At 41.8% G+C, this 558,989-nt stretch overlaps 1 protein-coding gene, 1 long non-coding RNA gene and 1 pseudogene across 3 annotated transcripts; 2 read left to right on the top strand and 1 right to left on the bottom strand.

Moving 5' to 3' along the window:
• Positions 1-123,434: 123,434 nt before the first annotated feature.
• Positions 123,435-126,872, bottom strand: LOC110554631 (non-histone chromosomal protein HMG-17-like; annotated as a pseudogene).
• A 17,013-nt stretch (positions 126,873-143,885) lies between these two features.
• Positions 143,886-150,411, top strand: LOC132649508 (uncharacterized). The gene is made up of 4 exons (XR_009587967.1): positions 143,886-144,103; positions 144,231-144,481; positions 144,727-144,923; positions 150,059-150,411. It is a non-coding gene; the product is annotated as an uncharacterized LOC132649508 (long non-coding RNA).
• A 92,195-nt stretch (positions 150,412-242,606) lies between these two features.
• On the top strand, positions 242,607-547,177 carry Pde7b (phosphodiesterase 7B). 2 transcript variants are annotated; one of them, XM_021647353.2, is made up of 13 exons: positions 242,607-243,100; positions 337,645-337,705; positions 469,971-470,054; positions 505,846-505,997; positions 508,460-508,523; positions 510,805-510,900; positions 513,269-513,369; positions 514,957-515,088; positions 525,962-526,053; positions 531,712-531,856; positions 534,585-534,681; positions 537,209-537,289; positions 543,707-547,177. In XM_021647353.2, the coding sequence occupies exons 1-13, from the start codon at positions 243,080-243,082 to the stop codon at positions 543,907-543,909; spliced, it is 1,329 nt and encodes a 442-aa protein (XP_021503028.1). In that variant the 5' UTR covers positions 242,607-243,079; the 3' UTR covers positions 543,910-547,177. The 2 variants fall into 2 exon arrangements, with proteins under 2 accessions (XP_021503028.1, XP_021503027.1); XM_021647352.2 differs by lacking the exons at positions 242,607-243,100; positions 337,645-337,705 and adding an exon at positions 407,647-408,598.
• Positions 547,178-558,989: the final 11,812 nt, after the last annotated feature.

Genomic DNA, 558,989 nt, shown 5'->3' with positions numbered 1-558,989 from the left:
GAGTTCCGCATCTGAGGGCAGCAGAAGGGGATGGCCACACTGGGCATAGCTTGAGTTTAGGAGACCTCAAAGCCTGCTCGTGCAGTGACATACTTCCTTTAACAAGGCCTACTCCAACAAGGCCACACCTCCTAGGAGTGTCACTTCCTATGTGCCAGGCATTCAGACACATGAGTCTACGGAGGTGCCAAATGTATTCAAATCACCTCACCCTGGCAGGACTGCAAGTTGGATTCCTCTTCCTTAGCTTCACCAGTAGTTGGAATGACAGGTCTACACCCCTCAACCCAATGATAATGTTCTCAGTTATTGAGGCATAGATCCTGAAGTTCAGCTATTCCTTATCCAGTACAATTGATTATGTAACAGGAATAGGTTGTAATTATCAGAATTAATATGAGAAAACTTATTTTCAATTTTGTACAAGGAGTTATAACAGTGAATTGCATCAAAGAATCCTATAGTAGGAAATGAAAGTCATAACAATTGGTATTTAGTGAATTGTTACTGTATGACTGATATCCTGTTAATCACCTAAGAGACTTAATTTAATTTAATTTGCAAAAGATCCCTTTGAAAGATACATGCTTGGGTGGCCAGATGGGTCATCAGGTAAAGGCAATTGCTGCTAAATGTGATTATCTGAGTTCAAGTCTTGCGACCTACATTGCATAAGGAGAGAACTAACTCCAGCAGGCTTTCCTCTGACCTCCACATACATACCATTGATTCACTAAACCTACAACACACACACACACGCGCACACACACACACACATGCATGCATGCATGCACCTGAACAAAATAAATTAAAATGTAGTAAAATATTTTGTTTATATGTAAATATATATTATTAAGCTATATATAAGTATATATCTATAAATATGTATATCTTAACTAGCTTTATTCTAATATTGCTGGTGTTTTGCAGAAGTGTAGAGTTCCTAAGGACAAACTGGGGTCTTCAGCATAACCTCCTTTGCTCTGAATGGATTTCCTTACGCAGTTTTTTCTTTGACAATTTATGCATGTATATAATGAATTCTGATCATTCTCTCTTTCCACTCTCTTAGCTCTACCTTGACCTTGTCCCTTCCAAACTCCTTCCTTCCAGTCTCTTTCCCAGGGTCATGACTTTTGGTTTTGTTCTATGCTCGTTTCTATGTAATCATCTGATTGGACTATCCATCCATTGGAGCCTTGACAGAGGGTGGTGTGGTGTGGCAGGTGGTGGGAGTGGACGTGGGGGGGTGAGGATGGAGTTGGGAGTAGAGGGGCACCAGTGGTCACACAATCAAAGCCATGACTCACCAGTAGCAAACAGTTCTGGGTCACTGTTCCAGAAGTATTTTGGCCACATGTCTTCCATATGAGTTCTCTAGTCTTGCAAACTTGTTAAAAGAAAAACCATCTAATTTTAGTCTTCATTGCCTTAGGTACGGTAGGAGTGGACATTTATTTAGTGTTTACACTTCATTAAAATGCAGTAAAAATAGCACTAGAATGTGTAGGAATACATTTCAACATTTTTAGTGATTAAATAAAGATACCATGTAATTAAATCACCTTATTGTGTCTTAATGTGTTTAGAGGTCTGACACAGTAGATGTCACCCATCTTCACCACGGTTTCAGCCGTGGTTGTTTTCCTCGAAAGCTAGAGCTCATCGTTGGCCATCCTCTCACCAAAAGCACCTACTTCAGCAGCAATTTGGCTCCACACTTCAAGTTTCCTGAATTGGTAGTGGAGGCTCACTTTTGCTAAACTTTGTGTACTTCACCTACCCAAATCCAAGCATTTCATTAAATGCCCCAAACCAAAACATTGGGAGGTTTTTGTTGTTGTTGTTGTTTTGTTGAGTATGTCTCCTCTTAGGTCTGACCCAGACAGCCTTGAAATTATTTCAAAAGAGATGAAACACAGATTAGTGGCTTTAATAAAGCCATTTGAAATCTTTTAATGAAGATACTCATGAGGCATCACAATTAGTAGGAAACTGTAAACAATTTATAAACAAATGCTGTTATGCCAATATGATAAAAGATTTTCATCTTCATATGGAAATGTAGGAAGAGTATGGAAAATGTAGTAATAGAAATAATATTCTCAACATGAGATGCACCTTCATTGTAACCATAGAAAATTACAAGTATGTTTGGATGAGGGCTAGAAGATAATAAGCAAATATGAAGTTTGTGTTTGGGTATAGGTTGCCTGATTTTTTTCAATTTAAAAAGTTCATGTACTTAGCCATTCTGATGGGTGTAAGGTGAAATCTCAGGGTCATTTTGATTTGCATTTCTCTGACGACTAAGGACATTGAGCATTTTTTTTTAAGTGTTTCTCTGACATCCGATATTCCTCTATTGAATATTCTCTGTTTAGGTCTGTACCTCATTTTTAAATTGGATTACTTGATTTGTTGCTTTTTAACTTCTTGAGCTCTTTACGTATTCTGGATATTAGCCCTCTGTCAGATAGAGGGTTGGTGAAGATCCTTTCCCAGTCTGTAGGCTGTTGTTTACTTCTGATGCCAGTGTCCTTTGCTTTACAGAAACTTTTTAGTTTGATGAGGTACCATTTATTGAATGTTGATCTTAGAACCTGAGTTGTTGGTGTTCTGTTCAGAAAGTTGTCTCCTGTGTGGATGAGTTTAAGGCTCTTCCCCACTTTTTCTTCTCACATATTTAGTGTGTCTGGTTTTATGTTGAGGTCTTTGATCTACTTGGATTTTAATTTTGTGCAGGGTGATAAATATGGATCTATTTGCATTTTTTACATGTAGACATCCAGTTAGACCAGCACCATTTGTTGAAAATGCTGTCTTTTTTTTCATTGTATGTTTTTTTCTTTGTTAAATATTAAGTATCCGTAGGTGTTTGGGTTTATGTTGGGGAGGATGTGAAGAAAGGGGAACCCTCCTCCATTTTTGGTGGGAATGTAAATATGTACAACCACTTTGGAAATCAATCCAGCACTTTCTTAGACAATTAGGAATAGTGCTACCTCAAGATCCAGCTATACCACTCCTGGGCATATATCCAAAATATGCTCAAGTATACAACAAGGACCATGATTGTAACAGCTTTATTCATAACAACCCAGATGTCCCTCAACTGAGGAATGGATACAGAAATTGTGCTACATTTATACAATGGAATACTATTCAGGAATTAAAAACAAGGAAATCATGAAATTTGCAGGCAAATGATGGGAACTAGAAAAGATCATCCTGAGTGAAGTATCTTAGAAGCAGAAAGACACACATGGTATATACTTATTTATAACTGTATATTAGACACATAATATAGGATAATAATACTAAAATCTATACACCTAAAGAAGCTAAGCAAGGAGGACCCTGGGTAAGATGATCAATCCTTATTCAGAAAGGTAAACAGTATAGACATCAGAAAAGGAAGAAAACAGGGAACAGGACAGGAGCCTTCCACAAAGAGCCTCTGAAAGACTCTACCCAGCAAGGTGTCAAAGCAGATGCTGAGACTCATAGCCAAACTTTGGGCAGAGTGCAGGGAATCTTATGAAAGAAGGGGGAGATAGAAATACCTGGAGGGGACAGGAGCTCTACAAGGAGAGCAACAAAACCAAGATGTCTAGGCCCAGGGGTCTTTTCTGAGACTGATACTCCAACCAAGGACCATTCATAGAGATAACCTAGAACCACTGCACAGATGTAGCCCATGGCAGCTCAGTCTCCAACTGGGTGTCCTAGTAATGGGAACAGGAACTATCTCTGACATGAACTCAGTGGCTGGTTTTTTGATTACCTCCCCTTAGTGGGGGAGCAGCCTTACCAGGCCACAGAGGAGGACAATGCAGCCAGTCGTGATGAGACCTGATAGGCTAGGGTCAGATGGAAGGGGAGAAAGACCTCCCCATCAGTGTACTTGGGGAAGAACATGGGAGGAGATGAGGGAGGGAGGGTGGTCATGGGAGGGGATGAGGGTGGGGGCTATAGCTGGTATACAAAGTGAATAAACTGTAACTAATAAAAAATAAGTAAATTAAAAAATTTTTAAAGTTCATGTACTTAAAATTTAAATTCTTTTAAGTGCTTCATTTTTATCATTATTATAATATTATAAGTATTATACTTAATATAAATCAAGGTAAATGCTCTAAGCAAGGGAGAAAAATACCAAATATTAATATTCCTATTTTACATATTAATTGTAAACTCAGACATGCATAATTAATATAACTGGCTTCCAAGGTTGAACCACAGGCCTTGTATGCTGGGAAATATTATTTCACGAATGATCTTTGTTTATAAGAAAGGCACAAGTTCTTAATATTGGCTTTAGAATTCAATGAAGTAAACAAAAATGTTAGCATGTATAAAGCTGTATTAGAAGACTTGTTTCTGAGATTTGCGATGGGCATCCAGCAGCCTTTCGTGTTACATGCTATTTTTCAAAATATCCAAGTTTCATATTTTAGCTTAATATATTCAAAGTCATAAAAGAGATCATACGCTAGCTTTCAAGGAAAAAGAAACTAAGAGGAACAAATTGTTTAGCAGAACCTTACATTTATTTTAGATACCCTTGTAAATAACAAATTCATCTGATTATTAAGGAGGTGATTTTGTGAAGTGTATGCTCATTTGATAGAGTTCTGAAAACGATGTTTCAGAGCATGTGGGAAATAGTGATATTCACAAAGCACTTCATTTCATTGATAATATTTTCCATATATGGACACCCACAAGTTGAGATGGGATCCTGATTCTTAGCAGATGCATTATTGTAGCTCCACATTACAAAGAAAGCCTTAGCTTCTATTCTACAACTGTGTCATTACGGACTAGTAACAAATTATTCCACAAGAGGTCACCAAAGCTCTAGTGTTTTGTGAGTGATTTTCTCAATTTTGTCCTCTACAATCAGCTGAGACAGATCATATACCTCCTGGTTCTTGTTTTCTTTTCGCTTTTGTGAGGCAGGGTCTTAATTTTATAGCCCAGGCAACCCCATTGCTCCATTCTCTCAGGTGCTGAGACTGTAGGCAGGAGCCATCATGTTTAATTCTCTTCCCTGGATTTCTTCCTCTGACAAGCAACCAAGAATCAGGGTTTATTTTGGACCAAACCAGCTTATGGATGTCTGTAGCTCTCTAGCTCAAGTCTATATCATGGGTCACAGAGCAGTCTTTGTTACGACCTACTGTTTTTAAATTTTACTTTTGTGGTTATGATTAGAACAGTTCACCCTTCCCTTTCTTCCCTCCCATCTCTCCCGTCTATCTCTCACTGCTCTCCTTCAAATTTATAGTTCACTAGTTGTTACTACATGCATATATTCCTAAATATATCCTGCTCAGTCCGTATAAAGTCGCCTCCCACTTGTTTTCAGGGCTGACCATTTTGTACCAGTTGCCCTGGAGAAGGCCATCTCTCCTGCTCCCAGCTTGCCTCATGCGGGACTGAGCATCGTGGGCCTTCCCCATCTGCTTTGGCCTCTCCACTGGTGTCACCCTTCTTCAGGTCACCTTTGGACAGTCATATTGCTGAGACTATGTGTGTGTAGCTTACGATATTACTAGGAGACACAGTCTCACACCAAAATCCCAGTTCACCTGGCCCTTGTAATCACCCCCCATCCCCTTCAACAATGTTCCCTAAGCCTTAGGTGTGGGAATGGTTTGTAGTTGTACCCATTGGGTCTGAACGTCACATCTCTGTATTTTGACTGGCTGTAGTGTTCTGTGGGTATAAGGACAAGTGTTTATAGATCATTGTCACGGATCATGCTAGTTTAGTAAGTTGGTGGTTGTAGATTCTCCTCCAATAACCACAATTTCACTAGAACTGAGTAGACTTTTAGTAGTGGGCATGGTGTCCCTCTTGTTGAGGGTATCTTTGGTCCAGTTAGAGAGTGGACAGCTGCTGCCAAAGTATGTGTACCGCTGCTGCACACTTTAGGGTCACGGTGCCATGTTGGTTGTTGACGTGTTTCATAGGCATCATAGCTGGGTAGGACTGCTGATTTCCTCCCTCCTTTGGGAGCTTGCCTGGTACCTTTTCTATACATCTTTATTATTTTTTCCACCTCCCTCCCTCTGGATTTACCTCCCTTTTCATCTCCCCTTTCCAATTTCTTCTATCAGAACTACTGTTTTCTGTAATATTTTAAAATTGGTGCTAATTTTACTGCTCAATGATTATATGAAACTGCTTGTTGTACATCTTAAATGGGTGAATGGCATAGTATGTCAATTACATATCACCAAGTGTTGAGAGAAGGAAGAGGAAGAGCTTTCCAAATTCATTAGCTGACCACATTTACTACTGAATCCATTCCGTAATAAAGACCTGCTGTACCTTTCTAAGCTACAGGCATTTATGAATAGAAAGTGTAGTCTCAATAATTATATATATATATATTCTGTTTTGATGAACATGGAGTTGAGCTGCAAAATGCAACCATAATTGTTTTTCCTTATTTCTTTCTGGTGGAAGACACCACTTTAATAGCCATGACCATGTTCTAAAATGCCCAAGTGAATAATAATGCAGAGATATTGAATTTCTGTTTGACTTCAGCCAACCCTCACAGATAGGGGAGGAAGAAGGAAACAGGCTAAATGGAAAATGGGGCACGAGGTGCCTGTAGTTCTTAACCTGTAAGCTGTGATACCCACAGGTATCCCATGTCAGATATCCTGCACATCAGATATTTACATTAGAATTCATAAAACTACCAAAATTACTGTTATGAAGTAGCAATGAAAATAATTTTGTGGTTGGGGGTCCCTACAACATGAGAAACTATATTAAAAGGCCATGATGTTAGGAAGATTGAGAACCTCTGCTCTAGTGGACCAGCAGGTAAATCTCATGTCCAGAGTTTTAAGGAATTGCAATAATGTCATTATAATCCACTGCACCACCCGAGCTGGTGTTAGCTGAGAGAGCACACTGGTTTTCAGGAGTTTGCTCACATTAAGCCCTGGGTGGGCACAGCCAGAGGACATTTCAAGCACCCGTGGGCTACATAAGTCACCACGCCAACTTCTAACCAAAGGGGGGAGGGCGTGAGGACTGCATATACGTCTCTTGCACTTCTCTTTGCCTCACTGCGTCCTGTCCTGAAGACTGAGGTTTTTCGTGCTCTACCAGTCAGCTCACTGATCAGGGAAAGAAAGAACAGGAACCCAGACAGCTACAGGATTGCGTCAGCACTAAGGAAGTCTGTACTTTTTTTCCCCTTTTGCTGTTTCATAGCTCAGAAACCTGATTGTATCTTACAGTTGATGGTATCGTATACACACTGTGTCTGTGTGGCAGTCTCAAGTGTTCTTGATTTGTGTGAGTGCAGAATTCTTGATACCATCATTTATATCCTCATCATTTATACCATCATTTATACCCTTCTGTTGAGGACAAAAGTTATTTTTGCCAGTTCAGGGGTTGTCTCTGGCATGAAGTCAGTGGCCAGCTCTCTGATCACCTCCTCCTGGGGGTGGGTAGCCTTACCAGGCCACAGAGGAAGACAATGCAGCCAGTCCTGATGAGACCTGATAGGCTAGGGTCAGAGGGAAGGGAAGGAGAACCTCCCCTATCAGTGGACTAGGAGAGGGTGATAAGGGAAGAAGAGGGAGGGAGGGTAGGATTGGGAGGAGATGAGGGAGGGGAGCCACAGCTGGGATACAAAGTGAATAAATGATATTAAAAAGTAATAAAAATTTAAAAACACACATTTAAATATTACACCACAAGACAAAAAGTCATTAGGCTAAAATCAGTGAAGTGGGGAGTTCATTTTATGTCAGCAAGGCAGATACTTGTCATGAGAATGATAACACTCATTTCAACTTGTCCTGCATTTAAGCTTGCCCATTTTTGGCAAAATTGTGTCTGTTGTGAAATGAGGGCTTCCCCCCACCCCGGTGGCTCGTTTGCCATATTTGAAGCCATCTCCATCTGGAGGTTCTTTGATGCTCATCATCTTCTTTGAGGTAGGCTAGGTGCTATCAGGAGATGACCTGTCTCATTGTCAAAGAATCTTTAAAATAATGAAGGCATTTTAAAATTTTGTATTCTGTAGGTCTCTGAGGTTTTTGAAGACTTACCTATCTTTATATAATCATATCTATCTGTTAACTCTAGGATGTATACTCCTGTGATAAATTGAACTAGTGTCTGATATGACTATGAATTAATTATCTAACAATTAACTTGCATTACCTAATACCTTAGCCTTATTTTCTCTCTGAATAAAATCATTAACAACTTATAACCATCTCCCAATGACAATAAACATTCAAACAACCAAAAACCTACTGAACTCCCTTTAAGGGAAATTGGATGTCTTTCTCATGAATTTTTCTGACTGTCTTCTTTGACTCACAGAAATCCTATTAGGGAGCCCAAAGAAATTGGGAAAAATGGTTAATTAAGCAAGCATTAACATTTGTGGTCCAGTCTTTGAATGTTGAGAAATTTGAGGCTTAATAGAAGTCCTATTTGGGGCAGTCTAAAATGCTGGACCAATTGAGATTAGTAGCTTTCTTTAAAGCTCTCTTGGGAGCAGGCTTTAATGAGAAACAGCAATTGAAGCAGTTGAGGCAGGAACAAGCGGAATGCTGGAACATCCAACATGTTGGAACAGATGTGTCAATGTCTCAGCATGCTGGAAGTATGAATTCTGTCAGGTTTGATCCAGTGTCTCCAGTGTCCAGTCCTTTTGTTCTGCAAACATATAATTTCTCACAAGCATTATACAGTACTAAGATTATAAATGTATGAAATGTATAGGATGAAACTAAAATGTAAACCAATTTTATTGATGCCAGTTAAAAGAATGGCATAATAAATTTTGAGGATGTTGTAGCCAAGTATTTATTGGCCAAGTATTGTTGAAGTTTTGTCTGGAGACATTTTTATGTCTCAGTCAGTTTCAGAGTTGTTCCCATGTAAAGCAGTCAGCCCTTTGTTACCTGTTCTGTTTAGTCTTCTTGAATTCTCTCTTCTTGTGTATGGTCAAGATCTTCAGGTGGTCTTCTTTTGTCATTTCTGATTTTTATTAGTTTTGATGGAACCCATAATTTCTCTTCTTCTATATGAACATACACAAAACCTTTTCCACAGTGTAACATAATCCCTGTTGTCCATTTTAGAAGTAGGACCTTTATATGTTACTCTAATTCAGCAGTCCTTTCTGAGTGCCACTGTCTCAGCAGGTGTGCTACTTATCTCATTTAAACATTTTTAAATTGAAAAATCATCATTTAATCTATTTTGGGATTTCTCATCTGTTTTATGGCCATCTTTTAAAAATTACTGTTAGATATTTTCATAATTGTTCAACCTGTAGGATTATGTTCTATCTCTAATAGGTTTCATGTCACAGTGTCTAAAATATTGTTGAATCCCGATGAACATATTTGCTGAACCACCAACAGCACCAATTTACAAGAACATCTCCAAAATATTCACCATCCCTAACAAATGTGTAACCTTAGGATCATGCTCTCCAGAATTTAAGGCAAAAGGCTACTGGAATTCTGAATATGAATCAATGGCATAATGCAAGTCTGCAAACTGCAAAACAAAGTAGAGCAGCCACTGTATGACCCTGTTCCAAGACAACACTAAACAGGATCTGCATTTCTAATTTAGCATGTAGACCTTCATCTAGTAATTGAACCTTAAGCATACATATATAATAGCCAGTCTGACCAAGTTGGCCTATAGCTGAAGACTCTCTCCAGCATCTGAACGGGCTGCCATTTTGCAATATCTTCAAGCCTCTGTGGACTTTTCTCATCTGGAACCACCTTTCTTTTGGTGTTATTGTAAGTACCAGATTGGATTGCTCTGAAGGTTCTCTGTTTTGATTCAAAGATCCCCCAAACTCTGTTCTATGGCCTTTAATTTAGCATTTATTTTCACAACCTGATTGCTCCCAAAGAGGAAATACAAAATTAAAATCATCAGTGAAAACATTATTTGTATTCAAAGAGAAACAAACTCAAATGGTATCTAGAGGCACTGTGTCATTGTGTCTTCCTCCATTTTCATCACAGAAAATTATCTTCTTTAATCTCAAAACCTCTCCTTAAGGGCTTTTCTTTCTTAGGCCCAGCTTCCCCTCTAGACCTTACCAGTTCAGATGCTTGAGGCTTCTCAGTCTGTCTCTGGCTCCTGCTTCCAGGGAGAGGTGTTTTTTCTGCCTCACTCACTGGATGCTGACCCCTTCCTCACTCTGGGAAGTTATTGGGTCCACAAATATTTGCTCCTCAGACCGGCAAGAACCCCTGCCCAGCATTGGCTGGTTGTTTTATTAACAATACGGAGAACAAATGGTGGCATGTTTACACAAACTTGAGACAGATGATGTTAGAATAAACATCTCAATGCAATGTCCAGATTGAAACCAGGTAGTGGGGTAGAGAAATCAGCATTTGAATGAACAAGGATGGATTGTTCATTCACAAGAACATTATACCAACGCAAGTATTAAAAAGTGACTTGATGGAAAGCAAATTGTTGTTATTAGTTGGTTAAATAAGAAATGCTAAGAAAACCTCGGGCTCTTGGATGTGTTACATAATTATACTAAAATAAGTCTTTTGATACATATAAAATGAAATTTCTAAGTAATAAGACTTTATTACAATTGTATTGGCCCATTTTTAAAACCCCTCCATGCTTAGTAAGTTAACAGTGTGGTTTGTGAATTCTGTTGTCTCAGACTTAATCGAGCAGTTCCATGAGTTCACCGAACCTTGCTTGTGGCCTAAACTATGAAGTATCATAAGTAGAATGTTTAAGCTTCTTGCTAATTTTGCTGAGAAACACACCCCCATTCCCAGTGTATATATGTCAAGAATGACTTCTACATTTTTAATTACTGCCCAAAGGTCAGAAGGATAAAACCTAAATCCCCATGATGGAAAACTGCATAAAACTTAAATTCAAGTGTCAAATATTAAAGTGTTATTATAGCATATCTGTGCTCACTAGCAGAGGGACATAACTGTGAGTGACCATGTGGCCTGCAAAGCCAGAAGGAACCTAACTTTAACCCTAACCTGGATCTTCCTGGAAAAGCTTTGCCAACCCATATTCTAGACCATCCCTGTGTCCATAACAGCAGTGAACAGTCAGAGCAGTGCTTGCGATGAAGCACCTAGATTTTCTTCGAGCTGTTGGGAAAGGAGGTTGTGGGTTGGCTCTTGTGGGTTGGCTCCTAAGAATGAGAGCTCAATCAAGCTGTCTCAGACCCTCCCAACTCTGGAATCTTCAGCCATCAGAACCCAGTGGCTAAAACTGGCTTTTGCTGCTTACAGGCAGAGACGTTTAACTGGTAAAGTTGCTTGGACGAAGCTCTACTGTATGTGTGGGAGGATTGCTTAATTCCCAAGAGCCTGGCGTATCCTGGAAACGGTAGCTTCCTGGAAAAAGACGGGAAGTCAGTCTCAGTTGTCATGCTCTGGAGGACCTGTGCCTACACTGTTCTCGGGAAAAAGCCTAAAAGCCAGGAATGCAGGGGATGTTGGCCCTGTTCAAGAACTCTGCTTCACAGCACATCTCAGTCTTCTGGAGGTATCAGTCCTAGCGGACCTCAGAACTTAAGATCTTTATATCTTTGTACTAGAATTACTCGCACAACATCGGATTTATCTCTTACAGACTCTTTAATGCCATGCACATAGCAACAGCATTAATGTACCTTTAATCTCAATGAAATGTATGAGGTTGTTCACAGAAGAAAGAAACAATCCATTAACAAGGAAGAAAAGAACACATGCTGGAGAGGTTGAGGTGAAAGGGGAACCGTCCTCCATTGCTGGTGGGAATGTAAACTGGTACAACCACTTTGGAAGTCAATCTGGCGCTTTCTCAGACAATTAGGAGTAGTGCTACCTCAAGACCCAGCTATACCACTCCTAGGTATATACCCAAAATTTGTTCAAGTACACAACAAGGACGTTTGTTCAACCATGTTTGTAGCAGCTTTATTTGTAATAGCCAGAACTTGGAAACAACCCAGATGTCCATCAACGGAGGAATGGATACAGAAATTGTGGTATTTTTACACAATGGAATACTACTCAGCAATCAAAAAGGAGGAAATCATGAAATTTGCAGGCAAGTGGTGAGATCTAGAAAAGATCATTCTGAGTGAAGTATCCCAGAAGGAGAAAGACAAACATGGTATATACTCACTTATATAGACCTACAAGATATGATAAACATAATGAAATCTACACACCTAAAGAAGATAATCAAGAAAGTGGACATGGGCGAAGATGATCAATCCTCATTTAGAAAGACAAATGGGATGTGCATTGAAGGTATGACAGGAATCTACCGCAAAAGGCATCTGAAAGACTCTACCTAGCAGTGTTTCAAAGCAGACACTAAGACTCATAACCAAACCCTTGGCAGAGTGCAGGGAATCATATGAAAAAAGGGGAGTTAGTATGATATGGAAAGGATAGGAGCTCTACAAGGACCAAATATATCCGGGCACAGGGTCTTTTCTGAGACTGACACTCAACCAAGGACCATCTATGGATATAACCTAGAACTTCTGCTCGGATGTGGCCCGTGGTAGCTCAGTAACCAAGTAGTTTTCCAAAGTAAGGGGAACAAGGACTATTTCTAACAGGATCTCAAGGTCAGGCTCCTTGACTCCCTCCCCCCCTCCCGCCCGCCCAGGGGAGGAGCAGTCCTGTTAGGCCACAGAGGAGGACTCTACAGCCAGCCCTGAAGATACCTGATAAAACAGGGTCAAATGAAAGGGGAGGAGGTCCTCCCCTATCAGTGGAGTTGGAAAGGGGCAGGGAGGATACCAGGGAGGGAGTGTGGGGTTGGGGAGGGAATGAGGGAGCGGGATACAGCTGGGACACAGAGTTAACAAAATGTAACTAAAAAGAAAAATAAAATTAAAAAAAAAAACAACAAGGAAGAAAAGACTAAGTGCACGCTTTGGGTTTTCAGAATATTAGCCATTATGAAATATAGGCTCATTTTAAAGTAATTACATACGTACATAAACTATTTTGATCATTAAAAGTACATTTTTATGATTTTATAAAAGATCATTAAAAAAGAAGCATAAATATATATTTTTTTCTATTAGCTAATCCTTCTCTTTGCCAAACTTCCTTCTGTCCAGTATCTCTGGAAAAAGTTACCGGGCGACCGTAAACATAGATGAAAGAAAACAACACAACCCTGCAAAAAACGGTAGACGTTTTCAGATAAAATCTCTCATCATCAGAACAGTGGAGATTCGCTTGTTAGAGAGACAAAGGCAAAATATCACGGTGGATGCTTTTGCCTGATGGTGAGATTGTCTCCAGGTTATACAAATGTAAAAGAGTGAGAAAAGCGGGGAGGAAAGGATAAATGGCAATGCAAACGGTGGGAGAGAGAGAGACAGAGACAGAGAGATGGAGATAGACAGAGAGAGACAAAGATGGAGACAGAGACAGAGATCTCCGTTCAGATCAGCTGGCTCCCCCCACCCACGTGGGAGGTTTCCGGACGTTGCCTCATCTCGGTCTAAGTGTGTTGCAGCTTCTGCGTGCAGACGTGAGTGAGTCTCCAAGAAAAAGTCACGGGGACTGTGGGAAGGCTGTAGACCCGGCGTGGGGCACACACTGCCGTCTCTTTCCCTCCGTCCGTTACGCGTTTGCTAGGTAGAATTTTCACAACCTCCTTTCCCTTTGCCAGCATCGGAGGTTGACACAGAAATTAAATTGGGTCAAGTCCAAATGTCTCTCGCACACATGGATTTATGGGTAGGGGCGTTCGATGGTCCAAGTCCTCTGTCGCTGTCTCGAGGAATGCGAGTTGACGTCACGCCGCACTTGTTCTGAGAGCGACAACACCGCACACAAGGATCAGAACAGGCCGCTTCCTCCAGGCCACTGAATCTTCCTGCATCACAATGATGTTCATTTTGAAGAATTGCTTCCCCCCCCCAACCCCTTTGATTATGAAGTCTATTCTTTACCCACGAGGGTGAGTCACTGGGTCTCACTGGGGAGTTCTTGAAAGAGATTTTCATACTTAGTCCATTTTTTTTTTTAACATATAACCACTGGGATAATAGAACAAAAACACATTTATCTTTTATAATTGTTTCCCTCCTCTAATACATAGCAGATTTTGTGGACGCGTTAATATAGCAGCTATACTGAATAGCTCCCCTTTAAGCGAAAAACAATATGAGTAATCTATTATTTCTAAAATCTCAATTTCCTGATGCTGTTTTTTTTTTTTTTTTTTCTCTCTCCCATCAATCACCTCGGGGAAAAGCAAGGTAAGAGAACAATGAACTATGGTGAAAGCTTTTCGCTTGCAACACTGAGTGAGATTTTGGCACTATTTTGGCTCAAGGAAGGGTGTGAAAACTGTACAGGCATGTGATTCTTGCCCTGCAGCTGTTTTGCATACTGGAGGCTGTTTGGCAATTTCTGGGGACATTTCTTGGTTGTGCGTTTGGAGGAGAGAGTGGAAGGCACGTCTCTGGCATTCGGTGGGGAACGGCTGAGGATGGTGTTAACAGTCCTACCATACAGAGCACAGATTCAGCCCTGACCCACAGCATCAGTAATGTCAAAACGGTGAGGTCTTCCACAGGCAGCAGAAAAGATGTGAGCAACTGTGTAAGAGGAGCCTGGTTCTCACAGACTCCGGGGGGCACATGGACATTCGTTTAAAAAGAGGAGGGAAGCCATAGTTACCTGAAGTGGTCGATCATTCTTCTACATTTGTGGCACATTTGAAAAGGAAACTGTTTTAATGAGACATTTCATGTTTTTAGGAATTTTTTTTTTTTTTTTTTTTTTTTTTTGAGACAGGGTTTCTCTGGGTAGCCTTGGCTGGCCTGGACTCACGTTGTGGCCCAGTTTGGCCTGGAACTCATAGCAATCTACCGCCACTGCCTCCTGAGTGCTGGGATTACAAGCATGCACCCTGGGTGCCCGGCTGTTACAAACTTTTAAAGGAGAGAATAAAGCTATGACACAAACATTAAGCTTCTTAAATAGAACCATGCTTATGTTTCATAACTTTGCCTTGCTTATTCGGTATACTGTAACGTTTATGCTCTGAGTGACAAAAAAAAAACCAGATAAAATCTAAGGGTTTTAAGTGGCAGATTATGGAATTAAAATCTAGTCATGAGAAATGTATGTGTGAGTGGAGGTTCTACACACACACACATACACACACTCATACACATGTTTTATTTGTGTAAGTTAGACAGTCCCCAATCTACTGGATAGATTCAAAACTGTAGACTCAGGAAAGATTTGATGTTGCAGAGCTGAATGGGACGGCTGGAAATGGTTAGGGTGTGTGTGTTTGGAGGCAGAGTTCTTTCGGAGGACTGCGAGAGCTAGTGTGCTCAGCACCGCCACCTTGCCTGGGGGTGTTTGGGTTTGCTGATGATTACTAAGCTGCTTGCAGAAGTAACACCTTCCCTGCCTTCATCTCATGGGACATTTCCCCCAGAGTGCAGGAACTCCAGGCCTTTGGATTACGGCCACTCTAACAATCTCATCGTTACAGCTCCTATTTCTATTCTGAGCTATCGGGACAGGGACTTTGAGTAAGTATGTAGCATTAATTTTCTACTTTCTCAAGCACACAGGTTATAAGAAAATGTTACAGTAAAGGCAAATGAGACAATATTAAAATATATTTGAATATTATTTTTGATATATATATCTTGATATATATGTGTATGCAGAATCGTTGTATTGCTTGGTAGAATTAAATTTAGTAATAAAAGCTCCTCTAATCTAAATTATGTAATTCCATCTCCAAATTCTATTAACTTATGACTTTGAGAATACAGTGTCCATCCTGAATTCTGGAAGATAAACATGCAAACCATAGAAAGTACACAAAGTAAATGTTAAAATGCCTTCAGCTTCCCTTTGAAGGCTGTTTGGTTTATTTTCAACTTTTTAGGTTTAAAAGAAATGGTGCAGTAAGCGCCATTGAACAAACATCATTTACCTGTACTTTTTTTGTTGTTTTTGTTTGTTTGTTTTGTGTTTTTTTTCTGGAGTTACAACTGGTGAGCTAAAGCCTGCAGCCACAATAATTGCTCTATTAATAAAAGAATAGTTACCATTTCTCTGTTAATACACACTCATCTCTCCACCGTAGAGCTCTTGTCAAGAGACTCAGTAACACTGTGACCTCTCCCACATGGAGTTTGAGTTGTAATGCTAATCACACGACTATCAAAATATTAAACTATGGACTTCTTTGAGTGTTTGCCACCAAAACTACACACTCCATATGGGCCACGCTTCCAGTTTTAACTTCTCAAAAATAAATTTAAAATGCATGTTAAGAATATAATTACACTGAATAAATTGTAATAAATAAGAAATAAAAAATTTAAAAAGAATATAATTACTGTGTAAAAGGCTACACAATTTGGCCTGTAACTTCTGCTGTACAGGACTTGAAAGCTCACAGGACTCTTCTTTCTTGGCCTCTTTTCAAGTCATGTCTCAGGTCAACTCTGGATTTCTTGCTGTTGCTTTGTTTTTGTTTTCTGAAGCCAAAGTCACTTGACTTGAGTTGTCATATTGAGGAATACGATCCATGGAAATGGTCTTTACCGGGACAGGGACTTTGTTTCTTTGATAACGCCCATTCATTTTTACTGAAACACCATGTGACCTTGAATTGGTAGGTTCCAATATTTATTAATTTTTTTAAAAATAATTCTGTGCTTGACTTCCTCCTTTAGGCACTCCAAGTATATACCTCTGTTTGCTTTGTCCTCTAAAGCTTTTGTTTCTTGCCCGGTCTGAGTGCGCTCTTTTGGCTTTGCTAAACTGCCTTAAGCTTTTTTTTTTTTTCTTTTATGGCCCTGATTTTATCTATTCTCCTTATGTTGCTTCCAAAAGATTTTTTTTTTTTTAAATTTTGGGATGTTTCCATATCTCCCTCCAATTTCCTGCCTGTTCAAGCATTTAGAGAGGACTTTGTTTCATTAAGTTCTGTGATTACAGGAGTGCTGTTCAGTTCTCATAAGCTTCACCCTGAAACAACCCTCTTCCTTCCTTTGTTCAAAGTGGGAATGTTCCAGGACTGTCAGTTGCTGCCTAAAGCACCACACAATGCTGATTCTTACAAGCCATAATCCTGTGTGTGTGTGTGTGTGTGTGTGTGTGTGTGTGTGTTGCTTACAGCATCAAACCTAGGACTTTGCATGCTTTGGGCAAACTCTCTATAGTGGAGATTCCTTTTTAGCCCTGAAGTTTGTAAGTCAGGCATGGTAAGAGATGAACAACAATAATTGGTAAAATAAAAAAGTCTAATGCTATATTATTGTAGACACCCAGCAATTTTGTTCCTTGGGACCATTAAGTAGAAGAGTGTCACTGCGTTAGAAGCAGTGTGACATCATCACAGTTGACCTGATAACAGTGGTAGCTACCAAGTGACTTGTAGGTGTGTGGTGTGGATACTGTAGGACAGACAAAGGGAGGCTTCACATGCTGGGCCATGTTAAGTGGCAGGGAGATATAGGATTGCAGGCCACAATCCCATATATCATGCAGGTTAGACCTACAGTGATATTTTTAATTACAGAAACTGTTTGATTTCTTTGGACCTTGGAATCTACAAAACAATGAAACTTCATTGGATATTTGCTAGTTTACTCCTAACTGTGGATGCTGATCTATTTTCACTTCATGTAATGGGAGACTTTGACAATAAATTTAAAATGGCCTCTGTGCAGGTTGCTAGAAACCATTAATAGCTTTAAAAATTCAGATCAAGACAGAAAGACCAGTTATCTTAAAACTAAGAAAAACTAACATTGAAGAAATTTCCAAGTGACGGCTGCTCTGGGGACATCAGCTAGAAAAAGGATACACCCTCATTCTAGTTGTGGTTTGGTTCTTCCACATCTGTGTGTACGGAAGCAAGGCCACCAAAGTGCTTAGCAATGCCAAACTGGCAAAGAGGAAACAGATGGAGACTTGATACTACCCAGAGCACACTCTCAGCACACGCATGCGATTTTTGTTTTGTTCTGAGAGGACAACTCATTTGCCGTAGAAACATGTGAATGAAGAGCTTTGAAGCTCTTCAGGACAGATGTACACATCACTCTCCCTAGTGCAAGCAGGTAGCTGAAAGGGACTTCACATTCCCATGGTTATATGACTCTCTTCTTTCTAAATTACCACTTCATCCAAGGTTTGCCCATGTCTATCTCCGTGGACCTTTTACAGTGCTGTGATCTGGGTATAGCTTTCACTAGCATTTTCTGCAAACAGGAACAAGTCATAGCGTGTGTTTGCTAGGATAGGACACCGCACTGGCTGGCTTTATGCCAAATTGACACAAGCTAGGACGACCAGAGTGGGGGGGAACCTCAATTGAGAAAATGCCTCCAAAAGGCTGGAGTGTGGACAATCCTGTAGGGCATTTTCTTAATTAGCAATCGATCTGGGAGGGCCCAGCCTATTGTGGGTGGTGCTATCCCTGGACTGCTGGTCCTGGGAAATAAAAGGGAAAAAAAGCAGGCTGAGCAAACTATGAGGAACAAGCCTGTAAGCAGCACCCCCCCCATGGCCTCTGCATCAGCTCCTGCCTGCAGGCTCCTTCCCTGCTTGAGTTCCTGTCCTGACTTCTGCTCTTGATGAACTGAGAGGTGGTAGGATGCCTGAATAAACTCTTTGCTCCCCAAGTTTTTTTTTTATCATGTTGTTTCTTCACAGCAAAAGTAACCCTAACCAAGACAGTCATTAAACATCGCCTTTCCTTATTTTCAATTAAACAAATTAAATAAAAATACCCCATTGGCATGCTTCACAGGTCTTTATCCAGACCTTCGCTACTGGCCCCGAATCTCTTCTCTCTGTACTAGACTCCTGTTCTCATATATTCTGTTGAAGGCAAGTGCTTAGTCTCACGTGAATGTGGTGATAAAGTCCTCATGGCTGAACAATTTGTGGTTTCATTTGGCCTTGTTGAAAATTACATAGCCTGAAACATTTCATTAGTATCAGAAAGAGAATAATATAAATTTCCAACCCCCATTAAAGTGAATGGTTAGGGATTGAATAAGCTTGAAAACCCATTGTATTTTCACATATTGGAGACATTCATTTGGGTGATAGACTATAAAAAAGCTGTTTTGTAGATTAAATAGTTTAATCGCATTAGGTTTTCGGAATGTTAGGAGTCTTCCTCGAGAAACTCTAAATGAGAATTCATATGCATTTAAAAGAGTCTGAAATGTATTCGAGATTCTCATTAGATAACACATATTCATTATCACTACAGAGTTATTTTAAGAATGGTTTCATATGCTCTATGATGCTAAGCACTTAGGAAGGTCAGACATCTTTTTAATTATAAAATAGTGTTGACAAGTTATAAACTATTGGAATACAGGAGAGAGCAACGTACCACTGCTCTAATAAACCATTGCTTTTACTTTGTTACTCAAACCTTTGCAGGTTTAAAAATTTTTTTTTATAAATTATGTGTATGTATGTGCTCTTATGTGCATCAATGTACATACATGCATGCAGAATCTCATGGTAGCCAGAAGAATGTGTTATATGTCCTGGAACTGGAGTTCTAAACAGTTGTGAGCCCCTCTGTGGGTGCTGGGATCTCAACCTCAGCCAGAGCAGTAAGCACACATAGACCCTGAGCCATCCCTCCAGCTCCGTGTGTAAGCTTTGTAGAGTTGCATTATCTGGGCTCAGCAGCCTGTTCAGTAATGTGTTCAGTAAATTTTAAAATTTGTTAGATTTTCATAAGTATATTTGCGGTGGTAGAGATAACGAAAATAGCTAAAAGGCTTACTGCAGCTTGATTAAACTTTGCTGGTTTCTTGTTTTTTCATTTTCATTTCCTATTTCATTTTTTCATTTCCTATTAAAATATCACTACCATTATATGGGCATTACACACACTGTTGAACCCTATTTAGACATTTTTATTAAGAAGCAGGGTTAAACAAAGTAAAACTTGTAACAGTTTTTATAGTACTTGATACAGATAGAAATTTATATATTTTGTATACTTTTTCGATAATTTATAGTTTATGTATATAATAGATATTTATTTCTGTTACATGTAATATATGCAATGTATAAAAGTTGTTTGTGATGTATATATACAGTGTATAACAATTCATGTTGCATATTGTATGTAATATATACAATGCACATAATGTACATATCTTTATAATTCATATATACAATAAATACAATGTCTATAATATAGTATATATAATATGTTTATGTATATAATAAATTATATAAATTTAGATAGATGAGCAATATAGAAAAAAGACCACTATTAAGTTAGAAATTTAAGAAACCATTTTGAATAATACAAAATTATTTTTATTTTGTTTTGTTTTAAACTGACAATTTTGACAGGATGGGTCTAATTAAAATACTGTTATAGTAAGACAGAATGTAATAAGATGTCCAAGAAGTTTTTAGTGGAATTTAGCAAGAAGGAGAGAATGAGAAAGAGGGTACTTCAGTTGAGTGTGGAAGGAGAAACAGAGAAGTTACATTTAAAAAGGAGATTTTTTTTTCTACATTTTGTTCCTTTACTTCAACTTTGTCTGAAGAAAATAATTCTCACCACCTGCTATTTCAACAAAACACTTACTGGTTTTGTCCCAGAGTATTCCTCTCTTTCTGTGCGTCACCTAAAGGCTCATGGGAAGCTTAATCTCCATCTAGTTGTACTGTCACCACCAGAGCTCTGGAGCCACCAGAAATCAGTGTCCGACCTGGTGGGGGACCATGTTTCCATTATAAAGCCCAAGTCTGGAGATTACAGCTGAGGTGTTATTTTTGTATGTCCCATAATTTCTAGTGTTCAGAAATCCTGAAAACCCACTGGTCTTTTTTTCATTTGTCTAGTACCAGAGACTTAGCAGCTTTTTGATATCAGCAGTAGGCAGAATGAAATAACAGAGCTGGGAGACTCAGTGTAGTTCCTGCATGAGGGAAGGTCTGCCACTGGCTTACCCTGAAAGCTGCGTGTGTGTGTGCTGGGGGCTTATGTGTGTATGTGCCCAAGTCTACGTGGGCCAGAGCAATGGCTCCTGAGCAACCCTATCATCTCAGTAAGGTAGGAGCAAAGGAGACACTACAGCTCTGAGTGTTTTGTCGCCTTTACCTTTGTTGTGGTTTGGATCTACAATGTCCTCAAAGGTCATGGGTTAGAGATTTGATCTCCAGCATGGCATTGTTGGAAAGCGTTGCAAGCTTTAAGAGGTGGGGGCTTAGGAGGGCTGTAGGTTGTCAAGGCTGTGGGACTCCACTCTCTGCCTCCTCCTTTGTTTTGCTTCCTGGCTACCCACTGTGCAACTGTCCCTGCTCTCTGGTCCCCGCCATGTTGTTCTGCCTTGCCACAGGCCCCAGAGCAACAATGGGCTAATTGATCAGACCTAGAAAGCTCCAAAGCTGTGAGGCAAAAGTCCTTCATTTCTCTTTGTCATTGCTTACCTCAAGTAATCGGAGTAGTGATGGAAAGCTGACTAGCATGGCCTGGAAGACCCACAGTCTTCTTTAAGTTAGAAACCGGTACTGCAGAACTGTGTATGTAGGTGGTTACTGGTTCTGCCACTGAAAGCAAAGCATAAGATGAATATCAGCTGGGGGTAGAGGTGGGGAAATGGTTTCTATATAGGCATGGGCCTATTTGTGTCTGTGTTCAGCAATTCAAATGGATCTGGGGGGCACAAAAAATGGCACACGGGGCTGAGTGCTTGTGTGTTTAAAGACAGAGTTGGCCTATGGACAGAGAGCCAGTAGAAGATCCAGGGAGAGAGCTGGAGAGATGACTTGGCGGTTAAGAGTGTATACTGCTCGCGCAGAGGACCTGAGCTCAGCTCCCGGCATCCAGACCAAGCTATTCACAGACACTTTTAATTCCAGTTTTAGGGGATCCAATGACGCTGGCCTCTGCAGGCACCCACATTCACACGCACTCACTGCCATAAACATAATTTCCAAAACAAATGTCAAAAAGAGAAGGAACGGTCGGTGAAACAGCTTTTAGGACAGAGCTTTCTCATCCATGAAGATATGGCTGAGCAGGCAATAGAAACTGAAGGAGACAGCCCCAGCATTGATGGGGGCATCTCCATTGAATGACCGCACATATAAGCATACTTAGAACACCAAGCTATATTTTACAACGGTTCAAATAACAAATCTCATACCACGTGTATTCTGACACAGTCACAAACTAGAGGGCTTGAAATAAATGTCATATTTCATAACATTATAACGTACGTCTCTTGAGAAACCAACTTTATCCACTTTTATGGTCTACATTTTATAAGAAAATTCAAAAAATGTAGGATCTTCCATATTTTCAGGATTTAGTTTCATTTCTTATTTTCAATTCCTAAGTTTGGCCATTGACATTACTTATTAAGCTCTGTAAATATTCAAAATACAAATTTCTGGGCAGTGCCCCAGGACCACTGAAGCATAATCTCCAGGAATGGGGGCCAAAATTTAGTATTTTAACAGGTGCGTCAAGGAGCCTTAGGCAGCAAAAGAACATTAACTCCTTAAATTTCTCCCTCTTCCTTTGGATCTAGCGCAGTTCTAGAAAGTACACTGTTAGCTACCTTTCCCGTTGTTGCGACACAACTCTCGATAAAAGGATGAAAGGGAAAAGGGTTGTGCGGTTCTCGGGACTTATGTCGTTTGTGAAGGATTGTGAAGAACACAGATACTCATATTGCGACAGCTAGAAAGCAGAGGGAACGAGGGTGTGGGGAGGAGTCAGGCCAGAAATAGCCAGTAAGTAACCTCCCCCCCCCGCCCAGTGACCCATGGTCTGCAGCTAGGTTCCCCCCTCCTACCTTTCACTGTCTTTCAATAAGGATATCGTCCTGTAAATCTATAAAGAAGTTCACTAGATCAAGGCCCTCATCATCTAGTCGCTTCTGTAACTATCCTCATCAACAACTCTAAGAGGTGTGCAAATGCCCTCATGGACATGCCCGGAGGTACGCTTTTCTAATCTCTTAGGTATGTCTCAATCCAGCCACTTGACAATTTAACTGTCTGTCACAGGAAAAGTGGATTTAATTAAAAAATTTTTTTTTTGAAAATATATGTAAGAACCAGCCCCAGGGAATGTAATACTTCGTTAAAAATATTTGTTTTATTTTTAATTGCATGTATATGTGTATGTCTCTGTGTGAGTGTGTGCGCACGTGAGTGTAAGTACTTGCAAAATTCAGAAATGGGCACCAGATTCTTTGGAGCTGGAGTTACAGGTTGTTGTGAATGGCCTGATGTGGTTATTGTTAACCAAATTCAGGTCCTTGCAAGAAAAGTATATACTCCTAACTAATGAGCCATCTCTGCAGCCCAGTATTTCTTCACTTTAATAATTAATAAAAAAGATTCAGTGTTTTGTAAAAGAGGCTGAAGGAACACCAATAATAGCACACACTGAGTCATTGCCTTGATGAAAGTTTAGTATCAGGTTTTGTTTGATTCATAAAAACAAAGATTTGAGATTTCTGATACTTCAAGCACTGTGGAGCAATGAACACATACATTACTATTAAGTATTAGACGAATATGTTTTTATGTTACTTTAAAGCCCCAGCACAAGTGCTTATATTGACTTTACCATAATTATTACACAGACAGGTCATGATACTAGTAGTTATTCCTTAAATGCAAGAGTAGGACTTGCGTAGGACTTGCAAGAGTACAAAAGCAGGAAGTTAGATTTCAAGACAGTAGAGAAGAAAATGGTTCTCATTTTTAAAAAACTGGTTCAACGAGCTTGTGAGCAGATTTGCCTCAGCAGAGCATAGGCCAAGAAGAGTGACTACAAAAATATTCTGGGAGGGGATTTCCTACCAAACCAGGCTTTCAATGGCAAGCATGCTTTGCATTGGTCGAACTAGTTGCCTTTCAGGTATTTATTTACTCTGCTTTTGAGTTTTGTATATGTCTAGTCCTTGTCTTTCACTTTCTGTCAAAATGAAAACCTTTTCTTCCCTGTGAAAATGTTCTGCCAACCAAATATTCTGTCTCCCCCAGGACCCAAGAGCACAGCTCCCGCGTCTAGTGAGATATTGCTGTAACTATTTTTGTCATGAGCAGTAAGCATTAGGCATTCACCCTTCATCACCTTAAGAACCAGTGGACGAGTAACTGAGAGAGTTTTAATAATGAGGCAAGGCGAGGTACTGAGGATTTTGGGGAGCAGTTTCTCCACATTTCACCCTTCCCTTTCCTAGTGAAACAACCTTACTGAAAGAAAAGGGGAAATCCAGGAGCTGATCGAGGGTAAAACTGTAGGAGCTGAAACCTGTTGGTCAACTGTGTTCTTGTAATTGAGGTGATATGTGTCCTGTCAAGAAAGCTGGAGACAGAAATACACCTCTATAATCTCTAAAAACTGTCCCATCAGCATTTTCCAATGACTGGTGCAGATAAATGTAGGCTCAAACAAGGGGCAATAATATGACAACCACAATGGAACGAGAGCCTTTCCCTCCTAACTTTCTCTGGACGATGCTTTCGAGGGAGTACGAGTCCTAGGAGAGGTACTGAGCATGGGCACACCAGCTGCTTTCACACTTCTGTGGGTGAAGACTTGATTCCAGGAACAACTGGATACAAGAAAAGTTCATCCACTTTAGCCCCTTGTACTGTGGAGAAATTTATTATGTTACATTTTACCATTTAATAACTCTGTGTGTGTGTGTGTGTGTGTGTGTGTGTGTGTGTGTGCAGTTTGATCATAGAAAGGTGAGTGTTTCCCTGAACAAAATGTGAGAGAAATAAGGAAAGATGGTGGGAATGTGTCCGTGTAAAGATATGCCTCGTGGTAAAGATCAATGCATACGTCAGAACTGGGTGGTTTTCAAGAATTATTGACTTGATGCAAATTCTGTTTTTAAGGCTGTATTTGAAACTATCAGAATCCATATCAATTTTTTTGTTGTTGTGCATTAAAAAAAAAAATTACGATGATGCAGTCTACTTGCTGTTAAGGGCCTGTGTGAAAACACCAGCGGGAGAGCAGCCCTCTCTTCTGACTGATTAAAACGCGTGGTGCTGCTGTGATGATCTCCTCTGTGTTGCCTTTGGCTGAAGATGACACCACAAAGCTCGCTCACTGACGCACATGGGCAGCTGATAGCAGCTGGCCCATGTGAACGTAAGCCAAGTGTGTATTATCAGAAAACAGCCTAAAAGCTCCGCAAACCCCCCACTGTCTGACTTGAAAACACTCCTTTTCTAATCTTTTAATGACTCAGTAGATGATAGTTTTAATTTCGCATGCTGAAACACTTGGAGCAAAGTGTGAAGTGAGACTAAAGGGCTATTCTTTACTGGCTGTGAGCGCATAGGTATGACCTGCTCCCCAATGGCATGGTAACAGAATTATATGAAATTACTGTCATTTCTTTGGCTTTATGGTTAGGTATTAGGCAGCCTTTTCAAATGTTTAATTCATATTTTATTTAAACACTGGTAAAATTAAAAAAAAAAACAATCAAATACCACCATAAGGTTTCAGAGACCTAGAAGTTACATCAGGATTTCTTATAGTGAATGTATAAATTTCATTCTCCATCACTTCATATTTTTCTACCTGCCTATCCCTTTTTTTCCCTTCTGAGGCAGGTTTTGATTAAATTGTTTCTATACCTTTTCTTGGTTAAATTCCATGCTTGTTAGGATTATTCAAATATAATCCAGCAGTGAGCCACAGTGACTCAGGGTCGGATTTCTGTCTTGTATAGCTTTTTATTGTTTCTGTATGTCCACTATTAATTCATTCCCACAGTCCCCACAGGACAGACTTGGGGTAGCCTTTTTAATTTTAATGTGCTTACGTAGGGAAAGCATTGCTTGGGTTTGCTTTGGGGGAGCCTCCTGCAGGAAGCAGTGGTTGCTACCAGATGCTGTACTTACATCTGCTCCAAGTGTATGCGCCCTGGTGCTGCTTCCAGCCAATGGCTGGGCTTGGTAGGGGTGTTAGGGCCCATTCTTGCCATGGTATCACCAAGCACCCTTTGCTGTGAAAGTTTCCATTGGCCTGGCCAAAACTTTCTCATAACTGTGTTGTAGTTTAGAAGTTTCTTGCTTATTTCTTCATTTCCTCTCTCCTTTCTTGGGAGGGCTTCTCATCTGCTTCACAGTCTGAAGGCTCTTCAAGCCTAATCCCAGACCAGCCCCTTGCTATTTCAGACAAGATTTTGGAACTGGCTTGATTTTGCCCACACGGTGAGGAGCTGTGAATTCCATGGAGCTGGGCTAGGTACAGTTGGAGGTCCAATCACTACCAAGCATTTCAATCATGGTGATTTGGGAAACTGGGCATCCAGAGAGCTGATCACTGATGGGTAATGTCCTGCTGATGTTCTACAAGGGAAAGTGAAATATTATGGAGGTGGTAGTGGTAAATAAATATTTAAGAACTCATTTTGAGGGTCAGAACCACTTTTGGTAACTTAAAGGTAACTGCTTATCTTCTACAGAGGAAGAGCACAGATGAGAAACAGATACAATATTTTAGAGTTAAAGTCATAAAGTATTTGAATACAGAGCCCTGGGGTGCTGAAACAGGGTATGGTAAATGTCCTTAAGGAGTGTCCAGGACAGCTGAGGCTACACAGAGAAACCGTATCGTAAAAAACCAACCAACCAACTAACCAACTAACCAAAGCAGCAATTTCATCCATGTCTAGCTTGGGAGTTATTTACAGAAACCTAATTAAGGAGTTATTTACAGGAGTATGGGTTACTTATAGTAACACACAAGGATAGTCTCTGCTATAGCAATTGATGCCTAATTTTATATTCTCAGTGAGGGATGGTGTTCTCTATCTGGAGTACTTCTTTCCTCCCAGGAGGAAATGAAAGTAGGCCCATACTTGTGATAGTATTGTCCAGGTAACCACAACTGCTCTGATTTCAAGACAGCAATGGCGCCCGTGCCTGCCATTCCCAGGGGACTAAATTCCACAACATCTGAATTCTACAAAGAAACAAGTAATCAGAGACTACTGCTGCCCACATACCACATACTTAGGCAGATGAAACAAATTTGCTTATTGGGTATGTGTGTGTGTTAGCAATCTATATTATTATCTTATATACTATATAACTATGTACATATATATTTATATAGTGAAATTAGGTAATATTGCCTCTGTTGAGAGCGAAAAGTGTGCTATGTGCTTTTAGTTATTCAACCCATCCCTTTCTCATCGGACATTCATTGAATGAACTCCTACTATGTGCCTGACATCTTTTTCAGCCTCAGCCTAGTGCAACTAATGCAAATGAGGGGCTGTCCGATGTGTGAGTCTAGTACCTCAGAGTATGGCTTACAGTATGGCTGTTTGCCATGGGGCAAATGTGAGACCTCTGCTGGGTTCACCTATTTAACAAGACGGGGAGCTGCTACCTTTTACAACATAGGGGAAAAGTTATTCCACCATTATTGATTTTATGGCAAGCACACTCAAATGCTCAGTGGTAAGCCTGGAAGTTGACATACGTAATTTCTCTATTGTAATTAAGCAGGTAGATAATTATAATACCTTTTAATGACATTTTCTTCCTACATATTAAAAAAAGGATTTTTTATATTTATTTTTTATATATTAAAAAAAACCTTGAAGGATTTTCAACCCTTATGGGAAGATTACCACTAATGTATCATGTACAAGTCTCTCTTGAGCTGCAAATCATAATGGCACTGACTTTGAAGAAATAATTTGCTGCAGTAATAATTTATACAAAGTTAAAAGAACTATTGTGAGCTTGAGGAAGAGTTGTAGCTGTTTTTAATTCATCACCTAAAATAAGCTGTTGTGGATTGTAGTATGTTTCCTTGTTAACGACTTACTTCAGTAGTTTATTGAAGCATGAATAATAATGACTTGTACAGCCTATTAGAGTCATATTTCCAATTCTGTTTGTGTTTACATTGGTTGCAGTTGAAAATAAATGAGCATTACTGGACCCTTTGTGTATGTGAGGCTTTACTGGAGACAATGAAGTGTTATAAGCGATCAAAGGCCGTACTGAAAAAACGGCAGGAGAAAGGCAAATGGGCCTAAGTGCTGTCTTGCAGTGGTTACTGTCATGGCACGAGTTACTGCACTTTGTGGTGAACAGACTTAAATAGCTGGGCACCTCTGAAAGTGGTGTTAACCTTTGGTCAGATACAGGCATGGGCCAGAGACAGACAGAACATTAATCACCAAGAGTTGAGCAAGGAGGATGAGTTATACCGATCAAACACGGGCGACTTTATGACCCTCTTCGGGAACATGTAAGCATTTAAGTCTTTGGGATAATTCACAAGTGTGATATTGCCAGTCTGTTTAAGAGATGCAGAAACTATGCAGTGCTTTTAGAAAGCAATTTTAATAGCAGTCTACTGGAAACCAGACAGGGAATAGCGCTATTATGGTAATGACTTTTATTTTATTATGGCAGACCCGTTAATTGATTCCATATTGATAGAATAAAAGTGCCTTTCTAGAAATTCCTTTGTCCTTCTAGGAAGAGCCAGAGGGGGCAGGATGTCTCACTTTTGGTCTCTGCCTTACTTTTTATTCTTCATTCAGAACTTACTTTTCCTAATAAATGTGTGGAAAATATCATGTGACTCAAGACAAAAACAAGACTATGGGATCTCTAATTTTCTTAAGCAACTGAAATGAGTCTAAACACAGGCATTCCTGACTTTGCTTGACACTAGGGTGTTTGTAGAGACGATTTACTCAGCATAATATGCTCCCTAGCTTCTCAATACATCACACTTTTATGGCTTTCAAATATGATTCCTGTTACTCTTCCTATATTTCACGATTGCAATAGAATAAACTCCACAACAAATCGAACACATTAGGGCTTTTTAGAATAACTGTGTCCTTCTGCTTCCACACAGGATCCAGTGACAGGGACTTCCCATGTGAATCACACAGAAAGCAATGGCTCCAGTACCCGCCTCTCTGTGCAGCACAGAGCACACCAGATGTACCCTGGGAACTGAGAAGGCCTGCTCTGCTGAGGAGGAGGAGGCTTCTGTCAGAACTCTGTGGCTTGCCCTGTATGAGAACTGCAGAAGGGACTAATTCTTGATTCAAGATGTAGTTGGGACTCAAAGTTGGTTCCTTCTTTTATTTTTATTTTTATTTTTTTGCTTCTCTCACCAATAGAGCTGGTAGGATCTCACTTGGACTTAGTTGATTTACAGCTCAAGTTTTAGTGTCATTTCTGTCGATGTGGTAGAACAGCTGGACAGAAAGCAACGTAGGTGAGGCAATGTTTATTTTAGCTTACAACCCCAAGCCGTAGTCCATTATTACAGAGAAACCCAGGTGGCAGGAACACGAAGCCACTCGCTCACACTAGAGAGAGCACGTGTGAGCATGCCAGTGCTCAGCCAGCTTCCCCTGCTTACAAAGTCCGAGACCCCATGCCAGGGAAGGGTGCCATCCACCCATTCTCAGGCTGGGTTTCCCCATGTCAATTAAGATAATCAAGAAAATCCCCCATAAACCAGCCCGATCCAGACAAGTTTTGTCAAGTTGACAATTGAGACACATCATCGCCGCTCAGAGATCTGTTTGAGTAAAAAGCCTGAAGGACAAATCTTGAGTGGCTGAAGGGGAAATAATAAATGCAGAGCCACCCTGGGCTTCTCTGCTTCTGACTGTTCAGGAGAAAGGGGTTCAAGTTCATCAATTTATGATTTTACATGTACGTCCAAGTATATGATTCCTTTTTTTTTGGGGGGGGGCTAGTTTTCTTGAGACTAGGTATAGGTATCACCCAACAACCAGGGCTTGCCTTGAGCTCATGGTAATTCTTCTGCTTCAACTCCCAAGTGCTGGAATTACAGCTATCATGACTAGCTCTCATTCTGAATGACTCTTGTAAAGCATATAAGAATCATCTAATCATTTTACTTTGTTACTAAGACTATTATTTTGAACCTACTGAATTATCTTGAGATGTTCTTTGAAAGTAGCTTTCTGTAGATTTCTGGATTCTTAATTTGATTCTATGGGTTGGTGTATCTGTTCTTATGTTGATACCATGCTGTCTTTATTGCTATATAGCCTTATAGTAAATATTAAGACTAGCTGATTAGATTCTATGTGTTTTCTTTATGTCCCTTTCAGATCATTTCTATATAAATTTTAGGTTAAACATTTAGTCAGTTAGAATCCTTGTTGGAATTACATTGGGTAAATTGACACTTTAAGAATTTGATTTCTTTCCCCCTTCTTTCCCCTTTCCCTTATATTCTTTCTCTTCTTCTCCCTCTACCTATTTCCTCTCTTCTTTCTACCCCCCCATTTGTGTGTGTGTGTGTGTGTATAACATGTTGGTTAGTGCAGGGACATGCATGCGGAGACAAGAGGACAATTTTGGGAGTGGATGCTCTCCTTTCAACTTTGCTTTAGGGAAAAGGCAGGCCTTCTCCTCCTCATCCCCCCTCCATTTTGTCATGGGGACAGCTGTCTTCCAAGCTTCCCTGTCTCAGTCTCCCTTATCACATAAAATCTGGAGTTACAGATGCACACTACTGGTTCTAGCATTTTTACATGAACATCAGGGATGCTTTAGGTAAAACTGAGAATCCTTGGTCTTTTCACAAATAAGATAAACATATTAAAATCTGTACACCTAAAGAAGCTAATCAAGAAGGAAGACCCTGGGTAAAATGATCAATCCTCCTCAAAAAGACAAAATGGACAGACATCGGTAGAGGGAGAAAACAGGCAACAGGACAGGAGCCTATCACAGAGAGCCTCTGAAAGACTCTACCCAGCAGAGTATCAAAGCAGATGCTGAGACTCATAACCAAACTTTGGGCAGAGTACAGAGAATCTTATGAAAGAAGGGGGAGATGAAAGACCTGGAGGGGACTGGAGCTCCACTGGAGAGCAACAGAACCAAAAATCTGGGCCCAAGGGTCTTTTCTGAGACTGATACTCTAACCAAGCACCATGCATGGAGATAACCTAGAACCCCTGCACACGTGTAGCCCATCGCAGCTCAGTCTCCAAGTGGGTTCCCTAGTATGGGGAACAGGGGCTGTCTTTGACATGAACTCAGTAGCTAGCTCTTTGATCACCTCCAACTGAGGGGGGTACAGCCTTACCAGGCCACAGAGGAAAACAATGCAGCCACTCCTGATGAGATCTGATAAGGTAGGGTCAGATGGAAGTGGAGAAGGACCTCCCCCATTAGTGGACTTGGAGAGTGGCATGGGAGGAGATGAAGGAAGGAGGATGGGTTGGGAGGGAATGGGGGAGGGGTCTAGAGCTGGGATACAAAGTGAATAAACTGTAATTAATAAAAAATAATTTTTAAAAATAAAAAAGACACGATTTCTACCTTTTCAAATCCTACCTCTTGACCATGTAGCTCACCAATAATGGCTGAAGCCACATGTTTATTTATAGTTTCAAAGGTCATGTGACTCCAAACAGGAAGTAATTCATTGACAATATCTTCTGTTATTAGGGAGACACTTAGTTCTAAGCAGCCCTTAGAGCTAAAGTTCAGAAACCTGCTCTACAGTGTGGGTATTGACTATTCAAGTTAGTGCATGGAAAGAGACTGCAAAAACATCTTGGTCATAGTCAGGATCTCGCTGCATTTGGAAATGGGCCGAATCTACACAGCTTGTGATTTGCTGGGACTTGGGCAGTACAGATACATGAAGTACATTCTCAGGTTGCAGCGTCCTTGCATACTCCACTTACATAGGAACTCAGCGTGGAGGGCACCTCGGGCTTTTGCTCACCTAGCATGCTCGCATATGGGGTCAGAGGACAACCTTGCAGAGTTGTCCCCTCCTCTCTTTATGTGGGAACAAGGAACAGAGCTCAGGGATCAGGCTGATAGGGAAGGCGCTTTTATTCGCTGAGTCTTTGCATCAGGCCCCTCAACAGAATATTTTTGTTTTTGTTCCTGGAAATTACCAAGATACAGATCTCTGTTTAGTTACTTGTATCTGTGGATTTGGGGGCCACATCAATAATAAATCTAGAGAGTCTGGTGCCTTGGTGGGGAAGGGTAGGTAAGTGATTCATAAACCCGTCCTAACAAAGTTCATTTCCCTCTGGAGACACACATTTCATGCCTGCACGACATAAAACACTACCACAGAGATCCACAACATCTGACAGACACAGGCTCCCTAGATCAGAAGGTTGTACAGGGAACAGGTTTGTTTTGGAATCAAATAAATGTTATTTAAATTTGGAAATTGATACATTTGTAAAAGATTCTGGAGAAATACAGTAATACCTGCAATCCGAGAATGTTTTTAATCTCCTCTGGGCACATTTGCTTAAAAATCAGCAAAACCATTTGAAAACCCATTTACTTGGAATTCTTGTGGCTATCTCACAAGAATCAGAGTGTCACAGCACAAATCCTCCTGGCTTAGCTGCAGACATGGAAACCACAGAGTTGTATTTTTCTCAAAGGTCCTCCGAATGTCTTTCTTCCTATGGGGAGCTGAAGGAAAGAATCAATAAGATTAAACTTATTCTAATATAAATGCATCCAGCATGGGAATTTCAAACCAATGGCCACAATTATTCTAAGTGCTTTGTCTGACCCTGGGTTTAAAAGTGTAAATTAATAACAGTATTTGACATGTTGTATAAGAGAGTTTTGCCTTCATGTATGCCTGTGTACTGTGTGTGTCTGGTACCCTCAGAGGAGTTGCGTGTCATGGAACTAATGTAAAAAACTGTTGTGAGCCACAATGTGAGCTCTGGGAACTGAACCTTGACCCTCCGCAAGAGAAGCAAGTGCTATCACTGATTCATCTATTCAAGCCCAATGTATCAGATTTCTATGTATACTGAGAGTTGATTCTGGTGTCCATCATTGAACATTTTATATTCAATAATTTCTTATTGAAAGCCTTCATTCTCTCTTCTAGTTCTGAGTATTTAGCTGGCAAGCAAACCTATACAGACTTAGTTACTATTTTAAAACCAATACTGTCATGATTAATGTTAGACAGTGCTCAAAACTTGAAAGGAGGGTTCCAGAGAGTGATGAAGTCTCAGGATGTAGAGGGGCTCGAACACACAGACTGGAAGCAGAGACCAGCCTTACAAAACCAATAAAGAAACACCCATGATGAAGGAACATGGCTCAGGGTGTGGTCCAAGACAGCAGGCCATGGAAGGCATGCAGAGCACAGGTCACAGATAAAATCAAGAGATGACCAGCATTCCCTTCCCATTCGCTAGGCTCTGGTTCCAGCCTCACAAGTCAAATGGATTAAATACACAGTGCTTACGAAGAACGGTTTCTATGAACAGAACACACGCCACCGTCGTCCGTGTGATTCCCCTCCCTACTGTGATAACAGGACGGACAGAAATTGGCATTCTTGCTCAATAGACGGGAGACAAATCTGAATGACTCGGGGCCATAGAGTGGAGCTATGGCTAGTTTGTCAATTAAATAGCGAATTGTAGTTGTTATCAGTTGAAGTTCATAGTTGATCTAGTGCTAAAACCCTGAGAAAGGAGACAAAAGATGACAGGGACAGATCCGCTTAGCGTCCTCTCCAGATCCTTAGAAAGCACATCCTGTAGACAGTGTGTGCACACCTTAGTGGATGCGGTATGCACAGCGCTCTGTCTGGAGGCCACGCTTAGCAGTGTTCGCCTCACAAGTGCAGTCCTCCAGCTCTAGCCCACACTTGTCTTCTCTACCTTGTCGGGTATAAGGTTTTGCCGCAGTGCTGGCGTGCGTCCGCATGTCTGGTGACTTTCTTGTAGGTTCTAGACAGTTGCAGGCCATGCAAGTGGTTGGAGGACAGTTTGTCTTTTCAGCCATAAAGTTCAGGTTTTTTTTTAAAAAAAGTCTTAAAAGTTTACCCTGCTGGAGCATTGCAGAGTAAACTTGCAATTTTAGTTTGCTTTCCCATGATTGAAAACAAAACCCAAAACAATTCTAAAAGTTCAATTGACACAAAATGTAAGTCTGAAAATCAGAAATCATTAACACAGAATGAGACTCTTGAGCCTATAGAGAAAACAGCACACACACACACACGCACGCACTATACACATACATACACACATACAAATGTGCATTACACATACACTGTACACACACACACATATACACACACACATAACTTAATTGAGCCCATTTCTCTTACTGTTCTCTGTGTTAGATATTTCTTAGCTATGCTTTTTCTGAGAAAACGTCCAAGGACATTTTGCAGTACTTTTGATGCGAGAAAAGGCTAAGGTAATACAATATGAATCCTTAATTTATAGTAAGCGGTGGAGAAAGAAAGACCATTGAAACCTTATAATGGCAACAGTAAGAGATCTGTTAATAGCTTAAGAATATTCAGAAGGCCGCATCACTGATAAAATGAGTCAGGGTATCCTAACGGATGTAGCAAATTTGCTCTTCTCAGTCTTGAAATCTGCTTTTAGTATTCTCCGAGAAAGTAGACTGTTAGGACGTGATGTTCACTTGGGGAATTTCAATCCTCCCTTTTTCTCTTTGGTGAAATTCTGTTTTAAGGAGTAAAGTCATTGTTTTTTGCTCTTTTTAACTGAAAAGTATGTGTTTTGAAAAAGTATGGTTTTTGCTCTTTGGGGTTTTTGTCATGTCTATGTGTGCATATGTGTAGCGTGTGTGTTGTGTGTGTATAGAGTGTGTGTGTGTTTGTGTATAGTGTGTGTGTGTTGTATGCATTGTGTGTATATAGTGTGTGTGTGTAGTGTGTATGAATGTGTGTGTGTTTGCGCACGTGCGTGCTTGTGTGCAGGAACATCCGTGGCTGGAGTTACAGGGAGTTTTGAACTGTCTAACGTAATTTCTGGTCACCAAACTTGGGCCCTCTGGAAGAATGGCAAGAGCTCTCAGTCACTCAGCCATCCACTCAGGCCTGCAAACATCTGTTCTGAAGAGAAACCTAGCGGCAGTCTTTCTGTTGCTGAGCTGTGGAATGACAGATATGTTGTTTACTCATAGCAACCCCTCTCTTGGCCACACACTAAACACTCTCGGATCGTCAGGAACCCCAGAGTGTAAACAGACCCAGCAATCCCACTGTAATGAGCACTCTGGTGTAGGAGCACGGGCCTGGGGCCCAGGACTCCACACTGAGGATGAGCTCCCGGGACTGTTGGTGCCTCTATCTATGGACCACCACTTGAGGACTGTATCAGCTCCTGTTTTCTTGCTGTGATAAAACACTTTGACCAAGGCGACCAATAGAACAAGAGTTTATGAAGAGCTTGTTTGTGTTACAGTTCAAGAGTTACCGTTCATGATGTGGGAGCAAAGGCAACAGATGTATAAGGAGGTGAGCACTGACATCTTGAACTGCAAGCACTAAGGGGAGGAAATGAAATATCATGGGTCTTTAAACTCTCAAAACCTCCATTTGCCTGCAAATTTCATGACTTCCTTGTTTTTAATTGCTGAGTAGTATTCCAGTGTGTAAATGTACCACACTTTCTGTAACCATTCCTTCACTGAGGGATATCTGAGCTGTTTCCAGGTTCTAGCTATTATGAATAAAGCTGCTATGAATATGGTTGAACAAATGTCCTTGTTTTTCAACAAATGGTGCTGGTCTAACTGAATGTCTACATGCAGAAAAATGCAAAGAGATCCATATTTATCACCCTGCACAAAACTGAAGTCCAAGTGGATTAAAGACCTCAACCTAAAACCAGACACACTAAATTGGTTAGAAGAAAAAGTGGGGAAGAGCCTAGAACTCATCGGCACAGGAGACAACTTCCTGAACAGAACACCAATAGCACAGGCTCTAAGAGCAACAATCAATAAATGGGACCTCATGAAACTGAAAAGCATCTGTAAAGCAAAGGACACTGTCAACAGAACAAAACAACAGCCTACAGACTGAGAAAGGATTTCACCAACCCTAAAACTGACAGAGGTCTAATATCCAGAATATATAAAGACCACAAGAAGTTAAAAAGCAAAAAATCAAGGAATCCAATTAAAAAATGGGGTACAGAGGTAAACAGAATTCTCAGTAGAGGAATATCAAATGGCAGAGAAACACTTAAAGAAATGCTCAAAGTCCTTAGTCATAAGGGAAATGCAAATCAAAATGACCCTGACATTTCACCTTACACCCATCAGAATGGCTAAGATAAAAAACTCAAGTGAGTGACAGCACATGCTGGAGAGGTTGTGGAGAAAGGAGAACCCTCCTCCACTGCTGATGGGAATGTAAACTTGTACAACTACTTTGGAAGTCAATCTGGCCCTATTTCAGACAATTAGGAATAGTGCTTCCTCAAGATCCAGCTATACCACTCCTAGGAATATATCCAAAATATGTTCAAGAACACAGAAAGTGAATACTCTTCAGTCATTTCTGATTTTAGGGAAAACTTTAGGCTTTCACTTTAGTATAATGTTGGCTGTACGTTTGTGGTATATGGGTTTGTGTTATGCTTCTGGAAGAGCTCTTTCGTAGTACTCCTTAGCAGGCGTTACTGTCTGGAGTAAAATTATAGTGATTTATACAAATTTCTCTAAAAGCTTTACATACTTTGTAAATAGAAAATCCTGTCAATTTTGATAGATAACTTATTTTGAAAAATAGCTTAGAATGTATTACTAAGAAGATTCTAAAAAATTCTTGCTGAAAGCTCTGCTTTTGGTGTCCATGTAAAAATATTTTAGACTATATAAAATTCAAAATAACACTTCCCCTAGCTTGCTCAATAATTACGTAACTACTTACTGAATAAAATCAATTGAAAGTCAACACTTCAATAAATTTGTTATGTGTAGAGGGTTTGGTATCCAGTTGGTGACACATGATTGCATCATGGAAGGTTAATGTCATCAACAGACTTATTTCTTGGTAAGTTCTTATTATAAGGAGGTGCGGCTTATGAGGCCCAGCTGGAGGAGGTAGGTTACTAGGGGAATGCTCTTGCAGACTGTATCATGCCCTAGATCCTCCTTTTCCCCTCCTTTCATGTCTCTGTCCCTCCTTTCTTCTTTCCCTTCCTCCCTCTTTCCTGCCCGCCATGGGTCAAGGAAGGGGTCAGCATCTTTCCTCACTCCGCCTTTTTACTCTGCTGTTTTGCTGGCCTCAGCCTCAAAGTCACAGAACCACGCAACCGCGGCGTGAGACTTCTGAAACTGTGAACCAAAATCTTTCTCCTTTTAAGTAGATTTCCATAGACGTTCGGCAGAGCCACCCAACAAAGGCTTAATCGAATATTTTCCTCATACAAAATCTGATAAAAGTGTGAGTTATCTTACTAGGATAAAAATAAATAAGGATATAAAAAACATATGAATTACAATGTCTAAAATGTTAATAATGAGTATAATTAACATTTATGGTATAGAGTATACTAATATTTTAATAATTTAGAAGACCTGTTACTCCTGTGTATTTTTCTTCATCTATAATTTAATATATTTTCTTGAAATGAATCATATTCAAATGCAGCTCAATTAATTTAGGGGTTGTAGAGGTGGCACAGAGGGTAGCGACACTTGATACCAAGCCTGACGAGCTGAGTTTATCCAGTCTGTGGAAGAGAGAACTGGCTCCCACAATCTGGCATCCACACATATACTGTGGCATGCATGCACTCACGCATTTACACACACACACAAACACATGTACCACTACTACTGCTCCTCTACCCCAATCCCCTGCCCTCCAGGGTCCCCTGGGGCAAGCCAGCATTGGTGAGTTGAATATTGTGCCCTGAGCTTCACTGTGCGGGCTGTGACTCTGCCTGCCTTCCTACGGAGGCTTCCTAGCACCAGGCACAACCAGATGCCTAAGGCCAATGTGAGAACACAATCAACAAGAACCAGCGCAATGTGGCCCCACCAGAGCTAGCCTACTACAGCAAGCCCTGGATATTCTAACACAGCCAGAGCACAAGAAGATGGCCTCAGACCCAGTCTTATATGGATGATAGAAGCCTTTAACGAAAATAAATGAATAAACCCCTTAAAGAAGTACAAGAAAATACAACCAACCAGGTGAAGAAAATGAATAACACTGTTCAAGACCTGAAAATGGAAACAGAAGCAATAAAACAAAACAAAACAAAATCAAAACCCTAGGGAATCCTGGAGATGGAAAATCTAGGGATCAAAAGAGAAACTACAGATGCAAGAAACTCTAACCTAGTGCAAGAGACAGGGAAGAGAATCTCAGGCATAAAAGACATGGCTGAAGAAAATGATACTTCTGTCAAAGGAAATGTTAAATCTAAAAAGCTCCTGACAGGAAACGTCCTGGAGATTTGGGGGTACCATGAAAAGACTAACTTTAAGAATAATAGGAATAATAGAAGATTTCCAGTTCTAAGGCCCAGAAAATATTTTCAACAGAATTATAGAAGAAAAGTTTCCCAACCTAAAGAAAAAGGTGTCTATGAACATATAGTCAGCTTACAGAATGACAAATAGTTTGGATCAGAAAAAAAAAACCCTTCATTCCACATGATAATCAAAACTCTAAATGTAAAGAACAAAGAAAGAATATTAAAAGCTGCAAGGAAAAAGGCCAACTAACATATAAAGACAGACCTATCAGAATCATACCCGACTTCTCAACAGAGACTCTAAAAGCAGAAGGGCCTGGGAATATGTCTTACCCCAAAAGACCACCGAGTCAGCCCAGATGACTATACACAGCAAAATTTCCTGTCACCATAAATGGAGAAAACAAGATATGCCACAACAAAACCAAATTTAAACAGTGCCTATTCACAAACCCAGCCATACAGAATATACTAGAAAGAAAACTCTAACACAAGGATGCTAACTACACCCAAGAAAAAACATAAAATAAATAACCTCATACACGCAGAAATAAAAGAAGGAAAGACACAGACTAACAGAATGAATGTGAAAAAAAGGATTTATCATTCTGCTGTACATACCTCAGTGAGACAAATAGACATTAGCTCAGAGTAAAGGGTTGGAAAAAGGTTTTGTAAGCAAATGGACCCATGAAGCAAAATGGAGTAGCCATTCTAATATCTAATAAAATAGGCTTTCAATCAAAATTAATCAAAGGAGATGGGGAAGGACACTTCATTCTCATCAAAAGAAAAATCCACAAAGAAGACATCTCAATTCTGAACATTTATGCCTCAAATGCAAGGGTGCCCACATTTGTAAAAGAAACATTACTAAAGCTTAAATCACATGTTGAATCCAACACATTAATAGTGGGGGACTTCAACACCTGACTTTCATCAATGGGCATGTCATTGAGACATAAACTAAACAGAGGAATAATGAAATCAACATATGCTATGAATCAAATGGACCTAATAGATGTCTACAGAACATTTTACCCAAACACACACACAAAAATACCTTCTTAGCAACTCACAGAACCTTTTCCAAAATAGACAAAGCAAGCCTCAACAAATACAAGAAAATTGAAATAACCCCTTGTATCTTCTCAGACCATTATGGATTAAAGCTGGAACTCACAACAACAGAAACAACAGAAAACCTACAAATTTGTGGAAACCGAACAACTCTGTTCAAAGACCACCGGGTCAGGAAAGAAAGAAATTAAAGACTTTCTAGAATTCAATGAAAATGAAGTCACATTTCCAAACTTATGGGACACAAGGAAAGCAGTGCTAAGAGGAAAGTTCATAGCACTAAGTGCCTTCATAAAGAAACTGGAGATATCTCATACAAGCAACTTAATGGCACATGTGAAAGCTTTAGGAAAAAAAAAAAAAAAGAAAAAAGAAACACATCTAAAAGGAGCCGACATCAGGAAATAATCAAACTCAGGGCTAAAATCAATACATTAGAAATAAAGAGAACAATACAAAAAATCAATGAAACCAGGAACTGATTCTTTCAGAAATCAATAAGATAGACAAATCCTTATCCAAACTAACTAAAAGACAGAGAGAAACTATCCAAATTAACAAAATCAGAAATGAAAAGGGGACATAACAACAGACACTGAGGAAATCCAAACAATTATCAGGACTTACTTCAAAAACTTGTACTCCACAAAATTTGAAAATCTAAATGAAATGGATGATTTTATTGCTAGATTCCACCTAAGTTAAATCAAGACTAAATAAACAAGTTAGTTAGTCCTATAACCCCTAAGAAAATAGAAGCAGTCATTAAAATTCCCTCAGACAAAAAGAGCCTGGGGCCAGATGGTTTTAGAACACAATTCTCCCATACTTTCAAAGAACCTAACACCAATAACCTCAAACTTTTTCACAAAATAAAAATAGAAGGAACATTGCCAAACACATTCTTTAAAGTCACAATCACCCTTTTACCTAAACCACACAAAAATTCAACAAAGAAAGAGAATTTCAAACCAATTTTCCTTATGGACATTGACACAAAATACTCACAAACTGAATCCAAGAACACATCAAAAGCATCATCCACCACAATAAAAGTAGGCTTCCTTCCAGGGATGCAGGGATGGTTCAACATAAGAAAATCCATCAGTGTAATCTACCATATAAACAAAGTTTAAAAAAAACACATCATAATCACATTAGTTGATGAAAAAGCCTTTGTCAAAATCCAACACCCCTTTATGTTTAAAGTCTGGGAAAGATCAGGGATAAAAGGCACATACTGAAACATAATAAATGCAATATACAGCAAGCCTATAGCCAACATCAAATTCAATGGAGAGAAACTTAAAGCAATTTTACTAAAACCAGAAACAAGACATGGCAGCTCACTCTCTCTGTACCTACTCAATATTGTTCTTGAAGTCCTAGCTAGAGCAACAAGGAAAACAAAGGGAAGTGGAGGGATACAAATTAAGAAAAAAGAAGTTAAAATATTACTATTCACAGATGATTTGATAGTATATAGACGTGACCTCAAAAAATTCTACCAGAGAACTCCTACAGCTGATAAATACCTTTAGCAAAGTAGCTGGATAAAAAATTAACTCAAAGAAATCAGTAGCCCTCATTTATACAAATTATTAACAGGCTGAAGAAGAATTAGAAAAATAATACACTTAACAATAGCCTTAATAGTATAAAATATCATTGTATAATTCTAACCAACCAAATGAAAGACCTGTATGACAAGAACTTCAAGTCTCTGAAGAAAGAAATTGAATGAGATACCAGAAGATGGAAAGACCTGCACTCACTGCTTGGTAGGATTAACATAGTGAAAATGGCCATCTTACCAAAAGCAAGCTACAGATTCAATGCTATTCCCATCAAAATACCAACACAATTCTTTACAGACCTTGAAAGAACAATTCTCAACTTCATATGGGAAAATTAAAAAACTCCAGGATAGCTAAAACAATCCTGTACAATAAAACATCCTCTGGAGGTATCTCCATCCCTGATTTTCAGCAGTACCACAGAGCAATGGTAGTAAATACTATATGTTATTGATATAAAAAGGCAGGCTGAACAATGGACTAGAAGAACCAGAAATAAACCCACACACCTACGGATACTTGATTTTTGACAAAGAAGCCAAAACTATACAACAGAAAAGAGACAGCATCTTCAACAAATGGTGCTGGTCTAACTGGATGTCTGCATGTAGAAAAATGCAAATATATCCATATTTATCACCCTGCACAGAACACAAGTCCAAGTGGATCAAAGACCTCAACATATAACCAGACATGCTAAATCTGTTAGAAGAGGAGGTGGGAAGAGCCTTGAACTCATTGGCACAGGAGACAACTTCCTGAACAGAACACCAACAAGCTCGGGCTCTAAGATCAAAAGTTAACAAATGGGACCTCATGAAACTGAAGAGTTTCTGTAAGACAGAGGATACTGTCAACAGAACAAAATGGCAGCCTATGGATTGGGAAAAGATCTTCACCAACATGACAAAAGGCTAATATCCAAAATATATAAATAACTCAAGAAATTAAATACCAACATCCAAATAATTCAATTAAAAATAGGGTACAGAGCTAAACAGAATTCTCAATAGAGAAATTTCTAATGGCAGAGAAGAATCTCTTAAAGAAATGCTCAACATCATTCATCATCAGAGAAATGCAAATCAAAACAACTCTGAGATTCCATCTTACACCTGTCAGAATGGCTAAGATCAAAAACTCAAATAACAGCACAGATGCTGGTGAGGATGTGGAGAAAGAGAAACACTCTTCAATTGCTGGTGGGAGTGCAGACTTGAACAACTACTTTGGAAATCAATTTGGCAGTTTCTCAGAAAATTGAAGATACATCTAAGACCCAGCTATACCACTCCTGGGCTTATTATACCCAAAAGATGCTCCACCATATAACACAAGGACACTTGCTCAACCATGTCCATATCATCATTATTCGTAATATCCAGAGACTGGAAACAATGTAAATGTCCCTTAACTGAAGAATGGATAAAGAAAATGTGACACATTTATGCAACAGAATACTGTTTAGCTATTAAAAACAAGGAAATCTTGAAATTGTAGGCAAATGGATGGAACTAGAAAAGATCATCATGAGTGAAGTAACCCAGAACTAGAAAGACATGCATGGTATGTACTCGCTTATAAGTAGATTTTGCTGAAGGTGTTTATCAGCTGTAGGAGTTCCCTGGTAGAGTTTTTGGGGTCACTCATGTATACTATCATATCATCTGCAAATAGTGATAATTTGACTTCTTCCTTTCCAATTTGTATCCCCTTGATCTCCTTCAACTGTCTTATTGCTCTAGCAAGGACTTCCAGAACTATGTTGAAGAGATATGGAGAGAGTGAGCAGCCTTGTCTTGTCCCTGATTTCAGTGGGATTGCTTTAAGTTTCTCTCCGTTCAGTTTGATGTTGGCTATAGGCTTGCTGTATATCGCCTTTACTATGTTTAGATATGTGCCTTGTATCCCTGATCACTCCAATACTTTAAACATGAATGGATGTTGGATTTTGTCAAATGCTTTTTCAGCATCTAGGGAGATTATCATGTGTTTTTTTTTTCTTTCAGTTTGTTAATATGGTGGATCACATTGATGGATTTCCGTATATTGAACCACCCCTGCATACCTGGGATGAAGCCTACTTGGTCATAGTGGATAATATCGTTGATGTGTTCTTGTATTCGGTTTGTGAGTATTTTGTTGAGTATTTTTGCATCAATGTTCATAAGGGAGATTGGCCTGAAGTTCTTTTTTTGTTGGGTCTTTGTGAGGTTTAGGTACCAAGGTGACTGTGGCTTCATAGAATGAGTTTGGTAATGTTCCTTCTGTTTCGATTTTGTGGAATAGTTTGAAGAGAATTGGAGTTAGCTCTTTTTTGAATGTCTGGTAGAATTCTGCGCTGAAACCATCTGGTCCTGGGCTTTTTTTTTTGGATGGGAGACTTTCGATGAATGCTTCTATTTCCTTGGGGGATATAGGACTATTTAATTGATTTACCTGGTCCTGATTTAGCTTTGGTAAGTGGAATCAATCAAGAAAATTGTCCATTTCATTTAAATTTTCAAATTTTGTTGTGTATAGACTTTTGAAGTAAGTCCTAAATATTGTTTGAATTTCCTCAGTGTTTGTAGTTGACCTGTCCTTTGTTGAGAGTGGGGTGTTGAAGTCTCCCACTATTAGTGTGTGGGGATCTATATGTGGTTTAAGTTTTATCAATGTTTCTTTCACAAATGTGGGTGCCCTTGTATTTGGGGCATAAATGTTCAGGATTATGATGTCTTCTTGGTGGAATTTTCCCTTAATGTGTATGAAGTGTCCTTCCCCATCTCTTTTGATTAATTTTGGTTGAAAGTCTATTTTATCAGATATTAGAATGGCTACTCCTGCTTGTTTCTTGCATCCATTTGCTTGGAAAGCTGTCTTCCAACCCTTTATCGTCAGGTAATGTCTATCTTTGTGACTTAGGTATGTTTCTTGTATACAACAGATTGCTGGGTTTTGTTTATGCATCCACTCTGTTAGTCTGTGTCTTTTTATTGGAGAATTAAGTCCATTGATATTGAGAGAGATTGTAACTCAAAAAAATCAGTAGCCCTCCTATATACAAAAGACAAAAGGGCTGAGAAAGAAATTAGGGAAACAACATCCTTCACAATAGCCACAAATGACATAAGGTACCTCGGAGTAACCCTAACCAAGGAAGTCAAAGACTTGTATGAAAAAAATTTCAAGTCTCTGCAGAAAGAATTAAAAGAAGACATCAGAAGATGGAAAGATCTCCCATGCTCATGGCTTGGCAGGATTAACATAGTAAAAATGGCCATCTTACCAAAAGCAATCTACAGATTCAATGCAATGCCCATCAAATTACCAACACAATTCTTTACAGACCTGAAAAGAAAAATTCTCAACTTCATATGGAATAACAAGAAACCCAGAATTGCTAAAACAATCCTTTACAATAAAAGATCTTCTGGAGGTATCTCCATCCCTGATCTTAAGTTGTACTATAGAGCAACAGTTTTAAAAACTGCATGGTACTGGCATGGAAACAGAATGGTGGACCAATGGAACCGAACAGAGGACCCAGAAATAAACCCACACACTTATGGACACCTGATCTTTGACAAAGATGCCAAAACCATACAATGGAAAAAAGATAGCATCTTCAACAAATGGTGCTGGTCCAACTGGATGTCTACATGTAGAAAAATAAAAATAGATCCATACTTATCACCCTGCACAAAACTGAAGTCCAAGTGGATCAAAGACCTCAACATAAAACCAGACACATTAAATCGGCTAGAAAAAAAAAGTGGGGAATACCCTAGAATTCATTGGTACAGGAGAAAACTTCCTGAACAGAACACCAATAGCACAGGCTCTAAGAGCAACAATCAATAAATGGGACCTCATGAAACTGAAAAGCTTCTGCAAAGCAAAGGACACCATCATCAAAACAAAGCGACTGCCTACAGATTGGGAAAGAATCTTCACCAACCCTTTATCTGACAGAGGACTCATATCCAGTATATATAAAGAACTAAAGAAGCTGAAAAGCATCAAACCAAATAATCCACTTAAAAAATGGGGAAGAGAGCTAAACAGAGAATTCTCTGTAGAGGAATATCAAATGGCAGAGAAACACTTAAAGAAATGCTCAAAGTCCTTAGTCATAAGAGAAATGCAAATCAAAACAACCCTGAGATTTCACCTTACACCCATGGCCAAGATCAAAAACTCAAGTGACAACACATGCTGGAGAGGTTGTGGAGAAAGGGGAACCCTTCTCCACTCTGGTGGGAATGTAAACTTGTACAACCACTCTGGAAATCAATCTGGCGCTTTCTCAGACAACTAGGAATAGCGCTTACCCAAGATCCAGCCATACCACTCCTGGGCTTATATCCAAAAGAGGCTCAAGTACACAAAAAGGACATTTGCTCAACCGTGTTTGTAGCAGCTTTATTTGTAATAGCCAGAAGCTGGAAACAACCCAGATGCCCCTCAACTGAAGAATGGATGCAGAAATTGTGGTACATCTATACAATGGAATATTACTCAGCAATGAAAAATAAGGAAATCATGAAATTTTCAGGTAAATGGTGGGACCTGGAAAGGATCATCCTGAGTGAGCTATCCCAGAAGCAAAAAGACACATACGGTATATACTCACTCATATAGACATACAACATAGGACAAACCCACTAAAATCTGTGCATCTAAAGAAACTAAGCAAGAGAGAGGACCCTAACTAAAACCGTCAATCCCCATCCTGAAAGGCAAAGAGGATGGACATCAGAAGAAGAAGAAAACAGGAAACAACCTAGGAACCTTCTACAGATGGCTTCTGAAAGCCAGAAGAAGTAAACAGGAAACAAACTAGGAACCTACCACAGAGGGCCTCTGAAAGTCTCTGCCCTATAGACTATCAAAGCAGATGCTGAGCCTGATGGGCAACTGTTGGGCAGAGTGAATGGAATTTTATGTAAGAAGTGGGAAATAGTAAGAGCTGGAGAGGACAGGAACTCCACAAGGAGAGCAACAGAACAAGAAAATTTGAACACAGGGAACTTCCCGGAGACTCATACTCCAACCAAGGACGATTCATGGAGATAACCTAGAACCCCTGCACAGATGTAGCCCATGGCAGTTCAGTGTCCAAGTGGGTTCCATAGTAATGGGAAGAGGGATTGCCTCTGACATAATCTGATTGGCCTGCTCTTTGATCACCTCCCCCTGAGGGGGGAGCAGCCTTACCAGGCCACAGTAGAGGACAATGCAGCCACCTTTGATGTGAACTGATAGACTAAGATCAGAAAGGAGAGGAGAACCTCCCCTATCAGTGGACTTGGGGAGTGGCATGCATGCAGAAAGGGGAGGGAGGGTGGGATCAGGAGGGGAGGAGGGAGGGGCTTATGGGGGATACAAAATGAATAAAGTGTAATTAATAAAAAAATAAGTAGATTTTGGCCATAAAGTACAGGATAACCATGCTACAAATCCAACTAAGCTAAGTAACAAGAAGGTCCCAAATGAGGATGATTAAATCTTACTCAGAAGGGGGAAATAAAATGGACATCAGAGGTGGATGGATGGAGGGAAGTGGAAGAGGGGGGTAGGGAGGTAAATAGGAAGGATCGAATGTGGGGAGGACTGAGGTAGAGAGAACTGGGAAAGAGAAGTGAAGTTAGCAGTGGTGAGGCATCTCTGGGACAAGCCAGAAACCTAGGACAAGGGAAAGTCTTAGGAATCTATGCGGGTGACCCTAGCTGAGACTTCTTGCTACAGGGCTAATGAAACTTGAAATGGCAAGACAGTCTTGCCTATAACCAGGCAAGGCTTTCAATGGAGGGATGGCGGCGCCAACCCACCTAGAAAACCTTCAACCCAACCACCATTTGTCCTGCCTGCAAGATGTGCAGGGATGAAGATGGAGCAGAAATCGAGAGAATGGCCAACCAATGACTGGACCAACTTGAGACCCAGCCTATGAGAGAGAGCCAATCTCTGACACTATTCATCTTATTCTTCTATATTTGCAGACAGGAGCCTGGCATAACTGTCCTCTGAGAGGCTTCACCCGGCAACTGATGGAGACAGACACAGAGACCCACAGTGAAACAATAGGTGGAGCTCAGGGAGTCCTGTGGAAGAAAGGGAGGAAGGATTGAAAGAGCCAGAGAGGTCAAGAACACCACAAGACCTTTAGAATCAACTAACCTGGGCCCATAGGGGCTCACAGAGACTGAACCACCAACTAGAGCACATGCATGGGACAGACCTAGGCCCCCTACACATATGTAGCAGATGTGTAGCTTGGTCTTCATGAATGTACCCTAGCAACTGCAGCAGGGGCTGTCTCTGACTCGGTTGCCTGCCTTTCAACCCCTTTCCCCTGACTGGGCTGCCTTGTCTAGCCTCCGTAGGAGAAGATGCGCTTAGTCCTACTGCAACTTGGCATGCCAAGGAGGGTTGATATCTATGGGAAAGCCTCTCCTTCTCTGAGGAGAAAGGAAGGGGGGAATAGGAAGAGATGAGGTGAGAGGGAGAGACTGAGAGGAGAGAAGGGAGGGGAAGCTGTGATTGGATGTAAAGAAATAAATTAATGGAATTGTGTATATGATGTAACATAATTTCAAATTGGTACAATAAAAGTTAATTATTCTGTTAAAATATTGAAATAATTCACTATTCACTCAAGACACAATTAACAAAGGAAGTTATTGGTTAATTTATGTACATTTATTATGGTTATGCTAAAATCATCACATACTGAAATGACTGAAGAGCTAAGAAAATATTGCAGTATATATTTGAGAGTCAAGTTGAAACATAATTTTGTAATAAATGAGGTATATTGTTAATGGGAACTATTATAACTCAATACTTACATTTTACTTTCCATCGTAAATGATGACAGGCATAAGCAGAGAAGCCACAGAAGATAAATATATACAAAGCCATGTGAAACTACTGAGTTGAAATTAATAGAGATCATGTAAAATTCGGCTGTCTTGTTTAAAAAACTTCCTTAAAGTCAATAACTAAAACAGTAACTTATATCTTTTGGTTGTCTGGGAGTTGCCTGCAGGAACAATGGCCTGACTTGGGCTGGCTCTTGCTTTAATATGTAGGCTGGTACCTAGCTCTCTCAGGAGAAGCTAGAAAAGCTTTGGGTGAGGGAATATGTGCCTTTCTGGCCCACGCTATGCTAAGTCTATAGGTATTTCATCATCCTTTTTCCTGGATGAATGGGACAGCCTAAGCATGTACTTACAGTGGCAATAACCAAAGTCCAGTGGCCAAGTGCTTATTAAGCTGTTTGTACTATTTCTGCCAACATCTCATTGGCCAAAGCAAATGGCATGGCCAAATTCAGATTTATCAACAAAGAGCTATATTTTGTCTTCTAGTAAGAGGTAGTAAAAAGACACAAAAAAGTGAAGGGTACCAACACAGGCAGTGCCAAAGATTCAGGGCCATTAATACAGTCTACTTCAAGTTACCTTTTAAAAAGTTTTATTTTTATTTATGACAATTTATTCATTTTGCATCCCAGCTGTAGCCCTCTCCCTTGTTTCCTCCCAGTCCCACCCTCCCTCCATCTTCTTCCTCTATGCCCCTCTCCTATTCCACTGATAGGGGAGGTGCTCCTCCCCTACCATCTGACCCTATCAAGTCTCATCAGGACTAGCTGCATCATCTTTCTCTGTGGCCTAGTAAAGCTGCACCCCCAAAGGGAGGTGATCAAAGAGTCAGCCACTGAGTTCATGCCAGAGACAGGGCTTGGTCTCCATACTAGAGAACCTGCTTGGAGACTGAGCTTTCATGGGTTACATCTGAGCAGCAGTTCTAGGTTATCTCCATGCATGGTCCTTGGTTGGAGTATTGGTCTCTGCAAATTCCCCTGGGCCCAGATTTTTTGGTTCTGTTGGTCTCCTTGTGGAGATCCAATTAAAAGATGGAGTATGGAGCTTAACAGAGAATTCTCAATAGAGGAAGATCAAATAGCAGAGAAATAAAGAAATGCTCAACATCCTTAGTCATCAGGGAAATGCAAATCAAAACAACCCTGAGATTTGATCTTACAACCACCAGAATGGGGAAGATCAAAAACTCAAGGAACAACACATGCTGGAGAGGCTGTGGAGAAAGGGGAACCCTCCTCCATTGCTGGCGGGAACGTAAACTTGCGCAACCATTTTGGAAATCATGTTACCTTTTACACCGGGGTTAGGGAAGGTGTTTCGCATTGCTTGTAGGGTTTAGCACTGCCAAGAGTGCTGAGAATGGGCCACACCACACAGCATTGCTGATGGGAGTGCAAACTTAGAGTAACAAGTTATAGAGTTAGTTCCAGAGTGTATTTCAAAACTCTCTTAGTTTTGACCTAACTCTCTTAGTTTTGTTCTTTCTATTTTAAAGAAAATTTCACAGAAAAACAGTCAACCAAGTAATGCAAATGTTTTAAAAGCAAAAACTAGGCTCATAGAGTCTCAAGCATGTAAAAAGCTGTAAGGACTTGGCCTTTTAGTTTTATTGTGTACATAATTGGCACAGCTTTTGACCAGTTGACTGGTCCTTTGGCCTCTTATATGTAGTTACATCGTCTATCAGCGTGAGGATATTAATCAGGAGCTGCTCTTGCGGGTGGAATACCGCTTCTCTTAAACTCTCAATGACTGAGTGTTTTAGACTTGGAATTTTCATTTAATTTTGGGATTGGCCCCAAGTCTAAACAGGGAACTCATTAATGTTTTCTATAAACCTCACACATATAGGTTAAGGTAATTTGAAACAATATTTAAAATAACTGTTCATTAAACAGCTTCATGGTGTGGAATTTTCCACTTGTCACAGCATTCTGAGACACAAGTTCCAGATTTGGGGACATTCTGCACTTAGGTGTTCAGATGAAGGCTGCTGTTTAGTTGTGTAAACTGTATTTTAGGAACGCTCTAAGCTCCATCAATTTGAAGTTGGTGAAAATAAATGAAACTAACTACCCAATAGGATGTTAAAAACCTTTGGGGTCGCGTTTGTATTTGGTATCATAAATCCATACTATACTGTGTGCAACTGTCTTTATGAGACAAATGATACAAATGATTTTGTGTGCATTAAAATGCAGAAAAATTCTCAAGGTATTTCTCTCTTCGTAGAAGACCATTTGTTTCCTTACTCTGAGTTTAAAATTTTTCTAAAGTGTCATACATTTAGCTATGTTTTAAATAACCATGAAAGAGTTGAATTTTTACATTAAAAAGTTATCTTGGCTTCCTTGTAACTGGCTTTGTGAAAATGTGTGGGTGGCAGTATTTTGCAAAGGCAAAAACATTTTATGGAAAATACCTTCAAATCTTAAAGACTTATCTGTTACCATCACAAACGGCACATGAGTTATACGTCATAAATCATACCAATGTGTAGGAGGGCATTGCTCTTCATGAAACTGCTGAGAGAAACTGGAATGCTCAGGAAATGGACTGTAGGTTTGGACAGCATGAATGCTTCTATGGTGGTTATGCACATAGACACCTGTAGTCATGGCTTCCAAAACATGTACCTGGTTCTACAAGAGGAGAAAATATATTAGGGCTTATACATGTTGTTTGGATAAGCAGAAAAATGGCTCTGGGAAGATTCATGTTTACTGTGCCTCTTTTCTGCTTATTAGCTTCCTAGACATGGCCTGAACAAGGATGACACCACCGGTCCCGTTCGCGTGGGCAGAGGGAAGCTCCCAAGCCTTTAACGCTAGACCGCTGAGGAATGCTAGACCAGGAGAAATGGCCTTTCCCAGGAAAGAGCACAGCAGTTGGTTACATAATGTCACGTGGTCATCCCTGACAACATGCGCACACAAGTGGTAGTGTACGAACTGCGCGGGTTTTGTCTATCAACAAGAGGCCACTAATTGGAAAGAGAGCAAGGGAGGGACTCAGGGAATGCTTGGAGGGAGAAAATGGAAGGGAGAAAGTCTAACGATTTATGGAACATTGTTAGAAGTCAAAACTATTGTCTTTTCTCTTATTATGATACTCATTTGTCACATGACTTTGATAAAGCCTCACATTCTTGGTGTGAGGGTCATTAATTAACTAAATGTGTGGAGAATGTTTCCTTTGTAATGCAGAAACCATTAATGAATAAGCACTACCTTAAAAAAATGCTCTAAGAATCATTTTTCTTATTATACACTCCGAGGAGCTGTTGAGTTTTCTGCTGCTGAATACAAAGTAAGGAAATTATTTTAGACGGCCATCATCATACATGTTTAAATAAAACCCCTGCATGGCTAAAAGGCTATGTTTATTTCTCAGAGTAGTAAGAGACCACTACGGGTGGGGCCGAAAGAGAGGCAATGAAGAGCTTTAAAACTTTATCGATAGGTTCATAATTTAAACGACAGATTGTGTAGACCTGAAAACATTTCTTTTCGAAGTGTGCTCTATACAGCCTCGTCTCCCATAGTGATGTACTGTAGCCCTGGGCCTGGGATGTGGTTGGCTGGGAGTCAAGCAGAAAAAGAGCATGTCTGAAGCACCGATGTCAGGCATTTTGTATTTCTGGAATTAGGTTATATTGCAAGAATAGTATGGAAAGATTGAAATCCGTTTTGTTCCCAAAGTATGTAAATGAAGAAGCTGAGGTTGAGAATGTGCCTGTAGTAGCCAGCCCTCTGTTGCTGTGACAAGGGGCCTGAGAGAATCCATGGGGTGAAAAACTGGAAGTTCCAGTGGTTGGTCACCTGTCTGGATTTTTCTAGGTGAGGGAGAATATCAAGGCAGGATGTGTGTGTAAGCTCACAGCGGCCCATTTCATGGTGTCTGAGACAGAAAAGGGGAGAAAGAAGGGAGCAGTCTCAGTGTGCCCTTGAAGGACACCTCCCTCTCAGCGACTTTACCACCTGGAGATCACACCCGTAGCACAGCTTATGGGCAGGGACAGTGGCAGTTACTATTTAAGCAGTAACAGCTTCTGCCCGAGCTGTTTTACTGTTAACACCCAGTGTGTTACAGGTTTTACAGAATGCTTTGCTTAGAGCAACCCAGTGAGATTCAGACAGCAGTACCATTTCCCAGACGAGGCAACAGACGCTCGAATGTTGTTGTTTTCTTCGAAAATATTTATCATTTTATTATTTCAAATATGTCTCAGTAGGGCCAGAGGGGTGGCTTAGCGATTAAGAACACGGCTGGAACAGAGGCCACGGAGGAGCACCTTGGTTTTGTTTGTTTGTTTGTTTTTAATAGCACGGGACCACCAGCCCCGTACTGTTCACAGTTATCTGGACCCTCCCACACCCATTATCAATCAAGAAAACGTTTTCTAAATTGAGAATTTCTATTCCCATATGACTCCAGCTTGTACCAAGTGGACATACAACTGACCAGCACAGCCTTCAGTACAATATTGGAAAGACGTATTCCCCTAAGGAATCTTCATGTTTGCTGTATGTAGAAAAAGATAGGCAAAGTGGGCATTTCTTAAGTTAACATTCTGCAGCGACTCAAGAATGAACGACTATACCAAGCAGGAATGTTTGACATGACACATTCTTAATTCTCTCACCTTTTAAATGCATTTTGCCCTTGACACACTAACACGGGAAGTACATGAACAAAGGAACAGTGGAAAAGTATTATGTATAGCTAGAGCTTTGTAAAAAAGCTCTTAAATTAATATTGAGATATTTATGTTTGACCATAATGTGAAGACAAAATATTGTTAGACTCGATTTCATTACTTATATTTCATAAGATATTTATAACATGTCTTCTATATTATAGGTATATACTATATGAATATATTTCATGAATTCATAAGCATTAATAAATAAAAAAGAATTAATAAATCACTACCAGGTAACAAAGCTTCAGGGAGTTCTTAGTCCTTGGCAGCGGTTAGGGCATTGTCCAAAATATTTTTTCAGAAAAGTCCCTCTGTTTCATGGCCTTATGTACCCCCTAATTTCTATGTCTTATAGATTGAAGTGGCTGTTTCTCACCCTATAACTTCTAGAAGTCTGCTTTTCTAAAAGCATCCATTGATCTGTAGAGGGAAATCCATCAATGACTAGATTTACTAATCTGTAGTAAGTGCAAATCCACCTCCAACGGCCAGGTGCTCTGACAGTGCAGAAGAATTTCAAAAACTATTCATGAAATTGTTGAGATATATATATATATATATATAATATATATAATATACATATACACTATAGAGAATGTATATATATGCACTATAATATATGTATGTTATATATATATATATATATATATATATATGCAATATGTTCTTAAAAACCTCAGCTCAGTGTCATTTGGACTCTCCCATGGGATCTTAAAATTGTATTTTAGAAAAAAAAAAATCTTCAAACTGCCTCCTAAGCCAAAATTATCTAAAGATCAGTCTTAGGCTCATACACACCTTGTAAACACGGGTTTCCAGGTGGTGGCAGGTCGCTTGCCAGTAGACTCATATGTTCCACTGCTTCTCAGTCCTATTTTAAGATCACTATGCAATGCAGTTTGCCACGCAGAGGAACAGCTGGTGCCATTTCTAATGACAGGGTCAAGTTATTCCTACGTCAGAGGTTATCCTCAGTCCCAGGGCTTCAGACTTCTTGTGAAGCTCTTTTTGAAGTATTTCTTCTTCTGGTAACTGGAAATTAGTGGAAACTATTAAAAACTACACCAAACATGAAAAACTCAGCTCTTTGTGTAACTGTCATAAAGACAGGCTCTTGCAGGACTATTTCCCCATAGAAGTTAGTTTTAACACAGATGAAGGCCCTAGAGCAATTCCTGATCTGTGGCCTAGATACACATCTGCCTAATATTCCTGTCTTCCACCTTGCAGATCCCTGTAGGGTTTATTTATAGTTATGCTTTTTATAAAGCAATCAATATCTGATACACATTTCATCTGCTTATCTGTTCATTGTCCATATCAGAATGTAAATTCCTTGAGGCACAAACAATCTTGTTCAAGGCCATATCTACAGTATGTAGGAAAATACTTAGCACATCGTATACACATAATGGATATCTTTCTCTCTCTCTCTCTCTATCTATTTATTTTCTCTCATATATTATATTCTGACTATAGTTTTCCCTTCCTCCAATCCTCCCAGCCTTTCCCCATACTCCCTCTCCCCTATACACACTCCTCCATTTCCCTTCAGAAAAGATCAGGCCTCCTAGACATATCAACCAAACATGCCATAACAAGTTACAATAAAACTAGGCACATACCTCATTTCAAGGCTAGAGGAGGTGACCCAGTAGGAGGAAAAGGGTCCCCAAAGCAAGCAAAGAGTCAGCTCCCCCCCCCCCACACACAGTGTCAGGAATCCTATAAGAACACCAAGCTACACAACCGTAGCACGTCTGCAGAGGACCAAGTCAGACCCATGCAGGCTTTGTACTGGTCGCTTCAGTCTCTATGAGCTCCTGTGAGCCCTGCTTAGTAGATTCTGTAGGTTGTGTTCTTGCAATGTCCTTGACTCTTCCGGCTCCTACAATCCTTCCTTCCCCATCTTCTGCAGGATTCCTTGAGCTCTGCCTAACTGCAGGCTGTACCTGAGCCTATAACTGCCAGATGAATGTTGCTATTTTATACACCTTATTCCTGTCTTATAATAATATAAATTCTGTAAATTTTATGTTTGCAAACTTTATAGAAAATGTAGAATGCAAATCAAGGACCTTGATAGCTAATAACTCACCAGCTACAGAAACACTTTTAGTGGTGAAAACTAATTTTTGGTTATTTATCTGGGCTTATTAACTTCTCAAAGACAGCAGGTATGTAAAAGTGGCCCTAACCTGCTGACACTCTGAGACGCTCGACGAAATTGCTTTTATTCAAACTAGAGGAGATGTAATCCTTCGCCCACTTTATCTATTACTTTTTAGCCTGAACCAAACTCTTCCAGCTAAGACAATTTGAAAGATGTTAGAAATTCCGTTGCCATGGACCTAAAATGCAGCAAAAATCCCATTTTCCCAGGCTGAAGTTATGCTTATTTTCTGCCTTAGTCCATTTTTGTTGGCATAACTGAAGCCTGTAGACTTGACTGGAGAGATTTCTTTAGGTCATGTCTCTGATCTGTGTGGCCTCTGGCAGGGGCCTACCTGCGAAACGACACCATGTTGAAAAGCATTGCAAAAAGAGACAAGACTGACATGATCCTTTCCGCCTTTCCTGTGTAACCACTTAACCCAGGCCCCGCCTATAAATGGCGGTAGTGCAGACTTTGGAGATTCAAATTTTAATACATGAAATTTGGGGAGAATCATCCAAAACATAGCATTCTACTCCTCGCTTCCAAGACTCAGCATGTAAAGTACCTTATCTTTCTCCCAGGTCACTGACCAAAAAAACAAAGCAAGCAAACAAAAAAACAACTCGTTTTACAAGTCAAAAAGGTCTACTTTGTGTGAGTCACAGCTGGTCCCACCGTTATCCTTTCTCTGCTGTTTTGGAGGATGACTCTGAGATGCTTCGTGAGGGTGCTTAGTAGATTTGGTGACACTACTGTTTACCCTATGACCTCTGCAGCTGGAGGAAGTGGGAACCAGTCCCTTTTCCCAGTGACTATTTATTTGCCCTTCCTGATGCTGCTTTTCTTTATCCACTTCCGATTTTGGGATGGCAATTTATTTCCTCGATTAAAACAATAAAAATATCTGAATGCAAGATACAATTGCATTTAAAAAAATAAAATGAGTTATTATTGTCTTTTTGTTTGTTGAAACTTAAGGAAAATTCATTTTTGTTGTTTTGAAGAACACCCTGCAGTCTTAGCTTTTTCTTGCTTCATATTAACATACACTGACTAGTAACGCAAATGGATCATGTGATTATTACCACTATGAGTCCTGGATATTACTTGGATTTTATTATATTTTGCCACCTAAATTTCCTTATCCTTACACATGTGTGTCTTTAAAATATTATTCTTTATACTCTGTATGAACAACGTCTAAATGCATGTTTATTCATACTCACTTATTTAATTATATGGAGCATGCTCTCACAAAGACTCAATTCCTGTCTGCATTTTTTTCACATACTCCTAACGTATTCTTCTTTGCGCTCACATGTGTGTGGTGAGTGTGTCACATGTGCATGCCAGCACATAGACCTATGTATGCACACATGCAGGCCTGAGGAGGCTGTCCTCAGTTTTTGAGATGGGCTTACTGACTGCACCAGAAGCTCAATGCTTTGGCTCTGCTGACAGGCTGGCAAACTTTCAGGATCTGTTTGTCTCTACTCCCAAACGGTGTGGTCACTTTCACCTGGCTATGGCCTTTGTATGCTTGCTGGACGTGTGAACCCAGGTCCTCCTCTTTCAGAGCTCTCGAGGAGGGACATGAAGCATCCCCCGAAGTTACTGAAATGCTCAGCAGGTCCCTAACACTTGCCTGCCTTTCTTAAGGGATGCAGAGATGGTTGTACACATGCTGACGGTCATTCCCAGCACCATCGCCTCTCTTCTTACATGCAGCTTTCCATCCCGTCCAGGATGAGAACAGCTCATATTTGTGGATGTTAAAGAATGAACATAGGCAGGCAGGGCAGGCAAGAAGATTGGGATTCAAAGTGTCGATGGATATGTTGAGAGTTCATCATTTTTGCCTCTTGTATCCTTGACTTAGATTCCTGACAGCCCTACCTCAGTGAGTGCATGAGGTGTGAAAAAATGCACTTACAGGAGAAGCATTCTAGTGCAGACTCAGGCTAGGACAGAGGTCTCCCAGTGGGTAGCAGTGGTGGTAGCCAAGGCTGGTGGGGGCTTCAAATCCCAAGAGGAGAGAAGAGAATGTTCTCTGGTTAGAACTGTCTCCCAAGGCTGAGGCAAATGCTTAGTGTTATTTCCCTGTGTGTTTTACACCAACTGGCTAGGGATTCAGGCTCAGGAAGTGAGTGCAGAAGATTTGTAAATAAAGCTTTAGTTCCAGGACAGCTGCTGGGAAGTGAAAGCTAGGAGCAGACAAAACAAGGGGTGGAGCTGGGGACTTTACAAGTCTCTGAACTCTCTCCAAGTAAAATGTTTTAAAATATATATATATTTGAGTAGCTGTTATATATCTGATCTTCTTTTATTTTTTTATTTTTAACTTTATTATAAGAAGAGTGGCAAAAACGTATTCAATAATGTTACTACCATTATTATTACTGTCTAAAAGAATTTAGGATATGTCAGACACTGGCATTCTCAATATGTTAACTTATTTTATGTATACGATAAAATGATAGAGTAGGCTCCCTTGCCATCCACGTTTTACAGATTGTATATCTAAAGCCTCATTATATTGCTTTATTATTTACACTCATATCACAAAACTTCAAGAATGCTGGTCAATACGTGAAACTGGAAACTATTGAACTTTGTATATGCTTTATTTTTCACAAATATACATACCAAGAATAAGGTTTAATAAGTAAATTTGGGAAATTGGTTGCAATAAAAGATTGATATCTGCTGTATAGCAGATTCCTCCAAGACTGGAACATTCAGTCCTTCAGGGAAGCTCCTTAAACTAAAAGAAGAACTCAAAATAGCTTCAGGAAGTTCCGGAAACTGAACAGATTCACTAGGTCCCCAGAGTAAACAGAAAACAGTGCTGAGAGTCACTGTCAGACAAGCCAAGATGCAAAGAAGACTGAAAGACCAGCCCAGCTGCCTGGAATGAGTAGAAACCAGCCCAGGTGCCTAGAACAGGCTTAAACCAACTGAGTCAGCAGGAAAGGAAACTTCCCAACCTCTCGAGTGGCCTGCAGGTTGTGTGGTGTGCCCAAGTTCTCATCTTGTGTGACCTGTCACCCATGCTGGGGTGGGCTTTAAAGAGGCAGCTCTTTTTGAGGCTTTCTTGCTCCTTTTAAGAAACTTTACCTGTATTTCTGAAAGTCACCTCTCACCCAGATTCCTATTCTGGTAATTAACCTCTCACCCAGATTCCTCTAAGTAACTGCAGTAAAACTCATTGGTTCTGCAAGTTTGACTTTGGTGGTATATGTTCGTCATGGATTCCTTATATGGGATGAGATGTGTGGGTTCCGTTTCTCCAGTCCAAGTCTAGTCACACAACTAATAATAGAATATAGTAGCTACAACAATACACTATAATAAAATACCGTAAAATATTTGAATCTTTCACATTTCCCATTCAATATTTTAAGATCAAAGTTGACTGCTGTAATAATGTAGAAATTAAACCGGAGAGTGAGGTGTGCACTGACTACTGTACTGTCATGAGTTGTAATTTTTGCTAACATTTGGGTATATTTTTAGTTTAATAACTCTAAGTACAATGAATTTTATGGGCAACACTGGTTCTCCTGTTCTGTATATCACAGACACAATCTCCCGGTAAACTTAAGGCTGAGAATCCAGAATCTAAAGACCTGAGTGGAATTTCATCAAGATTTTTGCAATGTAAAGCCATCAGCTTAGAGTCCAAAATTCTCCATCTTGAATTATGACAAGTGATTTCCAGCTGAAAACTTCATGTTCTTTCGCTTCGGTGGCTTTCTTTCTCCTTACTGGTAGAATTACTTTGATCAGTTACTTGCTCAGCTAAAAACAAAAGAAAAAAAAACAAAAGACTTTTCAATAAGGCTAGGATTTACTCTCAGGTCCTAAAATCTAATCCTAGTCATAATTACCTTTCAAGGTGTCTCCTCTAACTCACTGAAATTTACTAACCTTTATTTAGGCACAGTAATCACCATTCCTACTTTTGTTGCTATATAAATTTGCCATTCTTGATTAAGTTATCATAATAATCTTGGTGTATGCTAGTTACTGAAGTCTAGTATAGTACTGGAATGTGAGCTCAGCTCTTGTGTGCATTTTTGTTATAGATGAAGGAGCTGAGCTTGGCAGACATAACTTATCCAGCATTTGCGTATTGTGTGAATGGGGATGCTGGGATTTGAACTCAGTTCTCACCGCAGCTGAGTTCTTAGACGTAAGGACTCCTGCTCTTTGGCCATATGAAGAATGGAGAAGTGGAAGTTCATTGTTAAACACTGCAAACATAACCCACACACAGTTCTTCAGGACATATGCGCATCTGGGAAGCTCCGTTGGGAGGAACTGATGTGTTATGATCATGCCTTACCCTCGGGGACTGGAGCATAGGGTTTGGCAGTGCTGTCACCAGGGCTGATGAGAAAAGGTGGAGCTTTTTCCTCTTGTCTTTGGTTCAAGATCAATTGCTTCTTTCATGTCTTCCATTTATTTGCTGATAAAGGGGGAAAAAAGGACAACAGATGTGAACACAAAATCACATTGCTTAATATTACAGAGTGACACAAAAACACAGTTTGTTTTATCTAGACAGATGGAGTTTTATAAAATAATCATGAACAGTCTTTTGTGTTAGACTTGCAGAATAATTGCACACCAAATTAGAGTATACTTTTTTAAAAGGTCATGTTGACCTATAAATGATCTCTTTAGGCTATTCATCATAATCATTTACTGATCAGTTTGGTACAGATTGAAATAGATTTAAATTTGTTTTCCTTTAAAGGAAAAAGTTTAAGGAAAACAAATCAAGTAACCCAATTAAAAATGGGGTACAGAGCTAAACAGAGAATTCTCAATAGAGGAATATCGAATGGCAGAGAAACACTTAAAGAAATGTTCAACCTCATTAGCCATGAGGGAAATGCAAATCAAAACGACCCTAAGATTTCACCTTACACCCATCAGAATGGCTAAGATCAAGAACTCAAGAGACAACACATGATGGAGAGGTTGTGAGAAAAGGGAACCCTCCTCCACTGCTGGTGGAATGTAAACTTGCACAACCACTCTGGAAAGCAATCTGGCGCTTTCTCAGACAACTAGGAATAATGCTTCCTCAAGATCCAGCTATACCATTCCTAGGCATATATCCAAAAGAGGCTCAAGTACACAATAAGGACATTTGCTCAACCATGTTTGTAGCAGCCTTATTTGTATTAGCCAGAGGCTGGAAACAGCCCAGATGCCCCTCAGTGGAGGAATGGATGCACAAATTGTGGTATATCTTCACAATAGAATATTACTCAGCAATAAAAAACAAGGAAATCATGAAATTTGCAGGTAAATGGTGGGATCTGGAAAAGATCATCCTGAGTGAGCTATCCCAGAAGCAGAAAGATGCACACGGTATATACTCACTCATATAGACATATAATATAGGATAAACCTACTAAAATCTGTACACCTAAAAAAACTAATGAAGAGGGAGGACTCTTGCTAAAATGCTCAATTCCTATCCAGAAAGGAAATAGAGTTTTTTTTAATGCACTTGGCATATGAAATAATTATTCTATTTAGCACGTCCATCATAACACTAAGTTTGCATTTCAGGGTAGCTTAAGTTGCAGATGCTGTATCAATGTGAGGAATGTTTTCAAGCTGGTGAACTGATCATTAAATCGAAATTAATCAGCAAGGGACTGGAAGGTCTATAATGAGCAACTGGAATTTTTGTGTTAGAATGATGTAATACTGGAATTAATATAGTTTAAGTTTTGTATACAGTAATCATATTTTGAGAAGTAGTATGACCATTCTAGCTTTATGAATATGGCTTGCATTTTATATAGTACATGTGTAATGATTGCCTACAGTGACAATAAATAGTAGATCACTTTTTAAAAACTATTTCTGTATCCATTATCCATGAAGAGAACATAAAGGTAGTTAATTGCTCTTAAAAAGCCTTACATTAGATGCACTTTGAATATAGACTCTGTTTAGGTAGCTTGTGTTTGAAACTATCACTTTCCTTAAAATCACAGATAAGTATTGTATTTAAAGTATGTGAAGTCTTTACCCCTGAATCACAGATTTGTTTGAGCATTTGTTAGCATACTGAAGCCTGAGCTGTTCTATTTTGCAGAGTGAATATGTGTGATGGACACAAAGAGAAGAAATATTTCAAGGGGTATAAAAAATTGCACTTCCTAGATCCTTGGTCTATTGTGAGGGGTGAAAAATAAGTAAGGCTTAGTCCCTTATTAGTGCAGGTTGTGGATCACAGTGCATTCGAAAGCAGTGTAAGTTACAGAGAAAGTGCGAAGCGTTTTGGACTGTCCCCCACCACTAGGGGAGCTCAGCTCAGGATAGCCTCTGACGTAAGGATTACTAATCAACAGTTAGTTATGGGCTAGGCACAGTTCTAAGTCTTTAAGACATGTTACATCGCTAATCTTCACAAAAAATCTTTCCCAACAGAGATAAGTATTGGCTAAACGCCACGACATGCAAGTGGTTCGCAGGTGGTGAGCCAAGGGGCAAAGGGGCTGGACAACTTGCTTCACATATACAGAGTGACTGGGCTGAGGCTGAACTCTGGACAACACGCTTAAGTATTATATTCAGTAAACGTCTCCCTGAAGACTGAGATTTAGATCTAGCTCATAGAAATAGTTGGTTTCCCTGACGTTTTCTTGGTTAAGACAGAGTTCTAGATCCTTGCCAGGACATGTCTAACTAGTCTGGCATGTATATCTTGAGGCTGCTCAGGTCTAGAGTTTGTTTAGTTGTGGCAGAGGGCAATCTAATTTTGAGCCAAAGTCATTTTTCACTTTAGCACTTTTGTTTGTTTTTATGAAGATGAATAAAATCATTTTCATATGGTTTGTTCCCGAGAGACCTCTGGGAAATGGCTGCAGCCTTTTCTCACACACTCACAGTCACCTGCCTGCTTGGATGCTTTGTCTCTCCATTGCCATCCGAACACCCGTCTCATTATGGACTCTTCCACTCCAGAGCGATTCAACACTCTGTTCTTCACAAACATCATGATTTTTTTTTCTCTGTGTTTCTCATCTGCGGACCCACATGTGGAAAGATCAAGTCTACCATCTGGACTGGAAAACATGGAGGTTCTTCTTTCGGTTCTATGTCATCCACATGAGATGGGACATCACTTACTTTAAACTTCATCAGAAAAATCAGGCCATCAAGAGGATGATGAGAATGGTAATATAGAGAGAGTTAGGTATAGGCATAATTAAAGCCACATAATCTGTGGGTAGGGTTCCCGGCCGAGGTTTTCTTGTGCTGGATCTTCCTCTGTAGCCTTCTCTCAAATGCCCTTCCTATGCATAACATGATTTTGTGACCATCCTAAGGAATTATCTCAATTAATCTTCACAGAGGCCACACAAGCCTTTTGCTAATATCAAGCCAATTTTTCTGAAGAGAATACCAACTTTTGAAGAGTGTGTATAATGTACTCAAGGCTGCAAGATTAGGAAACAGCGGAGCTAGGATCTGCAGCCTCACTCTTAAGCTAATGCTGTACTCTCTGTCCAAAGTTTTTCAGCCCTAAACCATCTTCAGATGTGTTCGCCACTAAGCATTCCCTCCAGATGTCCCACTTTCTCACTCATTGTCTTGCCTTAGTGTGCTCCCCTTTTAAGGTCTTTACAATTCTCTTCCCTGTCTCTATTCAGTGAGAAATAGTCCTTAAAGCTGTGAAGGGTTAAAAATAAGTAAGGCTTAGTCCCTTATTAGGCCCTAGCACAGATTCAACTCACAGCAATCCACCTGCCTCTGCCTCCGTGAGTGCTGGGATCACAGGTGTGCACCACTGTGTCCAGCTTAGCTACCACTTTTTTTTGTTGTTGTTGTTGTTTTTTGTTTTTGTTTTTTTTAGCTATAACTTTTTTAATGCTCCTTATACATACTATATTTCGAGCTTTATGGAGGAAGCTAACATCATTTTATTAATAAGAGTTCATAGTTATATAACATTATAAAGGACCTTTTCGGACAGGCTGATTCAGACTTTCTGTCAAATCATCATGTTGGCCCAAGAGGCATCAGCTTCAAGCTCTTCCACCTTTGCTTTTCTGATGGAGTCTGCACTTAAACAAGAAAGGACGTTCCGCTGTCCACGGATGACTCAGGATGGAAGAGAAGCTCCCTGGCTTTCCTGTTTGCCTGGTGGGTTTAATATTCTCCACAGGTGCATTTACTCCCAGGTCTTCCCGGGTAGATGCTTTGTTTGTCAGTCTAGTTAACATACTTTCCTGAGGTGACTTTGAACAAAGTCCTTTGGTGACTTGCTGTGTATATTTACTTTGAATGACTGTGAATTTTAAATTTGGATTTAGGGAGCAGATGACTGAAATTCATGTTTCTTCTCCATCTCTAATTCAGAGCAGCAGGATTGAGTCCAAATGTGAAAGGAAACAAACAAACAAACATGAGAACCTTCCTGGTTAATGAAGAAATAATGAGAAATCGGGTTGACCTGTAGGGGGTAAGCAATGGGTTGCTTTTCATTTCTTGAAAGCTGGCTTGTAGCTGCTAGCTGGTCACCTTTTTTTACTGTGACTCCTGTAGGCTTTGTCTTTACAACTGTGCATTGCCTAGAACCCTGAGAGGATAAAGTCATATTTGTAGGTTCAGGGTAATGGCTAGGATCTGCTTGCATGCTTTTTAATGTTTAGCCTAATATAATGTGCATAGGATGCTTTCTCCTAACTGCTATAATGACAAATTGAATGCCTCCTTAAACTGGTTGAGAACCATTTCCATGCTCCACTAAGGAAAAATGATGAAAGCATTAATAAGTTAATTCCCATTATGTTCTTTTCCCTTTGCTGTTCAGCCAACCCTATAGGATTTATTTGCCTTGGTTCTCAATTTTATAATGAAGTTAGTGGCTTAGTACCTGAGAAAAGAGACACTCTGTGTCAGGGGGATGGCCCAGCCAATAAAGCTCCTTCCTCAGAAACATAAAGTTCTCAGTTTAATGCCCAGAACCTGAGTAGGAAACTGGAGGTGTTGTCACATGGCACACGTGGTCCCGGTGATGGTGAGAGGGAGACAGGCAGGCGGAGTCCTGCACCTACCTAGGCTACTTGGAGAAGTCCTAGGCCAAAGAGAACCCTGTCTGAAACAAGAAGCTGGAGGCTGCATAAGAAAGGGCTCCAGAGGCCGATGCCCTCTACTCTCTGCACATGCACACCCCTACACACACACATACACACACACACACACACACACACACGATACACACACGCTCACATGCACACACATGCACAGTCTATTCGCGTGATTGTCGGTTTACAGAAAACAGAGGTTGTGGTCATGAAATGACAGCTTTGCTTATTTTTGGATTGATGACACCAACAGGTGAAAGTCAGACTTGGTGACACACATCTTTAATTCTAGCACAAAGGAGGTAGAGGTAGGTGGATATTTGTGAATTTGAGGCCAGCCTTGTCTACATACTGAGTTCCAGGCCAACCAGAGCTATCTGGTGAGACTGTGTTTCAAATATAACAACAGACCCATTTTTGTTTGTCATTGTAAGCATGGTCTAAAATCACATAGATCATGGAATTGTGAATCAAAGACAGATAAACAGTGTATCAGTATTATGTCTGAAGATTCCCATGCCATAGGATTTACCTCATACTTTTCATCATCTGACAGTTGAGGTTAAATGATACTAATGGCTAATACAACATTTCCTAACTGTAGTCAATTTTTTTCTGTGCCAAACTTACTTAATTCTATTGACAGATTACTGTCCCTGCTTAGAAAAGTGCATATGATTACACTATTTTTAAGTAGCAGAGCCAGGATTTGAACACATTTCAGTTAGTGAGTTACTCTGAACTAGACTGTCTAGAGTTGCTGATGATTAAGTAAAGTAAACGATTAAATAAATGATTAAGCATACTCTTGACTTCAAAAGTCCTCTCACTCCAGGTGACTAGAGTTCCAGTTGTGGGCATGTTTATTTCTCCCAAGCTTTCCATGACTCCTGGAGAGCAGTGCTGTTTCCATCTGAGTGATCAGTGAAAGACAGGAAGGCACCGCAGGTATGTTGAGCACACCAACGTCAGCCTAACGCAGGGTGAGCTGAGCTGGGATGATGGCATCACGCTCAATGACCCACACTTCACAGGATGTCCTTATCCTGAAACCAGATGTGAAACTGTGTGAATTCATGCTAGCTCCCAGAGCATGTAAAGCTATATCATCTTAGCACTCATTTCAAGTATCCGATCCATTTATTGAGTCCATAATAATTCTGCTTGTTTGTTTTTGGATGAATATATAGGCGATGGGATAAATGACAGAAAGGAAAAGTAAGAGGGATTCTCACGTGCTCTACTTCATTGATGTTATTAAGACATAATGACAATATTTAAACGACTTCCTCTTTCTTAATGCCTGCTTCCCTCCTCTGCTTGGCTGGCAGTCAGGAAAGAAGAGCTGTCAAAACACTTTCAAGATCTTCACTTGTGCTTCTTGAGAACAGTTGCCACAAAATATGGAATTATTTAGTCTCCGCTCTACTTTTTCTGGGCTCCAGAAATATCAGGGATATTGAAGGCTTAGCAACAATAGCAATATATAGACATTAAAATAAAATTACTGGGTTAGTGACTCAAGATAGACTTAGGAATAGCTCAATACATGGGTCTTCAGGCCATGATACAGTAGCACGGTTCCGAGAGTAAGGGACACTGTAAGATTACTACCATATGCCTGGAAATCAACTTAAATGTAAACATCTTATAATTTGTAATGTTGCATATATGCAATATCTTCTGAACACTGGCTTTCTTTGCATTAGTGTACACTTGTAAATTAATTAGAAAAATCTGTCTGACTTAAACTGTAGCCTTAAATATTCAAAATGGAGGAAATATTGTTACGCTTTAGCAATAACTGCATAAATAAGACACACACTAACATGTATGATAGATATGAATATAACAGGTATGAGTAACTGACAGACATGGATCAAGGGGAACCATGAGGTGACCAAGAGTAAGATTTATCTTGGACGCTAAAACTCAGCCTTCTGGGGAAATGGAGTTAGTAGGTAAAATAGCATGACCAGTCATTGTTAGCATGAGCTATTTGGGCAGAAGGTATCTTAGTTGCTGTTCTGTTGCTGTGGGGAGACCCTGTGACCAAGGTGTCTTTTAAAAGAAAGCATTTAACTGGAGGTTTGCTTATAGTTTAAGGGGCTTGGTTTATGACTAGCATCGCCCAGCTAGGGCTAATTCGTACAGTTCATAGACTGAACTTTCATTGGATGAAAACACATGCTACAGTTTAGATCTTAGATGTCACCCAAAGCCCTAAGTGTTGGTAGCTTATTCTCTAGTGTGCCTCTGGTGCAAGTGAAAGGCAGAGAGAGCTTTACAAAGTGTGGTATAGGTGGAGAAAGCCAGTATGGGTGTGTGATGGAAAGAACTAATGAAACCACATTCCTTCCTTTCTCCCTCATTCCTTCCTGGTCACCTTTATATGCAGTTTCTCCGGAGTGGTCTCTTGTCATGGTGTGCTGCCTCGCTACAGGCCCTAAAAAGCAACAGGGCCTACCAGCCATGTTCTAGAGCCCCAGAGCCATGTGCAAAATCATCCTTTCTTCTTTTAAAGATGAGCATCCCAGGAAAGTACTTATGGTAACAGAACTATGAGTCCAGCGGTGTGGAGGGGCACACTTAATTTCAGGTTAGGTATGACCTGCTGTCCTGTCTGCTGGACCTATGCATTTTGCTGTTGAAATAAAGAAATTAGGCAAGGCAAAGGACCTGGATTACACAGTAGAGTTAGAGATTGTCTTTGCTATAATGATTCAGCTCATTTGAAGTAACCTAATTTCTAATTTTCTTCACTTAACCTTAAAAAAAAAAAACAACTCTATTTGTAGAAGGAAGCTATCTGTACCTTCCCAAAGCCTACATGAAAATAAGAAAAAAAAATGTAGTCAGGCTAAAGAGGTTGAAGCAGATCTAGCCTGGACTATGCAATGAGTTCTAAGACAGCCTGGGCTACAAAGCAGAGCTCCTGTTTCGGAGGTGGGAGGGAAGGGAACTTTATAATGAGTAGTTTCTGGTAATAAGCTGTTTTACAAGATGAAACTACTCACAGAAGTTTGAAAGACATCACTGGACGCAAAGCTGCTTCCATCTAATGCTCTTCCCGAGGATCAATGTCAGTTTTGAAATTGTAATAAAAAGAAGTTTGTGAATGATTATCAGGTATTACTAACTTTATCAATTACTAATATGACAGACTATGTTTAATTAGCCAGAAATGCACTCTGGAGTTGCCAAATGCAGACAATTTTATTCAATTCTGCAGAAAGCACAACAGCAGGCAACATGCTCCAGAGGTCTCCATCAACTTTCCCCGCACCTGGCCTCCTCGTCCTTCACGCATTCTCTCCCTGCACTCCCTTCACATCTCGTTCTCTGCGCCAACACAGTAACAAAGATGCACGAAGCATGTTGGCTTGACTCCATTCTTTCGACTATAGCTCTGAAGGGGCCTGTGCTCTTTCTGTGGATGGTCTCTCACGGTCTGTGGGTACATAACTGAATTAAATTGGAAGATTGCCATCCTTCCCTCTGTAATGACAGAGCGGAAATATTTCAGTGTCTATAGAATGATCTATTGTTTTAGGTTGAGAGTAACAGCTTAGAATTGAAGTTTTAAGGATATGTAAAGTGAAATATTTAAGATTATTTAGCGGATCTATACATACTAGTGTGTGTACAGTCACTATCTGTGTGTAGGTGGTCTTAGTGAAAGAACAGGGGGGAGGAATTGCATGTACAAAGTCCAACACAAACAAGCAAGCCTTCCTGTCCCTGGTTTTGGTCTTAGCCCCTCTTCTGAGTCCTCTGCTGGCTTTTCCAGCCAGGCCATCCCCATTCAGCCCAAGCTGAGCATTTCCTTCCAGGTAGCAGGGAGACAGGAAACACCATGTGCTTCCTGGCTTGGATGGTGGCGCATGACCATAGGGCAGCCAGTAAAAGCAAACACCTAATGCAGCCTAGGATTTGCTGACCTGGTCAATGAAGTTGTGCTTTTCCTCAGGATGACCCAATCATGTGTCAAAGCTCTGTCTTGCCGCTCTGTGACAGTCCTGGGAAGGTACTGTAGCATCTTTCCCGGCATCCAATTTAGTAAGTCAGAAAGGACAAATGCAGATTTACTCAGGCCTTGAACTCACAGAGATCTGCCTGCCTCTGCCTCCCAGATTTAGTCAGAGAAGAGAAAAGTATTTCCTGCTTAGCAGCCATGGGGAAAGGGCTATGCAAGCATTCTTGTGTCCTAAAGTCAGGTGAAGCCATCCCGGAGTCACTTCACTGAGGAAAAGTCTGGAGGAGAGCTGTGAAAAAAAAAAAATCACAAAGCTCTGTTGCTGATGGAGAAAAGAGAACAGTCACTTTAGTTAAAGGGAAACCTTATAGATTCAGCTCTGAGGCAAAGAGAAATATTTATGAGTCAGAGCCATAAACTTAGATGGATACCAGGCTCCTAAATATTACATAAAATTACATATTTTATAGGGCAGAGCATGGCTCTAAGGAAAGGCATAGTTAAGTTATTTTAATGCGGATTTCCCATAAAGCACAGAAGACAGCCTCTGTTTCTGTAGCCTCCCCAGGACAGCTCCCTCCCTCCTCTCCTGCTGTGAGCATGAGGCAGCACTGAGATGTTGAAGCAGGAAGTTTTGTCCCCAAGTGACAGAACACCTGTAAATATTGAAGATGTGGGATTTGGATGAACCATGTCTGAGCAACCATGTTCTCTGCTAGTTAAGTCAGGTGGGCAAAGTTAGCCAGTCATGCCAAATTCCAGTTTCCTTGGGTGCTAAATGGGAATAAATATCAGCACCTATCATGAAAGGCTTTTGCTGGAATAAAATGTGGAGTGGTCCGTGCAGAGTGCTAGGGATATTTTATGGTGTCCTGTGTTCAAGAACACTGATTAGGGCTTACGGAGAGATCTCAACACAACAGCGTGATTATCATTAAATTGTTCACAAATGGGCTTATTATGACTATTTAGAGTTCTTCATTAAATTAGCAACTTAAATGATGCCTTACTCCAAATTTGTGATTGGCGTAATTGGCTTTTAGCACAGAATGCAGTTTGTAGTTTTGGCAGGGGAATCAAAAAGGCAACTATTCCCTGCATTCTGAAGGAGAAACATGCTTCATCCACTGCAAGTGTTTCATGATTGAGAAACATGGCTAAGTGTTTCTACATGGTGGAGAACCAGTGATTTTTAAATAAGTGGGGTTTTCTATTCTATCAAGAAATAGTATTTTTTAAATAATGGTAATTTATATAAAAGATAAAATGGGTGATGTGATAATATGGGTTCGGTGAATGAATGTTCTGCAATTAGATAGTGATCTAAAGCTAAAGGTTAAATAATAACATCACTAGAAAACTAAAAATCTTACAAGTACAATCAATTTAAAAATAGGCTGGTAGTATATAACAGTATTGAGGTTTAAATGTCAATAAATTTATCTGTGTTCGTTTTAGAGTTCATGGACTTTTTCTGGTGTGTTATTTTCCTAATATTTAAAAATGAAATTGAGAGGGAAAAAAAAAGCTACCCTCTGCAACTGAAGGTTAACCCTTAAGCAAAGATGCCCCTGGCCCCTACTCTTTGGCTAATGTTTCCTTGGCCTCCACAAGGCTGGCCTCTTCAGACTACTAACTAGATGATTACTCTGAACCCTCAAGAGATGGACGCCGGAGACATCAAGAACTCACTTGGTGCAAACCTTTGTGCTTGTGTGGCTAACTTGCAAACACCACTTCATCAAATATTTGAAGCTGTTTTGCTATTGAAGCCTTTCCCTATAAAGAATTCCCTACATTCAGCAGGATAAACATATGCCTGAGTTCTCAGGCTCATCCATTATTCAGAAGAATTTATTAAATATGTATCCTGCTCGGTGTGCCGGTGGCACTGCTCTCATCCACCTTTTCCCCACTCATTAAGCCAGAAATCTGACTTGGACAAACTTATTCAAGAACACATTCAGAATATTCTTCATTCTGACCTACAGCTTTAGAGGGACGAGCAAATGAATTCCTTGCGAGTTTTACTTATATCAAACCAGGATTTCTGTGCTCATGCTAATCTAAAGTTCTACAGGTCTAAACTATTTCTGGAGGCTGGCGAGAGAGCCCAGTGGGTAATACTGCTCGCTGTGCAAACCCAAAGACCTGAGTTCAGATCCTAGTACCGTCAGAAAAGAACAAGGTCGAGAGATAGGGCTTGCTGGTTAGCAGGCTACCTCAAGGTTCAGCGAGAGACCCTGCCTCGAGGAAATACAGCCAAGGGTGACAGAGCAGGACATCTGATGACCCCATCTAGTCTCCTTGTGCAAGCACAGGTGCCTGTACTGGTATACACATGTGGGCATGCACCACACACTCATTACACTTGAAAACGTATGCACACAAGCATGCACACACACAACCTCATACACATACATACATGTGTACACACATGCATACATGCACACACAAACACACAAACATATATATGAGCAAATGAATGCCTTGCGAGTCTTATTTATATTAAAGGAATACATGCGTGTGTGTGTAAAATATTTATATGCTATATCGTTTCAATTAGAGGAATTTGGGGTTTTATTTTGTTGTTGTTGTTGTTAAGCACCAAAATAATGATTTCTTAATACCCATGCTATAGCATAATTACCCAGTTTTCCATTTTGTTTTGATTTTTTAAGCTAATTTAACATCAAAATAATAAAAAAAAACATTGGTAGAAGGCCAGTTTTGTTTCAGCTTGGAAGAAGTAATTAATCTTTTACTTCCTGCTTCTCCACCTACATTCTTTCAAAAGCACAAATAATTTTCCTTCCAGAAACCTCCTAAATCTCACAGAATTCACAATATACACTGACGGGATGCAGGAAACTGGCGTGATCCCAGAGAGGGGTGACATGTTTATATGCTCAAATTCACAGTCTCCTTTTTACCCCTCTGCTCTTTTTGATTTAATGTCTGCTTTGAGTAGAGGCATATGCAGTCTTATTAAAGGCTCAAGTATAATGACGATTCCTGGCAAATACATGCGCCATTATTGCAGTCCACAAAGGGCTTTGAACTTCTGACCCTACTTGCCAGCTTTCAATGGACCATTGTCCTTGTCCTCTGCCAGGAGGGGGTGTAGATGAGGTAGAGGAGAGGGCAAAGGGGGAAGATGAGGAGAGCGATATGGAAATTGTCAAATGGTATCGTTTCTAACATGAAAGGTAGGTTTTTGTTTCCAGCTGAGTGACATAATGTAATGGGGAAAGCGCAGAATTAAACACTAAAAGCAAAACCTGGGGTTGCCAGCAGTGGGAAACCAGCACAGCTCCACTGCAGACCTTGTCTGCACTGAGTGACCTTCCGTGCCATCCCACAATTCCATTACCTCCTCCTCCCCTGCTCCTTTCCTCTTCTTCCTCCTCCTCATCTTCCTTGTCCTATGTGTGTGTGTGTGTGTGTGTGTGTGTGTGTGTGTGTGTTTGTATGTGTGTATGTGTGAATTTTTAGGCAGGATCTCACTCTGAAACCCATGGTGGCCCAGAACTCACTTTGCAGTCCAGACTAGCGTTGGACCCACAAAGACTGTCCTGCCCTGGCATCAGGGTGCTGAGAATATAGGCATAGCCACCATGTTCAGGGTATTGCATTTCTGTAAACTTTAATCTGACATTCTCTATTCTCCATATACCACACGTTCTCAGTAAGGTTTGGTCTTACTGAATTCCCAAATAAAAGTGTTTCTACAGCTGTAATCAACATGGTTCTAACTGTCAGGAAATAAAAATAACGTTAATGAAGGAGGGCCTGGACAGCGGCCTAACTCACTTGCTCCTGTCAGTCTCTGTTCAACCTTTTCGAGGTTTCCCTTCAGAATCACCCCGACAGCTACCTTGTGTTCCAGGAGCTACACTCCTCATGAATAAGGCTTTTTTTTTTTTTTTTTTTTTTTTTTTACCAATGGGATCCAATTACTAGAAGCAGTAGTAAGCCTTAAGGGTACATCACCTCATAAGGTCGCCCCTCCCGAGTGGGAGCAAGAACCCCAAGACAGGAATGGGACTGACCTCCCCACCAGAGAATCATCAGGGCATTGCCCCTCTGTCAGTGACAGCGGCGAGTCCCTCAGGAACCGTGTCCCCACAGCCGGACACACACACGGTCCTGAGAGTTTAAGCACAGTTTAAAAGTTTAACACAGCAATACGTGCCAATTGTTTAATGTTGGATGGTGAGTGGGTTTCCTGCAGTGCATTGTGTGGTTAGGCACCGAGGTGAGGGCTGGCTTCCGGTCAGTGTCACACACTCAATACTCAAAGCTACTTCTTTTTTTTTTTATTTTTACTGTATATATTAATTCCAGTTTATTCATTTTGTATCTGCGATGTAGCCTCCTCCTTCATTCCCTCCCAAGCCCACCCTCTCTCCCTCATCTCTTCCCATACCCTTCTCCAAGTCCACTGATGGGGGAGGTCCTCCTCCCCTTCCATCTGGCCCTAGCCTATCAGGTATCTTCAGGACTGGCTGCACTGTCCTCTTCTGTGGCCTGGCAAGGCTGTTCCCCCCTCAGTGGAAGGTGATCAAAGAGCCAGCCACTGAGTTCATGTCAGAGACAATCCCTTTTCCCCTTATTAGGGAACCCACTTGGATCCTGAGCTGCCATGGGCTACATCTGTGCAGGAGTTCTAGGTTATCTCCATGCATGGTCCTTGGTTGGAGTATCAGTCTCAGAAATGACCGCTGGGACCAGAGTTTTTGGTTCTGTTGCTCTCCTTGTGGAGCTTCTGTCCTCTCCAGGTCTTTCTATCTCCCTCTTCTTTCATAAGATTCCCTGCACTCTGCCCAAAGTTTGGTTAAGAGTCTCAGCATCTGCTTCAATACCGTGCTGGGTAAAGTCTTTCAGAGGCCCTCTGTGGAAGGCTTCTGTCCTGTTTTCTGTTTTCTCTCTTTTCCAATATCCATCCCTTTTGTCTTTCTGAGTGAGGATTGATCATGCTCAAGCATACAACAAGGACATTTGTTCAACCATGTTCGTAGCAGCTTTATTTGTAAAAAACCTGAATCTGGAAACAACTCAGATGCCCCTCAATGGAGGAATGGATACAGAAATTGTGGTACATTTACACAATGAAATACTACTCAGCAATTATAAACAAGGAAATCATGAAATTTGCAGGCAAATGGTAGGATCTAGAAAAGATCATCCTGAGTGAGGTATCCCAGAAGCAGAAAGGCACGCATGGTATATATTCACTTACAAGTGGATACTAGACCTATAAGATAGGATAAACATACTAAAATCTGTACAGCTAAAGAAGCTAAGCAAGAAGGAGAAGCCTGGGTAAGATATCAATGCTCATACTACTTCTTTCGAGTGTCCTCCTGTGCTGTGACACGTCTTTAGGAGACTCGGTCTTGTCTCTATAGTCAATTTAGAATTTATTTTCCAGTTGTGTTGAGCTTTCTGACCGCCCAAACAGGTGCCAAAAAAAAAAAAAAAAGTTTTCTTGTTTCCCTCGTCCCAGCATTCCTTCCTCATTGGAGCCTCTTTATCTGTCCTGGGGGGAGCGTCTTTCCTCTCACATGTGACTCTGACTTGGGTATTTAGATGGGTAACAGCAAATCGCTCGTGGGAGTTCCCTGGGCAATGGCGTTTGCCCTGAAATTCCACAACACTGATATGTTTTGAGGAGAGAACAGCAGTTTTGTGTGGTTTACTTTGGCTAACTCATCATTAGCTTATCTCATTCCCTTTTTCCTCCATCTCACTAGACGATGACGTAAATGTAAGGTAAAGTTATAGGGATTTTTTTAAGGAATAAAAAGAAAACATGAAATCCCTATTAGCTTTCTTTTAGTGTGCATAAATAGGTTTCAAAGTCTTTGTTACACGTGTCCTCGTGAAAGAGCCCAGTGAGGCCGTGCATGGCTGTCAGTGTAGACGAGAGGTTTTTTGCTTTTTTGCTTTTTCTTCATTTTCAACTAAAATATTCTGCTTAAGATAACTTTTCTTTAAAAAAAAAAGGAAGAAAGAAAGAAAACAGAAGAAATGAAACCAATTGGGCTTGTTCTAAGTTTTGAAATTTTAATTTCCTTATTTTTAAATAAATTTTTAAAAATTTCAAAGTGACAATATGTTTCTGTTAAATAATGTAGCTGATAGATTTAATTTAAATTTTCAAATTGACTTCATCAGTGCTATTAAGAATACAAAAACATTACAAATGGTTCATAGAAAATCACCAACATTAATGAACCAAAGCATTGGAAATAAAAATATCATTTGTTACATATGCCTATAAGTACATATTTGTATGTGTGCATATGCATTGTAAGACTTTAGAAAATATTTCTTGCTGTGTGACATGGTTAGGCTGAAATTTAGGCTTAACAATTATAAAATTATTAGGCAGATACATTGATTCCTTGATCTTCTTTAGAGGCCTAATATGGGTAAATGTATTATTTCAATCAAGAAGAGTGAAATTCACATAGTTAACATATAATCCGTGGCTTGGCTTTTGCTACAATAATTCTTAATAGTTGTTCAAATATCCTAGAAAAACTTTTCTTTGCAACAGATGGAAACCATTACAGAAAACCACTACGAATCAAAATGCAGAGTTTTGGAGTTCAGTCCCAATGGGCACATCTACAAAACATGTCCACATTTAAGGCTCAGGGAACACTGCAGAAAAGGGGGCAGGAAAGTTCTAAGAGCCAGAGGGTCGGGGAGTGTGCAGTGAGACTGTGTCTCCTAGTAATGTCACTAGCTGTACTGACAAAGTGTCAGCAACACAACTGCTTCACTATAACCTGAAGGAGGACGACATCAAAGGACAAGCCGAAGTGGGAGGGAGGGATGCTCAGGAGGCCTCAACATACACAAAGAACTAAGAGGAATGCCGAGAGCAGGGAAATGGTCTTCCTCAGGGAAGAGCACACCAATCACCTACCCAATACCATGTGGTCAGCCCTCAAAACAAACATACAGATAACAGCACACTGATGGAACACACGTATGTTTATACATGTATATGTAGGTAAGTATGCACATACATATAGGCATGTAATGACAATGAGAGGAGATCATGAATTTGAAAAAGAGCAAGGAGAGTTCCATGGGAGGGTTTAGGAGGAGGCAAAAGAAGGGGGAATATGGTCTGACTATACTATGATCTCAAAATGAAGAAAACAAATATATGAATATTCTATTTTCAACTACAATAAAAAATCTATCCTCATTTTTTTAAATGCTGTTTAGATAAGAAAGCACTTGATTACCCTAAGTCAAAAAAGCTGAAAACCACAACAAAATGCTTGCTACTTCTCTACGGGAGGCTGGATGCCACAAACTCTCAGAACCCACCAGAGCTCAGGTCACCTTCTGCGGTGAAGACGGCGATTTCCTCTCCGAGATCTTCCTTTTCACCCATGAAGTTTTCACGTTGGCCCAGCCTTCTGTGCTGTGACAATCTCTCCAGTCTTGGGATGGCTTCCAATGTGGGCAGGTCCTCTCTCCCTCTTCAGATCAGTGATCAGTTGAGACATCCCAAATTTCCTTTGTGACTTGTTTCCCCAAAGATTTCATTATTTTTTTCAATGTAAGGATCCACTGCTCGAAATAAAAAAAACATTTCCCCTTACCTCTCAAAGACATATTCAACAGGATAATGTAATTTTTAAAAACTAAGTAGATGTGTTTTGCAACCATCACTCACACAAACATTAACAAAGCCTCACCTACTCATTTTGTGAACACTGCCCCTTGGAAGAGCCAAGCGCCTTGTTGAGAACTTTTCCTCTCGGGGCCCTGTGTATAGAAGCTGAAGGTGGGATTTTCAAGTTCATGTAAGACCATCCACGATAAACTGGTCTTGTTCAATAAAGTCGACCATTTTGATTTTATTGTTCAGATGTTTTTCATTTCACATTGGAGAGTTTTTCATGCCAGTAGCTGTCTTGGGAGGAATGGGTGAGCTGTCTACGAATTTTCTTAGGGCACAATCCACGCAGATGCCAAGGAAGTGCTTATAATAAATAAACTTTCTGTTTTCAGATATGAAGATAAACTTGAAATTATCTTGCCCCTTGCTTTTTTCAGACAGGGTCTCGCAGCGGGAAAGCAAGTATTACTTGCTTTATTGGTGAAATTTATTTCTACATCAATCTTTGCTGAGAAGCTATCATTTTCAAGATTGTTATTATTATTATTATAACATATTATCAGCAGCAAGAGACATGTCATCAGTATTTTCAAAAATCACACTGTTTGGGACAGAGACTTCTTGAATTTCTTGTATGGAATCCAGTCCTGATATTTTCTAAGTTAGACTTACATGTTGTCCTTAGCATAGTGTCAGCGAGTACGTAACTTTTCCTCTCCTAAGCAAATATACTCCAACAATTCCTATTTAACTTGCTCTTTAAGCCAGGTTATTGGGTGTGGCTGTTTTGTTAACAAAATCTTCATTCTGTTTGTTTGAGATTCAAGTTGTTTTTTCAAATAATTAGCACTTTATAGGGTGTGGTGGCTCATCCCTGTTAGCTTTTGGAAAGTGAAAGCAGAAAGATCAGGAGTTCAAGGCAAGACGTGGCTTCATAATGAGTTTCAGGGTAGCCTGAACCAAAATACATACATACATACATACACACATCACACATACATACGTACATGCATACATACATACATTATGAAATGACTGTGGTTGGGAGTTAAGTGTCCTTTTAGTGTTGCTCATTTTACCAGATGTTTTCCAGTGGGTGACCACGGTGCATCAGAACAAGCGGATGAAGTATCCCAGGCCCAGGTAAACAGCTTGCATTGTAAAGATGTCCCTCTGGCTGCTTTGCTGCACAGGTGCAATGGGTAGGCTGAGAGCACTGAAATTCCACATCGCTGACCACATCAAACCTGTCCATGGGTCTACGCTAGGATCCTTCTCTGTCTCACATCTAGTCAACAGAAGGGAGTAGTATAATACTGAGGAAATCTCTAGAAAATGCCTAATGAATTTTTAACCTACATGGTTCACATTTTGCATCATTTGCCAAAAAACAAAAATCAAGGCCAGGCATAATGGCACATGCCTTTCATCCTAGCACTGGGTAGGTGAATTTTTTGAGTTCTAGGCCACCCTGGTCTTCATAGTGAGGTTCAGGCCAGCCAGAGCTACTACTCTGTGGGATTCTATCTTAAAACAGAAACAACAAAACTTCACAATAAAGAAGTCAACCAAGCAGCGGGGTTGAAGTTAATCTTGGTGTGTGAGAGTATCTACCCTAGAATGAACATGCTTATTTTTATTACACTGCTCGGGCTCATTTGCATCCTTAGCTGACTGACTATGCCTAGAAGGAGGTTGGGAATGTATAGAAAAGTTTGGCATTCATATGCCTCCCTCCTTTTTTTGCAGAAAGCTGAGTACCGGGGCTGAGAAAGACATCTTCAGATGCCTAGAGCCCTGTTCATTGTTGTAAGGTATGGAAAACTCTACACAGTTGTCCAGGAGTCAGGAAGTGGTAAGACATGTTTAATATTCTTCAGTCACCCTTCCTCAGGGAAGCACTCCTGATGGTCACAGACCCCTCAGACTCGGCAGGACTGCTGCTGAGATAATCTGCCTCCCCCTCATAATTTTACCTAGCATCTTTCTTGACACGTTGCTGCTTCCAGCCTCCTCATGGACAGTTCACAAGGACAGCAAAATCTGTGTGCCCGAAACCAAATACTTGACTAGGTCTGTCTGCTCCCTTCCTCTTCACTGCAAAAGGAAAATGAAGGGGCCCTTCCAGGGTTAGCTGTCTCAGGAAGTGATAGCAATGTCCACAAATTATGTCCACAAAACCCCTAGGAGTCGCTCTGCTCTGCTTCCGGCTGAGCTGTCTTTGCTCCTGTGCTAGGATGCTTTATACCGCTTTGCTCTCCCAACCTCAGTAATCCTCTAGTATTTATTCAGCTTTCAATTCCAGTTGCTTCTGTTTCTTGACCTATTCGTTTTTTCTGAATTGCCAGGGTCCGTGAGAGGACAAAGTCGGTCCAATCCACTCTTCACTTTATGCCTAAGATGCAAATTCTTACCAGGTGTGCCTTGCCTGAATTTCCACTATCTGTGGAAATATCTGTCTTAAGAGCGAGTCTCAGCATCTGCTTTGATACCCTGCTGGACAGAATATTTCAGAGGCCCTCTGTGGTAGGCTCCTGTCCTGTTCCCTGTTTTCTCCCTCTTCTGATGTCTATCCCATTTGCTTTCTGAGTGAGGACTGAGCAACTTCCCTAGGGTCCTCCTTGTTTAGCTTCTTTAGGTGTATAGATTTTAGTATGTTTATCCTATATTATATGTTTAATGACCAGTTATGAGTGAGTATATATCATGTGTGTCTTTCTGATTCTGGGTTACCTCACTCAGGATGATCTTTTCTAGTTCCCACCATTTGCCTGCAAATTTCATGATTTCCTTGTTTTTAATTGCTGAGTAGTATTCCATTGTGTAAATGTACCACAATTTCTGTATCCATTCCTTTGTTGAGGGACATTTGGGTTGTTTCCAGATTCTGGCTATTACGAATAAAGCTGCTACAAACATGGTGGAGCAAATGTCCTTATTGTATACTTGAGCATCTTTTGGATATATGCCTAGGAGTAATATAGCTGGATCTTGAGGTAGCACTATTCCTAATTGTCTGAGAAAGCGCTAGGTTGATTTCCAAAGGTTAAAAACCAAAAACCAAACCAAGTCAAAACAAAAAAAAATTTATCCAGATAGAAATGAGTAATTTCTAATTAATTTTTTATACTATTTCTGATAAGATTTTAAAATTCATTAAAAAGTAAAAGATCCAGAGTGAAACCTCTAATCAGAATAACAGTGGTTGCCTGTGATCTCTCCTCTGTTGACCTCGTAGGTCCAGGCTAGTTTTGACCCCTCCCCTTGCCTCATAGCATTTTACAGGGATAGAGCTGTTTTGAGAGGGCCCTGCAGCGTCAGGACTGCTCCTGCCCACTCTCCACCTCCTTTCACCCCCTTCTCTCCAGGGAAGCTGGGATTTCTTCAGCACAATGTTCTTCTGCCTAATTTCATCATGGGAACTCCAATCATAAAATTGATGGCATCATTGGTTGGATATTATCTACCCTTGAAGAGCCCTGATAGCTCCTGGAAATCTGGGGATTTACTTACCATCTAGCCTGCAGCATAAAGACATTGCAGGAATAACTGATGTGCTGAAGGCTTACATGAACAAAAAAGTCACCATTTTGCTCCATTCATGCTATGGATCTCAGGTTAAGAAATAAAATAAAATCACCACACTAATCCCATAAAAGATATAATGAATTTCTGTTGTAGTTATTTCTGTTAATTGGACTTGTTACTGCAAGCAAATTCTGTGATATTTGAAACATTTTGTAGCCATGCATATCTGACCATCTCATGCATACATTTTATATGATTAAGATGAAGTTTTGAAATGGCAGCAACAAAGCAACAAACAAGATGGAATTAAAATTACAAAGTTGTTATCTGTAGCTTGAATTTATTAGCATGAAAAACATCATTAGTAAGAACATACAAAAGATTTATTTGAGATATCACCTAGCCGTTGACTATTTTAGTGCCTAGTCAGTATAGAAGGGCATAGTTTTGAAATTACAAAGATAATACAAAACTCACTTTATGGTTTTATTTTTCTTCACGTTATTGGATGATATTTTGAAGTCAGTATTTTCTATAAAAATATCTAAATGTATAATTTTAATAAATTTATCTGCCCAAATTACTGTTTATTTTCTTTTTGGTTTGGATACAAACCAGCAGGGATATGAACTTAGCTCTTTCCTCCTGGGATCCAAGAACACACTATTCAGATTGAGTCAGCAAATCCACATGTAAATGGGCTGTTCATCCAGAGGACACGGATGTTCATCTTGGCTTCAGTCCTTCCAGACTGGATACATATCAAGATTTCTTCAGTGTTGTTACTGTTAATTATTAGTTCTGGTGAAAAGTAAGGAATAGTGTTATTCTAGTTCAAAATCCCTTGGACTGACTAGTCACCTCAAGAGAAAAGTTAAGATTTGATCAACGACCATTTTAAGTATGAAAGTTAAAAATTCACTCCTAGGCCAGGGAGATGGAATCAGGTATGAGGAATGGAATTCAACACCCTGCCCCACCCTCACCATCCTGCTTAAATGCTGAGAAGTTGTGTGAGCCGGCCGGCCGTGATTCTATTTCTTAGACGGAGGAGCCAGGAAGGCCCTGAGGAAGCTGGGTAGGTAGGTTAGCCTAATCAGTTATCCCTGTGTGCAACTGAGAGACCCTGTCTCAATAATGGGCTGGAGAGCCTTGGGGGAAAACTTCTGCATCAATGCTGAGCTTCCACTGCATCACTCTGTGATGATTAGTTTTAATTACAAACCTGACACAATCTAGAATCACCTAGGAAAGGAGCCTCAATGAGGAATCACCAGTGTCAGGTTAACTTGTGGGCGTGTCTGTGGGGAATTGTGTTGATTCCTGATGAAGGAAGGCTAGTGGTGGCCCAGACAAAGGGACGTGGAGGAAGGAAAGCTTTTTGCTGTTTGGCTTGCCTGAGTTTCACCTCAGAGTTAGTTGATCTACTCTGCTGCTGCTGATTCCTTCCCTGTTGTTAGAAACAGCCTCTTCAGGCCTCCACCACAGTCTGACAGCCAAGAGTTCACCAGGGCAAAGAACGCTTACTAATGGAGGGTCAAAGAAAAGACTTGCACCTGAATGTTGAGAACCTTTGTAGGCAGGAAAACAACGGAATGAATAGTTGGTGTTACTGGAGAACTCAATAATCCTGCACACTATGGAATTAGCTGAAGGAGACTGAAGGAGAAATGATGCCTCTTTCATGCCAGCAAAAACTGAGGAAGATGGGTCAGAAATTGTCAGTAGATACACAGCTAGAAACATTAAAACAAATTCTCCAGAGAGAAGGGAAACGATTCAAGTGAGAAACTCTGACCCAAAGAAAGAAAGGAACAAGTAAGGGGTAAAGCAAGGCTTTTATTTCCTCAATTGTTAATGACCTCTAATATACAATAGTTTGTCAAAAATAATAATAGAAGCTATGTACTTGGTTATACATGATTGTATATATACATGGTATACTTAGGGTGTTCGTGTAAGCTTATGAATAACTAAGAATAAAAGGTATCGGTGATAGGAAGGATGGAAGGAAGAATTAGGAATACATCATCACAGAGTGTTATGGCAGTGGTATTGTATGTGAGGATGAACTTGGTTGTTTGTAAGTACACATTACACATTTTATAAAGTGCAAAATGAAGTATAGCTGTTATACAAAGAGAGAAAACGGCGTGGAATAAAATGCTTGATTTAAATTTAAAATGCTCAATTTAAATCTCAGCAGACAGAAAAAGAATAGAAGAGGAAGTGCAAGTGAAGACCAAGGTTCGTGAAGAGAAGATGTCAATAGTCAGGGAAGCCTTAATCTAGACATGCTGGTAATTGTCTGACCCTTCTACAGCCTAAGAAACATCAATTAAAAGATACGTGCCACAGCGGATAAGCACAGCCATGCTCTCTGCTGTCTGTCAAGAGCCCGTCTAATACCAGGACACATGAATGCTAACATAAGTGGATGGAGAAAGATTTCAAAACACATCCCATTGCCGACAGGTCTCCGGTAGAGTAAAAGGCTCTAGAGTAAAGGAACCTTACCACAGAGTAGGAGAGATTTGCTGGGTGCGCCTCCATGAGTACTTGTCCTTTCTCTTTCTGGTTGTATGCTTTTGGCTGGTGAACTGCTGAGGCTCAGTTTATCAGTTTGTACAGTGTGCAGGCCTTGACCACAGCACTGTAGGCTGTCAGTGAGGTAAAATGTGTGTAGGGCTGGGTTTTGAGTGTTCAAATATCTTTTAGTTTTCTCCAACTGAAAGGATCAAGTTTCTGGCAGAGCAAGAGCGAGTGAATGAGGCAGGTAGCAACGTCTTCCACCATGAAAATCTTTCCATGATGTGAGGTAACTATATCAAGGAAGACACTCAAGGGCCATAAGGTGAATGAGCAGGATGTCTTGGCTGTAGGTGAATACATGTCATTTCATGAAGAGTGTGTGATTTCTGCTCCTTTCTGAGAACACACCAGCCAGAGCCTATACTTGTGCAACTGAGATTAGTCTGGGTTTTTTACCGATCAGACTTAGCCATCAACATTTATTAAATAGTTGATGAACTTAGGACTTAAGACTTTCTATGAGAGTGAAGGAAGGGACCTCAAGTAACATATGGTCAAGTGCATATGGAAGCAGATGAGAGCAGTGACGCATAACTGAAATCGTCTGCAGGATAAGGGCCACACTCAGAGCATGCCCTGTTCTGAGAAAACCCAAAGTGTGATGACTTTGTTTTAAAGACATTGCAGATGCTAAGCCCTGAGTGATTCCAGGGTTGTTGCTATGAAGAGGGGCGTTACTCAATGAAGGTCATGAGTTCACAGAGAAATGAAGTAAAGCTGGTGAGAGAGGGAGCAGGGTCAGAGCCAGAAAAATGTGCTTAAGAGACCAAGGATAGAAACATAATTGTGTGGGGCTGAGAGATGGAGCTGAGAGATGAAAAAAGAAACCAGGGAAAGGGCAGTGACCGAGTGGGGATGCTTACGAAGCCAGTCTGTGAACAAAGGGCATGGACCAGCCCCTTCCTTCATGCAAGGCCAGCAAGCGCTCTCCAGGCTCAAGAGCCCTTAGGAGGCCCCATTCTGCCAGGCTAGGCTCAGAACCAAATGGAACTGTGCTGAGCTCTTCCATCTGAGCAGGTGCCACTTCTTGAAAGCTCAATTTTCTTGCTTTCATTCTTGAACTTTCAGCACCGTTTTAATAAAACATGCTTGTGTTTTCTTTATTCCCACTAACATCTCTACCTTGTGCCCAACTGCAGAAGAATTTTAATTCAGAGCATGGCTGCTCTGGCAAAAGATCACATCCAAAGAACTGCTAGGTCTATGTGTATTTCTCGCTGATTTGTGTTGCTTATGCTGCGAAGAGGATATTATTTTTCAACCCCTCCACTGCCCCTCAACAAACAAATAAAAATGGCAAGACAGCATTTCTGAGGCTGGGCACTCTGTCATCAAAAGACAAAACAAAAGAACAGCAATCTCACAAATTAAAACACCTCTATTCAGAACACAAGGCTGCTATTCTTAGGCTCCTTCAACAAGATTATTTCTTCAGAGGGTTTCTGTGTTCTGTACAAGTGCATACATTCTGTATAATGTCTGCACGCCACTCCAGGAGTGAATCCCCACTGTATCATCTCCAGTTGGGGTAGACAGTATCTAGTCTCTGAGATGCCACCTCATGTCCTCTCTCCACTGCAGGTGTGAAGTGTGGCTTTGCTGATGACCCTCTACTCTAAAGTTACCGGTTCTCCCTACCTTGCCAACCTTGAAATGATATTTTGTGACTAGACTATATAGATTTTTTTTGCTAGTCACTGGTATCAGAAGATGTTTTTAATATAAAGTGTTTTATAACTGACCCCTGAGCTTCTCTTTTTATATTCCCTTTTGGAAGGTGCCACTCTGGAAATACTGCACAAGTCACCTCTAGCCGCCTCTCAGGTAGAACAATACCACATAGTCTAGAAGAAAATCTGAGTTTCCTTTTTTTTTTCTTATACATTCAAAAATTTGAGTTATATTCCAGTATTGACAGAGAACTATTTAATACAAGAAAACTGACTTTCCAGAACACTGGTATTATTTGTTCATGAAAATTGGCCCTAGAGCAGGACTGTCAGATTGAATGTACATGTGAGTCTCTTTGGTTTCTTATGACTATTCAAGCTCTGTTCTTTAAGTCATTATAGACTTTGTGTGAGCAAGAAGCCTCTTCCTGAACCCTGATCCAGGGTGCCTTGGAGTTTGATGGAAATGTGCTCTGAGCCTCTTTGCAGGTCCACTGGGTCAGGCAGACTTTCACAGCTGTGACAAATACACACCAGAAATGACTTGAGAAAACAACAACAACAACGGTCTAGGTTCACAGTTTCAGTGGGTTCACTTGCTTTTAGGATACAGGCTTATGGATAAGAACATCATGTCAGAAACATACGATGGTGGTGGGTGCTTACTTCATGGTCAACAGGAAGTGAAGAGAAAGGTAACAGGAAGAGACCAAAGGACAAGATATTCTCAGTCACTCACTCAGAGACTTAACCCTTCCAAAGAGGCCTTCCATGGTCCCACAATAACTCAATAGTCTCTAATTTTGAATTTACAAGTGGATTAAACCATTGATTGTGTCATAGCCCTCATGACCCAGTCATCTTTGGACATGCTGTCCCGGATACAGCAAGATTTATGTGGAACTAACGCGCTAGGCATCACTCAGTCCAATCAAGCTGAAACTCCAGATCAACTACAATCACTGAATCTGTATCTACATTTTAGTTAGACCCCAGGTTGTTTGCACAGAAGTTTGGGAGACATCATACCGAAAATCACATGGAATTGGTGATGTAATGGCAAAACTGGAAACGTAATTACTGCGTCTTGGTTCACTCACTGTAAATTTGTGGAGCGGTAGTAGAATTGAAAGCAGGAATTTTTTAGGGGGAAATGATAATCTACTGTTTTGATGACCAATGAAATGAAAAATATCTTTTAAAAGCTTCTAAAGGTCTTAGTTACATTTTACAGTTTAAGCCTCCGCTGCAGCATCTCCCAGAGAGTCAGAGACCTTTGCAGGGGAGGCTTTCAAGGGATGGCAAGTGTACAGGGAGTCGTTTAGAACATGGGTTGACAACGTGCAGTGTGCAGATCTGATTCAGCTGGCCATGGCTTTCTGTGCTGACCATGAACTGAGAGCAGCCTTTCCATAGATTAGGTAGTACTAATAGCTATTTCATTAAATATAAGTTACCTGAAATTCAATCTAAAGAAGTCAGATATCTGTGGAACACAGTCACACTTTTTGGCTTACAAGTCACTTTATAGTTGCCATCATATTCTAACGGCAGAGTTGAGCAGTTGTGGTAATAGCTATATGGCTTGCTAAGACAAAAATATTTGTTATCTAACAAAAATTTTATACATAGACACTGAGACCGTTCTGCTGATATGGCCTTGATTCTTCATGTGAAAAACTGATATCATTATCAGTTTTTCTATTAGTGTAGGTACATGAACAATAAAAACATTCCATACTAAATCAATGCATTTGCGCTTATAGATGCTTTAGTGGCAGTATAAAATCATGTAATATCAGTTTTAATAAAATACAATAAAGATTTCATTTTGAAGATAATTATAATGATTTTTAGAGTTCAAAAAATTATGAAATTTAGGCTTGATAGAAAATTTATGCAACATTCTGCTATTACAACTGTCATTTTAGCTGGCTAATCTATAATCTATAACGTCACTTCTTTTGCTCTCAAGAGCTCTTAAAAATTGTTCAACACTCAAAGAGCTCTTATTTATGTGCCTTATATGCACAAATGTTTTAAATTTAATGATTAAAATAGGAAAATTTTAAAGATATGCAATAATTATCATTCTAAAAATACAGCTCCCATTTCATAGTAATATCAATAATGCTTGTTTTGTGATGAATAGCTGTATTTTCGGAAGTCTCTGAAAGGGTGTGAGGCCCTGTAGAATTTCCTGTATTGAAAGATGTTTCTTTCTTACTGAGAACATATGATTATTCAAATACCGTATAACACACACACATTCAGTATATAAATGGTAAAACTTGACAGTGTCCAATAAATGAAAATAGGTTTTGAAATTTTGCATGCAAGCAGCCAGATTATTTGTTAATTTAATTGACTTGCACTAATAGCATTTCTGAACCTGTGTTTTGGAAGGTTGATAATTCTGTGTAATGTCCAGCTTGAGGGGCAGGATGCTAGTCTGTTGTTGATTAGTAACTGTGTTGGAACCTCTGTGCCTGTATGCTCCTTACCTAACAGTCGAGGGGTAGCTGGGATTTCTTCAGCTCTGAGGTAGTGCTGTGCTCACAGCCTGGGATCCAAGCCTCGTGGCAAAGTGACTTTTCATTTATGAATGCAGGAAGCTGTTCAACATGTTATCCTCTTGCTTTGTGCTAAGCAGTCTGTAATCTTGTTTAAACTTTTTGTTGTTCCTGCATATCCTGCATTTTCAGCCTCTTAAAACTCAAGTAGCTTACTTAGAGAAATGTACTTCATTAGGTCATATAATCTTGGTTGACCAGGTGCGGAATGAACTTTGGACATGGCCACACTCTGTCAAGTCTTTGTCTTTTAACTTGGCATTTGGTTTTGATATAATTTCTTTGTAAAGTGACCATTCTCAGGTGGTGAAAATGCAGCAGCCAGCCTGCATAGACTTTGTAGAAGAAAGTAGATCAACATTGTCAGTGCTTTAATCAACCTAAGTTAAAGGGTGCTAACTGGTTATTAGGGTCACATGTCCACCTTTTAGTAGAAAAGGGGAGTCCTTGGTTGAAAGCTGTATAGAATCATATGGATGGGTTATATATGAAAGCTATACAGAATTACATGGATGGCTATATATGTGAGCGCTGTATAGAGTTATATAGGATGGGTTGAAGGGATTTAAGAGTAGGATGGGCTCTTGAGATAAAAAGGTTTAAGAAGGGATGTTATGTGTCAGCCAGCTGAAATGACACTTAGAGAAGCTGTAATAGCAGATGTTGCACAAATTTTCCATTAAGCTTAAGGAAGATAGTGAGGGAAATATTTCTCTGAGCAGCATGAAATGAAGACCTTTTGAGTTAGTTAGGTGTCCTTGTAATTCTCAACATTTTTATTTTTGAGACAGGGTCTAACTATGTAGCTTTGGTTGGCCTGAAACTCGCTATGTAGCCCAGATTGGCCTTGAGCTCACAAAGACCTGCTTGCTTCTGCCTCCTGCGTGCTTAGATTAAAGGCATATATCGCCGTGTTCAGCCTATTTTCAAAGTTATAATCATCACCAGAAGTCAATTTGCTATAATAGTTAATTGCTTTGAAGAGAACTAATAAATAGATTCCAAACTTTAGTCAAGATGCAAAGTTTGGAAGTCTCATTCTGCAGCTCACCTTCTGTCCATCACTCATCATAGTTTCCTTCTTGTCTTGGTCCTTTGTAATCTAACCTTCTCTTATGCTTTCTCCTTCAAGATGATTGTAAGTAATCAAAGTATTTCTCATCCTAACTTTTTTCTTTATACTACAGATGCTGTCAATATGTTAAATATCTTGGTAACAAACAATCTCTAAATATGTTTATTCATTCTCCAAATATTTATTAATAATCATTGTTCTAGATCAACCTGTGGTTTAAGACCCTTTGGGGGGGGGAGTCAAACAATCCTTTCAAGGGGTGGCCTACCAGATAGCCTGTAGATCAGATATTTATATTATGATTCAAAACAGTAGCTAAGTTAAAATTATGAAATAGTAATGAAATAATTTTCTGGTTGGGGTTACCACAACATGAGGAACCATATTAAAGGGTCATTAGGATCTAGATACAAAGAATAAACTGTGAATGAAGCAAAAAGTTCTTGCCCTCACACAGTTAGGATCCTGGTGCGGGAGACAAATAAATAAATATGTATGTATGATGTCATACGGCAACAAAAGAATGGAGAGAAAGGTCTGTGAAAGTGAGTGGGTGTGTGTTAGTCTGCGCATGGTCATACATGGCACATATTCATGACTGAAGACCATATGACAAATTTGTCTGTCTTCCTTGATTATTCTCCTTAGTTTTGAGGGTTAGGGTCTCTCAGTGAACTGCAGTTCATTGATGTGGCTACACTGTACTACCTGACCAACTGAAGCCCAAGGATCCCCCTGTCTCCACTGGCCCTCAGCACTAGAGATATAAAAGTATGCTACAACGCCCATATTTTTACACTGGAGGTAGATGTCTAAACCATATTTATATGGTAGTTATTTTAATGACTCCATTCCCCAAAGTGAGCTTTTGACATAGGATGATTAGGGACTGGCATCTTTGAATGAGGAATCTCAGGGAACAGGGCAGGGGGATATTAATGAGAAGGGCATCCCAGAGAGAGAGAGAGAGAGAGAAGAACAAAGGCCTTGAAATGTAGTTGACTTTGGCATGTTTCAAAAAAAAATGGGGAGGCCACAGAAATGGAAATTATTTTGGGGTGTGGCCTGGGGCATAGTGGATGGTGTCAGAGATGTAAACATAAACAATTAATTTATTTAGAAAGTATGGGAAATGGAAAGCCACTCAACTGCGTATTACTGTTTTCTGAAGGACACACAAGCGAAAGCTTTTATCCCACAGTGTTTACCTTGTGAAGGTGAAGAGGGAGACCTGTCATCATCTACGAACGATTGATCAAGTGTCCACGTTGTCATTTAGGCGTTCATTCCTTCATCCAGCGTTATTAGGCAGTCACACTACCTAGACCCAGAGCTGTCTGCCACAGCTAGGAAGAAGGAAGTGCGCCTCCCAGTGCTCCAGGACCCCATGGGAGGAAATCAAACAGAGCAGGGAGGGGCTGGAGGTTAATTGGATGCTAGTGGTGGGGGTGGGGGCTGATCAAGTTGTCATCTTGCATCACTGTCCTTACATTTCCCCCCAAGGGTGGTTTTCCAAGCCCTACTGCAAAGCTTGCCATTTACTGTCACGTTGCTAGACGTTTAGCGTCCATCTTTTGCCTCAGAAGATGGTGTAAGCATGTTTTAATTTCCATGTCAAACCACTACAACTACCAGGAGGTCAGACACTCTGGGCAGCAATTCATCTTTTAAATTTGAAGTGGAACCAACAAAGCATGACTCACAAGGGAAACAGAGGTGGCAAGGCACAGGACAACAGAAAGCAGTAGGCACCGCCTATCATGACCCTTCCTGGGGTTAACCCGACAGAGTCTCAGCCTAACGGAAACCAATCAGAAAAGCAAACCGCTTTCCATTTTCCTCAGTGCAGACCAGGATGAACTAAGGCTCATGTGATACGCAGAAAACGTTCTCAGCGTTGGCTTTCTCTGTGCTGAAATGAGGAAACAGCACAAGGAAGGCCGAGTGAGCTGACTCGTAATGAGCTGTGGGATCAGAGGAGAAGCAAAGCTGCTCCACGGCCTCTGGCTCCACAGTCCGCCTGCCGCCCGCCAGCTGCCACCCTCCCTGCCCCAGGCTGGTTCATGTGCCCTCAGAACAAAGAGAGGGAACCCGGGCAGATGCTCTGCCCAGTCCCCACACCCTCCCCTGCCTCCTCTTTCAAAGTTGTTTACATTCCTTCTCTCACATTCTGTAGGGCTGGGTTGTGAGAGCTGGTTGCATGTTACAGCTCCTGAGTGCTGTGCTGCCTTTCAAGGGCAGGAAAAGGCTGTATGTTAAGCCGCCAAATCAAACCCTTGCCAAAACTGCCTGAGCCGATGAGGTTTGCAAATCTAAATGGATGAGATGCAGAGGACAAGAGTCCCAAGAGGGCCATCAACAGCCATTAGTGGGTGGCACCGAAATTTTCATCTTTTCTTTCTTTCTTTCTTTCTTTCTTTCTTTCTTTCTTTCTTTCTTTCTTTCTTTCTTTCTTTCTTTCCTTTCTCTCTCTCTCTCTCTCTTTTTTCTTTCTTTCTTAACAGGATATTCAGTATGTAAGAATTATGATAGCAATTTTATTATGAATTCTTACTAATTTCAAGCTGGCCCCACACTGGCCTAAACTAACAGAAGCTGGGCAATTCTTCGTGCAATATGGATGATCAGTATGTCTCTGTTTAACATGAGAAATCACAGTAAACTTGTAAACATCAGATTAAGGAAGTGAGTAGTGAAGGCACGGTTACTCCCTTGAGCCTAGTTACCCTGGAGCAGAGATGTTCAACGTTAGAATATCCCATATATCCCATGCATTCCGATGTGCTGTGATTTTGACTGTATCGCTGCGTTAGGCACCAACTAGTTTTAATTTCTAAAGCACTCCCTCCTGAGAGCTTTTAGAATAGTCTCAACATCTGGATCGAGACTCCGCGGGGGTCTCTTAAGACCATTGGGAAACACAGATATTTACATCGTGGTTTGTAACAGTAGCAAAATTACAGATATGAAGTAACAATAAAAATAATTCTATGCTTCCGGGGTCAGCACAACATGCGGAACTGCATTAAAGGGCACAGCATTCGGAAGGTTGAGAACCACCATTTTAGCAGCTAAGTTTTGTCTGGTTTGCCTTAAAATCTCATCAACACCTAAGGGCTTTAAAAACTCAACTCTTTGAGTCTTTGAATTTTCCTTCAGAGCAGAAAGCCATTTCACTTCAGCGGCTTTCTCATTTCCTATCAGAAAGCTAATCCTTAAAGGACTCCTAGGTAAGAATTCATTACCATACCTGGCCAGAAAATGGGAGAGAAATAATTAATTAAATAAATAATTAAGTCTCCATAGTTTGGTGGTTTAGAAATAAGCCAAAACATTTTCATGATAATTTTTACTAAACATTTTCTATGTATATTCATGAAAAAGTATATTTTTCTTATAGGTCAAATATTTATATTAGTGTTTTATTAAAATAATTTTTAATAAGACAATTACAATGACTAAAAATTGGAAGAGCTTAACTCAAGATAATATATTGTTAAATCACAGGTATTTTCATGAGGGCCAAAGCTGTATTAACTTTGTGTGGAATTGGCAATTGCTTTGACTTTGAATGTACACGAGAAGCAAAGTCTAAGCAGAGAGACAAAATTAGAATTTAATTCCCCTTTTCTTTCTGAGTCTTTCTTTCTATGTGGTTATGTGTGACATTAAAAAGAAATGAGCAAAAAAAAATGAGCTTAGTGTGTAAATATACATGGAGTTACCTCATATTACCTACAGGATGCACATTTCCCTGTTTTCAGTAAATTGAGTTGGAAAGAAAGGGAAACAAGCTGTTGCGTGCTTTTGTAAAATTCAGTGATAAAACTTTAATGGTGGCTTTTGTGTCCTCTTGTCTCGTGACTGGATGTTGTTCTTGGCAGTCATGATGCTTTTCATGTGACTGGCACTGAGGGACGAGGGTGGCTTCAGCTGAAAGATGGTGTGTAGGGAATGAAGGGAAAGGAGAGAAAGCCATGCTTCTGTGGGATGCGTGATGCAAGCCGGACCGCCGCGGGGCTCTGTGCAAGGTGGGGCTGTCCTTACTAGAGGGAGGGATGGTCTTCACTGAAAAACAGCATCAAAAATGTCCAAAGTGCACAATAGATTCAATGCAGTGCGTAACAAAAACCTCAACTTCTTATTTTTACAGAGACACAAAAAGTAATCCTGAAGATCAGAAGATGTCTCTCTGAGCAGAAATACCTACAATCAGTTTTGAGAAAGAAAGAACAGAGCTGGAGGCATTATACTTCTTGATTTCAAAATGAGTGTATCTTTCATACAAATACATAAAGCAAATAGGTATAGGCCTAAAGAAAGAAGTCCCGGTATGATCACAGCAGGGCACTCACTTTCCGCAATGGAAAGATCATAGATTAAATAGATAGAAAGCAAAGGGGAAGAAAGGAAAGAAACAGCAGAGTTAAATTATGCTACTCATGGAGCAGAGCTACAAACAATTCATCTAAAAGCCATAGCAAAAAAAAAAAAAAAAAAAAAAGAAAAAAAGAAAAAAGGCTTCTCATGAGAACTTAAAATATTCTATCTCCAGGATAGAACATATGCTAGGTTGCAAAATAAAACTCAACAAAATTTCAGATTTTAAAACTTTAAAATTTAAATTCTATATATTTTAAAAGCTTTATACTTGGAAATAATGCATTCTCATTACCTTTGTACCCTCACATGCTTGCTTATCTTCCTCTCACCCCTACGACTCAACCTTCCTCCCTACAAATTTTTCTCAGATTTATACTTTTTTTGTGTTGTGATCCACTGAGTTTAGGACCATAGGCTTAGAGCTGTACACTGAAGCTTGCCGAGCTGAAGATGATGGCTGCCCCTTCCTCAGACTCCCTCAGTAGCTGATAGTTCAGCAGGGAGGGTCAGGGCCCCGTCAGCTTCTCCCTTGCCCATCATGGATTGACTGTTGGCAGTCCCAGTCTCGAACAGGCCTAATGCAGGCAGCCACAGCCAGTGTGATGTCATGGTGGCATTGGCTGTGCCATGCCCATCTACCTATGTATGCCTGGCTCCTATATTATTTTATAATCTGTCTTCTGCCATGATCCCTGATCCTTGCATGTCAATGATGATCATATATAAATGTTTTGTTTAGCATCGAGCATTCAACTTTCTAAAAGCCATGGGTCAGTAAACAAAAATTTTAGGAGTTGTTATCAGGGAGGATTCAGGGACACTGGAACTACTGAGACTCTTGTTATTCTTCTTGGTTGCTCACTGGAGCTCATTGCTTTATACCCTTTAGTTGCAAGATACAGAAGTTAAGCTAGAACTGAGCTGCAAGCCTCACGGTTAGGAGGGAGTTAGCTGGGAGTTGTTCCATGAGTTTGTTCAGTAGTGGCACAAAATGTTATAGAGGCAACTAACCACTCTTTGATTAGACCTCTGACATGCTGCCTATGAGGATGTCATGCCTGGCAATGTAAACCCAGTCAAAATCCCACAGCTGGGAAGGTCTTGTGTCCTAGGAAAGAGTTTTCTGTTTTAGCTAAAGTTGACATGGCACCAGACTAGCTTCTGAATATTTGTATTCATACATATTTCTTTAACACACCTCAAAGAAACTACTGGAATTAAATAAATTCAACAGAGCCACAGGATATAAAATGTATGGGAAAAGTCAGTAGCATTGCTGTACACCCACAGAAATGTAAATGGAAGGGAGATCAAGAAAGCACCCGTCCCAGAGCTGGTGAGAGGGCTCAGTGGTAAAAGGGCCTGCTACACAATCCTGTTGAACAAAGTCTGATCCCCAGAGCCCAGACAAAGGTAGAAAGAGAAAACTAAGACTGACATTCCAATGTCGCCCTCTGAGCTCCTCCCAAGTACTGTGTACACTCTCACACGGCTGTCACCAGACAGACAATGAACGATAATAAACAAGGTAAAGCAGAAAGCAAATTCAGTAAATAGTTACAGAAAATGCTAATATACCAGTAAATAAAATTAGCCAGAAAGAAGACCTATAAAATATTAATGAAATAATTTGAAGACGTTCAAAATGGAAATACATCCCTTGTTTGGAGGTTAGAGGAATGTAAATTTAAATGTTCACACCCTTCAAAGCTACAGGTGCATTGCAATCCTCATCAAATCACCAATGACGTTCTTCACAAGTTACATTGTTTTGAATGAGAATGGCCTCCAGAGGACCATATATCCAAATGCTTGGTCTCCAGTTGGTAGATCTGTTTGCGAAGGATTAAAAGGGATATGGTCATGTTAGAGAAGGTGTGTCACTGGGGCTGGGCTTTAGGGTTTGAATAGCTTACCCCGTTCAAGTTTGCTCTTTCTCTGCCTCATGCCTGTGGATCAAAATGAAAGCTCTTGGCTATTCTAGTGACTTACAAGCCTACCGGCCTGCTGTTTGCTCCCAACCCCGATGGCCATGAACTCAAACTCTGAATTGTAAGCCCCAAATCAACTCTTTATTCTGTAAATTGCCTTGGTCATGGTTTCTTATCACAGCAATTAGAAAAGTAACTAAGACTCTGATCTGAAAAGAAGAGTCCTAATATTCAAATGAAACCACACAAATACACACAGGCACACACACACACACACACACACACACACACTCACTCACTCACAGATAGGAGAGGGGAGAGGGGAAGGAGAGGAAGAGTGCCAAGGCAATTATGAACAAAAGTACAATGCATAGGGCATTATATTATTTGAATTCAAAATAAAAGCTGTATATAAAAACAACAAGATCTGAAAACAGATATGGGACCAAAGAGAAGACAGACTAGAGAACCTAAAGGTAAACCATGATTTTTGACACATTCATAATAGGACAATATTTTCAATAAACAGTGCTTGGAAATTAGAATACTGAGTATATAATGTAGAAAAATGAAACTAGATTGCTGTCTTTCACCAGCTATAAAAATCAAGTAAATGTCCATTGAAAAAGCTGAGCATGTCAGTGCACACTTTTAATCCCAGCACTCTGGGAGGCAGAGGCAGACAGATCACTGAGTTAGAGGCCAGCATGGTCTGGAGTCTCTGTCATGTGACCATCGGTGACTTTCAAACATGTGACTCAATGACATTTGACACTGTCTTTTGTTCCTTACTGAAAGGTTCCTCCTTGGCATTTTTGCTTTCTACCTGGCCCTTGGTGAGTATTTTCAACAAGGGGGTTTTTACCTTGTGATTTCTGAAAATTCTTCACCATCAAGGCTTCGAGTATCAATTATGTGCTCTTTGTTCACATTTTCAAGATTTCCATAACACATATATTAGTGCCTCTTGGCCTGCTAACTTTTCCAGTATGTCATCCAGCTTTGTCTTCTTCCACCATGTTACAGAGACCCTGCTCAAGGATGACTTGTCTTCCATGTAATTTCACTGCAGAAATTTAAAAAATCCTTAATGACTGCCCTTCACTTGGCTTCATGGTACTGGTTTCATAACTTCCTATTGTTATTTTGCAGAGTACTTCTTCCTTCCTGTTTTAAAGCAGGTATGCAGACTTCTCACAAACTCCCCTCCATGTGAATCCATCATTACCGCTTCCTCATACCCTACAGAATGCCTTTCATAATTCTGCCTTGGTTTATTTATTTTTATAGGGCTTCTAGGGTCACCCTGGGACGGTTTCTACCTGTACTATACCAGTCTCCCAAAGACTCGCTATTTCTGAACTATTTTTGGTCTTGTTCTTTTCAGCCTGGAATTCCAAAGTGCATTGACAAGGAAAATTCAGGCTCCACTCCCTTCCACCATTCAGCTTGGGTCCTCCTCCTCCTCAGCAACAACACTTTACCCAAAGGGTAGGGCTGTTGGCTCCTTTCCAGCAGCTATTCTGAACATATGGACTGAGATGTTTTAGACCATCCAGGATCTGTGCAATGCCTTCCGGTGTGTGAGTTTTTTCTAGGAAGCCCACTTTTCATTCTTGCTGAGAACACATTCTTGGAATAAAGTCTGTTCTTGAACAACACCAACAACCCCAGGCTGTGAGACCCATGGTCCCTCCTGTTTGAGTCCTCCTTACAGTCCTTCTGTGTTGAGGCGTTAGAGAATTTCTTCTCTTGCTTCTAGTTCTCACAAGTTTTTCACAACAGAAAATGCTTTTAGCCGGGGGCGGAGCCAAGATGGCGACTAGCACACACAGTTTCTGAGCGGTGGGATACCTGATCTTCTGAGTTGGAGAATGGAAGGACCCCCAACCCAGGAAAACCACAGCGAGGCTTTCTGAACACCAGGGAACATCGCAGGAGGTGAAAACTTTGGCCTCCGGTCACCCAGAGACTTGCTTGGGGAAGGAGAGAAACAATCCTTTGTTCTTGCGGCACTCCCTTCCCCCAGACCTCCTTCCTCCTCGGCACAGCGGCACACCGGACTCATCTTTCTAAGCGCAGACCTAACTGCCTGGGGTATACAGCCGCTGAGACAGAGCCCCAAGCACTTTAGCGGCAGACAAAAGCCAGCAGTACGTACCCCGGAGTCCCAGATTAGCGCAGCTGCTGCACCATCCTCCCAGGGCGCGAATCTGCTAGACACCATACTAGCTCCGCAGGATCGCTGTCACTGATGGTACGGCCCACCCAATCCCACAGTGAAAGAGAGTACGCTATATACTCACCAAAACCAGGCAGAAACGTCATACAACCTGGACACACCAGGCGCTGGGCCTCCCAAGCTTGGAGAGCACAACGAAGAGATCCCAGGACTTCCCACAAAGCATCGGGACTAGCGACCCAGTCTCCAGTTACAGCGGGACGTGGCAGCAGAGCAGCACTGAACTGACGGGGCACCACAGCCCTCCAGTTTAAGACTAACCAGGGCCAAACCAGAGAACAGAGAGCCTGGTTACCCCATCCCTGCTGAAGTGACCACCCTGAAATCTCCAGCTGCAGCAAGACCTCAGAACCTGGCAGTGACAGCAGCACAGAACTGGCCGAACACATCAAGAAGCAGGGCCAAACCAGAGAGCAGAGAGCCCCGGATACCAAGATCTCTGCCAAGAGACCTGCCTGTAAGTGAGTGCACCCTTGAGAATCTGCAGTTCCCCAGATCCTGGGTCCTTCTAAATCAGAAGCCAGGCATCGAACCCCCCTCCCACCCACATACCCACTTTGGGAAACAGAGGGGCACTAGGGACATTGAAATTCCTGCCCTGTGGGCCTGATTGAGGAGTTAAGACAATTAATGCCAGAAATTGCGCTGCGATCATCCTTAGCGCCTGCGACATATACAGTGCAGAGCCCCTCCCACACACTCAAGGGTTCAACATTAGCCATCAACATTGTCCCTCGAGAAACTCATCCACGCACACTTACACACACAGACACACACACACATGCGCACACACATGCTTGCATTTGCCCCGTTTGCGCCTGCGTACTTTCCTCCCATAGGTACAGCTAGTCCTCAGCACAAGCTGAGAGTGCTCAGCTTCCTGAAGAACTCTCCAGATACCAGAGAGAGACAGCACCAGTCTGATCTGCAGAATCCAAAAACAAACAGGGAAGGTTTCAGATAAGCCAATGGCCAGAGGTAGGCGAAAGAACACTTCCAACATAAATCAGGACATCATGACTTCACCAGCAAGCCCCCAAATCGATGGATACACCAATTCAGCAGAAGCACAGGAAAATGATTTTAAAGCCATGCTTGCCCAATTATTTGAGGCTCAAAAGGAGGAAATGAACAAGTCTTTCAAAGAGATGGCCAGTCAATTGGAGGCAAAGAAAGAAGAAATAGACAATATCCTTAAAGAAACACAGGCAAACATAGCCAAACAAATAGATATACAAGTAGAGGAAAAATTAGTGGCATATAAGAAGGAAATGAAAAAAGAAATAGAGGCCATCGTAGAGAGACAGGAATCCAAATTCAAACACATGAAAGAAATGGTGCAAGGCATGAAAACAGAATTAGAATCAATAAAGAAAACACAAAATGAGAAAACCCTTGAGCTGGAGAACTTGGAGAAAAGATCAGGAACCACAAAAGTAAGCATCACCAACAGAATACAAGAGATGGAAGAGAGAATCTCTGGAGCTGAAGACACACTTGCAGAAATGGATACTTCTCTCAAAGAAAAAGTAAAATCAGAAAAGTTCCAATCACAAAATATCCAAGAAATCAAGGATGCTATGAAAAGACAAAATCTAAGAATAATAGGAATTCACGAAAAAGAAGAGTCCAGACTCCAAGGTCCAGAAAATATTTTCAAGAAAATCATAGAAGAAAATTTTCCCAACTTAAAGAAAGAGATGTCCATAAATATACAAGAGGCCTACAGAACTCCAAATAGACTAGACCAGAAAAGAAACACATCACGTCACATCATAGTCAAAACACTAAATCTACAGAACAAAGAAAAGATATTAAAAGCAGCAAGGGATAAAGGCCAAGTAACATATGAAGGTAGACCTAGCAGAATCACGCCGGACTTCTCATCAGAAACTATGAAAGCCAGAAGGGCCTGGGCAAGTATCATGGAGACTCTAAGAGATCATAAATGTCAACCCAGACTACTATACCCTGCAAAGCTTTCAATCAACATAGATGGAGAAAACAAAATATTCCATGACAAAACTAAATTTACACAATATCTACACAGCAAACCATCCCTACAGAAGATACTAGAAGGAAAACTCCAATCCAATGAAAACAAATTCACCCAAGAAAACAGGGCATATAGATAATGTCCCAACAAAAATGAAAAGAAAACAAGCAATGAAACAGGGTTAGATCATCGACTCCATTACAAAAGGAACTAACATGCATTGGTCACTATTATCTATCAATATCAATGGACTCAACTCACCAATAAAAAGACACAGGCTAACAGAATGGTTAAGGAAACAGGATCCAACATTCTGTTACATCCAAGAAACACACCTATGCAACAAAGACAAACACTACCTCAGAGTAAAGGGCTGGAAAACTGTTTTTCAAACAAATGGTCCCAGAAAACAAGCGGGAGTAGCCATCCTAATATCTAATAAAATAGACTTTCAACCCAAGTTAATCAAAAAAGATAAGGAGGGCCACTATATTCTCATCAAAGGAAAAATCCACCAAGAGGACATCACAATCTTGAATATCTATGCCCCAAATACAAGAGCACCGACATTCGTAAATGAAACATTATTAAAGCTTAAATCATACATTGATCCTAATACCTTAATAGTGGAAGACTTCAACACTCCACTTTCACCAAGGGACAAATCAACTAGACAGACACCAAATAGGGAAATACAAGCACTCACAGAATCCCTAAATCAAATGGACCTAATAGACGTCTACAGATCATTTCACCCAAACTCAAAAGAGTACACCTTCTTTTCAGCACCGCATGGAACCTTTTCCAAAATAGACCATATAGTGGGCCACAAACCAAGCCTCAGAAGAAACAAAAGAATTGAAATAATCCCTTGTATACTATCTGACCACCATGGACTAAAGCTCGACCTCAACAACAACAGAAACAACAAAAAGCCGACACGCACATGGAAACTGAACAACTTACTACTCAATGACAGCTGGGTTAAGGAAGAAATAAAGAAAGAAATTAAAGACTTCCTAGAATTCAATGAAAAGGAAGGCACAACATACCCAAATTTATGGGACACATTGAAAGCAGTGCTCAGAGGAAAATTTATAGCACTAAGTGCCTGCAAGAAGAAATTCGTAACATCACATACAAACAACTTAATGGCCCAACTGAAAACCCTAGAAAAAAAAGAAGCAGATACACCCAAGAGGAGCAGATGGCTGGAAATAATCAAACTAAGGGCTGAAATCAATCAACTAGAAACAAATAAAACTATCCAAAGAATCAATGAAACAAAAAGCTGGTTCTTTGAGAAAATCAACAAGATAGACAAACCCTTAGCCAAACTAACTAAAAAGCAGAGAGAAACTATCCAGATCAGCAAAATCAGAAATGAAAATGGGGACATAACCACAGACATTGAGGAAATCCAAACAATTATTAGGTCATACTACAAAAGCCTATATGCCACAAAATTTGAGAATCTAAATGAAATGGATAATTTTCTTGAAAGATTCCATCTACCAAAACTAAGTCAAGATCAGGTAGAAAGACTGAATAGCCCTATATCTCCCAAGGAAATCGAAGCAGTCATTAACAGTCTCCCCTCCAAAAAAAGCCCTGGACCAGATGGCTTCAGCGCAGAATTCTACAAGACCTTCAAAGAAGTGCTAACTCCAATTCTCCTCAAGCTATTCCACAAAATAGAAACAGAAGGAACACTACCAAACTCATTCTATGAAGCCACAGTCACCTTAATACCTAAACCACACAAAGACCCAACAAAAAAAGAGAACTTCAGGCCTATCTCTCTTATGAACATTGATGCAAAAATACTCAATAAAATACTTGCAAACCGAATCCAAGAACACATCAAAGATATCATCCACCATGACCAAGTAGGCTTCATCCCAGGCATGCAAGGGTGGTTCAACATACAGAAATCCATCAATGTAATCCACTACAGAAACAAACTGAAGGAGAAAAACCACATGATCATCTCCTTAGATGCCGAAAAAGCATTTGACAAAGTCCAACACCCATTCATGTTTAAAGTCTTGGAGAGATCAGGGATACAAGGCACATACCTAAACATAGTAAAGGCAATATATAGCAAGCCTATAGCTAACATCAAACTCAATGGAGAGAAACTTAATCCCACTGAGATCAGGGACAAGACAAGGCTGTCCATTGTCCCCATATCTCTTCAACAAGTACTTGAAGTCCTAGCCAGAGCAATAAGACAACTAAAGGAGATCAAGGGGATACAAATCGGAAAGGAAGAGGTCAAAGTGTCACTATTTGCAGATGATATGATAGTATACATGAGCGACCCCAAAAATTCAACCAGAGAACTCCTTCAGCTGATAAACACCTTCAGCAAAGTGGCAGGATACAAAATCAACTCAAAAAAGTCAGAAGCCCTCCTATATACCAAAGACAAAAAGGCTGAGAAAGAAATTAGGGAAACAACACCCTTCACAATAGCTACTAATAACATAAAGTACCTTGGTGTGACTCTAACCAAGCAAGTGAAAGACCTGTTTGAGAAAAACTTCAAGTCTCTGAAGAAAGAAATCGAAGAAGATATCAGAAGATGGAAAGATCTCCCGTGCTCATGGATTGGTAGGATTAACATTGTGAAAATGGCCATACTGCCAAAAGCAATCTACAGATTCAATGCAATTCCCATCAAAATACCAACTCAATTCTTTACAGACCTTGAAAAAAAGATTCTCAGCTTCATATGGAGAAACAAAAAAAAAAAAAAAAAAACCCAGAATCTCCAAACGATCCTGTATGACAACAGATCATCTGGAGGTATCTCCATTCCTGATCTCAAGCTGTACTACAGGGCAACAGTAATAAAAACTGCATGGTATTGGCATAGAAACAGAAAGGAGGATCAATGGAACCGCATAGAAGACCCAGAAATAAATCCACACACCTATGAATACTCGATATTCGACAAAGAAGCCAATTCCATTCAATGGAAAAAAGACAGCATCTTCAACAAATGGTGCTGGACCAACTGGATGTCTACATGCAGAAAAATGAAAATAGATCCATATTTATCACCCTGCACAAAACTAAAGTCAAAGTGGATCAAGGACCTCAACATAAAACCAGATACCCTAAATCAATTGGAAAAAAAAGTGGGGAACAGCCTAGAACTCATTGGCACAGGAGGCAACTTCCTGAACAGAACACCAACAGCACAGGCTCTAAGAGCAACAATCAATAAATGGGACCTCATGAAACTGAAAAGTTTCTGTAAAGCAAAGGATACCGTCATCAAAACAAAACGACTGCCTACAGATTGGGAAAGAATCTTCACTAACCCTTTATCTGACAGAGGACTAATATCCAGTATATACAAAGAACTACAGAAGCTGAAAAGCAGCAATCCAAGTAATCCAATTAAAAAATGGGGAACAGAGCTAAACAGAGAATTCTCGACAGAGAAATATCGAATGGCAGAAAAGCACTTAAAGAAATGCTCATCCTCATTAGCCATCAGGGAAATGCAAATCAAAACGACCCTGAGATATCACCTTACACCCATCAGAATGGCCAAGATGAAAAACTCAAGTGATAACACATGCTGGAGAGGTTGTGGAGAAAGGGGAACCCTCCTCCACTGCTGGTGGGAATGTAAACTGGTACAACCACTCTGGAAAGCTATCTGGCGCTTTCTAAGACAAATAGGAATAGTGCTTTCTCCAGACCCAGCTATACCACTGCTAGGTATATACCCAAAGTTTGTTCAAGTACACAAAAGGGATACTTGCTCAACCATGTTTATAGCAGCTCTATTTGTAATAGCCAGAACCTGGAAACAACCCAGATGTCCATCAACGGTGGAATGGGTACAGAAATTGTGGTATTTTTATACAATGGAATACTACTCAGCAATCAAAAAGGAGGAAATCATGAAATTTGCAGGCAAATGGTGGGATCTAGAAAAGATTATTCTGAGTGAAATATCCCAGAAGGAGAAAGACAAACATGGGATATACTCACTTATATAGACCTATAAGATATGATAAACATAATGAAATCTATACACCTAAAAAAGATAATCAATTGAGCGGACATGGGGTAAGATGATCAATCCTCGTTTAGAAAGACAGATGGGATGTGCATTGAACGTATGACAGGAGTCTACTGAGCGCATCTGAAAGACTCTAACTAGCAGTGTTTTCAAAGCAAAGACTCATGACCAAACCTTTGGCAGAGTACAGGGAATCATAAGAAAGAAGGGGAGATAGTCTGATGGGGAAAGGATAGGAGCTCCACAAGGACCAAATATATCTGGGCACAGGGTCTTTTCTGAGACTGACATTCAACCAAGGACCATGTATGGATATAACCTAGAACCTCCACTCAGATGTAGCCTGTGGTAGCTCAGTAACCAATTGGTTTCCCAAAGTGAGGGGAACAGGGACTATTTCTAACAGGAACTCAATGACTGGCTCTTTGGTCTCCCCACCCCCGAAGGGAGGAGCAGTCCTGTTAGGCCACAGAGGAGGGCTTTGCAGCCAGTCCTGAAGATACCTCATAAAACAGGATCAGATGAATGGGGAGGAGGTCCCCCCTATCAGTGGACTTGGAAAGGGGCACGGTGGAGATGAGGGAGGGAGGGAGGGACTGGGAGGGAATGAGGGATCGGGACACGGCCGGGATACAGAGTTAATAAAATGTAACTGATAAAAAAAAAATAAAAAAAAAGAAAACTTCAATTTCTCAGGCAAATAAAACACTTAATTTCTCCTTTGGAAACATAAAAAAAAATGCTTTTAGCCCCATTTTTGCGTGTTTGGAAATGTTGAGTTGAATTCTCCTATGCCTGGGAGCTGGTTATCCTTATTTCTTGACTGTCTAAATAGGTAGTCTATTTTTGTTTTGTTCTCTTTTTGCCCGTTTTGAATAACTTTTCAAAAGTAGTCTGCCCTTTGCAAATGTATTCTGTCTTTCCAGCCCCAGGTTTATGCTGGAAACCAGCTCCCAGTGCTTTTCTTCCTTCAAGCACCAAATTAATCAGGACCCCTAACCAGGCCCTTTTCTCGGTTCTCTGGTATCCATCTGATACGTGGTAATATTGTTACAATTGCTTAGTGTTTACTGTTTGTCATTTTACAGGATTATAAGGTCTTTGAAATTTGCCCTGTCCTTAACTTCTTGAATCTCTCCATACTGAGTTACTCAGAAATGGCCTTACAATAAGTTCTCCCCAGAGGACTGACTGAAGTAATAGGCAGGATTGGAAACAATAAATTCACAGTGTTTCAGACTTGTCTTTGAAGGATTCAGTCCTCCAGGGAAACAAGATTTGCTTCATTTTGTTTTCATTTTTTGTCCTGCTTAAGGTTTTACTCTGCGTTGGTGGATTTAAAAAGCCAGAAAGACTTCATTCAAGGTCTTAACTTAGTGAAAGAGAACTGAAGGTTGTAATGCCCAAGAGTATAAAATTAACATGACCCATACAGTCCCAGAGAATGTGCCCGTGGTAATAAAAGATGCTCCCTAAACCGCTAGGAGGAATTAGCTGCTTCCCTGGATGTCTGTCTGCTTACAACTTGGCCCTAAGTAAATCAATAAACAAACAGAGGCTTCTGGGAGTTGCTTTCTGAGTTCCAGTTCATGGGAGCTTGGGAAGGTATGGGATACAGATTGCATTCCAGCCTGGAGCTGACCAATCAAGACATTGACCCTTTTGAGGTCTTTGGCTTTGACTGAACATAAGAACACCAAGGCCACCTTCAAATTAAAAATAAACACACTGCTCTGAAGAGTCCTGAATGTATAATTTGGTAGAATTTTAAGGTGTATCTTTTTATAGTAAGAGTCTATGAAGAAAATAAATTTCAAGTAGGGCTATGTCCTTTCCAGGCATACGTGTATATAAATGACCTTTGTTGTGCATTCAAGCACTTTGGACACACCCCTGCCTACCTCTACACTCCTCCAAACCTGTCAATAAAACACAAGGTGCACTTTCTCAGCTCCAGACATATTTTTGTAATTGGATAGATGCCCTGGAACACAGTAAGAGCTGGCCTTTGTGTGACTGCTATGATTTGCTATACACTTCTTAATCATGATACCCAGGCAACCCTAGGATTCTGTTACCTTGATCATCTCCCATTCAGTTACTCTACCCAAGTCACATGATAGTTTCAAAAGACTGAAATTCCTTTGTTCCTTCTTGCTATTTCTGCTCTCCTTTGAAAAGGAGTGTGTGTGTGTGTTGTGTTGTGTGATTCCTTTGGAGAAATTATATTTTATTGAGATGAGAGGAAAAATTGACATTGTTGGTTACCTTGCTACCACCTATTGCAGTTTGAACTCTGCCATTTCCTTTTGTCAGGGTCAGTTATTAGTTTTTTCTAAACCTAATTCTCTGGCACATTGTGGGTTCATGATGAATTCAAGTGCAGTAATTTAAAAACCCACACATAGTCACCTTTTTCCTTACCTTCATTCTTGCTCTATCTAGTTTACATTTTCTTTCTTTTTAAAAATTTATTATTTTTTAATTAATTACACCTTATTCACTTTGTACCCCAGCTATAGCACTGTCCCTCATCTCCTCCCAATCCCAGCTTCCCTTCCTCATCTCCTCCCATGCCCCTCTCCAAGTCCACTGAGAGGGGAGTTCCTCCTTCCCTTCCCTCTGATCCTAGCCTATCAGGTCTCGTCAGGACTGGCTGCATTGTCTTCCTCTGTGGCCTGATAAGGCTGTACCCACCTCAGGGGGAGTTGATCAAAGAGCCAGCCACTGAGTTCATGTCAGAGACAGTCCCTGTTCTCCTTACTAGGGAAGCAACTTTGACACTGAGCTGTCATGGGCTACCTCTGTGCATGGGTTCTAGGTTACCCCTATGAATGGCCCTCGGTTGGAGTATCAGTCTCAGAAAAGACCCCTGGGCCCAGAATTTTTGGTTCTGTTGCTCTCCTTGTGGAGCTACTCTCTCCTCCAGGTCTTTCTATCTCCCCCTTCTTTCCTAAGATTCTCTGCACTCTGAACAAAGTTTGGCTATGAGTCTCAGCATCTGCTTTGATACTCTGCTGGGTAGAGTCTTTCAGAAGCCCTCTGTGGTAGGCTCCTGTCCTGTTCCCTGTTTTCTCCCTCTGTCGATGTTTTTCTTTTAGCATCTTTGTCTTTCCATACAACACATTTTGATCACGTTTGTTCCCCCTCCCCCAGATCCCCCAAGATCATCCCTGCGAGCTACCCACCCAACTTTATGTTCTTCCCTTCCTTCTTTCAAACAGAGGAAAGAAACAAAAACCATAAAACATCCACAAAAATGAAATCAAAACAAGCAAAAGACCGATAAGAGAAAAATAAATGCCAAAGCAAATGAAACAAGAACCCCACTGAGTTCATTTTGTGTTGGTCAAGTACTCCTGGGCTTGGGGCCTGCCCTGAAATGTCGTTGACATAATCAGTGACACTCCTTTGGAGAAGAATGATTTCTCTTTTGGCCAGTGGGTGTCAGTTGCAGATAGCTTCCTGGTTTGGGTAGGACCCCACACTCTCTTTTCCTCTCTGTGCTGGGACCCCATCTGGCTTGAACCTGTGCACGTCTTATACATGCTTCCAGAGTCTCCACCAGTTCATGTGTGCATCTGTTCTGCTGTGTCTAGAGGACACTGTTTCCTTGGAGTCAGCCATTTTCTTCTGGCTCTTACAATTTTTCTACCTCCTCTTCTGTGTAGATCCCTGAGACTTGATGGGAGAGGGTGTGTAGGCATACTTAAAAAAAAAACCTATTTTATTTATGTTTCTTATGTTTCTTTCTCTCTTCTCCCCCAATTCCTTCCAACACCCCAACACAAGGTAGAAGAGAAGGAACATTAGTGGGAAGAAGGGACATAATTTTTCTTAGCTACTTCCTACTGGTTAGGGTGGTCTGGTTCCTTGGAGCAAGTCCAATCCTCGGTTTGGGAGATCTCCAACTTCTTGTCACAATGTACCAACAGCAACCAGAGCAGCAGGCATGGACACCAGCAGCTTTCTTCTTTCTCAGCACTCCCCAATACTCTGGGCTCTTGCATTTATTCCCTCTCAGAGTCCTCAGAATTAAAGTACCTTCAGCTGGGAAAGAGCCCCTGTCAGAGCCCGCACAAGGCAAATAGTTTGCTGCTGTGTACCATCTGAATCAGTCGCACGTCCCACACCTGGGATCAAAACAATGACTGTTTGCACCACAACAGGGATTGATTAAAATGTCCTGCTTAGCACTGAGTGTGCCAAGGTCTCTCACTGTACGCACATTGTCCAGTCTCAATGTTAATTCCCACCTACAGCAAGAGGAAGGTCTTCCACAGTGGCTGAGCAAGGCACTGACCTATGAGTTTGGCAGAATGCATTAGGGGTGATTTAATCTCTATGTCCCTTTAGCAGAATAATGGTAGACATCTTCCCCCAGGCCCAAGGCCTATCTAATCACACGTTCTTAGCCGCATTAGCAGTGTATGGTATGAGTTCTATCTCATGGAATGGGTCTGTCATCCAATCAAAAAGTAGTTGGTTACTCTCATACCTTATATGCTGCGTACCTTATATGCAGGTAGCTGTGGTAGATTTTAGAATTTGTAGCTGGGCCATATTTATGATTACCTTTCTCCTCTAGTAGCATTCAGAGTGCTTTCCAGGGTGATAGTCAGTAGGGATGAAATGTCTGGCTAAGCACTAGCTCAACTGCTCCATGTTCAATGACGCAAGTAAGTGTTGTCTTCAGCAATGGGGCCTTTTTAAATGGAGAATACCCAACAGCCTTGGCAATAGCCTATAATGTCTGGAGGTTTCCGTAGGGTCGCTTTGGCCAGTGACTCAACAGCACGTAACCCATTTCTGATGCTGGAGGTTTTAGCTGGCTGAGGCATTGTCTCTCCTATTATCTGATGACTTCAGTTAGAGTTCTATTATTTACAAATATACTTTAGGAGGCTTCTGCAGTAGTAGGTTTCCATATGGATTCTTAAATGAATTTAATAATTTGACTATTAAAAGGCCCCAAAAGCATGTTTGATGCAGACGTGTTTGCCTGCCTGTGGTGCTGTTGAGAGGCGATGGGACCCAGCTGGAACCTACTGGGAAGACTCAGGTCACTGGGAACATGTCCCTTGAAGGGGATTCCAAGCTCTTTGATATGGGATGTGACAAGATCCTCTATCTTACCGCAGGTCCAAAAGCAACACAGTCAGAGTATCTCTTCTTAAGCTGACTATTCCCCGGTATTTGCTGCATTAACAGGAGTTTATTACCACAATGTTGTAACCCAGGTAGTGCCGTGGAAGCCTGATGTTTGCCCCTGGCTATTTTAGGGCACGTCACAAATTATCCTGTGTGCTTGGAGGCCCATTTGTATTCTGCCTTCCTCAGAGCTTCATGGTCAATTTTTTTTTTCTGCATTTGGTGTGGGTGGGCATGTGCACACGCATGTGATGCTTGCATGTGTGAGTGAGCATGCATGGGGTAGACATAAGCATGTGTGCATGAGGGTAATTTGTGGCTTGTTTCTTCCTCAGTCATTTTCCACTTTGCATGCTAAGGTCTCGTACTTGAACTAAGAGTTTGCTAATTCAGAAAGTCTCACTAGCCCACTTGCTCTGGGATCACCTAACTCTGTCTCCTGCACACCGGGGTTCCAGGCAGGCTGTCATGCCCACCCTGTATTTACCTGAGTTCTCAGGATCAGAACTCTACTTCTCTTTCTTGCACAGCCAGTGCTTTTTCCTACTGAGCCCTTGGTCAACCCTCCCCCACCTGCAGTTAAGTCTTTACTTGCAAGGGCATGAACTTTAGAACCAGCACTCATAAAAATCCTGAATTTTTGTGTTTAGATCTGTATTATTGATGCTCTCTTCCTCTGTTTTCGACATGGGCCCAAATATTGGATTTTAGTTGCTTAACCTAAATATTTTAAGAGATCATCTAAATCTGTTGGAGAATTTTGGATAAGAAGACAAAGATAAGTAAGATTAATAGAAGTATGTGTTTTAAATTATCTTCTCTGCAGAATACACCAAAGTAAACCTTTGGCTCTAGCCACAGTGGCTCCAACAAAAGCCTCAGTTCTCTTGATCCAAAAAATTAAGGGTGGAGAGACTTGAGGCGAGAGAAGGGGAAGTCAGCTGACCTTCGCAGAGCTGCCTTGCCAACCTTCCAGAGTTAAACCGACAATGCTGGAGTCAGGAGGAGGACACGGGGACAGTACAGAATTCTCTGAAGCCTGACTCAAATGGCAGTGCAGTGTTGGCATCACCTCGATGACATGCACATGTCACATTTACGGTGTACTCAAGAGGTAAGGCCTCTCGTTCCGGGTTTAAAGAAAAGGTTGGAAGATGACTTAATCCTTACGACACCACCGAGCACTCAAGTGCCTTCTGCAACTCGTTGCACTTAGTAACGGACGTTGGAGAAATGCAAACACTTGTTTCTTTTTTCTTCCACCGATTCTTCAAAGCAAAAAGCATTTCTGTGATGATCACGTAACAAGCTACACTGCTAATTGCTCTAATTGCTCGTGTCAATTAATGGCTGAGTATGATGTCATAAAGTGAGCCATAGCACCTTGAGAGTCAGTTTTCTTCATAATCTGGATAGTAATAGTGCAAACTCTGAATAACTGACTCTTGTCTCTTGAAAGACTGCCTGATGTATTACTTCTCATCATTCTGATATTTCAAGTAATTCCATTCATATAGTGTGAATTCAAGAATAAATTAACCTCTTCAATAGAAGAATCATCTCTATCTATGTATCTGTCTATATATCTATAAAAGAATATGCAGTTGGTGATTAAAGCACATTAACATAGTTTCTACCTTAACAAAGTCCTTCAATGTACATTTCAGGCTCAAACGACCTGAAATTTTGAAAAGAGCCTTTGGGAGACCCATGAGAGAAACAGTGATAAACATGGTTGTCCTTTGGAGCCGTTAGGGAAAACAAGACTCAGGGCCACTGACTTAACTCATCTGCAATGTAGCCCAAACTAAATGATGGTCTGCGGTGCAGTTTGAGAAATATTTAGAATTTAAAACACATCTTTTATTGCTTCGGTGTAAACTTCCACCCTCCTCTAGCTCCCAGGTCTCTTCTGAATTTATTGGTTTTGAAGCAATTTAATGATGTTAATCTATTCCCAATATCTGGCTTTCTTCCTAGAAAATGACCAGACTGTGAGCAATTGCTTTTTTGGTCAGATTAAATGCCTGTGAATAAAAGCAGCTGGAAGAAACTGTCTCATCCTGGTGTACTTGTTTCCCCTGAACCTAACTGTCTCATCCTGGTGTACTTGTTTCCCCTGAACCTGTATCATCCTGGTGTACTTGTTTCCCCGGAACCTGCAGTCACGCTGAAATCCACAGAACTGCACAGAAGACAGCCACACCCATAACAATGGTGCCGTCAACATTCCTTCGTGGAGAGGGCTGATCACAGGGCCCTTCACTGACTCTCCCTGAAATTCAAAGCACAACCCCTCCTGCCCCAACTGCAGGTGATCTAATGCAAAAGTACATCGGGGATTCCAAAATGAGCGATTGTGAGCTGCCCATGAGTCATAAATCCTCCCATAAGTAATCCAGATAAATGAATTCTGTTAATTCACCAAGCTGGTCCTGACAGCATCTTTGGTCTAAGGGCTCCTTTTCTATGGGGTATACAGACGTGCCTTTTATGCCTTCCTAGGTAAGTCATATGACAGTCCACACTTCCCATTGCAGCTTACCAGCCTAGGGACTTTCACCATCACAATTCTGGACAGAGCTAATAAGCCAACCCTACAAACAAACAAACAACAACAAAAAAAAAACAAAACAAACAAACAAAAAAAACAAAGGCAACAGCTGCTTTCAGGTCAGTCCAGTCTCTAAATCTGTTTTCCTCAAATTACTGCCCAGCTTGCTTTTTAATTGGCTTCTGAGTCTGTTTAGTCATGCCCTCGGGTTAGCTGCTGTTAACCCTGGCTGCAGATGAGACTCTTTCGGCAGCTTTCTAGAATGCTAGCGCATGTGTGAGCTACATCACATCTCTGGGGATAGGGTCCAGCCACCTATGACGTCACAGCTCTCCAGAGGCGGAGGACATGATGACGCACTCCTGAGGCTGCAGTGATTTCACACATTTGCCTAAGACATTCCTAAATCTGCATCTTCTTTTGTTGTTCTCTGCAGTGCCAGGGTCCAAACTCTGCAGCCCTTGCATGGAGTCAAGAGCTCAACTCTTGTCTCCACGCTGTATTTTTCAGTTGGCGTTACGTAGGCACAGAAACGTGGCAATGCACAGCTTTGTAGTTATGCTGTCCCAGACTCACTTGTTTGATAGTAAACAGAGAGTGCAGACATGTGGAGAACAATGTTTAACAGGACTTCTTGGAAATACCTTACAGAGCCTTCGCTGTGGGCACGAGTGGCTTCACTGTCTGGAAACCGATTCGTTTCCTCATCCATGCCTTAGACATGCGTGCCTTGTCCAAGTCATGCTCAGGGTATGGGGGACCAATGCTCAGTTGCAGGGCTCTGTCTCCAGAGTCAGCAAGCTTAAGTGCAGGTGGTGACCAGGAATGGTTATTAGCGCCACTAGCTGTGATGAGGAAGATGATAGTCTTACACTTTCATTTCACAGGAAACTGTGGTTCGGAGCTTCCTAGGATGGATCCCAGAGTGCACAAGAGACTTTGAATCCCACAGTTCATGTTCTGTCAATAGTAACCCAGCCCCCACCACTCCCCGAAATACAGGCTTCGGGAACTGCCAACTAGAATGGGGCACAGCAAGTTTCACATGTGCTTCTTAACTTATTCTTGACGTTTTATTCTGAATTTTAAAAAAGATTTATTTTTCAACATATGATTTCCTTAAAGAAGCCATTATAAAAATATGCTCTAGCTGCTGCCTCAGTATTGGCCCTAGCTCTCAGTTTATGTTAGATACTGTAAACCCATCAAGAGCACATGTAGGAAGAGGAAAAATTCTCCATTCCTTAAAGCACTTTTAATTTCCTTTGTTAGGTTGGTATGCCCATGTGTAACATTGAAATCTAGATCTCAAGCTGCTGGGCGTCGTTCTGCTTCAACCTTTTAAAGCAAACTCATCAGGACACAGTAATAACTGTGTAAACAGGACAAATATATCTCAGCCCTCTGGCAAGCAGCCTGGAGGATTGAAAGAGTTTCACATTGTGAATTTCAATCAATATAACAATTATTGAGCACCGTTTTTGCAAAAATCGGCTCTAAATCGGAATAGCTGAATTTAAAAGTCTCTTCTTTCCTACATTTCAAAGTGCAAAAATTTATCCCAGGCTCTTGTTAAAATGTGAACCCTGATTTGGGAGGCTTGAGGTGAGATACTGTATTTCTTTCCTTCTGACAGGCTTGCACATCAAGTCTGTACTGGGGTTTGAGGGCCACGCTCTTCTGTGCTAGCCGAATGTCCCACAAGGGAGAAAAATAAAGCTGTGATTTGTACTATTTGCTAATTCCATGAGGGGACACTCCTGCAGTGGTTAAGTTCAAGCTCCCAACAGGTGCCCATAAACACCCTGAAGAGATGATTGGCACACTGAACGCAAATGGCTCTTCTGAATAAGTGCAAACTGGGCCCAGTGCCACACGGGGATCTGCGTGACTCTACACACACACGAGTTCAATCCAGTGGTGTGGGCTACAGTGCTTAACTGTAAAAACTTTAGAGTGGTGAAGGAGGCAAAGAATGCTATGGGGGAAACAAGGGAATAATAAGTGTATGAGGGCTCTATCTTCCTATACACCTGCATGCCAGAAGAGGGCATCAGATCCCAGTGTAGATGGTTGTGAGCTATGGTGTGGGTGCTGGGAATTGAACTCAGGGCCTCTGGATGAGCAGACAGTGCACTTAACTACTGAGCCATCTCTCTAGCCACTGCTTTTTTCTTTTCTTTTTTTTTTTTTTTTGTCATTTTGTCCTCCCCTCCCCCAAGCTGAGGACTGAACCCAAGGCCTTGTGCTTGCTAGGCAAGCACTCTACCACTGAGCTAAATCCCCAACCCGTGGAAATAATAGTTTGGAGATATGTGCTAATGCGTACTGGAGAACACCCAGAAGGCCTTAGCCCTACATAAAGAACTACAGGCAACTAAGGAAATGCTGAGAGCTGAGACATGGTCCAATACAAATTATCCAATACCAAACGGCCAGCCCTGAAAACATACATACAAGTAACATTATACATACTGAGCAAGTTGTATGTGCGTGTGTAACAAAAATGAATAATAATAATAAAAAGAGGTCAGGAATCTGAAAGACAGGAGAGATTTACAGGAGAGTTTGAAGAGAGAAAAGGGAAGGAGAAAGTGGTGCAACTGTTATAACCTCAAAAACATTAAAAAAAAAAAACAAAAATGGGTGCAAAAAGCTGGGTGTGGTAGTTCAGGCACTCAGAGACAGAGGCAGGGGCATCTCTAAGTTTGCAGCTAGCCTGGTCCACACAGAGAAGTAAGCCCCTGCTAGCTAGGGCTGCAGAGTGTGAAACTATCTCAAAAGTAAACAAGTAAACAGACAAGCGCAAACTAATGAAGTTCCAAAGCGATAGACTAAGGGGAAGACAGACGGAGGAGATAAAGGACATGAGAGACAGTGGGGAAGAGGCGAAGGATGGTCCACGGTGTCACAAGTCATCGCTCTCAACTTTGAGCGTCTTTGGTCTCTCTCTTGGTGGAGTTCGGAGACCAATCCTGCCGTTTTCAGCGCACAGTGGGCTCTTGAGCCTTTCTCTAAGGTTTCTGTACGAGCGCATCCAAGGAAGCCTTACCCCACAAAGAGACTTCCAAACGGAGGTGAAGCTATGGAATCCTTAAGAGACCAGACTCTTTCATCTGTAAAACAGGGCTCACAGTATCTAACACATGAGGCCTGGCGCTGACTGGCCATGGTTAATCAATGACAGGTTTTGAAGCTGTGCGCTTGTCTTTGAGAGCCCCTGAGCCAACCATGCACAACATCTGAATGCCCGGGAGCACCCCTACTACCCTGTTTGTGGGCTCCTTCTCCGTCCTCCCTTCAGTACAGACTCCGCTAGACTCCCTACGCTTCTGAGTTACACAGAGCTTTATTTTGGAAGAAAAAAAAAAAATGTCCCCCTGTCTCTTGGAATCACGTTCTTGACTTTTACTGTGTTAAGAACCAGGAGAGGGAATTTAAGGTCAGCCGGCCTCTCGGCTTGAGTAACTGCAAGCTATAAGTTCCAAAATCTCGTCTTTGTCTCTGATTCCAAATGGGCTTTGTGGGGGAAAAGTGATATAAGCATGAGCTCACGGGGTCCGCTCAGATGATTTCCTGTTTCCTGTGCCTTTAAATGCACAGGGAATAATCCCGCTATTAAAACGAGACCCTGAGTGTGTGCATGGGCAGAAGTTCAATGGAAACGGAAGAAAAATACGCTTGCTGAATACCAGATGTAGAGCACATAAATCCTGTTAGGACGGGCGGGGGGTGGGGGGACCCTCTATGGCTGACCTGCAAGAAATCTAAGGGAACGGAGAAGCCAGATAGGCATGTGTCAAACAGACTTCTTTAAATCGTCCACTTCAGCGAAATAAAAGTCTGAGGGAGTTCTGTTTCCTCTTGTGGTTTGAAATTACAGTTGTGGGCTCTACAAGCCCTGCCTGATTGAGGGCTTCCGGGCTGAGGAGTTACGTGACCCAGCCCGGCACCACGCAACAGTGGGATCGCCCAGTGTTCCTCACCAGGCCTCCTACATCGCCCTGTTTGTACTTTCTGTCCTTTGTCATCTTGGCAACAAATTGCAGTGCAGCTGACCACGACTTCACAGTCATCTGACTTGTTGCTCTGAGAAGCTCTTGCATCCGAACTAGAGAGGCGCCTCCTGGTTTCCTTGTTAAATAAATAGACTGTAGAGGGCAGACCCTTGCTCTCCCCGCTCAGAAACGGGGTAGCCCTCTTTCTGTCAGCCTTGTTCTGTCCACAACCGACGCAGGGTTCATGGCCTTAGGCTTCCAATTTACGTTAAAGCGAACCTGGCTTAAAAGCCACAGCCAGGGACCTGAGGAGATGGCCTTGTGAGGAAAGTGCCTTCCACCCCTGAACCCGTGCAGAAAAAGCCAAGTGCAATTCTTGCTCGTAATCCTGGCACTGGGAGACGGAGAGAGGTAGATGCCCGAGGCTCCCTGGCCAGGCAGTCCAGCCTACTTGGGTTCCAAGCTAGTAAGAGATCCTGTGTAAAGAACACAGAAAGAAACGAGCTGGGTGACAAAAGGAGGGGTGCCCGAGGCTGTCCTCTGAACGTGTGCACACACGCACACACTGACAATGTGCACGCCACCTACAAGAACCACCCTAACGTGTACCTGTTCCGGAACGGCATCTTAACAGGCCTTCCTCCGGGAGCCTATCCCACGGGAATCTCCAAGCAAAGGTATGTTAAGTGCGAACAACGTCCTTTAAGGTATCAGAGCTCTCTAACTTGCTCCTCTCCCGACACTTCTGTTCAGTGATATTCTGTTAAATATCCTGTTTTGTTAGGGCTTTATTCAGCAGAATCAAAGCTGATGGAATGGCACGGAACCCCATGTATTTTGTAGTTAGGCGGGCTCAGGTCTCGGTTATTCTAACTCCACTGCTGACAGCTACGTGAACTCCAGTAGTAAACTAGGAAAGTTCTCAGTTTCTTATCCTTTGCTAAAAATGCATACATATCTAATGTATATGTCTATACACACATGCACACATGGAATATTTATAAAGAATCTAGCATGATGCTAGCACTTTGAGAAGCATTAAGAAGTCTTTACTCTTTGCAACCTCTCCCTGTCTATTCTTCCCTCATTTCAAAAAAAGTCCTTGAATATTCTTCCCCACTTTTTCTTCTAACAGGTTTAGTGTGTCCGTTTTTATGTTGAGGTCTTTGATCCACTTGGACTTTAGTTTTGTGCAGGGTGATAAATATGGATCTGTTTGCATTTTTCTACATGTAGACATCCAGTTACACCAGCACCATTTGTTGAAGATGCTGTCTTTTTTCCATTGTATGGTTTTGGCATCTTTGTAAAAAATCAGGTGTCCATAAGTGTGTAGGTTTATTTCTGGGTCTTCTATTCGATTCCATTGATCCACCATTCTGTTTCTATGCCAGTACCATGCAGCTTTTATTACTGTTGCTCTAGAAGTAGCCCAATGCAGCTCAGTATCCAAGAGGGTTCCCCAATAATAGGACCAGGAACCATCTCTGACATGAACTCATGGGCTGGCTCTTGGATCACCTCCATCTGAGGTGGTGGGGGGGGCAGACTTGCCAGGCCACAGAGGAGGATAAAGAAGCCAGTCCTGATGAGACCTGATAGACTATGGTCAGGTGGAAGGGGAGGAAGATCTCCCCTGTCATTGGACTGGGGGAGGGGCATAGGAGAAGAAGAGGGAGGGAGGGTAGGATTGGGAAGCAATGGAGGAGGGGGCTACAGCTGGGATACAAAGTGAATAAACTCTAATTAATAAGATAAAAGTCCTTGAATACATTTTACATAACAATTACACTGTCAACAAACAGGGAGACAACTAAAAGTGAGTTTTGAACTACCTACACAAACTAAGTATCTCTAAAGGCATGAACAAGACATATTGATGATATTGATGAGGAAATATCTCAACTTATTCTGATGTGAATGTGTGGAAACAGGAAACTTTTATCTAAGGAAATAAAGAGGACATTTCAAAAATGATAATATGTACCAATGTTGATGGGTTGGTACAATTAATATTAATAAAATATCCACACTATCTAAACTGATCAGTAGATCTACTGTAATTCACTTCAAAATACTAATAACACTTACTATATAGCTACAAAAGTTATAAAATTCATGCAAACTTAAAGACTTTGAATAGCCAATGTAATCTTTTGTTTTTAATTAAATTTTTATTTTTTTATATTAGTTACAGTTTATTTACTTTGTATCCAACTGTATACTTTGTATACAGTTTATTTACTTTGTAGCTCCCTCCCTCATTCCCTCCCAATCCCACCCTCTTTCCCTCGTGCCCCTCTTCAAGTCCACCGATAGGGGAGGTCCCCCTCCCCTTCCATCTGACCTAGCTTATCAGGTCTCTTCAGGACTGGCTGCAAAGTCCTCTTCTGTGGCCTAGCAAGGATGCTCCTCCCTTGGGGGGAGAGGGTGGTGTCAAAGAGCCAGCCGTTGAGTTCATGTCAGAGACAGTCCCTGTTCCCCTTACTAGGGAACCCACTTGGAGACTAAGCTGCAGTGGGCCGTTTCCGAGCAGGGATTCTAGGTTATATCCATGCATGGTCCTTGGTTGGAGAAACAGTCTCAGAAAAAAACCCTATGCCAATGTAATCTTGAGCAAAACCAACAAAACTGAAACTATCACAATACACAGAATATAAAAACATACTCTGAAGCTATAGTAACCAAAACAGCATTATATTGTCACAAAACAGACCCATTGACCAATTTCTTAACAGAATAAATATTTAGAAATTAATCTATGTATACATAGCCAACTGAATTTTAGCAAAAGCAATGAGAACACTGGAGAAAGAACAAGGTCTCCACAAAACAGCACTGTGAAATGTGGATATATATTCATGTATGTATTCACAAATGTTCATTGATATATATTCATATATATGTGATGAAACTAGTCCCCTGCCTCTTCTGTGATACAAAACCCATCTCAAAATAGATCAAGGGTGTATAAGGCCTACAACAAGAAAACTACTGAAGAAAAGAAGGAGAAATACCTTTAGGACACTGGGATAGGCAAAGATTTTTACAAGGCCCCCAAAGCATGGACAATAAAAGCAAAAGTGAACAAATGGAATTCTATAAAACTAAGCTGCCTCTGTGCCATAAAGGAAATGATCAACCATGAAGAAAGAACAGAAAGAGCAGACAAAGCTGACATACTGCTTATCTGATAAGGGTAGTGTTCAGGATATATACAAAATCCAGCAATAGCAAGAAGACAATCTGGTTTTAAATAAAGGACAAATGACTTCCATGCACATTTCCTAAAAGAGGAAATACAAGTAGACAATGAATATGTAAGAATGTGCTCAACATCATTGACCATCAGGGAAATAGAAATAAAAGCCACTCTGAAGTTTCACTCCCCCCCCCCCCACTTAAACGGCAGTTATCCAAGGAACAAGATAAGCATTGGTGATGGTGCAGAAAGCAGGCAACCCACAGAGCTGGCAGGAATGCAAACTGACACAGCCGTCGTGAAAACACTTATGGAGGTTCCTCAAAAAATGAAATGCTAGTACCGTATTATACAGCAACTACACTACAGAGTTTCCAAAGAAAATAAGCCATTTTCTCAAAGAGATATCTGAACAGCTATGACTGTGGCAGCTCTAGTCACAGCAGCCAGTATATAATATTGATGGTGATATCCATTGGTTGGTAGACAGATTTTTAAAATAATCTCTTTTTCAGTTCCTTTCCTTCCTTTCCTTTCCTTTCTTTTCCTTTTCCTTTTTTTTCCCTTTTCCTTTTCCCTTCCCTCCCCTTCCCTTTTCCTTTTTCTTTCCTTCCCTTTTCTTTTTCCTTTTCTTTCCTTCCTCTCCTCTCCTCTCCTCTCCTCTCCTCTCCTCTCCTCTCCTCTCCTCTCCTCTCCTCTCCTCTCCTCTCCTCTCCTCTCCTCTCCTCTCCTCTCCTCTCCTCTCCTCTCCTCTCCTCTCCTCTTCTCTCCTTTCCTTTCCTTTTATTTTTTGAGTTAGGGTTTCTCTGTGTCGCCCTTGCTGTCCTGAAACTGTGTAGACCAGGCTGGTCTTGGACTCAGAGATTCATCTACCTCTGCCTCCCAAGTGCTGGTACTAAAGACATGCACCACCATGCCCAGCTGAATGGATTTTTAAAAACAGATTGTAAATTTCACCATACACATTCTGGAACCCACACCTGAGCATGTAACAGTCAACACTTTGCTTTGCATGGTCTTCTAAGTTTCTTGTCCCACTCCTCGCTCAGCCTCTCACCAACTTCACCACCACCGCCAAAAACTTTGTCTCCTGATAGAACTTCACATTTTAAAATGTGTAACTATATATAGGCACACTAGTATAATTCAGTACCAGAACACAGTGTACATGTATGGCAGGGCTACCAGCTTTCCCATGTACTCAGATACTGCTCTGTGTATCGGGAAACAAATGCTTTTCTCCTCTAGTGACTTCAGGGCGTGTGGTTATTTATTGTAGGCGATGTTCAGCCTTAGAATTGCTTCCCTCCAGCTGTGTTTTGCTTAACGCCATCGACTCAGCCCTCCTGCCCACTCTTCTAGTGACCTCGGTTTTGCTTCTGTGTTGTTGGTGTCTCGGTTAGCGAGCAGGCAGTGTTTGTTTCCTGTGCCTAGCTTATTCCACTTAACATGGTGCAGTTCTAGTCTGCTTACATTACAGAGATTTTATCTATTAACACAAAATATCACATTTTATAAACTGCATATTATATAATACAAATATTCATATATTTATTTAAACATAAAATAAATATAAATATGTTTTATGTTATACAAATGTGGATACACATGTATAATTTATTATTTTATGTTATAGATTTTACTTTTTATGATTTAACATTATTCCACCGTATATATTCGGTTCACACAGATGGCCCGACTAAACGCAGTGGGTCACCACACAAACAAGGAGATGTGAATGTGGAATAAGAAACTGGTAGGGGGGGCGTGGGGATTGGCAGGGGAGGGAGGGGAAAATTCATCACAATCTATTACATACATATACGAACCAGTCTAAGAGCAACTTTAATCAACATTATTTTTAAAAGAAAACTATAAAAATAATTCTAATTACATAAAATTCTTTTGTTTTTGTTTTTATTTTATTTATTTTTAAATTTATTTTTTTAACTTTTATTAATTACACTTTATTCACTTTGTATCCTCCCATAAGCCTCCCCTCCTAATCCCACCTTCCCTCCCCCTTCTTCATGAATGCCCTTCCCCAAGTCCACTGATAGGGGAGGTCCTCTTCTCCTTCCTTCTGATCTTAGTCTATCAGGTCTCATCAGGAGTGGCTGCATTGTCATCTTCTGTGACCTGGTAAGGCTGCTCCCCCCTCAGGGGGAGGTGATCAAAGAGCAGGCCAATCAGATTATGTCAGAGGCAGTCCCTCTTCCCATTACTATGTAACCCACTTGGACATTAAATTGCCATGGACTACATCTGTGCAGGGGTTCTAGGTTATCTCCATGCATAATAGTTGGTTGGAGTATGAGTCTCTGGGAAGACCACTGTGTTCAAATTTTCTGGTTTTGTTGCTCTCCTTGTGGAGTTCCTGTCCTCTCCAGATCTTACTATTTCCCACTTCTTACATAAGATTCCATGCACTCTGCCCAATAGTTAGCCATAAGTCTCAGCATCTGCTTTGATAGTCTGCAGGGCAGAGCCTTTCAGAGGCCCTCTGTGGCAGGTTTCTAACTTGTTTCCTGTTTGCTTCTTCTTCTGATGTCCATCCTCTTTGCTTTTCAGGATGGGGATTGAGCATTTTAGTCAGGGTCCTCTCTCTTGATTAGTTTCTTTAGATGTACAGATTTTAGTAGGTTTATCCTATATTATATGTCTATATGAGTAAGTATATACTGTGTGTGTCTTTCTGCTTCTGGGATAGCTCACTCAGGATGATCCTTTCCAGGTCCCACCATTTACCTGCAAATTTCATGATTTCTTTTTTTTTTTTTTTTTCAATGCAGTTTATTCAGGAACCTTGAACAATCTTCGAACCCTGGGGAAAGCCAGCCCACAGCTTAAATAGCCTCTGGGTAGCCAACCCAGGCATGCCACGTGGGCAATGCAGATAGGTCCACATACATGGAAGCAAGCCAGATCCTCAGCCTTAGCCAAATGTGGAGTTGTTCCTGACAGAGAGCACTCACCATCGGGAAGGTGGAAGGCGGAAACCAGCTCCATCTTTAAGGCATAGCATTCCGCAGCTCTCTACAGTTTCCCCTTTTTGTTTTAGACACATCAGGCAAGAGTAGAGGTCTGATCTCTGATATTAGAAATAAATTGGGACTTTGTACCGATGTTCATTTAGGTGTCATCCACTCAAAGAGCATCAGACCCGTCCGATACCTTTTTCTCAGAGGAGGGACCTGGGGCATCAACCCGCATGCAATCAGACATGCTCTTCTCTGGGTCCAAAGCGGCTGACCCTGAGTGCAGTGCTTAGCCTCCCATCCTGAGTGTAACATTTTAGCTTTTTATGGTATCCAACCATGCTTGGGGAGAATGTCCTGCTTCAATGGCTGTAAAGGCCTGAATGATCATGGCTGCATCACACTGTTGTGAGACTCTAATCTTGCATATATACCACAGGCAAACCAAGGAGACCAACACCAGAAGGCCTGCTAACGCTCCCATGCCCGCCCATTCCTTCAGATGATTCATGGTTGCAGCAATCCATGATGATAATCCTGTGGCTAGACCTGCGTCCACTCTGGTAGAATTTACTGTGACAATGGCCACTCTCAGCTGCTCCATCGTAGTATCGAATTCTCCAGTCCAATTACCTAAAATATAGCTCAACAATTGTTTAGACAGATTTCTTTATTTTTTATTGTTGAGTAATATTCCATTGTGTAGATGTACCACAATTTCTGCATCCATTCTTCTGTTGAGGAGCATCTGGGCTGTTTCCACCTTCTGGCTATTACAAATAAGGCTGCTACAAACATGGTTGAGCAAATGTCCTTTTTGTGTACTTGAGTCTCTTTTGGATATATGCCTAGGAGTGGTATGGCTGGGTCTTGAGGAGGAACTATTCCTAGTTGTCTGAGAAAGTACCAGATTGATTTCCAGAGTGGTTGTACAAATTTACATTCCCACCAGCAGTGGAGGAGGGTTCTCCTTTCTCCACAACCTCTCCAGCATGTGTTGTCACTTGAGTTTTTCATCTTGGCAGGTTGTGGTGGCTTAAATTTATTTTTTTTACAATTTATTCACTGTACATCCCTATTGTAAACCCTTCCCTCATCTCCTTCTGGTCCCACTGTTCTGTTCCTCCCCCTTCCCTTATTCCTTTCTTTCAGAAAGGGGGAGCCCTCCTTCCCTATCATCTGAATCCAGCCTATCAAGTCTTATTAGGACTGCCTGCATCCTCTTTCTCTGTGGGCTGGCAAGGCTGTTACACCAGGGGGAGGTGATCAAAGAGCAGGCAACAGAGTTCATGTCAGAGACAGCCCCTGCTCCCCTCACTAGGAAACCTACATGGAGACTGAGCTGCTCATGGGCTGCATCTGAGCAGGGAGTCTAGGTCCTCTCCATGCATGGTCCTCGGTTGGCGCAACAGTCTCTGCAGGCTCCTCTGGGCCTGGATTTGTTGGCTCTGTTGGTCTTCTTACTAAGCTCCTGTCCCCTCTGGGTCCTTCTATGTCCCCACTCTTCCATAAGAGTTCCTGCACTCTGCCCAAAGTCTCAGTGTCTGAGACTTTGGGCAGACTCAGCACTCTGAGTCTCAGTGTCTGCTTTGATCTCCTGCTGGGTAGAGTCTTTCAGAGGACACTTAGGTAGGCTCCCATCCTTTTCCCTCTCTTCAACCACTTCCGGTGTCAATTCTATTTGTTCTTTTGAATGAGAATTAAACATCCTCCCGAGGGGCCTTCTTGTTGTTTAGCTTCTTTAGGCTGTGGACTATAGTATGGTTATCCTGTATTTTATGTATTTAATATCCACTTATACGTGAGTATATATTATGCATATCTTTCTGGGTCTGGGTTACCTCACTCAGGATGATCTTTTCTAGTTCCATCCATTTGCCCGTAAATTTCATGATTTCCATGTTTTAATTGCTGAGTAGTATTCCATGTGTAATTGTATCACAATTTCTGTATCCATTTTTTGAAGTTAAGATAAAACTATATAATTTATCTCCCTTTCTTCATTTCAACCACTCCATCTTGCTCTACCTTGAATTCATGGCTTCTTTTTTTTTAACTTATGGTTTTACACACACACAAACACACACACACGCACACACACACACACACACACGGCAGTCATTTGCCAAAATACTCTTGTTTTCTATTATGAATTCCTGTATATTTCAATGTGTTTCAACACTCTTCCATGGGTATTCATGGAATTCAGTTTCCTCTTCATTTTTCCCCTCCTTATGCTTACTATACACAAGGCACTTTTACCCCCAATACCTGTAGATAGTTTTGTTCAATTGCAACATCAATGAAGGGTAAATATAATTCTCAGCTAAGTGTGGGGTAAAAGATGATAATTTTAACACTTGAGAGCTGGAGGCAGGAGGAGAAGTTACGGGTCATCATTGACTACATGGTGAATTCAAGGCCAACCTGTACTGGATAGGCTACTTCCCCAAACAAACAAATCCTGAAAATACAGCAGATCAAAAGAGTTTAAAAGTAACCACAGTTATATGGCTAATATTGAGTCAAATTCTGGGTAAGTTCCAACATTTGCATGTCTACTGTTTAAGACCAAGATTTAAATCCATGTCTGTATAACCCAAGACTAGAAAGCTGGATAATTGTGTTTTTTATGCTCTGGGTTCTAGATAAGAAACAGTCATTTTCAGGAAATCCCTCTTCTTACCTAGAACAGTGTAGGCTATTATCAACAGACAAGATTAAAGAAGTTCTCATGGAGCCCTCACTAGTGTTGAGAAAGAGCACTTACAGAAAAGTGAGTCTAGCTCCCTCCCTGCTGCTTACTTTTCTCTCTCTTCATGTGACATCTCCCTTTGTTGTAGACACCTGCTCTGATGCCGTTTTCCATGATGGAATGCAGCCAACAGGACCTCTGCTAGAGCTCCAGCCAAGTGAGCCTTCCCAACCTTGGACTTCCATGTTTCAGAAATATCTGCTAAGTAAAGCTATTTTCTTTATCATATGCCAGCCCTCGGTATTGTATTGTGTCATGGAAAACAGATCAATGTGATATCATAAAAAAAGGACTTCAGAATGATGTATTTTGAGATTAATTACAGACCTGAAGACAATGATTTTTTTTGACTTAGGAAAAGTTACTGAAGTCTAATTTCTAATGGCAGACTGTGACAAAACTCATTCCCTTAATACCAGCAACACATAATAAGCACTTAAAATTGTGCTTTTATTTATTTTTAATTTTACAGGTCTAACGTATCCAGTTTTTATTAAAGATACTTTCCATAAACAATCATGGCATTTCAGGCAGGACATGGGCAGACAATCATTAACAGGATACAAGAACTTCCAAACTCCCTTCTTGTATAGACTACCCAAATCAGAAAGCCACTATAAAAGCCAATGAAATCTTCATTCAATGCTTTCGAAAGGGGGAAGTAGCTAAGGGTGAGGGCTGACATTTCACATTAAGGATATTGTTTAACAGCTTTCCACAAGTTGACCCTGGCTTTTAGGAAATGAAACGAAGATGGCAGAATTGTCAGTCTGAAGATCCACAATCTTTTATAAAAGGAACCACCACCCTTTTGAGGACACTCAGTGATGTCACTGCAAAGCCCAGATCACCCAAAAGAGTGGGAAACCAATTTTGGGTTCAGGTTCTACTAGGTCTCTGGTATTCAGGGAGTTAAATCCATGTTGATGGGAGAAGGATACAAAAATGAACTTAGGGTTTTCCCATACACCAGGCTTTTTGTACCATGGTGACGGGTATGTCAATATGGCTATGTCCCTTCTGGGAGTCAACAGAATCTTTCAAAATTACCAGGGAAAGATGTTTTCCATCATCAGCCGAGCTGGGGAGACATTTTGTTAGTGACCCAATGAAGTGTTCTGTGCGCTAACACCATAGCTTAAAAAAAAAGTAAAACATAATTCTGTACTTTTATAAAACTAGATAAAGATAGTATTTCAAACTGTACAGTCACTAGAAGTACACAGTTATCAAAAATGAGCAAATATCACTTGGCATCTCCAGCACCTTCAGCTTTCTGTGCCTGGTCTGTTTGGGTGATTCCGGTTTCTGCAGGATTATTTGCATTCTTACCCACATCAGCTTTCCCTTCTCTCCCTTCTTTGCAGTGGCCTTTTGAGGCTTGAGCTCTGGCTTTGAAGGAGGTTTATCAGATAACCTTGAAGATCTTCTCTGTGGCTCGTTCTTCACCTTGGCTTTATCTCCTTTAGCATCCCTTTGGCCTTTCTTTTGACAATGGGGGACATCAGTGCTGGGTGCTGGGTTGGAGGGGCGGTGGTGAGGAGGAGAAGAATACAGCTGTGCGCCATTTTGGTCTGTCTGGGTGTCACTGTCGTTGTTTCTTCTGTCCTTGTTTCTTCTGTCCTTTTATTTTTTATTTATAACTTTAAATTTTCTTACAAAAGGAACCTGTACTTTTAGAAGTTTTTACAAAACAGACTTATATCTAGTTTGTTGACAGCTTTTGTTTTGTTTTTACTGAATACAAGTTTTAATTTTGACATTTAAAATTTTGCAAATGTTATTTGGGTTAACCCACAATGATTAGCCTTCTTGGACTAGAGACTGATTTTATGTAAAAAAAAAAAAAGGGGGGGGTGGCAGGATGAAAGAGCTGGAGAGAACAAGGAGCTCCACAAGGAGAGCAACAGAACCAAAATATCTGGGCACAGGAGTCTTTTCTGAGACTGATACTCCAAACAAGGACCGTGCATGGAGATAACTTAGAACCCCTAAAATCCCTACACAGATGTAGCGCATGGCAGCTCAGTCTCCACGTGGGTTTCCTAATAAGGGGAACAGGGAGTGTCTCTGACATGAACTCAGTGGCTGGCTCTTTGATCACCTCCCCCTGAGGGGAGAGCAGCTTTACCAGACCACAGAGGAAGACAATGCAGCCATTCCTGATGGGACCTGATAGGCTAGGGTTAGATGGGAGGGAAAGAGGATCTCCCCTATCAGTAGACTGGGGGAGGAGCATGGGAGGAGAAGAGGGAGGGATGATGGGTGGGATTGGGAGGGGACAAGTGAGGGGGCTACAGCTGGGATACAAAGTGAACAAATTGTAATTAATAACAAATAAATTAATAAAAATGTATTACTAGGGAAAAAAGTGTGAATCCTTGAATTCCTTCTAAACTTCTTACAATTAAAGACCAACACATATTGTTTAAACTCACCCCTCTATCGTTGTATGTAAAGGCAGGGCAAAAATTCCCTCCTCATCTATTTTCTTCCTCTTTCATTCTTTTTTTCCGTCTCCCCAAACATATAAAAATAGGAGCATACATGTAGCGCTGACCATTTGTACTGACTGGACAGCCAACTGCTGTGCCCTTCTGGGGCTCCTGCTCCCAGATCTCAGCTGCCTACTGTTGTTTAGTGTAGGGCTGAAGCCTCTGGGCTCTCCCTTGAGCACTGTGGAATGTCCACTGGTGCTGTCTTTGTGCAGCTCCCATTTGGGTGGTCCTGCTGGTGAGACTTTATGGGGGTAGCTTCTGACACTACTAGGAAACACAGTCTCACAGCAAACTCCCCCCGATCTTCTTGCATACTTTCTGCCCTCTCCACAGTGTTCCCTGAGTCTTGGGTAGGGGAGGGTTTCGTAAACATATCCATTGATGCTGGGCTCCACAACTCTTCGTTTTTATTGGTTGTAATTTTCTCTAGTGGCCTCCATCTGCCACAAAGAGACGTTTCCTTGATGAGGGGTGAGGACCACACTTATCTGTGGGCATCAGGACACATGTTTGAATTGGTTTTAGTTATACCAATGACAGTATAGGGACTGAACAGGCTACATTCAGGTTATATGCATAGACATGCATTTATATTTAGCTTATATGTATAACAGTATGTATATATACATACATGTTTTCATGCAATAATTATTTTTAAAAAGGCCATGAATTTGAAGAAAAGTGGAGAGGGGCATATGAAAGGTTTTGGAAAGAGGGAAGGGAAGGGAAAAATGTTGTAATTATATCATCATCCCCCAAATTAAAAAGGACCTAAGAAGAACTATTGGGCATCCTCAAGTGCAGATAACGTGGCTTTAATCTCATATCTTATACTTCTTGTCTGCATCACCTTAACCACGGCAACTTCCCTCTTCAGCTGCAGGGTCCTTCGTCACATGTGGGTAGCAAACCCACACTAGGACTGCCAGGAGAGAAATGAAAGTTCTTACAGGGAAAGTGCTCAGTAAGCACTAACTGTCCTTTGACGTGTCGTTAAATACTGCTTTCTGAACAGGGTTGTTTGATTTCCAACACTGAATTGCTGCCTTCTGTTGACACAGAAGAGCGTAATCGGCATTTAAAACCCCATCTCATTTGTTCCAAGGCAATCAGTGTGGAGAGCAGGGTAAACATTGCCCAGACTCTGTGCTTTAGACCCTATCAATACAAGCAGGCTTTTCTACCATATAATTTTTAAGAGTTGTTCTTTGACAAGGACCTGTTAATACAAACATTATGTAAATAATTGTAGTTATTTCTCTGAGGGCCTCTAAATTAATAAATTGTTACTTTTTTTTTTTTAATCCCTAAAGCCATGGAATAACTCTAATGTGTGTGGGGAGAAGGATGGTCTCTGTTCCTCTCTACAGCCATTTTCTCTCTCCATCCCCTGAGTTTTTCCCATACTGCCCTCTAGAATTCAGTCTCTGCTAATAAACCATTTCCTGTATCCTCAGCACTGCGTGTAACTGGCCCCCTGCTCCTGAGTGGAACTGCTTCGTCCCCAGGGTGAACCTTAGCAGAGTTTGTCCTCATATCCCTGTCTGCTGATGGTCATACTGCGGTAGGTGTCTTTCTGGCTTCTCTTCATTGACACATTGCTCAATATGTTAGCACACTGGCCACATGTGACTATTTCAACCTGAGTTCAGATTCATTAAAATTAAATACTAAAAATTCAGATACGAAAAACCCACTCACATCAACTCACCCACAAACACCTACATCTAGTAGAAAACCTTTATGTCAACGCAGTTACTCATCAATGCCCGGTCCTATGGGCTTGTTCTCTCAGCTTCCTGCCTGCCCCAACCCCAGTTCTGAATCTTACGGTATCAGTTTATACTAAGCACGTTTTTATCTTCTAACGGTCATCCACACGTTCTCATGTCACCATAAGATACCCCGGGATGACTTTCAGCGAACGCTTAGAAAATCGATCCCATACTTGGTATTTCCTGTCATTCACCCGCCTCTGTCCTCTGAGGACTTTGCCTTTTAAGCCTCTTTAGTCCCCACTCCTGTGTCCACACACTAATATTAGCATCACCCGAGCCTTCCATCCATAATCCTACCCTTGATTACTTCACGCTCACACAACTACGTCTAACATTTCACCTGCACTTCATGATTTATCCTAGACTTATGCTCGCATAGACTCTAAAGCTCTTACCTTGTTTTTCCATTGGGTCACTTATTACTTGGTAAAATTTTGACCTAGAAAAATTGAACCTGCTGTCTACAGTGGATCTACACACATTGATATGTGCACAACTGGAGGTTATCGGCAGCAAATGACAATTCCGTAAAGCGACTGTGTGGGGGAAGACTGGCCAGAGCTGCAGTAATGTGTGGAGGGTGTGGACCGCTGCAGGTCCATAGACTAATCACCGTTATCTCTGTCCCGGGCTTTGGCCCCTGGGTAGCCATTCCTTGCCCACCTCTGTGTTAGGACTAACATCCTACAACTGATAGAAAGCAGGCCACCAGCTTCCACCAACCCAAAAGCTAAGAATGTCATCACCCAGCATCTGAGGCCTATAGGAAAGAGCCTACCTATCCTGCTCACACTGCCTCCAGAGCATCCACTAGTGTGTAATTTTCCTACTTGTTGTTTTCTTTGCTCAGCTACTATAAAACGTCCTCAAACTGCCTCTACATAGGAAAATCAAGCCTAGCTCCATGATCTCCAGCCACGGACACTCAAATTTGGTTCCAGAATAAATTGTCCCTTATTCCCTTTGTGGTGAGAGCTGTTGTTTTGTATTGATATTCCAATCATCCTAACTACACTGACTTTAAATTTATCTGCTTTTACTTGTCATCATTTCTTGCCATTTCTTAAACCTGCCCCGCCCTAATTCCTATCTTAAGTCACTGGATCCCATCTCTTACTATAGTGAATTCAAAGACAATTTTCATCCTTACTCAACAAAGAAATCCCTTCATCTCTTCTCCAGCAACCTCATTTTCCTGTTTATAAGCAAATATCCTAAAACCAATTTTGTACATTCTTTCTTCCCATTACTATTCCACTCCTCCCAACCTCTCTAGAGCCTTCTCTGGCAGTCTCTTGACCCCATCCCTTCACTAAAGCTGTTTTGGTCAAGGTCATGGTGATTATCTGGTTATGAAATCTAATGACTCAGTCTCAGAGACTCTAGCTTGACCTGTCGCTAATGATTTACAAGACTCATAACTTCCTGTTTTTAGAACTCTTTTAGTTGGCTTCCAAGACACCACTCTCTTGTGTTTTGCCTCTGACTGGCCTCTACTCAGTGGCTTTTTATTCCCCCAACCACTCTAAAACCTAAATGCTGTCATAGCCTAAGACTCAATGCTTGAAGAATTTGTTCTTACCCATCTGCATTACTTTTAAATGCCAACGATACACAGTTCTAATGGATTTATATTTACTCTCAACTCACGTACCTAACTTTTTACTTAAGATAATTTACTTGCTCAAAACTAACAAAAAGTCCCTGATTCACATCACCAAATTTCATCCCATTGTAATGCTCCTCCCCCCAATTTATAATACAGGGAAAAATATATTCAGTTGCTATGATCAAAACACCATACTTGATGTCTTTTTTTTAATCACAAGATTCAAGTTATCAGTAAATATTGCTTATTAAATCTTAATAGCACTTTGAAATAGATTTGAAAAATATTTATTTTATTTATTCGTCTGCATGCTATAAGAAGGCCACCTTCCCGTAATGCCTTAGGAGTTCAGAAGACAGTGCTGGGTTGCCTGGAACTGGAGTATAGACACTTTTGTGAGGCCATGAGGATATTGGGACCCAAATGGGGTCCACTGTAAGAGCAACAAAGCTCTTTAGGCTGAGCCATTCCTCCATCCTCCTGAGATCTCTTTCTAACCATCTGTACCACCTCCCGTCAGGCTCAGCCGCCATCGTCCCTTGACTAGATGTTGAAATAGCCACTTACTCAGCTTGTGTGCTTGTTTCTCCTTAAAAAGCCAGTCACAGTGATCACAGTAAGAACCATAAGTCAAGAGTTAACCAGGTAGTTCTCTGTGCCCCAAGACAATATTGATGTTCTGAAATGGCTCTCCCTCAGAGGGCTGTCACAATCTTTCCCCGCTTTCAAAGTGAGGCCTTCCATTACTGCCCTTTCTGAGATTGTAGCGCACTGTCCAATTCATAATTATTGTTTAAATTAGGGTTTTTATTGATGTGCTAAAACACCACGACCAAAAGCGACTTGGAGGGGAAAGGGTTTATTTCTCTTGTACTTACATTTCACAGTCTGTCTTCCCCGTCTTCTCCGGGTGCCAGTGTAGGCGCTCAGGGCAGGAACCGGAGACAGGAGCTGATGAAAAAGCCATGTGGATGTGTTGTGCCCTGGCTTGTTCTTCCTGGCCTGCTTGGCATGCTTCCTGATAGCACCCGACTACCATCCCAGGGATGGCACTGCCCAAAGTGGGCCGGGTCTGCCCCCATAAATCACTAACCATGACAATAGCCTACAGACGTGGCTACAGTTTCTCAACTGAGAGTGCATCTCCCCAAATAAGACTAATTTCTGTCATTTTGACAAAAACAAAACTAGCCAGCACAATTGTGTGTGTGTAAAACTGAAGCATACGATCTATTTATCATCCATCTATCCATACCCACGTGTCACGTACATGCTATGTATCCACCCATCGTCTATATTTTTCCATGGAAACCAGAGACTTCTAAGGTATTCTTCTTTTCGTGCTGTTAACGTCTGTATTTTCAGTGACTAGAAATGAATTTTTGATGGAATGTGCTTTTGGATGCGAGTTTTCCCCCTTAAAATTTCACATGAAGAGAAGATTATCTGGTCTTCAGAAATGCATGTATTTCCTGCAAGAAATCATCTCCACTCAAACTGTTACTTCAGAAAATTTTCTTTTAAGTCACCTTTATGGCATCCTTGATTCTCCTTTTTTTTGTTTTGGCTCACAGCATATTGGAAAGCTGTTGAACAGATCTTACTCAAATTTTCCAAAACAATTCTTTAGTGGAGAAAAAGACCAATGACTAGAAATGTAAAACACTAAACCCAGGAATGCTTTTCTACAGCTTAATAATTTTATAAATCCAGATGTTTAAAATTGAGTTCTATTTTTTTTATATACTTAAGAAATTTGTCATTGGGAATCACTTAGCGTTTGGGAGCTATGCACAAGTCATATTTTATAGCTATTGTAAATATGGCCTGCTTGGATCGCATATCCAGTTTTGAAGCCTGTGGTGTGGGAAGAAGCCTGACCGTGTTCATAAGAGCCTGATCCTCTCCATGTTCTGCTCTTAGAGAATGTATACACACAACTGCCTGGAGAACACCTTGTCATATTCGGAGTAAAAGAAGGTTCTTAACTCCAGACTTATGACTGGAGAGCAAAGTGAAAGGGGCAATTAGAAAAACCCCAAGAGACAATTAGCATAGGCAACTTAATGAAAAGGGGGCTATGGGCAGAGAGAAAAGATGATATTCAAAGACATCTGGCTCAAGCCTGATCCAGGACTCCTAACAGCAGCTGATGTTTTCAAATCATTTTAAAATTCTCGGCAGGGTGTGGTGGACCACACCGTTAACACCAGGCCACTGGAGGCAGAAGCAAGAGGGCCTCTGTGTTTGAGGCCAGCTTGGTCGACCTAGTGAGATACAGACCACTCAGGACTACACACTGAGAATCTATCTCAACCTTCCCCCAAATAAATAACAATAAAATCCATATTCTCACTGTTCATAAGCTGTGCTTGAAAATCAGCTAACAGCATAGTGGCAGCAACGGACTTCCAGCACAAGCTCTCCTAGAAATGTCAACGATAGGAAGAACTACTCTCCTCTGCTGCTGTGTGCACAGATACTGATGCTAACCTTTTAGCTACCACAGTGGAGAAACACAGTATGTTAATGAATGTGCTTACCTAGAAATGTGGCTGTTGAGAGAAATGAAGTAATTTTGATTAATATAATTACCTTTCCATTGAATTAATCAAGGTTGAACCCTTGCTTTTAACCTCAGATCCTTGGCTGAAATTCTTACTAGAAACTAAATTTTTAACTTAGTTTTTATAAGATTCGTTATCCCGGTGTTTCTCAAATTGTGTCACTGTCTAGAACAGAGGCTTTCAACCTGTGGGTTGTGACCTCTTGGAGGTCGAACTACCCTTTCACAGGGGCCCGTACCAAATATCCTGCACGTGGGCTATTTACTTCATGATTCATAGCAGTAGTGAAGTTACAGTCATGAAGTAGCAACAAAAATAGTTTTATGGTTGGGGGTCACCACAACATGAGGAGCTGTGGATCACAGTGCTACAAAGGCTGAAAACCACTGCTCTAGAACAACCCTTACCAAAGGGGTCTGGAGAGGTGGCCTCTGTCACACAAACAGTATCCCAAAACATCTGCTAGGACTACTGGGAGTTTAGGGAGTCTTGTTTTTTTGAGGCCCCCTGAGAACCATTGCAAAGTCATCTAAATATAAAAGAGTTCTGGGGGATCCAAGATGGTGGCGACCAGGGTGCACCATATCTGAAGGGCAAAGGATCTGAAACTCTGAAATTGGTGGGTGAAGGGGCTGCTGAACCCAGAACAGAGATACCTAGTCTTCCAGAGAGAAAGGGGACTAACTGTGAACTGAGTTCATTTAGAATCAGGTCACCCACGAACTCCTCCGTGGTCCTCTCCTGGGGGCTCGATCCCCAGACACTTGTCCGTATCCACCTCCCTACTCCCTCTTTGGAGGAGGCAAAGGAGGTGGCTAGCAGACTCCGCCACAGACCACAGCGTCCCTGGGCACCAGTGCCAGCTGCTCTGAGCAAAGAAACCCTGGCTCGGGATCTGGGACTGAGAACACTCAACCCTTCCTGGCATTCCCCTGTGACGGGCTGCAATAAGCCTTCCCTGGTGGAGGGGAAGGATACAGAGGCGGCCTGCAGAGTCCGCCATATACCACACGCCTGGGCCCCAGTGTGGGCGGCACCCAGCATAGCACACACAGTCGGTGGACACCAAGACCTGCTGCTACAGCACCACTGAGCTAACTGTTAGCCTACCCCTGCATCTGCCCCAGCAGGATCAAATTGGAGAGTAGAGAGCAAGGGGAACCCTGTGCTTTCCCACTGGTCCTGCAAGAGAGTGAGTGCCTTCAAGTGAGTGCTTGCAGAGCCCCAGATCCAGGGCCCCTCGTGCAAGCAACCAGACAACAGATCCCTCCCACCCATGCCCCTATAGTGGGCAACATAGGGAATCTTGGGACAGCAATCCCAACACTGAAGTCCCTGCTCTGCAGGTCTATCAGCGAATTCCAGGCAAACAATTCCTGGAACCCAGACAGATCTCCATACCAGTGGCCTGTAGGCCACTGCTATAGTCAGGGAATCTGTGCCTGCACACTGCGCCCGCTAAAAGTGCCTGCTAAAAACACCTGCAAATAACACCAACGTCACATTCCTCACTTAGGTACAGCTGAAACACCAACACACACTCTCAAACCAGTGAACCTCTCTCATTTTCTTGAAAAACATTCCAGAAACCAGAAAAAGATGGACCTAGTCTGAAGCACAGACTCCAGGAACAAAGAGTGAGGGTTACAGATAAGCAGATGGCCAGAGGTCGGCTTAAGAACACACCCAACAAAAATCAGGACATCATGGCTTCACCAGAAACCCCCAAATTCAATGGACACTTCAATTCATTGAAAACACAAGAAAATGATTGGATAAACTATGTTTATCCAGTTATTAGAGGGTCGTAAAGAGGAAATGAACAAATCTCTCAGAGAAATGGTCACACAAGTTAAAGCAAATAAAGAAGAAATGAACAAAGCTCTCAAAGAAATACAGGCAAATACAGCCAAACAAGTAGAGGCACAATTAGTGGTATATTGAGAGGAAATGAAAAAAAAAAAAAAAAAAAAAAGAAGCCATTATTGAAAAGCAGGACTCCACAGTCAAACAGATGAAGGAAATGGTGCAAGACATGAAAACAGAATTAGAATCAATAAAGAATATGCAAACAGAGAAAAACCTGGAGCTGGAGAACGTAGAGAAAAGATTAGGACCCACAAAGGTAAGCATCATCAACAGAATACAAGAGATGGAAGAAAGACTCTCAGGAGCTGAAAATACACTTGCAGAAATTGGTACAGCTCTCAAAGAAAAAATAAAATCAGAAAAGTTCCAAACACAAAACATCTAAGAAATCAAGGACACCATGAAAAGACAAACTCTAAGAATAATAGGAGTAGATGAAAAAGAAGATACCAGGCTCCAAGGTCCAGAAAATATTTTCAAGAAAATCATAGGAGAAAATTTTCCCAACTTAAAGAAAGAGATGTCCATAAACATACAAAAGGCCTACAGAACACCAAATAGACTAGACCAGAAAAGAAACTTCTCAGGTCACATCATAGTCAAAACACTGAACCTACAGAACAAAGAAAAAAATATTAAAAGTAGCAAGAGAAAAAGGCCAAGTAACATTTAAAGGTAGACTTATCAGAATCACACCAGATTTCTCAACAGGAACTATAAAAGCCAGAAGGGCCTGAACAGACATCATGCAGACTTTAAGGGACCACAGATGCCAACCCAGACTACTCTGCCTAGCAAAGCTTTCAATCAACATAGAGGGAGAAATCAAAATATTCAATGACAAAACCAAATTTAAACAACATCTACATAGCAACCCAGCCCTACAGAAGATACTAGAAGGAAAATTCCAACACAAGCAAATCAACTATATCCAAGAAAACAAAGTACATAGATAACTGCAACAACAACAACAAAAAAAACCAAAAGAATACAAGCAATGAAACACAGTAACACCACCAAGCCCACACCAAAAGAAAGTAACATTCATTGGTCACTAGTATCTATCAACATCAATGGACTCAACTCTCCAATAAAAAGACACAAACTAACAGAATGGTTGCAGAAACAAGATCCAACATTTTGTTGCATTCAAGAAATACCCCTATGCAACAAAGATAAACACTACCTCAGAATAAAGGGCTGGAAAAATGTTTTTCAAGCACATGGACCCAGAAAACAAGCTGGGATAGATATCCTAATATGTAATAAAATAGACTTTCAACCAAAATTAGTCAAAAAAGATGAAGGGGTCACTATATTCTTATCAAAGGAAAAATCCACCAAGAGGACATCACAATTCTGAACATCTATGCCTCAAATACAAGAGCGCCTACATTCGTAAATGAAACATTATTAAAACTTAAATCACACATTGATCCCAACACCTTAATAGTGGAAAACTTCAGCACCCCACTCTCACTAAGGGACAGATCATCTAGACAGAAGCCAAATAGGGAAATAAAGGTACTTACAGAGACCCTAAATAAAATGACCTAATAGATGTCTACAGAATTTTCACCCAAACTCAAAAGAATATACTTCTTTTCAGCACTTCACGAAACCTTCTCCAAAATAGACCAGATAGTTGGTCACATAGCAAGCCTCAACAGATACAAGAAGATTGAAATAATCTCCTGTATTCTATCTGACCACCATGGACTAAAGCTGGACCTCAACAACAATGGAAATAACAAAAAGCCTACATGCGTTGGAAACTGAACAACTTGCTGCTCAATGACAGCTGGGTTAAGGAAGAAATAAGAAAAGAAATGAAAGACTTCCTAGACTTCAATGAAAATGAAGGTACAACATACCCAAATTTATGGGACACAATGAAAGTGGTACTCAGAGGAAAATTCATAGCACTAAGTGCCTTCAAGAAGAAAATTGTAACATCTCATACAAGCAACTTAAAGGTTCAACTGAAAACCCTAGAAAAAAAGAAGCTGATACACCCAAGAGGAGCAGATGGCTGGAAATAATCAAACTCAGGGCTGAAATCAATAAATTAGAATCAAATAAAACTATTCAAAGAATCAATGAAACCAAGAGCTGGTACTTTGGGGAAAATCAATTAAGAGAGACAAACCCTTAGCCAAACTAACTAAAAGGCAGAGAGAAACTATTCAAATCAGTAAAATCAGAAATGAAAAGGGGGACATAACTACAGACACTGAGGAAATCAAACAATCATTAGGTTGTACGACAAAAGCCTATATATATCACAAAATTTGAAAATTTAAATGAAATGGACAATTTCCTTGATACATTCCACCTACCAAAATTAAGTCAAGATCAGGTAGAAAGATTGAATAGTCCTATGTCCCACAAGGAAATTGAAGCAGTCATCAACAGTCTCCCTTCCAAAAAAAGCCCTCGGCCAGATGGATTCAGCACAGAATTCTACCAGACCTTCAAATAAGAGCTAACTCCAATTTTCCTCAAACTATTCCACAAAATAGAAACAGAAGGAACATTACCAAGCTCATTCTATGAAGGCACAGTCACCTTGGTACCTAAATCACACAAAGACCCAAATAAAAAAAGAGAACTTCAGACCTATCTCTCTTATGAATGTTGATGCAAAAATACTCAATAAAATACTGTCAAACAGAATCCAAGAACACATAAAAGATATCATCCACCATGACCAAGTAGGCCTCATCCCAGGCATGCAAGGGTGGTTCAATATATTGAAATCCATCAATGTAAACCACCATATAAACAAACTGAAAGAGAAAAGCCACATGATAAACTCCTTAGATGCCAAAAAAGCATTTGACAAAATCCATCACCCATTCATATTTAAAGTCTTGGAGAGATTAGGGAAACAAGGCACATACCTAAACATAGTAAAGGCAAAATACAGCAAGCCTATAGCAAACATCAAACTGAACGGAGAGAAACTTAAAGCAATCCCACTGAAATCAGGGACAAGACAAGGCTGCCACTCTCCCCATATCTCTTCAACATGCTGGAAGTCCTAGCCAGAAAAATAAGACAACTAAAGGAGATTAAGGTGATACAAATCAGAACAGAAGAAGTCAAAGTTTCACTATTCCCAGATGATATGATAGTATACATGAGTGACACCCAAAATTCAACCAGAGAACTTCTCCAGCTGATAAACACCTTTAGCAAAGTGGCTGGATACAAAATTAACTAAAAAAAAAATCAGAAGCCCTCCTGTATACCAAAGACAAAAGGGCTGAGAAAGAAATTAGGGAAACAACACCTTTCACAATAGCCACTAATAACATAAAGTACTTTGGTGTGACTCTAACCAAGCAAGTGAAAGACCTGTGAAAAAAACTTCAAGTGTCTGAAGAAAGAAATTCAAGAAGATATAAGAAGATGGAAAGATCTTATGGATTGGTAGGATTAATATAGTGAAAATGGCCATCCTGCCAAAAGCAATCTACAGATTCAATGCAATTGCCATTAAAATACCAACACAATTATTTACAGACCTTGAGAGAAAAAGTCTCAAGCTCAGATGGAGAAAAAAACAAACAAACCAGAATTTCCAAAATAAACCTGTACAACTACAGATCATCTGGAGGCATCTCCATCCCTGATCTCAAGCTGTACTACAGAGCAATAGTAATAAAACTGCATGGTATTGGCATAGAAATAGAATGGTGGATCAATGGAACTGAATAGAAGACCCAGAAATAAACCCACACACCTATGAATACTTGATTTTTGACAAAGAAACCAATACCATTCAAAGAAATAAAGACAGCATCTTCAACAAATGGTGCTGGCTTAACTGAATGTCTACATGCAGAAAAATGAAAATAGATCCATATTTATCACCCTGCACGAAACTAAAGTCCAAGTGGATCAAAGAACTCAACCTAAAACCAGACACGCTAAATCAATTAGAACAAAAAGTGGGGAAGAGCCTCAAACTCATTGGGATGGGAGACAACTTTCTGAACAGAACACCAACAGCACAGGCTCTAAGAGCAACAAGTAATAAATGGGACCTCATGAAACTGAAAAGCTTCTGTAAAGCAAAGGACATTGTTGTCAGAACAAATGACAGCCTACAGACTGGGAAAGGTTCTTCACCAACCTTATATCTGACAGAGGGCTAATATCCAGAATATATAAAGAACTCAAGAAGTTAAAAAGCAACAAATCAAGCAATCCAATTAAAAAAAAATAAAAAACGGGTACAGAGCTAAACAGAGAATTCTCTGTAGAGGAATATAGAATGGCAGAGAAACACTTAAAGAAATGCTCAAAGTCTTTAGCTATCAGGGAGATGCAAATCAAAACGAGCCTGAGATTTTACCTTACACCCATCAAAATGGCTAAGATGAAAAACTCAAGTGACAACATATGCTGGAGAGGATGTGAAGAAAGGGGAACCCTCCTCCACTGCTGGTGGGAATGTAAACTTGTACAACCACTTTGGAAATCAATCTGGCACTTTCTCAGATAATTAGGAATAGTGTTACCTCAAGATCCAGCTATACCACTCCTAGGCATATATCCAAAAGATGCTCAAGTATACAAGGACATTTGCTCAACCATGTTTGTAGCAGCTTTATTCACAATAGCCAGAAGCTGGAAACAACCCAGATGTCCCTCAGTTGAGGAATGGATACAGAAATTGTGGTACATTTACACAATGGAATACTACTCAGCAATTAAAAACAAGGAAATCATGAAATTTGCAGACAAATGGTGGGACCTAGAAAAGATCATCCTGAGTGAGGTCTCCCAGCAGCAGAAAGACACACACAGTATATACTCACTTATAAGTGGATACTAGACCTATAGGATAGGATAAACACACTAAAATCTGTACACCTAAAGAAGATAAACAAGAAAGTGGACCCAGGGTAAGATGATCAATCTTCACTTAGAAATACAAATGGGATGGACAGTGGAAATAGGAGAAAACAAGCAACAGGACAGGAGCCTACCATAGAGGGCCTCTGAAAGACTCTACCTAGCAGTGTATCAAAGCAGATGCTGAGACTCATAACCAAACCTGCAGCAGAGTACAGGGAAGTATATGAAAGAAGGGGGAGTTAGTAAGATCTGGAGAAGACAGGAGCTCCACAAGGACCAAACATATCTTGGCACATGGCTCTTTTCTGAGACTGTTTCTCCAACCAAGGACCATGCATGGATATAACATAGAACCCCTGCCTGGATGTAGCCCAATGCAGCTCAGTATCTAAGTGGATTCCCTAGTAAGGGGAACAGGGACTGTCTCTGACATGAACTCAATGGCTGGTTCTTTGACCTCCCCCCACCTGCCGCCCTGAGAGAGGAACAGCCTTGCTAGGCCTTAGAGGAGGACATTGCAGCCAGTCCTGAAGAAACCTGATAAGCTAGGGTCAGATAGAAGGGGAGGAAGACCTCCCCCATCAGTGGACTTAGAGAGGGGCAGGGAGGAGAAGAGGGAGGAAAGGTGGTACTGGGAGGGAATGAGGCAGGGGGCTACAGCTGGGATACAAAGTGAATAAACTGTAACTAATATAAAAAAATAAAAATTTAATTAAAAAAAGAGTTCTGAACTTCAAGGTGCTTGTTAAAATCTGGTAGGTTGGCTACAGAAGAAAACTATTCATTTAAGTCACTGTTTACATATGTAACGTGTGCCAGATGTTAGCACCTCCTCTCTCCATGCTTCCATACTTCAGATGCAGGCATTCCTTTTTACAGCAGAACAGTGTTTTTAGCTTGCCAGTGTCTTCCTGTTAGTGAAGCGCAAAGTTATTGGAATTCCTGAGTCTGAGGCTTCCAGTGGCATCCCATCACGTGTATTAGGCCTAGTTTGGGCATATAAAGTAAAATTAGTTGGTTTTTTTTTTTACCTTATTTCTAGAAAGTCCCAACAATTTTTAGAATGCTGTTGAGCATCATTACTTTTCTACTTGATGATGAGAGTTTTAGAGTTGTGATATGGTATTGTACTGGAATTCTATATCTGACTGTCTCATAATCTTTTAGCTGGCACGTTCTTTGAGATTTTCATTTTTCAATTATAGGAATAAAATGCAGAAAATAGGAGAAGGTCAGAAGAACGGGGAAGCTTTGGGGGATGCCCAGAATACTGGGGAGAACTGTGGTTTGTGTTCAGTTTCCGTGTTCTCCTTAAGCCGCTGGTGAGCTGCATAGCTGGATGTTAACAGTCTGAGGTAAGGAGGAAGATGTAAATGTTGGCTAGTATCCCTTCTTTTGAGGGGCTCTTACTGCTCAGTAAGTGCCTGCTTGTTTTCTATTTTAGAATGAAAAGAAAATGCTGACAGCTGTTGTGTAGGTTGCACTGGGTGGGGGTGGGGTGTAATGCTCTCTCACTGAAGAGGAAGTTCTCCTGGGTGTGAGCTCAGGGTTGGCTCTCATCTTTATTAGTTCACTATGGGGACTTCTTCATTACACCTATAACATAACACTATCATACATAAATATGATTCAATATCTGTGGAATAGTGATCACAGTCCTATGATAGGAGGAAGAGCAAGAGGAGGAGGAAGACTAACAGAGACAGAAAAGCAAGAAACATGCTGATTTCACATTGGGTCCAGATGAGTGAAAACTCCCTTCTGAAGCTTTGTAACCACAGGCCTTTCTTTGTAGAACAATTTGGAGATTCAAGATGAAAAGATGACCTTAGGTGTTGCTGAGTTGGCAGTGTCTAGAAATGCCCCAGAATGCTTAGTAGAAACAAAAATGAATCTAACTAATTCTTAGAAGCATGTACCTTGCCTGGGCCTTGCTAGACTCACAGAGATAAATTCTGAGAAGTTATGGCCTAACAATACAAAAACAAGCTTTCACAGGGAAGCATGGAAAAGGGTTGTTCAATGAAGCAAAGTTGGATATAAAGGCTTCAAATACTGGAATTACTATATTCAAAATATAAATGTTTAAAATTTTTAATTAAATAATACAGGAATTTGTACTGTCTTATTTGTACTTCAAGAAAAGAACATAATAAAAGACACATCTATGTGTGTATATATTTATACTTTGAATGTATATAAAGACATATGAATGAAATAGTATAAATGTATACATTACAACTTATGTAGATTTAAAAAAATTATTGAAATGAATTTTCCTTTGGGTAGAACGAAGAGATATGATACTGATGAAGAAAGCATTAATCAATTATAATATAAATTTAAATCTATGCTAGGCATGATGCTGCATGCTTTCACGCTACTTAGGAGCCCGAGGCAGAAACATGTGTCCATGAATTCAATCAGCCTGCACAACATAGCAACAGTCCATCTCCAAAACAAGAAAATCACTGATTTCCCAGCATGGACCAGAGACAGGAAGGAGGAGCGATGGAGAAAAGAGAGACAGATAAAGTGAGATCAAAATATCAAGAGTAAAATGGTATAGAGTGGAAAAGGTCTGCGTGTTTCAGAAAACAGGTGTTTGTTTTTTCAAAAGGCAATAGAAGACTTTAGCTCTCAACTGAGGTAGAATAAATCTTCCTTAGCAGAGCCAAGGCTGTGGAAGTCAGGGTGTACCTTGTTGAAGTACAATTGTGTAATGCTACGATAGATAGCCCAAAGTCTGATCTCAAACACAGTTAACTTGCCAACCGAAGCTTTGCTCTTTGACCAAAAGCTGACTTTTCGTGAAAATAATGAAAGCCAAAAGATAATGGCAAAATATATTTAGGTGTATACGGGGAAAAACGGTCAGCCTAGGTTTGTATGCACATGGACCAGACTTTGTTTTTTAACTTTGTTTTTTATTTCATTTTCAGTACTTATTATTATTATTGGGGGGGGGGAATATGTACACAAGGGGTGTGCACGTGACTCTCGGGGGGGGGATCCTTTCCTTTTGACTTGATGTGGGCTCTGGGGGTTGAACTCAGGTCACCATGCTTGCATGGCTGAGCCATCCTGCTGAGCCATTCCGCTGGGTTCAGAAAATTAACTTCCAAGTTTTTTTTTTTTTTAATGTGTTTTGGGGACAGGTAGTCTCGGAGTGACAATTCCCCCACTTTATCTTGTTAAAGCCTCCCAGGGGCTAGAACTACACACAGGCGCCACTACACCTGAACTGCACACAGCTGCCACCAAACCTGGCCTCTAACTTCCCAGATTGAAGAAGGAGTTACTTTTCATAAAACGGTGAGCATAGCTATATAAACAACATAAAATATGAATATAAAATGGATATGAATATAAACCACTATGGGTGGTTTAAAAAAGAAAATATTATGGTAGACAAGAAATAATTCCCTAATGATGCATACATCCTAGCCCTCTGAACACAGTCAAGGGGAGATGGAGTTAAAATCATCAACCTGCTTACTTTAAAGCATGGGGACTGATTATCTTCTAAATACAAGTGATCAGAGAGTTTCTTCATGACATCAAAGGACTCCATCACTACATGAAGTTGGAGTGATTATAACAGGAGAAAAATTTGATGATCCTCCTGGCTTTCAAGATGGTAGTTGGGTTGGGATCAATGGAATGTCCATGTCTCTGGAAGCTGGAAAAGGCAAATGAGGAATCCTCCTCAGAGCCTAGGTGAGGAATTCAGCTCTTTTTATACCTTGATTTTTACTGCAGTAAATTCTATGTAGACAACAAACTTTAGTTGACTGAGATGATTTGTGTGTGACAGTTTCAACAGCAATGATACAGACATCAAGAATGTAAAGAGATGGAAGACACGGCACAGCATTCTAAATCCTGATTATTTTAGAAGGAGGTGGAAACGCTGAGTTACCTCTCTTTTTTAAATAAGGCAGCAACTGCTGGAGTAGACACAGAGCCTAAAAGAAAACATAAAACTGAAAACAAACAAAAGTTTTAAGCACCTTAAGAAACATGAGGATGAGAAAACAAAAACAAGAAAAATGAGACCAAAAAATTATAAAACAAGATGGTAGAAATAATCTTATATATGTTACCAATAACTCATAAGTTAAGCAACTGAGATTGTCAAAATGAATCCAAATTCAAGTCTAGCAATTACTATTCATGACAGCCTTGAAGCTGAAGAGCATAGAAAAGTTAGAAAATTAGAGAACAGTTAACCTTGGCAAATATTCATAAATTATGTGGCTACTACAGTCATGTTAAAATGTAATCAAACTCTTGCAGTGTTAGTATTTTTAAAGATGACAGCTACCTAACAATAACCAGTACTATGACTATGGTTCTCAACCTCTGGGTCGCATATCAGATATCCTGCATGTTAGATGTTTACATTATGATTCAGAACATTAGCAAAATTACAGTTATGAAGTACCAAGAAAATAATTTTGTAGTTGGGGGTCAGCACAACATGAGGAACTGCATTAAAGGGTGGAAGCATTAGGAAGGTTGAGAACCAATGATCTAAGAGATGCATGACCATTTCCCACCATCATGTATCCAATCACATTTCTAAAATCCTCAAGGCAATTCCTGACAAATGTTCAAGGAAAGTTTCTAAGGTCAATGTCAAAGCCGGCAGTTTTAATTCTTTTTAGCAATAGGCAACTTGAACAACACACTTAACAAGCCTGCTGAGGAAGCAGTGTAGAAAGCCAACAATCCCAAACCAAAGAATGCATAAATTCTCAATCACACGTGTTTAATTTATTGCAAAGAATCATCATTTACATCAAAAATACATTGCAATACATATAAAAGCATGTAAACTTGATTACCTAATTAATTAAAATTAGTAATCAATAATAAGAAAGTAAATGCATTCATTTGAGGATTAAGGCTTTAAAATTTGTAACTACTGAGTTAAATAATCATAATGGAATTTCAGAAGCAGCATCTTTTTATAAGTTGAGTGTTCATCATATTAACACTAAACACTGTGTAACAGTGCTAGAGTGATAACTACTTGAGTTAGACAAGAGAAAGACGTGAGTGTTAATGAGACAAACATACTAATAAAAGTGTTCTTAAAATAACAGGAAGCAAAAAAAAAAATTACTCAAGGGAAGTTGAAGAACCCCCAAAGGGAAAGTAATTTAATGTGTGACAAAGGAAAAGAAAACTAAGTTCGAGCTGATTTCACAGAGAATAGAGGTAAAATGGGTGAAGCTATGATTTGAACAAAAAAATAAATGAAAGAAATAAAAGGTGCGATATAATTTATTTCCCTTTTTATCACGTAATGTAGCACAAATTTACCCTTTAATAATCTAGTACTAAACATGACTGTCTGGAACCATATCTTTAAATTGGGGGCAAAAATTCCTAGAAAGTGGCAGCTTATCAGATTGACTCAACAAGAAGTTAAAGACTTATCAGAAGTGTGGAAGTTGGAAACAGTCATGGCAGAGACTGGCTGGATGCTGGCCAATGGCCGTTCCTACACCCCTCCATCATTAGCCTGAAGCTACACCACATGGTGCCAGCTGGGCTGCAGATAGGACTGCCCCTAGATAGCTCATAGCATCATGACTTCGCTTCAATTTGCTTGTGAAGAAGATCCACATCTTCCCACACATCCTCCTGCAGAAAACAGCCATCCGGAAACCCGCTTTACCCGGACTCAAACCAACAACGCAAAGCAGGCATTCTCACATTCATTTCAAAACTTCCTTGGGCTTCTGCCTGGCCGTCCCTCCCTCCTTTTTTTTGCCTCTGCGTACATTTGAAATAAAATAAAAATATTGATGAAAGAAAGTAACTTGCTGCTTTAATAGAATGATATCTCACTTATAAATGTGTCGTAACTCAAAATAATATTCACATCTCATGTCTAAGCTAAATATCATGGTTCCTTGTTTCTATTATAGATTCTTGTTTTTGAAATAGGATAAAAATATTGCCTGTTGGGGACGGATTCAATGCCCCCCCCTTAATCCTTATTTGTGTAACTGTATAACATTGACTCTTTACTTTGTATGCTTTCAAATGGACTTTGGCCAAAAGCAATAAAATCCTCCACTGACCATTATACATATATTCATAGTTTCCTCTTGCGAGTGGAGATAGGGCGGCACTGTGTCTTCACTGTGCGTCTGTGTGCCTCTGTTTACCCTGAAGTCCTTTAGGGGCGACACCCACACCACCGGTATATCTGAAACCCTGGAGGACATTGGCTTGTTTTTTTATTGGAAGATTAACTCTCCTGGAACTTTATTTCACCCCCTCTTCATCTTTCTGTGTGGATAACCGCACACAGTACCTCCTTTCATGCCTCACTGGGATTATTACCCTGTGGCTACGGAGACGACATCATAGGTACTTACTGAGTCCTAAGGAGAAAGAAGTGGATTCATTTTAAATTTATTATTCAATAAAATATTATCCCCCATTTGGGACAGATACAGAATTTGTGGCTCGTTTGAAATCGCAGCCTGTAACCTCAGTTTTGTCCGGAGAACAGTACATCCTTTTGAGCTTGACCCCATAAAGCGTTTTATTTATTTGCCTTTTAATTCCAGGGTCGGTCTCGGTCTTGGTGCACTCTGGCTGGTTTGTGGTGAGCGCTGGCAGCTCGCCTCCATAGTCTTCGGGGAGGACGATAAGCAGCGGTCCTCCCTTTGAAGAAGATCTTTACAGTCCACAGCAGCCAGGTTAGAGTTTGAATTTTTGACTGGAAGTGTGAGAGCGGGTGTGTGTGTATTTGTGTGTGTGTGTGTGTGTGTGTGTGTGTGTGTGTGTGTGCTCTAGGCCCCACTTTTCTTTTCTGTTTGGTGACAGGAGCTGGTCCCACACACACCATCGGGGCGTTTGCATCAGAAATCTTTTAACGCTGAAGAAGAGAAACACTGTTCTGAGTGACGTCTTCTATGAGTGACGTCTTTCTAAGGAGCTGGAAGAACAGCAACAACTTTAACCTCCCCAGGTCTGTACTAAGGGTCCTGAGCATGAGGTGTGACTACGCCACTTACCCAGGAATTGAAAGGCAGAAACCATGGACCGGGCAACTTGAGGAAAAAGGTTTGTTGAAGGTAAGCAATGACTTAGGACTATAAATGTCTCAACGGTATAACTTCAAAGAAAAATCCTTTCTCCTACAATAAAGCTACTGATGCATGAGAGGAGGCGTGTGTTTGGTTCATATTTTGTGTTCTGTATTAAAGGCACTCCCTAGCTACTGATGTCTAAAAAATATAAAATTAGTAAAGAATAAGCATTAGACATCACGAACTGTTCCAAATCCTGCAAGCTGAAGCCTCTTTTCTCTCTTCTGTAGGATTGTGAGCGATAGAGACAGCTGCCTCCTGCTCTTCATTATCACCTCACCACTGAGCCTTCCAGGCTTTTCCAAGCAGCCCCATCTAACAATGCCTGTCCTTCCTTGTCACCATATGCTAATACTTGGGGAACCCCTCACTGCTCCATAGCTCCAGGACTGAAGCACACCCATTCTTCCTTCTGCTCACCGACACAGTGAGTTTATCATTGTTCTTAGTTTGTCTTTCAGCTCCCTAATCTTACCCCATTATTTTTATAAAGCCCTAATTTCCCTTCTTCCTTCCAAGTTAGCCACCACAACTACAATCTTCTAAAGAAATCTAGCATTTTCTTTATTCCTCCCAACAAGTTATTTTCCTGTCCAACTCATATTTCACCATTTTACTCCTTAGTTTGCTGTGTCTGCTATTTCAGGTCATTAACAGTCAGTCTTCTCCGCTGGCGATTCTCAAGCTAAGGCATGCATCAAAGCCACCTGTGGGACACAGGTTGGGAGCTGCAACCCCCAACTCTCCAGTGAGATGATCTGTGGCAGAGCTTGAGAATTTACATTCCTGACAGGTTCCAGGGGCTCCCAATGCTGTTAGATGAGAAATCACACCCTGAGGACCAGTGCCCTTGTTCAAGAAGACGCTTACTCCACGAGACAAACGCACACTGAAGAATAAGAGCTTTGGAACTAGAGACCTGTCTTGGCAAGTTTTCTGTCGCAGTGATAAAATATGATGACAAAAGCAACTCAAAGGGAAGTACAGCTCCACAGCTCCACAGCTCCAGGGTAGAGTCCATCATGGTGTGGAAATCCTGGAGGTGGGAGATTGATGAGGCAGCCAGTCACATGATTTCTCCAGGTCAGCGAGCAGAGGGAGATGCATGCATACCGCCTCTCTCCACTTACACAGGTCATGACCCCAGATAGGGAATGGGGCCCTTCACAGCGGATCTTCCCACTAAGTTTTTACAATCAAGCCACTCTCCCATAAGTATGCCCAGATGCAAGTGCTGGGAGGATTCTAAGTTCTGTCAAGTTTACAGTCAAGTCCAACTTTCACAAGACAGTCCCAAAGTCTGTATCTTTTTAAAACACTTTTAAATTTTGTAGTAAATTGTTCAGTCAAAAGTAGTATCTCACTTTTTTGATTGATGTATATATTTTAGCCTAATATTACCAGCATGACAGAATTTTTAAAATATTTATCAGTTGTTTATCATTTGTGTAAATTGACTATCAGCCTCAATTTTATTTTTTTATTTCTCAGTGATTTATGAGAAATTTTTATAGTCTATAGGTTAATCTTTCATTTGCTTTTATATATGACATTATATTTAATTAGCTCTTTATCCATGTTTTGCCTGTTTGGATAGCGCCTTTTCTGTAAGTTTTAATAAAATCAAGGTTATGCAGTTTTAAAAATCAAATTGCCTTTTATGTTACCACTGAGAGAAAAACCTCAAACTGTGATACAGTTTCTTCTTAGAATTTAACCTTTGATCTTACTAATGAAATATCTGCATTGTAGACAGACACAACGGCAGTCTTGATCTCTGTGACAAAGTTGTGCACACACATATGACAAGATACGTAGTGGCTGCCACCTAGCTGGTTGTTAGCTGTCACTGCTGGTAAAGTCCATCCCAGATTGGTAATATTGAAGAGCTGGAGAGGAATATGTCATAGGCTCTATGACATATGTTCAAATCCATGATACACAGTAGTATATCTGCACACACCTGAGGAGCCATAACTGATTCTTTGGACAAATACTGTTTGAAAAACTGTATGTGTATTTAACCTCCTGGTCAGTTTTTTGTCAACTTGACACAAACTGGGGTCACCTTGGAAGAGAGAACCTCAGTGGAAGAGCTGACTCCATCAGACTGGCCAGTGAGCATGCCTGTGGGAGCATTTCCTTGTGAATGATTGATGTGGAGGGCCCAGGCTGCTGGCAGTGGTGCCACATTTTGGGCAGGTGGTCCTGAGCTGTATAAGGAAGCTAGATGAGCAAGCCACGGGGACCAAGCCAGTAAGTAGCACTCCTTTGGTGGCCTCTGCTCTAGCTCCCACCTCCAGGTTCCCACCTTGAGCTCCAGTCTTTGGTCTCCTCCATGATGGACTGTGACATGAAAGTAGAAGCTAACATAAAACCTTTCTCCTCTATCTTGGACACTTTGGTGTTGCAGGTTCACAATGATCCCATTGTGAACCCGGACATTACGAACTGTAAAAATCTGTCTTTTGTTTGGTGTGGTTCGGCCCTGACACACACCTTTAATCCAAGAACTTTCTTTTTATTGTAAACAGGTGATTATAGTGTGGTTCAGCCCTGACACACTCCTTTAATCCTACAGCTTTTTGCACACAGTATTTAATAAAGTTGACACTAGGTCATGAGGCGGAGCAAGCAACCAGCTGACAGGAACTAATAGAAAGATGGGACTTTGAGAGAAGGGTATATGAGACAGTGTAAAGAAGAAAAGGGGCTTTTTGAGCCTTGTTTCTTTAGCGCTTTATCTTTCTGGCTCTTGGGCTTTGAGCTGATGTTTTTTTCCTCCTGGGCTGTCAGCTGAGCTGGAAAGCTTTTTAGCTTTGGGCTTTTGGCTTTTTCCTTCTGGGATGTGAGCTGAGGAGGAAGGTCAGCTGGGTACTTTCTCTGCCTCTCTGAGCTAGTAGGCTTTCACCCCAGCATCTGGCTCCCCATTGAACAGTTGGGATTTTCATTTTTTTATAACGACACTTTGGTCAGTGTTTTATCACAGCAACAGAGAAGCAAAGGGTGGTCTCTGTCTGAGACATGCTCCTTCTATGAATTCCAAGCTGGCCTGGAATTTATGGTCCTATTGCCTTAGCCTGTTGAGTCATAGGTTTAAGCATGCGTGCTACTGCTCTCTTGTAATTTGCAGGTGTATCTGTTTTTTCTTTCCCTTGCAGTGTCTGTCTGTTTCATTTTCTTGCTTTATGAAACAAGCTCTCAGTCATATAACATTTTCTCCACTCACCTCTCTGTATCTTTTAACACGCTCCTCTGCCTGTCCTATGGGATGGGACATGGGAATAAAGTCTTGATTAGATAGAGTGCTGATTTTTAATTTTTTTCTCATGATTTCATATAATAATGTACTTTGACCACAGTCCTTTCTGCGTTATTCTCCCTTAGCTTCCTCTCCTGAAACCCCTTCCTGCAACAAGCTCTCTCCTATTTTTGTGTTTGTGTATGTGTTTGGGGGCAGAAGCAGCCTGGTGTATTTAGTAGAGTTGCTTGCATTAGTATGAGAAGACTATTTCCTCAAGCAGGGGCAACACCACTGAGAAATCTGGTTGCCCTCCCCCAGCAACCATTAACTGTCTACAGCTGCTTTGGGGGATGGGGTGTCCATTAGCTCCTCTTCTAACACATATGGAATATTGATAGCCTCAGTCATGGGCAGGTTTTCCGGCAATGGCCGTATCATATTCAGAAAACAGCATGTCACAACACTCCCTCCCTACCTCTTACATTCTTCTGTTCCTCCCTCCAGGCTGTTTCCCCAAGCACTGGAGGGAGTGACACAGACATCTTATTTATGCTGAGCATTCAACAGTCACTTTTCCTCAGTTCTGTGACTATTTATGAATCTCAACAAGAAGCTTCTCTGGAGAAGGCTGAGAGCTGTTCTGATTGGCCTGGGTGTTGGCTCACCACTGGACCATCTTGGGTCTCTTCCCTGCCACTGGAGGCCATCAGCTAGGACTGGGTCCACCCTCCCCTTTGAGTCTTTCTGTGGATGATCAAACTATAGGACTATTGATGTCCTGGGCTGAGGGTAGAATTTCGCTGGTGGAATCTTAGCTCTCCATCCATTTTAAATATATTTTTATTTATTCTTTGAGAAATTCATACATGCATGCAGTATTTTTTTTATTGTATTCACCCCTGCCTGTCCCTCCTGCATTCCACTCCATCCCCCCCAACCTCATAACTTCAATGTCCTTTTCATGTCCATTCCCTCTCTCTCACTTTCTCCATTTCTCCTCATAACCAAGTCTAATTTTTGACTTTTGTATCCTACTTGACAAGGCCTTCTTAAGCCTGAGGTCATGAGTATAATTTTTCTCACCCGGATTGGAGAATGCTAGCAATTTCTGGGTTTCCATCCATGACATAATGCAGGAAGCAGATAACAGCTTTCAGAAGAAATGTGGGATTCTGATCTCACTACTCCCACATTCTTAACACAAAAAAGCCAAGTGGCTATTGACTGCTGTTCAGATCTGCACTCTGCCATGTTTATGCTGCATAACGGTCCCACTACTTTCAGTTTTCCTTTTCTCCTATCCTGGAGCCAAAACATTTTACCACCTCAGTCCTTGCTGTCTTCTCTGTCTGGGATCCTTTCTCTTACTAACTTGATGACATTCTACCCAATACTAAAGGCCATTCTTTCTTTCCTTTTCTTAGAAAGTTTTTGTCATTATCCTTGAGTTGCTACTCTCTGTTCTGCTTTTGAATACACATTTCACTTCTGGTCACTACGACCCCCATCGTAAATGTGTAAGTCAATAGGAAAAGCTATTTAAGCTTCTTAACCTGGATGAGATAAAAAAAGAATGATAACTTCCTAATCTTGCCAGGGACAAGGAGGGAGAAAGCCTCAAACATGACTGACCATCATTTATCAAAGAGAATTTGGCAATATTTATCAGTGTCCTATACATGCAAATAGTTTTTGACACATCATTTTCCATTTTCATGAACATTTCTGTTAGAGATAGGTGCAATACTGCTCATAAAACTTTGTGAAAGTTCAAAAATGTAAAAGGAGATGTCCAAAAATCTTGCCATGTTTGGAAAACTTTGATACACCTATTATAAAGAAGAAAACGAATATTTATTTATATGGGAAATATCTGTAATATGAAAAACTGGACTCAAAGCTACTTTCCCAGGAAAACATAATTTTAGAGGAAAATGAAATTAAATAGAAAAATATCAAAATTATAAATGGCAAATATTTACAATAATTCTGTGACACTGTGGTCAACATAAAAATTTTAAATGTTAGCCTTTTGTATTTTCTACGTTATTAGATGACATTCATAATTTTCATACAGGGCCAAGACAATTAATTTTAACATTAATTAATTTCAAATGGTTTGTGTGGTTCACCACCCCCCTTCCTCTCTGGCTCTCTCCCTTGTCTTTCTTTCTAAGACCCGAGTTTACATTTCCCCGTTGCTGGAGACTGCCGGCCTCAGGTTAGGCCTTTCCCTTCAACCGGTAGTATTTGCTCTTTCTTGAGCCACGCTGTGGGTGAGGACTAGCCTCTTACAAAGTCATGTCCTTTTGCTTTAGGGAGTCTGCCTCCTGGGACTGAGATGGTAAGCTCCACAGGCAAGATTCAAAAGGCTGCTGCCGAGCTACCCAGCTCCGGAGCTCCCTCTGCGATGACTTGAGATTTTTGTTGCGACTTCTTCACAGCCCCCTTTCCTTTCCCTTATCAGCTAGGTAAGTGGAAAATCTCCTTCACTTTAGCTCTGGCTCTTCAGGAAAGCTGACCGAGAGCAGGCACAAGCTGGCTGGGTGCTTTCTGTCTATGATGGCTGACGAGCCTTCCCACGGGAGTCTAAAACATTTGCTGATATCTCTACTTGGCAGACAAAGTAAACCATGTGTAAAATTTTTGTACAAAGGCACACCGTTAATAGACGTCAGAGGCAATTTGGAAAGTAAGTGAGTTTACAGATAAAGACCAAGCTTTTTCCATTAAGTCAAACAGCTGTGCCAGCCTTGTACTTTATTATTGTTGTGGTTTTTCTAATTCTCCCCGGAAGGTGGTAAACGCCTCAGCAACAGAGACTTAGTCTTGTGTATCATTAACAATTCCCCCCCCCACACACACACATACACGCAGAGTTCTGTATGATACTTGCAGGTAATAAGTGCTCCATGTTCACAGAATCGACTTGAATTAGTCAGGGTTTAAAATGTAGTTCTGGGCCACAAGATGTCGACTGTCTCAGACGGTTGCAGTTTCAATTTATTTATGTGCGTTGTGAAATAATGTATCGCTACCACCGCCCAAAAGAGTATCAGAGTTGTCACTGTTTAATTGTGATTCTTACCAACAAAGAGTGGTCCTGGTAGGGGTGTGCCCACATTCAGGTTAGGTTTAGGGAGGCAAGTCCCTGCAAAGAAGTGTCAGCATCTACCGATGTGGTCTCAATGTTGCTGCCTTGCTCATTTAGTTGCTAGACTTTAACCCCTGTTGTGATCAAGTCTAGAGGCAAGACCCTTGGTAGATGAGGGTAATGAATGAGAGAGGAGCTACCTGGTCTCTCCAGCCACATGACCAGCCATAGCAGCTTCCACCTATGAACACCAAACACCAAGCCCTTGCCACACACAGGATCTCTAGCATCTTGATCTTGACCTTCTTGGCTGTCAAAGAGATGGCTCAGATCACTGATTGCTCTTCTAGAGGCTCTGAGCTCAATTCCAAGCAACCAGATGGTAGCTCACAACCACCTGTAACGAGATCTGATGCCCTCTGCTGGCATGCAGGCAGAACCCTGTATGCATCAGAAACAAAATCATCAGAAATAACGTCCTGTTGTTTATGAACGATCCAAATCCAACCATTTGCTCTAGCTGCCCGAACACACTAAGATGAGTGCACAGGAAAGCCAAGCTCCTCATTGCCATAGCTCTAATGCTTTCCCCCTGCCAGACAGCCAGGGGAAAAGTTCTTCCTAATGCCAGACTGCAGGCAGTGTTCAGGCTCAGGCAAATGGCATAAGGAACATGTAGTGTCTGTCACTTGTGAGTGCCCCCCACACACACACTGTACAAGTGATCTCCGTTATAGCCTGGATGTTCTTTTGGCTAAAATATGCTGCCTTGTAGGTTAGACACCAGGAACTGCCATTCCCATGAGTGGGTCTAACCTCAGACATCACCAAATCCGACTGTTAGCAGCTTACCATTTCAGCTCTTGAGAAACAAATGTAGCCCTGAGAAATTAAGACTCACCAGTCCCTGCACGCAAATGTGCCTGCAATTGGAAAGAAACACAAATACAGACTTGGAGTAAAATATATATATATATATATATATATATACAGCTTTAAAATGAGAATAGACTAGACCATAGCTATAAATGACTATGATCAATGGCAACCTTGAACGTGAGTCTTAAAATCAGTCCAACCTCCAATTAACTTTTATTGAGCTAACTCATCATATTGTTTCTCTTTCAAACTTATTTTGTATTTAATTAGGTTATAATTATATTACTTTCCCTGCCCTTTTCTCCTTCCAACCCCTCCGATGTGTCTGCCCTCTCTGTTTCAAATTCATGGCCTCTTAATCTTTAATTATTACTGTTACACACAGTATATGTAAATAAATAAACAAACACAACCATTGAATATGTTTAGTGTTGCTTGTATGTGTTTATCTTTTTTTAGGGTTTGCCACTTGGGGTACTCACCTCAGGAGAATATTCATTCTTCCTCTTTTAATTGCTCTATCTCTTTACCTAGGAGTGGGGTCCTGTGCGATTGCCCCCATCCATGTTGGCGTGTCAACTTGTGATGGTTGTCATGGTTGTTCAGGTTAGGGTTAGGCAGCCATATTGTTGAGATGTCATGTCTAGAAGACACAACTTTTCAGCGGCTTCCTGTCCTCTGGTTCTTACAGTCTTTCCCCCTCCTCTTTCCATGATGGCTCTTGAACATGATGTAAGGTATTGTAGACATATCTGCTGTGGAGGCCTGAACTCTCCACAACCAGTTGTTTTCTGCATTTTGGCTGGTTATGGTTTACTGTAATGTTATCCATCTGCTGTGAAAAAAAAAAGAGGCTTTTTGATGAGGAGTGAGGTCTACATTTATATATCCATAAAAGGATGCAGTTAGAAATTATACTGGTTTAGCCACAGACTCTCTGACAAAAACCCTGGTATCCAAAAGGCTCCAAAGACAATACAGGTTGTTGCTGCCTTTGGTTGTCAAACCAAAAAATTTGAGCACAGGGGTCTTTCCTGAGACTCATACTCCAACCAAGTACCATGCATGGAGATAACCTAGAACCCCTGCACAGATGTAGTTAAGTATCCAAGTGGGTTCCATAGTAATGGGAACAGGACTGCTTCTGACATGAACTGATTGGCCTGCTTTTTGATCACCTCCCCCTGAGGGGGGAGCAGCCTTACCAGGCTGCAGAGGAAGACAATGCAGCCACTCCTGATGAGACCTAACAGACTAGGATCAGAAGGAAGAAAAAGAAACCCTCTCCTACCGGTGGACTTGGGGAGGGGAGTGTATGGAGAAGGGGAAGGAAGGGAGGGATTGGGAGGGGAGGAGGGAGGGAACTAGAGGGGGATACAAAGTGAATAAAGTGTAATTAAAAATAAAATAAAAATTTAAAAAGTGGAAAAAATAAAATAAAAATTAAAAATAAATAAATAAAGAAGCTAATCACCCCAAGTGGCATAATTTTTTTAAAAATTATATATGTATACTTATACATATATATGCATACATATATAATTATATATGTATAATTATATAAAAAATTGCCATGTATATAATATATACATTTATTACATAAAAGTTATAGAATTTTTAATATCTTTCAAATAGCATATATTATTTTTAATATGCTAGTTATATATGTATATAAATTTGTTATATGTAAAATTATACATATATAATGTATATATAAATATATAATAAATATATACATATAAGCATATACTATATAAAACTATACATATGCATACAGCATAAATTATATAATATGTATTGTGTAATTTAGTTAAATATAAAATAATGATTCCTTATTGTTTATGAAAGCATCCTTACTGAGGTTTGAGCATCCTCCTCCCTGTCCTTCCACACTGACTTCAGCCCCCATCTTCCCCATCCTCTCCATATTGCCTGTGTTTGTTCTCTGGATTGTATTTAGAACATCTTGTTCTAGATGGTCTGTAAACATGCTCCTGTAAAACATAAGCAAACATCTCTCACTGATCTTAGTCTCCGTGGACTCCCTTTTCCCTGTCTTTAACTAGAACAATTTTTTCTGTCAACCGAGGGGTTAAATTGAGTTAAGTTTTCCTGAACTACATCGTGGCTTAATAGATTCTTGCAGACTAGCCTGGGATTTATGGTGCCCACATTTGAGAAGAGATGCCTCCACAAGCCTAAGCAGCGATCCTCACCTTGGAACCATGTTACAACAAATCGATTGTTAAAATCGGGCACACAGCGACAGACAACCTATCAAAGAGGTCGGCGCCTGTTTGATGACTTTAAACACCCATTTCCACTGAGCTAGCAGGAAAGGGTGGTGAGGTCATCCATTTTCAGGCAGGGCGTCCCCTGTGGCAGGGTGGGCCCCCTAAAGAGGAACATGGGCTGCTGCCTATTGCATGTGTAAAATCCTTAGTTACAGAAATATTTTTTTCAATTTACATTTGTATTCTTTATAGAGATTTTAATAATGTGAATGTGTTTGGGGATTAAAAGCATAAAATATGCAGCTGGAAAATAAAATGAAAATATCGCTCAACACACTCAAGAAAAGTTTGTTAGGACTACTGGAATTTTTGAACACACGGAGCCTGCCTTGAGTCTCTGTCTCCTTCAGTGTGCTCCCTCTGGAGCGCTCTGCTCCACTCAGAAGAGCCCCTTTCTTGTCCCCTTCTTTTGGCTGTTTTACTTCAGGCCTATGTCTCTCTAGGATATGTGTGCCTAAGAATGGTATGTTGATGGAGTCAGTGCCTTACGTTTGTGGCAAAGAGTTCAAGGTTCAGTTTCTGAGACACAGTTTATGATTGGTGCAGAGCTGGTTAGAATCTTCCGGTGACCTTCCGGGGCACATGCAACCGGAACCTCAGAAAAAAAAAAAAACAAAAAAAAAAAAAACAAACAACCATTACAGTAGAGGTTTTGTCAAGGAAAAGACCTAGAGAAGAAAGGCGTGAGATCACCACACAAATGTGGCTTCACGAAAGACATCAGAATGAAGCCTCGAATCATGTTCTTCTCTAGAACCCTCTTCAGCTTAGCTCTGAGCTATTGACTGGTCTTCCTACCTCTATAGTTTTCTACTTTATATGAAAAATCAAGTTGAAAGCCGTGTAACTGGTTTTCTAGGAAGTTCAACCTCTAATTACAGAATTGACATTTTTGTGGAGATTAAGTCTTCTGTGATTTTTAAGAAATCGACTAGGTTCCTGAAGGCAATGTCTTCTCATTGGGCACAGTTTTCAGTAGTACTTGATTTGAGAATTATTTGGAAAAATAAATATTTTAACTTCCATTTTTAGTGCTTAGGGGAGCATATGTAACAGATACTTTAAACACCCCAAGATAAAACGCACTAGCAAATTTGCTAAGTACATTTGGCAACAAGAAGGAAACTATAAAACCTTTGGGCCCTTTGTAGCAGTAATTCATTTCAAAATTCAATTAAAGCTTAAGGTGAGAAATCAGATTTCAGCTATAGACCAAAAAGGAGGCTAGTCCATGTACTGTAACATTTTTATGTAAGCAAGCATTCTTGTTGTCTCTTTATTACAAGAAAATGTTTATGCAATGAAATAAAGTCCCTGGAGCCATACTTTACCTAATGAAGCATGAACTGTATGTGCTGTTGAAAAAGATTAGTTCATTATCATATAAAAGATAGAAATTATGTAATAATTATAGGATGAATACTATTGCAATTAAAAACACATAATGTTGTATAGTAAGGAAAACAGTATTTAAATCTTACAAGTGATTCTGGGATTTAGAAACTTGGTGACACAAATTTTTTTAAAAAAACTTAACTACATGTTAGCAAATTCTATAAAGTGTAAAATAAGAAAGATTATTTTGACAATCTTGGGTTAAGTTGTATTTTTATAAACGGGTTCTTACTGTGAATCCCTTGCAAACACCCACTTCCATATAGCAAAAGCATATGAAGCAGACAGGAAGACATCTCCTTCTGATTAGCTCTTTCAGTGAGTGTCCCTAGTTATATAAATATAGATCTTTTCATCACGACTTCATTAAAAAAACCACATATAACGTGTTAGTTCATGAATTCAGTATGACGCCCTTTAAATGAGTTATAACAGAAGTCTTTCATGTGGAGAATGTTTAAGAACATAGGGGAGAGTACTAGCTATTCACCAAAATTTATTTCCTTTCCTTTATGATAATAAATACATTGTATTTCCCAGACTTCTTTGCAATTAGATCCAACCATATGCCTAATTTGTAAATAATAGAACATGAGGGAAGAACTGTGTTATTTCTGTTCCCTGTCTGATCTCATATCCTTTTACCTTTGAATGAATTGCAACGTAGACAAATATTTAAACTATAGAAGCCATGTATTGAAGATGCTAGAGGAGCCATTATATAAATATTTTTCTGACAAAACACATTATATATTTTGTATTCCACTTTTATAGAAGCTTAGCGTATAGCCAGCAAAACTATCTCAAGATGAATACCAAAAAAGTACCTAGTTTCATACAATACATAACAATTTAAAGAAACACATTATCTTTGGAATACAGTTAACATTTGATAGTATTTAACACATATCATTAGGCTTCTCTGACACATGTATTTCTTTATAAAAACAAATCAGTGGACAAAATAGAATTGTATTCATTATCATAAAAATTTGTCTAGGTTATGAGACTGGTAATAAGAGAACTATATGTACAAATATTGAAAGCTTATGGGACATAGTTTATGTAACTCTCATGCTATTATTTTATGAATTCCACTTATAATTATTGTTGTCTGATTCTTATTGGAGATATATAAACAAAAGTCTACTTACTCCAGATAAGACACCAATGACAGACCAAAAAAAGTTATTTTACCCAAGTCTAACTTGCTGAATCCGTGAGTTTATAGAGATTACTTACGGAGCTATGAATGAGGGTTTACTTACAGGAAGGAGCCTTGTGTTGCTCAATCAGGCTTATAAGCAAAAGCCCATCCAGTCTAGATGACGACTCACAAAAGCTACATCATGAATTTTCCTGCAGCTTGCAGGCAGGTCCACCAACAAATCTCCTCTCCCCAGGTAATTGTTTGCTCTTTGTTCTTTATTTGGGGGGGGAGTCCTGTGTGAGTCATGTCACTTTCTTCTGAGTTCTTAAAGTTGGTTGTCAGTTTCATGAGCAACTTTCTTTTTCTTGCAAGAGAGAATGTTTCAAAATAGGGAACACCCACACAGTATTCCAACCCTTTCTCTGGCTCTTGCCTTTCTTCCTTCCATAATGTTCCTTAAGATTTTCAGTGAGTTTATGTCTGATTATTTTCTTCCACTTATGCTTGAGCGTTGGGCCACTGTATCATAGCAATAATCACTTACTCTCGGCAGTTTGACTTACAAAGGGTCTCCATAGTATCTCCCACCCACCCACCGCAGAAAAGATTCTCTTCATGAGCCGAGACTGACAGCGTGAATAATCTACAGGCATATGCACAACTGTTTAGAAGGCAATTTGACAATAAGGTAACAGCCACTTGACAAAGCAACAGCAGCAGCCCCTGCGCTGGAGCCTCTCAACTTCTGAGCCATGAGTTCCTTTCTGTATAGTCATCTTACATTCAATAATCTGATAGTAACCCAAACAGTTAAACCACTATTTTGCCATACACCTTTCTCATGCATACACAGTATAGCACGAGTGCCACAGCCAGCCAGAAACACCAGCAACAACTGGTACTGGAATTTTTATGAAACAAACCTGTGGCTTTCTAAGAGTACGTACGTTTTTCTACACCTGAGTTTTACATTTGGATTCTTTTAACTGCTGCCTTCGCATGTGTTCTTGTGATCTCCCTGTAACGTGGGAGATCCATGCAGGTTCCACTGGAACCGACTGTCGTTAAAGTGGCTCTTCAGTTCAGTGCTTGTGGTTCAATAGTGCCTCAATAGTGTTAGCTAACCGTGGGCAGCCACATGCTACACTGAGTTGGATATATGCTTGATGGTGGCTTCATTCATTGCTTGCTTGCATGGAAATCCTTTTAAGAGGCCGGTAGTATATTTTCCATACCTGCCTGATGGGCTTGGGTCCTGTAGAATTCCTTCCATATGGAACAGGTTGACTTATGTCATTGCCCCATAGCAACAATCTAATGAGTCCGTAATCAAGAACAGGCTTCCCATGTTTGCATAGCAGGCAGAATATCAGCATAGTTCACAGGAATGCTGGCAGCTCTAGGTATTTTCCACTCTATTTTGGCTCCCCTGTGACCAGACTCTATATGAATGAAATGAGCAGCTTTTACTGGTACCTGAAGACAGATGGCTGGTATTTGGTAAGGATACCTGCCTGACTTATGGGAGGACTAAATGGGCTATGGAATGCTATGTGGAGAACTACCAGGGCCTTTGATCTCTGTTATATATCTCCCAAACATCCACAAGCCAGAATTTATCTTCTCATTATTTCCCCCCCTGGGAACTCAGCTGAACCACAATTTGCTTTGAGTAACCCAAATAAACCAGGCCCCATGATCTGCTTTTCCTTTTTCCCTTCCTTCTGAACATGTTGCACCTTAGACTGTCACTTACATACTGTTCTAAACCATTCAGATTCGCCAGAGCTTTTGTCCTACCGTGGGAGGCCATCACTGAAGTGCCTGGTTCCTATGAACTAACCTTTTCTTCGCTCATCCCTGAACTAGGCATCACATTCTGCCTTTCACACACACAGTTCTCTTAGTAATTCAGCTCATCCTCTATTGTCTTCCAGTTTTCAACATCAGCCGGCGATGACCCAGTGTCCCTAACGTCTCAATGGCTCCCATGCACCAGGCCATTGGGGACTGATTGTCCCCACGCTGCCTCGCTCAGACTGTGCAGCCTTGGTTTCAAAGCAGGACGAGTGCTCATTCCCTCAAATTATGCAACAGTTATTCCAAGAAGGGATAACAAGCTATTTTATTACTCAGTTTCTCTACTTCCACAGAACTCAGACTGGCCCTGTCCTCCCCCATTCCTATGGCCCGTGAGTCAAGCTAGGAGGGGCCCTTTCCTCTCTGGTGACTTTCCCGTTTCGAGCAGCACGGATGCAGATATCCACTGATTGGCATAGTTTCTTGTACTGGACTATTGCTAAGGGACTCATTTTCTTGCCAATCATGGATATACTCTGCTTCTGTCTTAAAAGGTCAGACTTACGGACTATCTTCTAGCACCTTGCTCTCTTTTTTCCTCCTTGCTGTCTAATCTTTTCCACAGGTCCTAATTTTTACTTCGAAGGAAGAGCTACATAGAACAGATTTAATTTGTCCTCTCCTTCATACCCCACCAGCCGTAAGAGATAGCAAGATAAACTTCCATCTCATTCTCACTTTTTCCCCAACTTTTCTTGCCAAATCAGAGGCTAAGTCAGAATGTAGGATCTGCATGGTTTGTTTGTTTGTTTTTCTTATAATTCCTTTTTCTTTTTCCTTTGGGCAAATTGTTTCTAAGCAGAGAGACGAACCTCAGTTACTTACCTTATCATCCACAATAAAGCACACTTAATTGCTACCAAGGCCTGCTTAGGATCCTTTGCCACACATGGTACATTCAGGGATTGTAATAGATTGATTAGCTGTTTGAAGGACATGTGCAAGTTCATGAGATGGACCCATTCAGACTACTCTGTACCGGATAAAAGATGATAAAGTACCCTAGAATCCCTTCCCGAGGACCTAGCATTCGTACACAGCCCAGCTTGGTTATCTCTTTATCAGCCACAGTAGGGGGCATGCAACAAGGAGGTAAACCACTCCATACCACACCAAGAACAGTAGCCGTATTAAAATCATTGCCGAAGATCTTCATGCTCAGGGAAGTTAGCATTGATCCTAGTCCACACTGGAGTCACTCAGCCACTCCTCTAAGCCTCATCTTTGGTGCTGTTGATCCCTGTTGAGGTGCTGACTGTGTTGGGAAACTTAAGTAAATGTGAACAGACGTCTATTTACTCCACAGAGGGCACGGATGACCAAACAAAACAGCCTTTCCATCCAACTCTAGCAAAGCGTACTATCAAGTCTTGCCAGATGGCCTATTGTGGCAAGACTGATGGTCAAGATGACAAAGCTCCATTCCCAGCCCTTGCCTCACCATGTGAAGCATCAAGAGCTACGCTGGTAGCTAAAGAAAATAAATAAATAAAAGCCATCTAGCAGGACTCAGGAATGACTAATGTGTTGTTTGTGATAATTACGTGATTTCTACTTGATGTTTCTGGGAAAATAACTGCCCCGGAGTGGGGCATCACTCACAGTTGTACACACTTAAGAGCATACCGTTGTTTGGGGGGGGGCTTTCTTTCCCCCATTCTTTCAAATGTGACCTGTTCGTCAGAGTTGGGTAAGCCTGGCTCTTGACTGGAGTTGTAAGCCAGTTCCCTCAGCTTGTTGAGAACGCAGCTGAGTGGCTGAGACTCCACTGAAGCGTGTGGTGACCCAGGCTTGATCCCCGTCTAGTGTTTTAGTTCTATCTCATGGAGAAACAAGTAACAACACAGCACGGTTGGCTACATCCAATCTACAACCTGCCCTCTCTAGCTGCTACATCCATTTCACATTTACATGGTTCCAGCTGCTAGAAATTTGCCTCACATTGCCTCACAAAAGCAATCAGATTTCCCTTTTCTGTGACTGATGCACATGTGATTCCTGACCCTTCCTGACTGCATTTGTTGTACCTTCCACAGTTTGAAGGCCAATCCCATTGTGAGATAAAATTTAAAAGAAGAAGAAGGAGAAGAAACAAATTCCAAACTCAGTAGCTTAGCTTTCTCTGTGTCCTTGAATTTACCTAATTAGAAAGGTTCTTATTCCCCATTGTCCTTATCTGATCATATAATTTTTTATATATTTTTTATGAATATCATTTTTAAAGGGCCCTGGGTTTGTTCCCTCGAGTGGGCTGAGAAGTGTCCTAATACTTATCCCAGGCATGCCGAGGTCATTGTTATGATCTCCCGGGAATAGCTCCTTTTTATGCTCTTCAACTGATGGACTTGTTCTCTCAATTGCAATGTCAAGCAATGTAGAGTGTTTTTTTGTTATTTTGTTTTTTGTTTTTTTTTAATGTGGATGTGTTTTTGTTGCTCTTTGTATAGAAACACTAAACTTTGACATGACTTATAACGCCTATAGTGATGTCAGATAACTATCACACATATAGTACACATGGATTTGGAGTATCCTGCTTGGCCTGTATCAACTGAGACTGAAGTGATCTAGTTCAGATCCGGCTCTGGTTCTTCCTAAAATATCAACAGCTTTGACTTTCTAATGTATGTCTCTTTGGGGTGACAATTACTAGGTGTGTGGACATTTTTTGACTTACTGGAATGGTTACTTTAAAGTTTCTCTCTCTCTCTTTTTTATTCTGTTGAGAAAGTATGTAAAATTCAACCTTTTTCCTCAGCTGGTATTAATTGACAAAAGAAAAGAAAAAAGGGGTATCTCAAAGGCAAAATTTGGAGACTACTTTAGAAAGATAAGATTGGAAACAGTTTATCGTCTGAGAAGTTTTTCGATAAGAGCAGAAATGGTGAAGGTCACGCCTAGTGTCACCATCATGCAGTCTCGGTAGATGAAAACCTGTGAGGAAAAGGTGAGCTTCCTGGAGTCTGAAGGCGCGGGTGTAGGTGGAAGGCAGGATTTAGCAAGAGATAAATTTAGAATTCTAGCCCGGAGCACGACTGTGGAGAGCCTTGAAAACAAAACCAGGAAGATTTGGATTCATTTTATAACGTGTGCGACATGGACCTAGTCAAGGAGGAGCTGCGTTACATAAGGGGATAAACCCTAGAACAGCGTGGCTCTCAGCGAGGGTGGGCTGCAGGGAGGAACAGCAGTTAGGAAACAGGCATAGTTGTCTAGGCAGGAAAAATACACTGAGTGGGAACTGAGCAAGTGAGAATATGAGTGGGAATCTTTCGCTGAAGATCAGCTAGCTCAGAAACAGGATGTGACAGATGACATCTTATGGAGACTAACAAAGTAAAGCAGGAGACGGCTTCAGGTCTTACATCCAGAGCAAAGAAAAGGGTATCCCTTAGTGACAGGGCGGGGAAGAAAGGGCCTTGTAATGAAGCAGATGGAGGTTTTATGAGCACGCCCGTGAGAAACCTTCCAATTTTAATAATCAGATCTTCAGTTTGGCCTGCTTCTTGTATTGTGAGGTGTGTGTGGAACGTGCCTGCGTATCCCAGGTAACACCACACAATATACCTCACATTCGGCAGTATTTCATAATGTTTGCTTGCGTTGACACTCTCTATTATTTTCTGTTCAGCACGCGAATCTACTCATCACAGTTTTAGAAATCTCTGCTTGTCTAGATTATCTTTACTCTTTTCGTGGACACGATACTATTTCTTTCATTGCTGTTGCTTTTTTAGCTTAGCATACACAGTTTCCTTGTGGTACTTCCATACATATAAGGCATTACACTTCATCCTTAATCCACCTACTTCCATCTCCCACATCCCCTGCCTCCATTTAGGCTGTTACTTCTGCAAATCTCAGTAGTCTCAAATATTGATGTGTTGATATAAATGTGAAGGCTACAGGTAAGTAGGATGAATAGCTGGATGTTTTTGATGCGTGGCACCCATCTTACCAAACTTTTTGATGGAAAAGTCATGGCTCTTATTTGGCTTTATTCTTATGACAGACTTTAGTATTTTTCTGTGCCTTATACATTATAGTATGTCAACCTTTTTGTACTTTCAGTATTTCAGTAGGTAATATTTCTGTTTGCTGTACATTTTTATACTCAACACATTTAAGATTAATTAATTAATCTTGGTACTTACCAGCATCTTGCCAGCATTTCTCATGTCTTCTAAATAAGTGACCATAAACAACACATTGTGTTTTATAAACACACACGTACACATGTATACATTCACACACACTCACACACACACACATTGTGTTGTAAACGTAAAAACCACAGTCCCCATCTTATATTTTTGGTTGTGAGCCTAGCCTTTAACGGCTGAGCCATCTCTCCAGCCCGACAGTCCCCATCTTAAAAGGAGCAAGAGATAGTTTATTATGAAGGCAATATGAATGACCCTGGCCCCAAAACACAGATTTAAGTTACCTTAAATTCCACAGTCCAAGGTAGCTTCACAGAACAAAAAAAAAATTCATAAATCAAAGCAAGTTTAAAATACATTGATGGATACAACCTAAAGGGAGGGACAGCAAGATGTGGAAGCTTTTCTACAGGCCCAAGATGCTCTCTGATAACATTAAATTTTTGGATCAGTGGAAGCTGGTGGTCTGCTAAGTTAATACAGTCCAAAGGTCCTTATCTTTTAGCCACAAGATCTTGGTTCAGTTGCAGCGGTGGGCGATGAAGAGCTGTTCTGGAGGGCTAGAACTGGCTTAAGATAAGGTCAGTAGTCTCTGGACCTGCGACATTCCTGTCCCTCCATCCACAGTGTTGCAGTTCTAATCAGTCAGTTAGTCTCTGCAGATACAGCTTTTTTTTTCCTACAGCTCACACTGTTATGCAGAGTCTTAAAAAGTGTGCTGTCATTTATGTGTAAGTTTGTGTGTATCTATGCCTAAGGAGAAAAACCTCAAGCATCCCCAAATTGCCAACTTCCAGAAAGATTTTATGGCACCAATCTTTTACTTTGAAGATTTATTTTATTTTTAACTTGGTGTGTGTGTGTTTATGTGCATGTACGGACCATTGGATCTGTGTGGAGCTGAATTTACAGGCAGTGGTGAACTGCCCTGTGTGAGTTTTGGGAAACAAAGTCAGTCAGGCAAGAGCAGTGTCGTGCCCTTAACATCGGAGCCATTTTTGAAGCTCCTCCAATCTTTTCTTAAAGTAACATTTCTAGAAGGCAATTTGTTGATGACTGTTAAGAATGAAAATGTTAATCTCCTGACCGGGTAGCTCAATGTTTAGAGCTTAAAGAAATATTTTAAATGCATAAAAATGTGCATACTGTTCACTACGGTATATTATCTGCAAAAAAATAAAATAAAATGAAATGAAAATATAGAAGTGGTGGTTTAAGAAAGGTTTTAGTTTGTTTCGTTGAAAGCAGAGAGTGAGATTGGCCTGTCCCGGCATAAAAGCATGCCCACGACGACCTGGGGGATGGCTCGGTGGATTAGCTCCTGCACACAGGAGTGAGGCCTAGGGTCACTTGGAATCTCGGCCCTGGGGCAGCAAAGCAGGGGATCCCCAGGGCAAGCAGGCAGGCTAGATTCCCTGGAACCGGCAAGCTTTGGGTGCAGGGAGAGGTTGACTCAATAAGTAAAATGGAGATCAAGGAAGACACCTGACCTTGGCTGTGAGCCTGCACATGAGCCTGCTTACACATCTGAATACACACACACACAAACACACACACAGTGTCAGTATTTGGCTTGGGGTATAGCTCAGTGGCAGAATGCTTGCCCCTCATGGGTAAGGCACTAAGTTCGATGCCCAACAGTGAAAAATGTGTTTCTACTTGAACATTTGCAGATAGATATAGATATAGATATAGTTATAGATATAGATATACATATACATATATCTTGTTGTTATTGTTTTTGAGGAATCTGTGCTCCACAAAGACTATAAAGGCATACTGCTGTCTCTGTGCCTGCTTCTATGAAGATAAGTGCCAATATGCTTGTAATAAGTATGTCCCCTAGGGAATCTAAAGGTGGCAGAGGATATCAGAAGATCCACTGTGAGCAAAGTACCGTCATTCTGTTTAACAACTGAGGACATCTGTGCTGTATCTCTCTACAATCAACCCCAGCCCTCTATTTCTTTATGTTAAAGAACATCAATTCTTTTTCCCAGGATCCACTCATTCATTTCTCATATTGCTTGGGGAGAGTAAACTCCATCCTGCCCCAAGGGGTGATTGCTACATCATGACAGTCTAGATAGAAAGTCCCACGTTCGCTCACAATCCCACTGATCATTTTTTTGTGAACAGGAGAGCTGGGGTTGTGAAAGGGTTCCTTCTACTTAAAACAAAGACACTGGAGATAATGGACACCGGCCATGACACGATTTTATCTTTTCACACTTGGAAGCTAGAAGTCAAGATCAACGTGTCAGGAGAACTGATTTCTCCTAGGGCTTCTCTTCTTGATGTGCACACAGCTGCCATTGTCCCTGTACCCACACAGTCTTTCCTGGTGTTCACAGGCTTACCTGGTGTGCATTTTTTTGCATGTCTTAACTTTTTCCTTCTATAAGGAGATCAGTAAGATTGAAGTAAGACTGTTATTTTAGCTTAATCAACCATTTAAAGGCCCCATCTCTAAACACTGTCAGCTGCGAAGGACCTCAGCCAACAATGACGCCATCCGCCCTGCAATGGAACCCTGAGAGCATTAGCTCAGCAACAGTGAAGCTGGTGGAAGGAACCCGAGCTCCGAACGTCAGCTGGTGAAGATCCCTGTGCCATGTCAGCAAGTGGAACCGGCATCCACTCTTACCTGAAGTGGAAGATATCTACCTTTAATCTAAGAACACTGGAACAAATGAGAAAACCGTTTGTGCCGCCCCTATTTTTAGCCTGAAAGCTTCACTAGCTGCTCTGTAACATGAGGCTACAGGAATGTTTCTTGTTTCTGGGGAGGCAAAGAAGTGTCCTCTTACAGTATTCTTCAAGGAAGGTTTAGCATTTGGGGAAGCCTAAAAATCATACTTCCCAAGAAGATTAAGGATAAGTAGAGACAGATTCAAAATGTGCCAAAGTAGGAACCTTATATCTGAAAACCAGTTTTTTTATTCCTTTCATATTATTTTCTCTCATGGCAATACATGAGATACACGTATCTCTGTTTGGGCAGGACCTTAATGTTTGGAAAGCTGGCAAGCAGGCTCTGAAGATTTTAAAGTAAAGAGAGTTCTACAGAATTTTTACCACTTTAATAAAAAATAACTATCTTGCATCTGCTTAGGTCTTGAACAAACTTTATTTACATATTCTAGTTAAATCAGTTCACCAAGTACTGTAGACTTAGTTTGTTTAAAGAAAACTAAGCTGAATTTTATTTGAACAAATAAAAAACAAGAATTAAAGCCAATGGTGTGGTTTCTAGTTGCTATAGACAGTTAGGAATTGCAGTTTCTAAAATAAGCAGGTAAACAAACACAAAAATTATATAAAATCATAAGCATATTTCTTTAAATGATTCCTTCATCAAGCAGCGATTATTTTGGTCAGGTGGTAACACGAAATGAATGTGGGGAAATTTCATTCATTTACAAGAGAAATCAACTACATAAAGGGAGAATACCTTGAAATTTCTAGAGTTAAAAAAAATACAGAGTGTTTAGAATGGGCTATCTCAAAGCACATTTCCTCATATTTTTTTTAAACCAGCAGTGATGAGGATATTATCTTCAAAAGAAAGAGAGAACAAACTTTCTTTGGAAACATGCTGGCCAGGGAATTAGGGGCGTCTTCACTCTCCTTTCTGTTCTCCAATTCCAGTCCCCCAGTCTTTATCCCCAGGTCTATAGCAGACAACCTACTGAGGCTGCTCTTTCCTCTCTGCCCCATCCCCAGGGGACTAGATAGATCTTTCCCTACAGCTTTCTGGCCTCACCCCGCCCTTTTGTCTCAACCTCCAACACCCAGAGGCACCACTTCCCGGAAAGCTGCTGCAGCCTGAGTGCTAGACAGACAATCTTTACTCTGCTTCCAATTCCCCAGCCTCAGCGCTGTAGCTGACTGCCTGAAGGGACCTGTCTTCCCTCTCTCCCTCCACTTCCCGAGGGCTCCACAAATCCTCGTGGCAGACCCAGCTTTCCTACCTTCTGTGTACCTTTCCACCCCCAGTCTCTCCAGCCCATTCCTTCCTGGTAGATCCCAATATCTAGAAACACTGCCTACCTTGTACTCATAGTCACCACACCTGGCAGAGACCCAGAAGCACTCCCCACCAGGAGACCCACAGTGAACACAGTCTCCTCAGATCCAGAGAAGAGAACAGAGACCAAGGAACAGAAAGCCCACCTAACAAAGACAGGACATCAAAAACTAGAATTGTACTCACCCTAAACCGAGATGCCTAGACACAAGTGTAAAAACACGATCAATAATTCCCAGGACAATAGAACCCAGCAACGAGAAATGCAATATGCAATATAGCAGAAGCACAAAACAAGAACTTCAAAATAGCTATTAGGAGTATGCTCAAGGACCTTAAAGATGATATGAATAAATTCATTAATGAAATCGATGAAGAAACAATGGAAAGAAATGAAGAAAACCATTCAAGACATGAAAGTAAAAATGGAATCGCTAAAGAAAATCCAAACTGAGGAAAATTGCATAAAAATTTTAGGAATTTGACAGGAACCTCACAGGGGCAAGACTCACTAACAGAATACAAGAGATGAAAGAAAGAATCTCAGTCATGGAAGACAAGATAAAATAAATGGATACCTTAGTCAAAGACAATGTTAAATATAAAAAAAATACAGTTATGAAACATTCAGAAAATCTGGGACACTATGAAAAGACCAAATCTACAAATAACGGGAATAGAGGGAGGAAAAAAAAAACAGATCAAAGGCACAGAAAATATTTTCAACAAAATCATAAATAAAAATTTCCCCAACCTAAAGGACAAGGTACTTATTAAGGTAGAAGAAGCATACAGAGCACCAAATAAAGTAAACCAGAAAAGAAATTCCCCTTGGCAAATAACAATCATAACACTAAAAACACAGAACAATGAATATTAAAAGCTACAAGGGGAAAGAAAAAACAAGTAACATGAAGACAGACCTATTAGAAGAGCACCTGACTTCTCATTGAAACTCTAAGAGCCAGAGGGCTGGAAAGGATGCTCTACAGACGCTCAGAGACCACAGATGCCAGCCTGGACAGTTACTATACCCAGCAAAACTTTCAATCATAATAGATAGGGAAAGAAAGACATCCCTGTTAGGATTGTGCAGCAAAATTACATGGTGGGTTCATAAATCACACAAGCAACTGGTTCCACATGGGAGAAGGGAAGGGAGAAGGGGTCACAGAGACTGTCTCTGGGTAGGGCAAGAGAGAGGGGTGTGTGTGCTAGTTCTCTTATAAGGTGACCAAGAGCATGCGCAGGTGGTGATTTCAGGTGGCCCACAGGTGGTCTGTAGGTGGCCTCACAGATGCCTGATGTTCCGTTTGTCAGGTCACTCAGGGCTGGCCGTAGAGATGTCTGCTTATGGATCCCAACAATTCCACAATCTTTTATTTAAGTAGTACCTTTAACTACAAATCCAGCTCTATAGAAGGTACCGGGGGTGGCGAATTAGCCAAGATTAAAACACAAGGAATAAATAGCCTCAGACCAGAAAATCAAAAGCAGGGTATGGAAGGGGTGTGTGTGTGTGTGTGTGTGTGTGTGTGTGTGTGTGGTGGGGGACACGACTCACTCCACAACAACAAAATAACAGGAATCAACAAACACTGCTCACTGATAATTCTCAACATCAATAGTCTCAATCCCTTAATAAAAGGACACAGAATAACAGATTAACCTTGAAAACAGGATTTATTATTCTGCTGCATTCAAGAAACAGATCTTACTATCAAGTATTGACATCACCTTGGAATGAAAAGAGATATTCCAAGGAAATGGACCTAAGAAGCAAGCTGGTGTAGCCATTTTAATTATCTGACAAAAGAGACTTCAAACCAAAACTAACTACAAAATCTACACTCATTAAAGAAAAAATCCACCAAGAGGATATTGTAATTCTAAACATCTATGCACCAAAAACAAGGACACCCAAATTCATAAAGAAAACACAGCTACAGCTAAAACCATATACTGACACTCACACTCACTCACCCATTGATAATGGGTGACTGCAGTACCCCACTTGTACAAATTGACAGGTCATTCAGACAAAAACTAAACAGAAATGCTAGAGCTAAAAAATGTCATAAATTAAATGGATTTAACAGATATCTACAGAACATTTCACCCATACACAAATAAGTCTACCTTCTTCTCTGAACCTCATATTTTCCCCCCAAACTGAGATTTGCTTGGATCCAAAGCAAATCTCAACAGATGCAAAGTTAAAAAAAAATAACATCCTCTATCCTATCTGACCACCAAGGATTAAAGCTGGGTATCAACAGCAGGAGAAAAACAAAACAAAACAAAACAGAAAGCTTATGGAGACTAAACGATTTGCTACTGAATGAAAAATGGGTCAAGTCAGAAATTAAGAAAGAAATAAAAGAACATTTTAAATTGGAAAAAAAAGATGTCACTGCTGTCCTGTTTATCAAGCTAAGCAAGAAGGAGGACGCTGGGTAAGATGATCAATCCACATTCAGAAAGGGAAACAGGATAGACTTCAAAAGATGAAGAAAACAGGGAACTGGACAGGAGCATACCACAGAGGGCCTCTGAAACACTCTATCCAGCAGGGTATCAACGTAGATGCTGAGACTCATAGCCAAACTTTGGGCAGAGTGCAGGGAATCTTATGAAAGAAGGAGGAGATAGAAAGACCTGGAGGGGAGGGGGAGTTCTACAAGGAGAACAGAACCAAAATATCTGGGCCAACGGGTCTTTTCTGAGACTAATACTCCAACCAAGGACCATGCTTTGAGATAACCTAAAACCCCTGCACAGATGTAGCCCATGGCATCTCAGTCTCCAAGTGGGTTCCCTAGTAAAAGGAACAGTGGCATCTTTGACATGAACTCAGTGGCTGACTCTTTAATCACCTCCCCCTGATGGGAGAGCAGCCTTACCAGGCCAAAGAGAAAGACAATGTAGCCAGTCCTGATGAGACCTGATAGGATAGGGTCTGAGGGAAGGGGAGGAGGACCTCCCCTATCAGTGGACTGTGGAAGGGGCATGGGAAGAGAAGAGGGAGGAAGGGCAGGATTAAGAGGGGACAAGGGAGGGAGCTACAGCTGGGATAAAAAGTGAATAAAGTGTAATAAATTAAAAAAATTTTAAATTAATTTTTTATTTTTATATTAGTTACAGTTTATTAACTTTGTATCCCAGCTGTAGCCCACTCCCTCATTCTCTCCCAATACCACTCTCCCTCCCTCCTTCATCTCCTCCCTGCCCCTCTCTAAGTCCACTGCTAGGGGAGGTGCTACTCCCCTTCCATCTGACTCTAGCTTATCAGGTTTCTTCAGGATTGGCTGCAATGTCCTCCTCTGTGGCCTGGCCTGGCAAGGCAGCACCTCCCTCGGTGGTGGTGGTACTGGGGTCAAAGAACCCTGTGCCCAGATATGTTTAGTCCTTGTGGAGCTCCTGTCTTCTCCAGATCTTACTAACTCCCCCTTCTTTCATATGATTCCCTGCACTCTGCCCAAGGATTGGTTATGAGTCTCAGCATCAGCTTTGATACTCTGCTACGTAGAGTCTTTCAGGGGCCCTCTGCGGTAGGCTCCTGCACTATTGCTTGTTTTCTCCTATTTCCAATGTCCATCCCACTTGCCTTTCTAAGTGAGGATTGATCATCTTACCCTGGGTCCTCTTTCTTGTTTATCTTCTTTAGGTGTACAGATTTTAGTATGTTTATCCTATCTTATAGGTCTAGTATCCACTTATAAGTGAGTATATACCATGTGTGTCTTTCTGCAGCTCGGATACCTCACTCAGGATGATCTTTTCTAGGTCCTACCATTTGTCTGCAAATTTCATGATTTCCTTGTTTTTAATTGCTGAGTAGTATTCCATTGTGTAAAAGTACCACAATTTCTGTATCCATTCCTCTGTTGATGGACATCCGGGTTGTTTCCAGCTTCTGGCTATTGTGAATAAAGCTGTTACAAACATGGTTGAGCAAATGTCCTTGTTGTGTACTTGAGCATCTTTTGGATATATGCCTAGGAGTGGTATAGCTGGATCTTGAGGAAGCACTATTCCTAATTGTCTGAGAAAGGGCCAGATTGATTTCCAAAGTGGTTGCACAAGTTTATATTTCCACCAGCAGTGGAGGAGGGTTACCCTTTCTTCACAACCTCTCCAACATATGTTGTCACTTGAGTTTTTCATCTTAGCCATTCTGATGGGTATAAGGTGAAATCTCAGGGTCGTTTTTATTTGCATCTCTTTGATGACTAAGGACTTTAAGCATTTCTTTAAGTGTTTCTCTGCCATTCTATATTCCTCTATCGAGAATTCTCTGTTTAGCTCTGTACCCCATTTTTTTAATTGGATTGCTTGATTTGTTGCTTTTTAACTTCTTGAGTTCTTATATATTCTGGATATTAGCCCTCTGTCAGATATAGGGTTGGTTAAGAACCTTTTCCAGTCTGTAGGCTGTCCTTTTGTTCTGACAACAGTATCCTTTGCTTTACAGAAGCTTTTCCGTTTCATGAGATCCCATTTATTGCTTGTTGCTCTTAGAGCCTGTGCTGTTGGTATTCTGTTCAGAAAGTTGTCTCCTGTGCCAATGAGTTCTAGGCTCTTCCCCACTTTTTCTTCTAACTGATTTAGTGTATCTGGTTTTATGTTGAGTTCTTTGATCCACTTGGACTTTAATTTTGTGCAGGGTGATAAATATAGATCTATTTTCATTTTTTGGCATGTAGACATTCGGTTGGGCCAGCACCATTTGTTGAATATACTGTTTTTTGTTTTTTTGTTTTTTTTTTCCATTGAATGGTATTGGCTTCCTTGTCAAAAATCAAGTATTCATTGGTATATGGGTTTATTTCTGGGTCTTCTATTCGGATCTGCCTTTCAGTTTCTATGCCAATACCATGCAGTGCTAACTCCAATTCTCTTCAAACTATTCCACAAAATAGAAACAGAAGGAACATTACCAAGCTCATTCTATGATGCTACAGTCACCTTAATACCTAAACCACACAAAGACCCAACAAAAAAAACAGAACTTCAGACCTATCTCTCTTATGAACATTGATGCAAAAAAACTCAATAAAATACTGGCAACAGAATCCAAGAACACATAAAAGATATCATCCACCATGACCAAGTAGGCTTCATCCCAAGCATGCAAGGGTGGTTCAATACACAGAAATCCATCAATGTAATCCACCATATGAACAAACTGAAAGAGAAAAACCACATGATCATCTGCTTAGATGCCACAAAAAACATTTGACAAAATCTAACACCCATTCATGTTTAAAGTCTAGGAGAAATCAGGGATACAAGGCACATATCTAAACACAGTAAAGGCAATATACAGCAAGCCTATAGCCAACATCAAACACAATGGAGAGAAACTTAAATCAATCCCACCGAAATCAAGGACAAGGAAAAGCTGCCTATTGTCTCCATATCTCTTTAATTTAGTACTTGAAGTACTAGCTAGAGCAATAAGACAACTAAAGGAGAACAAGGGGATACAAATCAGAAAGCAAGAGGTCAAAGTTTCACTATTGGCAGGTGATAGCATAATATACATGAGTGACCCCCAAAATTCAACCAGAGAACTCCTTCAGCTGATAAACACCTTCAGCAAAGTGGCTGGATACAAAATTAACTCAAAAAAATCAGAAGCCCTCCTCTATACCAAAGACAAAAGGGCCAAGAAAGAAATCAGGGAAATAACACCCTTCACAATAGCCACTAATAACATAACATACCTTGGTGTGACTCTAACCAAGCAAGTGAAAGACCTGTTTGAAAAAAACTTCAAGTGTCTGAAGAAAGAAATTGAAGAAGATATCAGAAGATGGAAAGATCTCCACTGCTCATGGATTGGTAGGATTAACATAGTGAAATGGCCATTTTGCCAAAAGCAATCTACAGATTCAGTGCAATTCCAATCAAAATACCAACACAATTCTTTAAAGACCTTGAAAGAAAATTCTCAACTTCATATAAAGAAACAAAAAACAAACAAACAAACAACAACAACAAAAAAAAAAACCAAAATATCCAAAATGATACTGTACAACAACAGATCATCTGGAGGTATATTCATCCCTGATCTCAAGCTGTACTACAGAGCAATAGTAATAAAACTGCATGGTATTGTAAAAAAAAAAAATTTAAATGAATAAAAATGAAATATCCAAAACTTGTGGGACACAATGAGGATGGTTCTAAGAGATAAGTTCATAGCACTAAGTGCCTACATTAAAAACAAAAACAAAAGCAAAAATGGAGAGATTATAATTTTAACTTAACATTACTTCTACAAAAAGAAGAAATTATATGGCAAGAAAATAATCAAACTCAAAGATGAAACAGATAAGATAGGAAAAAGAGATTCAGAAAATCAATAAAAAATAGGTGGTTCTTTGAGAAAAAGCAATAAAATTAAAAACCCTCTTCTAAGTTAACTAAAACTAAAAATGAAAAAAAAAATGGACATGATAATGAACACCAGGGAAACTCAGAGAATTATAAGGATATACTTTAAAAACCTGCACTCCACCAAATTGAAGAAAATCTAAAATAAATAGGTATTGTTCTCAGTATATACCACCTACCAAAGTAAAGTCAACATCAGAAAAGGAGTTTAAACAAACCCATATAGCCCTGGCAAAACTGAAGGAATAATTAAAAGTCTCCCCTCTAAAAAATTCCAGGGCCATACAGTTTTTAGCACAGAATTTTACTAAAGTTTCAGAAAAGAGTTATCCCTAATACTCCTCAAATTATTTCACGGAACAGACACAGGAAGAATATTTCCAAATTCTTTTTACAAGGCCACAGTTACCCTGATGCTCAAATCACACAAAGACCCAATAAGGAAAATAACAAACCAATTTCCCCTAATAGCATAGATGCAATCATTCTCAGAAAAAAAAAAAAAAAAAAAAAACACAACTAAAAAACTGAATCAAAGAACACATCAAAAAATCCACTATGAAAAAGTAGGCTTCATCCCAGAGATGCAAGGATGGTTCAACATACTTAAATCAATAAATGTAATCCACCATACAAACACATTGAAATACAAAACCCACATGATCATCTCACTAGATGCAGAAAAGGACTTTGATGAAATCCATCAGCCCTTTATGTTAAAGTCCTAGAGGGCATATCTCAATAAATAAAGGTAGTCTAAAGCAAGCCCACAGCAAACATCAACCTAAATGAAGAAACTCAAAATGTTTCCACCCAAATCAGGAATAAGACAATACTGTCTACTCTCCATACCTCTTCAATGTAATATTTGAAGTCTTAGCGCCAGCAAAAGGACAAATGAAGGAAATAAGTGGGACACAAATAGAAAATGAAGAACTCAAACCAGCTTTATTTGCAGATGAGATGATTGTATACATAAGTGACTCTAAAATCTATATCAGGAAACTTGTACAGCTAATGAATACTTTCAGCAAAGTAGCAGAATACAAAATTAACACACAAAAATCAGTGTCCTTCCTATATATAAATGATGAAGGAACTGAGAAAGAAATCAAGAAAACATACCTTTCACATTAGACTCCAAAATAATTAAAATATCTTGAAGTAACTCCAACTAAACAAATGAAAGATCAAATGATTAAAAAAATTTAAGACATTGAAGGAGATAACAGAGAATGGAAAGTTCTCCCATGCTCTTGGGTTGGTAGGATGAATATAGTAAAAACCAATGTACAGATTCAATACAATCCTCATCAAAATTCCAGCACAATTCTTCACAGCACTTGAAAGCACAATTTTCAGATTCACACACGAACACAAAATACCAGGACAGCTGAAACAATCTTGAACAATAAAGGACTTCTAGATATATCATTACCCCAATCTCAGATTATACTACAGAGAGAGAGCCATGGTAGTAAATACAGCACGGTACTGGCATTAAAACAGGCATGTTGATCAATGGAATCAAATTAATTACATGACAGGAAGTCCACACAAATATAGACACTTGTTTGTTGTCGTTTGTTTGCTTGCTTAGAAAGAAGCCAGAAATACACGTTGGAAAAGACAGTATCTTCAGTGAATAATGCTGATCAAACTGGACGGCTACAGGAGATCCAAGATGGCAGAGCTGACCACACATGGTATCAGCAGTGATAGCAGAGAGACTGGCAGACCCCCAAACCCGGACAACTGTGTTTCTCAAGTGAGAAGAGAACCCACGAGGGAAACACGAGGGTACATCTTCAGGGCACACGGCTAATCCTGGGGAAAACTCCTAGGCTCCTGCCCAGCACAGCCCCAGGTGTAGGCCACCCACCCAAGCACACTGTCCGTGGATATCTCCCTGGTACCTGAGGCTCTCCTCTATGATCTCGGGCACTCACTCTCACTGTCTGTAGGCTGGATACATTCCGGTACTGGAGGTGAGATCCTAAACCCAGGCGCCTACTCTCACCATCCAGTGGGGACCCAGTCTCGGGCTTCCACTCTCACAGACCTGTAGAGTTGATACCTTCTAGTACTGGGTTGGGGGCAATGAGCGTGGCGGGAGGGACTTGGGGCCCACTCTAACCATCCTCCTGACACCTTCTAGTACTGGTGACTCCAGGTTCCAAACTCAGGTGCCCAACTCTGATCGTCTGTTGGAAAGGGTACCTGTGATGTGCAGCTCTGAACTCAGGGTCCACTCTTCCTTCATCATCCCGGGCAGGTGGCTCCAACCCTGGACCTCCTGATGCTTAGGACCCATGGAAGCAACCCAGACACTGCTCCAAGGCTCAACCGGTCTCCCTTAGGAGACTAGCAAGACCTGTGAGCTCACAGGTTCTCTATAAAGGCTGTGCCCATCAAGCACGGTATTGGAGCACAGTGCCTGGGCTCACTAACCTCAGGGCAAGAAAGCCAGTAGTGGGGCAGCTGACTCCTGGACTTCCCTCTTTGAAAGGAAGACCCCTGAGTCCCTGAAGAATCCACATGCTCCCCAGGATCAAACACCTGAGGAGACTCACAGGCAATTCCCTGAGAACCACCTGCCATTCTAAGATCATTCCCACCAACCTGAGAAGGGCTCCTGCAGAAACATCCAGCTTCCTACCCAGGGCCCTTCCCACATCCCTGAGAACACCTTTTGGCAACAAGATCTAACATCCAATGCCTGAGATAACCAGATAGCTAAAGGTCAACATAAAAACACAAATCAACAAAAGCCAAAACAATATGGCATGTCCAGAACCCAGTTATCCAAAGGCAAGTAGCCTTCAATGCCCTAACACAACTGAAACACAAGAAAATGACCTTAAATCTATGAAGATTCAGTCAAACAGATTGAGGCCTATAGAGAGGAAATAATAAGGTCACTGAAAGTAATACAGGAAAGTTCAAACAAACAAGTGAAGGAATTGGTCAAATCATATAATGAAAGGCAAGAAAATGCAAACTAACAGGTGAAGGAAATAAAAAAAATAATTCAAGATCTGAGGATGGAAATAGAAACATTAAAGAAAGCAAAAATGAAAAAAATCAAGGAGAGGGAGAACTTAGGGAAGAAAACAGGAACTACAGAGGTAAACATCACTAGCAGAATACAATAGATGGAGGAAAGAATCTCAGGTGTAAAAGACACAATGGAAGAAATAAATGCATCAATCAAAGAAAACATCAAATCCAAAAAATTCCTGACACAAAACATTCAAGAAATCAAGGACACAATGAAAAGAAGAAACCTAAAAATAATAAGAATAGAAGAAAGAAAAGATTCACAGCTCCAAGGACCAGAAAATATTTTCAACAAAATCATAGCAGAAAATTTCCCCAATTTTAAGATAGAGATGCTTATAAGCATACAAGAGGCCTACAGAACACCAACTAGATTAGACCAGAAAAGAAAATTCTCCTGCCACATAATAATAAAAGCACTAAATGTGCAGAACAAAAGAAAAATACTAAAAGCTGCAAGGGATAAAGGCCAAGTAACATATAATGGCAACCTACAGAATCACACCTGACTTCTCGGCAGAGACCATAAAAGCCAGAAGGGCCTGACAGACACCTTGCAAACCCTAAGAGAACACAGATGCCAGTCCAGACTACTATAGCCATCAAAACACTCAATCGTCATAAACAAGATATTCTACAACAGAACATAATTTAAACAATATCTATGCATCAATCAAGCCCTACAGAAGATACTAGAAGGAAAACTCACACCTGAAGAAGTTAACCACACCCCAAAAACACAGGATATAAATAACTTCACTGCAGCATAACCAAAAGTAGACAAGCACACAAACACGGTGATATACCAACACCAAAATAAATGGAACTAACTGTCACTGATCATTAACACTGATCTCTCAACATCAGTGCACTCAACTCTCCAATAAAAAGACACAGACTAATAGAATGTATGTATAATCAGGTCCCAACATTCTGCTGCATATAAGAAACACAGGTCAGACACAAAAATAGACATTACCTGAGAGTAAAGGGCTGGAAGATGTTTTTCCAAGCAAATGGACCCATGAAGCAAGCTAGAGTATCTATTCTAATATCTAATAAAATAGACTTTCAACCAAAATTAATTAAAAGAGATGAGAAAAGAAACTTCATATTTTTCAAAGGAAAATTCCACCAAGAAGTCATCTCAATTTTTAACATCTATGCACCAAATACAAAGGCACCCACATTTGTAAAAGTAACATTAATAATACGTAAACCACATACAGATCCCCAAACATTAATAGTGGGAAACTTCAACACCTCACTCTCAGCAAAGGACAGATCAAATATACAGAAGCTAAACTGAGAGACAATGACACTAAGAGATGTCATGAATCAAATGGACCTCACAGACATCTACAGAACTTTCCACCCAAACAAAAGAATTTACCTTCTCAGCACCTCATGGAACCTTCTCCAAAACGGACCATATAGTGGGTCACAAATCAAACCTCAACAGATACAAGAAGACTGAAATAATCCCTTGCATCCTATCAAACTTGGATGGACTAAAGCCGGACCTCAACAACAACAGAAAAAACAAAAAGCCTTCATACCACATGCAAACTGAATAACTCTCTACCCAACAACAACTGGGCCAGGGCAGAAATAAAAAAAGAAATTAAAGACTTTCTAGAATTAAATGAAAATGAAGGTACAACATACCTAGACTTATGGGACACAATGAAAGCAGTGCTAAGAAGAAAGTTCATAGCACTAAGTGCCTTCATAACTTAACAGCTCACCTGAAATCCCTAGAAAAAAATAGCAGACACACCCAAGAGGAATAGATGGCTGAAAATAATCAGACTCAGGGCTGAAATCAATAAAATAGAAACAAAGAGAGTAATACAAAGAAGCACTAAAACCAAGAGCTGGTTCTTTGAGAAGAGCAACCAGAGAGACAAACCCTTAGCCAAACTAACTAAAAGGTAGAGAGACACCATCCAAATCAACAAAATCAGAAATGAAAGGGAGAACATAACGACAGACACTGAGGAAATCCAAAGAATCCTTAGGTCTCGCTTCAAATGCCTATATGCCGCAAAATACAAAAATCTAAATGAAATCGACTGTTTTCTTGATAGATTCCACTTATCAAAGTTGAATAAAAAACAGGTAAATAAATTAAATAGTCCTATATCCCCTAAGGAAACAGAAGCAGTCATCAAAACTCTCCCATCCAAAACAAGCCCCCAGAGCCAGATGATTTCAGTGCAGAATTCTACCAGACCTTCAAAGAAGAGCTAACTCCAGTACTCCTCAAATTATTCCACAAAATAAAAACAAAAGGAACATTACCAAACTCAGTCTATGAGGTCATAGTCACCTTGATACCTAAACCACATAAAGTCCCAACAAAGAAAGAGAAGTTAAGACCAATTTCTATTATGAACATTGACACAAAAATATTCAATTCACAAACTGAATCCAGGAACACATCAAAGGTAGCATCCACTATGACCAAGTAGGCTTCATCTCAGACATGCAAGGGTGGTTCAATATAGAGTAACCCATCAATTTAATCCACCATATAAACGAACTGAAAGAAAAAAAACCCACATGATCATCTTTTTAGATGATCAAAAAGCATCTGACAAAATCCAACACTCTTTCATGTTCAAAGTCTTGGAGAAATCAAAGGTACAAGGTACATGCCTAAACATAGTAAAGACAATATACAGCAACCCTATAGCCAACATCAAAGTAAATGGAGAGAAACTTGAATCAATTCCACTGAAATCAGGGACAAGGCAAGGCTGCCTACTCCATATCTCTTCAACATAGTACTTGAAATCCTAGCTAGAACAGTAAGACAACTAAAAGAGATCCAGGGGACACAAATCAAAAAGGAAGAAGTCAAAGTATCACTAATCACAGATGATATGATAATATACATGAATGACTCCAAAAATTTTACCAGGGAACTCCTACAAATGATAAACACCTTGTGTGAAGTGATTGGATACGAAATTAATTAAAAAAAAATCAGCAGCCATCTGTACACAAAAGTCAAATGAACTGAGAAAGAAATTAGGGAAACAACCCCCTTCACAACAGCCACAAAAAACAAAAACAAAAATAAAAACAAAAACAAAACACCACAATGTATCTTGGTGTAACTCTAACCAAGCAAGTGAAAGACATGTATGAAGAAAAAAAAAACACAAAACAAAACCTAAAGTCTTTGAAGAAAGAAATTGAAGATGGAAAGATCTCCCATACTCATGGATTGGTAGGATCAGCATAATAAAAATGGCCATCCTACAAAAAGTAACCTACAGATTCAATGCAATTTTCATCACAATACCAACACAATTCTTTACAGAACTTGAAAGGACAATTCTCAAATTCATATGGAAAAACAAAAACCAGAAGAGCAAACTGTTTGGCTGCATATAGAAGAATGAAAATAGACCCATACTTATCACCGTGCACAAACCTTAACTTCAAATGTATCAAATACCTTAAAGCAAGCCCAGATATTCTAAATCTGATAGAAGAGAAAGTGGGGAATATTCTTGAACTCATTAGCACAGAAAAAAAAAAGATTCTGAATAACAATAGCACAGTCATTAAGATAACAACAAATGATACTTTATGAGAATGAAAAGCTTTTGTAAGGCAAAGTGCACCATCATTTAAACAAAGCATCAGGCTACAGAATGGAAATATGTATTTACCAAGTACATATTAGAGGGCTAATATCTAGTATTATATAAAAACTGGACATCAAGAAAACAAATAGCCCAATTAAAACATGGTGCACAGATGTAAACAGGGAATTCATGCTTAGCAACAATAAGCTATCACACTCATTGGAACTTCTTTCCACTGACAAGCTTCATCCAAATTGTGACTAAATAGGAAAAATAATTATCAGGCTATAATTTAATTTCCCTGGTGGATACTCTGCATAACCAAAGACTCATATGTCAGTAAATTAAAAATTATAATTTTCTATTCTCCGCAGTTTGTCTGCCTGTCAGATATCTAAAACAAGCAGTTAATCTTAAAGGACTCTTTCACCTCCAAGATCCTTTGACTACATGAATTTGTGACCGAGAGGAAGAAGAATATTAGAATAAATGTTTCCTGTCAACCAAAATAATGTATAAACATGCCACAATGAAATCCATTATGCTAAGTTATGCATTATGTACATTTTCTAACTTTATATTGGTACAAATTCACTGAGGAAATTTATGGCATGGCTAAAAATTTACATTTACACATTAACACATATATGTGTAACTAATATTTAGAATGTGATTAGTGACACTAGAAGCAATTTTTGTACTGAACTAGATGAAAAACAAATATATACTGATTATATTTGGGGTTTCCATATGGTTAAGCTATAATACTCACTATTAATACTATTAAATTTTGTAAAATTTTAAAAATTATTTATTACTTTTGTTCTTATTTAGGGGTATATTTCTATGTCAATGAGTAAAAATGATTTTGTTCCCTTGTGGTATCAACAGGAAAAGTTGACACTTTTCCCACTCTTTTGTTTATGCTGATTTAATTGATGCAGTTACATATTTTGCCTTTGGTTCATAAATTTGTTCTTAATGTTTCTATGAAATTGATATTAAATCCACAAAAGTAAAGTGTTTATAAGTAGCTCAGAAACAACCCAAGTGCAATATAAATAGTGGTACTCGATGCTTTTCATAGCCACTGACGGGTTGGAGCCATTGATCATGCATGGTGCTTTGCCAAGGAGGCCCACAGTCAGAGATACGCCCCCATCCAAGTTTAACATCTTCAGCTAGCTTCCAAATGGACCAATATACTCAAAGGCATTTTGGCTTTATTCCTTTCCTGTAACTTAGATTAAATATTTGCAAAAGTAAGGTAAAATTTCTCATAAAAGTTGCACATCATCATTATAAATATCAGGTTTAAAAAAAATCTTTAAAATACATGAGTCTTTGAAGAATGTGAAATTAGGAAGACAAATCTAATGGACAAGTGAACAAGGAAACCATGAATAATGTTCTAAAACTGAGAAAATACATTTTGCTTTCTTTGGAATCGTTGTTAAGTCATAAACAGTCTATCAAGAAATAACAAAATAGCTTGGAACCAAAGAACGAGATATAAGTCAGAGATTAAGAGGAAACTCATTTGTGCTAGCCTAGTAAAGAATCGTTTCTGATTTTTTCTGGTTATTGGGATGCCTGGTCCATGTTAATTGCACGTGCTATTGTGTGTGGTTGTGATCCTGGCATACGCACGTATTGGCCTTCGTTCCCAGCCAATCTTTCCTACTCCTTCAGTCTCTTTACTCTGTCCTAGTTTCTTCTCTAGCACTTTTAGGCTATCTTGTGTGAGAGCCATCTCACTAGCCTCTGGGATACCTTTTTAAATGGCTGAAAACATTTGCAACTGTTGCATGTTTATTGCTTAGCGCATACTCGTAGAAGGATAAAGCCGTACATGGAAATAGTCAATGTGAAATCAGAAAATTTTATTTATGTTGGAAATAGAGAAAAAAAAACTATTCAGAGAAGAAAAATATGGAAATATCTTATTAAGCTTGTGATGTTTACATTTTTGAACCAAGGGATGCCCTTGGGGCCATTTGTTATAATGCTTCTGTGTTCATACATTTCTGAAACATCCCATAAAAAATTTTCAAAGAAACCAAGAAACTGCTTAAAGCTAGAAAAGTGATTTAGTTTTTATGTTATGAAGAAGAACTAGCTGTTTTCTACATTCATAAATAGATTTAAAAATTTAGGTTAAACACAAAGCTCACTTTCCAAGTTTAATGAGATTTTAAATATTACCATAGGTTACAAGGAAAATAACATTTTGACAATGGGGCCAGATTATTATCTTTCTTAAGCATGGGTGGCCTTGGCTTAACTGGAACCACATCTCCTGTCCATTAACCTCTGGCCTTCTGAGTAGAATTGGAAGATATTAATAGTGTAAGATGAGGAAGTAGAGAGAACAACCATGAATACAAATAGTGAAGGTTAAACCAGAAAAATAACACCTTCTTTTATTTTTGATCCATGATTCCCAATCACTAAGAAGACTACATGTATCTTCAGTGTCTCTTCATTTGGAGTTTTAAGTCATTTTTTATTCCTGTGTTGAATCTTCTGGGAATGTGCCTTAAATATAATCCCCCATTTCTTAGCCACATGACCATCAACTAAAAACATCCTGATTTTCCCTTTCTGTTTCCAGCAGTATCCTAGTTCTGTCCATGATCTCACTTATTCCTTAGACAGACATAACCTAACCTTATATCTGGAAATATCCTATCTCTTAATTTCTGAAAAATGATAAGCCATATTCCAACTTTACAAAACTTCCATTTCTTCAATGATGATTACCAGGGAGGTAATCAAAGAGCAGGCAACTGAGTTCATGCCAGTGACTGCCCCTGCTCCCTTTACTCAGGTATCCACATAGAGACTCAGCTGCCAATCGGCTACATCTGAGCAGGGGGTCTAGATCTTCTCTATGCATGGTCCGTGGTTGGTGTATCAGTCTCTGCAGGACCCCCTGAGCTCAGATATTTCAGCTTTGTTGGTCTCCTTGTGGAGCTCCTCTGCCTTCCGTGTCCTTTTATCACTCCCCCCTCATTAAGACTCCCTGCTTTCTCCCCAAAGTTTGGCTGTGAGTCTCAGCATCTGCTTTGATCCCCTGTTGGGTGGAGCCTTTCAGAGGACCCTCTATAGTAGGCTCCCATCCTGTTTCCTCTCTTCTGCCAATTCTGGTGTCTATCCTGTTTGTTATTTTAAATGAGATTTAAGCATTCTCCCTGGGGTCCTCCTTAGTGTTTATCTTCTAAAGGAATGTCCAACATACTCATCAGAGAAATGAAAATTAAAAAGACTAAGATTTCACTTTATGCCTATCAGAATGGTTAAAATAAAATAAAAAAAAAAAACTCAAGTGACACCACATGCTGGAGAGGATGTGGAGAAAGGGGAACCCTCCTCCATTGCTGGTGGGAATGTAAACTTGAACAACCACTTTGGAAATCAATTTGGGCCTTTCTCAGAAAATTAGGAATAGTGCTACCCCAAGATCCAGCTGTATATATGATCCTGAGCATATATCCAAAAGGTGCTCAGCTATACAGCAAGGACATTTGCTCAACCATGTTTGTAGCAGCTTCATTTATGATAGCCAGAATCTGCAAACAACCTAGATGCCCCTCAGCTGAGGAATGGATACAGAATTGTGGTGCATCTACACAATGGAATACTACTCAGAAATTAAAAACAAGGAAATCATGAAATTTGCAGGCAAATGGATGGAAGTAGAAAAGACCATCCTGAGTGAGGTAACCCAGAAGCAGAAAGACACACATGGTATACACTCACTTATAAGCAGATATTAACCTTATAATATAGGATAGATATACTAAAACCTACAGGCCAGGCCTGAAGATGCTGAGGAAGCTTTAAATACCATGTACCAAGGTTGATGTTCTTCGACCTTACCTGCGATTGAGTACAATGTGAAAAGTCCCAATCTCATGGTAATGACCAAATAAAAAGAAAATGATTTCGTTAAAGATAACATCTACAATTTAAGATTTTATAGATTTAAAATGTGAGCCAAGAAGGATATTGTTTGATGAGGGATCTTCTGTGAGATGTAATTCAAAGTGAAACATGACTACTTTAAACAATTTATTTCGGGGGACTGAAATAAATAGCCCAGCAAACACAAACACGTTTTATTTGAGATACATTTCTAGGCTAGCCTAAATCAGAGGCATTTGGATGCGACATTCACATTCTAAAGTGACTCCTGCTGCCCTGGGTGTCCTGTTTGTCTGAGTTGTACTGATCTAACATTATTTGTGTTTCCTTGGTATCACGAAACATCTTTTTTTTTTTTTTTACAAAGCCATTCAGAATTTCAGAAGCTATAATATTCAGCAAAAGTGAATACAATGGACAATACCCATCTTTCCTTAGTTACCCATCATTCTTTGTCTAGGGTGGAAGATTGATGAACTCTCCCCTGATCACGGTAGCATGTCTACTTCTGTTGTCCTTTTTCCAATCATGTTTAGGCAGCCATGTTGTGAGACTTCATGGATGTAGCTTCCGACATTTCTGGAAGACACAGTTGCACAGGAAACTTCAGAGAATAGCACAGCAATTAGTTATACATAACAAATCGTCATAAACCATATCCTGGAAAATATAAACATACATATATTTTTATATACATGAATACATATATATGCATACATGCATACAAAGATATATATATATTTCTTACATGTTGTTATATATGTGTATGTATATATAACATATATTTATATTCTTTATAATCTATATATAGGATGTATATATGTATGTATTTATATAGATATAACATGTTATATTTATACTAATATGTTATATAGCTAGACAGATATCTATAATATATATAGTATACATACATATATACAAATAAACAATTTTTTTTTCTGTTAGCCTGTCTGGTTTTTTTTTTTTTTTTGCTCTTTTTTAGAAATTTTTATTAATTACACTTTATTCATTTTGTAGCCCCCCTGTGGCTCCTTCCCTCCTCCCCTCCTAATCTCTCTCTCCCTCCCCTTTCTCCACGCATGCCCCTCCCCAAGTCCACTGATAGTGGAGGTCTTCCTTTCCTTCCTTCTGATCCTAGTCTATCAGGTCTCATCAGGAGTGGCTGCATTGTCTTCCTCTGTGTCCTGGTAAGGCTGCTCCCTGCTCAGGGGGAGGTGATCAAAGAGCAGGCCAATCAGTTCATGTCAGAGACAGTGCCTGTTCCCATTATTATGGAACTCACTTGGACATTGAACTACCATGGGCTACATCTGTGCAGAGGTTCTAGATTATCTCCATGCATGGTCCTTGTTTGGAGTATCAGTCTCAGAAAAGACCTCTGTACCCAGATTTTTTGGTTCTGTTGCTCTCCTTGTGGAGCTCCTGTCCCCTCCAGGTCTTCTATCTCCTCTTTGTTTCATAAGATTCCTTGCCCTCTGCCCAAAGTTTGGTTATGAGTCTCAGCATCTGCTTTAATATCCTCCTGGATAGTCTTCCAGAGGCCCTCTATGGTAGGCTCCTGTCCTGTTCCCTCTTCCACCACTTCTGATCTCTGTCCTGTTGCCTGCTCTTTACTAATCTCCTCCTGGTGAGGTGGACCTACTAGACCACAGAGAAAGAGTATCCAGATAGTCCTGATAAGACCTGCTAGGCTAAGGTCAGATAGTAGGGGACTAGGCGAGGGGCATAAAGGGAGAAGAAGGAGAAAAGGTGGGACTGGGAGGAGATGAGGGAGGGGGCTACACCAGGGATAACAAAGTCAATAAATTGTAATAAGTAATAATAATAAAGTATTGCAATCTTAAAAATATTTTGATATAATACCATCTTTGAAATTTGTATTTAACAGCAAAGTGTAGTAAAGTGGGGGAAAGTGCCTTGCCTTTTAAGAAATGTCAATTCCATTCACCTGTATCAAAACAAGCAATGTTTTGGTCTTTGTAAATATAATTGCACAACTTATGCTATTGGCCGAACTAGAGCTCTAAATAGAGCAGGCAGCAATTGTAGGTGCTGTGACTGTTTCTGCCCCTCACACCTTACCTACAATGAAAAGTTGTGACACTGACTTGGGTGGAAGCTTAGGAACCACGGTTAAAAGCACAAATCCAGGCCCAGAGGCCAGGGTACACTCTCTGGCCCTTGCTTTATACAGACAAGGGTCATCTTGACCCTCTCTGCTGTCTGCTCCTACTCACCCTACCTCTAAGCCCCACTCACTTTATATCTTGGCTTACTCAATGGCTGTGGTAAGATCAAATAAAATGATATACTATTAAACTCTTTGAAAACTATAAAACCCTGAGCACAGACGACATACCTACGATGACTGTGTTGTGCACAATTTCATTAAGTATCTCTCATAGACTTCCCTAGAGGTCTTCTTCCTTAGTGTTTCCCGATCCCATAAAGCTGACATCAAGATTAACTATCCCAGGGTGGTAGCCAGGCAAACACTTTCCTGTCTGGTGACTAAACTGCGTTTGTATAGGACAACTTCTCTTTAAATTAATATAATTAATTTATGTTAATATGAATTTATATTAATATAAAATTAATATAAAACATATCTTTGCATGCCTGTCTTAGATACTTTCCTATCACTGAGGTAAGACCCATGGCCAGGGCAACTTACAGAAGAAAGCGTTTATTTGGAGTTTAAGTTCAGAGTGAATCCATGACCATCATGGTGGGGAGGATGGTGGCACGCAACCGGAAGTGGTGCTAGAGCAATAGCTGAGAGCTCATGTCGTGATCCACAATCAACACAAACACAGACACAGACACACACACACAGAGAGAGAGAGAGAGAGAGAGAGAGTCCCACCCCAATGATACATCTCCTCCTCATTCCTCCCCAGCAGTTCCATCAAGCGGTCAAACACGAGTCCATGTGGACCTTTCCCATTCAAACCACCACAACGTCTTTTCTCTTCTCAGAATGCAGCATTCCGTAGAAATTAAGGTCTTGGAATTGTAAATGTTCTGCAGTTTTGCTAAAAGCAGTGAAAAGGTTATTGTGCACACACACACACACACACACACACACACACACACACAAATACTTCTTCTTAACCCAATAAAAATAATATCACCCTTTTTCTCAGAATCAATAAGCAAATAAAAATAAATGAGATTACAAGTGCTGGCTGCAAGAATTTTAATCTTGGAGGAATTGAAGACAAATAGTAAATGTGCCCACAATATGCTTTCCAGCAGAGAATGAAATACAGCTATATTCTACGAAGCAGACGACATGATGTTTCAACTCGGGCTTAATGTGGATTTCAGAAAACAATATTCAAATCAGTGATTTTTATTACTCAGATAAATTCATTTCTATAACTTAAATGTATACATAACATTTTAAACTTTATTAAATTATAAGAGACTTCATGTTAGCCCCACCACAGACAGTTAGCCATCCATGCCAGCTGTTGATTGCTGCCCTAGCACAGGAAACTTGGCATATTTCCAATCAGATGTCCCTACTGTGTCCAAAACAGAGCATTTTTAAACACAGACCTTCTGTGCTGAAGGATCATGAATCTCCAAATGAGCATGTTTGAAAGAGGATGAAATAGGTATTGCCGCAAAACCATTAGCCCAGGGTAATAAAGCTGAAAATCACGGAGGTCTCCTAATGGTGCGGCACCATCACAAGCCAGAGGCTGCCTCACACATACTAACTCACATACACTCACATGCAAAATATCTATAACTGCTAACATTCTCTTTTTTTCTCCTCTCTCCATTCTTTCCTCTCTCTCCACTCCCTCTGTAAATCTGGTTGTGCTGCATATTTTTTTTTCATTTTATTCTTTGATAATTTTATACATGTATATGCTGAATTTTGGTCGTTTTCCTCCTCCCAACATCTTTCTTATTTTATGCCCCTTTCTCTTCTACTGAAACCTCTTCCCACAACCCTCCTTCTGCAGAGATTCCGGAGACCTTACCTCTCACTGAGGGACTGTGGGCAGTTAAAGGATGGTGGAGGCAAGGATGTTGTTGACATCAGATAAAGCTTTGCTCTGTATCCCAAACTCCTGAAACTTTCTACGTAGCTCACGCTGACCTTGAATTCTAGGATCGCAGGCATGCGGCACCAATTACCATCAAAGTTGACAGCCTTTATTGCTTCTTCTTCTTCTTCTTCAGGGTAATTTGCATAGCTGAGCTCTTTAAGCTTGTGAAGGAGGAAGGGTTCTTACTGCCATATCTTTTAAAAAGTGACACATCATATATCACATTGATTGTTCAAGTCTGGACTCACATGCACCTCTCTCTCTGTGCCTCCCTCTCTCTCTCTCTCTTACACACACACACTTAGGCATGTGTGCACACACAAATGCACTCACATACATCACGCAGAATATACCTGAGCAAATATTATTTGGGGAAATGTCAGGCAAGTCTAAGAGATTTCCTTGCATGGTTATGTACTTACAAGTTAATATTACCTCAAATATATACACAGTGCATTGTAGTGGTATTTCCCCATCAACCTCTTTATTCCTGCCCACTCCTGCTGACTCATTCTTCCCAGCGAGCTCCCTCCTGCTTTCATGTCCTTAAATCTATCTGTTTTTCTTTTCCTTCCTTCCTTCCTTCCTTCCTTCCTTTCTTTCTTTCTTTCTTTCTTTCTTTCTTTTTTTCTTCCTTCTTTCCTTCCTTCCTTCCTTTCCTTCCTTCCTTCCTTCCTTCCTTCCTTCCTTTATTTCTTTGTATTTTTTTTCTTTTTGGTGACGGTCTTGTGCAGGCAGCCAGCAGTGCTGTGTCAATCCAGAAGACAGCATTTTATAGCATTCTGCTTCAACTTCTGCTTCTCACAAGATCTTCCTGCCCCCTCTTCCATGATGTTCATTTGTCCCTAGAAAGGGTGATGTAGATGTTTCATTTAGGGCTGTAAACTCAGTAATCACCTGTTTTCAGCACTTCAGTTGTGACTCCCCACACTAACCATAACCCACTACACAAAAGAAGCTTCTCCTACCAGGGCTGAGAATAGAACCAATATAAGGGTTTTAAATGGATATTTACAGGGTACCTTAGCTACATCTCCATTTAGTTAAACATAAGTAGTTCTTTCCTCTGACCTCCTCAGTCATTTTTGTTTGTTTGTTTGTTTTCTTTTACCAGATTTATAGTACCAGTCATTAATTTCTTCCATTGCAGTGGGCCTCAAATCTAATCAGTGATCAATTGGTTGCCCCTAACACATTCATGCCACTATTGCACATGCTGCCTGTCAGGTTTTTATTATAACATGCATGGTCCATAGCTTGCTAAGGCTATGTTGTTAAGGCTAAGAAGATGTTTCTCCCCTATACTGATAGGACCCTGTAACACCATGGATAGTAGCTGCAGGGAAGAAGGTCCAGAATGCTTTCTGTATGCACAGCCACAGGATGTGGTGTCTTTAGCAATAAAGCTTTATTATCTAGTTTATGTAGGTGACCAAGAGCAATGGCAATAGCTTCTATTGTCAAACTAGTAAAATCTTTGTGAGCATGTGTGTGTATGCATGCTCACATGCACTTACACATGTGTGTACACGTAAATGGAGTCAATATCATATGTCTTCCTCAATCATCTTCTTTTTCAGACAGTTCCTCACTGAATCTGAAGCTCCTTGATTGGGCTACACTGGGTGTTTTGTTCTTTGGTTTCTTTTTCCTTTCTGGTCCTCTAGGTGGAATAGAGTCTCCACTCAACTTGGACACTGGACTTCTGCTGGCTGGGATGGCCTCTGGCTCAGCAGGAGGTTTCCACCCAAGTTGGGAACTGAATTTCTGGCAGCAGGTATAGTATAACCAGTTTTGGGGGTGGGGTCCTCCACAGGAGTTAGGGGCCTGGTTATGGTGATAGGAGTGGAATTGCCAATCAGGGGCTGGCAGTACAGGCACTGAGAGATTGTGGGCAGTCTGCCTGTAAGCAGTCTACCTAGGATTGTGGGTGCCAGTGTGGCCTTTGGTGGAACAGGGAGCTTCCAGGGGAGGTGTGGGCTAGGATCTTGTTGACAAGGAAAGGAATGGCAGTGAGGCGTAGCCTGAGAATTTCTTTTTAACACATAGAAATTGAAAGTAACCTGGATGTCCAAACAGTCAAAAAGACTTTACTGGGAAACACCAACAAAAGAACAAATAATAAAGGCACAACTATGTTCGGGCTGGCATGCCTGAGATGAACGTCATTCATTTGTCTCTGTATGGAAAAGACTGTCTAGTACTATTTCTTTGGAAGTTTTTTTCAAACTCATTTACTCTCTGCACTCTAACCTGGAAGAGAAATGAAGAGCTTATGTTCTTCTTATGTAAGGCCTAAAATTTAGTTCTAGATTTTTCCCTGTTTTTTTTTTCTTTCTTTCTAGGTCATTCTATCCTCTTTCTATAGCATTCAATCACCCTTGAATAAACAGGATAAACAAATCAAATGCAAAATAATACATATCAATACCCACAAAGGAAATACAATAATAAATTCACACTTTAAGTTAAGAACTAAAAGTGAACGTCAACACATTAGGATGAATTAGTATATAATCAAAGCCGACTCAGAACAACCTTTAAGTTATCTCATTAAGTAGGAAATCATTGATTCATATACTAATACTCATGCATGGGAAATTCTGATATTCCCAGAGCTGAACAAAGGAACAAAACAAAAATTTGCATGCAAATGGCTGGGCATTCAAATGATTCTGCTTTTCAGATAACCATCAGCTTCTAATTGGCATGGGGTGTTAGGGGATTGTGACAGGAAGAAGAGAGTTTTAAGAGCTTCTGCTTGCTGTGGACTCTCTTCCTTGGCTTAACATCAAGCTCTAAAAGTACAACATATGCAAATAGATCTGCTTGTTGCTGGGGATTAAATAAGAATCGAGCAAATAAATTCTGCTTCCAGCTACAATAGGAGAACTCTGTCACAGTGGGCCTCCTGCCATAAGCAGCTATAAAACTGGACAAAATATTTGAACCATTACATTTGGATACCAAACAAAAAGCACTACAGGACTTTAATCCCTGAAAGGACAGCAACATGAGATGGGCCCTGTCATTTGCACCAGCCTCTAGCCTGGCATCACTTCTTGGGCTGTGGGTTAGGAAGAAGCCCGAAGACAATGCAGCAATCCTCCTGACCTACTGTGGAGATTTGAATTCAGAGTTTGGTGTGAGGTGAGCTTCTGAAATCTGTACAGACATCCCCCTGGAACAGCTGGTTGACCAGTAAGCTGTGCACATGCAGCTTGAAAGTTCCTGAAACAGAACCTTGATAAGAAAAAGACAAGAGTAGGAACAACTGTGACCTGAACTCTCAGAGCTTAAAAGCAAGAAAACATTGTTGCTGCCACATACGTTGGGTTGATTCAAGCCCAGAAACTATGGGAAATAAGAAATGAAAGCAGACGTAACATGTAGGAAGCATATTCATAAAATGGAGTCAGTAAGATTTGGGTATGCATCTGGGCTCACTGTAAACAGTGTAATTATCTTCTCCCGGGTCAAGGTGATGTCACCAAAAGTTAATTTCCCAGCAGCAGCCTGTGCTGTGTAGAAGTTCTATTGCCTCAATAGCCTCCTGACTGCTTGAAAATAGTTTCTCTGTTCACTCTCATCTCAGTTTTTCTTTACATGGTCACACTTGCAAAAGTAAAGGACATTACTAAAGGAATCAGTAGAAACTCGAGAAAAGCCATACCCTAGAATAAGGATAATCTAGTCATAAGGAAATGTTACTCTAAGTCTTGAAAGAACCAAGGCCGTCAGCAAGTTAAGTACCTGACTACGGGAACGACACAATTCTCTTTTAAAGATGCTGATCAAGACCACTTGGTAAGGTGTCTTCTGTAACGTCCAACATTTAAACTAACTACTAGATTTGCAAATAAAGGAGCCTGAGGTCTTTCACCTCAAATTATAACTTCCTGGTATTCCCGTTATTTTAAATCTAATGTTCTTAAAGATATACCAGTATTGGAAGAGGCTTTGGTAGATTCTCATCTGATGCAAACCTGGGACTTCATTTGTTGCATTCTTATCACGGGAAGGAATATGAATGCAGGTGAGATGGCTCATTGGGTAATGGCTGATGACTTGAAGCAGATCTCCCCAGTCTACATGGCAGACAGGGAGAACAGACTCTTGAAAGTTTCCTGACCTCCGCATGTACATCATGACACACACACACACCTGTGAAAATGCACTCATAAATGAGAACAATAAATAAAAACACATAACTAAAAATAATATATATATATCAATTTGTACATCTCTATTTAAAAAAAAGAAAAGAAAGAAAATTAAGAAATTTCAACAAAGAAACTGAAACTGTAAAAAAGGAAATACTAGAGACAATGAATGCACCAGCAAAATTAAAAAGAGAGAGAGATTCTCCTCTCCTTTCTGATCTTAGTCCATCAGTTCACATCAAAAGTGGCTGCATTGTCCTCTACTATGGCCTGGTAAGGCTGCTCCCCCCCAGGGGGAGGTGATCAAAGAGCAGGCCAGTCAGATTATGTCAGAGGCAGTCCCTCTTCACATTACTATGTAACCCAATTGGACTCTGAACTGCCCTGGGCTACATCTGTGCAGGGGTTCTGGGTTATCTCCAAGAATAGACCTTGGTTGGAGTATGAGTCTCTGGGAAGTTCCCTGTGTTCAAATTTTCTTGTTCTGTTGCTCTCCTTGTGGAGACCCTGTCCTCTCCAGCTCTTACTATTTCCCAGTTCTTACATAAAATTCCATTCACTCTGCCCAACACTTGCCCATCAGGCTCAGCATCTGCTTTGATAGTCTGTAGGGCAGAGGGTTTCAGAGGCCCTCTGTGGTAGGTTCCTAGGTTGTTTCCTGTTTTCTTCTTCTTCTGATGTCCATCCTCTTTGCCTTTCCGGATGGGGATTGGACATTTTAGTTAGGGTCCTCTTAAACTGCATTGAAAAAAAAAAGTTTTGTGGGGGGAAGATGAAGAAAGATAAAAGAGAGGACTGTTTTATACAGAAACTTTGTGGAAGACTGCTGTGTTTAATTCATTTGTTCTCTTTGTTGTATCAATAATATAGATCATAAGAATAGAGAGAGAGAGAGAGAGAGAGAGCTCATCAGCGAATTAAATATCAAAGAAATGGTCAGTAAACCTGAAGAGAAAACAATGGAAATTATACAAACCCGAAGTGTAGAAAGAAGAGAAGCTGAATAGTACTGAAATCTCAATAACTAGTCACAGAAACGAAAGTAAAGAAGAGAAACACACAGGCCACATCAGTCCGGACTAGAGCAGACATGCAGAACTGCGGAGGGGTATTTAACTGGGGGGTTATTTTAAGGATTTAATTTTAAGCAAAGTTAAGCAGTCTATAGAAGATGTTGTTGGATATGAAGTTACCAAGGAAGTAAAAACATGCAGTTATGATACACAGAGTGCTTATGAGGAAAAATTAAAATCCATGACAAAGAGGCAGAGCCCACCGCAGACAAGAACGCATGCTTGCCTTCCTTGCTGCCATTTGACAACAGAAGTGACTGAGCAGGTGGCTCAGTGGTTAAGAGCACTGTCTGCTCTTCCAAAGGACCCGAGTTCAATTCCCAGCATCCACATGGCAGCTCACAACTGTCTGTAACCTCAATTCCAAGGGATCTGACACCTTCACACAAATGTACATAAAATAAAAAATCAAATAAGTTATTAAAAAAAAGAAATGACTTGCACATTGAGGTGATTTCCTGTCTCATGCAGACTGGGGCTGAAGGGTCTGACTGGATGTTTCTGCAAGCCCAGGTGTCTCTCCACATTATCAACTTGGCTACCAACTGGTCACTAAAGACAAGCATGTTCTCTTGCAGCGCCCGGCACCATACCAACAACTTTATAAGTTATGAATAATAATGTAAAGTTCTGTGTATTCCAATGGTCCTACATTATTATTCATAACTTGCAAATTAGAAATGAAAATAATGTCCCGGTTGCAGAAGAACTGTACCGAAGTGTCAGGGAGGTTGAGAACCACTGCTCTAATGAGATAAGCCAAATTTTTATCACTGTAGTGTGTGCATGGAGTGTTGGTTGCATTGTTACAGTTTTTTTTTTTTTTTAATACAGGGAATGTCCTAGAATATTCACGAACTACAGAAACAGTCATCTTTATCCAGGTAGTGTCGCAGAAACTTAATTTCCTGTTGATAGAATCATTCCAGTCAGTACTAGAACTTCCCTGCCTGTTAATTTACTATCACTAGAATCCATAAGAGGCCCATGACAGCATCAAATTCCCATTTAATAATAATAATAATAATAATAATAATAATAATAATAATAAAAATAATAAACTGCTTTGTTGCATCCTGGAAACATTCCTCATTTGAGAAGTAAGACCTCTAGGCAAGAGGTCCCTTTAAGACTGTAAAAACGCAGAGTAACTTTATCAATGGTGCATTAGGGTTAACAGTGAGGGGGTGGGGGGAGCCCAGTGCGTTCGCTTTTGCTTGTTGGTCACCAGATCCAAGCCATGAGAGGAAAGGCCCAGGTTGGTTGACACCTTTACAACACAGTTCCCCCGGCCTCTGGTCATACTGCTCGTGACCCTACTCAACAGAGACAGGAGAGCCACGGAGTCAAGTTCACGGGAGTCCACAGAATGAGTCACCAGAAAAGAAGCTACAAACCTTGAAAGTGAGAAACAGACTTGCCTTTCTTTAAAAATAACATGGGTGCACGTATATGCGTACACATGCAATCCTTAAAAACACCAATGGAACTCATACGTAGTTTCAGCAACTCCACAGGTACAGAGCCAATATGAAAGTATCACTCACATATTTTTATACTGCCAAGAATAAACACAACAGAAAAGAAAAGAAAAATGTGATGCCACCTAAAATCCTGTCACATAGCATAGAATAATTAAGATAGCCTAAGGAAAGTGGGAAGGGCCCCTTCTGAGGTTTCTTTTCCTGGACTCCAGTAAAAGACTCCAAATAAAATGAACCCACTTAGTCTACTACCCGGCTCTGGCTTGTGTGTCCCTACTCATTTATTAAGCACTACAAGGCTAGGGGTGCGTGCAGCACACGCCTAAGCCTTAAAGCTCATGTGAAGCCAAAGAGGCAAGACAGAGGGCCCATGCTGCTGCCCCTGCTGTCTCTACTGAGCGATAACCCCTGACCGCGGAGGGTACGACACGGGGAAGTAGCAGCAGAGAGCAGTCGGAGGCTCCGGGCACGTGCTAGGTCACGGAAGGGATAGGAGTTTCGTGGCATAAGCGAGTGTAAGATTCGTCACAGTCAACACGCTCCCCTGAATCTTCACCGGTTTGCTTGACGGACTCACCCCACGAGGTGCTACACAGCAGAAAATACACTGTCTTATAAACTTCAATCACTTTCGCTTTTATCCCATCTCTACAGGTTTTAAGAGAATGTGAACTGTGTTCAGCAGCTGTGATCTGGTTTTGTATTTTCGGTCCGGTTCCTGTTGCGCGGTGACATGTCTTTACGCACCGGTCCTTTGGTTACACCCTCTCGTGAACGTCGGAGCTCTTGATGGATGATGCGCGGAAGAGTAAGGGAACGTCGAAGGTTAAGAAGAACAGAAGTGTGAATAGCACACCTACAGAACGTTACTACGGTCCAGTTCACCCGCCTCCCACGCTCAGCTGTGACCTTGCAGTCAAATTGCCTAATGTAGCCAAATACGCCACCACAGCCCAGGCTGGGCTGGGCTCAGTGGCATGGCCTTGGACCCTTAGCTACTCTGGGGGCTGAAGCAGGAGCATCATAACAAATTCAAGGCCAGCCTGGGCAGCCCAGTGAGACTCTGTCTCAAAATTTAAAAAAAAAAAAAAAAAAAAAAAAAAAGCTGGGAATGCAGGTCAGTGATAGAACACTTGTCTAGTCAAGCACTACAGGAGGAGAAGGAAGAGGGACGGAGACAAACGTCTCTGAATAGAGCTGAGGAAGTAGCTAGCCTTTGTTCTCGCCAGCTGGAAACTTACTTAGAGAGAACTCCTTGGCTGGTTGCATATTCGACACCAAGAAGCAGGCTAGAACTCACTCCCACGTGTCGATTCCCTAGACTACAGTCAGTGTTTACTGGTCTGTGAGGGCTGGGTGTATTGTCAAAGCGCAGGACCTGTAATGGCTCCCATCATCGCGTGGAACGTGTGTCATTCTTACTCACCCACTGAACGAAATCATTCCTAGGCCAGCACGTACAAATAACGCCGCTTTAGGCAAACAATGACAGAGATGAACAAAACAGAAACAGTTCTTAAAGATCAAAGCAAACGCAATAGGAATTTCAAAAACTGAAAACGAATAAATTGTGACGGCGGAGAGAAAACACACATTCTCAAGCATTATACAAGCCACGAAACGCCCACCACCCTCTCTTTCTTTAATGACTACACAGCTGTACTGGTGTTCAGCACAGTTAGCCGGGCTGAGAAGCCTACAGGGCACACCCTCACGCTCTCACTCCCTTCATTCACAAAACTCGCTCACCGATACAGATCTTAGTGCAAAAAGCCAAGTTTATGAAGCATTGGGAGCAAAACAATATATTTAAATTATGGGATCATGTCTATTTACTAAGTCATAATTTTACAAGTTCATAATGTGCATGTTCTCACTTCTCCCCTTACCTTCCTTTTTAAAGTGAGATTTTAAAAATTCTTCATTTGTGTGTTTAAATTTGTCTAGAATATTTGCATACCTGTAGCTAGTCCCATTAGCAACATGGCAAATATTTTCACAGAGGCCTCCTATCCAAACTTTTTTATTTTGAATCATGTATTTATCTTTGAAAACTCTATTCAACATCTTTATTTTGAATTTATTAGATAAGAATTTTCACCAAAAAGTTGGCTGAACCACCTCCCAAGGATACCCAGATTTTTTTCTTTACCCCTCCTGAGGACTTGTTTTATTCTAAATGTCACTCCTACAATACAACCTGCCATGAAGACTTCATGATAGCCCCGCTAAGCCAGAAGTGGGCACATGTTCCCCTTTCATTTGCTCTTTAATCTAGCAAGCAATCATTGACTGATTACATTTGTAGACACTTGTCATACAGATGTGAACTAGGCAGATGTAGCCCCCCCCATAGAACTTGAGAGTCTCTTGTTACATGGGTGATTGTATGAATTTATATATGAATTCTATGAATCACCTCTTTGAGAATCGTGAATGTCATGAAGATAAAAAAAAAGAGAGAGAGAGAGAGAGGGCTGAAGGCAGCTCAGTTGTTAAATTTCGCCATGCAGGTGTGAGAACTCAAGTTCATATCCAGAATCCAGGGGGGAAAACTGGACATAGTGGCATGTGCTTTTAAACCTGCCCTGGGAGGCAGAGATGGGAGGATTCCTGTTGCTGACTTGCTGGCCTTGTCTAGCTGGTGTGCTCCAGGTCAGTGGGAGGCCCTGCCTCTACAGGCAACATGCATGGCTTCGAAGAACGCTTAAGGCTGACCTCATGCCTCCACATGTATGGACACACATGTGCTCACACGAGCAAGGAAATGAAAAAAACAGGTGGTGTATGTGACACAGATTAATCTTGTTGAGAATCAGAAATGTCTCTTGCTAATCAAGGTCTGCTCTCCTATTTGCGGTCAGTTTGAGTTTCGTGGGGCACAGCTGCATGATTTACATGTTGAGCCGGTCTATCTTCAGGCGAAAAAGGCCGTGTGTGGATGCAAACTTTGCCTAAAATGCAGGTTTTACTGTGTGGATTCAGTTATGTTATTAGACCAATGGAACTAAGCAAATTAAGAAACAGTTGTGTTTACAATGTTATTTGCACTATAGCTCTAGAGATCATCCAAAATGTGCAAGTATAATGATTCTTTTGATGAGGAAACGTGAATTACTTGAGTAAATCTGGTTTTACCGAACAGATTGTAAGTCCTTAAAATTTAAAAACGATTACATTTACTCACTAGTTACGGCAGGGCATATATGCCGTGCCCACAAAGAGATTCAGGAGAGGAAGTTGATTCTCTCCACTACAGTGTAGATCCAGGGTACTGAATTTGGCAGCAAGTACCTTAATCCATTGAGCCATCTCTTGGGCCCAAATATTTGCAATTTAACTTCAAATTTTATCTATCCTTTTTAGAATTCTAATCTTAGAAGATAAGATCTTGTGGTTTCATAAAATGTGCTTATTTATTGTTTGTGGGTAAAATAGTGAAAAATGATCCCCTACAGGCAATCTGCTAGACTCTGCTGTTACTCCAGGTTTTATAGCACTCAGGCGATTCATGTCTCCTCATCGAGTTAATCACTATTCTTGCACATTTGGGATGATAGCTACAGCTGTAGTCCAAATAACATTGTAAAGGCAACTGTTTCTTCATTTGCTTAATTCTATTGGCCTAACAGCATAACTATTTTCCAAAATTATACACCTACATGGTTAATAAACAATTAAATATACAATGTCAGAAAGCATAATTCTAATTTTATAAACTGTCCGGGATTCAGGAATGCTTCCTTATTCTTAGAATTTCCTGCAGATCTAAATAAGACAATGAAATGCTTTTAAACTTCTTTGGAAGTTTCAAATTTCATAAACTTGAAAGTTTTTGCTGCAATACACTCAGACCAATGGTTAATATGCCTTTTAGTAAGAGTTAGAGAAAAATCTCACAAGAATTCCTGTTTGACAATAAGTCAGACTTTGCATTACTTTCATTTTGCATTACTCAATGAAAGAATAATTTAAAGTTTAAAAAAATGAGATTATAATTTAATTGTAATAATTCTCCCTTCCCTTTTCAAAGTTCAAACCTTTTCATTTGTTCCTCTTCAATCATTAAAATTCATGGTGTCTTTTTTCACCAATTGTTATGATATGTATACATTTATGTACATCTGTACTCCTAAACATACCTGTTTTGTCTGTATAATTTTACCTGTATGCATGTTCTCAGGGATAACCACTTGACACTAGACAATCAATTGGTGTGTCTTTTCTGTCTTTCTTCAGTTGCCTTTTTGTATACAGTGTTGTGGGTTATTAATATTTACCATTGATTTATCTTTTAGTTAAGCAGCAGTTACTTCTAATCCAGCTGTATACCCAAATCACCACACAGAGACTAGTATTTACTTAATTAACCTAGAGCACAATGCTGGGCAATGATTACTCCATGCTAAACCTCCCAACCTGCATAGTTTCCTACCATTCAGATTTTACCCATTATATTTACTTTTAGTCATATCTTAGATCCTGTTCATCTCTCCATATGGTTCCAAGTTCTCTCCTGCTGACCTCTGCTCCTCTCTCTTCCACTTGCTTCTTTCCTCTCCCTTCTGGACCAAGATGTCTGTCCCTATTCTCTCCATTGCTCAGCATTGGCTAGTTGTTTTATTAGCAACACAGAGAACAAATGGTGGCATGTATACACAAACTCTAGACAGGCGATGCTTAGGATAAACATCACAATGCAATGTCCAGATTGAAACCAGATAGTGGGGTAGAGAAATCAGCATTTGAATGAACAAGGGTAAAGTGTATACATTCCAAAAGAACATTATACCAACAATACAGCATTGAGGTCCTGTGGGCTTTTCCCTGTCCAGTTTGCCATATTCATTGGTGCCATTTTTTTTCAGCTCACATTTGGGCGGTCATGTTGGTGAGACTTTATAGGTGTGGCTTCTGCTATGACAGGAAGAAGGAGAAGAAAGGAAAGGAGAGAGAGGGAAGGGAGAGAGAAAGAGACAGAGAAAGAATATTGTATAAAGAACCCAGTATTGCCAACGTCAAGTTTTGGTGTGAGGTGATTCTGTAGATGTATAAAAAGAGCACAATGAGTGAGTCACGTAGTGTAAACTGGCTTTGTACTTCAGCTTGCACTTTAGCTACCATGTCCCCACCTGGCTATCAAGGAGACTCCGAGGAAAAACTCAAGTGAATCTGGATCTGTAAGGACAGAGCATAAAACTGAAAACTGGAACCCGCCACTCCTGAAGAAGTTAGAACTACAAAGAGTTGATTTCCAAAGTTAAAAGCTCTGCATTCTCCTGAAAATGACATCTGCTAAGAACAGATACTAAAACAAAACAAAACAAAACAAAACAAAAAACCAACCGGACTTAGATGAACTGGTGCCTGGAGGCCTGATGGTTTACAAAGGTTTTGTAGAGAAAGATCTGAGTTCTGATAGATTCCTTGCCCGTTTGTGTATAAGAACCTTCTGTGAAGGACCCAGTAATGTAAGTGCACATTTCAGCTTCCTTGGAAAGAGGAGACCAGAGAGCAGAGTTGTGAGCCCAGCAGTACATGTAGGATGTTACCAGTGAGCATGGACAAAGACCAGATCAGCAAAGTAAATAGCTTTGGCATCCTCAGTGAGCAAATAATGAGAAGAAAGTGATCAAAGCCAAGTTGAAAATAGACATTCTTCACTAGTGCAAGACATTTCCTAGTAGGCAAGAGGATCATATCCTGGATTTCCGTGCTGACCTGATTAAACTTGAGTGCCGGGGCTTCATTTTGGGGTGTGTGTGTGTGTGTGTGTGTGTGTGTGTGCAGGTACCAAGGCTTGCATATGGAGAACAGAGGACAGCCTCAGGTATCAGTCATTGCTTTCCTTCTTGCCTGGAGCAAGGCCTCTTTGCTGTTCGTCACTGAGCTCACTGAGCCCAGGAGTTCCCAAGGACTCTCCTGTCTCTGCCTCCTGCCTTGCTGTAGGAACACTGGCACTACAGATGCTTACTGACTCATCCAGCTTTCTTGTGGGTCCTGGGAATTCAAACTCAGGTCCTCATACTTGTATGTTAAACACTTATGCACTGAGCCATCTACCAACCCCCCTAGCTTTTTTTTTTTTAACAGTTTCAGCCAATAAAGCTGGAGGAATGAAAGCTGTGGAGAAGCCATTAGTGGGTCTGGATGTGAAAAAAAAAAAAGAGGAAGAACAAAAATGTTCTAGACTATAATTATCAGCCAAAGTATAAGTTACAAGAATGGCATGGGATTTCATCTTTCCAGACAAAAGAGTCATAAAAATGAATGGATCCAATGAAATACAGTCTTTAAAAAAAGCCCTCTGATACTGCTGGGCTGCCATCTGACATAGCTCATTCACTCTGTTCAGGTAGGTAGTGTGAGCATAGAGACGTTGCAAAGTTTATAAGGAGCACTATAGGAAAGCAGAAACTCATAAAGCAAGACAGACTGCTCCAGGCACCGGGGCCAAGCCTGCCACATAACAGTTTCCTTATAAAAGATGGTTGATTTATCAACTGCTCAGCTTCAAAGCCGTCATAGCGCAGCATGAATCTCTTATGAGGTGCTTTCTAAATATCTTCCCTTTATCTTCTAAATGTAACTTTGGCTATGCTCTGGAACTGGCCCTCTCTTTTATTGCATTATAATGAGCAGCCGCACATTGAGTTATTAGCTTAGCTTTTCCTTCTCTTTCCACATTTGCTCTTGAATCTTTCCAAGGAATAACATAGGGATTACATTTTAAACAACCAAGTCTGACTTTAAGTTCATCCTGTCCTAAAAGAGGACAGAGAGAGACAGAGAGAGCAAATATCAACAGTGTAGGGATGAAGATGGAGCAGAGATCGAAGGAACGGCAAACCAATGACTGGCCCAGCTTGAGACTCACCCCAGGGGACAGACACAACCCGTATCACTAATAAGGATACTCTGTTATGCTTGCAGACAAGAGCCTAGCATGGCTGTCTCCTGAGAGGCTTCATCCAGCAGCTGGTAGAAACAGATGCAGAGACCCAAAAGTGAACAATCGGCCAAGCTCAGGGAGTTCTGAGGAAGAGTGAAAAAAGGATAGAGGAAGCTGGAAGAGTCAAGGACACCAGAAGAAGACATACAGAGTAAACTAACTGGGGGCTCACAGAGACTGAACCACCAAGCAAAATGCATGCATTGGCTGGACCTAGACCCCCCTACATATATGGAACAGATGTGCAGCTTGGCCATCATGTGGGTCCCCTAACAATGGGTGTAGGGGCGGACTCTGTTGCCTGCCTTTGGATCCCTTTCCCCTATTGGGGCTGCCTTCTGTGGCCTCAGTGGGAGAGGATGCCCTTAATCCTGTGTCGACTTGAGGTGTCAGGCTGGGCTGGTACCTCTTTCAGGCCTCCCCTTCTCTGAAAAAAATGAAAGGGGGTTTGGGAGAGGGTGTGAGGGTGGGACTGGAAGGAGAAGAAGCAAGGGACTGGGATTGGGCTGTAAAGTGATTAAATACCTAAATAAATGAAAGGGGAAAAAACATCGGAAGTGTGCCTTCTGTCCAGAGTCAGAACCCACAATGCAATTTTGCTGGAGATGAAAGGTATAGCTGCAGAGAAATGTAAGATGGATAAGAGACACACCAATGGCTGAGAAGAAATATGTAGGTCGTAGGTCTCTGCACGCTGGTGACTCTAGTGCAAAACCAAACTAAGCCCTGTTTCTTTATAAAATGAGGATGATGGTGAGTCAGAGGAGTTTTAGATTCTTGAATATAATATTACTAAAATATATTACTATTTATTACTATTATTGTTATTATCCCAGAGAATGTTTGTTGATGAAAACAAATTGACAAATATCACCTAGGAAATACATAAGTTTCTATGAAGGTGACTATCTAAACATTATTCTCAAAACTTGCACTGCAGCTAAGAAAGCTGGGAATTAACAGGAGTCATGGAGAGTGGCTCTCCCCCAGGCCAAAGCCCCTTTATTAGGTTTTTGTTGTCCTAGATATTTGCTGGAGCTGAGAGGCCCAGATCCAGAATGGTGGCTCCCCATACGTGACATGGTCACTCTCCAACTCTAACTCTCAGTGCAGTTTAATAAGTGCCACTGTCAGGCACTGTCACAGCAGGACCTTGGGACACCGTAATATTCTTTATGTCCCTCTCATTGGAAGAGAGAGTGTCAGGCAAGGAGAATGGAGCACTGCAAAGATGGGTGATTTCCAGCCCCATCACGGCCTTGCTCTTTCTTCTTTCTGCATCTTTCTAGCTTTTTACATCCCTGTGCCCTTCCACCATGGCTCTCTGGGAGCTTAGACAAGGCACTCACTGAAACTCATTGCAGATGCCCTTGTTTCCTCTTTCTCTGCCATCTACCCTTTAAATCTGTGTGATTATGTAGAAGCCATGTCAGCGGCTTACCTAGCAAACACGTCAGTGGTTTGTCTCAGATCTAAAGCTCAGTTATCTACCACAAGAGGGTACATAACACTTGCCTCATAATTCCGAATATCTGAACTTCTTGCTTAAAACTGTTTGGTGATAAAGCTGGAGCTTCTGTAGGAAGCCCACTCTAAGCATCCGGTTCTTAAGGCCGGCCCACGCCTAACCCCACCCCAGCAGGACCTCCTCAGGAGCCAGAGATACAGGAGGCACCAGGAAGGAGTCCAGATGTCAGGGCAAGCTAAAGTTGGGTTGTGTTGTCTCTTCAGAGATAATCCAAGGGATATAACCTGGCCAGTGGGAAAACAAGTTTAACAATTAAGTCAGATTTTGAGGGGAACCAGTCATTAGTTGGTAGAATATAGGATTTGTTAAAAGAAGGAAAACAGTAAAAGACTGTCCAGGAGGGCATTGCGCCAGTCTAGATTTACCAGGATGGTAAGGAAGAAATGGGTGTGAGTGAGCAGTATGCACGCGATCTGGTGAGAAATGGAAAAGTGAAAATGTGATCACCTTGTTTATGAGTCCTGAGTGCACAGGAAAGCACACATGCACATATGCACACAAGCACCTATGGAGTTACATTCATAGTTGTAGAATCTGTAGTCCTCAACTTTAACCCAGTGCGAAACTTTTAGCTTCAACATTCAGGCTTCAATTCCCCACCAACCATTTACACTGTAGACTAAATGAGCTTGATATTTTCCCCCATTGTTCCACTTTCTGGAATTATGGGTACATATACTTACTACTAGCTAGATACTCTCTGCTATACTTCTGTAAGTGAAAGCACAAAGTGGGATGCTGGAGAAAAAAAAATAAGAACATCAATATAGTTATCCTTTATTAAATTTTTATGAACCAAATTCCTGTGCTGAGTTCCTTATAAGGACTATCCTTAAATGACCACATCCGTTGCAGTAGGCACTATGATTGCACTTTAAAAGTTACAGGAACTTGCTGAAAGTCATCGAGCCTTAAAGGGATCCAAATATGTTGTCACCAAATACATCACTTTGGATTATTTTGAGGCAATTGAGAAAATGCAGGGAGAGGTTGCTCTGTTCTCCCCCTGTATCCTTCTGGTGAAGGTGCCTCCATCTCCCCACTAAGGAATAGACTTACCCTATGGTAACGCATGACATTACCATAATATGTGTTACGGAGAGACTACATATGAGATTCCATGTAAACAAATATAAGTCAAGAGCGCTGCCTATCTACCATCTGGTTTTCCTCATATATCCAGCTTCCCAGAATGCACTACCCTTAGAAGCCCAGAGCTACTTGTCTAGCTATTGCTCCATACTTTCTCATCTTTTGATAAAACACTATGTAGTTCCCCCACGTTTACACTTTTTTGGTTTTTTTTTTTCCTGTCAAGCCCTGTACAGATAAAATGCCAATATCAAATGCATTTTCTATGTTTTTATTCTGTTACTGTCTTTTGTTTGTTGTTGTTTATTTATTACGAAAACTTTAGTTATAGAATATAAGACTGTATATGAAAAGATATAAGCCACAGTGGCAAGACCAGTATTATATCTCTGCCTGTATCTTCTAAAGCTAACGCTTTGAGTCATTATTAGTAATACAATGATAAAATATAAAAATTATTGTGAATCTCCAATTGGAAAGTGATGTGAGAAAAATTTTGAATTCTCTTCCATGTAATAGCTTTTCTATTGCTGTAATTTACTTATCAAACAAAAGAATCGCTGGGTTTTCCCGGTGTTTCTGGAGATCCAGAGACTGTCTTTGAATGTAACATAGTTTCTATCAAGAAGAACACAATATTACTTTGAAATAAACATAGCTTTAAGGTGTAAACTCTTAGGGAATTATATCACACCCCGTGAAACTTTATGACTTGTTAAATTATTGTGCTACTTTTGAAACAGAGGCACAGGCATCTTTGAAAAGGTGGCTTCACAATAAAAAATGAGGAAATCATGAAATTTGCAGGCAAATGGTGGGATCTAGAAAAGATCGTTCTGAGTGAGGTATCCCAGAAGGAGAAAGACACACATGGTGTATACTCACTCATATAGTACTATAAGATATGATAAATATAATGAAATCTATACACCTAAAGAAGATAAACCTGAAAGAGGACCCAGAGTAAGATGATCAATCCTCACTTAGAAAGACAAATAGGAGGTACATTGGAAATAGGAGAAAACAAGTAACAGGACAGGAGCCTACCGCAGAGGGCTCCTGAAAGACTCTACCTAGCAGTGTATCAAAGCAGATACTAAGACTCATAACCAAACCTTTGGCAGAGTACAGGGAATCATATGTAAGAAGGGGGAGTTAGTATGACCTGGAAAGGATAGGAGCTCCACAAGGACCAAATATATCTGGGCTCAGGGTCTTTTCTGAGATTGACACTCCACCAAGGACCATGTACGGATATAACCTAGAACCTTTGCTTGGATGAAGCCCATGGTAGCTCAGTAACCAATTCGTTTCCCATAGTAAGGGGAACAGGGACTATTTCTGACAGGAACTCAATGGCAGGCTCTTTGACCTCCCCACCCCCCATGGGAGGAGCTGTCCTGCGAGGCCACAGAGGAGGACTTTGCAGCCAGTCCTGAAGATACCTGATAAAACAAGGTCAGATGAAAGGGGAGGAGGTCCTCCCCAATCAGTGTACTTGGAAAGGGGCAGGGAGGAGATAAGGGAGGAAGGGAGGGTTTGGGAGGGAATGAGGAAGCAGGATACAGTTGGGATACAGAGTTAATAAAATGTAACGAATAATAAAAAAAAGAAAAGAAAAGAAAAGAAAAGGTAGCTTCAGCAAGAAACCAGCAAATGTAGCAGCCAGTCATTTAAAGAGGTTTCAAAGACATGGGCTGTGATACATTAGACTGAGTGACAGGCATTGAATGACTTCCTTACTCTCATTAATCAATTCTTCACCCAAAGGACCGGTACAAAGGACTGTTGGGAGAATAGCTACCTCATTTAAATGCCTCTAAAATGTTTTTTTAAAACAGTTTTATCATTTCAAATACATTTACCAGACCTGTCATTCAGTGTTTACTACCTACCACTTGGGAAAAGAGCAACAGCCGACCAGTGAGAATCCTGAGTGCTGTGGATTCAGCGGCTCAGGGAGCGGCTGTGATGGATGGGTATGCAGGTCAAAGTCCCCAGAGGGAAGACTGGGGACTCTCTCGCCCTGTAGCTGCAAAGGCTGATGCTGGTGATCAGAGACGTGCACTCAGGTGGCCGAGAGCCAGAGTCAAAACTGAATAACCATCCAAGGTTACTGGGCACAACTATGGCGGTGTTCCGCACAGATTCGAATCTGGGGCACATGAAGAATATGCATTTCAAAGTTAAGATGAAATAAGATGCATTTTTTTTTCCATTTTACCAAAACAGGGACCAGAGGGCAGTTTAGACGCCCACTCCCCGCAGGGGCAGGGAGGGTACAGTTTGGAACCTTATTTTGTGTTAATGCTTCTTTTTGTTACCATGTTAATTTTTTTTTTCAAATAAGCGAAAACACATCAACGGGAAAGTTTGACTCCCAGGCTGGCAAAGCCTATGGGTTATTTTAGTCCTTTCTGCGGTTTCCATGGAACGAAAGCAATTTTTGTGGCTTTTGTGTTCGGGGCACCAGCTGTGAAAGTAATTAATCACTAATAAAGCTCCAGCACAACCCGCAAGAGGACACTGTCCACTCACCAGGACCCGGGCAGGTGGACCCCATGCTTGTGGCATTATGGAGACCACCCCGGTGGATGTGTGCCAAAGGACTCCTCTCTAGAACCTGTAATGTCCTTCCCTCCGGGATGCATCTCAGTCACTACAGGTGTTTACACACTGTCCCCAGTAAGGATGGTGCACACCTCAGACTCTCCTTAAATCCCAGAGGCCGACAGAGGTTGACCTCAGCCTGCCTGTGTATAACAGTAAAGAAGAGAAAGTGGTCGCAGACTCCATAATGGTTTTCTATGTGTCTTGTTTGTTTGGTTTTGAGACAGGATCTCACTAAGTTGTCCAGGCTGGCCTTAAATTGACTTGTGGTCCAGCCAGGCCTCGAACATTTGACCTCGTGCCTCAGTCTCCTGAGTGGATGGGATTACAGAGGTCGGCACCAAGCACAGTTTCTTTTTTCTTCTTTTGCAATAGCCGCTTTCCTCTTAGTTTCTCTAGAGCTCCCTTTGAAATACACTGTTCAGAGAGCACCCTTGCGCGAGATCCTTTTAGGTAGAGGGCCACCCTAGGTACCACCTGCCTCCTCAGGGCACCGGACGTGAGTGCCACCGGATGTCGCTGGGTGAGCTCCTATTCCTGTGACTAGGAATAAATCTCTGCTCTCTTCACTTTCAATTTCCTGACCTGTAAAACAGTAATAGTAAGCTCCTGCCTCGTCCAGTCCACAGTGTCTCTGAGGGACACCTGTAGGTGCGTGTGCTTTTGTGAATTGAAACATTCTATACAAACATAAGGACTAGGAGCCACAGATCTTGACAGGACAAGATTTGCAAAGAGTGAGAAACAGACTCTGTTCAGGATTGTTTCATTGACTAGGCCAGTAACAAGACAGGGGCTGAGAGGGACTTTCTGGACCACATTTCCTCATGGGTTGGGAGCACACCCATCTATCAAGCCCAGGGAGGAAGCTGAACTTTCTGCGCATGCTCTTGTTAACCCGGAAGCTCATCCAGACTGAGCCGGCTGGAGAGGCTGCTCAGGCTTTCTCCAGCTTTGGTCTCAGTTTAGCTGCTGCACTTTTAAATGCTCAAGAAAGCGGTATTATGTCATTATGGCTTTGCCCCACCCTTGGGAGAGTTCCCAGAGGGTGTAGACCGCCCCCAGGAAGCCCGCAGGAAGCTGGACCAGAAAGTGCAGAATCATTGTGAGCACAAGCAGGAGCCAGCCCGTCTCACGCTCCTGGGTTCTACAGCCGAATATCTGACACCGGAGGCAGTTAGAGAAGCTCCGTGTCGGGCTTTTCTTCACCCCTGAGGGGAGATAACATTTATGTCATAGGTGCTGGATACAGCTAGTGAAGAGGATGCCTGTACTTGGAGGCCCACAATCTAAATTTGTTCCCACGACAGCCTAGTAAAGCATTGCAGGCTGAAGGAATCATTCAAGGTGTTGGAAGATAGCCCCTGCAGGTTTAATTTCTTTCTCTTTATTACCCAGCTCTGAGTATGAAGAGAATAAATAAATTCAGTACAAATGAACACGTGTGAATATATACATACATGCATGCATGCCTACGTACACACAAACACACATCTGCTAAAGTGATGGACAGGATTAATTTCCTGGAAATATCCTGAGTTTTACAATGTTTGTAAAACCCTCATTCTTAAAATTCTTGTCAATAGTCTTTAAAATTCCTAAATCTTTGAGTCCTCAAAGGACCGCTGTATGTGTGAATCATAGAAAATTATGTATTTACTGTATGAGTAGTTAAACTTGGAATTTTTTTTTTTAAATTTAGTTCACTCAAAATCAAATGAAGCCCGTTAGCTCTGAACCAAGTGACACACACCAGTTACTACTGGAGATCCGCTGTGCACTAAGGAAGGAAAATTGGGAAAGGCAGACATACACATTTCTAATGCTGTAATAAGAACAGCTTAAAGAAAGGGGGATGTGGGGCTGGAGAGATGGATCAGAGGTTAAGAGCACTGGCTGCTCTTCCAGAGGTCCCGAGTTCAATTCCTAGCAACCACAACTCAGTCATCTAGAATGAGATCTGGTGCCCTCTTCTGGCATGCAGGTATACATGCAGGCAGAACACTGTATACATAATAAATAAATAAATGCTTAAAAAAAGAAAAAGAAAGGGGGATGTGTTTTTCCTCACAGTTTGATGTTTTTCCCATCAGGCAGAAACATGCACAGCAATAGGAGCAGAAGGGGCTGTTCACGGACTCCACAGGAAGGAAGCAGGAGATTAATGCTTGTGCTCAGCTTGTTTATTCCCTTCTAGTCAGTGCAGGACCCCAGCTCATGGAATGTTTCTACCTGCATTTATGCTGTGTGGGGTGGGGACTCTTTCCATTTCAGTTAACTCAATTTAGATGGTCCTTTACAGGAATGCCCAGGGACTTTTTTCTTGGGCGATTCTGGATGCTGTTAAGTTGACAATCAATAGAAGAAGAAAAAAAATTTTTTCCTGCAAAAGTTTAGGGTATTTTTTATTTTTCTTTTTATTTATTTATTTTTTATTAATTATACTTTATTCGCTTTGTATCCTCTGTGTAGCTCCCTCCTTCCTCCCCTCCCAATCCCACCCTCCCTCTCCCTTCTCCACGCATGCCCCTCCCCAAGTCCACTGATAGGGGAGGTCTTCTTTTCCTTCCTTATGATCCTAGTCTAGCAGGTCTCATCAGGAGTGGCTGCATTGTCTTCCTCTGTGTCCTGGTAAGGCTGCTCCCCCCCTCAGGGGGAGGTGATCAAAAAAAAGTAAAGATTTTAATTTATTTTTCTGAACAAAAATATCAAAGCAAAAAGCTATGCATTCTGGCCAGAAAATGAGGAAACTGAAAAAGCAGACAAGAAAGGGACAGCACTGGAGATACTGGCAGCATTAAAGAGAAGCCAGGAACTCTCCGGGACAGGAGGAAGCTGGCCAGACCTCACACACTGAAGACTCCAGGTTAGGTATAGCTCAGTGGGAGAGCACTTGTCTAGTATATATGAGGTCCTAAGATCAATTCCCAGAATCACATACATGCACACAGAAAAAGAAAGAAAGGAAGAAAGAAAGAAAGGAAGGAAGGAAGGAAGGAAGGGGGAGGAAGGGACAGAGAGAGGGAGGTAAGGAGGAAGGGAGAGGGCAGGGGAGGGGAGGGGAGGGGAGGGGGAAAAGACTCTTTTCCTTGGGAACAGCCAACAGGGCTCAGGTACACAGAATTTAGTGCAGCCAATGTCCTTGGGATGCCGCCTACTCTTTGAGCTGGTGACAGATCTCAGGACCCTGTATGTGGTAGTTTTTACGGGCATGGGCATGTAGGTTGCAAACAGAAGTCTAGACAGTATACAGGAAGATTACATTACTTGCCAGGAACCCCTGAAAGGGCAGGGAGTGAGAGTATAAGGGTGAAAGGAAAAGTTGCCGTAGAGAGCCTAAGAGTCTGGTAATGCCAGAGACGCAAAGCATCTGCTGAAGATGCTGTAGGCGATGGGTGTAACTGGCCAAACAAAGAAACATCAGGGGCTGAAAGCAGCAAAGTCATGGGGTCGGCCTGAAAATGCTGGTTGCAAATTAGATCGGGACCTCACGTGCTCAAGTCCATAGACGCGGAGCGTGGGATGTAGTGAGCCTACCCCTGAGAGTTTGCTTTAAGTTGGGAAGAGACTTTCAGTTCACACTTTGAAAAGATGTTGGAACTGCTAAGGCTTTGGCAACAGTCAAAATGGACTAAGTGTGTTCTGTATTATGAGATATACAGAAGCTTTGGGGGAATTAGGGAGGTATGATATGGTTTAAGGTTACATATTTAAGTGTTAAACACACAAGGAGTGGACTTGCTATAGTTGATCTTCATTGTCACCTTTCCCGAACATAGAAGATCTTAGGAGGCTGAGACATATTTCCGGGTGATTCCAAGAAAACTGAGTGGACCAAGATCCACCCTGCCGTGCCCTGGCTGCCGTGATAGAACGGGCTCTCTTTAACTGGAAATAAATCTTTCTCCCTTTCTCCCTGACAGTAGTTTCTGTCAGATTCCTTGTTGCTGTGAGGAAAAGTGCAATGTCTTCACTGTGCCACACACTGGAAATGCGGCAAGGCTGTGAAAACTAGTAACAGTCTAAGATTCTATTAGAGAAAATGGTAATTGCAGATGGAAAAAGTATAGACACTTTATTGTAGTGGAAATTTGCATAGGGTTCCTGGAAATATGGAGTATAAAAACAGGCAGATCAGTTATTCCATCCCAGGGTCACCTGAACTGAGATGGATAGGCACCAAGGTAGTTATAACATTTACTTCTGCGGCTTCAACGAGGAACACACAGCTACTGCAGTTTTGTCAGCAAGACCGCTTTCGAATTCCCTCACAGAGAATGTGAGAACTTATGAGTCGTCCTCCTTGGGAAGCCCCATAATATAAGAGTAACGGGGGAGGGGTAGTCATTGTCACCCATGGTGCAGCCACTGGTAGGTTACCCAGGATCCAGTAAATAACTTCCCAGCTGTGCTCATACAAGCCAGCCATTCCTGTGAAGTTCATTGGATCACAACAGAAAGCAAGAGGGAACCTCTGTGGAACAAGACTAGGGAGAACGGAAACAGGAAGGGAATAAGAGAGAGGGTGATGGCTTGTTTCCTGTCAACTTGACACAAACTAGAGTTATTTGAAAGGAAAGAATCCCACTTGAGAAAATATTGCCTTAAGATTGGCCTGTAGAGAGTTCATAGGGTGTTTTCTTACTTAGTGATTGACATGGGAGGGCTCAGTCCACTGTGGATGGGCCTCCCCCTTGGGCTGGTGGTTCTTAAGAGGGAGAAAACAGGCAACAGGACAGGAGCCTACCACAGAGGGCCTCTGAAAGACTCTGCCCAGCAGGATATCAAAGCAGATGCTGAGACTCTTAACCAAACTTTGGGCAGAGTGCAGGGAATCTTACGGAAGAAGGGGGAGATAGAAAGACCTGGAGGGGTCAGGAGCTCCACAAGAAGTGCAACAGAACCAAAAATCTGGGCAGAGGGGTCTTTTCTGAGACCAATACTCCAACCAAGGACCATGCATGGAGATAACCTAGAACCCCTGCCCAGATATAGCCCACGGCAGCTTAGTGTCCAAGTGGGTTCCCTTGTAAGGGGAACAGGGACTGTTTCTGACATGAACTCAGTGGCTGGCTCTTTGATCACCCTCCCTGAGGGGGAAACAGCCTTACCAGTCCACAGAGGAAGACAATGCAGCCAGTCCTGATGAGATCTGATAGGCTAGGGTCAGAGGGAAGGGGAAGAGGACCACCCCTATATATGGACTTGGGGAGGGGCATGGGAGAAGAAGAGAGAGGGAAGGTGGGATTAGGAGGGGATGAGGGAGGGGGCTACAGCTGTGATACAAAGTATATAAACTGTAATTAGTAAAATAATAATAATAATAATAATAAATTTTAAAAAAAGAAAACAGGCTGAGCAAGCCATGTGGAGCAAGTCAGTAAGTATCACTCCTCCATGGCCTCTGCCTCAGCTCCTGCCTCCAGGTTTCTGCCCCACTTGAATCCTGCCCTAACTTCCTTCCTTTAGTGATAAACTGTGATCTTAAAGAGTAAGTAAAATAAAACCTTTACTCCTCAGTTTGGTTTTGGTCATAGTGTTTCAGCATAACAAAGAAAACCCTAACTAAGACAGAGAGTGAAGGGAGACGAATATGACCACAATCCATCACATGTATGTACCTATGTATGTATGTATGTAAAAATGTACTCAGAAACAAACAGGGTGGCTTGGGGGATAACATGTAATTCAATAGCCCGGTGTTAGAGAACATTTGCCTAGCACATGTGAAGTCCCGTGTTCTATTCCAAGCACTGTGGCAGAATGATGTCTTTGTTTGCGCTTAATTTGTGCTTCAGAATTGAATTTAATGAGGTAGTTTGGTAACACTGCAAGGGTTAAAAGAGACAGTTGGTGTGGATCTACGTTTTGGAGCATATTTATCATACCAAGGAGGAAAACCCTTTCTTGGCATTTGATGTTTCACTGATGTACCATGTGCCTAAAATGCTCCAAATGCCAACCCTCCCTTCTCTTGCCCCTTTTATAGTCTCCCTATTTACAGTCCTTTGTAGATAGGTGACCCTGGACTGATGAAAATATCTATGCCATGGATCATGTAACGATTTCCCCCAAATGGAACCATTCCTTCTTGGAGGGAGGAAACAGACTCACAGGACTCAAGGAAATGGCAAAAGTTACAAGGCTCCAGAAACGCAGGAAGTTATTAGAGCCACATAGGTCTCAAGGGTTCTGCTCTAAAGACGCTGACAGTCTCTGGGGAGAGAGTGTCCCTTATGCTGGGGTGGGATTTTTTCTCAAGCAACCAGCTTCCTTTTTTCATTTATGTAACACCTACTCTGTGTGTTGATAAAATCACCCCTAAACACAGGTTTATTAAGCTAGACTTGGGTAGAAATGTTTTGCTGTCTGTCAGAGAACACTGTGCTTCTCTTGGGTCTACCTCACACTCATGAGTAAAAGCAGTTGCCTCGGGACTGGGAAGATGGCTCAACCACAGGTTAAGAGCTTTAGTTATTTTCTTGCAGCCAGCTCACAACCATCTTTACCTCTAGATCGGGCTCCAATGCTTCTGGACTCATGATTGTATTCAGGTACACATGCCCACACTGAGACACACAAACATATGAATAATTGGAAACAATAAAGATTCAAAAAAAAATAAGAAAAGAACAGTTAGCTCCATGGTTGCTCTCTAGAAGGAGTTTGAAGAGGGAGGCAAATGATGGTTCGTTCATTTCCCCCACCATTTCCACAAGAGACATTATGTGCTCTAGATCCCACTGTCTGTGCACAGAATGTGAAGTGTGCCCTCATTCAAGAAGATTAGTTCAGGCTGGGCAGCAAAAGAGCAAGCCAGACACTGTTCCCACTGCAGCAGAGCCTTCTGTGTGGTCTAGTTGGGGAAATGACCAGATATCTGCTCCTGTTCTGTCTTGAGGCTTGATGTCTGGGCCAGCCTGACTGGACTCCAAAGTGAGACCTCTATGCCTGCAGCCTTCAGAATGGTGAAAAATGAGCCAGGCCTTTGTGCTCTGGCACCTTTTCATGTGGATGGCGAGCACTTAGGAGGTAAACAATTAGACCTACCTCTCCACACGTCAGTTATGTCGGTTTCTGAAGTGAAGAAATTATGTCAAGTCAGTTGAACAAGATACCCTCTTAGCACTGTGCTGCATGCGGCATGTGCTTTGCATACAATGACCTTGATGATAGGCCTTCCCTTCCCTCTGGAGAGGGTCTCACCATCTTGCTTCTGAACAAAGCCACTCTTTACTCATTTTCAGAGAAGACTATACCGTAGAAGGTCAAGGGTACTGTTGCCTAAGGAGGCATGACGACTGCTCCATCCCCAGGATATTGGCATTTTAATAAGGAAAAAGGAGAGATGCTGCTGCACTGAACCTCCGTGAGGCGAACAAAAGCCAACAGAGACTGTTGGAAAAGTAAGGGGAAGCAACTTAGGAGTTCTTGTTTTAATAGCATTTTAAAGTCAACATTTGAGGTCACACTTCTAAAACTCAAATTGCCAACATTTGGAAGCAGATGGAACAGCCAGATCATGGTCAGTGTGTCAGTGTGGCTGTTTTGTAGACCTCCTTTTAGAGTGAATATTTGGTGTGTATAAACTGAACAGATTCGGAGTCAGTCAGTGTCTGTAACCTTGATATTTAAGGATTGAAGGAAGAGGGGGAGACAGGGGTATGAAATATGGCCTTCACATAACTTAGATGTGTACCTAGGATGGTACAGATGAAATAAATCGATGGCTGAAAGAATTTATATTTGCATATAGTGTTAATGTACAGTACTTTAACTTACTATTCCTTAGTTTGAATTTCTTTTTTTACTAAAATGCACATCGCATGCATTCTTAATCACACAATTCCACATGTATTGTAAATTCCCACAGAAAGTCACGAATCTCCTTCCTTTTGAACTACTGCCCCACAAATGCTAGGATTTCACTGTTTACAGTTCCACTGTCACGCTTGTGGCCAACTCTCTTGTGTATGGTAATAGATGACAACAGTACGCAGGGCCGAAAGCCGTAATGGCTAGCCGTTCCGTGGTCAGTGAAAGGAAATTATACAACGTCCCCGCCAGCGCGCCGTGAAAAGGCAAGGTCCCACGTTTCTCCAGCTCACCCCATCCCGCACTTGCCACTAATAATAGGTTTTGAAAATAGGTTGGGGGTAAGTGGACCCTGGAGACCTATTCTCTGTACCCCTAAACCATACTCAACTCCCAGTTCTGGGCAAATGTGGTGTATCCAACTCCCACACAACTTGGCTTTTTACATAAATTTTGCACTATCAGTATACATACTTATACTTTTCAGATTGCTTTAGCTGTGAAAAACAATGCTTAAAAAAGAGTAGTGTGACCTAAGATGAGGGGAGTCAAATGGTTGGCAGCTGCTTGCCCTTCTTAAGAGTGCATTGGGGTACTTGTTTGTTTTTAACTTTTGTGCATTTGCTATTTGAATACGAAGTAACAGCAGCAGTCATTATTCTCACATTCCTGTGAGCCCTGCCTTCGCGTCTGCCTCTCTGTCACAGTAACTGGTTTTTAAGTCAAATCGTGCCTAGTCTTTATTCTAGCAGTCTGTCTTTCAGGGAGGAAGGGCAGCCTCACTGCCAGCCAGTGCCAGCCTCCAGATTGTCCTGACCTGGTGTCTGGCTTGTGCTGCCCATGATTATGGCTCTGGTTGGCAGCGCAGAGGCCCACGGGACTATGGGACAGAGAGCAGAAAAGGAATCTTGAATTACAGGGGGAAATGGTGCTTTAAAAAAGGCAACACTTCACTGGTGTCTATTTTTTTTCCCCATTGTAAGATATTTTCAAACAGTTCTTCATTTCAACGAAATATGTTTAGTTGTACCTCTTGAGGAAATTTATCCAATTGTGTAATGTGCTTTAGGTGAAATAATCCAGGAAATGCAACTGGAAAAATAGCACAAATGTTTCTTCATACATATGTGAGAAAGACTGTATATTTAGGAGCTTCAGAAATACGGCAGAGGACTAGAGAGAGAGCTCAGCCGATAAAGGGCTTGCTTGACATTCACACGGACCTGGGTTCAATCCCAGAACCGGTGTAAAACCAAGCTGGGTGTGGTGGCACACTTGTAATCCTAGCACTGGACCTCTGCGGCTCGCTGCCACCAGGGGCAGCCTACTTGGTGAGTTCCAGGCCAACGGGACACCAGTCTCAAAGAGTCCAGCGGGTGGACAACAGCTGAAGACCAGCTGCCAAGTCTGTCCTCTGACCTTCACACGCACACCCACACACTTGTACACATACAGAATGATATACTTTGCTGAACTAAAAGCATGTTATGCTAGGTCCGTTCATGTTAATTGGATAATTTGATTTATTTTTACATCCCATCGGATGGGGGATCTCTTCATGCATTTTATTCAGTGCTTTATAATGATGTCCATACTTTTAAAAGTTAATAATGATTAAGTAATCGTGCTCATTGTTTTTATAACTGCTTGATTGCTTAAACATGGGTAATATTTTACATAGTACTGAAATTATTGAATTTAATGTTTCCAGGAATACAAAAAAAAATATCTTTAAAACATTCTCTCAGTTCTAATTCCTCAAAGTTAATTCTCTATAACCTTCCTTCTCAGATGTGAACTTTTATCAGTAGAGGCTCTCTGCCTGTGTGTTTCTCACCAGGCTTGATCCAGTCAGCAGGAACACCTGAGATGAACCTTTGCTTTTGGCAAAGGAAATCACTCAGGAATGTGAACTTATAAGTAAACAATTAGAGCGGACTCTGGCATCCAGTCAGGCATGTGGCATTCACATTGGTTAACAGGACACACAGGCATGCATGAGCACACACTGCAGCCACATTCAGGGGACCCGACAGAGAACAGACAGCAACTGAGCAAGACGTGGCGATTCTTCACTCTATTGCACCAGTATTGTCATTTTGTAATATTCTATTTGGGCTCTATTAAATTTTCTCTGGCTCTATCTTAACTCTTTCCCTGAAATTTTTAGGCTCTCTCGAGATGTGGTCTTTCTACATCTTAATCTCCTGTGTGTTTATTCAAATGCTCCTAATCTTTACCCCCCCAGCTCCTGCCAACAGAATCAGATTGTCTAGAAGTGGGAATAGTCGGAAAGTTCCCATCCCTCTTCCAGTGATGCTCAGGCATGTCAAACTAGAGACAACATTCAATGACACCTGCAAGACACCCTCCTCCTGACTAGGTCCTTGTCTACACTCACTGCATTGCTACACCAATTCCTGCATTTTTAAAGGCTTTGTGGAGCACCTTAAACCAATGTCACTTGGACTGGTCCATCAAACCTACACCAGTCTTAGACATTACCAGTATCAGGTGAAGGATCCAGACCTATTCAGTAGCCACAAATTCTAGAAATGTTCCTTAGTCATTCAAGATAATTTTAGAGAAGGGCTGTGTCTTTTGCTTTGTATTGCTATGATAAAAACCATGACTGAAAGCAACTAAAGGAAGAGAGGACTTGTTTCTCATCACCGCTCTCCAGTTACACGCTATCGCTGAAGGAAGTCAGGGCAGGAAGAGTCAGGAACCTGGGGAGGTAGGCTGAAGCAGTCACAGTGGAGGGACATTGCCTTGCTCTTCATGTCCACCTGCTCCCTTCTCACACCCAGAACCACCTACCTGGACGTCACCCCACACAGTGAGCTGAGCCCTTTCACATCAATCATCAGTCAAGACAATGCACCACAGCCGTGTATACAAGCCAATCTGGTGGGAGCATTTTCTCAGTTGAGTTTCGTTCTCCCCAAATGGCTCAAAGTGATATTAAAAACTAGCCAGCCCAGGCTGGGTACCATATAAAAACTGGCCATCCCTTAGACCAGCAGTTGCCTATTCTTTGCTGTGAGATGAATTGGAAGTTATTTGAAATAACAGAGTAGAGAATCCCTTTCCTCCTGAGATTCTCTGAGTCCCAGGGCTTGTTAGTGCCTTTTCTCTGTTCTCTGCTCCCTCTGTGGGAGCCCTCTCCACCCTCCTCCACACCTCAGGCTGTAGAACATGGGAACTGCTAACCCCTCTCTCATACAGCCATCCTCATTGTTGTCATTTACAGAGGAGGCACTTAGGACAGTGTCTTGCCCTTGAACATTATAATCTCTACATTTAAATTAGAGTTATTGATTTTCCTCAAAAGTACAGTGATGTGACATTTGGGGGTTCAGCATACCATAGAAGGAACCCAGAGACCTATTGATTTACCATCACGGTGGTAGATACTGACAGAAGGTCTTGGGGCTTACTTTGCATGAAAGTGTTGCCTTGGTTGTCAAGTATTAATTTAAAATGATTTGAACTGTCATTGACAAAGTAGCCCCTGTTTTGACACTCAGAAGACTGTCTTCTTTTCGTGTGTATTCAGATTGTAAAGGATAGTACAATTTTAATTTCGGTTGTTTGGTATCTCTGACACTTAGTGGGAGGAGGGTATCAAAATGTGGATCTTACTAGGAAATGTGTCTTTTGGTTCCGGGCAATTCGTGTCTACCCTCACAGTGTTTCCGAGCCTGAGCCACTGGCTAGCTCATATTGGTCCCTAAAACCTGGGTATATTGTAGGCCTCTGAGTATCTCATCACACACTGCTCTCACTCCTCCATGAACTGTGTTTGTCACTGTTATCCTGTGTGTCTGTTTCCCATGGTAGACTGTAAATCTGAATTGTTTCCTGTTGGAGCTCAAACACCAATAAATGGCCTGGTGCACTGACCACGGTATCCACCAGTAAATTAGTGACAAGCAAACCATGGAGATTTGTGCACCATTTAGGACAACTAGAACCCTCTAGATTTTATTAAACTAAAGTGGTCCCTCTTTCCTTGCTCTGCTGGGCTTCTGCTCTTTGTTTTTAACATTTTCCCCCCTGTGAACTTAAGAGTTAATTTCTGGTCAGCTCTTCTGGAACTCTCAAAAGATGCTGGCTCAGACTCAGCCCTCTAGATATCACCACTCTTCACAGTTTTAAAAGGGTCCCTGACCTTTTCCTGGCCTCTTAATGCAAACCCTGAAGGCCCTTTAAGACAGAGAACCAAACAGTGTATGTCCTTGTGAGTGTTTTCGTCCTAGCATTCTAGCTTCTTTGAGACCATGAAAACACATTTTTTTCCCTTTGATTCATTTTATCTAAATGTCCTGGGTAGCTCCATAAATGGGATTGTTGATAATGGCTATGCACATGTTTTCTTTTAAACTATCTCCCTGGTAAGTATCTGGTGGTTTTAGAGAGAGACGCTTTTGCATATCAGCGGTGGGTGTCGAGAGCTGAAGGTTAAAGAGGCGAGGCTGACCCTGAATGACCTTGCTGAGACAATGTTGTTATATGAATAGGTCTCCTACTGTGAAAGGTCTTCTATTTGATAATGGTATGAAAAGGCTTTCATCAGCTAGGGCTTGCTTTTGGAAGGGCACAGGCTCATATTTCTATATTGTCACTAGCGTTTCTAGCCGCCCCCCCCCCCCCATATATCTATGTGTATCTCATTCTTCTTTGGTAGGTAAAGAGAAGGGACAGTTTATTCTTGGAGTAGGCCGTGAGCCTATTTTGTATATGGAGAGAAAGAAATTTCCTATTGAAGGCAACTTCTCTCTGCCACATTATTTCTTGCTTTTTTTTTTCCCCCAAATTGCCTTTGATGGCTATCTGTTGTTAACATCAAAGGTGAGCTACTAGTGAGGAGCCCCAAGACCTTGAGTGGACTACCAGAAAGAAGAGCCAAAAGAACGCGATCAGCCATGCATCTGAAGGGATGGCTTGAAGAATTCAGAGACTGGTAGACTGTAGCTTGTGCCTAGGAAGGCTGCTGTGAGGATAGAAGCCAAGGCCTGAAATTACCCTAGAACCATGGTACAAAGCACAGGGCTCTCTCTCTTTCTTTTCTCCCTCTCTCTCTCTCTTTCTCTCTGTCTTTCTCTCTCTTGCATTTGTACATCTGTGTGTGTGTGTGTGTGTGTGTGTGTGTGTGTGTGTGTGTGTGTGTGTGCATTGAATAAGTGAATGTATGAGTATTTAGTCAGTGTGACCAGGACAGCTGTCTACATTATGTCAGCAGTTCAGTTTTTATCACAGGAGACAAAATTCCTGTACACAGCCTAGAAGAGGCCCAGAATTCAGCAGCCTGCAACCTTATACCATTCAAGACTTTGAGACACTTCCTGAAGTTTGACCAACAACAATAAAAAGGGACCAGCAAGGTCCCTCCCTGCACCTCCGTCAGCTGCCTCACAGCCAGTTTGTGACAGTCCACCACATCAAACGGGCAGTGGAGAGAAATGCAGCTGTAGACACTGGTGCCAGTGAGGTTGGATTAAGGCATAGGCTGCAATATTGCATGCCTTGCTCTTGAACAAAAACCCAAGAAACAACTGGGTTGAAAATGCTGCTGTGGGGCGGACTTATGCTGGGTCTGGGTGACCTTTTCTCACATTGAGATGAACAGCCCATGACCGTAGGCTGGGAATCTTCCCTCTGGGAAATGGATTGGCGTTCCAACACTACAATACTGTTGCAAACCCAACTTCTACTAAAGAAAGAGCAGTCTCATCAGTGCTGAAAAAGATAGGTTCTGCAAGGTCTCAAAGGTCCTGGAAGCAATTTTGTTGAAGTCAGAGCAAAAGAAATTGAAGAGGTAGACCTACGGCCCCTCTTCATCCTAACATGGAATTTTTCCTCCTGTGATAAGAACTGACAGTATAGACAGTGATTAAGCTTGCTTTTCTGATTGGGCTAATGGAGATGATTGTCTCCTCCTTGTCTATTGTCTCCAGGCTTCCACATCAATGAATAACATTGCTACTAAGATTCTAACTGAGGGAAGGTAAGAGTACAAGATTGTGACTAGAGAAAGGGTGAGATAGGGAGGAATAAGGAAGAGGGAGGGGCCAGCAGCTGTAGTGTCCCACTGTAGTTCACAGGAGCTAGCCAACAGAATGCAGTGGCGGTTGCTAAACTAAGGGGTCTATATTTTCACAGCCACTGCCTTTTGTGAGGAAGCCAGGAAGTAAGCACAGGGATAAGTAGACTGTTGGAGTAGCCAGATCAGCCAAGAGGAGCAGAAGTAGAAAACTATGAAATGCCAAGGCAAATTGGAATGTGCCAGAGAAGCATGTGTATGCAAACAGGGTCATTGCAGAAACTACAGAGAAGTCAAGACAAAGGGGGTGGAGCTGGGAACCTCATTTGAGACCAGAGAAGAGAATGACACAACATTGCTGTAATAACATTGATTTTTTTTTAAAAAAAAAAAGAAAAGTTGTATAGTTTTCAGGTGTGCCCAGCAATGGCCCTAGACAGGTGGTGTTGGTGAACCAGCCATAACAGGAATCAAAGAAAGTGCCTGGCAAAAATCAAAGCTCTGAAATAATACATTTGTGTTTGAGACAGGGACCCATGCGTCTTCAGTATAGTCTTCAACTTTCTTTGTTGCCAAGAAGAGCCTTGAACATCTGATCTTTCTGACTCTGGTGCTCAAGGGCTGGAATTACAGGCATGTGCCACCAACATCCTGTTCTGTGTAGTGTTAGGGGCTGAACCCAGGGCTTCCTCCATGCCATCTGAGCTTTATCCCTAACCCCAGAGTTACACACTTTTATAAGGAAAGCGTGCAATATGTGTGTGTGCATTTCACAGAGTGTGCTCTATAAAGAAAGCATGGCATTCACGGATTCTTTGAAGACTTCAGCTTATGCAACCAATATGAGACTTTTTTTACTTCCTATTATCTGGTCAAATTTGATCCTGTAACATATTTCTTTAAAAGAAATAAGCCTGTTTTTTGATCACCTCCCTCTGGTGAGATGATCTTACTAGGCCACAGAGAAAGAGGATTCAGACAGTACTGATGAGACCTGCTAAGCTAGGGTCAGATAGTAGGGGAGGAGGACTTCCCCTATCAGTGGACTGGGAGGGGGGGTATGGGGGAGAGGAGGAGGGTGGGACCAGGAGGATATGAGCAGAATTCTTTTATGAAGTCTGATAGTTTTTACTTCTCGGAAGTGGAGTGGTACCAGTTTGTTCACTGCTCTTCTGGGAAGCGTTTCTACCTGTTGAAAATGATAATAGTGTCAGTGCCTTGTGCATTGCCAAAAAACTCAAGGGGGAAACTATGTCTGGTAACTGATAAAAGGTTAGAAGCCGTTCCTAAATGTTTCCTTGGAGCTTCCGAAGATAACTTAGAACATGTCCATAAATCACATTGTTCTAATTAGAATGCATTAATGCCAGTCGTGACTGTGAATATTCACACAAGTGAGTAAGCAGCCATAAAAAAACGAGTGGTTTCCACATGAACATCATTGTCACTTTTGAATTGCTGAGGCGGAAATGTATGTGGACATAAAATTCTGTGTCACCCTTCCTACCAGTCTCTCCTCTCCTCCAGGGCACACATTTCTTTTGAACAGCATCTAGTGTTGATGCCAGGAGCCATCATATGAAAGGACCTTGGCCTTCCTTTGGCCTCAAAGCAGATACTCAGGCTTTCTTTTAGTATTTTGAACTTGGGTGCAAATGGAGCCTGAGAACGCCATGCCAGAAGCTGTAAGACATAAAATTTAGACTATATGAGTAGCTAAGACTTCCCCATGTATGAAAACTACTATAAAAAGGGAAAGACGGGGGTGTCACACCATGGAGAGCATAGATGGGACATGGGGGTGGGTCTTGCTGGTAGCCAAGCTCCTTGGCTCACAGGAGCCAACAAATGTCCACATGTCCAAAACAGGTATCACTTAAGATTTGGGACATTTAAACCCAAAAGTCCCCTTCAGGGTTTTAAGCAAAGTCTTAGGTGTTCTCATGGCGGGAAGTACTGTATCAGGTTATTTTGAGGGACAAGAATTTAAACTACCGACTGACAGTCAAATCTATCTGTGACATAATATCTAGTCGTATATGTACCATTGGCTAGTATCCTCTGCATAGTGCAAAGGGGGTGAAAACGCGATAACTTTAAGATAGATTGCAAATTCTTTGACATTCACCATGTTCTGCCTGTAAACTAAGATTTAAATACCTGCTCCTGTGAATGTGGATTTAGTGTCTTGCCTTTAACAGATGAAATACGGCAGAAGTGTTATAACCAGACTGCTAAATCCAAGTCTGAAGACATAGTTTGGCCTTCCCATCTCTCTGACGGTTAGAGCCATGCTCTTACATGCTGAGAAACAGAGGCTGCCTGTGAACATCCCACGCCACATTAGCAGCCCTGCGTGACAACACAGGTCCTGCCACTCCAGCCAGACCTCCTGATGACCCTGGCTCTCGATTAGACTCTTAGGAGGGGTGCTGAGCCAGAACCATCCATCAAGCCACTCCAAGTCTGTGGTTTACAGGGATAATTAAGGGTTTATTGTTGCTTTAAGTCATTGTACACACACACACACACACACACACACACACACACACACATACACACACACACACATTTGGGAAGTTTACTGCATGATAATAGATACCTTACAACATGTAAAATTAAACGGAAACGTTCTAAAGAGGTCCCTAAAGGGTAGTGGTAGGCATCTTCATATAAGTCATGGAAGTCACTGAAGATCTTGGGTTAGAAGCTGGAGCCTCTGGGTCTTAGGTTCTAAGTGGAACCACTCCTGAAGTCCAGGTAGAAGAAAGGCACCCTGTGTTCCCAAGGGGAGACAGAATCAAAGTGCCCGGTTTATAGTCAAGCAAGCACAGACCGACATCTTGGCTACCCTAGTTTCTGTTGGAACTTATTAACTGCCCTTTTTATTAGCTTTTAATTTTTTCATATAATAGATCTTGATCATATTATTTACCTTCCCCTAACTGCCCATATTTCTTGAAGGTCTTACTTTGAGATTGTTTCAGACTCATAAAAAATGTAACCAAAACCACAAAAAGAGCTCTTATGTACTCTTCACCTACTTTGATCAAGCATTAACATTTTATATTCAGGCCTCATTCAGTGAAGTCTTTAGCATGCAAGTATTTTGTATAAAATATACAGGCTGCTATAACTGCAACAAAACCATGAGAATCCTTCTCCAAAATACAAATAATATTTTACAAAGAGGACTAACTCTCCATTTCACAAAAAATAGATTCACACAGCCAGGCCTCCTCCTCTACTCTCTTTTCCGTGTTCCTATTTTTCCTCAGGACACCCAGACACCCCCCCCCACACACACACACACTCATTTCCATATCAAGCTGCCTCTTCATAGCAAATTAACCTATCCTAGATAATTTTCTTCCTTAAAAATGAAAATGTCAGCAGGAGCTGAGATGCCAGTATAGAGGTTCTCATTCTCACTTTGTCAATAGTTTAGCAACCAACATTTCCAAAGGGAACAATCTCCTTCCACCATTCCCACATCAAAAAGATTCAATCATGAATTGGTCATGAATTTCTGGAAAGATTAATAATCCAAGTTATATTCATCTTTGGAGACTGAGGGACGGGCTGCTGGTATACTGTCCACTGAGTAAGCATGGCATGATGACCTCAGCTTAGATTTCCAGCACCCATGTTTCAAACCAGGTGGGGCACACACATTTGTAAGCCCAGGGCAGAGGCACGCAGAGGTACGAGGATCCCTGGAGTGCTCTGGTCCTCAAGCCTTGCCAAATAGATGAATTCACATTTGGTGCAATAGCCTGTCTCAAAAAATTAAGATGGGTAGTAGCCAAGAAAAGATGTCAGATGTTACCTTCTATCACCTGTATCACGAGCATGTATACGCCTACCTGTGCATACCACACAAATGATGTGTACCTATAATAGACACACAACACACACACAATCTCACACACACACACAGGATGGGGAGGGAGGTTGCTCTATTGTTAAAAGAAAAAAAAAAACATTCAAACAATCCCTTTTCCCCATTTTGTGTCATGACATGAAGAGATTTGTTTTCAAAACCCGAACTTAATTCAGAGCAAGAAATTTTTCGAAGTAAATAAATTAGTTACATCACACATGTGGGTCAGTTGCTCTCTGCTCTTTAACTTCAAGTTCACTGAGGCAGAGAATGCATAACCTTTGTATGCTCTTTATCAAAGGCAGTGTCTGGAAAGAGAAGAGCTGTTAATGGACTGACTCCCATGTGACAGGAACGTTTCCTCATATGTGACACATTTTGCAATAATTGATCTAGAAGTTGACTATGTATTCTCTAAGATACCTATCTAGAAATGGAAAAGCTCACCAGAAGGCTGTTTTTGAATACTCAGAAGATGTAGTTGCCAAGGAAACTAAGAGATCTTTCCTCCCTGCATCGAGGATAATAGCTACCTGTAACCCCCTCCCTTCAAGGCCCCCCAGCCCCTATCTGAGCTCTCTGAAAATGATCTGGCCCTTGGAGCATACCTTCAGTGTAGGTTGCAAAGATCATGGCTGATCCATCTGCCTGTCTAGTCACATAAAAGGCAAGCCTGAGATTCTGTTTCCAACTTTCTAATTCTTTATAGTGTTCATTACTGAGGAGAAAAGGGAGACAGCACGCACACAGTGAAATGACAAGACATAAGAAATTCATAGTGCTTACAGTCAGCCTGGGTGCTTTGTTTTTGTCATGGAGCAGGAGTTTCCTGCCCTTTTCTGGCTGTCCTTCTTCGATGAATGGAGCCAGCCTCTTCTTTTTGTTCCCATGTGGGCTTCTGCTTCATCCACGTGCCCTCGTGCGACATTCTACACTTTCTGGACAGAACAGGAGGCAGTTTCCACATGAACCAATAACTCCATAAAGAGCTGAATTCCTGGATTCAGAAAGAACCAGGGAAGTGGCTCAGTGTGTAAGGGCACTTGCTCTAAAACACGAGGGACTAGGTTCAAACTTCCAGCACTCGTGTAAAAATTCAGACATGGCTGTGTGAGCCTGGAGCCCTGGACTAGGGAGTGGAGATGGACAGAGCCTAAGAGCTTGCTGCCCAGCTAGTCCAGCCAAAATGGCAAAGTCTGGTTCGGTGATAGAAAGAGCTTGTGTCAAGGCGGCATATCTGAGAATGTTAGAGGAACATGCCTGGTTCCTCACTCCTGCCTCAACATCTGCATGCCTGAGAGCATGTACCTGTACACAAATATACATAGTGCATACAACATACACACACACACAAATTGCTGAATTAGTAAATGAGTGACTAGTTTGCCTACTTTTTATGGGCCTGGCTGATGATGAGTAAATGCCATGAAAACATTGCCAAAGTATGGAGGCAGCTATGGGGTCAGTGTGGCTGGGGTGGGAGGAAGGAGAGGCATGGGCCAGTCACTGACACTGTAAATGTAAAAGATTCTCTGTAGAGTTAGCCTTTCCCACATAGTAATTATGTGTCATGGTGCACACATACTCTATAGCTTATTTCTCAAAACATATTTGTGGCTCCATCTTTGCCAGCATTATTTTCGAAGTTCATGTGCCACATAAGTGACCAGGAGCAGCCAGAAGCAAAACCCAGGTCCTGGTTCATATTTATTCTCTCTCTGCTAGCACATGCAAGAGTCTGAAAACCAGACTCAAACTTTTCCTCCATAAAATGATATCATCTTGCAACATCTTCAGCTAGCCTACAGGCGATGTACCTTGACTCTACCATGCTAAAGGTCAAGAGAAGTACTCTATTCTATCTATGTCTGGTTACCGCCCTCTTGGCACACAGAGAGGATATTTTTGACTCCTCGCTGACATGAGTTACAGGACCCAGTTATGAAAACCTTCTGCATGAAAACAAACAGAAAGTGACCGGAACAAATTAGGGCTGAAGGAACTTGGAAGCCATGTAAGAGCTGTGAAACCATCTGCACAGCAGGAGGTCAGGATGCATCTTGAAAAGCCCTTTAGAATTTTTGCGAATACTCCTTGGCAAATGGTTTGTTTCCATGAAAACGTCTCGTGACTGAAAGCATGAAGAAGCACATGAAGACTAGATTGTATAAAAACAAACAAAAACACCCACCCTGATAGCAAAGGCTAACTGGGATTTGCACAGCTCCATCAAAGTACAAAAACTGGTCCTGTCCTTCTCTATGGTAGAACATTAAATTTATTTAAAGCAATTGACACTTCTCTGTCCTCTGAGGAGAAAGGTGGATTTTGCAGTATTCACACATACCTATCCATAATTGCTTCTGGTCATTTTTCTAGAATGTGCTATTGTACCAACAACTCATGCGCTAGTCTTTCTTTCTTTCTTTCTTTCTTTCTTTCTTTCTTTCTTTCTTTCTTTCTTTCTTTCTTTCTTTTTTGATGCTAAATGATTTAACTTTTTATTTTATTTTTTTCTTTTTTATTTTATTATTTTTTTTATTTTTTTTTATCAGTTACATTTTATTAACCCTGTATCCCAGCCGTGTCCCGATCCCTCATTCCCTCCCAGTCCCTCCCTCCCTCCCTCATCTCCTCCCTGCCCCTTTCCAAGTCCACTGATAGGGGGGACCTCCTCCCCATTCATCTGATCCTGTTTTATCAGGTATCTTCAGGACTGGCTGCAAAGCCCTCCTCTGTGGCCTAACAGGACTGCTCCTCCCTTCGGGGGTGGGGAGACCAAAGAGCCAGTCATTAAGTTCCTGTTAGAAATAGTCCTTGTTCCCCTCACTTTGGGAAACCAATTGGTTACTGAGCTACCACAGGCTACATCTGAGTAGAGGTTCTAGGTTATATCCATACATGGTCCTTGGTTGAATGTCAGTCTCAGAAAAGACCCTGTGCCCAGATATATTTGGTTTCTTTCTTTCTTTCTTTCTTTCTTTCTTTCTTTCTTTCTTTCTTTCTTTCTTTCTTTCTTTCGCTTATTCACTCAACAAGTCTTTAGAGAAGTCTCATTGAGTGGCAAAGCACTGACCTCTTATTGAATGTACAGAATTAAAGAAGAGAGCCATGATCAACGTAAAAAGAGGGGCAGATTTAAATCTCTATTAAGCAACCTTGGATCAGAAGCATAACAGAGCTGACCTACTTCTCTTTCTCAGAAAGAACCAGCAGGATGCATTTTAGTTTATCAGTGAGGTAGCCTACAGATTAGCCATTTAGGTCATTATGTAACACTTAGAGAAGATTATAAAGACTGTGGAGCATTGGCCTGAAACAATCAGATTCGAGGAAGAACACACATCGTGTCTTTCCAGATGGGCTGGGTGAAGCTTCGAAGGACGGTGAAAAGCAGGAAGGCTTTCACCATCTAGGTTACATGAGAGTAGACTCCAGCAGATCTAAGAAGTCCCAGCTGAGGCAGGCCAAAACGCTCTGCTAATCAAGGTCAGCTTTTAGTTTAGTTCTCCCAGATGGGACCTTCCGGAGCACCCCAACCCTGCCATGGTACAGAATGGCAAGAAGCTGGTAATGCCAGCTTTGTGGTCACCCGTGCCTGAGTCTGGGGTACTGCTCTGACACTTGCGAGACAGCTGTGTGATTTGTGTGAGTTTCACAGCTCCCCTGAGCCTCCAGTCCCTGCTTTTCATATTGCCATTCCGGTCCTTCATAGGTACAGTGAGCTTACACAGAGCGCTTGCTTCAGAGCCCCACAAAAGGCAAGAGATCAAATCCCACTTGTTAATCTGTCTCCCAAAGATCTCAAGGCCGTTTCTCAGGAATGCCAGTGGGTGCCACGGACTGGGAATCTTCACTAACTGGCTAGCTTGCCTTACACGCTCTCTTAATGCTAGCGCTAGCCACACACGGCTCGGAAGATACGTGCCTCTAACATTTCCACGTTTCAAGATTTCATGGAAGTGAAAGAGAAAAAGAGAAAGGGAAGGGAGGCAGTGGAGAGAGATAGAGATAATTTTAAGTTTTGAAAAGAAGTTTAATGTTGCTGATTTGAGAGAAGAACACTATCTGCACAATGTTTAAAAATAATAAAATAAACTAAAATAACTGACATTTTTCCAAAGAGCCTCGTAAGTACTTTATGTGAAGTGAATCCAAAAGAGGAGAACAGCATTAAAAAGTACATTATTATTTCAAGTGCTCTTAAGTTGAATTCAGACATCTGAGCTAGGTTGTTCTGTGTGTTTGTCACTGTGGGACCAACAGGGTGTGACGCTGTTGCTCTAAGGTTTGGTGATTCTGGCATTCCCCTAGTGGCCTGCTCATCTGAGGTTCTCCTAAAGTTAGGGGAGGGAAGCCTCCTAAGGCCCATAAGAGTGTTTCTCCCTGACAGGCTGCCATTAAAGGCACCTTATGTTCAGCTCTGCCAAGGAGCAGCCATGCCCAGCACTTGCCCACTGAAGTAGGAAGTGGATGAGTTGTGCTGAGTAATACAACTGGAACACATCCACAGAGAAACAAATGCTGTCCTTGGGATTCCCCTAGTTTTGGGGCTTGGGAAGAAAAATTGATCATTTTTAAGTAAAGCATATGCTCATTCTGGAAGAACCCATTTGCATTTGGAACCATCTGAGTCTCAAATTACTTAAGTTCCTTAAAACTACAGTGAAAATATTCAATTATTTCTAGTGAATAGATAAATTTGCTTGTTTTGTGGTAGCACTTAAGTTTTCATTAGGAAAAAAAAAAAAACGAGAGGAAGAACCCCTCTGCCTTTAGTCACTTCCTAGTTACACTAATTTGTTTGATTGATATATTGGGCTTTGGGGGAAAAGGGAAAAGAAGAGAAGGGAGGCTACAATACAAGCCCTTATTCTCAGTCCCAGACAGCACAGGAAATCCTCAATTAAACTGCACCACTGCCCTCAGCAGTCAATAAACCACAAGCATTATATTTAATATTCTTAGCCTCATAATAATGGTTTTATGTGACATGGCAAAGTTAACACATTCCTTCTAGACTTTCCTTTTCTATTATTGCAGGATGCATGCCTCTTGAGAAAACTTAAATGTCTCCCCTAGATCTGTGTATGTTTGTATCCCTCTGTGTGTAAGCATGGTGCCATTCCCCACACCCCTTTTTTGAGACATCTCTCAATGGCCTGGAATTCACCAAGTAAGTTACTTAGGTTGACAGAGAACCCAGGGATTCACCTGTCTCCATTTCCCCAACACCAGGATTAAAGGCATAGGACCAGTGCACTCAATGGTTATGTTTGTTTGGTTTTGTGTTTTTCTTTTAACTTGGGTTCTGGGGATCAGAGTCAGGTCCCTATGCTTGGAAAGCCACTTCATCAGCTGAGCTATCTTCCCAGCCTCCCTTAAAGGATGTTCCTGTAATTCCCTCTGTTAGGAAAGAGGTCTCAGGGAATTATACATTGCCTAAGATGTCCGGCCTCTTGCTTGACAGGACTGGGAGGGTCAGGTTTTTCAAACCAAGGAAGAAACAGCATCTGAGACAGCAGAGAGAATCTGCACACAGGCACAGCTCTGCTGTGTACTCCTTTCTCTGGTACTAGGTCTGATTTAGAACAATGTCTTCCTTGTATGCACCCTGAAAGGTCGGCAGGACCCTGACAATTAGAGACTTGGCACATTGCCTTCTGAACCGGCTGCCCTGTAAAGGTCTGGAACTAATTTCCCTTCTACTTTGGTTCCCAGACCTGGACTAAGAGCTGTTTCTTTCAGGAGGCCTTTCCTACCCCTGTTATCTGAATGACTGGTGACCTAGAACCCAGATGGACAGTGGTTGTGGGGTGTGTTTTCACTGTGCGATAAGCCCTTGAGAAGAGCCACCTCACTAGCAGAAGCTGCGAAGCCTCCTGGGAAGGATGAAGCAAGCCCTCTCACTCTTCCCTTCTCTGCACTGGCCTGGGGGAGGAGGCAGGAAAGAAGCGAGGCAGAAATGCCTTCAGAGGCTGTGTTGGTTTAGCTGATTGCTTCTCTCTTAGTAAGAAATAACTTTTGGGAGACTGAAGTGTCTGACAGCATCCTCTCTTGATGGACCATCAAAACATGCTCAGGCTTTCCACTCATCCTTCATTTTCCTCTAGCCTATACTAGTCTAGAAGAGAACAAGCGCCTAGGAGGACACCATTCTTCCAAATTCAGTAATCCTGATTATCTTTCTATTCTAAATAAGATGGAAGTTTATGAACATCATCCTTTATATGCTTCTTTCTGGTGGTGAGCGGAGATGTCTACAAGCCTACCCAGCTTTGTTTTCAGAGTTTTCTCAAAAAAAGTGAATTTATCTTAACAGTATTTTTTAGCTACAGAAAAAATAAACTTAGTAACTGCTGCTGCTGAAGATCTTACTTTAATACTAAAGCTAACTTATGCTGATGTGCGAAAAATCACCATTAGTTGCAGGACATGAATTTTGGCTACTTCAAATGATAATTTAATTGCTTTTATCATCTCTGCACTATCTGCTATCCTCAGAGCGTTGTATTATCTTAGCCAATTTGTGCTACTATAAGAAAATATCCCAAACAGGGTAATTTCTAAAGAGAAGAAATTTATTGTTTTGTAGCTCCTAGGTTATCAAGGCCAAGATGAAGATCCTGGTTGGTTTGCTCATCTGCTACATGCTGCCCTCTGCTTCCAAAGGTTGCTACCTCACATCACAGACACTAGAAAGATGGGCTCGCCAAATGCAAAGTAAAGCTTCTTTTATAAGAGCTTTACAAGGTGAAGACCTTGCGGTCTGCCTACTTTTAAAGACCCACCTCCGAATGCCGTCATGCTGACAAGGCCTGAATTTCAAAGGGCACAGGTTCGAACTACAGCACTGGTGTGTTGGTCCAGGCCACTGGCAGAGAGAAGTGGTGGTCATTTATCGCTCTTATGCTCTGCTCGGATCACAAGTGCGTGGTGGACATAGTGAGCCCTCGACTAATTATAAATTAGGAAGAGCCACTTCAGCCACCAGGAGCTGTAACCACCTGTAGGCCTGATTTACTGTAGGGAAAGCTGTCATGTATAGAGGAAGAGGTAGCACATGAGCTGAAATCTCAGCTCCAACCCAGGCAATTTTAGATAGATTAGGAGTGTTTTTGGACTCCATCTACTCATCTATAAATGGAGGTAATACTGCTACTATATCATAGACTTGTTATGGTGACTCTAGAAAAATAAGGACATAAAACATGTTTTAAGTCAATAACAAATATCCTCTAACACATACATGTAATATACATATAATACGTAAACACACACATACACACAGACACACACACACATACACATACATATAGTGTCAAAGTACCATAAACAAGCAGGGTATGCAATATTTACATTTGCTTATGTAAATATTGTCTAAGTACCTAAATCTGTTAATCATAATACCAAACAATAAAGCCTTCAAAGAAATGGGAAGCATGCTATTCCTCAGAGCAGAGCCTTGTTTATTCACCTCATTGCCACTCATCTGTGTCCCATCTGTAGAGTGAGCAGCTGGGTAGACCAACGAGTTAAGGGCAGTGGGTGAAAACAAACGGCAAGAGCTGCCTTCATTGTATTCTTGTAAGCTGATAGGTATGAAAATGAAGCATTATAGGGGAAAAGGTAAGAGAACAAATTCTGCTATTCAGAGGGTGCCAGGTAAAATTGTGACATCAGCCTCCACTGGAAGGAGTTTAGCAGCGCTGATCTGTTATTCATCTTGAAGAACACAGTCTGAAGCTCTCACTGGCGTGAGTGATATTTTGCAGTTTGCCTCGGTCTATTTTTCTGAGTGTTTCTTTGAATTGTTCTTGTCTGAGTTGACAGACATTTTCCAGGATATAATTAGTTGGTATTATCCAATTCAAAACCCCTTCTTTTTCAACAAATGTTTTTATCACTGTGGTGAGCAGCAGCCCATTCCTTTACAGTTGGCAGCTGTGTTAATATTGAAACCAGAATATACCCAGAGTGACGGCTTCTTCCATTTTGTTCTGTAAACTTTTTCTGCTTCTCAGGAAAGCGTTTTTCCAACTTTAAACTGAGATTCAGAAACAAGCTTTTGTGTCTCTCAGGCATGCCTGCAACTCACGTGAACTTATGTTTCTGCCTAACTTGGAAGGAAAAGGGGAGGAGCAAGTAACTCATTAGATTTGCTTCAGAATGTCAAAAAATTTTACTGAAACTCTTCTCTGCTGTCTCTACCTCTCCCACCTCTGCAATGTGGGAGGGATCCTGATTCTGACAGCTGTCTGGAGGAGAGCAATTTTTAGCCATTCTTACCTGGAGTTATCTGTCACTGGGAATTGCATGAATTATATATATATATATATATATACATATATATATATATATAGAGAGAGAGAGAGAGATGGTTTCTTTTTAATGGGGGGAAAATTCTTTACATCTCAAACTTAGTATGTACTTTATTGAGAGAAAAGGAGAAAGCTTGGCCATGGAAGTCATGATTAGTTAGTATTGGGCTTTGTCCTTAGCCCTAGAACACTTTCCAATCACTAAGGAACACCTAGTCTCTAACAGGCTGCCTGATCGCTCTGGAAAGTCATTAGAGTCCTGCCAGGCAGTCTTGGCTAACTTCAGTCTGAGGCACAATCTTTGTACCACATTCAAGGTCACAAACATGAGAAGCCTAACGGCTCCTGTGGCTGCTCACCTATTAGCCACCTTAAATTTTAGTCTCTTGGGTATTCTGTTCCTGCCTCTCCATGTCTTGCTGTAAGGATTTCCCACTGGGTTCTTCTCCCAATGGCCTAGGACCACCCCTTCTTTGGTTCAGAATGAGCAAATAGCCTAGACAAGAATGTGTCAGCCATTAATTTCAGTGTGCCTATTGCTCTTAGGGTGAGCTAGGCATTAACAAAGAGCTCATAAATCAACAGACAAGTAAAAGTAAAGCATAAAGCAGGAAGGCAGCTCTCAGATTTTATGAAATCACCAACAATACCTCTTTGCTTTCCCTTAATGGATTCAGTTTTGAGAGACTTGTCCGAAATACAGCCCGCAGCTGACACTGGTCGTCATACTGTTTGGACACCTCTCCACATCACACTTCTTTTGCTGGAATAATAAATTTTGTTCACTGTTTTCTTATTTAATAACAAGAGTAAAAATTCACAGGCATTTTAAATGGCACAATGTAGTGAGCAGGGATTTGAGAAGGTAGTGATGAGGATCCCTGGCTGTTTGGAACTCTGAGAAGCCTGATTGTTTTAATTTAGCTTTATATGAAAACAAAGGACAAACTTGTCCTAGAAAAATCCCCTTCCACTGTTGCTCTCACTGATCCCAGGTTTAGTGCTCCTTGAGTTGGGATTTCAAGTTAGAATTTGTCAAAAAATAGACTTGGAGTTTTACCTCCTTACTTCCTGCAGCAGCATCAATTTCTGTGCCTAATTCTCATTGATCACTCAACAAGAAACAAACAAAATTTCCTGTGATCCTAAATACAAGGGTTTTCTATTACACTGAACATGGTAAAATTCTTGCAATCTATAACCCAAGATGGAAAAATGAAAGGCAAGAAACTTGAGCCAAAAAACATGAGTACAATGAGGTTTCTCCTATAGATTTTTTTTTTTTACTCTAAGCACCATTCACAGAAATTTGGTATCCATGGAGACAGATGCAGTACATGCCGAGGTTACATATTATCAGCAGACACAAAAGGCTATCTATCTCATCTGATGCTATGTTTAGGATTATCAGTGAGAACATGTTTTAAAAAAAAAGTACTGAATATTTAATTGAGTACATGCCTTATGTAGGAATTACAGATGTATGAGGAAAAATAAGATCCAAACCATAGAGCAAATGATGTTCAATCTGGGATCCTTTATTTCCATGTAAGAGCCTCAACAACCTTTAGCATTCTAGCTTTTCTAACATAACCTTTGAAAATGTTCCCATTCTGATTTTAAAACTTATCCCTGTTTTGGTTCAAGAAAATATTGTCAAGTAGGACATGGAATTTTACTGAGGCCCTTATCATAAAGGATGATAAACAAGAAAGAGGATTCCCAGAAGATGAGTGAGAACATTACAGCCTTACGGGCTAGTGACCAAAAAATGAGGCAAAGCAGAAAAGGACGGGAAATAACAGAAAGAAGTGCTCAACAGTGTGTTGATTTGATCAGGGGTAAGGAGCACAGGGTGTGCTCAGAGGCAGAGAGAGTCAGGAGCAGTCTGCAAACAAGAAACCATCCCAGGGAGATGATGTGGTTATTAACCGAGAACTGGAGGCTCATGGTTACTTCTGGGAGACTCAGTGAAGACAAAGTCCTTGGATAACGGCAGATAACAGATACTGCACTTCTAAACTCAGGGGCCACAGACAGAGCAGCTGGTGAGTTCACTGATGGCAGCCAATGAACCCAAGGGCCCTAGAACTGGGATTGTAAGTATGGGCACCACCATATTAAAAAAAGTCCTCTTCTTTTTATATGGCTTATAGGGACTGGACGTGGGTCCCTGTGCTTCCAAGGCAAGCACTTTATTATCTGAAGCATCTCCTCCCTCATTCATGTCTCAATTATTCAATAAAGTATGTAGCTTCTTTCCTCTGGATTCATATAATACAGACCCCCAGTACTGCTGAACTGTGGGAGCAACTCTATGTGTTTGTAGGATCTTCTTTCAGTCTTTGAATTACTTATTTGGTTTTCACATCAATTCTCCGCAAACATCATTTATTCATCAGTCCAGTCACTACACAGCTATATACTGATGGTCAACTAAATACAGAGCTCTGTGCCAAACACTGGAAAAACATTGCAAAGAGAACTATGTATATATGAACCACTAGACTTAAAAAGTTTAGTTCCAAATAAGGTAGGTATTTCAAGGTTTCTTGTACAGCTAACAATCAAACTCTGATATGTATTTGATCTTTTGCACTGATAGTTTTCTTAATGTTCAGCAATTTTATAATGGCTCAAAAACTCAGTTCTTTTTAAGTACCTTTTTTGAAAAAGACCATAAATTAAATCTCAATTTTAAATGTATAAAGACAATTGTCATGAGAGAAATCTTTATATAACATTGCAAGTGGTGTAATTAACCACTAGATCACCTTAGTAAGTTTGTGTTTTAAATAATTATATCTATATTGAAGAAATAAATCCCTTAGCAATATAAGAATCTCATCAGTGAAAGAAACAAAATATAAATCTTGGAGAAATGCATTGCTATAATGACAAGAAATACATTAGTAGTCCAACACAATACAAGATTGTCTGTCTGTCTTGTCTATCTGTTTGTTTGTTTTAGAGATGGTCTTACCATGTAGCCCTGGCTGACCTGGAACTCATAAAGGTGTGCCTACTTTTAGAAAGACAGATGGGATGTGCATTGAACGTATGACAGGAGTCTACTGAGCGCATCTGAAAGACTTTAACTAGCAGTGTTTTCAAAGCAAAGACTCATGACCAAACCTTTGGCAGAGTACAGGGAATCATAAGAAAGAAGGGGAGTTAGTCTGATGGGGAAAGGATAGGAGCTCCACAAGGACCAAATATATCTGGGCACAGGGTCTTTTCTGAGACTGACATTCAACCAAGGACCATGTATGGATATAACCTAGAACCTCCACTCAGATGTAGCCTGTGGTAGCTCAGTAACCAATTGGTTTCCCAAAGTGAGGGGAACAGGGACTATTTCTAACAGGAACTCAATGACTGGCTCTTTGACCTCCCCACCCCACAAGGGAGGAGCAGTCCTGTTAGGCCACAGAGGAGGGCTTTGCAGCCAGTCCTGAAGATACCTGATAAAACAGGATCAGATGAATGGGGAGGAGGTCCCCCCCATCAGTGGACTTGGAAAGGGGCAAGGTGGAGATGAGGGAGGGAGGGAGGGACTGGGAGGGAATGAGGGATCGGGACACGGCTGGGATACAGAGTTAATAAAATGTAACTGATAAAAAAAAATAAAAAAAAAATAAATAATAATAAAAAAAAAAAGGTGTGCCTACTGGATTTTGTTATTAGTTTCTGAAAGAAATGCTTTTGTTTGTTTGTTTGTTTTTTTAAACCAAAGTCTTTGCCTTAGGGTCTATGTTCTGTGATGACTTAGAATGCCAGGGCTGTTGTAGAAAACTGCCCAAGATGTATTTTGAACAAGAGAAATCTATTTCTTAACAGTTTTGAAAACAAAGATTTCAGCACAGTTTCCGCTGAGGTCTCTCTCCTAGAAGCACAGGGACCTCTTTTCTCTGTGTATCTTCACATGGTCTTCCTTCTGTGTGCCTATAGTGTGTCCCTGCCCTTCTCTCTGCGTGTCTTTATCCTTCTATGGGTCCCTACAATGTGTCCTTATCCTTGTATGTGTCTGTGTCCTTATCTCTCCTTATAATGACACAAACCATTGGATTAGAGCCCACGCCTGTCCATACTTCACTGTAATTATACATTCCTATCTTCATCTTTTATCCTCCTCTCCAAATGACTTTGCTTTGACTCCAGAGGAAGCGAGACCCAGCCTTACCTAAGTGCCTTTTGTTGTAAGTGCTAGCATCTCAGCCAGGAATCTTCCTACATCTCTGCACCCTTTGCTTCTACTGAAACATTTTCTGCTCATCTCAGGCATCCTCTCCTCTTTGCATTGCCCTCATGTTTCTTTCAGACTTTGCATCAAGTCTTACTCTACTGAAGAGACACAATAGTTAAGATCAGAATCTGGTGTTGGTTTCTCTTCACTATACCTTTATCCTAGGATATCCCCTGTGACATTATTTACTCCTCTGTAGTGTAATTGCAAGTGTTTATTCATCACAAGATGATTTTGCTAATAAGAATATAGCAGTTTCAAACCCCTACTTGAAAGCCTTCAACAACCATATTCTCTGGTGGTTAATGTCCAAATTCCATTTTTATCTTTCTATCTTTTCACTAAACTGCCATTGGGAGGCACAACACATTTTCCTTTCCCACATCTTGTATTTCTATCATTCTCAACCATCTAGTCAGTCTCTGCGTACATGTGTCTTCCTGCTTCAGGACAAGGGAACTTTCTCACATTCTGCAAAGCCTTCCCTAATTTCCCTCAATAGACATACTCTTTCTTTTCCCTGAATTTCTGTTGTTCTTCTTCTTCCTTCAGGACACTTGCTGCCTCTTCTTATTGCCATTATCAAGACATGTCTATTAAACCTGAAGCCAAGAAAAGGACTTTCAAAGACAGAGGCCACATTCTATCACTCTCCGTACTCCCAGCAACGCCCTGGGCATATTCTGCTGACCCTTGTACAAACACACATTCAAAAAGGCTTTCATGAATGAACTTAACATCTGTAAAGTCTCTGAGAAACTCATCATCCCAGAGTACAGCAAGAGAAGACTTGTGTTTTTAAATATCTCAATAGAGAAAAATACACAGCTGAATTAGAACGGAAGGAAAATGCAAGAGTGGTCATTTCTCTGAGTCATAGGTTATGGGCTATTTAAAAGGGGGATTAAGAGAGGAAATGAAAGGCTTATAATAAGGTCTCTCCTTTTAGATTATTTTTATAAGTGATAAATTTCAAATATTGTACCCCCAAAAACCATTCCAAAGAGTGTGTTTGATAGCTGTGCTCATAGAGCATTTATTTCTTAGTTTAACTTCTGTAACCTTAACATTTACATGATGATGTTTGTTGGAGTCAGACAGATAGATACCAATATTTATTGGTGTTGATGCAGGTACACTTTTATATGTGCCCTTACATTTTTTTTTCTCCAGTTATAAGTGATGATACAATCATGTCAGGGAGGAGAGAATGAACAGCTACCTCTAGGAACCATAAATAGGTATGTTGAAATCATTAAGGCTTTTTCAATTAAGATGTAGTAGAAAGACAACGTAGATAGCCAACACTGATGACCTAAGACAGAAACAGAATTGACGGAGCGCCAAAACTGCGGGGTCTTCCCTGGCATGGGAAGATACCATATTCTAGCTGCCTTATACAGCAACACAAGCCTATTATCTCAGAGCTCGGAAGACTGAATGCCAGTGGAAGGTGCCGGTGGAGTTGGTATCAGGAGGAGATGCTTCCAAACTGGAAGGCAGCAGCCTCCATTCTACCCTCATGACAAAGAGGGAGCAAGACAGAGGCACTAACTCTTCCATCTTCTTATAAGGCATCTGCCAGCCCTGTCAGATGTGGGCTCCATTGTATGGCTCAGTTAGTTTTAATAGCCTTCATATAAGCTTTAATTCCAAGTACAAGCAAAATAGGGCAAAGACTCCAGCATACCCGTTTAGAAGACAAGGGACACCACGTGGAACTTGACAGCTGAGGAGGCATTATCCTGGTTGGTCAAGTGCCCCCATGGCTTCTTGATTTCCTTGACCAGATCTGCCTCAAGTTCCCAGTCTCTACACCTTGGACATGTAGCTCTTGAACCTGTTCTGATTTATGCATTAATCTCATGTTCTCTCCCTTGAATTCTGCAGCGTTTCTTTTATCCTTGCTTCTCCAAAATTATAAACTCCCTGCGAGACCCTTTTATTTTGCTGTCTTACAGTTGTGAAAAGATGTAATACACATTCTATTCATACTTCTTGAACTCTGTCTTCATTTTTCATCTTCCCTGCTATACCAGATCCACTTTTATCAAGTACAGAAATGAACCCAATTTCCAGGATTAATTCTCTGTTTTCATCCGGCTTGCACTTTACCAAGTTGATCAAGTTGATTATTGAAATATTTCATTAGCCCTCCAAGACCCCACCCTCTGCTGGCTTTTCTTGGATCTCCTGGTGGCCTCTCGTCCTCTTTTGCTGCTTCTTCCTAATGACTTAGCAGGTGACTGCCCCCGTCTTTGCTTCTGAACTCATTCCATTGGCAAGCTCATGTACTGTCATGCCCTTATGTGTGAATAATGACTTACAAATTCATGTGGACAGCCCAGAATACACCCTGAACTACAGGCTTTCCTAGTCAACTGCCTATCTGTTATCTCCAGGTAGATTCTCACAGGGAAAGGTAACATATTATCCTTAACCTCCAAATACGTTCCTCCCACTGTCTATTAATCAGTATTAGCTCTATTCCTCTTGATTGAACATTTTTAGATAAACCATCGTCTCCTCTTGCTAAACTTCTTCCTTACACGCATAAGCCAATCCATTTTCCAAATTTATTATCTCTGATGTCACAGTGTAACCCAAAGGCAACCATTTCTAATCCTGTCCCACCAGAAGCATCCTGGTTAATACCACCATGATCATTGAGTTGCCTATCATAGTTTCATTGTTAGACTCCTTTCTTTGACATTAGCCTTCATACAGCTGCTGGAAAGGTCATGTTAAAACCAAAGCATCTCCAGCCTTGATCATTCAGGTCTTTACAGCCATTGAAGCAGGACATTCTCCCCAAGCATGGTTGGATACCATAAAAAGCTAAAATATTACGCTCAGGATGCGAGGCTAAGCACTGCACTCAGGGTCAGCCGCTTTGGACCCAGAGAAGAGCATGTCTGGTTGCATGCGGGTTGATGCCCCAGGTCCCGCCTCTGAGAAAAAGGTATTGGACGGGTCTGATGCTCTTTGGGTTGATGACACCTAAACGAACATCGGTACAAAGTCCCAATTTATTTCTAATATCAGAGATCAGACCTCTACTCTTGCCTGATGCGTCTAAAACAAAAAGGGGAACTGTAGAGAGCTGCGGAATTCTGTGCCTTAAAGATGGAGCTGGTTTCCGCCTTCCACCTTCCCGATGGTGAGTGCTCTCTGTCACGAACAGCTCCACATTTGGCTAAGGCCGAGGATCTGGCTTGCTTCCATGTATGTGGACCTATCTGCATTGCCCACGTGGCACGCCTGGGTTGGCTACCCAGAGGCTATTTAAGCTGTGGGCTGGCTTTCCCCAGGGTCCGAGGATTGTTCAAGGTTTCTGAATAAACTGCATTGAAAAAAAAAAAAAAGCATCTCATTCCTCTACTTAAAGACCCATTTCAATTAGAGTAAATGTCGAAGTCCTTACAGTGGCTTAGAAAGCCCTTCACGCCTTGCTGAGACCCATTGCCATCATCTGTATTTTATCAACCAATTCACCCCTCAAAGCCTATGCATTTAGTATCATTTTTGTCTGAATGCCATTTGACTTCTCTTCCTTTATCTACCTCAAGTCTGAATTCTAATATTCCCTCACATCAAGACCTGTTGGTATTCTTGATTGACCACAAACCCTTATTTGATTTACTACCTCCTTATTTTCTCAACAGTGTATTCTTGTCCCATAACCTATGTAACTTCATATTCATTAAGAGGACTTATTCTCTTCAGAAGAACGCAAGTTTCACGAGGACAAGGACTCCTCATGAGGTCTTCCCTGCATTAGTAAACGGTGACTCTTTGTTCAAGCCAATCACTTTGGAGTTGTTCTTGGCTCCCCTTTTGTACATTCCCTCTTCAAGCTGCACCATTTCTGTGTACACACGCACAGCGCATTCCAGAATCTGAACCTTTCACCTCTGCAGGGCTCTTTCCTATGTTCAGGCTATGACCATCTCTTGCCAACTCCGGTGGGACATGTTATTGGCTCTACGCTTTTGCTCACAATCTGGGGAAGTTCGTCTTCCACCTAAACACCCCGGTAGGACTCCCCTTCCTGGAACACAGGTTCTGTTCTCCCCAGTCTGGCCCTAGGACCACCTCCACGAAGCCGTTCCCTCACAGCCTCCTTATTCACGTTCACAAACCATCTGACTCCCTTTCCCGGTCTTTAACTATGCCAGGCATGGTGGTGGAGTGCAGGCACTGGTGTGAGTGACTTACTGTCCACAGTCAGACCTCTGCTCGAAGCTGCTTCCTCAGGGTGGTTTCCAGATCACCACGCCTGAAATAGCAGGCATGAACTGCATGAGTCGTACATGGACTACACACGTCTCTATCCTCTATCTTACTTTATTTTAAAGTCTTTCTTACAACCTGAAATCACATGTTTATTTTTATTTTTAGGTTGTTTTTTTTTTTTAATTCAGAATCTCACTTAGTAGCTCAGGGTGACCTTGATCCTACCTCAGCCACCCACGTCCTAGGATTACAAGTGTATACAATCATACAGGACTTTTATTTATTTATTTTTACCACCTATCTATTCACCCTCAAAATGTAAACTCTGTGGGAGAAAATGGTGTATTCACTATTGTGTCTTTATCACTAGGATTAGACCCCTTAATTCCAGGGTTTTTAAACCTTAGTACCTAAGATCATAAAAGTAAATGCCTTCTTTCTCAATAATAATAAAAATAATAATAATAATGTTTGTTTCTGAAAAAAAGTCTTGGGACTTTCCAAATGTTGTGTCCACCCCTAAGACATTGTCTTCATCCAGATCAGAAGAGGCCTTTGATTCTCTAGTGCGAGTCACATGCTCCCTTCACAGGCCTGTCATTGGTGTGGGATTAGCAGGAAAGGACATGGAACCGGAAGGAGAGACAAGGAAGAGAAAAACAGGTTTTCCTCATAGACACCAGGGTAGGAATGGAGTGGGGAGGCCCCGGGGGAAGCAGAAACAACAGATGGGAACCGCAGAGATTTCAAGAGTGGGAAGAAAAATACAGGGATTAGCTGGGGCCCTGGCGGAGGAACAGTCCCTAAATAACCGTGCCTCCGTAGACTCTGGGAGAGGGCGTGCGGTTACCCCAGGCGTGCCTGCGTGGACTCCTGGTGTCCTGCCTCTTAAGTGACTTTTGTGGGGAATGAGTTGTGATCTCTCTGTTTCAATAATCCCAAGACTTAGCCTACAAGGCTGTGGGAAGGAGGGAGAGGCGGGGCCCGCCAGCAGCTAGGACCACTTGGACTCCTTTCTTCGTTGTACCTACTAAGGTTTTGCCAGCTCGTTTTCACGGTACTGCATCTGTGCCTCTAGGGACTTATTAACAAATCTTTCTTCTTTTCTTTTTTTTTTTTTTAGGTAAGGATAGAAATGAGTTAGCTCAGAAACAAGCTGTCAAGTGGGCATGTGCATATCAGCTCACCGTGGCAAAATAGAAAGCTTGCTTATCGCTCGGCTTAGCCTGTTTTGTTTTGTTGATTATTTTTAAACACCTAACCCCAAGGTATTTAAACTGTTAGAAATTTGTTTCTGAATGCAAAAAAAAAAAAAAAAGGTTTCTCGGGGGTTCTCCTGAGAGTGGAGCACCCCACCCAGCTAATCACAAGCACACACACACACACACACACATTCTTCCCATAGTACAGTACTTTAAAATTAATAGCACATGCAGAGGAAAAACTAAACCCTTTGACGTCACTCCTGAAATGAGGAAACATAAACAGAAAACGCTCCACTCCAGCAAGCTGCCGGCGCAGAAGCCGATTGGTCTCTGGTTTTCCTTGCCTGTGGCAACTGACAGCACCTCAGCCAGCCTCCCAGGCCAGCTGCCTGCGACCCAGCCAGGCTCGCTCTGGGCACTGCAGCAGCTCGGCTCCGTCCCAGCGCCTGTCCGGGGAGAAAAGTGCTGTCCTCGCCCGCCCGGGGAGAGCCTCCCTGTCCCTTCCTCCTCTCCCGAGCCCTCTGACTGCTTTGACGTTCCTTCTTTCCTTTCCTTTCTTTTCCTTTCTTTCTTTCTTTTTTTTTTTTTTTTTGTTCTTTCTTTTTAAGTATTTTCTTTTTTTTTTCTTTTAAAAATTTACATAATTATATTGCTAATCCTGGATGAAGTTGCTGGATTCTGCAGCACAAGTCTTCATGAACAAGCCGCACCGCTCAGAGATTTCACGGCATTCAGAGGTCACAGAACTGCCACTATGGTTAAATGTCTTGTTTAATGGTTGAGGTATGTACGACAAATCGAAGCGGCAAGTTCATTTTCCTTGAGAGTTCGGAGTCACAGGGAGACGCTAGGGCTTTTGTTTTTATTGAAACTGGACCTGTACCTATCTACATACGTGTATAATTTTTTTTTTTTTTTTTTTTTTTTGGTCTGTGATTGTTCCTACAGCAACCAGCTTTTGAATTTCCTTCCTTTTTCTAAGTGAACTGACTAAGCATTGTCACTTGCCCTGAATTAACCCTTTGAGGGCAGCAGGGTTTAGCAAGAGATTTGGCATTCTCTGCACTTTGAGCCCCCACGTAGGAGCTCCCGCCCCCCCCCCCTCGGCGTTTTTTAATGAGTGAAATATTTCTTCTCTGTTGTAAATTTTAGAATTGGGTCATTTTTCAGTTTTGGTAGGACAGGGCAGGAAAATTCTGGTGAAGGGTTTTGAACCATTGGAGGAGAAAATCGGGTTTGTTGGTTGGTTTATTTGTTTTTCTCTTGAGTTTGTGGGTTTGGTCTGTAGCAGACCTCAAAATTAAGAACGTGGTAATAGAGAAGGGAAGAGCCAAGAGTGACAGCGAGCAGACAACTGGGTAGAAGGCTTTGGGGGTGGGTGTGAACTGTTGAGGAAAAAATATCACTTTATTATCTCACTGCATTTTATTAAAACAAAACAAAACAAAAAACTATCTTCAGTCTCAAAGTTAACTAAGGAGATACAGGTACTGAGTTATGTGGCCAATGATTTAGATCTTAACTATTTACAAGGGAAAATAAAACTTTATTATCACTGCAGGATTCGGTAATTATCTTTTCCTGAATGGGTTGAAATCAGAGTCAGATATTTAATTAGGGACTTAAGTGATGGAGCCTGGGGACTAATTAATCATGTAAAAATTCAGCTCTTCGTGTGCTCTGGCCAGAGAAAGCAACCATTGCCAGAGAGGAAACGAGCCAGGCACATACATTCATGCTCAGTAAACTCCCTAGCTGCTGCGGAAGGCACAGCTGAACACTGCTGATGTTTTCAGCCGCACGTCATTGTGTGTCTAAGGGGACCTTGCTGGGAAACTTCCCTGTCTGGCAGTCAACTTTCATAAAAGCAATTCAAATAATACACCGTTAACATAGACCTCCTTATCTGAGAGTTATGCAATAACAGACAAGACCAGATTATTTGAAACCGTTCCTCTGCTCCAAAATTTCCAACTCCGCTCTCCTTAAAGTTTCTATTCTCAACACTGAGAACTAGAAATCTGTGAAACTGGGTCACATCAGCAGCTCTGAGAAGACAGGCTCGAATGCACAGTGCATTTCCAAGGGTTAACAGAATTAACTGCATAGAGTACCTAGTTAAGAACAGCAAAAATATTAGCTCTGAATTGCAGAGGATGTGCTGTGAATGGACAATCGCTTTTCTGCAGCGACTGCTGGGAAAACAAGGGCTCTGTGTGTTGTGAATGCTTAACTGCAACTCCATTTCCTCTGCTTCATCTTCTCTTACTGGCTGGTGAAACAAAGAGGGTGTCAGTGGCTCCTTCTTGATTGACGTTTGCTCTAGGAAGATGAAGCCCTTTTTTACTGCAAGTAGAAGCTTGAAGTTAATGAGTCTCAAATCCAAATCCTCTTGGTAACGCTTTCTACCTCACTCTGTCCTGTCTGATTTCAGAGGGCCCCCCCTCAGCTGAGCATGTGCCAAAGGCAGCAAAGAGAGTATTTCAGCAAAGTGCTTTGGAGAAACTAATTTTTGAATGAAGTTACTTAAGACAAGCGTAGAAAAATCCAAGATGTGTCAGAGACAGGCATCAGTTTAAAGAAAACAATGACACCAGGGCACCTTTTTACGCTTTCCACAGTGGTTAGCACAAAGCCACCCATTGTTTGGGCTGAATCAAAAACCCTAGCTAAAATGTTTGCTGAGAATTTACCAAGCATGCCTTTATAAATTATCTAGCTCATTTTAAACCTGGAATTTTTAACTGTTTTGAGGAATGTTTTGGGGTGTTAAGTCCAGCTGAAAATATAATCCAGAAAGTGTCAGTGATGAAGACAAGGACATTCCAAAAGTCAGTTTGTGCTGTTCAGCCAAAAGGATGCTCTGCACACAAAAGTAAAACGACCAAGCTTCCTCCAAGCGAGACTGTACCACCTGGAAGTGCCTCTGTCCAGTGATTATTCTTCCAAGGTCTAAGTTGTTGTTTCCAGGCTTAAATCACAAGGGAAACTTTGTTTGTTGACTCACACACCATTGTGTTGGAAGGACTTTATTAAGCAAGAAGTTAATCCAGCTCTTATCTACCAGGACTCCATGATATTAAAGACAACTGTCAAATTTAAGCATCAGAGATGATGCAGGAACACCTAGGTAATGGCTGATTTATCCGGTCCGTCTCTCACTGTGGAGGTGGTGTAACTTAGGAAAGGTCCCTCCATGTACAGGGACTGTCCAAAGAGCACATCATCCTGAGGAGCAAGTTTACATATCTCAGTGAGGTCTTGATCAAATAAGAATCTTTCTGGGTAGGTCTTTCTCCCCGAGAAAGCAAAAACTTGTCATTTGGAGGCTTCATTGGTACATGATGCCATTTCTATAACCAGTTCCTGGTGGTGGCATCCTCACTTCCCAACACTTGCGTTCAGGGAACACATCTTTCTCTGATAAGAGTGGCCTAGACGCAGGGCACCAGACTCTCCAGGCATCCTTGATTTCATTCATGGTTCTCTAAGCTTCTTTGCTTTCATTCATGGTTCTCTAAGCATCCCTGCTTTCATTCATGACATGGTGCTTACTTGGCTTCTCAGTAGACTTTAATTGATACTGAGATTTGAGGAAAAGAAAGAAAAGGAACAGTAGAGACCCAAACCGACTAAATATCTGTACATAAGGTATATTTAGAAACTTAACTAGCAAGAAGGCAATTGTAAATGTTCTAATGTTAATGCCCCATCCCAAGGGTTATTTAATCATTTAAGCAGGTTAACTTGTTCTTAAGAGACTGATGCATGGAGTGAACACAACAAAAAGCAGTGGATAGGGACCAGAGACCAGCATGGGCACCCTCCTGTAGGCAGCAACTAGCTGGTTGACACTAAGCCATTCAGTTATTCTTGACCTTGGGTTCTTCATCTGTATTACCAGCTGGTTGGATTGGGTTATTTCTAACATCCCTTTAGGCCAAACTTCTGTAGCATTTTAACTTTCAATCAGGTTTGTTTTTTTTAAAAAATCTATTTATATGTAAACACAAAAGTGTCAATTTTTTTTTCAAAAAATCGTAAAAAAGTAATCACCGCTGCTAGTAGTGCTTCCAGCATGTCAAAGACTGTTTCTTAACCCGAAGTTAATACGAAGACAGACTGAGGCACCGAAAGTGGTCAGGTGAAGACACTGCCTCTCTTGTGCAGTGGTAATCTTAAAGCACAGCACGCTGAAGAGAACCCTAGTTTTGTCATAAATTGACTTAGTTTAGGCAGCAGCCTGAGATGAAGTACGAATCCCGTGCACTGGGGTTTTCTTCACTACTCCTTGAGTTACACAAGAATCCCCTGGGCCTCCAGCGGCCATCTTGCAGGAATGAGAACTCGTAGCCATGATGGACTTGAAGTCATGTGACCCCCGTGCTGTGGGAAGCACGCTCATTGGCTCCAGAACTTCCAGGGGTCACTGGCATGAGTCTGTGGGGGCCTTGGTTTCCTTGTCTCTAAGGCTGCTTGATGCCTTTTCTTTTGCATTCTGTGACTTACCCTGACAAGGTTCACATGGCACCATTAGCATGGAGTTGGTTCTTCCACGTCTCCGTCCTTTGTTTTTAACCGATTCTTTCTACACTTTACCATAAATTACTCACTTAAATTCAGATAATTCTGCCTCCGAGATAATCATGTTACCAACAAGAAGCGAAGCCGTCACAGAGCCCTAGGTTTGGAGATTTTCTCCCAGAAAGACTGTCAGTCTGTGGGAGTGTTCCCTCTCGTTGCCGTATTTATCTCCTGTACAGTGGCACCCTCTCCCTGCCGGATCATTTCCTGAGGCAGCAGAAGGACATGGTCTGTGTTTACTGCACACAACACATCAGTGTTGTAAATATCTCTTTCATACACGTCAGTCACTCTAAAGCTTCTATATCACTGTCCTTGGCGCTGCTGATGCTCCAGTTCTGATTTCTTCAGAAACTGACTGAGAACACTTGGATAAAGTTGGGGAGCCCCTCCAAACAAAACCTTCTGGAGAGTTGGTTGTTGGCTGCATATGTGCTGTGAGGCCGTGACCTGTGGCTCAAGCAAGCTGCCTCATCCTACTGGTGGGCTTTGATGTAGTTCAATTATCTTTATACAGACACTGCTCCATCCTGTGAAGCTAGGACCAGCTGGCATCTCTCCCAAGTGAGGGCTTATCTTTAACAGCTAAGAAATGATGAGGAGCAGGTTTCTCATTTCAGATAAACCTAAAAACAGCGTAACAGCATACAGAAATCTATTAAGCACAGGTAATTCTTAATAATATTCTGTAAATACCTCAGTAATAAAAAAATCTAAATACTATCAACAACACTGTCCACATTGAGATTTGTGTACAATACAGAGTATGAAAATGATAGCTGAAGCCAATACCCCAGTAGTTTTGTCTGGCATGTGGTTTCTTCCTCCCTCCTTTCTTCCTTCTGTCCCTCTTTGTTTCTCTTTTCCTCTCCTCTCCTCTCTCCTCTCCTCTCTCCTCCCCTCCTCTCCCCTCCCCTCCCCTCTCTTTCCCTTCCCTCCCCTCATCTCCTCTCCCCTCTGCTCCTCTCTTCTCTCTCTTTCATCTTTAAGGGGACAGTGAACAAAATGAAAAGTAACAATGAGGTTTTGATGGGTTTTTCCCTGTATGAAGTTCAGAGAAAGGTTTGCTTTCATTTTCTTTAGTAGTTGGTGTACCCATTTAAGGAGCATCTTAGAATTGGGGCTCTGAATCTTCTATGGCACGTGTGGGATAGCAGGCCACAGGTGGTCAGGGATGAGGATCCTGCTTCCATGGACCCAGGTGTAGATATAGGAAGTGGTGGTCATAAGCTTGAGTTGGTCAAGTCTTGCTATTTAGAGATAATAATAATCAATAGTTCTTAAGCTCTTCAACTCTGGCAATCCCAGTCAAAAAAATACAACTATTTTTGCATTGCCATATAAAGATAGAAAACTAACTAAAACCAACAATAAATGAATTATTATTATGTTATATCCAGGTAATAAAATACCAGTTATTTCAAAGAATGAAGAAGATCTGCACACAAAAGATCTGGAGTGATTTTTCAAATATATAAAACAGAAAAAGTCTACATTCACATTTGTATAAGTATGCAGGACATTAGTACATCTTCAAAGAAAACCTCTGGAAATATAAATAAAAAGTGTAACGAATGAATGCTTCTAAGAGGAGAACTTGCAATGCAGAGAAGGAGAAAGACCTAGTTTTTGTAAATCCTATAGAGTTATTTAACTTTCCCTTATAAGCTTACTGCATTTACAGAAGGAACCATTTTTCTGATGTGTTTGTGACACTGTGTGGTATTTGAAATTGAAAACAAAGTTAGAGAACAAAGGAAAAGGGATTTCTATTTGGCTTTGAATTTATTTCGTGTATTTTTAAAATGCCAGAGAGAGAGAGAGAATGCTCTAGAAGCAAGAGTCATGGACAGGAAAACTCAACAATGTAACACGAGGAACTTCGGCTACCATCGGTTCTCTAGACTACATTTCCTTATAGAATGAGGAGCTTTGTCAAGACCAAAGTTCCTTTCAGCTCAGCATGATGTTCGTGAAAAGCTTTTGGCTAAACCAATATAAGTCGTATATTTTACTGGTCTGAACAATCAGCTAAATTACCTATTAGTTCAGTTTCACATGAATTTATACTGCAAAGTTTATAATTTTCTCAAATTGTCTTAAAGGAAGCTATATATCTTAGGTAAAAATTTAAAATAAATTCATACTACAACATGAGTTGTTTAAAAACCATTATTTATATTAATGTGTTCATGTTGTAGGTATGCAAACCAATGCTGGTTATGCTTAAATATGATTTATGCATTTCTTGGCTTTCCATGAGAAAAAAAAAAAACCTTCATTTCCCTTTCTCATTATGCCAGACGCCAGCTGTGTCCAGTGAGAAGAAAGACCTCAGTCATTCGCAAGTGTAGACAACAGTCTCTGAGAGGGGATGCCCCAGCAACATGGAGGTCTAAAGAATGCCTCAATTTAGGAAAGGTCACTAATTCTAGAAAGAGTTGTTTCCGGTGTGGTGGAAATGTCTCTCTCTACATCCTTCACACTGGTTTCCTCACTTTTTCAAAGAAATGAAAACATATAGTTTCAGTATGGCTTTTAGTTCAGTTTGGAAACTTTATTCGTCATGGAACATATCTAGCAGTGTTATTTCCTATTTCCTGAGGTCTTTTATTTGGAGAGAGGAATAATCTCTAAGTTCAGATAGAACAAAGAGGAGTGGGCGTCTGCAACGGCACTCCGGTGATGCGAACGTTTAACCTGTTCTTCTAGACTTCTTTTTCTTCACTTTTTAAATTTTATTTATATTTTTATAAATTACAGTTTATTCATTTTGTATCCCTGCTGTAGCTCCCTCCCATATCCCCTCCCAGTCCCACCCTCTCTCCCTCATCTTCTCCCATGCCCTTCCCCAAGTCCACTGATAGGAGAGGTCCTCCTCCACTTCCATCTGACCCTAGCCTATCAGGTCTCATCAGAACTGGTTGCATTGTTTTCCTCTGTGGCCTGGCAAGGCTGCACCCCCCACGGGGAGGTGATCAAAGAGCCAGCCACTGAGTTCATGTCAGAGACAGTTACTGTTCCCATTATTAGGGAACCCACTTGGAAACTGAGCTGCCATGGGCTACATTTGTGCAAGGGTTCTAGGTTATCTCAATGCATGGTCCTTGGTTGGAGTATCAGTCTCAGAAAGACCCCTCTGCCCAGAATTTCTTGTCCTGTTGCTCTCTTTTTGGAGCTTCTGTCCCCTCCAGGTCTTCCTATCCCCCCCCTTCTTTCATAAGATTCCCTGCACTCTGCACAAAGTTTGGCTATGAGTCTCAGAATCTCCTTCGATATCTTGCTGGGTAAAGTCTTTCAGAGGCCCTCTGTGGTAGGCTCCTGTCCTGTTCCCTGTTTTCTCCCTCTTCTGATGTCTATCCCATTTGCTTTCTGAGTAAGGACTGAGCAACTTCCCTAGGGTCCTCCTTGTTTAGCTTCTTTAGTTATATAGATTTTAGTATGTTTATCCTATATTATATGTCTAATGACCAGTTATGAGTGAGTATATATCATGTGTGTCTTTCTGATTCTAGGATACCTCACTCAGGATGATCTTTTCTAGTTCCCACCATTTACCTGCAAATTTCATGATTTCTTTGTTTTTAATTCCTGAGTAGTATTCCACTGTGTAAATGTACCACAATTTCTGTATTCATTCCTCAGTTGAGAGACATCTGGTTGTTTCTAGCTTCTGGCTATTACACATAAAACTTCCCCAAACATGGTTGAGCAAATGTCCTTGTTGTATACTTGAGCATGTTTTGGATATATGCCTAGAAGTGGTATAGCTGGATCTTGAAGTAGCATTATTCCTAATTGTCTGAGAAAGGGCCAGATTGATATCCAAAGTGGTTGTACAAGTTTTTTCCCACTAGCAATGAAGGAGGGTTCCTCTTTCTCCATACTCTCTCCAGCATGTGTTGTCACTTGAGTTTTTGATCATAGCCATTCTCATGGGTGTAAGGTGAAATCTCAGAGTCGTCTTGATTTGTGTTTCCCTGATGACTAGTGATGCTGAGCATTTTTTAAAGTGTTTTTCTGCCATTCAATATTCACCTATCGAGAATTCTCTGTTTAGCTCTGCACCTCGTTTTTTTAATTGGGTTACTTGATTTTTTGCTATTTAACTTCTTGAGTTCTTTATATATTCTAGATATTAGCCCTTTATACAGAGTTGGTGAAGATCCTTTCCCAGTCTGTAGGCAGCCGTTTTGTTCTGATGACAGTGTCCTTTGCTTTACAGAAGCTTCTCAGTTTCATGAGGTCCCATTTATTGATTGTTGATCTTAGAGCCTGTGCTGTTGGTGTTCTGTTCAGGAAGTTGTCTCCTGTGCCAATGAGTTCAAGGCTCTTCCCCACTTTTTCTTTTAAGAGGTTTAGAGTATCTGGTTTTATGTCTTCTATACTTCTAATGATTAAAAACCATAGTGTTAGAAAGATCCTTCAAGAGCTTATAATTACAACTGATCTTTGCCTGTGGCTCTGCCTCTCTCTCTGTCTCTGTCTCTCTGTCTCTTAACCAATTCTAATGCCTCAGTGCACAGGCCTTCTCAAACTTGAAACATACAGTCACAGGTGTGGGTCAAGCGTCAGCACTGATCTAGCACCTATGAGGTCATGGGTCTGTTCTCCAGCATCACCAGGGGAAACTTCTAATGTCTACATTCATGTCAAAATTAATGGGCTGCTTGGAGGTGATAGTGAATTCACATGTATTGTCCCCTCTCACGTAAAGCTTTAAAAACTAAATGCATCATATAGTTATTTAATTGAATGGCAAAATGTAATTTGAAACAAAATAAGTGTATGTGTTTTCTGTGGTGGGAGTTAAAAAAAAAAAACAGGAAGGGAAAAAGAAGATCTACTCTTTTTTAAAGGAGTCCTGAATTTGTAACAGAAAACCTCCAGTCTGGGTTCTTGATGCAAGAATGATACTCTTGGCAAGGTATTGGGCATTTTTGGTTTTCGTGTCTCTAAAATGTAACTTGCAGCAAGGTACTTTTAGGCCCTAAATTTCAGGCTGTCATGTATAATGAGTCACTTCCCTCTTAACAAAAATGACACAAATCACTTTTTTCTCACATCGTTCTTGTGAAGCAAGGATTAGCTGAGCCTATCTCAGAAGCTAGGAAACTGAGGCTAACTGGAAATCCAGCTCATGGAGCCACTTCCTTTCTTTGCTGACAAGTCTCAATTGCTCTTACGTATTTCCAGTTCATCTCTACTCACTCTAAGCATGACTTGGAAAACATTTTTTGAATATTTACACAAAGCATTAGAGCATTTGTTTCAGAAAATGTTAAAGCACTCTTCTAACTATATTTGCACACATGAGGTTCCAGGACAAGGAGCTACAACGCTCTCTGACTTGTCATGTCTTAGACGTTGACGCTTCAGACTTCAGGAGCATAGTCTGCCGTGGCAGCGCACAGGCTCAGCTGGCATTCCGTGGGGGTCACTCTTGTTCTGTGACCGTGGACAAATCCCCCGACCTGCTCATGGCTTCTGAGATGAAGGTGCTTATTTATGTCTCCTAAAAGCATGGAAGAGATGGGAGGTATTCCACTTGTTGAGTGTTAGAGAATGAAAGACAGTTTAAGTGTGCAAGCCTATCAGCCGGCCCTGTTTACCTGTAAGAGTTTTCGGATCATTATGTCAATCAGAATTATTATTATGTCAATAGTACTGTGAGGGCTTGGAACCTTTAAGACGACTGTGTTTTTGTTACAGTTTGAAACTTTCTCCTCAGAATTCATGTATTTGAACCTTCACTCCCAGTGTAGCTTTGCAGAAAGCAGCAAGCTCACAGGCAGAATTCTCCTGAAATAGTGTTGTCACTGTTGGACTGGCTCAGTTACCCTGACAGTGGGCTGCTGTACCAGTGCCCAGGTCTCACCTCCATCCTCTCTTGGTGGCTTGTTTTCACCCTTTCACCATCTGTCATGTTATAAAGTAGCATGTCAGCTGCTGGTGCTGCGCCTTTGAGCCTCTCCAGAATCCAGAATGTTGCCTTAGTTAGGTTTTCGTTGCCCTGAAGGGACAAAATGCCTGAGGCATGGCAGCATGCAGGCAGACATGGTATTGGGGAAGCCGTGAGTTCCACATCTTGACTCTCAGGCAGCCAGGAGGAGGCCAATTCCACACTGGGCTTGAGTATATGAAACCTCAAAGCCCCCCCCCCCCCGCCGTAACACATTTTCTCCAACAAGGCCACGCCTCCTAATAGTGTCACTCCTTACAACCAAGCATTCAAGCACATGAATCTATGGCACCCAAACCTATTCAAACCACCACAAATATAAATTACCCATTCTCGAGTATTATGTGGCAGCAACAAAACCGATCTGTTTTCTAGCCTTTTCTCTTCTGTATTAAACTATAGCACATATAGGCTGAATCATAACTGGATTGATGGCTTATTGTAAGAACATCTCTGTACCTCTGTGTATTATTCAAATTGCCAGAATTTTGGTTCGTGCCAGCATCTGGGATGCTGACATGGGAGGATCGCCACAAGTTTGAGGAAAGCATGACATGTACAATATTGTTCAAGGTCAGTTTGGGCTACACAACAGACCGCTCCTTAAAACAGATACACAAAGATATCCTATTACCCAAGTCAAGACAATGACCTTTTATAGCACCAGCATGCCAGAATCCTATCATGCCATCTCCACTCTTTCATTTGACACCTTCTCTTGAGACTTGTAAATTGTTTCATATAAGTGTATCTTCTGTATTTGCAGTAATGCATGAGTTTTAGCCATCTGTATACATTTGTCCACTGTACTGAGGAAAACATAGGACTGTGTCCAGTTTCTTCTTAGATTGTGGTCAATGTTGGCCCAAGTCTTTCAGAGAAGTCCCTTTATTTCTGCTGAGGATATGTCTACAAGTGAAGCTGGTTGGCCTGAGAAAATCATGTTGAAAATTAGTGGAAAATTCAGAATTTATCAAAGTTGTTATGAAACTTTACACCCTCACCCTGAGTCCATTCTTCCCTCATCTTCCACATCTGCATTTCTGTTATGCATAGAATAAAGGCTGTCCTGACTTAGTGTGTGCTACACTGATTCTCTTTTTACATGTATCACAAGCATATAAGTATCTCTGTTGTCAGGTACAGTCATTCTATATTTTAATTGTAAAAAACCAAAAGTATATATATTTTTTTATATCCTTGACTAGGTGGTATGAACATTTCTTCTATGGTCAAAATTTTCTCTTTTATTCTTCAATATTATCTTGGGTTCTCCACATTTCTACATGAATTTTAGAATTAAGATTCTTCACCCCAAAACCAAGTTTTGGTCTTTGCTCTATTTGCACTGGTTTTTCTGCAGAATGATAGATGAGAATCTCAGTCTTTTCTTCTGCAGGTAGATGTCCAGTTTCACCAGCACTGTTTGTTGAATAGGCTGTCTTTTCCAGTGTGTTCTTGATACTCCTATTAAGTATTAGGTGGCTGTAGCTGGATAGACTTACCTCTGGGTCCTCCATGCTTTGTCATTGCTCTACATGTCTGTCTTTATTCCAGTAACTGGTTATTTTTACTACTATCACTCTGGAGTATAATTTGAGGTCAGTTTTATGATTTAATCTGTACTGCATTTTTTTTCTACTTGGGATTGCTTTGGCTGTATGTGATATTTTGCATTTCCATATAAATATTTGTATTTTCCTTTTCAGTTCTTTAAGGAATATCACTGGGTGTTGTATGCAGTTAATAATATTTACTATTGGTTTATCTTCTCCTCCCACTTCTGGTAATGCTGCTGTTAATCCTCAGCAGCTGTATAACCAAATCACCACTCAGAGACTGGGTTTTTAGTTAACCTAGAACACAATGTTGGGCAATATTTACTCCCTCCTAAGCCTCCAAGCCCTTAGTTTCCTAATATTTAGATTTCCCACATTATATTTGCTTTTGCTTTTTGTGAAATCTTAGGTTTTGGTTCATGCTCCATGTCCTCCAAGATCTCTCCTCCAGCTCTGCTCTTCCCCCTCTTTTCTCACCCCTTCTCCTCCTACTCCTTTCCTGCTCTCTAGCTCCTCCCCTCTTTCCTGTCCTCTGGCTCCTCCCAGTCCACAACATTGTATCTAGTTGCTTTATTTTGTCCTGCTTACACAAGAGTTGAGACAGGATGCTTATAATGAATATCACAATGCAATATCCGGATTGAAACCAGAGAGTTGGGGGTGGGGAAATCGGCATTTGAATTAACAAGGGTAAGGCGTATACATTTTAAAAGAACATTATACCAACAACTGGGACTTTTTAATTTTTAAAATTAAGTGTATGGATGGAAGTTTGCCTGCATGTACACCTCTGTACCATGTGTATGCCTCATGCCTGCAGGCCAGAGAAAGGAATTGGATTCCCTAGAACTGGAGTTACAGATAGGTGTGAGCTGCCATGTGTGTGCTGGGAAAGAACCTGCGTCTTCCAGATAATAACATCTCTCCAGCCCCACCTCTCCAGCCCCTGTGCCGGGATGTTTAAAGGGAATTGCATTGAGTCTATAGACTCCTTTTGGCAATGTAGCCATTTTCACATTCTCAGTTATGGTGAGCCAGAAGCATGAAAAGTTTCCCCATCATCTTCCTTAATTTCACTTTCCAGTGACCTAAAGTTTTTCTTGTGTAGGTCTTCCATAACTTTGCTGAGTTCTTTCTAATGTACTTTATTTTTTTCAGTGTGACTTTGAACGAGGTGTTCTTACTATTTTCTTTCCGTGAGCATTCTTTATTGCTATAAATAAAGCCCCTGAGTTTTTAAGATTGTATTTACTTACCTAGATTTTCATACAAGAGTGCTATATTTACATCCTTTTCTACCGCTTCCTCGCCTCTTCACAATTCTTCCTGTATCCCCCTACTCCTTCTCAAAAGCATGGCCTCTTATTCTTTCATTATTACTAAATTTAACTATAGAACATTATATATTCTTTATAAATTTATAATGATAGCCTCACGGCTCCTTTTAGTGTTGGTCATCTGTGTTTATGACTGCTTGGCTGGGATTGGGCAAACCTTCAGGGGGCTTGATGCTGGAGAAGCCGATACTGCCTCTAGCTCTTCAGGTAGGAATGGGTCTTGTGGGAGTCTTATCATTTGTTTTGGTGTGCTAGTCAACACTATATTTCTTTGGGTTCTGTTTAGGCAACCATATTCTTGAGGTACCATCAGTGTAGCTTCTCTGTCTTGTATCAATGACACTATCATGCAGCTAACATCATGGCTCTCTGTCTCTTACACTCTGCCCACTCTTCTCAAATGTTCCCCAAGCCTTATGTGCAGAGGTTGTGTTGTAGACTTGTCAATCAGGCTAGCCAGCCCACAGTCAGATGTTGCCTGCATTTCCATCAATTTTGTGTCCTTCCACTTTACTGAAAATGGCTATTAGGTTTTAAGTTTTCTGGCAGAGTCTATAAAGTCTTTTAAGCATTGAATTATGTCATTTGCAAATAGCGGTAATTTCATTTCTTTCCTGTTTTTATCTCTTTTTTATCTTTGTCTTGTATTTCTGCTCTAAAACTTTGAGCACAATAGTGAATAAGGATGAGGAAAGTCGTCACTGCTATCTTCTAGAGTTTTAGAAATGCTTTCCATCCCTACCCCCAACTTAGTGTAACATTGACAGTAGGTTTGCAGATATAGCTTTTATTATTTTGAGGGATGTTCTGTCTGCTCCTAATTTCTGCAAGACTTCATCATGAAGGGATAGTGAGCTTTACCAAATGCCTTTTCTGCTCCGTGGAAAAGATCAGGTAATTTCTGCCCTCGAGATTATTTCATGGTGAGTTACATTCACTCATTTGGTTTGTGTTGAGCCAACATTGCAATGCTAAGACGAACTGTCCTTTGTCGTGATGCATAATCTTCTTGGTGTGTTCTTGAATTTGGCTTCCAGGTATGTTGTTGAGAATTTTTGTGTCTCTGTTCATCAGGGTTATTGAGCTGTACTTTTTCCTTTTGTTGCTGTGTGTCTTGACTTGATTTTTATATCAGGAAAACACTGGCTTCGTCTGGTGAATCTGGTGGGAATCCTTCCCTTTCTACGTTATGAAACAGTTTGAGACTTGTCTAAACCAGAAGATCCCTGAGAGCATGTTAGACTTCAGCAGTATTGTCCCAGGGCTTTTCTTTGTGAAGATACTTTTCTCTATTACCTCAATCTCATTGTTCCTCCTGGGCCAGTTTATTAATAATTTATTACTTTATATGGTAGACCACATATGTTTAGAAATATGTCAGTTTCAGATAGGTTCTGCAGATTCTTGGAATGTGAATTTTCCCAGAATTCTTTGGGGATCCTCAGAATTTCATAGGGACTGTTGTTGACATCCTGGTTGTATTTATTCCTCCCTCTGTCTCCCTCTCTTATGCATCTACTGGTTGGCAAACATGTTACGATTGTTTAGTTTGTCATTACTTATGAAGGTGATTCTAATGTGCTTGTCAACTTAGTACACAAAGTTTTGAGGCCTGAAGTTTCTTAAAGCTTTGCTAACATAATGTCCCTTATACCTATGAAATGAACCATGATGCAGTTTTTAAGTGGAGTCTCCCATACATGTCAATTAAAAAGCCACTAATCACTTCAAGCCAATCTTACATATTCATACTGGTTTTCCATTTATGTTAGTTACACAAATAGACATATTAAAACTCCTGCACAGCTGAGGCTGCATCTGTTTTCCTTTTAGCTTTTCTCACTTATTGTATTAAATGGTTTGAAATTTCATTTTTATAGATCAATGTTAAATATCAAGTATTTTATAAAATTTACACTAATGTTATAGTGTTATGCTTTTAAGTCCTACCTTTAGTTTGGGGAAATAATTGATTCTTTTTTTTAATTTGTATTTATTTATTTTATTTATTTATTTATTTTTATTAATTACACTTTATTCACTTTGTATCCCCCCATAAATCCCTCCCTCTTCCCCTCCCCTGACCCCACCCTCCCTCCCTCTTCTTCACGCATGCCCCTCCCCAAGTCCAGTGACAGGAGAGGTCCTCCTCTCCTTCCTTCTGATCTTAGTCTATCAGATCTCATCAGGAATGGCTGCATTGTCATGTTCTGTGACCTGGTAAGACTGCTCCCCCCTCAGGGGATGATGATCAAAGAGCAGGCCAATCAGTTCATGTCAGAGACAGCCCCTGTTCCCATTACTATGTAACCCACTTGGACACTAAACTGCCATGGGCTACATCTGTGCAGGGGTTCTAGGTTGTCTCCATGCCTGGTACTTGGTTGGAATATGAGTCTCTGGGAAGACCCCTGTGTTCAAATTTTCTGGTTCTGTTGCTCTCCTTGTGGAGCTCCTGTCCTCTCCAGATCTTACTATTTCCCACTTCTTACATAAGATTCCACGCATACTGCTCAACAGTTGGCCATAAGTCTCAGCATCTGCTTTGATAGTCTGTAGGGCAGAGCCTTTCAGAGGCCCTCCATGGCGGATTTCTAGCTTGTTTCCTGTTTTCTTTTTCTTCTGATGTCCTTCCTCTTTGCCTTTCAGGATGGGGATTGAGCATTTTAGTCAGGGTCCTCTCTCTTGATTAGTTTCTTTAGATGTACAGATTTTAGTAGGTTTATCCTATATTATATGTCTATATGAGTGAGTATATACCATGTGTGTCTTTCTGCTTCTGGGACAGCTCACTCAGGATGATCCTTTCTAGGTCCCATCATTTACCTGCAAATTTCATGATTTCCTTGTTTTTCATTGCTGAGTAATATTCCATTGTATAGATGTACCACAATTTCTGCATCCATTCTTCAGTTGAGGGGCATCTGGGCTGTTTCCAGCTTCTAACCATTACAAATAAAGCTGCTACAAACATGGTTGAGCAAATGTCTTTATTGTGTAGTTGAGCCTCTTTTGGATATATGCCTAGCAGTGGTATGGCTGGATCTTGAGGAAGCGCTATTCCTAGTTGTCTGAGAAAGCGCCAGATTGATTTCCAGAATGTATAAGTTTACATTCCCACCAGCAGTGGAGGAGGGTTCCCCTTTCTCCACATCCTCTCCAGCATGTGTTGTCACTTGAGTTTTTCATCTTGGCCATTCTGATGGGTGTAAGGTGAAATCTCAGGGTCATTTTCATTTGCATTTTCCTAATGGCTAATGAGGTTGAGCATTTCTTTAAGTGTTTCTCTGCCATTTGATATTCCTCTACAGAGAATTCTGTGTTTAGCTCTTTTCCCCATTTTTCAATTGGATTGCTTGGTTTGCTGCTTTTCAGCTTCTTTAGTTCTTTATATATACTGGATATTAGCCCTCTGTCAGATAAAGGGTTGGTGAAGATTCTTTCCCAATCTTTAGGCAGTCGCTTTGTCTTGATGATGGTGTCCTTTGCTTTATAGAAGCTTTTCAGTTTCGTGAGATCCCGTTTATTGATTGGTGCTCTTAGAGCCTGTGCTGTTGGTGTTCTGTTCAGGAAGTTGTCTCCTGTACCAATGAGTTCTAGGGTATTCCCCACTTTTTTCTTCTAACCGATTTAATGTGTCTGGTTTTATGTTGAGGTCTTTGATCCATTATAGAACAAAATCTTATAATGATTTAAGGCCATCTAAAGATTTCAATACATACACAAATACACATATGTATTGTCTTAAAATTTCTATGGATACGTGTATAGAAAAAAGTCTGAAAAAGCAGAATAACAGTAAAAATATCTGAGAATTACTTATTATGATATAAATTTAGAATTAACTTTCCACTCACCAGAAATTTGATCATTATATTATGTCTTTTACATGGTTTTATCCTTTGTTTGTTTGTTTGTTGCCTCTGATTCTACGTTGACCATTACTAAAATCTGTAAAGCAAGCATTGTGTTAGTTAGGGCTGGTATGTCATACCATTTCCACCCTTTTATCTCCTAATTTCCTATATGTTCATAATTTAGAATTACCTCTTTACAAGCCAGAGATGAGTAAAGTTTGTTTTTATCACTTTGATGGTATTTGCTGCTTTGTGGGGTAATCAGTTCTTTTATGTTTAATGTAATCAATTAGTCTATATGGTCTGTTTGTCTATCTTATTCTCTCATTTTAACTTTTATTCTTTTGGATTGAGTATTGTTACCATTGTGTTGCCTCCTCTTTCCTTAGCTTATTCGTTTTGTGTTCTCTTACACTCATTGATGAAAGCATGAAAGGGAAAGAGAAAGGTTGTATAATGCATCAGCAAACCAGCCTCTGTCTCATATTGTTGTTCAGGATGGATTAAGACAATCCATGGAGGATATAGGATGTGTCTATGCCCTAACCAAAATGTGATATGAGAGTTCTAGCCTCTCAGCAAAAGTGTGAGGACCTTGGAATACCTCGACTGCCTTTGTATAGCCATGAATTACATGCTATTGGTGGATATCTAACTTTACATAATTTAAATGCCTCTGGGATGATTATTATTGTGGCATTATACAGTCATATAAATTACTCTCTATATATGGCATAGTAAAGTCTTCACTCAAGTTTTATTTTTGTTGGCAATAGCTTTGCTTCACAGTTGTTTCTGAAGTATCTTTTTCCTGGAAATGAAATTTTCTATTGGTAATTCCACAGACAAGTTTGGAGATATTCTTATACTGTCTTATTACTTAAATTGTCTTGCTATCATTCAGCAAATTTGAAATATTTCTACCAATCATTTTAATACTAATCCTGCCTCGTTCTGCCTTGCTTTAATAGAGGTTTAGCTGTATGTGTGTTGTAGAGTTTAATCAATGTTTACTTTTGATCTCTTTGTTCTTTATTTTTAATGTTTTGTTTTAAAATTTTATTCTCTTCTCATACAGTACATCCTGACTGCAGCTTTCCCACTCTCCACTCCTCCCAATTACCCTCTACCTCCCCTCTCCCCCAGACCCACTCCCCTCTGTCTACCCCATAAAAGAGCAGGGGCATCAAGGAAATACAGCACAGAAATAGAACCATATGCAAACCCCTCGTGTCAAGGCTGGGAGAAACAACCCAGTAAGAGGAAAGGGCTCCCAGGAGCAGACAAAAGAATCAGAGACACCCCAATTTCCACTATTGGGAACTCCACAAAAACACTAAGCCAACAAACATAACATATATGCAAGAACTTAGCACAGACTGGTGCAGGCTGTGCAACTGCCTTTTGACCAATATTTCCTTATTTCTTTCTTCAGGTCTGTATAATCAGCAACTAAAACCATTAAATAATTTTTAATTACATTGTTCTTCAGTCATAGATTTTCTAAATTTTAATATTATTTTATTTTTATGGTTCTTATGTCTCTATCAAAATTTTTAGTCTTGTCTAACATATTCGCATATCACATTACATTGAACATATTACATCTCTGTGTTAAAGTCTCTAAAACCATATTGATTAAATTTGATCAGTGTCTGTATCATTTCTACTTATTGGGTGTAATTGTCTTGATTTTCATATATAAATATGCATATCAGTGAGAGAGAGAGACTTGAGCCTGTGTACAGTGTTGTAGTGTTCCAGATAGTACTTTTGAAATAACTTCTTTGAAGTAACCAGTGACATTAACTGTCTTGATTGTCCTAATCCATCCTGAACAACAATATGAGACAGAGGCTGGTTTACTGATGCATTATACAACTTTTCTCTTTCCCTTTCATGCTTTTATCAATGAGTGTAAGAACAATGTTGGAGAAGAAAGTATGAAGAAAAGCATGCAGGCAGGGCTAGAAGGCTCCACATGAACCAAGAGTGTAGTCTCAAAACTTGGGTTCATCTTTGTTAGTTGGGAGGTTTTTACCTTAGTGTCTGAAATTAATTTAAAAATCATATTCACACATCGGTGAGAATTATAATCCAAATAACAGCATTTTAATTCCAGTTTCATTAGAGACCATGCTGTTTTATAATTGTCAGTTGCTGTTAGTACTTGGACAAATGTCATTTTTGATATTGCTAATGCACCACAGAGCTTTGGGGACAAAGCGTCATTCATCACCACTTGCTTTCCATCTGCAGCTCACTTTCCACTGAAGGGTCATCTACAAAACTGCACCATCTTGCTCCTGGCTTCTGACTTTCACACATGGCAGTTAATATTTCCTTGCACAATCTCTGATGTAAATTAGGGACAGTGACCTCTTGGTGACTTTTTCCATTATCCAAAGTATGTCCAAGTTCATGGTTCTATATAAACCTATCTAATATTCTTGAGTGCATGTCATAGACATACACACAAAAGCATTCTGTCTTTTAGCCATATCCTGTTGAATTAGCAAACCCTTAGTTACAAATAAAATAAACCCTAACAGACGTCTAGTTAGGCAGTTGTCAAGATCCGGCTTAGTTATATGAAATCTGCCTTTGGTTTCTGTATTCATTGGTTGCCTGTTGATTTGCTATCTTTTCTGAGATGCTATGCTTTCTTCATCCTTCATGCAGGCTTTTTCAGTGCTAGTGTATCTTTGGAGTGTAGGTAAATATGGTTTTAAAATGCATTAACCTAGAGTTCAATAGCTAATTATTTGTGGATGATTTATATATATAGTTTAAAATAGATTATGCATTTCAGGAGAAATGTTAAAACAATTAAAAATGTGTTTGCTATAACTTTTAGGACAGTTTTCTTACAGACTTTTCATGCATTTTATTATTCTTAAAGAATACACTATAAATTTATAACTTAAAATTTAGCATTCAACTATTTTAAAATGTCATTTAAATTGAAAACGCTGAAAGAAAGATTCGCAAACTGTTCCCATTTTCAGTTGGTAATACCTATTTTATGGGTAACATTAGAAATGAATGGAAATTGTCTTAATACTTCAGTCAAAGGACTGAGTTTTATGGGCTAAACCATGAACTTTTAAACCGAGAAGACATTTTCCAGTTTCGAACATCAATGAAGAGATATTGCAAGCTCTGGGTAGGCCAATAAAAGCAGCAGTCATGTGCTGCTGTTCAGTTCAACTGACGTCCTTGCCTTCTCATGAAAAGGCACCTATGTTCTGTGTTCTTCCTAATACAACCAAAGAAACACAAAAAAGGTAACTTTTAGTCTATAATTGAATTTCCAAAGCTTACTTTGTGTTCAATTTAAAATGTAAAAGTAACAGTTTATAGACTTCATCACTTTGACCTGTGCTGAGGTTATTAATACAGTCCCAAGAAGTGGCAACGACTTCACTTTCTGAAAAATGAATTTTCAAGAATGTCGTTATCTCCAAAGAGGTTTGACATATCCCAGTTAGGTTTTCAGGCTAAAGGGGAGTTTTGTTTGTTTGTTTTACTTTTGATGTAGCTGAGACATGTTCTTAAGCTCTTTCCACATGTCGTTGGGCCAGTGGTAGATACAAAGATAGACACATGGATCATTCATCTCTGGTCAATATGGTGATTTAATATCTTGACAGTCATCACTCTGGTGCCTATTATTATCAAAACACTAGTGCAACAATATATGAAGATGACACTCAAAGACTGTGTGTGCAGAGATGCTGTGGATGCCAGAATTATAGTTGGTGGGCTACTTTGACTTTCCCATAGAGCACAGGTAGCATCAAAACTGTGTTCAGTAGAAAAGCCAAGTAAATTCTCAGACATGCTTAGGTGTAATTGAATTTTGTGTTCATTATTTTATATTGTCTTATTTCCTGATGTTCCTCGGGTGTGCTAAAATGATGATGATGATGATGATGGTGATGGTGATGGTGATGATGATGATGGTGATGATGATGATGGTGATTTTGCTATAGGAATCTCAAGTAAATGATCAGATCTCTTTTTCTTGGGTTACAGGCCTGCAGACATCTTGTTAAGTGTGCGTTTCAGCGGTCAGTCTGTTGACATGATAATTTTTATACCCAAATAAGCAAATATTAATAAATAAGTGGTTATATAGTCTATGTGTGATTCTATGTGTATATCTACATATATGGGAATATTCAAGATGTCTGCAATATGAAAATTATAAGTAGATGTGGTAGATCTTAGAATTGAGTAAGTATAGACTTCTCTGGGTTGGTGTGGAAATATATGTCATGGAAAGCAAGCTACTAATAAGCCCAGACAATGTGCTACATTGTAACTAATGCGCTAGTTCTCCATCTCTCTGACAAGACACCTGAGAAAAGCAACTTAAAGGAAGGAAGACAAATTATGGTTTATGGTTTCAGCTCCAGGACACAATAGGCAGAAGTGTTATGTGATGGAACAAAACTGTTGCTCTCGTTGCAGGAAGGCGAAGGCAAAGGAGAGGTAGAAAAGAGGGAGTGAGGTAAGAGGAGGGAGAGGGGAGAGAGAGAGAAACAAAGAGAGAGGACAGGGATAATAATCACCCTTCAAAGGTGTAACCCAATGATTCTTTTCTTCCAGTGAGTTCTCCCTTCTACTAGCCCATTGAACTAAGGGTCTACCAATAGATTATTTAATCCATGGCTCAAGTAACATTCAATAAAACTGTCAACTAGTGAGTAAACCATCAACATTTGTATCATTTGGGGGTATACTTCTTATTCAGACTGTACAAAAGATAGACAAGTTAGACAGACATACAGACAAATAAACAAATGATGATATACTAATTATGAATAGCATATTGTTTTCATATCATTATGAAAAACTGTTTCCTGCTTAAATCTCACAAATAGTCTCAGAAAATAATATAAGTGAGATTATTCCCATTTTATAAGCAAACTGAGATTCCATTGATTGATTCATGTCAGTGACTGCTTCTCAGTAGCAGGGCTGGCACTCATTCTTGCATGCATTCATTCATTTAGCACATATTTGGAGTCTTGCTACGGTTGAGGTACTCAAGACATAAAGAGAAATAAACAAGATCCCAGTCTCCACAGTTCCCATCACAGTGAGAGAAAAATGACAGCACATAAGCAAGTGGATATACCAGGAGGTTTCCAGTTTTGGTAAATCTATAAAGGAAATGCAGCGGAAGAAACCAGGAAAGTGCTTGCTGTGTGGTGCATATTTCAGACAGTGGCTCTGGGACACGTGGGAGGAAGGGCTTACTCTGCAGAAGGTAGTTCATCTGCTGTGGGCAGGTGACATTTACTGCAGGCCAGATGAGATGAGAATAGCTTGGGTTAGGGCTCAGACTGTGGGGTGGCTCAGTGGGCAACATTTGCTCGTGGAAATCAATGATAGAACCAGTAAGACTAGATTTGATGTGAAGAACAGATAACCACAGTCTTTGCAATGACTTCTCTTTTTCTTTCTAAATTCTTTCTTTCTTTCTTTCTTTCTTTCTTTCTTTCTTTCTTCCTTCCTTCCTTCCTTCCTTTCTTCCTTCCTTCCTCCCTCTCTCCCTCCCTCTCTCCCCCCCATCTCAATTCCCTTCTTCCTTTCTATTCTTTATGGGCTTTTGGTTTGTTTGTTTTTATTTGATTTGATTTTGAGATAGGCTCTTCTGTAGCCCAGGCTAGTCTTGAACTCACTTTGTAGCTGAGGTTGGCCCTAAAGTCATAACCCTCCAACTTCCTTCACTCAAATTCTAGTATTACATGGCTGTGCCACCATGCTTGGTCATGACCCTGGGATTTTGAAGCTGGGCTCATTTACTCCTAAGGTCCCACCCCTATCAGCTTTCCTCACCAACAGGGAATATGTTCTCTGTTTCATTTGTAACACTAAAGGAGACACCAATTTTGCTTCAGAAGTCCCTGCAGACATGAAAACCTCTTTGTACAAAATTGCTGTAGAGTGTGTGTGTGTATGCATGTATGTGTGTGTACATATATTTACAGGATTAGGTTTGGTTAACAGGGCAAGTTCTACACTGTCTATTGTGCACTTTTCAGCTAAGTTTTTAAAAATGAGATAAGTGATCCTTGTGGGTTTGAGGCTCACACTCACTGAGGAGGGGTAGACCGAAGGAAGCTCAGAGTGCGTGAGAAGTTAAGAGATGTGTACAGCACACACTACTAGGGGAGCAGAGGTGAGCACAGCTGAACTTCAGTGGGGAGACGTTCATTGATGTGCTGTCTACAGCCTGGCTGCGGGGTGTGCACTCACGGAGGGGACACTGTGAAGATGTTAGGACCCCACAGCACCGGTGGTTCCAGTACACGCCCCCCACCCCCATCTCGCTGGACAGCAGCCAGGGCACACGCTTTAGGAGGCCCTGCAGATGTGGAAGCCCCCTTACATGCCTCTGGTGGTGAGGGCCTGTGGCTTCCAGCCTGACCCCGATGACAGGAGTGTCCCACTCATGCCTGACAGTGGTACAGCATCTCCCTGTTCACCAGGATGGCCTGAGTGCAGTCAGTTACGTGTGCCCCGAACACGACACAGTGTGCCTTAGCGACATCCCACATCCTTCCCTGTGTGAGGACGGGCAGTTCTGTGCACACTCGAGCTCTGGTTTACACACCCGAATGCTGGCCCTGAGGGCTGAGCTCACCCACGAGGACACGAGAGCACAGACCTCCAGCCCCAAAGCAGTAGTACATGTGTTCCCAGTCCTGCTGTGACACGGAGGGGAAGCAGGATCACCACAAGCTCCCGGGCACACCAGGCTGCAAACAGCAAGAGACCCTGTTTCAAACCAGACGAAAGCCAGGGACTGACACGTGATACAGTCCTCTGACTACCTGCACATGCATGCGCACACCCAAGCACCTACACGTGTGCACACATACTCATGTATACACACATGCACACACATATGCACATATGTGCATGCACATGCACGCACACACCTTTTTATTCTGTCTGACCAGAAATCTGCTGCAAACCCACACGGAAGGAAAGCCGGCCTTACGACTGCTTGCTACACACCCTGAGGCCAGTGAACAGTTCTGGGGTGAAAAGATAATCAGGGACTGTGCACACACAGTGAATGGAGACAGTGTCATCCTCACCCAACTCCACAATTAGATGATGCGCAGTAAACTGCACTCTTGTGTGTGTTTGTGTGTGTTCATGTGAGTATGCATGTGTGTGTGCGTGTGTATGTGTATGTGTGTGTGTGTGTGTGTGTGTGTGTGTGTGTGTGTGTGGTGGTGGAGCCGGCAGAGTCCAACAGTTCTTGTGTGGGGAGTGAGGACTGAAAAAAATTTAGAAACCCAAGACATTACACATAGGATCTGTTGGAGAGGGCTTCCAGTAGAAACTAGGCACCCCAGTTTATTCCCTAGTCCCTTTTTATAGTCAGAGCAGAGCACCTCGATATAGCGTAGTTTACTGAGAAGTCACACTTGTTTACCTCGACCATCTGTTTGTGTGATCCTCGCATAAACAAAAGGAAGTGAATTTGGCAAAATATCCTGCCTATCCCTGATTCCAGGTGAAGGCCTGGGTGAAAATATGTTCTCACTGAGAGCTCAATAACAAAGCATCCTGACAAACAAGTAGCTTTTCACAGGTCTCCTTTTTTATATTTTTTAAATTGACCATAACTAAAGAGCTATGGAGTAGAAGATTGTGCCTGTCTTAGGTAGTTTCACTTGGAAGATATATGTTTATCCGTCATTGGTACATGAATTTTGTCATTTATGCCCTGTCTTAGGTTGAATATTTAGAGAGATCTTACCATTCTTTGACTATTAACCTCCGTTAAGGTAGACTTTGGGGTTTAATCTTATGCAGATCAGCTTTAACATTCTTAAAAGCCTTCATGAAGGTTTTAATTATCACTGGTAGGAGACACACTCCTAATAAGAGTCATAAACCAAGTCCTATAACACTCCATAAAAGTGACTTAGAAGATGACCCCTTATCAGAATACCAAGCCCGAAAAATATTTATAGTAATTATAATAAAGGCTATTGAATGACCAGAATCTGTAATTTACATTGATGTCAAGAAACATTAAAGATTGAATCTTGTATACAAATGTTTACAATATTTCCAAACAACAAATAAGGAGAATATACATAGGCAGTTACAGGGCCTCCCAAAAGTTTTTGTGGCAAGCATGCAAATATGTGTCTGCTGAAAACCAGACTCAGACCATCAAAGTCTCATAGTTAGTCCTCTTTTCCATTTTTTTCTGATTTTGTTGAGAATTCTTTTGATTATCAGACCAATCAAATCCAGTCATATTGTATCTAAGAGGTTTTTCTGCACAATGTCTTTTCCTGGGAGCAGAATGAAACAAAGGTGGGTCAGGAGCATAAGCCCAATATAGCTCTCCGATCATCATCAGGACAGGATTTACCATGGTCATCAGTAGGAACAGCTTTCTTCTGGGGAATATCTCCTGCAAATTGTACCAGCCTCTCTGGGATCCATCTGGCTCCTTTTGTGTCCTGCAGAAAAACATAAACATGACCTCTTCCCCATATTAATAGAGGGTCATGGCCCCATCATATTCTAGTAATCAGATCTTTCCATTTTACTTGGGCATAATTATCTTTGGTATTAGGGTGCCATAATTAAACAGCCATAGAACAGCCTTGTAGATCCACATTCAAAATTTTTAAAATAAAGCATGATTAAGATTTGAGGATATGACTCCCCCTTTTTATTTTTTGTAATTGGTTCTTAAGAGATCCATGGACATGCTCCATAATTTTTTTACCTTGGGGATTATATGAAATGCCTGTTTATGACTCATGTTTATTTGTGCATAAAAACATTGAAAAGCTTGACTAATATATTCAGTACCATTATTAGTTTTTATAATGGAAGGAATACCAGTTGTAGCAAAACATTTTAAGCAATGACTTATAACATGTTTGGTGTTTTTTTTGTTTTGTTTTGTTTTGTTTTGTTTTTTTTCTGAGTGAGTTGCCATGATAAATCCTGAAAAAGTAGCTATTGTTATGTGAACATATTTTAGTTTTTTAAATTTTGGGATATGAGTAATGTCCATTTGTTGTTTAGAATGGTTTTGAGCCTAGGTTTTAAGTAAGTTAACTTTATGTTACAGATTTTAAACATATCTATTGACCAATAATCTATAACCAAGATATATTGAAAATGGTAAATTTAGATATTTAAGACAGACAGACAAAACATCTTGCTATTTGTTGAATTTATTTTTTATGACCATAGAAGCTTTGTAGCAGAATTAACCATTTTTTTTAATTGGAAAAACTGAGAAGCTGCCTTTTTCTCCTTAACTTGAGTGATTTTAACTGTTGCTTGATATTGCTCAGCAAATTTTGACTTTAATAATAAATAATTTTTTTTCTGTCAAACATTTTTTTGTTAATTGTTTTCAGTCCCCTGGGCAGAGAGCCTCAGTAGACAAGGACTCTAATAGAGCTTGAGTAAAAGGTGTTGTAGAACCATATTGAGAGCGTGCAGTTTAAATTTTTTTAATTGTGTAAAAGATACAGGCGTATGACTTTCATCATATTATCGTGTCCATCAGGTTGCTCTACAATTGGAAAACCATAAAACTTAGTAAACTTAGTTATATCTCCTTTTTTCTGCCTAGCTTGTTGTAAAGAAGCCTGTAAAGGGGATACAGTTGCCTGCACAGTGGACAAGGAAAAGGTCCCCTTGTCTTTTGAGCTATAGCAACTGTAGCCATACCAGGAGGGTCTAAGCCTGCAATCAATGAGGAAGTTGGAGTGTTGATTAAGCCTCATTTTTCCTAGTAGTTAATTTTTTTGTTGATTTCTGCCAAGCCCTATTCCAATATATATATATATATATATATATATATATATATATATATATTGCCAAGGCTTGTTTTTAACATTCATAGCCTGAATCAGAGGGTATCTCTCAGAGTAATACTTAGTTGTTTCTTCCTCCAACTCTGCAACCTCGTTAGGATCTAAGTCATCCTCAAAGTCTTCATCTAACAAGAAATTATTATCATTAGGAGGGACATATAACTCTTCTGGAGGAGCCGATGGTTTAACCTCATTTTGTCTCAAAGTCTCCTATCTTTCTGTTCTCTTTCTCTCTAACCCCAAAAGTTTCTTTCTTTTTTTTTTTTTTTTTTTTTGTCCTGTGTGGCATATACAGACTATTTCTAATTAAGTTCCATACAAAAAAAAAAAAGTGAGGCTACTTCCTTGTCCCATTTTTACTCTCAAATTTTATTCATTGCTTTCCTTTCCTTTATGATCCAAGCTTGCCAACAACCGTGGTGTCCTTTACTGTTTTCCTGTATCTCAAGTCCCTGTTCAGGCGCCAAACTGCAGGAGCCCACCAGCAGAGTCAAACAGTTCTTGAATGGGGAGTGAGGATTGAAAGAGATAAAAAAAAAAAAAAAAGGTGTTACACATGGGATCTGTTGGAGAGGGCTTCCAGTAGAAACTAGGCACCCCGGCTTATTCCATAGTCCCTTTTGTAGTCAGACCAAAGCCCTTTGATACAATGAAGTTTACTGAGAAGTCACACTCGTTTACCTCGACCATCTGTTTGTGTGATCCTCACATAAACAAAAGAAAGTGAACTTGGCAAAACATCCTGCCTATCCCTGATTCCAGGTGAAGGCCAGGGTGAAAACATGTTTCTCACTGAGAGCTCAATAAGAAAGCATCCTGACAAACAAGCAGCTCTTCGTGGGTGTGTGTGTGTGGGTGTGTGTGTGTGTGTGTGTGTGTGCATGTGTGTACTTTGGAAACTATACCCAAATTTAGTGCTACACATTTACACATTGCTACTGAGAAAATGTGCTTTATTTTCCTTTGTCCACAACCAAATCTGTTTTATCTGTTTTCAGAAGTGCCATAATCAGCAGACTAACATTATCATGAGCTTAATAAAGGCTTTTTAGTTGAAGCTTTGTTCTCACAATAAAAAGGCTTGATGTAACAACTTTTCTGTCTTGGTGTGCCGTCTAACACATTAATGTTTTGATCTTCAGATTTAAATTAATTTTCTATAGCTATTATTTCATTAATTCATTTTATAAGCAGAAAATTTCACAGTGCAAATGGACAACACCCACACACAGTAACTGCTCTGATTCCTATTATTTCAGTGAAGGTTGGCAGGCTGGAGCTGAGGGGAAACTGCTCCAAGGATTTGTCAGTGACATTTCACTTCCTTCATTCCCCATGACAGGCTTCTAAATTTCTCTATTACAAAGCGCATCTGAACCAGATATGGAGGTGCACACCTGTATTCCCAACACCCCAGAGGCAAAGGTGGAGAGTAGTGAGTTTGAAGCTAGCCTGGGCTACTTTTCAAGATCCTGTGCCCTCAAATAGGAAAACACAGCTAACGTGCTAAGCTATCCGCAAACGTGAAGGATGACAAAAAGAGATAGAAAGTTATGGGTAACGATGCCTTTCTCATGATGTCAGAGATCTCTTTGTTCCCAGGTTTTACAGAATTGACAACAGGATCCAAGAAGAGCCTCAAAACATTTTTCATGGAGTAATTTAGTGTTCTGTGATGGGTTTTATTATGAGATCTTTGTGCCTTGATTATCTTTGAAGAATTCTTAGATACTCTCTTATATACCCCCCACATGCTATGACATGCTGTGACAATTTTACTAATCCTGGACTGGTTACTTTAAAATGATAACAGAATTTACTGAGATATGAACTAAGATATGTGTGATTCATCAGGAGGAGCATTATTTTACCTTTGTCTGGATTACAAAGGCATCATTAGCACATTATAACTAAGTAGACAAATAGGAAAATGCAAATGTGATTAACCATTAACATTTTATATTGATAATCCATTCACACAGACTCCTCTTTGTGCTCACAAATATAGATGCCTCTTGTTTATTACAGAAAGTTTAAACTCTGCATTGTGGTTTTTTCCTCACCATTGGTCTGTGTCTGTGGTGTGTATGCATGTGTGTAGGCATGTTTGCATGTGTATGAAGGCATAAAGGTGCAAGTGTGTGTGGAAAGCAGAGGTCATGTCTGGAACCTTTCTACCTCTTCTTTATTCTTTCACCTTATTCTTTGAGGCAAGTTCTGTCAGTCAAACCCAGAGTTTACTGATATGACTGGTCTTGCTAGCCATCTTGCTCTGTCTTGAGGCTGGAAACTATAGGTAGGCCTCTACAACCACCCTGCAGTTACATGGGTTCTACAGATATGAATTCTGGTCCCTCTTCTTGGGCACCGAGTACTTTAGCCATGGATCCATCACCCCAGTCTGAAGTCTTAATTACAACTATGCCAAATGTAGAGCAAACTATCTAAATAGCTATTCATCTATTGAGGTTCATTGAGGTGACAGTTGGTGATAATTAACACAGGAAAAAGACAAAGCTGGGAAGATGTTAGGGAGGGCTGAAGGGCTTAGGTGTTGAATAAATCTCACTGAAGATATTTCTGAGAGAAAACAAAAAAAACGTGGCACAGAAGAGGGAGTGAGCCATGCAGTAGCTGCACACAGCAGTGTGTGCTGTGTGAATCTCTCCCTTCCGCTCACTCTGCCTCTTTAGTTTCCAACCTTCTCACCATGATTTTCTTCCCTTGGCTTCTAATTTACTCTGGGTCTGTATTCCTGTTTTTCTTTCTTCTGATTTATCTCGTCCAGACCTTACATTTCCCAGCACCTTGGTTAATATTATCATCTTAGCCACATGACTGCGATCATGGCTCATTTTGTAAGTACTCTTTAACTTCCATGAGTAGTTTTGTACCTAGTACTTATTTAAGTTGTTATTGTCAGTGCCTTAGTTGTAGGATGTAGGGAGGAGATTTTTATCATCATCACCGTCATCACCATCATGTTTCCAAATCCCATGTCTTCTCTTCAGAGGTTATTATTTATGTAAAATGATTCCTCAATATCTTTGAGACTCCTTTGTAGTTGTGCTCACTAATCTCAATTTAAAGTCTCAGTGTGAGAAAGAAAAGAGCATTCCATTTGGTAACTGTCAGAAGCAGTGTTTACACGTAGTTCCATCTCAGAATCAACAGGGTTGTCACAGTTACCTGATTTACTAGATTTTTACCTGCTAGGTCAATGTCCACTATAAGTTAAAACATACTGTAACTGTGGCTTTGTGAAGTTCTCCTTGTAGTCCTGGACATTTGGGGCCTGAGGTTCACCTGCAGGTGAGTGAAATCAGTTCAGGGTTATCATCTTCCTGAAACTGGTTAGTCTCAGGCCTGCTATGAACTTTATGCCAGCCAGGATGATAATAGAGCTATGTAAATGATGTTTGCTATCCCAGTTGGTGTCCTTGCTGTGTCTTTTTGTATCCTCTTTCTTTTACCAGACCCATAAGAGAATATTTTAGATTTTTAAAAAACAACATGACTTTAATTTTTAATGCAAGCAGAAACCATCTTGTAGCTATCTACCTAGCCCTATGTGCTTGCGTTAAACTTCTTTAACAAAGTCTAACTTTCATTTTCTATACATCATACTTTTGTTATATAGGTTTGTGTGTGTGTGTGTGTGTGTGTGTGTGTGTGTGTGTGTTTCCTGTTTTATACTGGATGGGTTGAGTGTTTTATTTTACTTTATTGACTTAGAGAGTAAACATTTAACTTCTCTGGCCTTGCTTTTTCAACATTTTACACTCAAATTTCAAGTATATAGAGTTTTATTTATTTGTATATTTTTAGTATCATTATCATATCCCAGTATAATATAATCTGTACTTTTCCAAACATCGAATGCCTTATTTTAAAAGTCTTTAGATCTTTCAATTGAAGAAAAGCACTTAAAGTTTTTATGTTTTTACATGTAAAGCTGTTTAAATATATAAATTCAGTGCAAAAAGGCATTTATTTAAATCATCAGGGTTTTCTCCCCTTCCTTCTCTTCTCCTTCTCCCTCCTCCTCTCTTTTTTCTCTGTCTCTCCTTCTCTCTCTCTTTTCCGCTCCTCCTTCTTCCTCTCCTCTAAACATCCTTGAGTTTGTTTTTTAATATCTATTTTTGATGAAACCAACATTAATAACAGTATGGATTTTTCTGTTTCTCTAGGGTATGCCTGTGTGGGTGTGCCAATTCCTCATTAAATCCGGTGTCATTTTGGCTAGACAGCTGGTCATTGAGCCCCTGGGGTACACTCATTTCTATCCACCCAGAGCTGGGCTTACAAATATGTGGTGCTATTCCTTGCTCTTATGTAGTTCTAGAGCTCCAAACTCAGGTCCCCAGGCTTGCACAGCAGGCTCTCTACCCACTGAGCCATCTCCCCAGTCCTTAAGACACTTTTAAGTGTGACGTCTGCACTTAATACAATGATATTGTTGTCTATCTCTCAGCCCTGCTTTGTTTATAAACCCAAACTTTTATCTTTAAGTGTTTTAAGCTAGGCGCCTGTGTTTTCCGCCACCACTCAGCTTTGCTTCCTACACTTCATTTGTCCTTTATTCTACTCATGTTCATGCTTGAGAGCTTCTAAGTAGTAAACACTTTCAAGGTTTAGACCTAAAAATATCTTTACTTAACCCTCAATCTTAAATAATAATTTAATAGGGCATAGAATTATCTAGGTTCAACTGTTTGTTTTCTTTCAATACTTCGAGGGTGATAGGCTCTTGCCGTTGGCCTCTGTTGTTGCTGATAAAGTCCTTCTGTGGTGTTGTGTCATTTCTGACTTTCTCTACATTGCGCAGGCCTTTTGCCAAGGGCACAGGAAGACAAAAATGGTATACCAGATGTCTCTTACAGGAAGTGTCTGTGAAGGAAAAGGGGAATAAAAGTGGAGAACCTCAGACCACAGTGCAGGTATACATTTGAAAGGGGCTGAGGAAGAGAAAACTCAGATAGGAAAAGGCTCAGTGAAAAGCTCAGCCCAAACCACAACACAGCTCGGAGGTTCCCCTGAGGAAAATGTCTGATGAAAGGATAAGTTTGGCACTGAGCAGGAAGAGCTGAACACAGCATCCATCATGCCCTGGGAACGGGTGGCATGTTGGACTCCAGCCAGAGGCTGTCATCTTACTGTCTCTCCTAAGCAGAGAATTGGGGGAATATGCACTCGTGTTCTCCAAGTTCATCTCCATGTACTTGTCTTGATATTTACTCTTTTACTGTCTTCACTCCTGTGGTATTTCAGCCACACTTTCAATGAAAGTTGCATCTCCCACCTCTTCTCACTTTCATGAATTTCTATTGGACTTAGGTTCGATGGCCTGGTCCCATTGGGTTCTTCTTCCACACTCACTGTAGTTTTTTCAGCCCATACCCTTCCTTGTGAATTTTCCTACATAGCAAGCTTTTGAGCTAAGTCTAAAATGTTTTACCTATGTCTGTTTTTTTTGTCTTTAGTTTCCATGCATCTCATGGAATTGATGATATTTGGCTTTTTTAATCTACCCATTCTTATTTCAGATTACCATACTTTCCTCATGATTCTTATCCCTTTGTTTATAGATATAAATGGGTATAAATGTTTGTAATCATTTGTACCCTGCTTGTTTTGTGGGTTCCTTCATCTCGCTGTTTGTGTGCTGTTTGACTTTCTTGCTTGTTGCCCCTTCACAAATTGTGCTTCCTTTTCCACTTTTTAATTGTCAGTATTAACTGAAGACCTATTTTTTCATTTCTTAGATGTTTTGTGTTCACCCTCAAATAAATCACAGAACCATTTTTTCATGCAGTGGATTCCAATGTTTCCAGATGCCTGTCTTCTTAATTTCCAGTTTCTCAAGTAATTTTTTGTTTGCTTGCTTGCTTTTTCCCAGAAGGAGAAATTGGTTTGTCACTCCTTTAGAATAATGAATAAAGGCCTTTTATCTCTCCACTCCCTGAAGGGCAGCCCAGGATCACATCAGGGCAAAGCTCTCTGTTCCCATTTTCTTCACATTGGCTTGAGAGCACACATTAAATCCCTGCTATCAGCTTCGGTTCTGTCAGAAACAGATACTGAAAACAACCTCAAGGATATGGAGAGAGATAGGAAACCCTTTCCATCCATGGACATCCATGGATTGAGTAAATTAGGACACTCATGCATTATTTAAAACCTGTTTGGGAATTAACAACTCCGCACCCTATAGGCAGAGGGAGCTTATTTATTTCTACTCTATGTCTGGGAACCATTGGAGAGTCACCGAGACAGAGGGAGATGGAGCCATTATTCTCTGACATTCCTAACTTGTCCTGTGCCAGAGTGGGTCTCTGCATTTATGGGGGGAAGAAAAACCCAAATAACAGAGAAGTGGATCCTGGTAGTTGGAAGTCAACACAAGCACCCCCAAACACCTTAGGAACGAGGGAAGAGAAGTCCGCACATCTGCCCACTATCCTATTGGATGCTGCAATTCCCTTATGCTCCCTACACCTGCATTTAAACTCCTTCTTTGCTCTGACATCTACAGAGCAGTTGTTGTTCATTTGTTTAAACCGTGTAATTATGTCTTCTATCACATATTTTATTAGTACTTAAAAAAAAAAAGAATGTTTGTAGTTGGAAAAAGGTCTGCTAAGATCAATGCCTACATTGCTAGGAGCAAAAGTCTGACATTTCAAAAAAGATTTATTTATTTTGTGTAGATGAGTGCTCTATCTGTGTGTACATCTGCACGTCAGAAGAGGACATCAGATCCCACTCTAGATGGCTGTGAGCCACCACACGCTTGCTGAGAATTGAACTCAGGGCCTCTTGGTAGAACAAACAGTGCTCTTGACCATCTATCCAGCTCCCTTTTTTATTTTTTGATGTTTTAATGTATACTTAATTGTATAAAATGAGATCACCCTCAAGATGAATTTAGTAGTTTTTCCATAAACATGTGTAAGTGAATTTCATTAATTTAATTCATGTTCCTAAAAAGATGTAGGTACTTGTTTTTTGAGTGTGGACTATAATAAAGAATGCAGTAAGTATCATTTACCTGTATTCTTTTGTATTTCTGCTTCTGTATCTAGGTGTAAATTCCCAGCACAAGGCTATATGGGACAAAGCTTTTATGCAAGCTTAAATTTGAGCAGATACTTTTAGGAGCTGAAGAGATGGCTCAGTGGTTAAGAGCACTGTCTGCTCTTTCAAAGGACCAGGGTTCCATTCCTAGCACCCACATGGCAGCCCTCAACTGTCTGCATTTGACACCTTCATACTAATGCACATAAAATAAATTTTTAAAAATGCTTTCAGATGCACCTAAATTATTTTTGCCATTTCTTTATTCTCGCCCATCACATGAGAGATGCTTTTCACTTAATTTATTTTAGTTTAGTTATTAGGGAAGATAACTCATTTTACATACACTGGTCATTGAATATTCAGTTCTATGGGTTTGGTCATATTTTTATTAGTCTTCTTTTTTTTTTTTTACTTAAATCATAAGAACTTTTAATGTTCTAAATACTAGCTCTTTATCACATATCTAGAATATACTTTTAGAGGATTATATTTTTTCTTTTGAATTTGTTTATTGCATTTTATTACCCGTGTAAAATTTTATGTAACCAATTACATCTATATTTGGCTTTGTGGTTTCTCATTTTCATATCATATGTTTTGAAGAGCCATGTATAATTATTAATTATAAAAGAATTTGGTCACTATTGAATGCCCACTGTGAACTGGATATACCATGGTGTGTGGGGAGCAGGACAGAGATGAATGAGATTCTATTGCTGGAGCAGATCATATGAAATAAGAAATATTTGTTCTGTAAAAGAAATGAAGTAAACAAACTCTCCTCTCCACAAGTAAACAAGAGAACAGATAACAGCTCTCTAAACTTGTGTATCTTTTTTAAAAGAAAAACTTAAACCAGTCAAAACATCAACAAATGTAGCTAATCATACTATTTGGAGCTGATCAGCAAGAAAGGCAGGCCTAGAATTCAAGGTCTGTTTACACACTGATAGGCTAACCCTGTCAAGCCATGCCACTTCTCCATTAGCTAAGGCCATGCTGCAAAGCTCCTACAAAGAGGAACTTTTTAATGCACTTTTTAAAATGCTGCCAGTATTAATCTCAGTAGGTTGTTTTTTTTTTTTTTTTTTTTTTTTGACAGTAGCTATAATTACTCGATTTTGATCAATGTTGATGTAAGAGGAAAACTGTTGAAACAAATGGCCTCTGGCCTTCAGGAAAGGCAGATTTTACCTTAAAGAAACACAGTTCAATGTGGAGCGAGAATAAGGTAGGTCTACGTGCAGGCTACCAGAGCACGAGAAAGAGGATCATGAGAAGGAGCAAGGAGTCCTTCAGCCGCAGGGTAGAGATGCCGTAATGTCAGAGTTGCAGGTCAAGTTGGCGTTCGTTTCATGAGGAACTGTTAGGTGTGTGTGAATCAAATTTTAAGTCAATTAGGTAAAAATATAAGATCTGCTAAAAAAAAAAAAAAAGCTTCAAATCTTGATTTTTTTCACATTAATGGAGTGGGACGCTGAACGAGCTATGAAAGCAGATTAAATCAGACACACACACACACACACACACACACACGCACACACGCACACACGCACCCACGCACGCACGCACGCACGCACGCACGCACAGTAGCCTGATTCTTCTTTGGCTTGAGTTGCCTGAGAGCAAGTTGGTAAGCAGAAGAGAGATCAAAGGCAGAGTCAACCGACATCAGACAACCCACCACACAAAGCGTCCACTTGGGAAGTCTCCGCTCTGGGCTTTGTGGTCTTGGAATGGAAATGCTGCTGTGCGACTGAAGGTCTCAGGAGTTTCGTCATGCGGTGACAGTGAATACCTGCTAGAAACCTAGAAACCGAGGACCACACGCTTACATAGAGGCAGCTGAAGGGTTTTAATGCTTTGTTTTGTTTTCTTAACCAGTTAGAGAAGAAATGCATCTTGGGCAAGAGGAGGTCAGGTTTGACTGGTCGGGTACGTGGGCAGAACTACAGCAAGCATTGTACAGACTGTGTGGAATGGAGGAAGCTTCAGCTCAAAATGGGGGGAAATGAAAGTAAAACAGGCCTGACAGTAATGTTTGAATTCCCGGACATGAAGAATCATATTTGTCCTTATTCTTGGGATTTGCAAAAGAAAAAAAAAAAAATCCAAGCTGCTCTTCCACTGAAACTTGAAGCTGAGGGAGGCAGGGGAAGTTGAGTCAAGAGTTCTCCAGAAAGAGCCTTCAGCTAAGAGTGTTTCCAAGCACTGAGCTGCATGGCGGAGAGGCAGTTGCCCTCACAGGGACGTGCACAGCAGCCACCCAGATGCTTTCTTTGAAGTGCATGTGTTACTAGAGCTCGGCAAATAAAGGGAATGATGGGCTGCCTGTTCGTTCTGCCCCAGAGACGCGCGGACAGCATGGGCCATTTGTTTAGAGTCAGTTCAGAACAGAACTGAGGGCTCCTGGTTCCCTCTGTTAGTGTGTTTCCGACCCTGGGAAGTAGAGAGACACCCCAGGGATGGTCTGAACCACTTGTTGGTATTACCTATAACTTTTGGAACACACATTTGCTCCGTGCTATTGGGTCGGGCTAGGTGGGGGCAGATCGTTGGGAGTTTGTGGGAGAATCACAACATGGCCTAAAAAATGTAGTGAGACCGTTGCGTGAGGCTTTATGCTAACAGGGAGATGTTACAACGGCTTACATAACAGACCTCTAGTCTGGTGTTCTAGTCTGGAGTATCCATAGACCGAGAAACCTGAAGGGGATGAAAACTAATAAAGTCAAGCCTAAGCCTCCTGTAAATAAAGGAATTTGTACAGACGCTGGGATTGAATCTGTTTTCAAGTCATTATCATCACTCTACGTTTTTCCTTCTTTTACTACACTTTCTCTGAGATTTTATTTTAGAGGAACTCAAAGTGTTCCAGAAGCAGACAGCTGAAATATTGCACCATGTAACTAAAATAATTGTACAATTACAATTTCCCAAACATCAATTAGAACATTCATTGAGCACAAACTTGGGAAAGCGTTGTCTACCTCAAACTCTCCCAACCTCCGTGTGTGCGTAAGCTGTGGCCCAGGTTTAGGTTGTAAGCCCTCTTTGCTTCACTGAGGTAAAGTTGTCTTATCTTTCATAAGATACCTTGGAACCATTCTTCAAGTAGGACTTAATTTTGCAGGAAGTAGTTGGATTTGGGGATGAAAACTAAGGCCAGCAAGAGCTGCTGGCTTGAGTTGTCTCAGTGGATTTGGGTATAAAATGTGCGATAATCCCTGAGTGGCCATTCATTGCTCACCCAGTCCTTGTTTTCTAGCAAGCAATGGCACCACCCAGGAGCAAATAGCTTATCTCTTTGCTAAATGATTTATATACTTCATGCCAAAACTATCTTTTTTTAAAGCTCCAACGGAATAAAGGAATTTTTTTAGCTTGCCTCCTGGGTCACTCCTCCTGGCTGACCACCTCCTTTTGCTTCTTCTCAATATCAAATCATGCCCCATACTGGTTCCACCCATTCTCAGTGTTGCCCTTTGCTCTCATCAATCCTTCTGCCACTGTCTACCTTGAAGGTTTCCTCAACTCAAGCCTTACGCAATTAATAAATGCACTGCACAAATGGAGCAGATGGGCCCCAGGACTTTCCCCCTTGAGATTTCCACGTACAGAGGTTTCTAACTTCCTAAAGCAAATGACCACAATGATCATGGTGCTGGCAGAACTGTTCAGTCCTTGTGAGATGGCTGTCCTGATTTTTAGAGAAATACTTCAGCTCTTATTTCATATCATCTGCTGCTTTGGGAAATTCTATTATAATTTTTAAAAGTATACAGGTGATACATATTTGCAATAATATAAATATTATTGCAATATTATTTATTATGTTTCAATGCATATGATGTGTTCTGGACTCATTCTCTCTGTTAGCCTTCTTGTCCCCTCATGTCCCCATCATCTCCTCCCACGTCCCTTTTACCTCCATGTCTTTTCCTCTCATGCAGCCATATCTCACATATGAGAAAAAAACATGTTCTTCTCTTTTGGAGACTGGCTATTTCAGGGAATATCATGGTTTCTGGCCCCATTCTTGCAAATGACATAATTTTCAAGTTGGCAAGCAACACAAACTCCATTTTGTACATGTGCCACCTGTTCTGCATCCACTCATCCACTGAGGAGCACCGAGGCGGATTCTGCAGCCTGGCTATTGTGAATAGTACAGCAGTAAACGTGAACAAACCGTGTCTCCAGAGAAAGCTGGCTTCGACTCTTAGGTGTATTCCAGGAAGTGAAAAAGCTTATAGTTCTAGTTGAAGCTTTTTAGGAATCTCTATGCTGATTTACATAGTGATGGTGACTAGACCGATTTGCATTCCCACCAACAGAGTACGAAGGCTCTGCCCCTCCCCCATAAAAGCCAATATCTGTTACTGCTGATGCTGTTTTATGTATTTGTATTCTTTCTTGATGATGGCCATTCTGACTGGGGTAAGAAGGATTCTCGGTGGAATTTTGAATTGCATTTCCTTGATAAAGCATTATAGTTCAGCTTAGCATTTTTGGTTTTGCTTTCCTGTCCCTGGGAATTGAACATAGGACCTTGCTTACACTAGGCTAACTTTTTAATCAGAGCTACATTCTCGACTCTCTACACTATTTTAAAGGACACACCACCACTTCGGCCACTGCCACTGCCACCACTACCAGCCTCTAGCTGATGTGTACCGTACAGCTTGGGAAAGCATGCTCTTCACCTCATTTGACTTGATTTCTATTCCATTAACAACATGCATTCTGTATGGAGAATCACAGATCATTATCTTGTCCTGTCAGAATACTTCCAATGATCAATATAAACTCGGTGCTTCCCTAAATAGGAGCTTGATGATTTCCATCATTCTAGTGCCTTTCATCACTTGGAAGTGAAATCCATGTGTATCTTTCATCATTCATATAAGGAGAACAAACGTATGCTCAGTTTCACTTGGCAGACGTTGAAACACCAAAAGACAAGGCCCTTCTTTAGATTAAGCCTTTCTTCTCAATTATTCCCAGCATTCCTCAAATGCCAAGATGTCTAGGTCCTGCATGTTCTTGATTTCCTTTCACTAGCATGCCCCAATCTCTCAAGCTTCCTTTTTAAGTTTTGTCTTTGATTTTTCTGGAATTGTTTCACTATACACAATGTATCACTGAACTAGCAATGCATGTCTAATATGGTGGGAAATGACTCCCACAAAAGACTTGTTAACTGTTGGGCCAAGTGCTGGGGACACCAACAGCTACAATGGCTTCTGTAGAAATAGGATTTATACTGGATATCCTAACAGCTCTACTGGACACAATGACCCTTAGCCCTCATGAGGAAGCCTTAAAGCCTACCCAGTTCCCACTTGCTTGTGTTTTGCAGTCCTCAGGTAACATTAATTCAGTAAAGCTAGGTGAGAAAGAGTAACTTCCCGTGTCTGATATTGCTTTCATCAGTTATCCTAGGTCACCAGGTCCCAGGAAAGGAAATTTCTCAGAATGAAGACTTCCAATCAAGCATTTATTCTCTGATGTATGTAAGTCTGCAACAGACAATGCTTTTGTCATCAGGGCAATTGCAGTTACCTTGTCAATGAGTTCAGCAGACATTAAATTCATAGGCAATTCAGAACAAAATTATCCCCCAAGACTGGAAAGATTTGGCAACAGCAATATTGGAAACTGGGTCCCAGTTACAATGGTGAACATGGTGGAAAAAGCAAGCTAGGGCCATAAGACAACAACATAAGTCTAGAGGTATTAATGCATCGCAAGATCAGTTACTAGGTGAAGGTCAATATACTGAGTTACAAAGGCAGCTTGAATTTGATGATCACACCTTGGTGCTATGTCATTTAGCAGCTTTAAATGCTTGGGACAAGGCTGGAGAATGAGGAAAGAGGTCTGAGTCATTTACTAAAATTATACAAGGTCCAAAAGAGGTCTTCACTGATTTTTTTTTTGCAAAGATTGATTTCAGCTGTAAATACAGTAGTATCAGATTCAAAACTATGGAAAGACATTGGATAGTAGGAAAAAACAGCTGAATTAAAGCAGCCTGTATATTTTAAAGATGTGTTGACCTCAGAATGGAAACTAGGATATTTGTTACATTGGGGAAGAAGTTTTGTCCTTGTTTCCATAGAAGAAGAAAAGCCATGGATACCATCAAGATTGATAAACATTATATCTGAGCAGGAGAGCTCTCCTGAACAAGGAGAGGCACTAGTTCATCAGACAGCTTGGTCTTTCAGTCCAAACGAACTTATAAAGACTGGCAAATGCCTTTCATTTAATCAGGCATGAAAAAACAAAAATAATGACATTTTTCAAATGATAATTTACCAAAAGCACACTTGCTTTACTGGCATGAAAAAAGGGGTGGGCTTTCTTAAACCACATGTCTTAATTCCATGTTAGGATGCTAGACTGTAGATTGCCACATGGCCCACACCATCTTGGACATCAGCTTTTGAGTTTTCTTCTTAAATAAAAAGGATTTTTTATTGTTTAGTATTAAAAACACAGCTAAGAGATTTAAAATATTTTAAGTAAATTCAAACAGCTCAAACTTGTTGTCTAAATCTCTAAGAGGTGGAGTGATTTGTAGCTTAGATAAAATAGTTGAGCAATTTGGTGGTAGCCCATCCCAGCAGAGACAGGCTGATCTCTATAAGTTAGTTGTTTCCAAAATTTCTAGAGTTAACAGTGAAGAAGGTGATGGTGGCAGTACATGCCTTTAATTCTGCAACCCAGGGACAAAACTCAGACACAGCTCCTAATTGGTATGTTTGCACTCTGGAAAAACCACATAACATATTTACAGATTATAATAAAAACCCTCTACAAGATTACTAGAAACACAGCTAAATCATAATGGGCCAGGAACAAAGAATAGCTTTTTCAATTGCTGGCAAGCTCATCTCCATGCAAAAAAAAAAAACAAAAAAAACAAAAAAAAAAAACAAAAAAAAAAAAAACAAAAAAAACCCCAAATATGTTATGCGTTTATAAGAGTCTCATATTTTACTTAAAGAATAAATGTTATGAGTTGTGCATTCCAAACTCACTAGGGAAATCAGACCTTAGGAACAAAATAGTATCTAACGGTGTTTCTTAGCTTCTAGAACTTCCCTTATTCTGTTGCATGAAAATTTAAACACACACACACACACACACACACACACACACACATTTCCTGGTCCTCTATACTCAAACTGAATCTTCTTGTACTCTTCTTTAACCATGGCTCTTGGCTTTCATGTTTCCAGCATCTGTGCCGTGGTCCTGGAACTTTTGTAAGATCACTGTCATCCCTAAGATTGTTGTCATTTAACACCATTGACAGCCAACATTTTTGTTCCACTTTCTTTTCTAAGTCTTGGGAAACTCTATACTTCTAGTTTTGTTGGTTAGTCAATAGACATTTAGTGAACTCCGGGACCCATCATGTGTCTTTCTCATTGTCTCCTTCTATGTTCTTTGTGTGACCCTGAATTCAGCACCAACCTTTCCCTTTTTCCACATCTTCTTCTGAATACCTAAGAGCCAAGGGGCCGTAGGGACAAACCCACTTGACACTGTCAGGAATAAGCACCATGAGCAGTTCTCTTTAGCTGCCTATAAATGTTCAGAAGAAAAGACCACCCTGTGGAGAAACAGTGTTTGTGATAAAGGGAAAGTACAGATATCATGGTACTAGGTATAAAGAATCCTATTTCAGACCAATTAACTTTTGCTTTAAACAGGCTGCGTTTGTTCCTATAGCATAACACTTTCGTGGCTGAATTCTATTCCATTGTTCTTAGACCATATTGCGTTATTCATTCATCAACTGATGGACATCAAGTTGTTTCCACATTTTGGCTATTATGGACAAAGCTGAACAGTCACATGGAAATCACTCTAACGAATTACTCTTTGAAAGGGAGTTAAAAGGGTAGTGTTACCAAAAGAGGACAGCTAGCTAGAAAGAGAACGAGATAGAATTCCCATCATTCTGGTGAATGGAAAGAAAAAAGAGCCTGCATTCTTTCCACACTGTGCCAGCAAATATGGTCTGGAAGAAAATTTGTGAAATGGAAAAGCAAAGCTGAATCCAATCAGGAGTTACTTATAACTGTGAAGACACGGTGCTCTGGTAGCCTGGATTCATTTGCAAGCATGCAGCTAAATCTTGATAACATATTAAGGTTTAATCTGTAGTGGGGTGATCAGAGAGGGCTCTGTCAGCTCTGGGCTGGGTTACCTCACTCTAGTTCAATGCTAATTCCCTTCTCTACCTGACTCTAGTCTCTGCTGTGTCTTAGCATGGAGCACTCAGGGGCTGCACTTCCATCAGGAATGGCAACAGCTGTTGTCAGATGGTAACTGTCTTGGCTAAACAACGAGAAAATGAAAAACAATGAGATAACAGTGAGTGCTTTTAAGGGCATTGTGAGACAGCCTTAGGCTGCAAATCCTTACTTGGGTTGAGAATGTTGATTCAATTACAACTTTCTCCTACAGATGTGCAAGAACCCAAGGATGTCTGAAAGGTAGTGGACACATTTAAAAACAATACTTTATTTCTTTTTCCTCTTCATGTCTACATTCTTTTCTGTTATAAATGATTTCTAAATATTTATAGCATGCAGGGCTCTGTACTAGGACTTAGAGATACAGCAGTAAGTACCACCTTGAATTATTTAATGATTCTTCTGCAGATTTTTCTTTCTTATGTGGAACTGCAATGTGGAATGTAATGAAATGTGAAAATTTGTTTTTATGAGAAAAGTTCGATTATATACTATAACTAGCACAATATTGCCAAGACCCAGGGTCTCCACTTAAGTCCTGCAAATTAATTACATGTTACATACTGTGCTCTATTCTCACAACTAATGAGTAGAGACTTATACTTAAAATTTATCTAGTATCTGCAGAGAACAATTTAATGAAAGTTTTCTGTTGCTTTGAAAAGCTTAGTTTTCCATGCTCATCCACATACTCTCGGTGACGTCCATTTGGGGCAATCTTAGCCACTTACCTTGGTGTGGACAAATTCTACCTTGGCAATCCGTGTGGCATGAACTCTCCTTGTGGGTAGCATCAAATTCGGTCTTCCTCCTTGATCTCGTTTGTCCCCTTAATATTATGTCTCCTCCTGGAATGTCATCTCCCAATTCTCACCAGCTCAGTACTAGTGACTCTTACTGAATTCTTACTGTGTGGAAGCCATAGCAATGAGCCCTGTTGTAGTTGCTATGGTAACCCAAGTGAGCCTCATAGTAAGGACAAGAACAAGGGAGGTCATGAGAGACTAAGGTCACACACCTTATCAGTGAAAAAACTTGACCTGAACTCCTGTAACTGATTTATGTCCAAATAGCATTGTCTGCAGCTTCCCTCAGATAAACTTTATCAGAAAAACAATTCATATATGTTTGAGTTCCATTAAGTTGGAAATACACACACACACACACATATATATATATATACACACTTATATATAGAAGGTGGAGAGAAAGGGAGGAAGAAAGAGATCAACAGGATATAGATCAATGTAAGTGTCTATGTGTTCTCGTCATTTAATTCCCAGTTTTTACAGAGACAAACATTACTGCCCTGGATTGCTGAGAAATGCAAATCAAAGGGGCTGAAAAGATGACTCAGCAGTTAAGTGTCTTGTTCTTGCAGAGGACCCAGGTTCAGTTTCCAGCACCCACACGGGGATTCCAGAAGCTCTAAAGCTCTCTTCTCACCTCTGCAGACACCAAGCACCCAGGCGGTGCACAAACAGGCTTGTAGGCAACACTCATGCACATAAATAATAAAAGAAAAGAACATAGAAGTTGAAGGAAACAGATATCAACAGTGAAGGGTACTCAATATTTTACTGTTTATAAATATTTTCTCCTACTTTAAGATTTTACACACTCGGAAGATAAATAGGGTAAATATTATACACACACATTTTCTTTAAATATATACATGTATTTCTTTAATACATACATATATATTTAAGAAAGTGGGTTTCACTGACTTACAGAAACTGAAAGTGAATTTTAATAAATACATAGTTCAGGTGATTTTCTCTCTTACGCATCCCTCTTGATGATGGGAAAGAAGCCCGGGAATAGCTCAGAGCTCCTTGCAAAGAACACAGGAACAGTAATCCACTTATTTCATTTAGGTTGCAAGGACTACTGGATAATTTCTTCTCCTCCATTCTGAGTATAACTTCCTTCTGGAATTTGTCTGAGAATAGAACTGGAATTTTTGGTTTCTGGGTTTTATCTTCCATGGCCTAGGAAGCTTCTAGGTCCCCAGGATGTTCTTAGTTCTTTCTAACAGAAATGCTGACCCTCCCACCCGTGCTCTGTGAGAGCGTCGGGCCAACCCAGTTCCCACTTTTCCTGAGTTACTGTCACCTGAACTGGAGGTGGTTTGCATTCTGTACAACTGACTCCAGCTATACGGTGACATAGCTTTCTACCCTGTCACAGTACATGCGTGGGTCAGGGCCATGAGCTATCAGTTAGTTGACATTCAAATGTTATTGCACTTTGCATCATAACTCATTCAAAAAAACTTACAAACCCATTCTGACAAAACATTTTCAAAAGAAAAGCTCCCACTGGGAGATTTCTGAAAAACGTTAACATTGAGGTGTGATGGACAAGTCAAGAACTTCTTCAGAATATTGTCTTATTACTCTGAGGTTTTAAAATCTATTTTATTTAATTGTGTGTATTTGTAAGTGTCAATGTGCAAGGATGTGCGGCTGAGTGCCGATGGTCTCTCAGGCCATTAGTTGGGAGCTCCTTGGAACTTAAGTTACAGGTGGCCATGAGCAATCCACATGGTTGCCAAACATGGGTCCTCCAAAAGCCCAGTATGCGTCTCTACTGCTGAGCCGTCTCTCTAGCGTCTACCTTCTGTTTTTTGACACAGTAAACTGATCAGACAGGCGTTCTTCGTGGTGGATGGATCAATAGCTCTTCCGTTCACTCAGATGGGTCAAAATCACAGGTCAGAGTACTGCTATTGATTTTCCTCACTCCGGTGAATACAAATGGCTCGAGTTCAGCAGCAGTTGTCCTCCTGGAGATACACACATACACACGCTGCACGAGGGTACAGTTTCAAAGGTACAGCCTGGCTCCCCTGGTGACTAGCCTGCCAATCAATATGACTGGCCTCTTTAAAAGCATCACAAACTCCCAAAGGAGTGAGCACCGCCCCCCCCCCGAAATCATGAGAGAGCTACACAAATGAGCGGACAGAGCACGACATGACAAAGTGTCAAATGAGGAACCAACCCCAAGCTTCTCTGTCTGTATTACTGTGGGACAAATAGCAGCCACTTGAGGAAAGCTCAGAGCCTCAAGATAGACAGAAGAAAGCAGAAGCTGTGACTAGGAAATGGGCATGGCCACACTGTAATTTGGGGAGTGTTCTTTCTCTGTAAGTTGCTCCACTGCTGGGCTAGTCCTTTAAGAACTAGGAAGGCCTAGGAATGTAACTCAGTCGGTGAGTCCTCACCTAGCATGCACGGGCCTGAGGATTCAATCTCCAGTACCCCATATGCCTTGCATGATGGTGTAAGCCTATTCTCCCAGCAGTTGCCACCAGGAAAAAACAGGAGGAATGTCAGTTCAAGGTTAACTTTGTGCTGTAGTTCCAGGCAAGCCTTGTGTCTCAACAACAGACAAATGCAGAACCAGTTGCCTTGTTTGTAATGCTATTTTTTTATCTGCATTATGAAAGAAAGGTATAGTTCTTTTCTTTTATTCATAAGCCATATGGCCAAAAGGCTCTTGTTTAACATCAGCCTCTAGGTGAAAGTGTTTTTGTTACAAAATAGCTCTGACTCCAGCGTTCATGAGGAACCATGTACCTGATCTGTAGTGGTATTCAGTCCAAGGTTTGATGCTATGATAACAGGTGCAATGCATTTTCTCCAACACTAGCCAAAAAGAATAATCTAACCAGATTCTACCCACTTTGAGTTTAAAAAGTAAGATCAAGGAGTGATCTAGGATGCTAGCCTGATGTCAGCTTCAGGCTTCCACATGCACACACATGCTCATGTGTCTACACTACAAGTACAGACACAACCCATGTGCAGATAGGCAGAGATGGAGAGGGAGGAGGAACAAGGCAGGGCAGAGGGAGGGAGGGACAGAGAGAGAGGGAGAAAGAGAGGGAGGGATGGAGAGACAGAAGAAGTGAAGAAGAGAGGGAGGAAAGGAGAGAGGGAGGGATGGAGGGAGAGGAGGAGGGATGGAAGGAGGGAGGGAAAGAGAGACAGAGGGAGGGGCAGGGTGACCATTCATCTAGCCATCCTTGTGAATTACAAGTTATTTCTGGACATCTTTGTTATGGAGGCCTGTCACTTAGGTATCGTATGTTGGCCATGGACCATGCTGAAAAACCATGTTGAGTGCTTTATTTCTGCTGTCACTATTGAGTTTATGTTTTGGAGTTTTGCCCTCCTCACACTCTGACCTTCTCTCTTTCTGAACCAGCATGGCATTGGTTTTGTTGCTCATTTATGTGCGTATCTCATTCTGTCTTCCTTTAGATTTCTATCCAACTGTAAAAACACCTGTAGGGACAGAGCCTCTTGTTCATTCTGCGTCTCCTCCTGAGACAAGTGCATGGCAGGTACTCAGCTGCAGGCTTTTTGAATTCATAATCCATTATCCAGAAATTAAAAACAACAATATCTTCTTAATCCCTTGAATAATTATGCCATTGTCACCGAAGTAAAAGAAGAACATTTGACTTCAAATTTTGAAGCTTTTTAAAAATAGCTATTATAAGTTGATTAAAAGTAGATCTTTTAAGCTGTCACCTAATTTTCTTTTATTCTAGTTTAAAATCTAATCCATTTATATATTCATACATAATTTATACTCCACCTACTTCCAAAACTTAATTGAGGAAGCCGTTAAGGTAATGGCAATTGTGGAAACTATGGAACTAAGTACAGAAGTCTTATTTCTTCCTTTGTGCCAGTATTTTGAAATGTTTATGGGTTAAAACAATGACCACTCCATATTCATTGTATCCACACTAAACATTTATTTAATATTTTAAATAAATTAGCCTCACAGGCTAATGTTATCACATTATTTTAATAATTTTTCTTTAATTCTATACAACCGATTCATGTCACTATTTTAAACAATACTAATCATAGACTTTATTTAAATATATTTTAATGTTTGGATTAAAAAAAAATAACTCCTGGTTTCAAATAAGCATGGAGAATACCAAAGAGTTTAGAGCTATAACCCAATCTTTACAGCAAACATCACCACAATAATTACAACCTGTTCCCGGTTACCTTAAAAGAACAAGTTAAAAGACAACTCAAAAGAAACTAGAGGGTTTCCTTCTAAAAGAGAGGGGTGAGGTGAGCACAGGAGGAGGGGCCTCAGCAGGGACTCCCGGTGCTTCCCCTCCCCCAAAGTACACGCAGCAGCTCCAGCAACTCCCACGTTCAAGTGAGTTCTGCCTCATTAGCCCATCCAAAGAGGCTGTGTGGCAGCTCAGCTTTCCGCCAAGCTCTGTCGAAATGAACAGCCCTTATTGGACATGTCATTTAAATTGAAAATGAAATATTTGGACACATTATAACAAGCTGAGTCCTGCCAAATATGGGCACCTATTTACCCAGGTGGGTTCAATCACAATTTGTACTCTGTGAAATAAAATTTCAATCTAGCTTGCGAAAGCTAAAAATTAATTCTAGAGGGATTTTTTTTTTCTAAGAAAATTTTGGTCGCACAAAAGGATCACAGTTCCCCTTAACTGTGGCTGGGCTGACAGAACGACTTTCTGTTGGATGTGGTGGGGGTAATTGAGAGGTGGGTACAATACAAATTTATTAATGAATCCTCCACTAGAGTTAAGTCTAGGCAGATAAATCCTGTTTGTCCAAGACACTGATGTGATGAAGAAAAACAGCTAGGCAAGCCTTGTTTGATTTTGACTCTGATGTAAAGGTTGGTCCCCATGCTCAGAAGGCATGCTTGAAAGAACTTCATATCACTCAGAAAAATAAAAAGACAAGAAAGAAAGAAAGAAAACCATAACTACCTAGAGGCCCACTTACAATGACAGTGAGCAGGGAAAATGAATCATTCCCTACTCAAAGTTGCCGTTTAATCAAGCCCAAGGAGATGAGCTCACAGGTGTTATTGGTACCAGGATGAACTGCTGATGATAACTTAGAGCAGAAATCTACTTATACATTCATGAGTCTTGGAGGCCAGACTTATCTCTGATAGTGTCTGCTTTGCTGAGCCTCTGAGTAATTCAATAAATTACTATGTTCCTTCTCAATGCTACATCCCTCTCAAAAAAAGGTTCTTTATCCAATGTAAGCTCATTGCTGCTCTGCCCACAGAAGTATCAACAAAGATCAGAATTAAATATGATTGCAAGATGTGCCAGAGCTATTATGGGCAGGAACATTTTGGAAAGATTCACTACCCAGTAGTCACTCTAACCCGGGAATGGGGAATGGAAATCAGGCTTCATGTAAACAGTTAGAACGCTAGGACCAAACAGTGCTTTCTGTACTTGTAAATAAAGGCTCCTGGTGCATACTAAAGGGCTTGCTGGACCATTAGCTTTAGTGTTCTTGGAGGGGCTGAAGGAAAAATGGTAGAAAAGAAAAGATGATTTGGGCCAAAAAGATGTAGCATTGAACTTGGCGTTTCTCTTTAACCAGCCCTTACTCACGTCATTACCTTCAAGGCCTTAGAGCCCCCTGAAGCAAGTCACCCACCATCTCACACCGTCCCTGCAGACTTAGCTTGTTTCCTGTGAGCCACGTTCGAAGGTGTCTCTTCCTTCCCGAGCAGGCTCTTCCCCGTCTGCTACATTTTTCACATGGCTAGCTTTAAACTCAGTGCTGCTGATAATGCTCAAAGCTTGGCGGTTAAACAAAGAAAGACACAGCCATTTCTGGAGAGGTTGGGCCTGGCATGTGACAGTGGATGGGTGAGGAAGTGGGCAGAGGACTCCCTGTCTGTGGATGCATCTAGAATGCTGTGAAGGTGCAAGAGGGTGAGTCGGACCTGAAAGGAGAGCTAACACGCACACACCTTGACTCACGTGAAACTATCCATGAAGCTATTAATTGGCCTAGTCACTGCTTTTCTGCCAAAAAAAAAAAAAAGAAAGAAAAGAAAAGGTGACCTTTGACCCTAAAGAAAAAAAAAATTCCAAGCCATCAACCCCTAGGATTGGTCTAGCTGGTGTTGTCCTAAGCCAGATGTTCTCAAGCTGTGGGTCACAACCCTTTTGGTGGTTGCATATCAGATATTTGCATTACAATTCGTAACAGCAGCAGAATTAGTTATAAATTGGCAACAAAATAACTGTATGGTTAGGACCACCGCCACATGAGGAAATGTGCTGAAGCGAGCAGCCTCAGGAAGGTCGTGAAGCACGGACCTAAGCCTTGTGTTAGGCCTAGAACCTTGGCATTCACAGCCACAGCTGTTACCCATTACTGAACACCTGTTCCCGTCTGACCAGCTCAAGCATGAGAGGTAAAGTGTTCAGTTATGATCCACACCACTGTTTGTTGGGTACTTACTGTGCCTAAGCAATATGCTAAGTATTTCAGCAGATACTGATAGAATCCCTACAGCACATCTTCTATGATTCAACTGTAATGCGTATTTTACTGCCCTCTGCTTTCTATAGTGTGTGTGTGTGTGTGTGTGTGTGTGTGTGTGTGTGTGTGCATATTTTCTTCATCTGTAATATGGAACAGTCTGTACCAGAACATTTTGCTTTTAAAAAAAATAAAAAATATAACATTTTTATTTTAAAAAATTAATTTCTTATGTATAATAAGCATGTTTGGTTGAAGTACATGGACATTACATCGTTTAAAGGGATCTCACTATATATAGCTCTGGCTGGCCTAGAACTCTATATAGACTAGACTGACCTCAAACTTACAGAGCTCTTCCTGCCTCTGTCTCACAAATGTTAAAATTAAAGGCATGTGGCACCACGTGGAAGTATTTTAACATACACACATACACACATGCACACACACACATACACACACACTCACACACTCACACAGGTTCTTCCGCCACATCTGGAGCGTTGCTCCTTAAGCATTCCTTTTTGAAGAACATCAGTAACTTCAGGTGGCTTTTAACATGCTGCTCATGCCTCTGCTGTCTTTGCTCTCTGCCCTCTTTTCTCTTTGGGCTTTTAGTGACATTCTTCAAGGGTTTCTTATGTTTTCTACATCCCTGGTAAAACTTTCTATCGTGTATTAATTCTAATCCTCACACTTTTTGTTAGAATTCGGGGATTCCCATTGCACAATTTTCTTTCAACTCTACCCTATTCTCCCCGGGTGCTTTTAAACTCAGCTTATTCTTCTTGTTTTTTTTTATCTTGTTTTTTCCCCTATTATTCTCTCCATGTCTCTGCTCCCATTAGACAGGAGACACGTGAACTTGCTACCTATCTCAGTAGCCAAAGTCTTAAAGACTGTTTGTTTTTTGTTTTTTTGTTTTTTTGGTTGGTTTTGTTGTTTGTTGTCCTGTTTAGTTTTAATGCTATTCATATATATGTATACCTGTGTGTGTGTGTGTGTGTGTGTGTGTGTGTGTGTGCACATGCCAAGGTTGACTCCCTTATTCTGGAATCTTTTTCAAAATCCTCACACATGAGCTGGACTCCAGTTGACTGTCCTCAGACCTCCTTAGTTACTTCAGGATTAATGGCTTATAGTTTCTCCTCGCCCACATTAATAGTTAGTCTTAATTGATGAAATCTCTTTTTCTTCCCAGTATCTAGATCTTTGACACATAAGTTTAAATGCCACTTGTCTTTCTAAAAAGCCTTTTATTTCTGAGGATGTATGGTGACAGGTTATACAGCCCTGATGGCCAGAGCCAGGAAAGAAACGTCTTGGACACCCATTTACAGGAGTGCCAGGAATTTGACCATCACAGATATTTATGAGCAAAATTGAAGCAGCAGCCACGCCCAGGCATTTTCAGCTGGCAGGCCACGGAGGGGTGACATTTTCCAGGGAAGGGTGCTTCTCCTTAGGAAGAAGCAGAATGGAGCCAGGCAGAAAAGGAAAACCTACTTAGTGTGTGGCTTCGTCCATGGCTTTCCCTGCACACTGCCTGCTAAACGGTAAGCACGAATCCATGCTGTGATGAAAATTATCTCTATACACCTCACCATGTTGTGAGATGAACAGCTGTCAGGGTCCACGTCTGTGAATATGTAATATGTGGTTGCGGGGTAGGTGAAATAACAGCCGTACCTTATGATTAAACTGCTCTTCAGAATTGGAATTTGAAAATGTTCTCTTCAGCCGAGGGCTTACAACCTGATTCAAAGTATAGGTGGACTTTGCTGTTGTTGCTTGGTATGTGAATCACCGCAAACACGTGTGTGTTAATGTACAGGTCAGAGGACAGCCTTGCGGGCTGTTCCTCAGGCCCCATCTACCTTTATATCTTTAAAAAAAAATTGAGGTAGGGTCTCTTGCTGGCCTGAAACTAGCCAAGGAGGTGAGGCTGTCTGGCTGTCTGGCTGTCTGGCTGTCTGGCTGTCTGGCTGTCTCTGTCCAGCCAGCATGCTCTAGGGATCTGCCTATCTCTGCTTCTCTGAGCACTGGAATTCTAAGGGAACAGTTCTTAACTACAAGTCCTGGGAAATGAAGTCAGGTCCTCATGCAAGGTAAGCACTTTACCAGGCCCCAAATCAGACATTTAAAAAAGACTTTTAAATGAACGAGTTAAAGAATGGGGACAAGAACTTTACAAGAGTAAATCTAGAAGGCTGAAGTACAATTGGGGCACTGCCTTCCTGTTGTCCCCAAGAAGTAGCCTCAGCAACCATGTTTGTAGCAGCTTTATTCATAATAGCCATAACCTAGAAATAACCCAGATATCCATCAACAGAGGAATGGATACGAAAATTGTGGTACTTTTACACAATGGAACACTACTCAGCAATTAAAAACAAGGAAATCATCAAATTTGCAGGCAAAGGGTGGGATCTAGAAAAGATCATCCTGAGTGAGGTATCCCAGAAGGAGAAAGACACACACGTTGTATACTCACTTATAAGTGGGTACTAGACCTATAAGATAGGATAAACCTACTGAAATCTGTACACCTAAAGAAGATAACCAAGAAAGAGGACCCTGGGTGAGATGATCAACTCTCACTTAGAAAGACAAATGGGATGGGCATAGGATGTAGGAGAAAACAAGTAACAGGACAGGAGCCTACCACTGAGGGCTTCTGAAAGACTCTACCTAGCAGTGTATCAAAGCAGATACTAAGACTCATAACCAAACCTTCAGCAGAGTACAGGGAATCATATGAAAAAAGGGGGGGTTAGTATGACCTGGAGAGGACAGGAACTCCACAAGGACCAAACATATCTGGGCACAGGGGTTTTGTGAGGCTGTATCTCTAACCAAGGACTATGTATGGATATAACCTAGAACCCTGGCTCGGATGTAGCCCATGGTAGCTCAGTATCCAAGTGGGTACCCTAGTGAGGGGAACAGGAACTATTTCTGACATGAACTCAATGGTGGGCTTTTTGACCTCCCCACCCCTCAGGGGAGGAGCAGCCCTGCTAGGCCACAGAGAAGGACTTTGCAGCCAGGCCTGAAGATACCTGATAAGCTAGGGTCAGATGAAAGGGGAGGAGGTCCTCTCCTATCAGTGGACTTGGAAAGGGGCAGGGAGGAGCTGAGGGAGAAAGGGTGGAATCAGGAGGAAATGAGGGAGTGGGTTACAGCTGGGATATAAAATTAATAAACTGTAACTAATATTAAAAAAAATAAAAATTTAATTAAAAAAAAAGTAGCCTCAGAAAGCAGAACACTTGGAACTAAGAAGGTCCTCAGTGGAAGTGCAAAGGTGATAATCCATGGCATCATCCAGGAGACTCCAACTGTGACTCCCCAATTGTCTCCAGGATTTCTTCACTGCCAGCAGACTCTGTTCAGCTTGTTTCCACAGCTGCTGATGACATCTGCAATAGACAAAGCTCCTGGCTTTCGTAAATATACTTTCTAGTGCCCGCAGTCTGTATAATGAAAAGAAGCGTGCAGAACACCAACTGTCTCATATCATTTTGAACTGTAAGAGGAACTGGAAAACAGAATTTCTAGGTTCTGCTCCTGCCTTAGGCCCTTGGTGACCTTAGGAATGGTTCTGAAAGCCTCTGAGTTTCAGTTTCCATATCTGATCAGGAATTTTCATTTAGATATCTTATACTCACTATTTCAGAGAAGGAGGACGCCCCTTCCCTCACTGGATGATAAGGAAATTCATCGCACAAACACAGCACTCAGCTATGCGTTCAGATATAAACAGGAGAGCTGTTTGTGGGACGTTTCTCCCCACTGTCGTTTGAGATTAAAAGACTGCCTTTTTTTTCAGTGTGTTCAGCTTTCAAAAGACACACTGGAGGAAGTCAGCCAATTTCTGCCCACACAACTTCCAAGTGACGTCAATGGAAGCAGAGCACAGAGATCTCTAAGCAAGTTTTGGCTCTTTATGTGAGGTTTTTTTTTTCCTCTCTCTCTTTCTTTTTTAAAAGAACAACTGCAAAAATGATTGCTCTCAACTCAAATTACACAATTTGTTCTTTTTTGTGCCCTGAGTCAGCAGCAGACATTATGTGGAAAATAAAGCACGCCTTCCTTCATACCCGTCAAGTAAAACTGGACAGTTCTATGAAATACAGAATATTTGACCTTTTTGAAGGGATCTTTAAGCGACATTTTTTATCCTGGCTGATACTAATTTCAATATAGAGGCTGAACAAATAATCCAGACAGACACCTGGAAAATGCAGCTGATGCCTTAACCCTAGATTTTTATAGCGTCTGTAATTAATAGTAAGTATCCTAGGTGGAGCATATGTTGAAAGTATTTTTTTAAGGACTCCCCTAACTAGAAAACATAGCTCCTGCTTTGTTCCCAGCTCTTCTGTCATGATAAAGTCGGATGAGATAAGACCGTGAGAAGAGGAGCTTAGGCATGTGGCTTTTAACGTAAGGAAGGCCTGCTCTGGCTCAGCCCGCACAGCAGCTCTCTAGGGTAGTACTGCTACAGCTCTACTGACTAGGAAAGTGAGAACTGGAAAGTTAAACTGTTCAAAGCCGAGCAAGTAGCACTTGGACCTCAAACTAGGCTTCCTGGCTTCACTATCTACATTCCTATACTGCCCAGGTGACTTGTTTTTGTATTCAAAAAGCATTTCCCTGGGGCTGGAAAGCTGACCCAGCAGGAGTGTGGACTCCTCTTGTTTGATTCCCAGCACCCGTGTCAGGCAGCTCACAAACCCTTGCACCTCCAGCTTCAGGGGCTCTGACACCCTCTTCTGACCTCCATGAGAAGCTGCACTCATGTGCACAAAGACACACGAACCAACATATATACGCCTAATTTTTAAGCCCCCACCCTTTTTTTTTTTAAAGAAATGCATGTAATGGTGCCTGATATTCTAGGTTCTATGTAGAGTCAGTTACTTGGTAATCTGAAATAATAACCTAGAAAACAATGTTAAAATAGCAAAGAGAAGAAATTCAGCTCCATTTGCCCCTACTGAAAGATTCTGATTTGCAAAAGCTGTCTAAGCAAAAACTATCAGTGCAATGCAACTGAGAAAAAAGCAGGGCAGTTGTCACTTGCCAAAGATCATATGAAAAGATCATATGACCGGGAAGGTACATGTTTCTCCCCTCTGTGCATTTTCCTCTGTAGCATACTTCCTCCAGGGAAGCAAAGAAACACAATACAGTGTCTTGGGAGAGGGGCATGGAAATGCCTCTGATATTTGGGAATCTCTCAGTATGGTTTCGGGATGATGTCAATCAAAGGGAATTTTCAGTTTTCAGAATTTCCACTGTAGCCTGCATGACTCAAAGGGATTTAGCGAGGCTGTATTCTATTCTAGTTAAAGTAGCATCAGAACACTGAGTTCCCATTAAAAGTGATTATAAATGAATTTAGAATTTTGTGTACAAAGACTGATATGTTTAGAAGAATTAGGAGAAAGTTCAATGACATTGCTGAACTTTCCATGAGTGGTTATGAAAATTGAAAACCAGTATGTTGAAAGCGTCCTCACAAGGATGATTGCACAAACACTAAAAGGTAAAACCCATGAGAAGTATATCAGAAAACAGCTTACGATTTCCCAAAGCAAAATGTAAAACAAATTATAAATTACATATGACTCCTTTTAGTATTTAAAATAAAACATTTTTTAATCTGAAAAATATTACCAACTAGATAAGAGGTAGTTTGGGATTAAACTGTTCTGCTTTCAGGGTTTGTTCACATCACACCAGATGTCATATTTATATTTAAATGCCACATGGAATGGGCAGAAAATTCTCTGTTTAAACCAGACATTTTTAAGGCAGTTAAGGCCAGAATATTGGCTTTGCCAAAAATTAAATTACTGCAAAGTGGAGCAAGCACCTGACCTTGTGGTAAGTCAGAGTAAGGAAATATGTGCACCTTAGAAACAGAGACTCCAGGACATCCCCAGAGACCCACTTAGTGGACTGGCCACTGCTGTCTACCCACTGATGGCTGAACCTGATCATCCAAATTTTAAGTGGGAGTTACCTAGAGATTCCATCTCCACAGCACATAGCTCATTCCACTCATATGCTTGTTCCCAGAAAGTGTGTCACTGTGTACCTGAAAGTCTAGACATGCTTACAAACAATAAGTCACTTTGACTCACTTTTTTAAACATGCAAATGAACACTCTGATAAGAAATAACGCAGTGGTTGTCAACCTTCCTAATGCTGAGACCCTTTAACACAGTTCCTCAAGTCATGGTGACCCCCGCCCCAACTATGGATTTATATTTTGGCTACTTCATAACTATAATTTTTTCTACTGTTATGAGTTGTTATGTAAATATCTGATATGCAGGATATCATATAGGCAATCCCTGTGAAAGGGTCATTCTACTCCCTAAGGGGTCACGACCCACAGGTTGAGAACTGCTGAAATAACATTCCTAACCAACTTTCTTGCAAAAGACTATAAACCACCTCATGATCTTCTATTAACACATTGGATTCTATTATAAAGATATATCAAATAGTATATTTTGAGTCACCTTGAAATGCACAGGGGCATGGTATTATTTTCCATCATCTTGTCAACAAAGCGTGAGTGCCTTTCTTAATGTCTCTGTTTTGTAGTGTGCACAGAGATCTCCAAAGAGATCTATGTAGACCTGAGGTCAGAGACCATGCTCCGAGCCTTCTGTGTAAGTCACAACAGTACACAGCTCACTGCTACACACTAGACACAAAGGGATCATTTACCCTCGGTGTATGCTGGCTTTGCTTGCTTTCTGTGACTCTAACAAAATGCCAGAGACAAGTAGCTTATTTAGAGACGAGGTTGGCCCACAGCTTCTTGTTTCCAGTCTGCAGTTCAGGAGAGTCACTGCCTTCCCGTCCTCCGGTGGGGATAGGGAAAGGCAACAAATGAAGGGTGTGTGGCACAGGGAGCTCCTTACCTCCTCTGCAGGAAGCAAGAAAGATGGGTTCTCACAACCCCATTCAGAAGCATAGTCGCAACAGTTCAAGGACTTCCTGGAAGACCCTGCCTCCTAACAGCCCACAGTGCGTACTATGAAGAGCACCATGGACAGGAGCCAAGCCTTCCTCACACAGACCCTCATGGAAACATTCGCCGTGGGTAGGAAAGCGTCTGTTCTTGGTGAAGCTGAGGCTTCTGGAAGTCATATCTAAGACTGGCTCGTGGGCACGTGACCGGGAGCTACACAGGGTCCCACATCCAGAGAGTCCATGCTTTAGTTCGTTCTCTGCTGCCACCATGTTGAACTCAATAACTTCGGACAAGAGGCCTTATGTTTTGATATTACGCTAAGAGCTGCAAATCATGTAGTCAGCTTTACTCACATTGCTATGTCGGTGTAGCAAAGACAAAAACATAACCTAGAATACAGAATGAAAAACTAACCAAAGTGCTAACACATTTGAGAATCCGTATTTCCAAGGAAGATTTTCCATTTAGGAAATATACCTGGCTTTGATTTGATTTTTGCTTTAGAATGTATATATGCAGAGTTTGGACAATGAATCTTTTTTAAGATTGGAAAGTAATGACATAGAAAATAAATGGCAGAAGAGGGGTTTTTCCAGCTCATCCATGACCTTTGCCCTTAGTTATGGCTAAACACATAAAAACATTAAACAACTTCTTTCCACTGCACTCATTACATCCTTCCTTCTCTTTCAAAGAGCTCCTATTTGTTTATGGTTGTGTTCTTGTGGCTTGTGAGACTCCTGAACAGGTGAAGGGCTGGAGCTGAGCACCGCCAGAAGGGAGCCCCAGAGCCAGGGATTCATGTTTTTGTAAGTCTGAGCAGTAGTACGGCTTCTGGTCACTCGGCCTCTCTTTCTTTCCTTGTGTGGGTACAAGGGCATGGGGAGTGGGCCAACATGACGCTGACAGAACCACGCAGAACTCAGCATGAATCCCAGGCCTTTCAGCGGACAGAAAGAACCAATTGTGTGCCCAGCAGCTGGAATGTGTGCAGGTCACTCTTTGGAGTGGTGTTAGCAGACATCATTTTACTGGATTGTTCTAGGAAGGGAGGAAGGTTGGGAGAGAGCTTGCCTGCCCTGTGCTTCAATGGCCCTGTAATTGTCCTCCTCTTCGTTGTTAAATTATAAAGAATAATACTCATCCATTCAGAAAGGGCGAATCCTGTTTTCTCCAGTGAATGCTGTTGTTTCAAAGGTACACCCTTTCTTTCCTGGCTGCCTGGAAGTCTGCTGTTCAGAGAATGTGTTAGCCAGGAGCCACAGACAATGCCAGGCCTAGAGCAGAAAAACAAAAACAAAAACAAAACCTTGCAGTAAGTAGCACTTTAAAGCTGGGGTGCATCTCAATGGTAGGACACTCTCCTCGTATGTTTGAGAGTTTGATTTCTAGCACCAGAAACAATCAGCACTGTAAAAACGCCTTGAATAAATAAATACTCAGGAGAAAAATGACAGAATGATTTTTGACAATATCTAAAGTTTAAATTGATTAATTTTCAAATATTATAAGCAATAACAAAAATCTTTACCCTTATATTACTGGCTACAGTCTTGGGGATCTGGGGTTCTAAGCTCTATCTGCTCCTTTTGTATGTGGCCATCGAGTTGCCCAGCTGCATCTGCACCCTAACATTCTTGTTGTGAGCACTCACATTTTACACTGGATCCTCTCACACCCAAGCCTATGCCTGTTGCCCAGCCAATCTCATGCACTGAGAATGCACACAATAGATAAAATTTTATAAGGAGAGATTCAAGTGTCTTCTCCGTTTTGCTATTGTTTTCATAACATATTTCTGGTTTTTGTTTTCACTCGATCTAAAGAGATTTCCCCCACCCCTTTCTAAAAACGATGTTCTGTACTGCTTTTTCCAGGATGTCACGGTTGACATATGCTTAATGAGATTTCTCTTGAATCCATGTGCAATTTTAACCAACATATTAGAGTTGTTATGGTAACCAAATTGATTCCTAATTGACCACCTACCTGCTCTTTCCGGCTGATGAAAATCTCTGGACAAAGATGTAGCTGCATAAAAAACAATAATAAGAATATCATAACAGATAGTTTATAAGAACTTGAAGCAACTTAAATGTCTCTTTTTTGGTGTCTGTGCACAGTGAAGACAAAAATGCAAAGCGTGGCATCCCAGAGTCAAAGCCAGCAGCCACCGCATTGGGGCCCTCCACCGATGCGTAGGTATGGTCTAAGGAACGGGTCTAGCTGAATAGCTGAAGTCAAAGCCTCCGGCACTTTTAGAGTCCATGCCAAACACCCATTATTCCTAACAGTGTCCTCTACTGCTAGTAGATGAAAGAGCCGGCTTTCATTGCTTGGGATCCAAATCCCTAACAGGTGTGCTGCTTTTGAGCTGTTTGTGAGGGACAGTCAGTGTTCAATGCTGTCTCTACAAAGGTAAGTTTAAAATTTAGGAGTGCCTTGAATGCATTATTTCGTGGCCACTAACATTGTTTCGGATCATGAAGAAAATCCCCTAAACATGAGACTCCATATTCTTGGGATATTCGTGACCATTGTTCTTGTCAATTAAGCTACATTCTGGTATCAGAAGCAAGGCTAAGAGGGCTTTGGCTTTTAACGGGTTTGAGGCAGTAATTATGTAGCTGATACTGCAGCTCTCTGCCCTATATGCACAGACTACTGGAAGAAAATATTTGAAATGTAAGAATAAAAAAGGAAAAACACTTGGCTATGAGAAAGGAGCCACTAATTATAGTGAGAATCTCATTAAAAATAGTCTTTACTTGCAAGAAGGCTGGGAGAACTCTAATTAAATCATAGGACGTCCCTATGAATAATTAGCTCTGGCAAGAAAATTCTAAGTTGTCCACTGAATTTTCCACACCCACAGATGTTCAGGGAAAAGTATAAGCAAACCCTGACTGTCCTATTTTAGATGCGTGGTAGGCTTTCTGTAGAATCCAACTGGGTAACCTCCCTGGGCATGGGTTTCTCTTCCCCAGGAGATGTGAAGCTCTCTTTTCACCATAAACAAAAGCAGGCCTAACCTTCAGCAGACCATCTACCTTTGACTTCACTCTCAACCCAATGTAGAGTGAACAACCTATACAGTTTCAGATGAGTCTTCAGATAGACTCTTTGCAAGCCGGTCCAGGCATAGATAACCTATTTTTATGATACCCATTTCACCATGATATCGCTGTCCCTTGTGTTTCTCCTTTTTTGGTGCATACGAGGATAGAGAGTGTCTCATGGGGACCTATGTAGAAAGCCACAGAAATCCAAACTGTCTCTGTTCAGTGTGGCAGCCACAAGTCTTTTGTGAGTTTTGTGTATTTGCTATGGAGCCCTGAAATGAGAGGTATTGAAAAGGAGGAAGAATTTTACATGGGCTATTGTTGAAATGATATTTTTATCACTGTAACAGCTGGATATCAGAATTAAGTCTTCACTTATGTCTTGTATTTGCAGTTTGCATAATATTCATGGCAGGTGTTATATATAGGTAAAAGGTCGCTTTGGATGTGGGGGCTAAAAGTTTGTGTAATATTTCTGAAAGGAGGGTTCTAAACCACTGAGTTTCCTGTCATAGAAGAGGCATCAAAGCAAATGGTGCGACAGTGCTTACAGGGACCGAGTATAGACCCACGTTCTACCGGCCACACAGTCAAAGCACAAGTGTGAATTTTCATGCCCCTAGAGCTCCCCTAAGCGAAAGAAAGGCTTATACTTACATCCAATATCCATTGCAAAATCTTCTCCCTCACACGTTAAACGTTCTTAAGCAAGCTGAACAGTGTGAGAAGAAAATTACCAAAGGAAGGAGCTCAGAAGACAAGCAGGACAGGTCACCAGCAGTGAGAGACAAAGGGAGAAGTAAAAGGACATTCCAGAAGATGAACAAGCCAAGGAGAGAATCCAGCGTGAGTCTCTGAGACAGTGACAGCTGAGCTGTTGAGAACAGTACCATCTAAGAATGACTTCCAGTGTATGAAGAATTCCTCTAGGCCTGATTTCATTTCCCTCTCACAGAAACCGACTTTCAATGCTCCCATTTACAGATAAGGAACCCAAATTGAAGAAACTTTCCCAAGATCGTTTTGTCAATGGTAGAGCAAGAACTGAGGCAGTCACCATTTTACCTGGGCCTTAGCTTTTCCTGTGCACTGGCTCTGAGTGAGAATCCCTGAGGCCATTAGTTAAGCTACACCTCAAACAGTCTTCTGACTGAATGAACAATAATGCCAAACATCCACTGAGCACATTCATGGGCTAGGAACTATATAAGAACTCACTAATTTTAATCTACAGAACATTCCATAAATTATTTTTTCTTTTCCTCCTCTTACTACAACAGACTGTCTAAGAGATTAGATGATAGATAGTTAATTTAGATAGATAGATAGATAGATAGATAGATAGATAGATAGATAGATAGATAGACAGATAACGAACAACAAGACTCTAAAGCCTGGGCCCCAAGCCACATACCTAAAAAGTACCTAGACTCAACCTCAGGCCATCCCAGTTCAGAACCTTAGCTCACCACTGCAGAAGTTGCCCAAGTCTGGGTGTCACCTCACACATGTGTCCTTTGGCCACACCCACATCCTTATCTGTTATTCCCCATAAAAGCAAAGTCTTCCTGGAACCCTAAATCTGAACTCTCCAGGCTCCATGGAAGCACTGTTTACCCCATCAGACGCATTCCTCCTGCCTCTGAGCTTACCAGTCATCCCTGTAGAATGAGTTCACTGCATCTTAAAATCCTACCAATGGCTGTGTCCCCTCTACCAGGTGTCCCCATTCAAGACGTTGTTGGAGAATAAAGGACAAAAAAGAATTTTCCTTTCTCCACTGATCTTCAAAATTGAAAGCAATTAGTTTTGCTTTAATAGAAAGCCCTCGTTTTTGCTGACACTTTGATGTGCTTTGGTTTTCTTTTTTTAAGTGTTCTTTGAAGGAATTTGTATTCATGGCTTGTGTCAGAACTTCCTGCCACAATCTAAAGCATGAGAACAGATAAGCATTGCTACTTCATGGCACCCTTTTCATTACAAGAGTGATGTGCTCGTCTGCTTCCTGAGACACAGAATTCCTGGCCGACAGCAGCTGCATCACTTCCACATACCTCACTGGCATGGTGGTGGATGTGCTTTCCAGAGCTGACTGGAATATAGTGATGATCAGCAATCTTGGTGGCCCAGGGCAGCTCTAGGCAATTGATCTAGTTTTCTTATGGCTCTCGTTGGTTTTGAGGCAGAGTCGTACTGTGTAGTTCAGGCTGGCCTCAAAGTCACAATCCTTCTGCTTCCAAAGCGCTAGGATTATAGGCATCTACCACCAAGCCCTGGCATGGATCTACAGGTTTAAATCTTGTCTCTTCCTCCTCCTCATACTCTAACCTTCCGTAGTTGCATGTTCTAAAGCCAGTGGTTCTCAACCTTCCTAATGCTACCACCATTTAATTCAGTTCCTCATATGTGGTGACCTCCATCCTTAAAATTCTTTCCTTGCTACTTCACAACTGTAATTTTTCTACTGTTATGAATGGTAGTGTAAAGATCTGATAGGCGAGCCCAAAGGACCTGCCTCCAACAGGTTGAGAACCACTGCTCCGAGCAGAACGGTTGCAGTCAGTCTCTGCTTCCATCCAACAGTTCTGCAGTCAGGGATCCACCCAATCACAGATAGACAAGGTTTGCAAAAAGTCCTCTCTGTGCTGAACGTATGCTGACTTTTTTCCTGTTGTTGTCCCCGCACATATAACTATGTGCATAGCACTATGCCATATGAAGCCTATTTAGTCACAGAAGGATGTGTACACGTTCTCTGAAATACTTTTACATAAGGAACCTGAGAATCTACTTGTTGCTATCTGTGACGTTGTAGAACCCATCTCTACGTGGATACGAACTGGGTATCACTGTGGCATCCAAAGAAATGAAACAGTTGTTTAATAATTAGAATTATTTACCTGCTTATTAAGATACTATGTAGGTACGCTAAACTTTGCTTTCCTTACGGGAAACTGAGAATGTAGATAGACCATGCCCATCATTCTAGACAGTTCCCTGTGCCCCTGTATTACCAACTTCTCCCCAGTGCCAACCCTCACTGGCACCAGTGGCCCTGCTTCCTGACCTCATGGCTCTGCCTTCCTGAAGCCTGGTGTCATCTGAAGCTCTGCTTTGAATAATAATCACTTCGAATGGTGCTTTTTAGGATTCACCTCTGTTGTCACCATCATCAGCGCTCAGTCTTTGGGTTGCTGATTATTATTCCAGTGTACACACATGTCGAGATGGGGTTACACATTCCTCAGCTGATGCACATTGGTGGCTTCATAAATTCAAAAATCAAAACACTACATAAGAGCCATGCAAGTCTGGCTGATGTGTGGGTGCGTATTTTCACTTCTCTCAAAGAGATATCTGGGTGTGGCCATAGATAGGATGTATGTTAACCTCTCAAAGAAACAGCCCAAGCATTTCACTTCCTACCAGCAATTCGGGAGGCTTCCACACGCCCTGTGTCACTACTGACACTTGGTATCTAACACATCTTTCGTTTACCTGTGCTTGGGGGGTGTGTCTCATAAAGAATCTCACTGTAGTTTAAATGTGCAATTGTCTAGAAATGTCATGACTAGATCTCTTGGGGCAATGAAAATATAATTTGAATACAGTACAATGATCTCATGTGCTACAATTGAAGGATTTTGACAAACACATACACCTTTTATAAAGTACATGACATTAAAGAATAGACCTTGCCTGACCTCCAGAAATCCCTTTAGGCTCTGTCCAATCTCCCTTCAGTTTAGAATATGCTGGTATAGTTTTTTCCACTACAAATTAGTTTTACATGTTACAGAAATTAGCAGCATGAAAGTACACGGAAGAAACTCTTGAGGTTGGCCCCTTTACTCTAACCCTTTGTTCTCTGAAGGTCACTGGAGTTGTGGTGTGTTTCTGTTTTGCTCTGCCTTGGATTCCCCTGGACCCCTAAGTACCCTTCCTTCCTATGGATAAAAAACAAAGTTCCCTGTTCTCTCATTGGTAGTCATTTTGATGCTCTTGGATTTTTTTCCTAACACAGATAAAGAGTCTACAAACAACTCTTGTCCATGTATTGTTTTAAAGAAACACATGTTGCTTAACCAGGCCTTTCCCTCCTGACTAACTATGCACCTGTCACCACCTCTGTATCCTCCTTGTGAAGTTCGTCTACTCAAGGCCTCTACCCACTTTTACTGAATAATCTGTTTACTACTGAACTGTTGTTGATATGTTGTTGAGATTATTTTGCATATATCTAAAATATAAAATATTACAACTTTGTGGTATAGTTATATATTTACTTAGTTTATAATACATTTAATGTAATTTATATTTTATAAGATCCAAATATGCATTTAAAGAACTTTTAACTTACTTTTTAAATTAATTAATTAATTTATTAATTACAGTTTATTCACTTTGTATCCCAACTGTAGCCCTCTCCTTTGTCCCCTCCCAATCCCACCCTTCCTCCTTCTTCTCCACCCATGCCCCTCATCCAGTCCACTGATGGGGGAGGTCCTCCTCTCCTTCCATCTGATCCTAGTCTATCAGGTCTCATCAGGAGTGGCTGTGTTGTCTTCTTCTGTGGCCTGGTAAGGCTGCACCTCCCTCAGGGGGAGGTGATCAAAGAGCCAGCCACAAAGTTAATGTCAGAGACAGACCCTGTTCCCATTACTAGGGCACCCACTTGGGCACTGAGATGCCATGGGCTATATCTGTGCAGGGGTTCTAGGTTATCTCCATGAATGGTCCTTGGTTGGAGTATCAGTCTCAGAAAAGATCCCTGTGTCCAGATTTTTTTCTTTCCTTGTGGAGCTCCTGTCCCTTCCAGATCTTCCTATCTCCCCCTTCTTTCATAAGATTCCCTGCACTCTGCACAAAGTTTGGCTATGAGTCTCAGAATCTCCTTCGGTACCTTGCTGGGTAAAGTCTTTCAGAGGCCCTCTGTGGTAGGCTCCTGTCCTGTTGCCTGTTTTCTCCCTCTTCCGATGCCTGTCCCATTTGCCTTTCTGAATGAGGACTGATCATCTTTCCCAGGGTCCTTCTTGATTAGCTTCTTTAGGTATACAGATTTTAGTATGATTATTCTAAATTATAGGTATAATATCCACTTATGATGAGTATATATCATGTGTGTCATTCTACTTCTGGGATACCTCACTAGTTCCCACCATTTACCTGCAAATTTCATGATTTCCTTGTTTTTAATTGCTGAGTAGTATTCCATTGTGTAAATATACCATAATTTTTGTAGCCATTCCTTGATTGAGGGACATCTGGATTGTTTCCAGCTTCTGGCTATTACAAATAAAGCTTCTGTGAATATGGCTGAGCAAATGTCCTTGTTGTATACTTGAGCATGCTTTGGATATATGCCTAAGAGTGGTATAGCTGGATCTTAAGGTAGCACTATTCCTAATTTTTCTGTGAAAATGCCAGATTGATTTCCAGAGTGGTTATACCAGGTGACATTCCCACCAGCAATGGAGGAGGGTTCCCCTTTCTCCACAACCTCTCCAGCATGTGTTGTCACTTGAGTTTTTGATCTTAGCCCATTCTGATGGGTGTAAGGTGAAATCTCAGGGTTGTTTTGATTTGCATTTCCCTGGTAGCTAAGGATGTTGACCATTTCTTTAAGTGTTTTTCTGCCATTCGATATTCCTTTATTGAAAATTCTCAATAGAGAATTTTTTAATTTGATTACTTTATTTGTTGCTGTTTAATTTCTTGAGTTCTTTATATATTCTGGATATTAGTACTCTGTCAGATATAGGGTTGGTGAAGATCCTTTCCCAGTCTGTAGACTGTTGTTTTGTTCTGATGACAGTGTCCTTTGCTTTACAGAAGTTTTTCAGTTTCATAATGTCCCATTTCTTGATTGTTGCTCTTAAAGCCTGTGCTGTTGGTGTTCTGTTCAGGAAGTTGTCTCCTGTGCCAATAAGTTCAAGGCTCTTCCTCACTTTTTCTTCTAACAGGTTTAGTGTGTCTGGTTTTATGTATGTTGAGGTCTTTGATCCACTTAGACTTTAGTTTTGTGCAGGGTGATATATATGAATCTATTTGCATTTTTCTACATGTAGACATCCAGTTAGACAGCACCATTTGTTGAAGATGCTGTCTTTTTTCCATTGTATGGTTTTTAGCAAGAATCATTCTGTTTACTCATTACTATGACTTTTCTTTTAAACCATTAAGTACATTGCTAATAGTTAAAGACATTGTCTGATATTCCCAAACTGTCTTTTCAGATCTGCCTCCATCAATATTTTACTTTTTTGTTTTTGTTGAAATTAGTCTCTTGCTTCCTTTCACATCCAGTAAATCATTTACTTCTATGGGGTTCTATAGGTATGTCTGAACACTTACAATTCAATAATCACCTCTCCACCAGGTGACTGAACAGGTTTGCCCTGCTATAATTCAGTCTTGCTCTGGGCATGAGCAGATTACTGTTTTCATCTTTAGTCTTTAATGAAGCTTTCTGCAAACATACTCAGTTTCCCTTCTCTGAAGTTCCTGCTTTAGTATCTAGCTAAGGCAGTTGCCCGGACACCACGGCTTGCTTTTTCCTCAGTACCGCTGTGTGCTGCTCTAGCTGCAGCACCTACAAGCTCTTGCCATGGAGCCTTTCTCTGGGGCGCCACAGGTCTGTGTTCAGTATCTCCTAGGATCTGAAGGAAAGCTGGAATAGCTTGTCCACTTTTTCAATAGTTTATGGCAGGATGAACCCTTCACTGCCAGTTACTTCCCTGTAGCTGACCTACTCATAGGAACTTTATGAGTCTAGTGGGGGGGGGGGGTATATCAAGCCTCAGACACGTTATCTCTCACATTTTGTGTCATCTCTGAAAAGACCCCCCTGCTCAGCAGGAGCTCTCCCCTCAAGCCCCAGATTAGGCACAAACCGCACCCTGAGAGAGACCCTTTATTAAGTGAGGAAGACAAGTTAAAGTGGCTGATTCTGACTCAGGCAAAAAAAAAAAAAAAAGGAAGCCAATGACCTTGCAGGGGTAACTTTTAAGAAGAGAAAAGGGGGAGAGCTGTTAGAATGGGCTAGGATGTGGTGGTATATTTTGATTGGGTATGCTAATTAGGTGAGTCAAAGGGGGCTTTTGATTGTTGGACTTCCATACTTTGATAGCAGGCCTCAGGAGGAGGAAGTGGCCAAATAAGGAAATTGACCTTGGTGGTTAGCTTTGGGAATGTAATCTAAAGTTTTTTTAGCAAGGCAGGGGGAACTGAAGATAAGGGCCAGGCATACCAGAGCCAGGCTCGCCAGCCTGAGCTGCCCAGAGTCTCTTCAATCTCCGAATCCAAAATCCCAATTTTATTCTTTTCTCACTACAGGACCACCAGTAGCTCCAAAGCAGAGTCAAGGTATCTGCAAGGAATCACATGCCCTGCAAAAGCAGTACAGTGGTCCTACAACATGAAATCCATGCTAGGACATGGTGTCTAAGGGAGCCATAGAAATACTTAGAATTTTGCTTAAAGGGGGCTCTTTTTTAACCACAGGCAGTCAGTCATTCTCTGGTGTGACTTGTGGGGAGGCCACGAAGATGTTGAAGGTAAAAATACAGTGTCCAGGGAGTTTTAAGGCGTCCCACTTAGGACTGGGCAGGGAATGAGTAGAGTCACATGACGCTTGAAACAGTCAGTAAAAGTGTGTCACGCAGGGTTGCTGCTGTAAGTCTGCACTGTGGGTGTCCCAGCGAGGGTTGTTTTCGGGGGTTGATTTTCCCTGTGGTCTTCCGGGGACTTTGAAAAGCCTTGTGCATTTGCTTAAAGTTCTCCCCAGGATTACTCTTCCTAGTAGAGGGAAGTAGGAAAGGCTGGAGATGTCTTATCGTGGTTTCAGGGCCACCGAGTCTGGAAGTCATTCCCCCAGGGTAATGTGTGCTCAGCTTGTGGAAGGAGCCACAAACGTCTGCTTGAAATAAAAGGACTCCTCTGGCTATAATATGAGAGGAGAGCAAGTTGAGCCAATCTTTCCACTACTGCTACCAAATACTGACTTTTTTTTTTCAAGTTTTCAATTTCAATTGAGAAATAAGGCCAGCAGATAATGAAGGCTTTGTGCATTTTGACCTAACAAGGAGACAAGGAGCTTTTGGGGAGGCTCACCTACGGATCAAGTCAGCCAGATGCTACAGCTCTAATTCTGGGGCGTTTCTTGGTTTGTTTGTTTTTTGTTTGTTTACATCACGAAATACACATACCACACACACACACACACACACACACACACGTAATGTTTGAAATTATCTAGCTCATTCTCTCTTCACAACAGAGATCTGAGGCAAAGATTGCAGCCGTCCTTTGACAGACAAGGTACCACGCTCCCGTGGCAAGATGTTGGTCTTGCACGTCTAACGTGTAGCACGCATCCCAGTCTCTGTTTTCCCAGGTGACACGAGAAAGCTCAGGTTTCTTTAATGAAGACAGCTTCTGCCAGCCTCACCCATAGCTTCTGTGATCAATGGTAACTTCATGAGGATATTTTTTGGGGTCATCCAAAAACGTTTGTGAAAGAGAATTCAAGACTGTAGAACAAGGGACTAGTGGCTACACTCAGCGAGTTCAGGGCGTGCCTCACAAGCATGATGATAGATCCTGATTCCAGGCTAGGAAGTGAAAACAGGAGAACCCCAGGGTCACTGGCAGCCGCTCTAGCTGAAACAGCAAAGTTCAGGTTCAGTGAGAGCCTTGCCTGCAAAGTAAATAAATAAACAAACAAACAATGTTAAGAGTAAGAAAAGTATCTGACATTAACCTCTGGCCTCAGTCCATGCACACAGATGAGCATGTACATTGGTTCTCTCTCTCTCTCTCTCTCTCTCTCTCTCTCTCTCTCTCTCTCTCTCTCTCACACACACACACACACACACACCTGTAATAGACATCCGCTGTTAGAAATTGTATGTTTTCCTTTCCTGTTAGAACACAGAAAAAAGAGGAAAACAAATATTTGCCACCTCACCACCTCAGCTGACACAAACCACGCTGGTCTCCTTGCCCGCTTTTTCTTTCATCTAAATACATGTACTTTCTTTTACTTTTTCTTAGCTTTTTTGTTTGTTTGTTTGTTTGTTTGTTTGTTTTTAACACAAGCCTCCTGAACTCTGGGGCTTCACTAACTCATCCTAAATTTTCTGACCACTTAGTCTTCTGACGTTTTATTTCTTTGATTCCAGTTTTCAGCTTCCATGTTCACATGATCGCCTCCTTACATGCGGACAATTTGCTTTCCAAATCATGAGCAGCTTCACCTCCTGAAAGGCCAGGCCAGCTTCCTCCCCCACTCTTCCACTGTCCCTGCTCTGGCTCTTCAAATGTTTCCACTCCCACAGCAAGGCCTCACTAGTCTAAGGGTATTTCAGAAAGAAAGTTAACCTTAATGCCAAGCTATTAGTTAACTTATCAACCCATAGAAAAACAACCACAACATAGAAAGCTCTGGAACCCTTTTAAATACCAACTTAGCCCGAGTCTGTGATTTGGGTTACTTTCCGTTTCTTTTAAGAGCTAAACACAACCTAGTAAAGAGAGGTCTTTGAAGTGTGAGCGGGTTGACCATTTCCGGCATAGAGTATCCAGCCCAGCTGAACGTATCTTGGAACCGTCTCCAGCCTCATCAGCAAGTGCCGGGAGATGATGTCACTGCGGGGTTTCGGCCGAACTTTATGTTCTGGTAAACAGTGCCGTGTTGGAGTTACCGCTGGTAAATTCTTTTTCCTTTGGGAAGCACTAGCGAAGCTCCTTGTTCACGGTCGAGCTTTGTTTGAGGGATAAAGAGAGGGTGAGGCTGAGAGAGCTCGGGTGGCAGGTGCCAAGGAAGGTGATCAGAGCTGCTGAGTGTGGAGGGCCACATTCTGGGTTAGCTGCGCTCTCCCACGATAGGATGCTGGGTAATAAGTGGAGGACTTTGGAAAATAAGCTCTCTGGCTCTTCCTTTCCCTAGTCTCCTCTTCCAATGTTCATATTTAAACAATTCCCTATCAGAGACAATGTGAGTTATCCACACTTAAATCCTTTCCTTAGATCAATAATGCATTCAGGAGGCTATAGCAAAAGCAAAGCCCGCTCCAGCTGAAACAATGATAATGAAAGAACCCGGCAGCTTTATCCTAAATAAAAACCAAGAGAACATTGCTTGTCACCAAACTAGAAATAGAAATGCTAGAGTTCTTACAGAAATAAGAGCATGAAAATGCCCTGCTCATCAAGCTGTGTCCATGATAGGGTCCCTCAAATTAGAACGTTCATAGCAGAATGCGGCCCACCATCTGGCCAACCTAAGAAAACCTTTTGTTTCTCTCCCTGCCTCTCTGTCCCTGTCTCTGTCTCTTACTTTCGCTCTCTCTCTCTCTCTCTCTCTCTCTCTCTCTGTGTGTGTGTGTGTGTGTGTGTATGTGTGTGTGTGTGTGTGTGTTTAGCATTTCAGGGAACACTATTTACAAAGTTGTTTATAAAACAGTTGTTTTTTTTCAAGAAACAAAACTAACTAATTTGGTAATGAATATAAATAAAAAGCATCTCATAATATCATTATTATTCTTCAAAAAAAAAAGGTTGGGTAGCTGATAAGTGTGTCACAGTTTAGAGGAATATTAACAAACCCCAACAACCAATTCCTTTAGTATGATCCCAAAATATCACCATACAAAAAAAATAATTAGTTATAATTAATTTAAAATATTTTAAAATTGTGAATTTTTATTTTCTACTGAGTGAGACAGAGTAGCACCTGGAATCCAATATACCTAAAATTATATTAGGCCTCATATACAGTGTTGTCGTCCTTCTCTAATTCTTCCTTTCTTTGTAAGGTAACGCTTGGGTCTTGCAGGTGAGCCTTTCCTCACTGGTCCCCGCTGCTCTGACTCCAGTTGCCTTTTCCTTCCAGGCTGTGTGCCTCTCTCATGAGCTCACAAGTCTATTTCCTCATAGAAGGCTTGGGTAATGCAGGAGCAAACATGACCCAGCATGTTGTTTTACATAAGTCCCTGAGGGGGACATGAATCCCAAATGACAGAGGGACCAGAAAACAGTTTTGAGTTGCCTGGTTCGAAAGTGAAACTTTGCAGCTTTTTTGGCCCTTACAAAACCAGATCACAGCTGCCTGGCTTCCTAATTTTGTTTAATGTCCTGTGAATTCCAAAGCAAATGAATCATTCTCTTATTCCAATGTAAGTACAGAAACACTTCCAAACAACAACCAGGATGACTTCATGTGTGATTTTTAATACCCTTATCACCCCACTAGCACCGATAGATTAGCACTTGGAGAAGTATAAGGAAGCTCCCTGCCTCTGTCTCTCTGTCACTCTCTCTCTCCCCCATCCCCTGTGCACATGTGTTTGTGTGTGGTGTGTGTGTGTGTGTGTGTGTGTGTCTGAAGCTAAGCTGGTGACCCAACAGCTCCAGAGAGCTGCTGGTCTCTACTCCCAGCTCTGCTGGCTGCAGGCAGGCTTTCGTGGCCTTGCCCAGCCATTTATGTGGGTGCTGGGGATTCAGACATTGGTCCAGGCCTACGCAGCTTCTACTAAGCTGCCTCTCCAGCATTCCTGATATCTTTCAAGGTCTACAACTTCATTCAGATGAATATTCCCTGAAGGGATATTCCTTGGGGGAGATTTTGTTTTCTGCTGAAAATGGCTATCGATCTTCGCACAAATGCAGAACCACTCCTATACAGAGAATGGAAGCAGTGACATTAAGTTCAGACCGTCTTGAGAGCCAGCCGATGCCAAGGCTATACCAGAGCACTGGTTCTATGTTTCTCCTCTTACCTGTCAAACTCACAGGAACATCATAAATACTCTTCTTTATAAGATTTGATGAGGCAGAAAAACTTTCCCTGTTGGTCATCAAATTAAGATGCAGTATGATTTTACAATTTGTTCCATCTTAGAGTTTGGCTGTGTTCTGTCTCCCTGTGATTTCCCAGAGCCAACCACTTGAGGAGTCTTAGATGTCTGCCAGTAGCCATGGCACAGATGTTTCTAATAAAGGGAGGCAACCACCTTCTGGAAACATCCTTACTTTACAGCATTCAAGACCTATCAAACCTCTTTTTCTTAACAAAAGGAAAAAAAATTAATAGCAGACATCATATAGGTACCTGCTTTGTGACCGTGCTACATGAAATAGAATATTCCTCAGGAAAAGGGCCCATGCAATGTCACAATCCTGTGTTAGAAATTCTACCATGCACCTAATTCTGCAGTTAGTCCAGGGGACCCCAAGATAATGCATGCCTGGCACTAAGAAGTCATATCGATGTGTGGTAATTTATAAAACTCAAAGTAAAGAATGAAAATTAACTGTGAGTTATGTGGAGATCCTTGTATAAATGTCACCTTTGTAGGTAAGTTGACAAGACAGGAGCCTACCACAGAGGGCCTCTGAAAGACTCTACCTAGCAGCGTAGCAAGGCAGGTGCTGAGACTCATGACCAAACCTTCGGCAGAGTGCAGGGAATCACATGAAAGAAGGGGGAGATAGTATGACCTGGAGAGGACAGGAGCTCCACAAGGAGCTAAAATATCTGGGCACAGGGGTCTTTTCTGAGACTGTTTCTCCAACCAAGGACCATGTATGGATATAACCTAGAACCGCTTGGATATAGCCCGTGGTAGCTCAGTATCCAAGTGGATACCCTAATAAGGGGAACAGGGACTATTTCTGACATGAACTCAATGGCTGGCTCCCGGAAGGAGGAGCAGCCCTGCTAGGCCACAGAGGTGGACATTGCAGCCAGTCCTGAGAAACCTGATAAGCTAGGGTCAGTTGGAAGGGGAGGAGACCTCCCCTATCTGTGGACTTGGAAAGGGGCAGGGAGGAGATGAGGGAGGGAGGGTGGGATCAGGAGGGAATGAGGGAGTGGGCTACAGCTGGGATACAAAATTAATAAACTAACTAATATTTAAAAATAAAATAAAATGAAAAGAAAGTATAGTAAATAAATGTTTGGTAGCTTTACTGTGTATGAAATAGTCTAATATGTTAGGCTCCCCCAACACTAGGGGAGAAATGAGCCATTGAGTATATGGTTCATTTCAGAGAAAACTGTTTAGAATAATTACAAGTTATGCTGACCTCAGGAATAAAAGTAGACTAAAAGCAAATTTATACTAAGAACCATAGAAAATAGAAAGAAATGTCACAGTTGCCAGTTAAATGAGGAATTTGTAGGCATAAAAGTCATGAATGAAATAACAAATGTCAGAATCAACATAAGAATATACAGTTCATAGAAATACTGCAAAATTTAAATGTAAATGGAACTTGATAAAATATTAGCAAAATAGGACAACAAATTCATAGTGTCGGTAATCAAAGCTGCTTCCTACTCATCTAATTTTACTGACTCCATAGCAGACACAAATCAAAGTGGCACAGTCAAAAGGGCACAGGAAGTGATGGACAGGAACACGCCTCAAACTGCGTTAGTAAGCTAAGAAATCTAGTAAAAAGTAAGTGTTCTTGTTTACCATATTCACAAAAGTTTTCAATTAGTGACAATTAGCAATACAAAGATAGCCAAGCAATCTCATCCATCTGTGGTCAGAACTAGAACACATTTTCTGAACATGTATTTGACAGCAAGCTCTGAAGAAAAAAACTCGAGTTACTATTCTTTCGTTCTATAATTCCAGTTCAGGAAAGTGTTAGTAAGCTTTTTAAAATTACGTTAAAAAACACATTCATTTCAACAGCCACTTATTCTTGGCACTTGAAGCAGCCTTGAGTCTCTGCATTCACCACCCTTCACTGCAAAGAGAAACATCTCTGATCAAGGCTGGGAATAGCCTTTGCCTACAGCTATAAAGATAAATACCTTATTTGCCCCAAGACCTATGGCCTGTCCAGGTAAGGCTCAGAAAGCACTGCAAAAGAAGAGAAGAAAATGATGTGATAGCACACACTGTCTTCTGGCCATGACACAACTATTACAATCATGAATTCAAGGCAACTGAAGCTGTCTGCACTGGGGCCTGTACCAGGCAAAGCCAGTAGATTGTCAGTCATGGATGAGGGAGGGACTTAGAAGGCTCAGCCTCGTCCTGGGCAACTATTGGCTAGTGATGAATGCTGGGCGGAGAGAGAGTCTTGGTCTTTAATGGTATATCCACACTTGAGCCCAGTAAACAGGAAATAAATGAGCAAGAAGAATTTGTAGGGAAGAGAGGACATGAGAGAAAGAGAGACAAAAGAAGGTGTGGGTGAGAGTAATCAGAATACATTATACACGTGTATGATATGGCCAAAGAATAAGCTTAATTAATAATAAAAATTAAATTTACCATGATGATGTTTCATAATTTTAAAATTTGAAGAAATTTAATTATTCCGAGAAACAGACATGTGGATAGAATTTTTGAAAATGACTTGGTGACAGGAGTGAATGCAAAGCCGCAGGCCCACCAGAATAAATAGTTTTAAAAGCATATATTCCCTCAGCAAATAAAATTAAACATTTACTATGTTACTGGCATTGTTTTTAGTACAATCTATGCACATAATCTCCTTTACTGCCATAAAGCCCCTGTGATGTATGTGCAATTTCTCTCCTTATCTGACATATAGGAAAGGTGAGGGACTTGATTGACAGCGTCTCATAATGGTCAGCCACTGTGATTCCGAGTTGGAGACAGTTTATGGTCTCCCAAAGACAGAGGTTAAGCAATCACTACAGATGGAGTTCAGGGATATGGAAGGTTCCAGGGGGAGAGGTCCCCTGCGTTCCGGGGAAACCAGGGAGACAGTGTTGACGTCAGAAGAATGCAAAGGTGCGTGGAAAAAAAGGATGACTGCAGGGTCACGGCTCTGACGCAGGGCACAGCGGCGCGCCTTAGCGCAGAGAGGCTCCCCTGTATGGCCAGGGTCTCCCTGCCGAGTCACACAGTTCTCGACCCCAGCGCACTCAGCCCCAAATCTTGTAGAGAGACTACACAAGCTGACCCAGTGTTCCAGGCCTTTCCTCGGAAAAGCCTCGGTGAAAGCGTAACACTAAACAAATGTGTCGACTTTTCCTCGCGCTCGGTCTCTCCCGGGGGAGCGCGCTTAGCTGTAAAGCTAGTAAGAGAACGGGGAGAAGGTGTTTTCCTCCTACAGTTTCTAACACACTAGGAAATGACGTGGTAAGAGCGAAAACTTAGCTAATGAATACAAGTATGTAAGCGGGAGGAAGGGACTGTCACGGGAGAGGGTGGTAAGGCGCGTCTGGAGGGCAGAATGGTAACTCCTGAAGTGCACTGGGAAACAGAGCAAGGCTGCCAGTTCAGGTTCCGCCCGGGGTCTGCGAGTCTTTGGCTCCTGCCTTTCAGGGAGAGGGAGAGCATTTTGCAACACGCTTCAGGGAAGGTCAGAAAATGCTCCCCACATGTTAGGACCATCAAGGCAAAGGAGCATGGAGGGTCAGCAAGTACTGCCGCTACTGTCTTGTCTCAAGGGCCCAGGATTCACTTTTTTTTTTTTTTTTTTTTGGAGTAACATATCCTAAACCAGATCAAAGCTTAACCAACCTACTGTATGGCAAGTGTTACATTTTTTACCTATTTTCCTTCAAATACCTGTAAAGAGGGAGGAGGAAAATTGCCCTGAGTGATTCTCCCAGATAACTGTGCACTATTTTAGTCTTTAAACTCATTTATCGCTTCTACACTTTGTTCTTAGATTATTCTCTGGGCTGTAACACTATGGCTCTAATTGTTTTTCCAATCACAGCCCACTTATGTGAAATGCTTGTTAGCATACAACTTAATGAGGGTTTTTTTTCTGGGGAATAATGTGTTTCTTCTTCACAAACAATACTTTTTTTCATTGCCTCGGGTGGTTGGTTTGTTTGTTGTTTGTTTTGTTTTTTTTTTCTTGTAGCACGTGTTTTAAATCAACTTGCACAACGTGCTTTTACTCTCACCAGGTTTCGTTTGAAAATAGCCAAATATTTTCTTCACAGAAGGTATAGAACTACTGTCACAGCCTAACCCGCTGGGAGGACGCTGATGATTTCTGTCGCTTATAAAAGGTGGGCCTTTCTCTGTCGCTTTAGAAGGTGGGCCCTTTAATACAGTCACCGCAGTGTCCAGGAGGCCTGCGAGGCTCTCCCGCGTGTTGCTGCCCCTGGCCACGGCGGTGAGCCACGGCAGAGAACGGAGTGGTTCCAGCTTCTCTCCGCTGGTGGTAACGCAGCTCGCGGTGGGGTACCTCTCTGCACCCCAGCTGATGCAGAGTCTGGGCGACACCACTGATGTGCCCATCACCCACGGTGCGGTACGAGCCACAAAGGCTCGTTCGCTTCAAGCCGCTCTTGAAATGACGGCTTCGGGGCTTAGAAGCTGGACTCTCGGGTCACCCACGGACAGGCCCAAGGAACCGTGTTCACTGACTGAAAACGGTGGCGAGGACAGGGGCGGCCGCTCGGTCTCCCGGTTCGGTTCCAAGCGCTAACTAAAGCATACACAGGGAAGGGGCGATGGCGTTCCATCTGTTGTTCACAGCGAACAGCTCAAAGTTACTTGTAGATGTGGGACTCGAGCAGCGCATAACCATGAATCCAGTAACGCAAGGGCACACACTGCACCTGCCAAGGAGAAGGCTGCCTGCTCTCTTTGTACATGTGTGAGAGGACACACACACACCCACACACACACACACACACAGACTCACACCAGACACACAAGCACAGACATACCACACACACAGAGACAAACACCATACATACACATGAACACACACAGACACAGACATACCACACACAGAGACATACACACACAGGCACACACCGCTCACACACAGAAACACACATGCACAGACAGTGACTTAACACACACACTGAATTTCTGTCACTGAGTATAAAGCGAAACTCCAAAGGAAGTAAACTGCTGTCTGCATGAAGCAAGTTAAGTGGGGCTGGGACTAGAGCTTCAGTGGCAGAGCACTTACCTAGGATGTGTGAGGTCTTAAATGCAAAACTACCCCACCATCCCCCAAAAAAGAAAGGGGAAAAAAGCAGGCTATTAATAAGATGTGTTTTGGAAGAGAGAATTAATATCAACAGTGAGTATTTTCTAACAAACTAACAGAAGAGTCCTCAGATGGCAGCGAAATACCACATAAAACACACAAAAGCATAATCCAAAAATAATATTTTGTTATCATTCCACTGGATTATATTATATCCAGATGGAGCCTGGCTGGACTCCGGCGTTTCTTGTCTTCAGCGGTTTGTGTGTGTCCATCAATTTTTGAACAGAGTGTGTTTTTGAGAAGTCTCTATCTGTCTAAGGTGGACTGAGGTTTCATCCTAGACCGCCTCACCAACGCCCACAACCTGTAATAGAATGTGGTTAGGGGTCAGGCTGTGTCCCTAAGCAGCTCTCTTCGGCATGTTTATAAATGTGCAATAGGCTTGTGGTCTGTGAGACTGTTTGGCTTTGATTTTACTCATCTGGCAAGGAGAAATTTAGTTGATAGGGTCTTAAGACTACTTTTCTTAACTATAAAATCTGGACAGATCAGAAGTGTTTTTACAAAATCGTTGAAACTTTTCCTTTGTGTTACAGATATATGATTTCTGCACACTATCCATCTAGTCTCTGAGATGAATACTCAGACTCCTTTTCCTAACTAATTTTGGTTGTTATTCCTTACCTTAGAATTATTCTTTTAAAAAGAATTAGCCGTGTGTTCATACAGGAGCCTACTGCTCCTAACCTTCTTGATTTGTTTGTTGTATGCTTGACATACTTCCCTTGTGACCAAGTCTGCAAAAGGAAGTAAGCAAACACTTCCACGGGAGCAGTCAGCCCTAACCGGGACATCTGTGTCACACTCTCTCCCAAGGCTCAGAGATCACAGCAGAATAGAGGGCAGAACGACTGGGAGAGCCAGAGGTAATGGAGGGTTACGTGTAAACACTATCCTCCAGACACGGCACACATGAGCTCACAGCAGTTATGACGGCAGCGTTAGACCTGGGCAGGACCAAGCCAGACAAAATCCTAGTGTGGGTAAAGGAAGGGGCCATCAGATTGCCCCCTGGGTAAGAAGCTATTGGTGACTGATGACTGCTAGGACACGGAGAGTCCGTTCAGGGGTGTGGTTTCTGAGAAGCTGCCTGTGGCTCCAGCAGATGGCCCTATACATGCACACTGGTCACTGCAGAGTACACTCTGGGGCGGGGAGAGAAGAAGGAGGAGGAGGAGGGAAAATAGTGGACATGAACAAGGGAAGAATTGGGGGAAGGAAACAGGACAGGGATGGAACTGACCAAAACATATTATATATGTATATAAAACTCTTGTGCAGTAGATTTTTTTAATTAAAAAAAAAAAAAAAGAAACACTAGCTGGCCAGGGATGTAGCTCAGTGCTAGAGGGGTTGCCCTGGGTTCAAGCTCCAGCTACCAATGTGAAAATGAGAAAAACATTGTTAAAAAGAACACTAGAATAAATGTAATTAGCTGTGGAGCTGAAGCACCATGCATGGTGAAAGGTCGGCCTCCATTACAGAGCCAAGTCCCTGGGACTGGACCTGCACGAGAGTCCACTCTTTGCCCACCGCTAGACCCTAGACCGTGTTCATAATAAGATCCGTCTATAAAAACCAGATACCTTAGAACCTACGAAGTTAAAAGTGACTACCAGTCTCTCACCTTGACAGCGAGGAAACGGAGTCTCACAAGTGACAAGAAATGTTCTGAAGGTCAGAACTGAATCTAGAACGAACCCAGGCCCCACTCTTTTACACACAGTGTCTCCCTCACCAGCCTGCCTTTAAGTCACAGCAAAGAACAGTTGTTTAAAGTCCCAGGTGTTTAAAATCCTGAGTCCTTATCTTCTCTCTTGGCCTGGGAGCACCCGTTTTAACAAATTAACATACTGAACAACCTTCATGGCCCCAGAGTTAGAGATTCAATGTGCTTTATGTCAAACCTTAAAAAACATTTCTTATTTTCGAGATTATAATATAATTAGATTATTTCCCCCTTTCCTTCCTCCAAACCTTCCTAAACAGCCCTTCTTGCTCTCTTTCATATTCATTGCTTCCTCTATCATTAATTGTTATCACGTGCCTATATGTATATGTATGCACATATATACTCCTAAATACCTAAGCATAGCCCACCCAGTCTGTGTAATATTACTTGTATGTATGTTTTCAGGGCTAACCATTTGATACCAGATGAGCAACTTGTGTGCACTCTCAGCGTTCCTTACTTGCCTGTAATTCTTTGTGTAGGGTTGAGGCCGTTTCGGCTTTCCTCTGTCCGCTTTAGAATGTCTGTTGGCATCATCCTTGCTCAGCTCATGTTTGGCACCTATGTTGGTGAGACTTCCCAGTGTAGCTTCTGACACTAGCAGGACACATAAACTCCCCATCCTCCGACTCTTACATTCTTTCTTACCCTTCTTCCACAATGTCCCCGGAGCCTTAGGTACGTGACTTATCTTCAGGCAAGTTTAGAAAGCTCCCATGTGTGAGATCTTACTCTTTTCCAACAACACTCGGCAGCACAAGTCAGAAACAGTTGGTGTATGCTTCTGACTGACACGGTTCAAAAAGCCTCTTTTCCAGCAATACAAAAACTTGCACAAAAAGAGTATCAATAAAACATGTTGTTTTACATCTAGATTTGTTTTCCTAATGTAGATACTCAACACTGTTTTTGATTACCCTTAGATTGCTAAGGTTATTTTGTGGTTATCACACATCTTCCTAACACTGTTCTTCTTTTATTCATCCAGCAAACACTTACTGGGTGCCCACTAAGTGTGATGCATTTTGTAAGACAGCAGGAAAATAACTGACAGTAAGTTAGAGCCTTCCCCTGAGCTTTGTAAAATCAGGGCCTCCACATCCACTGTTATTGTTCCAACTGCAGAAGACACTCCTTAAATGTTGTATCTGTACTGAACATGTACAGAGTTTTAAAGCATTACCACTATTTACAGTGTTAAGTATTATATGTAATCTAGAGATTATGCCAAGTATATAAGATTAGTACATGAATCTATGTACAAATAATTCAGGTAAAGGATTTGAATATCTTCGGTCTTGGGTATCCACAAGGGTTCTAGAACAAATGTAAGCAAATGATGAGATGACTCCATTAGAAAATTATATAGTTATCATTGATACTGTAGTCAGTACTACCTTGAGTACAATGAGAGTCTTAGAAGAGGCTCTGAACAGAGTTTTGTAGCTCAAGAAAGCTCCCAGGAGGACGAGGTGATGTCAAAGTGTTAGCTGGAAGGACAGATAAGGAAGAACTGTTCCCTTGTGAGAAAGTGTTGTTACCAGCTCAACTAACCACATATTTGCAGCTCCTACTTTTAATACATTGATTTTTCTTACCTTCTTACATTAAACAGTTTGCATTCTGCTAAAGGCAAGAGGAAAGACATTCCATTCCTTTTAAAATGTAAAAGTAACACGTGGGTCACAATTTTAAAACAAACTAATAAAAGAATAACTATTTCATGTAACAAACATGTATATCCAATAATCAGTTAACTGACAAAACACAACCACGGTATGATCTTTGAACTTTATTTTGAACCAAATTTCATAGTCTTAAACCATTATTTATTAATTTCAACTAAATGGTTTTTTTTTCTTTAATGATAATTCTTGCTTCACTGATGTAGAAGATATCATGTAAAGTACCAGAGAAGTGGTTATAATAGGCAACAGTGAGAAGGCCATGCAATATTGTGATGATTCATTTTAGGGGGGAAAAAACTAAAAGAAATACTCTTGGGAATGAGACGAAGAAATGCTTTGTGGACGAAGGGCTTCGAAAGAATGTTGGCATCGGTGACAGTGAAGGTACGAGGGTCGAGGGGCCAACAGACCCTGGATGTTACTTCCTGATTCCAAAGGCTAAATATTTCCATTTGTAAAAATAAATAAGTAGCGGTGCTCACACCTTTCCTTCTGGAATCACAACAAGATAGAGTATGGCAGATATGACCAGCCACCCTCTTGAGAACAAGTGAGCCCTGAGCATAATTCCACAATGACCTCAGTACTGTATACTGCATGCTGTTGGGAGAATATGTTGAGGGTTTTTTTGAATGCTTTCACTTAGGTTCAAACCCTTTGCAGTATACATGTATGCAGATGTATGTGTGTGTGTGTGTGTGTGTGTAGCGTAGTGATCTCTGTACAATAAAAACATGTATATCACCAAGAAACATGGGCATCAAACACAAAATTCCTGTAGAAGAAAGCACTGTAATAATAAGGCTTTAAAATGGGTGCTTACTAAATATTTTATTACCTTTGACGGAAACACGGATATACCATAGTATATACCATAGTATATACCCTATTCCAGAGTCAGAGTGGGGTGTAAAAATAAATTAGAACTGCATGCAGAATGGTCTAAGGAATTTTTTTAAATTAGAGTAGAAAGCGGCTGAAGAGATTGTTGAAGAGTGTGGAGAGGAATATGTTAAATGTATAGTATGTACATGTACTATAGCACACATAAATTACAGTAACTTTGGAGAGTATATTAGTCATGGTAAAGGAACAGAACTGATAGAGTGAATAAATATTAGAGAGGAACTTTATCAGGTTGGCTCAGAGGATGGAATATAGGGTCCATAGTATAAGAGAGACTTTCTGTAAACTGAAGAAGCTGAAAACCTCAGCAAAGTCTGCCATTCCTAGCAGTTCCAATATGACCTGAAGAAGAATGGCTGGTCTTACACTAGAAGGCTGAAGCAGCAGCTTCCAACATCAGTGAGAGATGGCAACAGCAGCAGCCTCAAGAAAGCAGATGCACTCACCAGCAGGGAATTAAAGTGGGCAGGCAAACACAGCTCTGCCTTTCCCTTGAGCGTCATTGTGTCTGGGCCACTGTTGGAAGGTGCTGATCCCCCAGAAATACCGTCACCAACTCACCTGGAAGTTGTGCCTTAGTTAATCCCAGAGCCAATCAAGCTGACAAAATATGATCATCAGGATTCCTAAATTTTACCATCAAGTTCATCGATATTTTCCATGACCCTGTTGCTCTTGTGCCTACTCACTTCTTCTCCTTTTCTTAAAGAGAGCTCTCTCTAGATCCTATAACTTTCTGACCCCCAAGAACTAAATTTGCCCATAGCCGAGTCTTCACAACTTAGAGATAAATCAATGACAGGATCATCTTCTTCTATCTCTGTTGATGCTCAGTCTCTTTGGCATTTATATTCTCATTACTAAGTTTTCCCACAAGAATATGAATACTAATAAAAATTCACATTTAAATCAATAATCTTCCCTGCTTACACAGAGTACACAGAGTGTCTTGGGGCAGAAAAATGGCTAAAGTGAGAACTCGCAACACAAACAGGACTTACAAGCAAGTCCCAAGAGACCCTTGTACAACCATCTACTCAAATAATTGAAATGTCTGCTGGGTCAAAGAGATGTCGCCACTGTTTTCCTGGTGTGAATTCTGACCATTTAGAACAAATCTTGTTTCTTTGTTTCATTTTTATATTGTTTGCCATTTAAAAAAATGGCTATGAGATTTAGAAATGAAATAATGCACATAAATCCCACTTTATTAATTCATTAGTCTTCAAATTGCATATATATAAATTATATATAAAATTTAATTACATATATAATTTAATTATATATATTATATATATATAATATATATAATTAAATTATGTATATATATATAATCTGTAGGGGGCTGGGAGCAGAGAGACACACACACGGGTGTGGGGGCTTTCCAGAGAGAATTATATTCCAAAGTATAACACTTTGAGAAGTGTCTGCCCTCATAGGGGACTCCACCTATGGCACACAGTACATGCCATGTGTAGCCACTTCTCAGAAGATTCATGGCAACACACTGGCGTGACTCTGCTGTGACTGCACCGCTGTAGCAGGGTGCTTGCCTGATACTGCCTGGTTCAGTCACCAGAGCACTCGTGAGCATGCACGCACACACACAAGCACACACATACATACACATACAGACACACAAGCACACACGTGTACATATATACATACACACACATACATATACACACATGTGTACACATACATACACACAAACACACATATGTACACACATATACACACAAACAAACATATACATACACATACACACATACACACATGTACACATGTTTATACAATACACACAAACATACACCATACACATACATACATACATACAAATACACATACACACACGTACATATACATACACACACAAAATCTTTTTTGTCTGTTGAGTCCCACCATCTTGTAGTTGTTAACATGACCAGCATGTGACGATGAATGAGTCGGTGTGTTTTTGAGCCGGCCCTGACATTCAGTCTGTTGAGCAGTGTTCACTGAGTATGTAAGATACTGTGGACTTTCATCTGGTGTTGGAGATAATTTAGAGAAAACTCCCTCCTCAGTAATGAGGAGAGCCAAGATGAGCTGTCTTTCAAGTGTTGCTTTTGTCAAAGCGTGTGGCAGGGTTAAATGTGTAATATCAAGGCAGAGTATAACTATTTGCAAAATATCCAATATTTCATGATCACTCGGAGCTCATGAAATCATTCAGTCATTTCTCTACCATACTGGATTTTTTCAGCTCTAGCTGGGGCCTGATTGCAAGCAGAATTTATAGATATCTCTGCTTCAGGCCAAATCTGTGTCTCAAAGCTGTCCTTTTGGGATGGCCAATATGATTGGACCAGTAATCGCTTTTTAATTGTCCTCGGGAATGTCTGAGACTTTGGCCTCCTGAATAGTTACACAACAAGCCCTCTTCCCTGTGGAAAAGCCTGTGTGTGTCCCTTTGTGGCTCAGAGGTCCTGTGTTCACATGTTGGCTTGATGTTCTGGAAGTCATTTTCTCTAGGGCTGGCTTATTTAGTGCCAAGCACTGGTTTGAATTTCTTTTAAAACTGTAAGTATATAGGATTACATTTAATTGTTGGTTTATGTACAGAAACATTGTGGTACTGGGCTGCAAGGAGCCCGTTATAACTACTCCTTTGTCCTGAGTAAATATCCATTCAGTTGCAGTCTGGACGGGGTCCCACGAGTCTCTGGATCGTGACGCCTCTGCAAAGATTTGGGGATATTGCTGATATTATCTAGTAAGCTTCTGCCATCTGCAAAGCCTCATAAAGTAGCTTGAAAATTGCAGAGTAAATAAAGAAAGGCGAGGTCTGGAGCTTACATACTCTGGCCAGATAGAGGGCTGGAGCACAGCAATTATGAATACACATTTGTTGTGTAGCAATTGTCAGTTCTTATTTGTTGGCACCAGAGGGAAGACAGAAAGGTGGGGATTCTAGATACTCACTGTGTTGGTGCTCCAGGGCAGCAGAGACACCCTCTGAGGAGCGGCTACACTCCTTCTTCTGCCGGGGATGGGCAAACACATGGAGGGCCATTACGGTTCCCAACTCCACCTCTCTGTCTCTCTCTATCTGTTTCTCTTTGTGTCTTTCTGTCTCTCTTTCTTGGTCTCTCTGTCTCTGTCTCTGTCTCTGTCTCTGTCTCTCTCTCTCTCTCTCTGGTTAATAAGTGAGTAAAGGAACGGTTTGCCTGAAATACAGCATGCTCTTTTATAAGTTCTTGAGGAAGAACTGCCTTTCTAAGGACTAATGATGCAGTTCTGTTCCCCCGCCCTATTTGTCCTGTCTTCTGGGGTCCATGTTTGACTTTGATCCCTCTGTTCAGCCTCAGTCTTTACCCTATGCATGATTTTGAAGGCTGTGGTCTTCATGCTACATTCATGCTAGACATGAAACTCTAAAAAACATTCTCACTTCTATGATCTCCTATTTTTAAAGACTATGTACATTTACTAAACTTTAAAAAAAAAAAGAAGTCTGACTGTGAACCCTTTGGGAATGTGTCAGAAGGGGAGAGCTGTTCTGGAGTCACTGCCAAGGTTTGCTGATTGTCACAACTATGAGCATTAAGGATGGCAAGGATAATGTCATAGAATTCAATAAAAAGATGGTGCCACAGTTAACAGGACATTTTCCTGCCCAAAAGCATGTCAATAACAGGACAATAGCTTTGGTCAGCAAGCATGGCTGTTATACGGCACTCTCTGTTGGGAACACCCTACTGCCTGGAGCAGAAGGTCTGTGACTTAACAGCGACTTCATTAAGTGGGGTCCTCCATGGTCTGGACAGTCCTGCCACCTTCACTTCTTCAATCACCTTTAGATTTTTGCGTCTATAATTAGGTTGCTTCGAATAAACACCTTCCCAGTTTATCTTGTGATTCAGTCTCAACTGAGAAGTAGCTTAGCATTGCTCCTTCTCTCCTTTATCTTTATGCAATCTTTTAGAAGTCTTTCCATGCCCATCAGGATATGGCCAATTTGACCGCCTATGAAGGTCATTTAGATCCTTCACTCATGTAGGTCCTTTACCCTTTCTCAAGGGCAAGGACAAGGATACGTGAGGAAGATGGCCAACTCCAACCATTCCCCACTCACCGCTGCTCTATGGACCTTTAGCTTCACAGGTTTTCCTCCTCTGAGCTCGTGTTCTCCTTCATGACAGGAGCGAAGTGCATCTCCTCACCGGCCCGGTGACTGATGAAGGAACTGTACTCCACCAGTCACGCACTGGACCACCAAGGGGGTGTACATTATACCTCCCTCTTTTCCTCCACAGACTCACGTTCACAAAGGCCGCGTTACATATCGTAGAGTGGATGAACTGCTTGTCCACTGACTTACTTTTCTACTGGTGACAAAACACCACAATTCATCAAAGAAAGCATTTAGTGTGGGCAGCTCCTGGTTCCAGAGAATGAAAGTACATGATTCCCACAGTGGCGAGCGTGGCAGAGGGCAGGCAGGCCTGACACCGACACAGTAGCCGAGAGCTCACCTCTGACCCAGAAGAACAGGGAAGAGAGGCAATGCTAATTAGAATAGATGCAGGCTTTTGAAGACCTCAGCCTTCCCCAGCCCCAGTGACACACCTCATTCAACAAGGCCACACCTCTCAGTCCCTACCAGTTTCATCAGCTGGGGACCAAGGATTCCAATACAGGAGCCTATGGGACCATTTTCACTCTAACTACCACATATGTCATTATCAGGGTGAGCACTGTCCTCCCCTCCCCTCCACAATGAGACTCAAACACAGAAGCCAAAGGGTGCACAGAGCACACAACCAATAAGGCCCGGGTTTGGGATTTGAACCCCACCGTGCTAAGCGGTTCTCATTACATTTACTTACTTGTTTTCCTATCATTCTTGCTGTTTCTTCCACTGTTTCTCACTCTGTCCACATTCAACATTTATGACTACGGCTAGTTATCAGCCCTTGGGGGTCTAAGATGATAAATAGAAGGTGAGACTGGATTGCGAAAGTCTCGGGGTTTTCACCGTTCAGATTTGCGGTTTGTGGATTTGTATCTGAATATACAGTATTCTTCAGAGCTCCTATCAGGATTCTTCCCAAAACAGCTGCACCCAGATGTCTACCCGGTTGCAATAGCTGGATACGCTTGAGACGTCCTAGCTATGCTTCGGATCTTCAGGTGCAGTTTTGCTAGAATTATGCTTGCCTAGAGGCTAGAGTCATGTCACTGACATGGTGAAAGCAGCAGTTTTCAGTGTGCATTTCGGCGCATGCCAGCTTCCAACCCTGTGTGCCGTCTGACCCCGGCATCTCCCTGAAGGAGGTCTAACAGAAGGACGCGGCCATTCTGCTGTCTGCTACTGCCTGGGGTCAGAATGACAAAACAGTTCATTCTGGACGTTTGCTTAGTAACTTGATATTCTCTCTCTCTCTCTCTCTCTCTCTCTCTCTCTCTCTCTCCCCATCCCCTGCTGAAAGCAGGTTTTCCAAGTTTTGGTTCTTAATAAGTAGTTTTTAAACATTTAAAAATAGGGGTCTGTAATAAAATGCAGAGCAGCTCTCTGGAGATGGCTGCTGCTGGCCATTCTCTAATAGAAAGCATACGCCATTGAGCTAACATTTTGTTCTTTGACTGAAGGAAAAAACAAAGCTGTTAAAAGCAGGTAGGCTCATTTCCCAATAGCAATGACATTAATATTTTTCAAGTCACTCCTGACCATAGCTAATTAGAGCTTTTGGAGAGACGGCCCTTCCTGAAGGTCACGCCAGGTTAGGTAGACCACAGAGTTGCTCTTGGCAATTGGCAACAATGGATTTGTTAAGAATTTCTGCTTGGCTTTGGGTGATTATCTGATTTTTTTTCTCTCTCTCTCCCTTTTGCTGTTGTGTCTCTTATTTTGACTGGCTGAGGTTGGGTTGGACCACGAGGCCAGGATCCAAAAGCAATGCCAGCTTGTTGCTGGAGATCTGCACTGACAGATTGTTGAAAACTTATTAGTCTGACGTTTTAACAGCCTGCAATAGGATGAAATCTGCTGTTTCGCTGGAAAAGCTTAAGGAAGGAAAACACAAGCCTGGAATGAAATCTGCCCTAGTTCCAAATCTGTTGGCCTCTGGTACCAAAGTGCTGAGGGCTGCCACAGAATTGGGAGATGAAGGCCTGGCTGCGCCACCCACGCAGTAGGTGGGGCTGAGCAAAAAGCTGTGGACTTGAGCCACTGTAAAGAAGGAGACCCTGAAAACATATCTTCCTGGAGCAGAGAAACTGACATGCCTCCACACAAGGCGCTAATGGCTTCCACAGCAGTGGCAGTCTGCCTTGAATAAGCTTTGCCCTGGGTGGCTGGAGAGCCCTTTAGGCTATAACCATTCAGTGAAATAATTCAAGAAAAATGGAATAAGGGACACCTCAGGCTCCAGTACCTTCTTTGAGGTAAAAATAAGCAAAAAGATTGCAGGCAATCCCATTGGTGAGGGATATCTGATGCCATTAAATTATAATTGCTTATTACAAAATGAAAAGAATTCATTAAGTTCCCACGCCCAGAAGCAAGCCTTCCTCCCATCCCAGAACAGCTTTCAATTCACTACAACCTTGCTGCAGTCTCACTCACGGCTACTCATTTCATTAAGCCCTCTACTGAGACGCACCGTGGTTTTACCCCAGTCTTTGGAGACTATGCATCTGATTCTACAAGCTTTGCTCAGGCTTCTTCCCCTGTGATGGGGAGGGCGGGGGGATCTCTGGATAGCTAACTCTTTATTACCTTCCACGTCCGGCCACAGGCTCACCTCTTTTCCTGAAGTGAAGCTTTTTCTGACAGCCCATCAGGGTTGGGTGCCATAACCGAGGCCGCTCCTCACTGTGGCTATTCTGATGTCCTAAGAGGACGAGACATAGGTACCCACATTCACAAGGCAGTGCTTGCACAAACTCGGCACTCTACCAATGTCTTATTCTCATAGTCATTTACTCATTCACTTATTTGGGAGACACTAATGGGTTCCAAGCACCCAACCCTTGTACCCCCTTTTAGGAGTTCAGTCTCCATAGAAGGCATGCTTCATGAATGTTCTTCAGACTTAAGACATGTCTGCTCCACACCTGCCTTCTATGGAACTAGACATTAATGAGTACCATTCTGTTCTCTGCTTTGGGAAACTGTGAGATGGGAAGCAAACCGGAATTGTCTAGGGTTTATGGTTTGTTGGTTTCTTTGCTTGTTTGTGGTGCTGAGCACTGAACCCAGAGCCTCAACCTCTTAGGTAGGGGCTCCGCCAGCTGAGCTACTTCATCACCTCTTTTAAATTTTTGAGAGAGGGCCTCGCCATTGCTGTTCCCCCTGACCTTAAATATTCAGTGTAGCCAGGGTTGGTCTCTAGACTGTGATCCTCCTCCTGCCTCTGTCTCTTTGAACTTCGAGATGGCAGGGATTTGCTGCCACAACAAGTTAGGAAACCTTTCAGGTCGGATTTGAACCCTCATCACCCCCATTGCAGCTGCATAAAGTGTGGCTGTAACTAGATGGCAGCACTCATAAACACATAAACTCGTAAACACAAATGACCAGCCAGCATACCTCCTCTCATGCTGACTCATTAGGTACCCCCAAGCTGCATTCAAGAGTTGTCGTCCCTTCATTACATAAGCGCTGTGAGTGAGCATCATGTATCAGTCACCACCCTAGAAATGTAGGAATCTGGGGAATGAGTAAGTAAAGCAGATGTGAACCCAAGTACTCCATGGGCATCTGTCTCATTTATACGCTCACTCTAGATGGCAGACTTGCAGGATGGGTGTTTAGACACGGACTGGTTGCTGGAGTGAAGGCTTCAGCCTCTGAAGGAGCGTTGGCCCCTCCAAATTGCCTCTGTTGCTCCTTTGGGACAGAGGAGATACAATTCTCTTTCCACCAAAGTCCAGCAACTTCCCAACGGTCTGATCATGGTTAGTTTTTTAACTGGGGAAACTCAGCTTTGATGTTTGTTTGTTTGTTTGTTTTTCTAAAATGAGCCTGGTCTATGTTGAGGGTTTGTTTTATTTTGTTTGGTTTTTGAGTGTTCCAAACATGGTCATAGAGATGTTGGGTTTTTCTACAGTAACATTCAATATTCAGTCACTGGCTTTACGGATTTCAAGAAGCTGTTGTGCCAAAAGTTTTGTGAGCCCTGGATCACTGCCACCTGCTGTGTTCCTAAAGTCAACAATTCAGTGGTGCCTGCCCATTCTCCAGTCTCCCAGTTGTGGTAGAGCAGCCTACTGAGCTCATGGCTGGCTGAGCCAGTTTGCAGTCATTTGTGGAGGCTCACACTGTATGTAGCCCGATGGTCCGGTGATTTTTACAAACACTCAATTCCCTTAATTTAACCATTCTAAAAGCAAGAAAACTATAAACGTGGGAGGACAAGAATCAGAGAATCACGACCTTCAGTTATTTTCTGACAGAATTTAACAGTATAGTCTTACAGTAAACTGTTACTGCATTGACAGTGACAGGAGGGACCCGAACCACACTGAGCAGCGCCATCTTCAGGGCTTGGCTGCTGCCCCTCCCTTCTGAGATACGAAGATACTTTCTCTAGACAGTGATAGCAAGCATCAGAAAAGAAAAATGACGCATGAAAACTTACTTGAAACAAGAAAAAAATTTATTAATTGGCTTAAGAAAGTGATGAGCTAAAAACTGAGAACAAAATATGAACCTGTCACTGCAAGTAATGATTTCTAGTGAGTGCATTAACCAGTATTTTAATAGTGTTACATCAGATATAATTTTTCTTTAAGAAAAAGAAACTTTTTGAAAACATAAATGTGTTTTTTAAAATTACTGTTAATGTCAATTTTGCAACTATGAGAAATATAATGAAAAAATACAAATTATTTAAGAGACATATTTTATTGTATACTTTACTGGAATACACAATTTTAGTTAGTGGAAATTAAAAGTTTTAACTTTAAAAGAATATCGGCTTTAAAGTTGAGATTTTTTTTGTGTTGTTGCTTTTTAGTTGAGGAAAGAAACATTGCAAAAATAATGCTTTGAAATATGTACAGTTGTTACTAAATTAAGCTAATTAGCAGATATATTGCCTCGCACACCATGTTTTATGTGTGGTAAGAACACAAAATATATACTCTTCCCAGTTTGCAAGTGTATGATACATTGTGATGATTGTTATTGCACGTGGTACATAGGATACTTGATTTTCTTCTCCCTGTTCAGGTGAAACCTTGTAGCTATTGACCCCCTCCCCTCTGGCCACCAGTGACCACTCTTCTATGCTCTGCTTCCATGAATTCAGCTTTTTCAGATTGCACATATAAGGGAGGTTGTATGATATTTGTTTTTTTTTTGTACCAAGTATATTTCATTTAGCACAACACCCTCCTATTCATCTGCATTGTGGCAAAGGATAAGATTACCTCCCTCCCTTCTCTGGGTAAATAATAATCTATTTTGGAAAATGTCTCGCTGTCTTTAGGCATCCAACCATTGACATTCATCCCATATTATGGCTATTGTGAATGCAGTATTTTAATACTTCACTGAACAAAAGTCAAATTTTAAACTTAATATGCAAAACTCTTAACTAATACTAATTGGAAAACAGATTACAAAAATGTTGACCTAAAATTCCAGGTACATCTTTATCTTTCATCCTGAAAAATACTAGAGGAATGAATACAGAATGTTAATTAATGAGTTTAAAGTTTATTCTTAATTTTATTTCGCAGTCTTGCCCATGACGTTTTAATATAGTTCGTCCTCGCTTATACGGAATTAAAACTTAATTTGAGATGATTCTATGACGCAGATAACATCAGCTTAGTTCTCAGCTAGGGGACCAGGTTTGACCTCGGATGAGAGAAGAGACAAGAGGGGTGGCAACGGGCTTTGCAATCAGGTCAGTCTGGTTAGAGCCCGAGCTCTCTGGCGAAAAGCCAGCAGCTAATGAGCGTGTAGAGGGAGCGCCTGCACACATCGTCCACATAGCCGGTGCAGTGAGGAACGACAAAGTAGCCAGGATCTGGAATGCGCAAATCTTGGTTAGGAATCGGTTGTCTACGCCAACTCCAGGTCACTGGAGAGAGAGTTCTCCAGCGAGTGTTCTTGTCTCCACCTCAAACCTCTGCCGTTGCAGGAGCATAATGAGCATATGAAATGGTAGCTGGACAACACTTAGAGCAATGACCAGCCCCCAAACTCAATAGATGTTAGCAAAGCAATACATGTTTAGTCTACCCCTAAGAGTTCCCAGGGGTCTGGCATATAAGAGCACTGAGGGTAGAATGAGGCAGGTGGATGCTAACAATGAAGTGGGTTGACTCTTTGTGGCCTGTGGAGATAATGTGCTTACACTCATACGTCCCCATGAAGCACAGTCTATGTGCCTCAAAGAGAAAAAGCATGTGCTAGGGGAATTTCTTTATTGCTACCGTGGCTCCAACATCTTGGTTTGGTATCACAATGGCTATGCCTGGTATTTATGGAGAGTTTTCACTGGAATTTTTGGGCAGGAACAAGACGATCTTGCTATTTCAGACACAGAAAATGAAACAAAGATGGACTATCTAAGAATTAGGCAGAATTTTGATGATCAAAACCAGAAGTCATCCAGGATCCAGTTGCCCAGATGGGGAGTGCCAACAAACATGACTTGAGCATCAAACTTCGAAGAAGGCTGCAGACCTCACAACCCAGCAAAGACACAGACAGGGCCTTTCCCTGTGACAGAGCCTACAGTTTTCTGAGAGTCGGAGACTGTGGCTTAGCCTAAGTAACCTCCTACAGTAGTAGGTCATCACGGTGAGCAGGAGTCTGGCAGTGACGACCTGGTAAACAATGCTATGTGTCAATGAGAAAAGGTGTTGGAAAGAATTCCCTTCTGGGCACTGTTGTTTTTAAACTTTAAAAACTATCATCAGGTAATTTTTGAAAAACCAAAGCAACTAAAGAGCTAGCTAAAGGTGCCACGGCCATCGTCCAGATTGTCGTGAAAATAAGGACAGGGAAGCAGGAGGCCTCATCCTCATAGGAAGGTTCACAGCACCTCCCCACTGCTGCTTGGTAATGAGCTTGTCTGTCAGGGAGCCCAGGTAGGCCATGGCTGTTAGGGAATGCGTGCTTCTTGGGAGTTTCCAACGTTCCTCCCAGTTTGATCCTGACAGCCCAGCATACACCTCAGGCTTTCCTTAGCATATCATAATCATGAGATGTTATGTAACCTCTACCCACAATGCAGCAGAAGTCCCCAAAAATAAAAGAATATCTATCCCTTGGCAGTGTACATACAGTGCTTTGTCATTAACCCAGAGAAGATGCTGATAGAGAGTTATCCTGCTGAGAAGCTGAAAACATTTCAGAAATCTCTGACCTTTCACCTAGAAATAATGATTAACTCTTTGGGGTTGTAAACATACCACGTTAAAAGGCAGGTGATGCAGAAAATAGATCCTGGCTATTTTAAAGGGCTTAACCTCTGTCAAAACACAAACAAAACAGGAACAAACAGTGAAATCAGACTGCATGGGTCATTAATCCACACTTTTGCTCCATGGCCTAACTTGGCGGCACATTTCAGCATCTCCATGTTACCTCCAAGGAGATGAAGCATGGAGAGATTAAATGGCATGATACAGGTCAGCAGATGGCTCAGGATCTGAACTCTCCATCTCCAGTTACCTTACCTTACCTTCAGTTACCATCCTCTTACCTTCAGAATCCAGTGAACTCCTGAAGCCTTCGACTGACCCCAGCTTCTCTCTTCCTTTCCCAAGTGTGAACCCTCTAACCATCTTCTACTTAGTGTAGATGAACCTAAAAACTGGTTCACCCACCTGAGAATTCCATGGTCAACTGTGAAGGATTTTTGAGTTCTTTTTCCTCCAGGGGAATGAAGTTGACCAAGCTGTGAACTTTGAAAGAGAAAAACAGATTCCACTATTACAGCATCAGCATTCTTCAGAGCAAAGAAAAAAAGCTGGGCATTGTGGCTCATCCTCCAAGCCCAGCACCCAGGAGGTAGAGGCAGGTGAACCTCTGCGAGTTGAGCACCAGCCTAATCTACACAGAGAGTTCTAGGCCAGGCCAGACTTAGAGCTAAATAGTGAAGCTTATTTAAAAAAAAAAAATAAAAGGGAAATAATTTAGTAAGTGATAAAAACAAGTTATCAACTAATGGCCTCCCTGAGACCTCATTGGACAGAGGGCCACTTAGTATTGGAAATGTTGGAGATTGCCAATTCACTCTTGTCATGTTCCATGTATAAGCAAGTTTAAAGAATAATTTAAGGATTAGATAATCATAGAAAAAGTTGGTAACCTTGTACGCCCTCTGGCATATTATCTCTCTAATCTCTCCTCCATACCATATATTTGATGTCTCATTTGTTATTCAGTTCATGTTTTGCTTTTTCAGTAAATTAATGTATTCAAAAGGAATGGTGCTATTTTAGATGCTCTCATCTTCACAATATGAGGAGCTCTTTTTACCCTTTGTGTGTGTGTATGAAGTGTGTATGAAGCATGTGTGTAGACACTGAAGGACAACTTCGGTGTTGGCCCTAACTTTCCACCATGTTTTGAGACAGGGTCTCATAGTTCACCACTGTGCATGCCTGGCTAGCTGGCCCACAGGCTTCTGGGTACTCTGCTGTTTTTACCTCCCAACCTACAGTAAAAGCACTGATTTATAGATGCATGCTACTGTGCCTGGCTTTACGTGGGTTCTAGGGATTCAAGCTTAGATATTCATTCTTGAACTGCAACTGCTTCCCACCGCTGAGTTATCTCCCCCACTCTGTTATACATTTTTATGACTTCAGTATAAGTTTTGTGTGATTTGAAAATTATGTATGTTTGTTATTCTGTAATGGACTATTATGTATTTTATATAAGTACTTTGTATGTTATATATGCTTTTTGAGTTTATGAAGCCCTATTTCATTTTTAATTGTAGGAATCAACTAATAGATGGCATTTCTCTTTTCTAAGTAGAACACGTATGTTGTATGTGAAAATTACTCTGGTTAAAATTCTACAAAATCACTTGCTCTATTACAATGTATGAACTTTTCAACTTTGCTAGATTTTACCAACAATTTTACTAATCTGCAGCGATTATATTATACCCTAGCCCCAAAACTATAAAAGGAAAGCTTCACATTCGTCTGCATTTTTAAAAATATTTAGTATTTCCAGACTTCTACATTTTGTCAAATCAGTGAGTTTTTAAAAGTTCTTTATCTTAAGTATAATTTATTTATTCCCAAATTGGTAAAGTTTAATGTATTTTCTGTGTTTACTGATCATTCAGATTTTCTCTTTATGAATTACTTGCTGTGTCCTTTATTCATTTTCTCAAATTATTTATATTCTCATTGCTTTAGGTAGTTCATTTATATACATAGATACTAATCCCATTTGCCAGCCATACTCATGCAAAAGTGGCCTGTTTTAAATAATGGATTGGATTTCTATGGTTTGCCTTGCACAAAAGTTTTGAAATGCAAATTAAAACTAAGCTATAAGCCTGAAAGTTATCACTCCCTGAGTCTATGCGCTCAGGAAAGCCCTGCACTGCTATTTCATTTCCTTATTTGTCCTTTTCCTGATCTCAGAAAGCTTAGCATTGGCCACTCAGCTTCAATAATGTCTATGTCTGTGTGTAGAGTAAGTAGATCAGAACAATGTCAGTGCTGAACAAGGACCAACTCTGAGAGTGCTTGGCCTTGGGTTATGCAGCCTGGTAACTGGCTGCTTCCCTGAGATGAAAAACTGTCAGAAACCAGGTTCATTCCAAGCCATGGCTTCTCGTGGGAGCTAGCTGTTGGCACAGCCACGATGCACACTGCAGCAGCTGATCCCAGACTGACCTCTCAGAGACTTTTCTCCCAAGAAAGTCTTTCTTTATGACAGAAGTCTCTAGGCCCAGGCAACTAGAGAAAACAAATGCAGAATAACATCACGATGGTATCAGTTGCATGAATATATTGGCTTGAGAATTCTCACTTGAAATATTGAAGTAACTAAGTCTGTATTTCTATTTACAGAGGTGTGGCGAAATCTTGTTTGAGAACCCTGATCAGAATGTCAAATGTGTTTGCATGCTAGGTAAGAAGTCTTCTTGTTTCAAATGTATTAAGCATGTTGATATCATGTGTGGTTGCTGTTGCTTTGGTATCTTACTGACTGCCTCTCGTTCCATTATAAAGGCTTGTCAGTATGCTTTTGAGCTTATAAGCACCTATAATATATTTCTGGAGCACTAGACAATGAAAAAGGGATTTATCTCAGCAGTGCTCAGTAAGTAAAAGAATGGGCCCATTCTTTTAGTGTTTCTCGGATCATCAGGATAGAATGCAATTGAGTGCTTCGTATTAAAAAATAATAACTGTGATTAAAATGCAAGAAGAATCTCATTGTCATTTCTAAGCCTGTGGTTATAATATAAATAATAAAACTTTTATGTATTACCACAGTACAAATCACCCTCATTTATAGGACCTGGGAGGAGTATATATTTGAACTAATCAGAAGTAAACACAATTACCTACAATACATCTGCCTCCAAATAGCAATAATATAATGAATAATCATTTTCCCTTATGAGATGATATAGCATTAACTCATTTACAGACTCAATAATATGTACAGTCCAGGTAAGGAAGAAAGTCAGTAGTGTTTTCCTCACTATAGGTTAGAAACAAATACAGCAAGTGTGAGTGACATACCAACTATGTCAGAAACAGGCCAAGCATGGGAAGGTTCTAAACTGTAGAATCTTAAGGCTACTGTAAGCAACTAAATATGCCCATGAGTCTTACATTAATTTTAATGTAATATTTACAGCAGCAAGGGCAGCTGAATAATCTCACCAATTTTATTTTGCATAATAGTTCATACTTGTCCATTCTAACCTTAAGCTATATTCATAAACAAAAAGTATTCATGTTAGCATCATTCATTTCCTAGATTATTTTTTTAAGATGACACAAAAGTAAACACAGCAAGATAGAGACATAAGAAGATCTCAGTCAGCCATAATTCAAGATAATAACCAAACAAAAAACCAAAGGCTACTTATGATTTAAAAACAAACATGAAACAGATACCACATTTGTCTTCTTTCTTATTCTCTTGTACTGTTATTCAATAGAGAGTTTCTAGACTTAAACTCTCATATATTTTGAATTAAGATGAAAGCTTATAAGTCTTCTGGAAACAGAACATTTTTCTAGAAGCATGTAAGCAATGATTATAGCATGCCTCTGCATACTAATTTCAGCTATCCAATACTCATTTTTACTCTTTATAAATGCCTCAAAGCACTAATTGCTCAAGATATTAGTTATAATGATAGGTAAAAGAGAGAATGATAGGTAGGTAGATAGGTAGAGATAGATGATGATAGATACATAGATGATAGAGAGATAGAGAGAGATGATAGATACATATAAATGTTTTTATTTCCTCAGATCAGAGGATGAGATGAGAGCTGTTCCCAAGCCTTTCTAGTTCTTTTTGAATTCTGACTGGTTGGTTCAACTCAGCTATTCTGGCCCAAACTCCTCTCTGTGCTGACTGATTCAAACTGGCTTCTGACTGAATTGCTCTGTTTGGCCTCAAACTAATATTGGCAATATATTTAAGTCTTCTGGCTCCTTCTCATTCTCTGACTCATTCTCTCTTCATCTGTGTCTAACTTGTTCTCCCTGCAACCTCTCTCTGTAAAACTGCCCCAGAAAAACAAGAAGCTCTCAGCAAAAAGCTTCTCTGTAAAAACAAAACAAAACAACAACAAAAACCCTCTTATCTCTCCCTGCCCTTCTCTTAAGTAGCCCTTCTTTTCTGTCCTGTTGTCATGAGAGTTGGGTGTAACCTATCTCTGACTCATTCTGTCAAATCTCTGTCTAATTCATCACTTTGCTTCTCAATTAGACATAATTTCCAAACATGGCTGCTACCTTCTATAAACTAACCTTACCTTCACTGTTTGGGATTAAAGATGTGTACTAAAGGCGTGTCTGTATTCTGGACACATCATACTGTAATCTAGAGTGCTCCTGCATTCCAGCCAGATCACACAGACCTAGAAGGTCTTTGGATGTGATTCCTTGCTAGAGCAGCTATGTTGCTGGATTAAAATTCCTCTCTCTATATAAATGTGTAGATATATAGATGATAGATAGATAGATAGATAGATAGATAGATAGATAGATAGATACACAGAGAGAGAGATGATATGGAAAGAGAAAAAATTATTTCTCCAGCCATATGTCCCAAGATTGTATTTTAGGAGTCTATGACCACATTTGATTGATTGATCATTTGGTTCATTCAGTTTCCATACAAACAAAATTACAGCTGAGCTAATGTTATAGTCCTTTCACACATGACAAAATGGAAGCAAACACTCAGATACTACAGCCCACTTACAAGTTTACGAGTTTACATTGCTTGTTTCCATCTGACCTAGTAACTTGAATAAACTTTTAACTCGTGATGCTTTCAAAGACATGAACATCATCAATTTTGAGTGAATTTCTCTGTGTTCTGCTTCTCTTGTAAGTGCTAAATTAATCACTAGGTAGGAGAAGGATAATAAAGGACTGCCTAGTACTGCCCACGTACGAGACCTCACTTAAGGAAAGGTTAATCACCTTTCCACCTCTTCCGGTTATATGGTGTGTTTTACATGGCTGCCAGTAGGCATTCTTGACCATCAAATTTATCCTTATTGATTTGGGATATATTAATATAAATTAGTTGTGCTTTTATAACTACTATCATAACTATTGCAGTTAATTGAGCACCTAAAGTGATGGGTGAAATATCTCCTGAGCATCTTACATAGCTAGGTCATTCATTGCAAGTCAACTAAGAGGTGTCTGATCTCCAAAATACAGCTATCTTTGGCAGGATCGTTTTGTTAGTCATTAACCTTATAGATTATATTAGATTGTCTTTATTATATAGAATTAAATAGTACAAAGGAAAAATGAGAATGTAAGTTTTTGATTGAGAACACATAGGAAGAGCATATTACATGTTGCCTATAAATGCTATCTATTTGTAATCTATAAAGCAAAGCGATGTGTACAGAGGCCATGCTAGATACTTGGACTTTCTCACACAGTGGAAATTGACTATACCCTTAAGGACCTTGCACTGAAAGTGATTTAGACTTTTTTTTCCTCTTTATCCCTTAAGGGATTTGATGCAAGTCTTGATTCAAACTGAATTAAACATGATTTCCAACTAAGAGAACAAAGTATATACAGTTCATTTTTCCAAAACTTTACCCTGGATTTTTATGCCACCCCAGCATGGGTCCCTGATAAGGGCCAACCTAAGACACCTTTATATTATCAGGCTCCTGGGCCTCTCTTCCTCAGGTCCTCCTCCCTTCACTACCACACTCCCGTTTGGAGTTCCTGCATAGATTCTGGCATGCTCTGCTTTTACCAGGCTTGATATGGAATTTATACATGAGGGTCATTAGCCAGGCACAGGTGTGGCAGGCCGGACCTCGTCCCCGACCAGCGAGTACTCAGATCATTGTAGGAGGAAGGCAGTTGTTGTATGTTCGATTCTCAATGTCTATGGAATAAGCCACTCTCTCAGAAAACCATGCTGCTGGCTCATTTCCTCAAATGATGCAGAAATGTCAGCATCTCCTTGACTGACTCCAAAGCACTAAACCCAGTTTTCAGTGGGAACTAATTACTGTCAGGTGTGGTGTTTGCAAAGACTCATTTCTGGTTACAGGAGCACAGTGCAGGAGGGGTTAGAAGGTAAATTGTGTGCAAAGCTGCCTGTATTGAGTATTAGCTGTTTAGGCCTTAAAATTGTTCCCAGTGTGTGACTGTGGCCACCAAGTCAACAAGAAGCTGCAATAAATAACTGCTTTCTCTGCTTCACACTTTAGTCAGTGACTTCCAAGCTCCCTCCACTGCCAACATATCTATACTCAGACACATATATGGATCTCTCTTCAATCCCAATTAGCTTTAGAGCGTATATAGTTATATCAAAAGATATACGACTATGTGGCAAAATTTATACCTTAATAAAATGTAAGGAAGTGACCCTAAAAAGGACAAGAAAGCTGACAGAAAATTATATCTAGTTATATAAATAATGCATGTGATATTCTAAATTACTAAAGTTACTTTCCAAGGGTATGAAAGAAAACTATTAATCAAAAAGAATGGAGCATATTTGAAGAAGAATTAGTGTTGGTTCAGCCTTAGTTTATATGCCAGCTATGCTCTGTGGAGTTATAAACTTTTTTCTTATAAAAAGGAATTTAAAAAAAAAAAACATTGGACATAGAAAACTTCTTCTACTCCTATTTATTTCTCTTACTTTTAAAGTAAGATTCTATGAAAATAAAGATCCTTAATTTATAATTTATGATATTTTAGTACAGTTTCCATGTGTTTATCAAGGTGTATTTTTTTTCTAATTTGAAATAGTCTGTGGCTTTGCTGCTGTTCCATACTTCATTCCATTCATGTTGATAAGTGGTGTGGCCATTCGAATGTTCTGGAAGAACTTGATTACCTGTCTGGCTTACATGGGATGTTTGCATTAGACATTTGAAATTTGCTGTGTAAACTTTGAGCTGTATTGGTAATTTTCAGAGTAATAGGATACAGTGAAATCAATATTGTATTAACACTCAACATGAGCACAGAGGGTCTGTGTTTCTGTCTCAGCTCTGAAACACTGACTGTGAATGCTCTGCTCAAAAAAGCTGCTTCATCTCTTCAGGCTTCCATCCCTACAAGACACAAGTAGAAATAGCTATCTCCTCTACATCCAGGTTTTTTCCATGATGGAATGAGATATTTTATGAAGCAGTGCCTATTATGGGGACAACCCTACCTATCAGTTATCCAGCAGTAAGTTGATAAATAATAAACAATGGCTTTTAAAAACTGATGATAAAAATTAATTATTGATCGATGTCATTGATGGGAACCAAAAAACCAAGACAATATACAAATATGAAGATGACTTTTAAAATATAAATGTGTTATTCAAAACTGCATAGTGCCTTCCGGACAAAGCAAAGCTTTCATATATTTTCAGGAACTAGATTTCTTTAGGCTCCTTCCATGTGGGAAAGGCACTGTGTGAGACACGGGGCAACAAAGACCAACGGGAGCAGTCTCTTCCTTCGAAAGCCTTCCAATTCAGAGAGATTCAACTCCTGAAGCCCAAAATATGAAACATGAATGTAAGAGTAACAAGTGATTTTTTTTAAAGGCAAAAAGTGCATTGAGGGTTCAAAAGAAGAAAATGTGTGGAGTTGGACTGTGAGGAGGCATGGGAATGGCAACCAAGCAGCAGGGTTAGGGTGAGGGAAAAGCCTCCTCTCAAAAGCCAGAGACAGAAGAGGAATGAGAAGGAAGCATTCAGACCACCCACAGGGTAAAAGGATACACTATGAAGAAACGAAAAGCATAAGTGGAGATACAGGCTATCGGTGCCCTCTCCAAGACAGAAGTCTTAGGTGGCCAACAGCACTGGCCTTTTGTGTTTGGCTATGTCTAGTTCAACAGTAGTTTTCATTTAGCTGAAAAGGACCATGGGATACTCTATAAACTCATTTATGAGGCATAGTATTAAGCAAAACTATAAACCAGCTACTTGTAAAATGAGCTGTATTATTTTTATTTTATGTGGTGTGGGCTTTTTGCATGCATGTTTGGCTATGCAGTGCCCACGGAGGCCAGGAGAGGGCGTCTGAGACTTGGAGTTGGCCGTGATTGCTGGGAACCACACCCAGGTCCCCTGCCAGAGCAGCAAATGCAGTAACTGCCAAGCAATGTCTCCAGCCCTGTTTCTGTTTTCTTGGTTTTTGTTTGTTTGTTTGTTTTCTTTTCTTTCTTTTCATACAGTATCTTATGCTATAGCGCTGTCTGTGCTGGTACTTCCTATGTAGCCCAGGCTAGACTCGAACTCACGGTGATCCTCCTGCCTCTGAGTATAGCAAAGTGAACCACTATGGTAAGCCATTTCTGATGGAATAATTTTTAATGAATAATGAACTGCTTTTGTGTACTTTGATTATTAAACTACCTCAACTTGTCCAAGCAAGTAGATATTTCCAAGCATGTACATATTTGCTATTTAAAAATAAGTCATATTAGAAATAATAACCAGAAATATTTATAAATCATCTTCATCGGTAACTAAAGAAAGGCTACATTAAGAACTATTTTATGTTCACCTGACATTAACATTAAGGTTTAACTCCTAAAGAGGAAAGTTTTCAGGTGTTGAACTTTGACTTATAAAGGTTAGGATACCCCCGCAGGTTTGACTTTTTAAACTCACACTTGTAAAGTACATCATTCATTTCACCTTGCGCATCACCATTTTCTCTTTCGACATGCTTGTGTAATGAAACCTCTGAGCAACCTTGTCTAACTGAAACAAACGGAGCCTGGACATTCTTAAGCAAGAGCAGAAAAGCGCAATTCCCACCACTCCCCAGGCCCCTGCTTTGTCTTAGCACTGCGCTTGCACCAGATGGCATGCTGTATGTTTGTCCACAGACTCCATGCTGTCCCTCGGCCTCACCACAGAGCACAGCGCAGCACACACAGTATGGAAGCAGGGACTCAGTTTTACCCCTGCTGAGCAGGCAGCGTCTGGAACACCTCGCTGCCTGTCTCCTAACAGGATCCCATCATTTGCTGAACAGGTACATGCTGATGCATTTTTGAGAACAACACAGTCTCCTGCAGGCGTCACTCAAATGTGCCAGAAGTAGGTTGTTACAGCATAAAAAAAAATTAAAATAATAAAATGAACCTTTGTTGGGATCTAACATGCCCAATACCCAGGTCAGGAACAAAAGAGCAGCCCCCAAGCACAAGAGTCTGTATTTCTGGGTGAGAGATATGTAGTTGTCTACACTTAGGCGATCAGAACCTGGTGTGAGAAGATCAGCGGTATTTGTCAAGGGCTGCTGTATGCCCAACTCTCTGCTGTGTACTACCAGAACTGACATAATGAGCAGCAACGCAGAATCCCTACTGTCATATGGGTAATTCTTGGGCATGATGGAACACTGAGTTGCGGAATGAGGAGGCCCATTATTTCATCTTCGCTATATTTATAAAAAATATACATGCAGAAAGATTATTTCATGCTGAGCCTGTTGCTTTAAATCTTCCTCCATAGCCCCACTGCTTTTTCAAAATTCATACTTGAACGTCAGTGCTGCTTTGTGCGAGGAAGTGAGTCTCCCCAGCTTCACGGTTGCTTTCTATGCAATGTTGCTGCTTACATTGCCACAGCAACAAAATATCATGCTTCTCAGTGCAGCTGGAAGCCGGGCTCCAGCAAGAGTGAGCTGCAGCATGACAACTCAGGAAAAGACCAATGTGCTTGAACCGGAGTTGTCAAACCCAGAAATGATGGCAGTCTTGGTCTTGTTGCAGCTATGCTTTCTCCCTGAAGGTAGAGAATGCATAATTTAGTAAGACTACTCTCCCGACCTCCATATAAAGCTGCTGCTGAAAAAATGTGTGCAATTAACAAGCATTTATAGGTGCACACTATGTGCTAGCACAGGGATGTAAAGACAATGACATTCATCAGCCATTGAGAGAGTCATGGACAGCAACACAAGCAATGGCATCATAGCCCGAGAGGCCACAGTAAGAGCTGGCCTCTGTCTCGCAGGAAAGGAAGAGCCATGTCTGGAAAGGTCTGTGCAGAATACAGTAAGGAACAAAGGAGACGCAAGGGAACAGCCTGGGGAAACTGGACTGGGACCCTCTTGGGAAGTGTATTCTAAGCAAGAAAGCAAACGGTACAGGCAACTTCATGTGGCCAACTAGAGGCTCCCCAAGAAGGTCACTGTGCCTGCAGAATAAAAATAAAATCAGAGGGGAGGAATAGCTAACTGGGTATGAAGAAGAAAACAGGACAAATTATGAAGGACTGTAGAACAGGACCAAAAAAAAAATCTATTTAAAGATGATTAAGCTAGAGAGCTACAATATGACATGGAGGCTTCTGACAGCTCATCTGCTCAGAGCTGTGTATGTCCAAGAGTAAGAAGATACTAGAAAGATACCAGCTTACACAATAATAGCAATTATCAGGTGAGAAATGTTGAGTCCTGATTGAACTGATACAATCGTCTCTGAAGAGGAGAGATCCAAGATACTGGAGCCTTTGAAATCAGACTGTGATAGGACTTAGCAAAGGACTGAATGTAAGGGATGCTGCTAAGTATACCGGTGCTGCCTGCCTCCTGCCCTGGACAGCACCTGGAGGACATGAGTTGAATTTCTAGGTGTGATAAATTTGACGTCCTCAGAAAACTCAGGCATGGGAGGGAACCTGGAGCTGGAAGGAGCTCTTCTTGCAGATAGAGATAATAATAGATCCTAGTAACGATACTACGCAGGAACACTTGGAAGCATGCCCAAAAGGGTTGAGCAGGTCCAAGAGGAGTCTTCAAACACATAAATGGGTAGGAGACTCAGAACAAGAGGGTAGGAAGGCAGAAAAGTGGTACTGTGGCCATCTCAGCCAAGAGGGGATGGTTCCACAGGAGTGAGAGAAAGGTACCGATAGGAAGCATTGTGGAGGTCAAGTGAGATCTGGGGTACTGGGCAGCTGAGGGACTTGAGGGTAGCAGCGACAGCCATCAGCAGGCCCACAAGCAGAGGGTAACTAACATCAGCCAGGTGAACAAGGAAAACTTGGTGGATGGAGACATGGCCTCTTGGGTGAGGGCAGGGAGAAGTTGAGATGATCCCATCCAATCGCTTTCAGCCTGATACTCTTGAGGAGCAGGGAGAGGAGGAGTGGAAAGGCCATAAGCAAATAGGTTAATTGGAAACTAATATATGAAATAAGACAGACCTTATGAGATATAAAAATTATATTTTATATGTATAAAATGGAAATATATATCAAATATATGTAAGCATATATATATATATACATGTTCTTATGGCTTTAACTATGTACATTATTTTAAAATATTTTAAAAGTTAAAGCATTGAAAAATAAATACTTGTACCCATTGCATCGGTTGCCACATATAGAAAGACAGTTCTAAGGACCTAGCTGAAGTCAGCAACTGTGCACCAATATATCAAGATCCATTCCTCGAAATTGAAATACGTAGCTCCAAACTTGATGCTTTTCCCAAACACACATTTCAGAGAAGTGAATACTCTCTGCTCACGAAGACCCTCCCGTTCTCTTTTCCCCTTAGCTGCCTCGTCTCCTCCTTCCAATGGCCGGCCAAGGTAACCTGCATGGTGATGCCCCCTAGACCCTAACTCACAAATTCTTCCACTTCATAACAAAAAGATTGTATTCGTCTTGTAGTCTCTATTTAGCCAGCACAGTCCCGTGGGATTCGCATTATCTTATCTATCTTTTTGACCCAAGCACTCAGCATTGGCCTACAACTCCAAAGAAGCACAAAATAATCCTAATGACGATACAAAAAAAAAAAAAAAAAAAACATGCATAAGATTGTATGTTCACTCATAACCTTCTCTCACTATCCAATGGTGCCTCTAGAAGACTTTGGTATGGCCTGTCTTGGCCCATAAGGAGAGGACTCTCTACAACCTCCACTCCACTTACATGCTTGGAATGTTGTTTTCATAACCAGGAGCTTTTGGTTCCTTCTGGGCCAGCTCTGTCACCACCTCCTCCTCTCCACCCTTGGTCTGTTACCCTCCTCCACATCTTCTGCTCCCAGGAAGAGTCTTCCTAGGAAGCTTTGCATACATGCAGCTGTACTTTTGTAATATTCCCCAGACAGCATCTTTTTCAGTTTTGACCCAAAAACAATGCTAGAGATTTTTGCTGAAGAAATGACATTTTATAAATGTATTTCACTGAAAATTTATATCATTTAAGCAGACAAATGTTCACACAGAGTGTCTTACAGGGTCCCATGCTGTCAATATACAACCATCTGCTTCATAACTATAAACACACAAAGATTTTTTTGTTTAAGTTTTGGGCTATAAACATTGATAGCACATAAGCACTTTCAGAACAAAACAAAATTATCCCTGTTATTAAAAACATAATTGCAGGGCATGGTGGCACATGCCTGTAATCCCAGCACTCAGAGAGTCAGAGGCAGGTGGATCTCTATGAGTTCAAAGCCAGCCTGTTCTACAACGTAGACAGCCAAGGCTACCCAGAGAAACCCTGTCAGGAGAAAACAAAAAAGCAAATATCAAAACATTATATAAATGTTTCTGATAAATGTTACATATCTTATAAAGGATACATAAACATTTCTTTGTCAGATTCATACTTTTAAAACGTATGTTATTAACAAAGAAGTAACTAATAGATGCACTCAAAAGGAAGTTTTCCTGAGTCCAAAACTTTCACAACTGACTCATTAATCCATGTTTTCAACTTTTGTGAGTCTAGCATGGACAGCATAAAACTTACTAATTGCTTTCCACTGAAAAGTCTTGAAGGAAAATCTCAAAATGATGATAAATAAGTGCATAGATGTCTGGACTAACTTTAAGGTGAACAAGGACATATATGGGCTTGACACACTTGATTTTTAGTCAGCATCTTTATTTTTTTGTGACTTGTAATTTAACAAAATAGTCAATGTTATCAAATCTAGCAAATTGTGATTTTGTCTTTACTCTAATTCTGGGTTCCAAGGGCTCCAGTTTGGTGTGATGCAATAGAAAACTGGCAATGTAATTCTGAAAGAGTTACTCTGTGCCTCGTACTGTTTGTCAATGGGAGCACGGTCTGAGAAATGCTTCATTGGGTGATTCCATCAACACTCCAACACCATGGCATGCAGTCACACACGTCTAGAGGAAAAGCCCCCTCCCCACCCAAGTTGAATGGTACAACCTCGTAGGTTGGGATCTGTCCTATGCTGCAAACCTGTGTGGCATGATACTGTCCTGATTACTGAAAGCGTGTATAGCAAAGTGGAATTTGTGTACCTGGACATCCCTAAACTTTGAAAGATGTAGTACAAATACGAGACCATAAGAACGCTCAGCTTCATGGTGATGTTACAGTCCCATTGTCTTGCATGCATTTGCTCATTAACTGACTCCTTGTGAGTGGAGAATGACTATAAACCAATGTTGAAATACTAATAGAGGGAAGAATTCCAAGAGGCTTGTGAATAACATGTTTTTCTTGTTCTGTGATATGCTACAAATCTGTCACTTCTTGGAACATATCTACTAAGCATAGGAAAAGAGGTGTCATGTCAAATCACTCTCTAAAAATTATACCGAAATATCAAAAATTGCACTGTAGTATCTTGCCTTCTCTTTAAAGATCAAATACTTAGAAAAGGTATTATATCCTTTTGAAGTAAGTATTGGATTCAAATAAACAGTTCCCATATTTCTTAGGGGAAAATTGCGTCTTAGTACTCAAATCCTGTGTTATTTATTGAATAGAGCTGTTAAGCGTTAATTCCATCAGGTGGTCTGTAAGAGGTACCTATTCTGTTTCCCTTTTATATCAAGAAAAGTTCTTCCTTTATGGATCTTGTTTACAAGATACATGACGCCTAAAAAGCCAAGATGGCTCAGGGTGACAGAACATGAATGAGTTATGGTTATATTTTGGGTGATTTCACAGCTATTCAGAACTGGTTATTACAGAGGCTTAAACAGATCTCTAAATATTTTAAAGCATTTAGCTTTTATTAGCTTGTTAACTGTATATGTTAAAGGGGCCTGGTGTGACAGTTCAACACGTGCATACATTATACTCCCCATCGGATCAAGGTCATTAGTCCTTCCGTCTTCTCTTAAGGTTTAATAATTTATTTATCTAACATTTAGGTGTGTGTTTGCCTCCATGAGTTTGTATGCACCATGTGTGTGCAGGAGCCCACAGAGGCCAGAGGAGGATGGTGTACCCCTCAAGCTGGAGTTCTGTAGCGTGCTGAGACAGGACCCTGGGTGTTCTGCATGAGCAGTCAGCCCTCTAACAACCATGTCATCTCTCCAACCTCATTTCCCTCCCTCATCATTTATGCTTGGAGCCCTCAAGCTCCCTTCTCCAGATTGTCATAAAACAGGTAGCAGGTAGTATAAACTGCCATCACTTCAAAATGTCAGAACTTACAACTTCTGTGTGCTTTCCTTACATCCCTACATCCTCTTATCCTTACTGTCCATGCCAACCTTCCCCACATAGATGGTAACATCTCCCCGCTTAGTAATCGGCCAGACATCCAGAAGCTCAGGGGCACACCTCAACTTTATGTGGCTACATAAAGTTGTAAATTTCTAAGCCATTACAATACATTTATTTTTCCCTGTAGTGACTGAACAGTTGAAAATGGAGAAGTCTCTGATTTGGGAGAAAAAAACAAAGTGAGACTGTATGTGTTAATTTTGTTTATTTTCCAATACACACCCTTCTCAGAATATTAGTTCCAAGCATTATAATCTCTAAGAGAGAAATTTTTAATCCAGGTGTGGTGATGTGTGCCGTTAATAACAGCACTCAGGAGGCAAGGCCAGAGGGAGGTAGATCTCTGTGAGTTCCACTTGCTACATGCAGCAAGTTTGAAGCCAGCCAAGGCTACATAGTGATATCTTGTTTGAAGAGTGAAAGAGAGTGGGAGGGAGAAAGAGAGAGATTTTGATAAGTAAACACGAACTAATGGTGTTTATGTGTGCGTCCACGGTTGTTACATTTATTACCAGCTTCGAGTCACTCAACAGCTGATGCTACAGCTTAGATAAGTGTTGACACACCTGACTATTGATTTTTCAGTGACTTACTTCCATTTATAATGCCTTTTCCTTTTAATTTAAACGTAGCTTAGATTCTGAAAATGGGCAACTTTTAATTGATTATTCAAGACAGGGTCTCTCTGTATAGCCTTGGCTGCCCCGGACTCACTTTGTAGACCAGGCTGACCTTGAACTCACAGAGAGATACACCTGCCTCCCTCAATGCTGGGATTACCTCCCTCAATGCTGTGCACCATTGCGCCTGGGAAAATGGGCAATATTTTTAAGCTACAGACCAACGAACGTTTACGAGGTTGATGCACCTTCGTGAAACTGCACAGGTTGATTTTCTTAATGTTTCCTCCCAGACATTGCCCCCCAAAGGCCCCACTCTGACACCCTGAATTTTATCACCACTCCTTAATTTGCAATTTATACAAGTGGAATTAAAGAATAGATTCTTGCACTCGCCATTGTCGGTGATATTTATCCATACTGTTACATATAACTATTGTTCACTCTTCTAGCTGATTTTACTATGCATTCCTTCGTAAGAAAAGATCACTGGCCACTGCCATGAAATGTTCCTCTCGTATGTGCATATGTGTGCCTTTATCTGTATATGTGTGTGTCTGCTTCTTCATTAATTCTACTCTCAACAAATATTTAGCTGTCTATAGTTTTGGACTGCTGCAAAATGTACTACTATGAAGATTTTGTACATTCTTTAACTCTTTCATGAGAGGTGCCTGTATGTGTGTACCTTCAGTAGGTATTGGGTATAGGCACACATGAGCCACAGCACACATGTGGAAGTCAGAGGTCGACCTTGGGTGTGGGCCCTCATCTTCCACCTCATGTGAGACAAATCCTATCCCGCTGGCCACTGTTTGTGCCAAGCTAGCTGGCCTGTGGGCTCTCTGGGATTCCTCGGTCTCCACCTTCCATCTCAGGCCTCAGGCACACGCTACTGTGCCTGGCTTTTACATAGGTTCTGAGAGTTTAAACATAGGCTCTCACACGAATGTGGCCAGCATTTATCCAGAGCCGTTTCGCCAGTCCATACATGGCTTTTGTGAACAAAGTACCTACTTTCCGGAGCATCTCCCCAGGACTACAGCTGTTGGCTCACAGAGTACACCTGAGCTCTGCTTTAACTGCGCTCTCCAAATATGTTCCGAAGTGTCTACACCAGTCTGCAGCCCCACCAGCTGTGCATGAAAACTCCATAAATAATTCAACACTCGGTAATTATTCTAGAGTAGAAGTTAGAATGTATAATTCATTCCATTCAGTACGAACATTTTATGTAAATGACCTTTAATGAAGATTATGGTTATCATTTATGTAAACAAATCATCAGATTGATGATCGTAGAGCAGGTATACTTACTTGCTTATTCTCAATGAACATTAAAGACTTGGTGGAGTTTACTGCCCAAACCAAATTAATTGTCTCTCACTCAGGTGGAACAATAAACAAAACCCTAGATCCTAAGTGAAAATTCTTTTCTTCTAAGCTAATAAATTTCCATTTTTATTTCACTACAAACTATACAATTAAGCTTTTACAAATTTGAAATTATAATATGAAAATTATAGGTAAAAAATGGGAACAGACGTAGCAATGAAGTATATTTTAGGACAGTGAAAATGCTCTGTAGGTTGTTACAATGACGGTTGTGTGTCTAAACCAAGCAAACCAACAGAGGCTTCGAGAGCAGACCTCAGTGCAGACTGTAACATCTGGTAATGTTAATATGTCAATGTAGGTTCATCAGCTGTGACAAATATGCCACCGGCATGGGGAGGGCCAACAAGAAGGGAGGTGTGTGGGTGAGGACGGCTGTTTTAAGAGAAACCCGTCTTTCTTCCCAATATTTCACTAAGAAATATCAATGACCACTATCAATGATGAGTTTAAGTACTTTAGAATGAGAATTAGACCATCCAGTTCCAAAACATCAAAAGTCTAGTCCCTTACTATGAAACATCATGGGTCAGAATTTCCAGATCAAGCCCTTACTTGTTGCTGTGACTTTTACATATACTGACTCTGGGAATGAGGCAGTGAAGTGCATTCTTGTGGTCTGTTTATCAGTCTCTCTTTGTGTTGAAATGGAGACAAGATGGCTACTTTTAGCCAATGTGGACAGTGAATTAAAGGAGAAAATTTTAATTTTCCAATAGAAAAAAAAATTTCCAGGGATGTCTCTGGCTTCCCAGGTAATGAAATCAGGAATGGTTACTATCTCCTTTTATCATCTCTTTATAGTTTCCAAATGTTCAAAGAGGAAAAGTTATTTTATAATGAGAGGCCTCATGTCACTTCTCTGATCTCTAAAGGTACAAAGATAATCTGTCTGCATCACTAAACCCTGCAGATATCAGCTGTCAGATCTCTGCTAAGACAGTAGCTGATAGTATCTGTTCTCCCTAAGGGGACGCACACATTAGTGTGGGGTTTTATCTACACTGTGGTGTGGCTTGGGGTAGCACCTAGGTAGCCACATTTTTGAGATGAGTCTGAGTTGTTGTTACTCATTTCTGGCCTAACTCCCCCCCTCCCCCCGTACAAAACATATCTCACCAAACCCACGTCTTGTGACATAAATCAAAGTGCCACGCACTGGCATCTGATGATTTATTGATCACAACAGAAGGCCAGGTGACTGAGGCAGAGGGTTCAGTGACAAAGGGGAGCCTTGCAGAGCGGGTGCCTTTTACACTGGGATCAGGTAGGGACTCACAACCACAGTATCACCCAGTGAAGATCTGCGGGACTTCCTTAGTTTCTCAAAACTGTAATATATGGCATGTTACATACATGCGCACACACGCGCATCCTGTATTTGACTCAGGCACCCCTTCAAGGTGTTATCAAGCATTTAAGATGCACCAGGGAAGGCCAAAGCTTTCATTCGGTTAGCAAACTAAAACCAACTGCACGTTTCCAAGATCAAGCCCTCTGTTTCGTTCCTTTGCTCTCAACCGGGATGCAGACAAGTTTTTCGTCTGAGGGAAGAAGGACCTGTGTGCAGTAGTTTTTCACCAGCAGGGCGTTTACTCCTGGTACTCAGAGGAGACTACTGAATGTTTTCCTGTGTCCTAAACTGTATCACAAACAGCAGAGGGAGAGCCTGCTGGGAGAAAACTATCCCTGCAACCGATTTTCCCAGGTGCCTGCGGTCGTATATATGCAGGCACAGACAATTTGGGGTGGTAGAAAAAAAAATCGCTCTTTGATTCAACTCATTTGCTCTTCAGTCTGCAGCTTTCGTACCTTTAGAATATCTCAAGATTGTAACAAAAGAAGTGAAGATAGTGAAGTCCTGCTGGTAACTTCAAAAACAACAAAAAGTATAACGGGGTAAATAAAAGAATTGGGGAAAGAGCTGAGAGCCGTGTGCAGCCGAGGTCGGCCGCGTTCAGGAGAGCGCTGAAAGGTTGTTTGGGGACAAGCCCCTGGTGCAGAACTGGGCTCTGTGAAAAGAGACAGGCCAGTCTTTGTTCAGGCTCTACCATCCCGTTCATTGTTTACTTACAGCACAGTAAAATGTACCGTGGCCCTTCCAGCAAGCCACTTGTTTTCAAGTAAGAAGGGTTTTCCATGTCCATTTTAAAAGCAAACTGGAACACCGCGAGGGAATCTAATGATTTTCAAAAGTACCCGGGTCTCACTTAGTTCAATTATCATCGTGAATAGCAGTAATTTTAAATTAAGAATAAATACCTTTTATATTTTCCTTGGGATCTACTCCTAATTTTTTCATAGTTTAGATTCCATAGCAGAGCGTTCTATCCTGACAAGGATAGACATGTTTGACAGAAATAAAGAGTGCGTGCTCACGCAGGCAGCAGGAAAAAGAGAAAGGATGAAACTTTACACTTAGATTCCCATGGGATATGGGGATGGGGTGAATGAACATTAAGCCTAAAGGGAAGTAAATTAGAACTATACCATTTAAGAGGTAGGATGGCCAATCGCCCATCTCATCTGTGAGGGGTACAGTCAAGACATCTTAATAGCTACCCAAAAGTTAAGATAATGCCGAACCTTCTGTACGCACTATGCTGCTTCCTAAACATGACCATGACAAAGCTGAACTCATGCATGAGACAGTCTCAGAGGCTAACAGTGTCAATAATAAAACAGCAATTTTGACAAGAAGTAGTAATAAAATTGCTCATGTTACTTCTTTTGTGCTTCAGGGCCATTGCTACGTAAAAATAGTGTTCTTAGGCCTCAAGTACCATGCATGACATCTCCCCGTTCTGCCCGATGGTTTCCAGGCCAATATCCAACATATAAAGACTAGGCCTTCATATGCATCGAGGATATGAAGAACCGAAAAGCTGGACAGTTGCATGAGCTAACCTTCCCTTTAGCTTGCGTTCAGTGAAAGGTGACGGAACACATTGCAAGCACCAGAACATCAGCTTTGGGACTGCTGAGATTGTTCCACAAAGGAGTTAGTCCTGCAGTCTGTGGAATGGGTCAGGTGCAGCCCCGCCTCTGTAAATGGGTGTAAGGAAGGAGCGGTTGGTTTCAGGCAGCAAAACAACTGCGCAATTCGCTTCCTATTGAATGTTTTAGGGTGCTGCCTAAAACTGTCCTTCTTAATAGTTAATAATTCTTGATTTTATCTGACTCTGAATTATTTGGCTTATCTAATTTCCCTAAAAGGAAAACAAACAACCCCCTGCCCCCCCCAAAAAAAACAAAAACCACAAAATCTTGACACTGTAATGAGGCTCTTGATAGAATAAAAACTGGGATAAAGAGACTAAAAAGGTTATGGTAGAAATGACAAAGAAGAAATGATTAAATGCCCAGGGTAGGAGACCGGGAAGAGAAAACCAATGAGTCATAGAAGTGTTCTGCATTCCCCAAGAACTCAGTGGCTGATGGAGAGACACCCGTGTTTTAGCAACACTGAAGAGGAAAGAGATTCATAATGAAACATACCTAAGCATCTTAATTGAAAGTAGCTTTGCCGTGTGTGTGTGTGTGTGTGTGTGTGTGTGTGTGTAACATTGTGTGGTGTGGGGGTATGCAGGGTGTGGTGTGTGTGTGGTGTCTGTCTGTGTATGTGTGGTATGTTGTATGTGTGTGTGGTGTCTATGCGTGTGTATGTTTGGTGTGTGGAGTGTGGTATCTGTGTGTGTGTGTGTGTGTGTAGTCTCTGTGTGTATGTGGGGTGTGTTGTGTAGTTGGGGTGTAGGTTGTGTGTGTATGTGTGTGCTGTCTCTAAGTGTGTGTGTGTGTGTGTGTGTGTCTGTCTGTCTGTCTGTCTGTTTTTGAGGAAAGCTTTGAACAGCTGTGTCTCTGTAAGGGGAGCTGCCCGGGCTCTTTGGCACACAATCACATTCAGAATCTTCCTTGGCTCGTTAGAGAGCAAAAGGCCTCACAGCTCTGAGATAAGGCTGCTGACTCTCGGGCCTGAAATGTTGCCACCATCTGGCTGGAGCTTACTGCCACACTCTTAGAAGCAATGTTGAAGTTTAAAAATCATTTTTCTTTGACATGAAGAACTTCAAGTCTAGAAGCTCTACCTGCCACACAACAAAAGAAATGAGTTCCTGTACAAAAAGAAAAGGCCCTTGCCCGGAACATCGTCACGCGGCATTTAGGCTCTTTCATAAAATTTAGTTGGTGCTCCTCCTCGGCTCGCTCTCGGCTTCTGTTAACGCACTATAGAATGAGAAAAACAAAAAAAAAAAAAAAAAAAAAAAAAAAAAACCTGGCTGTTCCAAGGCTTAAAAAGAGCAGGTACACAGAGAAAACAAGCCTGGTGGGGAAATTATGAAGACAGAATTTAACATGGAAAACGCCCTGTTATGGTCAGCAACAGCCTAAGAGTGTTTTTCTACAAAAATTAATTAATTAATTAATTTAAAAAAATTGAACCTGCAAGGGGAAAGGTTATCTTGTATGAAAAGTTCAAATGCTTATTGTGCCTTGAGGGAATGAATATCTGTGCACAAAGTAAACAAGATCTCCTAAATTTTATGACATTTACATTGCACTTATGGAGTTTAAAAATTAGACAAACACAAGCTTGATGCGAAGTAGGAATGAAGACTAGCTAAGGAGAGAGAGCAGGGAAAGGGCTGGAGGATGGCTCGGTGGGGAACGTGACCTCTGTGGGAAGAAGGCCTTCCGGATGGAAAGCGTCATGAAGAACGGAACCAGCCAGGGACCCGGACAGGCAAAGGGACTGCAGGGAACCGCGGTAAAGGAGGAGTCCAAAGATGGCCCGGATCACGAAGAGTCCTCTCAGCCACTCCTTCTCAGACTTCAGCCTCACATGAGTCACACGCGGAAACTACTGAAGGGCTCGCTCCGGTTCACTCAGCCCAAGATGATGTATCTCTAGCAAGGGCCTCATGATCTGATAGGCCGGTCCCCACAATGCATTTTGATTAGCTGGTCCCTTCATCGCGTTGTAGCATTCAGGTTCTGTTCTAAACGCAGTGTTTTGAAGAGAGAACAGCCAGGCTTATCTTTTTAAAAGATCACACTTGCTCCTATGTGGAAAACAGATTCCATGTGGGCACTGGAAAGGAACGGTGATATTAGTCTCGGCAGGAAATTAGTGGCTTGGCCTCGGAAGATGCTTGTAGGGTGGTGAGAAGCTTGGCTTAAGGCAACGTTTTGAAGCATCGCTAATAACTCTTGACACTGGATGAGATATAAAACAGAGAAGAGAGAAAACCATGCATTTTTGGCCTCAGCAAATGAATAGAAGGTGGTGTCGCTAATGAAGAGCAGAAGGTGCCATGGCAACAGAGGAGGCGGGTGTTGTGGGTTGAATTGTGTTCCCTTGAGAGTCACTAATTACAGTCCTAACCTAGTACCTCACAATGTGATCTTTTTTGACAGTAGCGTCGATCACCGGTAACCAAGTTAAAGTTGGGAGTACGCCCTGGACCAATGTGGTTGGTGTCCTTCATAGAAATTCGGACACACCGATGCATCCAATCTTCCCTCAATATTCCTGGGTCGTTGGTTCCATGACCTCAAGGACACTAAAATCCACAGATGTTCAAGTCCCTTACATAAAACAATGTAGTGTTTGCACAGCACTCTCCTCCCTGCTCTAAATCATTGCTTCTAATACATAATGCAAATGTAAACATTATAAAATAATTGCTCTGCATATTGTTTAGCTAGATATGACAAAAAAGAGGTTAACATGTGCTTGGTACAGATTCCTTTCTCCCCCCCCCTACTATTTTGATCTAAGGGTGTGGAGGAGCCCTCTTTTGGGGTCATTGACCTGAGGAAGGGGCTCCTAGGGGAGAGAGAACAACATGAGCAGGAGAGAATACCATGGGCAGGTATAGAAATCTCAGAGTGGGTTTTTCTTCTTTTTTAATAGAATTTTTTTATTTATTACAATTTATTCACTTTGTGTCCCAGCTGTAGCCCCCTCCCTTATCCTATCCCAATCCCACCCCCTCTCCCTCCCTCATCACCTCCCATGCCCCTCTCCAAGTCCACTAATGGGGAGGTCCTCCTCCCCTTCCATCTGACCCTAGCTTATCAGGTCTTTTCAGGACTGGCTGCATTGTCTTCCTCTGTGGTTTGGCAAGGCCGCTCTCCCCTCAGGGGGAGGTGATCAAAGAGCCAGCCACTGAGTTCACGTCAGAGACAGACAGCCCCTGTTCCCCTTACTAGGGAGCCCATTTGGAGACTGCACTTCCACGGGCTACATCTGTGCAGGGGTTCTAGGTTATCTCCATGCACGGTCCTTGGTTGCTTTCTCGGACAATTAGGAATAATGATACCTCAAGATCCAACTATACCACTGCTAGGCATATATCCAAAATATGCTCAAATATACAACAAGGACTTTGTTCAGCCACGTTTGTAGCAGCTTTATTAATAATAGCCAGAGCCTGGAAACAACCCAGATGTCCCTCAACCAAAGAATGGATACAGAAATTGTGGTACATTTACACAATGGAATACTACTCAGAAATTAAAAACAAGGAAATTGTGAAATTTGCAGGCAAATGGTAGGAACTAGAAAAGATCATCCTGAGTGAGATATCCCAGAAGCAGAAAGACACACATGGTATATACTCACTTATAAATTAATATTAGACATATAATATAAGATAATCATACTAAAATCTGTACACCTAAAGAAGCTAAGCAAGGAGGAGGACCCTGGGTAAGATAGACATAGGAAGAAGGTGAAAACAAAGAATAGGACAGAAGCCTACCATAGAGGGCCTCTGAAAGACTCTACCCAGCAGGTTATCAAAGCAGATGCTGAGACTCATAGCCAAACTTTGGGCAGAGTGCAGGGAATCTTATAAAAGAAGGGGGAGTTAGAAAGACCTGGGTCTGGAGCTCCACAAGGAGAGCAACCTCAGAGTGTTAAAGAGATCAATGGAGCCAGGTCAGGTGGTACAGCCCTTGACACCAGCTACTCTGGAGAGTGAGGGGGGCAAGTTCAAGGTAGCCTGAACAACATAGCAAAACTCTATCTCTAAAATCAAAACCACCAAAAAACAAACAAACAAAAACAGCTGACAGAGTGCTTGTTTAGCATGTGTGAAGCCGAAAGCTCATTCCTCAGTGCCGGGAGACGAGGTCTTGTTGCAGAGCTGGGGATGGTCGAAGACATCTATTATCCTATCACTCTGGAAGCAGAAGGATCATGAGTTTCAGCCAAGAGAACAAAATCAACACCACTGTTGGACAAGAATTTAGAGGCAAAGCCTTAGTGTCCAGATCATGAGTAAAAACACAGTCTACCTTGGCATCTCATCCACTAGGCAGGATGCCAGGAGTCCGACTAAAGTAAAGTACTTCTCAAAGGATACAACTTTACGGAGCATTAGATTGGATACTTGTTTGATACTTGTTTGCGCTGTTGCTCCTGCTGCTACCATTTCAGCCTTGGTAGGGAAAGCAACACCTGGGATAAGGACACCCCAGGCTTTCCACTTGAGGTTTTGGGGCCTTAATGTTATAAAGACACTTGAGGGTCTGCTTGGCAATCATCAAGACATCCCTCTTGTTTTTCAGAAGTTGGAACATCTCCGTTCGTATGATCTTAATTATAACCATACTCTTATTTAAAGTGGGAAGCAACGGAAGGCTGCGGTAGCATAAATCACAAGTCATCCAATCTTCTTTAGGTTGTATGAAAACAAGATGGAAACCTTTGAAGTTAGTGAGTTTATTCACTAATCCTCTCCCATCCCTCCCCCCACCCCATACACATTGCTTTATGTTTCTTAGAACTGTTTGGACAGGAACTATCATTTTTTTTCCAGGAATTTTTATTTAAAAAATAATAATAAATTCAGTGTCTATGCTATAAATCAGCATACAGTTGTTCAGAACCAAACCAGCCCAGCTACCAGGGCTGCTTCAAATTATGCAGCTCACTGAAATAACCAAAAGAGGTTTTGCTTTTTACTTTCATTTTTTTCTTGCCATTGGTGATGGACAAATTAGAAGAAAACCTAAAGCATGAAAATGACATTTCTCATGCTCTTGATACAGCTAGAGTACTGTTGGATTAGATACGAGGAGAGGAGGGGCCAAAGTTGTCTATCTGGAGCTGGAGAGTCATCTCAACAGTTCAGAGGACTAACTGCTCTTCCAGAGGACCAGGGTCTGAGTTTCAGCGCCCACATGGCATTTGTATCCAGTTCCAGAGGGTCCAGCACCCTCTTCTGGCCTCTGCAGGCACAACACATACGTGATGCAAAGACATACGCACGGGCAAATACCCACACACAAAATAAAATAATACTCCACCTGCCAAAACTTCATGGTGATAGATGACAGATATATAGATGATGATGGAGATAGATAGGTAGATATTAGATAAATAGATAATAGATGATGGAAGATAAATGATAGATATTAAACAGGTGATAGATATACACAGATAGATGATATATATAAATAGATGATAGATACAGATAGATGATAAATCTAGACAGATATACATAATAAAATTATAGTATTTTGTAACATATTCTAATTTATTTGCATTTATCTCATTGTGATAAAAATAGGAATCAACCTATCCTTTTTTTGTTTTGTTTTGTTTTTTTGAGACAGGGTTTCTCTGTGTAGCCTTGGCTGTCCTGGACTCACTTTGTAGACCAGGCTGGCCTCAAACTCACAGAGAGACACCTGCCTCAGCATCCCGAAGTGCTGGGATTACAGGCGTGTGCTAGCACACCTAGTCAACCTATCCTTTTAAAAAAAATTGTTCAGCATAAAACGAGGTACTATTGACTCTAGGCACAATGCTACACAGGAGATCTCTAAAGACTTTTTTTTATTTGACTGAAATCACATTCCTATTGGTTAAAACTCCTCTTATCACTTTTTTCCCAGGCCTTAGCCCTTTGTACTTCCTTCTCTGGATTTATAATTTTGGCTGTTTTAAATAACTCATGTAAACAAACTTGTGCCTCACTTGTCTGTTCTATTTTGCTTAGTATGATGTCCTCAACATTCAGCTACATACAGCATAATGCAGTATATCTTTCTTTCTAAAGGCTCTCAGTCTATTATATAAATATGTTCTCTTTATTCATTAATTTATCAATGGGCAGTTGGGGTCTTTCTACATCTTCACTATTATATATAAATAGTCTTTTCATAAACATAGAACTGTTACTACAGCTTCAAGATCTTGATTTTAATTTATTTGGATAAACACCCAGAGTAACCCAGTAATAACACTCTAATTGTCTAGTGGAGAGTAATTACCACATAGAGACGCACAGCTCTACATGATGCCCTGGCTGTTTGCATGTCCACTGAGAGGACCAGGAAGATAATTCATTCTTCATGTCCAAGGAGTACCTCCGCCCCTCTGCTGAGCTTTTAAAATTATCTAATTTATATAAGTAGTGAGTGACATTATTCCGTGAACAAAATTAGACTGTTACTTACATCTTGGTAATGTCATGTTCAAGGTATGTATTTTTCAGGGGCCAAGAGAAGTCTAGTCACTGCTAACTGTTCACTGGCCATCTAGAACAACAGATAATGCTTATTGCACATATATGTGTGCTACAGATGCATTTTTTCGTTAACCCTCACATATACTATTTTAATTTGTTGTTTTGTCAGGTTTCTTTTTTTAATTCACTTTACAGCCTGATAGCAGACCCCCTCTTTCCTCTCCTCCTGGTCCTACACACATACACACACACACACACACACACACACACACACACACACACATGCTCCCATTCTCCTATCCTCTTATTTTTAGAGAAGAGTTTCTTGTTTTCTGGACAGAGTCTTGTTGGGTAGTTCTGACTGGCCTGACATTTCCTGTATAGTTCAGGCCAGCCTTGAACTCTCAGCCTCTCAAATACTGAAATAAGTTTGTACCAGTATGCCTGGCAAAACAGTATATTTTAAATACTATGAATTTCCTCTCGTCTCGTTCCCCTTATTCAAATGTATATATATTTTTTTTATTTCATTCTGTGTATGTTAAAAATATTAGACTACTATTTTCTTTTTATGCATATACTATGCATGCCCTACAACAATAATCTGGAGAAATAACCAACCAATTGCACCAGGAACTATTGATGAATGGCATTCTAGAATTGAAATGGTTCAGGCAGAAGAAAAAGAATTTCTCCCAAAAGTGGTTCAAGCAGAACAAACTTGAAAATTATTCAATGGGATGCATAATTTTTCTTTTTACCACTTGGATGATTATGAAGCATATATACGTTGTCTGATAAAAATAAATAGGTACTCAACTCCTAGAAAGAATATTTTCCATGTCAGGAGTATTTAAGAGGTGCCCTGTGTATTTTATCTACTAATCAAGGTTTGTAGTCATCTTCACAACCACCATGATCTTGAAAGTTCAGACTCCTCTCACCTTGTTGAAATTCAAAATCACATCAGTTCAATAAGCATTGTCAGGGGTTAATGTTTCCAAGCCCTTTCCACGTGACCTAATGAGTGGATTTACGTACATTTACAAATGTCCTCTCTCGCTTCCTCTGGAGATGAGATGCTCAAATGTCTCCAGAGGGCAAAAAGGTGATGTGTAAGACGGAATGGGACTGCATTGGTGGTGTGGGGCCACCTGGAGAGCTGCCTGGTCCATCCTTGGCAGCTGAGAAACAGATGCCATGAGAGGATGCAGGCTCTGTGTGGCCAGCTCTTCAAGGAGAGCTGGAAATTGTGACATATGTACAAAAACGTGCTGCCCTGTAAGTGTTGACTCTTGACCTGCTTAGTCTTTCTTTTAAATATAATGCAGCCAAGGGAAACCTCTGCTTTGGTGATTATTGGCAGGGAGAACTGGAGTGCCAAAATTTCCTTCCTCACTTTCCTGCCTTTTCACATGCAGAAAGAGGTGACAGGCAGGACCTCTTTTCTACCAGCCAAGGCCTGAGCCTTGAGGAAAGTACCTAGAGAGCCTGAATCCTTCAGAGAAAAGCCTACAATCCCACACTCAGCACCCTCCCTCCTGCCTCCCATGGAGCCATATTCTAATTCAAAGCAGTCACAGACAAGAAGGTGTAAAAACTTTGAATTTCTCTGTGGAAGGGGAGAGCCTGACATTATTTCCTTACAATGGGATAGTGGGGACCCAAAATTGGGATAAGGAAATGGAAAAGAGTAAAGATAGTTGAAAGGAACAAGACTCCCAAATGAAGACAGAGTAAAAAATATAAGCAAGATCCAAGACTGAAGAGTTATGGATGGGACAAATAAGGAAAACAACACAGGTCAAGAGAAATGATAAACATCCACACTGGGGATGGATAGAGGCTTTGTTTGGTGCCTTGAGCAGGACTGGTAGTGTTGAGAAATGAGCCTTACCTGGGCTCACGCCAGTAGGGAGACACTGTGGTGAATTGGAGGAGACATCGGAGACATTGCCAACCCAGTAGAGGCGAGGGTACCTCAGAAGACAGGGTTTGCTAACCTTGGGAACCCCATAAATGAAGGCTGCCTACAGAAAAACAAATGGTAACCTCCAAGAACCCAGAAATGGTATTCCTACTTGCTAAACCTGCAGCAGACATCAGAGAAATTTACAGTGGCTCCTTGAAAATGGTCCATTTGCTAGATCCTAGATAATCAAACTGGTTAAAAAGGAGTTTGAAGGCAGAGGGGGTACATAATTCCATAGAAGGATTTCAATCAAGGATCCTCAGACACTGAGAATAAACTTCTTTTGAACTTCTATTCCCTATCCCAGAAGTAGCTGTCTCTGGAACTCAAGAGTTGCTTCCTAGGTCACCTGGGGAAGAGGCGTGAGCAGAGAGAGGTATAAGCACCCTCTAGTCGTCATAGGGGGCTCTCAGACCACATAACAGCCCTAAGGGACCAATTTTATCCTTCGCCAATGATCTCTGTGGGGAGCTCAGAGGCGTACCTCTCCCTAGGGAGATACTGAAGCTACAGGATGCTGCTAGCAGAGTGAGGAGGAAGCCTTCTCAAAGACAAACAGGAGACAGCTTACCATCCTTTTTTTGTACTTCAGATAGCAAGAACTCATATGGCACCTTTGTCTAGAACATTCTACCAAATTCCAGAACATTCTACCAAAAGGCATCTTATAAAGCTTAAACAGTAAAATGGAATGATCACTGAACATGTTTGGGGAGGGGTGTTTGGATATATACATGTCTGTGTGTGCACATGTGTGTATGTATGTTCAGAGGCCGGAAGACAACATCATCTGAATTCTCCCTCATCTGTTCTCCATCGTATTTTTTTGAGACAGAGTCTCTCTCACTGATCTTGAATATCACTGATTCAACTAGACTGGTTGCCCAGCAAGCACCAGGCATGTTTCTGTCCCTCCTCTGCAGCCCTGGGATGATGGGAGTGACACTACCTACCATACCCAGTTTTTGTTTGTTTTGTGTGCTAAGGACTAAACTCGGATCTACACGCTAGTACAGCAAGCAACTTTTCTGATAAAGTCACACCCGCAGCCCCTGAACCTATCTTTCAATGAGTAACAAATGCCAAAAAAATATGTCAGAACCTCTGTGTGATTCCTTTCCCTGAGGCTGTTTGGCTAATTCTCCTAATTTTCTTTTCTTTAATTTTCCCTTTATATTTTTTTCTTACTCTTGTCACGCAAACCCTTTATTCGGTCTAGAAGATCTCAGATAGTAGTTAATGCCTTTGGGGACATGAGCCTGGACATTCCTGCTTTGAACTTCTTGCTGATTTACCCACGTGATAAGTCAGACACTTTCCGCCCACAGGAAAACTCATGCTCTATACCTACACGTGCGCAGCAGAAAAGGGCTCTGAGACTTTGGCCCAGCACTTTGTCTCGGTGAGGATGTTCATGTATGAGGAAAGAAGGATCTATCTTCTGAATTCTGTGTTGTGAGGAGGCTTGGAAGCTGCTGTTACTACTGTTGTGTCAGTAGTTGGGGGTTGGGGAGATCTGAGGTCTACCCGGGGCAGAACTGGCCCCTTGCAGCAAGAACTTTATCTGCACCAACCTACTTTATCTGGTGTAAGGTGGTTGGATCACCAGGTTTCTGGTTGAGATAAGATTTATAACCAACCACTGGAGCAGGTGTGCTGGTTGGTGCACAGGAGCCGGGGGGAGGGGGGGTTGGCAGGAGGAGCTCCCAGGTGACTCTGGGCATGTTCACAGGGGCATGGATCTAGGAATCCCACTTTGAACGTGTGAGAATGGTGGACATAGGGTATGGTCCTAGAGAAATAGGAGGGAAGGAAGTTAGTTTGGAACCTGGATCCTCTTGGCATCTTTTAGGATTCATCACAGGCTCCAGCTCCACCAGAAAAACTTGAAGAGACTTCAGGGGCTCGTGCTAGCGGATCAGGCTGGCTTCCTTTAACATTTAAGGGCTCCCACTTTGCCATCTCACAGATCACTTCCCCAATGACACGACAGTAACTTCCAAAGCCTAATGGGAGGTTGAGGTAAGTCTTTTGATCTGACAAAGTAGTCTACACAGAGGGGGACCAGGCAGGGACAGCGATAAATTGATTCTCTGTAGAAGCTGATCCGTTTCCAGAACCTGGAGTAGTAGGAAATGAAGGGAGGGGGTAGAAAGGCAATGGTTAGGAACAAACACTGACCAACTCAGGAGACTTCCAAGGCATCCCTAAATGAGAGCGGAACCGCAGGAGGAGAGCATGATGGTGCGGCAGGATAGACTGAGAAGCGAGGTCTCTGTCGCGCATGGTGGGCACCTACCACTTGAGCCTACTGAACCAGGTAGATGTACCTCGCTGTCTCCTGACCCCTGCTTTCCAGATCCCACTCTCACCTGTATTTGGATATAAAGTCCGTTCCAGGTCTCAAGCCCACTGCCAGGCCGACTTAAGCACAAAGGAGGGATTAATTATAGACCTAATTATATTGTTTTATGCAATTCAGGTTCTGTAAATCTCCTGCCAGGACTTAGGAAGGAGCTAAAAGAACGAGGCAGCAAGCTTGCCTCTGCATCTTTAGATATCTGCATTATTTGCTTTCCTCTCTGCAAACAGCCTCAGACTCTATGGCCACATTTCCACCTCTGTGTCTGCCTCTTTTCCCCTCTCTTCCCTCCACTCCCTAACCCAGCCAAATGGTAAGTCTAGGAAGAGGATCCAGTTGGCCCAACTTTCGGGGAGCATCACCCATCCAGTCAGACACAGCCAGCAGGCAGTTGCTGTAGTACACAGCCACGCTCGGAGAAACTCAGTGCTGGGGACATGTGTCTCTCAAAGGGTAACATGCATACAAATCACCTGATTATCTTATTTCAATGCGAAATCTGCTTACACCTAGGATGGAGCCAGAAAGAATACATTTTAATGAGCATCCAGTTGACGCTACCTTTGCCGCTCTATGAATCAAATGCGGCAAGTCATAGGAGACACTGGCACACTTCCCAGACCTGATAAGGTTCTTTTTTTTCCCCTGTGACAAATGTAACAGATGCCATTCTGTGCCCTTCTTCTGCCTCTTAGATACTTATCACCTCTTTTAATCACAGCTATGAAACATCTGTAGGTTTCCCTTTTTTTTTTTTCTTTAAGAATGCATGTTGTCTACCCAGAGAAATAAATATGGAACGGAAGGATTTTGATTATTCAAGTAAGTTTAAAAAATGTCAACGACAGGACAGACATTGCACCCACTGTCCTGAACTATCATGGTTAGAAGTACAGGCTTAGAGGAGGTCTGAGGGAGCCGAGGACTCTGGTTGCAATGCTGGGTCACTGCTTAGCCTTATCTACTATGGACTGAGAGGATTCGGAGTTTAGCGGAGTTTGTCGGTTACTGTGGCATTGCGGTGACAAACACCTAAGACGAACGACCTGAGGTAAGAAGGGTTTGCTCTGGCTCATCTGAGGAACCAGTCCATCATGGCAGGGAGGCCATGGCTGTGGGAGTGTGAGGCAGCTGCTTGCACGGCATCCGAAGTCAGGAAGCAAAGAGCTGCGCAGCCCGCAGCCTCCCCTCTAACCAGCCCAGGGTGCGGTCCCACAGAACGGCGCTGTCTACTGCTACCGTGAGCCGTCTCACCTCAGGTAACCTAGTCTGCTTCCTCACAGGCAGGCCAGAAATCTGCTTTCATGGTGATTCTCAATCCTGTGTCATTAAGACCACGTAAATCATCACAGGATGATGGAAGAGACCCATCTAGGCCCTGTGTGAAACCGCCTGTGTATTAATGTGAAACGAAGCCTAGGCACTCGAAATTATGTTTTGGTGAGTGTGACATCAGGTGATGGTTTTCATAAGAAATGCTACCCGCATCCCGCAAACGGTGGGTTTGCTCAGTGTGGGCAGCGCGGGACACCTGGATTCTCTCCGTTGATGGAAGGCAGAGGCAATACTCTTGTTCCTCGATTTGTTTTAAAGTCTGCAAAAGTCGTTTTAAGTCCAATTTAAATAAGTTGGCCATGGCGTTAAAGTTTCCTAAGTGGGAAACTCTCCCTAATGTAAGCATTTCAATAAAAATTCTTTCCAAATATCCTTTAGGCATTTCTCTAACACTCCACAAACTAGTGATCCTCCGTGGACATGCAAAGCTTCACTGACTAGTAAAGATGAAAAGGTATTGATCTTTTGTAGCAACACCCAGAATCCATAATGCTTCAGGATTATGGATTATGTTGCTTTGTGTAGCCAGTGGCATGAAAATCTTGGAAAGTGAGGTTGCTGCCAGGGGAGACTCAGTGTTTACTCAGGTTTCTTCATTTCCCACATGGGTGTGCTTACTGGCCAAGCCAGGAGCACGGAGTCCCACGGAGTCTAACCTCTTACACAACAGACTTCCTCCGTGCACTGCAAACCGGCAGAAACAGAGATGAGGCAAATCAGCTTGGGCTATCTTTCTTGGAAGCGGACGCTCCTAACAGTGTGTATTTGGCAATTCTTTCATCCACCTAAGGGCAGCCCGAATAGGGGAAAGGGGAATGCTTTGAGTAAGAGCACAATGGCAGGAAGATTTCTCATCAGCCAGGGCTGTTGATAACAAAGCCAGCTTGAGTTAAGAATGACGCATAGCAGGGTCCCTGCCTGAGACATCAAAGTTATTTATCACAGGACTTGGAAGTAAATTGAAGGCTCTTAATTAAAACAAAAACAAAAACTAAACTAATGTCATTCAGAAAGTAGCACATATTTAGGCTGATTTTGAACTTCCTAGCTCATATCTCATATCTTTGTAAATCTTTCAAAGGATTTTCATCTAATCTAAGAGAGACAGACATTTTCAGCTTGAGCAGTTAATTTTACCTAGTTGCAGACATTGATTAACAAAGGCTCATCTTAACTTTCCAATTAAAAATACCAACCTGAGGACCAGCAAAATGCACCCCTGTGGGCACGTGGTGGGTCTTATACAAATTTATCCTAGAGCTTTTCGTATATATAACATATATGCATAATGTTCATATAGAAAGCGATTAACAAGAGAAAAATAGAGAGGATTCCATATTGTGGTTATAAACCCTCATTTCTGGATGAAAATAGTCCCTGTGAGGGTGCACTGAGATAAGGAGCTTGGTGTCCACACAAAATTGGAGTCTCCTCCTTTATGACCCTACCTGCCTATCTCCAACCTAGCACATTACATGTGCGTGCGCGCACACATGTACACACACAGACACGGTATATACGGGAGTGAAATTAACCCCTTCCTTTCACCTGCTTTTTTTGCTACTAGGTTAAGGTCTTGTAAGCATCAGACTTTACCCTCTGACTTTGTGTGCATTTCTCTCTGTAACTATTCTCCAAAGGAAAGGGGGTATCAGGTTACCGTATGTTTCATAAATCCAGAGGGAAGTCCCCACTAGGAATTTAAAAAGCGCTCCAAATAGCCATATCCCCTAAAGCCTAACTGCCCCTTTGTGCCATTTGTCCTTCTGCTTATACTGGGCAGAACTGATGGAAACTTTATGATGCCAGAAAAGACGGATGACTAAGCTTTCTGGGCTGTCCAGAGCTGTGGCTTCTTCAGGAGTTCAAAACTTTCTACCATGTTTTTCCTGCTTACGTCTGAAAGCCAATGGGCAGGGACTTAGATCTAAAAACTCATCATAGATATAGATTAGATGATAGGTAGACAGATATATAGATAGGTACATAGATAGATAGATGATAGATAGTAGATAGGCGATAGATAGATAATGTATATAATATATAATGTACGTATATAAAATCTTAAAATCAAGTGGTATCTTTGGAACTCCACAAGATTTTTTTAACTATTTCTAGTTTTAATTCTTATTAAAAATAGATCTTTTTTTCATACAATATGTTTTGATTATGGCTTCTCTTCCCCCAACTCTTCTCAGATCCTCCTACCTCCCCACTGATCCAAATTCGCACCCCTTTTGCTTTCTCTCGTTAGAAAACAAACAAGCATCTAAAAACAATAATAGTAGTAGAATAAGTCAAAATAAGATAAAATACAGATAAACAAACCAGAATAGTGCAAAACAAACAAGCAAACAGAAAAAAAGAGGCAAACGAAAAACACAAGCAACACATATCGACACAAAGATACAAAATCCTATAAGAACACAGAATTGGAAACCATAGTATACAAGCAAAGTATCTGTAAGGTTTTATTCTTTTAATGTGCACACCAAGCAAGATGAGAAAGGAAAAAGAAAAGAAAAGAAAAACCTCCAAAGGTACCTTTGAGCTTGTTTTGTGTTGACCGTCTATGTTGCTCCTGGGACCTGCCCTTAAATGTGATTCGTACACCTGCTGAGACTCCATTGAAGAAAACGAATTTTTTGCTTATGAGTGGTTCTCAGTCAGAGACAGCTTCTTGGTTGGGAACAGGTGTTTGTACCCACCTCACCTCTCAGTGCTGGAACCCCGCCTGGCATAGTCTTATGAAGGCCCTGTGCATGCTGCCACAGCCTCTGTGAGTTCTTATGTCCTCCTGTGTCTGTAAGGCTTTGTCTTCTAGTGTCTTCCATCCCCGCTGGCTTTTGCAGGTCTTTCTGCTTTCTCTTCTACAGGGTTCCTTGAGCTCTGAGGGAGAGATTTAATAGAGACATTCCACTTAGGGTTGAATGTTCCAAGGTCTCTTGTTCGCTGTATGATGTCTGGCTGTGGGTCTCTGTATTTATTCCCATCTCCTACAGGAGGAAGTGTCTCTGATGATGGCTGAGCAGGCAAAAATCAATGAGTATGGCAGAATATCACTAGGAGTTATCTTATCGCTAAGTTCCTTTAGCAGAAAGCAGTATTTGGTTTGTTTGCCTAGGTCTGTGGTCTAACTACCTAAGTAGTGACAGACATGGATTCCATCTTACAGAGTGGGTCTTAAATCCAATCAGAAGAGTGGTTGGTTGCTCCCACAAACTCTGTGCCACTATTGCACTCATGTATCTTACATGTAGGTTATTGTAGCTTGTTGTATCTCATTGCACCTTAATGAGAATTATGTCTCATTCTGTCTCATGTATCTTATTGTGGGTTGACGTGTTTGTGGCTGGGTTGATGCTTACCTTTCTCCTTTGGTGGCCTACAGCACCTTCTAGTACCATGGACATTAGTCAGTATAGGTGAGGGTTTTAGGTAGGCACAAGCTTGGCTTGTCCATATTCAGTGAGTTGTGAAGGTGCTGTCATCAGCTACAGGGCCTTACTGTCAGTTTGTGGCGAGCACCCAGTAGCCTTGGGGATGGTCTGGGTTGTTTGGGGGGAGGTCCCACAATCTTTAACCCATGCAGCTACACATCTAGTGTGCACATGAAAGGTGTCAGACACCCATAGGAGAGAATATTCAAAGGTACTTGTATCCGTTGAGAGGTCTTTGACTATGGAAAGAAAGAGAAACTACCTTTTGGCTGGCTCACACTCCCAAGAATCTCAAACAGATCTTCTTCAGAATACTTGACCCTGCCTTGAAGCACAGGCTTTGATGGTCCCATCCACACTGGCAGCACACAGGAGCCTATGGGATCTTGGGAACATGATTTTTATCTCTAAATTTCCTATAGCAAGGTGTTTGTGGCACTGGTTGCTGGGGTACCAGTGCTATTCTCCTCTCCCTCCCATCCCTCTGCTAATAAAGCTCCTGGGATCCAATTACAGTCACCACAGAAGAGACTCCAGCCCTGGATTTTACAGAAGGGAGCTCCTGCTGCAAGAGCCAAAGCTCCATTCAACATCCCCGAATCTGCAGAGCACAAACACGCTTTGTATTTTTTTTTAAAGTGTATTTGGGGACATCTCATTGATGACAGGTGTGAACAATCTTGACTTGTTTTCCAAAACGTCTTTGAGATTCCAATAACCGGGGTGGTGACAGTCTCTCTAGCCCTCTCTTCCCAATTCATTATGTGAAGATGTCTGGACAAACAAAAATGTTCCTTCTGAATACTGCAAGACAGTGGCCGTTAGTGGAACTCACTACTATTATCTATTCGGGGAAAATCAGACAGAAAATGTAACAGCCACTGAATTAAGCAAGCTTTTTAGAAAACTAACAGAAAGGAACCTCAGCCTGGCTTTGCTTACGGAACTGAAATGGAATCATGACTAGGAAGTTAAATTATGCTTGTGCTTGCCATGTGGTGCCCTGACTTAGTTCATGTGTTGACACTAAGTATGTGCCTGATGGACAGTGCCATCTGCCCAGTCTGAAAAACGCAGATGTGGAGAAGAGAGAGAAGGAAAAAAGATTTTGATTCTTCACTTACTTAGTTTTTCTGAATCTCCTTCATGCTATGAACCTGTATGGCTGTCACCCTCATGTTTTCATGACAAATGTCTGAGGAGATAGATATGTGTCAGAATTATCACACAGAGCCCTGTATTTCATATGATCTCTGTGTGTCAAGGAAAATATATACATGTGTATATGTATACATATGTATCTTTCAGGAAGGGATATAGAAGGAAGTTAGTTGTGAATGGATTACTTGTGTTTTTCCTTCCAACCTACTCCAGACACACATTCTGAGAAGAGTCTAAAACTCCCATTGTGGGGCCAGCCCTATGCTAGGCACAAATAGGAAAAGACAAAATGATTAAAACCCTGTCCTAGAAAAGAGCCATGCTGATCTTTCTAATTCACTGATTTCCATTCCTGAAGGAGGGTATAGAGGCACCTCTCAAAATTATATCTGAATCTAGAGTAAATTATATTCACAACAAACCAAGAAATATCCTGACAGCAAAGTGCTCCTTAACCTGTGGCAGCTCTTGCTACAATAGATGGCACATCTTAAGAGCAGACCCCGAAGAACAGAACTTAGCCCTTCCTAGATGATTTAGGATGGAATTCTCAGCTCAGACGCATGGAAGGCAGACTTTTGAAGGACGCCTTTGGGCAGCAGCCATGCCTTTGAGGTGATGCCGTGCCACTGGAATTTGGTGCAAGACCCCTGCAGAGTGTGGTGGGTGGTAGTGTGCCCTGGTCCCAGGCCTCTGACTTGGGAGAGGAGTGACGTGTCTCCTGGCTCTGGTGGCTAGGGGATTTCCTGTCCAGTTAATATTAGATGCTGCCGACGTGCGCATTCCATTTGTGACTGTTGTATCAAATGGAGGCCACCTGACCTGTCTTCTCTCCTTCAGCACTCCCTAGATAGTAGGAGTTAATGTGTACAGGTCAGATCCCAACCATCACAGGAGATGTTGGCTCCTAAGGCACAAAACTACTCACAGCTTTTTCTTCCAAGAACCCAAAAGACAGTTCCCTGTCTCCAGGACAACCATTTTCTTGCTTTGATTCCCTACTGAAGAGAAGACAAACATTTGTTGAGCAGAAAACAAGGACAAAACCTGTTATAAATATTGGTGTGTGTGTATATAGTAACTATAAGTTAATATGATACATATTTTTATAAATATGTCTACCATGTATATACACATATTATATATGTATGTGTATGTATATGTCCGTACATGACACATACGTATTTGAGTTACTACAGTGAAACCCCTTGGGTAATTAATTTATAAATAGAAAAGATGTATCTGGCCTGGCATTCTGAAGATCTGATTTCAAGGTTAGTCGATTCCCTTTGCCACAGACCTCTGAGAGGGCACTAGACAGCAACAGTTGGCAGTGCATAGCAGAGTAAATCCCTCACAACATGAGCCAGGAAAGCAACCTAGAACATGGGTCAGAACCTCACAATCTCTCTTGGGGACATATCCTAGTGACCCAAGGGCCTCCCCCTAAGTCTCAATAGCACCTTCCAACCAGAACCAAAATATCAAGTTCTCAACACCTGGGTATGTGGGTTCACTCATCACCCAGAATTTAGGAGATTTATGTATAAACTGTAATGTCAAAAATTATGAAAGGGGAAGAAAGTTCTACACGTCAGAGCTGCCTAATCCCGCCTGTTGCTCCACGGTTTTTTCCATACAGCTTCCGTGTTCATTCTTGTAACTTTAAAAACTCAAAATCAGAAATAAATTGGCTGGAGTATGAGTCTCTGGGAAGCTCCCTGTGTTCAAATTTCCTTGTTCTGTTGCTCTCCTTGTGGAGACCCTGTCCTCTCCAGCTCTTACTATTTCCCAGTTCTTACCTAAAATTCCGTGTTATTTCTAATATCAGAGATCAGACCTCTACTCTTGCCTGATGCATCTAAAACAAAAAGGGGGAACTGTAGAGAGCTGCGGAATGCTATGCCTTAAAGATGGAGCTGGTTTCCGCCTTCCACCTTCCCGATGGTGAGTGCTCTCTGTCACGAACAACTCCACATTTGGCTAAGGCCGAGGATCTGGCTTGCTTCCATGTATGTGGACCTATCTGCATTGCCCACGTGGCACGCCTGGGTTGGCTACCCAGAGGCTATTTAAGCTGTGGGCTGGCTTTCCCCAGGGTCCGAGGATTGTTCAAGGTTCCTGAATAAACTGCATTGAAGAAAAAAAAAAAAAGAAGAGAAAGTGGAGAAGAAACTTGAAAAAAAAAAAAAAAACTCAAAATCATAAATCATAGAGCAAGCAAGTTTTACAAATACGTGTATATTTTTAAAACCCAAATATTCTGTCAAATAAATCATAGGACTTTTAACCAAACACATAATTATGTATTTTCAACTGTGATGAATGCATGTCATTTTAGTCTCTTGGGGCTTCCATCATAAGATACCACAGACAGAATGATAACACAGAATTTTCCCCTCCACTCTAAAGGCTGGACATTTGAGCTCTGGGTGCCTGAAAGATAAGGTTTTGGTGAAGGGGCTCTTGCTGCTTGCAGGTGGCCAACTTCTCACTGTATGTAAAGAGGGATATATGTGTGTGTGTGTGTGTGTGTGTGTGTGTGTGTGTGTGTGACATTAATCTCACCATAGGGACCCCACTTTCACAACCATTTGACCCAAAGGCTGTCTCATTGTGAGTCAGGGATACATATGTACATTTTTGAAGAGCATAAACCTACAGTCCATACTTTATATGCATCACATTTGTAAAGGCAGAAGGCAGCAGGTAACACTTTTCCCTCTAACACAAGGACCTTTGCTCAACCGAGTTGGTAGCAGCTTTATTTGTAATAGCCAGAAGCTAGAAACAACCCAGATGTCTCTCAGTTGAGGGATAGATACAGAAATTGTGGTACATTACACAATGGAATACTACTCAGCGATAAAAAAAAAAAAAAAACAAGGAAATCATGAAATTTTGAGGTAAATGGTGGGAACTGGAAAAGATCATCCTGAGTGAGGTATCCCAGAAGCAAAAAGACACACACAATATATACTTACTTATAAGTGGATATTAGAACTATAAGATAGGATAAACATACTAAAATCTATACACCTACAGAAGCTAATCAAGAAGGAGAACTGGCTAAGATGCTCAATCCTCATTCAGAAAGGCAAAGAGGATGGACATCAGAAGAGGGAGAAAACAGGGAACAGGACAGGAGCCTACCACAGAGGGCCTCTGAAAAGCTCTACCCTGCAGGATATCGAGGCAGATGCTGAGACTCATAGCCAAACTTTGGGCAGAGTGCAGGGAATCTTATGAAAGAAGTGGGAGATAGTAAGACCTGGAGAGGACAGGAGCTCCACAAGGACAGCAATAGACCCAAAAAGTCTGGGCCCAGGGGTCTTCTCTGAAACGGATACTCCAGACAACTTTTATGAATAATTTTGAAGACCAGGAACTTTGGGTTCTCTTCACCACCAGTGGAGACGGTTTTAAAACCCATTTTGCTCCCAGCAGCCAATGAGACAGGGCTTCCCATATCGCAATGGTGACATCTGGCTGACCACAAGGTAAAGTTAGCCATGAAAATATGGAAGCCATTCTTCCAAGAAAGCCATTGGACAAGTAGCGATTATGGTTAATGATGTTATGCTCGAAAACTGCTCAAAACAGACTTAATTGTTCTTACCACAAATAAATATGTGAGATGACGCACGTTAGTTAGCTTGATGGACCATATGCTACTCGACTGTCCTCAAGTGATGACTTGGTACCTGCTGGTGTCCTAAGCCCCTTCATCAAGAGAAGAGCGTTTCCCTGGTATGCTAGCAACAAGTTAGTAGCATGCTAACAACACCATGAGGTTATTCTTTCTGGGAATGCGGTTGTCATCTTGCAGAACAACTTACTTTCTAAGTGTGATTATAGAGGCAGGGTGCTGGGTGAGGAGTGGCTCCAGATGAGGGTAATTAGGGTACAAGAAATAAAAGGCTGTAAACTTTCAAGACGGTAGCCATGCCTCAGATCTACCTTCCACATGGACAGTAACTTGGGAAAATTTTTCAAAGGTAAATACTCCCCTGTAGCCACCTAGTCAGTCTGCTCTGGGTCATATGATTCTTAATCAACAGAAGACTTCCTCACCAAAGACTATGGTAGTCACAGTGTCACTACTGTCAGACCACCATCATCATTTTCCTACACTTCTTCCCACCGTGTTAATCAGGCACTCTTTACTACAGAGGCCTTTCAGATTCGTTCAATTTAATACTCTGTTTGAGAGCGGTACTGTTTCATGTTAGGTTTCAGATGTGTGCCGTGGTCGAGTCTGAGGTGCCTGACATGTGTCACAGGCAATAAGCATCTAATAATGCAGGTGATGACACCGGGAGATTTATTCAAGCTGCAAAAGACTGGAATAAAGAGACCAGCTTTCTTTTTTGCTTAATTCTTCCCCATAGCTAGAGTTTGTGGTTAGGTTATAATCAGCATAAATGAAAACAAATGAAGGAAATATGACTCAAAAATATGTGCTATGTGTCTGTCTGCTCGTGTTTCATCCATAGATATTAAAATGCTATTTTCCAGTATTAGCTCATGGAAGGAACACTCTTAAACTTCAGAATACAAACGTGTCGTACAAATGTAAGTAATAATTTCTAGGATGTGTGAGCTTTACAGTTTTCAAGGGTACTGTCAAGTCTACACTCTCATGACCCACCCACAATGAAGCAAGCATGAAGTCACTGCCTCTAATTCCCTTGGCTAGAGAAAAGAGATACCAGAAAAATGTGCTGACGTGTGTTGTGAACCTAATTATCAACCCAAATACTCCTGTGTTAGGCTGACTCTTCCATCTCAGTTACAAGCTTGATCAAGCCAGGTTAACCTCGGTAGATAATGACAGCAAAGAGAGAGTCAGAAAGAGAATGCTTTGCTGGCTGTACCACTTAGTTGGAGTGATTGTAAATCGTGCTGGTTCTGACAGGAGGTCTGAAAGGTCTAGCCTCGGCCAGCAGAGAATAGCACAATAGACTTGAAGGTATGGGTTATGTTGTCTTTCGGGGGGGGGGGTTTCTTCTTGCTCCTAAGTATGATGGTCTTTGGCCCCAGCTAACATGCAAGGTCACCTGGGAGAAATTTCAAGAATTTAAGTATTTCTGTCTCTTACCCTACCTCCAAAGAAATCTTGTCTGGGGCCCATGCACTGATCCTTTTGAAAGGTCCTTGGGTGACTGACAGCTAGAGCCATGTTCCATCAAGAGTGCTGAGAGACAAGCAAGGGCAAAACTTACAGAATTTGGCCAGAGAAGTATTATTTTTTCCTCTTCCAACTGTTTTTTTTTTTTTAAAGAGTATATCTGTTGGAAGCCTTAGCCTTTTCTATGGAGAGGCCTTGTATAATTTCAAAGCAAGCCAGGGAGTAGCTGCATCTAGCAGGGGCATTCCTGTGGGAGGTTATTAAAGGGTCTCGGTCAACTGGTGGGCTGAATTAATAGCGAGTATTAAGGCAGACTCAACCTCAGGAATTGGGCATCTTAACAAAGTGACCAATGTGGGGGTACAAACTACAGGTTCACTTCAAGTTTCCTATCTCTTGGCAGACAAGGGCTAGTGGGAATGAACAAGCCGCTTTCTTCCCTTTACCGGTTAGGTGAACGGACTAGCCCCTGTCAAAACTTGGATCTGTCCAGAGACACATCGGAGAGGTATAATTAACCAGGGTAAGCAAAAGCATAAACACCAGGCAGAAAAACAGCTTCTAGAAATCTAAGAGGGACCAGGTTCTGTCCTTAAACTACCCCTTCTTTGAATAATCCCCTACACAGGACACCCTTGAAATTACTTCAATGGTGCTTCTCCTCGTGCTGGCCCTGAGGAGGGAGTGCACAAAGGCAACATTTAGCTCATTACCTTGTCCTGGGAGGCCTGTTGAGAAAACACTTAATCATAAATAACTCGGTTAGACTGTGTAAGTTATTGAAACTTACATAAAAATGGGAACACGAATGCATCAAAGTCATATTTCTAGAGAGGGAAAAAGAGGATGGTGCTCCTTAACAAGGTTTGAGTTGCACAAATTTAATCAGAAGTTTCCATTTCAGCAAAGATCTGTTTGATCTCATTCTACCAGGAGTAAGGAAATATCTAATCATTAACTAATCTTTCTCAGCAAAGCATGTGCACAAATGAATTCATACTCAGAAAGCCATTAAAGCCCAGAGAGCCAACTGAATTGTCCCCATGAGCTAAAGAAGTCAGGAGTGCAATGAACCCTAAATACACTCAAAAGCCAACTGGAAGAGACTTGTCGACTCAAGAGCTTGCCTTTCTTACACTAGAAGAGTTAGAGGACGTCACTTAATCATGTTCAACAGCACATACTGAGGGGCCGTCCTAGGTTTACCTGCACATTTATCTGTGTGCCATGTGTGTGCAATGGCCGCATGCATTAGAAGAGGCTGTCAGATCCCAGCAAACTAGAGTCACACATGGTTTGTGAGCACCGTGGGAATGCTGGGACTCAAACCTGGGTCCTCTGAAAGATCAGCAAATGCTCTTAACCAACGAACCATCTCTCCAACCCCAAAAGTTCATTTTTCTTTCAGAATCTATAATTTCCAGGCTTAGGGGGTATATGTCTTTAATCCCAGAATTCAGGAGCAGAGACAGGCAGGTCTCTGAGTTAAAGACCAACCAGAGTTGCAGAGTGAGAGCCTATGTTAAAAACAAAATCTATAATATAGAAACTGTCTTTAATTGTCAACATCCTTAGTTTTCTTCAAATAAAGAAAAAAACAAACACAAAAAGAAAAATGTTTTCTTTTAATATATATCCCGCAGGTAGACCAAGCCTTATTTAACCACGGCTGAAGTGAAACCTCTACTTGATGGCCTATCCGCATAGATACAGGCGTCTCATAAAGAGGCCAAAGGGTCCTCAGTGTCAAACTAACCAAGCGAAGTAAATACAATGAGAATAGCAACAGAGCATTTTCTAATTTCGAAATCCTGGGTTTACATTTTGGCATAATTGTTGGCCTGTTTGTGAGCAAGCATAGCTTTCAAACTGGGTTTTCTAGATTTTTAGATGCATCTATTTAAGTCAAGCAAAGACACTAGCTCTTATTTAGGTCATAAATGCTTTTGAGCAAGGCTTAACCTCATGGTCTATCCAGGGAGCCAGCAGCCAGTCATTTCCTATGAAATATTTAGGTTTTTCTTTAATTTGCTAACATACAGACTTCTAGACAGTGATAAAATATTCGTTTTCTATTCACTACAGAATGCAGTGGAGACAAAAGTACAGATTTTTATCAATGTAGAGCAAGGAGGCGTGGTTTTTTGTAAGTTCACTCTGTTGAGAAACCCTCTTAAACAATCCAGCTTTGTCATTGAGAGGAGAATGTATTTCTCTCCTTTGTGACTCATTCGCAGTCCCACGGTAGATGCTCAGAATGAGCAGAAATATGCTCATTTCATCTAAAATGGAATTTATTTTGACGTGATTGGTTTAGTCCAATGTTGAATGGAAAAAAAAATCTATAGTTACCTTAATTCTTTTTCAAATAGCACACAGCCCTCCCGCAAGTCAAGGTGGGGACTCCAGGGTGCAGATTACAGAAAACATCTGTTTCAGGTTTCCATCTCTTCGGTGTGGTCAGGTGGACTAGAGACACTCATCAGAAGCACTAGTCTGAAAAGGACACAGGTGCTGCCATTCCTTTCCAGCACGGCTTCAGAAGCAGTATGGTTTGTAGTGGGTTTTGGTGTCTGAGTTGTTTGGTTTGGTTTGGTTTGGTTTGGTTTGGTTTGGTTTGGTTTGGTTTTGGTTTTCTTATTGGTTTTGTGTGTGTGTGTGTGTGTGTGTGTGTGTGTGTTTTAACAACCATGTAAAAATCTCAAGAAGCAAGTAGCTGTAAGAATTAGATCTTATTCTTATGATTTAAAATTTTCTTTTCTTAGAATTCCACTGTTAGAAATATACCCCAAGAAAATAACCTAAAAGCAAGAAAGCTCTCTGTACAGAGATGTCTCGGCATCATTGTTTATAAGACTGAAAATTTAATAGCAATCTATAAGCCTAAAAATAGCTTTAGATAAATTCAGTTTCCATAAAAGCATATGTTGAAGCATTAAGGAGCCATTAAATACTGTATTTGAAAAAAAAATTTAGTGAGAAAAGAGAACGGTTTTCCTGACTGTATAGAGTGAAAATGGAACAAAATGGTAGAAACAATATAATATCAGCATAAGCTCAGAGACAAGACTTAGTGGACAAAGAGATGGTCGTGGTTGTCAGCGGTGGTAGGACGGGGTCAATGTGATCTTCTTCTCCATATTGTCCTCTCATTCTCCACTTGGCAAAGGAACAGTGATTATATTTTATCACAAACACACACATTCACTCACATGCCAGCTTGGTGGGGGATACTTGAGGTGTCTGAAGCCCTATCAAAGCTCTTCCATATATCGTACTGGGAATATTATCATTTGGGTAATTACATATGTGACAATTTAATCCGGTAATATTTCTAGAATTAACTGATTTGCAAATGCCTTTTAATGGGCACAGCACTGGGCAATTATATAGCTAATTATTCCTTAGAGGAGGAAAAAGACTTTCATGGCATCTCCCACTCAGCCTGTGCCCATCCACACAGTCAAGGGGCAGGGGTGGTGCCATGCTTTCTGCTACCAGTTAGAGCTGTGGCTCCCATGAAGGAAACTGGGGAGACTGGGATAGCCCTGTACCTTCCAATTCATAAACACCAAGTGAAAAAGAGATAAAGCAAGTCATTAACTTTATAAACCAAGCATTTCAGTTAACTGAAGGATCGTGAGTTATTTTTCCACCTTGGCTTTAAATTAACTGCCATAACTTCAAAACTCTGCAGTGACACCAAAATGGTAGGATTCTGACTCCTTGTTTACTGACTGAAATGGAAAAGGAAAGAGGGAAAAGAAGGGGGAGAGAGAAAAGGAAAAAGAACAAGTAAGAGAAAGGAGAAGAGGAGAAAGAAGAGAAAGAAAAACATCCTAAATCACTTCTAGAGAGAGAAGGCAATCACAGCTTTCCTATAGGCTGAGGAAGAGCAAACAGACTAGAGACTGCCATGTTTTCACTGCCGCAGACGCCTGAGTAGAAGAAGGATGAGATATGCAGGCCTTCAGTTGCCAGCGATCCAGCTGGCTTGAGAAGGGCGTAGATACTGGCCATCCCGAGAGGTTTCTGAAAACGTTCAGCATGCTGCTAAACTATGAAACCTTGCTTTGTCTTTCAAGCCATCTACAGCAGGGTTTAGAAGTTACAGCCCACAGGGGCGGGTCAGCCTTGGACCCAGTGCCGTTCCGAGATCCTGCCCTTCTTCAGAGTCACATTCTAGCTTTTTTTTTCTTCTCTTCTTGAAGAGACATTCAAGGCCTGGCTGAGGCTTGACGACAGTACTAGGACTTAGAGTCCTGTATAAACTGACAGAGGGCAAGAAGCTATGAGTGGAAAATAAGGTCATTTGCACGGGGCTGAGCACTGACTTCAGATGCTGGAGTCGTAGAAGCCTACACTATAAGGACAGGGACACGATCAGGTGAAAGTACACCCTCCCTGCCTAGAGAAGGCTGCACATGGCACTTCCCATCTTACTGCCCTGGAAGTTCATTTACCCAGGAACCCGGGCCTCCCTTCCAGTCCCAGACTCACGTGACCAAGACACTTAGCTTGTAGTTCCCCTTTGACTCGTACCCAGACTTCATCGCGGGGTAAGAGCCCTTCATACAGCCACTTGTTACTTTCTCACGCCCTTCCCCGAGGTTCGTCATGGTGGTACTTCACTTCTTCACCGCAGAACTGAGCATAAACTTTGTACAACCCCAAACCCCATGGCAACCCAGCATTCTGCAACTCCCAGGACTCAGTTGACCTCCCTTCTCAAGTGAATCTGAGACATGGGCTGTCTTCTCAGACAAACAGCGCCTCCATGTCACCATGAGCCCACCTGCCATTCTTCACTTGAAACGTCACAGGATCTACTGAGTCATACAGCCAGACTTCTAAATTGTAACTTCCATTTCACAGCACATGTTTTATCCTTGATGGTGCCTCGGGCAGCCTGACCTGAGAATCTTTCTTTTGCCACAGCTCAGACTCTCTGTGTTCAAATGTCATTGCTGGCCTTTTTAGTAAGATTCCCATATTTGATCTAAACTTGTCTGTCTTGAGAAAGCAGAGGTAACTGGCCAGTATTAGGAAGGGAGAGGGTGGGCGGTCACTGTACCATGGAATGGACTCGGCTATGCCATGCCCCTTGACATCCACTGTGGCTGAGCTGGAACCAGACTGTGTGTGAACATCTGTCATCAGATTTTCACTTAGAAACAGCGTTTGGAGAGTAGGTTTAATTGAATTTGGGGATTAAAATTTAGGGAGAAATGGCGATGATTAAGAAGGAAATTGAACATCTTACTTGGATGAAAATGTAGGGTCTTGTTTTCAATGGTGCCTACAACAGGAACATGAGGTTCCAACTCAAGAATGCATCTGTGACAGCTTAATAAAGCAGAATCTATCCCAAATACACACTTGAGCAAGGTCTTTGACTCCATATTCCACTTTCTCTCTCTCTAACTGGCCCCTTTCCAAGACAGTCCTCCCTTTGTGCCCCATAACATACTCCCACCATCTGGCTGCCACTATCAGCAAAATGAGGCTTTAGGGTTCATTTCTTTCAAAATCACCCTAACCTGGAGATGGGTACCTTGTCTATATAGCAGCCCTGACAATGAATTTTAGGTCTTAGTTCTTGTCCGAAATATCTAGATAGTAAGGGGAAATCCAAATTCTTTCTGAGATTGACATGCTGAATTAGGCTGGAGTGACCAAGGCAGAGCAAGGGAAATAACTCTTATTCTCTACTGACTTACTCATTTTATTAATGTCTGTTCATAAGTGTAGTCAGCAGAAATGAATTCTGGGAACCCCAAGGATGTTGTGGCTGGATTTCTGTGTGATTCAGTCAGCTTGACACAAGCTGGAGTCATCTGGAAAGACAGGCCCTCAGCTGAGGAAATGCTTCCATCATGTTGGCCTCTGGGCATTGCCTTAATTGGTGGTCAGTGTGGGAGGACCCAGCTTATCCTGAGAGGTGCTTTCCTGGAGTGGATGGGCCTAAAGTGTGTAAGCAAGCAGGGTGAGCAAACTGTGAAGAACAATCCAGTAAGCGCCACTCCTCCATCCTCTCTACCTAACATCCTACTGCCATGTTCCTTCCTGGGGTTTTTGTCCAGACTTCTCTTCTGATGTTCTATCAAATCACATTAAGCTGAAATAATCCCTCTCCTCCCTAATGGTGTTTTATTATAGGACTAGAAAATTAACTAATACAGATACCAAATTCACGGATACCCTAGTCCATTAAACAAAATGACAAAGTATTTTCTAGATTATGTATAGCATGAAATGTGTATAAAAACTATGGAGATCATTGTTATGATACACTCTTGGGGAATAAAGGCCAGAAAAGGTCTGCACATGCTCAGTTCATTTTTTTTTTTTTTTTTACTGTTTTCAATATGAAGTTGGTAGAGATCCACAGATATGAAACCAGCAAATACAGCGAGACAATTAGAGTTTTAAAGTCAAGGTATGTAAAAGAGAATAAAAAATGTACATCCAGAGTCTCTTTTATTTCTTGACACCTCGATCTTCAGAGTTTGATTATTGTAGTTGGGGAGGTGTTAAGGTCTATATAGAAGAGATAGTTTGATGAGCTATGATGGATGTCATTCTCTTTGGTTGAGAAGAGTGCTCCAAGAAACTGTATAAGTAGTTGCCTCCCTATCATTAACAGCAAGTTGTCTCCTGTATTCTATCATGAACTTTTTCTGTAATTATTTCTCACTGTAGAGGGCAGAATTAGCCCCATTCTACAGTTAGAAAAATGGAGACATGAGGCATTCAAAGATTTTTTTCCAATAGAGCCAAAGAGGAAGACAAAAGCTAATGGTTTACAGACGCAGGCTATTTTTCAAAGCAGCAGCACAAATCATGTTATCTTTGATGTAACATGTGTAGAACGAACACAAATGTTTGCCTTTCAGAATTACAATAGTCAGAGTGGAAAAACTCTTTTCATCTTTTTATTTTAAAATTCCATTGTGTATGCAGTCACTTCTCTAAGACAAGCCAAGGTATTTTTTTATAAACAACAAATTCGACTATAAATTATGCAATATGTTAAATTAAAATTTCCTTGTAATAAATCTTGAAGGCCTCTTCCTCTTCTCACCCATTCTTTTATGGGAGGAAAACGTGGGTAATTAGGGCCAAGCTGAGGGTCTTTCTCTGTCATCCCAAATTCTGGTGACCAGAGAGTTGGCTTTTTCCTGTTTTGTTTCATCAATTGAGAGGGTTCACAGTGATCCTTCCCCAATGAGTCCCACCTTAAGTGGCCCTCATCCAGCGGTAGTGGACAAGTGTGCTAGTATAAGTGACCATAGGTAACCACAATAGTGCATGGAAGTCCATCACATGTCACACTCGATCCTGAAAACCAGGATCATGTTGGCCTGTGGGCAAGCAGGGTAAGCAAACTGTGAGGAACAAACCATGAGCAAACTGTGATGTTGACAAGAGGAAGTCAACATCATCCCTAGAATATGTGTAGAAGTCAGTTTGCTTTAAGAAAACAAAACACAAAAAGTATTCCACAAGGTTAGAATGGAGGCTCTGCAGAAGCCTGGTGCTGCTGAGGCTTTAGCAAGTTAGAACTCAGATTTACCGAGATAGGCCTAAGGTGAAATAAGGGTAACTTGTTTTCCAGAATCCTCCCTATAGCCTGTGTGAACACGTTGAATCTATTAGAACTCAGTAGGCCAGGCTGGATGGATGCGACCAGCTCCAACTGCTGCTGTACCTCGCAAGCTGTGCGCAAATAAAGACTCGAGCTGTGGGCAGAGACTTTGAAAATCCGTCTGAAATGACAGGTTTTCTCTGCGCTCTTCCTCTTGCTCCAACTGGCAAGCCCAAGGCCTCTATGTTTGACATCAAACTGCACAAACTCATTCATTTCATTCATGTCTTGCCCAGACGCATTCTTTTAGGATTCAGAGGAATTTGTTGCTCTCAGTTTAGAAACGTACATTCTATCTGCGTATCCTCCCTGCCCTTAGCCAGTCAGGTTTTGTTTTGTTTTGTTTTGTTTTGTTTTGTTAAAAAAAAAATAGGGCTATTAAATTTTTTTTCTGATTTTAGAAAGGCTGTGCTTGGTTTTTTTGTTGGTTTGGTTTTATTGTTGTTGTTGTTTTGGTTTTTTTGAAAACTTTTAATTATATAGGAAAAAATAAAATTACTTAGAATAGCTATTGCCAATATTAACTTGCACAAAGTATGAACATTATTTCCTAAGCTTCTCAGTGGGATGATTTCCTAACAAACATTTAATCAAAGTCAGCACATCTGCTCTTTCGGTGAATACATTTTTGCATAGGAGACCTGTTGCACTTGTTTTCAAATGGGCTTTAATTGAGTAATTTATGAATACAATCTTGGAATGTTTTGCATGTTTTTTATAGAGACATACCTAGTGTGTATACCAGCCCCTTTGAAAAATCATTTGCCTGTTGTGCTTCAAAGACTCTGGACTTGTGTAGTCCTCTGTTCATTAGTTTTTAAACACCACTCTGACATGATGGAGGTAGCTATCCTTGCATTGCAGATGGGACATCCAGAGCAAACCGTGCTTGCATAACTGAGGCATGGCTAGGAAAAAAGGAACCTGTTTTGAAATCAGGTAGAATAAAAGTTATGTGCAAAAGAATTGAGCATTGGGATTGGTATTTGCATGCAGCCTTAGCTCTTTGAAATAATAACATATAAAGCATATTGGCCCTCTGATATTTTTCCATGAACTAAGAACGAAGCCTAACCTTGGGGAGTCCACATGGACATCCGAGGAAAGTTAAACCAGTTGCATGTGAGGAGCAGCTGCCAGGATCCTGCCTGAACACTTAAACCCAGAATTAGAGCCAAGAGGAAGTCTAAAAAGCTGCTGCTGCACATGGATGCTAGATTAAAATATGCATGTGTGTGTGTATGTGTTACAATCACGGGAACACACAAAGCACTTTAAGACCAAAAGTAACAGCAGGGATGATGTCCTCTGTCTGATTGTGTCTGTGGGGTGATCTTTTCTTGGGTACAGTTCTGCTTAGCTAGATGCGGGTGGAATTCTTTTTCCTGACTCAAGCCTGCTGGGAGTCAGCAAACAACCACAGACGTCAGAAGAGCTTCCCAGCTTCAGGATATATATTCTGATCCCTGCAGGGGTCGGGGAGAGTTTTATTTTTGCTTGCACAGGCTTACACAATTGTCCGAGGATATAACCCTTGCCTTTCTTTGAAGCATGAGCTATCAAAAAGTAAATAAACCAGATGGAGCCATTTTCTGATTCCAAGCGACAGAGCAGACCTGTGCCTCCATGATGGAGATAGAACCACGGACTTGCTACATCTCGTTTGCACCTTCCTTTGAAAAGGTAGAGCCCAAAGGTAGTTCTTGTTTTGTTTTGTTTTTTTAAGTACCTCTTCCTCTGGAGAAAAAGTAGTAAATAAGAGAAAGGTGGTAAAATTGCCCAGGCATCCCATAGAGCTAGCAAGAGGATGACGAGATCACCAGCAACTGCACAAACAATGTGATAGCGAATAACAGGCTGCATCCCTCGAGTTCACTATTATTCCTGTGACCAGAAAAAAACACACATTCTTGGTTCCCAGATTCTTCCCATTCTTGGTATAAAATTTTTTATATTTTATTTTACTTTATGTGTACGGGTATTTTGCCTGCATGCTCAGGTATGTGCACCACACGCACGCCTGGTGGAATGGATCCCCTGGTGGAATGGATCCCCTGGTGGAATGGATCCCCCGGGACTGGGGTCACAGACAGTTTTGAGCTGCCATGAGGGTGCTGGGAACTGAAGCGGGGTCCTCCAGAAAAACAGCCAGTGTTCTTAACCACTAAGCCAGCCCTCCAACCTGAAAATAAAATTTTTAACCAGGTTTGTGGCATTTTCATTTTTCTGGAAATACTTCAAAATGGCCTAAGGGGAATTTTCTAAACAAACAACAGTTTCCACCGAAAGATAGCCTCAGTATGTATTGTGACCCAAGCAAAGCAATTGGGTTTTAACTCATACAAGAGTCTGAAAAAAATGTCTGTGTTAGGTAAAATAAAATTAATTTGATATGCCTGTTTTGAATGCATAGGAAATGGATGATTTACATGTTTCTATTTTAACTCTATAAAAGAAAAACACAACAAATGATCTACCTAGAAAAAAGATATGAACTTGATTATTAATGTCAGGAATATAACTTACTCTGCCCGAGTTAAGGTCACAGTTAATCTAAATTTGTTCCATTCATCTTGCCTCTTTCTCTGATATGTAGAAAAGTATACAAGGGTGTGCTTGAGCTTTTCTTTTTCTTATGCTTGCAATAAGGGGTATTGGTTCTGTTTCAAATCGCTGTGAAGATTAGATGACACAGGCTAGGTAAACTGCCTCACTCGGGGTCTGGGTGCAGCGGGTTCTCTGTGGTTGGTGCTATTCTACCTTCTCATTATGTTCCAAGGCGCTTGACTAGTAAGTGCGGACTTCAGCAGGGCAGCTGTAGAAAGTTCAACTGATAAGGACGAAGGGCATCCATGTCTACAGGGCCTGCTACTCACTTATGAGTGGTAACTGTGTACTTGGCATGTAATAGATGCTCAGGAAAGATGGCATACGATATCACACACCTCACCTTCTCTTGTGATAACTTCGGAGGGCATTTCTTTTCTATTTTTTATTTTTTTTTTTTTTACATTAATCACAGGTTATTTACTTTGTATCCCAGCCATAGCCCTCTCCCTCATTCCCTTCCAATCTCACCCTCCCTCCTTCATCTCACTGCCCCTTTCCAAGTCCACTGATGGGAGGACCTCCTCCCCTTCCATCTGACCCTAGCTTATCAGGTCTCTTCAGGACTGGCTGCAGTGTCCTCTTCTGTGGCCTAGCAAAGCTGCTCCTCCCTCGGGGGTGGGGATGGGGGTCGAAGAGCTCACCATTGAGTTCATGTCAGAAACAGTCCCTGTTCCCCTTACTAGAGAACCCACTTAGATACTGAGCTACCATGGGCTATATCCTGGCAGGGGTTCTAGGTTATATCCGTACATGGTCCTTGGTTGGAGAAACAGTCTCATGAAAGACCCCTGTGCCCTGATATATTTGGTCCTTGTGGAGCTCCTGTCCTCTCCAGGTCTTACTAACTCCCCCTTCTTTCATATGATTTCCTGCACTCTGCCGAAGGTTTGGTTATGAGTCTTAATATCTGCTTTGATACGCTGCTAGATAGAGTCTTTCAGAGGCCCTCTGTGGTAGGCTCCTGTCCTGTTACTTGTTTTTTCCTACCTCCAATGTCCATCCCATTTGTCTTTCTAAGTGAGGATTGATCATCTTACCCTGGGTCCTCTTTCTTGCTTGTCTTCTTTAGGTGTATAGATTTCAGTATATTTACCCTATCTTATAGGTCTATATAAGTAAGTATATACCATGTGTGTTTTTCTGCTTTTGGGATACCTCACTCAGGATGATCGTTTCTAGGTCCCACCATTTGCCTGCAAATTTCATGATTTCCTCATTTTTAATTGCTGAGTGGTATTCCATTGTGTAAATGTACCACAGTTTCTGTATCCATTCCTTAACTGAGGGACATCTGGGTTGTTTCCAGCTTCTGGCTATTATGAATAAAGCTGCAACAAACATGGTTGAGCAAATGTCCTTGTTGTGTACTTGAGCATCTTTTGGATATATGTCTAGGAGTGCTATAGCTGGATCTTGAGGAATCACTATTTCTAATTGTCTGAGAAAGCGCCAGATTGATTTCCAAAGTGGTAGCACAAGTTTGCATTCCCACCAGCAATGGAGGAGGGATCCCCCTTCTTCACAACCTCTCCAACATGTGTTGTCACTAGAGTTTTTGATCTTAGCCATTCTGATGGGTGTAAGGTGAAATCTCAGGGTCGTTTTGATTTGCATCTCCCTGATGGCTAAGGACGTTGAGCATTTCTTTAAGTGTTTTTCTGCCATTCTACAATCCTCTACAGAGAGTTCTCTGTTTAACTCCGTGCCCCATTTTATAATTGGATTACTTGATTTGTTGCTTTTTAACTTCTTGAGTTCTTTATATGTACTGGATTTATTTTCATTCTCATTTTTGAGTTGAGAAATAAGACTTGGGAGGTAAAATTATTGTCACACGGCAGAGCAGTGACAGAACTGCCCCTGAGTTCTGCCTCAGAGCTCCTGGCCTAGGCCAGTCCAGTGTGCCACGCCTCTCACCCCAGTGTGGGACAGGCATGCCTTGGGCAAGTTCATTCATCCGAACAGAACAAGGAAGGCAGAAGTAAGCAAAAGTGCTTCTGGGGGAGGGGTGGAGGCGAAGCGGCTTCTCTGTGTTCTTAGAGAAGTTCCATCCCATGCAGGAGTGAAGTAGCTAACTGCAAGTAGTTAAAAGCACAGCACCTCACAAACACAGCTCACCTCAGTGTCTGCTTACACACCAGATCCAAGCACAGAACCTGGGGGACGGGACAGGCTGCTACAGCTGATCACCTTGAAAACAGTGCAAGTCACCTGAAAATATGCCAGGAGTTTCAGTACAAGACTTAATACCCACAGGACCCTAGAGCTATATAACATCAGAGCAAATTGCCTAAAATAACCAAATAGCCGAGAAAGTACAATAATTTATAATTATCATAGTCAGTAAAGTAATTTTAAAAGAATATATTTTTATGAAACATGAATTTCACCTAAATATTCATTTCTCAACTTCAGAAACAATAAGGAAGTTTGAGTGCAAAGGAAAAGCAATAGCTTAAGACATTTCCCCTGCTCCTGTTACTAGCAAAAGGGTTATGGTGCAACTAACTTCTTTGATGTTTTCCCTGAAGGGTAACCATGTAAGCTTTAATCTCTGCCCTGCCAGACTTTGTTCAATCCTGTGTAACTACTTGAATCTGTTGACCAAGGTAATACTAAAGTCAAGACAGGGGTGCCACTAGGCATACAGGTGACCATGCAAGCCTTCCAGTGAGCATGGGAGACCTACTTAGGAAGGTTTCAAAAGGAGTTGGAAATATTTCACTTTACCATTAAAAGTTTAACCTAAATATGGCCAAGAATTAATGTATTTCCTGAGAACAAAAAAAAAAAAAAAAAAAAAAGAAAAGTAAATATTCTTCTAAGCTAATGTTTCCACCGCAAGCATCATTGGCTAGAATGTATTCTATTTTGCCTTCGGACATTAATTTCACAGCCCTAGAAAGTTAGAGATTATGATAGCAGTGGATAAAGTAGACAGAACAAATTTCAGCAGTATTAAACAGTAATTGAGGGCTCAGTAGGCCACAGGCGCCTCCTGACCCACAGCTCTAGCCTTTCATGCATCTTAGGACAAATCATTTGGATCCCACAGAAATCCTAGACCGGCATGGTTGGCAACACAGAATGATTAGTCAAGGACCACACCCCATGCTCAGCACCTGGAAATCTCACACAGAACTACACCTGGTGGATGGGTGATCTTCGTGTCGGATTCAACTCCGTGTTTCCTTCTTCTAAGTAGGTATGGGAACATCATCACGTGGACTTAGTGCATGAAAGCTAAGCTCACTATTAAGGAGAGCAGCCCTGCAGTTCTGCCAGCATCCTCACCAAACTCAAACAAGACAAAGAAGGGTAACAAATGCCATGTGTCTGGGCCATCGCCCCACGCAAAGTCAAAGGAGAAGCCAGGCACGGTGGCATGCACCTGAAATCCCAGCACTTGGGGCTGGGGTGGGGGAGGCCGGCTGCTAGTTCAAGACCACTCTGAGTTGCATTATCAAGACCTTGTTTTAAATCGAAGCAAAACAAACACAGCTGGGCATGGAGTCTGTCATTATCGCACTTTGAAGGGAGACTCAGCAGGATCAGGATTTCAAAGTCATCTGTCTACCCAACCAGTTAAAGGCCATGCCGGGCTGCATGAGACCCTATCTAAAACAAAAACAAAGGGAAGTTAGGAAAGAAGGAAGGAAGAAAGGAAACAAAAAATACAAATCTTCAACCACTTTAAAGAAGTACAACAAATCTTTGGTGTTTCTTAAAATATTTGTGTGTGTGTGTGTGTGTGTGTGTGTGTGTGTGTGTGTGTGTGTATGCGCATGGTATGTGTGTGCATGTATGTGTGGAAATCCCTATTTAGAGATATTTTTGTAGCACTGCTTTATTGATCCTCTAAATATGGAGATAAGCCTATGAACTCACTATTTTGTGGCATTCAGTCATGTTTCACACCAGCAAACTCCCAGACCTGGGTTTCTCCTCCACCCGTAAGTCAGAGATGTTTCATACACACCCACCCAGGTAGTCTCTACTTTTAGGGGGAAAAATGTAATATCTGCCTTTATGTAATTCACAGTTATCATGCATATCAAAAAGTGGATTCTTTACAATACGGTGTTGAAGTAAACGTTACAGAAATGCAAAGCCCTGTTATTAAAACTGGCCTGTGTTTGAGGTTAATAAGTGATGCTCTGTGTATGAATGCCCCAACCAAGTAGGATGGATAAAGGCAAGGACATTTAGTCATTTTCTTTAGTAAATTACAGGGCGCCTCAGACGAGTTGCATTGTTTCTTGTGTGTAGAAAAACAAACTCCCTGAAAATGAATTTTTTGGTCAACTCACAAGTCAAGAAAATAAGCAGCAAAGAAGCGAACTAGTCACTGGAGCTAAAAATGAAGGGACAAAGAAAAAAACCACCTGTGGTTAAAATATACCCATTAAGGCTCATTTTGACCTTCCAAATATCCATGTGTCACTAATATGCTTTTCAACATCTATTCCTTGTGTATTACAAGATCTCTTGTGTGTGGCACTTCATTACTTTGTCAGTAAGCATTTTGGGTGTTTTTTCCCCCATTATTAACCATGATTAGTTAGAGCTCTTGGCTAAGGAACTTTTAGTGTTGCACTAACGCTAACAGCTAACACTAACCTGTTACTCCCCGGAGAGGATGTACTACTCCTCATCAACTCATCTTTCAACGCGCTATTGTTTTTGCTAGGACCAAGTACTGCTATCTCTCACCTTGTTCCCACAGCTCTTGCGAAGAATTTTTGTGCACAGGTCACTGTCCAAACTGATGTTTAGTCAGTGGAATCAAGAAGGAAGCTCTCTATCAGTGGTTTTCAACATGTGGGTTCTAATCCCAAAGGAGTCTCATAGCAGATAGCCTGAGTAGCAGATATTTACATCACAGTGATGAAGTAGCAATAAAGTGATTTTGTGTTTGGGGGTCACCACAACATGAGGAACTGTATTAAAGGGTCACAGCAATGGGAAGGCTGAGAACCACTGCTCTAGGGAATCCTGCCTGACATTCTTACTCGCTTTCCAGCTGAGCTGGTAGAATTGAAGTAAAAAACAAAAGCTTAAACTTGGAATGATCTACATAATCCTATTAAAGGTCTTATTTTAAACCCAGAATTTTCACATTCTTATCTTCGCTAGCCTTTGGTGTGTTTATGTATGTATATAAGCCACTCCATATATTGAAGAATACGAAGTAGCCCTTCAATGTATTGGAAACTATTCTCATGGGCCTTGATCTCTTGCCACACTATCTCTCAGAAGAGAGAGACTGCTGCTCAGATTCCAGCCTCCCTCTTCACAGAGGAAAAGGCCAAGTCCTGTGATAATTGTTGCCTTGCCCAAGGTCAAAGAGTTACATACTGCAAGGCTTCTGTCCATATACTGTTCTGCCACCAACCACATCTTCTGTCTATGAAGCCACAGTATGCACAAGGGAGCCAGGGCCACCAAACGACCTCTTCAACATCGCCCCTCATCTCTGCTGTCCGTGACAACCCCTGGTGTAATCTGTTCTATTTCTTCACCTGCATATCATTGCCCTAGACAACGCTGTTGTGGCCTGACTTTCCCTCTATTAATATTTCTCTGAGGAGAAAGGATTTGTCTTTATTCACTTCGCTGTTGCCGTCATAAGTATCATGACCAACAAAACAAGAGTGAGGAAGGGCTTTACTCAGAATTCCTCATCCAGGCTATCCTTCAGGAAAGTCAAGGCAGGAACGGAAACAAAGACCACCGAGGAAAGTTGTTCTCCAGGGTGCTCTGCAGACTCACAGTCAGCTAGTTTTCTGATTCCAGGGCGATCTTCCCAAGGGCGATGCTATCCACAGTGTGCTGGGCCCTCCCACATCAATCATCCATCAAGAAAATGCCACATCAGACTTGCCTACAGGCCAATCTGATGGAGGAATTTTCCCAACTGAGGCTCCTTCTTCCCGGATGATACTGATTGTGTCAAGTTGACAAGAACACTAACCATTGCACACTTTGTCTTTCTACTCTCTTTATCCTTAGCATTTGCAGTACATACATCTCTAAGGGTTCATCTGGGCTAGGTGATTGAACTGAGTTAGTAAAATGTTTCGTTTCTTTTCAAGCACTGCATGGTACAGTCATGCCCTAATGAATCTAAGGACCGCCTTTCGTTCGGAACTCCTTACTCAGCCTGCCTACTTGACACATACTTAGCTATCTGAAAGTCATCCCAAACTTGAAACACGCAGCCAAAATGCATAAGTAGCTCTGAATACATTTTGGTTTTGCTTTCACAGATCATCCACAAGGATGACCTAGGAAACCTATCTCAAGAATATTTTCCAAAACTGCTTATTTTCCCACCAGTCTTGTCACCACTGCCTGAGAGCTAAGCCATCATTCTTTCTGCTTTCAACCTCATTGGTCTCTTGGTTAATTTCTGCTTCTTCTCTGGCTCCTGCAAAATCCCTGTCTCCCTAGAGCTACCAGGGTGGTCTTACACAAACTCTCTCAGATCTCATCCCTCTCCTCTCAAAACTACTCAGGAAATAATAGATCACCATCACAGTCATACTTGGAGCGACATTGGAACCTACAATCCACAGAGTCCAGCATCGTCTGGCCTGAGATTTCATCTCCTGCCACCCTCCCCTTTGATCACAGAGCTCCTGTTTCTGCCTCGTTTTTCAAAGAAAGGTAGTTCTTACAGTGGGCTCCTTCCCACTCTCTTTTTGCTTATCTGCCAAGGACTCTGAGGCCGTTTGCTTGGTTCTAGTTTTGTCCCTAATTAGCTGTTCGTTAGTGCTGTACTCTGCTAAGCTCCCATCAGGCCACAATGAGGCCCTGCTCTCAAATTAGGAGTGGTTTTTAGATGCCCACTGAGGCTGCTGATCCTTATTCAAACAGGTATCCACCACACCCGGTCAATAACTCTGGAAGATGGCCATCATAGCATCAGGACTTAGCTCCCAGCGCAAGACCTGGAACGCTATCTGGAAAGCAGGACACTGCCACTTCTGACAAGCTCAGAGACATCTCATGACCCCAAACTTGACTCTTGTCCCTCTGAGCTGAAGAGAACCCTAGACAAGTCAGTGGCTTGAGACCAGTCTCTTTAAGCCTTTGATATAACTGTGGCCCCAAATATATCACCCAAGCCACTCCACTCACACACCTTAGCAATTTTTCCCCCACTCCTCAACAGAGCAGTTGAAGATAGTTCAAAGCAGTGCCTCAGTGCTAGCTTCCCTCCCTCTGTCTCTAAGCAAAGCCTTTCCCTTCCCTGGCCTGCTCTCTGACAACAGGGAGGAAAGGCTATTCCTTGTTCTCTTTCAACACTGTAAGCATCTACAATCTTTGTATCCAGCTCAGCCAAAACCATTATAAGAGATTTCTGAGTTCTATCGTGATAAGAACTATCCCAAAGCAAAAGAGAAGGAAGAAGAGGAAGAGAAGGAAGAAAGACAGAAGACAGAGAAAGATTTTTAAATTTGTTTTGTTGTTGTTGTTGTTCAGACTACAAAAACATACCGTTTATGAAATTGTTACATTAATGCCCTCAGTGATGTTATTGGGCCAGAAAAGAAAAGAAAAAAAAAAAAAAGACTTTCCCAGAGTGCTTTAGGAGTAGGCTTTTGCAATGTCCTTAGAGGGCTGGCTAGTAGGTGACAGCGCCTCCTCATAAAAGCCCTAGATAATTTGGTGACTGCATGTTCGCTGAAGACCTGGGAAGGAATACATTTTTAAACAATTCACCTCTTGGAATAATTGTATTCTAATGGATTTAGGAAGAAATTAGCTCAACTTTCACTGTCCATGGCTATTTAGAATGCAATAAAAAAATTTTTAAATTAACATTTTAGCTCATGGTTTATAGAATTGGATCTGGAGAATGGTCCATACAATCAGAAACATGTGTTAAAAGTTAGACCATGGGGGAAAGAGTTGGCAGTTGACCAATCATGAGGGAAAGAGCCTGAAACCACTAAGGTCTTAGAGAGTCTTGAAGATGACAGCCAGTCAGGCCAGTGGCATGGGAGATCACTCAGTCAGGAAAGGGTTTTCTCTTGAGCTTTATCCCCAGGAGCTGTTTTTTTTGTTTTGTTTTGTTTTAATGACTCTGGTTGTGCTCACTTGTAATCCCAGAGCTGAGGACAGACAGGCAGAGCCCTAGGAATTCTGGTCAAGTAGCCTAGCCCACCACAGAGTTCCAGGCCAGTGAGAGACAGTCTTAAAACAAACAAACAAAAGGTGGGAAGTGCCTAAGGAAGGATTCCTGGGGTTATCTTATGACTTCCACATGCTGGTACACACATGTACATACAGGAATACTAACTAGCACATGCCCATGTGCCTATCCATTCTCGGGATCGCGAGCACACACACACACAGCAGGGGAGAGAAGGGAAGGGGGAATCAGAACTAGTGAAATTTTGCACTTTCTTTCCAGAATGACCTTGAACTCTCAAGGTGGAATGACCTTGAGTTCCTGATCCATCCCAAATGCTAGGAGTGTGGGTGTATAGCATCATCCTTGTTTAGGTGGGACTGGGGCTCAAACCCAGGGCCCCACGAATGTTAGACAAGGGCACTACCAAGTGAACTGCATTCCCAGTCTGCATGCCTTTTGTCTATTTCCTCTTTTATCTTTACCTCCTTTTTGTACCAGCTCCTATGCCGTCCCACGGCAATCCTATGCCCTTCACTTTTCTTGCATTTGCCTGCCCTGTCTTTCTCCTTTCACACAGTTACCCTCTCCTACCTGCTGGAGCCGAGGGCTAGAGGGGTTGGTTGCTTATAGAGAAGAGAGCGGTGATCTGGAAAAGATGAGAGGAACTGGAAATTGTTGATGGCCTGGTCTGTGCTTGGCTTTACACTAAGAACATACCTCCTGTGTGTGCCTTCACCTAACACTCCTAATTACCCTAAGAACTGGCTCTATCCATTGCCTCAGGTTTACTGCGTCACATTCGGTTTTGTTGCTGAAAATGGTCTTCAAAGAACTTATTTTTTAAAAGCCCCCCCCCCCGCCAAAAAAAAAAAAATGCCAACTTGAAAAAAAAAGTAGACAGAAGTGAGACATTTAACTAACAGTTTAGAAATAAGAAAGCTGCAGCAACAGGCTAAATCCCAAGAGAAGCCTTGAGCTGATTCTATAAGCAAGCTCTTATTTGCACGTTTGAACTCTTGGGGAAAAACGTGACTTTACCGACCATGTTAATGGGGGGAAAGTTCTAACCCTTCAATAATTTCAAGAAAACCAAACTCTGGTTGAGGTCAAAAGGAGTACTTGATTTTGCAACACCACGTATCCCTTCTGAGGTTTCTCAAAAATGCTGCGGCTGTCCCACACAGAACTCCCTCCGTACTTTCACCACAAACACAATAGCACTAATTCAGTGTACATTATAATCTAGACCACTTTGGGGATGCTCACTGGCAGATCTCAGGAACTCAAATACCTGCTCTCTTCAAACCTCAGAGCATAAAAATGCAATGTACTTGAACCAAGCCCTTTGAACATTCTGTAACACCTTTAAAAAGAATGTGCCCGACAGACGTGATGGGGAATCTGTAGGTTTACATTTGACAAGTTCACGTGCATAAATAAGTGGCCGGCTGCACCATGTGAAAGTAAAGCCAAAGACCGTAACAGTCAGGAAGCAGGAAGCTGACCCACTGTTCCCCAGCTGCTTCTGTGCACACAGTCCTCCAGAACCAGTGTCAGCTGGGAGCCAGATCCGAATGGTCCACATTGACTGTGGTCCATGCGAGGAATGACCCAAGGCATTTCCTTAACACTTGGAAGCACTTAACGCTCTTTTCTTTCCATTTCTGGTCAGGCCGGTTAGCAAACAGACACAGCTGGCACTGTGAAATGGTTTGCAGCTTTATTTGCTGGCTCCAGGAAGAAGCTATCTGCTCAGTATCTCGGTAGATCTGTAAACTCAGTTCATCACTCTCCGGGTCTTCAGACCAAAGAATGGAGGTCAGAAAGAGTGAGCTATGCTCAAGTTTATTTACCTGCTAGTAAAAAAAAAAAAAAAAAAAAAAAAAAAGCCCAGAAGATCTGTCAATAGCCACAATAGTGCCAGGATATAGAGCAATCAGTAATCAGTGATAGGACCAGCAATCAAGTGAGTGGTTATAAGGAATAAAGTCACCTTTGCCCTTACCCTCAACAAGAAAGCGCTGGAGACAACTTAGTTGTGAAAAACTTAGTTGTGAAAGGCACTTGCCTCTGTGCCTGATAACCTCAGTTTGCTGCTCAGGTCTCACGAAGATGAAGGGGAGAACCAACTCCAGCAATTGTTCTCTGACCTCCATTTCCATGTGCACACAGAGGCACACACATGTACACACACACATACTTGAGCATGCATACTCACACACATACTTGAGAACACATACACACAGTCACACATACACACACGCACACATACACAGACACACATACTTGAGCATGCACACTCACACATGTACTCAGGAATACATGCACGCACACACTTACACGCTCATACATACACACACGTGCATAATACACGCACACATGTACAAACAGATGTAACCTTAAAGGAAGGCACTGAAGTATGCTAGCTAAGGTGATGGACACCTGGAACCCCAGCGCCTCTCCGGAGAGTGGAGGCGAGAGGATCAAAAGCAAGGCCATTGTCCTTGGCAAGCCCCAAGCATGACTGGACCGAATGGGACCTTGTTCCAGGAAGGGAGGGAGGGGGGGAGGCAGGGAGAGAGAGAAGGAATGAATGAGATAAGGATCTCAGGTTAAACAGTGTAAGACAATAGTTCCTATGAACTAATTTGAAATTCAGGACAGGATATCCAAGGCAAATGAAGTTATGTTTACAGATAAATGAAATGGATTGGATGTCCTTGGTTTAGACAGGAGTCGGTTTTGAGGTTTCTTTCCTTTCATTCTTTTCTTTCTTTCTTTCTCTTTCTTTTTTTTTTAAACCTCCCCAAGACAGGCTCGCTCTGGCTGTCTTGGAACTCATTCTCTAGACCAGGCTGGCCTCGAACGCAAAGATCCACTTGCCTCTGCCTCCCAAGTGCTGGGATTAATAGCACATAACACCACTGCCTCGCTAATTTTGAGATTTCGTAAGGAAAATGCAAGTTTTCTCTCAATTAGACACATGTCCAAGTCTCTCCTAACAATGAACACAGTGTGAGAAGTATCGTTAGTCTCTTATGGCCATTGCAACAAATCCCAGGTTAGCTGCTTAAGACAATTCAGGTTTATTTTTCCCATTGTTCTAGTTCTTTGAGATCTAAAGTTCTCTACAAGCCTGAGTGCCATTTGGAGACTCTAACTTTGAATCCATTCTGGTCTTTCGGTCTCTTAGAGGCTGCCTGCAGCCTTGGCCAACTTTGCACCCGCAAGCCCACACTGACTGGGAGTCTTTCTCACATCACAGCTCTCTGTTTCTTTCCATTCTTGTCTTTCATGTGGAAAGCTCCCTGTCACCATACAGGGCCTGTCTAGAGTTCAGGATGTCTTCTCTGTTATAATGCCAACTGCTAGCTTGACCTCCTTTTACTGTAGAACTAACATATCCACCGGTCTGGAAATTAAGATATATGCATCCTGAGAGTCCATTTTTCTGTCTTTCATAGCCCATATCAGAATGCTTCTGGCATGCTTGGACAGCAACACAGTTTCCATAGAATCTTTTATATCTGATGAAAGTTTGAGTGAGTCTCTAAGACTAAATGAATAGGAGACTATTTCTGAAATCATTAAATGTCCCACAAATGGAACTGGACAGTTTTGTAAGTAATGATCCTCTGGTGTCAAATTAATATAAAGAGTTGCCATCACTGTTTATATGCCACAATTTGAAAATAACGTGATTATAAGGTGTTTCCAATCTACAGTACAACCTCTTTTAAAGGTAAACAAAACTCAGCTGAATGTCTAATGCCTGTTGACAAGGGTCAAAGTACACAGTTTAGTTTTGCTTAATTAATTGCCTCCTCAGAGTTTGAAGGGAGGTAAGATGAGGCAGATAAGAGCACTGCAAAGGCATTGATTGAAAGTCTAGGCTTACCATTGTAGCCCATACCTGTAATCCCTGCTATCTGACAGGCTGAGGCACAAGGACAGAGGCTAGTCAGGACAACATAGCAACAGCCTGTCTTAAAAGAAATAAAAAGCAAATGATGTTCTAATTGAGACATGAAAGAGCAATGGGCCTATGAACATATGCACACCAAAGGCCATGTTAATGTCAAGCTCAAAGATCAGAAAACTAGTAATATGAAGCTTTAGAGGCCAGAGAAAGGATGAAGGATGGGGAACACAGAGGACAAAGAGCACTTAGCTCTAGAAACCTAAATAATAAAATAAGCCAGGACCAGGTAGCCCCGTGTACTAGACACCAAAAGATCCCAAACATCTTATATCCAGGCGTAAAATATCACTCAAGTTGAAAGGTAAGATGCCATAAGGAGACAACAGAGGCAACAAACCTGGGCCCAGGGGGTCCTTCAGAGACTGATGCACCAACCAAGGACCATGCATGGAGAGGACCTAGATCCCCTGCTCAGATATAGCCAATAGACAACTCAGTCTCTATGTGAGTTCCCTAGTAAGGGGAGCAGGAGCTGTCTCTGACATGAACTGGGTTGCCTGCTCTTTGATAACTTCCCCCAGTGATGCAGCCTTGCCAGGCCACAGAGGAAGAGGACCCATGCAGTCCTGATAAGACTTGATAGGCTAGGGGCAGATGGCAGGGGAGGAGGACCCCCCCCTTTCAGTGGACTAGGAGAAGAGGATAAGGTGAAGGAGGGAATGAGGGTGGGACCAGGAGGAGATGAGGGAGGGAGCTACAATCAGGATATAAAATGAATAAATTATAAAACAATAAAATTAAAATTAAAAAAGAGAATGCAGTGAGCAGATAAAATAATATTAAACCTTATGGTTAATTAGAAAAGAAAAGAAAGGGAAGATAGGATGAGGCATTAGCAAGAATGACTTAAACAATATTTTGCCATAGAGTGCAAGGCTTTCTCTTTTAAGTATGGTGCTGTTATTTTTATAGCAATGCTACATACTAGACAAACAAGAGATTTGGCAAGAATCCCCTTTTATTTATCATGCATACTGGTCTGTTTTGAGCTATCTGTTAAGTCCATTTATTTCCACCTTCAATTTTTAACTGGCGAGGTCCTCCAGAATCATCTAAAAATAACAAGCATGATGTGCATTTGCTGTGAATATAATATCTCTCAGCTTTCTCTTTGTTTGTAGACACTATCCTTGGGTGACAGGAAATATAGGTGTTCTTTACCAGAGCAAAGCACTCAGGCTTAGGAAAAGAATAACAAGAAAGACAATGGAAAATAATACAGCAAGCTGTGTTTGCAGTTTCTGACAGATGCTTTCATTTATTCTAAGCGTTCTTGTTTAGTTAACTATACAAATTTTTAATCATATAAATGTGGTGGTGCTCTAGCCTCCTGCTCTTGATTATGCTTGTCTTCCAGCTGATTTCACGTGCCTCTGGCTTCCGGCACTGCATTCTCATCAGTACTGCATCTGGGGCTGCAGGAGTTCCAGCCCATACCTGTTAAAAAGTGCAGCCTGTAGTCGAGTTTATTTTACTTATCTTTTGTGCTTTGTGTTGTGTTTTCCCAAGGCAAAATGAGAAACAGCAGCGTGGGATGTTTCTCTGAGTCAGCAGCACCATTGACCGCTGGCTCTAACGCCCTGAATGCCTGTTTTCTTTCTCTATTTCTTTTTCCATCTTTATTTCTTCGTGAAATCATATGTTCATCATTCATTCATGCTTGGGATATTACAGAGGGGGAAATTACAAGGCTTTATCCAAAGACCACCTTGTGAAAGTCTTTAATAAATCAAATGAAAGAGCCAGCCTAGGTGAGAGTACCCCCAATGATGGATCTCAAATGCTCAGAGCCTTGCCTGTACATACACCAACCATTCCAAAAGCAAGATGGGGTCTGTAAGCGTTTCTAAACCAGTCTCTAACCACCTCAGAAATGGTAAAAAGGTACAAGAAAATGCTTAAACAAAAGAGGAATTGGAAAACTGGCCTAAGTTTTATTGCACATTTGAGGAGAGCAGACTTAAAAAAAGAAAAAGAAAAAAAAAAAAACAGCATTGGGTTATAAAGTTGAAGACTCTCATGGATGTTCATTGCAGTGGTTTATACTTAATAGCCAACCTTTTTTTTTTTTTTAAATTTATTCCATAACGACAACAACAACAAAAAAGTGAAACAAAACTGAAAAACCAAGTTGTGGTTTGATGCTGTGAAAGTCTCTGGATACAGCCCTGCTTCTTGTGTATGTAGTTTTTAGTTGCCTGTTTCCCTCAAGAGTCAAGCCAGCATGATTTGAGAAGCCCTAATAAGACAGACATAAAATGCTGTCATGTGGTAGTCCCCTAGACTTTTACTCAGAATGGAGTAACACACCAATGCCCTTGTCATAGCTAAGAAAAGTTGGGGAGATGCAGAGTTTCACATCCTCGTGTGGACCTTCCAAATGAGAGTCTGCAAGTTAGGACTGGAGAGACCTGTCTGGTAAGAGCATACGACCTGAACTTTGTCTCCATCACCCATATAGAAAGCCCTGTGAGGCCATGTCCAGTCATGTAATCTCAGCACTATGGTAGGTAGAAATAGGATGCCCAGGGCTTGCTAGCCAGCTGGCTTTGCTGTAGATTCAGTGAGAACCATGTCTCAAAGGAGTAAAGCAGAGAGTGATGAAGCAAGACACTGGAAGTCCTTGTCTGGCCTCCACACATGACCATGCACACACATACACACACACACACACACACACACACACAGCCCTACACATAGACTCCACACATACATGCTTGAATGCACACAGGAGTGTACACTCACAAACATACTCATACACAAAGAACCTGCATGTTGAAGGACTCACACATATTAACAATTGAATAGCATTGTACCAGAATACCACCCAGAGACCCCTTTGGGCATAGAAATCATGTGTAAATCATAACTAAGAGATAATAGACAAAACTGAGAAGAGCAAAGCAAAGACTCCTGGGAAGCAGCAGGGGTCCAGCCCACAAACATGAACTGGTTGAAAATTTGCTTTGTCTGAGCTGACTTTGAATTCTACACACATGAATGAAATGCAAGGGCAGAAATGGGTCCTGTTAGAAGTCTTCGTTCCTTATCTTTTCTTTTTCATTCGTTGTGCTGTTTGTGCCACAAATTTGTCCATATCTTATTAGCAGCCTTGCTTGTTTTCATCATTTTAAAAGGAAAACCCTTTCCCTTGCCATTTTCCAGAAGCTCTCTGAGGGTAATATTCCTCTCCGCTCTCCTTGGGATCCCCGAAGGCAAAACTAATTCTTCCATGTGTTTGGGAATCATGCATCTTACTTATACAAAAACAAGAAGGTAGAAACATATTTCAAGTTTTTAAAACATTATATTTGGCTCTGTGCACTATACTTCCATTAAAAACACACATTAAATGTAAAGCCATTAAGAGTAATTCAGATGCTAAAAATATTTGAGGAATAAAGATCCCAGACCAATGTAACCTGAGGTTCTCATAAGTTTGTCTGGGGAAATGGGCCAGTGGGCAGCTTGGAGGTACTGGTCAGCACGCACGTATGATCCAAAGCTGCATGGTTCATGAACACCAAACACACCTATTAGTCAGTGTAGAAGAAATGCAGTTCCCCACGGAGAGGCCCCACAGAGTAGACAGAGCCCTAAATGTCATCCAGTGATCACCCAGGCTGAAAGTCTAGGCCTGGTTTATGGGAGTGACACCGCCAAAATGCACGTGCAAAGAAGATTTCTCATGTTGAGCCACTCCTGTCAACACGCGTTGTCGTTGTCTGTCTAAGCTGATGAGGACGTCAATCTTTTTCATGATTTTTGCAGGCCTCCACCACTTCAGCCCTTACTGTTTTCCTGTGGGTCACCCCACAGCAGCAGCTGTCTAATCCTCTGATTTTGGTTTGTTGTTGTTGTTGTTGTTGTTGTTTGGACTTGTGTGCTATCATGAGAAGGATAAGCTTCCCAAGGGACCAGCTTTAAGGAAAAATGGATTGGGCTTTTAGCTTTCTAATAGATCACTTTAAAAATACAGTCAAAGTTGGAGCTTAAGTAAATTGTCGCCATGAGCTCTTTGTTGTTATTTTGTTGCTGTCTTGACACAGGGTCTTGCTGACCTCAAATGTGTGATCCTCCTGTCTCAGCATCCCAAATGATAAGATTACAGATGTAAACCACAACACCCAGCCAAGTATATCGTCTTCAACTTTTAAAGTAATAATATTAAATGTATAGCACATTTCAGTTTTCAAATCACTCATTTTCTAAACTGTTTAAATTCTCAAAAGTTTGCTGTATAATTGGCTAAGGTGTTTACTGCTCTCACACCCACTTACAGATAAGACATTAAATCCGAGGTCAGACTCACTTAATGGTAAGTATAATCTGAAACCCAGTGCTTGTAATCCTTAGATAACTGGTCCCGGAGGCATTTACAGCATTCATTGTTGTAGGTCTTTCATTTAGTTTAGTATTTTTTTTCCAGTAGAGACTCAAATATAAAATTATGACAAGCATCTCCTCCCACCATTTATGGTTTTTCAGAATCAAAAGTCCTGAAAAGGCTACAGTCATAGGAGGCCTGGGTCTCAGGGCTGAGAACTGGTCCCAGGAGGAACACAGGGCCACTGCCACAGCAGCAGGAAAGAAAAGAGTAGGAAAAGCAAGTCTTACTGCCACTTTGGCCTCAGCCCTTGCTGTAGTGTAGGCTCATTTGCTATTGAAAAAGTGTCAGAGACAGTCAACTTTGCATTACCTAAGATACCTAAAAGCCAAGAAAGGGGACTGTCACCTGCTAGAACCCTGGTCTCCCCTTCTACTGGCAGAGCCCACCAGCCTCCAGTCGCTGAGTCAGGACTCATGGCCTGCATAGCTGCTTCGTTTTTGCTGCATGATTGCAGAGTGAATAAATGATAGGGTAGAATTTAGATACCTGTTACGAAATCAAACTCTAAATCTGTCAGCCGAACCCCTTCTATTTCCTCTCTCTCTCATCTTTCCTCATCTTGCCCCCCCCCCCGCTCTCCTCCCTGTCCATGCGACAATGGAAATATGTGCAGCCTTGTATGGTCGGTCTGTAGCCCAGCTCCTCTCCTTACTTACTGGCATTGTTCCCTGAGATTAGCTAAGGCCAAAGTTATTACATTTCTATTTCTCTTGAAGGACACTGTAAATTGTTTGAGCTTCTTCTACTTGGGCTGTATTAAACAAAGCTAAAAGACCTGTGGTTCCTTCCTTGCTCATTCTGTATTTTATCTGAATTACAATTGTGAAACCAGAGTGGCCAAAAGATGGGGGTCAGAGGAAGTTTACACATTCATATTTGAGCTGAACTGACGAAGAAAAACGTGTGGAATAAAACAAACCCTCAAACACAGAAGAATAATGAGTGATGGAGACCAATAAGGGCATAAATTAGTTTCAAAATCATCTCAGTGAGGTTATCACTAAACGAGGGATCTGCTAATTGACTCCATAGAAAAGAAAGTAGCAACAAATATGTTTCTAAATTTGAATAGTGAAATAATATTCTCTAGATTATAAGAAGTTTAAATGGTTGACTTCCATTTTTAAAATTATATGTAATAAATATAAATGTACTATAATAATATATAACAGAACACCCGAAGTCTTCACAGTACTCTCAAAACCCTTGAAATGGAAACAGTTCTTCAATTTAGTTCAGGGATTAAACCAAGTACGTACATGTACAGCAAAGTTTTTAAAAACCAAATTCAATTCCCTTTGGGGAAGCTCTTTGTTTCTTCCGCCTTTTGCTTTTCTTAGCCTGTGTGTGGATGTGCGTGGAGGCGCTGTGGAGGTGAGCAAGTGTCTGTGCACAGGCAGCTCAGAAGTCCATATCAGCTGTCTTCTTCTGTCTCTTTTCCCCCTCGTGTTTTTTGAGACCGGCTTTCTCAGGGAAGCTGGAGCTCACCCTACTGGCTAGACTGATTGTCCAGCAGCCTCGAGGTCAGCCTACCTCTGCTCCAGCACTGGGGTTACGGATGCATGCTTCCACAGCCAGTGGAGATCCAGGCATCCTTGTGGTTACCCGGCAACACTGCACCCTCTGAGCCAGTCTCCCCAGTCCTGGAACAAGCTGGAATTTGGGGGATTTGGGGAAGTTGCATCACCCTGCATCCACACAAAAAGAGAATCCTGTTTTCCAATGGTAGACCACCTCACAAGTCTACGCCAGAACTTCCTTTCTGTAGCACATTAATTCCCGATAGCAACATTTGTGAGAATTCTCTAGTAGATGAGGCTTTGCACCCCATCTGTTTTCCCAAGCCTGTTGACCCAGACTTCTGGCTTCCATCATATCTCAGGATGAACAATGTTCACTGAGTGAAGGAAATCACAGCTTCATAAGCAAGCTCTTCTAGGGTAACTATTTGAAAGACCAGAGACGTCTCAGACTGAGATTAGTCATGGAATGTGACAAAGCCACATTTCAGAGAAACACTGTGCTGCTGGCTTTTAGTCTGTAAAGTGCAAGCACCTCATCAGCTCCTCCTGGTCTCCTGGGCTGCTGTTGAGCCAAGAGTCTCCTGAGCCAAGCTTTCTCGCAAGATTTCCTGTACTTCCTGTCTCTGTGTGAGCCATAAATACCCGAGGACGACCTTTCTTGTGGTATTCTTGCACTTCTGCTCTGGGATGAAGATAATCCCATATTGGGGGGAAATTTTTAAAATTGTGAAAATGTTTTTGACATACAGACCTTCAAATGAAGTGGGCTCCCCGATAGAGACAAAAGTTGGAAATGATGGCTGTTTTGGCCCTAGCTCATCTCCTAGAGGAAACATTCCTAACCAGTGCTCCAACATTTTGTAACCTCTCTGGGATATTTTTACGAGGAAATGTGTGGAATAGTATAAGAGATGCGGTAGAAATGTGTATTCTTGGCTTTTAAGAAAAAAGCCATCTTGAGGAAACTTATAAGAAGAGCTGTGTTCTTAACGCATCTGTGATATATCATATCGTATATTTGTTCTCTTTGTTCTTCACCCCTTTGTTTCAAGGGTCAGGATATCCTGATGCTAAGCACTCTTGCAAAATAACCGAACAAAAATAAAAATAGTCAAACACTTAGGAAACCCTTCAGTTGCTAAGTCCGGGATGTTTGTGACCGAGGAGTGAGTTTAAGACATTATTCAGGAAATATGGTGTGCTACAACTGCCCAGATGTGCTTGTTAAGTAGAAGCCTCTGATGCCACCGATCCTTCATGCTTGAGTCTATTGAAAGAGTTGTCACCCTGCAGACACAACCGATTGCTATATGAACTCCTTTATCTCAACAGGGGGACTTAAAGAAAGACATCTTTCAGATAAAGTAAATCACTGATTTTTGCCCATTGGATTGTAATAAATATGTAGTTATAGAAAAGCTGCAATATTTCACTAATGAAATTCTTAAAAAAAAAACACTGTCTCAATTATATATATATGGTTTGGGGCTTTTTTTCATCTACTGGGAAAGAAAACAGGTTTGCAGTATACTTTTTCATCCATAAAAAAAGACAGGAAGAAAAAAAACCACTTAATTCATTATGGAAAGCCAGAGTTATTAACCATAGTTTCAGAAGAATACTGACAACAAAATTACAGTGAGCTCTACCGCTTTCAACTTCAAACACAGAAAGAAGTGAGAGCAGGATGATGAAAATAAAACAGTCTGCAATGGTCTTTCTCCTCTCCCCAAAATCTCCTCCCTTGCTCCCCTAAAGAAACATCAAATGATTGTGTGATCAACCAGCCGTAGGAATGTAGAGCGGGAGCAACAGCTTGTACATCAGCAAAAATAAAAGTGCCAAGCAAAACAAAGGCCTTTGCAGTGCGGAGACACTGAGCTCCAAGGAACACGGGATTGTTACAATGTCTTTCAAGAAAATAGGGGTTTTCTATGTGCAAGTGCAAGTTCAAATTGCTCCTACAAACCCAATTTGCTGGCAAAAACGCCAAACATAATACCACCCCACCTTCGTTTCGGTCCAGGGCCTTTCACATAAGCGACAGGGGGCATCTCTCTCTCTGGGTTGGCTCTGACTTCCAGGGTCAGCTCCTTCATCTCCGAGCCTCGGGGAAACAAGAGGCCTGGCCCACAGTTGTCCTCAATTCACCACTCTGGGGTGGGGACACAGTAGTCAGTGGCCCAGATATTAAGCCCACAGTGTGGTCGCTCTGAAAAGAATCATCCACGCTTTCTTTTCCAGGCCATTTATGACCCCCTACCAGCACCCTTTAAAATGATGACTACCCTTTGAAAATGGGTTTTTAACCACCCTGCGCCACGTGTCCAGACTAAACAGAAGCCCTGTGCATATGCATAAGGACTTTGACGCTTCCCTAATCCACTTCTTTCCAGTTAGCTTTGGAATGTGATTCAATGTTATTTCCTTCCAGCTTGAAGGGCAGCTGAGGTTACAAACGGATTTGACTAATAGACCAAAAACCCGGTTAGTTTGCAGAGAACTTTGACAGCAAAGGGGGTGGGCCGTGGAAGAAGGAAGGAGAGTGTTTGAACTGTGGTCCTTAGGATCAAGCCCTCCCCTCCATCCTGTGTGGGCACAGTGAGTGGACAAGGCAGGCTCCCCCCCCCCCCCCGGCTTGGCCCTCCGGAGAGAAGCAGCTGCAGATGAGTTCTGGCAGCGCCCAGCTTCCCATTGGGATCCACAGGACCGGAGTCTGGGAAGCTTCTAGGCTCCCTGTGCCGCAGGCTGACCCCTCACCTGACACTTCCAGAAAACTAGGCTGTGAGGGGGGCCCCCTCAGAGAGCCACGCAAAGCGGAGCCCCGAGTCTTTGCTTGAAGTCTTTCATGGCTAAGCCACTTGACAAACTTGACCAGCAGCAAAAGAGCTCATAGAAAACAAACAAAACGGGAGGAAGAAGAGGGAAGGCGAAGGCTGCAGCCTCGATGGCTTTTCTCTTTCCCTCCCCGCTGTCGTTCCAGCTGTAGCCTGGGATTAATTAAGTGCTGTGAATTCGGTGCCTGAGAGAGAAGGGGGAAAATGCATTGTATCTCTAAGGAAGGAAGGAGTCCAGAGACGGTTTCTCAGCAGTGAGGGACCCTAGGCGCTGGCTGCATCGGGTCTCCTCGCCAGTGTTTTTGTGCAGAGGCTGGGAAAGCCAGCTGTGCCAGGCTGGAGGAGGCTCGTCTTTCCAAGGCTGGAGAGGATTTCACGCGGGTTTGCCTGCAGCTGCCCGAGAAGAAATTCCCCTCTGGTGGCGGCGACGGCAGCAGCGGCAGCGGCAGCAGCAGCAGTAACAGCAGCAGCAGCAGCAGCAGCAGCGGCGGCAGCCCTACCTCCTCTTCTGGGGACCAGGGCAGAATGCCTGTGCTAGAGCGGTACTTCCACTCTGCAGAACTAGGCAGGAGGTGGCCGGCCACGGAAGGTGTGCTGCCCTCCTCCCTCGGCAGCAGGCCGGGGTGCCAGCAGGGGCCGCTACCCTGGGACTTGCCAGAGATGATGAGGATGGTAAAGCTCGTTTGGAAGTCGAAAAGTGAGCTACAGGCAACCAAACCGAGAGGCATTCTGGAAAATGAAGATGCTTTCCACAGCTTCCCAGGTAAACTGACTGTGGGGTGCAGAAGGGAACCTGGCCAGGTCCCCTTACTCGGGATACCGTTCTTGAGTCAAAGGATGAAGGCAAGCCGTGCAGACAGGGTTCAAGGGCTGCCTGTGGATGCAGGAGGACTATTGCACGGAAATCAACAAGCCTAGCGTAGGGGTCAGCATGGTGCAGGCTTGTCCTGAAGACTCCACAGGGTCAAGCCTTCTGAGTTTTAGACCCCAAGAGGAGAGTGTGAAACTGCATTCCCTTTAATCTCCACCCTACCCCTAACATTTCTTGTCAATAGTTAGAAATGTCTCCAACAGACTATGTTCTTTGAGTTGCTTTTTGAGCTTCTTGCTGTAAAGTACAAACGTACCCTCCAATTTCTAACTATGCAACTTAGGTAGTGCGTGCATCATGCCTTCAGTACTGAGGGTGCTCTGCCTGCTTTTTCAGTCCTTGTAAGTTAATAAACTACCCTGCCTCAGTTTCCTCTTTGGCAAGTGGTGAACAATACTCCTACAGAGATGAAGAAAGCTCAGGACACGCACAAGTATGGAGATGAGGCAGGAGGGCCTTTTTTTTTCTTTTTTTTTTTTTTTTTCATGTCATAAGAATGTGCCCTTTGGGATGGGACAGTCAGCTGGCTCTTGCCTGAGTGTCTAACGGGGTGGGGGTGGGAGTGGAGCAAAGATGCTTTGGGACCCTGTGAACTACAAATGCCACAACTGACGGCTGGGGGCTCCCTTCCTGTGCTGAGTCTGTTGGTGAAAGTTTGGAAAGCAGTGAACTCATTTGAGAAGAAAGCATCTGAGTGTGTTTATGCCTTTTAAGTCCTGGCCATTCCCATGCAGTGGAATCCTGATGTGCCATCAGCAATGAGATGGGGCAGATGGAAAAGATAGACCAAAAATTGCCTCTCTTTCTCATGGAAATGGGCTGAGAATTAAAAAAAAAAAAAAAAAAAAAGCCCTGGTTTGGTTTTAAACAATTCATGGCAGAAAGGTTTGTTGTTTGTTTTACATTAAGTTGCCTAGTAATTTATAAAGAATATTATTAAAAAGTAATGTTCTGGGGGTGTTGGGAAGGAGAAGAAAAAACCAATGTTGTTCTTTAGTAAACAATGACTATTTGAGCACTTAGAAAAGAGAAGCAAAGCAATCAGCCTGAGGTTTATGTGGCATCTGCAAGATGGAAGCCAGTGGAAATGGGTCTTGGTCAGAAGAAATGAGGTAATGGGAAAATCATTCATATTTCATGTGTTCAGGGCAAGGAAAACAGAAAAAGCCACCTAGGCAGAAAACACAAGTCCAGCACTACAACTGCCCTTTCCCTTGGTTTGTGTCACTAACTGAGATGATTAAAATTCATACTTCCTTCCATAAAACTTTCTCCCCCATCCCTTGCCACCGGTGTCTGTAGGGAAAGGTGCACATTAGTCTTTCCATGTCACATGCGTGATGCCTGACCCCGGGAGCACCACCACCCTGAGCCAGCAGATCTGGGTAACTCTCAACCCTTCCCATTGGTTCCTTCCTTGCCCCTGGCCATGGGAAGTCCAGACACCTGAAAAGAAAGCAGCACCCATCCATATCCTTGTCGTCTTGCCTGCAATGAGGCAGGCTCTGTTTGAAGGCCTCCTCCTGGGATGTCCATCTGTCTGTTTCATCTTTCTCAGGGAAAGAAAAAGTCCCATGGTTTCTGATGTGAGCACAGAACGTGCTCGCCCATTAACACGGGACCAAGATGATGAAACTGGAGATGAGTAGCTTTGCCTTCTAAGCTGTCTCCTGCCTCATTCTGGCCCTTAGCTTGTCTCTGGCCACCCCCTGTGTTTGCTCTGCAAGCCACAGGTGATCTTCAAAGACATCCTTTCCACCATTAGACCACAGCAGCAATAGCTTGGGTTGTTTTCAGTTATATGTGGGATAGGGTTAGGGGAGTTATGGTAGGGAGCACCAAAGCAAAGACTACAGGACTCTCTCTCTCTCCCCCTGCCCTACTCTTACCTCACAATCCTAAGTCAATTTAAACTTGGCAATATTAAGCAGCTCTCTGTGCATCAAGTGGTGCCTGCCTCCAATCCTTGCCCTGTGCTTAGAATGTCTGTCTTTGGCTCAGCCAACTGAGAATGATCTATTCAAACTGCAAAATCTAGTTCAAGTCACCCTGCCCCATCCCATCTTCCCAGAGAGCAACTTTCCTGAGATGCATGGCTGTTGGGAAGTCTCAAACTAGGCATATTACCCAAGATATTGCTCGCTCTAGAAACGCATTTCCAAAGTAATAGCAATAATAGAATAACTGGAATCAGAATGCCTCTGTAATTTGTTGAGTTTTATCTATCATTTAATCCCAGTAACACTCGTATCTTTTTGTTTCCTTTGTTAAAGCAAAAGATCATCTAATTAGCTAGTCCCTGTGTTTAGAAATGAGTTGACTAGTTCAGAAAAAGCAACATTTGTTCCCCCAGAGCAGAATCTCAACAGTCTAACTGAGTCACAAAACTTCTACATGATCAGAATACATGGTAGGTGTTTAGATTCACACTTAAGGTAGGATGTGGTTTCTGGAGTTACCTGTTGGTGTGGCAAACATGAGAACTCATGATTCAAATAAACTTCAGTCAAAAAAAAAAAAAGAATAGCTTTTGTATTTAATTTAGGTTAAAGGTTATTTACTGGTACGTGTTGTTTCTGTGTCAATGCATGTGTTTACAAAAAATATTTGCCTGTAAAGACAATCCCACAGAATATTACAGGCATGCCAATTAACATAGGTAGTTATGGGACTGTTGACTCCTGACTTTATTAAGAATCCTCTGCATTTTAAACAGTACAAGCACGTCAGTTTCCAAATGTTTAAATACATTTAAAATTCAAAACCAACCAAAACAAAAACCTCCGTCAAACCAAAAAATAATAGTATCATTTAAAATGTCGGGATTGTGTCTTCTATACATTTTTCTGCTTGTTGGGGGAGGGGAGGCTTTAGCTTTGGGTAGAAGCTCAAGCACTGGGAAGGTGAGGGAAGGTCCTCCCTGGTCCTCCTAGCTTGCTGCAGCGCCTGGAGAGCGGGCACCAAAGACGGGACTGGGGCTAGAGGGTGGGTGACAAATGGCTGGTTTTCCAAACACTAGAAGTACAAATATTGCTGCAGTCTTGAGTCTAGTAATCGGCCAATATAAGTTCAGATAGGACCTGTTCTTACCGGAATAAATAATTTGCCTTTGAGCTCCCACCGAAAGAACTGCAAACTCTGTGTCTACCTATCTTTCCTTTCGGTGTCTCCAATGTAAATTTTTTATTAAATTTTAGTTATTTATTAAGTCTGTTCTCATTTTAATAGCCTCTAGCTGCAGAAAATATATGAAAGCACAGAACTCATTTGAAAGAGAAAGCACACAACCCATTTCCCTTCAGCTCTTACTGGTCATGTACTTCAAGGAGAATACAAATATCAGAAATGTGCTTCATACTCAGCTCTGAATATCAAATGTCAGATGAGAAAATCTCCAAAAAGATTACAATTCCATAAGTCTACAATTAAATTGACACCTAAAGTAGCATTTAAAAATGTCTTAAGTAGCAGACATGACATAAATTTATGCTTAAAGAGTGAGCACTCCCATCTTTAGAATTCAAGAAGTAGTTATTGGATGCTTAGTGTGGACTATGCTAGACAACAGTGGGTGAGTGATGAAGCAAAGGTTTAAGGAGAGAGGAAGGGTAACACATTCATGAATCTGAGCTCTGTCTGCAGCTTCAGCAGGCAAACAAGCACTTGCTAGTTTAAACGTCTCTGTCCACTCAAAATATTGACTGGAAAGCTGTGGAGACAAAACACACTTGTGAAAATTCATGCGCACTTCCAAACACTCACTGGGGCTTAATGATTTCATTCAAAACAGAACAAACCGCTTTGAGAAAAGAATCAATTAGCCTCCACGCTGATATTAATTCATAATATTTTCCTGAGGCTACTGTCTGTGGAAGTTAGCCTATTAGCCTACATTCACTCCATACCTTTAGAGAATGACATGATTGGTGATGTCATCCCTCCTTTCGGTGGGCCTTAAAAGCAAATCAAAACCAAAAGACAAGCCAGGTATTCTGGATCATGCCATAACTCCAGCATCTGAAGGCTGAGACAGGAGAATTGCTGAGAGTTTAAGGCCATCCTGGGCCACATGATAAAACTCAGGCCAACCTGAGTTATAGAATGAGATCCTTCCTCACAATAAATAAATAAATACATAAATAAATAAACAAACAAACAAAAGAGGAAGAGGAGAAAACAAGCAAACAAAAACTCACTTTGAACTGAACGTGTGCTTCCCATAAATTCGTCTTTTCTGAAGGACAGATATCCAAATGGAAGACAGTTTCCCCAGCTCCCTAATTCCAGTTGGCTCCAAGTCCTTGAGGGAGGCTTAAGAAACAACTGTAAGTACAGAGCTGAGATTGAAGCCTGTTTAAACCCTGCATGCACACCGATGGGCACGTTGACCCCATGTTGCCTCAGTTTCTCTTCTAGAAAAGGGAATAGTAATAGTAGAGCCTTCATATTAGGCTATGGAGCAGATTAAAAAAGCTGATACTCCTAACTCAGTCTAGAAAGCCCCTAAACACTACTCCATTCTTGGGAACTCATGACTCTCACATAGTCACACTCACGCTCTGGCCCTGACACCGCCTCACACACTCTCTTTCCTCCACTCGGTCACACAGCCTTAGTCTGGCCTCATGTTGCTCTATCTGGAATCTTGCTGTCACCTCCAACAGCAATACATTCCCCACATCTCTTCTCTCTGCTCTGTGATTTAGATCACCAGTGATAAAATCATCATTTCCTCACCCTCCTTCAAAATCCTTCAGTGATGTGTCTGTTGTCTGCAAAGAAAATTCTAGAACCTTTCACCCTGCAGAGAGCTCTCCCTTCTCTGGAACAACCTCACTATCCCTGACAGCTTCTGAGCTCTCCTCCTAGTCAAGGCAAGCCTTTCATACCTCCTCTCTGCTCTCCACTCATTGTTGCCAAGCCTTAACATGACTTCCTTCTCAGTCCCCAGTTCCCCCCCATTCTCTAAGATAACATCCACATTCTGGGCCCTTCACAAAGCCTTCCTAAGATTACTGAACTAAAATATGGTTGGCCACGAGGGTTTTGCTCATGGGGATTCAATCGATTGTGGATTGAAAATAAAAATAACAAAAAAAACACATCTGTACAGAACATATGCAGGCTTTCTCGTCATTCCTTAAAGGGCTATGTGATAGCTATCTGCACTTTGTCACTGTACCGAGATTATGGATGAGCTGGGAGTGGTCCGAGGAATGCAGGAGGGTGTGCCTAAGCCGTGTGCTAACACTTAGCCATTTTACCTACATGGGTTTCATTACCCACATGACGTCCTAGAGCCAGAATGAATAACCAGCGATGGCTATGTGCCTTCCTCTCCCTGATGCTCACAGAGCTTTGCTCAGATTTGTCTCACAGGCAAAGCACTTTTGTTATAGCTGTTGTACATCTGCTTCCTCCCCTCCATGACTCCCTGTTCTTTGAAAGTCTAGAGAACATCCTATTTTCTTTGTGTTCTCCCTAACATGTTTTTCTTGTCAGCCACTCAATACATTTTGATATGTGAAAAATATTATCAGAAAGAATAAAATCATTTACAAGCTGTTATTAAGTACATGAATGAATAACTCCTCCCCAGAACAGATAATTCAGGAAACATGAATTCAAGTTCTTCCTTTTAGTGGAATCATTTTTAACCTTCTATTCTTGCAAAGGATCAGGATTAGTCATTATAGCTTTTTAAATGAATGAATATACAAGAGCAAATTTCCAAATTGAAAACTAATGTACGATAGTACTTTGTTCTCCAAGAGGTGATAATTACAAACTTTAAGTATAGATGCATATCAGTTCTGGACACATTTTTGTACTTCTCAAGTAATTGCTATGTTTTAACATCTTGTGATGATGTACCTAAAGTTTCCAAAGCTGCTTTGGTTTTGGATTTTTTTCCTTGTTTTTTTTTTTTTTTCTCTGTTCTGCTTTTTTTAAAACAAAACAAAACAAAACAAAAATAAGTAATACTCAACATGTTCCCCAGCATGGTTTCAAAGACAGAATGAGTAGTCTCTGTTTACCTGGCCCTACCAATGATCTTTCCTGCTGCTGGAGAATGTTCTTCCCATATCCTCTGCTCTTTGCCTGGAAGCAGTCTTGTTCCCTTTCCTTTCTTTCTTCTTGCTTTAAATAAGCTTCAGGTAATTGCATGGGAGAACTGACTTTCACACCAAACTTACATCTAAAAGGAAGATGGATACAGAAACAGCGAAAGCCCCTCGATGTTTTTAACTCACAGAAAGCGTGTGCTTTGCTCTAGTGCATTACATTCCCTGGCTTTGGTTATCAGTCACTTCATAGTAAGCAGATTCCATCTCACCCTATCAAAAACAGCAGAGCTCACAACATAATACCTGTGGCTCTACACACCACAGTCTACAGACACACACAGCACTCTCCCTTTTTTCTTCATTCTCTCTTGACCTCTTCATGCATTTCTCTCCAGAACTGACATCAGTCACAAAGATGTTAGGAAACTATTCCAAGAGATGGGTTTTCCTATCTTTATACTTGCCCTAAATTTCCTCAAATTATAGATTTCCACACCCTCCCATCAAAGTACGTCTCAACAAAAGCTGGTCCTGAATGTCTTGACTGCTTTGCTGCTTTATCAGGGACACCCAAGTGCTAAGGGAGCTTTGGAGCCTGCAGATCCCATCTTACTACTAGAGGCAAGATAAAACTTAAAACCAACCCATGTACAATTAGAAAAATAGTTGACAAAGCTGAAGCAGGACCTAGTTGAGGATGGCCCCGAGTTGAAGGGCCACAGCTTAATGCAGGATAAAAAAGAAAAAGAAAGAAAGAAAGAAAGAAAGAAAGAAAGAAAGAAAGAAAGAAAGAAAGAAAGAAAGAAAGAAAGAAAGAAAGAAAGGAAGGAAGAAAGGAAGGAAGGAAGGAAGAAATTGCTAGAAAGGGGAAAAATAGAGTTCAAGAGTTCAAGAGAATGGTAACTGCTTAAACTTGATAATATAAAACAGAGATACACGAGCTGGAATGAAACAAAATAAAGATGAGATTGTCCCTGAGGAATAAGTATCGATGTTTGGTTAAGGTATTAACCAGAAAAAATAATTAGTTATGGGTAAGGTAACAGGGTAGCCTACTTCTCTTTTTCATCCAATCACACAGAGCAATAGTCAACTGAAGCACAAGCTCCTATTTCATCTTTCCCTTCCCTAAGTCTTCTGATATGGCCCCAGTACCTCACACAACCTTTATTCACCAGTAATAGGTGCTTCAGAACACCCGGAGACATCTAGAAGGTCTGTGAATAATTTGCTCAAAAAGTTTTTCACAGAACTTTCTGCAGAAGATAATTTTTTTTTTAAGAAAGATAAAGGGATAAGCAGAGATGCCAGCACAGGGCACCCCTAGAAAGGAAATGAGGTTGTAGTACTGAAGAGAACTGGATTCAAACACAAGAGATGCAGTCTGTGCTGCATTCAGAGACAAGGACGAGCCAGTCGCTGTCTCAGATGCTTAGCAGAGACCTCAGATCTCCATACTCAGTTGTATAATGAGATGTAGCCGTTTCTCCAGCCAGTCAAATCGGGGTTAGTTCATCAGCTCTCACACAATTCTGAGGCAGTTCATTAGCCTGCATGGGGAATAAGAAATGTTCAGCTTTCTAATTAGCCAACATGAGGTTCAGTCTATTCTGATCAAATTACGTATTTTGGATGAACGCTTTTCTACCACCTACGTCTGCATCTGAATGCTTCCAGCACACACGCATTCTGTTATTCTGAAGGCCAACCTTGAAGGCTGACCACCTCTTTCTTTTAGACTCACTGCAACATTCTCAGCCACCCGCACCAGAACTTTGGTTTGCAGCACAACATTCCCTAAGGAACACAAGATAAACAAAACTCATGACCGTCTTCGTAAGAGATTTCGTCTCTGCTCTGCACTGGTTGAGCTACTAAGGGTTGGGCCCTATACCTGAATGTTGCTTACTCAGTATTTTACTTAGATTCCTGTGCATAGGGGGAACTCAATCCTTCCCCCTGCCCCTCATACACATATACACGGCCGCACACACATTTTGGCAACCATCTCAAGATTTTGATATCAGAAAGTTCAGCTGAATAAGTATAATGCATGAAACATGATGTATTTAAATCATACCTTTCTTGTTTGTTTCCACATTAAAAGTTGTGGTTTTCTATCTGTTGCTCATTGGAATTGTGGTCATAATTATGCAGTGTCTTGTCCTCTGGGTCAGGTTTGTTACAATTTCACTGTTCAGATGGGTTTATTAGAAATGTCTGCGCCCTCCTTTCCATTGTCCCTGGGCTCTGGGCATAGGAAACATTGGGAGAAGCCACCAGTGCTGTAACATGGACCCTTATATTCTTCTGACTTTAGAAATAAGAATCATGGCTGCTTCTTCCAAGATGGCTGACATGAAGTGCCTGCCAACTCTTCCTCATATCTTACTGGCTGTTAGAACACTAATTTCCTTTGAACAGTGATTTACCCTTCATTTTTGGAATCTGTGCCTACTTCTCTGTAGAATAAAATATTCCTATAAGCCAAATTGATGCACAATCTGGAAATGGTGAGTTCTCCAGATATGTAAATTAGAAAGCAAATTATTTCTGCCCTCAGAATAGAAAGGCCTAATTGCTCGGTTTGGTGACATGGGCCTGGGAAAATGTGAATAAACATCATTGAATAAGAACGAAAAAAACAAAAATTTAAGTGTTTCAAAGCCTCCAAAAATATACAAATATCCTCCAAGGCCATAGAATGCAAAATAGTGTTTTAATATCATATGCACATATTTAGTTTCTTATACTACACAATGACCAAGGATAAAAGATATGTTTCCAACTTTGGAGAAATTGAGGTCTAAATTTACTGTTTAATTCCTCAAGACATTCAGAAAAGAGTCAAATTTCTCTTATAAAGCAATTTGATTGACTTAAACTGAATTGTGTTGAATCTTTTGTGTGCATAGCATGCTACTATAATACTGAGAACAAGAAGAAAAGGAGTTATGGCTTATTAGAATGTGTAGATACATAGGCAGCTTGTGAAATAAAAGTCAATGGGGTGTATTTTATAATATATAAAACAATAGTCTGTGGAAACATGATGAAGGATCAGTAGCATCTTTCAACTTTTAGTGGCTATCACATGCCAGAGACTTTTGCTGGTTTCTTAGGAAATTAAAACTCATGAAATAAGGACACTGAAGTAGATAAATAGACAGATGATAAATAGAAACAGAGAAAACAGATTAAATAGACAGATGTACTATATGATACACTAAAATTACAGAAGCAAAATCTGTTACAACTGTCAAAATACACGGAGTGATTGACCCTATCTGAACAATGGGCAATATGGATCAGAATGAAAGTAATCTTTTTAGGATGTTACCTAAGGTAGGTTAGATATCTGAAAATAAAGAAGAGATAGACGACCAATGGAGAGAAAAAAAAAAACAATAGGACTAAAAGCAAGGAATGCTGGAGAATGATGAATTACAGCATATAGATTCTATCAAGAACAAGATGCAGATGAGATTGGAAAAACAAGAAGTTGAGTTGTCAATAGCTTGACCTGCCTTTCGAAGGAGTATATCATGCAGACAATGGGAACATTCACTTAATGTAGTGGGATGTGCTAAGACAAATTCTCCTGTGAGCCACAAGAAATACTGACCAGATCATTTTACTGTGTGGTACACCCATCCTGAATGTCTGAATTCTTGATTCTTCCCCCTAGAGCTGCCAGCCCAGAATGCTCACTTCCTCCTCAAATTCAAGACACTGTTTGACTTTATTCCTCAAAATCTAAGCAAAGTCTTTTCCTCCTATCAACCTTGTCACATGTTTTCCTGTTTTGAGGTTGCCATTTAAAAACTTTTTTTTTTAGAACAAGGATAGGTGCTACAGACTGGACAACAAAGTGCATAGTGGGAATGGGTTTTCCATGGTTTATGACATAGAGAATTAGATAAAATGGCATACTTGTAAGCTCCTGTGTATGCTAGGGACTCCATGAAAACTAGGCACTGACTGGCTACCTTCCAGGGTCACCCAGGAAGGCTTTGTTTTATTCTTATTGTTATAGCTGCATCTTTAAGGTGGTTAAAAATACCTCCACAAAATGTTTGAAAGTTCTCTTTTAGGAAAGAATTAACACAAACAAAAGTTCAAGAAATTGTTGGGAATGCAGAATGATTAACTTGGTACAAGATTTGGAGTGAAGGGTGAAAGGAAACAAAGAGACAGACATTCAAAGGACCAGATGACATGCAGGCAAGAATTCTGAATTCTTGGAGAAATATTGAAAGTAGATACATGGAAAAGTATAGAGGTGTTTAAATTTTACAACGGGCATGGGCCTTTCGAAGCACCTGTGTAAGCTACTCCATTTTAAGAAATTGAAACTTTCTTAATGTGACCGCAGAGGTCACATAACATACTCAGGGCCCCAGAGCTGGCAATTCAATAACATGGGGTCTCAACAGCTAGCTGAGCTATTGACACAACCACACTGTCTATCATGGTCAAACCCCAAAAGCTTCCCCACTCCAAAGTGGCTGACATTCCCTCCAAGTGCAATCCGATCCATCCTTTTTGCCTTCAAGTACTTACCACCTCTGTGACTGTATTATGTCAGTGTGGGCTGTCCACCTCTATGTGAGCAGAGAGCATTACATGTTTACAGGTTGAGTATCACTAAGATGAAAAACAGAAATCAGCATGGCACTACAAGAGGAAATGTCTGCACACACAAAATATTATAAAACTGCATTCACTCTGTGTGTTTAAGGATAACACCGAACGCAAATCAATTTCATGTTTAGACTTAGGTCTCATCCCCAAAATGTATGGCAAATATTCAAAAAGCATGTTTTGTTTTGTTTGGTTTTGTTTTAATCTAAAATCTGGGACACTTCTAACCCTGAGCATTTCAGCTAAGGAATACGCTAGTTTTTCATTTAAAAGTGTACATGTACTTGTAAAAATGAAAGAGAGAGGAGGGAGGGAGGAAAGAAAGAAGAAAAAGGAAGGAAGGAAAGAAGGAAAGGAAGGAAGGAAGGAAGGAAGGAAGGAAGGAAGGAAGGAAGGAAGGAAGGAAGGAAGGAAGGCAGGCATTTTTCTTACTTTAAAAACTTAGATTAGTTGAGGATATAATTCAGTGGTAGAGTCCTTCCTTATCATGCCTGAGGCCCCAGGTTCAATCTCTAGTTCTGAAAAGAAAAAAAAAAAATCAAACCTAGATTATCAAATGTCTGGGCAGATCCCAATCTCTTTCTTTTTTAAATTTTTCTATCTAGACCGTCTGTTGTATACTAAGAGGGTGGCTATTCACTATAGCAAGACGCCAGAAGTGAAAGAACCATGGTTGTGAGGGTGAAGGAGTTGACATGTAAGGGGAAAAGACAAAAGCTGTTGTTTGGTTCCTTGGCCATCATAAATCATGGTCACTCTCCCATAATCGCGCCTCTTCTTCCCACATTATTACTTGGAAGTGGCGTTTCAGGAGGCTAGTCCAGACAGTTTGTGATGGCTGGAGAAGTGTGATTCCGGGGCTGAGGAAATGGCTCAGTCATTAAACTACTTCCCTTGCAATTGAGCAGATCTGAGCTATATCCTCAAAACCCAGACAGAAAAGCTAGGAGTCACGGAGCATGCTAGTAAGGCCAGCACTGCAGAGGTAAACACAAGTAGGTTGCTGGGGCCCATCGGCCAGCCAGATCAGCCCATTGGATGAGTTCATGAGAGACCCTGCCTCCAAATGTTAAAGAAGTGTGGTGCCTGAGGAATGGCACCCAAAGTTGTCCTCTGGCCTCTGCAAAGTGCAAACATACGCACGCTATGAAAAATGTGAGGCTATAGACTGTTTGCCCATAAACCACTGTGGGTTAGCATCTCTGTGTGTCCCGATCCCTGTGCAAACAGCACTTAGTGTGTTCCATGGCCTGTGGTCAGTACTTTAGCAAGGACCTAGTGAGATTTAGACAAGATTTTTTTAAACTGGAAAAGCCCATCCTTGACCATTTGTTTTTCTTTCTTGTTTTTCCAAGTTGCTTGTAGCCCCAAAGAAGAAAGTGTAGCCTTTGGTGGGGACACTTTTCTCCCTCTTTCTTCTGAATCCTTCACTTTGGGCAGAACTTTGCTTGGCTGTCTGCATTACAGCATGCATAGCCTGCCTGCCACCCAAATAAACTGATAGAAATACAATCAAAGTGGCTTCTGTGGCTTCTTGCACGATGGGCTTTGTTCCGTTGAAAATGAGATCGTACTTCGAGCCACCGTGAAACTGTTTTTTGATGTTTAAAATGAAATGTCACCGAGGGGGTGGAGCGGTCAGAGATCTCCACTGTTGTTCTTAATTATTTTCACTCGTGCTCCTTGTACCTTCAGCCCTAGCCAAAGCAGAAACAGTGAAATGCCATAAAACAACCCACTCTCGAAGTATATTTGGCCTGACAGGAAACAGGAAATACCAGAAAAGATCACAAGAAGAGCTGTAATCAGAAGATTCCTAGCCTAATTCTTTTGACGTCAGCAGTTTAGATAAGTCAGATAAGCACTCACAGGCATCGACGGCTCCAGAGCGCCAGCCCAAATACGCCAAGTGCATCTTCAACCCTTTTGAACTCTCGCATTGTTGTTTAGCCCTGGCTCTCCTCTTTCCCCAAGAAGCATATCCTGAAACTGTGAGTTATGGAGTTAGTGTCAACATTAAGGTATTCAAAGACATTACACAGAGCTTCTAAACTGGTCTCATAGCCAATTTGTCTTGCTTGGTGTATTATAACCCCTAGATAGAACTAACTGTTTACAAGACGTAAGAAAAGTCTGGTTCATCTCAAAAAGAGTTTGCTCCCTAAACGTTAGCTTTTCCAATCTTCGCAATGAATGTGTGCCTGTGTGACAGCCGGTGTTAAAAATGCTAGAAAGATATATTACCACACCCAAGGGACTTAGTAACATTCTTCTTTATTTTCACCTTTCTTTGGCTGCCTTCCACCTTAATTCTCTAGCACAACAAATTAGTGGGCTGATTAAATGTAAATTAGGGGGATACTTTCCCCTCTGGGTTTTCTTAACTGCAGAACCAGAACTGCAGAACTCAACCATTGTAAGCTGCAGAAGGGCAAAATCTCATGCATGGGCTGTTTAAGTAACAAGCTAAGAGCTTAAGTCAGGAGTTAATAAAAGGCTGGGAATGTTGCTCAATGGGAAAGCATTTTCCTACTTTATGTCACCCTCTGCATAAACTGAAAATAAAGGAGTTAAGGAAAACTGACAGCTGAAGCTCTCAGGGCACCCGAAAGACAGTCATGCTAACAACACCCATGATCCCCAGGAAGAGAAACATTTTCCTTGCTTTCGGTGTGGAGAAATTTTTGATGAGGGCTCCCTGTCTGGTAGTGGAAGACGCCCTTCTAAGGAATTTAAGCAGATATCCAGGTGTGCCACTTCCCGCCTAGGAAGAGTTTTACGGACCCTCTCAGTGGAAGATCATTCTAAGGAGACCACTCAGTGTTGACGCGGAGGGAATGGTGATCACACTTTGGGCTGGTGTGACACAGGGGATCAAGCCCATGCACATGATTTGGAAGAAAAACAAAATCATGTGGCTCCACTTGGGGCTCCACATCGTCTTCTTCTTTTCTTTAACTCTTATGAAAAGTTGGTGACCTCTTCCTTGCCTGGCCCCAGCTGTTGGCTGTCGCAGGGGGAGCCTTCTCTTTTGTTCATTATTATGATTAAGGATGGGTTCTGGAGTCCAACTGCCTCACATCTTTATGAAGCTTTTTAGACTTTGGTTTTTCTCTTCCATTAAAGATGCAGGAGATGGCTCAGTGAGTATAGAGCTTCCTGCATAAAGATGAAGACGAGTAGCCTTGTGGTAGCATGAGCCTGTGGGCCCAGTGCCATGAGAGGTGAAGACAGAAACTCACAGACCAACTACACTGGCCTATTCAACAGTGAGAAACAAAAACCAACACCAAAGGGGGTCCTCTGACTTCATATCCATACCACATCCATTGTCTCTCTCTCTCTTTCTCTCTCTCTCTCTCTCTCTCTCTCTCTCTCTCTCTCTCTCTCACACACACACACACATGCACATATGCATGCACACACAAACTTTTTTTTAAAAAATGGGCAAAGTGGTAGAGCCTTTGTCTAGTGTATATGAGATCCTAGGTTCAATCTCCAGTACTGCCAAAAGAAAAAAAAAAAAAGGTGAATAACAAACAGTGATGCTTATGGGGGTTGACAATCCACGTAAAGAATGGCACATGATGAGCACTCCAAGGGGCTAATGACCATTATCCTGCGCTATCTTTAATTCTCATAATTATCTGGAAGTATTAAATTGCTACGTTAGCATACTGTAAAAACAAACACTCAGTTTTCCTCTCCTTAGCCAGGCTTCATTATTGTGAATCGTAGAGGAAAGAAACGTCAAAGAATGAAGTTCTGACCTGATCATATTTGCAATTCCAGTGGTAAATACTGAAAGTGACTGTTTTTTTCTAACTTTCCTTTTACATTTTCACCTATTATAAATCAGTGTGTACAGGGTAAATTCTCATACCTACAATCACAACTGTCAAAGTGTACTGAAGGAATTAGAGTAGAGCAACAAAGCTGAACGTGTGTTGGGTCAAGTTACAAGGAAGAGTGTTCTTAAAAGCCAGGTGGAAGTGGCCCCTATTTTGTAGCCAACAAAATCCTTTGTTAAACTAAGTTAAATACGAGCTCCTTGGGTTTTTATTTTCGAGTAGTCAGTTATTCATGATAGTAATGGCCACTTCAAGCCAAAACCCTATTTAATAGTCACAAAGGAAATTTTTCCTTTAGTCTCCAGATTTCCATTTTATTAAGACAATAGCCACTTAAGACTTATTAATACAAAAACCCAGATCACAGCATGCTGCCATTAGAATTCTAGCCAGAGCTTTATAGGAATTAAGCTTGATCACTGTTGGCAAGCAGTTAAACTCTATGAAGCCCCACATAGGGAGAAATGTCTTAGAGGCCAGCAAGGCCAATGCTTTCTAGGCAATCTTAAGAAACACCATTGGATTTCCTCCGGAGATTGCAGAATTTGGATGATCTTAAATCGTGAACACTCTGAAAACCATAACATCTGCTTACCCAGAAATATAACTAAGCAAGTATGAAAATATTCAGGATGGCCAGCATAATTTCTAAACAAAGATCCCGCACCCCATCCTGCTTCCAGGGTCCATTTCCCAAGAAGACAGCAGAGCAGACACACTAGCAAAATATCTGGTTAATTGGATTTATGGAAATCAGACTAGATCAGTATCCAGACCAGTATGCTCTTATCACACCTTGCTGACCCAGGCTCTTGGATAACGCCTCACAGTCTTATGCAACGGTGGGTTCCGGGGTCTAGTGTCTCTCATTTCTTACAAGTGCTTAGGGTAGCTTATGCTGTAAAGCTTGTGGAATGGGGAAAGAGGGAAGAGAGGGGTGAAAAACAGGGAGATTTTAGCAGGTGGTACGTTACAGAATTCAGGAAAAAAAAACACTCTTCTCTGGCCATTTGTTTGGAATGACCACTAGACCAGAAGAATTCCACTAAAGATATTAACTAAGCTGAAAGGAAGAAAGGAAGAAAGAAAGAAAGAAAGAAAGAAAGAAAGAAAGAAAGAAAGAAAGAAAGAAAGAAAGAAAGAAAAACTTTGGTTTTTATAAGAAATGATTTAATCAAAAGGTGAGGTTTGTAGGTTTTACTATGGAAATATCTGAAGCAAGCCTGGCAAACTTGCCACTTAAACACACATGACTCATTTTTAGACGCATGAATTATGAATGAGCCACTCTGAGCAGACACTCAGCATGAGCAGAGTCGACATGTCATACTGACCTGCAGTTTGGACGAGCGTGGTCAATAGCAACTTTACAGGGTAGGAGTTCAAAGTGACTTGATTCTGGCAGGGAGAGAAGGCGGAAGGACGAAGGCGGCCTCCATGCCTGGCTCTAGTCACTCAGAGGTTCCTCCTTCATGCAATTAAACAGAATTAATCAAATCCCAGACACTGAAGCAAAAGGCACCACCCTACTTGCTATGCAGATGTAAACTTTCTGTCTCTCCTCATGAAAGTCCGCCAAATGGGGGGCTGTGGAGACCCGAGCCAAGGAACCCTGCCAAGGTGGCAGCTCAGAATGATGCTGGTGTAGGGCGGGGGCTTTGCCCCATTTGATCAGGAAAGGCCTAGGTTTTAGGTGTAAATTTCTAAATTTTAATTATGCAAACTCAGAACACAGGAGCTACTTGGATGCTAATGTAGCTGTCCTCACTTGATTATTCTCCCACCCCCCAGAACCATGCCAGCCAAATCCATTCCCAATTCTTCCTCACCTGATGGCCAGTTTACAGTGCCTTTTCTCCCCTAAAACTATGTGTTATTTATAAATCTGGATCATAATCGCAGAATTTCTGTCTCTGACGTTACGGGAAAAGAACAAATTCTTTGTGTTTCTGTTCAGTTAAATCACTTGTCTTCTTATGCTTTCTTCTCCAGTTGCCATGCAGGCTCTCTCCTTTGCTGCCTACTTCAACAAAATAACACAGTAAGGACGGGGCATATAGCTCAGTAGTCGCTGGCTTGCCCAGGCAGCATGCACGAGGCCCTGGGTTTTATCCCCAACGTCACACAAAAATACATTAAGTCTATATGCATAAATAAACAGGCAAGTTACTTTAGATATTGACTTTTCAGGAGAAGACGACAAACAAAAACAAAACGATTTCTTTAGCAAGCTTTAAATTCTGTCCATAAAGTACAAATCATGAGAAAATCTGAATTGTGGTAGCAGAAACAAGTTTACTGTAATAAATTCCATGAAATGGCTATCTAGAGTTACAGAAGTTTTAACATATACATTCCCTCCTTCAGTTGCCATAGGGACGTAATTTTTATCCTACCTCACAAATGGGAAACTGAGGCCTGGATTGTGTAAGTGACTTGTCCCTGATCACAATTCAGGTAAAATATTAAACAAGGTTTTATAAGATGCTTGCCAGACACCTTGCTAAGTACATCTCAGGTTTTATTACCACACGGCAAGGCGGGCGTTCTACCCGTTTTTATGGCCAGACTTCTCACATAGATGTAGCATTATACATTCCATTTACTTTTCTCAAGCCCTCCGAGTTGCTTGGGCTGCTCTTTCGGGGGAAGCCTTGGGAGGAGGATTGCCCTGCTAGGTTCTGGAACACTGTGCTGTACAGACTGGATGACATTTTGTTGGATGGTGCAAATGCTACAGAGTCGCCTGCCACCCTCTGCTTTGCTTTACTCTTAAGTAAACTAAGTTAGTATCTCTGGTCAGAAATAGAAGTGGCTTTTATTTCTGAATGAAGCGACCTTCGTTTCAATGGCATTGTTGGACAAGAGTTGTCTAATCGGACTATAAAATATTATTTGCAGGTATCTGTGTATCTACAGGTATGTGCTTGAATTCTTTTTATCATTTTGCTCATATCTTATATTTACTCATTTGACTAATTAAAATGTTCAAATGTTTAAATTAAAATAGTTAGCTGTCTAAATACATTATTTGAAAATTTGCTTGTTCGGTTGGTTTTACGGCTTGAGGCAGGGACTCAGGGAGCGAAGACTGGCTTCAAGGTCACCATACAGTGAAAGGTTCCCTTGAGCATCATTTAAAATTTTTGTTGATGAATTAAATGCTTCCTTTAAAATTAAGTCTATATTTGAATGCTCAAAAATGTTTAAAGGGAAATTTGTTGCTAATTGTTTAGAGTAGAGGCTAGAGCAGTAATCTGGGACCAGGGACTCTAGTTAGGTAATTAACTTGACTTTTAATGACTCATTTCACGTATCATAAGAAATGATAGATAATTTGCCAACCAAAAATAAGAGATGTAAAACTGACAGCTTTTTTTGTTTCACCTACTTGGTAACACACTGCACAGATCACAGCAGATGCATTCAAACTCAGCTACCTGTAGAGCAGAAATGTCAGGTGTGGAGTCAGTAAACAGTGCAATAGGGGAGCCAGTCCAGAGCAGGAGTAAGGTTGAGATGTGCCCAAACCCCAAAATCCCATCCTTGGGCAGGAGTAGGACAGTTCCTCCCTGCTCTGGGCCTGTATGTCCCAGCACACGTGTCCTGACAACTCCCACCTCTGCCTCCCTTAAGGCAGGTTTCAGGTGAAAGCTCCTCTCTCACTATAAGGACATGTCCAGCAAGCGCCTGGAGTCCTCTTCATGCAAATGACGCAGTCCAGCACCTCAGCCTCAGTCAACCCAGAGTTTGCCTAGCTACCCACCCTGGCTAAGCGTCACTCTCTCCGTACAGCCTGGATACCCCGAGGGGGAAAGCAGAGCAGGGTCGGCACTATTCATCAGGCATCAAACAAACATCTCTTGGGCATTGCCTCAAACCCTAGGCTGGGCTGGCTGTGCAGTTCTGTAGCACGAAATCCTCCAAAGGGGATTGAGAGTGCAACCCAACATATCCACTCTGAGCCCTGACACGTCTGTACCATGTATGTGGTTCTGAGCAAACTCCCTAGCTAGCAGCTCCAGGCTTGTCATGTGCAGCCACCCAATGTGGTTTGTTAGCATCGGGACCCACCCTGCAGAAAGGGGACAGATGTGGAGACAATGAAGTACCACGTGAGTCTTCCCGAGCAGGGCAAGGGTCAGCAATCACGCCATGCACGACACATCTGAAGGTGTGCGCTGCTGGTTCAGCAACCTGTTCTAAAGCTTTGCGTGCAACCCTCACATCGCCCTAGAAGGCGAGTGCTATTAGCATTTTAAAAATAAATTCTTTATACTCCCTCGTGTAATTGGAAAATAAAATTGCATACGTGTAAGGTGCATAGCGTGATTTAACATTTGTGTATATTATGAAATGGTTACCGCTAGAGCTACATGTGTGTCTTTTTCACTCAACTTTTTTTCTATTTCTTTCTTCTTTTCTTTCTTTCTCTCTTTCTTTTTCTTTCTTTCTTCTTTTCCTGCTCTCTCTGTGATTCAAGTCCACAATGCATTTGAATTAATTATGACTGGCATTATCTCCAGAGTTTCTTCATGTTGTAGGAAAGCTTGTACTCTGCTATTTTACTTATTAACAGGAAGAGGAATCATTGAAGGTAAAAATACTTGCTAAGCCCACACAGAAACCTAGCAGTGAGATCTGACCTTATAATTGGAAGCTGTAGAACTACCAGTGTAAGGCAGAAGTGTTTGGGGGCTTTGTTTGCTTTGAGAGGACCAGCAAGCCACCAAGTAAACAAGATAAAAGGCCTGTGTAAAAAATGAGGATGGCAGCTGTGTCATCCCGAAAGATCCCAGCCCCAGCTGTACTCGCTCCCACCTCACTGTTTTCTCTTCCAGGGGCTGGAGAAGGCCCAGCCTCAAACTCCAAATTGTTCTCCACACTCTACCCAAAGTAGTTTCCACAGCACAGATTCCGCTGATGACAGGCCCCACACCAATGCCAGGCCACCCCGGGTAAGCTCCTGAGAGGCAGAACGGATGATAGAAGGAGCAGGGAACGACACACAGAGTTTAGATTAGACCCACCAAAGCAGAGGCAAGCTGACGGGAATAAAGAGTGAAAGCACATTTGTTTGGTTCTTGAGTTGGTTTTCTGTGAGACATAAAAGCTATCTGCCTCCAAAGCAAGGCTTTAAGACAGCAGTTCTCAACCCTATCACGGGGGTTGCCTAAGACCATCGGGCAAAAAACAAACAGAGATTTACATTACAATCCATAACAGTAGCAAAATTACAGCTATGGAGTACCAACAAAAATAACTTATGGTTGGGGGCCACCACAACACGAGGAACTGTAGGGTCGCAGAATCAGGAGGGTTGAGAACGGCTACTCTGAGAGAATGATGTATGAGAATCACGTCTCTGGTTCAGACAGGGAAAGTCCCAGTGCAAGGACTTGCAGAAATACACAGGTAGCCTGCAGGAGTGTGCAGGGCCAACCTGAAGGCTCGGCATGTGAACCTGCCTCATAGGGAGTTTAGCCAGGAGCCAAAAGGAAAAGCTCATAACTACATACTACTCCATTCGATATTTTCTTTTAAAAATAAACCACCAATATTTACCTATGAAAGTGACTAGGTACACTCAAATGTATTTCCTTCAGATATCTTCTTGTTCATTTTCTCCACTCTCCTGGTAGGCCAGGACCTTCTTATTTTCTACCTAGTCCACAAGAGTCTTCGCCTCCAATAATGCCTAAGGAAGAATGCCTCTAAACACAGTTATACTCTCCAAGGCATAGCTTTGCCCTGCATTTCCTTTTGAGTCTTTTAGTAGCTTCCCACTAACCTGGCACCCATGCCAAATATGAACGCCCCCACTTTCCACCTCACTTTCCCTCCCTGAAAACAGCACAGTTCAAACCAACCTCTTTTATTTCCTGCCTCAAAACATTTATTCAGTTACCCTCCCATATCCATGCTTATACCCAACTCTCTAATTTCCAAAGTTCCTTTTATTTCAAGGACTGACCCAATCTCCACCCTCTCTACAGGCTTCCTTCATATACAAGGAATAGGCAGACTTCACACATACCCATAGCATCCATTTGACCTTTAACCTATACTGTAATAATTTCTGTATAGTTCCTGTTATTTCCCAGCTGCATAACAAATATAACCCTTCACTATTTGTGAGCTTGCTTAGTTAATAATGTTATATGAAAGCCAGACTAGACTTGTTAGCTCACATCCATATTCCCAGCTCCTCGGCGGCTGACACAGAAAGACTGTCCTGAACTATACAGTGAATTCTAGGCCAGCCTGAGCAGCAGAGTAAGGTCCTGTCTCAAAAACAAAATGCATGACAATATCAATAATAATCCTTTTGTAATCCAGCATGTGGAATATTATCCAGCTCTGGATTCTATTAATATGTGGTAAAACCATCGAAATACTCCTCACTCTGGAATTTGTTTTGGAGAACAAAGACTGCTCTAAAGGTACAGCTGGATTCACACTGCACCTGTAAAGAATAACAGCATAAAGAAGTCAAGCAAATGTCTAGAGGAAAGAAAGAAACCATATAATTGCTTTCTGTGTGGGAAGAAGGACAAACTACACACTTTGGTTTTCTGTTCATAAACACAAAAGTTACCCACCTGGCCCTCTACCTGAGTGCCAGGGTAGACATAACCTACTTTGAAGCCAGTGGTCCAGCAACTGAGCAGTTGGGCAGTGCCCTACATGGGGGTCATCTTCTTAGTGACCACTTTTCTCTGTAAAGACATGGGTCCCAGGGTGAGTCCTGTTTGATCCTCTTGGTCCATCCATCCTTACCTCTTCCTCAAGTGCCATCCTCACCTTTACAGCTGGTCCCTTGGCCATCAGTTCTGTCATCAAGGTGACATCACGCTTTAGTCCTCTCTTCCTTCCTGCAGCTCAGAAAGCATTGCCTCCAACATCTTCATTCTGCAGCCTTCATTCTTCCTCGTCATGTTTATAAATACATTAACTGCTGTTTTCTCCCCCAAAGTACTGTAAGCCTCCAAGTGTAAAAACATCACTGTTTCATGGCTGATCCATAGCAGATTACCAACACCTGTGAACAAATGAGGACATGCAGGTCAGAGTTCAGGCTAAGTTGGCTTACCAGGATGGTGCATGACCATGCCTGCCTCATCTGCACAACCCAAAACACCACAGAGCATCAGCACCTACAAGTCTGTGGGAGGGGCACCTGTTTGAACCTGTTTGGCACCAGGAGTACTTGATTGCCAGCACCTGGGATCATCACTGAGCCCCAGACTCGTTCACTTTTCTTGGCACCATACAAACATATTCTCCCTTCTCAATGACAGACAAAGAAGTTGTCCAATGGGACAACTGCAGCACAAAGCCACCTTTGATACCGTCATGGGAGTAGAAGATAGGAAAAAATGAGTTTATGACGCTTTCTCTGTCAGGGGAGAAGCTGTGCTAATGCCGATGAATGTCATGCCTCATTGGACTTCTCTGCAAGTTCATTGCCGTGTTGTAGTCCACGGTGTTCTGATGCTTGGGGCTGGAGAGTGACGTCAACAAGCATCCCATGTTCCAGGTGCTGGGAACCTCACTTCCTTGGCTTTACTTTCAGGAACATCCCCAAGTTCGGCTCTGAACTACCCCAGTCCTTCATATGTTCTGAGACCACGCATGTGGCCTTTCAAAAGAACCAACCGAAACCTAAACAACAGATAATCAGCCTAGAGTGCATAACTGTGCATGAAGCAATTTTAAATTGTGTAATTGAGTACTTAAGATGTAAATGAACACTGGTTCTGTGATGTCCACTGATTCTATCCTCTGTTTTTAAAGTGGTCTGACTAGACATACCTTCTGACAAGATTGGCTCTCCAGAGTAACAGCTATCACCAAACCATGAACAGTTTGAGTTTTAAGCTGCTACTCTGTCTTTTCATCAGTTCCTGGTAACAACACGAAAAGAGTATATTTTTTCCCTGTTGTGATTTTCAGAGTTCTATCAAAGTTCCATCTGATCATCATTTTTTCACACTGCTACCAAAGGCTGCCTCAAAGAATCTCACGTTCCAGTGGCTTCCATAAAATTCTATCTGTCTATCCATCTATAATCTATCCATCTATCATCTATCCATCTATCTATCCATCTGTCTATCCATCATCTGTCTATCTATCTATCTACTCTTCTCTGTCAATCTATCATATCTATCTCTCTGTCTTGATCAGAGTTTCTATTACTAAGAAGAAACACCATGACCAAAAAGAAGTTGGGGAGGAAAGGGTTTATTTGGCTTATGCTTCCAGATCATAGGCATCATTGGAGGAAGTCAGGACAGGAACTCAAAAAGGGCAGGAATCTGGAGGTGGGAGCTGAGGCAGAGACCATGGAGGGTGCTGTTTACTGTCTTGCTCCCCATGGCTTGGTCAGCCTGCTTTCTTATAGAACTCTGGACCACCAGCCCAGGGATGGCACCACCCACCACAGGCTGGGCCCTCCCCATTGATTGCTAATTGAGAAAATGCCTTAGAGCTGGAGCTCATGGAAGCATTTCCTCAACTGAGGCTCCTTCCTCTCTGATGACTCCAGCTTGTGTCAAGTTGACACATAAAACCAGCCACTACAACTGACCCCTTGTCAGCTTGACACACAAACATGTCACCACAATCCTTTCTTTCTTACTCATCTCCAAGATTTCACACTAAAAATATAATTTTAAAAGTCCCATAGTCTTCACAAATTCAAACACATTAAATTGTCAATCTCCTTAAAATAGCCAAACTCTCTAAAAATCCAAAATCCCTTTTAAAAGTTCAAGGTCTTTCAACTGTGGGTGGCTGTGAAAAATCAAAATTCAATTAAATGCCTTCTCTAGGAGGGAAGAACCAAGGCTCAGCCACAATCTGAAAGAAGCAAAACTAAACTCCAACAGTATAAATAACTCAATGTCCAATGTCTGGGATCCACCCATGAACTTCTGGGCTCCTCCAAAGGGCTTGGGTCACTTCTTTGGCCCCGCCCTCTGCAGCACACACAGCTTGTCCTCTAGGCTCCGGCTGGCTCCACTCCACCGCTGCTACTGTTCTTGGTGGTTATCCCACGGCACTGGCATCTCCAATATGATGGGGTCCTTTACAGCAACTGGGCTGCACTTTCACCAATAACCTCTCACGGGCTCTCTTCATGGTACTAAGCCTCAACTTCTCTACATGACCCTTCAGTCCTGGGCTTTCAGCTGCAGCTGAGGCTGTGCCTTCACCAATGGTCTCTCCTGGCCTCTCAAAGTGTCAAGCCTCAGCTGCTTTCCATGACCCCTTCCTGCCTTCAAAACCAGTGCCACCTGGGTGACTCTTACACATTACCAAATCCTGCTGTCAGCACAAGGTACAACCATGGCCACCTCTGGTACACAACTTCTCTGTGCTGTCAAGAAACACCCCCCGGCAGGTTTCACCTTAGCGATACTGGTCTCTTCTTAATCACTACTAATTTTTTAGCTCTAGCATCTATTGTCCCAGTAGCGTAAGAGTTTCACTTTAATAGTTCTGGTATCTTGTTAATCACAGCTCAGCCCCAGTTAAGCAGAATCACAGAACCTTAAAATCAAAACAATGATGGTCCTGACAGAATCTTTAATCCTCCCTCTGATACTTCACAAGCCAGGCCGCCATCTTCTGCACTGCTCTTAACATTCTTAACTTCCAAGCTCCCACAGAACATTCCACTGAGCTCCCAGCACTCAGCGGCTTTTTTAGCCCAAAGTCCCAAAGCCGTTTCACAATTCTCTCCGAAACGTGGTAAAGTCTGTCACAGCCAGTATCCCACTATGCTGGTACCAACTTACCTCAGTCAGGGTTTCTATTGCCGCAATGAAACCCCACCACCAAAGAGCAAGTTGGAGTGGAAAGTGTTTATTTGGCTTACACTTCCAGATCATCATCCATCATTGGAGGAAGTCAGGACAGGAACTCAAGCAGGCCAGGATTCTGGAGGCAGGGGATGATAGAGAGGCCCTGGAGGGGCGCTGCTTCCTGGCTTCCCTTCCATGGCTTGCTCAGCCTGCTTTCTTATAGGACCCAGGGCCACCATCCTAGGATGGCATCACCCACCACGGGCTGGGCCCTCCCCCATGGATCACTAATTGAGAAAATGCCCTATGGCTGGGTCTCATGGAGACATTTCCTCAACTGAGGCTCCTTCCTCTCTGATGACTCTAACTTGTGTCAAGTTGACACACAAAACCAGACAGTATTCATCTATCTATCTATCTATCTATCTATCTATCTATCTATCTATCTATCTATCATCTGTCTGTCTGTCTGTCTAGCTCTCCTCCTTGTTGAAATTTTTATCCAGGCCTGTCCATAGGTGGCTTTTTCCTGATTTGATAAACAGTACTGTTTATCCCACTGCCTCACTGAGCACAAAGGCTCAGGCCATGTTTCAACACAGGGGAATTCAGCTCCCAAGGATGATGGTCTAGTCCTCATGGCACAGGTGCCATCTTGAGTTCTCCTTTGCTCATGTGGTTTGCTCAGTCAGTTTAAGCCACAGAGCAAGTGGGAGAGGCAGGAGATTTCTACTGTTCAGTCCTGACCAGTAGTCAGAATTTGTTGGTTTTCATATGTATCTTCTGACAATAGACACAAATTATGAGACATTTAAAGCCCTCAGAGAGTGAGGCACTTTGGGTAAATTAAAGGACTAGGCATGACGTAAGCAACAGACAAGACTACCGTGTAAACAAAATGCAGATGCAAATTGGCCATGGAGACGTATACCTAAAGAGAATGTTTTAAATTAATTAAGTATGAAATATATTTCATTATGTAAAATATCATGACAAAGTTTTTGTGGGTTTTTTGTTTTGTTTTTGTTTTGTTTTTTTAATGTTTTTTGAAAAAGGATTTCTCTGTGTAGCCCTGGCTGATCTGGACCTCATATGGTACAGGCTGGCCTTGACCTAGGAGGTCCACCTGCCACTGCCTCCCTAATGCTGGGATTAAAGGCATGCACCACTAGTACCCTACTCATGACAACAATTCTAAAAAAAAAAAAAATGTCGCACAACATCACTTAGCCACCAAAGCAGAAGGCAGACGGTGGGAGACAGAACACAATCTGAAATAGAGAAATGGAAATTCTGATCACATCTCTGTCAAGGAACTCCGAGGTATATCCTCTTCGACAATGCTTTTTAATTGGTCAGAATTTCTTCACAATAGGGAATGAGTCTTCCCTCCTCATTTGTAGAAAGGTTCTAGGTAGCAAAGAGGGGTGTGTGTAAAACTTCTCGGTAACCTTTCTTTACATTAGAATTATACACCTTTCCTCCCCACAAAGAATCCCGGTTCTAAGACAAACCTGACTGAGGCTATTTCATTTTACTGTTGTTTCTCACCACTCTCTGTCTCATCTGACTAAAGACCTGACTGACGGTCAGATTTCGGAAGCACGTGAATGAAAAGTGTAAAATGTTTAAATTATGAAATCTCAAACTGTGGATGTAGTGATTCAAACTCAAATAGTAATATGTAAGGGACACAAAACACACCTAATATCAAAGTATGTGACTTCCTTAGCTTCCTTTATAAAGTGTGGTGGGTGGGTGTGTGTGTGTGTGCATGGCTCCTAGAAGATGATGTCAGTGTCTTCTCAGCCCTTCCCCACCTTATGTTTTGAGGCAGGCTTGCCACTTTGCTAGACTGACTGGCCTGCCCACCAGCCCTTAGATTCCTCTTGTCTTCTTAGCCTCCCCAGCGTGGGATTGTAGACCTGTGCCTTTCATTATGCCCAGCTTTCGCCTGGATGCATCTCAGGTCCTCAGACTTGTGCAGCAAGCACTTTACCAACTGAGCTATCTCCCAAGATTTGAAGAAGAAGAAGAAGAAAAGCTCTTTGCTTTGTAGGTGTGGAATCTATTTTTCTTACTGTAGGTGTGATTTTTGACCTGCTGGTCCTATCAGTTGGGATTCGGTGTCAGTCTAAGCAGGGAAGGTATTTTTCAAGTTGCTAGAAGGCAGCTGCCAAATATTTTCCCACACAAGGCCCTGTTTTGTTTTGTTTTCAGCACCTTGTTGGCCACTAATTGGAGTTTGCATATTCAACTGCCAAATAGCAGGCATTCCTTTGAAATGAGTGGCGCACACACTTCCCTTCAGCGTCAATGAAAAAGGGAGGCCGGGAAGGGGAGTGTAGCAGACAGTGATCCAAGGAATACAGAAGGAACGCATTTCTAGGTTTTGTTTTGTTTTGTTTTTCCTCCAGAAGGAGAAATTGAAATGCATCCTGACGGGAAAGTTTGTTCACAATTTTAACCCTAAAATCTGCGAGGTCATTAGTTGTTCCTGCCCCATGAAGCTACAGAGCTAAGGCAAAGCCTCTGTGAGGGAACTGGAAAATCAATGCCTGCGCTGCTGTCTCTAAGTACAGAAGCCAGAAGTGGGCAGGGGGACAACCAGAGTGGGGCATGCTCTCTGCCCTGCAGTTCAGTTGACTTCGCTTGAAAGATTGAGTGTGAACCACGTGTGTGGAAATGCGGACGTGAGATTTCACCATGAAGTCTAAGGAGGAATAAAAAGCAGCAGCATGTCCCCAGACAGAGAATCCTTAGGCCTTCCTTCAAATTCAGTTTTTGAAGGAAGCTACAGGTCAAACTGCCTCAGAAATGCAAAGCCGACATAGTTTAATTTTTTTTTAATTTTATTTTTCTTATTAGTTACATTTTGTTAACTCTGTGTCCCAGCTGTATCCCGCTCCCTCATTCCCTTCCCAACCCCACACTCCCTCCCTGGTCTCCTCCCTGCCCCTTTCCAAGTCCACTGATGGGGAGGACCTCCTCCCCTTTCATTTGACCCTGTTTTATCAGGTATCTTCAGGGCTGGCTGCAAAGTCCTCCTCTGTGGCCTAACAGGACTGCTCTTCTCCTGGGGGGATAGGGAGGCCAAAAAGCCTGCCTTTGAGATCCTGTTAGAAATAGTCCTTGTTCCCCTTACTTTGGGAAACTAAAGGTTTATCTCTTCTCCCCCTCCACACCCTGTACTGGGGATTGAACTAAGGTTCCCTAAATAGTAGGTCAGGGATCCACCACTGAGGTAGCACCCCAGCTTTAACTTTGTTTTTAATTCATGTGTTAAAAACCACAGTATCTTTACCAAAAATGAATTCCAAGTTTAGTAGTCTTGATAAAAAAAAAAAATCCCCAAGGTGTATATTTAAAAAATGAGTGGTAAATAAGGCTCTTAAGTGATCGGCTACAGGACTCTTGAGAGCACCTGACGTTCCCACAGAGAGCCAGGCTCAGCGCCCACATCAGGTGGCTCACAGCCATCCATAACTGCCTTTCCAGTGGATCCAATACCCTCTTCTGGCTTCTGAGGGTGCCTGCACACATGCAGGACACATACCAGCAGGCACATGCACACGTGTAAATAAATATAATTAGTGAGGTACTATGTCAACCTCCTTTAATCCCAGCTTTCAGGGGGCAGAGGCAAGCAGATCTCTGTGAGTTTGAGACTAGCCTGATCTACACAGAGAGTTCAGGCCGGTCAGGGCTACATAGGGAGATCGTGTCTCGCATTGATTAAGTTTAAAGTATCAGCTAAAGAGAGAGTGTATGTCTTTTCCCATCTGTATCTACCTACCCACCCTATCTGCTTCTAACCTAATCCACCTTCAAAGAAACGGTATTACTCAAAAAACAAATATGAAAGAAAAGGAGCAGGGAGGTCAACTCGGCCTGAGCATAAAAATATACAGTGACAGACAAGGAGCTACCAACGTCACTCGCACATCATGGTGGTTTAAGTGGAAATGGCCCTCATACGGAGATATATTTTGATGCTCAGTCCCTAATTGGTGGAACTGTTTGGGAAAGATTAGGAGAAGCTTTGTCATGGGGCTGGGCTTTAGAGTTTCAGATGCTTTCTTCTGTACATTGCCTTAGCCACTATGATTTGTGACAGCAATAGAAAAGTAGCTAAGACACAGCTTGTGTTTTATTTGCTTCATAATTTATTTACTTGTTTAATCTGAGGGGCTGCGCTGTAAGTAGGTCACTTTTGTGAGTCCCAGGAGCTGAACTCCTGTTGCCGAGCTCAATAGAAAGTGTCTTAGCCACTGAGCCATCTCGCCAATTCAACACATTATATTCTACTGAATGAAAGCCTAGAAGGCCAAAGGCAAGGTTTAGAATGAATGTAAGAAACAGCTAAAACCCATGAATAGACATAGGCTCATGTGAGATCAAGAGTATAACTGAAGGTGGAGTGAAGCCTTGGATCTCTTTCGACTGGGACAAACCATGTAAATGCCCTTTGGGTAAGGCAAAATGGTGGTTATTTTACAGTAGAACCCAATCAGATTATTAATTTCTCTACATGTCGATCCCATTTGCTTCCAGATCTACATCTTTTTTCATAGTTCATACAATGATACTGATGTCCAATAATCAATACTACGAATCAGATCCCTGGGTGATATTTTTTGAGAGAAAAAAAAAAATTAAGTGACCTTGAACTTGCCTTTTACAACTGTCAATACTTGACTGGTGTAGAAGAATAACATTTCAGACATGCATTTATTCCTGAGTTCACTCAACTTTAACAAAACAGCTTTCTGTATACTTTCCGCTAGTAAAATGCACGCTGATGGTTGAGCATCGCACTCTGATTTTCTGTGTTGCATCTGTTAGTAAAATGCAGACTGATGGTGGAGCATTGCAATCCGATTTTCTGTGCTGCATCACACCCTCAGTTAGCACATGTTTTGGCTTTCCTGTGTGATGGTGATCCGGGAGTCCTAAAGAATTAAAGAAAATCTAAAGTCAGTGGAATCGAGTTATTTGGAATTACATAGGAATCAAACCCAAACTCTTGCCCAAACTGAACAATTGGATTCCTGTTGAGGTTTTCACGTCCCCAACCACCCCCTCAAGTGCCCTGCGTTTCACACAGCTCAGCACTTCCAAACCAAGCCAGAATGCGGAGCCCTGAGATCCCTGTGGTCGGCCGGTTCCCAAGTATTCCAAACCCACGCCTGGACCAGGACACTCCAGGAATCTCATCAGAGCCTTGACCCCAGGAGGTTTCTAGTTCCATTTCCAAACCATAGAGGTTTGGAAAAGACCTCCTTGAACCTTCGACCCGCCTCTTGACTTGCTCATCTGTATGGCAGCTTGGAGCACTCACCTAAGATTTACATGTTTTACTATACTGCAAAGTTAATGTGCCGTGGACATCATAAGAAACTTGGCCGGGACCAGGCAAGATGGTTCAGTTTAACAACCTAATAAATATATTGGAATAAGCAATGAAAACAAAATTACAGAGACTGCCTTGTAGCTAGGCTGTGGAATTTCTTCAGCCAACCTCAGCCTTCACCTCAGCGTTGCACAAAGTTCAGAACCACCAAAGCAGCAGAGAGGTTGGGCAAGACAGTGAAGCTCAGTGGTTTAGTGCTTGCCTGGCATTCCCAAGGCCTTGTGGTCCCAAGACCACAAATGCACAAAGTTAAGTCGATTTTAAAACAATTAGGTTTAATTTCAAGTATTCATGATTCTCATTTTAGAACCTTAGAAAGAGGAGAGAGATCATTCTATTTGTAATAATTTCACAAACCCCCTAAATATTAGACTTCTCTGCAGCTAACTGGTAAAATGATACTTAACTGATGTCATCTAAGGGAGGGTGAGGAGGTGGTTCAGCCAGTAAAGAGCTTGCCACATGAAATTAAAGACCTTCACGCATGTTAAAAAATAAAAATAAAGTCATGTATGGTGCACATGCCTATTAATAACGGCTCCCACACGTACATACTGGGTGATGTTACTGTCTCTTTTATATTCTTTGTGTGAATGCCTTCATTGTTGCCGCCTGGACTGTGAAATACCTGGACACCACCAATTTAGACACGCCGTCAAAACGCTCTCAGTAGAAAATGTTGGAAGAAGGAAGAACCATGTTCTCAGAGCACACTGAGACTTGGAGACAGGTGCTCTCTGGGGCTCACTGGCCAGCCAACCTGGCCAGGTCAGGGATCCCTGGTGAGAGACCGTGTCTCCTAAGAAATGACGCCCGAAGTCAACCCCTTGCATCCACACGTATATACGCATACAAGTACGTGTGCCCCCATGAACACACACCTCATTTAAAGACTAAATGAAATGAGCCTATGACAAGAAGTATAGCACAATAAGAACCGGATTTGTCTTCACTCTGTCCTCTGACTTTTTTGTTCTTGTTGTTCACTCACGCACTCTACACACACACAAAGAGACAGAGACAGAGAACACGTAGCATTAGTTAACTGTTTTAATTTTGCTGTTTTTCTACTGCTCTAAAGAAAATTTTCTAGTTACTGCACTTGAGCTTACTCAGTTTTACATGAGGTTTATGGTGCTCTATTACCCTTTGAAAAGGCTCTCCAGAAAGCAGGGCACAGTGTTTTGGAAAGGCACTGGACCACTGACAGTCAGCTCTGGACATGGGTGGCCTGGCCAGCCTTCAAATTGTCATTGCATTTCCTTTTCTGAGAAAGGTCACAGGAGAGTTTTTGACAGAGTGCTGCTGTTGATATTTAGAATCCTGACGTTCTTGCCTGGCTGCAGCTGAGCTGGAGGCCAGCATGTGATAAGGAAGTCAGCCTGGTTGCCATGGTGGATGGTGTCCTAACAACAGACACGGGTCAGGTGTCTGGTTTGGATCTCTCAGCCTTGTCAGCGGCTCCGGCTGGAGCTGGTCATGTGGCTCTTATTGGCTCACCTGTATGTCCTGGGAGGAACAGCTAAGAGCCACTCTGGGTCCTTCTCATTTTTTTTTTTTCAGAACCTTTCCCGGGAGTAGGGTTTACTGTGGTCAGGTGCTCTAAGAACATGGTCAGTGTTTCCTTCTCTATGACATCCTCTCCTGAAAGCATTATTTCACAGGCCAGGTGGCCTTTGTGTACCTTAATAACACCACATCTTGGGTCACAACTGAGGCCTTGCACGTGAGTAGTGTAAGAAAGATAGTAACACCATGTAAGAATGTCAAAGAGTCTCTGTACCCTGAAAACGATGGGTCCCGAGGTCACAGGTAGTAAAGGTTTCTCTCTCTTGTTTTTTGTTTAAAGAGTGTAGTTGGATTAATTCATCAAAAGTGGACACAAGATTGGTCACAAGATTGAGGGTGTCTATATTAGCATTCTGGACATAACATAATAAAATGCCATGGGCTGCTTAGCATTCATCCTCTTGCCGTTCCAGGTTCTAGCTCAAGTTCTCTGGATTCAGAGCTTCCTGTGGCCTCTCTCCTTGGCTTCTAGATGGTCATCTTTCTCATATAAAAGGCCTCATCTCCAAATAAGCCACATTCTGAAGTGATGACAGTTCAGACCAAAGACACATATAGTATGACTCTATATTACATCATCAAAATATATCAGAGTATAAGTGGCCAGTATAAGTGATGAGGCACCACACTTCAGCTGACTGTCAGCACACTGCATAGAAAACTTTATTGAAAAAGTAAAATGCAAATCACAGAAAAATGAAACTTCCCAAGAAAACCCGTGTGTGAGGCAACTGAGAACCTCGTACAGTCTTAATTTATCAGTGGAGAATTCATTCCCATGTCATTCCTGGGACAAAGGAGAACAAAGCTAAATTTTTTTCCTCTATATAAAATTATTTCTCTGTTAACTCTAATGAGGAAAAAGTTCTAAAGCGACTTTGCAAATTCCAGCAATATTTTGTTAATCACTTTGATTCTCTCACGTCACAGTCTCACTCTGTCTCTCTGGACTGTTCCTCTCCCAAGCACTTTTATTTAGCTATCATAAAGGGTGTGTTTCAGATGCTGTTCAGCCTGAATTGTTGAGAGTACTAAAGAATCGTGGAAACCACAAAATTACCTCGATCTTCTCTGATATCGAGAAGATGATATAAATTCTTATTAACATTTTAAGATTTAAAAGTGTTAGGCCAAGCCTCACCCTGCTGCAGTTCTCTCAAAGGAAAAAAAAAAAAAAAAAAGCCAAGCATGATAAATCATATTTCCCAAGACTGGTGATGGTGTCTCTTTGCACCCTGAGCTGTTTTAGAGATGGCACGTGGCTGTGACACACTCCGAGCATGATGTTCCTCTGTCTGTCACCCAGCCTCACCGGGATCAGCACTGTACAATATCTGATGCATCTGTCTGGGGTCTGAGTGTTCAGATTTGCAGTGGTGACGCTTTATCAGTTAAAACCCTCAGCGTGTGGCTGGGAAGTGACAGGCGCATGCTGTGAAGGCACAGGGACTTGAGTTGAGGTCCTCGGCAGTCATGGAAGGAGCCGAGGTTAGTGGTACATGCTTGCAATCCCCAAACTGGAAAACAGGGACAGAAGGATCTTGGGGGACCCGGTGCCTGTCAGCCAAGGAGCTCCGGACTGGGACTCTAGTTCTCAGGGAGCTGTGACTGCACACCGCCATTCAAGGCTCCTCTTGATGCTGGTCCTCACGGCTCACTTGCATTTTTTATCTCTTCTTGCCCTTCCCTCTCATCAGAATGACCTCTAAGCATGAGTCTTACCTTTGAGAAATAATACCAAGGCCTTACAGGATGCAGCCTCAGAGGAGACACGGCTGCTCAGAGGCAAGGAAAGCAAACTGTAGCACCAACTACATCGCTCCTCGGTCCAGCGTTTTAGGCATGTGTCATACTTTATGCATTTCAATTCCTGGATCAAGGCAGCAGTGACACACTGGTCATTATTGTTAAGAGGGAAGATAAATATGGAAGGTTGAAAGTACCTGGTTCCCAGGCTCAGGACAAGTAGCAGTAAAAACTGGATAAGCCTACAAGACCAAAGGATGAAACAGGAGACAGCATCAAGCCTGAGGTACATTTAGAGGGATGGGAAGTAGGCAGGCAGAAGTGATGGAGTTAGGTTTACTTCTGTGAGTGAGTGAATGCCACAGGTGAAGCCTGGACCAGGCAGCCGATTTATATTCAGTCTGCAGCAACTCACAGAAACAGAAGGCAATGTGGACTGCAAATAACAGTAGCCTGAGAGGTGAGAAAACAGAATTGATTCATCCGTCTGGAGCTCATCTCCCACCTCACACCTCCAAGCAAAACTACCCTTGTATCTTGTCAAAAAATGTATGTTTTCTAAGGAGCACGAACTAGAGACATTCTGGACAAAGGGATTTGTGAAGACCAGAACAAAGACAGAAGCTCCATTGTGATATCAGCGAGGTGTGTGAAATAAGAGCAGCTGAGTTGCTTCTCTGAAGCCACCCAGGAAAATGACCTGGAGGTGTTTTCACCTGGTGAACCCCAGATAAAATGCTCAAACCACCTTACATCCCCCAATATGCGTGAAAGTGGAATAAACCACATGTAGGCATACTGCCGACTGCTCTTGTCCCCCCGTTGTCAGGGATCGTCTCCAAGACATGTCATTCCAAACATGTGCTAGGAGAAAACAGGAGAGCAAAACAATTTGGGAGAAAGTTAAAAAAATAAAATAAAAAAAATAGGAGTTAACATTGAAGAGAAGGAAGGAGAATGGGTGACCAGGTCAGTAATAAGGAATAGATTTAGGTCTATAAACAGAATGACCATGAGAAGACAAATTTCAAACCTGTTATGTTTGATAGTATCACTGTGATTACTGTTATTTCAGACACACAGAAAAATAAGCAAATGAAAGTGAAGCTATGCAAAATGAGGAGAGAAAATACAAATAATGCAACAACGTAGCTCAGCTGTGAGACGTGAAGAATATCATCATGAGCACAGGATGGTGGGTGTATCTGGGAGTGGGAATAGTTTAAAGGTGAACTGGTTTGAGCTATGGTAAGTCTTGTAATGTTAGCTGAAAATTAAAATTAAAAGGGTTGGAGAAATGGCTCAATAGTTAAGAACGTGGGCTGCTCTTCCAGAGGAGCTGGGTTCAGTTCCTAACACCAGCTTGAAAATCGTGTTTTAATTCCTACTACAGCGTTAGGTCTTCCCAAGTGCATGACTTTGTAAGTGGATTTTAAAAATAAATGTGAAGTTGTATGATAGTCTTATGCCTTTGTTTGCTGAGGAAACTCTACCAATCTGGATTTTTGTAATTCAAAAGTATGGGATGTTTCATTTTGCTGTTAGCTGAAATGAACATGAGCATAAGTGTGTCTGGAGAATCAGTCTGGCAGGTAGGTTTTCATGATCACTGAAACCCAGTGGAGTCATCCATTGCCACCTCAAACCTGGCCAGGCTTTCCGATGCTAATGGTATCCCAGGGTGAAGCGAGGTTAGCCGCTGGATGGAATGTTCAGCTCCGTGGCATGTGAGCTGCTTCCAAGCTTCATGTGAGGTGCATGCTCTGGGATGCCAGGTGCTGAACTGGAGAGAGAGGGAGGTCACATGAAGCGGAGTCTTAGTAGCAGTACATGATTCCCTCCTGCAAAAATACTCAGCTTGGAGTTGTCAATCCGCCACCAGGAGGATATAACTTTTCACTGTATTTAGAAGGAGTGCTCATCAGAGAAAGGATCCGATGCCAGGAAAGCCAGATGTGAATTATAATCCCCTTTTAAAAGATGTTTGGTGGAAAACTCTATTCTTGCCTTTCCAATAGTTATCTAAAAGCAGGTATCAGTCACAGCCCTTCTGACTGAAGTGGGCAAGAATGCTTACCTAACAACTTTGTGACGAGTCATTGCCTCGTTTCCCACCTCATTAACTCCCCAACACAGCTCAGTATCAAAGGAAACTTTGATATCTGAGAATCTTGGCTCCAGACAGGTGATGATACCACAAGACTGTGTTAGAATGCAAACAGTCATTTTAGAAAATTCATAAAGATCTTAAAAGGGAAAAAAAGAGCTAGTACATAAAGGAAACAAGTGAAAACAAAAACTGTGTGCTTTTTTTAGATTAGCAATATCGACACACATGTCTGTACCAAAACCTGCTTTAATTTCAAATGCACTTATTGGAAAGCTTTAAGTTTCTGTACGGCGCTGACCACATCTCAGTAGCTGCGTAGCGTGGCTGACAGGTACCGCCCAACACAGAACCACTGTATCGCTGTAGAGACGTGTTGGACAGGAATGGATTAGGAACGGATGTTCCTCAGAAACGGACAATGAAAGGCTGAGGTTTCATTTATCCACCAGAATTTCCTAAGGACTTCGAGTCTTGCCAACATCATATAGGGTTAAATCTCAGCTGTGACACCCAGAAGTCACAACTCAGTAATCAGCCATTTGGATGAAGAGGCAAAAAGAAAGATGTCCTCCACTGTGTGCAGGGATTTCTCAGGGCACATGGCTTCCAGCTGCTCTGGTGTCCAGAAAAACCCTCTTCTTAACGTCATACTCCCCTGGGGTATCACAACCCTTGCTCACTGGGAATGAGCAATGAGGATTTAAGGGTAAGCTCCTCACTCCCAGTAGATAGAGATTCATCACACTTAACCATGGGAAAGTCACTCCAAATGTCAGAATATAAATAAAACAAGGACAATTAGAGAGCAGCAGGGTCTGGGAACCGGATCTAACCAGCCACCCACCTGCAGGTCCCTGCATTTTAACACTATAATGATGGGGAGCGAGGCATGATGAAGAAATAAATCTCCGTGCGGTTTAGCATGATGTTCTCAAGCTGAGCAAATAACTCTCCCTCTTCTTGGGTCCCTGTGTCCCTGGAGAACAGAACACAAAAATCAAGTTCCAGATTTTTTCCATTAGTTTGAGAAGATAAACTTCTAATTTTTTAGAATTTATATTCAGTTTGGGTAAGCACCTAAAGTCACGTGCACTCCAATCTCACATAAGCCTCCCCACTCCCACCCCCAAATCTCTGGGGGCTAAAAGTTTGGCAACAGGAACAAACATTCCCAGAGAAGATTTCTTATCCTTCTTTCTTCTACTTACGTTTTCACATCCCCCAAAAATGGCCTTCAGGGCTTTTATTTCAACACATCTTCCTCCAGTCCCAGAGAAAGCATGGAAATATGAGCAGATGGAATTAACAGAATGAAAAGAGATTTCAGTTTCAATGGGTTTTCCAAATGGTTTGGCTCAATCTGAAGTCTGTAGGAAGACATGGATTCAGTTCTCACTTGTGCAAAGGGTCTCATCTCCTCTTAAGGGCCTCTTTCGTTCTGTGGGTACCTATTTATCATGGAGAGTTATCCAACTACCATCCTCAGAAACTGCCTTTGAAAGAACGAGGGCCTTTATTTTAATTGGTTCATGTCTTTCCTCAATAAACATTTGTTCAGCAGCTGTTATGGGCTAGGCGGAGAGCAAAGCGCCATGTTTACAGATGTTAATAAGAAGTAGCTCCTGTTAGCCAGGTGTGGTGGTGCAGGCCTGTGCTCTCAGCACTTGGCTGAAGCAGGAGGATTGCAGTTTAGGGACAGATGGGCTAGAGTCCCTGTCTCAAGAAAAGAAAGGAAGTAAGGAGAAGGAGGAGACAGAAAGAGAACGGAGGTGAGAGGCTCCTGTCTAATGAGTTCCAATGCGAAGCAGAAGCATCATATGGCTCCAAATGCCAGCATGTTGCAGTGTACAGAGGAAGAGCATCCGTTACATGGGTGTGTGGTCCCAGGAGACTCCCTCCAGGAGAAGCATTTGGTCTGAGTTAGAAGAGTAGCTATAAATTCATCTCACCATGAAGACAGGCCGGGACATCTCAGCACAGGGAAGGGGGAGGAGAGTTGGATTGTTTTTGAAGGGAAATGGGGAAGGTAGGCACAGCAGAGTGACAGGCAAGGAGGCAAAAGAGTTAGGCAGGGTCAGATGGAGCCAGGCCCTCTGTTCCACACTGACTGTGACACAAAACTCTTCCAGAGTTTTCAACATGGTGTGATCAGTGTCACTTTCAGAAAGGTTCCCGTGGCTTAGGTGCAGGGGGTGGGCAAGGGTGGCAATGTGAAGAAAGAGGAGAAGCAAACAGATGGCCAATATGGTGCCTCAGAGAATAAACTAATGTCTTAGCCAAGGAAGAGTTAAAGGTTTGGAACGCAGAGTCCAGGACAGGAAGTAAAGCTTTTAAGATGATGACAAATGGGTAGATGGGAGGTGGGATGGTTTAAAAGACAAATAGGTAATTGAAACGTGAAGCAGTCATTTAAGATATGTGCCGAATGGGAATAGGTATAGTAGACTCTCTACCACCTAAAGGATCAATATTCTTTTTTTGGAGGGGGTGGGGGGAGGGATCCAAATCAAAGCATTTCAGGGCCCTGCTTTTTAAATTTATTTATTTATTTATTTATTCACTTTACATCCTGACCGTAGCCCCTCCCTCCTCTCCTTTCAGTCCCACCTTCCCTTCCTCTTCCTCCATCCTCCTTCTCCTATTCCCCACTCATTCTATTTCTCAGATAAGGGGAGCTTCCATCTCATCTCATTAAGTCCCATCAGGACTGAGTGCATCCTCTTCCCCTATAGCCTGGCAAGGCAGTCTCACTAGAGGGAAGTAATCAGAAAGCAGGCAACAGAGTCCATGTCAGAGAAAGTCTCTGCTCCCCTTACTAGGGATGCCACATGAAACCTGAGCTGCCCATTGGCTACATCTGCATACGGAGCCTAGGTCCAGTTCATGTATGATCCTTGGTTGTTGCTTCAGTCTCCACAAGCCTCTCTGGGCCCTGGTTAGTTGGCTCTGTTGGTCTTCTTGTGGAGCTCCTGTCCCCTCCAGGTCCTTCTATCCTTCTCTCCCACTCTTCCACAAGACTTCCTACATTTCACCTAAAGTTTGGCTATGAGTCTCGGCGTCTGTTTCGATTCACTGCTGGGTGGAGCCTCTCAGAGGACAGCTATGCTAGGCTCCTTTCTGGGAGCATAGCAGAATATCATTAATAGTGTCAGGGGTTGGCTCTCTTCCATGAGGTGGGTCTCAGGTTGGGCCAGGCATTGGCTGGACATTCCCTCAATCTCTGCTCTGTCTTTATCCCTGCACATCTTGTGGGCAAGGTAAATTTTGAGTTGACATTTTTGTGGTGGGTTGGTGATCCTCTTCCTCTGCTAGAAGTTCTGTCTAGTTAGAGGGTTTCTCTTCAGCCCCCATAACCTCTGCTACTAAGAGGCTTAGATAGGGTTACTCCAGAACCCTAGTCTGTCTTAGGTCCCCAGCTAAGTTTGTCTTCACTCTGTAGGCCTTCTGTCCTTTTACCCCTGCTCTCCTCAGGTCTGATCTCCACTTCATTTCTCTCTGGGCTGCCTCTTCTACCTTGTTTCCTCTCTTCAATCACTTCTGCTGTCTACTCTATTTCTTTTTAGTGACATTTAAGCATCCTCCCTTTGGTCTTTCTTGTTACTTATCTTCTTTGGGTTTGTGAATTGTGGTATGTTTATCCTGTACTATATGGCTAAAATCTACTTATAAGTGGGTACATACCATGTGTGTCTTTCTGGGTCTAGGCTACCTCACTCAGGATGATTTGTTTCTACTTCCATCCATTTGCCTGAAATTTTCATGATTTCCTTGATTTCAATAGCTGAGTAGTATTCCATGGTGTAAGCGTACTTCAGTGATGCTCCTGAGAGTAAAAAAAAAAAAAAAAAAAATCTAAGAAGTTATGGCATCATTTGCTAGGGAGATTTTTTTTTTTTTTATCAGACAAGAAACTTTCATCCTCTTTTAAACAACTGTGATTCCTGAGGTTTGTTCTGCTGAACACCAGTGGTACAACAGATACAAAGCCAGGTATGTGGACACCTGTTCTTAGGAGGCTGAGGCAGGAGGATCTAAGTTCAAGGCCTACTCAGGTCACATCATAAGACTTGGTCTCAACAACCAAAATAAAAGCAGGAAGAGGAAGAGAAGAAGGACGGAATTCAAATTCCCATTAGCCCATTTGTGTATTTTATGAATTTATACATTTTCGTGTTTGCTGGTGTGTCACTACTTATTATCCTAAACCACAGCAGCAGCTCTCAAACTGTAGCAAAATAAGGAATTGCTTGGAGGGCCTGAGCACAAAGTTCATGGTTCGTGAGGTCTATCAGAGAAGGGCTATGAATTTGCATCTCCAGCCATCTGTCTCCTGTGCTGCCAGCAAGGCTAGCCTGAGAACTGCACTCTCTGAGCCATCCTTCTACAAGACTGAGAGAGACTGTGCAGCAATGTCAGGCTCCTTCCTGTGGTCTTACAGTACCCACGGCATGGAATTGACGTCAGTGGGAGTTACACAGCCCTCAAAGGTGTCGTGCAGACACCTTAAGTGTTTACAAATGCCCGCCCCTCCCCACGCAGCTCCTGCCTCCTGTTTTTCAGTTGCATTCCCCAGTGGGCACTGCTGTTGCTGTTTCCTCACGAGTTGCTGCAGTTACGGCTCCTGATGAGGTCAAACAGTCCCCCGCTGGAGAGCCTTGCCAGCTGGGAGCAAACGTTCCTCTATCTGAACTTCTGCCGTTCTCCCTGCGCTTAAAGGATGAATAAACTCCTAATCATCTGGAGGGGGAGGCGAGAGCTGCTGAGTATTAACGGACACTGGAGAGTCTGTGGTGGCCAGCTTAGGACCAGTCATGCGCTTAGCCTTGACCACAATAAAGATAAATGGGTAAGAAAGTGCCCTGTAGTAGCATTGGGAATCTAATGGTTCAGTAATTGCTATGCCTGTAAATTCATTTTGCTGTCACTGGGCTCAAATCATGGCTCTCTTGTGAGCAAAGTCTGTTTTAGGATTTTGTTTTTGTTTTTGTTTTTGTTTTGTTTTGTTTGTTTTTTATAATACGCAGTTCTCCCCAGCTTTTCCCTTCAGGTACATACTGTTTTAGTTTTACATATGACAAAGTCGTCAAGCAGGAAGTTCTTGAGTAATTTGAGTATCAAATGGAGAAGAGTAACAGTAATGGGAAGAGGGGCAAATTTAAAGAATATTGTGAAACAAATAATAAAAAGACGAGATTTCTCCAGCAGAGGGCTTGCAAGACAAGAAGAGGTTATTGATTTTTTTTTTTAATGACATTTATTTATATCATTGGGTTTGTTTGCTTGCTTGCTAGGTTTAATGAAGGGAATATGACATGGAAATTGTAGAGTGATTAGGTTTGTGGAAAAAAAAAACAGCAGAGTTATGTTTTGCACATCCAAGTGGCAGTGGCAGCCTGTTTGTGGTTTTATTTATTGCAAATCCATGATTGGCATTTTGGTGAAAATGTTGGCTTAAGTGAAAGTGCTCAGAGAGCCTTAATTATTCCTAAGAATTGATGATTGAGGCCTCATCAGTGGTGAGCTTACTAAGACAGCGTTCATAAAAGGTCAGAGGATTGAGTAATGAACTCTAATATTTCTTCCAGAAGGACAAATAGCTTCTTAGACATGTATTTTCAGCTTAGTGTTTCTGTTCAACCTAAGCGGTATTCCTGGAATAGAGATTAAGGCTGGACCCCTACCGAAACTCCCCAAGCGCCCAAGAATGAACCCATGGCTTTGCATATGTATACACATACCTGAAGAGAAAATCTGACTCCATTGCATGGTCTTGAGGTTGAACTAGGGGTGTTTTCAGGCCTCAAAAAGGCATATTAAAGCAGTCTGCAGTGGCACATTAGCTGCTGTTAAGATGCCTGTAGGTCTTCTCTTTCTTCCCATATCTTCCATGTCATGTGATACTGTGTGGGAATACTTTCCAGCCACATGTGAAAGCCTCTCCTGAAGTTGGGAACCCGATGGTTTGGAAGAGATATTTGAAATAACTCAAAATATACAGTGTAAACAAACTGGCCTTTTAGAATGAAGTGTACTAAATTAAAGATGCTTTGGTCAGCTTGGAGCTGCAAGGTTGTGATTGGCTCTCCTTCAGGAACCATTTTTCTTCGGTCACCTCCCCCTCCTCCCTCCCTCCTTGCCTTTTTTCTCTTTAATGCTCGCTCATCCCCTACTAGTATTTTTTCCCTTTCTTATAAATCCATAAGCTCTTCATACACGGCAGAAATGTCTTCCCAATAGCAACAAATGGCTTCTGAAAATGTGGTTGTGAATTTAAGTTGGCGAAATTCCTCTCCTAGAGACTAGTGTAAGAGTGGGAATCACAGCTTCAATTGTACTCTAAGTAGGATGGATTTTCCTATCTAACAATTTTATTTGGTTTAGCCAGTTAAACAGTAACTACTACTGCTCCGGTGCCTCTGGGGTGTGTTATAAAGTCTCTGGGAAATCATTTTACGTCCTCCAGTCTTCAAGTTACCTACTTGTATGAAGCATCCCCAGCCTCTGAGAGGAGGGTACAAATCCAAACACCCCAATTAAAAGTTAAACGAGCCTCCATAGGACTGAATGCTTTTCCCTGGCACAGAAACTTGTAGTGGCCCAGCCTGTACCACCTCCAACTGAGTGAGACCTAAGTGTGTGCTCACCTGAAATGAGGAATGTGCTTTCGGCTTGAGCTCTGAGGGATTGTATCGCAGAAGGGAAAAGAAAAGAGATAAGGAGGTAAAACTAGGATAGAGAAATCCCGGTACCATTCGATAGCAGTAAACACAGACTTCGGTCCGGAATCAGGGGCTCATGTGTCCCAGAAAGTTTATCATCCTGGGATTTCAGATAAACGTTTGCAGATTCACCAGAGGGTTGGTGGTAGTGTGGCCGAAGGAAGGAGGTGGAAATTGCACGCGTGTAGCGCTCGGTGAGCATTAGGCCTGAAAGCCGCTGGCCAGACCCAGCAGTGGCGTTGTGGACCGCAGTGCCCGGAAGCGCATCTAAAACGGCACAGCTTCACAGTCTCCTTTAGGGAGGTCTCTCGTGCTGCAAGAGATCACATTCAGAGTGGAACCAGCTGCAGTCAGCTTAGGGGTGGGGGAAACTTCATTTTCAAGAAAACGGTCTAGAAATCCTGCTGTGGCCTCGTTTAGGCTCCAAAGCATCCACTGTTCCCGCCCTTCCTCTCTGTTACTCCTCCCTTCTGAGTCTGGCTCCCAGCTGACTGTGGCCCCTGTTCTGGCACACACGGATGGGACAGGCTGGGCACCTCCTGGGCTCGAATGTTCGTTCTCGTGTTGTTCCCAACAACAAATCTTGGCAGGCCATCACTGCACAGCAGGAGCACTTTACAACACACCAGTGATCATTAGGTCCCCTTGGCGAGTGTTTCCAGAGTCTCCTCTTCAGAATGTGTGCCCACGAGAATCGCACAGCGGCGCCCCCGCTTTTACAATCACGTGCGCGCGAGGCTGTGACTGCTCATTTCCCTACCTAGGTGCTTCCATCCTTTACCCAGCAGCGTCAGCTGGGTCCCTCGACAAGGCCTCTTTATTGAAGGTGGGCTCACCCCTGCCGTTCAGCTTTCTGTACTTGGAATACGTGTCTGGGTAACTGGAGCAGCGACGCGGGTACTTAGTCAAAGTTTGAGTCCTCTGTCTCAGTCCAAGTTCAGCTTCGACTTTAAACTGGGGAGACTGAGGCGGGGCGTAGATCCGTGGCTGCTGCCCGGTGGCCCAACAGAATTTTTCTGGGGGGTAATTTTCCAGGGCCAGAACTGATGGTTACCGACCGTGGCTTCCTCTGATAGTGGCGGACTGGGAGACCAGAATTAAATTGCCAGTGCGGGGGGGGGGGGGGGCGGGGGGGAGGGACGAGGGACGGAGAGCGAAACCTAGGACTGTTGGCTCCTAGTGGGAGCTTCCGCTGGTTGTGGCAAGTGTCGAAAAAGAAGAGGAAAGAAGGAGAGAAAAAGATCACTCGCACACACTTACACTTGATAATGACATAAGACAGGCTCCAGCAGAAAGGTTCCAACAAGCTTCTGCTTCTTTCAAGCTTCTCTTACTTTACACATACACATATACGCTTACATGCATACATATATGCATACATACATACACACTCACACAATGGGGGGATGGAAATGGATTCTAGCCTCGCCAGCTGCTGTACATATACACATGTATACAGATATACAGTTGACAAATGGAACAAACCCCAGAGTGCCAGACCATGTTTTTTTTTAATTAAATTTTTATTTTTTATATTAAGTACAGTTTATTCACTTTGTATCCCCCCTCCCTTCCTCACTTTGTAGCCCCCTCCCTCATTCTCTCCCAATCCCACCATCCCTTCCTCATCTCCTCCCTGCCCCTCTCTAAGTCCACTGATTGGGGAGGACCTCCTCCCCTTCCATCTGACCTTAGCTTATCAGGTCTCTTCAGGACTGGCTGCAATGTCTTCCTCTGTGGCCTAGCAAGGCTGCTCCTCCCTCAGGGATGGGGGGTCAAAGAGCCAGCCATTGAGTTCATGTCAGAGACAGTTCCTGTTCCCCTTACTAGGGAACCCACTTGGATACTGAGCTGCAATGGGCTCCATCCGAGCAGGGGTTCTAGGTTATCTCCATGCACAGTCCTTGGCTGGAGAATAGGTCTCAGGAAAGGCCCTTCAGACCATGTTTTCAGTCTTCTTTCCACAGCTTATGTATCCCAAAGAAGTCTTTCAAGTGGAACAAAAATCAGTGTGGTTACATTCTACTTTTCCCTAAGTGAATGATGACAATGAGTATGCGTAAGAAAAACATGTTCCCAGGACACTCACGTGATCAAATGTTTTAGGTATTAAGGGTGAAAAACAAATATGAAAAACAAGTCACACCCAAGAACCCATAAACATTTGTAACTAAACAACTTGTTTGTATATTAACAGACTATAAATTAAGGAAGGTAATATCTCAGCAACTTTTCTTTACTGGCAGGCTGCAGTTTGAGGTTACAAAGAGAGAATCAATTATCTTAAAAAGTAATCTTATAAAAATCTTGAAAGAATCACAAATCTCAACTTTCATATAAAAACAATCAACCACCTCTACTTTAAATCTTTAAGGTACGCATCTACTCACTAATAATTTTTTATTAAATCATATCAGGAAGCTGAAGGCAAAAATGGGTATAAGAAATTAATCACCTTGAAGCCCAGCTTCAGCGAGAGAGTCAGTCAACTAGTGCCTATTGGTGTGTTGTTCTCTCTCACCAACCTCAACAAGTCCCTAGCTCAACTATTAAGAGTGTACTTTCCTGAACTTCAACCTATTCTCTAGGATTTTCTACATCAGAATCACTAGCAAAAACATCTTTTACCTAACCTCCCTAAATAATTTATTTTTCCTAATTCTTTCTGAGGGTAGTGGTCGTTGCTAGCAATCTACATCTGCAGGCTCTTTTCAAGGGTGGTGGTTGAATCATTAATTATTGTGAGTGCCAGTGATACCGTCCAGGGAGGGGCTGGAAGCCCCCTAAGAGTTCTCACACACTTCATATATTATGAGGGATGTGGCAACCACAAGGACAAGCAGAGCTGTGCTCCTTAACAGCATGGGGTCCTCAGGGCTCATAGTCCTCGGGGTTATGCCTCTCCAAGACAGACTCACCGTGGCTGTGCTAACCAGTGGGCCGCATCCTGTGAGCTCTGGAGCTGTTTTGCTGTTGCTCCTGCGTGGGTCCCCAGTAGTGTGAATAATCCTCTCTAGATTAGTATTCCTTTCCAGGGCCAGCATAACGTGACATGTGTTTTCAATGTTCTAATTCTTTCTTTAATAGTTTAAAAATATTCCCCTTATGATCTTTGCCTTTTCCCTACACTTTCCAACTTTGATGTCACTTTGATGTCACGTCAGAACTTTACAGAAAGGCATATAACCCCGTTTATGTGTATGTTGGAAGCTAGACTCTCGTTTCTCCACTAACACAGCTGCAGTCATTGATGAGAGCCTTAAAACTGTCAGACTACAAGTGTGCATTTCACTCTGGTATGCCATTTACCTCTGTTTCGCCTTACAGTTAAAGATACAAATAATTAACTCAGAATTAAAACAAAAACAAAAATAATCATAAAATGGAAAGTACTGTTGGTGGGGACTCAGCAGCAGCTTGAGAATGTCAGCAACTAAACCCGTGTGTACTCAGAGCCAAGGTAGATGGAGCAGCTGTTTAAAAAAAAAAAAAGATTGCTAAGCCAGCTGTTACTCCCATTGGCACGAGAAGGTGCCAATCACCACCCAAACTGTGGGAAGCAAATGCCAGCATCTGAGGAAAGGGCCCCTTCACATGCCAACGAGAAAAGGGCCTCGTTGTTCTCATGTGTCAAAATCCTGTCTGCAATTAGTTATGTGCCCTTCTCTCTTTAGCCACCCCCTCTCCCACCAGAGGTTGGGATGAGAAGGGATGCTGGCGAAGGGGTTACTTTCTCCTTTATTTCACATTGTTAGAACCAACAACTGTGTGATCCAGATGTTGGTTGTGGCACAGGTACCCATTTCATGCTGATTAATGGTGCAGGCACAAAGGGCCGATGAAGAAGGCTAGTTCATCATCCGGTGTGCAAGCTCTGTGAACTGGGTATGTTGTTGCTGACGGAAAACACAGTACTTTAAAATAGCCGGTAGAAACATTGTTACTTTCAAGCAGGGAGAGGATAAAACATTCTCGTCTGATATCGTTTAACTCAAAGTAGAGAGCGCAAGAGACTTTTAACACCAAAATTATCCTAACATAAATTCAGTTCCAGAAAAGTGAGTCCTAGTTAACTTTCACTTTTACTGTGGATAAGTATTTGTTTTTAATCCCCAAAGCACTGACCTAGTCGTACTATCAGAAAGCACTAAGACTCAGAGAGCCAGGAAGATGACTCACTCCATACAGGCAAGAGGACCTCAGTTCAGTCTGTTCAAAACTGGGTGCTAGTGAGAAGGCACCGAGGGAAGGGTCACTTAGTGGCCAGTTAGTCTTGCTCAGCTGGTGGACCCCAGCTTCAACTAGAAACCTTGTCTCAAAAAAAAAGATACCTCTGGGAAGACACCTCTGGGTCCACCTGGGTCCACACATGTACGACACACACATACACACATACATGTGATCATGTGCATAAAGTAGTACCCGTGCAAACAATTCACACGTGAATAACACGATAGCTTCGTTTCGATAAGTCTAATTTCAAAGCCTCCTAATTAAACAGCACGGGGTCTCCTGCAGAAGGTCACCGCCACCACCACCAAAAACCCAATCTCCACAGCCCTCTTTGCCTGTTTTGAGGACAGTTTTGTGGTTTTGCTCCTTTAGTGTCTGTAAGACAGTGCACCTGAGTAACACGGTTTTGTTATGAGTGAAGCTGGGGAGTCTCGGCTGCTGGAGCCAGCCTAGGAATCTGAGCAGATTAATAAGCAAAACGATTGTGTTTTCCGTGGTTTCAACCGGTGGGGGAACGTCTTCTCCCTGAGTCACACAAAGGACAGTGGGCCGTCAGTGGCAATTCTGTGAGGGCATCCATCCCACTGCCAATATACCAGTGTCCCTCAGACCTAAAGGCAAATGTCATTCGGAGTGCTTCTTTTGCTGAGGACAGCGTCAAACCAAGCCAGCAGACTGCTAAAACTTATTCCTGAAAATTGGACAGAATGGAGATGGAAGCAGATGGAGGCTGGGGTGATCAGGTTTTACTGTACATCAGGAAGTCAAGAACCAAGTCATCTTAGGTGGCAGGTTACAGCATGTGACTTCTGTGAAGAGGAAAGAGATGCATGCAAGGATGCCCTGCAATGCTGGGAGGGAAACCCTGTGGCCTTCTCCAGAAGGATACAGCAGGAAAGGGTCCAAAACAATAGCAGTTAATGCTCCATGTTCGTGCTCTGCTAACTGCCCTGACCCAGGGAGAAGACAGGCCATGTGAGGAGAAAAGACAGGGACACATTAACATTTTCAAAGCACATTGCACATCACCATGCATGTCAAAAGCTAAAATGGAGCTTGAGTACTCTGAAAAACAAACATGGACATCGCTGGGCTCGGGATAGGCAAATCTACAGATAGGGGAGAGATGGGCTTGCTTGCACCTTGGATTAGAAAACGGGGGGATAGGAAGGTAAAGACTAAGGGGTTCAGTGTGTCCTTTCCAAGCGATGAAAATGTTCAAAATTGGCCATTGTTGGTAGTTGCACACGTCTGTGAATATACTAAAGCCATTGAATTGTACATTTTAAATGGGTGGGTTATGTGAGTATGTAAATTAAATCTCCATAAAGCTGTCATTGAAAAATATGAGGTCATAAAATGTGGTAGGGTAGGGGAGCCAAGAAAATGGAAGAAGAAATAAAAACTCCAGGAGTGGATCTTCTTCCCCCAGGTGCCAGGCCCTGTTTGTAGTCCTTCCCCCACCTACTCAGGGAGAACTGTAAACTACCACTGCTCACCTAGACGCAGAGACAAATGAGGAAAACGTGGAGGCCTCATCCTCTCCTACACCCGAAGCCTCCATACAGCGAGATGTTGAAGTCCCAGCTAGGAGAGTCATGGGCGTGTGAGTCATGGTCCACCTTCTTTCCCGGACAAAAGGGTCCCGGCTTATGACAACACACGCTCTGGGATAAAAAAGTAAATAAATAAAATAAGAGTAGACATTCAAGTTTGCTGAGGCTCTCTCATAAATAACAAAAAAGATTGGCACCCGGTAGCCCTTACCAGAGACTAGCACATTTATAAAGTTCTTCTGTTTGAATTTATTTCAAGCAGTCAATAAATAAATGGTTCCATGCTATTAAAAATGGAGAGGAGAGAAGGCTGCAAACAAGGGCTCTACCTCCTGCAATTTGGTCCGTTTCCCCCGCTCCGTCCTCAGAGAAAGATGCAATTGTTCACTTGATGACCCTGGTACCCAGGGTATTTTCTTTGGGGCCATCTTTTGAATATTATTTTTGCATAAAGCCAAGTAAATGAATGGAGAAGTTGAAAAGCATAATGAGAATGTTATATTGACACTGTTGTAGATTTTCTGAACGATGAAAAACCAGAAGTGAATGCAAACAACCTTGCCAAAGTGAATATTTTATGCATCTTTATAAAGGGCATATCCCCAAGTGGAAGAGGTGCTTGGATAAAATAAAATAGCAACCTACTTATGGAGCTTTTCAAACTTATGGGTATATTTATTATACGTAGAACCTTTACCCTCAAAGATTCACATTCTAAATTGTGTGTGTGCATGCGTGTGCATGTGTGTGTGTGCGTGCATGTGTGCATGTGTGTGTGTGTGTGTGTATGTGTGTGTGTGTGTGTGTTCCCAATTTTCTATCTCTATTGCTAAGAAAAGATACCTTTAGCTGTTTGGAATGAACGACAAATATTCTGCCCAGGCTTACGTACAAACCTGCCACCCAGCCTCTGTTTTTCCAAACTGTCCATCCAAGTGATATATACAGTGATGGCTAGTGATCATCGAGGCCCCCTGAGATACTAATTAAAAAATAAAAATAAAAACGGATATTAGTATTAAGCTTGACTTACCCAGAAATTCCTGTTCATTTTATATTATCAGAGATGGCGAGTGTCCTCTGTTAGGTAGAGTAGCAAAGCTGCCATGAGAGATGACGTCCCCCATTAGGTGGAGTAGAGGGGTGTTTCTGAAGGGGTGTTTCTGAAGGGCCGTGAGGAAAGGTGAACTTGAGTAGGACTTCAGTGTTTGGGGAGGAACGCTGAATGTCCCAGAAAATACCCAGAAAGATTCCAAGAATCCAGGGAAAGATGTGCTACAAGCCAAGCTCTTCTCATGAATTTGGAGAATTCATACTGTTTTTAGGGGTGGGAGGGGAGGGGAGGAAGGGGTTTCGAGACAAGGTTTTTCTGTGTAACCGTCCTGGCTGTTCTGGCACTCTTTGTAGACCAGGCTGGCCTCAAACTCACAGAGATCTGCCTGCCTCTGCCTCCTGAGGGCTGGGACTAAAGGCGTGCCGTGCGCCACCACACCCAGAGAATTCATGGTCATATTTGAAAGGATTCCATCCTTCTGAAATGGCTTCACAGATGCTATGCTAATGATAGGCTTTCTGACAATACCCGAGTTCCCTCAGAACTTGAATCGTGACTTCTTTAGAGTAAATACCATAAATCAATCCTGCACTTTACCGAGTGAGTCTTTTTAACGGTAGCATATCTTGCTATTTATTATTACAGTTTTACTTTGAGCATGAGGACAGATGGTTGTTACTTAAGTGCTTTCTCTGCTCAGGTTTGGCCAGTTGGAGAACACGTGCGCCAGCCACAGTCCACCCGCACAGGCCACACGCAGAGAGCCTTGAGTTTCCCTCCACAGTGGAGCTTCTACTTGCAAGGCCGGAAGTTTAGTCTTTCACCACAAATGACTTACCCTTCCTGTCTGTCTCCTACTCCTTTGCTCCTAAAGTACCTCTCACCAAACAAACCACGCTGCCACTATTTCTCTGCTCCTCAGGCCCTTCTTTTTGCTGCCTATGGGAAGCTAATCCTCTACATTCTCATCACCTCTTCCTTTGAAAAAATACTCTGCAAATCATTTTGTTCCACAAAAATTCTCCTAACTCACTAGGGCAATTAGAATCAATTCTCCCCAAAGTGCCCATATTCCTCTACAGGTACACAACTGAAGACGGCACACATCACTCACGCTCCCCTTGGCCCCTGTATTCTTTCTATCGGGGAGATGGTTGTGCTTGGGGGTGTGTCCTTTAAAACATGTGGCAAAGGGGGCTATCAGTAGTTCTCAACAGCACCCCTCTGTTGAAACCAATTAAATCAGAGTATCTGATTTCAAGCAATTGAGTGTACATACCAAATATTCTAAAGCTTATAACATATGGTAGTAAAGCTATACGTAGTCATGGCAGACATGAAAAATTAATCAACACTATACGAAATTGTCTCACTGATATCATCTGGTAGCATAAATGCATCAATATGTTATTATATTGTTCATATTGATTAATCTGTAATAATAAAATATATGAATATAATAGACTCATAATACTGTTCAATGAACACTAACTGAGAATAAACAATAGTGTCTCATCTACAAAATAAACATCTTAATACATTTGGAAACGTCTTTCTCAAATTCAGACAAGTTCAGTTCTCAAATTCAAACAGTTTAAAACCATGTAATTGGGTTTAAATTTGAAGAATTTCTGGGTTTATTGGTCTCACAGGGTAGAATGGTATGGGGCAGTTCACCCAAAATGAAACGTTTGCCTTTGTCAGGTTTTATTTAAAAAAAAAAAAAAAGGTGTGTACTCATCAAAACAGATTCTCAAAGGATACATAGCTTGCTTGATAAGGACGGAAAGCTCTAAAATATAAATTTATTATGACAGGAAATCATTCAGTCAATTTAAGAATTGGTTACACAATTTGTATCTGTTGCACACTTACGGAAATAAACAACATGGGTGAATGAAGTAAATCCATGCTCCCACGGGCTATGACCTGCTTTCTGCCTTCACTTTGCAGCCACAAAAATGACCCTTTCCAGGGGTCTCGACATTAACACAGTCCTCGGGAGAGTGTGCAACCCCTTACCCAGGAAACTACGATGAGGCTAGGGAGGGAAGAGGGGAAGGGCACAGCGCCCAGTGAGGAGAGGAACGTGCTCCTCCTGAGACCTCTCGGCTGCAAAAAGCACCCCACGACACCTTCTCAGCCAGCCTGATTCTCTGAAAGCCTCCTTTATTTCAGGCCACACTTTCTCGGAAGCCTCCTGTGTCTTCCTACCTATCTGCCACCCCTTGCCTCTCTTTATCCACCAGGCCTTGTCCATTCACTGTCATTGGGCTTCTTAATCACTTTCTGATTGTGTCAAAATTCCTCACAAGAAAAGTTTTATTCTGGTTTACAGTTCCAGGGGAAACGTTTTGTCATAGTGGGGCGGGTATGGCAGGAGGAACAGGAGGGACTATCAACCCTCAGCCACCCACTTCCTCTAGCCAGGCCCCACCTCTTAAAGGTCCCACAACCTCCCAAACAGCATCAGCAGCTGGCAACCAAATGTTCAAACACATGAGCTCAGGGGAACATTTCACATTCAACCACAACAATGGGAACATTAGAACTGGTTTGCCCAGTGTTCTGGAGGTGGGAATCTGTAGACTTGTGTCTGGTGAGGCCTCTCTTGTCTCCTCAGATGGCATCTTCAATGATGGGCTCACGTATATGAAAGGGGCCAGGTATCTGCTTTCAACCTTGTTTGCTAGAACTCTGCCTTCACGGAATTGATCCCTTCCTTAAAAGCCCCATGCCGTGATGTTACCACAGCGTATACTAGGCTTCAACATGAATTCTGGGAGGTGTCCTGGTTAGTTTGGGTGTCAACTTGGAACACCTGGGAAGAGGGAATGTCAAAGAAAGAATTATCTGCATGAGATTGCCCTGTGGATATATCTGTGGTCATTGTTTTTTTTTTTCATTGCTAATTGATTAAGGAGGACCCAGCCCCCTGTGGGCAGTGTCTGTACAGGCAGGCCTGTGCTGTATTAGAAAGGTAACTGACTGTGAGCCATGGCTAGAAAGGAGCCATGGCCCCTGCTTCTGTTCCTGCCTCTGATCTGTGCCCTGAGTTCCTGACTTAGCTTCTCCTATGATACACTGTAACCCATCAGCCAAATAAACCCTTTTCTTCTCAAGTTGCTTTTGGTCAGTGTTCTATCACCCCAACTGAGAGGCAGAGCAGGTCAGAAATAAATAAATATCTGATAGAACCTTCCTATCCCTCGTTTGTTGTCTCTGCCTCTATGCCGTCCTGTCTAGCTCCCCTGACTCTCTTTGCTCTAGAATGCTGGCCAGTCTGCTGTTTTTAGAGACCAGTAGTTCCTCATGGTCTTGCATCCGTTCTCTGAAACTAGTATGTTCATCCCAGACAATGTCAGTGATGCTCACACACTCCCCTCAAGCTCCAGGCCACCTCTGCTTGACCTTCTTAGACCCCACCCTATTCCAACTGCAGCTGGAAGCCTCCCAGGCACGGGGGAGTCCACCGGGCCCTGTTCACCCTTCCCCCACTGTTTCAGTCTATAGGGAAGGCATCTCCTGACTTCCCATAGAAGCCAGTTTACTTGCTACTATTTATTATCAGTCTTCCCTCTAGATTACTGCAATCTCAGCCCCTTAAGGGTAGGCATCTTTTGTCTATTTCACTAGCTACTGAATTCTCAGAGTCCATAACGAGACCTGGAAACAGTAATAAAGAAAAAACATGTCTGAGGAATAAATATACAAAAATCCAATTGGTATGCAGCAACTTTCCAAATTAAAACCTGATACATAAACTTAATCACACAGGATAAGGGAACCAGGGGGAAGGGTCCAAGTGAGATAAAACCAGAGTTCTCTAAGCTCCTTCCTGGACTAAGATTTTGATTTAAACATCACACACACACACACATGCACACACACACACACACACACACACACTCACTCCACAGAGAACAGTGTACACCTAATTATCTCCCCCCAAATAGTCATCTTAAAATATACTTAGAAAATATGTTTTGCAAAAACAAAACAACAGCAACAACAAAAAACATGTTTGGGAAATGCTGTTTGATCTCACCATCTTGGATATGTACTGTACATTAGCATACTAAAGAGTCTGAGAAATCCTACAATTGAAAAAATATTTGCTAAGCCTCCATATTTCTCCAACATATTTGATTATAAAAACCTCTAATTCACATAATGCTTAATTGCGTATCAAAGAATAATGTTCTTGTTTTTAAAGCACTGGCGTAGACTTTCATGATAACATCAGTAATAATGTTATTTACTTGATATACAAAGTACAAGATTCAGAGGAATTTATGTTATGTATGTTTGATATTTATATGGCAATATTAATAAGAATGTTCTTGATAATAACCTTTATTGCAAAATTTCTTGGAAACTCACTTAATCCTTGCGAGTTCACTTGATCTCTACCTCCTATGAGGTAGAAAGCGGATCTTACCGTCGTTCCCACTGAACAAAACATGAGATTTAATGAAGCCTAGAATGGGTAAGGTCACAGCTAATGTAGCCTTTGCAGCCGGCTAAGCTATTTCCTCTGAGATAAAGTTTTGCATACTGTATTATCTCAGCCTTCTGTAACAATGAATCTCAGCTCTCCCTCACCTCAGTCAGGTCAAGGCGTCTCAGAACAGGAAGTGTTCCCATTAGCGGAAGGCAGAGACTGCAGGGCTGGCCCCTTTGGTTTCACATCTGGCTTCGTGCTCCCTACCCATGGGCAAAGACATTTCCCATCCCTGTCTCTCACGGCATGGTCCTGATAGTAGCACTTATCTAAGGGAGTCATTAAGGAACAAAGTGAGCTCACTCATGGAGAGCGCTTCAAGCGCTGCCCAGCTCATGCCTGAAGGCTCAGTAAGTGACAGCTATTACGATGGAAATATCAGTTACTGCTTTTAATAACACCACGACGTTCTATAACGTGGATATGATATGATGGATTCCACCACTTCCCCACCAAGTCCGGCTTTTCCATCTGTTTCCTTTCTGAAAAACAAACAAAACAAATGAACAACACTTGCAGCTTCAAAGAATCCCAAGTGCCACAGAGGTCTGGAATGCCGAACCTCAAATGTTCCCCGGTGCTGAGCGAGCTCCGAGGGTGAATGTGGTGGCCCGATGTTCCTTCTCATGGTGGCAGGCTTAGTGTGGCTGTCTCCTAAGAATGGGCCATCTCATGGGACCAAGAGTATTTCCTATCCGTGATCATCAACATCTTTTCTTGTAGTGTTTTGGCAAGTTTGACCTTGTTCCCGGCCAGAATCAGGAAGTCCAGAAACACATGAAAACAAACAATGCATAAAAACAATTTTCTTCAATGCTTCCAGTTTTTGATACTGCTTTGGGCTGTATCTTATTAATAAAATTAGTTCTTGTTGATATATCCCATCTTTTCCTCCCAACAAACAGTTTTCTTGAGAGAGATTTCCTTTAGACTTTTTTCTTGATGTTCAGGTTGTTGCTATGACATTGTCATGACCTGGAATTTATCTCAGACCAATTTTCAAATTATATTTTATTATTCCTAGGGATTACCACTATCCTTAAGGTCAGCATGATATTTTTGTTAAAACACTCATCATTTCAGTTGTTACAGCTGGGCAGATTACAAGCAAATGCTATATTTAGGTGAAGCAGTGCTGGTTGAAAATTTATGTCAGCTTATCAGGTCGGCCAGATCAAAGCACTGACAGTCTGTCCTCGATCCCAAGAACTCACGTAGTAGAAGAGAAACTGTGCCCCAAAGTTGTTGTCTGACCTCCCCAGACACGCTGTGACAGACACACACATGCGTGTGAACAGGCATGCACACTCACAGGCGCACACACACGCATACATACACAGAGAAATAAAAAATTCTTAACGTAAAGAGCAAAGAATAAAAGTTCAAAACTGAGGCCCTGAATGTGAAAGGGACTGAAAAGGACCTACATGGAAGGGGTGAGAGAGAGGAGAGAGAAGAGGGGAATTACATAATCAAATTTTAATTTTTACAAATTTAAACATACATGTTAAAATAATAGCCCACTCGCCCAGGAGATCGGCCTATCACCGCCCTGAAACCGGTCTTCCCAGTTCTCCAGTTAGACGTGATGGCCCCAGAAGCTCTTGGACGTCATCCATTTGTTATCCCACCAGCTCTTTTTGTTTAAATCGATGTATTGTTAAAATTGTGAAGGGAGCAAACAAAGTAATGGCCTTCATGGTGACATTTTCACACAAAATTTCTTCCTATTTTAAAATCGTGTGTGTGTGTGTGTGTGTGTGTGTGTGTGTGTGTGTGTGTGTGAGCATGTGCATAGGTGTGCACATGAGGCGGGGGGTGCCTTCTGGGTCATCCTCATGGAGTGTGGGGACACTGGGTCTCAGGGCTGCCTGGTCTAACATGACTCAGCCACTTACTAGCTCTCAGGGAGGTCATTTTGGGGATCTCAGACATGTAAAGTGACCCTGACAGCTATTGATACTTAGGGAATCATCCTAAGTCACAGGGTGGCAGGAGGAGGGACCTCAGAATATCGGATAGTAACCCACTCCCCTAAAACTAACTTATTACGTGCATATTGCATGCTATGTGCTGTGCTGAGCACTTTATATACAGCGTATCTACCTAAAGAAACAAGCTTGGCTTTGGAGGGTCTGGCTTTGGTAGAGGCATCGCCCTGGAAGGTTCGCACAGTCGGCAAACATTGCCACAGAGTTGTCTTACTCAGGGCAGACCCAGACGGCTTGGTCTCTGAGACACTGCTGTGGGCTATTTTCCTTCTCGGCCGTCTCCAGCAGACCTGTTCTGTGTGTGTTCTCTTAAGTTCTTTACCAGTTCCTTGGAATCCTCCTTACACATTCCTGCTACTTCCTTTTCAACATTTTTTTTTTAAATTAGACTCCTGTATTCTTAGGGACTGGAACTATTTTTTTTTTCTCATATTTTCTTCTGAAACACTATCAAGCGGAAAATAAGGGTAGTTCCTGTTGCTACTAGTCTGGATAAAAACCTGCCTTACCTGCTCTGGAAACTAAATATGCTGTTGATACGTTTACTTTCACAGCATTCAAGCCCCAAAATACACATTTGTCACCAGGCATTTGATAACCCCAAGCTAAGGTCGCAGAGTGTATTGTTTGATAATATTGTTCTTTCTTTTATGCATCCAAACAAATGGTTTTGCTTCTGTCAAAAGCCTGGTTTCTGGACAACTAACGGCCAGTTTCTCTTTGCTGTATAAATGTTTTCCAACAATGACCCAGAAACGCACAGCTACTGAAACAGAGCCACCAACAAACTAGGCTCCTTCTACTCAGCCAGTCTGATAGACAGTCTTCTGTGATCAGAGAGAGCCTGCCTCACTCAAAAAACCTAAAGCCTGAGCTGAGCATGATGGTACATGCCTGTAAACCCACTAGCGTGAAGGATGAGGCAGGGGCATCCTGAGTTTGAGGCCCTCATGGGTCACATGTGAGTTCTGGGCCAACCTGCGCTACATAACGAGACCCTATTTCAAAGAAGAGTGGAAGAGTGAAATTCTCTGAGGAAAATTTGGGTCTAGTCAGCCCGGCTGGTTCTCTCATGGAAAACAACACTATCAGACAATATAGCTGCCTGAGGCACATACACAGACTGTTTATGCTGTCCCAGAAGTCAACAGATGAAGAAACTTCCCTTTGTTAAGCCAGTTAAGGGTCTGAGGGGAACACATCCTTCCCCTGTCCCCCCACACACATAATATTTTTACTGGTTATTTGGAAATTTCATACAATGCACCTCTCTCACACTCACTCTTCATTCCTCACAAGTCCATCCTTCCACCCTTATACCCTACACACACACACACACACACACACACACACACAAACTGTAATATTCCAAGTGCAGTTTGTGTTCCCATAGCCCTCTAGGGCGAGGTCACTCTCCCAATGGCTAGCCCCTGAAAGACCTTTAGTAAACAACCCTGCAGTGGAAGGCAGGGAGCCTGCTGAGAGCTCGCGTCTGAGGTGTGGGTTGGTTCTCTCTGAGGTGTGGGTTGCTTTACGAGGAACAGCAGTGGCGTGACTCGCTAACAGGCTCAAGGGAATGGCTGTCTACCAGAGCATCGCTCTCTCCACCATGTTTGGCTGGCTTGAGGGTTTCGTGTTTTGATGCCACTACCGTCTTCTTCGGGTTCATCCCTGACGGCCCTGCCGTGAACTCCTGACCGTAAGCGTTCTCACCGCCCTCCTTCTTCTCAGATATCACAAGAACACAGCAGCTGTTGCTCATGCCCTTCCTTACGTCCTCTGCTCACCCCAAAATGACCTTGGAACCACCCGATGGGGCAGGAGGCTGGTTCTTGTCAAGTGGCCCATGTTTCAGCCACTGTAAGTTGTCATCACTGTCAGTGTCTCCACGTTCCGCCTGTTATATAAGAGGCCACATCGCCGTCTGCTCCCTCGTGCAGGCTCTTATTAAACAGACACCGTGTGAGAGGCCAAGTGGGCAAGAGGTCCGTCCGGAGCTATGTTCCCTGGGGGAGTCGGAGACTGTCTCTGGGTCTTGGCTCCCGGAATGACTCAGCTCAGCTCTTTGCCTGCGTCTGCAGCCTTCGGGACCAAGGACGACCTGTTATGCTTTCAGCTCCAAAGGAGCAAAAGAGCAGCAGTCCTTTCAAAAGAAGAATTCCCTTGCTGTTTGCTTCCTTTTGGAACACAATAAGAACAGACTGAGGACACAACTCTGAGCTGTCAGCGCTTCCTCCCAGCTTCCACCGCACCTTTCCTTTGCCAGGAAAAAAGAGCTGCTGAAGTTAAACAAGGGCTTAATGAATAGTCAAAATAATTGTTTAGCTTGGATATAAGGCCCTGGGTAGTCTGACGGCTGCCCGGACCAGGGGCCAGTGAGAACAGTGCTACAAGAACGTTGTCACTTGTTCTCTCCTGAAGCCCAGTGGCCTCAGCTCTACCGAAGACATCTTTACTCCATTATTTCTCTTCTCACCAGCATACTGTTCAATACCAGAGGGGCTTCTGGAAGCAGAAATAATGAAACATAACATAGATAAATATATGTGTTTAAAATATCCATCTTCCTCCAACAGCAAGAAGGCCCATGATAGGGCATGCCCTGTTTATTTTTATGGCTTTCATGGTTTAAAAATTCATGTTTAAAAATCTTTCTAAGATATAGGCTTCCTCTTGCCTTACTAGTACTTATAATATGGCTTCATCCTTTATAAAAACTAATTTTAACATGGCTTAATACTCTCTAAAAACTATCATTTACTCCCCACCCCACCCCAAGGACTGGCAAGAGAGTTTAAGGGCCATCAACTCAAATAGCAAGCCTGAAAACTCAGAGTAAACCCAAGGCATGATAACAATAGGTCAACAAAGCTACAAAGCCAGTCAGCTTCATGGGAACACCTACTGTCTTAGTCAGGGTGTCTACCGCGGCAGTGAAAACACCATGACCAAAAAAACAAGCTGGGGAGGAAAGGGTTTATTTGGCTTACACTTCCACATTGCTGTTACTCATTGAAGGAAGTCAGGACAGGAACTCAAACAGGGCAGGAACCTGGAGGTTCCTGGAGGCAGAAGCTGAAGCAGAGACTGTGGAGAGGTGCTGCTTCCTGGCTTGCTTCCCATGGCTTACCCAACCTGCTTTCTTATAGAACCCAGGACCACCAGCCCAGGGATGCCTGAGCCCTTCCCCAACAATTACCAATCAAAAAAAGAATGTCTTACAGTTGTATCTTATGGAAACATTTTCTCAATTGAGGTTCCCTCCTTTCAAGACAACTAGTGTGTGTGTGTCAAGTTGACATAGACTAGGCAATACACCTATGCATTGATACTTTTAAAATATTTTTTGAAATTAAAATATGATTATGTCATTTTCCCCTTTCATTTTCTCCCTCCAAATCTTCCCATGTGCCCCACCTCAAGTTCATGGCCTGTTTCTTAACTCTCTGTTGCTACACTCACTCACTCTCTCTCTCTCTCTCTCTCTCTCTCTCTCCTAAATATAGAAACACAACCTGCTTAGTCCACATAATGTTGGGTGTTCATATAATCTCAGGGCTGATTTCTCTGTATTGGAAGAGCAGCTCAGGGGCTCTTCCATGGGGAAGATGATGTCTTCTGCTCTCAGCATTCCTTGGTTGCATGTAGTTCTTTGTCCAGTGTAGAGGCCCAGTTACTGATTTCCCTTCCGTGCTCGCATGGTTATTGGTGTCATCCTTGTCCAGGTCTGTTTAGGCAGCCATGTTGATGAGACTTCCTGCGAGTAGCTTCTCTACCAATTCTAAGAGATGAAATCTCATGGCACGCTCTTGTCCCTCTGGCTCGTACACTCTTTCCACCCCTTCTTTTGCCATGATCCCTCAGCCCTGCTGGGTGCAGGAGTTGTGTTGGTTGCAGATACAGCCATTGGGATGGTCATCACATGGTCACCTGTTCCCTACATTTTGATTGGTTGTTGTTTAGATCTTTAAAGCATGTGTCGGCCATGCGTGATTATGAGCTATCGGTTCATTCTCATTAGGCCTGAACGCGCTTGTGGTACATACGCTATCTTTTTCTCTGTGGCTACTAGAAGTCCAAATTCCCCAGTGTAGGGAGCTGAGATCTCCTTTTCGTTTCAATTGGAAAATTGAGTCTATGAACTGTTAGATGAGGTGTTGAGAGAGCCCTGCACATGAACCTGTAAGAACCTCACTTAATATCAGCTCTGCCCACTGCAAGAGCAAAGCACCATAGCCAGTGTTCTTCCTGGGAGCTTGTTAGGGGCCTGAGCCCTTTGCTGAGGCCCCAGGTAAAGCATAGTGGTCTCTCTGAGCTACTCTATCTTCAGCTATAAAATAAGGAGTATAATAGTATTTCTCCTCACCAGCCTATAGTAAATATCCAATGAAAGACGCATGACAATGAATCCATTTTTTTTAAAGCTTTGTGAAATCGGCAAGTGTAGGTGTTTGAGGTAATATAATGGAGAAGAAACCTTTTACTTCAGAGTGGCTTTTCAGCTGTTCTCTGTGTGGGAGAGAGAGAGAGTTTGTGTGCTTTGTTACAGGGGCACTGCTACATAGCCCAGGCTGGCCGGGAAGTCCTGCCCCTCCTTGCTTCGGCCTCCTGACTATTGAGATGACATAGGCTCCACCACTATGCTCAGCAAATAACACTCGCATCTTCAAGCTCACTTTTCATCTCCTCCTTCGTCCTTTGACTTTGCTTTTTCTGGTTTAAAAATTATCTCTTTTTTTTTTTTTTTCAGTCTTTAGTCCCTAAATTATAAAAATCTCCAACACCAGAAACACAATGAAACGTCAGATTACTCAAAACAGGATGCAGGAGGCAGGACTGTAAAGTAGAAACAGAGACGGTTCCTAGTGCTCCTGGTTGTACTTTATAACCCCAGGTCCAGCATGCCAGGTGGCAGTGGGGCTCTCACCAGGTCTGGCTAACCCCAAAGATCAGAGCGCACAACCCCTCCTCTCTGCTTCCAGGCTGAGAACGTTTGCTAGCAGGTCTGGGGAAAATGGCTCATGGGAGGTGGCCAGTTGTTCCTGGAATTGATGATTCTAGAACCTGCCCGGGCTGGCTCTTCCAGAAGGACATCCCAGCTCATGGATTTCTGCCTCTCCTGGGAGTCCACAAGATGTGAAATAACAAAGCTCAGTGGAGAAATGCAGATCACATAATGTGCATGGACCCTGCTTTGCAGGATCCTGGGAGAAGGCAGGCCAAGAGCCCCGGCCAAGTGGCCGGTGTCATGTCAGACGCAGGCACTTTGAAGCAATCCTTTCCATTTGACAAGACACCTGAAGCAGAGAGAAATATGCTTCCCAAGATATCACCAGGAGCAAACATCCAGACGAGATCTTTCCAGGCCTGCTTCATTCCCGTGTCCGCTGTGTCCTCTCTGCTTGCTGTCCTCCCTGGGGTGGGAAGGCAGGACATATACACCGGAAAGGGACATGAAGGCAGCCACCGGAAGGAGTTACAAAGAGGTTACGCACTGGAAAAACTGCAGACTATCATGAGAGCAAGGGTAGCTAGGAGTCTAAAACGCTCCCTGAGCTGGGCTGACAGGTTTTAATGTTCACCCATAACACAACCTAGGGGCAAAGAAAGTGGACACCATCAGAAAACAACGCCTTAGGCCATAACATCTGGTAAGGGAGGAGCTACAACCCCAGAATGCCATCCATCCTCCCGGGGCCGGCTGCTCCACCTCTACAGCCCCTCGGAAGTGTACGATGGTGATGGAAACCTTTGCAGTCTGGTTGACATTTTCAGACCGGGTAGATATACGAGAGCGGTGGTCCATTTGATACAGTCCTAGCGGACGCGTTACACTCGGCATTAATTAAGCACCCCTTCCCACCTAGCACTCTCTTCCGTCTTTCTAATATCTCGTGTTGTTTCCGCTGACATAACTGGTTAGGAGGATCTGCTGAGGAAAAGCGAATATGCTTGGCAAACGCCCTCAAACATTTGTTTGGATTTTCTGTTTTCCAGGAGATGTACGACTAAGGGGTCAGACGGGGGTTGCTGCCGAACGCCGCGGCTCCTACCCATTCATTGACTTCCGTCTACTTAACAGTGAGTAACCGAGATTCCTGCAAAGGAACAAATGCTTTCTCTGGGGGAAAAAAATATATTTCCCCGAGAACTTCAAAACCTTTCGAGGCCAGCCTTCCCTCCTCTATCTCTGTCCCCTCAACTGGAACTTAAAACTTTGTCTCTCGAGTTCCTCTTGTGGGAGGAACGCTGAGCTCGGCCCCAGGTCTCCCCGTGGGCATGGTGAGGCACACCTTTAACCCAACACTATCTATACCTTCTTCTACTGCCCCCTTCTGGCGTGCAGGTGCACATGCAGGTAGAGCGCTCCTACATTAAATAAATAAATAAAAATATCTTTTAAAAAAGTTACAGGTAAGTGCACTAGCAGCTGCCCTCAGACACCCCCATTACCTCTCTCTGCTCAGTCTCTGCAAACCCGAGGGAAATCCTTCCTGTCCATACTGGTGCTGCCTCCTCCGTGATGGCGTTGGTAGCACAGGCTATTTCTCCTTCCATTGCTACTTGATCTTACGTTCTCAGGAAATCCAAGCCAGTGGCCAGTTGTTTCTCCAGATTTCCTATCTTCTATCGTGGCGACCTTTCACCTAGGACTTATGGTAGAGGGAAGGAGGCACCAATAATAAATTTCACAGTTTGCCCCAAGGTTTTTGCTGTTCTCATATCACTACCCGTCTATAAATTTCAAAGTGTTGGATGGTATCCACAGAATATTACTTTCCTTTGACATAAGCGAGTGCCACATGGGAGGTAATTTGATTCACCCCAACCCCTGGACATGACTAGGAAAATTTAGACTTTGCTGTTTCTGATCCTTAGATCCTTAAAAGGCCGGTAGAAGATAGATGGACGTGTTTGCATTTCTCCTCCCATTGTTCTGTGTCTGTTTTTTCAGCTTTTCTAAGGATGTAGAGATAGCATAACCTTTTAAATACTTTTAAATAACTTTTTCAATAGAAACAAACACTTAAAAAAAAAAAACACCTTTTAAAACTCAGCACTGTGCAGCCTCTAGACCAATGCAGCGTAGACGCAGCCTGTGGGAACTCCGGGTTACATCTGACCTCGCCGTATGACCCCCATACAGGCTGTCCGAATTCCTGTTGGAAGGCTCACTGCTGGCAAGGTCCTGACTGAAATGTTTGGGTCACCAGGCACGGGGTTCCACATTGGTGGACATTGTTCATCTCCACCAGAGCCCTCCCACAGAGCAACGGGGAGAAATTCACCAACAAGCCTATTTTCAACAATATTTAAGACATCATTTCATGGGTTCTAATAGAACCCAAGAGCAAATGAGGGAACGAGGAGGAGGTAGGTCTTTATGAGGTTCAGAATGATTCTTACTTCAGCCCTGAGACCCACAAGCATCGTAGCTAATGTGGCGGCCTTTGTAGTGGAATATGGACTAGTTCGTTGTCTATATCGTAGGTATTTGCATGTGAAAAGCAGCTGGACTTTAAGAAATCATTTGCTTTTCTTTTTAATCTAAACAAAATCTACATAGATATGTTTATAGGTTTCCTGTGGCCACCATTTATATGCACTGCTCTTATGTGAATGGTTGCCACCCTCTCAGAGCCTCCTGGTGCCTGGGCCCTTCCTGGCCTCTGCCTCCATTTCCCTGCACCTCATAGTCAGAACTATCTGTTCATCCAGTAAAAATATTGGCCACCCACCCTGAAATTCCCTTTCCACTCTCCTCAGGACTCCATTCTGGATAATTCTTTTATCCTTTTTCTCTTATCATATAACATCCTGAGACAGTCCTAATATCCCTTCACTGTAGTTGGTTTTGTAAGTGGCTTCAGTTTCCCTAAATGTATAAGATATGTCCCTAAGAAAACTACAAAAGTCCTAAACTCAACAATTCTTTATAGTCTCTGGCTACTCAGTAACTGCACAGTTGACTTACATTAAATAGTCCTCTGAAAAAGAGTGTATTTAAATAGCTGTAAATGTAAGCCATTCATCTGGCGCTTCCTCAGAAAATTAGGAATAGTGTTACCTCAAGATCCAGCTATACCACTCCTAGGCATATACTCAAAAGATGCCCCACCATTCAATAAGGACATTTGCTCAACTATGTTCATATCAGCTCTATTTGTAATAGCCAGAATCTGAAAACAACCTAGATGTCCCTCAATGAAAGAATGGATACAAAAAATGTGGTACATTTACACAATGGAATACTACTCAGCAATAAAAAGCAAGGAAATCATGAAATTTGCAGGCAAATGGTGGGAGCTAGAAAAGATCTTCCTGAGTGAGGTAACTCAGAAGCAGAAAGATACCAATGATATATATTCATTTATAAGTGGATATTAGCCATGTAATATAGGATAAAATCTATAACCCTAAAGAAGCTAAACAACAAGGAGGACCCGAGGGAAGATGCTTAATCCTCATTCAGGAGGGCAAACAGGATAGACATCGGAAGTAGGAGAAGACAAGTCATAGGACAGGAGCCTTCCACAGAAGACTTCTGAAAGACTCTACCCACCAGGGTATTGAAGGAGATACTGAGACTCATAGCCACAGAGTGGCTATGTGGGCAGAGTGCCGGAATCCTTATGGAAGAAGAAGGAGATAGAGAGACCTAGAGGGGACAGGAGCTCCACAACAACAGAGCCAAAATACCTGGGCCCAAGGGGGCCTGCAGAGACCGATACTCCAACCAAGGACCTTGCATGGAGAGGACCTAGAACCCTGTTCAAAAGAAGCCCATCAGCTGTTCAGTTTCCAAGTGGGTTCCCTAGTAAGGGGTACAGGGACTGTCTCTGACATGAACTCAATAGCCGGCTCTTTGATGACTTCCCCCTGTGGAGTGCAGCCTTGCCAGGCCACAAAGGAAGATGATGCAGCCAGCCTTGATGAGACCTGATAAGCTAGGGTCAGATAGAAGGGGAGGAGGTCCTCCCCTATCAGAGGACTAGGGAAAAGACATAAGGGGAGAAGAGGGAGGGAGGGTAGGACTGGGAGGAGACAAAGGAGGAGCTGCTGCAGGGATACAAAGTGAATAAATTGTAACAAATAAATATATAAATAAAAAGTAACCAGTTCACACAACAACACAGACGGGTCTGAAGATACTATCCATCCCTCTAAAATGTCTGCATGCCAGAGGTGGGGGGTGAACCATTCTCATTGCTATGATCCATTTGCAGCTTTCTAGCTTGGCAAGTACATCACCTTGTTGTCAGGCGGCAAGAGGTATGCAGATGTCTCTGTAAAATTCAGTCACATAAAGCATATCATATGGATCATATTCCCACCAATTTATAAAGTCTGTCGTCTATTTAAGTCTCTTTCATCTCTTCATGCCCTCATTGAAGCTTGCTGAGTAATTAAAGATGCACTTTTTGCCTAAAGTGAAGCATTTTAGGACATTTTGGAAGTTTCTCCTAAAGCTTTGATTGTACCCACCAATTGCAATTCTACACAATAACCACTAAACTAGCTTAACATACTCTTTCCTTCTTTCTTCTTCTTCTTTTTTTATTTCTTCTTCTCTCATATATTACATCCTGACTGCATTTTCCTCTCCCTCCTCTCTCCCAGCCCCTCCCCCTCCCCCTGCACCTTTTCTTCCCCATATCCACTCCTCCTCCATTTCCCTCACGTCTCTGGAGGCTATCAACCAAACACATTGTAACAAGTGACAAGAAGATGAGGCACAAACCTTCATTCCAAGGCTGAATGCAGCAACCCAGTAGGAGGAAAAGGGTCCCAAAAGCAGGCAAAAGAGTCAGTGACAGCCCCTGCTCACAATATTAGGAGTTCCATAAGGACACCAAGCTACACAACCATAGTATATATACAGAGGACCTAGGTCAGACCCAAACGGGCTCCTTGATTGCCAGTTCAGTCTCTGTGAGCCCCTATGAGCTATGCTTGGTTGATTCTGTGACCTGCGTTCCTGTGTTGTCCTTGACCCTTCTAGCTTCTACAAGGCTTCCTTCCCTTCTTCTGCAGGATCCCAGCCTGATCCCTGCTGCTCCCATCCCCACCCACCCCCAGTGCACCCACAAAAATCTATTCTTTTCCTCCTTCCCAGGGAGATACGTGTGTCTCACCCCTTGAGCCCTCCTTGTTATTTACCCTCTTTGGATCTGTGGCTTGTAGAATGATTATCTTTTACTTACTTACAGTTAATATCCACTTATAAATGAATACACACCATATTTTTCTTTCTGGGTCTGGGTTACCTCACTCAGGATGCCTCAAGACCCCAGCCATACCACTCCTGGGCATGTGACCAAAAGATGCTACATCCTACCACAAGGACACTTGCTCAACTATGTTCATAGGAGCTCTATTCATTACAGTCAGAAGCCGTAAACAACCTACATGTCCCTCAGCAGAAGAATAAAGAAAATGTGAAAATGATATGAAATTTGCAGGCAAATGGATGGAAGTAGAAAACATTCTTTATTTAATGTATAAGCTTTATATGAGTATGTGTGTACCTCTCTCTGTGTGTGTGTGTGTGTGTGTGTGTGTGTGTGTATGTGTGTGTGTGTAGACCAGAGGTCATTCTCAATTGCTCCCCACTTTTTTAGATAGTCTCTCTCTCTCATTTAGAGTCTCCCCCACTTATTTCCTGACTAGGCTAGGCTAACAGGTCAGCATGCCCCTGTAATCTCTTATGTCTGCCTCCTCAGCCTTAGGATTACAGGCAGGCACTACTGTCCTTGGAATTTTTTTTTAGGGGTGCTGGGACTCATACTCAGATCCTAGCACTTGAAAGGTGAAGACAGGCAGATCTCTGTGAGTTCAATGCCAGCCTGGTCTACATAAGAAGTCCAGATTTGTGAGGACTACACGGTGAGAACGTGTTCCAAAAAATAAGAAAGGCAGGTTCTCACGCATTCGTGACAAGCACTTTACCTACTGAGCCATCTCCTCAGGCTCTTGCATTGCTTACTTTGTGTCCATTTCTTTAAAGGATAAACACAGACCCACAACCATTTTACTCAAATGAGTACAGTGTTGCTCCCCCAAAAAAAGAATCTTATATAAACCTTAAAAATAAATCATTTATAAATTTTAACTTAAAAACAAATTCAATGTCGGAAAAAAAGCAAGTCACTAAAAACCCTATTCCTCATCTTGCATTTCTGCAGGCTCTCTAATAAGATCCTTAATGGGTCTCACACAACTACCATTCCCTACCCACAGTGCTTTGGCTGTTTCTCTTTTACTACCTACTTAAACCTCTGGCCTATGTATAAGCCAAAAAAAAAAAAAGTGTATTGAATAGGAAGGCCCATTTCCACACTGTTATTAGTCACAGCTCCAACCATAGCAGGCAGAGGACAGCATGCCGCCCTGACCATTCTCTAATAGGCCACCTCAGGCTGCTGTGGGGCTTCACCTACAGCAAAGTCCACATGACCCACAAAGCCAAACTTACCTGCTGCGGGGCCCTCCATAGGGAAAAGGTGCCAATCCTACTGTAGATTGTTTTAAGCAGACTTACAGGGGTTTTTTAACATCTTGATAGACACATTCAGTCCAGTGTAATTTCCTTTGCTTATTGTCAGTTTCTTTCCACTTTCTGGAACCATCCTCTACTTTTAAGAGTAGACTTGACATTGACAAAATTGACACACAAAGATGCAGAAACAGAAAGCAAGCCCTTATTGATCTGATACGCACATTCTTCTAGGGGGGGGAATCCCTTTCCATGCACAAGGAGGAAGGCATGTCCTTCCCTAACCCACAGTCCTATTGCCTATGTAATAAGGTGGTTAAACACCTGATTTGTCTTTCCTTGTCCCAATTTGCATTTTTTGTCTGGGAATCTTAGTAATTACAGTATCCTCCCTTCCAGTTTGTTCTGGTCTGAAGAACAAATTACTGACCAGTCAACTGTAAACGTTTGCCCACAAAAGAATACTCCATACAACACCACTCAAACATGTCATGTAAGAATAAGTTCAAGGGCTGAGGTGATGGGTCAGTGGCTAGGAGCACACGCTGCTCTCACAGAGACCAGCGTGCGTGTCGGGCTGCTCACTGACACTTCGGACTCCAATTCAGAGATCTAACACCACCTTCTGGCACCCACACTTGTGCACATGTCCTTACACACATACATGCACACACATACATGCACACACATACATGTACACACATACATGCACACACATATTCATCATTAAAAATAACATAAATATGTCAAAAACAAATGTATTATGCACTTGAAAATCGCTGAGAAAATAAGTTTAAAGTGTTTGGCACACAGACAAATCAGTGTGCAATGCAGATTTGAACTGGCCTCATTTAGCCATCCCACAGTCTATGTTTAATTCAAATCATCGTCTTGTACCACATAAACTTACATTTTGCCAATCATGATAATAATAATAATCAGCAATAATGGAGTATAGTATTCCTGGAATAAAGTCTCAAACTCTTCCTCATAAGAAATTATCCAGATTAGTGGAAATACTTGTGACAAAAGCACTTGTTAGAAGCCGGCTTTGTTTCTTGTTTTCATATCCATGAGTAGAAGGGATACATCTGTCTGAGTCTCTAGAAGTTTCTCTTGGAAAGTAGCAGGAAATGGAGGCTCTCGCCATTGTGTGGGATGAGGGAAGCATGGGTCTTTAAAGAAGAGATATCTTTACACCTGAGCATGGAGGGGAGAACAGAGCGAGACAAGAGGGAGGCAATTATTTTTATGCCCAGGGAAGAGCTAAAACACCGAACTGTAGGAGGGTGGAGCAGAGGAAATGTAACAGCTCTATTATCCAAAGCCGACTTCCTGCGGATGGATTTCATTTACCAGCTCTGTTGAAGGGAAAACAGAAGAGAAAAACCTGTGTTCAAAGACACCAGCAGAGAGAGGACAGTGGCTGAGGAATCACAGTCTCGGGAGAGGAGGCAGCTTCCTGCTCCAGCAGCCCTCGCACAGCCCTGTCTCCTGATTTAATATAATCAGTACCCTGAGTGGATAATGACTAGGCTGAGATGCTCCCGTGGCAACCATCTCAGAACAACACACGTGACTTCCACACTGGCTCTACGGAGGAAATGACATGCGAAGAAAGCATTCCCGGGATGGGGCCATTGGAGAGCCCAGCACTCTTGCTTCTATGGAGCTTTCAGAGCACTCTTTGCCACCACCAGACAGCCTGGTGTTCCAAACGGGCGCTCGCTCGGCAGCAGTAGGGTAATTGCTTGTTTGGCTTTTTCCTCCTGTTAATTTGCTAATCTTGATCTTAAACTCTCTTCCTCGGGATTTGCTTCTCTAGGCTGGGCCATTTTAGCTGCACAGTCGTGAGGTCATAATTTTAGTAGAGTTACAAAAGTAGATGCTTATTATTTCCAAAGGAGAGCCAAAATATACCTATACATATGTGTGTATATATATATAAACTATTTTATTTTAAAAAATTATTCAGATACACAAATGCTTACAAAACAAAACTGTGGTGTAACATCCTGCGGCCACTCTTTCACTGACCTGTAAAATAGTTCACTGAAGGACTGTTAGGCAAAGGCCACCAACCATGTTAGAATCCCTCTGGTGTTAAGTTATTCCCACCCCGTCCCCTTGTAAAGACAGAAAGTCAGTTTGCTTGCAAAGCCCAATGTCTAAAAGAGAATTTCCATCAGGTGCTGACAGCCTTGTAGCAATCTTGTCAAAGATACCCTTTGATGTCACCTATGAGAGCCACACACTAAAATGTCCCTGTAAAGGCAGTGTCGCTGGGAGGATGCAGGCTTACTCCATCCCAGCTCACTGCTCCCCAGCAGAGAAGGGAGGCCTGAGATGTGCCTCCTGGAGGCTTCTCACACTTGGGAGGGCCAAGTTAACACCCCACAATTTCTAAGTTCAATATTGACCTTCCTCCAGAAGAGAGGTGGGGCTCTGGTTGTGGTTGTGGTACTTCCTGGATGAGCTGGCTGGTGCTTCGTGATGGGCACTCAGGGCTTCTGGCCACACACTCCCCAGCTCTTCAGCTGCGGAAGTGCCAGACCAGGAGAATGGTTAGCCGCCAAAGTGCCACTTTGTGGTGGAAGACGGAGCTGACAGAGCCCTGGGTGTCTCATTCCTTCCCCCTCGTTGTTCCATCAGTGCAGCAATAGGACACCTCCTATGGTAGAGAGCACATCTGCAGAGACGTATGCAAATAAACGTTGACATTTAGCATACCTAGGTCCTACATGTGCCTGTAATAAAACACATATATACAATAAGGCACATATACATTGTATGTGATTCAGAAGCGTTACACACTCAAGTAAAGAAGTCTGTCTTGGGACATCACGAAGAGCTGAGGACTAAAAAGTGAGCAGGGACTGAAGGGACAAAGAAGCAAAGAGGGGCCGCATGCTGAGGCCAAATTTTATTGCCATTATAAAATATGCTTCAAGACATAAAACCAGGAAATAGTTGCCGCAGATGAACTTGACTAAATGGAAGTGTTACTGAAAGTCAAGTTATTCCAGATAAGAGCAAAGAAGTCAGGGGGGAAAATCATTCCAGATACCTAGCTGTCGCAGAAAAACCATCTTCAGAACCAAATGGGTTTCACCTTCTCGAGTGAAGACTGAGAAGCACAGTAGCTCTCTGTTAGCTGGGCTGACATCATTAAAGCTTCACTTTGTTATCTGAGTGAAGGAAAATAGAATATTGGATCTGGGAACCCAATATTTCCTCACAGCTATTACTCATTCATCTGACACACACAACACCCACTCTTTGCTGAGGAGGATGAAATCGTGGCATCCTGGGCCACAGCAACAAACATAGGCCTGAGATAGCTTTTATATGATCGGTGGTTTCTGTCTCAGGCAGCAAGGATGGCTGGAATAAACAAAAATATATATCTGTATAATTCTTCTCAGAATGACAACAGATAGTGTCTCTGTCTAGAGATCCAGGAGGCTGAGGAAGAACCTGAACCATTACTTTTATGCACAAAGAGTTGATCATCTTGTCACAAGGGCAAGCATACATTACATCAATGGCTGTGCAAATAAATAGGTAACCTAATAACCTCATTCTAAAATAACTGGCATAAAAATAAAGTGTCCTAAGCAAGAGAGGGAAACAGTATGGACTTATGCCGAACCCTGGAACATATGGTTGGGTGTTAACCAGTTAAGAAATGACCATAGATAAGATTGATTTGACAAACAGAGACTGGAGTCACTAAGAAAGGAGAAAAGCTAAAAATGAGCCTAGAAATCACATTGACAGAGAGAAAGCGAACACCTGGGAACATCAAGATAAGGAGTTTGAACTTGATTCGTTAAGCAAACAGGATCAGTAGAGCACCTCAAGGAAGAGCTTGAACATGATCGCAGCAGTCCCTGAAAATAACTGGCATCTGTGTGTGAAAGAGGTGGTGAGTGAGAGGGAGAATCAGCTAGCAAAGAAGTCACAGTGAAAACGGGAGATGGGGTGTGGAAGCAGAAATACAACCTGAAGATGGTGAACAGGGGGGGTGCCATCTTGAAAAACTGGAGGTAAGACATCAGTAAGAAACCCTGGGGAGAGATGGTGAGCTCAGGCAGGACCAGATGAGCGTGAAAGGAAGTAAAATGGATATGTCCAGGAAAGTGTTCAGAAAAAAAGGAGAATGAGGCAGATGAGAAGCATCTTTAAGAACTTCTGCTGGGGGCTGCAGAGGTGGCTCATTCAGTAATAACACCTAAGCATGAGGTTCTGAGTCGGAATGCCCTGGGTCCACATCAAATTCCAGGCATGGCTGTGTTCTCTGACATGGGGTGGGGGTACAAATCCTGAGAGCTTGCTGGCCAGCCGACAGAGCCAAACAGCAGCAAGCTTCCAAATTGCTGAGAGACCCTGTCCCAAGGTAATAAGGCCAAGAGTGATAGAAGACACTGAGGGTCATTCTCTAGCCTCCTCATGCACACACATGAGGGCACACACACACACACACACACACACACAGAATTTCTGCTACTTGGGAATCACTACCCATGAGTCATCTGGCAACAGCACATATCACAAAATCAGTGATTAGTTAGTTCAATGGCTACTATAAGTTCATGATTTAGAGAAGCATTATAAAGCCATTGAATGTGTGTGTGTGGTGTGTGTGTGTGTATCCACAAAATGAGCTTTACCAGCAATCAACTGTTCCCTAGATAGAAGCTACTTAGACATTACTATTCAGACACGCTTTACCCCACTGTGTCATGGACTCTGTTTTCCATCACACTTGCCTCACATGCTCATAGCACAGAGAGATTCAATTCTCAGTGTACTTCATCTGGAGCAAAACTCACACCCACTTTGAGTATTTCTAGAATAACGCATCCTTGGATTTCTTGAAACAGTGGAGTATAAAGGGAAGGAGAAGGAAGTTAGACTTATTTGGATGAAGTCACCTTATGAGTTATTGAGCTAGAAAGGCTTATTTGTTCAGTGAAATTAAATTCAACCTCCTACCCACAGTGGGCAGAGCTCATCTCTTGTGATTTCATCAATAAAAAAATAAAGGATTATCTCCTCCCATTACTTCCTCACTCTTCAAGTTTTGGAAAGGTAAGAGATGTGCTGTGGTTGGTGGGTTCCCCATAGTTTTGCTTTTCTTCTCAGAGGGATGCATTTCTTCCACGTTCTTCCTTAGTTTGTCCAACTGGGACTTTCAGAAACAGCTAAAAGGAGTTGATATTTTTAAAAATGCATATGGTTCTTATTCTCCTATATACATGGACATGAACAGCACCCTTTTTAAACAATGTTTTGAATTGCCAAACTAAGATGTAGGGGCTAGCCCAATCAACAAGATCTTGTTTTTGTTCTAACCAGCAAATCAGATTGCTTTGGAGCTTCAGGATGGTGTATTACTTTTTAAGTCACCTTGGGAGGAATCACGGCAATTATGAAGCAAAGTCCCAGGGGTAAGGAAGGCTATGCCACTGCACCTAACAACTTCTACCATAACAACTTTAAGATGATTGGGATTTAATGTCTGTCACAGGAGCCTAGATTCTTGAGATGTATCACACGGAGGCAAGGAACTCTGGGTAATAGGTGTCTGGAACACTTACAAAAACAGCATCTGCAGAACTAGAAATTGGAAAACCCTTTACCATTCAACTGTACCGTTCCACCCAGAGCTCCGAGTTCATAGCATTCCCTTTCTGGCCCTCTCCCTGCACACACTGTAGAGGAAACACAGAGAAACCAACCGTGAACTTTGACATCAGACCTGGGTTTAAATCTACTTCTTTTGTGAGCTTTGGAAAAGATGCTCAGACCAGCTAATCTACATATATGGAAGGAAACTGTAGTGCCACTATTACTGTCCTGAAGACACACACAAAATAAACATGCTGGGCAGCTTGTCTTGCTTCTGCTACGTCCACCATAAGTGCTGTTGAACTTTGAGTACCGGCAGAGTCAACCTTTCTCCAGCAGCTTCTTCTAGGAAGCATCTATTTCCCCTCAGAGTCCTGGCCATGGCATCATGACCTTGAAAAGCCTACTTCAGTCCTCCTCCAAAGGGCCTAATGGGCTGTTTTCTCAGTGCTCACACACTATCTCTAAGGAGAAATTGTCACACTGACTATAAACTCACGGGACCTCAGTGGCAGGTAGAGTCCAGCATATTTTGCCCTAAGGCAATCCAAATCTGGATATTTTGTTAGTTTCTGAGAACTGCTGATATGCCTCAAACACAGTACACACATACTACATAAGGATGATAATAACAATCATAGCTAGCATGATTGACATCCATAGGTGTTTGTGAATATTGGCTTATTTAACATCCACAAAATTCCTGTGAAGTAGTCACTGCCATTTAAGATGAGGACATTGAGACCCACAGAAAATAAGAAATTCACTCATGGTCTCCAACTTGTAAGTCAGAATTCAAACCCATAACACAGAACTGCAGAGTATGAGCTCTTAGCCATGTTGGAATATGTCTTAGGGTTTTTACTGCTGTGAAGAGACACCATGACCATGGCAACTCTTATAAAGGAAAACACTTCATTGGGGCTGGCTTACAGCTCAGAGGTTTAGTCCATTATCACCATGGTGGAAAGCATAGCAGCCTGCAGGCCCACATGGTGCTGGAGAAGGAGCTGAGAGTTCTACATCTGGATCCACAGGGAGCAGGACGAGACAATGAGTCACTGGGCCTGGTTTGCGCTTCTGAGACCTCAAAGCCCACCCCCAGTGACACACTTCCTCCAACAAAGCCACACCTACTCCAGCAAGGCCACACCCCCTAGTATTGCCTATCCTTGTAAGCCTATGGGTCATTTTCATTCAAACCACCAAAGAATATAAATTTATTTATATATTTTAATGCTCAGAGACAATGTGTATATAAATACTATTTCTCTTACATGGCATCTATACAAAAATCACTCCTTTCCAATAGTTTTCAAATATTACAATTATTTTATAATACATTTAGGTTGTTTCATTTGGAATATTAAACTGCTTCAATACCTTTGAACCAAAGCTGCTATAATTTGATGTAAAAACATGTAATTAAACATTGAACATATTTTAGTTTGTAGCATTTCCATTGTGTTTCTCATTATTCTGCTGCTCTGGCAGGATGTGCTGTGTGACAAATTGCTCATCCCCTGACATTCTGCTCTTTGATAAGAAGGAGGAGGGTGTGGTGGTGACAAATAAGGACACTTGAAAGCTGTTCCCAAAGAAGAAGGAAATGGAATCACTACTGTGACAAATGAGAGTCAGATCTGCATCTCCCACCAGTTGCTTTCATTTTTCTCTGAAGGGAATTGGTTATTTCCTGTCTTGAGAGCTGACAGAGGCAGGTTCACAAATGTTTATACTCTATTAAACGAAAGGCAGATGAATGCAAAATTACATATTTGAAGAGATCTCACATATGTTTATAAGAATACGCCAACAATTGCAAATGGCTCATTTTTTGATGATTTTTACTTTCTTCTGTTTTCCCTACCAGAAACATGTATTCCTCTCATAATAAGAGAAAAATGAGATTGCATTTTAAAGCTACTTTTTATACTTATTTAAAATGAGGAGCTTTGTCATAAAACACTATAATATGATCATACACAGAGTTTTAAATTTAAGAAATAGAGATAGAGGTAAAAAATAAATATGACAAAAGCCTTGATTAATATTGAAATTCATAAGATAGTTTGATTAAAGTTTCCTAAATCCTAGGCTTGAGTTTGAATAAACCTGTAACCTTTTATGTCACATACATGAACAAGGATGACTCTAATACAGGGAAAAATGAAATGAATCTTTTTATTTAACTAAATGGTTTTCCAAGTAATTTTTTAGAAATGTCTGATTCTCAGCAGAATTCAGAATTTGCACAGATACTGAATTATTTCCATCAGTGTATTCATATCTAAAAAAATGCGCTTGCTTTTCTGTGATTTTTATCTAAAAACAGTTATCTCTTAAAGCTATCTTCATGTCATGATAATAAAATCATGAAAATTTTCTTATCTTAAAGGATGGTATAAATTTTTTAAATTAGCATGTATAATAAAACTTTTTAAATTTTCCTATTTTTTCCTTTTATTGAAAGAAGCTTTTTCCTCACACAATGTATCCTGATTATGATTCGCCTTCCTTCATTCTTTCTAGCTTCTTCTCACCTCTCCATCTGGATCTACCCCCTTTCTGTGTTCTCATTAGAAAACAGACTAGCTTCTAAAGGTTAACAATAAAATGAAAAGTTTTTACATTTTTTTTAATTTAAAAAAAAAATTTATGTGCATTAGTGTGAGGGTGTCAGATCCCTTAGAACTGAAGTTACAGACAGTTGTGAGCCGCCATGTGCATGCTGGGAATTTGAACCCAGGTCCTTTGGAAGAGCAACCAGTGCCCTTAACTGCTGAACCAACTCTCCAGCCCCATATAAATGAAAATTTTAAAAGATAAAACAAAACTAACACATCAGGATAGAACAAAACAGCCAAACAAAAGGAAAGAGGCCCAAGAGGAAACAGACATAACCACAGGGACCCACTCATTTGCATACTCAGGAATTTCATAAAACACTAAAATGCACAAAGAAATTATAGAGTAAAAAAAAAGTTTTAAAAATTACACATATATATAATAAAAATAAAAATAAGATACTAGGAAGGAAGGAAGGAAAGAAAGAAGGAAGGAAGGAAGGAAGGAAGGAAGGAAGGAAGGAAGGAAGGAAGGAAGGAAGGAAGGAAGGAAAAAGCCCTGATACAAGGAACCTCCAAAGATGCCGCTGAGTTTGTTTTCTGTGGGCGTCTATTGCTGGGCACAAGCCTGCTCTTCACAGTAGTTGTTTTCCCAGTGAGAGTCTGCAAGTGGTAATTTTCATCTGCAAGTGGTAATCAGTTGGACATAGCTTATGGTTTATGGATAAGAGCCTGTGTTCACTTCTACTTTCCACTCTAGGACGCCAACTGGTGCAGACCTGTGCAGGTTCTGTGTGTGCTGCCTCAGTATGTGTGAGTTCATATGTGTGTGATTTCGACGGCCTTGTTTCTTTGATGTCCTCCAGCCCCTCTGACACACTCTTTCCTCCTTCTCTTCTGCAGAGCCCCCTGAGCCCTGAGGGGAGGGATTTGATGGAGACATCCCATCTAGGGATGAATGGTCCAAGGTCTCAAACTCTCTGCATAATATCTGATCATGGGTCTCTGTATTTGTTCCCATTACTGCTGGAAGAAGCTTCTCTGGTGATGGCTGAATAAAGCACTGATCTATGACCATAGGAGAATATCATTAAGAGTCATTTTATTGCTACATTTAAGAAAAAAAAAGTAGTATTTGGTTTCACCCTAAGTTTCTGGGCATCTGATCTCAGGTTCTTGGTCTGGCCCATGGAGTGGGCCTTAAGTCAAGTCAGACATTGGTTTGTTACTACCATAACCTTAGTGTCACCATTGCCCCAGCATATTTTACAGGCAGGACACCAGTGTAGATCGAAGAGTTTGTGGCTGGGTTGGTGTTCATATTTCTCCTTTGGTAGCACACAGGGCGCCTTCCTGTACCACATAGGCTTGCAGAGGGATGAAGGCTCTGTATAGACACCAGCTCAACTTCTCTATGTTCAACGAGCTGTTTATATGCACACATACATACTGTCTTCAGCAATGGGACCTTACCATCAGTTGTGGAAAGCAACCTAGTCATGGCAACAGCCTGGGTTGTTTGGGGGTTCCCACGGACCCCCTTTGGGCAACAACTCAATTAGATGTAACCCAGTCCCAGTACTGGAAGCTTCAATAAGTGACAAGAGATGGCCAGTTGGCACTCTGTCTCTCCTGTTGGTTGGCAACTTCAATTAGATCACTTTACATTTGTATATATTCTATGAAGCCTCTATTTTAATAAATTTGTATACTATCCCTCAAATGGCTCTTAATTTTAGCTCTCTCTTTCCATATTATCTCCCTCGTGCCCCTCTTCTCTCCCTCTTCCTACTTCTAATCTCCCAAGCCATCCATAACTATTTTCCTTTCCTAGGGAGACCTTTCAGCCCCTCACCCAGTATCCTCCTATCTACCTAAACTTTGTGGCTCTACAAATTGTAGCTTGGTTATCATCGACTTAACAGCTAATATCCACATGTAAGCTAACACATACCACTTTTGTCTTTCTGGGTCTGGGTTACCTCACTTGGGATGATTTTTTTTTTCTAGCTCCATTCATTTACCTGATAATTTAATGGTTTTATATTATTTAATGGCTGAGTATTATTCCACTGTGTACATGTATCACTTTTTTTTAATCCATTCTTCTGTTGAGGGACATCCAGATTGTTCCCAATTTTTGGCTATTATAAATAGCAGTAGTGAGCATGGTTGACCAAGTGTCCCTGTGGTAGAATAAAGTGTCCTGTGGGTATATGCCCAAGAGTGGTATGTCATTGAGAGGAGAGAAAGTGAGACAGAGAGAGAGAAACAGAGGCAGAAAAGAGACAAAGATTAAATACGAAACAGGGCTATGGTTGCATTTTTAATTAGGGCTTTTTAAAAGCTGTTTTCAAAGTTTAGACGAGAAAGTAGAGAAATTTTGGGTTCCTTTAAAAGATAAATGCCCCCAGACCGTAGATTTCAGACATAGGGTAACAAAGACGAAGGTGAATGGTTCGCATGAAGGGAAGAAAATTGATGTAAAATCAGACTTAAAATTTTTGTCAAGATATGCAGTTGGTTAGGACCAGAACAATACCTTCCGGAATGCCGTTCTGTTATTCACTGTTTAAAATGGGCATGGGAGGTAAGTCTGCCCATACCGTACTTGCAAACATGTAGGAAGGCCCAGCTCTGAGCTGCAGGCCCTACCTTAAAGCCAAGGGTGATCATCCGCGTCTGTAACCGCAGTGCAGAGGAAAGCAGAGGCAGACACAGGCAGGCCGCAGCCTGCCTGCTCACCCAGCCTAGCCACCCGCTATGCGCTGGGTTCAGCCGGAGAACTCTGCCTGGAAGACAGTATGCTGAGCCATAGACAAACAGTGTCAACCCCTGAGCTACACACGCGCACACACACACACACACACACACACACAGAGACATTAAAGGCTTATGAGTAACAAAAAGCATTCTGTCCCTCACGTCTTCTACAGAGAATTTAACATTATTTCCACTTAATATTAAAAGTAATTCACACAGAAGTGGTCAGTCTTCTGAGTATATTGTGAAAATACTTAAGCACCTCAACTTCCCATCCTAAGATTAAGGCCCTCTTAGAAATGTCCTTGAGGAGACCTACAGACAGGCCTTGAAGTACTCAGTTTCAAAGGTTGCACGGGATGTCTAGACCCTCAGACTGATAAAAAGACTCAGCGAGTAAAAGCGCTTGATTCTCAAGGCTGGTGGACTGAATGTGCCCCAGACACATGGTAAAAGGAGAGTCATGACCCCTCTCACCCGCTCAAACACATCCCCCACATACAGACACACCTGAGAATAAAAAACTAAATTAAACCACTTTAAAGGAAAGTATAGGGTCATAATTCATTGTTAATGCAATTATAGTCGTGTAATTATGTATTAATAATTGTAAACTGTAACTCTAAAATTAGCGGATACTTAAGGACAGTGTTCTTTAATACTTTAATATATAAAAGCACTTTAATATGTAAGGCCTTATTTATTCTCTTGGCAAAAGTGGTACTTTCTGTTAATTATTCTAGTCCTCGACTGTAAGCAGGAGCAGTGAAGTCCCTGAGTGCCAAAGGCCACCTTAGTTAGTGTGTAAATGGATGTGGACACCAGAAGATGGCATTGAATCTCTCAGGGCTGGAGTTACAGCCATCTTCAGGAGAGAAGGAATGGGTGCTAAAATCCAAACTCACAATTTCCCAGCAACTGTGCTTAACTGCAGAGCCATCTCTCTGGCCCTCTTAATAGTTGTGTGAAAAAAAAAAAGAATTATCATTCATATAATTAATTATGAAGACACCTGAGCAGGAAATGTCTTTTTAAAATGAGAGTTGCTTACTATATTGAAACATGAGGAAATTTTAGTCAGTTGAATGTTCTCTTAATTGAGAATTGCCAAACATGGGTAACTTGTTTTGAACAAATTAGCATAACTGAACACTCCTAACCAAAAAAAAAAAAAAAAAAAGAGCTATTTGGGGCATAACTCAGTTTTTCTTAGGTGACTCATGATTTCTCCCAATCTGCAAGCAGTTCTGAGTGAATTCTTTCAAGCAACTGTTGTTAACCGAGCCTCAAAGCAAACTGTGTCAGGAACTGAGCTTTCGTGTTACTGAGATTTTCCTTCACTGGGCTGAAAAGGGCCAGTGGGGCCACCTGAGATCTGGGAACAATCTACAGCAGTGGGTTCTTAGCTCAGATCTTTCGGAATGACTAACTGAAGAGCACAATGGGTGACTCTCGTCCAACACTAATAGAAGGATCTGTAAGAAGCACCCACGGCGTGGGAGTAATAATGTGATGTGTCACCACCATCTTGTGACAATGATTCTCTTAGAATATTTTTATTCTCTCTTGAGTGACTCTCAACGCCTCAAATCACCTTTTAACATCATTTGAAACGTCTTAATAGAGACCATATAAATGAACACCTTACTTCTTTAAGTAATGATTATGAGGCTCCAGTAACCATTTATTCAATAGTACTTATGGCATAGATAATGGGAAGGCATAACTCAAGTGTGATTTAAGGACAATGTAAGTTATGTAAGAGAAATGAAATCCTGCGTGAAAAGTTAAAAGAAAATTCTTCAACTCTACCACTTAGGTTGGGGATGAGAAGAAAATGCCAAGCATCAACAGGATAAGACATTGTTGGAAAAGCTACACAAAATAAGGAACAGTAAAGCTGTTTTGCTTACAAAATGCTGGCCACGTGGGAGGATGCAGTGAGCATATCCCATAATGCTGAGCTGCAGCCATCTAACTGGTGTAGGATTCAGGGCCATCTCCCCATCTGTTTCCTTCTCGTGGGTATCAGTTTTGCTTTCATTTTATATTGTGCTAATTAAGGTGGCTTCCACCAACAAAAGTATTTTATTTCATTCACCGTTCTATTAAAGTACACAGAGCAATACTCTGCATATAAAAGGGACTTGACAAATATTTACTGAACAAATAAACAAATTGTTTAAGATGCACATTCAAAGCAGTTGTTGGTATGAATGGCGTATTCTCTTCTTACTAAAGTGGTGTGCACACAATGAAAACAGCGGCCGGAGAGTTTGTCCTGTTACAAGTAGTTCTCCAACGATGAGATCATCCTGTATTCCTTCTGTCTTTCATTGCTCTCGCAAAATAACTCTGGCTGGGCACTTTATAAAGAGAGAAAGTTTCTTTATCGCCATTTTAGAGGCTCAAGCTCCTGAGCAGCGTATGCTCAGATCTAGTGAGGCCCCCTTGTCTTTGGTGAATAATACAAAGCATCGTAGCAGGAATAGGTACAAGGGGATCAGGTCCTGAAGTACAACAGGACCCTTTAAACCTTTATGGCACCACTCCACCAAGGATAAAAAGATGATATTTTTGAGACACAAACAACCTTTTCTAAATTTTCTTTAATCGGTGCATATTTAGCTTATTGTATACTGGAAAAGCCTGTTTTGTTGATGTGAAAATTTTAAAGACACATAAATAATAACTAGTACATACCTGATAATAACTTATTGGATTTAAAGAATGATACTAAACAAATATAAAGAAGGTTGGGACAAGGGCTTGTGTATGAATTAAGCTGAAACTCTTGAAAGTAAGGGATGCTCATCCGCACATATGTATGTGCAGCAGGGGCGTGCCTCCTCCTCACACAGGCCAGAACAGGGTCTGATCCCCTGCAAATGCAGTTACAGACTTGTGAGCTGCTACATCAGTGCTGGGAATCCCAGTCCTCTGCAAGAGCAGCATGCACTCTTAGCCACTGAACCATCTCACCAGCCCCCCGAGTTGAAACTCTTACCAAAAGTTCTTATGGGGCTAGAGAGATGGCTCAGTGGCCAAGGGCACTGGCTACTTATCTAGAGGGCCTCTCCGACCTCTGTGAGGCGCCAGGCACACATATGGTGAACAGACATGCATGCAGGCCAAACAGTCATACACATAAAATAAAGATAAATAAACCTTTTCTAAGCATGATTCTTGCCTGGACCTGTGAGGCTCAGGACGAATGTGTGTTCCCAGAGGGTCTTCATATGGTTCAGACAGGATTATGGCATCTGTTTAGCATCTAGGTTTTACCTAGCACAATAGCTTCTCACTTTCTCAGACCAAAGCCTCCTCCTTTTTCCAATGCACATTTTATAATGTCTCCTTTACTACCTTTTTAGGAAATCAGTAGCTACTTACTCACCTGAATTTTAAAAAGAACAAAAAACAAACAACAACCAAAAACTTTATCTGTATTATAAAGAATGTAAAAACAAAAAAGGCCTAATATGGAAGTACTTGAACAAAACCATGGTGAACGAGGCATGGTTTACGCCAAAGCATCCAAAGGCCCTAAACAGAAAATCGACATGTGTCTCATGATGGAAGCCCAGCTAAAGATCATGGTAGTCTTGCCATGATCATTTTCTAAACTGGAGAGCAATGCTGGGAAAAGTCCTGTCCCATACTCCCTGCTCCTGTTCCCCATGACCCCCTGCTAAAACTACCCTGCCTTGATTTGCATCCTGAAAAAAGGAGGATGCCCTGCTTATGTGTGAAACAGGCTCAGAGTCAGGCATCCTTCCACTAAATTCCACTCTGACCCTTTCCATCATTTTGACAAACAAAAATGCTCCCCAACACTCCTCAAATACCTCCCGGGGAATAATGCCTCCTACACTGAACTCATAAATCCCAACAGCATTGGAGTTTATTTGTGTCTGGAACTATTCATTACTACCTAATGTGTGAAGGAGCCACTTTGCCATTTTTATTTAGCATCGATAGCTTTTGAATTTAAAGCATCTTTAAGCAGCTTCTAAAATCATTTGCAATACTCTGTGTTGTTATTATTATAGAAGTTTTATTGTTATGACATGCCATTAAGTTTCTCTTTTGACCTAAAGTTGGTAAAGATTAAGTATTCATAAAGTAAATATTTTCAATAAACCTCAGTCGCTATAACTAGACCTCAGGCAACTGACAACCACATACATTTCAAGTGACCTAATCTTGTTGGGGCTATACGTTTTGATGGCATGACTTTGAAAATCAGGTTCCTGGAATAAAATCAGGTGGGTTTTGACCAAGTCACACTGAGAAATCTGCATTCTCAGAGAAATCAACACACATTCACAGCCATGCACAAGAAAGAGAAAGAAATCATGAAAAGTTTCCAAGGTGAAGGACCTTGACCTTAGCTGTGCCTCTGACCTTTGCTCCCCATCGTGAAGCCTCTGACACTTGGAAGAACAGGTCTGGATGGCCTCCAACGGCACAGGCCTCAGTCTGCATTCTCCAGCAAAACGAAACTTGTCAGCCACATGGGGTCACCCAGAGGGCAGACCGCCACTTATCACAAGTGAGAGGGCGTTCTCCGGGGTGCTGAAGAGCTGGGGGGGGGGGTCTTGCTTCTAAAGCCTGGCACTTGGACAGACTGATTTCAGTTCATTCGGAATTCTGCTTGGCATGTATGTGTGAATCAAGTTGTGTCATGTACAGCTCATCCTAGCGATGATTTTACCTCTGTGCCTTAACTTCATCAGAAAACTGGTCACTAAAACAGAGAGCATGGACTGGCATTTTGGCACATTGTGAGAGAGAGGCAGATGGATCTCTCTGAGTTCAAAGCCAGCCTGGTCTATAGAATACATACATACATATACATATATATATATATATATATATATAGAGAGAGAGAGAGAGAGAGAGAGAGAGAGAGAGAGAGAAAGAGCCAGTCATGGTGATGCTTTTTAATCCCAGCATTCAGGAGGCAAATGCAATGAAATTTCAAGGGCATCCTAGTCAACGTAGTGACCAACCAGATCTGCACAGTAGACTCTGTCTCCAAAAAAATAATACATGTATTTCTAAACGTTAAAATATATAAACTAAATTTATAAAACACATAATAACTAATAGGATCAGGTATACTGTGCACCTATTATCCCAGCGCTTGAGAGGTTACAGACAAGAGGATTAGGAGTTCAAGGTCATCTGTGACTACTTGGTGAGTTTAAGGCTTGCCTGGGCTACTGTGAAACTGTCTCAGAAAGAAAGAGAAAGAAAGAGAGAAAGGGCAGAAGGAAAGAAAAATAGAGCTTTATTTACAAAGATAAAAATGCATAATCCCTTACCCCAACTCAAGATAAAAAAAAATATTTTAAGAAAAATAATCCATTCTAATGCATGCAACAAAGAAATAATTTCAGCTAAAAGAAGACTCGGGACATGATTAATGTCTATTTTGCTCTATAGTATCTCTAGTCCTAAGAATAGAAGCACATTTTTGAATGAGTACTGTTCTAGTCTCATCTGGAAGGGAGGGAAGAACCCATTACGAGAACTTGTAGAGGGTAACTTTTCAAACCCACATGGCACAAAAAAAAAGAGGAAGAAACCTCACATTTCTTTTGTTTGTTTATAATTAAATTTTATTTTTATATTAATTACAGTTTATTCACTTTGTATCCCAACTGTAGCCCCCTCCCTCATTCCCTCCCAATCCCACCCTCCCTTCCTCATCTACTTCCATGACTCTCTCCAAGTACACTGATGGGGGGTCCTCCTCCCCTTCCAACTGACCCTAGCCTATCAGGTCTCATCAGGAGTGGCTGCATAGTCCTTCCCTGTGGCCTGGCAAGGCTGCTCCCCCCTCAGGGGGAGGTGATCAAAGAGCCAGCCACTGAGTTCATGTCAGAAACAGTCCCTGTTCCCCTTACTAGGAACCCACTTCAATACTAAGCTTCCATGGGCTACATCTGAGCAGGGGTTCTAGGTTATATTGATGAATGGTCTTTGGTTGGAGTATCAGCCTCAGAAAAAAACCCTGTGCCCAGATTTTTTGGTTCTATTGCTCTCCTTGTGGAGCTTCTGCCCTCTCCAGGTCTTCCCATCTCATACCCTTTCTTTCATAAGATTCCCTGCACTCTGCCCAAAGTTTGGTTGTGAGTCTCAGCATCTGCTTTAATCCCCTGCTGGGTGGAGTCTTCCAGAGGAAGCCTCACTTTTCTTCTCCAACTGACACTTTCAGTAAGCTCACTTCTTCGGGTATTTGAATGCCCCCTCTCTCTTGATCATGCTCTCACATTCCTTTATACACTCTGCCCTCACACCTTACCTCACACCCACATATACACCCCAAACACCACCTCACTCCAGTCTTCTCTGCAACGCTGGGCTCCTGACTCCATCGCAGGAGGAACCAGTGAGTCCTCCTATTCTGGACGGTGAAGCACTCACTAGACTCATGCTCATATACTCCTAGGTATATTGGGCTAAGACCTCCCTTACTCACTGCAACAAAATTAGTGAGGGTCAGGGGCCATTCTGCGGTGCTCCCCTAGGGGAAGGAAACCCTCTGAACGTTCTGTGTATTCCAGGCTTCAGTCCTCCACAGAGGAAGTGCTCAGTGGTATTCATAGGTGGGGCTGAGAACGGTCAATTCACAGCTCAAATGCTTCCACTGCTCTCCTTCAAAACGACTAAAGAGTGTTAGAGATCATCAGTAGCCATCCTGATTAGAATATTACTTAAATATTATAAAAATGGAAATATTAAGACAACGTATAAAAGGCATACTTCCTAGAGGAAAAGGAGAGAAGATGAACATGACCACAGGCCGTGGGGAGCATCAGGTGTGTTACTCTCGCTGTAACTTTAGGAAATTTGAGGCTTCATGACAGTTAAAGCAGAGCCCCTGTACATCCCATCGGTTTTCTTTTGAGCAGCCTGTTTGCTCGGGCACATCCCCTCCCCCAGCAGCTGCTCTGTGCCCTGTACACGGCAAATATGTTTGTCATGTCCAAAGCTGCAGGCACAAACCAATGTCTGTGATTCTTTGGGTAACAACATAATAACCGAATCACATTAAGGGAGTGTCCATAGAACATGTGTTTTCAATTTTAAAGCCCGAAAGTGATTTATTATTTATTTCCTAATATTACATTTGTGCACTTAGTGAAAGGCAAAAGTGACATGCATAGAATCACTTCCCATTTGTGCCATGAAATTATTTCTCTGGCTGTTATCTAGCTATTTCGGTGGTTGTCTCTCACAATTAGCATTACCCTGTCCCTCACTCTGACATTCCTGCTCAATAAGACCAATTTTACCTTTAACCTGTGAGTCTGTGTTAATTTTTAAACACTCATTCTTGAGTTAGGCTGATGTTTTCTTTATTGTTTTCATTTTACAACGTTTTTATATAGCAACATAAGGGATTTGCCATCTTAATTTTTTTAAATGTTCAGAACAGAGTTTTCGCTCTAAGTTCAATACTGTACAGCAGGTCTCAAGAACTGTTTCATCTTGTGTAGCAGAACTCTGAAACCACTGCACAGCCATTTCCCATTTCCACAGTCTCACCACCACCCCACACAGCCTCAGCAGCTACCACTCCGTGTTTTGCTTGTACATTTGATTACATTTCCACACACTTTTAAAAGCAATAAATTTGAAATCCTTTCGGCCCTGATCTGTCACTGTGCCCCAGAGAAAATAGGATCCTGTGCTGAACTGCCACGAACACCCAACTGTTTGCCCATTTCCTGTAAAGTATGAATTATAATGAACACAGCCCCACCCTCAGGATCAGGCAGACCCAGGTTCAAAACCCTGCCCTGCTACTTATCTGCTGTGGAGCCTGGGATAAATGACCAGTCCTTCCCAAACCCATCTGTAAATACAGCTGTTAATGCCAGCTTCGCAGTCTGCGCTAATGAAACTGTGACGAATCACCTACCGAGCTCTCAGTGTTTCTGAGTCCGTCAGGCCCATGTACTTACCATTTCTGTTGTGCTGGCACTGTGCTATGGGAAGCCAGCTGTGCTGTTCTAGATCAAGTACGCCTGCTGTGTCTTCTGTTGGGTCTATTTCTCATACAGGTGGACTCAGAAGCAGCCAAAAAAAAAAAAAAAAGTCCATCTTCTTTCTGATCCAGCTCAATGTGAGGACGTACATCTTTGCACACAGCGAATTCCACGAGGGGTTGTTGTTCCTTAGCCATGTATAGCATGAAGAGCTGTAGATACGGTCACAACAGTGTCACTATCACCCGTATAGACCCACTGGCCATCAAGGGCCAATCTCAAGGCGAAGTAGCTACATACTCTGCTAAGCATGGGTACTTAGGTACAAGTAATTAAACTCACCTACATTCACATTTAACTCAGAAGATTCACTCAAATGAAATGGAATTGAAGCAACCTTTGAAACCTGCAAAAGAAAAGGAACTAGCTTACGGATGTTTGTCCTTTCCAAAGAGAAAAAAAGATGTTATTTTCTGCAAATTTTTAGAGATAAAAGTTCCCATCCAGGCCACTATTCATGGGTACAAATAGAACAGTATTGGTCTACAAACACTCAGAGAAATGAACTTATGGTCATGCCATAAAATCCACCAGGTTCAGAGAATTAAACATTCAAGTTCTTCTTCCTAAGGATTTGCCTGTGTCACTGTGGTATTAGATAAATGAGTTTCTCAACAGTTAACTCAATCTAATGCCTCCATTGTAGCCAGTAAATGCACGCTGTGCTAGTTAGGAAAACAATTAGATCTCACCAGTACTCACCTCCTGCCTTCGTTCCTTCTGTAAATAGACTTTCTAATTTCTTTAACGTGAATTTGTGCGTGCATGTGTGTGTGTGTGTGTGTGTGTGTGTGTGTGCGTGTGTGTGAAGGTTCATGACACAGCACATGTGTAGAGGTCAGAGGGAAACTGTGACAACTGGTTGTTTCCTTGCTGTGGGTTCTAGGGATTGAATTTAGGTTGTCAGACCTGACAGCATGTTTTACCAACTGAGCCATCTCATTTAAGCTTTTTAATTTTTATTTTCATGGACTGTGTTGGTGGTGATGGTGGTATGTGTGTATGTGTGCATGTGTGTGTGTGTACCTGGAATAAAGACTTTTTTTCTTTAGTATTTTTTAAGTTATTTATTTTTTTATTAATTACAGTTTATTCACTTTGAATCCCAACTGTAGCCCCCTCCCTCAGCCCCTCCCAATCCCACCCTTCCTTCCTCTTCTCCTCCCATGCCCCTCCCCCAGCCCACTGATAGGGGAGGTCCTCCTCCCCTTCCATCTGATCCTAATCTAAACCAGGCTCTACAGTAAGCAAGACACAGTCTTGTCTACCAAGTCTCTCAGAAGGGTTGACCACTTGCCTGCTAAGCTAAGCTAAGCTACCACAGTACTAACGGGGCTGAAGGAGGGCTCACAGAGGTAACTGAACGCATTGGGCCAGAGGGTCAGGAGGCGACACTTGAAGTCCTGGTCAAGGATGGATGACTGTTGAGGCAGTGTTCAAACAGAAAACCAGGAGGGACAGCACCAACAGAACCCAGAGCAGGAGACCTGCTTGTCTCCAGGGGACTGAAGCGCGGACAACCACGAAGTAAGTAATAACTGAACGAAGGAGATGTGGGGAGCCGCTGAGGTATCTGGTGAACAGGGCCAACACGGTAGAGCTGTGCTTAAGAAATAGGTCTGTCAGTGGTAGGAGAGACGGACTGACGAGGGTGACGAGAGGCAGGGGCTTGGTTGAGTGTCCTGGGGTGGCGATGATGTTACCGACTGAGTGAAGGCAGAGGCCCCTATGTCACATGTTTGGAATTTCTGTCATGAAATGCTCAGTCCGGATGTATGTATATCCCCAGATGAAACACTGCGTATGTAACATACTCGAGAATGAGGGAGTTAACGCGGCCGCGTTTAGCCCCGGGAGATGCAGAATTCGCTGAAAGTTTAGTCACCTCAATTCACTTACCACAAACCATCACCCTCAGAACGCTCTGGATTCGCTAAACGTTTCAAACTCAGAAGCACAGGGTTCTGGAAAACCACACTGTGCCTGGAGTGGCTTTTTTCCTCGGGACAGAGGAAATTCGATCTGCTTCCTACAAATTCATTTAAATTTCATTCAAACTGAGATGGGGCGGGGGGGGGGAGAGAAGAAGAAGAAGAAGAAGAAGAAGAAGAAGAAGAAGAAGAAGAAGAAGAAGAAGAAGAAGAAGAAGAAGAAAGAAAGAAAGAAAGAAAGAAAGAAAGAAAGAAAGAAAGAAAGAAAGAAAGAAAGAAAGAAAGAAAGAAAAAGAAAACTTCCCATTTCCCAAAGTGGTCTTAAGAGCTTACTTCAGAAGACAATTTCCCTCCTTACAAAAAAGAACCAATAATTCTCCAGCCGTGCCTGATCCTGGAAACCGGAGACTCCTACTCCATGGGTTAGCATGGTAGGCCTGAATAATAGGCTGAAAGCCGTGCCATCCTGTGCGGCTGAGGCACAGGGCGCTCCTGCTGTGAGCCAGCGCAGCAGGTGTGGGTGCTGTCAAGTGGAGGGAAGTCCACAGCCCCGTGACTCAAGTCAGCCATTACTGTCAGGAACATGAAAAGAAAAACAGTACCGAACAGGAACTAAATGTTTAAAAGTTAGGGAAATAATTTACCCTGTCTGTGGAAGGCTCTGCTCTCCCCCTCCTCCCACTCCATGGCTGTGAAACAAAGCTCTTAGTGACAGCATCAAGATGTCGTGAGTGGATTCTGTACACAGAAGAGATAATGTCACACAGGGCTTGAAATAGCATCTTAGATCACTTAAACTTGAATCTCTTCCTTAACTTCAAGTTTTAAAGTGGCAGTGTGTCTTATTCTGGTTTGGCATTCCTGATTTTTATCCTCTCCCCCGACCCCGCCCGTGTATCTGTGCCTTCATTCTTGTTGCTGATGATGTTTTCTTCATGTAGCTTTACCTCTTTGCTCTTTAATATTCGCAACTGGTTTCCTCACGTTTTTGTTAAAAACTGAGCCCTTCAAATGCTCATGATGCAAATAAATTTAGTTTACATTTTATCTCCATGAAATTGCTTAACATCTCAAAAGCCATTGATAATGACTTTGCCCTAAGAATATGTCCACCCACGTGAGAAAATTCTCCACATTCAATATTATATATTTGTTTGTCATGTGTCTCTATCCACCATTTTCTGACTCTCAGAGAATACACAGGGAGAATACACAAATATAGCCTTTGTGACTCTGGAGGACTTCTGAAAGGCTGGCAAGACAAATATGCCATATTTTATTTTTAAAGGCTTATTTGGCAGTTTCTTTTTTATGAATGACTGCAAACTGATGTCTAGAGATGCTAAACTTTGGAAGGCGGGACTTGAATGCAGCAATCATTTCCTTAAAACTCGTGGAAGATGAGCCGATGTGTTCACTAATGTGCAGTTAGGAGGGGTCTCACTCTGAGATGCCATCTTTAGTTCCTCATCAAAGAGGGGTGAGTCCATGTAAATCCTGGAAATCCAATACTGTTTTCTGCACACAGCCTTTTTAGAATTTTCCTTTATTTTTACTGCATCCTATTTTAAAAACTATTTCTTCAGGGCAACTGCATGTTAACCTAGGTCATCTCAGTCTTCAAACCCTGCATCTGTTTTCCAAAAAATGTCAGTCCTGGATACCTCCATGTACCCTCCAGCTTTGCAGGGATCCTGAGTCTGCAGCTGCACGGTACATGTGGTTAGAGAGAAAGCGTCACTGTAAATCTGCCCCCTGTGCTTCAGCCCAGGAGCCGTCAAAGAAAGCAACCCGTGTCATCTACATTAAAGAACTATTTCTGACATGAACTCAACGAATGGCTTCTTTACCCACCCCCAAGGGAGGAACAGTCTTGCTAGGCCACAGAGGAGGACATGGCAGCCAGTTCTGAAGATACCTGATAAGCTAGGGTCAGATGGAAGGGGAGCAGGACCTCCCCTAGCAGTGGACTTGGAAAGGGGCAGGGAGGAGATGAGGGAGGGAATGAAGGATAGGGCTATGGCTAGGATACAAAGTAAATAACATGTGATTAATATAAAAAATAAAAATTAATAGTAATAATAATAAAAGAAAACTGTAATTTTATCCTCATTTCTTCAAGGCTCAGCATTCTTGAACTAAGAGCCCATCAGATGCAGTAGAAAAGGATTGGGTCCCATCATCCTGTATTTATACCTACGACTTGCAGGATATTGTGAAAATGCAAAGAAAACTAACCAGAATCTGGTCTCCAGACCTTAAACCAAATAAGAAAAACAGGCTTGCTGGGTGCAGTGGTGCACACCTGTGATCCCAGCACTTAGGAGGCAGAGGCAGGTGTTTCTCTGTGAGTTCAACAAGGCCAGGCTAGTCTACAAAGTGAGTCCAGGACAGCCAAGGCTGCACAGAGAAACCCTGTCTTGAAAAACTGAAAAAGAAGAGAGAGGAAAACAGACTTATGAATAAGACCGAACTTAGCATTGCATGAGATCAAGTGAGCATATAACAGGGGACAGTTATGACAAAGAGCAGGGGCAGGAAACACAGGGGCTGGCCTTCTTCTCTGTCTTAAAGATCATTGGCAAAATTATTTCAAAACTGAACATAAGTTTTTATTATCTTATCTTTTTTAAAATTGGCTTTCGGGAACTGTGAGATGGGTCAGTGGGTAAGGTACTCGCCACTCAGCCTGACAACCTAGGTTCAATCTCTGGAGCCCGTAGGGAGAAGGAGAGCATCTGCACTCTGTCATTTAACTTCACATTTGTGTGTGCATGTGTGTGCAGTAAACAAATGTAATGAACTGAAGGGCTCATTATTCAGGCAGGGCGCTGGTGGTGATATTTCTCTAAACTGATCAAGTGTTTCAAAACTGAATCAACTGCTAATGTTACTTTTACTAATTTTTAATGTTGTAAATATTAATGGCATATACTGTGATATTCTAACAAACACAGGCAGTGGAATGAATTTAGTTTACATTAGCCTGTTATCTGTTTTATCAAGTTGTGGAAAAGAGACGCTCAAAGGATCCCAGCATAAACAAATGATGAGGACAGGGAAACACTGACCCACTTTTGACTACTTCCACGTATGGAAGGTTTTTGTACTAGAAACCATGAGGTACCAAGTTTGATCAAATGGTTGCTGACCCTGTATCCAATCAGTCCTCTCCATCCATGAACTGTACATGGTACAAAACACCGGAAAAATCCTGTAAAAGAAGAGTAAGAAAGGCTGTGAATGTGACTGGTTCAGCAAGAAGTCTCGTGATAATAATTATTGCAATAATTAGAAGAGGACATTTTAGACATTTTTGAGGAGGTTCAGTTTGTTAAACGTTCAAAAGCCCCAATACTGGGTTCAGGTAGTGGGATGTTCATGTCTGCTTGTGTCTGCCTCTGCTCATTTAACTAAAGTTTTCTTTGTCCTCATTATCACCCGAGCCACTCTGCACCACCTATTACCCTGCCAGCTTCTAGACATAGTTAACAGGGAACTCGTCTGCAGAACCAAGCATATAGAGGACACCCATAATGTGGAGTCACTCACAGCATCGACAGTTCTATACATTTAAGTTCTTTCTTCCACCGCTCTCACCAGCCCCCACCGAGGCTCGGCCACAGAGAAGTGCTCAGAAATGAAGAAGAGATTCCAAAATGTTTGCAATTAAGCCGATCCCAACTTGTGAAATTGTCGAATTACCATACTGCCGGAGCCAACACAAATTCCATAACCCTAAAATTAGCACTAAAGTCATGCAAAAAAAAGGCGTTAATACATTCGTCCTGGTAGTGTTCAAAAAGGAACAAGTGAAGAGAAGGTAAATTCCACACTTAGGGCCAATGCTTACATAGATTAGGCAATGGAATATTCTGGACAGCTTCATCTGACTATTCCAACTGAGAAGATGAGGACCACAGCACAATCAAATTCAAACAAAGATGCACAGGGACAGCTGCACGCACCATTAAATAACTACTCTTATTCTGTAAACTTCTTAAACAGGCCTAGTGTTTTATTACTGGAAACACTGTTATGATTCCCTGGATTTTTCGAAGCTGAATTTAGGAGAGCTATTTGAGACTTCGCCACATTTAAATTTCTGTTCATAACGCATATAACCTCACTCCTAATTATCAAAAGAAATATTAGTTGTTTACTCAAGGCTCTTTTGGAAACAGTGATATCGGAACTTGTTCAATAATTGAACAGCACGATTCAGTACTTACAAAGCAGCTTATCATGTGAAAACAGTGACTTCCTTTCAAGCGGTTTTCTAAATGAATTTTTTTTCTCCCAATTATGCTTTTAGTTTTTATGGCGTCGTTTTTTCATTATCTCACATAACACAGAATGGATGTTCCTAAACAGATAAGTAATTGAGATAGATTTAAATCAATTTCTTTCCTGCAATTATTGATGCTCTTCCTCTGTAGAGGAATACTTTGAGGGTTATATTCTTCTGCTCAGCATCTTGGGTGTCCTCCAGAAATTTAAAGCAGGCTGTGTTGATTCACACCTGTACTCCCAGCATGGGTTCCAAGCCAACTGACCACTAAGTAGAAATAATATTAAATTCTCTGTAAAAGATGTGAGGGATGGAATGTCTTTTCTTTCCTCATAAGCCTTTAGTAACCGTGTGTGTGTGTGTGTGTGTGTGTGTGTGTGTGTGTGTGTGTACATAATTAAATCTAATGTAAAAGTTGAAATTAACTTTAAGGGGTTCTTTCTTTTGTTTCTGTTATCTTTTGTTTTGTTTGTTTGTTTGTTTGTTTGTTTGCTTTGAGACAGGGTTTCTCTGTGTAGTCCTGGTTGCCCTAGACTCACTTTGTAGACCAGGCCACCACACCCGGCCAACTTTAAGGTTTTTTTATTAAGTAAAAATCAAAGTGGGTCAAAATTCTGGCTGCAGGGGAAAGCTATAGATAACGAGGGGAAAGAGCTTGCTGATTTCTTCTCTGGATTAAGAATAAAGATGGAACCCAGTATGAGAGAGCACGCCTTTAATGCCAGCACTTAGGGAAGCAGAGGCAGGTAGATAGCTAGCTGTGAGTTCTAGGCCAGCCTGGTCTACAAAGTGAGTCCAGGACAGCCAAGGCTACACAGAGAAACCCTGTCTTGGAAAAACAAAATAATAAAGATGGATCTAACATTATATATTTGGAGGAATAATTGATTTTATATATTTATTGAAAGAATTGACTTGATTCTGTAAGAAATTATTCTCTTCAATTAATGATGTACCTGTAATCTTCTGAAGTTTCTTTCTTTGGATTGTTGGGTTTTTAATTTAGGTACTCACCATATTTGACTGTACAGTAAGGCCTTATTAAATTTATTCAGATTGTTGCACAACAATCTCTAGAATATTTTCATCTCTCATAACTGAAACTGTGTCCTTTAAACAGAAGATTTCCCTGTGAGAATAAGAATCATTAAGCATGTCTCAGGCTAGAGGGAGAAGCTATACAATGTGGAGAGGCTTCTACCTTCTAAAAGCATTCTAAAAGCTTTTATGAATGGGGCCTTCTCATCGTTAGAAGAACAATAAATACCTCCAAGTCTTCATCTCTCCAATGGTTTTTATTTTCTACTTCGTATTGCCAAAAAAAAGTGGGGGGGGGGGGGCTGGAACAAAACTGGTAATCATAGTTTTCAAGAAGTAGCATTTTTAAACTCCTCGGATCTATATTTTTAGGTGGAACAAGCATCTACGAATCTTTTGTTTCACGGCCTTAGGTTGCTCCCCTGTGTACATCACATAGCCTCTACCTTCTACTTTCATGTCATGTCTATTTAATCATCTAGATTCAAATATGGGAGAAAACATGCAATATTCGTCTTTCTGGACTTGATTTTTTTTATTAACATGATGATCTCCTTTCATCCATTTTTCTGAAAATGACATACTCCAATGCGTATGTATGTATGTATATCATATTTTAAACTTCTAATTATACAATAATTTCAACTGTGTGGAAAGACCTCAAGAACAGAACAAACCAGACATTCTTTCCATGAGCACCAGCCATCATATTTGTTAGCACTTGATATATACATCAAATATATATATTGTACAAATGTACACTTTTTGCTTAAATTCTACAACCTGTATCTCGGAACAAGGAAATTCTCTTACAGACTTGCATTATCAAATTCAAGGAATCCACAAATACAGTGTTATCCACACATACACAATCACATATTCAAATCTGATGAGTTATCACAGTAATGTCCGGGCATCAATTCAGAACCATGCGTTGTATTTAGTTCAGTATCCCTGGGGTCTATTGCTGTGGAATTGCACCCAACCTTGTCGTTGTGTTCTGTGGCACCAGAACTCTTTTAAGACTACGGAGTCAGGGAAAGAATTCTTGACTCCGGGCTTTTCTGAACCTTCTCCTCTGTTGAGGTCACTCGCCCATTTTGAGCAAGAGTGTTAATCCCGCTGTTGTACCTCAGGGCAATGTGTAAGGAAGTGCAAGGTACCAGTTTCTCCTGTGAATGGGGAGTGTTGAATACTTAGTAAAGACGGTACCTCTTTTAAATTCAGCCACACACACACACACACACACACACACAAAAGATGCCTGCTTTCTTGTCCAATTAATAAGCAGAAAGATGCTGTGACATTATGCAATTACCTGATGTGTTTTAAATTTTCCTTAATCATCGTAATATCCATTAAGGATTCTGGCCCAATTCAGTTATTACTGTGATGGCTGTAAAATGGCAATTTTCCCATTCTATTATTTCTGCTGCATTTATTGGCTGCCATGCTCTGCAAAGAGCTTTCCTGTGTCTTAATCACTTGCCTGCTACACTGTAAGTTCATTGATTTTTTTCTTTTTAATTTCAGTTGGAGGTTTGAAATTTAGTCTTCTATCATTTATTTTGAAATTCAAGTTTTTCCCTTTTGCTTAAAGGAATCTCTTGAAGCCTCCTGTCATTATTGTGTGTGTGTGTGTGTGTGTGTGTGTGTGTGTGTGTATTGGTCAGAAAACACGCTGTGGAGTTGTTTCTTGCCTTCCACCATGTGGGACCTGGAGATCCAACTCAGATCATCACACTTGGCAGGAAGCACATGCCGAGCCGTCTCACCAGATAGGCCAGGTTACAGGTTAAATTTCCTCTCTCCTTATAAGGTCCTGTCCAGAAAGCACCTGGACTTCCTCTTCACGTAAAGAAAGCATTCCCAGCACCCCCTCCCGGCCAGCGGCCAGCGGTACGCTCACCTGAAAGCCTTTACTCACTCCCCAGGCTTAAATCGCCTTTGCAGTCGCCAATTAAAGGAGCTCCTCACTGAAGCTGTCTTCCCAGGAGGCTTTTTCTCAAGCACTCACTGCTGACTGAGGTCCTGCATCATACTCATCGACCGGCCAAACTTCATTCCCTCCAGTCCTGCCGGGTTGGACGCCCGGAGGGAGAAGCAGACGCGGGGCCGGGCGGGGCGGGGCGGTACTCTTGAGAACTCTACTTTCCAGGCTGTTCCAGGAGTTCATCCTTCATTCTACCCTTTCTCTCCTCTTAACACACACACTAATCCGTCTTTTCACTGCACATCCCAGCATCCTAGGCATGTCCCCACTCCAAAGGGTGATTTCATCCTCTTTCTGTATCTGGAAGGTAAGGTATTTACCCGGTTAATGCCCTCATTGCCTCTAATTTGGGTCAGATTCTGTCTTCTCATTAGCCAGTGCTGACTGCTCCCAACACAGAATTTCTGATCCTCTGTTCTCCACACCACCACCCCCAGCTGTACCTACCGGCCCATTCATCTTCATTTTGTATTATTCCTTTCCTTGTATGTTAGACATTGTCCATCTCCCTCTGCCCTGCCCATTCCGAGAGAGCAGAGATCATGTCTTTGCACAATGAAATGTCTAGAGCAGTGGATGTCTCATAAAGGGACAAGTTGGTTTCGTTATTGTTGTTATTGTTTGTTTTTCTGGTTTTGTTTTGTTTTGTTTTGTTTTGTTTTGTTTTTCAAGACAGGGTTTTTCTGTGTAGCCTTGGCTGTCCAGGAACTTGCTTTGTAGATCAGGCTGGCCTTGAACTTATAGAGATCCACGTTCCCTGCCCCCAGAGAGCTGGGATTAAAGGTGTTCCCAGCCACCACCAGGCTCAGTTTGGTTTTTCTTTGTGTGTGTGTGTGTGTGTTTGTTTTGTTTTGTTTTGTTGTTAATAAATAAATGAGAACCTTCCCTTCGTGTTCTATTTCACCAGTCTGGTAGACAGGAAAGTCTGCCTGCAGAGTGGAGTCCACAGATGGCATTCTTAATATTGGTGTAGCCCCAACACAACCTCAGCCGTTCTCTGCTTAGCTCCATGTGCATATTTTTGCCTCTTTCCATGGGTGAAATAGAGATTGGTTCTAAATACAAGTAATTTTCATCAGGCAGTGTTTCCAGAGCAGAGCAGGTCTTGGTGGCCCTGAATTATGCCTTTCCACGGTTCATACAGCCAAGTAATGAGTTACAGATGCTGGTCAGTCACTGCTCTGTTTCCCCTGGCCTTCTTTTTCTCATTAGCAGTAATTTTGAGTGCCATAGGGTAGATGAGGAGATGGGAGAAGAAATGGAAAAAAAACAAATTACTTTATGTATTGGCTATCCTTTATCCTGCTAGACTCCTGAACTGACTTGACATGCAATCCTTGCTGAAGATGTCGCTTATGTGGCCCTAGAGTGACTCAAGACTTTCGTCCAAGATGAGACATACCTTGACAGACTTTCACATATGGTACCTGGCACATTTCTGTGCAGCCACCATGATGTCAGCATCAAGGTGTTGAAGGGGCCACAAGACATGAGCGTGAAAGCGTCTCTGCTGCCTAGATGAGGCACTTAGAGCCATTGCTGTAAAGTGTGCATCCTCTTTGCTTTTTCCCAGCACTGTTGGTTACTCTTAAGATGATGTTGCTTTATTACTTTGTCAATGATAGTCCTAAGAAAGCAAAAAACATTTTTCTCACAGCCTTCTAACATCTGAAGAGAACTTAACCAACCAAAAACTGAAGTTTTTAACTCATACAATTCATGTCATCCGAAATTATGTTCTTAAAAAAGTGTATGTAAAATCTGTAACAAACGCCAAGCTATACATGGTAATCCCAGGACTCAAGAGCCTCTGCAGGAAGATCGTGAATTTGAGGTCAAGCCTGGGCTACATACAAGACCCTGTTAAAGGAGAGAGAAAGAATAACAGAGAAGAGAAAAGGCAGGAAACTCACTTGTTTGTTTGTTTGTTTCATTTATTAGAAGAACTTTCAAACATCAATAGAGCTTATTCAACTCTATTTAGCCCTTAAAGTGTCTTTAAACGTGTCTCATTTTTAATAGATTATACTTTACACAGAAAAAAATGATCCCTCTTTTAAACTCATGAAATTCTGCTTATGGTTACTTTCCACAGATACAACACACTCAGGGGAAATTGGCACCAAGAAAAAGGTGAAACGACTGTTAAGCTTCCAAAGATACTTCCATGCATCCAGGCTTCTCCGTGGGCTTATACCGCAGGGACCCCTCCACCTGCTGGATGAAGACTACCTTGGACAAGCAAGGGTAAGCCTCCAGGTCTCCCGCCAGCAGGCAGTGGCCAAGGGCCTTTGCCCTAGCTGACAGCACCTGGATCTGAACCCTACTCTGCCTCTAAGGGGCAGTGTGAGTTTAGGTTTGTTATTTAACACACCTGGATTGGTTTTCTCAAACACGAAATAGAGGTAATAGAAACAAGTACCTCACAGAGGTAATTGAAGATTTTCTAGATATAACATGGGGTCACTGTAGTTGTGGGGTAGGGGGTACTGGGGATTAAACCCAGGGCTTATGCAAGCTGAGTAAGTGCTGCCCCACCACTGAGCTACACACCCAATCCTGAGGTAAAGCATGTCCCCATGCTTAATAATGTGACAAATACACATTAGCTGTGTCACTTTGAAAAGTATATAGAATGTATTCATACAGTGCTAAACAAAATAAAGTCTTGGTCTGAAAGACTACTAATTAGGGTGTGGCTACATTTTTAAATACATTGAATTGTCTTGTGTAATGGCAACTGAAAACACCTCCAGTAGCTATCAGCTCTTAACGATACATTAGGCTATTAGCCTGCTGTTGTTTTTAAGTCATTCCAAAAGCTTTTAATAATACATTATTTCCACTCTACATTGATCTAATGAGATAGAACTTAATGCGTGATTTTTTAAAAACAATTTCCAAGTTACTTGTAGCTTAAGTTGCCAAAGGAATTTAAATTTCAGGGGTAAACTGCCACCACTTCAACAGGTCAAAATTTGTAGCTTACATGGTACATAGTATCTCCATACAAGGATATATTGCTACATATATGCCACTAAAAAATCAATAATAAATAGTGTCAGAGGAACCAACTCCCAATATTCTGTCTATAAAAGATAAAAGTTAATTATACCTTACAATAACGTAAGGATGAAACTGAATGAATCAAGGGGTTGGTTAGTAGGGGGTGAATTAGTTGGTCGGTAGTTGTTGATAAGTTGGTTGATAGGTGGTTGGTAGTTGGTGGTTGGATGATTTGGTGGTTGACCAATTATTAGGTGGTTGGTAGTTGGTGGATGGTTGATTACTTGGTTGGTTGTTGGTGGTTGGTTGATGAGTTGTTTGGTTGGTGGTAGTTGGTTGATGAGTTGGTTGGTTGGTGGTGGTTGGTTGATGAGTTGGTTGGTTGGTTGGTGATTGGTTGATGAGTTGTTTGGTTGGTGGTAGTTGGTTGATGAGTTGGTTGGTTGGTGGTGGTTGGTTGATGAGTTGGTTGGTTGGTTGGTGGTTGACTGGTGGTTGGTCAGTTGGCTTAGTGTTCATGTGTGATTGCTGTTTAATTGGTAGATGTTGGTTGGTAGGTGGTTGACTAGGTAATGGATAGTTGGCTGATTTGTTGAAAGGAAAATCAATAAGTTCTTCTAACATTGCAATGACAGAGCATTCATGATGGCTTCTCTCCTCTAGGCGGACACATTTTTAAAAGGTGATGCTAAGATATAGAAGGAAAATGGACCAGAAGGCTGCCTGACAGAAGGCAGGGCCTGAGTTTGCTTTTGAAAGTCTATGATTTGGGTAAAGGCTCACTCTAAACAGACAGGCCTCCCTTTGTTCTTTAACAGACTGTAAGGGCTGAGCACTGGATTTTTCACAGTATACAGAACCATTCAAGGGCAGAGAGGATCGTGCATTAGTGGCTGTGTCTTCATAGAGATATAGATGAAATTGTAGGAACTATGGTAAAGAGAGGATCAACCACTGCAACCTTTATGTCACATTTAATTCTTCACAGGGCTTATTTTCTAATTTAAAAACTCAGTCTGCATCATACACAGTAGGTCTTTAAATTATCTGGTATGTTCAGCTACTCACTTTTCAATTTCCTATACAGTCAATTTTACATGCAGGCCACATTGAGCAAAACAATGTGCTCAACAATGGTTTTCAATTTGTCTTTAATTTTTTTATTATAAGAACAAGGGCTGGAGCTCAGTGGTAAAGTGCTTGTCTGGAATGCACAAGATCCTGAGTTTAATCCCAAACACCACAAAGGCAGACAGAAAAAAAAAAAAAAAAAAAAAAAAAAAAAAAAGTTGCAAAGCTTCTCCCTTCAGTACACACCTTGGTTTAACAGGTGTGTTACATCTTCACCTGTGCTTCCTGTGACTGCACACTGTGCCAGGCACTTCAAGTACACACCACTACCTCTCTCCATGTCCACAAACAACCCTCTGATGCAGATAATACCAACCACACTTTCAGATGAGGATTGGGGATGTCAAGGATGTAACCAAGGTCCAACAGCCAGGAAGAAAAGTGGCTGATATTAGACCAGGTAGTTTAACTTCATGAGCGAACGGAGTAGAAGCCAGTTTACTCCAAGTCCATTGTGCATAGAATAGTATGTTACTGTTTCCAGCTTTTTATTTGTGTAGATCGCCTGTCTATACTGAATGTTTGGGTCTCGACGTGCTTCATTTGGGCATTGCTTTCTGTTTCCTTCTCAGCATATGCTCTCCAAAGTTGGAACGTGGGACTTTGACATTTTCTTGTTCGATCGCTTGACAAATGGTAAGTTACCCCCAAAGAATTCTCACTAAAATACACACCGTGAAGTGGATTCATTTCATGAGAAACAAATTGTATTTTTAGACAAATTGCTTTTTTCTTCCTTCTTTTCCCACTCTCATAAATCTGTTGTCAGTCAAGACAGACCAGGGAGGGGAAATTAACCGAGATGAAGAATGAGGACTGAGTTTGACCTCAGTGTGTTAGGATGGTTTCCTGCTGACCCGTGATCCCAAAAGAATTAGGAAACCACTGATTGCATTCTTTCCTCCCAGAATACTTTGGTTGTGTCCAAATGTCGGTGAAACATGAACACACAAAAGCACATCAAACCAGAATCTTACAGGCAAGGTGCTTATCACAGCTTCTTAAGGGATACTATGGCAGGGTCCCTCAAGTAAGTTTGGCATCATCAGAAGAAAGCAATTGCCAAGGAGAGAATGAAAAAGCTTAGGCTGTAGCTGAAAACTAAGCACTCCCATTGAGTCTTCTCTTCATATTCTTGGGTCTATGAAAGCTCTACCTAACAAAATAATCAAACCCATTTAAAAACTGCAGATAAATGTAGGCTAGTGAAAGCATCATTTAACATTGCTGTTGGTCTGACCCATCATCGGTCTCATTCGTGCATTAAGTCCTTGCCCACGGCTTTCTCAACACCGTTTGAGTTATATACTGTAAGAGACAAGCACTGTAAGATCATGACCTGCATTTTCACTCTATGGAAAGCTAACTAAAATTTATAGGACAAGCGTGGAGTCCTGAAGTCCGTACTGTTGCGTTGATCTTACTGGACTAGCTGGACATGGGTATGGATACATAAAATTATCTGTGAACAAAACAAAAACAAAAACTTAAGTAGCATTTGGAAAAAAAAAGGCATAATCATGACTGTTTATAGAAACGTGAAACGAAGCCATCAAAGTTTTTGTTTATCTCAGTTCATTAGCAGGCCACTAGCCTACCACAACAGTTCAAAAGTAAACCTTAAAGAAACACACACACCTCCAATCAAGGACCATGTATGGATATAACCTAGAACCCCTGCCCATGGTAGCTCAGTATCCTAGTAGGTACCCTAGTCAGGAACTATTTCTAACATGAACTCAATGGCTGGCTCTTTGACCTCCCCCCACCCCCGAGGGAGGAGCAGGCCTGCTAGGCCACAGAGGAGGACTTTGCAGCCAGTCCTGAAGATACCTGATAAACCAGGGTCAGATGAAAGGGGAGGAGGTCCTCCCCTATCAGTGGACTTGGAAAGGGACAAGGAGGAAATGAGGGAGGGAGGGTGGGATTGGGAAGGAATAAGGGAACAGGAATAAGGTACAGCTGGGATACAAAGTTAATAAACTGTAACTAATATTAAAAAAGAAAAAAGAAACACACACAGAGTAAGACACACTAAAACTCATTTATACACAGCTGTGAAAGGCCACCAGACTAGCTTCAGTTAAATGTCTATGGACAAAAATCATTTGCAGTGTTACCCATTATCTCTAACTTGGAGAGTTCAAAAATAGCTCCAAGGCAATGAAATTGGTGGAAATCAACTAAGTCAGGTACCCTAAAAGATTCCACTGAAGAATGTGGGCAGTCAATCCATTGCAAAGTCTTAAGGAAGCTCTATAATACTTCCTTAAATTATTAATAATGCTTGTCAGCCAGACATGGTGACTCTTGAGAAGCAGGGGCTAGTGGAACCTGGATTTAAGGCTAGCCTGAGCTACATAAAGTGAGACCTAGTTCAATAATAGATAAACTAATTAATTAAAATTCAACATACTTATTCTTGGATAGATAAAGACTCTTGAATGCTAATGTTATTATAGCTTTAATTTTGCAGCCCTTCTTGCCTGAACTGTGAAATATCTCAAAGTCAGTTTTCTCTTGGACAAGTGTCATAGGGAGAACGGGCAACCGTGGTTGAGCAGTGAGTGACTTAAATCGCTCTATAGCAAAAAGTCAGTTGGAAGGAACTCGAAGCATATTTCAAGGGGCTGTGTGCTATTAAAATCACACACACGCTCAATAGACACATTCCTTTAATTTAGTCATTTATTTTCCTTTGGTATAAAAAGATGAGAACTAATTTTATTTATATGATAGAACCCCCCAAAAAAGATGGTAGTATATCTAATTTCAAATCAAACGTGAGGAAATGTTCTATCAGAGAACCCTTATTTCAGAGAATTTAAATCTTATTTTCAATCTTGCTAGTGTTTTGTTTTGTTTTGTTTTGTTTTGTTTTTTTAATGAAACTAAAATGTGTCCTATTTCTCTCCAGGGAACAGTCTGGTAACTCTGTTGTGTCACCTCTTCAACACCCATGGACTCATCCACCACTTCAAGCTGGATATGGTGACCCTGCACAGATTTTTGGGTAAGTCTTTTCTCCGTCTTGTTCCTACACAGCCACAGGAATAAGGACAACTCATAACTCTTTGATTGCAAGCGTCAAGAAACATGAGCTGAACAAGGACAACAGCAGACATGATGTGGGGGAGATCCCACGAGGTCTCGCCCTACACAAAGAGCAATAGGCAACTAAGGAATGTTGGGAAGGGGAGAAGCAGTCTTCTCCAGGGAAGAGTATGCTACTCAGTTCTTCAACCTCAAATACTCAGCCCTGAGAACACACACAGGAACATTTACAGACTGAGCAGGCTGTGTTTGTGCTCTTAGGGGTATGTATGTATGTGTGTGTATAAGAATTTGAAAGAGAACAGGGAGAAGTATATGCAAGAGTCTAGAGAGAGAACAGGGAAGGGAGAAAGGATGTAAATATTTTATAACCTCAAAAAAACAGAAATAATTGTAAATAAAGTGTTAAGAGCCATGGCATGCTATGTCTTTTTTTCTATAAAAAGACCTCAGATCAGTCTTAAAGGAATTTATCTTAGTTTTTAAATATAACATACCTGACCTAAGTCATTGATAAGCTATTAGGTTAATGTGTTATGTTTCCAACACGTTAACGATCTATAAAGAAAACTACCAAGGATGCGTAGGTGTGAAGACAGTTCTTCACAATGCTCCCATACTAAGAAAATTCCAATGAGATATGCCCCCAGAAAACTCTAGTCACAACGTGAGTGGCTGAAAATCTTTAAAATTAATTATAACCACTATTCACATACCACTCACTATAGGTGGAATGCTTTAGGTAAATCATGTCTAATTATTTGAAGACACTCAAAAGTTGGCCATTATTATCACCATCTATACCACAGTTACAGAGAATACCCAAGAGGTTTCATTACTTTCCCAAGGCTAATTACTAGCAAGTGACAGAGCCTCAGTTCACACACAGGTCTAAGCCCACCAACTTCCCACATGATGCTGCCATCATTCTTTCTCTAAAAACAGCCCCAGTTTTCCTTTGGTTCTGTGATTGTGCTCATCTCCCCACATGATTTGTCCGAGGTAAAGTCTCATCACCAGATGGCTTGCCTCTGCCGTGTAGTGCATCTCCAAGTTTTTGACTTGCCGTGTGGCTGTTCTGTGAATTTGGAAGTTGACTCGGTGCCATCAGGAAGAAGATGAAAGCGGCCAGGAAGAAGATCAGCCACCAGGCTCACACTGCACGTTCATCTCCTGGGTCCTCTTTTAGGGACGTGCATACATTCATAGAGGAGTCACGCAAAGACACTTGGACTCACACTATTGCCATCCCAAAGTCAGGGAAGAAAGCTGAGGAGTGTGGTCAAGTAATTTGCACATCACAGATAAGTGACAGAGCCAGAGTTTACATATGATATGAAACAAGCCTACTGAATAAAGACACACAGCATAGTAGAAATCTGTGAAACCAGCCATAGCCTGGCTCCTTTCCAGGATCATAAGCAACCTCGGGCTGATTTGTTTTTAATCGCTTGAGCAAAGTAATGGACAAGAGAAGAGCCAAATAATTTTGATTGCTCTGAAGAGATACAGATTCTTTGGACATGTATATGTGCCCCCAGAGCATACAAGAAAAACAGCTTTGACAGCTGAATTAACAGCAGAACCTGAAGCCTGATTCGTAGCATAGGCTAAAAGGATATGGCTATTTTAAGTCCGGACATTCTAAATGCACTGAACATATTGCATCCTTAGCATGGACTTGGTTATTGCTTCTGTAAGCAACAAACCAAAACTGGGTTGCCTAGTGTTGGACATGGCACTCTAAGCCTTGCATTGCGCTGGAGGGGCATGAAAGATGAGGCTCTGGACGGGGAGACATGAACCATGGAGGCCTCGTTTGGATCAGTGCAGCCTTGTAATAGCTAACTACCGGAGGCCTAGATTTGTCATGAGTGTTTGTCACTCAAGGTAATCCAATCACTAGATAGCAGGAGTCTAGCATACAAGGCTATGAAAGAAAGCATCATCTACAGCATGCTGTTAATAAAGGGCAGCAAACATAGATAATTAAATGATGGTGTGAAGTAAAGTTGTCCTTTTTCCTCCAAATTTGTTTTTCCTGTCCGTGAGAGCCTTTATGAAAAGCCAGAAAGGAGTGATTTATGAAAGAGGGAAGAAAGCCCAAGAGCGTCATGAACCCTTCTGGCCTTTCTCTCCCTTTCCTCCCCATTGCTAACAGCCCAGTTGTGGTACAAGGCTTGCAAGCCACCTCATTTGAATGACCCCTCAGGTGTGCACTGTGGAAGCTCTGATTCTTTTGAGCAAAAAGCACCTCAAATAAGTCTAACCTGCTATGTCATTCTTGTTTCGCTTTTGGCTGACTAACCTTTCTATTTTCCTCCTAGTCATGGTTCAGGAAGATTACCATGGTCACAACCCGTACCACAATGCTGTCCATGCAGCTGACGTCACCCAGGCCATGCACTGTTACCTGAAGGAGCCAAAGGTAAAGCAAGACCCAGATGCCTGTCTGCTCGGCCATGTGGAGATGCCAAGTCAGCAAATCGCTAAGCCTCAGATTTCCCAGTGTTAGGAATCCTTCACGACAGGAATGTAAATTCTTCAGACTAACATTTCCAATGTCAGCCCTAGGACCTTACCACGTCCATGAAGAGAGATGCGGATTTTCCAAAATTTCCTTCCATAGTTTATTGATTTTCAGGGCTACGTGAGGCCAGAAAAAACCCAAGCCACCTCTTGTGTATCCTCGGTGGTCCCAAAGACCAGCACTTGTGCGACGGACCTTTACCACACACACCATTAGCACTGAGCTTTCCTGGAAAAGGCTTCCCAGCTTGTGGGTTGTGACCAATAAATGGGATCAGAGCTCCAGTTTCAAGTCCTATTTCTACTTGCCTAATGGGAGATTTTTGATTCAGAATCCAAATAAACTGGTGAATGTCCAAGTTCTCCTAGCAAGCATCTGCTGGCACAAAGAGCCAACCCAAAGTCAGGATAAAGACATAATGGTAGTGTAACGTCATGGTTGTCTCCATCAAGGCAGTTACTCAAAAATTTTGGTTTCGGTATAATATATAGTAGGAATTTTCTTGAGGGTTTTTTTAAAATAATTTTCAGAGTCTGCTTAGTTCAGTCCATTTCAGTAATTTATTAAATATGCAGATGCTTCAGCAAAAGCCACTGAACACAGAGATGTCACATAAGCGCCTGGATAGCGCTGAAAGGATGCCCCATACCTGTAAACCAAAGGCCTTCCTAATCTCTGAGTCATCTAAAATTTACATCACACACTTTACTTTTAAATCAGGCTCCCCATTTTCCTGTTTGTTTTCCTCGCTGACAAAAATTTAAAGATTCTCATACATCCCTCACCATTTGTTCCACACTGGGGAAGTATGCAAATTCTGCAGTTAATTTACTTCTTTCAAAGAAGTGGCAAAGACAGACATCAGTTAAAATACACCAGAGCTGGGGCCCAAATTCAGTTGTAGTGTGGCTGACAAACATGTGTGAGGCCCTAGGTTCAACCCTAGATACAGGCTTTTAAAAGGGAGGGTCAGGGGGAGATTAAGGGCAGGCAGATAAAACACTTAATAGGTAAAAGCACCTGCCACAAAAGCCTGGAAATCTAAGTTCAGTCCCCACATCCCACAGTGGAAGTCCACACACATGCCGTGGGATGCATACGCCTGCACACACCCACATACAGAGAGAGAGAAAGAGAGAGAGAAAGAATAGTAACATTTTTAAATGAGTGTTTTAAACAAAGAAACACTGGTGATTTGTTTAAGTCTGTTTATTCCTTTGACTTACTTGTTCTTTCATTTGCAACTTTCTCTATGAGTGAGGCTGGCTTCTCTGCTTCTCCTGCCCATCAGTCATCAGTGTTGCCCACAGGCTATGTCACTGCAACAACAGAAGGTGTTCTCAGGAGGGAAAGACTGTAGGAGAGGACAGGTTGTGTTGGCCCAGTGACCTCCACACTGCCCTCTGTCTTGCTCCTGCGGTTCTGTGTGCCTGTCGCCTCGCTGTCAGCAGTAACAATCAAGCTCTGGGTTTTATGTTTTAACAGCTGGCCAGCTTCCTCACGCCTCTGGACATCATGCTTGGGCTACTGGCTGCAGCAGCTCACGACGTCGACCATCCAGGGGTCAACCAGCCATTTTTGATCAAAACTAATCACCACCTTGCCAACCTGTACCAGGTAAGAAAAAAGTCAAAGTAAACATAAAAAAGCTAAGTGAGGAGTCAGTACAGTCGACTGCCTTAGGTGCCCAGCTTGAACCTCCTTGCCCTCAAAGATGGTCAACTTCAGTGACGCTACAGCCAAAGACCATGGTTTGAATTAGAGACAGTCTATGCCCTGTAGAAAGCTAAACTGATGTACAAAGGTATACAAAAAAATTTACTTTGAGCCAGGTGCAGCGATGCATGCCTGCAATCCTAGCACTCTGGGAGGCAGAGGCGGGCAGATCACTGTGAGTTAGAGATCAGCCTCATCTACGAAGTTAGTCCAGGACAGCCAAGACTACACAGAGAAATCCTGTCTCGGAAAAAAAAAAAAAAAAGAAAGAAAACACCTTAGTTTGTCCCAAAGCAGCTTTGAAACTGTCCTAAGTCAACAAACAAGATCCATGAACCTACTCTTGTACCTTAAAATATCCTTCGTGGTTAGTTGAAGCTGGTACTTGCAGATCTTAAATATCTGTTTTCTACCTGTGGTTTGAATTCAGATCTGAGTCTCTGGACCCATTTCTAAACTTGACTGGCCTTGGAGTGAAAGGGTTGTTATCAAAGATAAGAGATGTATTTTTTTGTTGTTCTAAAATAGTTCTCCAGCATGATTGGCTGGCCTTTATTACTACTCTCAAAATAGTCTTAACTTTCTGGCTTGTTGTTGTTTGTTTGTTTGTTTGTTTGTTTTGAGACAAGGATTCACATGAGCCAAAATAGCTTCATACTTACAATATAGCTTAGGCTGGTCTCGAATTCTCAGCTCTCCTGCCTCAGCCTCCAGGTGCTAGGATTTCAGCCATGTGCCGTTAGGAGTTTTCAGCTGTACTTCAGCTATTGTTAACAAAATTGTTTCATACGGGAGAGTTGTGTATCCCAATTTTAGATTTTGTTTTGTTGCGTAATTAAAAAGAACTCTTAATAGAGTATCATAAAACAGCTCCACTAAGCAAGAGTTTTCAGCTCAAGGGTATATTTATTTCCAGTAAAGTACAATTGGAACACGAAGAAAAGCCCTTCTCCTTCCAAGGGCTTTCATTACAGAGGGACGGTCCACTTGGCATCTTGCTCATCACTGGATCCCGTGGACCATCAGCCAGTGCCTACAGTTACAACTGTTTTTGTTTGTTTGTTTGTTTGTTTTTTATGATGAGCTTAAAAATAAACCAAAAAGATGGGCATAGTGGCTCACACCTTTAATCCAAGTACTCGAGAGGCAGAAGGAGAAGGATCCCTGTGAGTCTGAGGCCAGCCTGGTCTCAAACAAGTTCCAGGACAGCCAGGACTACATAGAAAAACCCTGTCTCAAATAAATAAATAAATAAATAAATAATCAAAACCATCAAATGAAACCAATTTTCCAAAACTATCTCAGGAGCTTGTTGGTTGATGAAAACAGACATTTGAATAGGGGGAAATGAAGGACTGTCCTCAGTTACACCTCAGCAACCCAGCGGACTCTATTCCTGTGAGCACTGACTTTCTCAAATGTATTCACTAGACAAAGGAAACCTGTCAACTATGGCTGCTTGATCCACCCCAACTATCGTGAAAACTTATCATTCTAATTCCCCCACGAGCCTAAAATCATAACAGTGAAGTATCTGCTGGTGTTGACTCGTTCGTACTTAAAATAAAGGTTACAAGAGTATGCTTTAGCATGCAGTGTATACAAAGACACAACTGGGCTAGTCGATGGCTCAGTGGGTACCCTCTACGTATTCCTCTGCGTTCATCCTGAGCTCAATGCCCAGGCCCCGCAAGAGAACTGATTCTGAAGTGGTACCCTTTGACCTGACATGTCCACACGCCTGCACATACAAGTATAGGTCGCCACTGGACATGGTGACTCACCCAGCAATCTTAACTCTTGAAAAGCAGCGGAGGCAGACCTAAAGCTTGAGGCCAGCCTGACCTATACAGCAAGACACACACACACACACACACACACACACACACACCGTACACACACACTCACACCATACACACACATACACTCACACACCATACGCACAAACACACACGCACAATTAAATAAAAAAATATTTCGAAAATATATAAAATGCTTTCTTATTCAGACAAATCAGAAAGAAGTATGCAGATGCTAAAGCCATAAAACCAGAAACATCAAATATTATTAATAATAAAGAGTTATGCCCTCACCAGTAATTAAAATAGAATCTAAAAAAAATATTCCAATCTGATTTATGTAAAATGATTTTCTTAAAATAATAAATTCTCTTTTTTTTTTTAAACAAATTTTTCTCTGTATAGCCCTGGCTGTCCTGGAACTTGCTCTGTAGACCAGGCTGGCCTCAAACTCAGAGCTTTGCCTGTCTCTGCCTCCTGAGTGCTGAGATTAAAGGCACCACCCAGCTATAAGGAATTTTTTACTCAAAATTTTGGAAATATAGATCATGTTTAATAATTTTTATTGTTTATTTCTTTATTAAAAGTAAATAGTCTAATACAATAAAAATTCCTGGATTTTTGATACAATTTGAATATCCTTGTATATTTTTAACTGGTGGCTTTTTATTAGATAGATCAGCATGGAATCCAAAAATAAAGAAAACATAATTTCTGCCCTAAACATTAGTTCAAATTCAGGTGCACAGAATGAGAATTATCCAAACAAACTTAATTCTAGTTTGAAAGACGTTTGAAGAATTAACTAAAGAACATTCACAGGTGTTGTTTTTTTAATATTTAGTATTGATTTTCTGTAATTCCTTGTATCCAAAATGTTAGCTGGTGCAGTAAAATGTGCTCCTGCTCTCTCCGGGAGACACAACAATCTAGGCTGTGTGGTCTGCTCCCTGACAGGAAGGAGGAGCAGGCTGGAAAGAGAGGACTTGGAAGAGGGCTCAGAAACAATGTGCAGGATGCTACATGCTCACACACACATGTAATCAAGGAGAGAACCACAGGGGAGATGAGCCGTGTTCGTGCGGCTGTGAGTCCAGGCCGGCTGTAAGTCGAGTGTGAGGCTGTTCCTCTCCTCCTCCTGGGAGCCTCCCACGCTGGTGAAGATCACCACGCAGCGCTCAGCACAAGCCTCTGCTCTGAGATAAGGAGAGGGGCGGCCGGAGTGAGGCGGGGTCCCAGGAGGGCACCTGCCGTTGCCTGCACTCCGGACCCCACTCACAAGCTGACCTGACAGCCAGGGTCCATGTGAGGGCGCTGCAGGCCCTTCCACCGACGCCTCCCTCAGACTAAAAGCGGTCCATGTGTCCAGGAAGGGACGCCAAGAGGGACAGGTGTGAAGGGAAGGCCCCGGAGCTCGCTTCCCACCCCTCCGACGCTACTCACCACCACACACAACAGTGCCACAGATGGGCTCATCCAGCTGCAGAGTAAGCCTAGCGCCAGGTTTGGTAACAGGGTTTAGCACAAGGTATGGCTTTTTCCTAGCCATTTGCTACAGGCAAGCAGGGGTGGGGATTAACATTTCAAACTCCTTTTTCTACTTGCTTGTTTTGGTTTTTCCAGACATAGTCTCTCTGTGCAGCCCTAACTGTCCTGGAACTCTGTAGAAACTTACAGACACCTCCCGAATGCTGGGATTAAGGGCGTGTGCCACCACGGCCCGGCCTCCTGTTTCTTCCGAATGACTCTGAATCACACTCACCGGGCTGACATTCCAGGAGGAATGTCTCCATGGCTGCTCTTCAAATACATAATTTCAAAGATTATTCACGCCCTTGTAATTTCTGTGGAATGAAAGGTGCGCTAGGCACAGTATCAAACTCTGTGAGGGAGAGTCAAAATTGGTTTTCCTCTTCAGCAAGTTTCTCCGGCCCTAATGTGAACAGGTCCCCCATGCACGGCAGGTGAACCTGGATTCCTTGTTCTGGGATCAGTCTTGGGCAGATAAAATGAGCGAAAGAAAGAATAGTCAAACAGGGTTCAAAGCAGGGCCAGAGGATTGTCAAAGACTGAGGTCTTATTTTGAACTTCTCTTCCTTTGAGACCTCCCGGATAAGGCCCTTGGGATATCTCCAAGGAGACCATTTGTTTTGTGAGGCGAGAGCTGGGCAGAAACTGTTATTTCCAGAGTCATTCCGTGAGCAATTAAGAACGAAAACACAAACCGCGTTCATGCTGTTGTTTTTCTTCCTGTATCCTCTAGATTTAAAAGTGGGAAAGCATATGATTCCTTTGGAGACCAGACTCTCAGTTTATCAACATCATTCTAAGTATTTTCATCAAAGAAAGCTTCCAATAAATAGAGTGACAGCAGCAGACATGGCGGCACAGGCCTAGAATCCCAGCTACTCAAGGAGATTGAGGGAGCAGGGTTGCAGAGTCAAGGTAATTTGAAGAGACCCTGTCTCAAACTATTACAGAAAAAAGAAAACTGGGGTTCGAGCTCAGTTGTAGAGAGATTGCCTGTGTGTATATGACCTTAGGTTCAAGCCCCATTACCACAGATAGATAGATAGATAGATAGATAGATAGATAGATAGATAGATAGATAGATGTTAGATAGATAGATAGATAGATAGATAGATAGATAGATAGATAGATAGATATGGAAGAAGGTAACCACTATTAAAAAAAAAAAAACAGAAAGAAAAGCTGTCTTACATGGCATGGCAGCAATTCAGCTATGCCAGATACCCTTTGATAGACAGCCTCTTGATTTAATTTGAAAACCTGTGTTGGTGGTTTATTAAATGCCAGCAATCAAAGAGATTGTTTTGTCTCCAGGGGACATCATAGTTGGTAATTCGGAAAAGAAGAATAAGGAGTGGAGTTCTTTCGTCTCTGACGGTGTACAGGTTTTGTTTTCCCTAGTTAAAATTCTAGTGGTTCTTATGGCCACAAAGGTGGAAGGTTATCCATTCTCTCAACATTCAGGTGAAAATTGTCCTTGGGTTCAGGAGATGGCTTCATTGGTTGTCGTGGAAGCCTGAGGACCTGAGCTGGAATCCCCAGCGCCCGTGTGACAGTTAGGCCTTGTGGTTATGGTAAGCCTCTAACCCCAGCGCTGGGAAAGCAGGGGGAATAGGGTCCCTGACACTCGCTGCCTCTCCAGTTGAAGCTGCCAGCTCTGGGCGCAGTAGAGAGAGCCTGTCTCAAAAATAAGGTGGGGAGCAATAGAGGAAGATGCCTGGAGCCAACCACTAACCTCTAGATGCACATGTGCAGAAGAGTGCCTTGCACACTTACACACACACACACACCTACACAAAATAAATAATTTTTTTAAAGATTATCCTTAAAACTGCAAGCATGTGGGATCTGAGACAGGAACATATATTGCCACTGGGACAATGTGAAATTGCTGAGCTGACGCTTCTCCAGGGCAAACAGATGTGGTGCCTGGTGTCCTTCCCCCCCTGTGAGGGTGTCAGGGGACCGTAAGGAGGCATCATCTTACCACATGTTCTCACCTCCCGGCCATGTCTGTCCTCTTTTTCTCATCTGCCTCTTTTGGACTATGCAATGGGCCGCTGTCAAAGTCAGAGGAGCCTGTCACAGAAGGGCTGTTCCAGTTCCAGGGAGAAGCCATTGTCATTTCTGACAATTTTCTAGGAATACCAGTGACTAGCCTGATGCTCAGCCTTCTTTTCCCGGGGTTCAGGACATGGACCTCCTCCTGCCTCCTTATATCCGCTCTATTCCCTGTTGCCTGGTTACAGTCCTTTCCCCACTGTGCAGCCAGGAGGAGCTTCCTCAAACCCAAATCTGGCCACACAGGGTTTTTGCTAAGGAACCCACTGCTCACCAAGACTCTGTAATAGCCAGACACACAGTGTACGGCACCAACCTCGGGATTCTCATCATAGCCTTGCTGTTCCGCCAAGCCCCTCTTCCCACCATGCGCCCACCCCACCCCCGCCCCAGCCTCAAAAAAAAAAAAAAAAAAAAAAAAAAAACATGCTATGTGTCCAATGGTCAGCAAGTCTCGGCCATGCATTCACTCCGTTGGCAGTGCCCAGCACACGGCTGGCATTAGCGGATATGCCACTGTTTTTGCCACTGATTGTCATGTAAGCCATGAGTAAACCATTCAGGATGGGTTGGAATGACTAAAATTCTTTACAGTGATCTTACTTGCACTCAGCAGTACGAAGTGCTACCTGATATTTTACTTCTGGAGTCATTTATCTGGCTCTCTGTGAATATGTAATGAAGAAGAACCAGCTGATATAATAGTTTAGGAACACCTTTGTCTTTAACGAAAGCCTGAGGATTTCACAACAGAAAATTCCAACTCTGGCTTCTACCAGATATTGGCCCAAGATTCAAATCTTGTTCCTTTTAAGGATTCGGTACCGATTGAACAAGTATTTACTTCTTTATGTGGCACCGTGGCCTCTACTGTGGTACGGAGACCGTAAGAAATGTTCCTTGCCTCCGATAGCAGTCATGGCTAGACACAATCTCCGAATGTCACATGTGTGCCCTCGGGAATGCATGAAGACCTTCCACGCAGTGCTCAGGCATGCACGGTGTCAGGACCCCCATTTAGGCATTCACACTAGCCTGCCTAGAACGAGCCTTCCAGGCTGTCAGGTCAAAGTTCTGCTTCTTCAGACACCTTTCACGAGCACCCTTCTCCATTTTACAGAGGAGAGGCTTACCTCTTCTGGGTCGCACATATTGCCTGAGGTTTAAAAACACCAAACGAACCATTAGAGATATTAAAAGATGTCTCCTGAAATTGAGGTTCCAGAATCCCTCACACACACACACCTCAGTGTCCTAAAATAACTACCAATAACTTTGATTATTCCGAATAATTATTTTCCCCAAATGTTCAGTACTTTTAAAGGCCAGTGAGCTACTAAGAACAATTTACACTATAAGCTCAATCTCAGAAACTATTTAAATTTTATAGGCCAAATTACAGAAATCAACTTATAGCACTACTTTTGTTACAGAGAAATATGGTGACACTATAATAGTGACTTCACAGATAATAAATACATGACATTAAACTAAAATTCTAGGGACTGAGGAGATGGCCTAGGGGGTAAGAGCACTTGCTGTGTGAACATAAACGCCCGAGACTGAATTCCTAGCACCCGCGTGAAAAACTGACCGTGACAATACACCTTGCACTGGGGATAGGAAGGAGACAGAGACAGGGTGTTCTGTAGGGTGTAACCACCAGCCTAGCTACAGGCTCAGAGAGCCAGCCTCCTGGGAATAAGACAGAGAGCAATAAAGGAGAACATTGCTGCCCTCTGCCTTTACACAGGTGCAAGCACGGACACACACATACACACACACACACACACACACAGGCACATGCCACACACACATGAAAATCGGTAAGTACATGAATAATAAAATCCTTGGTCCAGGGCTGGTGATATAGCTCAGAAGTAGAGCATATGCCTTTCTTGGCACGTGTGAGGTGTTGTATTCTAGCCCCATAATGAAGGAAGGAAAGAAACTAGCAGTTACAGGGGTAAATCTTGATTTAAAATTTCTGGCTTCAATAATACATTATTCATGTGCTTTTTTTAGGAGAAATGAACACGCATTAAAAGCAAATGGTGTTTAGGCTCCCTGAATACATTTAATATGCAAAAACACGATGACAAAATGCTAATGTTTACAAATAAGCAGGACATGACCGAATGACTTAACATTTTTAGATACCAGTTCTGAAAATTGGGGGCAAAATTAAGTCTAATTGCAGGTATCTGTGAGCTTGTAACGTTCTGGCTTCTGGGCGCTTAGACACAGCAGCACGGAGGAAGTTCTTGGGAGGCAACAAGAAGCATGTACACGGCACGGCCCAGGTCTGAACACTGGCAGGCCCCGGCTGAAGACGCTCCTGTGCCGCCCCTGTGGGTGCCAGGCTCACACACTGCCTCCCAGGGCAAGCGTTGGTTACACCTGAGTTAAGAACACCCGGGGGCTAAGTGAGGGCTAAGCAAGGTTAAACAGAGTGCTTGCCCAGACTCGGTGCCTGGTTGGGCCCTCTCTTCACTGCCCTTCATGCCTTACTCCTCTGAGTAACCAGAGCGGCGGCCCTGGCTCCAAAGCCATCCTGACCAAACTCTCATTTGTAAGAGACTCTTCCCACGCAAGGCAGTCTGCAATCACAGACACCAGGGTCCCTCCCTCACTCTCCCCTCGTTTCCTTGGTACTCTTATCCAAGTACGCTTGCACCAGCAAATTTCCTATGTCCGCTCATCTTCTGTCTGCAGGAAGATCTTTAATGAAGACGTTAAGTCAGGCTGGCGTACAAAACAGTGCCGACGGCCAGCCTCCTGACACTTTCCTTCCGCTCACCAGAGATGTAGTGTCATTTGCCATTAGGTCTTGTTACAGTGTTTTGGCCTCCTGAAAACGCCAGTGGGAGGTAGCTCACGTCTGTATCTGCTTGGATTAGTCTGGCAGTGAGCTCACGAGCGACTGCAGGGTTGAGCATGTCACGTCACGCTAACCTATCGTGCTCCATGCCCACGAATCTTCACAATCAGACCAAATCAGTCTATCACGTCACTTCTAACACACATTCTCCTTTGTTGAGTGTAGACCAGTGGATGAGAGTGAGAACATTTCATCACTGGTTCAGACACGGTCAAGTGGTTAATAGAGAATAATGACTGCTTGGCAAGAAGGAGGCAAATGCAGCTTAACGGTCTCTCTGAGGATGGGCTTGAAGCACCGACTCAAAAAGCTCGGCCCAGAGGAGTCCTGGAGAGATTTAGGAAGCAAGAATCAGTGCTTTCTTAAACTTGTTTTCCTTGTTGGTTTTCCTGTTGCTTTTGAGTTTCTTGTTCTTTGTTTTGTTTTGTTTTGTTTTTTTAGGGACCCCAGATTGTGTCACACGCAGGGCTTCTCTTTTCCTTTGCTAAAAACAAGTTGAAGGTTAAGATTGTAAGATTTGTTTTATCTGCTTGGTTTTGCTTGTGGTGTTTTCGGCTTTGATTTTGGCTAGTTCTCTGGAAAGAAGAATCTCAAGTGAGGAAATGCCTCCATCACACTGGCCTTTAGGCAAGCCGGTAGGGCATTTTCTTGTTCTTAGGTTTCTTTGTTTGTTTGTTTGGCTGGTTGGTTGGTTTGGTTTGTTTGTTTGTTTTTCTCAGACAGGTTTCTCTGTGTTGTCCTGGCTGTCCTGGACTCACTTTTGTAGACCAAGCTGGCCTCTAACTCACAGAGATCTGCCTGCCTCTGTTCCCCCCAGAGTGCTGTGATCAAAGGCGTATGCCACCACACCCAGCTGGGCATTTTCTTGATTGATTGATGACGTCGAAGGGTCCAGTTCACTGGAGGCAGTGCCGCCCCCGGACAAGTTGTCCTCGGGAGGCCAAGAAAGCAGGCTAAGCAAGCCGCAGCAGCAAGCTAATAGGCAGGGTTCTCCACAGCCCCTCCTCGGTTCCCGCCTCCAGGGTCTTGCTCGGACTTCCCTCAGAGAAGCAATAACACTAAATAATGTTATTTAAAGTGTGAGATACCGTTTCAGATAAAATATATCCTTTCCTCCCAGATGCTTTTGGCCATGGTCTTTATCACAGAAAGAGGAAGCAAACTTAGAACAACAATTTTCCTTGCTTTCTTTTTCTTTTTTTTTTTTTTCTTTTTGAACTGTGGCAAAATACACACTATAAAAGTTACCTTCTCAGCCATTCTAAAGTGTGTGATTCAGTGGTATTAAGTATAGTCATAATGGTACGCAGCTGTCATCACCCTGAGTCTCTAGAACATCTTATAAAATTCTATATCCATTAAAGCAAAAACTCCCCATCCTCCTGCCCCTCCCACCCCTGGCAACCACCTCTCCACTTTACAACTGTCACCACATAAGGTACCTCATATAAATGGAATTAAACAGTTTTCTTTCAGTTTTAAATATTATCTTTTTTAATTAATTTAAAATTGCTTATTAAATACTACAGAGGCCAGGCTTGGTGGTACATACCTATAATCCCAGAACTCAGGAGGCTGAGGTAGGAAGACTGACAGCTAAAGGCCAGCCTGGGGTAGATGTTAAGTTCAAGGACAGCCTGTAAGTGCTGCCACAGTGTTTCAGAAGAACCAAAATCAGAAAGACAAGCCTACACTAACAGTTCATGGGAGAAGCTAAACATAATAGATGTTCCCCAAAAGTGAGCTTATCAGGATAACTGGTCAAGGAAGCAGCTATAGAGGTCATTTCACTGACTTCACAAGCTACATATCAACACTCTGGTCATAAAGGTAGACAGGCTGTGCCCCTGACAGTCGTTCAACATCAGTCACTGGGGGCCACAGAGATGGCTCAGCCGGGAACTCCAGCTCCAGGAGAGGTAATGGCCTCTTCTGACCTCGGAGGGTGCCTGAACTCACGTGCACATATTCAGAACTAAAAAGACTATCTTACGGTAAAAGAACCAGCACCTCTCCAATAACAAGAAAACGTTGACTGGGACTGAGAAGTCTGACTGTGTGGCCAGCTGCCGTGGGAGCTGAGTATCAGTTCTTAGCAGCTAAGGTCAGCACAGCAGATACTCACGGAAGCTGCGGCACCCACCTCTGCTCGTCTTGGATGAAGTCAGGAATGCAGAGCACTGACACCTACTGTGAGCTGTTCCGGTTTCAAATGCTTCCCTTTGCTCTTCTCTGCGTAGGGCCGCCTCTGTGACCCATGGAAAGCAGGGATGGAGGCTCATGTATTTGGAACAGGATTAGTCAACCTAGATTCCTCAGGGCTCCCAAGGAACTCTGCACTCCCTGAGAGCAAGGCCATACATGGCCCTTTTACTTAAGTTTTCTTTTCTGGTTGGCCTCTGGCTGGAAAGAAAAAACTGGCTGCCCCCAAGGTGTGTTCAGCTGCGGAAGATCACTATCTAGCTCTCGTCTCCTTTACAGCTTTTGTTTTCTTTCTTTCTAGAATATGTCTGTACTGGAGAATCACCACTGGCGATCCACCATCGGCATGCTGCGGGAATCGAGGCTTCTTGCTCACTTGCCAAAGGAAATGACGTAAGTGCTGCAGAGATGAAGCAGTCTGAAGTGCACGCGATAAAGATAAATCGTGTTCTCCAGAGTGGGCTGGGGGCCCTGTCAGTAGCAGGGAGCCAGCTGCTGGGAGTCCTGCCCTCACTTGATTGTCCAGCAAGAGACTCAGTGTCAGGTACAAAAACCCAGAAAGGAATCTCTGTGTGCCCTTTGAAAGGGCCTGGGATGGTCTATGACCTAAAGCTGGGGGTCTGGGAAAGGATAATAAGCAGCTCTCCACTTTCACACTCTTCGCCAACAAGGCTCCACTTTGCCAAATTCCTGTCCCTTATGTTAGCAAAACTGTCCTCCCGTTTAGATCCAAAGAATAAATATTTGTCAAGAAAGAACATAGGAATTTGCAAGCTAGATTAAGGATTAGTCCAGCAAAGTTTGCTTTTTTCATTGCCAGTCTCAGGGGAAAGTGGGAGTCAGAAATATTTTGTTAAGCTGTAATTCATGCCTGTATTTTCTAGCAGTGTGAAAGCTGAGGCAGGAGGATCACTGTGAGACTGAGGGCAGCCTGGGCTACACAGAAAAACTCCACACTTCCAAAAATAAATAAAACAAAATAAATTAAATGCATTTATTAACTGAATTGATCTTAGCCTTTTTGGGGGGGGATTATTGATTTGCTTAATATCTTTTTTGTTTGTCTTTTTTTTTTCAAGGTAGGGTTTCTCTGTGTAGAACTTGCTCTGTAGACCAGGATGGCCCTGAACTCAGAGATCCTCTTGATTCTGACTCCCAAGTGCTGGGATTAAAAGTGTACAACACCACGACCAGCTGTCTTTTGCCTTTTAGGCAGAAAATATTAATTTTCATAGTCTACTGTTTGTCTGGCCTGAATCGTACTCATTTTCCTCATGGCCCCAGCTTAGCCAATATGCTGTTTTACAACAGCATCACTAATTCTGTTCTCTTTCATGGAAATGTGCAGGACCCACAGGACTTAGGCACGTGACAAAAATCAGCCATTGTCTTAAGGATATCTAGGAGTTTGAGGTACGGGTCACTTGTGCTCTGCCATAGGTCAGGCAGTGTTCTCTGGACTCGGAAGGTTTTCTCTGGACCTCTGAAAGCCATTTCACATAGCTCGCCAGCTCTGGAAAGAATGTTCAGCTTACAAGAGGAACTGAGTCTGGAAATAAAACAAGGCCAAAAAGCAAAAAAAAAAAAAAAAAAAACCAAACATGGGGAAAAAACAGGGAAAGAGAGAGAGAGAGGACGGGAAAAGAATATAACTGGGGGGCGAGGGAAGGAAGGAACAGAGGACCCAGTATGACCAACCATTCCCCCAAACCTGTCCTACTGATCTTTCTTGCTGCTTCAGTTAGGGTCCTCAGACTCCCACTCAAGCCTTCGGGTTGCATTAAAAATACCACTTATTTCTGAGCCATGGTGTCTTCCTGAGCTACTTTGTCTTCATGTTATAAATTGCTGTTGCTGGGAGACTAATTGTTACATAATAACAATCGTGAGCGGACTTTATAACAAAAGTTATATTCATCGTTATTAGTTTTTCTACCCTCAAGGAAGTACTTTAAGGTTATTTTTTCTAGCCTTTAGAAGCCAGATATGTTAAATGCAGAAACTAGGAAAAGCTGAGAAAAGTGCTCATTGGAGGCATAGTGAAGTTGTCATTTTTGAAGAGCAAAACAGTAGACAGAATAGTTACAGGTTCATATAGCTGAAAGAAGAAAAATACAAGAGGGGGTGGCCCTGTCGTTGAGGAATAGTCCACATTAGCCCAGCAGCTCTATTCCCTTTCGATGTGTTCTTAGTACAACCACATCGTAACAAAATGCAAGACATACATGCAGGCTCTGTGTGTTATTCTTTGTGGTCTTGTGTTTGTGTTTTGGTTTCCATGCGTGCCTGCCTGTCTGTATGTACAGTGCATACACTCCGGTGCACTCAGAGGCCAGAGAGGGCATCGTTACTGGAGCTGGAGTTGGTTACAGGAACTTGTGAGCCGTTCAGTGTGGATGCTAAGAACGAAACCCGAATCCTCAGCAAGAGCAGCGCGTGCCCTCAACCACTGAGTATTCCTCCATCCCATTTTTTAAAGGCTGTTCTCAGACAGGTTATCACTCTGTAACCCAAGCTGATATCAAACTCACAGCAAATCTCTTGCCTCAGTCTCTCAAGTGATGAGATTAGAGGCGCTGGCCACCATACCCAGCTTATAGTATACTTTCTAGCCTAACAGTGTTCACGTATTATAAAAAGGCTTTTTTCTACATCATCCAATATGTTACTGAAAGTTACTGTGTTGACTGTTTGTCAATATCGTTTCCAGATAGAAGTAATTATTCACTGTTGTTTGGAAATTAGATGGTTTCCAAATTATTTCGTTATGAATAACATGTTTATTTTTATAATAAAAATGAAGTAAAAGAGAACATGAAACTAGTATAATGTAGTGATACACTGTACTTGAGACAATAATACATCAATATCCACCTGATGAAAGAGTTCTCAGTACGCTCTTAAAGTGTCCATTAGATGTTTTAATTCTAATTTTATTTGTAGTTTGTTTCATTCTTGAAACTCCTCACATATGTACGTGCTGCCATAAAGCCATAACATCATCGATAAAGCATTATTTTGAAGTGAGGGATTTTCACTCTTGAAAATATTTTTTCACAGATGTAGGTGCTGCCAAAAAGCCATTACATGAGTAAGGAATGGTTTTGAAGCAAGGGATTTTTTCCTCTGGGAAAGGGACTTCTGTAAAAGTATAGCGAAGAAACATGATCAAATCTTTCTTTAGGTTGAGTGCCTGCTTACACACAAATCCATGCACTCCATTTGAAAAGTGGAAGGTATCATATTTATCACCTGAAAAATAGAATTGCAGATATAACAATATATTATTTTCCCTGCAATTTTGAAATCTAATATATATATATACATATATATATATTTCCCATGCTGTGATTCTCTGAATTTTAAAGATTCTTGTTACATATTATCACATTGTTTTTCTAAGAAGTTATACTTAGCTGTGTTGCCATTGATGACATTAATGAGTTGCAAGAAAATCTATCAATGAACAATCTCTCAAAGTGAGTTGTATCCTTTATTATATTTTAAATATTTACAATTTTCACATATATGTATATGCACACACACACACACACGCAAAGAGAAGATGAGTGTCTCTTTAATCACCGTGAACCTTTTACATAAGCTGACCCTGCAAAGATTTATATATTTATTAACCATTGCTACTTATTTAGAGACAGTATTTTTACTCTTTTCCCATTTTCTTATCACTGTTATTCATTTGTAAGAATGCTTTGTACATTATGTATAGTAGCCATTTTTTATATACTGTGAAAATTACTTGATGTTCTTAATTTGTCTTTCAATTTGACTCAGGATACAATCTTCCTAATTAACATGTTATAATTTCTGATTATAAATTTAATAACTATGCACATTTTTAAATGCATACAATATTGAAAAATATAAAAAAGAGAATCAACCATAATTCTACTTTACACATAATTTATTCTCTTTTACCACGGAGATCAAACTTTACTTTTTTGTATCCTGTTTTCTTACACAATAAACATAAGATTTCTGCATATCAATAAATATATCATAGTATGTAGCAGTTGCATAGCGCAAATATAGCAGAGTTATAATCTCCTCATGGGTTCTTTCCCCCAAGATGTTTTGTTACTAGAAGCAACAGTAAGATAAGCATCTTTACATTATATATCTTTCTAGTTACATCCTTGCTAACATGTTAATATAAATTTGTAGATGAGATTTTAATCATCTCATGTCTACCATCAAATGATTTTTACTCTACTCCTCAGTTACTCCCCAGACACATTGCACTAATTTGTATCTTGTACATCAGAGATGAACATACCCCATGATCTGGACATTTTACTCCTAATTTTGCATCCAAGATAAACCTTTGTGTGCATAATTAGAAGTACAAAAGCATGTTTATGAGGCATTTTTTCATAGTAGAAGCTAGAAGCAACTGAAAAAATGGATGCACACATCATAGTATATTATTATAATAGAACACAATATAATAATGACAATTATGTCAACACAGTTTGAAAACAATTTCAAGCCAAAAAGATAAGACAGGAGCCAGACATGGTGGCATACTACTGAAATTCCAGCATTTGGGAGGTAGAGTCAGGAATACCAGAAGTTCAAGGTCAGCCTGGCTACAGAGTAAGTTAAGGCCTTAACCTGGACTATATGAAATCCTGTCTCAAAACAAGAACAGCAACCAAAAACACCGACACGCCCTAGTCAGTGACTCTATACCCATGTACATAATGGCAACAACTGGGCTCAATTAACCAAAAAAGGGGGTAGCATGAAATTGAAAGGGAGGGAGGTCAGGGTGAAGGGATCTGGGACAGCTGAAGGGAAGGAATGTGGGAGGGTTTGGTGGAAATACATTGGACACGTGTATGACATTCTCAAAGAATAAGATTATGGTTAAAGAATAGGTAGTGCAAAGCCTACCTGCAAAACGGGATGGCAATATTATGTGCCAGGTAAACTTAAAGCTTGAAAGCAGCTAAAATTGGAGCATTTTGTTAACCGTGCACAGTGGCAATAAAACAAAGAGCAAAGGGGTAGTGGCAGCAGGCGCGCTGGAGACGGCACGGAAGCGGTACTGCACCCCGAGGACACTGGCGGACAGTGCTCTTTGACCCGGTGGTAATCGCAAGGGAGTCATGACTCATTAGACGGCCCAGCCGTGCTCCATGCGCTCTGCTTCTGCACGTTCCGTTTTTAAAGGTGAACTTGAACCACAGTTCGTGATCAGTCCTCCCTCCTCCTGACTGATTTCTGTGTGAGAAGCAAAGCCCTCCTCTGCACTATTTCTGTAAAATGTCCCATTTCTTCTGCGTCTTGTGTACGGTAGAAAGTGTCTCTTTCCTGCTGATTTTCAGTGGTATTCTCCTGTCTCTTTCTGGCCTGTCTATTTTGTGCTGTTACTGACTCAGCCCTCCTATAGTACCCTCACCATCATTGTCTCCCAAATATGCCCATTCGGCCGGGATGATGGCTCCCTGGCTAACAGCACTTACTGTTCTTCCAAACGACTCCAGTTTGCAGCACCCGCAGCAAGCAGCTCACAGACAGCTGTAACCTCAGCTCCGGGCAATCCAGCGCGCCCTCTTCTGGCCACTATGGGTACTGCCATACATGTGGCACCACACACACACACACACACACACACACACACACACAAATAAGACATAAAAATATTTTTAGACATTAGAGCTACTGCCACCACCTTCTCCTTCTCTACGAACATCTTAATGTTCAGGCGACTCTGAACTTTCAAAAAGCATATTCCAAACTTATATGATTTTTTTTTCCAAGTCTTTCTGTGCCCCTTTTAAATGTTGCTTTTCTTCTTCACTCTTTCAAAATTTCCCCCGTGGCAACTGTGGGAATGTGACCTGAGCACGGCTTCATCCGCCTGAGGTCTCAGTCTCTCTGTGCAGCAAGAAGACTTGCTCTCAGGCTGTGAGCCACTGGGCTGTTGTGTGGTAAACAAATTTAAAGAGGCCAGCCGCGTGAGAGAATCAATCGCCGCTATGTGCTGTGTGAATGTGTATTTCTCTTTTGTTCTTGTGGATACAGACAGGATATTGAACAGCAGCTGGGCTCCCTGATCTTGGCCACAGACATCAACAGACAGAACGAGTTTCTGACCCGCTTAAAAGCTCACCTCCACAATAAAGACTTGAGACTGGAGAATGTACAGGACAGACACTTCATGCTTCAGGTAAGTAGCAAAAGCCACCTAGCCTGGCCAAGCGAAAGCAATCAATGATTTTAGCACATTTGAGAAGGAGCTACAATCCGTGGTAAAGTCAGAGTCGTGACCTACTTTGTTAAAAGCTCAGGAAGGCACACAGCCGTTAAGTGCTCTCCAAACAACAAAATCCAGAAAGCAGAACGTCTCTCGTTTTTCCTTGTTTGCTAACTGCCTCCTCTCAGAGGAACCTCGACGGAACCTTGCACGTATCAGGAAGTGTGCAACCCCTCGTCTTGGTTACCATTCTGTCACTGGAAAGACAGGCAGGTGACCAAGAAAACTAACAGAAGAAAACATTTAATTGAAGGCTTGCTTACCACTTCAGAGGGTGAGTCCATGGCAATCGCAGCAAGGAGCCTGTCAGCACACACAAGGATGGCGCTGGAGCAGGAGCTGAGAGTTTACATGCTGAGACAAAGAGAAAGAGTTCACTGGGAGTGGCACAGGGTTCTAAAACCTCAAACCCACCCCCAGCAGCACACTTCCTCCAACCAATCCATACCGCCTAGTCCTTCCCAAACAGTTCCACCACTGGAAACCAAGCATTCAGATATAAAAGCTTTGTGGATCATTCTACACCCTTGTATAAGTACTACTATTTAAAAAAAAAAAAAAAAAAAAAAAACAGCTCTGGGAATCACACCCTGGAGAGACAGCCTTACCAGGAATGCCACAGCAAGGGCTATGCCCCTGAGCCACCAAGTTGGTCAGTGCCACAGTGGTGGCACTGAGGGCTGTGTCTGTAACTTGAGAGGGTATTGTTCATCGCAGTGCCATCAAACCCTGAAAAACACATAGCTTTCCTCCACCAGAGGCTTGTCCAGGTCGGCTTTGACTCTCTTCCTCCCTGAGTTTTTGCTCATGTGAGATTTACAGTTTTTTAGATAAAAAGTAAATAAATGGAATTGAATCAACTTGTTGAATTGGATCAAGCCCAACCCTGTCTGCTTTGGCAAGAGCCTTTATGAAGCAAGAGGGACAAAGTCAACCTCAGAGTTACAAGTTTGACCCAGTATCCGAATCAGAGCCTTCTTTGTGTTTTCTCTCAGAGTTAGGGTTAGGGTCATCCTGGTCCTTTCAGCACAGGTGACCGCGTGCCTAGCTGTGGACCCTGAGCTTGTCTAGACAGACCAGCTTTAACCTGAGACTGAGCCATAGTCATCTTGTTCCAGGCCTTCACATTGTAGCTACCCAAAGTGCTCAGTCCATGTCAGGAAACACCCTATTCCACGTGGAGGACGACATCCCTCCCCTTCTTTCTAAACCAGTATTCTAGTACCTAAGTGCTTAAAGTTAAGTACCTGAATACTCAGATATGGGCCAGATGTTGACCTAAATGACTCAGCAGCTTGTAACTGAAACATTAGACCCTTCGTTACAAAAGGAAGTCTCGCGAACTCAAAGGAATCTTGAAAAATCCCTAAAAGGACTTCTAACCCTTACTATGCCAACACACGTGCTGGTTCCCCCTCTAACCACGGAACAAACAACTGGATTTATATCTTGGTGCCATCCACGGCTCTCCTAGACCTCGGCACTCCTGGCCGCTCTGTATGACATGCTTAAGGTGTGTCAAAGCAATGGACATTGCTAGTGGGCCAGTCTCCCGGCAGCAGTCCCTTAAGAGAACCTGCCTGTCTGGGAATTCAAGGTAGCTCTACTGGAATCATCACTACTGACAAAAACCTGACAGCCACCCCAGGCCCAGAGCCATGTGCAGCAACCCAAGAAGCTCTGAGCTAGCGAGGCAAGTACAAGAGTCTTGGGTTTTGTGTGACTTAGCAGCTTGGCTGGTAGTCTGAACTTACTTACATCAACACAGACATGTAAATGCAAACACAATTGAAGACACACATGGAGAGTCAACATAAGAATGACTTCCATCACTGAGCCTGAACCCACAACCAGGGAGCTTGTATGGGCCTGACCTAGGCCTCCTGTATATATATTACAGTTGTGCAGCTTGGTGTTTTTGTGGGACTCCTAACAGAGGGAGCGGGGGCAGGGTGCTGTTTCTGACTCTTTTACCTGCTTTTGGGATCCTTTTCCTCCTACTGGGTTACCTCATCCAGCCTTAAGATGAGGGAAGTGTCATGTCTTATGTCAACTTGATATGCCATGTTTGGTTGATATCACTGAAAGGCCGGTCCTTTTCTGAAGGGAAATGGAGAAGTGGATGGGGAGGGAGAAGATGGAGTAGGATGGAGGAAGTGGGGTGATGGAGAAGGTAGGGGTATGGAAGAGGGAATGAAGGGGAAACTACAGTCAGGATGTAATATATGAGAGAATAAGTTAATTTTTAAAATTCAATGGAAAAAAAAGAGTGACTTCCAAATGATCATACTCGAGTCCGGCCAGATCCCTGCAGCAACCTGCCTCAGAGGGGTGAAACGAAGAAAGAGCCAGACCAGGGCTTTCATCAGCCTGCCCACCCCAAGTCTTCTCCAGAAAGCTGTGTGTCCTTGGACGGTGGCTCTTCTCTCCTCACTGCTATAAAGTGGGAGTTCTGAATGAAATGTTCTGTGCAGTTATGAATAACAGCTGTTTCCTGAAGAGGCCTGTTGGGCAAGCCCTCTGTAAATGTGGGCTTGGTACCCTGAGACAGACAGCTGGAGCTGGCAGCACCTTGGGCTGGGGTACATGGAAACTGAAGAGACACCACCTGACGGCTTCTCCCCGCCCTATCCATTCTCAGATTGCCTTGAAGTGTGCTGACATTTGCAATCCTTGTCGAATCTGGGAGATGAGCAAGCAGTGGAGTGAAAGGGTCTGTGAAGAATTCTACAGGCAAGGTTAGTAGAGCCCATGGCTGAGGCTGTCTTTCCCTTCTCCTTTTGGGCAATTAGCCTAATAAAACAGGGATGGTTAATCTGTCGTGACATTTGTTTTCCACCAGCTCCGATTATCCTAGCCTTTTTCTTTAACTCTCTTGTGAACCATCCAACCCTTTCATAGGGAAGAAAAACTTAAATAAATATCACAGATTTACTATGGAAACAATAAAAACACAATACAGTGAATGAAAGCAAGAGATACATACACACACAGCCATACACATGTATATATAAACATATATATGCATATATACACATATGTACATACAAATACATATATATCCATATATCTTTTTCCCTTTGTGGCTATAATAGTAAAATGGACAGTTCAGTTTTTGCCCTGACATTCATTTTCATGAGCTGAGCACAGCCTAGAGGCTAAGCACTGTTTGGAGGCCAATGTCTTCAACTCTGAGAGAATATTTTGGAGGCTTTTGTATGCCTTTTTCTCAGGTTCTTAAAATTTCCAATAAAACAGGTCAAAGTTAGCCAAGAACTGAGTTAAAGCATTCAAATGTAGTTTCAACAATAACATATGTGGATTTTTCTGTGTAAAGACAAACGGCCCTAAGGTAGAGCATAATTTTTCAAAGACTGCCTCCCTTTAGAAGGCAGGCAGTAAATCAGCAAGTAGAATCTTGACCCTGGGTGGGAGGCAGGCCTTTAAACTCAGCCTTGTTTCTTCAGGCTGGGTTTCAACATCCAGGATGTTTGTTCGGGCATCAGCAGTGCCCTCTTACTAGTGACAGGATCAGGCTTAACAGGCTGGGAACAAATAAAGCTTGAAGTGTCCCACATACCAGCTCTGTGGGGAGGTCAGACAGCAACAGTGAGCCTTTTTGAAAAACGTCCATTGACGGATGTGTCAATGACATCGTGATGGTTCCAAAGACAAAAGACAAAGTAGGGCTGGGTTCACACGGGGCCAGAGGCTCTGTTCATGCCACACTCTAGGAGCAAAAGTGCTCATGAAACTCGTATGACTCTGAAATTTTGTGTGCATTCAGTATGAGTCACTGGAAGTTAAAAACTCAGCAGGGTGTGGTGGCACATGCCTGTGATCCCAGCACTCGGGGAGACGGAGGCAGGCAGATCTTTGTGAGTTCGAAACCTCAGTTCTAGCTGACTGAAACATAAAGTCTCTACTGAGATCAGAACAAAAGGAAACATGATGAAGTTGGAGCAGAAAAGGCTTCAAGTAAGTCGGATGAGTGATAGACAGACTGTTGAAATAGCAGCGGGAGAGGAGGTTATGGCTGCAGTATTGAAAAATCAAGATTCTCTATCCCACTTGCTTTTGTTCCGATCATGTGCTGTGGTTGGTGTCAGTTGTGGTTCAAAGCTTGAATTTGCTCATCTGACACTTTATTCCGACTCTCAGCAACTTGGGTCAGGGTTCATACTACCCGGGCAGACATGGAGTTCAGGAACCGAAGCTGGTAACTACGAGGCATTAATGCTATTGAGCAATAAGGTAACTATAATGTTTCTTTGCAAAACAAAACAAACAAACAAAAAACCAGCCCTAGTAAGATGCATGCCTGCAGCACAGTAACCTAGAAAGACTAGAATGTTTGCCACTGCAGTCCCTACGCTGGAGCGGTCACAGGACAGGTCTCCTGGCTGACAGTCCTGCAGAAGTCCCGCCTGCTGTGAGAAGCCTGGACTCTGATCATCTGAATTCTCTTTCTTTCATAGCGCACATCTGCTAACTTTGTAGGAAGGACTCCCACACCCTTGATTAATGCTGTTCTGTCTGTCGGTTATGGACTTGGAATCACTTCACCCTGTCCCTGGCCGTTGGGCTTCTATCAACAGTTCTAGATAATAGTCTCTTTTCCTGATGCTGCTGTCAAGTCATCATTTTTTGTTGTCGCTGTTGCTGTGAGATGAGGTCTTCATAAGTAACAGGCTCTGGTCTCAGACTCACACTCTTGCCTCGGGCTCTAGAATGCAGAGCTGAAAGCATGGGCCACTGTGCCCAGCTGTGACAAATATCATGGATATAATACATTATGTTAAACAAAGAAAAACCCTTTAAATTGAGGCTTCAGACACAGATCGGAGAGAGGAAATGGTACCCTATGAACTAGGAAAACTGTCTGATCCTCAGGACAGAGATTAGGATTCCCCTCCTCTCCAGCCCTCAATACTTTAAAAAAGTAGAATTTCTGTGCAATTGTGAATACAGATTGATAGCTCCACAGTTAACCTAGTTTTTCAAAAAGGTTTTATTGAGCATCCACCTCTAGCTTGGTCTAATCTTCAACAAAACTTATTGTTATACAAATAATTACACAGAGTGTTACAGTTGCCACCAAGAAATAAGCTGCTTTCCACCATAATACCCCAAATGCTAATCACCAGCTTCCAGGTAAAGAAACAGTAACCCCCAGAGCAATTCCCTCCAACAGGGTCATTCAAGCTGTTGATGTACAGTCTATGAACTCTGAATTGACATGTGTTTCTTCTTCCTTCTTTTTAGGTGACCTTGAGCAGAAATTTGAACTGGAAATCAGCCCTCTTTGTAATCAACAGAAAGATTCAATTCCTAGCATACAAATTGGTAAGTTGAAATCTGTGTTTACTTAAAATGAACAGCTTGTCATCTCTGCCAAGAGTCGCAATGACAACAAAAACAACAACACAGCCTTCCAGAGATCTAAATGGCTGGGGCCAAGCAAATACTTTAATCATGACTGATCTTTTAGATAATTCTCAATTGAAAAATCGAGGTATGAGGCTTGTTACGGATCCTTAACTAACATTACTACTTAGTTTTCATATCAACCTTGGGATTTAGAATAGAATGAGAATCAAGAGAGGCCTGGTGGTACATACCTATAATCCAGGCCCTCGGGAGGATGAGCCACTAAGGTCATAGACTCAAAGCCAGACTAAACTGCACAATAAGACCCAGTGTAAAAAGCCAGGGGCTCAGAAAGCAGCTTGGAGGTGTAAAATGTGCGTGAAATGTGCAAGGCTCTAGTTCATCCCTGGCATATGCTGGAGTGATGACTTGGTCAGTAGTGTCTGTCAGGCAAAGTCCATGCTCGTAAGAGACCCTGTCTTGTGTAAGGAGGAATGGGGGGGGGGGAGATGGCTGTCAGTAATGTGCTGCCTCTCAGGCACACAAACATGAAGACCTCAGTTCAGGTCTCAGAACCTGCATAAGAAGCCAGGCGCTGGGGAGTGTCACACGGAGGACCCTGGAGCTCACTGGCCAGCTGTCCTGGCAGAACCAGTGACCTTCAGGTTGGGTGAGAGGCCACGTTGGCTGCATAAATGGCTCAGTAGTGAAAAGCGTGTAACGGCAACTCCAGAGGACCCAATTTTGGTTGCCCAGCGGCTCACAACTGCCTCTGGGGGCACTTGCACTTACGTGCCCATACCCACACACAGACTCACACACATGTATGTAAATTGAAATAAAACATTTTAAATAAATTTTAAAGAATGATTTTTAAAATAAAGGTAGATGGTAAGCTTGGAAAAACACCCACTGTACCTCTGACTTCCACACACATGTGTGCATATACACAAGTACATATATGCACACGCATGCACATGCATACATGAATCCACACACATGCACACACATTCACATGCATGCACACATAAAAATAAATAATAAATAATAAAGTAATAAATAAATAATAGTCATGAAAGGGGAGAGCAGATGAGAAGGACAACCAGCATTGACTTCTGGCTTCCAGCTGCCAGAAGTCAATGCACACTTTCACATGCAACCACGTACACACGTGCACACGCGGGCACACACAAAAGAACAGACTCAAGTCAGACTGAATTGTCCATTCACAGTCTCTCCAGGGTTTGAAGAGTGGAAGTCCAAATCAATCAGGCTTTAAGACCCCTCCCGTGAGAGCTAAGCGTTCAGCGCCCTTCAGTACGGGCTCAGAACAGTCACTCCCCAAGGGCAGTCCCTAGGCCTGGAATCCTGGAGCCCTGCTGTCCTCTGGTGGCCAGATGTCAGTGTTCCTCCACTCTTTACTTCAAAACATATTTCAGTCATGTTCTCATAAAACCACACTCACTCTCAAGCGTGGATTGCGGTAAGCTGTTTACGTATGTTTAAGTGTGCATCCAGAATGAAGATTACTTTATCACGTGACACATAAGATCTTTATGCAAATCAAGTGGGGAAAGTTTACTTCCTTCACTTTGCTGAAGGAAGTATGCTTGCTCCATGTCTCAATCCCATCTGTATGTGAAGATAGCCTTTCTTTTCCTAGAGGTGCTTCCATTAAAACAAAACACAGCTTAAACTCTTTTCCGTAACAGACTCCATCCTTGACAGCTAGCTGTTTGCAGTTTTGCACAGACCCCTCAGAGGCCATTGCATTCGTAGGGTTGTAGGTCTCAAAGCTTAATGCTTTGGAATTGGGAGGAAGGGGGCATCTGCAAAGATCAGCTGAAAATGAGAGGGTGTTAGAATGTTCTGCTGACAGTCCTGGAGAGTGGCATCTAACCCATAGTCCCATGGAGAGTCATAAACAGGAAACAGAAAGCACTCAAACACAGCCACAAAGATCTACTGGAAAGCACACATACTCAGATGCTGAGTATGCTGAGGGGTTGATAGGTTAGTAAGAATCCTTTTTCCCAAACTGCCTTTAGTATTCGCATGCTGTTTTCATAATTAAACTGATTCACCCCCAACTCCTGCTGAGGTGAATTAGGAGTGTTTTAAAAATAAATAAATAAATAAACCCTTGCTGAGACATAGGGGCACACGCTTTTAATCCTAGCACTTGGGAGGCAGACGCAGGCGGATCTCTGTAAGTTCAGGGCCAGCCTGGTCTACAGAGTGACTTCCAGGACAGCCAAGGCTTAAAAAGGAAAGAAGAGAAGAGAAAAGAAAAGCAGAGAAGAGGACCCAGGGTAAAGGGCATCTCAAAATTACTGGGGGGTGAAGATGCAACCACAGAGATGCAGCCTGACCCCCTGGAGTCCAGCCCTGCTCTGTGCTTTTGTTTTATAGGAGGTTTTATAGGTAGGGTTCCTAATTCTGAGACTCCCTTTGTTAAGCTCTGGGTAGAAAAAAAAATCTTGCCACGTTAGTGTTTATAACGCTCTGAGTCACACGTTCCCAAATACAAACATTCACACCATTTAGCATCCAGCCCAGATCGGAAAGGCAGGGCTGACTTCAGAGCTCTGTCCTGTTGTTGTCATGAGAACACACATATTTTGTCTCATCTTATGCCCCGGTTTTCAGCTTAGTGATATGTGGTTGCCATAGATACTGCCTCTAAAAATGGGATGGGGAGTGAGTAAAAAGGGAACTCCCATGGCTACTACATCAGAATAACAATAATAAAAGAAAGAGACGGTGATTATAAAACAGCATCCCATTCATAACTCTTCCTGTTACACGGCTGCCAGCTCTCACAGGTTCAGGTGAGGAAGGGTGACAAGGGAGATCGGACTAAACTGGGAAAAACTAAACAAATCAAAAAAAGTCTAAGATGCTGCAGGCTCCAGCCCCACATATAGATCCATTCCTCCACTCCACAATGTAGCTATTTTCTCTCTTCTGAATCCCCCTGACTTAAGCAGCAACTCTTGTCTATGACTATTGTACTGAGTAATAAGGACACCTAGTATAACCTTTTTTTCCTTTAGCTTTGATAATTCCACACATGTAATGAAATCTGACCACATCTACGCTCCATCTCCCCCTCCAACTTTCTGCACAGTTCCACAGCACACACACATGCACACACACACCAACTTCATGTCTTTTATTTTTTGTGACCCAAGTCCAATTAGAGCTGCCATAAGTTTTTAAGTGCATGGATGTGGAGGCGTTCACTGGAGCCTGGGCGACCTGCCAGTGGTTACAGTGGTTACATCCTATATATATATATATATATATATATATATATATATATATATATATAAAATCCCTGCCCCAGCCACTGTCCACTGCCAAAAGCAACTCAGTACAGTCAGGCTTAAAGATGATCCACCCCGGCTCTGCAGGAACTTTAGCTGCCTTACCATGGTATAGGTCTCGTGTGGGTATCCACGGCTGCTTAGTTCATGAGTGTGGCAGCCACATCATTTCCAGAGGACAGCTTCTCTCAGCATTCCTCCACACCCTCTGATTTTACATTCTTTTTGTCTCCTGTCCCACAGTGCTCCCTGAGCCTCTGGAAAGGGGCAGGGGAGGGTAGGCTAATACAGATGTCTCATTTAACGCTCAGTACCCAGTCTCCTATTCCTAGCGCTTTGGCTAATTCCGCCTTTCTCCACTGGCTGCTGTGTACTGCAGAGGGGGCATGTCTAACCAAGGTCGGGAGGGACCTGGATCTGCCGGTATGAACACAATTTAGAGAAACAAGCTCTTCCCTAGAGCCTGTGACCTCGATGGCCGTGAACTCTACATTAGGATCGCAATGCCAGACAAGAAATTCTTTCCTGTGGAACAGGCCTCCAACCCAATCAGGGAGTGATCGGTTAACTCACAGCACTCTGGTGTGCCAGTAGGCACATCGTGTTTAACAGGTCAAAACTGTGGCATGCAGCTTCCAGCACCAAGTGAAGCCATTGTTCTCCAAAGCAACCTGCATAGCATCTTCTGGCACAATGAAAGCTAGCTACCGCGGAGGAAGTCTCCCAGTCAGTTTGAGGCTTATCTCTCTATAGCCTTCGTCAGAATTGGGTGGTGTCTTCAGCAGTGGGCTCTCACGATGCAGTTGTGGTGGGTAGCCATGGCAACAGCCTACATTGTCTTGGAGACCTTTGGGCGGTATCCCATGCCTTGTACTGAACTTTTCATTTAACAATCCATGTCTTCAGAGAGAGGCAGTGCCCACCTCTGCAGGACAATTCCATTCAAACTTTCTTTTTTAAGTTGTATTTTGAAGTGAGATTGCTAACGAATGGGTTCCTGTGAGACTTTTCCATACACCTTTAATTCGCAGTAAGCCGTGCACTCCCCCTTTCCTTGCTCCATCTCCCCAACAAATGATTAAAGAGTGTGCTGCTCTACCTCTCTCTTTCCTGACCCAATCCAAAAGGAGATATTCCCGAGCACAAGTCTTATTTAGGTTTGATCTTCTGTTGAAGTCATTTATATTTTCCCTCTTGCACACCCACTCCCCCACATCCAGTGTTTTTAAAAGACACAAATGAATCTCTGATTGGTGAAGTCTATAGGAAGGCGAAAAGAAGTTTCCCTCAACCTTTGTTGTGTTAAAATCACTATTCCCCCCTTCCCCTCCCACCACGTCAGGACCGTACCAGGTAGCCCAGGTAGCGGAGCTCGTCCCAGAGAAGAGGGAGCCGGGCAGCCCAGGGTGGAGCAGTTCCCAAGCCCAGCTGACGCTTAGGTAGACTTAAACTCACTTTCCTATCTAGATCAAGAAGTCTTCCTACAAAACCAGTATGAACAGAAGCAATTCCAGGGTAACGCCAGGAAGAGATGAGCCGCATTCTTTTTCTTTTTCTTGTTTAATATTGGGTCTATAACCTTTCTACTTAGGAAGCAGCACTTTCTAAGATTCATACTTCGAATTTTAGAAGACTATCGTTTTGCATTTTTAAATGTTAAGTATCTATCCTTTTCTAGCGTAAAGTGATGTAAACTCAAGAACAGCAAGTGCAAAGGGAAATCCTTATTGCTGACACTCATCACCATTTTAGCATGATCAATCAGACATGAAACCACTGGCCTCAGCGTCTTTCCTGAGTTTGGGTTATCTCAATGACACAGCACAAGCTTTAAATCACACTTCACATAAAAGACTTCAGACATGCATACTAACCTCTTACACTGCTGCATCCTTCTCCCATCTCCCTAGCAATTTCCACAGGCCAAATGTCTGCTCTTTGTTCAATAATAGCTTCATATCAAATCTTATAATTCACATGTTTATAAATATAAAGGGTTAGTTACTGGAAAATATGTTATGACAAAAAAAATCTGCCTTTTTTCTCATACTTCCATTTCAAGGAAACACAATGAAATGTAAATAAATCCAAGCTTGTGATAATTCCAATAATTCCATGTTGTCCAGAAAGTTATCTTTGTTAGTATAGAAAACACATTAACAGTAAGATAGGATTAGATGGCAATGAGTGTTCAGTGACTAAGACAACAGATATACTTTATCTGGGTGTGAGTACAGAATCCTGTAACTTAGCACTCTGGAGGTCGAGACAGGCAGGCCCTGTCAGGAAGGGGCTTGGAAGAAACTAGCAAGTCTAATATCAGACAGTCCTTTGTAGTCACCAAAGCAGGGTTTCTTCTTGCAGGTAAAAATGTGTATCCAAGGGCCTGGGCATGTGCTCAGTTGTAGAGCTACCTGGCATGAGCCAAGTTCTGAATGCACCCTTTCTTAGCTCTGTCTTGACAATGAATGTTTGCAGCTGGGCATGGTGGCACATGCCTGTAATCTCATCGTCTGGGAGGCTGAGGCAAGAGGCTAGCCTAGGCTACATAGTGTGTCCTTGCCTCCAAAAGATAAAATAAAATACTCAAGGAAAATGAGTTCATTTAAGATGCGGTTGCCTGCTGTCATCGACAGCAAGTCAATACTATAAAATAATAATCTCGAAAAGCATCCCGCCAGGGAACCTGAATGAAATCTTTCCCAATCCCTGGTGTCGTCTTCCTGTATTTCCTTCCCTCTCCACCTGCCTTCCCTAGTTCCATACACTTCTTCTTTTCTGCTTGTCCGTCTCTGCAGATAACAACAGCTATTATGTTCACTAAGTCAGGAGCTTTCACTGTTTAACGGCTGTTGAGCCGTTTACAACAAGAATTCTGTGGGTCTGGTTGGTACTCAGCTCCTCTTCCCAAAGAAGAGAAAGAAGGACCCCTTAAGCGGGAGCCACTAATCTAAGGCTAATCCCCCTGTCTGTCTGTTAGCCCCGGCTGCACTGCGGCTGTCGGGGAGTGAAGGGGGTGGCCTGATCCCTGGCGGTGACCTCTTCTGTGGCCTTGCTGTTGCAGGTTTCATGACTTACATCGTGGAGCCGCTCTTCCGCGAGTGGGCCCGGTTCACCGGGAACAGCACCCTGTCGGAGAACATGCTAAGCCACCTGGCGCACAACAAAGCGCAGTGGAAGAGCCTGCTGTCCAAGCAGCACAGACGCGGGGGCCCGGAGGCCGCGGGGCCCGAACCCGAGGCCGCGGAGGAGGGCGCCGCGCCCTGAGGCCGCCGGAGCCTGCAGGAGCTGCCCCGCCGCAAGCTCTGGGTCGCCCGCGCCCCGCGCCTGGCCTGCCGCGGACCGCCTCGCTTCCCTGAGTGGACAGAAGCCCAGCGCTGGCTGCCGAAACGAGCGGCCCCGTCCCTTGGCGGAGCGGCTTCCGGGGCGGCTTCCCCGACAGAGGAGACTGGGAGTAAGAAAGGGGTGCTCCTGCCGTGTCCCGCCCCGGCCCCGTCACACCGAGCCGCAGGGGCTCCCGAGGCCAGAGCATGCTAGGGTTCGCCATCTGACAGCTGACCTGCATGACAACACCAGCATACTCGGAACTGCGAGACTGGTCTTCAGCGCCAGAGCACAAACGGGAGTGCGAGAGAAAGTACCTTCTATTTTAATAATAGTTGTTATTACGAAATAATAATAAACCTTTTTAACTTTTCTATTTCATGCACCAGACAATGGGTCTAGAACTCTGGACTAAGGAAACTCAGTGTACCCAAACCTAAGAGGGGGTTCGTTGTTTTGCTAGTGACTCCATGCCGCTTCGGGTCAGAGACGCGGCACCTTTGCGGTTTCTGAAACCGTGTTTCCCCTCCCATCGGGTGGAAGGTGCTGCGCAGTTCATTCTTTTGCACCGTTAGCCAACCTGTCTTTTCCGGATTCAGCGGCCTGTTTATATTCACACGTGTACATTTTCTGTAAATACCAAACGCTACTGATTCCCATGCCAAAATACACGAGTATTATGGGATTGCTACCTGTATAAACAATGGCACTGTGAACAGAATACTGTTAGTTTTAATACAAGAGAATGCATTTGTACATATGATATAGAGTTTATTGATATACTGTTGTTCGCAGATAAAGGCCTTAACTTTAAACATCTTTCCTCTTCCCTAAGCTGCCCAACCTAAATCCTTACAGATGTCTTTCTGAACTGCCTGCTCCCAACAACCATCTCTCTCTGCTTTCCCCGCTGAGGTCAGAGGCCGAAAACTGAGTACCATCTTGGAGGAAACCTTTTTTGGAAGCTTCTCGGGCATTCCTCCTGAGATCATAGTTTTTGGTCTATGGCACCAAGTATGGTTTCCTTAGGTTAATGACGCCCTTTCAGGAAGACACAAGTCACTCTCCAGTGGGGGAATGTTGCACACTGTTTTCACAAACCAGCTGATAAGCTTGTGTTTATGTGACTCCTGTTATGGAACAAGGGGTGCCTCGGCCTCCCAAGAGCCTCAGCAGGTCTCAAAGGCCTTCTGTGACCCTGTCACCTGGCTGTCAGGGAACTCCCTGCTCCCATGCCACACATTTGTCTGATATGGCTAAAAACCAAAGTCCCTTCGGTCCATGATTGGTTGGTGTACAGTTCTTTGGTGTTGATAGTAACTGGATATTTCTTTTTTCTTCTTCTATAGTTTCATGTGAACAACTGCCCAAATGTTTAGCTGAGTTTAATATTATTTAAGTAAAGAAACTGTTTCAGTTTTATAAGAGATTTTACCTTCCTAGCAGGTCAGTGTGGCTCATTAAGGCTGCGGCCGGCAGGGTCAGCTCGGAACCATTGCCCCTCTTCCGCAGGCTGCAAACCCCTGCGTATTCCGGCATTCTTACTCAGCCAAACTGTGTGTTGAGCCTTCTCAGACGCTCTAGCATGACTCATGTTAGGTGGAAACTGCCAGTGGCCCTCTCTCTTTACCTTGGCGTGCGGTGGGAGAGGGAGCATTTCTGCCACGATCAAGCCGCTTCTCAAGCTCATCTCCTAAGCGCAAATGATGTGGGTCTTTTTGCTTCTCCCTAATAACACAAGCGACCTGTTGGAAACTCGACTGGCCTGGACTATGTTCCTACTGAGAGACTGGGGCTTGCAGACTCAAGGTTTTGGAAGGAATTGGAAAGTTGATTATATTTTCATTAAGGTAAGCAAGATTGTCAGATGAGGGCTAAGGAAAAGTATGAAGAGCCTGTGAAAGGGGTGGATGAAATACTGAAATCCCCGGTGTGGGTGAAAGGGAAGTTGTGGGAGCTACACACTGACTTTTGTTTTCGGTGTCAGCCACAGCATTCTGAAGCTCTGAGCGTAACCAAGTCTTCAGATGAGAACACAGCAGATGGATTCCTGCTTCAAACTCTCATCTTGGGCCGTAGTACTCTGGTTTATGCATAGGAGAGAAAAATCAAGGAAATCAATTGTTCAGGATGACAAAATAGAAATGGTAAAGAAAACATTGTTTCTGGCCTAAACCTGGGGCTTAGGAAGTAGATTTTGCTTGAATTATAATTATATTGTAATTTAACTAGGATAGGGCAGTCTTAGTAGTTCCAGGTTTATAGAGCAAAGGATTTCACGTTGTAAGTTAGTCCTAAAGATGAGACAAAAAATAAATAAAACTACTAAACACCCAGTGCTTAAAACACATGTTAATAAAAATCAGAAGTAAAGAGAGCCTGATGTATAAAGCAGACACACCTGCCCTTGTTTTTCTGTCTGGAAACTTCTTGAGCTCTTCATTTGTTAAAAAAAAAAAAAAAAAAAAAAGTGAAAACTCTTCTTTTTGCCTGCCAGTGGCTGCCTGGGAGTAATTTAATACAGGATGTCCAATTCGTAGTGGAGACGTGGCTCTTGATGCACGTGTCAGCCGAGCTTTGAAATCTTCATCTGCTAGCCCACCTAGCTAATGGAGCATCGGCTGTTGAGTTACTGAGCTAATTCCTACATTGCTTAAAAAGGAAGAACTCAAAGAACTATTTTTTTTTTTAGTAAGTCAAAGCCAAGATCTCAGTGAGAGAGATAAAGAAGAGAGAGGAGGGAGGAAGAGAGAGAAAGTGAACACTGCCAGCCCTGATAATCAGCTCCTTCTTCACAGTCATCAATACACAGTCAGACCTGATACATGAAACCCTGTCAACCCATATTCCCCTGTTAGGTTAAGTAAAAACTAGCTGTTTCTCCCTCTCCCTGCTTACAGCTTCCCTGGAAGGGCCTCAGAGCACATCTGCAAGTCCGTCTCCAGATAGCCCTTCCTGTGAAACAGTTGTGTGGCCTTTTGTGTTGACTCAGATCTGCTCACTGGCTTGGATTTGGTTATGAGCTTGTATCTCACTGCAATCCTCATGCTTTGTTCTTTTAGGACTGTAAAACTGTGTCATCTTGTGTACACATGTAATGTTTGGGGAAAAAAAACAAACTTGTGAGTTCTGCTCAAAAATGTGGCCGAAATATCCATTGGCATGTCTATCCAGATGAACATTTAAAAATAAAGATAATTTCTTTAAAATATCACAGTATAAAAATATCCTGATTCTCCCCAAGTAACACATCCAGCCAACCAAATGGAAATGTTACTGATAAGAAATATTCAAAGAGCCCAGTTGCAAACATGGTCTGTGTGACTCCTTCCCCCAGTGCTGCAGAAATGTCTATCTGGAGAAAGACATCACTCACTCCTTGTCTGTCATGAAGTGAAGGATTGCCTTCCCTCGGATTCTGCATTTTCCAGAATCCTCTGTTTCTCTGCTTCACATTTCCCCGGCACGTGTACGAATGAGGATGCAGTGAGGACTATCATTACATATACTCCATACCTCTTTTGTTAAGACTGTTCTTCAGAATCCCACTGATTCCTGAATGCCCCACAAGAAAGCAGAACTCCTTTTCAGCTGTGTGTGCTCTGTAGCAGAAGGTCAACATCACAGGACACAGTGGCAGTCCAAGTGAAGATCAGACACGAGTCGGGCAAGCATGGGGGCCTAGCTGATGCTGTCAGGGAGGTGAAACATGTGAGCATGAAAAGGGCAATTCAGTACTGATGGAAGAGCTCCCACACCCTGATGCTGGGTCTGAAAGGCCTGGGTCCTGCAGTAGCCTATCTGACTTGTAAAGAAAGAGCAGTGTTGCCAGGGAGTGCTTCTCTTTTGTTTATTTCATCTTGCTTTTTTTTCTTTTTTTTTTTTTTTTTTTTTTTTTTTGGTTTCTTTTGAGACAGGGTCTGGTCTCAAACTGGTAGAAATCCACCTGTTCTCCTACTGAGTGTAGGCTGGGATTAAGGCATATGCCACCATACCCAGCCAGGGAAGTGCCTCATAAAGACGCAGTGACATGCCCATGACAGCAGCTGAAACAAACCACCTCAAAGAGGCAAACGCTGGAGGAAGAACGCCTTCTGGAACAGAAATAAGTTTCATTCCCCGTTCTGTGAATAATCACTCCAAAATTGTTTCCAAACTGCAAGACTTTTTCTACTACTGCTATGGCAATTAAAAGACATTGCTTCCAGGGGCTGGACCAATGGCTCAGCAGTTGCGTTTGCACTGCTCTTGCAGTGGACCCAAACTCAGTTTTCAGCACCCACACAAGGCACCTGCCTGTACTCCAGGCTCGACACCCTCTTCTATCCTCTGCAAGTGCTGGATTCATGCTCACACGTGAACACACAGAAACACACAGCTAAGACATTTTAAAAAAGAAGACAAAATCTTTAGGGGCTGGAGAGATGGCTCAGCAATTAAGAACATTAGTTGCTCTTGCAGAGGGCCTGAGTTCAAGACTCAGTACCCATAAGTTGTTCACAACCATCTGTATCTCCAGTTACAGGGCATCTGACATGCTGTACTAAACTTTCAGTAAATAAATAAAAGTCCCCTCCTGGCACAATGCATAAATCTTAACAAATAACCACTCATATGAGGTCAAGAGACTGAATAGCAAAAATGTAGTAAGAAAGTGGTTGGCTATACAGTACAGTCTGACAGATTTTTTTGGTTTTAGTTTAAAATTTTATAATTTATTAATTACAGTTTACTCACTTTGTATCCCAGCTGTAGGCCCCTCCCTCACCCCCTCCCAATCCCACCTTCCTTCCCTCTTCTCCTCCCATGTCCCTCCCCAAGTCCACTAGTAGGAGAAGCCCTCCTCCCCTTCCATCTCACCCTAGCCTATCAGGTCTCATCAAGACTGGCTGCATTGTCTTCCTCTGTGACCTGGTAAGGCTGACAGATTGATTAATTTATATAATTGTGTATTTACAAAGTTGGGTTAAAAGATTATCCCTTCAACTTATTGTAAATTCTGAAACAGTTACAGCCTGCTTTTATGGGTAGTTCCACAGATTCCAGGATAAAAGGCAAGTGCATCTTTGCAGTTCTTCAAAATGCTCTGTGAAGGAAAGGACTCCTCCAAACAAAAGAGGAATCACTGACTTCAGCTGTGTATGCTTCAAGTCCTAATTCTTGCTGGTGATGGTTGTGGTCCCCTGTGTCAGGCCCTGAAGGTTTGAGATTTTGTTGTGTCTTTTTTGTTGTTGTTGTTTGGTTTGGTTTGGTTTGGTTTGGTTTGGTTTGGTTTGGTTTGGTTTGGTTTGGTGTTTTTGGATTTTTGGTTTTTTGTTTGTTTGGTTGGTTGGTTGGTTGGTTTGGTTTGGTTTTTTCAAGACAGGCTTTCTCTCTGTAGCCTTTGCTGTCCTGGACTCACAATTTTGTAGCTCAGTCTGGCCTTGAACTCACAGAAATCTGCCTGCCTCTACCTCTGCCTCTCTGAGTGCTGGGTTTACAGGCATTACCCGGCGGAAGTTATTTTTAATGAGATCCACAGGAGTATCCATTAGCTTGGCATCTCCTGAGATGCACAGGTTCATAGCACTCATATATGTTGGAGCATAATCTCAGCTATTGCTTCTTACCCTTCCTATAACACCTCTTAACCTCTGCTCAGAGAGAAGATTCTTGCTTCCAGGGGAATGCCAGAGACAGTGAAATATCTGAGTAATCACTAAATAAGGAGCTTCTGAGCCACAAAACAGTCCATAATAGAGATTTTTGTTTCCAGCTAAGCCAGAGAGAAAGTTACAGGGAATAAGTGTAAGCTGACATGGATTAAAAATTATACTGTTTTCATTATCAAAGAAAATGATGTGTCATTGATTCAATTAACTGAAATAGTCTAGTATTGTGGGTGCTGGTTTAATATTCAGTATTTCTCCCTTTTAGGGAAGTAATGCAGTAGAGGTAAACTGTGGTGTTTAAAATTAGACAGACAGAGGGTAGGATTGGGAGGGAATGAGAGAGCAGGCTACAGCTGGGATACAAAGTTAATAAACTGTAACTAATATTTTAAAAATAAGATAAAATAAAATTAGACAGACTTCACACTTGCAGGCTTCAGCCTATGAAGATAATGTAATCTCTCTAAGCCTCTGCTCCTCCTGCTTAACAAGATACCAACGCTTACCTTCTGGGGTGGTTGTAAGGTCAAAATTAAATACTATCCATAAGAGCTAGAACATGGTGCATCTTTCTGTATGTTACATCATCTTTGAGTTACTGAGAGCACAAAGCCCAATAATAGGCATTGATCATGGTTATATTTACAAGTAGCCAGGCTGGTCATCAAATAATCTTTATATTAAGGACAAAACACTATAAAATGATTTAAGGAAGATCATGTTCCTTGGGTACCAAGAGTGTACTGATAAGACCAGGGACAAAACAGAACTTTCTCTTCTGGCTTTAGTGTAAATACTCCTCAACCAGCCACAGATAAGCAGTTTAGCTAGCCTAATACTTTCCCAGAGTTGACAAGAATTCAACTCTGGCTATCGAGAAAGTTTGGTGAAGTAAGCAAACCTTGACAGCCTGCCACGTGTTCTGGAATTCCTCTTGAATCCTACAGACCTTACAAGTCCTATCTATGGCAGTTTCCAACAGCCCTACCTGGCTTCGTCAGATCCTCCGTGGCCCTCAGAGCAGCGAAGGGCACCAGGGCAGTCTAAAGGTAGCTGGAAAATAGGTTCCTAAAGTAACACTCCCCAAATTACACAGCACTGCACGTGCTTCGCGGTTTGTGACAGTGTCCTCCCAGAAAAAGAGTGGCCTCCCTGCCAAGGAAGTCTGAAAAGGATGCATCGAGGAAACGTTTCTCCCCTGCCTGCTCTTCAGGACTCTCCCAAGCTATGACATCACCAAGTTAGAACTAGTGAGATGGCCCCCGTAAATCTAGCTGGTGGTTGAAATCATGAACTGCCCCACCCACCATGTTCACTCCATTCGTCATTTTACTGTCCCTCGCTCAAGGAACTCCCTAGATAGCCTTAAATTTGTGACCCTCCAGCCTTAACCTCCCAGGTGCTCTAGCATCACTGTGCCCAGCCAGCTGAGTGGCTGGCTTGTTTTGTTTTGTTTTGTTTTGTTTTTTTCATATGTATTGTGTGTGTGTGTGTGTGTGTGTGTGTGTGTGTGTGTGTGTGTGCGCGCGCGCGCACGCATGCGCACGAGTGTGGGCACGTTTGATCATGTATGTGTGTTTCATCGTGAATGTTGTTCTATTTTGCTTTCTGCTGTGTGATGAAACACCCTGATCAAAAAAAAGAAAAAGAAACATCCAGATCAACAGCAGCTTCAGGACGGAAGGGATTACTTTACTTGTACTTCCAGGTCAGACACAGCTCATCGTCAAGGAAAGTCAAGGTAGGGGATCCAAAGAGGAGCGTGGAGCAGAAGTTCTCAGAAGAATCCTGTGTGCTGGCCTACTCCCTCACAGACTTAGCCAGCCTTCTCACAGAGCACACGGCCTGTTCGAGATGGAGCAACCCACTGAGTACAGAGCCCCTGCCTCACTGATAACAAGTGGGCCGCCTCCCCCCAGGTTCCCGTAGGCCAATCTGGTCAACAAGTTCTTCAGCTGAGGCTCCCTCTTTGGAGGTGACTCTCGTCGTCGTCGTGTCAAGTTGGCAGCTGAATCTAACTAGCACAGATGTGTGTGTGCTCTTCCTCTTTTGAGGTGTAATAACATTGTACTTAATGTACCGAGTCCATGGCCTTACCACTTAGCAAGATTAGGGATGTTTCCAAATACCCTAGACCAGCTTCCTCACCTGTAAAATGATGGTGAAAGGTGTGATCTATGTCATAGGACTTGAAGATTCAAAGAGTGCACTCATTTAAAGTATTTTGAGCAGTACCTTGCATGCAGTAAGATACTAGGTTCATTCAATGTTGGCAATACAAACTTCTTTTCCACTCCCAACATCTTCACAAATGTGTTCTGGTGAGGTTAATAATAGAGCCTTTTATTGTATGTTCTCCACTTACAACACAGTAGTGAGCTTTCTTTCTCTCGCTCTTTCTCTTTGAGACAGGGTTTCTCTGTATAGCCTTGGCTGTCCCGGATTACAGGCGTGCCCCAGCATACCAGGCTGTGATTTTTTTTTTTTTTTGAGTGGGGTTCTCCCTAGACAGCCCTGGCTAGCCTGACACTACCTTGAACACACTGGCCTCCAGCTCACAGAGATCTGCCTGCCTCTGCCTCCCGAGTGCTAGAGTTAAAATCGTGTGCCACTATACCTGGTCCAAATAAATACTTCTTACAGAACATATAATTAACAAATTGAATATCAGGCTGGAAAGATGGCTCAGTGGTTAAGAGCACCAGCTGCTCTTCCAGAGGACCCAAGTTCAATTCCCAGCACCCACACGGCAGCTCACAACTGTCTGTAACAGTTCCAGGGGATCCCACACCAATGCAAACAAACAAAACCCAATTTTAGGGTCTGGAGAGATGGTTCGGTGATTATGAGCACTCACTGCTCTTGCAAAGGACCTGGGTCATGCTCCCAGCATCCGCAGGGCTGCACACAGCTACTGTAACTATAGTTCCAGGGATCTGACACCCTCTTCTGACCTTCCTGGGCTCCTGCACATATGGCACACATAAACTAGTACAAGCACACAAACATGTACTTTCCAATTATAGGAGTAAATTTCCCAATAATTGAATTCAAATCCATGACTGTCATCTACCAGGTCCTGTTTCAAGGATCGTGGTTTAGGAGACCAAGGTTCCTTCTTTCTGTCCTTCCTTCCTTCATTCCTTTCTTCCTTCCTTCTTTCTTGCTTTCATTTTCTCAACCAGGGTCTCTCTCTGTTTACTCCTGGCTGTTCTGGAACTCACTGTGATCCTCCTGCCTCTCCCTCCTCAGCTCTGGGATTGAAGACGTGTGCCACCACTCTGGCTCTTTTGAGTTTCCAAGCATACTCTCCTGGGGAAAGGTAGAATGGTTCCCCTGGCAGCTTTGATAGCCAAAGATCTTTAGGTATTTTCTATCCAGTCGGAAATGAAGCCTACAGAAGCAGAAGTGCCACTGACTTCTGCCCTCTGCCACGCTTATACAGCTCTGTGCTGTCACGTGCTAACCAAGAAGGACAAATTCCAATGCCCATCTTCACAAAAGAACATGAGAGCAGTGAGCCTCTGACCCTCGTTAGAAGCCCTTTGGAGAAGAGGAAGAGATGGCTAAGTGGTTAAGAGACCTGACCGCTCTTCCTGAAAACCAGGGTTCCATCCCCAGCACCCACATGGTGGCTAACCAACCATCTGTAACTCTAATTTCAGAGGCTATCACGCCCTCTTCTGGCCCCCACAGGCACTGAATGCTCATGGTGCACAGACATACATGCAGGCAAAACACCCCCACACACACACAAAATGAAAATAAATAAATCCTAAAAGGAAAATTAGAATACACATCACCCACCCCCCTCGTTTGCCCAAGTGGCAGTGATAAAAATGCGAGCAGTTTTATGATCCTCAAACTAAGCCAAGTGGACTAAAACATAGGATCCACTTACAAAGTCACTTCTTACTTCTCATGGCTACACTTGGTTGGAATCTTTAAAAACTTCTATCAGCGTACATTATTTGTAGAAAATAATGGATTTCCGTGTGACCTTTTCATAAATGCTTACAAACGCCTAGGTCATACTTCCCTCACCTTACGCTCTCCTATAGAACTCAGTTTCACTGTTCTGTGTCAGGAGATTGGTTAGTTGGTTGGGTGGGTGGGTGGTTTGGTTTGGCATTTTCCTGGGTTTGGGAGAGGATGTGGGGGGTTGTGGTTTTGAGGACTGTTTATTAAGCCACAAATGTCTGTATGTGTCTGTTCCTATGTTAGTAGCATGTTTTTATCACTATAGCTCTGAAGTATAAATGAAAATCTGGGTTTATGATTTCTCCAAGCATTGTTTATTTTGCTCAGAATTACTCTTTGCTCCCTGATCTTTTGTTCTTCCATATGAACAAAAGATATTGTCTTTTTCTTGTTCTGTAAAGTCTGTAACTGAGATTTTTGTCAGGGATGGCATGAAGTCTGTAATTGCCTCTGGAAATATGACTGTGGTCACAATGGTAATTCTCCTGACCCACAAGCTTAGAAGACCCCCCCCTCCTCTAGTGTCCACTGCAAGCCTTTCTCTGAAGTTCTAAAGTTTCCTTTGCACAAGTCTTTTCTCTCCCTCAGTATTCTTTGAGACCATAACAAATGGATCTGTTTTCCAGATTTGTTTCTCAGGCTGCTACTTGGTATGTAAAAAGGCTAGAGATTTCTGTATGTCGACTTTGCAGCCTGATTCTTTGTTGGAAGGGATTCTGTTTCAGAAACCTCAGATGGAATTATAATCTTTTAAGCATAGGCTCATGCCATTTTCAAATAGAAACAATTTGACTTCTCCCTTTCCACTTGTACCTCCTCTCCCTTTTTTTCTTTTGCCTTATCAATCCAGCTGAGACGTGTAGCAGTATACTGAAGGGTGGAAACATTTATCGGGCTGCTGATTCAGGAGGAATGCTGGGGCGGAGCTCACCGGTGGAGTGCCTGCACAGCTTAAGGCCCTGAGTTTATCTTCTCCTTCAAAAAGAGGGAAAACACAGAGGGCAGATGTTCGGGTTTTGCCATTTGATAGTGTTGGTTAAAGGTTCATCATGTAGTCTTCGTCACGGTAAAATGTTTTCTTTCTTCCAGCTTTCTTTAGGGCATCGTTAATGAAGGGTGTTGATCTTTGTCAGGGATCGCGTCTGTATTGACTGAGTCAGTCCTGTGGTTTCTATCCTTTCAATTTAATTATTAAATGTAGTACATTTACTGATTTGCATCTGTTGAGCCACCCTTGTATCTTCAAGATTAAACTAATTTGGTCGTGGTGTATGATGTTCTTAATGTATTGATTAATTTGATTTTTATTAGCTATGAGAATTTTTTCATTTATGTTTATCAGGGAAATTGGTATATATTTTTTTCCCTTTTTTGTCCTAATCTGGTTTTAATACCAAGGTAATAGCTGGGTACAAAATAAGTTATATATAATTCCTTTTAAAGAAATGATTTGCGGTATAAGATCTTTGTTAAAGGCCTAGTGGAATTAGACCTTTTTCCTTTCTTTTTTCTTCTTTCTGGCTGTTTCAATCTCGCTGCTTTTTACAGATCTGTCTGCGTTATTTTATACCCTCTCACTTTCATTTTGACTGATTGTACGTGGAATTTTTCCACTTGTAGATTTTCTAATTTATTGAAATATGTTTCAAACTATTCCCTAGGGGTCTTCTGAATTTCACTGGGCTGATGCAGCGTCGTCACCTCTTATTTCATTTTAGCTTGAAGCGTCCCTTTTTCTTTGGGTTAGTTTGGCTAAGAGTTGGTCAATCTTGTTTCTTTCATAAAACCAACTCTTTTCTTCCCCAATCCTTTGTGTTGTTCTTTCAGTTTTATTTTGTTAATTTCCATCCTCACCTTTACTATTTGTTCCATTACTAGTTTGAGACGTGCTCTGTTGTTCTTCCCAATAAGGCCTTGAGCTCCATCATTTGGCTATTTAATTGAGATCTTTCGGATGTTTTTAAGGTAGGTGGGGATAGCAATAAACGTTGCCTTTAGAACCAGCATTGCCTGAGCACAAAAGAGCTGGTAAGTAGTGTTTTCATTTTCCTTTCTTCTAGGAGTCCTTTTCTTTTTTCCTTATTTCCTTAACAACCCACTGATCACTCAAGAGTGTGTTATTAAATTTCTATATGTTTATACAGTTTGTGTAATTTCTTTTACTACTGATTTTGACTCCATTATGATCTGATAAGATGCAAAAATTCTTTTTATTTCGTGTGTGTGTATATGTGTGTGTGTGTGTGTGTGTGTATGTGTGTGTGTTTGAGGTAGGGTTTCTTTAGGGAGTCCTGACTGTCCTGGAACTTGCTCTGTAGACTAGGCTGGCCTCAAATTTACAAAGATCCACCTGCCTCTGCCTCCCGAGTGTTGGGATTAAAGGTGTGAGCAGCCACCACCCAGCTCCATTTGTATTGTTAAGCCTTTGTTTATGGCTTAAAATGTGACCTAGTTTGAAAAAAATTTTTTCAAAAAGCTGCTGAGAAGAATATCTGCTCCTGAGCCATTGGATGGAATATTCTGTCGATGTCTGTGAACTCCATTTCTTCCATGATGCAGCTCGATTCTGAACTTTCTTTGCTGCCTTGTTTTGTTTTGTTTTGTTTGTTGTTGTGTATTGTCTGTGGTGTGGGTTTTTTTTTGTTATTGTTTTTCTTTTGTTGTTGTTGTTATTTTGTCTAGGCAACCCTCCTGTTTTTACAGTGAGGAGTAGCTCTTGCAGAGATTCATAACTGGTCAAGGTCTGGCAATAAATAACTATTATTGTGGCATAGTGGACCAATGATCCATAAACGGTAGAAAATAATCAAATGTCTATATTACCCCTTCAAAGTCTGTGGAACCATTCTAGAAGGGGTGTGCAAAGCGTGTTACAGAGGAGCAGAACTTTGTGTAGCCATTTCCTCTGAACAGACACATTCTTTTCTGGAGGGAAGAGGAAAGAACATAAAACTCAGAATGTTACTGAGTTCCTGAGACCCAAAAAGCTCCTGAAGCTTAGAGGGTTCCCAAGGCCCCTCCCCAAGGTTACAGAAATAGTAAACAATTTCCAGGCAAGATAGACTGTCCTGGAGCTCTGCCTGCAAGTTGGCAGGGAGCACCAAGGATGCAGCTTCCATTGTTTTTCATCATGGATGTTTTTTCTCTAGGTGGAGACCATCTAATGCTACCAAGTTCTTGTCCGCCCCTCCCGGAAGAGAGTAGGCAGACAGCGAAGAGCACAAATAGGAATCACTTTGCTGCCAACTCAGAACTAACTACCTTTAGATGTGGAAATAAGCAGATTGCTGTGCCAGGAATACTGGTGGCAGTGGGATGCTAGCACTGAGAGCCATTAGAGATCTCAAGTGTTTCAGATCAAAGCTCTCGGGGTGTTGAGGGTGCCGGAAAGAGCAATTCCTTGCACAGCAGCTCTGTACATCAAAAATAGCAAGTCCCAGGGACAGGAGCCACAGGTATTGGAGGCTGGAAGTAGCTGCAGGGGTGAATTGCCTCTGCGAAGTGCAGTCTTGGAGGTTGGAGCAGGAACGACCCTGCATCAGCTGGTGAGTTTTAGAAGCTGGTTCAAGTGAGTTCCATGCTGTGGCAGAGCTCTCAGGCCTGGGGGACTAACAAGTCTATCTTGGCCTCTAGGTGAATCTTGGAGGCAGGAACTGGGTGGGGAGCCTTGCTCTGACGTCTTTCTGTCTTCCTGCTACAATGTGTTTCTTGACACAAGTATATATGTGTAATCCCAGGTCCAATTCGCCAAACTTATTGAGGACCAGTTGAGCCCTGACCTTCTGGATCACTAACCACATTCAGCAAAACAGGAAAGAGCTGTCAAAAACTTACCATCAGCTCCTGTTGCTATAGAGGTCTCTGCTGGCCGCTTGTCTACAGTTTTTCCTGGCCTGGTAGACTCAGAGCTGCAGGTCAGAAGCTGCATATGCAGCCTGGAGATGTGTATGTATGTGTGTGTCTTTCCCCCTTGCAGCCTCAGCCTCCTTGCCCTGGAGGACTGAGTTTTCCTGCCCTTCAAAGAAGCTCCTCACCCTTTCTACCCCATCATTTGACTTAGCTTTTGGTGATGAAACTGGCATTGAGTCATCCATGTTCCTCTAAGCAACCCCTCACGCTTGCTGCTTACATAATCCCAGTAAGTCCACTGACTCGCTAGCCTCAGGTGGAATGTTTCCTCCGTCTTTCATCAGTGCCCTACGGAGAGTACATAGGTGTTTGTTTACATCTCTCCAGAAAGTCACATAACATGATGCCTTCATGAACCACCACAAAGTTAGTTAACTAAAACACATCTTCGTTATAGAGGCTAAAAGTGTGAAGTCGGTATACGGGCAGGCCCTTCTCCTCAGGAGGCACTGAGCAGACCCCACCATTCCTTCTTCTGACTTCCACTAGAGCATCGCTTGGCGGCCTCTGAGTAATGACAACATAACTCTGCCTCTCTATGACCATCTCTTCTCACAAGGACAACACGTCATCAGGGTGTACACCAACCCTGTGTGACCCGATTAAAGTAATTACATCTGCAAACTCTACATCCAGATAAGGTTTTAGCCTAAGGTTCTGAGTGGACATTCATTTTAGGAAGTCCACTGAGCTAAATATATCTTAATATCCTCACCCAGTTGTCCCTGGTTTTACCTTCCATCTGTCACACACAACACACAAACATACACACACCATCTACATTGGTCAGATTTTTTTTTTAACTTTCTATTTGGACATAGTTGTCTACTTGCCTATTTAAGAAACAAATGTAAGCTGGGTGTGCTGGTGCATACCTTTAGTCCGAGCATATGGGAGGCAGAGCCAGGTAGAGCTCTGAGTCCGAGGCCAGCCTGGTCTACAGAGCTACTTCCAGGACAACCAAGGCTACACAGAGAAACTCCAGAGAGACAGACAGAGACAGAGAGAGTGTTTTGGGCACCATCTCAAGAATAGTTGGCAGTGACAAGACTGATACCCAGTCCAGGTGGCTAAGCTTCACAGATGCCTAGATATGATCCTCCTGGTGCTGCCACGAAAGCTGGGCCTTGGCAAACGGATACCCTTCGGGCACAAGTGCCATGAGAGTGCCGTGCAGGGGGGTCACTCCTGGCACCTCTCGCTCTTCCGCTCTTCCTCCCTGAGTGTCAGCTCTTTGATGACCTGGGAAGGCAGACAACCCACTCTGCTTTTCCCACTGGGACCTCAGGCCTAACAGAACCACTGTTAGAGGTTGGTGTCATGAGGATCCCTGAGCAACACTCTTCAATCCTTCTTGTTATAAATAAAAATGAGGTTGGGCTATATATTGTCTATTATTAGCCCTGCAATTATTGCAGCGGTATTGCTTAACCTGCTACCACAACTAATAAGACACAGACGTCTGTTAGATTCTATAATTGC

Source organism: Meriones unguiculatus, chromosome 20 (genome assembly GCF_030254825.1).
Source record: "Meriones unguiculatus strain TT.TT164.6M chromosome 20, Bangor_MerUng_6.1, whole genome shotgun sequence".
In the NCBI taxonomy this organism is placed as follows: Eukaryota; Metazoa; Chordata; class Mammalia; order Rodentia; family Muridae; genus Meriones; species Meriones unguiculatus.
This window is presented reverse-complemented; position numbering and strand designations above follow the sequence as displayed.

What these genes read in the sequence shown, in the direction of transcription:
- Pde7b (XM_021647352.2), top strand. Translation starts at nt 408,361, where the DNA reads ATGCCTGTGCTAGAGCGGTACTTCCACTCTGCAGAACTAGGCAGGAGG. An exon ending in ACTACCTTGGACAAGCAAGG is followed by an intron (nt 505,998 to 508,459) that starts GTAAGCCTCCAG and finishes TTTCCTTCTCAG; the next exon opens with CATATGCTCTCCAAAGTTGG. An exon ending in ACAGACACTTCATGCTTCAG is followed by an intron (nt 531,857 to 534,584) that starts GTAAGTAGCAAA and finishes ATCCATTCTCAG; the next exon opens with ATTGCCTTGAAGTGTGCTGA.